The sequence below is a fragment of the Acipenser ruthenus genome, chromosome 6 (genome assembly GCF_902713425.1).
Source record: "Acipenser ruthenus chromosome 6, fAciRut3.2 maternal haplotype, whole genome shotgun sequence".
In the NCBI taxonomy this organism is placed as follows: Eukaryota; Metazoa; Chordata; class Actinopteri; order Acipenseriformes; family Acipenseridae; genus Acipenser; species Acipenser ruthenus.
The window spans coordinates 7,126,276-7,702,991 of NC_081194.1; the positions used below are offsets into that span (position 1 = coordinate 7,126,276).

The window sequence follows — 576,716 nt, forward strand, 5'->3', positions numbered from 1 at the left end:
GTATTTAGCTTATCACACGCACTTATGAATAACCTTCAGATTATTCGTAAAAGATAGTTTTTCAGTTTGGTTATGTTATTTGTTATTGTATTTGCCAAGATAAAGTGGTAAGTTTAGAACTGTTTAACAACGTGCCTATAATATGGTTCCATTGATGCCCATCGTGTGACATTTATAGCAACATGAAGTGCCAGTCATCTTATTTAAAACATGTTATTTTAGTGTACACAGTCACACCTGATGGGTGGTGAAGGGTTGACCAAGCTATAGAGACTGGCGCAACCAGCTGGGGATTGCCCCTTGTTAGGTGATTTGGGTAGCTCGGGGGCGATGGGCATTGGTTAAAAGCATGCTGCAAGTGGTACGATCATGATTCCTCTCTGGTGCTAATTCGTTAATATGGGAAACTTTAAAAAATCAGTGAACGAGACACTTTGTCAAAACGTTTGTCTTCTGAAGGTTTATTTTGTCTATTTATTCCAATTTCAAACATGAAGAGAGGCCTACACTCCAGTATGGCAGTGTAACAGGGTGAGGAGCCCTGTACAGTGTTTTGTTTATTTATTTTTAGAACGGGGTCTCCCCCTCCGCCCCTCCTGTGCAGTGTATTATTTTGTATTTGTTTTGTTTTATGATTTATGTATGTAGATGACGGCTAAACGCTGTGTTATTGTATTTATATGTGACGGCGTAGCCGAATGTTTTGTTTTATTTTGTGTTGTTTTAATAGCGTGGATGGGAAGCCCATCCACAGTAATTAAAAACCTTGTGCAGAAGGTGACCATCTCCCAAGTTAATTAATTGTTTAAATTGTTGCTAATCAGGAGATGGTCATCTGTATATAAGCCTGCAGTTCTCCCAGCTCGTGGTGGGTGTTCAGAGGAGGAACGAGAGCGAGCGGAGAGAAACAAAACAACTAAAATCTAGGAAGAGTGAAGGTGATTTGCCCAGCCTGACCTGGATTATTTATTATCTTTGTGTTCGTGATTGTTTTGTTTAAATGTTTATTTTGCTCTGTGAGCACTGTGTTTTGTGTTTGAACGTTGTATTTTATTTTTGTATTATTTAAATAAAACGGTGCAAGCGCCTTCGCACCGTAACTGCGGTACTACCTGGTGTCAGTGTTTTCGGTTCCTGCTTCTGGCTTGACGTCACTGCACAGCCACCCTGTCACAGGGAGGCATACTTTATGTCTGCTGAATGATCAGCAAAACCATTGCTGGTTTGGAGATTTGTTTCATCAAACACTCAACAAGTCATAAAAAAACACACACAAAACCCAGTAATAAAATGTATTTATATATTTATTTTTGAGAACTTTTTATGTTACATTTTACCACTAATTTTCTACCCAATTTGAAATGCTCAATTCGGAAGTTGCTTCACCTGAAAAAGTGACCTGCCCACCAATGTTGCCGCCGTCAAGCCAATTGCCTTTTTTCCTCCTCCCATCCTAAGACGGATGTTACTTGAACCTTGGAGGTGTGGCCCAGCCTGGGAAGTCTCCATCTGAACTCGCCGGTTGCTGAAGCATGATGAGACAAACTATCCCTGTTGATTCTGCCTTCTTAAACTATGGGAGTGCAACCATTAGATCCATGTCCTGTCTTGACAATCATGGGGTTTCCATGCAAGTGTAACTCGAGACATTTACACGAGAACAAATTCTTGTGTAAAATGCTTTTTTGGGTTTCCGTTCGCTTAGTTTATTTTACTCGAGTAAACCAGGCTTTTCACCTGACGTCATGCAGATGAATGGGAAAGGTGGGGGTTGATATGTAAATTAGCTATGCGTAAAGTACTCATGCTGTTTTTGAAGATTACTAGTGAAATTTTGTGAAAATGTGGTTTCCATGTGCAGAGAACTGGTACACGAGTGAATCTAAGCTACTGTAATAAAGCAAAATACCTTGTGCCTGTAATAATGTGTTTTACTGCTCTTGCCCAAATTGTTTTTCAAATGTCATTAGTGGGGTGTCATGTCGTTAGTAGTGAATACTGTTTCAACTAATTTATCTTACAACTCATAAATTAAAAATGAACTTGAGGTATAAAATGAAACTAAACAACAGGTATTGCAGATCACCATGGCTGAAAACTAAAATATAATATCATTTCCCTTTCATTCAGGCAATACAGCATATAGGGGATCAAGTGAAGCTGCGTATACTACCCTGGCTTAGAAACCCTACCCGTCCGGACGGCTGACAGCTGCTGAGGAACCATTCAACACCACGCTTGGGTAAATACGGGTAGTGGGCACTTGAAAGGGAGGTGGTGGATACTGATGAAATGGACTGAAGTGCAGCATTAGTTTGTTCCCAAAATTGCCACTGCCTGCTCTATCCTGCACAAACGCTTGTCAACAACAAAATGAGGTGGAATCAGTTGCTGCCAGTGAGACAGATGGGGAAGGTTACTAACCAGTGTTGCCAAGTCTCACGAGAAAAAAAAACGGCACTGCCTTTCAAAACAAGCCCAAAACAAGCGACCCCATGTTAGAGTAGGGGTGTTTATGCAAATGTAAACCCGCGACTCTCAAAAATCAAGCCCAACCCTGCTTATTATAAGCGGACTTGGCAATTGTGAAGGTTACCTCAGCCGCCAGTTTCAATTGGACAGCAGCGATCTGAAGAGGCTCTCTTTTCTTTTAAAATGTGTTGGATTTGCTGTTGTGTTGAATATTAATGATGCAAACAAATAAAACACAATCAGTACGTTCATTTGCAATTTTATTTGGTCAGTTCTGAGAGGGCATCAACAACTTGTTGGATGTAGTTGTGCTGTTTTGGGCGATCGAGCTGGCTCATGACATCCAGTTAACCAACTATATTTATTAACGTGGAGGGCAGACACGCGTTGTCTTTGGACTAGCTGGGATCAAAAAAAGGACTGGAATTAATTCAGTTAGACATTTAAGCAGCTCACTTGCTCTTCGTGTTTAACTTTAGAATAGTTTTTACATCAAGGGTATTCACAGACAGCTGCTTTAAAACTATAACAAGGGCATAACGCAGTTCATGGTAAGTGGTTTTATACAGAACTGTAAACCCACAAGAGATATACAACATTACAGTCCAGACACAACAAAAAACAACAATTAAAAAAAGCCGGCCTCATTATCATTAAGGTGAACTACACCACTCCTAACCATAAATTCGCCCATCAACCACTACTTTCTGCGACCTTGGAATCCACAGGAACAATTGACCTGCTCCCTTGCAGTATTTATAGTTAAGGATAAACACGCTCATTAACATTTACACGTGAAATGCGGGTTTCCATGCGAAACTGGGCGTGGATTTTCCCGTGTCGCATCACCATTCCACATGTAAATTGACCAGCATGGAAACCCTGTGAATGTCAGTTCATTATTATTTAACATTATCGGTAGGGGTCTACTTAAATCGCGGTAAATGTACCTATTTTTCACAGGTATGTTGCGGAATAAAATTAGGATTTCGCTGACATTTTGCGGACCTGTTTAAACATTAAATAAACCTAAGTAGACAGTATTTCAGAACACTATAAAGCCTAGAAATAGTGGTACTTGCTTCCTTACTAAAACAGAGTGCTGTCATTAGTTAAAGGCAAGCATGCAGCATCCCCCTGCAGTTGACTTGCCCATACATTGAGACTGCACGTTCTGCATCCGCTGAATTGGTTGGAAGTTAAGGCAAAGCTTTGCCTAGTTATACAGATGTGGAAATCGATTAGAAACAGCCCCAAAACTCAGTTACACAAGGGCATCTGGCATACTTTAATAAAGGCAATGTAAAGGCAGCACGTTCGTTGTCATATTATTTGTCCCATCCAATAATTTATTTTATTAGTACTGATTGAAAACAAAGAAAATGTGGCTGTTCGGGTCTAAAATTCCAACTGCGAAAAAGTAAGCAGCAGGTTGAAGCGAGGTGGCTGTTCTGGATCGTTTTAGTACTGATTTAACTTGCAGACAGGAATATTTTTTGTCTGGGCTGACTTTCCAGTTTGGTTTCTGAAAGCTGCTTATTTTACGTTCTGTTCAGCAGCCTCTCTAGTAGCCTTTTGTTTAATGTGTGATTCTGAAGCTAAATAGCGATTGATCATATTTTCTCCAAAGACACATTAAAATATTCAAAACAATGACCTCAGTCTGCATGTACAGTTTCTTTGGGAAATATCTTGAAACGATCATCAGCCAAAATATACTTTGCTTTTTTTGTCGTTCATTTCTACTATTCTGACTCCAATACTGAAAACTATATTTTAGCAACCTAAATCAAAACAATGCAGCACCAACTTTGTCCCACCCCCTACTCATTTAAACGAGGTTTCTTTTTTTCCTCTCCGTACTTGTTTGTATGCATTGGCCCCTAAGAGGTGAATTTCGCGGTGACCCCTCAATTTCACGATTTCCGCGAAATCTGCAAAATCGTGATTTAGATAGACCCCTAATTATCGGTAATGCATATTTCATTATTATTGACCATTATTGGTAATGCCCATGTCATTATTATTGAACATTATCTGTAATGCACATATCATTATTATTGAACATTATTGGTAATGCACATGTCATTATTATTATTGTTGTTATTCAAGAAAGTAAGGTGGTACGATCTTCAAACTTTCTAACTGAGGATTAAACAGAAAACACTTGGGGCAAAACCATTTTTGTCCAGAAGTGTAAGGCCATGATGTGTATCACAGGCAGGCACAGATAACTATGCCAACCTCAAATAATCAAAATTGACTTTACCCTGGATCAAAAATGGCTTCTGTCTGAGCATCAAAGTAATCCACTCTCCATGATTCTGCTGTGCAACACGTTTTAAAAAGATGTGCCACTTTTGTGATATGAAAATTGCCCCCATGTGTAACAAAGACTTAACCACTGTCGCCACCATCATATAAAAAAATATTCTCCAATCCCCTGCCAAGGGGTTGCAATACTAGTGAGTCTACATCAGATTCCTTTGGGCAATGCTTTTCAATTTGAAGAAGTATATGTAAGTACTCTCAACTTTTGAAGTTTTAAGCTTCTCTTGCAGAAACGTAGTAACACGTGTAGTAATGGCTTTCTCCATGGGGTATTAATTATGTTATTAATTATAAATTTTGCATTAAGTGTGCATGTGTGTGTCTTTTATCGTTAAGTTGTTTTTAATCATTATGTTTAAATTGTGTGTGAATGTATTGTTTATAGGCGTTTTAATGTGCTTACTAATTCAGTTGCTTTAATATGCTTTTATATTAAGTTTCTATACAGTATTGTCTAAGTTCTTTCATTTCCCATCGGCAAAACCAGCTACGTGCAGTTTTGCATAGCCTAACATGACTTAAAGTCACAGATGGGTGTCTGAGCTAAACGCCAAAAGGCAGGAGACTAGCAGAGATAATGTGAGATGGGGGAGGGGAACTAAAAGACAAAATGGACAAACCACGTCACATTACATGTGACTGACCCTGAGATGGGGGGAAGGTGCATTAAAAGACAAAATGGATGCGCCTTGCTCAGTGTAGCACATGGCGGACCATAAGGTCAGAGAGCACTGCCCCCTTTGCCACAGAGGAAGTATGTGGTAGGCTTGCTGTGTGTGATGAGAGAACGACTCGATCTCGATTATTGGACAGAAATCAGTCAGGTTGAAGGGGAGTCAACAATTGCTTACAAAGGTATAAACATCAAACATTGTAAAGTTTTGTTATTCTTTTTATCTATTTCGAATTGACTCCATGGATATCCGTGCTTTCTGATGCAAACATATCATGCACTGAGCTGTACTGAGGCCTTGTCCAAAGTCAGTTTGAAACTTGTGCTGATATGATTGTATTGGAGGTATACCTTTCTTGTATATAAAGTGTTTTTTAATCAAAGACCATTTGTCAGCTTAATTTTTTCATTACACATGTCATTAAAAGGATATTTTTAATGGAAATGTGCACAAAAAAACCCCACATACAGTAGGTTTGATTCTGGGGGATATACTGTATACTATAGGAACAATCTGTGTGTATTAGGGTTGCCACCTGGCCCCATAATCTCAGGAGAGTTTTTCAACTCACCTCTTTAAAACACACATTCATTGATTTTATTCAACATGTAAAGTGAGTGTAAATTGCGAGAGCTGTCCCTAAAGGAACTGAATTGTTTTACTTACTAATTACCAATAGCACACACCTGCCTGCAGGGGGGCGGGAATTACTTCCGGCGAGGATCGTTTCCATCAATCAGACCTATACAGCTTGCTGATTGGCTTTTTTTGTCTGATTGGGTGGGACTGTGTGAAGCAGGAAGACATATTAAATTAAACTTACCCATAAGGTTAAATGAAAAAGAGTTCGGGTGAGTGCAAAGTTCTCTGTAATAATGGAATTGCACTATTTTGAGAGATATTGGTTACCATTTAAAGGTGCAAGCAATTTGATTTTAATCCATGCTGTTACAATGCTCTCCAGATAGAATCGCCACCACAATCAAACAATTAAATACATTTATTGGAGCCACTCACACAATTCACATCCACTTGTTGATTAAAATCGATTCATTTGTGGCTTAAAGGTGATTTAAAAAAACCTGACCTGTCTTAAAGTGTCCTGTTATTATGGAGCCTGGTGGCGACCCTAGTGTGTATTAGCATGAGAGTACCAGTACAACTAATAATTGACTCATCCTTTTAAAGAATAAATAACTTAAATGATTTATATTTTTCTCAAAACTGCAGACTAGTAGCTGCTGTTGTGGTATAAAAAACACCAGGCAAAACTGCAAAGCTGTAAACTAGTGTCAGTAATAAACCCTTTTTTTCCTATTTCCAACAAAGCTTTTCATTATTTTATCCCAACAACAACCACTGGAAATTTTGATAAATATGTAACAACAGCTATGACTTGCAGCCATAGCTAGAGTTGGTCATTTTCTCAGGTAAGCAAGTTTCCAGTATATTGTCTTTGGTAAAGTTCAACAGGAATCAATGTAAAAGGCCTGGAATAGATCTTTCTCTAGGTCACCTTACATTGTTCTGATGATGGTACTGATCAATCTACATAAATGAACTGAGCCCTCTGCCTTTTGGAATTACAGATCAAGGACTTTCCTTGAAGTGACCTTATTGAATATTCTGTTCTTCATGATGTGAGCTATCAGCAATGCCCTTTCAGCTGAAAATACAGAAGCAGGCTGCCATCATCAATTTCGATATTCATAATGCTGACAGTGTCTGCATCACTCTCAAATGCATCACCAAAAACCTTTTGTACAGCGGTCAGCGGACCTGTCTTGCAATTGTAATCTACATTCTGACCTAAAGTATATAAATAACGGCGACTTAACTATGTGTGGTAAAAAAAAAAAGATTGTAACAACAGAGATATTATGAATGATGGTATCTAACCTTGTGTTGTTCTTCTATATAAATAGATTTCTATAAGTATTAACACCCTGGAGATTAAAATGTACATAATCATAGTGCTGTCTGATATGTTGCTAGTTCTTAAAATAACTTACTAAAGACACAGTTTTCAAAGGCAACTCAGATATTTACACCCATTATTTATTATTATTAATAGGTTTCTATATGACTTTGTGCTAACACTTTACATTAAGTGTCTCTAATTACTGTGTATGTGCATAGTAGTTACATAGTAAATACATGTGTGCTTACACATAATTACAATGTTATTATGCATAGTTACAATGTACTTAATGTGTTAAACGTTTTGCACGATGTATACAGTATGTAAGTACACAGTTGTATCAGAAAAGGGTTAGGGGTAGGGGTAGGGAGGTTAGGGTTAGCTTTAGAGTTAGGGATAGGGTTAGGGTTAGGGGTAGGGGTAGGGAGGTTAGGGTTTGGTTTAGAGTTAGGAATAGGGTTAGGGTTATATTGTGGAAAAAGATGTACACTTTAAGTACATTGATACTATGCATAATAATATTGCAACCATGTGTAAATACACATGAATTTACTAAGTAACTACTATGCAATTACACAGCAATTAGACACAATGTTGTGTTACCGACTTTGCATAAGATGTTGATGTTTTTTATTTATGTCTGGGGGACAGGACAACAGTTTCAACTTCTCATTACTTGAAGGCAGACTTCTATCCAGACTGCAATCAAAAAATCTAATCTTGAGCTTGTGTTGATGGTGCTTAACTCACACTTGTAATAACATGGGCAGCGTGCAGTATATACCGACTGTGCGTGTGTATTTGGGTGCTTATAAAGATAAGATCTCAACTCAGTGCTACTAGTTGTACGCAGTCAGGAAGGGATCATTCTTAGAATACTGATATCTGCAGTACATTTGTGTGTGTGATTATTTTTAGATCCCAAGAGTGAGGTTAGTTAATTAGTTACAGCTATATGTATATGTTTCATATATTTTCCAGTGATGTCAGCTCTCTTTACTGCAATGCTGGCTGGTAATGACTTGTCTTGTGTTCATGCTGTTCTGCTGGATCAGATAGTCCAAGATGACTGAATATATATCAAGCCACACTGCCAGATTACATACAGTAAGTTCAGTAGTTGATAGGCTTGGGGTTTTCCCATTCCCAGCATTACCACTTCTCATTAAGTTCTCCTTAAATTTGGAGTTTCAATTTTTAAAAGTTATTGGAGTCACTTCATACCAAAAGTCTAGTGGACCTTTTATAAATCAATATTTCCATCTTCACAGAACACCACATGGAAGATAATAATTACAAAAAAAGAATGTGTGTGCAAACTGCGGAATGGCTACAGCCCAGCTCAACACTTAATGGGAAGAAGACTTCGCACAACGTTACCAACTCTTCCTTCCTTTCTCAAGCCAGAGCTCCCAGATGAAGCTGCTGTTAAAAACAAACAAAGGGAGAAGAGGGCAGCTGAGAAGAAATGCTTCAACAGGCGTGAGACAGCGAATGAATCATAAGAACATAAGAACATAAGAAAGTTTACAAACGAGAGGAGGCCATTCAGCCCATCTTGCTCGTTTGGTTGTTAGTAGCTTATTGATCCCAGAATCTCATCAAGCAGCTTCTTGAAGGATCCCAGGGTGTCGGCTTCAACAACATTACTGGGGAGTCAACAATGCTGTATAACAGGAACAGTGTGCCACGGACTGGATGGTTTGGCAGTTCATTCCAGGGTCAGTTGGAAGTCGGCCATCCAGAAAGGGGGCGGTCACAATGCCAGAAGTCATTGCCTTAATGCGATGTGTCAGTCATGGATTGGAGGATACATGATTGTACTCACCACCGAAGGGGGTGTGACTGAGGGTATATCAGGGGATGTGGCAAAGCAATCTGTTCCTTTGTTATGGTTACGAAAGGACCAGTGAAGAAGTACAGTGTTATAAAGAAACCGTGAGTTTTTGTGTGTTGTTTTGTTTCTCTACAAAGATAGCCCACCCTTTGCTCTCAAGAAAAGGAGATGGGGTTTTAGGTTAAACACAGTGTTGTGTACCGGTATGTGTTGAAACGGATGTTTGTTAAGCAGAGGTCAAAGGTCTGGGGGGAGAGTGGTGAAGGGACCAGAGGGTGATCTGGTAGCAGGCTGAACTAGCCGCTGTAATAAAAGTAGTACGGTTTTATGAGGTGACTACATTGTTATTAAGGAGGTTGGGAAAGGTAGAGCTCTGGCCTCTGGAAGGGTGGTATTGCTGCAAAGGAGAAGGAATATGGTCTGTTATTGACTGCAGCTACTGTACAGACTCTATTTGGTGAAGGTTTATATTTAGGATATAGTTGTTGGGGGTTGTCTTCATTATTTCTCCCAAGCAAATACATTATTAATGTGCTCCATAAAGTACCAATATCTTTCATCCATAACAGAAACAAAAATAACAGTTGGATGGGAAGGTTAGTGGGTTTTCACAGTAACATTTATCCAGAGGAATTCTTCTGCAGCTGTTTTCACCTCTCTAAGCCCTGCGATTTCACAAAAAGTAGCAACTAAGGCTTTATTTATTACTGAAACATAAAACTTTCTTCCACTGTTTTTCACTGGCTTTTAAAATGTCTAATCTTAACCCTCCTCGGTGTAAATCCCACTAGAAGAAAGGGGATTATGTTGGCCCGTATTTAATGAGTTTTATGATTCCAATTGTTCATCGACAGACACATATATCCAGTTCTGTAATTCACAGTAAAGCTCTTCCTGACAATCTAGTATTACAACTGCAATGCCTAAAACTCAAAGGGAATATTTATAGGTCTGAAAGTTTAATAACAAAAAAAAGTCCTCAAAGTTTTGTAGATAGGGCCCAATATTTTACACTAAACAGCCTATACATTATTCTGTATGGTGGCACCTCCAAGCTTAAGGTCATGGAGCCAAAGTAATTTTACATTTCTCAGAATAGGTTCTATGAGCTTCTTTCCCAACATTAAGCCTAATGTCAAGAAATATGAATAACTCAGTAGGGCAACTTACGTAACAACAAATTCTGACCTTTATGCTTTACCTGAAGTACTTTTTGTGTGCAGCATTACAAAGACTACAACATGCCTGCTGTAGCCTTGTGTATTTTAGTGCTATATTAATAAACTTCTGATTAATGTACACAATTTCATTATTTTATAATGTTACCTGAACAGAACAAACAAGACTTATTTTCTATAATGCACTGAAGTTGAATGAAGTGCTATGGACTGGGAAAATGGGTGCAGTCTATAAAAAGGGTGGCGTCAACCAAGGTTTTAGCTGTTGTTGTTCAAGGCTGCCCGATGAATGAAATGATTTACCTACCAAGCCAGGTCTGTTTCAAGTACTTAAAGCATTTTGATGCACACACATTTTTACCACATTCTGTTTTTCTTGTTTTACATAATATATACCGTAGTAAGTGCAATCTTTGAGGCCTTGCTTGCAGACAACCATAAATCAAGTTTACATGAACAGTGATGTCTTCTGATTCCAGACTCAAGCTCGTGAATTCCTGTCCCTGGGCTAGGATGTGAGTTCCACGTGGATCTGAGATTATATGACTAAAATTTATCTAAGTTACTCTAGATGCAACTGCTCCTAACAATGATCTGGGGCTTCAAACCCCAGGCAATTGCACTTACAGAGGAATAAACAACTAGAATTGTACCACCCAGTCTGAAAAAAGTAATAATAATTATAAATGTCCAGCTGGCATTGGTGTTTGCTGAAAGATGGGTCTTTTTAATGAGATCACAAGTTCATTTTATGGAGTACAAGGTCAAAACTAAGTACATGAGCCTACATGTCCTCCATGCATGTAATGTGAGATCTGGACTAGAATAAATTGTGATAGAAAAACGAAAAACCTAGACTGACTAGATGGCTCATGGCCGGCCTTAGAGCAAGGCGGCTGCCTAGGGCCCCACACCTAAGTCACAAATCGTACGACGTCTTCAGAGTCGAAACAGTCTTGTGACTATTATGTTGGCCCCTCGCAAGTACGAGTCGGGCCATTGTAAAAGGAAAATAAAAAATATAAAGAAATTCAAGTCAAGCGGCAACAAGGAGCTCTGTGCCGTATCTAGACAAACCGCCAATTAAAAATCTGCTTCGAGAAGCAAATTAATCTGATTCAGACTCTTCACAATAATCATCTCTAAAATATTGATTTCTGCTTACCAATGCAACGTTACCACATTTGCACTTTATGACTGACAAAGTGGACGTATTTCCTCATTTGGATGTACTCGATCATAAGAAATTTTATTTAAAAAATGCAACATCTAAGGATTAGCTGTCAGATAGGCTAATCAATAGCCTGTCCCTCTTTACATTCCACCGAAGAAAACTAAGACACGGAGCAGGACAGTGCAGCATCGTCTTTTAAAGTTTTACTGGAGGCTTTTCTTAAAGTGTGTAGGCTACTATTAATCGATAATAAATTCGAGACTGTGTGTATTCAAGTAAGATGGACCACCACAACAATGGTCTGAATAGGTATCTGCGACAAATTACATTTTTGGACGTACACTCGTAAATGTAGCGTGGTATAAAATAAAGCTGCTTCTTGGCTAGAATATTCAGGAAAAAAGTTATGATGTTTTGTTGGGCATGTTGTTTCAGTGTAATTTGCATAGCAAAAATTAAAGAGCACTCAAAATGTGCTGAATGTGCAGTATCCAAATGTGAAATGTTACACATGGATTTGATAAGTAGATCGGTCAAATATAATTTTAGATTTATATAAAAAGGATAACGTTTGCAAACAGTTTTTATTTCACTTAAATGACAGCACACATTGCCTACTTTATTACTGAAGGTGAACAGTAGCCTACCGTTTTATTGATATATTGTGTGGGTTTTTTGGTGTTTTATTTTTTAATTGGGATTTTTTTTTTTGGGGGGGGGTGGGGGTCACCGCCTAGGGCCCCAGTCTACAGGCCCCTGCCTAGGTGCCCACGGACTAAGGCCAGCCCTGAGATGGCTACCTACAGTAGCTCTGCCATAGCTATATTACAATACAGTATACCGTATCGTATATTGTGGCCTACCAAAAATAAATAAATAAATAAATAACACTATGTAACACAATTTTTGTTCCTGGTAGTAAGTGTTATTTCCTAATTGCTTATGCCTCAAAAGTATAGAAAATGGCTATTATTCCCCACAAACTTTGCTTTTGTGACCAGGACAGTGATATTTTGAAATTTACCTATTTCCAATGAGAAAACGGGCGAATTTGTGTCTTTTCGTTCACATAAAGTCAGAAAAAAACAACATATGAATCCAAATTAACATGTATTTATACTAAAGTAATACAAAAATGACTACAAAAGATTTAGAAGTGAGTAGTTTTTCGAGATTTACGATTATACTGTAAATCACTTTCACGAATCAGCCCCCAAATGTAGTCTCCCATCATGTTCTCGTTATACTGTCCATGGTAGCGGCGTTCAAAGTCCAGTATATCCTGGTGGAAGCGCTCACCTTGCTCCTCCGAATACGCTCCCATGTTCTCCTTGAATTTATCAAGATGAGCATCAAGGATATGGACTTTGAGGGACATCCTACAGCCCATTGTGCCGTAGTTCTTCACCAGAGTCTCAACCAGCTCCACATAGTTTTCGGCCTTGTGATTGCCCAGGAAGCCCCGAACCACTGCGACAAAGCTGTTCCAAGCCGCTTTCTCCTTACTAGTGAGCTTCTTGGGGAATTCATTGCACTCCAGGATCTTCTTTATCTGTGGTCCGATGAAGACACCGGCTTTGACCTTTGCCTCAGACAGCTTAGGGAAGAAGTCTTGAAGGTACTTGAAGGCTGCCGACTCCTTATCTAGAGCTCTGACAAATTGTTTCATAAGGCCCAATTTGATGTGCAGTGGTGGCATCAGCACCTTCCGGGGGTCCACCAGTGGCTCCCACTTGACGTTGTTCCTCCCCACAGAGAACTCGGTCCGCTGTGGCCAGTCCCACCTGTGGTAGTGCGCCTTGGTGTCCCTGCTGTCCCAAAGGCAAAGATAGCAGGGAAACTTGGTAAAACCGCCTTGGAGACCCAACAGGAATGCCACCATTTTGAAGTCTCCTATGACCTTGATGCCATCTCAGAAAAATGCAGATATGTATCCACTTAGGCAGCTGGAACTAAACTGAACTGGTGGGCTTAAGGCCCCTGTATTTATACTACTATTCATATTACTGGAAAGTTCTAGAAAGTTCTAGAAGTTACTCCAAGTTTACTCAGCACTGAATCTATTTGGAATGTTCTGGAAAATAGGTAAATTTCAAAATATCAGTGTCCTGGTCACAAAAGCAAAGTTTGTGGGGAATAATAGCCATTTTCTATACTTTTGAGGTATAAGCAATTAGGAAATAACACTTACTACCCAGGAACCAAAAAAAAAAAATAATTGTTACACGGTGTAATGAAACCTGTCCTGGTTTGTGTCCCATTTAACCTCTCAAACTGCTTGTTTGTTAAATATTATTGTATTCCTGGATAAATTATACTCTGCAATGGTCATTACCAAGAATGGTAACTTATAACATTTAAAAACTTATAACAACTTATAACCATGCTTTTGGGGTTTATTAAAAATCAAATAGCCCATGCAGTCATTCTGCCCTCTGTAGTAAATGAAAAACATTTGGTGTACCACTGCACTGGTGGGATGTCTTTTATACTGTGAGGTCACAAAACCTACAACCCTACCCCACATTTCAATAACAACTTAAATTAATTGTTCTTGAATCATCCACCTCTCAGACATGCTCATGAATTATGCAATATAGGACACATTAGCATCTCTAATGGACAGTTTTATTGATATTGTGTTCATACTTAATTATACCATGGATTAATAGATGAGTCTATTGCAAATAAAGTGCAAATGACTAAGGGCAAAAAGCCTTTGACTCAGCAGAAATCCACTACACTATGTGAAGCGCTCTGTTTATATTGAGTTATTTTAAGGAAATCACAGAGTAACACCTTACAAGATTTCAGAAAGCAAACATGACAAAGCATATATGTAATTGGTATCTCATCTTGAATGTATGAATTTAGAAGAGTGATGCGGTTAAGTGAGACAGGTTTATTTGCCTATTCACATTACATAAATATGCACAGAGATTAGTGACTCAGACTTGCCTGATTACTTCACAAATTAAAGCAGTGCATTGTGGGTGGAAGAATTCTACGAGGACCATATCATCACTTAACTTGTCTTTTTGTACAGTTTGTCTGTTTTAAATGGAAATTCTGTGGTAAACGGTGAACATATTGCAACGTGAAAGGGAATGTCTTACCACCTAAATGAAAGTACAGCCGATACCTCAAGGAGAAAACCTAGCCTAATTAGAGTTTTCCTGACACAGCATTCACCCCTATCAGCTTTGTTTGCTCCGAGAGGTAAACTGCTGTGACAAAAATGTCCTTCCTTAGAAACAGCTGGTGTTCACAAAAATAAAACAAAATATTGTAGTGCCATGTGGGATGCTTTTTTACAATGTCAAAAATGTCTTTATGTATTGAAATGAATGTTTTGTACCTGAACAGTCACTATGTCACAATATTCTACAACAGCAATGTAATAATTATTGCAATTGACCAAGCATAAAGAACAATATGTTCAATTCTGAAAAGCTGCACAGATTTATGCAAACGTAAATAAAATCATCTTTCAGTATCAGTATTTATTTTAGAAGTGCAGCAGTTTAAAGCCAAGGCTGATGCTGAGATTTGGATTCGTGCTTTGACAGCTTATATTTTTTACTTGTGCAGCAGCTTTGCTTATGCACTTGTGAAGAAACCTGCTAAGGACAATATTTAGCTTTAGTTATTGGGAGTATCAGAGTCTGCATAATATGAAAGCATACAGTATATCTAGAGAGGCACTTATTCAATTGTGATGAAACTTGGTTAGGTCATGTATTAGAAGAGTATGATCTGTTCACCTCGCTGACACATTTGGACCGACCGTGTTAGTCTTTTCTTATAATTAAGTGCAGCATCAGTCTTAAGGTTTCTGTTTGAATCAGATATATGGCTCAGCATTGGCACTGGAATTCCATAGTCAGCTAAATCAGAAAGAGGCTGCTGATGGGGTTAGATTGGCTGTCCTTACTATAATTGGAACTGTTAAGTCATGGTATACTGACAAATTGTTTTGATGACGAATAGTGTACCTTGCCAAAAAAAAAAGAAGCAAATTTCTATGGAAATCACCCTGTTACTGTTACTCAACAGTATTTAAAATATATATATATATATATATATATATATATATATATATATATATATATATATATATATATATATATATATATATAATATATACACACATATATACAGTGCCTTGCAAAAGTATTCAGACCCCTGACCAATTCTCTCATATTACTGAATTACAAATGGTACATTGAAATTTCATTCTGTTTGATATTTTATTTTAAAACACTGAAACTCAAAATCAATTATTGTAAGGTGACATTGGTTTTATGTTGGGAAATATTTTTAAGAAAAATAAAAAACTGAAATATCTTGCTTGCATAAGTATTCAACCCCTGTGCTGTGGAAGCTCCCAGTTTACACCGATGAAAGAAATTGCCCTAACGAGGACACAATTACCTTACCATTGGCCTCCACCTGTGAACCATTAAAGTTGCTGCCATATTTTCTGGATAGAAACCCCACTGTTGAAGGATCATTGGTCAGGCTGTGAATCTGAAGGAATAAATGAAGACCAAAGAGCATTCTACAGAAGTTAGAGATAAAGTAATACAAATGCATAGGTTAGGGAAAGGGTACAAAATAATTTGGATATCCCAGTGAGCACAGTTGGATCAATAATCAGGAAGTGGAAGCTGCATCACACCACCCAGGCACTGCCAAGAAAAGGCCGTCCCTCAAAACTCAGCGCTCAAACAAGAAGGAGACTTGTGAGAGAAGCCACAGAGAGGCCAACAATCACTTTGAAGGAGCTACAGAGTTCAGTGGCTGGGAGTGGAGTAATGGTGCACCAGTCGACCATATCAAGAGCTCTGCATAACACTGGCCTGTATGGGAGGGTGGCAAGAAAAAGGACCATCTGAAAGCACGTCTGAAGTTTGCCAGAAAGCATGAGAGTGACCCAGCTGCGATGTGGGAAAAGGTTTTGTGGTCAGATGAGACCAAGATAGAGCTTTTTGGCCAAAACTCAAAGCGCTATGTGTTGCGCAAACCTAACACTGCCCATGCCTCAAGACACACCATCCCTACAGTGAAGTATGGTGGTGGCAGCATCATGCTGTGGGGATGCTTCTCATCAGCAGGGACTGGGCATCTTGTTACAATTGAAGGAAGAATGGGAAATACTGGGAGGAAATTCACCTTTCAGCAAGATAATGATCCCAAGCACAAGGCCAAAGCAACACTGGAGTGGCTCAAGAACAAAAAGGTGAATGTCCTGCAGTGGCCCAGTCAAAGTCCTGATCTCAATCCCATTGAGAATCTGTGGCACTATTTGAAAATTGCGGTCCACAAGCATTGTCCAACCAACCTGAACAACCTGGAGCAAATCTGCCAAGAAGAATGGGCCAAAATCACTCCGACACTGTGTGCAAAGCTGGTACATACTTACCCCAAAAGACTTACAGCTGTTATTGCAGCGAAAGGTGGCTCTACCAAATATTAATGTGTGGGGGTTGAATACTTATGCAAGCAAGATATTTCAGTTTTTTATTTTTCTTAAAAATATTTCCCAACATAAAACCAATGTCACCTTACAATAATTGATTTTGAGTTTCAGTGTTTTAAAATAAAATATCAAACAGAATGAAATTTCAATGTACCATTTGTAATTCAGTAATATGAGAGAATTGGTCAGGGGTCTGAATACTTTTGCAAGGCACTGTATATATATATATATTTATATATATATAAAATGTCATATTGCCATTATTCTAATAATGTGCTTTTATTATCCCCCCCCCCCCCAGAGCGAGGACATATGTTAGTCTATGTACATAACACTTAGTTTTGCATATATCAAAATGCCCAGCCTTCTTTAGCATGTTTTTGAGTTTATCATAATCTGGGGTATATGGAGGCATCAGATTAAAATTATTACAGTTAATGAAGGTCATGGTGATGTACTAGCAGCTCTAATTTTTTATTAATATCTCACATTTTTTAGGACTACACCACTGGCTCGAACATAAGCTGTCTGTTAGCATGAATGAAAAAAGCTGCATGTTATCAATGTTCTGAGAATGCTGAATTCTTTTGCCTGGATAGTAGCAAAATTAAATGTGTTCTTTTACTCTAGGTTGATTGAGACTGTTACATTTAAAAAACAAACTAAAATACAGTAGACAAAACTCAATTGCATTAAAAACCTACAGTACCTTCTTTAGCGAAAAGCATTTTAACAGTCTGTCAGTTTATTTTTCATTAGAATGTCAAAATATCTAGAAACAATAGTATATTACAACCTATTTTATCAGCCTGAAGGCGTTTTTCACTGATTCACTACATTTTCTCATTAACTTTTAGTTAGTCCTCAGCAGTAATAAAAAAAGGCATTTTTGGAACAAAACAATCCTCCCTGATTATGAAGGCAAGTATGAATTATTCTCCACTGTTAAACAAATATTCTGTCATAACCCAGATATTTATTTCATGTTTATACTGTACCATGTTACTGCATTTTTCAAATTGCTAAACCATGTACTGTTAACGCAGTCAGCCCTGATTTACCATAGCTATTGCCTGACCAGGCTTATTATATGGAACTCATACAAAATGGTCAATGTTAAGGTCATGGAGTTTCCTGTCTGTACATCATATCTAATCACTGTTATAATGTGTGATCATTAATAATGTTAGTCAACAATGATACTGTGGTATATGGACATGAGCATGATATATATATATATAGTAAAACTGATGTACAGTTCATTGGAAATGTGGATGTTTTATTGGCATGCTGTTGGTTGTCAATCAACAAACAGTTTTGTTCTTGGACTGTAGAATGCTAGGCCAATTGAATACATTTAGACCTACTAAAATATTCAAACATGTTTGTGATAAGCTACAACATTCAGTTAAACCATTTTAGTTTAGGTGCCATGGCTCTTCTTTATTCCTTGTTCAATCAGTAAAATACTTTTACGCTTAATTACTACTCTAAAAAGCGTTGAAACTATGAAACTATGCACCAGGGTATCTTTGCTGAGACTGCAACTGTTTCCAAACAATTGTATCCTAATTATGAGAGCCATAGCTGGAATACGATTTTGATATCAGCCGACAGCAATGGAGGACAGCATATTGTCACAAGCCGCATAGTATAAAATGACAGATGAAAGAAAGGAGGATTCTACAGCAGACTGCCGAGCATGGGGCCAAATATTCAATATTTATAATATGCTTGTTATTTTCAATTGACAGACTGCTATGACTTTACAGTCTTTTTATTGGCAATGAATGGGACCTATGATATTTGATTAACCTTTGCTTTTATCAGATTTAACTGACAATTTTAACATTTGTATATTTATATAAAATGGCACTGACCCATGCAAAAACCACACACTGGTTAGATCTCATGACTTCATTTCCATTTCTAAGCCATCGCATAGCCATTTTTAAAGGCAATAACACTTTCCAAGACATGCAAAAAACATGTGTAACATACACACACTGATATATTACATGTACAATTTGCACCCACCCTGTCGAGCATCACGTGGTATTTCATAGTTGCACTGTTGTGTGGGGTCCAGTATTAGAATGTGATCAATCAGCTGATCACTGATTAAATCTATGTTCAATGTTTATTTGGACATGTATGCCTACACTTCTGCATCCATAAATGGACATACATTTTCCCTCTCTTCCCAACTGGCCCTTTTCGCACATTTTTATTCTCTTACTTATTCTCTTTTGTCTTTTAGCCCATTTATTTTATAATGTTGAGTTGGCAGAAGCAAATACTCTTGACCTTAGTGTGAAACACTTCAACCTTCAAACCAAGCATTCTCCAAAAATGTTAATTGCTTTGTACTGAACTCAATCCAGTGCTGTGTTGAAGGGGAGCAGCACAAGAAAGTCAGATCTATACCCTGGAACTGCTAAAACAGTGAGCATCAGCATAGAAACTCCTTTAACTGGAAGATATTCCATTTTTTGTCAGTATCATCCTGTATTGGCCCAATGGGAAAGGGTCAGGGAAGGTTGTGCAAGTCCATAATTAATTAACAGAATCTTCATGTTTTTTGATAAAACTATTAGTCATGAATGTCAAACTGTATTTTTATAATCAAAATAGACTTTACTTTTAAAAACTCAAGAGTTTAAGATTTTAAAGGTTCCCTTTAGCCAGTATAAAGATTCAATTTGAATACCTCATTGAAATTAATTGTTTAGAATTTTTCTCTAGTGATGAGTAGAGTTTTATTAAACATAATATTTTTAATACAAAAAACAGTGTATGCTCAATTGTAGAACATTTCATTTTTATATCCACCTTTTAAAGACATTGTATTTTCACCATCAGTGAATTATCAAAAAGAGAAAAAAAAAATCCCAATAGACACGTGAATTGTCCCCTTCTTGTATCTTTGATGCAGCTGGTGTCTTTGTTGTTGAAGACATTTTGTAAAGAAATCATGCTAAAGTATGGCTCAGGCATACACAATAAGCTGTCTAGTATGCAAATGCTGCTGAGGAGTGTAGTTATGGATCTCATCTGCTTCAGTGCAGGCCAGAAAAGTGTCTATTCAAAATAATATGTAAGTGTTTATTACAAGCTTTTGAGAAGACACCATTGTCATATGAATGAATCATCAAACTGTCTCCCTGCTAGAGGAGAATATAGTTGGATTATACTTTTCAAAAAAGCATTTCAAGCATGCAGCTCCTACAGTAGGTTCCTGTTTCTTACAGCAAGAAGGTACCTCAAACTATCAACCTTGCCTTACTCTTAGGGTTACCATATGACTCTGTGTACAGTAGGACAGTTTGGAACAGTTCAGGTATTTCAACTCATACCCCAATGCATTCTGGTAAGCGTAGTCCTGCTGTTAAATGTACCTGAGACAGGTAAAATGCACCAGAATTCATTGGGGTGTGAGTTGAAAAGCCTGAACTGTCCCAAACTGTCCTAGTGTACATGGAGTCATATGGTAACCCTGCGTATTCTTATTTGACAATATTCATTCTTCAGTCACTTCGTCTTCAGAATTTTTTTTTTCACCCCTTACTGTAATAAAGCCTCAGATAAGGAATACACTGGTTGTTGGCTGGTAAACAGTGATTCAGTGTGCTTCTGCTTAATCTCATGATGCTCTTTGCTGCATCATTTGGATTAATCTCGCATGGTCCCCACGCTATAACACACTTGAGTGTCTTTAATCACTGTTGGATGTAAGAGATGATTTGACAACTGCATGTTTCTGACTGACAGGAATTTCTACATGGATTCCTGGTACAGGTGGGTTTTTATGCTAAACTCATGGCCTGTGGTAAAGTAGAATTTCAGAACTTCTTATCAGACTTACCAGCTGCATACAGTGAATAGTGAGGCACTGATAAAAACGTGGATAAACCCGTCTGTGACAAAACCATTACCTGTAGGTCAGGAATATTCCACTACATGCACTGATACAAAATATAATTATATATTGACTGTCCAAAAAAATATGAAATGGCCTTAAAAGCCTTCAATGCTTAGCTCCCATTGCATTTCAGTGGAAACAGGTTCATCCTGTAGGTTTCTTTGGTTTAGAAAGGGGTGTTAACTGTAGAAAATCTGTTCCTTAACACAATTTGTTGTACATTGCTTTAGACTCGATCCATCATGACCCATTTGTAACCAGTCAGTGTAGAACAGGGTGTTGTACGATACATGTTGTTAGCTGTTCCAAAAAAATCATCTTCAATCAACTGGAGCCAGAGTGTTTTGCTGTTGTGCTACTCGTTTGTGGAACTCTATTGCAGTTGACATTAGGCAGGTTGAAACATTGGATTCTTTTAATGTCTAAATTGAAAACATACTTGTTTTCATGTGCTTTTATATAATTGGTTGTAGCTGGAGTTTATTGTACATATGAGCTGTCTTGTTTTGTTTTAAACCACTTAAATGCATGCGTTGGCTCTGAAACTGCTGAAAATGCTGTTGAATAGGTCTAGATCAGGTTGTGCCCAGTCGATGATGTGGTTATCTGTTGCCAAAATAGCTGCTGCTTTAGCTGAAAATGATTTGTGATAATCAAAAAACATGGTCTCTCCATATCTGACAGATATCTCCACTATATATAATTCGTAAGAGTCCAGTTCTTGTCTGCGGTTTGGGTATACTGAACATAGCACATCTCTGTATATAGCGAAGGCAAGGACGAATTCCCCCAAAGTTAGATTTTTCAGTAATCTGGGGTCTCTGGATTTCAGCATGACTAATAAATCTCTGCAATCCACCATTCTATGGTCCAGACATTCAGATGTAGCCATCAATAGAGAAACTAGATTAACGTCCTTACCTTCAATTATGCTGCGCCGAATCTGTGGGGATATTGAAGGACGATGGGCAGTGGTTGTGGAGGTGGAACCATATGCTGTGGAGGAAAACACTGTAACTGCGGAACTTTGCTTCTCATGCTCAATGTTGGACACCCGTTTATCCAAGTTGCTGAGTTTGGTATTGACTGAAGATAAGGTATCCGCAAATGGTTGCCTGAATGCTTTTATTTCCTTAAAAATAAAAATGGGTTGAAGCTGTCGGAGAATGTTCCGATACAGACAAGAAGTGATCTTCAGAGACCTTCGAATCCAAGGAAGAGTTGTGCGGTAAGTACTCCATACTTAATTTGTTATTTTTTAATTCTTACACAGAAAGAAATTCCGGGGGGTCTTGCAATCCACTTAGGTTCACAACCAAACGAAAAAACACAAGACACTGCTTAGGGTGTGTCTAATGGTTTAAACAGGAAGTAGATTTGATTGATGATAGGAGATTAAAGGATAGGGAGGAGCCCAGCTCCCGCCCACCGAACCACACTTAATAGTGTAACTTAACATAATTTAACATTATGTAATCAAAGAAACAAAACAAATGATAACACAAAAGTCTACCGGAAGCCATAATAGTAGCACAGTATTTCATGTAAGATTTTGAAGGGTCACATTTTTCCATTTTTCCATTTTTTTTGTTAAGTATATGGAAAACTACAAAAGTGGTATGTAATTCAATACGTAACATTATTTAGCAAGTTTCATTCGACTTTACAAAGCAAAATTTATAAATTTTGTAGAGTGATGTAAAACTGTTGGCCATAGCAGTACATAAACTCTACCTGAAAACCTTAAAAATATGTATTAGTTGCTGACCAGTCATCAGAATACACAGTAAAGCCTGCAACGTAAACAAATCTGCATGATTTATCTTTTATTTTTTCATTTGCAAGTCAGATATTGAAAATAAAGAGGTAGCACTATGCTGTAGTCGTCATTTTTTTATAGCCCTGTGTTGTATTTTCTCCCAGGGTTTTACAAAAGAAATGACGTCTACTCATGAGTGAGACTGTGCATTGCCTAGAATCATAAACCTCTTTGTTTTTTATTTTTGTTTTTTTTATGAAGCTTGTTTGTTAGGCCGAGAAATGCACTAAACATTAGCAATAACACTTTGATACATGTTGAGGGATTTGGTCTCCACAGCAATTTTTACATCAGTATGCTGTTCTCGATTCTCTAAAATCAGTTCATTCATCAGTAGCCAGCATTGTTCAAGCTGAGAAACTAATTAATTCCATGCCCAGACAGTCCCCACCAGTGTTTCTGATCATTTCTGTTTTGTGATGTGTGGCTGGTAATAGGACAAGCATAGAAGCAAGATTAAAAAACAAGCGAACCCAAAAATCATGTTGATTAACAGCGCAGAAGGGCTTATAATTACGGCTGGTGTAGCTTAATTTTGGAAAAGTGCTTGCATCTAAGAATTAACATTGGCTGTATGTTTATTAATTGTCAGTAATCTATTTGTTTGGCATTTGTTGAAGTTCTATTTTCCCTTTCAATGCTTCAATAAATAATAATGTATTTTAAAACCATGCTAAACCACAGCTGTGCCAATACTGTTTACATTGCAGGCATGCTGAAATCCTTCGGAATGTTCAGCATTAAACGTAATAAAGAAGACTAGCAGATGTTTTGCCCATTAATGTTTAATATGTGTATGACATATCTGTTATTTCATTTAATTCCATGACGATGAACTCATGTATAAAAATGGTCATTATTATTCATTTTATTTCAACTATAAAACTACTCCTAACAAGCATAACACAATGTTTTACAACTGTTTTTTTTTTCATTCATCTCCAGTGAATGGCTGTGAATGAATGGATACTTGTCCACAGAATCAAAATAAGACTTTGTAATGACATTGGTTCAATGGGAACCATATGGAGATGTCCTTGATGGATAACTACTTTTTTGAGATGTTGTGTTATCTTGAGATCCTCCTTAGTAAGCCTACTCAATGAATGAGTTCCACCCGCCACTTGTGTCTTGAGGAATATGCTTCATCATTACCTCAACCCTAACACAAATTAGCACTTACTTTCCAATTACATACTTGCCATTGGATGAGCAAAATAGACAGCAAAGTAATTCCTCTTTCACTTCCAACTAAACAAGCTCTTTTCTGTCTTTATGTGTGACAGTGCAACACAATTAGGAAGTGGGCATGGTAGAGCTTGGAACTAAAGAAAAATCAGTATCACAAGATGAAAGGATTTCTTTAGAAAATACAGTAACATACAAATGCATTAGAACACCCCATTGCGTCTCTAGTTTGGATTTGTTGTGCATATGAAATCAAACCACTGTAGCTGATCTTGGGAAATTGTCAAAATAGGAAAATTAGTGATTCTCTTATTTAATTGATGACTTTAATAAGCCATACATGCAATTAATTTAAAATAGAAAAAGGAAAGGAACACATAGCCACAGATAGTAAAATGTAAGAGAATTTTTTGAAGTTGTTTAAGATGCCTAATTAAAGCATAAAGTGGTCTAACATTTTCACACGAGTGCCTATTGTTTCTATATCACTGATTGCTGACAGAAAATTGAAAAATGGAAAGGTTTTCATGTAAGTATATAAATAACAAATCATGACGTGTTCTAATATATTTGCACACTCTGTATCTTCTCATTTTTCATATTATAAATGTTATTAACATGCAACCGAACTGCAATAAACTGGTACTTGCAAATTCTTATATTTAATATTTTTATGCCACAGTTACCTTATGAGAAACTAAATCTAGATATATTTTGTGGATGGTTGAGCTCCTTTAACACTTAAGCCTGCCCCAAATTAACGCTATCATGTTTAACCTACTGTAAACTCAGAGAAACCTCTGAATCAGAAATATGTATGAACACAAGGTTTGGTTTAAAAACAACTGAAAAGCCACAGAACTGTTTCAGTTGCTCCTCTCAAAAGAATAATTTTATACCAGAGAGACAAACCATCCTTCCTCTCAATCTGCAAGGATAGTTATCAGCGCTGCGAATCGATTTTGTGTTATAGCTTCCCATTGATTTTAAGTAATTGTTTCCCAGGGGTGAAAGAAGATCCCATACTACACATTTATTTTGACAGCCTTATACGCCATACACTCAAGGTATATTAGGAGCTGACAATAGTATATATTTCTGAAACAAACCCATATTGAAAAGAAAATGTGCACTTATACATGGTTTTGTTCAAATATGTTGAAAGCGCAGGAATTTCTATTTAGAGCAACCAACGATTCCCGTAACACGCGGACAATTTGACCACATACTGTAATAGCGACACTTACCTGAAGAATGGCATCACAATCTGACCTCTTTATGAAGAACTGTTAGCCATGACTGAAAGCAATTTACATTATTTTTTTTCTTGCATTTTCTGTGAATTTAGAATATTTTTTTAGAGGATATTTTGATCAGGTGAAATTTCTCGGAGACAGTTTAATTATCATTCAAGCTTTAATCTGCCCAGTAAGAAAGGCCTGTTTTAGAGTTACCTGCTACGTCAGGCATTTCCATCAAAACTTGAATCATTAAGATTTCCTTTCCTGAGCAGACACTATCAAAGCGTTCCATCTCACAGGAGTCTAATGAGACTGACTGATATACTGGTAAGCAGTGGAACACCACAGCAATATTTTATAAAACACCACAGTCACTGTCCTACACATCAATGTTTCCTCGTTCTTCTTTCAATGTTGTACAATTTGGAATCTACAAAGTCAATGGTGTTTTTTCATGAATCCACAGTCTACATGTTTTCGGGAGGTGACTGATTCCAGTTGTATTGCATTGCACTGTACATGGAACATTTAGAAATTCCTCAGAGTGGGAGTAGCATTCAAATTCAAACCTTTAAGTTAACTTAGCAAAGATAAATGTGTGCTACAATTCCACACCCAGTACTTAAACTGGAGTCTACAGTACTTATCTAGACATGGCCAAGTGTTTTGCATCACCCTATAGAATTAACTAATTTTGCATCATGAAGTTGAAAGACAAAACCTGCTAAATAGGGCAGCAGTGTAGCGTAGTGGTTAGGGCTCTGGACTTTTCACCGGAGGGTCATGGGTTCAATCCCAGTTGGGGGACACTGCTGCTGTACCCTTGAGCAAGGTGTATGTAAAAATAAGGTGATATTTTGTAACAATTGTAAGTCGCCCTGGATAAGGGCGTCTGCTAAGAAATAAATAATGTTAGCATATTGAATTACATTTTTTAAATTACATATCAATCCTAAAATTCTAGTTGCGCACATTTTTTGGCCATAACTGTGCCCAACTTTAAACAGGATGTTTAATAAAGTCAATAAAAAATAATAATAGAACACCCTATATTTTAATGACAGGTGGTTTAATCATTTAGAACCATTTTTAATTGAAACACAAATAAAACTAAGTTATATATGTACACGTGAAGTAAAAACAGATACGGGATACCAACCAAACAACTTAGTTGTTAGCTTATGCTTGCGAGATAGTGTTCCATACTGGTTGTGAAATAAACACCACTCTTCAGTTTGGCTGCATTTCCAGACAGTTGGTGCTGTAAGCCCTCATTGTTCCCTTCGAGTGGTTCCATGGGGGCTCGTAGTGGCAAATGCCTCCTGTAACTTGGTATGTGTTATTACTGAGCTTTCCCCCACTGATTAGCATAGAGAATGTTCATTAAAAGGGCCCTGTTTTCCACTATGCTATAATGAAAATGAAAAAGTTTGCCTGGTGTTTTTTCTCAATGAAATTACAAAAAGGCAATTTTATAAATTATAGCTTGGGGCTGAAGTTTATATAGAGCAAAAATGTGTTTTCTTCTTTTTTGTGTTATTTCCACAAATATTTACAGAATTAAGTGAAAGTACACTGTTGGTGAATTGATCTGTGTAGCAGATGTGTTTGACAAAGTTTGATAAAGAAAGAACAAGTTTAAACAAGACTTTAAACACCATAAAAGATATACTGTGCTTCTTAGTTATTTATTGATAATAAAACCATTCTCAGATTTTAGTGAATTCAGTTAAGCCATGTTGATTTTGCATCGCTGGATTTCACTGTATATTCACCAGGCCCTCAATATCTCACATTATTTTATGTGTAAGACAGAAAGGCAATACGGGGGGAGTAGTATATAAACTGATCTGGCAAACGATGTCCACCTTTATTACAATTCTTACAAAACTAATTTAATCAAGATCAATCACCTGTTTTCTTTCATGGTGCCAGTAAAATGTTTTCTTTCCAATACATCCCTGACTCCTTATGACTAACATCTCAGAAGTACGCTAAAACCAATCTGAAATGCTACCTAATGTATCGAAAACAGAAACAAGGGGGTCTTGCTCTTATACACCATTTACTGTACCACTGGTAGTGGTATTCAATATGGTGCTGTAAAATGTAAAAATCGATACTTGAAATGTCAGTGTTTTGTTACATCTTCAAGATGAATGAATGTAAAAAATATTTTTTCATTTTGTCAACAGCAACAAACATAGTAAAGTTTTATTTTCTGGTAACACTTTACATTAGGTGTCTCAAATTACGGTGTATTTAAATAGCAGTTACTGAGTAAATACATGTGTACTTGCAGATAATTACAATGTTATTATGCACAGCTACAATGTACACAATTTTATCATAAAAGGGTTAGGGGGTTGAGTAGGGTTAGTTTTAGAGTTAGGGTTAGGGTTATATCATGCAAAAAAGATTTACACATACAGTACATTGTAACTATGCATAATAACATTGTAATTATGTGTAAGTACGCATGTATTTACTACATAACTACTTTGTAAAAACACAGTAATTAGCGACTTAATGTAAAGTGATACTTATTTTCTGTAACCTTTGTAACAAACTACAGTAAACTCTTGTTTGACACCAGTGCCTTTCTTCATGCTGGCAGGCTCCATGACTGCTGAAGCAGTGTGCCAATATACCTCAAATCAAGGACTCTTTATAATATAACAACATGCTGAGGATTTTCCACAGTACAAAAATGGTGTAATCGTTAGGGTTTAATTTCCAATATTGCTTTTTTGATTGTGTTACCCATCTTGTTCTGCAAAGATTGTACAGTGGTTTATTAGTATCAATCAACTTTCACTTGAATTCGTATTCTGCCAAAATAGTACTTGTTACGGTACTAACTGCACCAAATCACTTTTATTCCGAATGTTTTATTTGCAAAGATTGGCATTACAATTGGAAACAATTCAAAATGTAGTCTTCTACACATTGTTGTTTTAATGTCCGATGAAATCCCTGAATGGGTATTGCTTCAGCTTCAATCAAAATAACTACTATTTCACAGATGGCAGAAAATGAAGAGACTACAATCAGGTTTTATACCATAATGCATTCTTGGCTGATGACATTATTTAGGAATTTACAATAAAGCCCACAACACTTTGTTACTATAGAGATATCAATAATCTTAAACCTATAAAACATTTTGTGTGACATCGATCAACTTGCGTCTTTATTTTTTTCTTGTTTTTTCTTGTTAAACTTGCATAATAAACATGCAATGAAACATCTTTTTTAAAGATTTTTTTGTTTGACTCTTTTATACAAAGATCAACTCTGTTGCTGTATTGCGTAAGAGCATTACCAAAATAAGAAACCGCTAAAGAACTAGAAAGTGATGACTGAGCTTGATATGGATTGCTTACATTTGTCCTGAGACACAGACACGCACACACACTCAATCGCTCAGACACACACACTTGACAGCAGTTCAACAGAAGGTATACACTTCCAACAATGATTGGTTTTGTAACATAGTCATGCTCTCGACCCCTTTCACTTGCATAGCTCAACCCACGCTTAGTAAGGCACTATTTCCCCATCGCTGCCCTCTGTCTATTATCAGATCTCCTCTCTACACTACAAAATATACATTCCCATTCCTGATGAAGAAATACAGAGACTTAGGATGAGCAAGATAATTGCCTTTTTTTATACATGTGCTCTCAAAATCTCAAAATCAATGTGTGTTTTTTTTTTTCAAAGCAGATGTATAGATGAAGCATAAAGTCATCAAAACACAGCTCGTGTGCTCCAAAAGCACACAGTGTACGATATACAGGTATTAGATATATACAATGTCTGAAAAGCATTCCAAAGGAAGTTTTAAGGTGATGTTCCTTCTTTGTGTTGCTGTAAGAAAGAGTAAAAGTCTGTATTCAGTTTAGCTGGTCTTCATATTGTTTGCGAAAGCAGTCTCCAGCGGGAAAAAATTCCCAGCAGCGTTCCTGGTACATTTTCCAAACATATGATTCCTGTCAGGAAGAAAATAATGGTGAGCTTTAACCCCAAACAGCATTTGGCAGAAACAACCACCAATACATAAGCGAACGGGATAATACAAATAGTAAATATACAAATAATAAATATAACAAATCCATACATGTTAAACCTTTTTTACATTATACAGTAACATTCAAAAGTGTCATACAATGTGGTGATAATGAAATGAACATACCTGGCCTGTGTGCTCTGTTTCGTCTTTGTTAATGAGATACATCACGAAAAAACTACAGGTAAAAAAAAAATTAAAAAGTATTCAATATTACAGTACCATTATAACATGTCTTGTACTAAAGATGATAGCACAAATTTAAACTTGTCTTTGAAAAGGATTCTGCAACATCATAAAAGGTAATTACACTGTAAGGCTTAAATGTCACCTCACAGCTGTAACCCACATACCAGCCCAGGAGGACATAAGATCAATGTGCATCGTCTGTTCCCTCAGTCTAGCCAATTGTCTATTTTCACCCAGGTAACCTTAACTAACAGTGGACTGAGGACTGAGTTCAGCCTGATTGATCTCTGCCAGGTCTCTTCTAGTGCCTGACCAGTAGAGAACCCTGTGGCGCAGTGGGGTGAACCAACCCCAGTCTATTTCTTCCCCGCCCTAGCCCATTGAAGCCCAAAGACCAATGCAGTATTCCCTGTTGGCCTAGATATATCAACTCAGCACAACCAGTGAGCTCCCGATAGCATGACTCCCTCTGCACCCCACGTGGCAGTGCCTTTACAAGGTGAGCAACTGGGGATCTTAAAATAATAGTGTCTGTCGGTATATATGCTCAAACTCAGTGTTGCTCAATGCCTTGGAAACAACCCTTTTGTGACTAGCACAGTATTGCAATCTATGCTATAGTTGGTCTAGGCTGCATATTTGTCATGCACAACAGTCTAAACCGTAGAATAGCAACCTGCTACAAAACAACTTCTTAGAGATCTTTGGATTTTACATTTAAGTTAAAATATTATTATTATTATTATTATTATTATTATTATTATTATTATTATTATTATTATTTATTTATTTCTTAGCAGACGCCCTTATCCAGGGCGACTTACAGTGCAAGTAATAATACAATTAAGAGCAAGATAAATACAATGATGAATACAATGACTTTGGTCATACCATGACTTTGGTAAAAATATCCCTGCAGGTTTCTAGATCTTCCCTGCCATTACCATCTGTACACTGGTTTCCTAATCCATTCGTTAGTTATTTTACTGAACATTCATATTTTCTTGCTTGGAGGTCTACATCAATAGAAGGCATCTCAGGTTCTCCCCTGCCCCCTGACGTTATATAACTCAGTCTAAGCACACACAGTTCATTAGTCTTTCTGCTAACTTTCACTGGCAGTGCTAACTGGCTGCAAAATCTGAGTGACACCTAAGCACTTTCTTTACTTACAGATAGTTTGCCAAGTTGTGCTCCTGCAGTGTGTGAGTTTCAAAGCCATGGGGTACTGTGTCAAAGTAGTCATTGCCAATCCCACAGATGAAGCATTTGGTCTGCAAGAAAAAAAAAAGTTTCTAATACTATTAGCAATCTTTAACTAATGTAAAACATGTTTTAAAAAATACACTCGAATTTCACCATCTGGACATCTTTACAAGGTTGTTTTATTGAAAAAGTAAAATGATAATTAATTGAGAGCTAATGTTTTCTGTAGTTCTTTTACATAGACATTGATTTCCATCCACAAGTGCGTCGGTACTGCGAAGAACCATGACACATTTCTCTTTAGAACTTAAAAAACAAATACCCCAAATGGACACCAGTTTTTATGTATTCATTTCTTTTTTTGTAAACAGGTAAGTAGAATAGAAACCCAGGTCTACACTGAGATATAGGTCACAATTACATGCTCTCCAAGCATTTTACTATAGTCTGTAATTTCCTCTTATTTAAGATCTTGAACCAATTTAATGGCTCTTAAGTACTCCTAAGTGGTTCCCTACTAGTTTAATATCTTCATCACTTGTTTTTCTCATTTCAGTATGTGGGGGAGCAAATTATAGACCAGACTCACTAGAGTAAAAAGCTTTTGGAATCATCCTTTGCATGGCTGCAACAGTTCAGAAAAGTGAGAGTGCCCATAGTGTTCTTATGTATTAGAGGTACAGTCAGCAACAATAATCACTGCATTAGGAACACCATCATATACAAAAACAAGACATAATAAATGTGTACACAAAAGCCATGCAATACAGCAGAATAGATGCATGTGCATTTTATCATACACAGTAATATACTCTGTACATTGAGAAAATGTTATTATGAGAAAGTAAAAAGACATCCGCTCAAAACAAATACAAACTGAAGCGATTTACTCTAGATTAGCAATGTGTAATAAAAAACAAGTGCTACTGGTTAGCTGGCTCCAAATAGGGCACCGGGATGATTAATCAATCCGTGAATGTTTCACAAAATCAAAGCCATGGTGAACAAAAATCAGTTAAAAAATGTATTATTGCATCCAGTGCTCCAAATAGTGTGGTTCATTGAGTAATCTACTTTCCAATGTAGACACTATGTGAGTAACATGTTTATTTTGGGTGAGTAGAATGCAACATTACTGCTTGCAGTATATTCACAATTGACAATTGAGACGCAGGGAACCAACAAAGTACAAGAAGCTTGATAACATGCGAACCGTGCAGCAAAACTGCTAATGAATATTTATTATGCATTACATTTAAATATCATGCCTAATTCATATTTTTCCAATGCATAAAACACCCTTTAAAACAGCACTGGTTGCATCTCTATTTAGTTTGAAAAAAGCAGAACATTTTAGCATCTCAAGCAAAACAATGCTCGGTAATGCGAAACACCCAAGCTTCTTTCAGGAATGTATTCTTCGATGGGCTTTACTAATGTACAGATAATCTATATGGGGAATAATAACCTGCAATCAGCGAATGAGTTTTTAATGATGACTGGTATAACCAGTGATTGGCTGACGGATCAAAAGGAGATGCCTGTGAGTAGTACAGTAACAGAATGCTCAAATGCTTTACTCTTTGCAATGCCTTTTTTAAAGGAATACAAAATCCATGTTCATGAGAAGCAGAGAACTTGAGTGTTTAAGATATCTTGAGATTGGATATATAATTTAGTTATTGTAACAACTTATATGACTGAAATGATGACAACGTTTTGAAATGCTAAATGCAGTGCCAGGCGTCTGTTTTAAAATCAAAATACATGTTTGCTATAACCCATGCTTCTTTAAAAAACATAACATTTGAGACCTATGCTTTTTGTATGTATTTATGGATACAAATGTACAGCAAATACATAAAAAAAAGCATTCCACGGACATGCGTAAGAATATAATTATCACCTCCATATCTTCTTTGACTTGTTCCTGTTGGTCTCGTAATTCACCAAAGGCATCAATAATTAAACCTGGCAAGAATGAGATGTTGTTATCTTTCAGTCCAAAGCAAATGAACTATAAGAAAGCAGAATATATTCTACACTGTTTTAAAAAACAGACTAGAGGTCCACATAAAAAATACCAAAGAGGAGAAGAGAGGCCTAGGATGGAATAACAGGGGTCCTTCAGGCCCAGAATGATGTACACAGGGGACAGGGGGTGGGGGGTGATGGGCTTTGCAGTGAAGCTTGCATAGTGCCCCTGCATAATGTGCTGATCAGTAGCTAGTGTTCTTAGTTACTCACTTTTAAGTGCATCTTATTTGCATAAATATTGCACCTCTAGATTCATACTTGCTATGGTCATTGCTCTGGGTGTGTGGTATGCCAGCTATAACCACTGGGAAATAGCCCACATGATGACTGAAATACACTATTCTTACCTTGAATGATAGCTAGCAGAATGACAATTACAAAGAAGAAGAAGGTGATGTCAAAAATGATCCTATATATCTCATATTCGTCTCCTGCCGGGTCTTCGATCTCATCACCGATGCCTCCACCAGCACGGACGCCCACGTACATGTGAAACATGTAACACTGGAAACAAGAATATTGATGTTATTGAGACATTTGAGTTCTGGATCCACTCAAGCATTGCCGGATTGAGTTGAAGAGGTTGGTGAAAAGAACACAGCACCACCCTCAAGTAGTAGTTGACAAATTATATTCCACAGACTTTTGCAAGATACAGTGGCAAGCAACTAGAAATTCATCTGAGCAATGTGAAACGAACTGAAACTTCTGCAAGCTCAGCAAAGAGAGAGACACTAGTCCATTAGTAAAACATGATGGTGGGATACTGAAGCTTTAGCTAATATCATGTTCAGCCAGATTGTTTATCTGCAGTTCACACTGTGCAGTTACAATATGTAACATTAAAAGCAACGTGCTATTGGAAGATGAAACGGTGGTAGTTGTCAACACTTTATTGTAAGCTATTCTGGCAGTGCTCATAGACTTTATCTTCTCATAGTTTTCTAAGTCAGATGGTCTGGTACAAAAGTTCACAAATGAGGAGCATTAAGAATATTCATGGCAGAAAACAGAATCTGAAATCAACGTTGGGAAATAACAAGACGACCCAGAAAAGTGCACACAAGCAAAAGAATATCACCGTTTATACCACAAGCGTGGGTATATCTAGCTTGGGATACATTTTTGTTATTCCAATTCAGAGGGATAACATAATGGAATGACACAAGTGGGATAACATGCTTAGTGGGACTAGTTCTGAATTTCAGGACGTAGCTGCGCTCTGGTAGTTCAAACCTTAATGCCACCGATACGTGTTACATAACAGCATTAAAATGTCTGAAATAATTTCAAATTCCTATTGTTGTTTTGATTTGGCCCCCGATTTCCTTGTGAACGAGACTGACTTTTCCAAACAGCCTGTAGCCTCTTCATTAACACAGGTAATGATAGGAAACAACAGAGAGGCTGCAAATTGACAGCTCAAGCTTCTATATAAAAAGACAGTTGTAAAGAGGCCATAAAGTTAGAAATTAATCTGTTGAAAATGAAAGTAAAAATCTGCCAGGTAAAATAATCCCTGAAATTTAAAATAAAAAAATGTACTGCAGCGAATGAAAAATGTATACCACAAACAATTAATCAATATACTCTATTTATACTGATTTGCAACTGGATTCACGGCAAAAACGGTAATTAACTAGTATCTAAACACATTACTATTTGTGCTTGGAAAAATTCATAAGAACTACCCTAATAAAACATCCAATCTGTTTCATAGAAGGTCCAGCAGCAAAACTAATATTCTAGTCTACCACTGCTGGATAATTTGGATGTATGCTGACATGAAACGACTGGCTGAACACTGGCCTGTTTTTCAATACATGTGCATTCAATTTAACCACAGACATCAGCAATGTTTGCGTATTAGGATTCTGGAACACTCCACTGTAAGCTTGTGTAAAGGTGCAAACCCACTGACTGGGCTTGTATACAGTAATAGCATCCAGTATCAGACACAAGGATAAGAGAAACCAGTTTTCAAGGGACATCATGAATTCACAAGCAGCAATGACACAATACTGTATATAGACATGCTAAATGATTATGCACTGTATCATTTTTGGTAATACATTCAAAGTCTGGAACTGGATAAGAACTACTATCTAATTTTATGTGATGCCTTCACATATAAAACTTCAGTTCCGTGTCAATTGTTTAAGTCAGTTACAGTCAAGACACTGGTAAATGGAGATGGCATGAACTTGCATGGATGGCTTCAATTATCAGACATACAACAATGACCGATGTACAACAGACAGAATCCATGAGAAATCTGATCAAAATATTTCATAGTTATATCAAGTTTAACAGTATTTGTGGTTTTATTACATTATGTAATTTTATTGTTTAGCTCTACATACAATACAAAACTATTAGGTAGACAATCATGCTGTGGAGGAAAGGCTAATTAATGCAACACCATGGTTCTGAGCAGACAACTTGTCAGAACGGCCACAGGGCCAAACAGAAACACAACTTGTATTTATGTATTAAACTTCTCATCTTATTTATTATGCAGGAACATGTTTTAGTGCAAGAGGAGTTGTTAGCTGCTACCTGTTTATTTCAGAAGGTGTTTGCTTTGTCTTTGACAGACAATTGAGGAGTTTTTGTTTTCCAAATGCTTTGCCTATCACACAGTGGGTAAAGAAGGGTCACTCATCTATCCCTGCTGCACACATGCATTGCCATGACCTGCAGGCAACAGCTGAACTGAAGCAGCAGCGTCATCAGATCTGGATAGAAACGACTGACCTTTTCAAACCGTACATGGTCCTAATTGGAAAGCCGGCATTAAAATCTGATACAAGCTCACTGAGTCTGAATGGATTAAAAAGACTGCGAGTCCTTTCTGTCACTTATCGAGTTTTGATCCTACGAAGGCGTTACCGTTGAGGCACTCAGTGACGCTTGTTACAGGAGAACCTTTAACTGTGGATTATGTCACCATCTTTAATTAGGTGCAGTTAACTGACCAGTGTTTTTTAATCCTATTACGGTGCCTCCGTACTTGTTTTGAAACTTTTCTCAGGTGCCAGCTTGTCTGCCTTTGTTTAAACTGTATACAGAGTAATGCCATTATTATTTGTTTTTTCATTGTCACTTTACAGGCCTTGTACGTGCTGTCAATTACACTCGAGAAGCATTAGGCTTCAGATGAAATTGTGCAGATAATTTGGATCCCTTGAGAGAACACAGAAGCATTCTCTATTTATGTAGCTTTATGGATGGCTGCTAAGTCTAATTTAGTTTTGATTGATATTTTTAAAGTGCAACCCAATTTTACAGCATGTTTGGTTTTTTATAGAAATACATTTTCTTCACCACCTCCTATATACATTATTCCACAAGAGCACCTTTTATCCTTTAAATATGCCATTGTCTGGGAAAGTAAATTACAAGTACTTACGGTGAGCATATCGTCACATTTCATATCAGGGGTGTCTCCGACTTCACTCTTGTTGTAGAATTTGCGGAAGAAATTAAAGGCTACTACCGTGTACAAGTAGACAACGACAGCCAGCAACCCCACTGTTAACACCAGCTGGAAAACAAAGAAGAGATATGGATCCTATTGAAACAGCTACAGCCATACAGTACACAGCACGTACAATGGACACTGTGATAATGGAATAACAAATTCGTACTTCTTAGAACTAAGGTCTCTAAGTGAGTCTGTGCAAATTAATCTGATAATGATTCATGTCCAAACAGGAATTAAGAATGGAACATAGTTCATTTTTTATTCCAATATTCATGAGTTACACACATATTATTTAAACATTATCTTTATACAAAATAATGTAGCACTGGTTATTACAGAAGTAAAGGCAGAGCTCATCTACCCATCCCTCTAGTTAGCCACACCTTCATGGTCAGCAGGAGGACTCGGAGCGGGTCTCAAAGTGTCTCTCCTGTGCCTATATTGATATGCCGTCATGAACCTGTGCGCTATAAGCTTGGCGTGTTGCCAACTGGTTATTATTAACTTGCTAAACTGTAGACAACAGCAGTATTTCCACTAGTAAATGGGATGCATGTTGAGTTAAACTAAAATTTGGTTCCTTTCGTAAACCCCCTAATCTGCATTCTTAATATAGCTGTTTTGTTGCTACGCAGACAAAATCTATTTTACAACTTCTGTCTGGTAAATTCAGTTTCCATCAATACTATTAACCCATTCTTAATTCATCTCTATCTCTGCAAAGTGTTTTATGTTGCATTTCTCCTTAAGGGTTTTCTTAGGGTTTCCTTAATGGACGGGTGATTATACGGTGCCTGGTTTCGTTCTGTTTCAAATGAAATGTCTGTTAAAGCATACCTGTTTGCCGTTGTGTGTAACTGATGAGAGGATGGTCCGTAATGTTTTGAATCCCATGGCTATATCCAGTAAATGTGCAGCAAAGAAAAAGTTATTGTAGTGCCCAAGCACCGACATGGTCATATACCAGGCTAGGTACAGGAAAGACTACAAAAAAGAGACAAGATGTCATTAACATTGAAGTGGGTGGCCTACATTTATTCATTGCACAGGACAGCCACACAACTCAGCTGAGATTGTCCGGATAACACTACCTAGGGGTCACCAGGACCTGAATCAAGGGTCGGATTACCCACACAATTAGAACTGATTCCAAAGAATCTCGCCCCTGGTTCTGGTAAATCCAGTATGATAACGTGAAAACAAAAACTTTAATTTCCTGGTCATATTGTTATGACAAATTTACAACAAAGTCACATGGCACAAGCTTATCAAAAAAAAGAAGAAGGAGAAAGGATTCAGCCAAGTTGTATACTCCCAATATGATCTCTCTTGTTTTTATGTGATCCAGTTAGCAATAAAATATACTTGGTGCGGAAATGATTACTATTTGTTTCTGACCATCACTTTAGCAAGTCAAATACATCATTTAAAATGTACAGCATCTCAAGAGGGTTTGGTTGAATTCCACAGGGAAAACAGCTAAATAAAAAATTGGCTATATTATTTTATTGAATCTTCTTGTAAGACTAGTTAAAACATCTTAAAATACCTGTATAGATTATATTGTAGAAAAGCACCTTTATTTATTTAAGACATACACACATTGGTAGGGTTTATTTCATTTATAAGGTGGTCTTGCTGGATTATAGTTAAATATGTTTCAGTATTTATATTGTATTTTTAATTACTATTACTTCTTCGTGTATTTCTTTCTTTAACTAAATATAACACCTGAAGGCATTTCTAAACTTAAATGACGAAGCTGTCTACCAATGTCCCCTTAAATAACTTTTGCTACAACAATTGACCCCTCCTTTTGAACGCAGAGAAGACTGAAGCATATGAGTTACTTACGTTGTCTGTAAAAACTACTCCTAATTTCCACATTTGATATTTGACATCAATGGAATTCAGTCTAAAAGAAAACAAAAAAATACAGACACAGTCATTACCAAAGATGTAACGGGGTGCAAAGTGCAGGAAAACAGTGCTGTAGTATTAGAAATGCCTGCTCTTGGAGTTACTGCAAGATGTGTGGGCTCAGGCAGTGCTTCGGAACTCTTTGTACTTTCTTCAGCCGATAAACTACAAACACTGTTCTTCATGAGAGAGCGTTCTGCAGCATTAGCCTGGTATAAATACAAAGTGGGTTTCAATAGTGACCTTTGTGGGTATGCATCCCCAATTAGTTCTGTAACAAATCTGCTCTCCAATCAATCTTCACGCTAGCTTTAAACTTTCTTTTTCTCTCCTTTTGATTAGTTACTGTAAAAGATAGTGGTTCACATTTCAACTTGCTTTTTATATCAGAGATTTTTTTTTAATCAATTTTTTCATTAACCTTTAAGTTATACAATAAGTCACAAAGAAAATATGAAGTGCCTCTAATTACTGTCTATTTACAAAGTAGTTACTTAGTAAATACATGTGTACTTACACATAATGTTATTTTGCATAATGTTACAATGTACTTAATGTGCAAATATGTTTGCATGACACATGCAAATAGACAATTGTATCAGAAAAGGGTTAGAGTTATGGTTATGGTTATTCTATGCACAAAGACTTACACATTAAGTACATGGTAACTATGCATAATACCATTGTAATATAGTTACTAAGTAACTACTATGTAAATACACAGTGATTAGACACTTAATGTAAATTGTTGTATAAACTGGATTCTTTTTTTCAGATTTTTACTAGAGTTGCAAAGTTGTGGTATGACATTTAAAACCAAGAAGTTTTTTTTTTTAAATGACCTAGCACTATGGTGCTAGATTCTAGCACCAGGATACCTCATACAGCACCAGCAATCCCCTTAGCGATCCCCCCCCACACACACACTCATCCACACACACAGGGGAAGGTGCTTGAGTGTTGTGTGGGAAAGTGAAAGCAAACATGTTGCAGCAGACTTTTACGCAGTTATCAATTACATCTTTGTTCAGCAAATCAAAAAAGTATATAGACTTAACAGGAAACAATTCACTGTAAAATAATGTTTCATGTTCACAAGCCTCTTAATTTTACAGCGAAAGTTAAGATTAGCTAGTTTATAAACACATTTTGTTGATTAAAAAAAATACTCTTTGGTTAGATGCATATCAATCACAGATTTATGCTGGGGTACATTTTGATAAAAATATTTACTGTAACACGAAACACTAAAAACCCAGCTCTCTGGTGCTACACTTTCAAAACAGTTCAGCACCAATTTTCAAAATGATTTGCACCTCTGATTACCCTTGCTTAAAATTTATTTTTCATAATGAATTTCATTATTTTTTATTCCGGTTTCCAATTATGCAATATTTAACTTCTCAAGCAGCATAATTTCTAGGCTGTTTACCAAACACGTCAACGTTTGGCATGACTGCCCTCTTCTGGTAACAAAGTGAACAGCAACCAGCATCACCCTTTCATTACATAAACATTACTAGCAGTGTAAACATTCTAATACACACAGGGATTGCATGTATCGCACCGGGCAGTGAGGAAGGTTCAAAGGCAAGCTATGTGAAAGAGAGGTTTAGCATAATGACACACAACTGCATTAGCATTAGGAACCATCAACTTTCTGTCTGAACTAATTCCCAGGTGTAGTGTTGTGTGTAAAATGTACTGTGTGGGTGTGCATGTGTTTAGCAAAGAATAGTTAAAAGGAATGCAGACTCACACTGCTGACAGTGAACTGTCTTTCTTTGGCTTCTTTTTCTCTTGTGAATCACTGAAGTCAAGAGCAGCTTTGTCCATTCCCAGTAACTCACTGATCCTGTCTCGGCCATAAAACTCTCCATATTTATCCATGACCTACAGGGGATGAGAACAGAACAGACTGGATTACACTGAGCTGCGACAGGATGATTTCACATTGCAGGTACCCTTCATTTTCAAGTATTTTATTAAAAAAAAATGTAATCCATTTAACCTTGAAAACTAAAATGATATCTTTGAACACCACTATCTGTTGGAGTCATGATTCACCAGTTAAAGTAGCTAATCTGGGCTACAGCAGCATAATGGCCATCCACTATCACTGTGATTTCAGATGAAAGGGGTAATCTATCTATGTCACATTCGTTTTAGATAATGACGTATGTTATGCAAACATATAAAATAACTAAAAATGACAAGGAATAATTCCTTCCCTGGAGCACTTGATCGTTTTAAATGCTATCACGCAGATAAAAGAAGCTTCTTTGAAAAAAATAAATAAATAAATAAAAACCGTGTAAAAAGTGAACACGAAGTGTACTCCCTTACCTTTCGTTTTACAAATTTGTCCCAATAATTATTTGGAAAAGACCTGTAAAAAACAAAAACAAAAAATGTAAATGCCCACATTTAACTATCTATGGGAAAAACAACCATAATGGAATAACAAATTACAACATTTAACTGAAATACTCTCTCAGGAGTTATTCATTCAGTACTCACTTGTCAATAGATTTATTTCAATGTGTAATAAAATGCACGTACTGGGTATTAATTACAAGTCTGTCCCACTGCCCTTTGATGTCATCTTCTGATGGCTGCTCTGTGATGTAGAGTCCATCAAACTCCAGTTTCCGTGCCACCTCCTTCTCTCGTTTGAAAATAACCAGAGGAACCTGTTGTCACAAAAATGTGGTCCAGTACACAACTGAGAATAAGCTATTATCTTTCCATATTGGAAATAAATCAGCCGCTAATAACAAGTTTTAGTATAAAGTTTACAGAAAAAAAAAGACTTTACATTTCTGTTATAAATGTGATTTATATATATATATATATATTTATATATATATATATATATATATATATATATATATATATATATATATATATATATATATATATATATACACTGTATATATATGTTTGCTGTAATTATTATTGAGTTTCCATTTTCCTCAATCCCATTGCTTAATAGAGAATAGGACTATGCTTGCAGGACAACACTATAAAACTAGATACAACAGCCCTGTGTTAGCTTACTTTTAAACAATAATATCCTATTATGCAGAAAAAGGAGATGACTGTGTGTAGAATAGCGAGTATTCTCAGTGTGGGCTCCATGTAGCCACTGCTCTCCTCCAGCACAAAATGAACGGCGGCGAATTGTTGGGGCTCACTGTCCATGGCATTCCATCTTGGGATTCCTTTCTCAGTGGCTGTGTAAACAACCTCCTTCTCTTCAATAACTGCTGAGGAGGTGGACACCTGGAATACAGAGCCAAACTAATGAAATCAGCTTGCTTAGCAATTTAAATGTACTGTGCCAGAAGATAAAAGCCCACAACTATATTTTCAGTTTAAAACGATTTCATGTAAAACATGGTGTGAACAGGACAGAATGAATCTGAGCTGCAAATCTACCTCCCGACCTGGAAGGGTGCTAAGTAAGGTTGTTGGTACGCCTTCACAGGGATGGGCCGACTCGATGGTAGGACGGAACCGGAAGTCGGCCATCTTGGTGAAAGGGCATAGCTGTAAGGCTGCTAAACAACACTACTGTGAACAGCTGTGGTGTGCACAGCAATTGGATAAAGCGTGGTGCCGTTCTGATCACAATTTCACTTGTAGCACCTGCCTGTTCCTCAACACTTTAGATTAGTGTGTGTGTGTGTGTTGTAAATAGACCCTCTGTTTTGACTTCACATCATTCCTGCACCACTCACATCTTGACACATGGGCATCCTGATGCTGTATTTTTTAATGTTTGAAGTTCAGTAAATGACTCTACAAAATCCGTTTTTGTCTGTCTTTTGTCTCACCTTGTAGAAAAGGAGAATGAAGTTGATTGCAAAGGCAACAAACAGAGCCAGCATCCTCATGTTGTAGAAGTTGCGTGCAAAGTAATTCTGCAGAGAAAAGAAAATAAGTGTTACTTATGATGGGAAAGCCCCCAGTTGCATTGAAGAATGTACTGTATCATGAAGAGAAAGGATCCTCACAAGCAGCTTTCGTTGGTATGCTAGAATTTTTTTCCAAAATGCAGATTCTTGTATTTCTGACTCATCTGATTTCAGGGCATGGTGCTGTCTAATTTTCTGTTTGGGTTTCTCTTCCTTTGGCTTTTCCTGTTTCTCGCCATCTTCCCCTCTGAAACAGACACGTGCACACACAGACACACAGACACACATACACACACAGACACGTGCACACACACACACACACACACACACACAAACACACACACACACAGACACACACACACACACAGACACACACACACACACACCCATACACACACACACACATACACACAAACACACATACACACAGACACACACACACACACACACACCCATACACACACACACACACACACACACAACACAGACACACACACATACACCCATACACACACACACACCCATACACAGACACACACACACACACAGACACACACACACACAGACACACAAATTACAATAACATGAAAAGGAAAAAAGTCAAAGCTGGCAATATAATGTTTTTTTTTTTTTTTTAAATAATGGTATTTTTGTAGGAATATTTTTTCACTTATATTAATATAACAATATTAATATTATTATAATTACCCTAGGGAAGTGACATACATCATTTTGTCCCATTGTTATGTCCTATAGTGTATACCATGAGTGAATCAGTGTGTCATACTAGTAATGCATAATGAAATTAAGCATCTAGAACTCAACATACTCTGCCTTTTCTGGTTCTGACTTATTTTCTTCTTTTTCTTCTCTTTCTTCTTCTTTGACCCCCTCGCCCTAAAACAGTTTAAAAAGCACTAAAATGAAATCCTTCGAAGTGGCAACCAACCTCATAAATAATAATTTATATAAAATTATAAAAATGTGCAGTGTATAGATAATGTGTCTCTCTGCCAGTGGGGCTCCTTCTCCCATTTTTCAGTCTCTGTTGAGAGGCAATGGGCCAGGGAGGAAGCTATGCTCTTTGAGAATAATGTAAGGAGACTTTTGAGCAAAACAGAATTCTCACCATATGCATCAAATATATGGACAGACTTAAGGGTATACTGTAAATCCAGAAATATTTGTGGCCAGAATATTTGGTGAATCACACCCAGAAGACCAATTTCGCTCCGACCTGTTGCCCTGAAAGTTGTATACTGCTTCATAATACTGTATGTACAACATGAAGACCAGATGATGGTTAATATTACTGTATGTGCCTTCAAAAAATAAAAATAAATCAAATCAAACATTTTTAGTGCATTTATACAATGTATTTACACGTAGGCTAATGTAACACGATAGGTTATCACAGGTTTTGAAAGAAAGAAAAAGACACAAAACTGCATGCAAAATATAATTTACTGACAGGAAAATTAAAATGAAAATCAATCAACCAAAATCTAATGCAAGAACTACACAAACAACTTCAGAGACATTTAAAATGCTGTATGCAGTGTATAGGCTTACTAGTGCAATATTAACTCTAAAACAGAATTGAATGCAAATTCTGATATTATAGTAAATCAATAGAAATACTACTAGAAAGTATTTACCAAAGTTAAAACAGTTTTTTTTTTATAGCACCTTAAAACCAAACATTCTATTTTATAATTTAAAACAGAGAGGATCACAGAAAAGCTATGTGGAATGTCTTTAAAAAAAATAGCCACCCACACAGTTAGAACATAGATTTTACAGAATTATACTATACCAAAGCAAAACAAAAGCTTTTATTTATTATTTAGAAGATAGTCTAAATTGTACCAAATACAAAGCTTCTGTACTGTAAACCAATCTGAAAAAACAATTTCAAAGAGACCAGCCTGAAATGATCTTTTTTTCCTTGTTCGTGGAGAACAGACATAAGCCAGTTTGCATGCTTTGGCTTTATTTTCAGGTCCACATCAATATCGGGAATGTCAGCTACTTACGCCATCTAGTGGATGAACTTCATATGAGTCAACCATTGGAAGCACTTATAAGAACATAAGAACATAAGAAAGTTTACAAACGAGAGGAGGCCATTCAGCCCATCTTGCTCGTTTGGTTGTTAGTAGCTTATTGATCCCAGAATCTCATAAAGCAGCTTCTTGAAGGATCCCAGGGTGTCAGCTTCAACAACATTACTGGGGAGTTGGTTCCAGACCCACACAATTCTCTGTGTAAAAAAGTGCCTCCTATTTTCTGTTCTGAATGCCCCTTTATCTAATCTCCATTTGTGACCCCTGGTCCTTGTTTCTTTTTTCAGGTCAAAAAAGTCCCCTGGGTCGACATTGTCTATACCTTTTAGGATTTTGAATGTTTGAATCAGATCGCCGCGTAGTCTTCTTTGTTCAAGACTGAATAGATTCAATTCTTTTAGCCTGTCTGCATACGACATGCCTTTTAAACCCACCTAGCTCTTCTTAGCACTCTTTCTAGAGCAGCAATATCCTTTTTGTAACGAGGTGACCAGAACTGAACACAATATTCTAGGTGAGGTCTTATTAATGCATTGTAAAGTTTTAACATTACTTCCCTTGATTTAAATTCATCATTTCTCACAATATATCCGAGCATCCTGTTGGCCTTTATTATAGCTTCCCCACATTGTCTAGATGAAGACATTTCTGAGTCAACATAAACTCCTAGGTCTTTTTCATAGTTTCCTTCTTCAATTTCAGTATCTCCCATATGATATTTATGATGCACATTTTTATTGCCTGCATGCAATACTTTACACTTATATATTGGAAGCATTTACATATGCGCCAAAAATGTTTGCAATTTTTTTTTATATGCAAAAATCGCATAATAAAAGGCTCACAAATATTTCTGGATTTCCATATATATATACAAAAAATGCAAATAATTTATTTTTTATTTTCAATACATTACCTGGTGTCGTCTTCGTAGCACAGGTGAGGGTGGTGGAAGCGGAGGAGAGGGTGAGGTAATTAGCTCGCTCAGACTAGCATTTGGATTATGAGGCATAAGTTTATATTGTCCACCTTCACGCCTTAAATCTAACCCAAAAATGTCTGAAAGGAGATCACCATCATCAGAGGCAACTGCTAAGTCTGCTAGGTCTTCAGAAGGCATTGCCGTGTCAGGGTGCTTCTTCTCGATTTCCTCGCCCTCCCCACGGACCTCATCCTGGGTTGGATCAGGCATATTGGCTAAGAGGTCGGCCACTTTGATTTTTTTGGCTCCTTCCACCAGACTTCCTCCGAGAAAGGTGCTGTACATGATGCGAAAGAAACCCCTTGACACGCTGAATGTGAAATGGAAAAGTCCCACCAACATGCTCCAGTAGAATGAGATGAGGGTCATGATCATGTCTTTCACAGTCATCTTCTTCATTTTCTTCATCTGTTTTTTAAGGCTCTTCATGGAAAGCACCTTCATGAGCATCATCACGTTGTACCTCAGTGCAAAGAGAGCCGTGCGCATTGTGTTGATGGAGAAGAACCCCATTTCTGGATTTTCCTCTTCAGGCTTGTCCTTCTCATTCTCTTCCTTGTTGGCAGACCTCTCACCTGTTAGCTGAGCAGCTAGCTGCATTTCAAAGATGGTGTCCTCGCAAAAGTTTACAAAGAGCTCCATTTTTTCCTTCTCCCCTCCCTCATTCACCACATCAAAGATGAACTGCCGCTTGGACTCCTTCACCTGTGGCTTTTCCCACTGCGTCCGACTGGACTCACTGATTTCAAAGTAGACCCGCTCGATGCGTTTGGCACTGCCCATGATCTCAATACGACCAAGGTAAGGCTGGAAGTAATTAAGCACACTCTCAGCAAGTTCCAAAAAAGTCTGCAAACGGGTATCGTGAGGCATGTGCTCGGACAGATTGGTCAACAAGACAGCCACATTGAAGCCAATGTCTTTGGCTGGTTCGTGGAACCTTTCCACAAACTCCTCGTAGTCCAGCAGCTCGTTCTCATCTGTCTCCGCACAAGAGAGAAGGAATTCCGTTTCTGACTGGGTGTAGTGTTTGTGGCTTTCCATGGCCTTGTGAAAGTCCCGCTTTGAAATCAGGCCTTTAGCATCAGGGTCATACTCTTTAAATGTATCAGATGATGTCAAGTCTTTTAACTTGAGGAACATGTCAAAGAACTTCAGAATCATTTCCACATTGTTGGAGGACTCTACTAACATGTCAACCATCTGTTTGCCAATGGTTCCATTAACCACATTCCCTAAAAAAAAATAAGAACAAGTTGTGACTTTTTTAATGTTTTAATGTCGCACATATTGATGTTAACCCAGGCTTAATCACAGCTGCTTAAAACATTAATGATGCAATGATTTTGTATCATTAATTTCCAAAACAGAGAATTGTTAATAAAACCATGTTAGACCTTTTTACCAGGAGAAGTTGCAAGCGGTTTGCCTGACTTACTATGTTGTATTTTTAATGTTTTAATAATAAACAGCCTGACATGAATGCTGTTACAGCACCAATCTAACACTTGTGTTGCAACATACACTTTTATAACTGACTGGCATTTATTTAGAAAACTTGTAATTAGGTCTTGTTAGTTGTGAAACAGTGTTCTTTAATACATTCTTACCTTTCAATTAAATCATTGAAAATCAAAGCCAGACACGTTTTAATTTATTTAAACCCACACAGATTTTTCCTTCTGTACCAATTATAATCATACAACTGTCAGCTATTGGTATCTACCCACTATTTAGCATGAAAACATTACCAAGCATATGGACACAAGTCTACCCATGTATTATTCAGGAGAACTTATGGAGGAATTAATGAGAAATTCCATTTGAGTAATCAAATGAAAAACACCCCTTGAGGCGGTGTTCATCAATAATGAATCAATCTGCGATGATTGAGAATCAAGAGGATTTTAATTAAAAGAAAACACAAAATATAGAAGTCATTTCAGAAGTTTAAATGTTAAAACTTTTAACCAATAGTCCCAAGTTTGTGCAGTTGCTTGTGCAAAACGCAGAATGACAAATAGTGCTTAAAATACACTGCATGTAGCTAGTTATCTATGTTATGCTACAAGTCAAGAAGAAATTCAATAGTCCAGTCTCACCTTCTAACATTGACAACAACATAACTACCATGTCTTTTTGGAGGTCCATTAACTCTTTCAGTAACTCAATTTGACTGGAGTCCTGCAAAACAGAATACCATGTTTTACTTCTCGATCAGTAACACCTCACTGCCAAGCCATCAATGTTAATATTAAATGCATTTCAACATATGGTAAAAAAATCTATACGTTTCTTTCTGACCATGTCAAATTGCAGTGTTATATGTTATTAGTTTAAAGGATATAATATCCGACAAGTAACAGAGATGGGAACAGCTAACTTCTCTTCAGGTATTTGAATTGCTTACATTACACCAACCTGGGATAGCTTCATTTGCATGTGTGCAAACACGTGAAGAAACCCAACCACCGCATCCCACAGTCTGCTGTGTGCAAGACTCTGCTGGTTACCAGTACACGGGCCCTAGAGCACAACAGAAATAACATTGAAGTATTGAAAGGGTGAAATGTTTGATTCAGGTTTCTCCACCCTGAATATCTCACTAACTGTTTAATTCCTTACTATACTGCATTTGATTTGAGATCACAAACTTCTATAACATCTGTGGTATCTACACTCAAATCAAGACAAAATACATATTGTTCTGACTACAATAAGGCACAAACAAACAGTAAATATTGCTTTATTGATTGGGAACCAATAAGTTTATTTGAAAAATATATTGTTATTAAATTTGCAGTTTACCAATTTTTGATTACCATGAAACTGGCAATAACCATACACTAAGCCAAATCTTACCTGGATGTATTCTGTAAGTGTATTGAAAACCTGTTTGGCCACATTAATTGCCTTGGAGAAATTGCGCTGTCCTTGCTCATCAATCACATCTTTTCCAGAATAATACCAATAGAAGTCACTGATAGATTCCTATGGAGACACAAGTTCATAGAATAAATACTCACAAGAGTTACACAATTATTCAGTGCATGCTCATTCAAATGTATAGAAATGATAAAAAGTGATGCCAAATAAATACATAGACATATTTTAAACTACTAGGCCTGCAATGCTAACAATACAATTAACATTGTATATAAAGTTTGGCTTGAAACTGTACCTGAACTCGTAGTAGGTAATCAACTGTAGATATAATAATATTCACTGTGGTGTTGTTTCCAGTCTGAGTCCTTAGATAATTCTGAAAGTCTATGGCACAAAAAGGATGAAACATAAATTTGTAAAAGGTGTGTTATCATTTTAGTACATACCTGGAGAACAAGAATTCAATATGTTTCAAATATTTTGTGTTTGTAATTGTGTGTTGAACATTGCAGCAAAATTCTTGAAAATAAACAGCATTTGAGTCCTAATGTCTTCTTACTTTAACCCAACAGCATACTCTTTCAATATATTTGGTTGAACATCCCCAACACTCTATCTACATGTTTTAATGGCTATCCTTTTAATATATTTTTTAACTCATTTTAATTTGGTTTATTTCTGATGTCCTGCACTTTTAAACACAACGCTTTTGAGTATTGTTTCTTCCAAACTCACAGCTTATTTTATTTATTTTTCCCTACCCAATTTAAAATGCCCAATTCCAATGTTGCCTCACCCGATCCCACTTAATGATCAGGAGAATTAAAGATCAATGGGGGACTTCTGTACCTGCTGTCAAGCTAATTGCCACTTTTTACCCTCCGAACCTAAGCACAGAGGTCACCAAGCTACTGAACCCTGGAATTTAGGGCCATCATTGGGAAATCTCCTGGGCTTGTGGAGCCCCTAGGGTTGGCTGAAGTGCAATGAGATGAACTAAGCCCATTCGATTTTTCCTCAACTCGTGGGAGGCCAGTGAAGAACTCCCTGCGGGCCCCCAGTCAAGATTGGAAACTCTACCAGGTTCCAGCTCTACCAGGATCTGAACCAGCAATCTCCTGATCGTGACTTACTCTGCACTCACATAGTAGTGCTTAAACTGGATGAGCCACTGGGGACATTAAACCCATAACGTTTCAGAATACTTGTATCCTAGCCAAAAGTACTCATTGATGGGCGGTAATTTGTTTTACTATATCTGACCAGGAAGAGAACCTTTGAGATATTGGTTTATGATGTGGTTCTCATTCTCTTCTATTTGACATGATTTAAGTTAAAGAAATTTAAGTTTCTTATAATGTCTTTTATACTTGTAAAAACTAGGGGGTGGAGTTCCTCCACAGCCCATCACACCTTAGGAAGATATACAGTAATTATAATACAAAAAGCTGTTATCTACACACATCTACATCTGCACAGCACCCTAACTCACAAACCTGAGTTATGTCCTTCACAAAGCAGCTGAAGGAAGCGAAAGAGGTCACAGGTAAACTCATCATCCTGCATCACCTTTTCTCCTGCACAGTGTGGAAAAAGGAACAGAACCCATTAACAAACACACAGACATTCACACAACAGAATACAACAGCTGAGAACTGCCAAACCTGAGGCTGTCTTTATTATGCAAATCATAACTACTGCTCTAGCTGAAGTGTATGTTCAATACACTTCCCAATTTGACTAATGCTTCACAAGATGAAAAAGAGGAAGAAGAAGAAAAAAAAAATCATGAAAATATATGTGAGCGTACTGCAGCAGTGAGAATGGAGTGGGGCAGCATTTTATTCATATGCTTTAACAGATAGCAAGTTCACCACTTCTAAACATAGATCACTATAACGATGACTGTTAGGATGCTGGTTTGTAAACCCACACAAAAGGACACCACTTTCCAAGAACTGTACTGGGTCCTTCTTCTGATTGCTTTTCCCACCAACAAATACAGCTTTAGTAAAATGATTCCACCGTAAGCAACTCTTCTTTGTAAAGGCTATTCAGTCAAAATGTTACTTTTTCTTATTATTAGGCAGCATTAGGTCTTATTGTATTTAATGATTTAATGCTGACCAACCAGACACTAAATAACTATGCACCTGAACTGCCTGAGAACACACCAACAAAAAACTTTTGAATTATATTCTTTACAATGTATTTGTCTGCTTTAAGAAAACAAGCAGTATAATGCATTACAGAAAGCACTGTGAATTAATCAAGCCTTTATTCACTGTACATAACGACACATAATGCGGTGACCCGAAGGAGTACTGAAAACATTGAACGCATGTTCTCTAATGATTTAAACCCATTTAAAAGCAACAGCCCTGTAAAATTGCTGGCTTCCTTTTAGGACAGTGACATACATATGTTTCTGTATTAGCTATACACTCTGATAAAATGCTGCCTTCAACCATGTTTAATGGAAGTCATGGTTAATGGGAGAGACAATGGCTTTATGACCAGAGATGTACAGTATGATAGACAATGATTCTGTGATGTATAATGTTTTATTTATTTATTGTGAAATGGGTGCAGTTTTTTTTTTTTTTAAATCTGAAGTGGAATACAGAACACGTCTTCTGTTTTATACATAGATTTAAACAGGCTTGAAAGTGCTTGGAGTCGAGCTTTGAATGAGCTCTAGTGTTTACTGCCCACGTGTGGCAGTCAGTTAAATAAAATATTCGACACTGGTCAGATTAGAGAACTTCAAGGAGATGTAAAACTATTATGCACTGACAATCATACCTGCCCTAAAAAAAACTGCATTCTTCAATGCAAACTAGATAGCTGGGCTTTAATGGGTATGTTTTATTTCATTAAATCTACTTTAATTGCATTTTCGTCAGTCTAGGTTTCATCTGCATTTATTGTACTCGCTATGCACTTGCAATTAGGTAAAAATTTTTAGTAAATACATTGTAACTACATAGCTATATCTCCAATTCAATGTAATAAATATAAGACTTTACATTTCTCATTATTTGGCAGTAAAAGTAAAACACATAAAAAAGATATAACCGGAAATAACAGAATTAAAATGCACCCTTCAAGTGCCCCTTCAAGAGTGACACACACGCAAGATAGGTCATGTTACTTTCGTTTTAGATTAAAAACTACTTTTGTCTTTACAGTTTTGTATGTGTATATGCCTGTTTACACACTAGCTTCTTTTGAAATGTTTATTCTATTATAGTTTTTCATTTTTTGAAGTAGTGCTTTATATGTGGTAAGTTAGAAAATAAACCCTTTTGTGTTTAATTGTTCATTTAAATACGGCGTTTCGGCTGTGCAGATGTTTGATATGATGTGCTTGAATAAAACTTTTGAGTTGTATCTGATGGTGTTGAAGTAGTCCATTAATGTACAGTGTGTGTGTGTGTGTATGTTTTGTATGGCTGTTCTGCTGGAGGAATAAGCTGTGGACTCTTCTAACTGTAACAGCCCCTCATTAGAGGAATAAGCTGTGGACTCTTCTAACTGTAACAGCCCCTCATCAGAGGAATAAGTTGTGGACTCTTCTAACTGTAACAGCCCCTCATCAGAGGAATAAGCTGTGGACTCTTCTAACTGTAACAGCCCCTCAGAAACTTGAAACACATTTTTCTCAGTTTCAATCAACCGAAGATCTTGAACAGCAAAATAATAGAGGTATATGTTCTGCAATAGCTTTGTATGTTTTGTCTAAAATTAAACCTGTTTTTTTTCCTTATGTTTGTTTTAGCATTCCGCTAATGGTGCTCAGCCTTTTGTAACCAACTACACAAAATAAATACTTTGTTTGTTCTCATAGTGTAGGCTTTTCTGCCTTGGCCTGACTACTTCCTTAATTGTCTTGTGTAGTAATTATAATCCCTTGATTTTTAATACAAAAAAAAAACATATTCATCTGTTTAACAATAGATAATCTATGATTGCACTTTCAGGCTTATTTTTACATGTATGATAGACCAGTGCAGCAGGCTGCCAGTTGATTCAGGACTGGACTTTAGTGTCTATTCTTGTATATAGTTTTCTACACTTTACACTGCACTCTGTGCAGTGTTAAAATTAAATATTATTTGTTGAAACATCCAGCATAACACCTATTCTCCAGCAGGGCGTCTTTTCACAATTCGGCAAGCTATATTTACAAATTATTAACCAGTAATTATTTTGTTTTAAAACTGTGGTAATGTTTAAGATATCCAAATAGGCATCAGGTTTATAAAATAGGGCCGTGAACCCCATTTAGACAAGCTTTCTTGCACTGCTTTACCAAGGTACGTCAAGTCACATATAGTGAAGATGTTGATCCACATTGAGGGAATCAGTCTAATTCAAGCCCCTGTGTTCACTTAACACAGTGAGAATCACAAATTATGCCAAACATGGTTTTCATATGCTTAATGATAGAACAGTGCTGAAACACCAAATGTAAACCTGATTTTAGCTAAAGCCAATTAGAACTTTTTTTTTTTTGGAACAAAAAAGACAGGAATTTATCCTACTGAAAAATTCACTCCCTGCAAGAGATTTTGTTTTTAATTAAAATTAAACTCCTCCACACTGCGGTTCCAACACATGACCAGTGCTAAAACTCCCAGCTAAAACTACAGTATCTATATTTAATCACGCATTGCTTAGCAGTAGCCTTCCTTATGTGCTGTGTCTGGTCTTTCATTTTAGAAACTGCGGATTATAAACATGTTCTTTATTTTGTTTCTCAGAAACATGAAACTGGGGTAACAACTGAAATATGGATGGAAAATACAATATCAGTTTAACGCAACATCAATCATTTCGTCATTAAATAAATAATAACGATCAAGACACATATTAACGAACAAAAGGTACAACATTGAATACATCACAGAACACATAGTAAACAACTTTTGCTCAGAGACACAGGTGTCATAACCCTTCACTTGCACAGATCAGTGCAGCCATAAAGCCATATTGAATGCATGACAAATGCTACAAAAGGAGTACATCACATGTTCTTTCCACATCCAACCACTGCAAAACTGGGTCACTTTAAACAGCTCACTGCTCTTACATCTAGTGTGCCAGATACTGTGCAAATCCTGAGAGGGAGGCAAAACATAATAGTTGGCTACAGAATTACAGCCGTACTTTGTGCAAACAGAAACAAAAAAAGCAGTTTATATTCTGCTAAGGAAACAAAGGGTTGGGTTCAGGACCTGGACAGCGCTGACACAAAGCTAACAAAGGGAAATGGCAGATTTTATAATTACCACGCTCATGAGTGATGACTGAGGAAGGGAAGACAGTACAATTAAACCAAAGGAAAAAAAAGAAAAGAAAAAGTAAGAATTCAACAGATTACAAATAGGTTCAGTATTCAATATTTCAAAGAAACTAGTTGGGGGGCGCACAAGAGGAGAAAGTGCTAAGAATTAAAGAGCAAAGAACATAGAAAGGATTTTAAATCAATCAAGGTTTAAGGGTGTTATGGCAAAAAAGGTCAGGTAAACCCACCATATTGCATAGGGAAAAACTTTGACAGCAAAAAAAAGAAAAAATAACGTATGGCTGCATAATGCTGAGTAATGTCCTAAGGTTTTCTACTATCTCTGTATCAGTGTGTGACACAAGAGAAAAGTCAATAATGCCATGAAGGCTTAAGCTTGGTGATAATGCTGAGCTCCTAGTCAGAGCTTAACAGCAGGGAAATCAATCTCTCTCTCTCTCTCTCTCTCTCTCTCTCTCTCTCTCTCTCTCTCTCTCTCTCTCTCTCTCTCTCTCTCTCTCTCTCTCTCTCTCTCTCTCTCTCTCTCTCTCTCTCTCTCTCTCTCTCTCTCTCTCTCTCTCTCTCTCTCTCAACAATGCTGACATGCTGCTTGAGCATGGAGACTACACCGTTTTGAAGGCCTCCTGCGGTATCAGGAACCACAAATCTTCCCAAAGCCTTGTACTAAGTCATCACCAGTCAATCTTTCCCATAGGGCCTCAAGTAGGTTAAGGTCTGGCTATAGAAAAGACTACGCTTATGTGCGAGTTGCACCTCAATTTCATACATGGTAGATGTAGTTGGAATCCATCAATGCTGTTCATGATGAGGATAGGCACTACAGTTATAACAATGGGCAGTCAGGGACAGGTTCATGGAGCATGTCATGTCAGAGATGTACAGCTCCATTGGAACTCAATCCACTTGAGGCCTTACAGGATGTTCTTGATCAAAGCCTTCTGGCACAGCACCGTCGCTTAATTCTTGTACAGTACAGTGTATATATATATAAAAAAAAAAAAAAAACTGTGACATTGAGGAGATTCACGTTCTGGTACAATAGAATATGTAGTTATGTTTGATTATGTGTAGGTTTGCCCTTTTTTGACATAGCATCCTTAACTTCAGTATATACAGATTTGTTAGCATATTAGCTTTTGGATATATTAATATTAATATTTTGTTTTACTTTATGAAGGTCAGATTTTTGCTTTTATTTTCAGTTTATTTTTGCATCACAGTTTCCACAAATGTTTATAAATCCCTGTACTTTAGAAATTTCAGGAAGAATTTGTGAATATAAACCCATTAACATAGAACACAAAAACACCCATCACTTGTTTTACAATGCAACACAGTTTTCTTGACATTTATATACATACACAAGGAGTCAAAATATAAAATAAAATGACACAGACATCTTTGATATGTTTCATAGAAATAAAGAAAAAAGTGGACATGAATGTGGACAAAACAGACATTTTGTGGGGATAATTGTATTTTCACAGTAATGTTTGTTTTACATTAACTGAAGTACCACACCAATGTAATGACAAAACAGCATGACGACGAAATAATAAATACTGATGAATTGACATAGCAATTGCAATCTGAGTTTGAATACTTCTAAAAATAAAGAAATTGAAAAAGTAAACATAGCATTTCAGAATCCGAAAACCAGCAGTATGATTGGCATAACTTCATTCCCATGCTAAATCAAATGTAATACTTGTAAATAATAACATTTCATCTGCATTGTGATAATAAGATCAGTAAGATGCTGGGATTCTCAGCAACATCATGTAAAGATGATGATGAAATAAATATCTCCAGTGCAGCACAGTTCATATGTGCTGTGTCTTATAGTATTACTATTTACTAATATTAACATGTCTCTATCCTGATTTACGATGGTCTGCATTAATCACACTGGAACAACGTCAAATACTCATGTCATGTGTTAATGGACGAGGGAAAGTAAAAGAAAGCCTCTATTTTGTTTTCTAAAATACAATACTTTTCCTGTTTAGTGTTCTATTATTTTGTGATATGTATTATTATTATTATTATTATTATTATTATTATTATTATTATTATTATTATTGATGTTTCTATTTTAATCATTTTTTGCTATGTTTACACATATGAATATGACAGGATATTAAAAAGGTCAATTAAATTAAATAAATCTGGAAAATGTAGGCCATATAAAGTATTATTATTTAAAAATGTATATAATTAAACCCTTTTTCTAATTTAACTGTTAGGCTAGAATTATTATATGAATGCTTTTTAGATTTTAATAATTGTGTATACCTGATCCTTCCTCTGTAACCATCCCAAGACCTTCTGCCTTGTTCTGTCTTTCAAAAGCATTGAGATCAAGGACGCTGAAAAAAAAGGAACAGATGAAAAGGAGCTGTGATTCTGAGTCCCAGTTACTGCACACTAGGAAGAAATTATGAGAAAGATTTACAATCAATTACCTGCAAGACTGCATGAGACCAGCAAGGCTTTGAAAGAAGCCAACATCCTTTTTGTCCTTCAGATAATCAAGCATTTTCTACAGGAGATGCAACCAAGAATCACATTTAATATATAAACATAAACCTCTTATCTTTTCATACAGACATGAAGGTTTTAGTATTGTGACCCTGTATACTCTTGTGCCACAAGTTTCAACCACAGCCAGGACTTAAAGATGTGTTTGAAGCTCTATGTCGTGTCCGTAATTCATTCTCATTTTCTGTTGTGATGGGGTAGAAGCTGTTTTTGTGTTGTTTATGATATATTGTTTGTGTATCAGGAAGTTACTGAGAACAGTCTTTCTAACAGTCCAGAAGAATAACATTTTCACTGGGAGTACAGAAAAGAGAGAAACATAAGCGCTGAATACTATCTATTTACCTGCTGTACCGTAGAATTTCCACCATTTAATATGGCAATTCCAAGCTTCAAAGTAGATGCTACCATTGGACCCATTTCACCTTGTAAAAAAAAAACAACATCAATGAAAAAGGTCAACAATGATCCTCATAAAAGAATCAGACATGTGAGGAAGCTGTACTTTAACCATGCCTATAATATGCATTTGCTTTGTCTTTATTATATGTTTACTATACTTTACTATACGTTACTACCATAGTATACCATAGTATACTACTGGGAAAGTATTGCATAATTAATGTATATGTTTTTGAACTCTTTAAAAAGACAAGCAGTGTATTGTACGTCTTCCATTAAACGTGTAATATCATACCACAGTTTTCAATAAGGATTGCCTAACTTGCTAACTTGAGTACCTTTGCTGGCACTAATCATCTGCAGCACCATCTCTGCCGCCCCTCGGTCATGAAGCCTGACCTGCTGGTAGAGAAGCTTCTGCTTTTCCACTTCTTTTTCCTAAATGCAAAAATCCCAGTGTGAAGATCAGTGTGATCGAATTTTAACTTTGTAGTCCAAGACTGCTACTTGACTTTTTTTTGTCCCCCATAGGGCTCTACAGCAGATTTTGAATAATAAATATATAAGTGATGTGCATATATATATATATATATATATATATATATATATAAAAGCAAACTGCAATTTCATTTTAAAGGCAAATCAAAGTGAAGCCATCGATAGCTCACAAACTTCAGGTAATAGGCATTTCAGGTAGATTCAAAATGTGCTAAGAACCTGGGCATTTTCTGCCATTACCACCGTCAGTTCTGACGAGAGGGGCCCGGAGCTCAGGGTGGCCCCCAAAAATTACAATAAAAAATAAAAAATGGACATAATAATAATAATTGCAAGCTTTCTACAGTACCCGATTGACAGCAAATCTGCCAATCGGAACATCATTTACATTTTTGATGCGGTTTTTCAAAGCCGTAACCACCCATCAAATTGCTCAAAAAGCCAATGATTGGTTAGCACCATGTGTCAGGAAAACATACCTCTTTGAATTATTAACCTATCATGGGTGGCTTCAGAGATATACGGTTGGGAATAAGTGATGCGCATTCAAGTTTGACTGCCCTGTCTCGGCGCCGTGGACTTGCTAGTCGGGAGGGGGGATGTTGGCTTGGGTGGGATCCAAGCCAACAGGATGTACCGGGGCCCCAGATTTCTCTCAACGAGACTGCATGCTGTTAAATAACTGGCTATTAAACCAGCCGAATTGGAATTGGAGCACATTCCACTGTAAGGCAGAGCTGATCAGCTACAACTTCGGGGTGGATTCAATCTAAATATATAACAGTCATTTATGACCCCTGTTCTGTGACAATTTTCAATCAAACTGTAGGAGGAAACATAAAACACACCCCTGCAAAAGCATACAACTAAGCCTTTATTTGAAAACACTTACATAATATCTGATCGAATATCGCCATAGAACACGGTCATATAGCACCAAACATTTATAATTGAATCCGCCCCTTAGAGTTAGGCATCATGGAAAACTTGTTTGTACTTTTTAGTTGCTACAATTTTTTTTTTAAAAAGTACAACTATAAAAGCAGTAGCTCTAGGGTATTAAAATGTAAGCTTGCATAGAGTCCTATGATAACAGTAAGCCCTTTGAATGGCATGGCGGTTTTAAGCTCAGTTAAAGGGGACATGAATCTCTCAATTAGTATCATGTCCACAACACAACTGCTGAAACATGTATGGTTGCTTGGGTGCAGGAGCAGCAGCAGCGGCAGCAGCAGAGAGGAGCAACTTAGCACTAGCAGCAATAGCCTATTATATTGCCAGCTTTGCTGCCTTAAACTTTCCATCAAAACTAGGCAAAAGACACTCAAAGATGGAAGAGGTTTCAAAAAATGAAGGCTTGTTTAAAGAATAAAAAGTGGGGGGAAATGGGAAACCTTTAAAAAGAAAATAAAAAATGCGACCAACACAGATAGTGAGTGTTGTTACCAGAGAGTTTTCCACGTCGTTGGCAAATTTGTTGCTTAAATCTTTAATAATATTGTGCTGCGGAAACAAAATTTAATCATTTCATACTATAAATGTAAAGCTGCTAGTCTTTTACTTTTTGACCTAATGTTAATTGCTTTGTAAGTCGAAAGGGAAAAAAAAGCTTTTAAAAAAAAGCAGCCTTGCTTTAGTTAGCCATGCAAAAGTCTCAATGATCTGCCTTCCTGTTTCAACCTCTTCCTTACAGGGTAACTGCAACAGATTGTGATTTAGTAAACTTTTTAAAACAAAATTAAAGCTGCACTACATTTTTTAATGTTTTAAGGACTAAATCCATTTACTACATTAACCTACATACATTTAATATTATGTTTTCCTATTTACTTGTAATTTAAGTATAGATAAGCTGTTAATAAATATTATGAAGTGATATTACAGTCAAATAGTCTCAAACTTCAAAGAAGAAAAAAAGCAGAAATTCAAAGAAAAAAGGTTTTAGCCATATGCGGCAGGGTGTTTTATGTGGTGTGTTATTGTTGGTGTGTATGTATTGGGGCACGGCATATAATGTGGACTATGTAGCATGGGTGATTCAAAATGCATATTTGTATTTAGGCACGGGATTTTGCACAATCACTTCACGTGCAGATAAAATGTGTAGTAGCATGTGGGCACGGGGATAAGTCGCCTTGGATAAAGGTGTCTGCCAAATAAATAAATAATACAAAAATTATAATATATAATATTTGTATTTGTATTTCTGTTGACATAGCTATAACCATCATCTGTTTCATTATAATAGTGCAGCTTTAATTCTCCCGATACCAATGCAATAAAAGTACTAACAGCATGGCATTCAAATAGATTCAAATTATACCTTTTGCATTACACAGAAACATTTTTTTTTTTTTTATTAGGATTTTGGTCACAAAACAACGTAATCTGGTAATCCTTTTAGTAACAGCATGAAAGGTGCAATCTGATTACAGCAATGAAACAGAACAGTTCATACCTTTTGACACATAAAGCTTTTATCGTGTCATTTTGTAGACAAATCATTAAAATGAAGAGCATGTTCCATTACTGAATGGAACACAAGAATAGTAGGTGTTTATGGTACAGGATAATACCAGAGGGCAGCGGTTCTTGCCTGTACATAGGTGCTGTAAATGGGTATTGTAATGTGGATGTTTATGGATGAAATTATAAAAAATGTATACATGTATACGTTAAAACTGTTCTTATAATTACTTTACTTTGCATTACTGTGGCTTCACCAACCTGCATTAGGTAAGTACTTACCATATAGGTCTTGTTGAATAGTAGTATTGCAGTCTGTAATTTACTCCTATTTTGTGAACTTGAATATTTTTTGTAAAATTACAGGTTTGGTCCCAGCATTAATATGGATTTACATCCGGTTTAGATCGCTTGAATAGACCCAAAGTTATTTGTTTCTGATTTTCTAACATTAACATGAATTTATCCGCTTTCATAAAAACAAACAAATAAGAGCAGATTCCAGACTAAACGCATAGAAAATGAGCCTTTATATTAAGAAGTCGATCAGTGTAAAACACTCCAGAAATCTGGGACTAGGTTTTAGATTTTATTCCAGGCATGCTTAATATTGTATGTGGAGGGTGGGTCCTATATATCTGAAATGTATCAGTACAAAACACATTACATAATTCCAGCCAGCATTTTGGTTTCGAAATTACGAAAAACATCCACATTCAAATCAAAAAGCGATTTAAATTGTTGGAGATCAAATCATTTTTTGTATTTTTGTATTTTTATTATTTTTTTAAATACCGGAATATTTTACCATCCCGATACAGAAACTCTTCTAGTGTCTCTATCATGTTATGTCAGCATTGTGTTGGTAAATCATAGTTACACAAAAGGTAGATTATGAACATCACAGACATAAACAGTTTCATGATTGAAGTTCCCTCCCAGCATGCCACCTGCTTGCCGTGTTGAAGCTGCCATGTGCAAATAAAAAGGGAATGTCCGCAATTGGATATGAGCAATACTGAACAGGAGAATGAAATGTCTTACTTCAAAGCTTTTCACTTCTTCTCCATCCTCGTCTTCTTCATCATGACAGCTCTGAATTAAGATACATAAGGGTAAACGATCATCAAAAATGTTACTGATAAGTATCTATGGATCTCCTATCCCAATGCTCCCTTTACCACTCCTTATGCGCCACCATTCACAAATGCCAGGGATGGCCAAACATATCCCAAAGGGGCCTACTCTTGTGGAGTTTCAAACCTGATACGTTATAGTTTATATAACAGGAACATATAGAAACATTTTTTGTAAAACAGTACAGAATTGTCTCTGTATGATAAATCTGTGTCTAGGCAATCTCTGCCAACTGAAGTTTCCGACCCCAACCATCAGGACTCAACTGTTCTGGCCCTTAAGAGATGACTTGCATATATAATCTGACCAAAAAATGAATGTACAAAAAAACAGCCAGGTTAGCCTTAAAAAGGGGCCAAAGTAATACAAAACTGGGGTTAACTTCTCCTCCACCCCCAAACCTGCTTGGTTTGAGAGACTAATTTGTTATCTGTCAGTGACCATGGCGGTAATTACACATTCATTTAAAAAACGAGGGAAAGTGTTTAATATATATAATACTCTAAATGCTATAGAGTACACAATATATTCCTTAAATCATTTAAATCCCTACAAGTACACCCAGCAGTTTTCCTATAGTAGTTGCTTGGCCAGTGTAATTAAAGCAAGTTTCAATATTAATGGGTAAAAATGTTTTATAAAATCAGTAATTACAAATACATCTACCTTTGCCATGATGTCAGCATAGGCCATGTAAAGGAAGTCTTCCTCCAGCTTACTGTTTTTGGAAATAAAAAAATTGTCAAAGGAAATAAAAAGCATTAAGAAAGTAATACAGAAAAAATGGTCGATAACATTTCTTAGATGAGTATGTGTTTGCCATACAATTATTATATTTGGTTCAACTTCATTAGAAGAAATATGCACACAGCAGCATCTATGTGTGAATGTGTTACTGCATGGCAATTTTATACAGTACTATGCAGGTCTCAACTTTTAATCTATATTGTTTTGCATTTTCACAGCAATGGCATCTATTAATTAAAACAGATAACCCTGTGATAATGCTCACCACTTCTCAGTCAGTGCAGTCCTACTAAACAGTAAGATAAGCTGGTGTAGAGGGTCGATTGGTTTTGTTCCCTCGTCTTCTTCTGGGGGTTCTTCTCCTCCTGGTTTCTGAAATTTAAATACAATCAGACTGCACATGGAATAGTCAACAGCCTCTGTAGTTATGTAACATTTCTGGAGATGTAAGTATATATGTCGTTTTGTATGAATGAATGAATGAATGTATGTATTGTATACTATATAAAGTCATTTAGAATTTTAGAATGAGTCATTCCAAAATAAGGTAGACAGCCAGGACATAAACAGTCACTGCCCTGGCTTAAGTGTCACAATATTTTTAATTCTGACTGTGGGTTGATATATTTATTTAAAGTTTGTAAAGTTACTTCTGGCCATAAAATGATCACACTGCACTGAATGCATACAACTGGCAAAACTTACAGCTAAATCCTCAATTAGTTTGTCTTCAAAATAATGTTCCTCTGTTTCAATCCATGACTTCTCATAACCTTGTAGGAAGAGGTTCACAGCCCGATGCCTACAGAAACAAACAGCATGTGGGATATACTGCTGTGGACCGTTTCCATGTTCATAGACTGGACTTGGGGCGATGTTCTAATAGATATTACATATTGATCTCCAGTACTCGATTAATTATGCAGCAGCATATTAGCATGATTTGGGAGAGATGGCAGTGTGCCAACAATATGGTCATGCAATCCCTAAAAACACATTACAAGTTCGGAGTAGAATGAAAGAAACCCCAAAGCGATTTTACAACTGCTTCACTGAAGAATAGGGAGTTCTGGGTGAGCTGATTACATTTTTTTTTTTTATCCTGCTGTACAATAACCAAATACCTTGGCAAATTATACAAAGGTGCCATCCTGAAACAGGCCACCACTGCCCTTTTCCTCTGCTTGGACAACAGCTTGTGCCACACAGCCTTCTTGCTTCTCTGAGGATGTTCAACCTAAACAATACAGGAGCAGAAAAGGTCAGGCATGCCATGGCCAGGTGAAGCATTCCTGATTAGCTCAAAATTAAATTGATGGTAATATAAACGAAAAAAAAAAACATTAGACTATACATCTGATGAACATATACTAAGACTTAATATATGCCCTTAAAGAGTTTAAGTTCTCCAATTGTAGGAATTACATTTTATGGGGGAACCTGGTCATGGAAAATACATTTCATTGACAAGCGAATTGTGACTGTCAGCAACAAAAAATCTGCCATATGCAGTAAAATTACACACAGACCACCACATGCTGTACATAAGGAGTGTCCAATCCTAGTCCTGGAGGGCCGGTGTCCCTCCTGGTTTTTGTTCCAATTGTTCCTTAAATTACTTAATTAGTAATAATTTATAATAATTGGTCCAATTAAATAATTTAGGACAGTGTTGGAATAAAAACCAGGAGGGACACCAGCCCTCCAGGATAAGGATTGGACACCCCTGCTGAACATAGACTAACCTGCTCAAGATGAAACAACACATGTGCTATATCTAACACACGCTCTACTGTTTTCTCAGGGTCCGACGTGTCTTCTGTCCTGTTAGGCAAGTCTTTGTACAGAGCCATCTGCCACCTGATAGCAGGATCCTCCAGCTGTAGCACAGAAAGCAAGTCACTTTAAACAAGATATTTTGTGTAAGCCAGAGCAGGATGGAGAAGCCGTACTAGGCAATATGTGTAAAGCAGGGGACATGGCGATACCTTCTTTCCGAATGAAAAAAAAAAACTTCATAACATTACACCTGGTCATAATTAGATAGAAGGTTATATGGATTTCAAGTTGACATAATATTCCACTTTTAAAAATACAATTACCAAAGCAAAACGATTAGTTAAAAAGATTATAATTTCTATACTTATGTCTTACTATTAAGGCACTAGCTACATTAGACTTACATGCCTAGTGACTACCCACCACATCTGTGTTACACCCCAGTAAACTCTGCATTGCTACGTGCCCTTCCTTGTGCAGGTCTTTCCATATTTTAGAACCTGCCATGTCCATAGGCCTTAACTGGTCTTTACTGTGCCTCACCATGGACACATAATCAACAGAGTAGGGCTTTTTTATCACAGACAGGGGAATCTTATGAACCCTGAGTGTGGTGTCTATGGTGGCCGAGCGCTTTCGCCCAGGCTGTTTTTTGTGGACTGGGAGCTCAGGGCTTGCCAGCTTGTGAGGTTTGTTCTTCATCCATTTCAACACTATGATTAGCCTCTTCACCAGTTTCTTGAAATGAAACACTCGGTACTGAGACAGGCAGCATGCAGACATGCAGAGGGGAGAGAAAAAGACAAAGAGAAACATGACATGTGGAATGGACAGGCATGTGCGCTGACAAAAAAAAAAAAAAAGATGCTCTCGACAGGGGCATGCAAGACGGCATCCTTTCTTTTTGTACCCCAACATGCTTTGATTTTGGGTTAATTGTTTTTTATCTCCATATTAGTTCTGTTCAAGGATTACTGCGAATTCTGTTGTTCTGTGTGGTTTTGCTTACCACATATAAGAAACATCAAAATGCAAATGCATCACAATAATATAAGTAGTGTGGTCCTTAAATTTAATCTTGTACTCAGTAGCCATAGATACGAAGCTATGCTACATGTAATGAGTATGCAGATGCAAGTGATATGGCATTGTGAGGGAAAATGAGAGCCCCAGCCCCAGACATACTGTGTTAAAATTGGTTCCACACTATAAAAAGTGTCTTCATAATGACAGACTACTTCATTTTTCAAATGTTTAGTTCAATACTGATATTATTTGAAATGTGTTATAAAAATGAATTATCTAACGCTACTTATGTTGTGTGCTTTGAAGTAACATTTTCAGGAATTATGCGTCATTCTCTGCATTCATCTTTTCTGTTGCTACCTAGAGAAGATAAAAAATCATCTAAGAATGATTATTGTAATATTCGAAATATAACATCCTTGAACGCAGCACCCCCCTGTATAACAAGCAGCCTTAGGTTCCTTTCACTGTATAACGCACACCTCTGTATACTACCCTACAAACAAAAACACCATAGTATGGTATAGAATACTAAAACCTGAGTATACTGCTCGCCTCGTACTGTATATATAACACACATAAGATCTCCTAAAAAAATGTAACGAGTACATGATATAATCTAAAAAAAAAATAGTAAGCTACTGAAGTGAATGATCTTGAGCAGCAAAAAAAGAAAACATATTCACATTTTCACCCAGAATGAATGTGGAGCAGTATTGATTTTAAATTAATTGACGCCACATCAAACAAATATGGTATAATCCTCCCAAATGACAGCTAACACGTTTGGAATCAGACATCAAATTTGAGCTAAAGACTTATTTGTGTTAAAAATGTCCACAGCAGTGAAATATATTCTTTCTTACACATCTAATGTTGTACTATGCACTGAGTGTGTGGGTATGCAGGACAACCTAAACATAACACATTCTGGGTATTGTCAGTCATACCAAGACATTGATATGCATGAGGGTTAGTTCACAAACACAAGCCATATGCAGCTCAAGTCCAGAGTATAACATCCCCTGTTAAATGGTATTTTTGAACAGGAACAAAACGTGCATTAACTGCCCTCCATTAACTTACCTTTCCCTGAAGGTGAAGATTATTACGAATAATATCTCTTACTTCGTCCTCTGTGTCTTTCTGTTTGAAACAGCAAAATAAGAAAGTCCTGGGGGTCTGCTTTTTCAATGCATCTTGTGGCAAGTAACAAACCACTGTATTACTTCATAAGCAATCACATTTTCAATTGCACAGCTCTTTAGATCTATTGTTTTTAGATGGTACTTGTGCTATGTATGAAATATGACACAATGCACATTGCTTATACATCATAATCTTAAGATGAAATAAAAAAGAGTTTTCCTACCAAACTGAATCTGTTCTTTGCCAATGCAATAAGTTCTTGATCCCCGGGTGCACAAATATTTAACCCCACAGGAAGCAGTCTCTTTAGTGCAGCTACAATGAGCGAGGTCTGTAGAGAATAGCGGTCTCCCTTTCGTTTCAGCTTCTTTCTCTCCTGATCTGAAACTGCGCCCTGCATACCAACAGCAGAAATACATTTAGTGCAATACACATAAAGGAATTTACAACTAAAGTATCCACACAACAGTGTTACAAACAGTTAAATGTGTGTGTCTCCGTAGATTAGAGGGATCCTGTTTTGCAAGGTAGAATCAGATCAGTCACTGCACATGCTCCAGCCCTGACACACTCACACACAATCACTTGCCTTTGACATTTTCGACTTGGTGTCGGTGATCAAAAAAGACATATTGTTGATTTCATTTTGGACCACAAAGTTCTGCTCTTCCCTTTTGAAATTCTAAATAGGGAAAAGGAAAGAACTTAGTTGGCAATAAAACATTGTAATATACCCTTTAATGTGTCTGTGACATCAGAAAGCAATTAGTGGTAATGTTATTTCTTTGTTTCTATGTATTTTATGTATTAGACATTGGTGGAGAAGAAATAGAATATTAGTAGTCTCACTTGGGTATGATTGGCCTGTAGATGTATGCAGTATAATATCTATCAGTAACTAACAAGTAATATTTAAAAACATTAATACAATTCATATGAATGTGAAACACAAGCTAAGCACTGGTATTGTTTTGAAGACCCATATGTTAACAATATATAAATAAAGATTAGATCAAAATTAATAATAATAAAAACATAATTCTCAAAAGTTGTCTTACGTGTGATTTTGCCCAGAATATGAACACTTCAGCCACCATGCGAAATAATTCTTCTGCCTCTGGGTTGGGTTCTTTCAGCCACTTCGCTCTAAAACAGTTATAACAATATTAGTACTTTACCACCATTACTAGAAAATCATTAAATTATTAATGCACTTGTACATGTTAAACAAGGCTTTGCAAGGAAAACCTGGTTGTATTTGTGGTACAAATTAACACATCATATCCAAGCACCATAAAAACTCTGTGTGGCTTGCATTCCTGTTGCTTCTTTTTTGTCTGGCCTCTCAGTCACGCACGTCGAGGCCAGACAGGGAGACGGGCGGCTTTAATGCCTGGAGGAAGGGCTACCCTCAGCCATGGATTTCTTAAGGTTTCCTCCTTACTTGAGTGCCGAGCGGTTCATATTTAGTTCCTGCAGGATGCGTTGCAGGCAGGAGAGGCCAGGTTCTCCCTCAGTGCATTTCCTGCACGGGGGGTGGGCCTGTGTTTCAGCTGCTTACTTTTCATTCATCCTTTTCTATTTTTGGGGGTAGGTGGCATTGCGCCACTGCAGTTGTTGCATTAGCCATTCATCATTTTCTTTTTTCCAGTCATGGTTTGGTGGCTTTGTCTTTTGGGGGGAGGTGGCCCTACGAGCCACTTCCTAAACGCGGCACTAGACTACATGATGTCATTGTGTTTTCGCGAGTCGGACAACATTGCGGATAGCTGTCAGCACCCACGGACAAGGTCTCTGGCCAAATTCATTACCATCATTAATTCGTCTGTTCAATTGCAATTTAAATCATCCACATTGCGGATTCTCCATAATGAAATAACATTTTACTTTAAAAGTGTGACATTATTTGTCTGTTATAGATGCTATTCCAAACTTTAATTCAAACACACACATTGAAAAGTAAATCAAATAAATCTATACAACGATTTGGACAAATCGGGCAATTAACTTCTCTGTATGGTTTTTTCAGTGTTCAAGTATTTTAGATATCCTATCCTAATTTGTAATCCATTACAGGAAGCCTTCAGATTAAAATTATCTGCACCCAAACATCTTAAATGTTATTTACTTCCATTTAAATTTAACACAAAAAGGCCTGCACTTTGGCATTACAGTATTAGGGATGGAAATAATGCAGTGGCTACCTGTTGTAATCCACAAATCTGATGAGGAGCGGGTAGAAGGCGTAGAGATCCCGGGCGAGGACGGTGAACTCGTCGAGAATAAGCAGCTCAGCCTCAGACATGTCCCCTCGCCCCTCTGCCTTCATGTGCTCCTCATCCAGCAGCACTGTCGCAGCCTTCTTCTTCAGCTTCTCCATCAAGGGCAGGAAGTGGGTCTTCAAGAGCTGCGGCTTGGCTTTGCCAATGATTGGCTGGGAGAATACTGGAAACAGAGAGACAAAATGCAACTTCCTGTAAATATATATATATGGATTACTCCAGCTCAATGAAGGTTGTTCAACTTGCTAAGTCAATGACTACATTCAATATTTTTTTGGTTGTTGTTGTTGTTGTTGTTGTTGAAACAAGATTTAAAATGAACATTATTCGTCTAAGTCACCGCCCTCCACATGGAGAAAAAAATAAGTCAAAGGGTTACAAAAAAGAGATTTTTAACATCATGTTATTAATTTATTCACATTTATATAGCACCTTACGTCACATGGACCCCAAAATCAATCCATTGTAATAAAAGAGTTAAATGCAAAATTTGGTAACACAAAGAAAGCCAGTTCATATAAAAAGAATAAAAACAACATAGTAGGAACATTAATACAATTTGAAATTAGAAAGGAAAACAAAAAAGCAGTTATATTGCATAATAAAAAAAACTATGATAAGAAGGCTAGTTTGTAAAAATGCATTTTCAGTCTTGATTTAAAGGCTGTAAGAGTCAGAATAAGGCAGAGTGTTACATAGTGTTGGAGCCTTAGAAGTTAAAAGCAAAGTCTTAAAATGTATTCTAGACTGCATAGGGAGCCAGTGCAAAGAGGCCAAGACAGGGGTAATATGTTCACTTTTTCTGGTTTTAGTTAGTATTCTTGTGGCTGCATTTTGGACGAGCTGTAAGTGAGATACCAATAGTTTTGGAATCCCAGAAAAAAGTGCATTACAATAGTCAATTCTTGATGAAACACTCCCTCACCATGCAACCACCAGTGGAGGATACACCCGAGAATTAATATAATTTGAAAGGCTAGATTCTGTAAAAAGAAAAAAAATCTAAATTGCTGATATCTAACAACCGTTCCCACAAAACAGCAACATTCCCACTCATAAGTATTACCTGTTATTATTAATATGAAGTTGAAAGGTGGCTGTGGTAATACCTGCCACAGGTAAGTTTGTAATACAGACCCCACATTTCTCAGAGCTTGAGGTCTTTATCATCAGAAACAAACAAAACTCCCTCAGTCAATACCTGCCAGTCGCTTCATCCAGGCTCCCTCATCGATGCCTAGGTTGTTGTAGATGATCTTCAGAATGTTCCCCAGCAGTGTGTTCATGTGTTCTGACGTCAGTGCTGTGCAGCACATGTCCATTTTCTCTGGGTTGTTTTCAGGCCCGTGTTCCCACCAGTGAGACATGTAACTGCACAGCATGGGCAGCACCACCTCCATCACGTGGGGCATCTGGGTGTACCGAATCCCAGACTCAGCCAGCTCCATTATCTCCTCCAAGGATTTCTCCAGGGATGGGATGTTTGGACATACTTCCTCAACCCGGGCGGGCAAGTTCAAAGCTTAAAAACAAGCAAAACTTTAATTTAGGATCCCTGGAATGTATTCAGGGTCAACTGCTTGGAATTGCTAGTTTCCTCCGTTAGTTATCCCAGGAGAAAAGGGGCGGGACAGCCTGTAAGGTGAATGCACGGCTCACTGAACAGGAAGTATGGTTTCTCTATAAATACTGTATAAAACCTTTCCTTTCCATTTGACTCAAGATTGAATGAGTGCATGCTTTACAGTACCTGCTCTTTCTCTTGACCCTTTGGTGTTGTATATAGAATAGGTGTTATGCTTGTTCAAGTGAGGCTCCATAAACGAAACTGGGAAGGCAACAGCAAAGGCAGCAAGACATTCTCCAAGTGCTGGCCGCTGTCTGTAGAGAAAAGACTCATTATGCACAGTGTCACAAAGACGGCCGGAGTGGGTGGCGTCAGACCAGAAGCAGGCAATAAACAGACAGAGATTTGGGGTTTGGTGAAGCTGACCGAATGCTTTCGCTCAGCATTTAATAAACAGAACAGAAAATAAAAGGTTTTAAACACAAAAACAGGACACGGAACTTGGGGCCAAAATAAATAGACGAACAAAACGAACTAACACTTAACAAACGGTGCACGGAGACAAACAAACACGGTGAGAACAAACACTTTACGTTTACGTTTTTCTTTCTCCTTCTTTCTCTCTCCCGTTCTCCACTCTCGAACACCCAACCCCGACTGAGTGCTACGTATGTCTATATATACTGTTGTGCTGGGATTCAATTACTAATTAATTATTCACTTGAATCCCAGCACGTGAATTAATTCTGTGCAACCCCGTGCTCACATATTACATTTAACCAGCACGTGAAGTGATTTGTGCTCTCCTCGTGCCTAAATACAAATCTACACTTTTTAAATACACGTGAAACACAGACCCGTTTATATCCCGTGTATCAATGACTATACACCAACATTAACACACGCACGCACCATACAACACATAAGCACACAGGGGCGGGGCACATTGCCACAACAGTTATTCAAAATATGTCTTTGGAATATAGTTTAGGGGGGTAATTCACAAAACAAAATATTTTAGTAAGGACTGTGGCAGGGTGGCGGCCTGTCCCTGTAAATAATATGTTTTGCTTTAGGTTTCTAAATAAAATAGGGTTTTGGTTTAGTTTTGATTGTAACTAAAATGTATTAAACTTTTGTAAAAACAAAGTGTGTGCTGGATGGCAGGGCTGAGAGGTTAGACCTCCCTGATTGCCTAACTGAAACCCAATGTGCAGCAGGTGGCCAGGTGACTCTCGGCCCTCCTCCTGGATGCACTCACATCATCGCAAACTCAACTCTCCAAATCAAACCTCCTTTTCTTCCACCCCTCTTCCTGCCCTGCAGTGAGCTCTGTATCTCTATTCCTCTTGGATTCACCACACTCTCTCCATCCTCATCCACCAAGATCCTTGGTGTCACCCTCAACCCCTCCCTGTCCTACACTCAGCACATCTCTCCTCTGGCACGCTCCTGACATTTCTTCCTCAGCAACATACGCAGATTCGCCCCTTCCTTATCGACTACTCCACACAGCTCCTAGTTCAGGCCCTGGTACTGTCCCGCCTTGATTACTGCAATTCCCTCTTGGCCGGCCTCCCTGCCTCCGCTAACCGTCCACTCCAGCCCATCCAAAACTCTGCTGCTCGCCTTGTCTTTTCCCTTCCTCATTTCTCCCACACTACACTGCTGCTCCGCTCCCACCCTACACCCCCTCTCGCCCCCTCCTCTCCACCACCACCGGCAGATTAGCTGTCCCCCCCCTCTGCTCCCCCGCTTCCAGAGCCCGCTCCTTCTCCACCCTTGCCCCTCAATTAGAACAACCTACCCACGGATATCAGGACTGCTCAGTCCTTGACCACCTTCCGGCGCCTCATCAAGACACACCTGTGTAATTTATTTTTATATTATGTATACTCTTAATATGCTGTATGTATATATGGTTCTGTGTGTTTTTTGTGTTTGTACAGCGCTTTGAGATGCGTGTATTTAGGCGCTTAATGGACTTTACTCATATAAGCAAATACGTTTACCATAAGTTAACTGCTCTTAGTCGAATTTACTCTTAAATGTAATTATTTACTGTATTCTTTACTTTGCTCTTATTTGATTTTGATCTTATTGTCTACTGCTTTTACTGTACTTTATAACTGCTCTTATCTGTAATGTAATATTCTGTAAAGTGATATTTTATATGTGATATTTTGTAATGTGATACTTCATAATAATTGTAAGTCACCCTGGATAAGGGTGTTTGCTAGGAAATCAATCAATCAATCAATCAATCAATCAATCAATCAATAAATAAATAAATAAATAAATAAATAAATAATTGATAATCAATTAACCCTGGCCATCTGCCTTTAAAAAGAGGCTGAAAAGCCAGTTTATTTGTTCTGTGCTGTTTTGCCTGGAGGTGAAGGAGGAGAACCCTCATGATCACTTGCGTGTTAACTGGGAGTGTGGACTTTAGGATAGGGATTATTTTAGGGGATTTTGAATCCCACCCCAGTTTAATTTAGTTTGTGTAGGGAGAAGGTTCCTGAAGCGGGACCTCCCTTTCAGTGGGAGCAGCACTTGGCCCAAGCTTGGTCACCTTTTGTTTTATTAGCTGTTTTTCTCACTGTGTTTTGTTTTGCATTTTTGTATATATAGTCATGTACTGCATCGTCTATATCCTCCCGCACTAGGGCTACTATTGCTGGTACCCTAGTGGCTGCCACCAACAACTGCAACCCCTGTGTGTAATAAATAAAACCTGGACGCCTAAGCGCCGTTTCAACGTCAAACCCTCTGTGTATCTCTTGTTCTCTCCGCGGATACCCACAAAAATGTATACTCAGTTTCAAGTTCAAGTCAAACCAAGGACCTGCACACAAGGTTGCTCTACCTATCAAGAAATATTCCAGAACTTGTACAGCAGCTGCAAAAAAAAACGATGAGTCAAGGGGAGAAAAAGTTTGCTGAGCTAAGTGCAATGAATTTGAGGAAATCTGCTGAATAGGATGGAAAGATCCTGCAGCACTAGATAACAAAAAAAGATCTTACCTTTCTACATATATACTTTTGCAAGTGCCCAATGCATACAAGCTGCCAAGTATCCTGTAGCATGACACCTGAACATCATCTACTATAAAGAAAAAGAACGATACATTACATATTGCAAGAGGAACATTGTCTTAGCAAACAAAACAAGGTCAAACATAAATAAGTAAATAAATAATGCAAAACTCAAACTATGTAGCTAGACTGTTATATATTTCATGAACACTCAAACTTGATTAAGAGCAGCACTTTGAGCAGAGTGGATCCTGCATAATGGCAAAGAGACGCCCTGAGAAATACGTACATATGAGGTCTTCTCCAAACTGGTTCTGCCCAACATGCTCAAACAGCGAGGACAGGACAGGCAGGAGGGCCCCGGTAGTGTAGCTAATGATCTGGGTGACCCCTTTGGGCTGCATCCTGGTGTGGGTGAACTGGCCGAGCTTTAGATTCTCCATCGTCTGCTCCAGGTCCTCAGCTGAATTTTCAAAAAACGCCCGCAAAGCCGCCTTCACCGTCTCCAAGCCAGTCTTCATTACCGTCCTATGCATTGGTGAGACACTCCAACTGAACTCTTATTGCTGTATATTGTAACAACATTTTTTTCTAGTTACCTTCATCCAAATAAGTTTCAGTTTGATTTACATTATTTCATTATATTGTGATGAGTATATTTTGTTCTTAGACAACAATTCAGGATATTCAAATATTTCAAATATAATACCTTAAAACGCCACATCCTTGTATCTGTGCTATCTGCAGCTAGACCACTTGAATAAGTTTGAGTTACAGCACAGGAAGCGATTATGTGGATACTAGAAAACAGCAGATACTTTTCACCATGTGTTTGAAATACCTGCTGTATCCGTAACCTCAAGTAAAAGGATCAGGGCAGTGAATCGTGGTCGTGCTAATAATAAAATAGACTTAAAAACCCTATCTGGAACTCGTTTCAAATATTCATTTCATACCTGGCGTCCAGAGTTTGGCCCAAGATGTGAAGACAGTTCACTATAGATGCTGCATCATTTCCTAAAGGAAAAATGAAGAATAAAGCGTTATCGCTACAGCATTCCCAAAGCAAACTTCTCATTCCTCATACAGTAATCAGGCATGCTTAACAGCATGGTATATCTTGTTGGAAATTGACCCATATTAAGTACTTGCCTCATGCAGTGTCGGTAGCTTTTCACATTTCACACTCAACAAACACACAAGGACTTTAAATAATGACTTACCATTTAGCAAATCCTATTACACAGAATGTGTATTACATTTCTTTCCAAAATAACAGGGTTATTATGGTATCTTCAAGTCTAAGTTGACTTAAGCCATAAGTCAAAATGAGGTAGCCAGACTTTAACAATATATAGTAATGTTTTGCAAAGTTTTCTAAAACAACTGTCAGCACACTGTTAACTCCTGCCTTGTCATCTACTGTATCAGGCTGCTACTTAATGTCTGCATTGTAGTTTATATATACAATTCCAATGTAAATCTAGAACACAACAGTACATATACAGTTGTAGTCAAAAGTTTACATACCCCAATGGAAATTTATAATTTCTAGAAATTTCTCAAAAACAAAGAATTTTAGGAAAAATCTTTTGTAGCAAAAGTTCTGCTTTTGTAGATGAGGGGGAAAAATGTTACCAGAAATAGATGTCTACAATTATTTATTTCAGCAATTTTTTTGCAAAACTCCAAAAATGCTAATTCAAAAGTATTCATACCCTTTGATGATATGTTAGTATTGTCTACAAGGTGCTAGAAATTTCAATGTGATAATGCAGAACCTAATTCTAGAAAAGCCTAGAAAATGCTGGATTGTAGGTGAACATTCTTAGAGTGTATAAAAGGGTTAGGCATAGGATGATTGCTGTCATCACCAACAAGTCAATATGGGAAAAAGTAAAGAGCTATCTGAAGACCTTAGGCAGAAAATTATTTATTGTCATAAAGCAGGAGAAGGATACAAGAAGATTTCAAAGCATTTGAGTATCACAATTTCAACTATTGTTCCTATTATCAAGAAGTACAGGACTTATGGTACTGTCACAATGCTCCCTCGGTCTGGAAAAAAGAAGGTTCTTTCACCAAGAACAAGTAGAAGAATTGTGAGGATGGTTAATAACAATCCAAGATTGACTGCCAAAGATATTCAAAGTGAATTGGCTGCAAGTGGGACTGGGGTTTCCATTTCAGCCATAGGTCGAGTATTGCATGGTGAAGGTCTCAATGGTCACAGGCCAAGGAAAAAGCCACTCTTAGGAAAACGTCACAAGGACAATCGCTTAAAACAGCATTTGAATGACGGATATGAGTTCTGGTCAAAGGTTCTGTGGAGTGATGAAACAAAAAACAAGCTATTTTGTCACGCTGATAGTCGTTACATTTGGAGAAAGTCTGGTGAGGCGTACAAAGAAAAGAACACCATACCAACTGTCAAGCATGGTGGTAATATCCTTCAATGGGGCTGTTTTTCCTCTTATGGCACAGGAAATTTTGTTCCAATATGTGGTAAAATGGATTCCATAGCATCCATTGGCCAATCATCTGAAACCCTCCACTACAAAACGGTTTAAGGCGCAACTGGTCATTCCAACATGACAATGATCCAAAACACACATCAAAATCTACTTCAGAATGGTTAAGAAGAATGAAATCAAGGTCCTGGAATGGCCTAGTCAAAGTCCCGATCTAAATCCGATTGAGAATCTTCGGTATCAGTTGAAGAAGGCTGTGCACCAGACTAGTCCTCGGAATTTAAATGAACTGGAACAATTTTGCGTTGAAGAATGGTCAACAATCACAAAAGAATCATGCCAAAACCTCATTGGCAAATATCACAATCATTTAAAAGAGGTTATTATTGCTAAATGTGCCTCAACTAGCTATTAATTTAATTTTCCTTGTCAGGGTATGAATACTTTTGAATTAGCATTTTTGGAGTTTTGCAAAAAAAAAATGATGAAATAAATAATTGTAGACATCTATTTCTTGTAACTTTTTTTCCTCTTCCACAAAAATGTTTCCTAAGATTCTTTGTTTTCGAGACATTTCTAGAAATGATCAATTTCCATTGAGGTATGTACATTTTTTACTACAACTGTATGTATAATATGGTATGGGGAAGTATTCAGATTAATTACCAGGGGTCACAAATGGAGATCAGAACAGAAAATAGTAGGCACTTTTTTACACAGAGAATTGTGATGGTCTTGAACCAACTCCCTGGGATCCTTCAAGAAGCTGCTTGATGAGATTCTGGGATCAATAAGCTACTAACAACCAAATGAGCAAGATGGGCTGAATGGCCTCCTCTCATTTGTAAACTGTCTTATGTTCTTATGGTATACTCTGGTGCAATAACACTGTAGTGCACAGTTATATCCATTTTAGCTTAGAAAACTTTGCATGAAGAAATGCGTCATCAATCACTATTACCACAGCCATGGAACTCACATTTTCTAGCAATAGAAAAAGATTGAGGACCTGAATGTTGAGACAATAGGAGGGTCTGGCAGTAAGCTCATACATGGTACATGCTGACTGGCAATGCAATAAGGCAGCTTAAAGAAGTAATAACACAAAAAAGAAAAAAACAACAAGCCGCAGACAAAAATGGTTGAGAAACAAAGAGCTGCCATGCGTCATGTCAACACTATCCTTACCAAACAGTGATATCCTATGTCTGACAAGAACTCCAAGTTTGCAGAACAGGCTGAAAGGCGAGAGAGGAAAAAAGAAAGAAGAACAGAGAAAAGGAAAATAAAACATCCGAAATGTGAGCAAACTCAGTGATATGATGCCACATGGAGAGAAGTGTACAACATTATTAGAGCTGCACAACGCAAGAGCAAGACAGCTATACAAGGCTAGGGTTAGAAATCTAGAAGAACAATGCACTTCATGGTTAAAAGCTAACAGCGAAGCTGGGAAGCTAGTATGACCTCCCCCAACCGCAGCTCATGAAACATTAATGGAGATGAACACAAGTACTGTTGGGCCAAATTACTTCTGTGCATTTTTATGTAATCAGCCACCTTTGATCTTTATTATATAGGAGAGTGGAATTGCACTGACTTGTTCCCAAGCGGCTGATGCTGTCAGTGTAGTCTAACAAATAGGTAGTACTGCAGTTTTGTATATTGCCTATGTCAGATTATTGAAATATAGCAAGACAAAAAAAAAGGGTTTTCCAAATACTTGAAGAGCAGCTTCATATCAGGAGTAACCATTAATCTGTCTTCCTGCAACACTGTATAAAGATATATATAAGAAATACCACAAAAATGGGTTTATCTTACATCCACCGGAGACTATAAAGAAGACATGTTAATGGTTACATTGTGGTGAATCTGATGTACTGTATATTGAGGTCCCTTGCCAATGTATTCTGAGATTAAACAGGTTATCAGAATAGGATGACTGGAACAAAAAAATGATAAAGTGAATCTAAGAAACATGAAGAATACATTACAGTAGTTTTATACCTTTAACAAACTTCTACTTGTGCTCTCAGGTACACATGCTAAAGTATAAACAAGAAAGATTTCAGTATTGGGATCTGCCTAAAGAGTCTTTGTTTTATCAAGTCAATAGAGATAAGGGGGGGGGGGGGGGGTATGACAGTAACTTGAGATGCTGTTCAGCGGTTCCAAGAAGGTCTAGATTAACGTTTTTGATGGGGTTAAGTTAAAATGTTGGTTAGCATCAGCATGAGTAAACCACCTAACCATAATCTCAAGACATCATGACTGTGTTGATCCTTTACTCAAAAGAGTTATTCATATTCAATCATTTAGAAATGGGTTTATATGAGACCTCCAAGGCTGCGTGCTGTCTTTACCTCGTTACCATCTCCTTCTCCTTGTTTGAGGCGTGGCCTCCACTGCTAAGAGGTCGGCTCACAGTGGACAGAAAGTAGAGACGATGATTCTTGAAGTACTGATCTACTAATGGAAGAACAACCTGAAACAAATTTTAAATACAACATCAGTATGCTGAAAAGTACTATACACTATCTCCTGGTGGATCTAATGAGTGAAAACCAAATATACTTCCATGCTAGTAACAGTATTCTTGCTGTGCTGTAACAAGTCAATTAATTCTTCCTTTTTTTAAAACAGAGACAAACAGAGCTTAAACTTAGCCCGAAACGCGACTACAAAGTAGAACAAGTTAAAACCTCTAAAACACAATGGTTGTGTGATTATTATTCATGTCATGGAAAACAGACATTTGCAGGGATTGGAGAATAAAAGAGGATTCCCTGTTTCTCTATAAAGTAATACAAATCTATCAAAACAAAGCTCAAACTTAAATTCCAACCGCCTTGCAATTAGTTGGCCCCCCATATGATTGATATGCTTTGCAGCCAATCATCCTGATATGAAAGCTTCACATGCGTTAAGGATGAATTCATATGAAAAATTTTAAAATCTCAGAAATGAAAGAACAAAAAAAATCAGACCTTCCCAAAGAACTTGATTTCTTGCTCATGAGGAATCTTTCCCCCTTTACCTGGAATGCAAATATCTACAGGAAGAAAAAAAAAACGTTATGAAAGAATATTTAAAAAAACACATATAGTACAAAATGCAAGACAGTTCATAGACAGATGGCTTAAACAGAAATACTGGAACTAAATAAGAGTTCCATACCGAACTCCAGCATATGCTGATGTGCCTCGTCCACATATCTGATGAGCTGCTGGAGGAAGCTGTAGGCAAAGCGTTTCTCAATTGAAGGTGTGTCTAATTCAAGTTCCTTCAGACCCCTGACAAAGAAAATAAATTTGGGATGTGGGACTTCTTAGATAAATTATTGATTTACAGGCTATATAGTTCACATAGGACACACTGACTGTAACCTAAAGCCCAATTGTGATTTACGTTATACAGGCATAAATATAGTTATAAAATAGAAGAAAAAAAAATACGTGGCATTTCATTAGGCTTTACATTGCATTACAATGAAATGTGCATGTATAGTACTGGAAGTAATATTTCCTTTCCAAGTAATGAGTGAACATCATCAGTTCGTTGACGCATCAAATACATAAGCATACATAAGTACTCATAATTTAGCATGTTTAAAATGTTATATTTTGTCCGGCATAAAAAGATGGTTACGTTCATCTGGTTTATGTCTTATACCATCTATGGTGTTTGCATTACCTTGAAACACCGCATCCATTTATCTGAAAGAACTTGAGGATCTCTTGTGCTTTTTCTCTGTCTTTGAATTTTTCTTTGGCTGTTAATGTATCATAGGGCACCAGCAAAGGATGGCTTCCTCCTCCTAATAGTTGGTAAAAGTAGAGCAGGCGAACACAAACAGAAAAAATGACAAATGGGGAAATAGAGCAGAGGTTCATGAAATCATTAAGATTTCCCAGTCTCAATACAGCATTCCTTTTTATTCACACCGTCCCCTCCTGTTTCATATTGTACTTTTTACTATACTATATATACAACTTCTACTTAGTAAGATCTGGTGATAGTGGTGCAACAATTAATCGATGCTTAAATTTCCAGAGCTTCGATTACATAATAGTAAATCGATGCACCAAATTAGAACCTAGTTTGAAGTCTCCTGTTGCTAGTTTGCATTAAAGGTGCTTCTTTTAGTGCTATTACCATAGATAAACAACATCAGCGTGTTGCTAGGATACGCACTTTAGGTCTCTACCTTCGCCTTGCATATACCCTGTATACAATTAGTTGAGTTGCTTCACTGGTGAGTATGCATTTTTTTGCACTAAAAAGCAACAAGAACACAGCATATACCTTTTATGTTATGCATAATCATTTCAAAAGAATGCCAATATTAAATCTCCCGATGACCTTCTTTTGTTTCAAAGTATGTTGTGTTTGGATTATATGGCAATGGACATAAAATGTTAACAGTAATGAACACCCATAGTTCAGATAGAAATGATTTCTGTTAAAATATAGCATTTGTTACTATTATTACAATGTTAAAAGGTTAGGGTTAGGGTTAGGGTTTCCAGTTGTTAAAAACTCAAGTCCTTTGTATTTCTTTTTTAATAAGTGTTCTAATTTGAATGTAAGTGGTGCCTTTTTGTTTAAATTACAGTATCACTCAATCTTATTTTACATAAAACTGCGCCATGATTCTAAAGTTCTGCACTGTAAAGTTTGGATGTATTTGTTATGATACGCTATTCTATCAATAGACAGTTCTGAGTTGAATTAGGGTGAGTTATTTTGATAAATAAAAAATACTAGCCATTATTTAGTAGCCAAACTTCTATTTTTTTTGTTACAGTTTTTAAAATTATTATTATTATTATTACTATTTAGCTTTTCTAAAGCAGCAAAAAACTAAAATAAAAGTAAAAATTTAAAAAAAAAAACATTTGTTCAGAACCAGGCTAGCTTGCTAGTTTGTGTTTATAGAAAGCTACATTGCTAGCAATCAAATCCTACAATTCTAGAGCAGAATGCACAGACATTAACAGAGATGAGTTGCCTGAAATATTTGTGAAAGACAACACTACATGCTGGTGAGGTGAGTTGGTTATTACTGTGGACTACTATGGTTTTCTGGTTGATTACCCATTATATACAATAGTGTGCTTCCTGCCTTGGATAAATATTTCAATTTTTTATGCAGTAAAATTACTATTTTCACCTGATACTGAAAACACTACGGTACTGAATGCTGCGCCATTCATTGTTCAGCAGCATCATAAGTGAACATCATACAATAAAGACTGCCATTACTGCTTGTAAGTCCAGTTAGGAGGTCACATTCTGACCAACAAGGTTTTTATAAACACAAAGTGTTTCAATTTTGTTTTAATTTCCGCCTATCTACCTACCTACAGTACGTACCACACAACAAATACAAATTAAAGGAAAAGCAAGAGCTCGCTAGAAGCGTGACAGCAAACAAAAAAAAGAGTGAACAGCAAAAGGGGCTTTACCTTCATCAGTTAATAGCATATTGCTGCCTAAGAGACGTGCACATTGAATACAAAAGAAAGAAGATGCTGAAATAAATGACTGTTATTGTATTTAAATATCCCCCATACCATAAAACCCCCATTGATTTTTATAAGAAGAGATCTGGACTATGACCAGTGTTTGCAATGAGTTTGCTTTTTAGATACCCTTGGCTATGCCCTTGCACATTACCATGACATCTAGTCAAGACCAAGGTCAATATCTCTAGACTTCTGATGTCCTAGGTCAAATTACATCAGTTTTTCACTAGGAAATGGAGGTATCATACTCCAACAAACAAAAAGTCAACAAAAAGATGAATTGTCCAAATCATTTGTTTACTGAAACTAGACTGCACGGCAGTAAACTGTGGGATTCTGACTGCAGATTACTTTGAAGAGGCACTGGGTATTTTCGGAAGTTGCTCGAATTTTGAAAAATGCTTTATTTTCTATACCAGCAGTCTGTAACCTTCCTTCTTTAAGGGGGTCTGTCACATGAGTAACTAAATGTGAGGTTTTTCATGCCAGTCAAATCCACAGCAGGCTTTCCGTGGCTTTTTTTTGTCAACTGTGAATGGTTGTTCAAGCAACTGCTCACAAGATGCTATTCCTATATATTTGCAATTGTAAAAAGCGAAGGTCATTTAAAACTCCAAAATACCTTTGGCTTCCAGCTCTAGTTTTTTCTTTTTTGCCCAGATGTTGTGGTAGTTCTCAGCCAGGAGCTCTGCCATTGACTGATAAAACATGAATATAGTTATTAATTAAACTACAAATGTTTTCAAATACAATCCAACATCAGCAATACTAAAAATGTCAATAATAATCTGATAAAAATGCACTTAAGCAGTAATAACTAGGTGATTACCAATTGCTGTTCTTACTTGGTAACTATTGTGCAATTACATGGAAATGGTCCTGTGATTAACATTTTATAATTACAAGGAAATTACATGATAACAACTTGACACAGGTCATTCCCATGTAATTATACACTTATTCCACCAGTAGTTGCCATGTAATTGCCGACAGCATTGGTAATTACCCAGTTATTACCATGCTATTACATCCAACTGCTACCAGCAATGCTTACTGCTCAGCCTTTTCTAAAAATGAACAAATAATAATCCTACAGGAGTATGCGAATCAAACCACTCAGAAAATGACTTACATGCAGATCTCTGGACAGCGTCACATTGCTCATGTCTATTGGCCGTGGACTGTAACCATGTGCAGTGTCTATGGAAATCTGAAAAAAGTGAACATGTTTTTATCAACCATTGCAATTTATGTTAAACATGCTACTGTTTGCAAACAATTTTGCTTCATTATTTTACAAATAAAAGCAATTCAGGTACATACTAGCAACCAATAATACTGTGCATACTGCATGGTTTTGAAAACACGACCTTATTGGAAATTCACACCAAATAAATAACCTCAGGTTGCAAACCCATTTTTCAATCTTTCAATCTTTTTCTTTTTTACTATTAATTTTGAAATGCCCATAAGCATATTACCTCACTGCTGCAACCCCCTAACTGATCAGAAGGAATTCAGATTAACGGATGACCTCTGGTCCCTTTTTCAACCTGCCAAACAACAGATGTGTGGTCCAGTGGTTAAAGAAAAGGGCTTGTATCCAGGAGGTCCCCAGTTCAAATCCCGGCTCACTCACTGACTCACTGTGTGACCCCGAGCAAGTAATTTAACCTCCTTGTGCTCTGTCTTTCGGGTGAGAAGTTGTTGTAAGTGACTCTGCAGCTGATACATAGTTCACACACCCTAGTCTATGTAAGTCGACTTGGATAAAGGCGTCTGCTAAATAAACTAATAATAATAATAATACTAAAACTACTACTACTACTACTACTACTACTACTACTACTAATAATAATAATAATAATAATAATAATAATAATAATAATAATAATAATAATAATAATAATAATGTTACCAAGCTATTGAACCCTGGGTGCAAGGGCACGGCCTGGGAAGTCTTCGTCTACTCATTGTGTGCCTGACCAGTAGTGGCCGCTGGAACACGATGAGGTGAAATGTACCAAGCCAACACATAGGGTTATATGTACCAAGCCAACACATAGGGTTATATGTACCAAGCCAACACATAGGGTTATATGTACCAAGCCAACACATAGGGTTATATGTACCAAGCCAACACATAGGGTTATATGTACCAAGCCAACACATAGGGTTATATGTACCAAGCCAATTGTCCTGCCCATCCCTCAGGAGCCCAAAGGCCAATGCAGTAAACTCTGTGGGCCCTCAGCCAAAACAGCTACTCAGCCCAACCAGGATTCAAACTAACAAGATCCTGATCATATGACTCCCCCTGCACTGCTTGCAGAACTGCCTTTGAAATTCATGCAGAAAATGTGAAAACTAATATAAACAACAAATAGGGTAGAAAAAACACATAGGGTTATATGACTATTATGTAAAATAACTAAGAAAAGCAACTAATGTTCTACAGCTACATTAATGTTAATCTCACTTACCCATCTTTTAGGTTTTAACTAAAATATATCAGTTAGAAAAAAGAAAAGAAATATAAATCAATTCCATTTTTGTAAATTAAAGTGTATTTAAACCCTGCCAATAAATTAAAGTGTATTTAAACTGTATATTGTAGTTTGCTATATTAAACCAAATATAATGCTTTTTTCAAATATAAGATCAATTACGTCACTCCTCAAAAGGCTGGGGAGGTTTTTTACAGAACTGGCTATTAGTGTGACTGTGTGGTGTTAGAACACACATACGGCATACAGTAACATCAATTTGTTATTTATAAATCCTAGCAGAGCCATTAGCAGAGCACAGTATTGCAGTAGTCATGGTACAGCAACACAGTCACCATGGCACTGCAATGGAGTACCAGAGTGTATTTGTTTATACCATTACATTAAGAATGGTATGTGAAACCATGTTATCACTCCACCAACTGTCCTTCAGTTCAGAACAACAGAACCCTTCCATTACTTTTGTAGTGTGGCACTGCATTGTCACTGACGATCATTTGATGAGGTACGTACCTGACTGGACTGTGATATTCTACGTGCTCGGTTATGTAAGCCCAAAGCATCCCCTTCTCTTGTCCTCTCAATGCTCCACCCCCAGGCAAGCATTGTTTTTAAAGACTCCTTAATAGGCCATCGGTACACCTCCTTCTCCTGAAGAGGGGATTGGGTGTAGATGTACAAACTAGTGAGCTGACAGAAACTGCATGTGTGTACATCTTTCCTACACAGATACCACATAACGTACTAGATTGGATATGTGCATCAATATATAGAGTAAACACTTTTGGCACGGTGTACGCTTCGGATCATTGAGTATGATTGGTTATCCAATTATACTCAAATGGCAAATAAATAGGACAGAGGGGTAAATAAAATATGACTGTAGCTGACTTGTATCTAAAACATAAACGATAAGTTATGATTGCTTGTGGTATTATTTTAATTATTGGCCTAGGTCATGCATAAGTTAAAGTTTGTTTTGCTGTCTGACAAACACATAAACTACTGAAATGAGGAAATATGTGAAGGGGCCTCAAGCAGTAGAGTACATTACAATTTACTGGAACGTATATTTTCCTCACCGCTGCACTCAGAAAGCAGAAAGTATAACACTACAGCGGGTCATATTCAGTGTTTCATGGGATATCTATAGTTCCTCTTACCTTCTCCAAAAGCAGTTTGTATGGTTTCAGTAGAGGGTGGACCTTGGTAGCCTCACACAGGGGTTCTCCATAAACCCAACCATTCGCAAACTAAAAGATACGAGAAACAGAGTCTGTCATCAGTATTATGGAAACAATAACAGTTAGATATATATCATAGTGAATTGTACAACTAAAGAGCAGCTTCTGTATTCAGGGGAAAGCACACACTTTTTAATGCACCACTAACTATTGTAAGACAAATTGTAACATGCTGTTATTAGGCCCGACCTTACCTTGTCCATCGACCATTTCTCATGAGAATGTTCTGCATATTTGTTAATGAAGTAATCCAATTTTTCTGGAACATTTACGCTAAAAAAAAAACAACAACAAAAAAATAAAGACCTTGTTAATTATTTTAATTGCATTGTCGGATGTTGTATTAACCCTCTTGAAAGCCTTTATTGAAAACCAACACTAAGAAACAAAACTGCATCATTGTTGGGACGGTTAAAAAAAAAAAATCAATACCAGTATTTATTTATCTTGTAATACCTTTTTAATGCTTTTTTGAAAACATTCAGAGAATAGTTCAGTGAACAGCTGTAAGCTGATTCCATATTATACCAGCACAAAGTAAATCTTACTTTGAGGTATCAGCAGGTTGTGGGTTGAAGTTTCCCTCAGCGTCCATCGAGGACTGTTTCTCCATCATGGCCACGTAGTTGGATTCCATGTAATCTGGAGGCAGGGCCCCGGCCACAGCGCTCAGGCAGGGGAGAGCCAGCTTAAACAGCTCCTGCTCGTACCTCTGCAGAAGAGAGAGACAGTGGACTCCTGTGGAACTACGCAGACATGGTGGCACAGTCACACTCGCAGCCAGGTGTGGTTTTTGTACACAAAACACAGAAATAAAACAATGACTTCCAATGTTTTGAAAGCATTATTTTCACAATATATAATTTAGTGCGGTGACAACTGAAATGAATCCAGGCTCAATGTCACATGCAAAGGGGGGGGGGGGGGGGGGTTTAAAAAGAAAAAGTAAAAAATATGCAACTTTTCATATCATGCTGGCAGAGGTTTAATTGCTTTGTCTGTTAAATTTGCTAACTGAAATGAAGCATGAGTTAGGTTAGTAGTGTTCATTTTACAAGAATGTTAGTAACATACAGTACATATCCCCCGCATGTACAAATGTAAGTGTGACAAACATACATATGCCTCTGATATGTACTTGTAGCAAGGGATATGCATCCCACTGGGGGGATACAATAGACTTCAATGTACTGACATGGTTTCTTCATTAAAAGCTCTCCACACATTCAATAAATGGACAGTATTGTTTTTGGGAAGAATCTTGCTTATGTTGTATACATGGTAACTAGCCAAGTTGTAATAAATTCAATGGTGTGGACTTACTGCATGTAGATCAATGTCTAAGGATACGCTAAGTCTAATTGCAAGAGGGTCCTCAAGATAACAAGAATCACAAATCATAAATACTATTCTTCAAATTCTTCACAAATCCAATCCAAAGTGAGATGAGCCATGTTACTGCTATTTCACTTTTTTTTTTTGGTATTTTTTTTTTTTATTAAACAGTTATAAGGAAACATGGGAGGCTCACTAGAAACACAGTGGATTTTATTCAGTATGTCTGAATTATAGAGTAGAAGCTGTGTACAACAGTGTTTCTGTGCTGTGTGTGAATGTGTGTGTGTGCGCCTGTGTGCGTCTGTGTGCATCTGTGTATGTGCGTGTCTATGCATGTGTGTGTGTGTGTGTGTGTGTCTGTGATCAAGCGTATCTGTGTGTGTTTAAAATCTACAAAATGCATACTGTACTAAAAGGCATCCTTATATACTGTTTAGTAGAAAATGCTGTTTCCTACCATTGTTAAAAAAACACAGGACAATTGACAAAAAAAGGAAAAAAAACATCAAACCTTAAATACATATCTTACAGGCAGAGGACAACAGAACAAGAACATTAAAAATAGCATAACACTCCATCAACAACAGAGCAATAATTACAAACAATAGGTATAGATAGGAACAGTTAACACATTTCAAATGAGGACATTCTTGCCAAAAAATACCACCTTGTTAACAGGTTCACAAATAGCCTCTGAGACCAGTACAGCCAACATGTTACATCAGTAGCTCATTTAAAAGGGCCTGCTGTAGCACATCCCTTAAAGAGTAAGTAGCGGGGTTCCAAAAAATATAGCATTATACGTCCCCACGTGTTGCTGCAACTGTTTAAATAACATACCTGTAATTTTTCATTTCATTATTAACATCCTGACAACTTTTTACACAAAAACCTGAAAGTCTGTTTCAAAGTCTTTGGCCTCTCTAATGCACTGATGGTGTAAGGATTATTGCCCACATTGTCAAACAGGTAACACAGCAATAACAATCCATGATGTGGTACAGAACTGAAAAGCCAGAGCACTTGTTTGTTTTTGTTTTTTGTAATCGCTCTTCCTGCAGTGATTTAGAGGACAGATCTCAAACCCAAGTGCACTAGAGTGGCCATTTTGAAAAAAGCTTTGAAACAGACTGTAGCAGGGCGAGGTCTGTGCTGGCTATCTGATGCATGCTTGATCCTGCAGGGGGAGGTTGGGAACCCCGTAGGATCTGCCTGTCAATCATGGCAGTGACACGGAGAGGTTGGGTGAGGGTGTGTTGTCTCTCCCTCTCTCTTGAGTGGTCGGGAGGCAGGCCTTGGGGGGTAGTTCCACCTATAAAATGATGCTCTACTATTTACTCTGTCTTGCCCTTATAGATGAAACACGGTGACGCTGGGTTTAATAAGCTGGTGTAAAAACAAACCAAAGGAAAGAACACCAGTGTGGAGCCGGTGAGTGAAAAGGCAAGCACGGCTGAGGACGGAAATATATTTATTTTATAATTGTGCTACGTGTATTAGGTTAGCTGGGGAGAGCTTGGGCAACCCCGACAGTATACAGAGTGAGTATTAGAGCATAGGCTGAAGACACGACCCGTATGGTTAGCGGCGTGGGGGATGCTGCGGAACGCGGCACCTTTATTTTGTAGTTTTATTACAGTGTTTTATTTTCCCTTTTTTTCTTTGTGCATTCTGTTTTCATTATTTCAAGCACCTGTGAGTGCGCTGGAACTGTGTACTTAGAAGAGAAAAGAGAAGGAATGTTGTACCATTGCTGGTAGTGTTCCTAACCAGTGCCACAGTGCCATCTGGCAGAAATAAAATAAAACTGTGCACCTGAGTGGTGTGTCAAATAAAAACTTCTGACTCTTGTGTCCAGTGAATTTCCACACTCTCCCACACAGACTTTAAAGTTTTAGTGTAAAAAGTTGTCTGGATGTTAACAATGAAAAGAAAAATGACAGGTACATTATTTAAACAGCAGCAACACGTGGGAGCATATAACGTTATTTTTTGGAACCCTGCTACTTACTCTTTAAGCTGAGGGAACAAAAAACCTCTTTTGAAACCTGGTTCCAAGAGACCAGGATACCTAGTTTGAGGCAATTTGTTCTATCAATCTCCATGTCTCCCCTGGTGTGCCGTGCAGTGGCCTGAAACCTAGTCTCCTGAAACCAAGTTCCAGCTTTGTTTTCCTCAGCTTTACAACCTACATACAAATCATTCAGTTCCCTAAACTCAGCTATTATACAGTGCCTCGCATAAGTATTCACCCCCCTTGGACTTTTCCACATTTTGTAGTGTTACAACCTGGAATTAAAATTGATTTAATTGGGATTTTTTGTCACTGATCTACACAAAATAGTCCATAATGTCAAAGTGGGGAAAAAAATCTACATATTTTTCAAAATTATTTACAAATAAAAAACTGAAAAGTCTTGATTGCATAAGTATTCACCCCCTTTGCTGTGACACCCCTAAATAAGCTCTGGTGCAACCAATTGCCTTCAGAAGTCAGATAATTAGTTGAATGGAGTCCACCTGTGTGCAATTAAAGTGTCACATGATCTCAGATTAAATACACCTGTTTCTGGAAGGCCCCAGAGTTTGTTAGAGAGCATATCTAAACAAACAGCATCATGAAGACCAAGGAGCTATCAAAACAAGTCCGGGATAAAGTTCTGGAGAAGCACCAATCAGGGTTGGGTTATAAAAAAATATCCCAAACTTTGAACATCTCCCGGAGCACCGTTAAATCAATTATTAAAAAATGGAAAGAATATGGCACAACCGCGACTCTGCTTACAGAAGGCCGTCCACCAAAACTCAGTGACCAGGTAAGGAGGGCATTAGTCAGAGAAGCAACCAAGAGGCCAATGGTAACTCTGAAGGAGCTGGAGAGATCCACAGCTGAGATGGGAGAAACCGTCCATGGGACAACTATAACCCGCTTTATGGAAGAGTGGCGGGAAGAAAGCCATTGCTGAAAAAAACCCATATCAAATCCTGTTTGGATTTTGCCAAAAGGCATGTGGGAGACACAGCAAACATGTGGAAAAAGGTTCTCTGGTCTGATGAGACCAAAATTGAATTTTTTGGCCTTAGCGCAAAACGCTATGTGTGGCGCAAAGCCAACACTGCTCATCACCCTGAGAACACCATCCAGATTGAGAATCTGTGGCAAGACTTGAAAATTGCTGTTCACCAACAGTCCCCATCCAACTTGACAGAGCTTGAGCAATTTTGCCAAGAAGAATGGCCAAAAATTGCAGGATCCAGATGTGCAAAACTGGTAGAGACTTACCCAAAAAGACTCACAGCTGTAATTGCTGCCAAAGGTGCTTCTACCAAGTATTGACTCAGGGGGGTGAATACTTATGCAACCAACAAATGTCTTTTTTTTGTTTAATTAACTTTTGTGTCACAATAAAAAATATTTTGCACATTCAAAGTGTTAAGTATGTTGTGTAAATCAAATGGAAAAAATCCCAATTAAATCCATTTTAATTCCAGGTTGTAACACTACAAAATGTGGAAAAGTCCAAGGGGGGTGAATACTTATGCAAGGCACTGTATTTGTTTTTCTATTACTTAGTATTCAAAACAAGTTATGTTTTAGATACAAAATATTGGTTAAACTATCAGTAATAAAAAAACAGACATATGCACTATATTTGTTATGAACCACAACTATACATAAATATAAAAAAGGAACAATTATTCAAGCAAACACCTTTAGATTTGTTTACTGTATTCAAAAACGGAGGTCTGAATTAGGTAAGCATTACAGTAAGTGTTGGCAATTGTCATCCAGTTATTTCACATAACAATCACCTTCTGAGACAGGGCGTCAAATATTCCCCAGAACAACTTTCTGGACAGGTGAAGCTCTTCCTCGGAGGCCGCTCCAAAGTTACCCCATCCTCCAGGCAGGCAGTAGTATTTCCAACATCGCTCGTAATGGTTAGTCAGCAACTAGTACGGAGATGATATTTCAATGAATGTTTTAAATGGGAACCCGTGAAATAAATTACATCATTTCATTTTGTTTACCTCTGAATAATAGTTTTTATTTTATTTATTTACTCTGCTGCCAAAAGTACTTATATCTGCTACAAAATATGGTACAAAATGTGTACATTTTACATGGTGAAAGCCTTTAAGAAAAAGGCACAATTAGGCATTGCATAAATTAGATTGCACTTGCAAATCTAAGATACTAAGTAGTAAGAAATCTGCTATATTTTACTGTTAAAATATAATTATGTACGCTGAAGAAAAATGTATTGGTAGAAATAAAGCGAGAGAGCTTATAAGGAAAGGGGATAGTCTCTGGTACTGTACAATCGACACAACTCCAATTCCTATTAGAGTACTTCTTGGAGTCTAGCGTGCTGTAGATCTGCAAGGGGTGTGAAATATTTTGATAGTTTTATCAGTATACAAAAACTGTATACATACTTATCTGATGCTTACCTTAAGGGGCATTTTTGTGTGTTCATTCAAAAGAGGAACATCAAAAACCAACCTTCTGAGAAGATGTTGCATCATAGATGGTCTCAACTGGCTGTAAAAAATATACATATTCATATAGGTCTTCAATATTCTAAAAATAGGTGCAGCAAGCCTTGATCATGTGTTTACATTATCATGGATCTCTGTGTAATTTAGTCATTATAAAAAACATCTGCGACTCTAAACGTCACATAGAAGTTAAATACTGTAGACTTTTTTTATACATTTTTTCGACTTATAAAAAAAGAGAAGTGAACAATATTGTGACTGTTTGAATTATGGGTATGTTTCCCTTCACAGTCAGTATGGTAACATCCAAACACTTCTAAGAGTGTTGTATTATCAAACTGAGTCAAATCTCATACATTTGTTCTTGTCAATACAACTTTGTCGCCCAGTCTTACCCACAGGCAGCCAGCAGGCACTCTTCAATTGAGTCTCTCTGGGCTTTGGTGAGGCAGCAGCCCTTGGAGAGCCTGTACACAGTGTGCAGTAAGGAATCAATGAGGGATGCGAAGGGCTCAGTGCCGGCAAACAGGGGGGCACACTTAGTGAGCAAAGGCAATACCGCTGTGCACAGGTATCGGTTCAAAGCCAGCGCCATATCTGTAGCACTCAGAGCAGCCTGGATAAATTACACGCAACAAAAATGTTAAAATACATTTCACATTGGAGAAATTATTTTCAGACTAGCAAATGAGTAGATAAAAAGTTAAGATTAAAAAGAATGAAATGGGTACTTCAGATGAGCTGCACTTTCCTCATATTCATGCCTTACTTTTTTTTAGTATCCTATTATGTGCTCTCTGTATGATTCTCTATTATAGTTGCAGTGTAGATAGTTATTTGCCTATGCAAAGATTACTTCTGAAAAGACTAATCGAGGCTGATTATGTGGAAGTGAAATGGCAAAGTCTATTAGCATTGCACAGACACAATGCTTTAAATACGGACTTCAGTGCACAGTGCAGCACTAATATGCTTCTGCTGCCCCCCATAATCAGTCTTGTGGAGTCTTTTCAGAAGCATTTGCTTGAATAGTCAGCAATCAAAGCAGTAATCATATTGAACACACATAAGAGGATATTAAACAGGTAAGACATTTGGATATTAGGTAAGAAATTGGATATTTAGATGACAAAGTTTAAATATTTGCCCCCAGTATTGCTAACAGCATGAACTCAGTCTTACCGTATCTAAAGAGGCAGCTGCACGGAGGTCAGGGAGAAAGCCGACTTCCAAAAGATGAAGAAGGAAGTTCTGGTCTTCAATTCCGTACACTCGGTCCAGGAACAGAACCATGGCTGCCTTATGATCAGGGCAAAAGCCAGCTGACATGTCAGGCTCCACCACTGTACCGTCTAGAAAGGAAGACACAAAACTTGCTGTTTTGGGGAATACACCAACCTTCTATTTCTGTAAATGAATTAATTATAGGTCCTATATTTTTACCTAAACTAATATGTACCCCAGTGATATAAGCTAAAGGTATGGGACCACTGCAGCCCCACAATATAGTGCGGAACAGGGGTCTACATGAGGTCTGTTTCATACTATAGAAAAACTCTTTATTGAAACTTAAAAAAAAACCTTTACTGAATCATTGTTCATTATCACTAATTTTATACTCAAGAAAGGGTCCCTGTTTCTCTGAATATGACACAAAAGAGTAAAAAAAAAATAGTTTACGGGTTGGAGTCTGACTAATTATTTCAGCAGGCATACCTGCAGACTGTGCAGAACGCTGTTAAAGATATACTGTAGAAAAGACATGTCTTGCATCTGGAAGATCAAACCTTTAGCTAGTGTTGGCATTGGAAAAGGAATGCTGATGACTCCCTCAAGGTCTTCAATAGGAATCAGGGATCGGAGAATGGCTCGTATCCTTATGGCCTCACCTTTTCCAGCATGGATAAGCTAGACACACACATGCAAATTACAATGTATTCAATATTAAATGTTTGCTTTTAAGGAAACACTTCAATTAAAAAAAGCATGTTGTGAAGAAAACTGCTCGTTTTCTTTGTCTTAATATATCTGGATAATTTAAATAACTGAATTATTCTGGTGATGGCAAGCTTACAATAGCAAATGTTATTTACCTTTACCAAATTAGTACAGCAGTTAAGTGCAGTATAATGCAATATTTGGTTGACTGTACTACTGTAAGCATTCCCAGTATTTTAATTATTGGTTAGTCAACTCCTCATAACAAGCATGCTGAAATAACCCTAGATCTTTGACCCAACTTACATGCATTTCAGGAGCACAGCGGCCAAGCAGGTCAATAAGAGCAGCATAGAAGGTCATGATGGCATTCCCCGTATGTATAGTGTCATCTTCTTCATCCATTATGTCACTATTACCATTTAAATTGAAATGTTTAAGGCAAGTACAATCCCTGGTTTTCTAGATTTCAAGTACTGTACAAATAAATTAGTACTCTCATAATAAATCCCTTTGCTATTCAGTAGGTAACATTATATTGTACTATAACATGAACTGTGTCATACTACTATGGTATTTGGTCAAATTAATTAGTTCTATCAATGTTAAAAGACATTAAACTTTAAACAGTAACATTAGTTTCTATGTGATCCTCTGATAAAGCCTCTAGGGAAACCACACTTATTTTAACAAACATTGCACTACCAGGTACTACTGTGCGCTGTTGAGGCTCAGGTTTCACCTACAGGGTTCTGCTGGATCCAGAGGTTGGCGAGGGTCCGTCTCTGGCAGGATCTTCTGAGATCTTAATGGCTTCCTCCATGGCAGCCAGAAGACCATTCCCACCTTCTCCACGCAAAGCTGGGCCGAAACACTCCGGCCGACGGATCAACAGCCTCACAACTACGTTGGCATTCTCTTCAACACTCTCTCCTGAAAGAATCAAGATGGAAAGATTAACTCAGCAAAATATTCTTCACTTCCAGTCCTCAAGCTGGTAGTTTGATACGTTATTCAATCAAGGACATCATTAGAGAATGAAGTATATTCATCCAGGTATATATAGTAAAAGCTCTTTTTTAGAAATATTTGAGAACTTTTCTCAAAAATAATGACGGACTGAGTAAACAGAGTATACATATACAGATTTGCCAACAAAATTAATGCATTCATCTACTGTACACAAAACAATACAGTTAATTACCATTGCAGAACACAGCGAATCTGAGAAAATCTAAGTACCGCTCTCCCTCCACAGGATTCCAGCCAATATCTGGGTATCCTTTAGAAACCAGCATGGAGCAGCTTTGCAAACCGCATCCCGCCAAGTACTGCACAACCTACAAGAACATGAGGGAAAGTTACAACACAACTCAATATACAGTATGTTGTCCCATTGTCAAAAATGAAATGTATTGTCAACAATAGATTTAAAGAAAAAATAATAATTATACTCTATCTACTTCAAACATGAAGTGATTTTCTACTACATTTAACAAATACAATACTGTATACTGAAAGGAAAACACAAAGACACATTAATATTATTTATTTATTAGTAGATGCCCTTATACAGGGCGAACAAATGACTCACTTTCTCTAGGTCAGGCTCCCTTAAGGCTAAGGCAAGTTCATTATTATCCATCACAGAAGCCGCAGCAACATCCAGAGGAGTAGAGCCTCGCATTGAAGGAGATGCTTTAGAGAGCAGACAATAAAACAACAGAAACGAAGGACGTGAACCATCCATGATTGATAAAAAAAATGTAATTCTTCCCTACAAACACACTAATACTGTATAGTGATCGTCCCACTGCCCTCCAGTACTGTACTTCATGTCTAAAGTCTTACAGATTACTATTTATAAAATGAACGCATATTTTTAGTGTTACTTTTTTGTTTAAAAAAAAAATGATTCTGTTTTTATGCAGGCACGAGAAGCACCTACAGATACAAAAATAAAATAAAATAAAATAAAAAATCATTCAACTCACCTAGTCCTACACTGCTATTTTCCAACAAATAACTAAGGTGATCGAACATAGCTTTCTGGTTTTGCCTACTGATGCGGCAGAAATAGCACAGGAATCGGCAGCAATTGGCCACCATCTTAGGAAAAGTAATTTCCTATACAGCAGCAAACAAAAATACAAAAAAACACAATTAATTGCTTGTCGTCACACCACCACAAAAGCAGTAAAAAAACAATATGTTATCAACCAAATATTGTAAAAATAACAATACCACAACTCTGCTTCTGATTACTTACTTTTGATTCCCCTCCTCCAAGGACATTTACCATGACCTCCATCACTGTCTCGTGCATCCCCAAGGCTCTCATGAGGTTGGGGTGTTGGTAGAAGACTTTATTGTTCATAATATCTCTGTTGAAGAACATTTGCACAAGATTAAATATCACATATTGTATTTATGGTCACTTGCAGCCAGTACAAGTGAACGACAGACTACTGTGCTGTATAAAAAATATATAAAAACAGCATGGGTGCTAAATTACCTACTGTGCTAATTACTGAAATAGCAAAATCCATTTGGACACAATCTTTATGGTTTCATTAGGACAACAGGACCCCAGGGTAATGTTATCTTTATCCAAGATATGCATGTGGATTTGAGCATTAGCCGTAGTGAGAATAAATGCGGTTTATTTACCCAAGGCCACGGATCATAAGTTTCTCCTCCTCCTTGCCCATGCGTACGCTGAGCAGCGAGCGGATTTGTCCCAGGGAAGCCAGTAGGTTTATTGTGTCCTCCACAGAGACAGAGTTGATGGTGTATGTCTTGGGCAATGCCTGCACCTGTCCTCCTACACCATCGTATTGCCTGTGCAAGAGCACAAACATGGCTCTGACCAGCTCTGGGTCTTCTATCACTGACTCCTGGGCCCACCGCACCATGGTCTCCGATATTAACTGCTGCAAAGTACCTATTAAAATACAGCAAATAAACGATCTGTCATGTCCACAGTAAATAATAGTACCTTTTTTCTATTCATCAAAAATCAACTTACCATCTGCAACATATAGATAACTGAATAATACTTTTTTCTTTGTGTTATTTTTATCATTCTCATGCAATTTTGTGGCGATGGTTCTGAAAACTTCAATGCCGTTTCTTACCTCAAAAGTAGATATTTAAGCCACTCTACAATAAGATGTACTTACTTGGCTTCTTTGCTTTCTTTTTCTTTGGCAAGTCAGACATTTTGTTTTTCAGGTAGGCCACTTTCTCCACCAGGTATAGGAGGCGGCCTCTTATGGTGAAATCACAGTCCCCTTCATTAGCTTTATCATCATCGAGTTCGATACCTGAAAAAACAAACAATAATAAAGAAATATACTAGAAAACAAAGCATCCAAGGGGGCATACTGTAAGAGGAGCAGCTCGTTGGAATAGTCTGCAAACAATAAGTTAAATGGATGCGTGTGGTGTGTATCGTTGATATGGCCAAAGGTTAAAACAATGTGGAAGTGAAACGGATCATTTTTACAAATGTAAGAGAAGCTACTTACCACAGTGAGTCATTAGGTCTTCATGGAAGTCGAGTAGCAGTTCACGAATACCTTCAGGGCATGGGCAGTCTTGCTTTTCGTCTTTGAAATTCAGCAGCATGTTTATCTGGGTGAAAAAACAGCAATCAGCTGCATTTCTGTATTAGCAGTATGTTTGCCTAATACAGAATGTCACAGCAATGTGCATTCACAAATTATCTGTTTTCGCCAGTGGGTAATAAGCAGTTTTGATAGAATATACATATTTTCAAATTAATCCAAAAAGTCACATATAAATGATAATAGTCACTATAAAAAAAACAACCAAACATTTAAACATCTATACAAGAAATGATTTAAAAACAGTATGTGTGCTGCAAGCTTGTGCACATAATAACTGAGAACGTAACCAATGCTGACCTGTTCCTGAGGAGGAGAGCGGAATTCTTTTGTTTTTCTGGCGGTCAGCGCTGCAGACATGTTTAAAGCCTGCATCACTTCATTGTAGCGGAAACGCTGGTTATCCTGGAGGCTGGCTACAAAGTCATCTGAAAATGCCACAACAGCCTCAATGCGGTGGCGCACCTGGCAGTCACATAGATATTGTAGCAAATGGCACATCTGCAGGTTAGACAATGGTGAAATAACAGGTAAATAATGCCTCCTTTACAAATTAGCACTGTGTTATATATCTAGGATATGCCCACTACTCCTGTTCTACTATACATTTACAAAGAAAGATAATTATATATATTTTTTTAACTGACCAACAATATAAATCTGTGTGGTTTTTGCATTCATTATTTCAAACCCCTAGATCCTGGGTTCAAATACCGTGCCACCTATTGTAAAAACTGGCAGAACACAGACCTTTTGGAAAGTGCATCTTTGTTAGATTACTATGGGCGAATCATTTATATCAGTCAATCAATCAATCAGCATTTGAAGGGAAATTAACTAGTATGAGCTAGTTAGCGTAAGGCTTTTGCAAACCAATGACTGCAACTTAAAGGGTGGAAATACCAATAGACCTGCATCAGAGCCAAGTTGTATCCCAAATGCATTCACTAAATGAGGTACCTGGAGTTTTACTGGCTCCGGAAGCTTCATCTGCAGCAAACCTTTTTTGGGGACTTTCTCAGACCTGAGTTCCTCTTCTCCTCCCGGGCCTTCTATCCTCAGCGCTCCTTTGATCCCATCATACTCTGGATCCTCAGCCTCCTCCTGACTTGTCTCCTCAGAGAAGACGCTGGGCTCAATGAGCTGCAGGATGTTCTTCAGGTCCCCGTTGTGGAAGACACCCATTATGAGCAAAGTGTAAAACAGCTTAATGAGGGGCACAAAGAGAAACTCAGTGCTGCCCCCCACAGGGTCCCGCACGTGAAGGCTGCCTTCCTGTACAGCCTCTGTCAGCATTTCAATGGTTTTGGTCTTTAGGACCTCCAGGGGGAACTCAGGGCTGTACTGGAAGTATTCCCCACTAACTCTCACAAAACTGGGTGAGGAGAAGCGCATCCTGGGTCTGAGGGAGGTACTGAGGCCTATACCCGGGAGCCCATGTTTTTTTTTTTCATCCGGGAACAGGGTGATGCTTTTGGTTTCCTCCGTCATAGGGACGATGTATTCATTGTTCATCATGAGGCGGGCTGTGGCGTAAGTGCTGAGGTGGATGTCAATGAGCAGGTCATAGTAGCCTGTCCTGAGCAAGCCCGGCATGTACTTGTTTTCAATGGCATACAGGAGCTGAGCCTCGTCCAAGTGGCTGCACAGGGCATGGGCCACCCTGTTGTTTCCCAGTGCGCAGACGGCTGAGTGCAGGCGCAGTGCGTGGTAGTGGAATTTCAGCAGGTCCTCTTGTTCTGTGAGCTCCAAGATATCAATAGACCTGGAAATGTTAAAAAACAAAAAGCAAATAAAAAGTTGGCCCTCTGTAGCTGGTGTAATTGATATGTGGAAACGAGTTTGTTTTGTGTGCCTTTTGGAGTTGTTTTGTTTGATTAAATTATTGTTTACAGACGGACGCTCAAGTGAGACTTGCTGCCTGCAAGGTTTGGTTGAGAGGAAGGGCAGCAAGTGATTGGCTGTGCCGGTACTTGACCAGCAGGTGGGCGGGTCTCGACTGAGTGGCTGTCAGGATAAAAACTTCAGGTGGGGATCGTTCTGGGCGACTGCACCGCCATGCTACACAGGAGGGCGCATCCTCCCTGCAGGCGAACTACAACTACGCAACCCTTAAACAGCAGACGGTGCTCGTCAAGGCAGTGCCCAGCCGAGGCCGTATGAAGAAGCAGGAGTCGTCGTAAGAATACCGGCTCATATGTAGGTTAGTTTAGTGGATATTGATCACAAGTAATGCATAGCGACGGTTACGTAGTGTAACAGGTTCCTGGAGCGGGACGCCTCGTTAAGTAAGGCTAGCACTCGATCTGTGTGGCACCTTTTATTTGTAGTTTTTGTACTGTGTTTTATTTTGCCTTTTGTACAGTCTCCTGTATCTGTCCTCTGTGTGTTACCATCGCTGGTAGTGTCACATGACCCGTTTGTTTACTTTCTTTTGTGTTAATAAATCCTGCGCGCCTGAGTCTCTCTCTTTTTTATATCAGTGGCGACCCACGCACATGACAGGAGTACCTTGTCACAGCCTCGCACAGAAAAACAGGTCTTAACGGTTACCAACAAATATATACAGTATATATAAGGAAAAATGATAAGAAACAGTGTCGAGTCGGTTAGAGACTTCTTCAGTATACTTGACTTATTTCTTACAGTTTTACCATTCTGATTGAGCGTTTCGAAGTTATGAATAATGTTTACACTTAGGTTCTGATGTCCAGCGACAATTCCAATAGGGAATTTTCAATAGGGTTAACTACAATACTGTATATGTAAAATACTCACAAACCTTCAAACTGCACTCTCGCTAGGTTATTTGTAATGAAACAGTTATTTACATTTTAGAAAGGGGAGTGTGAAATTGGATGCCAGCTCCCCTCACGTACTCACCTGTTTTCCTCTGGAATGTGCAGACACATGAACTGCAGCGCCTCTGAGCACTGCACCTGCCAGCCATGCCGCTCGCTGACCCTGGAGGTCTCCACCTTGAGGAAGTGGTTGGGTACCCGACTCCAGAGAACTGGGGTCAGGAACTGCACATGCAACCGAGGCGGGCACTGCGGAGTGGGGTTTTTACGCTCACTTTTAAAAAGGCCTGCTGAGAGAGGCATTACATTCTGCGGGGGAAATAAAGAAAAGTTGAATGACTGGAAAGAGAGTTGTATGGTCAGTTGAATGCATTAAACCTCTAGCTGGTTAAACGAGGCAGAGACATAAAATTATTGTTGTGCAATATATTGTATACCTCCAGTGTATCTGATAAATTTCACATACAGCATTAACCTTTACCTATACTAGCCTATTACTATGACTACTTGAACACCTCCATGGCAAACAGGCCTTTGTTTCTAGCCAAGAAAGATTCATCTTTCGTCTGAAAAGCCAGTGAAAACAGGTTACTCATTTTATATCTTCATCAATGCAGAATCAAAAAGAATCCACAATCTCAGTACAGAAAAAAACAGCTGAAAGAAGGAAGGAAATTATTGTCTAACAGCGTGTGGAATCATTAAATCAAGTGGCTTTCAATCAGATAGCAACCGGTAACTGAGCAATCAGTTGCTCAATGCACCTTGCATTTCAAACTAAGTGGTATATCTTTGTCAACTTGAGACCATCACATAAGTGCAGCTATTGACTCAGTAAAATGAAACATTTCTGTAAGACTACCTTATTTTCATTAGAGAAAACAAAGACCTTCTCTAGCACATTACACTTACCTTAATCCTTCCAAGTTCAAATTGAAAAACATTGGGACTGGTTGCCTGAGCAAACACTGCAGGGAATAGCTTGGTGCTGGGTTCCACCTAAAAACAAACGGAAAGCACAACTTCTTAAATTACAATGTCCTTCAACTAGTATAGCAAACACACATGCTGTACTGTACAGTACTATACTGTTCCTGCTCTGGGGGGGGGGGGGGGGGTCACCTTCAAGACAGGTACACATGAAATGAAAAGGTGTCACTTCATTAACATTTTCAAGGGCTATAAAATAAAATCAATAAATCAGCGGGACATGAATTTAAAAGTTAATTGGCTGAAAGCATTCAGGCTTGTTGTAGTTTTTAAATAAATTGTTTGTAAAAAGGAATGAAAACAAAAATAGGAATACAACAGGTACACTAAATTTTGACGTGGGCCTAGTTTCTTCAGACAGAAGAATAACAACAGAGATTCCTAGTTACCTGATAGTAAGGACTCATCTCTTTGCCATTGGCAGTGAACGTCAGTAAGCCAGCAGAAGTGTCCACCAAGCAGCCTATTTCCAACCCGTTATTATTGCGGCCTTGTCCTGGACTTGTGCTCTCTCCTGCCCACACCATGTAGCAGTTGCTGCGCTTCATACTGCATTTAAGAAAGGGTGTAATAACCAGATCACAACTGCCAAATAGACAATCCATGAAACTATTTTATACACAGTGGCAAGTGTTAAGTGGAAATAACCCTTTCAACCCAGAATAAAGCACAGGGGGACTCCAATATCTGTGGATCAAAAGCCCGTAGAGTGGTGCAGCTATATACGTTGTTGGCTCCTAAGCTGGTTCTTTGTATATTAGGAATCCCAAGAGCCAGACTGCTACTCCACACACAGAAAAAAGGGGCAATATAAAATGTGTCAGTTTAGTTCAGCTGGTGCAACATGAACAAATGAAAACATATAAGGGTAGAATTGAAGTTTATTAATGACACGTAGCAACAATGCTTTTTAGAATGTAAATCGTTTACCAAAAGACTGAATTACTTTTACCATTGCCCGTTCATGTAAAAAAAAAAATCAACATTAATAGTTCCAAATGTAACTAACCTTTCGTGAACTTTCCCCTTTTCATCCCCCAGCGTGACAGTCACTGTCCGAATCTTCTCCAGCTCAAAGGCTTGGTCGTACTGGTGAAAATCAGAGGTAATCCAGCCAACCCAGACATTCGTAGGCTCCTGACCAGGAAAGATTCTCACAGAATAATAGTACTAAGAGAAAGAAACACAAAGAGGTCAAAAGGGACCAAATGAGATACTTTTGGGTTTATATAGATTATATTCTGTATGTTAACTAACTACTAGTATAAAATACAGTTTTAAATATTAAACAGAAAAAATGCTTATATATATTTTTAGCCAGGGACTGTGTGCTGTACATTATATAAATAATAACATGCACATACTTAACACACATAGATTTACACACAGTAAAGAGCACACTCATAAAACCAAGGGAAATTACACCATACTGTAAAATAAAAGCATATAACATGATTCAGAGTTTCTGGATTCATTCTAAATGGAAACATTTTCTTGAAATGACAGTAAATACTGCATCTTAAAACTGTTTTGCATGCAATATTATTTAAATCCCTCTGCCCCTTACCGTTGACGTCTGCATCAGGTATTCAAAGTCATCTCTGTCATCTGCCAGTACATCTTCAGAGAGACGTGCTGAGGAGTGATTTGTGCTGTAGTCTGGCTTTGTTCTTTTCAACAAGAACCTGGAATATGCAAACTCTGTTAACTGCACTATGTGTGGCACAGTATATTCGGTTGATATATGCTTCTTGGAAGAATTACTTGAAACTTTTATATTTTTTTATTAATATCGCAATTTGGAATCACATTGGCGAATTGCATTGTTCCCAATTAAGTCTGGAGCTTGATCACAGGAAAGTAATAATTCATATTCAGGTTTTTTTTAATTCAGTTTTTTCATACATGAAAGTTCATGTAGCAATCAACAAATTAGCAAGCAACAGTGCTGTAGTTATTTCACTCATGAGGGTGACCATAGACAGCCCCTCATCCTCTTTTGCTGAATTAGTACGGTACCCCATGAATGTTCATTAGTTTTCATAGCATTAGTTGCATATGTTTAACATCAGATGAACGTTGACAGTCGACATCTAAATACCAGCCCTGTATGGGTTAAATCATCCATGACTTTAAACGCTCAATCATACTGTAACATATACTGTAGTACGTTAGGTTATTATCATAACCCTGGTTCCCTGAAATAGAAATGTAACCATTACCGTATGGGTATTTACCTCCTAAAGACTTGAAACCTGAATAAGATATATCAAAGCTGCTCGACAAGCCTGTGACGCAGTCATGGCCCGCCCCCGAGGACATAAAAGCACTGTGGTCACAGCCCTCAACGTCATTTTTTCTTCAAGCCTGTGCAATCATGGACGCAGAGACCTTGAAGGTTAATGGTTACATTTCTATTTCAGGGAACCTGGGTTATAGTAATAGTACAAAATGTAACCATTAAAGTGTACAACATGTGTAAGTGTACAAAAGCCGTCACAAGGGCAAGATTGCAGAAGGACTGGAATGCTACTATTCTAAGCCGAGAGGTTGCCTTGTGTGTTACCATACGGAACCCCAGTAACAAGTAGTTAGGGCTAAAAATTGAGGAAGAAACTTAACTCTATGCCTGTCGACTGGGAAGCCACCTTTAACACTCTAGTTCCAAAACCAGGGTCTGAGGATCCACGACATTAAGTCTGTGGAACCTAGCAAAGGTATGGGGAGTAGCCCACACCGCTGCATTGCAAATGTCTTTGACACGGGCAACCTGGAACAAAGCCCACGAAGCTGCCATGCCCCTGGTGGAATGGGCAGTGAGCTTTTCTGGAGGGGGCAAGTTGGCTCGCTCATAGACAGTCCTGACTGTGTCTGCTATCCATTTGGACAGCCTCTGCTTAGACAGGGCTTGACCATGGCACTTAGTCCCATAGCAGACAAAAAATTGTTCAGACTGCTTCCAACTTTTCGTCCTGTCAAAACAGTATGCCAGGGCCCAAACTGGGAAGAGTGTATAGAGCTGTTGCACCCTTGTCAGACTGGAAAGTATTGGATGGAAAGCCTCCAATTCCATAGACTGGTTGACATGGAATGCCAAGATAGTCAATAACCTATGTCCTGGCCTATGTAAAAATTAAGCAGGATTTTGCAATGGAGAATGCCTGCATCTCACTCACCCACTTTGCTAGCAAGCAACAAAGCCACTTTCAGCTCAGCTGAATGCATGCGCTCAAATGGAGCTCCATGAGTGCATTAAGCACCACGTTTAACCTCCAGCAGGGAACAATGTCCTTCATAGGCAGCCGAACCCGCCAAGCCCCTTTTAAAAATTGCAGAGTCAATTTTGAGCCGGAATGGCTGCCAGTTAGGCCTTTAATGATAGATCTTATTCAGGTTTCAGGTGTTTAGGAGGTAAATACCCATACGGTAATGGTTACATTTCGTACTTGAAAGGGAAACTTAACAAAACATTTGTCTTTGTCAATGTGTTTTGTGTTATGATTCATTTTTAGCAGTACTGTGTGTAGGGTAGCCTTGTAGCCTTGTATCCTTGAATTATTATACAAACACAAACCACAAACTCACAAACCTCTGTTTCAGTCGAGATGGTTTCTCTTGTGTGTAATCTTTATGATTGTTGAACTCATCCTTCAAACTTTCCTTCTCTTTCTCTGGCCCGTTGGAGCCCAAGTGCCCGTGGGCAGTTTTCATGAGGACCTCAAAGTCAGAATCTGCATCAAAGTCCTCAAGGTCCTTCTTTGGTGAGAAAAAGCTGCTGCTGAGACTGCCCCCTGCTGTTCTAGCGAAGCTCTCTGCACACTCCACGGGCATGCTCAGGCGGAAGAAAAAAATTTCAGTGTGGCTGTTTTGAGATCCAAATGACCTCTGAGTGACCTTCAAACATGGTGAGCTGTCAATGGTCCCATCTATTCTTGTCACCTGATTAAAAAAAAACAAAAAACATTGTGGGCACTTGAAATTACACTGAACTTTGTTGGCACCAAAAACTGTTTACTGTAATGAATTACTGTATAAACCTCTGAGATCTCAGCCAGTCTGGTTCTGAGTAGACTGGTCATTAAATACATCCTCTAAAGCAATCAGGACTTTACAATCTTGAAACGTGTTTAAATGGTGACATGAACTTCAAGCAGCCAAAGCCCACCCAGTTTGAATACCTAAAACACATTTTAAAACCTCAATGCTTAACGCTGGAACTGTCCTCACCTCAATGTGCTCATGGTTCGAAGGGACCGGGATGAACTGAGGCAGCCTTTTGCTTAACCACATGGTAATGTCCCTATTCATGTTGACTGCAAAGGGTTCATAGCCTTCTTGTAATCCGCAGATTGTGAAGTACTTCAGGGTGCTGACATCCTTCCCAAAATTCATCCTGCCCACCTGACAAACTCCGAGACTGCATACCGGAATAAAACCTATAGAAGAAAAGCAATAGAACATTTGTATTATTAATAAGACCAGAGCAGTTATAATGGTAGTTAGTGTGTTTGCATACAGTATAAAAAGAGTTGTTTCTTGAATTATTATTATTTGTCATTATTATTATCTTCTTTTTACTAGTCTAATCATAGGTCCAGTCAATGCAGTATTTCACTATAAACAGTAGATGGCATCCATGTAAAAAATAAAATGAAAAAATAAGTACTTTTTTTTTTCTTTTTTAATACTGCAGAGAAAGTATGATGCAGTAGGCACATCTTTGAAAAACACAGCTCTTATACTGCTCAGTCTTACTATATTGACATCTACAAATAATAAATCCTAGTACCCAGCTATCCAGATAAGCTGTGTACCTGCATTTTTACACATTAAAAAACCTGAAACACGCACAACATTTTAATTAAATGCGTAAAAATACGCATAGCAATTTTGCTGCACAGCTTGTCTGCCTCCCCTCCTGCCTCCCCTAAAAACTTCCACTAACAACTACATCTCCCAGAATACAATGTTTTCACTTACTAGGACATTGTAAACCAACCCAACAAACATTATCCAATCTCTGGCTAGCCCTGTTGTATTTGCAGCCAGTCACAGTAATAAGAAGAAAAAATTGCCAGCAAGCTACACAGGTTGAAGCATAAACACCCCAGTCCAGCTACAATTGGAACCACTGTCAGAGGCAACTGCTAGAAAAAGTGCCTATCATATTAAACAAACTGTTTTATAACTTAATAATGTATTTATGTTATTTATCTGTATGGCTCTATATTGAGGTTTTAACATGAATTTAATGTTAAATATTTAAGTAACATAATTAATTTGCAGAGTCAGTGTGATACCTCAAAAAAAAAGTGCTGAACCGATAAAGAACCCTGTAGAACACACGTGTGGTTGTACAGTAGTTCAAAGTAACACTGCAGTAAAATGTAAGGCTCTTTTTAATTGCCTCCCCCATTACCATTAAAGATTGTACAGTATTTATCGAGATTACTCAGGACTTCATGGTAATGTTGCATTGTACCCCCTGAAAATTCATTTTAATCTCACAATGTTAAAATTAGAGGGTAAATTATTCTCTCAGACGCAAAGCCTTATCTGAAAGCTCTGCTAGTACCACTGTATGATTTGCATTTTTCTGCTGGTACCTGCTTTGAAAGAAGTCACATCTTCAATGGCTGAATCAGCACTGGTTATTGTACTAGAACTTTCTTTCTAAACCAGTTTTTGTTTTTTTTGTTTTTTTAATTTCTTCATTTTTAAGATTAATAAAATGTAACAATGTGCAGCATCCCTGAATTATTTATGATAATAAAACATAGCCTAGGGCTCCCGAGTGGAGTATCCAGTAAAGGCGCTCCATGTGGAGTGCAGGATGCGCCCTATAGTCTGGACGTCGCGAGTTCTAGTCCAGGCTATTCCTTTGCCGACCGAGGACGGGAGCTTCCAGGGGGCGGCACTCAATTGTCCGAGCCCCGCCTGGCTAGTTCGGCCTGGGTGTCCTCGGCTCACCGCGCACCAGTGACCCCTGTAGTCTGGCCGGGCGCCTGCGGGCTTGCCTGTAAGCTGCCTGAGAGCTGCGTTGTCCTCCGACGCTGTAGCTCTTGGGTGGCTGCATGGTGAGTCTGCAGTGTGAAAAAAAGCGGTTGGCTGACGGCACACGCTTCGGAGGACAGCGTGCGTTCGTCTTCGCCCTCCCGAGTCAGCGCAGGGGTGGTAGCGGTGAGCTGAGCCTAAAAATAATTGGCCATTCTAAATTGGGTAGAAAATAATAAAAAAATAATTGGCAACAACTAAATTATTAAAAAAAAAAAAAAGAAAAACATAGCCTAAAAATGTCCTTTTAAAAACTATGGCTGGATAAAGTAATAACCTTCAGAGTGACACTGTGACATGACTGAAAGAAGCAATAAGGAAATGTTTAGATAGGACTAGTATCAGCTACAGTATATTAAGGAAAATTAGGCAAACAAAAAAAAATAATGCGTATAAAAATACCTTCCACAACTTCAAAGTCCTTGAAAGCAAGTTCTGAACCTGAGTCATCAAGTAGGACTTCGCCGTTCAATGTAAACATCATGGTGTGTTCATTCAAGTCTACCATACAGCCGACAACATCTCCAGCCTGCCAGGAGCGACCAAAGTGCTCATTACCCTGGTTCCACCGCTGAGCCTGAAACAAAGGGACGGCTGCAAAGTAACTCCCCTCTCAAGTGACAGGCCTGATAATTCAACACCCGTAATTAACAGTGTTAGACTTAATTATTTATCTTCACAGTGTGTCATCCATGAACAATGTTTAGCAGCTATTTAGGTAACCTTTCTCTGCACCAGAGACTGATCTGCACTATAATTATTTGGTGACTGTCAAGTCATTTCTTTAGAGAATAGAATCACTGGTTTTCTTTTCTTAAAATATCTTCGAAAAGGTGTCCACACAACTCTTACAGACAGGTGCAAAATCCAGCAAGCAGATAACTAAATAGAGGGTCGCCCAGGGTAATTACCCTGAGTTTCAAGTGCTTTTTGCACATTTTGTCACAGCTTGCCGGCTGACAACCTACCTTTTTTCATATCCTGGTTCACAAATTTGTTTACTGACAACTTGTATTTGTTTTCTTTTTTGCCACAGTTAAAGAGAAAAACAAATACAGGGATTGTGCATAGAGTTTGGACATTACATAATCTGATGAAACAGATCTAAACAGACACTTTAAAAGAAGCATCCACAATTCTAGGTAATGTATTAATACACTTCCAGCCCTTTCCATTTACCTTGAAACCATCAAACACAAAGGCCTGGTCATCTGAGCCCAGCTCTCGATCTGGCAGGCATCCAGGTTTTGCCCATCCGACACGCATCTCCCCAGCAGTCACTGCTTCAAACTCAAAGTACCATTTGCCAGCGTTCACAGCATAGGTCTTCTCAGCACGAAAAATACGGAACCTCTCTGCTGAAATACCTCCGATGTCAGATCTTGCAGCTGAAAATTAAATCAAGGGTTAATCCTAAAACCACAGAAACAAAAAGTACAATTTTACATTATGACAGCCTAGTAACCACGAAATCCACATATTTCAAAACATTCAGATGGATTTGCTGCCATTATTTAAAAACATATGCAGTATTAAATGTGTATATGCTTCTATCAAATTTATTCTAACACACACTGGTCAAATTCATGTATATGCTGTGGGGAATTACATAAGAACATAATAAGAAAGTTTACAAACGAGAGGAGGCCATTCGGCCCATCTTGCTCGTTTGGTTGTTAGTAGCTTATTGATCCCAGAATCTCATCAAGCTGCTTCTTGAAGGATCCCAGGGTGTCAGCTTCAACAACATTCAACAAAAGTGCCTCCTATTTTCTGTTCTGAATGCCCCTTTATCTAATCTCCATTTGTGACCCCTGGTCCTTGTTTCTTTTTTCAGGTCGAAAAAGTCCCCTGGATCGACACTGTCAATGCCTTTTAGAATTTTGAATGCTTGAATCAGATCACCGCGTAATAGAATGCACAGCCTCAATGCAGGCTTAGCCATTGATCCCCTGTAATTCAAAAGTAAATGTTGCTGAGGCAGTAAATGCTCATTCTTTTCATTTTCATTTATAGTAGGAGGCTAGAAATCCCACGTAGAAGGCAGGGGGGTACGGGGATCTCCCCCAGTGCGGGTGCAAGTGGCAACACCCCCCACCGAAAACGAATTTCAGGGTTTTGCAGGGGTCTAAATCCTGCATATCCTGGGCCTAAATACGTTCCTTATTCGGGACCCACAATTCAAAATAAGTGTATAACTGTTCATTTTTTATGGTTTTAGGCATCGAGATTTAAAGAATGTGTCGCCACGAGAGGCACTGAGATCGATGAAATATGGCTGTGTTTTGGGAAAACATGGAAAGTGTGACATCAACAGTGGAGGAGGAAGGAGAGATTCGTACTGTATAGACGTTTGAACATACATTTCCATTTGACTTGGACTGCTTAAAAAGGGAATTTAGATAGTCTTCTAAAAATAATGAACTTATGTACCATGCCTATTTAAACATAGATAGATAATCACAGTATGTGCTTATGCGTATTTGTACGTGCGTGTTTGTGTGTGTGTGTGCACTTTTTATCTACATTTTGTCCCTAAACTGTCAATATTACTTGACCGCAGTTTTACAGCAACTGATTATGCAGAAAAAGATCTGACCGGTACATCTTGTAGCTCACATAGTGATATTTTTCGTTTAATAAAGACTGAATCAGCAAAACACAGCACATACAAATAAAATAGTCAGTCATATTCATTAATTGTGCAATGCGAATATCGTTTCCTGAATTAATTGTATATGCTAGGTTTCAGATTGATCTTCTAAGTCAATGCATAATACATTTTACAATGCTATAACATATACTCACTTTATTTTGTACACTTCGAGTAAAAAAGATGATCTTACATAGAAAATGTAGGTTGTGTTTTAAAAAAAAAAAAAAAAAAGTTATACAATTTCATAACTCTGCTTACAGTTACTGACTCAGGTATATGATTCAGTTTGGCCTTCATCACCAACATCGTTTGTAAGCTTGAAACTGATTGGTCCATTCACGGTGCCCGGAAACAAAATGACCTCAGAGGAGGAATGTTTTGCTCAACTTACATACGCAATGAATTGTGGAAATTGCCACTATTTTACTGAAACAAAATAAACATTTTGAATACTATTAACTGGAACATACGATCACTATACAAACTTTTTTTTTTCTTTTTTAAATAACTATTTAGGCGGCTCATCTGGCAAAGTAGATGGCAATTTAGCCGGCTGCCGGCAGGAAATGAGAAGGCTGAATGCTTTAGGCTAAAAATTTAACTAAGTCATATCTGCTTTCAGATTTGGCGGATTGATTAGACTGACTTTTCCGCTTTAATCTCTAAAACAGATAACTGTTTTAATAAGGCTCTGATTTGATTAAACTAACCCTGTTTTGAGTCTCAATGCCAAGAAGAAAAAGTGATGATTCATAGACGTGGGATTTTGTAGGCTGCAATTGTATGAGAGAAGCATATGGATTTGAAAACGTAATGACTTATTTTAAGAAACATTTACTTGGGTTCTGAAAACCATCTGATAATTTACTCTTTCTACAATGAGTTTCAAATACTGTACTGAAAAAGATCAACGTTCTTTCAGAAATTTCATCACATATCTTGTCAGTCTAAACCCAGTTCCATTGTTACAGAACCAAAATCAGTTACTAGGTTACAACTGTTCCATGTTACCATTACTGTTCCATCTCTGACAGCTTATGCTAGCTGGAATACCTCTTAAAGTACAACAATAACTCAAGTAATGGACACCACTGCACTAAAGCAGCAATAATGTGTAACACTGTACCATATGAGGCAGTAAACCAAGGTAGTACAGTACTAAAATTAGTAATAAATGTAATCTTTGTCAATGTATCTGTTATAGCACACGTTTGTCTTATTCTAGAACTTTCTTGTTTTAGTACCGCTGAATTTGTAGTAACACAATGCACTCATGCACTTAAGGAGGTTGTGTGGTCCAGTGGTTATAGAAAAGGGCTTGTAACCAGGAGGTCCCCGGTTCAAATCCCACCTCAGCCACTGACTCATTGTGTAACCCTGAGCAAGTCACTTAACCTCCTTGTAGTTGTAAGTGACTCTGCAGCTGATGCATAGTTCACACCCTAGTCTCTGTAAGTCACCTTGGATAAAGGCGTCTGCTAAATAAACAAATAATAATAACTAAGCACTGTCTTAGTTGGTATCTGTACTCCTACTTTGAAACCAAGCATGTGAGTAAGACAGATTTTCACATCAAGTTAGTTTTTTTTTTATCCCCTTTCAGGAAAGCAGCTGAGATCGTACCATGGTCTTGGTCCGGAGCCTCCAGATTGTAGCCGTACCCCAGGACAGTGCGCACCGCCTCTCTCAGACTGTCCTTGTTCGACTTCTTAGTCCGTTCATCCAGAAGAGTGTAGGGAACAAGACGGGGGTTTCTTCTGTTCTTCACATCCTACAGAAAGCAGAGTAGAGAAACCAAATGCAATTTCACCAACTGGATTACAAGACTGGCTATCCTGCATTTATCTGAGCATAAACCAAGACTGGCTATCCTGCATTTATCTGAGCATAAACCAAGACTGGCTATCCTGCATTTATCTGAGCATAAACCAAGACTGGCTATCCTGCATTTATCTGAGCATAAACCAAGACTGGCTATCCTGCATTTATCTGAGCATAAACCAAGACTGGCTATCCTGCATTTATCTGAGCATAAACCAAGACTGGCTATCCTGCATTTATCTGAGCATAAACCAAGACTGGCTATCCTGCATTTATCTGAGCATAAACCAAGACTGGCTATCCTGCATTTATCTGAGCATAAACCAAGACTGGCTATCCTGCATTTATCTGAGCATAAACCAAGACTGGCTATCCTGCATTTATCTGAGCATAAACCAAGACTGGCTATCCTGCATTTATCTGAGCATAAACCAAGACTGGCTATCCTGCATTTATCTGAGCATAAACCAAGACTGGCTATCCTGCATTTATCTGAGCATAAACCAAGACTGGCTATCCTGCATTTATCTGAGCATAAACCAAGACTGGCTATCCTGCATTTATCTGAGCATAAACCAAGACTGGCTATCCTGCATTTATCTGAGCATAAACCAAGACTGGCTATCCTGCATTTATCTGAGCATAAACCAAGACTGGCTATCCTGCATTTATCTGAGCATAAACCAAGACTGGCTATCCTGCATTTATCTGAGCATAAACCAAGGGGCCGGTACTGAAATATAGCTAATAAAAGTACTTTTACAATTGTAATGACAGAAAGAATTCTAGTGGAAACTTTGGCCAAGATTTTGACAGTTAAATTATCATCCTTTTATGTCAATGAAAACAACAGTTCTGTACACAAAGAATATCTTTGTGAAAGTATCCATCATTGTTATATCTGTATCAAGTCCAGTAAGTTACATTTCAAAATTGCTGTGCATGATGTAATTGACTCCAGTGCATACAGCCTTGAAAATGCATTTAACCATAAATGTCTTATACAGTTACGATTTAAAATCTAAAACTGAACAGGGTCTGTCCGGAACCCCCCCCTTCCACAGTCTCATGTAAGGTCTACCTGTCACATGGGATTTGCAGATGCCTAACATACAGTACAGGCTCGTTCAAATTACTAATAGTTTTTCAATTGTATATTCAGCTAGCCAGCAGACTGTAAACATACCATTGACATTAAAACCTCTTTCACAAGGAAGACTTGACACCAAAACAATCCTGTCTGTTTTCACAGATCCACTCATGCATACACTACTTATGCGATATTTACTTGTCTTAGCAGATAAATCAGTAATAATTGTCTTGCTATTCAACAGAAGGCAGTTAAGAAAAGTTCAAGACATGCTCAGATTTAATCCAGTCACTTCAACTGCAGCTGCTATTTACCCTGCAGTTAGCTCATTAAAATTGCAAAACCTAATAAAAAATGCATGGGTTTCATTTGGACAGATCAGCACTCCCCAAACCTACTCCCTCCCCCCTCCCCCCTCCCCCCTCCCTTCAGAGCCTGTCTATATCACATATAGTGCATCCTCATCCTGGAGGCCAGCACGCCTACCTGCTGGATCCCATAAGTCCAGCCTTGGCGAATGCGGTCCCGAGCCCAGACATTGTGGGCGTTCTCAGCCAGCTTATCCACCATGGCCTCCTGGGTTGAAGTCAGCTTCAGGTGGCCTAGATCCATGGGGGCTGGCTTGTACCCACTTGATAGCTCATAGCTGTGCAAAAAAAAAGGTAAGATCACATAGCTAATGTTCTCAAGACCATCAGTTTAAATTCCCTCTGCTCCATCTGAGTTGCTTGAGGGAGCACCTTCTTCTGTGCCTTGCCTCAACATCAGAAATTTCTGGATACACCCTGGAAAGGTAGTCACAGTGAAGACTTAAAGAAACTTTAAGGGAGACTATGCCAGCTAGGGCCTCCATTTTCAAACCGTAAAGTGTGATCCAAAACGGCGATGAACAAAAAAAAAAGTAGAATTTGAAGTTTCCTAACCTTTCATTTCCAAAAATCCTGCACTTAGCAAGAGACCGTCTGACTCGCTCGCTTTGTGCCAGTTTGTTGATGTGAACTGACAGATCCTTATCTAAAATGGTATTGCTCTCTGTTAATGCTTTTTCAAAAGAGATGTACCTGTGTTAGTCATGACTGGCACGTCCAAATCAGTAAATCAATAAAGTGAGTTTGTGTCCTTTGAAGTATCAAAATTAAAATTGTACAGATAGGGACAGACAAATGTATGTACTACTATTTCACCTCAAAAGTCCTAATTCAGAATTTAGGTCACGTCACAAATGTCTGTGGATAACCATTTGTAGTACAAAATCAACACAAAGTTTTCCCAGGATTCCTATAATAAACTGATTTGGCTACAAAGTGCAGGTCAGTATAGAGGTCCATTGAGAGGAATGTACAGTATGTGCAACATGGTAATGGGACCTATCTTGCTCTATGTAAGTTACGGTTCTATTTCCGTTTAAACTGTGGTTCTTCAATTCCAAGTGCAGTGATTTTTACTTCTGTAGACGAGTAATTAAAAAAATAAGATTATGCGAGTATAGTATATCAAATTCAAGACTGTGTCTGACACAGGATGAGTAAGTGAAGCGTAATACAATTCCATCACCTTTGCTGAAAGCTAAATGACTCCCAGGCATGGGAAATGTTCACAGTAGTTTTGCATTTTATTTTATAAATTATAACTCAAAATAATGATAAGTCTAAATTTCAGACATCCAACTGAAATAGTGAGACTCCACAGCTATTATTCTTTATGACATTTTTTGTTTCAACACGGAAATATATTGTATCTGATCCACATACAACAAAGAGCTTGATTCTTGATCCTCTAGACCAGTGGTGTGCAAAGTGTGGGACGCGGAGAGTCAGTAACGGGGGCGCGACAATGACTAAGGGGCAATTCCGATATAGATATATATATTTTTTAAAGGATTGAACAATTTAAATAAATACGTAACTGATAGCTAATTAGTCCAAGTTCTTACCTTTCAAATAAGCTTAAAAGTTTAGAAATTTGAACATTTGTTTTTTTTGGCATCGTATGCAGAGGGGGCAGGGATGTGAGGGGCTGGCTCTCGGAGTGTAAGAGCAGCTCTGCAGCATACAATGCCAAATCATACACTTCAATGGGCGGGGGCTCATTCGCATTTAGCTCATTTAGCTGGCAAAATAAAGATTTATTTTGTGAAAACCCAGATTTATTTGTTTATATTTAATTGTTGAATGATAATGTTTTTCAGATTTATCTATTAGCTAAATGTTGAATCGCTAAGTGTAAAAAAACATTTAAGTTACATTTTTTTCACAGATTTTTTTTGTTAGAAATTGTAGCTAAATGTTGTCTAGCCAACTGTATAAAAAATATTTAAATTCATGGATTTATTGGTTAGAAACCCAGATTTAATGTGTCATTTAAATGTTGACACGCCAAGTAAAAAAAAAAATTATAGACATTTTTTTCCAGATTTAATTGTCATATTGATTTTAATGCTGAATTTGTGATATGCGTTTCAACATTTATAAATTATATCTGAAAGTACAAATTTAAAAACTTTTAAGAATGTGTTTGTTTACATTTATGTGGCTAAATCTGGACTTTGTCACTTCAAGGTCAGAATAGCAATATTTTCCTACTGAGTGACAGAAATCATAGTCTTATTCATGACGTGGTTTCTACTCATTTCTAAAATGAGTTGAATCGCAGTCTTATTCATGACGTGGTTTCTACTCATTTCTAAAATGAGTTGAATCGCAGTCTTACTCATGACGTGGTTTCTACTCATTTCTAAAATGAGTTGAATCGCAGTCTTATTCATGACGTGGTTTCTACTAATTTCTAAAATGAGTTGAATCGCAGTCTTATTCAGACGTGGTTTCTACTAATTTCTAAAATGAGTTGAATCGCAGTCTTATTCATGACGTGGTTTCTACTCATTTCTAAAATGAGTTGAATCGCAGTCTTATTCATGACGTGGTTTCTACTCATTCCTAAAATGAGTTGAATCGCAGTCTTATTCATTACGTTATTTCTACTCATTTCTAAAATGAGTTGAATCGCAGTCTTATTCAGACGTGGTTTCTACTCATTTCTAAAATGAGTTGAATCGCAGTCTTATTCATGACGTGGTTTCTACTCATTTCTAAAATGAGTTGAATCACAGTCTTATTCATGACGTGGTTTCAACGGCACACGCTTCGGAGGACAGTGTGTGTTCGTCTTCGCCCCTCCCGAGTCAGCGCAGGGGTAGTAGCGGTGAGCTGAGCTAAACAAAATAATTGAACACTACTAAATTGGGGAGAAAACAACAAAAAACTAATTGGTGACTACTAAATTAAAAAAAAAATGCAATGACTCTTATTTCCATTGACTGGTGTGAGCATCTTTGTAATGGATGAGTGCTGATGAGAACTGTTCTCAGTTCACAACTGGTGAGGTGCATTTTATTTACAGAACATGTGCCATTCCAACAAAAGAGAACTCTGGTTTTAAAGTTATCCCAAAGCAGCAGCTAACAAGAAAATAAAGACTTTGACTTACTTAGATGGGAGCTTGAGGTTCTTCACTTTTTCCTCTGCATGCTCATCAGCAATTCCTACGTGGCAGCCTAAAGCAAGAAGTGTCCTTATAAAAAGAAGAAGGATTAAATTAATCCATAAATACATTAATCAATAAATAAATATGTCCGCTGAGGACAAGCAGATTTGACAATTTAATGCCCCTTTGTTGGTGAAATGATTAATTAAATAACCCTTTATTTTTTTACTTTGTTAATTTCTTACTCTTGCAAGTTGTAAAGCTCCAGTGTCCCATAATCAGGGCTTGCACTACAAAACAAGAACTTAGTGACTGCTTACTGTAGTCTTCCCCATTTAAGATCAACCTTGCTTACCAATTTGTTTACCTTCCAGGATGTCACAACTGGATTTTGTTTAGAATTTTACAGTAATAGGGAACCCTCCTGGATTGCATCAATCCCTAATCCTGGGAAAACCATGGATAGGTGGATGATGCAACCCCAGGGGATTCCTGAGTGCTGTAAAATGCTCTATGGGTATAGGTATAGGTTGATCAAATCAACCACTTGATCAAACAGGCAACTTCTTGAAATGGAGGTTATATATGATATCGTCACTCTCTGTTCTAGCTCCCGAAACTAGTTAAACTCTGGTGCTGCGTTGCCAATATGGGCGTTAATCTTCTTAAATATTGTATGTGAAACATATTTCTAAAAACATAAAGGGCACAACACCTTATAAGGTTTCACTCTCTGGTCATGATTGATTCTTTCAGCCAAAAACTTCTATATTAAAAAATAAATAAATACATAAAGTACTGTCGTTAATACTTTCATGCTGCAACCTATTACAAGCTTAATTAAAATGTTGCAGATTCAATTAAACAGATGACTTTGCCAGTATCTAATTCTGAAATTCAGGGCACGCTTCTCTTTCTTTTGCATTTAGATAGCACTTGGTCCTATCTGATCTGGGTGGCTGACACCAACAAGATTATCCTTGAAATGAAGGAATTAATTAAAACTGGTAAAGCTCTCCCTTAAGGTTTGAACAATCACATACATTTTGCACCCATGTTCTTGCAAAAGCAGCGAGGCTTTGGCAATTATTATTTAATACCAAAGTTTGCTAGCATGAAACCAGCTTTGCCCATCATAACATTTATAACACTATTGTGAGACAAATTAGCTGCATATAAGTTAGTCTAATAGGTAGCTGATATGTTGTAGGCATAAGAAGATCTGGGTTGTGATATTGCATTGAGAATCAGAACTTCCTTTGTTCACTGGAATTACTATTTAAATAGATCACCACATAATTGCATCAGACCTAAAGAATAAACTGATGCTATATGACTTTAGAAATAGAAGGTACGTTTTCAGCGGACAGTCTTAATAGAATTCCAGATCAAAAATCAATCGTCACATCTTCTATCAAAACTATAAACTTTTTAGTTTGAGCTTTTTATTGATAGAAAATCAATCCGCAATCACAGTATATAACTTTGGCATCTCTACACAGCAGGACACCAATATGGTTTCAGATAACTGTGCTGGACTCTCACATACAATCTTAGAGCCCAAATATACTGTTTTACTGAAGCATTATATCTGCAGGTTATAAACACGGGTGTGTGATTCCTATTGAGGAGAAATGTCTGCACAAATAAGCAACGTGTTTTGAAAACCAAGTGATACTTCCAAGTTTTAAACATCTAATGCATTTTCCATGCACTCAAGAGATCTGTGAGGCATCAAACATAAGCCTTCACAGAGTTCTGTAGATGGTGCTCTCCTTTGTATTTTTGGACTAGCCAAATGTCTTGTTATCTCAAAAAAAAAAAATAAGAAAGCATGTCATTTTCAAACCAGTAGGTCAGAAATTGCTATAATCACTAAGTAAAATTCTAATTATTTTTCAAAAACTATATAATTTAATAAACCTGAACCCACAGACTCATATCCCCTGAACTGTTCAGCCTGCAGTTTGTAGGATTCTAATGTTAGCAATAGTCTGGCCCCTTGTGAAGTACTCACAGATTAATTCTGCATCTGCTGCACAGTACTGCCAACAGTCTGCTAGACTGGCCGCAGATTAAAGCTTTTTAAAATGATGACAAATAGGCTCTTAGTGAATTTAGCATCTTACATAATCTTGTTTACATTGTGTCCGTAATGGCAGCAGTCATGCAGTCCATAGCATCAATGCATTTGGGCCAAAAGGGAAAATCATTTCATTGTATCAAACCGTTATTACCATTATGCTTTTTATTTTACAAACAATTTTGCCTGGAGATGTGGGTTTTTTTTAAGCGATGACTAATGTGTCAGAACTAAATGCCAATTTCTTGATTGACAGGACCAGAAGGAACAAAGCTTGCATTTTAAACAGGAAATGGTTGCTGTTTGAAGTCAGGTAAGTACCTGTATAAAACAAGATTTGCTCCAGACTGACTGATTTGTTTTCTCTAGTGCTAAGGCTACAGCAGAGAAGGGGGGGGGGCAGTTTTTGAGAAGTGTTTTTTTATTATTTTTTTTTTAGTATTGCTTATTATCGTTTTGCGAATCAAGAATCATTATTACTACGAACATAAAATGGTCTCAGTTGTCTGTTAGCACTGTTTTACAAACATAAATCTTGAACATGCTTTGGTTCTTCACATACATGTTTTTCATGTATAACCCTGAGGGAAAAAAGGGGGTCACATGACCTGGCTATTGGGCTACCACACAGGAAGTGATTTCATACCAGAAAGCAGCAGCGACTTTAACTTCTAGAATATCTGAAACTGAAATATGAAACACAGGCAAAGAACCAAAAGATCCAGAAGAAAAGGATGGGCCAGTAATAACATTGCTAGCACTGCCTAAGTCCCTCTACAGTACAAAAGAACTACCAATGTAAAAAATAAGCATTTACAAAGGAAGAATGAGATCTGGAAACTCACTTGAGCGTCTCGAGAGACATCTGTAAGTTGTAATTCCGCTCTTGCTCCGGCAGCTTGCAGAACTCTACCAGACACGGGTGCTGTCTTTTGTTGTCATCTCTGACCTACAGACAGAGACAGTGAGAATGAATTACAGGTTTAAATACTACGGTACATACATACTGTATCAGTCTGAGCCCATCTGTGCTTTAATCTCATTGATTGTATGTCGTTATGTTAATTAGCAGAAAGGCTGTGTAATATAGTTCCTAATGTCTATAATAGGCTTTTAGAAATTCTGTATTCCGGAAGTGCACGCGCAAATAGTGAATTGTTATTGAGCTGGCGTGTTTTCAAAAGTCTGTCCTTATCGAATTGTAGCTTCATCTGCTGACAGTGCTAATACAATGTTAGCACAATTAGATGTTTGATTTGCAAAGTCAAAGTACCAAAACAGTTATATTTTAAATATCTAAAAAGAGTCTTTTCTTACAATATCTAAGTACATATGCAACATTATTAACACATAATGGCAATTACTGGTAATTCTGTACAAAAACCCAATACCAAAAATATGCAAACCATAACATTTAGCCTGTATTTAGACACTATACTACCCTCTATATTATTATTATTATTATTTGTTTATTTAGCAGACGCCTTTATCCAAGGCGATTTACAGAGACTAGGGTGTGTGAACTATGCATCAGCTGCAGTCACTTACAACTACGTCTCAAGATGTTATGTGCAGCAGGGTCCTGTGAAACACATAAAAGTAATTGTACATCTAAAGCCACTTTTTTTCCACCCAGTATCCAAAAGCTGCTCAGCAAAAGTGATCTTCCTTCATCTTCCGTCCTGAGCGTTTAAGACTTAGAAGAGTGCATTAATTTGTAATGAGACTGCAGTAGCCACAGATCAGTTACCTCTCTTAGGAAGAAGTCTTCCTGAGGGATTGGCAGGCCAGTTCCGGCATGGGGGAGTAAAATCAGCACTTCATATGCTTAGTACCAATTAGTCTTGTAAAGTCTACAGGCACTGACAAGAGAGGACTGTGGGTGAATGCGATGGGCCCTATCATTGGGAGGTGGATAAAACAGGGAGATATATGCTGACATATCGTAATAATAATAATACTACTACTACGACTACTACTACTACTACTAATAATAATAATAATAATAATAATAATAATAATAATAATAAAATATCCTGATCAAAACAATGCCAGGAAGGGTTCTATTTTTCTATATATATCATTTATTGTATTTATATTTGTGAATTTTGGTAATTTTTTAGTAAATAAAATTAGGTTTTACTGGGAACTTTTATGGTAATTGTCTGAATAATTGTTGGTGCTAAAATAGTCTAAACAATCTCGGAGCTATGCAAAAGCTGTTTTCTGTTTTGACACAGATTTACTGCGCCGTGACAATGATACTAAATGGTGAAGTATTCACACAGACAACTCTTATTTTCCAAGCCTCATGAATCATAAAACACAAGACGATATATTATACAGTACTTGGTATAATGTTATATAAAGGTTCCAAGCGTCCACACACCACTGCTATAATAATGGAAACATTGAAACTTGCAATCTGAATTGTACACTGCAAAAGACAGTAACACTAATTAACCAGTTGTTTGTCTTACGATTCAATAACAGCAAAGGCACAAATATATGATCAGTCTGCTGCCTGCCATTAGAATTATGTTTTCACACCAATTGTATATAATGAAATGGCAATCATGACTATATGATCTACAGTATTTTGATCCCATCTCTTCTACTTACAGATCCATAGGTCCATCCAAGCTCAATCTTGTTCATAACCCAGAGTTCATGGATGTTCTCCGCCAGTTTTTCACGAATTCGCTCCAAGTGAGGTGGCAATATAATCTGCAGTCCGGGGGATTAAATAAATGAATAGGAGATAATGCACAATAATACAGTAGACTATATGCACATATACATGTAAAGTAGCAGGTTGTAGCCTAAAACTGCTACTGTTTGTGGAAACCCATCGAACAAAGGCTTTGATTTGGTTTGACATTGGTATGACAAATCACTCGATTTAATATCTGGCAAGTACACTACCATCCATGATGAACCTGTTCATCATAGACTGCTAACACTTAACTCTGTTGGGTAGACACAGCACTATTTTTCACACTGCATTAAAAGGCTGTATTTTATTTGAAAAGAGGCCACAATTATAAAAAGGTAAGCCAATTCATTAACAAAAGCATTTTAACAACTATTTTATTGTCCTTATATGTCTTTATTATGTCTGCTTTCATTATAAGTAGGTACAAGTGCCTTTTCTCATGTACAGTTTATATTTGATTGATATTTTCGTACAGCCTGAAAAATTGCCAGTTCCAACACAAGTTGCCTTCTTCCCTATTTCAGAAAGAGGCGTTTGAGACTAGCTGTATCACCCCGGGTTGATTTCAGTGCACACAAACTGGCACAGGTGCTTATTTTAGAGGGGTGAGCTTATCCACGAGACAAACGCAGGAAAAATAAATAAATAATACAGCTACAATAGAAGCACAGTACTCAGGATGTACAAAAACATCAACACAGCTCTTTATTGAGAAATGGAAGGCAGACACATTGCAAACATCACAAACATGTAAGAGGACAGTAAAAAAAAAAAAATGTACCATTTCATTTGAAGGTATTTGCTCTTAAATTGTTGCAAAGTGTGGCCACTACCCTAAATTGCTTGTATGTATTATGCAAATTGTGTTTCTGGCAAATATGAATGGATGCAAATTGTGTTATTAATAAAGTGAATGGATAGATTCAAAGCATATTCTATCTGGTTGTGCTACATTAGAACCAGTACTGCAAATGTTTTTTAAAATCAATAACCTTGAAATGTGTAGGTTACATAGTCTCTCTCTCTTTTAAACTAATATGCCCTTTGAGTATTGAAAGTATAGGATTATGAGGTATCTTCTTAAAGATGTATACTTTAGTCTGAAACACATGTTACACATATAATTAAATAAATAATAATAATATTAATGTATTCTAAAACAATATATTGAAATGCATTTTCTTTCCACATGGGTCAAGAAACTTCAAATTGATCAACTGAGCTGTTTTGTTGTAGTTTTGTGTTTTCTTTACTCGCATTATTTTCTTTTTCTGGATGGCCCTGGTGGAAAAAAAAATTCTGATGCTCATATGGTACTTATCGGTAAGGCTTTTACAAAACATAAGAACTGATAAGGGAAGCACTCTATCCACACTTAGACCGGCATGATTCATAACATAAATATGATCTTTGACTAGGTGTGCACGCTTCAGATTTGTTTTCTTCAACTACTTATTACTACTAACTGAAATAAATTCAGTGGCTGATCTCTCTCCGTTTAGGTAGTTTCATCATATTCTGCATTGCTTCTGAATAGGGGGCACTGTTTTAGAAATGTAGAACTGTAGAACTTAATGTTTTTGGATGGTCCCTGTATTGTGCTTCTTTGTGAAGTTGGCAAAGTCATGAAATGGTACAGTGTAGTTTACTGCCGCTGGGGTGCACATTTCCAGGGATTTGTACCTGACTTGTGTCCACGGGCGTGGGTGTGAAGGCAGCCAGTCTGAGGGTGACGGTCGGCCCCAGCAGGTCCCGGGTGCCGTTGTGGTCTTGTTTGTATACCCTGCTGGGTTCCAGTCTCATCTTCTCTCTGGGCAGCAGGGCTTCGAAGCAGGGAGCATAACCAGGAGGAGGAAGGAACTTAAATTCCCCGTGGCGACCTCCCAGCAGGAAGCGTACTCTGTGGGGAAAAGGCAGATATATAATGGAGCTGACACACAACAGCACAGAGCCTCAGAACAGATCACAGCATACAGCTCCCCTCTCACGGTTTCTTTCACACACCCTGTTGGTTTTTCTCCAGGACTATAAATAAATTCAATGACATAAGACAGGAATGCCATTTTCTAAACCAATTGTCTTCACAGGACATACAGCAAGTTGCTCCAAAAACCTTTTTTTTTTCCTTTCAGAATTACCAAGCAAAAGGCAAGCTGGTTGAGGTGGACTGAGGGATGAATTCCTGTCTTTCAGATGGATCTGCTGAACATGTGAAACAGATGAAAGTCTGTAGGAAACAAATGCTCTGAATGCTCTCTTTAGTTCATCATCAAGCCGGTCGAATGCAATGCACTTTTTCATAATGACAGCGTTTGGTATTCTAGACACCTGATGAATCTAGGGTAGATCTGTTTTCAATGCTGGGATTATTAATGGCCGACTGAAGCATGAAGCTCAGTAAAAGGGTTAGGCATGTTTTCTTAGTATTATTGTTTTGCTTTTAGCAAAAAATGATTTTGAGATCAGAAATACTTGTCGCATTCAAGACATGGAGCTCAGCTTTGCATTGCATAGAACATATTTTATAAAACCAATTTTCCCAACTGCTGCGTGTCAAAAATACAACATGAAAAATAAACCAGCACATTTGTATTGCTTATAGCAGCAGGAAATATTTTCTCCCCATCACACTTGCAAAGACTGTACAATTATAGTAATTACATTTACACTGGCAATCTGAACTATTTCAGAGCTTAATTATTAGCCTCAGCAAACACACTAACATGCTATACTGCAATGTGGTAACGAAAGAGAGGTTTTAAATACTATGCTAAGTGCTGAAACTGTGGGGTTTAATTACTGCTTTTGTAATCAACAGTGGCAGACCTTTTTTATTTACTTGGTACGTGGAAGAAGTATTGGGCAACTAGCAATTCATTTAGAACTATCTATCTATCTGTGCGTATGTGTGTATATACTGTGAAACATTTAGGAACAGATCTCCAGAACTATCTATCTATCTGTGCGTATGTGTGTATATACTGTAAAACATTTAGGAACAGATCTCCAGAACTATCTATCTATCTGTGCGTATGTGTGTATATACTGTAAAACATTTAGGAACAGATCTCCAGAACTATCTATCTATCTGTGCGTATGTGTGTATATACTGTAAAACATTTAGGAACAGATCTCCAGAACGTTCAATGTCTATACCACTAAACAAAATTGAGATATTGGTTTACATTGACCTAATACATCCTTTAGCTTTCCTTTAGAATTACAACTTGCATTCAATACTCCACATAGCTCACCAATTTCACAGGTGGTTCACCAAAAAAAGTACTTAAATCTGATTCTAGTCATAGTTCTATTCATAACAATGTAATTACATATGAACAAACACATGTTTTCCTACAAAATAATAAACATAAAACACAATGATACATTTAACACTTATTAGTGTGATTAATGAGTGTGATGAAGACAGGCTTCATTTTACGGTAAGTTATTCAGAATTATACAACAATGGAACACTGCCCCACTTATTTCTATAGAAATGTGGTTTATGTATCATAATGTATAATCTTGGGTTGAACTTCCAAAAAATAGGGCTCTTGAGCAGCTCATACTTCAATCCACCCACTCCCTAAATCTCTCACAACTGTAGACAACTATATATGTATCCTGTAGCTGACAGCATTTTGAAGGGTGTTCATGAAACTGACTTGTAATTGCAATTATAAACAGACAGATTGTTGTCAATGTTGTAAATTCAAGCACTCAATGTCTAATCTCAACATTAAAAAATACTGTTTTGCAAAGAATGCTTCTTTTTTTCTGTAGAAACTCTACAAAGTACTAATAAAATCACCTTTTCCATTCTGCTTTCTGTTTAGTGGGCACGTCCATGACAGCAACAGCACACCACAATTACGGATAAACAATTATCAGAGTGAAATGGATGGATTTCATGCTAATAATTGTCGTGTTACAGTGATTAGGAGTTGAATGATTAGACCAGAATGAATAAAGTTACTAACTTTACTCCAGCAGAGAAGCTGGCAACAGGGAAAAAGAGGCCGTCTGAGTTGAAATTCTCGAACATGCCTTGAACAGGCTGCCCGTTGATCCTGAATGAGATACTCGGGGCGCTCAGGTCCAGGCAGCAGCTGACCACATCATCGACTCTCAGAAGGTGCTGATTGGGTGAGTTTACTGTCCGGGCAATGCAGCCTGGAGAAAAATAAATACAATAAATAAATAAATTAGACATCATAACCAAAACACAGTTACAAGCCGTCTTTCTGAGGTGCAGACTTGGATGTCTCAGAATTATCTTAAAATGGAGGTTCTACTTTTTGTTCCAAGGCGTAACCTTCAAAACATCTCCGATTTGTCGGATACCCTGTAACTTTACTCTTCTTCATTTCTTTTGTGCCTGCAGTGGCAGAAGGAATGGTAACACCGTTTTATTCCTAGGGCTCCTTTCCATGAAGGCTGAAACGGGCTTTATGTTTCAAAACAACCCTGGAGGATGAAAGAGTCCCTCGTGTGTATCCTCTGTGTTTTTCCTCTGGCTGATGTGAGAGAGGGTAATGAACAGAATGAAGCTGCATTTAGCTGCTAAAGAAGCAGAACATGCAGCTGTTCAGTTGTGGAACAATGGCTTTGCAAGGCGTCCCAAAGGGCATTCTGCCTCAGATGAAAAGTACTAATAGTTCTCTCTTGTTTTTTCACACTTGTTGAAGATGAATGACAGTGGTGCTGGCTACACCCATGCCCTGTGGCTGTAGATGACCTGAGAGCTCCCCCTCACATTTCTACAAGTGTGGCTCAGTCCTGACGTGGATATCCCGGTCATTCAGTCCTGGACCTTCCTCAAGCAGAGACAAGCAATTGTGTGATGGTTTTGTGAGTCAGATTTATAACCTGTATTATAAAATAAAAAAGGCATCCGAGGCTAGTCTTTTAGCCTTCTGCAAAACCTAGTCAATGCATCTGTTAGTTTACAGTTCTACTAAGGATTTCAACATGAAAGCAGGTTTTACCAAGTCAGACGTTTTAGCTAGTGTTACTCAATGTGAAGTAAATTGTATGTGACTTAATACAAAAAAGGTGTAGCTGTGACCCTTATCTTTCTGGAATTCAAGCAGCACATGAACTGAATTAGAAAAAAAGCAGAAATATGTTGTCTTTAGAACTGTGAACACTGTGGGTTAACGGTGTATCCATTGCACTATTGTTACACTTTACCTGTAAAGGTAAGAGCTGTATGTGAGGGTTTCAGATCACTTTTCAAATGTTCAAAAAAACATCTAAGTAATAGGAAGTGACTTCTAAGTAATAGGAAGTTCTTGATTCTTGACTAATTAAGGCCTCCTGAGTGCCGTTCCCTTTTGCTTTGTTAGCGACTGTGAGAACACTGAGAGCTCATTATGCAGATTCAGCACATTGTAGGGTCTGTTGTTGTTTTACCTATGACTTTTACACTTGATTGCCTGCTAACAGAAACAAGCACAACAGACAAAAGCAGCAAAAGACAAAGGCAGCAACAGACAAAGGCAACCACAAACCATAGCACAATATTAAATGCTGAAAAGGAGTTACCACTTATCCTATTAGTACAAACACAACCTCATTAACTTTTAATGTCCTAGACAGTTTTCCTAGACGAGCAACTTCTTTAGTTTCCTGCTTAATCCCACATGCGTCTGGTTAATTCAAATCAGATAAAATGTAGCAAATTTACAATGAAGAGAAAGGCAGTCATTCTCTCACACCTACAGCAACAAGCAAACAAAACATAGTCTCCATTATCATTTCGATCCGTGTATATTTGATCTGTTTTTATAAAAAATGTATAAGCCTAAAACCACAATAATGTGTTGGCATACTTTAATTCTTAATGTCAGTGTTGAATGAAGAAATGGTCCCAGAGGACCACATCCATTGCAACTCTGAAAAGAGATAATCATGTTTTTAATATTAAGCTGTAAAAGAGAAAATTAGAAGTGAATTGATTTATACAGAGATTGGCAAACAGCTTCACATGTTTTTCAAATTGCAAAACAAGCAATTTAAATATATTATAACTGTACAGGCTAGTGACACTGAATACTACATGAACAATAGCTGTCATTTTTTAAAATAACATAAATGTGCATTATTACTCTGTAAGCACCCATTAATACACGCTTTATTACAGGGGTATTCCATGTAACTATATTTGTAAAGCATTTGCATGCTGATAAATTCACATGCACATAACTGCAATGCAAATACCAGCTACTCTCGGGTGGATAGTCTAAGCTTGGATAAAGCCCAAATACAAAAAATGCTTAAAGGAAAAGGAATTGTGTTCCAGACTGACAGCTATTGTATCAGAAATATTGGGAAAAAAGTCCTACCTGACCATAGGTGCAGGCCGTCAAAGCCATAGGAATAAAGATCGTCTCCAACGCCGTTGCCGCCCCAGCCTTCCCCGCCCCCTGGATACGGAGAATATCCATCTGTGGAGGCCCAGCCAACTCGCAGGTGAGTGGCCTCCGCGGTTACAAAAGTTTCCACGTGATCCACTATTAGTTCGTAGTACCACTTCCTGTACTGGGCAGAGCCTTCACTGATTCCCAGGAAGATATTTGGCCGCATGCTATAAAAATAAATAAATAAATAAAGAAGCCATAATTAATTAATTAATTAATTAATTAATTAATTAATTAATTAATTAATTAATTCATTCATTAATAGATAATAATAATAATAATAATAATAATAATAATAATAATAATAATAATAATAATAATTTTGGATCCAGAAAAAAATGATTAGTGTTAATTTGTTTTGTAAATGTGTCACAAACATTGAGTTCAAAATATGATACTGTTTATTTTAGTAACTGATTGACTAATTTATGCATGTAGAATGGAAGATAAAAGAAACAGCTGTTATTATCAGGGACATTTCATTTCTATGTGATCAAGCCAGCCTAAAAAATTATAAACAGCATCAAGCACTGGAACTCAATTGCTTGGATTACCTTAACAAACACGTCAAAAATCTCTTCACAAATATCAGTTCTTATTGTTTAATTGTTGGATTCAGCCCCAAAACTAATCATTGTTGGGAACTACATGATCATTTGAAAAAAAGCATTGTATAAAATGTGCTTTGCCAATGCAATCACCTCAAAACAGCTACTGTAGACACTGCTTTGCCAATGCAATCATCATGAATACCCTCTGTCCCCAGAACCGATATAAGCCCACCACATCAACAATAATGCATTGGTATTACCTTGTGTAGATTTCCCCTTGAATTTAAGATTCAGGAACAAGTAATAACAACCATGGAAAATGAGGTACAAAACTTTACAAAGGATAAATGTATGACGATTAAATTAACAAGTTACGCTACTTGTATGGCATTCCCTTATTAAAGTTTACCATCGTAAGTATGCTTTCACAATGCTTTATTATCCTTTGTTATGCTTCTACTATGGTTCACTTTTATAAGAGACAACACACTTAATTAAAAGCAAAAAGCTGAGTTGGCCTTATTCTATTATTTATAACTGGACAAACTTTCAACAAAAAAACTAAGTAAGCACATGAAGATGGGAACTGTTTTTTTTTCCCCCATTAACACATTTTAAATGTTATCAATCACAGAAATTTTAGATGAATTTATTACAGAAGATTTAGATGAATTTATTACAGCCTGAAATTAAACAGGTTTAGAGTAACATTAAACCTCATACTTTTATTAAGGGGTAGAATTAATGGATTGATTTTTTGCCCATGCTCTATGGCGCTCTCAATTAAACTTGCAGACACAGAAGGTCGTTTGCATCTGTAACCTAAACCCTAACCGTAAACACTAAGAACTTCATTGAATGTGACACAGAACAGGGAAGTAATACAGGTCAGATAGTGGTGCTGTATTTTTTTAATTGAATCCACCTGTTTACATTTCATGCAATACCAACCACAACTCATAGATGTATTCTTTTTTTTTTAAATGGGATGCTACAACCTGACACTATGTGATGGGTTTATTGTCCAAACCATAGTATTCCTTATAGAAGTTTACTATGCATTTAGAACAGTTTACCCTGCTGTGTTTTTAATATCTATGGTTTTAATAACAGCTATGGTTTTAATATGCTTTACCATACATCTGTAGGCTTGACGTGCTGATCTATGCTTACCTATGCTTTACCATGCTCTCACTATGCTTTATTACACTTTTATAAGAGATTCTCATGCTGTAAGAGATCAAGGGAATTGAATTACCTGCTGACATGGTTGACAAGACGTGTCTGCAACAACAGATCCCTTCCTGGCAGTAAGTTGTCACAGATGAGATGCTGGTTGGAACGCACAGCTACACCATGGCATACACACAGGGAACACAATACATCCAAAACCTAGGACAAACATCAAACAAGATATAGATTTCAGCACTAACTCGGTTATAAATAACTGCATTGATAACTTTGTAAGTATCAATACTGTTAATAAAGGTAATTAAAACTAAACAGTGTCCAAACAAAATAGCCCTGCTGGCAAACATCTTTGTTTCTGATAAACGTGCAAAAATAACAGGTGTTCTGCTAAATGCAAATGAGTTTGGATGTCAGTCAGTGGTTAACGTCACTAGTTCTACCCAGGAGGCTTGGGTAGAACCAGTGACCTTTACCACTGTGCAAAAGGACGCATGTTTTTGTCAAGCTCATGCCCCCACTACCTCAGCAGGGGTTAGCAGTATCCAAACCAGCAGAGGGTCACATAACGCTGACTGTTACTCTTGGTGTACCAGTCAATCCATGGAAATCATGCCGTAGCTCCAGTCAGAAAAACAAATTGCATACAAGATGTTTGATAACAAGTGTTACAGCACTTCTGTTGTCCACGATACTGCCCAATTCTCTATTCAAATTGTAAACTTTTAGTCCTCTGTCTTGCTCCCGGAAACACACAACAGCTAATCTTTGTCCTCCGTCTTGTAATATTACTGAGCGCTTCACTCCAACTTCAAGACGAGAAATGTATCTAAACACAGAAGTGAAATATGTTCTATTACTATTATCTCAATACTAATTTTCTCTTCAGATTTGAAGCCCATATTTTGGAGTACCAAGGACTTGCTCCTACTGTACATCAATTTCATTAAAGCTAGGTTTAGTCCTTTACTGGAGCATACTAGATGGGACTTTACACCCTGGTATACTGTACTTGCTGGTCACTTCAACCCAAATGTAGGCATATTCCATTGCCTATGGCAGCCCAGCAGAGCTCTACTGACCGGGATTTTTGGGAATGCTTTATAAGGGAAGCAGGCCGTCATCAGGTCTGGGTCACAATGACCAAAATCTTGGCAACTGACACCACATTAAACAGAAAACCCTTAATTCCTGCTCTTCTAGGGTGACAGCCAGCAGAGTCACAGAGATCTGCCTAGAGGTGGGTGACCTGTTACCTGCAATGTGTAGCTCCCTGTGCATTGATCAGTGGAAACAGGTGTGTCTGGTCCACTAGTGATGGATTCTGTGATTTGGGCCACTGTCCTAAAACACATCTTTCATGACCTGCAAACCTTGTCCTTCCAGCAAGACTCAGCAGACTGCCGTGATGGACGCATTTCTAAATGTAGCCAATGATTGAGGGATAGCTTGGACACCCACTATCATAGCCCCTTCTAAAGTCTTGGAAAACTTTCTGTTTTCTCATATTTGTAGTTGAATAGTTGAAAACTCTCACACAGCTTAAATAGGTCTAGTGGATCACATGACATGACATATATTTGAAGACAATGTAGACTAGAGTATTTTCTAATTTCACTTATAAATCATGCCATATCAGTAGCCAATGAGAGTGCTGTAATTTCTTCTCACAATGTAAAAAATCACCCAGGTAACAGCATTTACCAAAATGTATTGTAAACTTAAATACATATTCTAAAAAATGTTAAATTCTGTTATAATCTATAGAAACATATTTGTTTTTTCCAGTTCGCATAATTTATAATTTAGTCTACATTACAGCCCACTGTTGCATTTTGTATGTGATCATTGATGCCTACCTTATGATTTCTCCCATGTTTGTCAAGAAGAGAAATTATAGATTTTATATGGCCTTCTTTGATGATATTGAGAGCTTCAGGACTTTCCACAAGTACACAGTGTAAAACTTCCAGAATCCCTGAAAAATAAAAGAAAAACAGTTTAACAGCTACACACGCAACATATTATTTATTTATTTCTTAGCAGACGCCCTTATCCATGCATATGTTTCAATGCATGTGTGACTCTAAGACACAATGCACCCTATTCACAAAGCTTCAACTCATTTTTTTATTCAGTTTTTATTATTAAAAAAAAACTTCGGTCGGCCGAGGAGAATTGAAAACCATTCTCTGCTTATATCCAGGACATGTCGCTCCACACTAAAGGTATATAAATCAACCTGGCCCCATTTCAGCTGTGCCATGCCTGATCAGCCTATCAGATGCAGTGCAAAGCACAAGTGGCATTTCCATGTTCCATTTCCCTCTTTTTCTTTCATTAACTACTGTAACAGCTCCCATTGGAAAGCTGTATATGGTTTCAGAGTCACTTTAATATTTAATAAAGTAATCTGAGCCAAATGTGTCTGCATACACCTTACGGCTCCAGGAAAGAGTAGCCTGTTTCATATAGTATAGTATAGTATAGCTGTGTAGTATAGTTTACTGCACTGTAACTGTTTAATGAAATCTTAAAAAAAACTAAATTGAGGGGAAAATCTACCCCTGGATTGCTATTTGATTTGCTTATCACATGGTTAAGAAAGAACCCTTAGTTTGTGGGGAAACCTGCTTTATTTGTATTTATTTTTATTAGAAATTGATTATGGCTTGTATCTTTATGGTCTGCTTTTTATTTTCTGGTTGCTGGAATCATGAGAGAGTCGTGACATCATATGACAGTGATCGAAAGGGTATCCCAGCAGCCTTTGCAAGCGATAAGCAATCACTGTGTCTTATGAAAGGCACAAATAATAACCAAGAATTTTAGAAATTTCAAAGCAAGATTTATTCAATTGACCTGTATACAGTATGTTTGAGGTCTTTCAGATAATTGCAATTCTATTTTGGAACTGTTTTGGAACTAGACACAGGTTAGGTTATTAAAGTAGTAAGATATTATTATCATTATTTATTTTTTTTAGCAGATATATATTTTTTAAAAGATATATGTCATAGGAAATGCGGGAACAGATGCCTACTACTCTAAAGACTGTCACTCAAAGCAAGAAAAAAACAAGCAGCCACAATCCAGAAGCTGCAAGCTGTTGACTTCCTGAATGCATGCAGCGTTTCAAATAAATTGACAGCAGTAAAACAGAACTGATTTAGGTAAGATATCTTATCAAAACTAAATACACATATTTTATAAATTAGGCAAGGATTACTATTGTCACTTCCTGGGGATTAACATTCAAACAGTCAAAGTCGAAAGGAGTGGGAAAGCACACAGCAAAGCTGCCGAGTGTCATGTCATGTCCTGTCATGTCATTCTGTGGCATGTAACTATTGCACTCAATGACCTCCAAAAACAGCTTTGGATGTTTTACCCTCAGTCACATTATATTATGTAAAGCTTTTTAAACATTAAGAATACCACACATAATCATCAAAGCAGCCCAAGCGTAAATGATTTCAATTGACAGACAGACTTGCTCCTTACCCCTAGTTAAAGTGAAATAATGTGAATTGCAGTAAACAGTCTAATAATAATAATAATAATAATAATAATAATAATAATAATAATAATAATACCACATTTTTGCCCCATATTATAATCAATTGAAAGTGTGCAAATGTCAGACCGCTGTTAAAATTCAATTAAACATATAGGAACCTTGAATGTATTGATGGAGAGGGCATCAGCTTTTTTATTTTCAAATTGTTTTGTCACGATTTGAATCTAATGTGACAGCGCCTTCTGCCATCCAGTCCTGTATCTATAGCCGTCAGAAGCGCAGCACAAAAGCTGCATAGGCATTTTTCAGAGCTTCAGAGATAAGTGGATGCCTTCAAATACTGTTTTGTAGCGCTGACAGATGCTGGATCCATCTGTTCATGGTAACACCTTTAGAATTGATCTGCTACCTTATCTGGAACCTTCATCAAGTACACTTGAATGGGATGAAATTGAATGTGTTGAAGCAATTACAACAGTTAGTCACAGTATACAAGGAACGTACTGAATTACAATGTAAGCTTTATATATTAAATTAAATGAGTTCTGAATAAAGCCCTCCTCCCAAAGAAAATGATAGAATATATTGTTATTAATGAGGAGACTCACATCAGCTGTGCTGTGAAGAAAGCAACTTTGTTTATTTATTTTTTTTTCGCTTTGGAACTGACCAGTCAGGAGTGTGTGTCTTATGTGGAAACGGCAATGGACAGGGAGTAATCATTGTCACGTTTGAAACAACAGACACATTTGTCACTATTCCACAGTCTAAATGGCTGCCATCTTGCTTGCAGGACTGTGCTGTTTCGCCACAGTATAGTTCTTGAAAAAACGTGCAATATTTTCTATTCAGCAGAGCTGCACTGTGATCAAGATCGCAGACAGCTTAGACAGAGTAATACAGAACATCAATGGAAATATCAATATAAGAGCAACGTAACACACAAAGGATTGCAAACACTATCAGAAATCCTTCATTTAATACAGTTTCAACATGTTTATGACGTTGTCTAAATGAATACATACCAGAGGATGCTTCTAATCTCTCCAGCCGGCTGATTAACCAATCAAGAGAGCCCGAGAACTGGGCACAGTTTTTGCGATTTCCTCTAATCAGGGCAGCTATAAATTGAAAGAGACAACAAGCCTATTTGTATGGCACTATTTGTATTGTGTTGTGTTCCTTATTAATTAAGTCGTACCTGAACACATTTATGAAAGGGGATTAATTTTTTTCAGTTCAATATTCTGCACATAAAAATAAAAACATGTCTTTTCGGTCTCTAGAACCATTTTCTGTAACAGTAAAATACTGTTACATTTTCTGTAACAGTAAAATGCTCAGCAATACTATTCTTGCAAAACCAATTTTCCTTGATAGAAGTGTGGATAATTCATGATTTAGAAATAGTTAGAACCCAGATTTTGAATAAAAAGTCAAAATTCTTCCTTAGCAGACATAGCAGGCTGATTTGTAGCATAAGCCCATTGAAGATAATTAAGCCACTGTTATCACTCACAGGTAGCTAAACATAACATTACCCACAAGAGACTGATATGTGTTAAATCTGCAGCATCCTTAACAAAATCCAGTGTCATAGCTCTAGCCATACTTGTACAGATTTGTGTTATTACCAGTTTGTACAGAGAGGTTTCACCAGTCAGTGGTTTCTGTGGTGTTTACATCAGCCTGTTCTGTGGTTAAGAGACTGGAAACCTTATTTATAATATCTCAGTACCATGCATTGCCCCATGCACCATGTATTAAACTATCTAAACATGTCAAGTGTAATTTGCTCAAGCTACTTTATAAACACTTTGGGATATTCTTACCCAGTAACTCATATAATGAGTTTAGTATAGACTTCCAGGCCTCTCCTGCTTCTTTTCCAGCTACATCAGCAAAATGAGCAGCACTGCTGTACACATGTAGGCGGTCGATGCATTCTAGAACCAGGTTAATCATACCCTAGAAAGAACACACACAGGCTCTAGCTCAAAGACTATACCTACTGATATGCTTACTGATTTTAATTCTAGCGTTTCCCTAGTGCAATAGACTTACCATCCCCCCCCCCCCCCCCATTTGCTATAATTGTCCCCCGTTTGCTCTGTAAGTTTTCATAACTTATAACTTTAAAGTCTGTTGCAAAGCTCTTTTCAAAATGTCTGCTCTAGTGCACTGATGGTGTAAGGATTATTGCCCACATTGTCAAGCTAGTAACACAGCAATAATAATCCGTGATGTGGTACAGAATAGAAAAACCAGAGCACTTGTTATGTTTTTTTTTTTTTTTTTCGCAGTGCAGTGATTTAGAGGACAGATCCCCAGTGCACTAGAGTGGACATTTTGAAAAGAGCTTTAACACAGACTTCAAAGTTATAAGGGTAAAAAGTTGTCAGGATGTTAACAATTACAGGTACATTATTTAAACAGTTGTAGCAACACATGGGGACGTCTAACGATATATTTTTCGGAACCCTGCTACTTCTCCTTAATGCATTTACTGTTATAGCGCAGTATATTCTACAATAGGTCTATTTTGTAGGCCTCATACTTGTATTATAATTTAGAGAAAATCATTACACTATAGGCCTGATAATGAACAAAACTTTAATTCACTTTTTCAAAGAGGTTTGTAAGCATTCTATAAGGAGAGCACTCTCTTTGAAAAGGAGTGTTTTGAAAAAACTCAAAACCCAATTTAAAAAATAGAAGGGTTTCATGAATAACAACCATATATCATACAACAACCTGCTAGACTTTTAGAAACGTGTGATTTTTGTATGTGCTACAGTATCTTTAGAAGGAATGTGATTGCACTCAGTTAGCACCTCTTCCTGGAAGAGATTCTGTCGGTTCTTCAGCGTCCGTAGCCTGTTCTGTTTATCTTCATGTTCTAGATGCTCATCAGGTGGTTGGAAATAGCCAATCAAGTCCTGCAGACTCAGGCTGACTGATTCAATTGGCAAATCTATGCTGGATGATTTTCCTTTCTTGCTCAGGGCATCAAGACCCCTAAAATGACATAAAAAAACAAAATAAAAATAAATAACCTAGGATAAATAACTAGGATTGTTCGAACAGAACAGGCATTGACCCCCAGGTTCATTTAAACAGATCTGCCTTGTACTGTACCTGATGAATCTGTTGAAAAGGAAGACAGTGCTGCGAATGACCCGCGCTGTCCGGGACTCCTCATGCTGTGATCTGGACAGTGTTAACCCATCATCCATGTGACCTTCGTGGTGCATTATAGCCTGAAAGATAACATTCCGGAGACGGTTTGCAGTGCATACTACCACATCGTATCGAGGAAGTTACTCCAGAAGGCAATTTGCATCATTATTTTGTGACAGAAAAATAAAACTCATAGTGCCCCATTTTGAAGCTCATGCAATTTTCCAGTGAGAAATAACGGCTCAAAACTAGCGACAAACAGCTCAGAACAATTATTTCACTGCTCCATTGTGTGATATTGTTGTACGTCTCTCACAAAATCAAAATAGGGCCCATACAAAACAAGAATGTTAATTTAAGAATTTGAAACACGTGTCTACCTGCTATACAGTATTTTGTTTCGGGGTATTTCTCAGATGAGTACAGCAGCAGTGTCCCCCACCTGGGAATGAACCCACGACCCTCCTGTCAAGAGTCCAGAGCCCTAACCACTACTCCACACTGCTGCCCATTATGTAGTCATTATGTAGTCTAAGCATAACACTAAGACAGTACCTTGCGTTGCACAGCTCCCATCCGTACAGATTTAGCATCCACTGACTGGTAGGTGAGCCATAGGCAGGTGTCCACATGTTGGATGTAGCACACCGAATCTCCGTACTTTATCTCTGGTACTCCCATCCCATCCATTTCCTTCTTTATCCCCAAATCCAACTTTTCCTAAGGAAAGAAATTACAAGTCAATATGCTTTTTTTTTTATTTGCAAGAATTAGGTGCTGTAAGATACAAGCTGATTTTCACCCCCTTCTGTCCTCTCGTAGGGTGAGTGGATATCAGCTTGTGCCATACAGCTCCCAATACAATATTATATACACAGGTATAGATGTATGTTATTGTTTGTAGCCAGATCCCCTTCCACTAGAGTACTGAATGTGCTGCTTTGTATGCTGTCTTTATCATAGGCTTCTCCTACTCTAACAGTAACACTTGTACAACTCCAATGTACTTGTATCTCAGTGATAGGTGAATGTGAAGGTCTCTCAAGTGTATAAGTGGTCACTCACTGCTCATTACAGAGCTGTTCTAGAGATAGAGATGGCATGAGTTTTGACAGGCTTTTCTATACAACTCCCAACCTTGCTATTAGAATCTCTGGTGGTTCAGCCTTCATGTTAGCTTTCATACTGTGTTTGGGGTAATAGAGGAGAATAACAGGCCTTATTGTTTAAAAGAGGGTAAAAAAAGTTTGCTAATATTAAAGGGATTTTTTTTCAGTAAATGTTCAGCTGCGCAACCGAGTGCTAATCAAGGTACCTAGGTTAAAAATCAAATATGAAATACTAATTATTCATCATTAATTTGAAGCACGGAGTCCATGTCGTTTTTGTTACTTCCACCATAAAATGCCATTATCCAGACAAGAGTCACCATAATCAATTTTTATCAATGAACCCCACAGGGCTTGCATCGTTTATTGCTTTGTCACATTTTAAAAAGATGAAATTAACACAAATTATACTGACTCCTAAATTACTGGCACAAAAACCTGGACGAGAAAGGAACTGGCATTGTTGGGACGCATGTTATTAATCAGAAACGCTCCCCATAAAAGGTTGTAACTCTCTACAGTACCAACAAATATAACTAAAAATCGCCCAGCCAGCTCATAGAAACCTAGCTTATGAGATTCTCTCAAGTGTTGGCTCGGGGCCTGGTGTGTGTTACCTGAAGAGAAATAAACGCTTGGAAGAGGAGGGATGCTAAAGCTTTCAGAGTGACGTGATATAAACACTACTACTACATTTCACTGAAAGATTAGGAAAAAAAATCTGTAAACCTTGGAAGACCGATAGCAGAATGCTGTGGATTTCACTCCTGCTTTTTCTTTGTCCATGAGAAGTAGGCTTTTGTCATCCATGAGGCTCAGATATTTCCCCGTGGTGACGTGCCTCAGACGGAACGGCTGTCCCCATCTGATATGGCTTCCACTCCACCTGCGAACAGTACATAAATGCTGGTAGTTCCTGAAACATCCCGTACAGATAGATAAGCAAGTATAAGTACCTAATTGACTTCAGCAATGAAAAGAACAATGGGGTCTTTTTGAATTATCTACAGCGGCAGATCTAAATACCGCCTGCCTTCAGCTCTATACGGTATTAATTCTGCTGTTGTTTTCCACTGGGGTTCATTTGTTATTAGTTTTGGTTATTAACATCACTTAAAACAATATTAATGCAGTGAAAAGTGATTCAGTATTAAGTTCTTCTAAACAGGCCCCATGTTTCAAAGGATCCTCTAGATCAAAATGTGTTGCGTTTTAAATTGTGTTTTACATTCAAGCAACCGAGACAAAATTATTTTGTGAGTTGTTGTTTTTTCCCACCACAGTGGCAAGGGAAGACAGTGGCTTCTTATTGGAATGCAATATGCAGTTTCATATGCATTTGAATTATGTACAGAAATAAATGTGATATTCTGTACTGGTACTGTGTAATGTCCATCAGTAGCCCAATGAAATAGCAATTGATGTTAAATGGCAGTGAAAAGTCTATTCATCACCTTCACTTGTATTTATCACCAACAATCTCTGTAATAGAATAGGGGCTTGTGGCTCTGCATGCAGTGAGGGTGTCTTCATACCAAAACTAAATACAACTCAAATTAGACTGTCAATGCTCAGGGAGAAAATAAATGAGGCTAAGTGTTCTAGAATACAGAATGCACAGGGAGTAATATTGCTTTCATTTCTGTGAAGTTCATCAATACAAACATTATATTGCTATATTTATTAAAAATCTTTATAGTGAATAAAGCCAGAAAGGTCATGTTTATTCTAACTTTCCAAATTTGGCTGATTCGGATTATTGTACTTGCACGTTCTTCCTTTGGTTGCCCACCTTGACATAAAAAACATTGGTGTGATGATGCTGCAACACTGTTACAGATGCAGTCTGAAAATATATTACCCTACCTCAACACCTGACTGCATTATACATTCCTTCAGTCAATACGGTAACACAAACACATGACGGTGTATCGCATATAAGAAGGGGTAAGAGCTTTTCTACTCACGCAACTCGCAGAGTCTCCAACCTCCAGAGCGATCGAGCGTGAACAGACACAGCTCCGCCTTCGTAATGGACCGTCCTGGAGAGCAGAAAGCAGGCCCACTGTGAGAACTCAATGCGCCCAGGTTACCATGCATGAATCGGTGGTTACTCTTAGTTTGCTTTAAGGACACGGATTATAGCTTTTTAAAATGTCATTGTTGCAGTTAACCTTACCGTGACTCTCTTTCAAGGGACCATATTTAAAGCCTGCATTTGAGCTGCAAATCGCTTGCAACCTGTGTGGAGCCTGTACTTTTGAATAATCAATGTGTGCAGCCGCCACGCACAGCCATTGTCCTAAACATGATATGTTTAATAGTTTCATTGTTTGTCTGGAAAGCAGCTCTCAGTCCACCCTGCACTGCTGATGTTTGTCCTTCCTTTATCTTTCATACCTGTTTCTGTTGCAGATATTTTTAAAGAAGAAATAGGTTAATAATTATGTCTGCTCCATCATAAAAAAATAAAAAAGACTGCTGACAGCTCTTTCATAAAATACTCAGTCGAGCTCTTCCTTAATACTTCCTCAGTTGTGCTGCACGGAGACATTACTGCTGTACTTGACTTAAAAACATCAGCAATTTGCAATCTGGCCATTTCAAAGCAGAACAGGCTACATTTAAAAAAATCTCTGCATGTTGTTGACATTCATATGTAAATACTGTAAAGATATTGCAAAATGTGTTTCTAAATCACAGATCCTAAAGGGAGATGAAAGGAGATGATCATTTAAATGCATTTAATTAAGATGTGACAAATGGGAGGAGACAGAAAAAAGAATCTTTTTAAAGGAACTTTCCCAGCTATTTACAGCATGCAGCAGCAAGTTCACAGACTTAGCAAGAACGTAGGCTGGTCTAGCGGGACAGTCTGCTCAGCAGAACATTTTTAGATAAAGCCTGAATCTCTAATCAGACAACATTCTGCCTGAATTGTTAATGGAATCAGAATTACTCAGAGGTTACTTGTAATTTTTTTTATATATATATATATATATAATTAATATGCCTAACACAGTCTGGTTTGAAATAAAGAATTAAGTATGTTTAACCATTCAACTCTTGGGGTGCATTTGAAAAAAACGAAAACGAAACTGGTTGGGTCTGGTTGGTTAAGTGTTTAAGCATAGATTCTAATTTTAAAAAGAGGAGTTTAAAAGTGAAGCTGTCATTTAGTCAAGTCCAAGCTACAAGTTCAGGAGACACAATATATCTACAGAGATCTACAGCATGTAACCCCTTAACCTACTAAGCAGCATCTATACAGAACAGATATTCTTCACCGCTAACAACACTATGGTGCACCCATTCATTTTACCAGCTTAAAACATCACATGTACTGAACACATATTTCCGTACACTCAGCTAGCAGAGAGCAGCATGTTTTGTATTCCATATATGCTTGTGCAGTTGCACATTGATGAATACGGCTAATTTGCAACCAGTGACTCTGTAGAGCTGTAAGCAGGAATGATAGATGGCTCTGAGAAAGCTCTGATTAATCCATTACACTTTGCAGGGAATATGCAAAAACATCATTGCCTCTGTACCAATAGGTCCTTTACGAGTTGACAGGGTGTACTCAGCTCTATCAGTAGCAAAGTCAACAAAAAAGAGGGCACTCTGTAACTGGTAAGTTCACCCGCTACATAAAAACAACCATGGCTGATTGCATCGATATGCAAGCATTGCGATCCCTGACCTTGAGAAGAATAATTAATGCTTTGTACCAGGAAAGGAATGCACAAGTTATCTGAGGTCACCTTTCAGATAAATTGGTCAGTTTGCTCATTTTATACTGTACTATAAAAATTGTTTTACCTTTAAATCTGCTTGAAAATAGGTTCCTATGACTTCAAAAATGTTATTCTGATATTTCAGCAATGCAGAGGTGCAGGTTTTGAGTTGAAATTAAAAGAAGCTATTAAAGAAAGTGACTGTTATGAGGTGTAGTTTAACATGTATTCTTAGCCTGAAAGTCCATGTTAAAATATATCAACTATACATGATAAAAAAAAAGATCTCCGGGCTAACCAAACACATATAATACAATCCGTATTTCAATTATTATCTTATTTAATCAGCAGAGGGCACTAACTGGAGCCCTACCCTGAAATTTGGTGGGCACTAATCAGGTCAAACAGTGTTAAAACTTTCTAACTAAATCTATGAGCTTGGTTTTAAAGTTGTGCCACTGCACTGCAGGAATATGAAGTCCTGAAGGGAACAATTAACTTTACAGTGGCTGACCTTCGTTGTTCTTCCCCATGTTCTCCTGAAGGTACAGTCAGACACTCGTCCATGTGACCGTGCAGCAACCTCAGCACATCACCTCCAATGAGGTAACCTACACCCAATGAGAAAAGCAGTGGTTTAATTGCTGAGGTAAGAAAAAGAATGGTACCGAGTAGACCAATCAAATCGGCTTAAAAAAACTACAGGAGGAGCCTGGAAGACACCTGTACATTCTGCAAAATGAAAAATGCGCCAAACATGTCTAAACAGATATACAACAACAAACCTTTTAAGGTGGTTTGGGGGGAAATATTTTAGCGTCAGCATTCAAAAACAGACGTTAACGATAATAGAAATATTTTAAATGGTCTCTATAAATGGTGCTTCTGAGTCTATAACCGGTGATGGTTTTTATTGAGGGATCTGGGTATTTATGGGCAACACATAAATAGTTTATCCTTTATTAGCTAGAGGAAGGCCACATTAAATCCAACTGAAGACTCAATACTAGCTGGCGATAGACACCTACCTTGTGCGACTTCACTCCCAGAGCAAATTGGTGCCACGCTCCAGAGGGTTTGCTGGAAGGCAGCATCGACGTGGAGGCTGCCGTTCCCATATGATAAATGCTGTAAGAACAATGATGTCTTGTGGTAATAGTGAGAAATGATATCAAACACTTGCTGCGCTGCCAGTGATGAAGAGAGCACATTTAACAAATGAAGCTGCAATGAGGATGTGAAATTAAATCCCATCAGTCGGGCTTCCTGTTTAATGCGCTTCCCCCTTTTTTAATAATGACATTTCACAGGGGTCTGGCACAGCTGATAAAAATCTATCACAATACCACATGTTCCCTTAATTTAACAGATGACAGGTTGTATTGTATCATCATTCCGTAGCGACAGTGGGCTTTTACACTGTCATGCTTGATCTTCAGCACTGGATTCCCTCAGTCTCCCATACTTCAATCAGTAAAAGGGATACAAACCAGACCAGCTTTCTCAACCTGCCACTCAGTCCTTTACAAGCAGTTTATTCTATAATTGGCCTGTCAAGGAATGTTACTGTTGTGATGGTGGTTTCATAAGGTGCAGCCATCAAAAGGTAATGACTATATCATTAGATATACATATATAGTACAGACCCATGTATTATAAGTGATGTAAAATGCAAATAAAAGGCAGCACACATTGCAGTGACAAATGCATCAGCCATATTGATAGCATGCTGCCACAGAGCCTTTTTTACAAGCTGATTGATGTTCTGCTTTCATGTCAGTACAGCTGTTATCCCATTTTTTTAAACATGTGCAGGGCAGTTGCTACAAATTATTTTGCCACCTTTACACTGAAGTAGGAGCCAGGAGAGGCTAAACCCCAGTCAGGGTTAAGCGTAGCGGGCAGGCAATTAATAAGAGCTTCAGAAACTGAAGCGAAGTACTGCTACTGAACACTTAATGTAAGCTGTAACTACAGTTACCAAGGAATGACCAAAAGGCTCCTTAAACACAGTTAAATTCAGCAAAAAGACTTGGGTTATAAGGAAGTGGAGCTGGGGGGGGGTCTGGTCTCAGAGGAGAAAGCCCCAAAACTATGGGGGAGAGATCCATTAATAAACAAATGTGTGTCAATCAATTCCATGCTGTATAAAATGAGACATTTTACGCCAGACAAGCTGCCCATTGTAGATCTTTAATATTGATAGTTCTTAAATGAATAAAATTGTGAATCCCTTTGGGGCTGGATTGGCATCATTAGGTTATAAACTTTCACCCTCTGGTTCCTGGTCCAGCCTGGCTCCATAATTGTTGATATGTTGATGTGCTGGCCTCCATGGGGCCAGGGAGGTGGGAGGGGAGTGAAACATGAATAATACTTAACAAACACAATAAGGATAATGAGGATGCTTTATGAGAACTCCATGGTTACTTCAGGATAAGGATAGGTATCTATGAGGTATGTTTTAGGTCCATGGTTTACTTGAAAATGGACAGGCATAGGCTGTGAATTAGGAATGAATGATTATTCTCTGGCTATTAACTGACTTTTCAGTTGGCCACACAAACCACAGGCAATGAAGTATACCATACACTGCAGAATAGACAATTGCCCTCTGTATATATGAAAGTTGTTACTTACCAGATACCTTTCTGAAGAAACACTGACTAAGATTAGGTCATCTCCAGCTCGAACCTTTTCACCTTCGGACCTCTGTTTGGAGGCAGGGTGTATTGTCCACCAGCAGGGCTCTCCTATAAACAGTGGGAGGATACAGGGCGGTTCAATTCATCTTAATGTCTAAAATACTAATGCTGTTTAAATCATTAAAACAGGGTCCTGTCTAGCATTGTATATACTGGTAGCATTAAAGGCAAAAATACACTGTTAGAAACTGTTGGAGAGAAGTTGGTTTTAAAAAGTCTTGGTATATAATAATAGGCCTTACTTTATGTATCTTTCTAAGAGCTGTTGCATTTAGATACCACTGTTTATATACTTTTAATGGACTTCTTAGTAAAGAAATGGTATTTAGAGAGAAGAAAGCTTTTATACAAAAAAATGTATGCAGAAACCTAACCTATATAATACCACTGTGAAAAAAAAAAACCTCTTTGGAAAGGTAAAACAAAAATACTACCGCTATGATAGATTAGCACTGTTCTACTCATGACCATTGCTAATTTAATTAAACTGGTTCCTGGTATTGGTACTTCCATAGCTGGCAAGAATCAATTTCCATTTAGAAATGGTTGTGAACAGTACAGCCGAATCATGCCTTGAAAACATTTCTGTGACGCCACCCTTTGATATTTTGATTGATTCATTCTACAAATCTACTAACTAAAGTGGCTGAGTGGCTTTGAAGAGAAGGGGAGCACAGGGCAGGTATATTGCTGATTAACAAATCCACAGAAAAATGTGGCTTTGTTAACGAACCCTCATTGAGTCAGAAAAATTCAATAGAAAAGCAAATAGCATTTTATTACGCAACAATCATTTCAACAGTTAATTAGTATTACACATTTAAAACGTAACACTTAGAAAAGGGCTTGCGATTTCAATTTAGCATTTCATGTTGTTTGATAAAAGTAAGGTAATACAATTAAATTTTATATAATTGTGCGTGTGCGTGTGCGTGTGTGTATGTGTTGGAAAGGTAGCCAGACAAACAAGTAAATGTCTCGAGTTATAAAAAAAAGAAGCATGGAAACCCCATGAATGTCGCACAAAACTATTGGGACCAGTAAAAGAGCAAATTCAAAACTAAGGAAGTATATTGTACTTTGGGAATCCTAACTGAGGAGCATTCATTAACAGATGTTTAAATAGATACATTTAAAGAAAACTATATGATCATAATTTAGATCTTTTATTTAACATAATGTAATAAAAAGAAAAACTAAAAAAATTATATTGCAACAGTCTACCGGAAGCCATAATTATAGCACAATATTTCACGTTAGATTTTGAAATGTTACATTTTTCAATTTGTGTCAATTTTCCGTTAAGTATATGGAAAACCAGTCCAGTATGTAATTCATTATGTTAATGTCACCTTATTCAGTAGGTTACATTCGACTTCATGAAGCAAAATTAGTTAATTCTATATGGTGATGCAAACCATTTGGCCATATCTGTACTGTGACAGTTCATGGGTCTGCCAACAATTGGAGACTCAAAGCACATAGTAATGTGTACACCATTGTAGTTCTGGGGAGGATTTGCCAATCAAGACACATTTTATATATGTAAATTAGCTATCAAGGCATTGTGGAGTTAAATGCTAATTCTAGGGCCGAGGTGCGTAATAACTAGCTGTCACGATTGCTGGAAGGAGGTCTTGTGTTTCCAGTGTCATGCCATGCAGGGGCTGCTCCTATGACCCGAGGGCTCACTCATGGCAGACCTCAGTGGTGTTTAATATGGCGTACCTGTCGTATCTTCCTGCAAGCCCACGTCGAATGCCAGTTTGTCAGTTGAAGAGCTCGAAGTAGACAAACAACACAGATACTGAAAGCAAAGAAGTACAAAAATATATATACATTACAGTATAATTGTTTTTCAAACCATTAATCTTAAAATATTATTATTATTATTATTATTATTATTATTATTATTATTATTAGTATTATTATTATTATTATTATTATGAATTAGTCATTTAGCAGACGCTTTTATCCAAAGCAACTTACAGAGACTAGGGGGTTAACTATGTATCACAACTACTGCTGCAGAGTCTCTTACAATAGGACCGTCTCATCCAAAGGATTAAGGCATAATACACTGTGACAGGCTGGCTCGCAGTGGTGAGGTGTGGTGACGTCACAGACCAGGAAGTAACTGAGTCAAACAATGGATGGGCGGGTGAAGCTAAGTGCAACGGCACTCAGCTGGATTTATTAATAATTAAACAAAAGATTTAAACAAAGCAAAAAGGCACAAGGGCCAAACGAATAAACAGACAAACAAGTAAGTGACGTGCTGGCTAATCCAGCACGTTTTAGCAATTGTTATCGTCTGCTCGCTCTCTGCTCTCTCCGCTCTCCGTACTCTCCTCTGTACACACACCACCCTGCAGCACGGACAGCTGCAGTTTCTTATACTCTGGCCGAGGGGTTTAACTAGCTGTTAATTATCTTATTACCCCTCGGCCAGAGTCTGCACACGTTTGGTAAGGATGCATGACTGTCAGCTAGTTAAATAATCAGTAGCTGATCAGTCATGCATCCTCACAGGGTTTTTAAATATAAATAATAAAAGACGCGGCGCTTTTATCCGCGCCATAAACAAAAATACAAATAATAATAAATAGGCGCGGGACACTCCGCCACATACACACACACACACACACACACACACACACACGGACTGGAGAGGAAGGCCATAGTGGAAAATGATTGCCCTGAGGGAAGATTATTGTTACCGATAGGGGGCTATAATGCCCAAAGCCGCAGGAGGTAATAATAGTCTTCCCAAGGGGCATTTAATTTTCCACTATGAGCTGAGTCTGCAGTACATATTTAATATATGAATCATAAATAAGTGAGGCAAGTTTGGATAGTAAATACGACTATATATTATGTTTAAATATAGCTGATACTGATACAGCATAAGTAAGTAAATACATAAATAACATAAATACATAACAGAAAATGTTTTAGAAGTTCATACCGCATAGTTATCAAAGTCTTTTTGGCGTACAGCTTCTCCATCTGGCTTGCTGACGGTTGCATAATACAGTTTAGATCCCCGTCGTCATATTTGTTTACATCATCGAGATGAATTTGTTTGAATTTCAGAATGTTTTAATCACCATTTTAGTTTTTAGAGCATCTTTCTTTTGCAGTGTGTTTTGTAATTAATTTTCTGTTAAGTCACAGAATCGGTGTTCAGCAGTTTTTTCACATTCTGTTTCTGTTGTTGTGAGGAGTGGAGATGAAGTGCATTCTTTTGAAAAGAGCTGGGACTGACAGTGATGCGAAGATGAGACGGAAAAAACGCAACCCAGAAGACATCAAACATGCTATCAAACATATGAAGACAGGAAAGGCACCCAGAGAAGACGGCATAAAACACTGTGAAAGAAGGAGGTGACATCGTGAAAGAAGGAGGTGAAGAAATGACCAGAAACACTGTTGCGTATTTTTACAGATTGTATTAAGCAAAATAAAGTGCCAAACGACTGGAACAACGCATCGGTGATACTTTTACATAAGAAAGGAGATAAAGAAGACCTCAAGAACTACAAACCTATTAGCTTTAGTCTACAAAAAAAAATCCCAAGATACTCAGGAGTGGATTTAGCACAATAGATCCATCTTCGTACGGCAAGTGATTCAAACCAGCAACGAGTACAAACTACCACTTTGCTTGGGATTCATCAACTATGAAAAAGCCTTTGACACTATTTACACAAGATCTGTATTAAGCTCTCTGAAAAAACAAGGAATTGAGAAAACGTACAGAGACTTGATCAGCACCATATACAAGAATGCAACATCCACAGTAACACTCCATAAAAAGTGACAAAATGAAGATTAAAAAAGGAGTTCATCAAGGAGATACAATTTCCTCAAAGCTCTTCACAGCCACCCTAGAAGACATTTTCAAAACCCTGGATTGGGAAAAGAAGGGGCTGAAGATCAATGGAGCCTACCTGAATCACCTACGATTTGCTGACGACATCCTCATATTTACAACGTGCCAAGAAGAATTGCAAACAAGAATACAAGAACCACATGAGGCTAGCACCAAAGCGGGTTTGAAAATGAACCTGAAGAAGACTCAAGTCATGTTCAATAAATATACCACTCCACAGGCAATTTAAGTCAATGGGATCAAGCTTGAAGAAGTCAATTACTAAATGTGCGAAATCAACAGAAGAGCAAAAATGGGCTCGAGTGCCTTTGGAAGATTAAGTATGGTTCTGAAAGGGAAACTACCCTTATGCCTCAAGAAGAAAGTCTTCAACCAATGTGAAGGAATGGATAAGAGCGCAAACAAAAGTATGCAATGTTATTATAAGAGCGAAAAAACTGAAATGGCAGTGGGCCGGACATGTAGCAAGAAGAACAGACCATTGCTGGACCAAGGAGATACTAGACTGGATCCCAAGAGATATAAAGAAGATTATCTCCAGGAAGATGGCAAAATGAAATTAGGAAATACGCCGGAGCAATGTGGATGAGGGACGCAGCAGACAGGATTTTGTGGAAGAATCTTGGGGAGGCCTTCATCCAGCAGTGGATTGAAAAAGGCTGAAGATGATGACGATGTATATATGTTGTGTCACTATATTACCTACATGTAGACACTAATTATCTAATCTTAAGAAAACAATAAACTCGCAACTTGTGATGTAGTTTTAGGAGGAAAGGAAAGCAAGCAACCCCCCAAAATGGGCTTCACTGTTCAATGCCTACCTTTAAAAGGCTACACTAGAATATAATCCAATCAAAGCATTTATTGGATCCCCAATGATTTCAATTTACAGGCTTCACAGTCAATAAAGAAACAGTCAGTGGATAGCGGAGTAAGTTTACATGCAGGCAAAGGGACATGGAAATGAAGCAGTGGAACTGAAAACAAATATACAGCTAGTCAACAAGGTCATGGCACAAGGACCTATATAAGTATATAAATAAATATATAGCTGTTTCTTACTAGTTCTGTAACATACACCATCTATTTGTAGCACTGGAGTAAATATTGTGGTGAATATAGCCCGTGCAGTAGTTTCTAAAGGGAAGTTTGTCTCCACTGCTGAAAAAACGACAAAAAGTCAGAACCTAACAATATTATTCGTAAATTAATAATAAACAAGAATGGAATACAGCATTTATTTTCATGAGGACTGTAGCAATTTGTTTTCATGGCAATTATTACAAGTGAAAATATTTATGTACATTATATGGAGAGCAGCATAACAGGAGCGCCACTTCTGTATCTGTATGTGTATGTCTGTCCTTTCTTTCCCTGGTTGTTGCTAGTGCAACTGTAAATGAGTTAACTGCTGTTTAAACTTAACACAATGTATTTGCTTTGTTTCAGTGATTGAAATAAGTGACTACTATCGGCAGACCTGAAACAAGATATCGGTTTCGCTGCCTGATAATGTATGAGCTTAACTAGTTTGAAACATTATAACGAAAACGGGCTCCAGGAAATATTCCATGAGAATTAAAGCCCTGGTTATATTGTAGCTCTAGTACATTACAAGCTCAGAGGGAATGTGATGTGGCGCTTCATGTCCTGCTAGAAAATGAATCAGCTGCTGCTACTGATAGACAGGTCAGGGAGGGTAGTAAGCATTTTACACTTTACATGTAGTAATGTCAATGCCATGACATAATGTACCTTGTATAATTATTATAAATAATAAATTACTGCTCTACGTGCCTCTACCTATTCTATTAATATAGCAATCTCCTGTGTCGTGAAGCATGGTTTACATATTCTCTACTACTTGCTGTTCTGACTTGCGCTGTTTTTTCTTGCTCTGTGCTACTCCCACTCAACATGATCACCACTCTTACATTCATAATCGCAGCCTTGCGGTGACGCAAGCGGATTCTGTCTCTTAAAGGCATTTTTGTCTGGCCATGATTGGATAGCAGATTCCCCAACCTACTCAGCATTGATTGGCTGGGCGCTGTCACCGCGCCACTAAACGCGCCACGAGTTTTTATTTTGATCAGAATCACACTTTTGGAGAAGCCACGCCCTACGGGGCAAACGCATTTGACTTTAACCGCTGCGTCTGCAATTGCACTCGTTTCATCAGAATCGAGCCCAGTATCAGTGTTATACTAAACCAACCAGAGGATAACATTGTTTGACACCCAGCACCAGCACTCAAATAAAGTGATATTATATTGGCTAGTCAGGTGTGGGACAAATATAGTTTGTTTCTAACACTCATGAAGGTGTAAATGAATTATTTTGGGGCTTATTTTGTGTACCGCTATGAAATATATGCATATGTCTCAAATGAGAAAATGTGACATACAGAGAATCATAGAAGGGCTGCAGGGAATTACACAGAAATAATTCGATCAAGGGACATATATATCACTGTCACATGCATTTACCTACACACAGATTTAATAGAAATGTGCAGCCTTTTAACCTAAGCCCATTTTTAGTGTCTGTCCAGAAACCATGCAACAATAAAAATGTGATCGATCTGCAAGGCACCCTGCATCTTTGTACAGATTGTACAGATTGATGATGGTATGTATTAGGTAAGTGGTTTTAAAGGGGTGCCTAAGCAGAATTGCTAACAGACCCAACGAAGGTTTCAATCACAAGCATTTCTACATCTGCTCAGTCAAAGAGAAAAATCAGAAAAATGTATATTCTGCTCTGAAGTGTGGTATTTCAGCTACGAGACAGACACCATCACGTAAGGGCACAGTACATTGTGGTGGATGTCTTAATACAAAAGTCAGATTAAGAATAACAACATTTGTCTTATTTCTTTATTTTTAATAAATGACATTTTTGCACAAGGGGGGGAAATACAATATAAAAAAGGTTTAAAACATGCAACCATTGTCTTTAGGAAATGTAGCCATATCAGTTTTCCATTATGCAAAAATGATGTCTCAATCTACATGAGACCCATAATGAAAAATGCAAGGGAATATCTAGTTCCCTTATTTAAAGAACACCCCCTTTCATGCAAAAAAAGCTTTGATTTAATAGACATCCTCCCACACAAAGCTTTGCCTGCTACTCAGAATACTGCTGCAATTTGCTTTCTCATATTTCATATTTAAGCCATTTTCACTGAAGCACCACCACAATCCAAACATTCATCACAAGATAGCCTCTCACAAATGCACTTACAGTACTAACGGTGTCAGATTCTAATTTTGTCTTAGGTTATAAATTGGTTATTACAGAGTCCAGCTAGTTTGTCTAATACTGAACAACAGACCTAGAGAACATTAGGCCAATGGTCAAGTTGAAGGTTACTGACACATAGAGAAGAATTTCCGTAACACCTAAAATATGAAGTCTGTATCCTAAAAGGTTAACGAGAAAGCGGCAGCTACTTAGTAAATAGATTTTTAAAGATGAAACACATAGTCAAAAACAGGTCCAGAGTTAGCAGAACGTAGTAAGCATTTGTTATTAATATTCACACAATGTATACTCACCATTCCACTGTACGAGTGCCTGAGCAGGACAGCGTGCCCATAGAGAAGAGTCCGGTGACCTCCCCCATGTGCGGTCTGTATGGGTAAAACAGAAATGTGCTTCGATTGTAACCTGAGGTGTCACCATTTCTTTTCCTACCAAGCAGCAAATCCCCAACTCCATATAAATATATATTTTTTCCTTTAACACACAATAGGTTCACAAGAGATATACAGGTCTTGGCAGCAGGACTCTTTAGGCAGACACTGGCTACAAACAAAAAGTTATAAAAAAAACTGTTTGCTCTTTTGTAACCTTTTGCCAAAGCATCTGCATACTGTATGTGTCTCCAGTTGTCAGTGTAAAACCAGCAACAACAAGAAGCACCAAAACTATTCTTTTTTTTTAATTTGACAAGTTCGTAACATGGTTAAATAGTTGGAGCTTGGAGTCTGCTTCCAGAATGGATGTGAAATATCAGGAACGTGTCAGCCTTTTATATAGAAGCACCTAACATCTGAACACATATAGTCAGGTATATCACAAGTATGAAGTCAGATCTGCTGTCTTGACAATTGCTACTGACAGTGCCTTGCAACAGGTACCATAGCTGTGGCTTGGATGTATTACTAGGCTTGCCATTTTCTTACCACATTATTCAGCCATGCCTATAACACAAAAATGGATCAACAAATTTCAGATACCTTCTTAAACCCTGTACAGCCTATGTCCAATACATTTTCTTCATAAGTAAACAGACCAAGGAATACAATAAATTGATAACATATCTGAAATGCATGGCAGTTGAAGGGTTTATTCAAATATGAGTGCTCCCTGTATACAATATGCTCATACAGTAATTAACTCCAATGTAGCTAATCAGCTCAGTGGCAAACTGCAAGACTTAATTTGTTTAGCATTCATACCAATTATTATTATTTTTTTTTTTTTTTACAAAAAACACATTTTTATGCAGGTCTTGGGGATTACATAACTAATAGTAAATTTGTTTACAATCATTCTGAGTGGTCAAGTGTAATGTAGGTTGTGTTGGGTGGGGTGGAGTGTGCGGTTTACTGACGTAGTTACTTTCTTTTTTAAAGGGGGAACCACATTTATAGCCCTGTGCCATGTCCAATTAGAGTTAGCAGGTACCAGAGTCAGCCAGTGTTCAGATAGTGATGGAACCAGTTATTAGATGTGACTTCTATGTCTCAATTCCAACCACATTGGTTGAGCTGACAGTATATAAAACAGGATCAAAAGGTGATGTTTTGTTCTCTTTTTTAGTTTCAGGGTGGGGCACTGCTTTCAAAACTGCTTTACTGTGCTTTATTTTGTTATGTATACTTGTCTATGCAGTTTTCAATTAACCTCAAGCCTGCTGAGATTACTTCATCTGTTGTTTTCCAAAAGCTTGTTTCTGAGGTAGCAGAAAAGCTATTTGCTGCTTATAAATCCAGAGGAACACCTAACAGTCAATATTTTATCAGTGTGTCCTTTATATCAGTTAGTTATGTTACATGTCCTACATGCTAATTCAAACCTACTTTGGTTTACTAAAAGGTATAAACCCCTGCAAAACTTGTGAAAAAAGCACAAATGGTGTCAAAATGTAAGAGGTTTATAAACACAAAGTAAAATGAAAATTACATATATCTGTATCACTGATATGTCCAAATGTGGCAGTGAAACAGTTAATGTTTACTGTACACCAGTTGTAATGGAATAGAATCATAGAATACAGTTGTGTACTAATTGTAAAGAAACTACCTCAAAGTGTGTAGTCTATATTATTGATACGGCCACACCGGGGCTTAAAACAATGAGGCAGTGAAAGAGTTTTTTTTTTACTGGAAGCATCAGTAATGGAAGTGAAAAAAATCAGAATATGGCTCTATACCATCTGTTAAAACAATAACGCAAGGTGTACTATCACTAAAAAACCTCACAAGACCTCAATATGCCAACTATATTAGATCAGTGGTCAATATCAAGCTCACGAACACATTTAAATATTTATTAAATTACTGACACCAAAGGGTTAGCGTTCCTTTTAAGATACCCATGGTTGAACTTGACCAAGTATGACGTATGAACCAATTATGAAGCCAATATCTTAGTGTTAGATGTTTATCACTGTGCATCTTGTAATTTACCAAAACAATATAATATATCTTTTTTTTAATATATCGTTCTGTAATGTGGCCTTAGGATCATAACATGCAATATGACTACCATTATTGCTTTAGGAGGCGTCTCAACAGGGCTGTATGTAAAAGCATAGAAAGGAATTACTGTCAGAAATACAAGCCTCAGTCAAGACATCATCAGGCCAGGCATTTAACATGTGCTTTAATTATGAAGGAACAGGACTTCATATTACAATCAAGTCAACCAGCAAGGCTAGACTGCGTCCAGAGTCTCCAACCATGTATCGCACTACAGATCGTGATGGAGAATGGGCTGACAATTATGGAAAATCATGATTAGTTAAATATGAAGCAGACACTCAAAGTTGCAAGGGAATCAGCGTCATAAGGTGATAACAGCTGCAGAGTGCTTTTGGGAATGGGAAGGTGAAAAAGCAAGAGTCTGTGGACACAAAGCCAGGCAGTGAAGCAGTTTGGGTGTAATGTGTACATTCACAATGGGGAAATCGGGATGGTTTGTCTGCTTACCTTCATCATAAATTTCTGTAAAGGACATGGAAAACAGAAGAGAGAACAGTTTTAGAGCTCAGTCAGAAGAGACAGAAAATATTACATTGATTTTGTCCATGTCCTAAGACCTTACTATCAAAACGAGCTGAATGTAATTCTTAGTTCATACACTTGACAGAATACATAGCACGGTTTATAAAAAACATGACATTTAATGAGCAAAATCCAATAGGTCTAATTTGTCATTTGAAGTAGAACTAACTCTTTGATATCTCTGATTATGCTGTATGGAACTGAAATAAAACTCAGCCGTTACCATAACCTGTGAAGCTGCTATATACACTGCACTAGTGAACTCGGTATAATAGGGTTAAATCAGGGGAGAAAAGTGCTTTATGTATGAACTGTATGTTCAGCTGTACAAAGGTTATGTGCAGTTACTCTACGACAAGATTGTCTGTTGCGTAATTGCTGCATGTTTTTATTTAAGTGTATATTTTTTTTTCAACAACAGCAGCACAATGTGGCCTAGTGACTTTAGAATTACCCTGGACGGTTATTGCTTGAGGGCCCCTCTATTGCATTAGGCACTTTCTAGTCAAAAGGCTTTCAGCTTAATGCAAGTTCACATCATCACCATCAGTCTAAAACATTTCACAGTCAATATTACATTACTACGAAATCTGTCTTCTTTGGTATCGATACTCAATTTTTACTTAACCTTTGATACTAAAAAAATCTCTTGTATTTTAATTTTTTAACAGTCAGTCAGTTTATTTGACAACATTTGTGCAAGCGCAATACAGTTCACAAGTCTATGTCGCTGCCTAACCAAATTGCACCAACTGATACCGGAAATTGAGACAGAATTCGCAATGGTTTCATCTCAAATCCCACGCAAAAATGTGTACATGACAGTGGCTTACACTTTTCATGGATCCTACTGGTGAGTTGTATTGTATTAAAGCACAGGGGTGAAATCTGCAGTTTGTGCTTCAGTCAAACTATCTGTGTGTCTGTGCCACCAAGTGCAGTGAGGCTCAGCAATGCACCAGACTGGGTCTCTATGGGCATAAGCTGCTGGCTAGACCCATCTCCTGTGGGGGAAGAGAACTACTATACAGGACTTGGCAACAAGCTGGTCCTATGGCAATCTCATGCTCGCTCCAGACAGGTGGCCCATCTGAGACAGAAGCTATAAATAGACCTGTTATACATAACAAGTTAACATAAAGGGGGAAAAGAACCCCAGGACAATGGCGTCCACATTCATCAGCACTGGCATTTTGCTTATTTACATTTTACTTGCTTACTTTACAAAATTCTCCTTCTTTTGATAATTTAAACTGCACTGGTATTTTGAGCGACCATATCAATTGATCCATTTAGATCCATTGAATGGACTCCCATGTTGTGAGTTTTGTTTTCATTTTTAATAAAATTGTGTTTTTTTAAAGTCTCACATTTCATTTTATTAATTTATTTTTTTATTTTTTATATAATACCATATGGGAATATATCTTATAAAATTCACTGCAAACCACTAGTAATCACATATTAACTAACGTTATGTTAAATTCATATGAAGTAATCATTAATTTATATTGAACCCATATGCCAAACTTTAATTGATCATAAATGCAGTGTTTTTTTTTATGTGTGAAATGGTATGTGATTTTTATGTTCATTTTATTATAAAACGAATGATATGTATTTACACAGGATCTGGAACAAGAGATCTGGAACAAGTATGCATTCTACAAAGCATGCATCAATAGTTCATTGCAGTGCTTGCTTTTAAAATTTGTACAATAACAAGATGACCATATTTACCAAAGCATAATATGAACTCTGTATAGTACCATGTCGAAATGCAGAAATACATATGTGTCTGTTGGTTTGAACTTTCCTGGTCAAATATCTTTACCAATGGGTAGTTTTTAGCAATGTAAGCATAATTTAACTGAAAATGCAAAGAGAAATTCTGTGCCTGGGGCATTAGGGTGACAGTGTACTGTAGCTGTTTTTTTTTTCTTTTAGGGATGGGTGGGGGGGGGGGTGTCGTCTCAATAATCTTGTACAGCATTTATCTCATGACTGCTTAGCTAAAAGTCATTAAAATGTACAGCAAGCTGCAGGCATATTCCAATGCCAAATGATCATAATCTGATCCCTTCAAAGCCTGGTACATTCCAGGATACCACTTGTTCTTCTACATAATTTGAAACACAAACCACATGATATGCTTCATTCTGAAGAAGGCACACAGGGCCAGAGGCTTCTAGAGGTTTTTCAATTACTATATAGGAATATAAAAAAAAAGTCAAAGTGGCTCAACAGATTCTGCCTGTAATCACCGGGTTTGGATTCTTTTCAGCTTTGTTAGAAGTAATTAAAGATATTTCTGTGTTTTTTGAAGGGTAATTCGAAATTAGTCGTGTTAAACCATGTTCACGGAGAACATGCCAGGACTGAGAGTTGCCTCACAGTGGGCTCAGAATTTCTAATAAGATCTAATCTAATCCTTCTGTAGCTGCTCAGTACCGGCATGAACCTTTCACACAGTAAGAAGTAATGTAGACTCTCATTACTAGGAAGGTGGTGTATGTTGACAGTTTTCTTCCCCCTTACATTAAGCTCCTAATTAAAAATAAAATCCATGTATCAATCAATAGACCAAAATGTCAAACGGGTGATTAAAATATAATGCTCATAGGAAAGGTATCCCCTCCCCACCTCCACAAAAACACACACACACACAACCACACACACACACACACACAAACACCCCCACACACACCCCGACACACACACCCCCACACACACCCCCACACACACACACACACACAACCACACACACACAAACACCCACACACAAACACCCCCACACACACCCCGACACACACACCCCCACACACACCCCCACACACACACACACACACAACCACACACACACAAACACCCACACACACACACCCACACACACACCCCCACACACACACACACACACACACAAACACCCCCACACACCCACACACACACACACACAACCACACACACACACACACACAAACACCCCCACACACACCCCGACACACACACCCCCACACACACACCCACACACACACACCCACACACACACACACAACCACACACACACAAACACCCCCACACACACCCCGACACACACACCCACACACACACACACACACACAACCACACACACACACACACAAACACCCACACACACACACACACACACACACCCACACACACACACACACACAAACACCCCCACACACACCCCGACACACACACCCCCACACACACCCCCACACACACACACACACACAACCACACACACACAAACACCCACACACACACACCCACACACACACCCCCACACACACACACACACACACACAAACACCCCCACACACCCACACACACACACACACACAACCACACACACACACACACACAAACACCCCCACACACACCCCGACACACACACCCCCACACACACACCCACACACACACACCCACACACACACACACAACCACACACACACACACACCCACACACACACCCACACACACAAACACCCACACACACCCACACACACACACACACACACACACACACACAACCACACACACACACACACACAAACACACACACACACAGCCACACACACACCCACACACACCCACACACACACCCACACAACCACACACACACACACACACACACACACACACACACCCACACACACACAACCACACACACACACACACACACACACACAAACACCCCCACACACACACCCACACACACACACACACACCCACACACACACACACACACACACCCAGTGTCTGAATGTGTGCCTTCACTTAAGGTTCCACTTAGAGCTTGTGCATTTGTGCCTAATCATAACGTACAGAGACGCTGTCACACATCTCAGAATATTCATCCCCGATTACACGGCCATCAGATGGAAATTGATTCAGTCTATTTTAGTATTTATATATATATATATATATATATATATATATATATATATATATATATATATATATATATATATTAACATTCTTCCACAAATATTGTAGGCTCAGATCCTTTGTGACCAATAATTTACAGCCGCTACTTAAGTAATAACTCATTACAGTACATTAAAGCATGCAACAGCCATTATAAATTATGCACGGAATGGATGTACAGGAAAACAGTTATTGATTTATTTTTCTCTTGTGTGGCAGGGTGAAAGCCCTAAATATAAATTGTGTATGTGTGTGTTGGGAATATAAGGTTGGCAGGGAGGGGGTTAAAATCCTCCCTGCCATAATAAATGTGAGAATGTGGCTGGAGTCTTAATTGAATGATTAATGGTTAATTAGCCTCCAGCCACATGGTATTTAAGGAGGGGGAAATCGTTTGTTTAGGGGTTGGTGTGTATACTGTGTTTGTGAAGGTGAAGGTGAAGGTGAAGGTGAAGGTGAAGGTGAAGGTGAAGGTGAAGGTGAAGGTGAAGGTGAAGGTGAAGGTGAAGGTTGCTTGTTGTATTGTGTTTTTTTTTGTTTTTTTAAAAAAAACCTTTTATGTTGGCCCTTGTGTCTGTTTATTTGTTCTTGGTTTTGTCTATTAAAAATGTGCAACAGCACTTAAACTGCAGCTTCTTTTGTCTCTGTCTCATTCCTGACACTATCTTGCAACCCTTGTATTTTTCAGCTGCTTGTTGAAAGCCCAGGAATGTGCTTGGTTTACAAATGAAACTGTGGAGCGGCTTTGATTTCTGCTTGCACGCTCGCTCTCTCCCTCAAGCATGCTGCCTTACAATGGCTGTAAATTACTTATTGGGATGGAAGTGGTGTCCATGTGTATTAAACAGGTATAGAATGATCCTGTACACGCTCCACTCCAGGACTAACACTAGGAATATATTGTAATTGTTCTTTGTTTTTGTTACAACTGACTGTTTGAAATAATTTAATGTTAACATTGTAACAAAAAAAACATCATTTTTTTGTTATTGCCGGTGTTTTTGTTATTGAATACTTTAAGGATATTAGTGCCATAATTAAAAAGAGCACGAAAAATGAGCTTGATGCATGTTTACTAATTATAAGGCTGTTACTGAATGAAAAACAGCTTTTTTGTTCTTTAAAAAAAAAAAAAGAAAGAAATAGGAGTTAAACTGCGTGAACGCATTGAAAATCCTAGTTCTGGAAATTCTTACAAAATTGTTTGTTAATTATTAATCCAAGCCAAGGATATTCCCAAAATCAGAAAACAAGTCATGGAAAAAAGCATGATATGCAGGGTTCTGTTTGCTGCTGATACTGTTGTGCCCATAGCTTAATACTCTGACCATTAAAATTCAGACATCTGCTCCTCAACTCCTTCTTACATTACTGCCGCCAGCCAATTTAAACAAAATTGTGTAAGAGTGTGCATTTTTCTGTCCAACCGTTGACATCCTTTTTACTTTTAACATTTACTGTATTTATTTATTTATGTAGCCTGGGGCTTTAAAGGTCAATTGCAACAAACTGAAAGGAGCGTACTATCTGGGGATGATCCCGTGCTTAGTACGGAGGACGGTACTAAACAAGTATGCAAGTTAATACCAATTGCAACGAACTAAGCAGCTCCAGATAGTACCCAGCTGCGTATTAAAATGTGTCTCAATTGCAACAAACCCAAAATAACTGCTGCTGCCCTGTAGAGGGTACTAAACACAATACTAAGTTAGTCTAGCAATTTGTGTAGACTAAAGACTTGTGGTATCAAACTAACTGGAACAAATATGAAAAATCCCAAAATATATTAACAACTTTTATGAAACTGAACTATTCATAAATAAAAAAAATTATATAAGAAATCTGAATAAAAACAAGTGTCTAAACGTTTGCAACAAAACTAGTTTCATCCTCATTCAACTTATTCACCTTAACGTAGGCCTATTTTATATAAAAAAAAAATAATAATAATTCCAGTGCGACTTTCCAGTGTCTCTACTTTCAGCCTGTTCTACAGCGAAGGAAGCATTAAATCAGTGTATTCCATGCAGTTGCTTGCTTCAGAATTGCGTGGAACCCTTTAGGACATCCTCCACAGTTTCAATAAAATCTTTTATACAATCTGAAATCAAGTTTTCTATTGTATAATTTTGCACACGACTACTGGCCATGATTGCCTTCGTATGGATGTCATGAGAAATTAATCTTTTTATAGGCTATACCTGAAATATGTAATTAGCATTTCTGATTCGATTTATACCTTTTATAGTTTACAATACACTGTGGTCCTATAAACGAATACATTTGTTTTGTCTGTGAATTAAATAATGAGGACTAATACAAGTTTTTTTTATACTCTAACGCAGCGTCATTAATTTTGGTAGCGTTTTAGGAAAACTAGATTATACATGTGAATTTGGTTTAAGAAAATGGGATCGTTTTATGCAGTTCAGCCTCAGCATTTACTTTAATGCGTAAATACATTTCCGTACATCATGTTCTTAAGTTCAAAAAATGTAAATGAAAAAACAATAATTAAGATGTTGGGTTTCTTTGAAAAAAAAATAAAGAGCTTAATCCTGAGCTCTGTACTGATGCTGGGGATCAGCTAGTCCCCAACTTTGTTCCCCATCTTTTTTCGTTGCAATTGATACTAAGTTAGTATGCAGCTGAGGATGATCCCGAGATAGTACCGTATTAGATAGTCCGCAACTTAGTACGCAGCTCTGTACTAAATCTACAAGTGCGTTGCAATTGACCCAAAATGTGCAACACTGCTGTCAATCACAAGGACTACCATCATCTAACAGAATGAAATCCGATGCGCTGAGAAGATCTGGTGCATGATTTCAAATCTTACAGTATCAAGGGACCATCTTCAGATAGTTTGTTATTGCTGATCTAGGTTTTAGGTAGGTGGTAGAGCTCCTACATCCCAGTGGTGTTTAATGAACCTCTAGGGCACCAGTTTAATATACCCATATAGTACTGTATGTAACTGCAAGAGGGTTTCAGAATACAGTGGGAGTACTCGGCTATGTTGAACAGCTGTGCACTCCTTATTATTATTATTATTATTATTATTATTATTATTATTATGTATTTCTTAGCAGACACCCTTATATAATGAAAACATGCAAGGGTCGAGAAATTGACATTGTTTTTATTAAGAATGTGAGCAGCCTTTTAAAATGGTGATTACCAATGAGAAGGTTCGGTCAAACATTCTACTGAACAAATAGCTTTTTCGTGATAGATGTAGTTACATCTAAGGCATCTAAAACAGTTTCAACTCCCACTACCCTAGTAATGGTTGATTCATTCATTCATTCATTTACTGATTTACTGACTTTAAATTAAACTCATTTCCTGTGGGGGTATTGGGCTAAGAAGAAGAAATAACATTTAAATATCTAAATGAATTTGCATTTTTTTTCATAGGTAATTATAATTTACTTGCGATGACATGTAAAATTGCAGAAGAAAAAACTGCCGGATGTGTGTCTTAAAAACCTGTTTATACTGTATGTCATTGCTCTCTACTGACCTCATTCCAGGGCTTCATTAAAGACATTCTAAATGTACTACTGTGGCAGGGCAAAAGCCCTGCTTGTGTAAATAGTGTGTGTGGGAATGTAAGGTTGGCAGGGATGGGGTTAATTCTGCCAACAATTACAGGTGTGGCTAATTCCTCAATCGGGTAACTGAGTGCTAACTGGGGAGTGGTCACCTGCATAAAGGCAAGCAAAAGCCTTTGTTTGGAGAGGGAGTTTAGGTGAACTGATAACTGTTTACAGGCACTGATTGTATTGTGTACATATTTTATTTTGGCCATTGAACCCAATGTGTGTGCTCTTGTGTGTTTGTTTGTGAATTAAACGTGCACAACAGCGCTTTACTGCAGCTTCTGTCTCTGTGTCTCTAATCCCTGCCAGTACCATCTTGGGCCGTGACGCTACCCTGTCACAACTATGTTTTAATTTTTGTGCAGTACTAGCATATACCTTCCATGGGCTCTTCCTTATTAATTTGAAGATTATATTTTTTCCAGCAGTTGAATATGAAAAGGTAAATATGGTCATGGCCTTGAGTGTCTGTTCATGATGAATCAATGAAACTAAGTATCTCATGATTAAGTGTGGAATGTATAGTGGATTGAAGTTAACTTCATTAGGCCAGGGTTTCCCAATCCTGGTCCTGGGGACCCCCTGTGTCTGCTGGTTTTCAATCCAATTTAGCTCTCAATTACTTAACTAGACCCTTAATTTAACTATTCATTAGCTTAAATAGACCTTTTTAATTGTTTTCAGCTTTTAAAGAGTTGGAGATTTCAAGTTAACTATACAATTTTATAAGTAACTTGAGCTAGGAGCTGAGAACAATTAAAAATCTAATTAAGCACGTTATTATTTGATTAAGTAATTGAGAGCTCAGTTGGAATGAAAACCAGCAGACACAGGGGTTCCCCAGGACCAGGATTGAGAAACCCTGCATTAGGCTTTCAGTGTAAATGCCACGTACAGGTAATCAGTTGCATCCCAAGAGTCATAGATATAAACATGAATATTGCCATCAGACTCTGGGGGTGAAGTGTACTCGTTAATTCAATTACTTATTATAACATAATGAATGTAGTCCTCTAATTAACATTTTAATTACTCTGCTAAACATGTAAGAAACTAAGTCAGGTTGTCTGCTAGTGCCTTCATCATCTTTTTATCGTCTTGATGGAATGAGCTAACTTCCATAACTTCATTGAACGCACAAGCCAAAAGCACTGAACGCTTGTCTACTTGACAAAGGGATTGAATTGATTAACTCGTCTGGCCGGAATTAATGTGATATCTGTATAATGTGAAATAATGTATAATGTGATATCTTGTAACAATTGTAAGTCGCCCTGGATAAGGACGTCTGCTAAGAAATAAATAATAATAATAAAGAAACAGTAGCTGGATTTGTTTTAGTATTTTACAGCACTGGGGATCCACCTTGGGTTGGATAAATTAACCACTATACTGGGATTACCCCTAAAAATAAACAGTTGACAATTTCCAGGTGCTGCAAAAATGGGATATCAGACCACCCAACAACCTGCCAAATAAAACTTGTATGTAAGATTTGATTTAAGGTTAATTTTGACTGGTTTCAGGCCTCAGCACAAGACTAGAGTCCAAATAAGCATATGCATGTTGAAAGTGGATGATTGTATGTAATCTCCGTTCTTTGATTGGTTTTTTAACCAAGGTGCAAATTATATCATTTTAAATGAACCAATGTTGTTTTCTTTTTCTTGTATTGATTCGAAAAGCAATTAATAATTTTTGTCAGATTAATTATTGTCCAAAGTTTGAGAAAGGGAGCTAGTCTGGAGACAGATAAATCCATGTGTCTTGTTGATTAAGTGCTAGAATAGGTATTTGATTACTTGCCCCTTCTGCTTTCTCCTCGGTGTTGGCCAGCATCTCCTGAAGGGCCCGCACGGAGAGAGACTGCTCCAGCACAAAGGTGCAGATCGAGAGGTCTGGAGGGACATTCTGCAAAAAAAATTAAAAAAAACAGCACACCAGATAACTTTAATAACATGCTTTTGGTATGTGCTTCAGAGAGACAAGAAAGCAGCTAATAGTCACTGTGTAAGGTCCCTTTTAAATAAATCTCTGTCTGACTGTGACGCAATGTCAGAAATAGTGCAAATGAGCCCAGGGCTATTCAGCGGCTCATTTAAACCTGTCTTTCTCCAAGGTCCCATGTCTAATAGTGAAATGAGAAAAGAAAATTGTGTAAGCCTACAGGGGTTCCATGTTGTGTGTGTGCATACATACAGGGGTTGCATGTTGTGTGTGTGCATACAGGGGTTGCATGTTGTGTGTGTGCATACAGGGGTTGCATGTTGTGTGTGTGCGTACAGGGGTTGCATGCTGTGTGTGTGTGTGCGTGCAGTGGTTGCATGTTGTGTGTGCATGTGTGTGTAGGGGAATTGGAGTACAGGTTTGGCGTGAAGGACGTGGGGGCTGGGGTCTGAGTAAGGGGTGGAGGGGGTGTGTGAAAAAGACCGGGATGATCGGGGGAGACGAATGTGAGAGAAGGTTGTGTTTGGGGGAGACAGTGAGTGAAAGGGTAGAGTAAAGGAAAAACTAGTATAATCATTTGTTTTCATATTCGACTCCCAAGTTCCCTTCCCCTACTTTATGATTTTATTTTATTAATTAATAGCTGTACAACAATAAATGACTTGAGCTTTCATCTATTCACAGTTGTTGTCTAACTTCTGTCCCACAAGAACCAGAAAATGCTATATATACTGTGTGTATATATATATATATATATATATATATATATATATATATATATATATATATATATATATATATATATATATATATATATATATATATATGTTTGATATTGCAATTGTGTTATATTTTTCTGTGTTTTGGAAGACTTCGATATTATCGATATAAAATGTTCATATCTTTGCCCACCACTAGTACCTACCCTCCCTTAACCATGGACTAGTCAATTCCTAAAGACACACAAACACATTACAAGGCTCAAATGGCAGCTTGCACTGAATTTTAATTGACAAGGTGAACAGCAAATTGAAGAATCAAAGGCAAGGCCACTACATTGGCTGTTAATTACAGCAGGTTTTATTTGGTGCAGGTTTTCAAGGGAAATATCAGCTATCAAGTACATGTATTATTAAAACAGCAAATAGCAAGGTATTCTTGTATCACCAGAGAACAACCAAACCATCCAGTGTTAGTGAGGATGAATCTCTTTTTATTTAAGGTTTCTAAAGGGCGAGAGTTAATATTGTTCTGCAGCTCTCTTAGTTTTTTTTTTTTCTTCTCCACTGCTTCCTAGCGGAGATTACTGCACGTCACAATATTTAGAGTTTACTGCTCTATAGCAGAGCTGAGGAAGCTTTAAACACTCTTCCAATGCATATGGTATAGCCATATAAAGAAAAGGACATGCACACATGTTTTATTATTACAATAAGAGTACTCGTAGACAGAAAAAAATAGCTTGCTGGAACATTATCATTTAAAATTGTTAACAGGTAATGGTCCATCATGTTCTCATCTCATTCACATTGGTTTAAGGGTTATCAGGCTGTATTTGCTTTACAGACTGTTTTAGGGAATGTTTTGAATATTTTTTAAAGCTCATGCTAATTATTTAAGTCAAGGTGCACATTTCTATGCTCAAAACACAAATAATGCAGTTTCCATGATGACTAAGAAATGGCCTACGCAACCTAGACCACAGAGCAACAGAAGTCTAGTACAGTAGACTGCCAAGTTCAAGATGTCACTCCTACTTCTGCACGTTATCCAAGAGAGAACGTTAATTCTGCTTGACAGCTGAAATCCGCTAAAAAGCACAGCTTCCACGGGCCACTTAGTGCCAAGCAATAAAAAAAAACGCACATCTGAGCACAATCCCTCGGAAAGCCAATCTAGAAGTACCAGCACCACCTTTTCTATCACTGTCTAATTTCAAGCACTAGTAATTTTAAATAATGATTGGCAGAAGGAAGTGTAATGGGCCTTTACCTTTTGAAATGATCATATTTGCAGTCTTTCCCCAACAGTGTATGTACTTGCAGACAGTAAGCAATACTGTTTACCCTTTATAATATTTTCCAATATGAAATCCTGCATCACTTTATCTGCTGATATGCTTTGATACTATACTGCAGATAGTGTTTTAATCTGACCAAACGTACAAAGCATAATTGTACTAGTGGGCAAGGATTTAGTAGACAATACATAAAGGTGTGGTATCAAAAATGTATGCTTTTCATTTGTTGCAAGGGAGAAGTGATGTGAATAGATGGTACCACAAAACATATGGTTAGGATTGATGTCTGGCCAGTAGAGCCTCTGTAGCGCATTGAGATGATTCCATCACTGCTGATTTTGCCTCCCTTAACCTGCAGGAGAGCCAGAGCCAATGAACAGGAATCTGCACTCTCCCCTGACTGTATAACTCACCAGGTGAGCTGTCTGAGGACCCCAGGTCCTTGTTTTTTTTTCATTCTGTTTGTTGCCACTGTCACTGAGTATTGTTGCTCTTAGTATTCTGTGATGCACCATTCCCCCCCTGTTTATTTTCCACCCTGCTTAAAAAGTGCAGTTTTTTGGTGTTAAATTATTTACTTTTAAACATTATTTTAAGTCAGCTGAGCACTGCGTGTCATGTGGGAATTCATTGTTTCTGTCATTCACCAACAGCTTGTCAGGTGAACAGAATGTAGGAGGGCAATGACAGACTGATATTAGATGCCTATGAAATAATATTTTATTTTGTCATTTTTCTCCTATAACCCAAAGTGGGAAGGCTGTGTTCTCACGTCATTCATAAAATCATCGATACGTTTATTTTTAAATAGCAGATATTGTTAAATTCCAGCCAGGGCATTCTATTGTCTCAGATAAGTGCCACTACTGTTCAGGGTAAGTCACGTCACATTCAGGCCTTGCACGTGGTCTGTGATGTGGGCCAGGCCAAGCACACATAACTGGATTCATGAAGTGTACATTCTAAGGTTATCATTTTACTTTTAAAATTGGCAACAACTACAAAAAGACCACCGGTGCAATATTCTTTACACAAAGGGTTAAGTCACAGAAGTTGTACAGTATTACAGATCTTACCTTGGAATTTGAGGTGGACTCTAGAAAACAAAGTCTGTTGCCAAAGCCCTCTGCAGCCAGGCAGAGCTTCTGCTGTTCTTTGTGGACGGTCGCAGAACACTGCAGCACAACCTCGTCAGCCTGCAAGAGTATAAATTGAAGTACATGAAAAATTAACAACAAGCTAATTTCTTTACTTACATAAATAACAACAGGTAAAATGTGCTTCAGATAACAACTGGCCACCTGGGATGTTAAAGCACGGCTAGGCCAGCATGCAACTACCGCCAAAAATAAGGCATGAAACACTGATCCCCAAACATATGAAAACCTGAAGTATATATGGAAGCTATTGTTAATCAAGGTCAGTATATTAGGTGTATAAACAAAAATGCTATCCCTCTTTCTTATTATAAGATCCGGTACCTTTTTGTTTACAAATGAACCTCTGCTTGTAACTATCCCCCTGTCCATATGTAGGATTGTTAATTCTGGCCCTATAGCAAAGATTCAACGTTCTGTACAAACATTGGCAGTGAGGCAAGGATTAATGAATGCGTTTTTGTTCTAATTGCACAGCTATAAAATGATTTACTTCTCTCTCTCTCTCTCTCCTAATCTGGAGATGAACGAGCCCTGCTCATTCATGTAGGAAAAAGAAAAAAAAACACTGCTGGCTCAAGTAAAGACACTGACATAGTTTCTCAATGGACAAACATTATTCATGTGTGCCTGATCGGTATGATGGATCATTTCCGTGAGATGTGTAAGAAAAGAGAGCATTTCAGCTACATTGCACTCACCAGTCTCGTTCCCAGAAGCCAAACTGACTCTGGTGATTATATATCCTTTTGATCAACATCAATTCAGTTTAAAACCCCAATTCATCACAATATGTAGGCTAATCAAATTATGTTAAATCATTCTGTCTGTCTGTAATGATTGATTGATTGATGATTGACAATTTGCCAAAATGTTTGAAGGGGTCTTTACAATTGATCAACATCTTTTCCATCTGTGGACAGATTGCAGCCTAACTGGGAATACCTTCCTCATGAGGTCTTAACAGCAAACCTAATGGAAGCCACTAAACAGTGTCAAGTGGCATGTGTTAACTGCAGCTACTGTAACTGAACTATTTAATACTCACATTTGGCTTACTAGCCTGGGGTATAGAACTCTGTACAATGGCTTCATTGTTTTCGTATGTTCATACAGTATTGCAGTGTCTGCCTAACAAAAGCAGCGTATCAGGTTCAGTAGCCATGTGTTTTGTTTTTTGTTTTTGTTTGTTTGTTGCACATTTACTACAGTAAAGACCTGTCCCAAATGCAACCAATGTCTGGGTGTAACAAAGTAAACAAATCGTACAACATCAAAACCCAGCCCCAGCTCAACCATATAGCTAACAAGCATGTCAGTAACAAAATCCATCCCCAGCTCAACCACATAACTAACAAGTATGTCAGTAACAAAACCCAGCCCCAACTCAACCACATAACTAACAAGCATGTCAGTAACAAAACCCAGCCCCAACTCAACCACATAACTAACAAGCATGTCAGTAACAAAACCCAGCCCCAACTCAACCACATAACTAACAAGCATGTCAGTAACAAAACCCAGCCCCCAGCTCAACCACATAACTAACAAGCATGTCAGCAACAAAATCCATCCCCCAGCTCAACCGCATAACTAACAAGCATGTCAGTAACAAAATCCATCCCCCAGCTCAACCACATAACTAACAAGCATGTCAGCAACAAAATCCATCCCCCAGCTCAACCACATAACTAACAAGCATGTCAGCAACAAAATCCAGCCCCCAGCTCAACCACATAACTAACAAGCATGTCAGCAACAAAATCCATCCCCCAGCTCAACCACATAACTAACAAGCATGTCAGCAACAAAATCCATCCCCCAGCTCAACCACATAACTAACAAGCATGTCAGCAACAAAATCCATCCCCCAGCTCAACCGCATAACTAACAAGCATGTCAGTAACAAAATCCATCCCCCAGCTCAACCACATAACTAACAAGCATGTCAGTAACAAAATCCATCCCCCAGCTCAACCACATAACTAACAAGCATGTCAGCAACAAAACCCAGCCCCAGCTCAACCACATAACTAACAAGCATGTCAGCAACAAAACCCAGCCCCAGCTCAACCATATAACTAACAAGCATGTCAGCAACAAAACCCAGCCCCAGCTCAACCATATAACTAACAAGCATGTCAGTAACAAAACCCAGCCCCAGCTCAACCACATAACTAACAAGCATGTCAGCAACAAAACCCAGCCCCAGCTCAACCACATAACTAACAAGCATGTCAGCAACAAAACCCAGCCCCAGCTCAACCACATAACTAACAAGCATGTCAGTAACAAAACCCAGCCCCAGCTCAACCACATAACTAACAAGCATGTCAGTAACAAAATCCATCCCCCAGCTCAACCACATAACTAACAAGCATGTCAGTAACAAAACCCAGCCCCAGCTCAACCACATAACTAACAAGCATGTCAGTAACAAAATCCAGCCCCCAGCTCAACCACATAACTAACAAGCATGTCAGTAACAAAACCCAGCCCCAGCTCAACCACATAACTAACAAGCATGTCAGTAACAAAACCCAGCCCCAGCTCAACCACATAACTAACAAGCATGTCAGCAACAAAACCCAGCCCCAACTCAACCACATAACTAACATACATCTACCGCCACGGCTCTAAATTCCAAATCAGAGCTACAGTATCAGCAGAATTAAAAAGCTGGTGCCCATGACGTATAACAGTATGTACAGACTGGTATAGAATTCAAATAGCAATGAAATGTTTCATCACAATTTGAAAAGCGCTTCTCCAGTTAAATGCAAAAATGTAAGTGTGACATACAGATGAACAGATGTATGGACAGACAGATTCCCATATACCCCCAGAATCTGACATCCTAAATAACCTCTGCTAAATCATGTTAATTCCAAGGTTCATGACAACTGGATCAGCGGTCCCCCAGATATATGCAAAAATGTGTGGTGTGACATACATTCTAAAAGTCACTTTAACAATGAAGATTTAAAAACACTAAGGAAATGTATGGTAAAAGTTATGGAATACTGTATATGCTATGTATAGCAGAGTAATAATTTTCTAGTGAACATAAGCCCGTGAAATGGGCACGACAGGAGTATGGTTTAGTGACTAAAATTGGCCTTAAAATGGTAGTGTGCTGTAATCATTGGAAAATCGTTGGAAAACCTAAAACTGTCCAGCAAAATTACTATGGGGGGGAACATTTTTTATAAAGGATTTTGCAACACAATCTACACAAAGAAAAGTATTGTGCCGGTAAATTATGAATAATAAAAAAAGAATAATTTAGAATAAGGATTAAAAGCAATTACTGCAGCCGTCATACAAATAGTTTGATGAAATGTCTTAAAAATCCCATTACAGGCAATAATCCCTCAGACTGGCAGCATTCCCTAACAGCATGCTTAAACAAGCAGAACCTGGTGCTAACCGCTCTCGCGTCTTCCTGTATTTTAAAGGAAGCTTCACACTTTCCTGGGATTTTTGGATTCCTGGATTTTGGAACCACACCACACCCCACCCTATCCCTTTTTCCAGTCACCTGGATTTGTTATGTTTGTAATCTCAGACACTAGTCATTAATTTGCCAAGGTCAGATATGTATTGTCACTAGGAAATGGCGACTGGCATGTTGCAAAGAAAATAATGTAATAGTTATGTGGACATGCCTGTCAAGCAGTTGCATTATATTTAATATAAAGACTAAATAGACACATCTACTAATGTACTTAACATCGCTTTGAAATAGTGTTTACTTATTCATACAGCTGGATGGTGTCACTGCAGTGATTGGGCAATGCTAACAGGACACAGTTGCTTAGAATATGTAAAGTGTGTAATTATACTATTTTTCACTGTTTCCTAGATATATGCTCTTCACAGTGGCATATTTTGAATATTTCACATAAATAGTGTTTTATGTAGTATTTGCACGATAAAAACCAAAAACAAGCGTTAGGTATCTGGTACTGTATATTACTACTAGAACAGTACTACTATTACTACTATCTCCTCACCTCTCTGCTCTCTGGCTTCTTCTCAACACCTCTCTGCTCTCTCCCCTCTGCCTTCAAACAGGCCTGCATCGCCCCCATTTTAAAAAAGCCTTCCTTGATCCCTCATCACTCCAGAACTGCCATCCTGTCTCCCTTCTCCCATTCCTCTCTAAAACCCTTGAGCGAGGAGTACATCACCAGCTCTCTGCTTTTCTGTCAACTCGACCCCCTCCAATCTGGTTTTCGCTTGGCACACTCCACTAAAACTGCTCTTCTCTCTGTCACTAACTCTCTACTCTCTGCCCATGCCACCTCCTTCTCCTCTGTTCTAATTTTCCTCTACCTCTCTTGTAGCCTTTGATACGGTAGACCACTCTATTCTCCTGTCCTTCCTCGCTGACCTGGGATTCTCCGGTACTGCTGGTTTGCCTGGTTCTCCTCCTACCTCTCCGATCGCACGTACCAGGTGTCCTGGTGTGGCTCACCCTCTGCCTCTTGCTCTGTTTTGACAGGTGTCCCCCAAGGCGCAGTCCTGGGACCCCTCCTGTTTTCTCTCTACACCTGCTTTCTGGGTCCCCTCATCTCCTCCCATGGCTTCTCATATCACTTCTATGCTGATGATGCCATTTTTACCTGTCGTTAATTCAAAGCAAAATCCCCATCCCCATACCAAACATGAAACAGTAACACATTAATTGGTATTGCTTTATAACACTGCATAATTGAATGCCAGTAAATGCTTCACTCACACAACCCCTATAAGTCACAATCCTACTGAAAGATTCATAATATTTATATACAGTGGTACAAGTATAGCATATGTGTAGTAAAAGCATGTAAACTACTATGGTAAATACATAGCATAACCATGGGAAAATTACAAAACTACTGTGCAAATTCATCATATAGAAAATCTACCTTTGAACTTTATATATATGTATATTACCTTTCACTGCTATTTATCTAGCAGGTGATATTATAGAGGTTCCTGGTAGGCTTTGAATCGCTCACCATTTGACACACAATTTGGTTTGTAAGCTTCTGACCTATGAACACCAACCACTTTCAGGATACAAAGATGTCATATGAAATCAACATTAACTTCCTCAAAATACAAAGTAGACAAGTGCACCGTGCTATGAATTTTAGATATGTCAGGCACTGCAGCCAGTATGAAAGCACCAGGATTACTGTAAAGACTGCCTGTCAGCCTTTAGATTTATGGGTTTAAATGCAATAGTAAAAAGATCAGATGTATGACATCACAGAGCTTGATCAATGTGAAAAGAACATAACTTGATACTGACAAACGATGCTAACCATGTCTATCAATTCGAAGCACACACATTAAGACGACATTAGCTGACACATGCAGTTATACTTAATGCTAATAAATGCTGGGCCGTTCTCTGTGCCATTCTTCTCTCAAATGATTGGTTACTAAAGAACTTCGTGGCAAATGTGAGTAATTTATAAGAGCATTTGTTTCAGTAATTTATTTAATTTATTAACGTGAAATCATTTTTGTCACACTGAAATCATTTAATAAAATGTGTTGCTTGAATGCTTTTCCCCCATGTGTGGTATTGATCACAAATGTTTGTGTTTTTTCATTACATTGAGTTGAATCTGCTGATACAGGTCTGGACTGTAGGCTGTTATGATTTGACATGATTTTAAATGGCATTATGTCAAATGATATACTAATTTGATTCCTGATGAACATAAAAGACTCCTTTCCCACCTAACTTCATAACTTGGCGTCCCATTATAATTGTTAGCCAGTCTCTTTAAAAATAAAAAATAAAATTATAGCTAATTATATAACTCCAGAAATCTTACCTGTTGATTACTATGTACTGTAGGCCTATGTTGTGGTAATTTAAAAATAATAGTAATAATAGTGATAATGATGTCTAGTATCATACTGAAGAAAGCCATCAGTTTGGATGCTGTACTTTCAAGGTAATCTTTTATTAATTGAACTTCCTCGGTCATTTCACCTCAGCAATGTCATGGTTAGTTTATGACAGGTAAGGTTAAGTGGTTACAACTGTACCAGACTACTCTGTTAAAGTTACAGCTCTATAAATGATTTGTTTCTATTTCTAGTTCTATTCCACTTTGGAAAATAAAGGGATGCTGCCTTGTGTGTAATCTCCAGTAGATTACAAGTAAGCCCTTGGAAGGTCATTTGCTTTCTGGCGACACATTGACCCAATGCACCGTGATCAGTGACAGCAGGATCGGTGCACAGCAGGCAGGGAAGACTGGCATATCGAGGACAGACCTAATAAACTGTAAAAGTTCAGTTTCATTAGAATTCAAAAATGACATCCTCAAAAGGTCAACTACAGTTCAGACTGTGACCATGTAGGATCTCGCTTCAGAATTTCCCTGCTTGAAAAATAATTAGCATAAAAGACATCACAGTTATTCTATACACACCTATACAACAGGTCACTTTCCAAGCTTCGGCAAATATAACAGAAACAGAGCTGTCCCTTAAAAGTTATCAATTAATAAGGGTTCAAATTCTGGGGGGGTATGTTTTTTTTTATTATTTTATTTTACATTTTAAAAATACGGTTTTATTTAGAATTAGGTTTAATCTGAACTTCATTTGCATACATTAACATGGAGTGGGAGTCAGGTACCATTTGTATTATTAATAAATAAAACATCAGAAGCTGGCATACTTCCATTTAATACACTAATTAAATAGGAAACACCAGTATCTTTAAATCACTTTTATTTAAATTAACACTTGCTATTTTTGCATGTGGTTCTTCTATTCCTTGAAAATATTAACCATAAGCATGTGCAGTACTATACACAAACAAGCAGCAGCAGTGTACGTGAAAGGAAAATGCACCACTCTATGTACTGTGTAAATGAACAAATATTGGCTCAGAACTACCACACAGTCTTAATGAATAATGTCATTTTTGCCAGCTCCACTACAGCGATGTGTTCTAGAATGTACAGAGGCCTCTAAGTGTTCGCATTACCATAATAGTTTTGACTGAAGTGTTACTATCTTGGTAGGCTGAGATAATGTTTATTGGCTCTAGCTAACTTTTTAAAGTCCACAACAGAAAGAAGACGAATTATGTAGAAGAGGCGGTGGAAGTCATACAAACTAGTCCTGTATAATTGAAGAGACGTTCTTTCAATAAATGTACTCAGCTATTTAACCTTTAATTATGGGCTCTGACCCACCATGTTATTTTCTTTCTGTAACCTTATGTGCAGGCTATTTTTATTCATATTCCTGTAAACTGTGTCAACTTCTAATGAACACCATTCAAGCCAAGCTTGGGTTTCAGATTTAAAAGCAATCTTCAATATTAATTATGTTTTGTTAGATGCAGTGGTCTAAATTTACTATAATAGTCTAAGTAGAAACGTAACCTAGGCCTATGCAAAGGCTGTGTTATATTACATTAGTTCTCTATGTATGAAAATAAATCATTGTGAAACACACTTCTAGTATTTTTTATTATTATTTTGTAATACAACCTCAATGGAAAGTTAATGCACACCAAACATTGCAAACTTAAAATGCATTACTTTTTTTTTTTCTATCGCAATTTTTTTTTTTAAGATAGCAAAGTTATTGTGTTTAACCACTGAAGGGTGATTATTATGATATGGTTACCAATGGGCTTACTATACCACATATCAAGTGGATTAACAAAATAAACCTTGGCTACAATGTGCCATGGATTCATACCACCAAATAAACTTCAGTACCATGGACAGTTCTTTGCTTTTAAACACAGCAGCCACTGACGGACTCAACAATCTAAAATCTGATTACCTGGTTATCTATGTTATCAGGTTAAATAACAGGTCTAGCTATGCAATAAAAACATGTTAAATTCCACTTCATTTATCAAAAACTACTTATTCACTAAACAAAATGTGTGCCACTATTTTTTGTTTTCAATTAATCATTGCCTTCCAAATCTTCTTTACCAAACTATTTTAAGGTACAGGGAATAATTCATTAGGGTGGTTAGTTTCCACATGCTGAATAATAAACAGTTAAATAGTGATACTCGATTTAGAAGCAAAACTAACATATAAATTGTCCAGGACTAACAGGTTGACAGTTACAAATCGACAGATATCTTAACAGGGAAGTTCATCTCAAAGTGCAAACATTCATACAATAATGTGTGGAAAGGTGATGAGTATCATTTATAAGATTTTTTCAGTTTGGTCAAAAATGTATTTAGTTTTGTATCCAGGACAGTTCTGGTGTGCCTGCCGCTGTGTCCTACTGATTTCTAAATTTGTTATTATTGCAAAGATTTTCAAGAACAACATGTGGTATACATGTACATAAAATATTAATTTTATATGGACAATATGTATGTATGTATGTATGTCTATATGTTTGCAAGCATATATGTTTGCATCTTGAAATATGCAGACTAAAGTGATGGCATTGTCAGGTTTGTAGTTGGATCCATTCAAATAATGACAGATGTTAAACTTTGCACATGCAAATCAAATCTGGATGCAAATCAAATCTGGATTCAGGTATCGATACATGATTTATAGTTAAAATTCCTTTAATTATTGCAGAAAAGACACATAATTTGCTCACTTTTATTTTATTTACAACAGTCATGTCTCCAATATTGAATTGTTGATGTGCAGAAAGGTGGTGTGACGAACATCAAACTAATAAAGAAATCAGACAACCTTAAACAGTAGCACTGGTTAATCAAGTTCAACCATCTTCTGGTGTGCTTACTCCTAAAGGAGAAGCAACAGTGTCAAATTGGCTTGGCAAATACATGGCCTGGGAATAAGGGATTCTAGCTCCTGATTACTGCATATTCACTGCTTTTTTCGGCCAACAAAGCTAGATGTGTAATGGCGAAATGACGTTGGTTGTACAGATTCTACAGATCTGCATCCATACACACATTCTCCTCCAACATTGGGTTACCCTCAAAAAATATAACTTCTGTTGACAAACTGATTTTCTAATGAATATATCTTTAACCTGGAGCCCAAAGTTTGCTGAATCCTCCAGTTTGTTTCTAATTAAACCAGAACACATTCCCAAGCAATGTACAAAGTCGATATCTTAACAGTAGCAACTATGAGCAAAGAAAAGTGTTCACTGTATCTACCTGTGACGTAACACCAATTCCTTCATGCACTGCAGTGGCACCATGTTGTATCTCACAAAAGACAAATACTGCTGCAGGTGATAAACAAGCTGCAAGCGATTCAAGGGTGTCTATCTAGTGAGCTTGGCGTTCTCTCACGCACATACGCACACACGCACACGCACACACACTGTGCTATGTGTCATTTAATAAGCAGGCTGGTGTTTTACCTTCTGTTCCAATTTGTAATTTGCTGAATTATTAACACTCTAGAATTCCATATAGATTGCAGCAATTCCACTTAAATATTCACAAATTTAACCTAGGAGCTGAAATCCTGGAGGACAAAAAAAAAAATAATCTATTTTCAAACACTAAACCAGAGCTTTAAAACAGGCTACAGCCACAAATACAATAATTTGATGTTCTGAGTCATGAATCAAAATCTGGCACATTCAATACAAAACAGTCTCATAAAATCATGTCATTTACAATGAAGGTGACCACAGGATTGTTTTGTTCTGCCCTCCCACAGGGTGTGCTTAGTTTGAAACCACTGCCGTCATAATCTGTGTAGCTGGGGACACTGCAGAGAAAACTACATGAGGAAAATTCAAAGACTTTGTGCTAGCGCTCTCAGTGGTGCTGCAGCCTTTAACTGAGATGAATTAAAGGGACTGTCAATTACAAGCCAATTAATAGAACAAACAATGCAGACTGGAACCTAGTCAAGTCATGCAGCTGCAGCCAATGCTTTGTGGAACTGTGATGCTGTTGCTGCATGTAGAAAAGTGAACATATCTACAGTTAGAGTAATCTAGGCACAATGAAGCACTGCAGTGCTTGTTCACACACACACACAAAAGAAAGACCGCTTTGTTGAAAAGATCTACAACTATTGGCTGCATTGTGGGTGCAATCAACAGGATAAGCTGTTCTCCACACATGAAAAGACTGGTACAGATTTTTTTAATTCTGTAATTCCACAGATAATCATACAATACATGCCAATCTCTAGTGGCTAAACATATTGCGAATCCACTGATCTGACATAGCATCCTCACTGAGGGACAATTATTCAAAGTTGAAAAAAATTATTTGGTATTTCCTAAAACCTGCTATGAAGATAGCAGCATATACTTTAATTAATAGCACTTTTTGTATTTATATTTTTTTGTCCATGCAACTAATGACTTTGCTTCAATGTCGATTAGTCTGCTCTATAGAATACAACCGAACGTTTGCCACTATAGTTGTTTCATAGAATTAGACTGCACATTTATTTTTTAAACCTTTCTTTGGCCCACTGATACGGCTGTTTTCATGGCTATTACCGCCCAGCTAAACATCTGACGTCTCATAAAAATAATTTAATTGTAAACAGCCTTACTTTATGTATGTGTATCACCCTCCAGATCTCCCAGGGCGCTTTGCAAAGCTAAATCAAAAGCACATAGTTCCAGAGATTCATAACAAGCCACTGCCGCTGAAAGTCTTTAACCCAAATCAGACCAGGATCTGCTGATCACACAGAACAGCCAGGAACAGTAAAAGTCAATTACTGTAACATCAATTTATTTTTCGTTAGTAGCCTTTTATTACAGATGCAAAAAAACAAAACAATGATCTATCTGCATGTACTGTAAGTGCACCAAAAGGGTATTGTAAGATTTGATGGTTGCTTTTATTTAAAATGTTCCTTGTGCTTCTATAATTATGCAAGTGAGGCAATTTACTGCTAAATGTTACACAACCATTTAATCACATTATTACATTTGTGATGTTTCTTTAAGCAATAAAATGAGCTGTTCCAAAGGTGCAAGTGCAATTCATTCATATTCTATTAAAGCAACATTCAGAGGTATTCCTTTCTTGTTATCCTGTTGCAGGACTGTGAACAAGTTGATTTCTCCCCTCTACAAAGCAGAGAGTAACAATCAGAATAAGAAGAACTATAATCAGTGTTGCATGTATATTGAAGATAACGTCCGATCCTTACTTAGAAATACCCTGGGGCTTTCCTTTTTTGCACATACCCAGTGCTTACAGGTCAGAAGGCAAGCACACCTGCTAACAGCAATGCGGTAAAATAGAGGTACTGTAGGCACGGGTAGCAAAACTGTTGTGGAAAATACCTGCATATACGGGTACACAACATCTACTTTAAAACCTTTTTGCTGAATTGCAAAAGAGCATTATGAATGAACACGAGACAGGGTTAATAGCTTTGTATGGCAATGCAAATTCATGGATAAATACTTGTGCTTCCTTGTTCATCATGACAGGATATCTTCACTGACAATCAAGGCAGTAGTCGGTCAGAAGGGGTTACCTGACTGACTTTAATGAAATGTGTTCCATTGTTATGGTGCACAGAGCTATATGAGGGAAGCAGGTCTGCCGCAGCAACACTTTTGAGTTCAAAACTCCTGCCAGCAACCTAAGCATTCACCTGAGGCAAGGTACCCAATTTCTTATTCCCATACAGAATAAAAGAGTGCACTGTGCATCAGTCAAGAAAAGAGTATTTGGAATGGCAGAAGCTTGCAGCAGTAGACAGCAGAGTATACTTTTGTAATCACCCAATAAAAAAGTTTGTACACTGTAGAAGTGTCAAAGCAGACGTCCACGTTATACCTCAAGAATCGTCTGTTATTAATAAAAAACTAAAGAGGTTACAGGTGGTACAGAATCTAAATCACTCAGTAAGGAAAACGGTTCTCCAGCTTTGATTTAGTAAATACACAAAAAAAATCTCTTTCTGCTTTCTACTACAAAATCCTAATGGGTTCACCCCCTTCTTTTTTAACCAATCAGTACTCAAGCAAAAAAGAAACAAAATGAATCTCCAAGCTTGTCTTTTTTGTGCATAGGCTGACTGAGTACCTGAGAGATGGACTGGATGTTCACACACTTCAGGTCATATATCGTTTCTCGTTACCTAAAAAATGTATCCTGTTTAAAGAAAACTGAATCCGTCGTAAAGGCCTCGCTGGCAGTTTATTATTGCAAATGCCTCCAGGAATTCAACCCAAATGTGTAATCCCCTCAATCTCCATTCTCACTGTACAGCTATGGACAAAAGTTTTGCATCAATCTATAGAATTAACAAATATTGCTTCATAAAGCTGAATAATGTTACGTTAACATATTGAATTACATATCGCTTTGAAGTTTTCCATATACTTAACAAAAAACTGACAGAAATTGAAAAATATGACATTTTGAAATCTAACATGAAATACTGTACTACTATTATGGCTTCAAGTAGACTTTTGCGATATAATTTTTTGGTTTATTTGATTACTTGATGTTAAATAAAAAAAATCTTAATTATGTTCACGTGTTTTTTGGGTTTTTTTTTTAATGAAGTTTATAACTTCGGGGGGATGGACAAATCCTCATCTGCCATGTCATTCAATTATCCCCTATTCATTCCCTACTGATTAACCATCACTATTATAAATACCCTGTGTACTCATCCCACACTTTGCTTTTGTTTCGTTTTCACAAACCCACCTCCCGCCCGCTGTAACCCTCTTCCATTACCTTTATTCTCCAAGCTATGGGGGGTCTCCTGCCTCGTCCCATGGCCAGGCACGAGATTTTCAATCCAGATCGGTGAAATGCCAAATTCATTTTGTTTCATTCCTTGAATACTGCATCAATAAAATAATTTGTTTTTACCTAATCAATAGCGTTGTGGGGTTTGTCCTGAACAACTGAATTATTATTATATTGCAAAATGTTTGGCCATAGCTGTACAACAGAACTGGTGGTCTGGCAGACTCATACTGGGGTTAGGAAATGCCGAATTCCACTAACAAAAATAAAATCCATTTGATGTTTGCAGCATCTTGTAATCATTTCTGGATGTCTTTGTTTGGCTCAACAGTTAATAAACGAACCCCAATAAATGATTGAAGAATTAGCTGACCCACCATTTTCACACAAGGGAAGATTATGTCTTCAAAACACTTTCAAATGTGGTGTTTTTTTATGTTGTTTTACAATGAGTTTCACATCAGCCCCCATAACAACCAAGAAATACTGTATGTCCTTACCCCCAACATACAAATGCTATTATCCAACAGAAAGTTATATTCTTTGTACTTCCAAACAGTAACTTTAGTTTGTCTGCATCTGCTTGTGTCATACCTGCTCTAAAAATAACATTGGGCAGACACCTGATTCTATGACAAACCTAGGTGGGACAAAATGCAGTCTTAGTATTTGTTTTCACCACTCTACAGTTTTTAATAGGCAAATTAATTTAGTGGGTGCAAACAGCAGGACACACAAGAAAAAGTACTTTCTTCTCTTGATTTATCGCCCGCCACATCTATAAAAGCACAAACAAGGCACAAAAAATGCGTCACAACAAACCCCTTGCACCCCATCCATCTTCCGGCCCTGTAATGGGTTATGAAACCACGTTAGCACAAGGTCCTTCATGAAAGATGATTGAGTGCCCTCTGAACCCTTCATACAAGACAGATGCAACATACAGCAAGTCAGTTTTATTTGGCAGACACCTTTATGTTTTAATATGAATCTTTTAAGATTAAAATGTTGTTTTTTTTACAACATTTGATATAAATGTCATCCAGCAAAACCAGCCAGGTCGGAAAATGGTTACCACAGGTTACCAATGGTTAAGTACAGTACAATGTGACTTAAAGAACATACTGCTGAAGAAGCCACAACGCCTTGAGTTCTGTACCATTTGTTTTGGATGATTCCGCTCACTCGTAATGTTAGCCACAACACCTTGGTTTCTGTATATGTATGCATATATGTAAGTGATGTGTGATTGTTTGAGCATGTGTGTGTTTCTGTATATATATATATATATATATATATATATATATATATATATATATATATATATATTCAGTTCATATATATATACAAAATCTTTATTTTGTGTAGATTTCACCATCAAAATATGCACAGACCAAGTGAGTTTCATGAGGAATAAGACACAGCGGCACAAAGTCTAAAAATATTTATGTAAGATTCAAAGCAACAAGACAACGTATTAACTACATTGCAAATCAGATGTACTGTCCTTAGATGTCTTTTTAAAATAAATACAAATAAAATACATTCATCTTTGGCACTAAAATGCTTTCATTCTATTCGACACGTTTAATAGGTCTATTCTCACATTATATATTGTGCTGGTCTCTAACGCAACACAGATCAGACTTGAAAACATGTTACAGACACCCATGCTAAGTTCCGCCTTTTGTACATTTGTTGTGTAGATGCATTGGGAAACAAATTTACAATTTTAAAGTCAGTGCACTACTGCTTGGCATTTGGCAACTGTTACTTATTAAAATAGGGTTGCGGCCGCATCCCCAGCACCCCCATTTCCCAGGTCCCTGCATCGATCATCTCTATGGTACAGTTTAGCAGCACATCTACAGCACTTATCAAAGGGGTCATTTTAAATTAAAATCTAGAGAGTTATCTGACCAAGACAGTGCCATTTCCTTTTTATTCTTTAGGATGTGTCTTCATTTATGTATTTTTTTTAATTATTCTAATGGCTCACCTGTCTTACAGTATATAGGTTCAAGTACAGTTCATGCATTCTGCATGTCCATTGAAATAATTACATGTAAGTCTAACCTCTGGATTACTCTGTAAAAGCATTGACTTACACAAGCAATCCCACAATACTTAAGACACTGTGAATCCCTAATGCATTGTTTGTAATTTCATTTTAAACAAAACAGAGAACACCACAGTCAGCTAAATTACATAATTGTGTTGTGTATGAATGCAAAGGCTAAAATATTATGGCATGAATTAAAAAAAAAAACATATTAAAAGAATGGAATTCCTACTAACAATCTGATGATGGTTTTAAATCTGTTTAGTATGCTCAACAGCATTATATAACAGTGCCCAAAGATTTAACAGCAGTTATACCATTTTTTTTCTGGTGTTCCAAGATTCATAACATATTTACTGTAAAATCAGACACAGTTTTGATGTAAGGCTATAAAGTGCTTGAATTCATATGGAGGACAAAAGCGTTCAAACACAAACTCATAAAATCTGAGGTGAAAGTATAAGTAACTAACGGTTTGATGCAATGCCTCCATACCCTGCCGGGATAAGGCACAGCTGGATTTTATTGGAGTATGTAACAGCACAGGGCTGATTACATCTCAGGAAATATGGGGTTGATGAAATCCAATGGGGATTCCCCAATGCTGTATAACACAAATGCCTATCCATTAATATTAAGGGTGCATTAATTAATAAAAAAATAAAAACATTCTAACACTAACAACAAATCTCATTCAAAGCTTTATGGCTGCCACTGTAGATTTTCTTTTTTTCATTCCGATGTTTATGTAAGCAGTTTCTTATGTGCCCTGTAACTTGAAGCCAATATGAGACAAACCGAATGTGAATTATTTATAATGCAGAAAGAAAAGCACAGTTGACGAGCATTGCATTTCTTAGCATATGATTTGCCTAAAGGCACAAAGTAAAACAAGGGGAAGAAGTCCCTTTAGTTAGTATGTGTATTTACATACGTTCAAGAAAGAGTCATAAGAGATCAGAAATCAAAATACTTCAGCTTTTTACTTTAAACGCTGCGCCTGACATGCTTTTAAAATGTGAGCAGCTCATGTACAGAGCTCCACACAAGTGTATCATTTGTAACAGGAATATAATAAAGCAGGAGCTGTATCTGATCTGTCCAGGGGATGTTAAAATAGTACTGTCTGTTTGTTGTACTGTACAGTGTTTAGTAGGAATAAATGTCTCCGGATAGCAGCAATAAATCAATGTGCACTTAGATTAATAGACTGAGGGCCTGTGTAAAAAGCTGGTCATTTTAACTGTTTCTATTATTCTCATGTTATGGGTAGGAATTAACTAGTGCATCAAAGGATGACAACACTATAAGGCTGTGTGGTCCAGTGATTAAAGAAAAGGGCTTATAACCAGGAGGTCCCCGGTTCAAATCCCGGCTCACTTACTGTGTGACCCTGAGCAAGTCACTTAACCTCCTTGTGCTCTGTCTTTTAGGTGAGATGTTGTTGTAAGTGACTCTGCAGCTGATGCATAGTTCACACACCCTAATCTCTGTAAGTCGCCTTGGATAAATGTGTCTCCTAAATAAACAAATAATAATAAAGTGATAACACTGTAAGTACACTTTGATAATAATCATCAATAATATGTAAACTGATTCCAGAAAATTAATAATGCTCCACATTTAATTATACAGTAATTTCCAAAATGGAAACCAAACACCTTGTTTCTGATTTGTTTTCCAGAAAACAAAGCCATAGCGGACCATTATTTGTTATGGGCTGAAAACGACCGTCCCCGATTGCTGTTCAGACTGTGTCTTTCCTCAACTACCTGTGTGTTGCTGCAGTCACATTAAAAACAGAGGACAGGGCACTGTTTTCTACTTTTTGTTTTCCTATAATAAGAGCAAGGTTTAATCCTTATTTTCTTTTGTATCTGGATTTTCTTTTTTTTTTTTTGCTTTTTGCTTGAAAAATAATTCTAATAAAAAATCAACTGCTTGCAGCTTTGTTTTTTTGTTTTTCTGTGTGCATATCCCCACCCCAGACACAAACCCATTTCTACACAATGGAAGCTACTCAAAGTCTAACACAGACAGTACCAAACATCAGTGACCTTTGAGAGTGACAGAGTTATGGAGGGCGCTGGGCACAATGTACTGAAATTACAGCCTGCACCTCGAAATAAAAATATATGTTAGGCTAAAATATGAGACCTCACGAAACGCCTGACAAAGAGAAAGCAATGGTTTCAATATGTTTATATTTTGGTATGGAAAGAATACTGGTGTATGTGGCTGGGATTTCTACTCAGGTGTAAAATTTCTGCTGTGCCTGCACGCCTCCCCTGCAATTGCTGGTTGTGTGTGTCCATCTTTTCTTAGTATACTTTATATATAAATGGCATAAAATATATCCACCATAAACCATAATTCAATGATAAACTTAAACCAAGAAGAGAAACATTTCAGCTGATGCCTCATAAAATACAGCTGACACTGCTTTAGGTGAGAGCAGTCACTAATGCACAAAAAGAGCAAATCTTAGTGCTTAGCCCTGAAACTTAAGAGACCTTGAACGAACTGTCAGCACTAGCATGCCTAGTAAAGAAACAATTAATATGTCCCTGAATGCTCAGCAAGACACGTATTACTGCTCTGATGTCAGCTAATAAAATTTACAGCCTAATTATTACCACGCTGAAGTACACTGGCAGCTATTTTGTTTACTTGGTGGGGGGAGTGAATAATGAACAGCCTCATTAGAAACCTTTTCAATACCATTTCCCTCAGGCTCATGAAAAAGTTTCTCCTGGCACATGTTCTGTTAATACAGTACTTGATTTGACTCAAATTTGACTATTTGGTGTTAATCCTAGTATTAGCAAAATGCTTCAAGCTCACTTACTAATATACTGTACAGTACTGTCCACTTCTTCGTTGATAACACCCATCTGATACAATAAAAAATGAACAAACAATCAACATACTGTGACTTGAGTATTTTAGGTTTTTGGAAATGTCAAAAGATAAAAATTGAACTTTTTTTTTGTTCTTGTTCAAGAGATGTAAATCATGAAGACTAAGTTAAGAATTAGCAAAGTTATTTAACTTCTAAAAGTAGAAAACCTCTGAAAATGTCATTTGAAACTACAGTACTTACTATTTAACAAAATACATACATACATACATTGACAGAATCATTACATGATACACTGAAGTATAGTTGTGACTAAAATCATATCAAGAATTAAGTCAAACTGTTGTGTGGTATACATGTATCACATACTAACATATTCTAAAACATTACTGTTAGCTTTTACTTGCATGATTCATTACTATATAAACACATTTAAACTTGTTGTTTATGTGTGTGAGTGTGTGTGTGGGGGAGACAAGCATACAAAGTAAACAGGCTTGTATGTACATTGTAATGAGAACATGTCACTGTAACTGGCAGTTAGCCTGCCTTCAATAGTGAGTGCTGGTTTTAAACCGTGTAAGAGCTGTGACCAGGGCATGAATGACGTTTGGTTCTTGACACGAGACAATGGAAGCTAAACCTTGGTAATTAGATTTCACCTTGCCTGTTTATATCCTCTTAAATATCCTTTTTTTTAAATCTGCAAAATTAATTATCTAAAATGGGCACCTCCTAGGATAAGAATACTCTTAAGAATAAAAAAAAAACATAGCAAATAAACAAGTTCTCAATAAAGACAACTGTTAAAAAGTGTACATAAAGTATTCAGAAACCACTGAGTTGTATCCCTTTATTTAAATTCTCCCCACCGTGTCCTGGATTTAATGCTATGAACTAGAAAAATAAAATACGTTGCTCAAGCTATAAACCATTTCCCATGACAAAGCAAAAAGCTGTGGAGTAGGATGTTTTTTTTTTTAATTAGTATTATTTGGACAACAAACCAACTCTGTACTCTGTTGCAATAATACATTGCTTGGTACTTGGTAAATGCTAAAACCCTGACCTATATAACAATAGAAACCAACGTTAAGCTTGGAAGCTATCTGTTGCTTTCTATCTACAGTGCAGTGCATGGGGTGGAGTCAGAATATACAGGGAAATGCTGCTGTGGTATCATCGTGAACTCCTAGCCGTATTTGCACTAAGATTGTGTAACACTTGCGATACATGCACATGCTATTAATGGAAACTAGTCTAATCTACTGGAGGCTTGGATCCTATCCTCATTATGAACATGCAGTCAATGTAGCCTAGAGGTTAAAGCTTATGTTAGGAGGACAGAGAGCTACTGTAACACCTACTCCATGAACTTCAGCCAGTCACTGCCCAGCTTATATATATTGGGCACAGTGTATTCAGAATTGCCAACTGTATTATTATTTATTTCTTAGCAGATGCCCTTATCCAGGGTGATTTACAGTCGTAAACAAAAATACATTTCAAGAATCACAGTACAAGTAGTTGGTAGCATTCCAAAATGTTTAATTTCCTCCAACCTTTTATTAGATCCAATCCCCTTTTTACTGCCCCCTTACTGCTTTATAGATACATGGTTTCAGTTGCCTTAACTTCAGAACATCTATGGTTTACAGGGCAGCCCTCCCCTATATGTTGGTCCACAGCTGAACAAATCATTTCCTTCAAAGGACACATACTGTATAACATTGTGCAATTCACACCTATCCTACAGTTTAATTTCAGCAGGATGACTCACCATGTGTTATGGATCTCACTGGAGACTGAAATAAAGAATGGGTGGGCTCTAATATGGAGTAGTTAATAGACAGTTGTCCTATAGTGTTATGTCTTCAGAGACTGTTCAAACTGTACAATGCCAAAGGAAAGGCATGGAAAATGTTAGTGGAAATAATAAAGGTTATCAAAAAGGATTGACACCCAAACACCTTATTCTGTGCATGTAAGACAATTAAAGGAATGATAAATCAATTCCATATACTGATTAAAAAAACAGCTTACAAGAGAATGTCTTTATTCTTATTTTAAGCTGCTGGGTAAGCTACTGCTGCTACTGCTGCTTCTCTGACCAAATTAAGGCAGAGAGGTGGCCTCTATATGACATAGTCATCATCACAGCGATCCAGACACCAGCCCACAGATAAGATAAGAAATCGGTGCTTGCAACATTTTCACTGGTTTGGAATTTTTTTTTTTTTTTTTTTTTTAAATGGGACATACAACAATGCAACATTTATATGAAGCCCTGGTAATTTGGTATAATATACAATAAAGTATCAGTCATCCTCCTTACATAAGAAGATTCTTTACAGTACAGGCTTTTAACATTTTAGCTTATCGAATCCAGCATTGGCTGAGGCAATACAGCTTGCATCACCAGGAAGTACAGGTATATCAAAGAGTATGTCAAAAAAGAAGGGAGAAAATAACTATCTGTGTTCACCTGGGAGCTCCTTGCATTGTGATTGACTTGTACTCAATCAAAGGGCTGAATTTCAATGCACTGGGTGCCAGCAGAGGTTCATATTGAAACTCGGATCCTTAGAGTACATTAAACCTAGCGTATATTAAAAGCATACTTTCTTAGGAACTCTCATTTAGAGCAATGACTGTGTAGGAGAACGTCTTTTAAGAGCAGGGCGGCGTGTGTTACCATGTAAGATTGATTTACCTTTTTTCTCTTTCAGACACCCACACTACTGTGTGGTGAGATGAAAGGAATGAAAAGGGAAATGCAACTGATGGAAAATCCACCAGTGATTGCCCAGCGAGTGCAGTGTGCTCGCTAGCGCTGCTCCTCAGCGAATGCCGCAGTGGAATGAAGGCTGGCTTTTCAGACCGGGGCTCCCTAGAGAACTCTGTGATGCTTGCTGAATCATCCGCAGCCTATTATCACCAAGGCTGTTTGACACAACACACACTCAATGCTTCAGGCCTCTGCTACAACATCTGCAGACAAGTCTAGCGAGTGAATGGAGGGTCAGAGAGAGAAAGGGGAGGGGGCTCACAGGACAGTGAGACAACTTGTTTCACACATTAGATTTCATGTGGTGCAATTAAACAAATTTCTTTTACCGGTAATTATTCATCACTATGCTGCAGTACACAGTCCCAGGCAGTTTAAAGAATGGGCAAGGCATGCACTGCAGACTGTGATGTTTTCTTTAATTTGTAGATAGCGTGAGGCTACAACAATTTTTTTTTTTTTTTTTCTCCACAGTCAATTCTAACATATGTAATTATGATTCTGGAATCAGCCTTCAATCGATGCAAGTTGATTATCATGGCTTATCAAATCCATATTGTAGGTGGGCAAAAAAGTACAGAATTGTGGTAAACATCCCCTTTAAGGTGCTTTTGTTAGTTCTACTTCTGGTTTTACTCAGTGTTTGTTGCCGTTTGGTGGTCAAGTGTTATTATTATTATTCTTCCTCAGCTAAGAACCTTGGAGTCACCCTGAACCCCTGCCTCTCTTATTCCCAGCACATCTCCACTCTGGCACGCACTTGCTGATTCTTCCTGAGCAACATCCAAAGAATCCAACCCTTCCTCACCAACTATGCTACCCAGCTCCTGGTCCAGGCCCTGGTACTCTCCCGCCTAGACTACTGCAACTCCCTCCTGGCTGGCCTCCCTGCGTTCCGCCACCCGTCCGCTCCAGCTCATCCAGAACTCTGCTGCCCGCCAGGTGTTCTCTCTGCCTCGCTTCGCCCACGCTACTCCACTACTCCGCTCGCTCCACTGGCTCCCGATCACCGCTCGCATCCAGTTCAAGACTCTTGTACTAGCCTACAGATGCCTTGACCAGACTACACCCAGCTACCTCCAGACCCTCATCTCTCCCTACACCCCCACTCGACCTCTCCGCTCCGCCTGCACTAGAAGACTAGCTCTACCTCCGCTACGCTCCCCTGCCTCCAGAGCCCGCTCCTTCTCCACCCTTGCTCCGCAGTGGTGGAATGACCTTCCTACAGATGTCAGGACTGCCCAGTCCCTGACCACATTCCGGCGCCTCCTTAAGACTCACCTCTTCAAACAGCACCTGTAGAACTCCTCTGTTTGTATCCTGGGACACTATCACCCTTCATGTAAATGTGCTTTATTTCGCTCTTATCTGCCCCCTATTTTACTGCATTTAATCCTGTACTTCAGAATACTGTAATCTGCCAAGTGTTTAACCTGTAATACTTTGTATTTAATCACATCCTGATGTAACTATCACTATTTAATCATATCCTGATGTAACTATCACTATTATCTGCTGTATTATTGAATTGTGGTTTGTCACATTTGTACTTTGCTTGAACAAAAGTTATTGTATTTCTTGCTCTTATTGTATTACGTGTATTGTAACACTTGAAATGTATTTGCTTACGATTGTAAGTCGCCCTGGATAAGGGCGTCTGCTAAGAAATAAATAATAATAATAAAAGTGTTATAACTGTAAACACTGACCGGTGAGTGAGCATTTTAATTAGTCCATGAATTTCAAACTTCTGTTCATCAATGGCAATCTAAAATAACCCTTTGTTCCATGGCACATGCATGAGTATGATCTGTTTGTGTTTAACAACCAATATTCTGATTCTACATATTTTGTTACCACAATTCAGTCTTCATTTTAATGGTGTGCACTTAGGAAAGTGAATGCTTAGGAAAGGCAGAACTGCGACACTAATGCAGTTGGTTATCCAACAAATAGTGCATCTCAGAAGTAAATCTTGGCACAGCTGATGACTTACAGTATAATCCCTGCACTGTGCTATAGGTTCACATACCATAGGCACAAGGATACAGAGCACACCATGTGACAAACATTGTAATCCTCTGAAATACTGTAATCTTAATTGAATTAAACCAAGTTTACACCAGGGAACAGACGTAAACATACTTACTGAATGGATGAAAAAGCTGAGCAAAACCAAGCATGAGTGTGGATATATCTGATGCATCCTTTGTTACTCAAAAGCACCGGTACACTAACTAAAGTGTACAAGTATTCATTAAAATGTGCATTCAATCTACATGCAGTCAAACAGAAAATTTGAAGATGGAAAATGCTGGTTACAGCTTTATATTACGATGTACTTTCGAAACTCAGTCTGATTACTCAGGCATAGATTCAATCAAAAATGATAGTGCCTGCAATGGCCTATGGACACACTCAATTAAACTCACCAAATGCTGACTGTACAGTGGGCCATCTTCTCTAAACTATTTACTCCAGATATCCATGTGCAAGGGTTCCAGAAAGGAAAATCACAACCATGAGTTACCAAACCAAGTTACCAAACAACTCAGACATTTATTTAAGTGCTTGTATGTATTCTTACGTTGTTTCCTTTTCAGTGTAGAACTGTTATAGGTGCTTTCGCCTTTCAGGGGGGAAAAAAATAAAAACTGCAGGTCATTACACCCTGTGAAATACAGTAGGTTGTTATTTAAACAGTTTTCATTTTGGCTTGAGCGCTATGCTGCCATACAAGCTCACAAGAATACGAGCATGCAAAACAAAGCATGCTGGGAACCTGGGATGGCACATTTATTTCTCCATATTCTGCCTTCAGAAACACCTCTCTCACGTTTCAATACAGATGGCAGAAATGAAGGTACTAACATTAAATGAACATAGTCAATCAAGTACTTTCTTTCTTAAAGGCAATTCACTGGAATTTTCAAAAACATCCCCAGAAGCCAAGAATGCAGCCAGAGAACATGTCTCTCTGTTGTATCGCTGGGATAATGTTACAGTACATCAGTACATTCTGTGACTGGAATCCCTCCTCTCCCCTGCACAATCTCTCCTAGCGCTTTGGAGGACCTAATATCAGTGGCTCTGGTGTTTATCAATCCTGCATGCCACTGAGATTGCCCGTCTTGGCTGGCATTCTGCACAGACACTTCCACATTAAAATGCTCCAGATAACGCTACAAATCATCCACCAATCTGCATTCCCGGAGTGCCCTAGAATTAGGACAAAACAAGCTGAAAATAACCATCAGGTAATTATATCATGGGGGTTCTCCTACTCAAATACTGCATCTGTCCAGCCCTGCACTTTAACTGTTGAGCTATTCCAATGCTACCTCCAGTAATGCAGTCCACTGAGATAGTCACTACATGGTTACTAAGGGTGGCATCCCAGCCATGTACTGTAGAAAAAAATACTTCATTAGAAATTGGCAACCAAAATAAGTTCCTAAGCAAATGAGTTTATTTATAACCTCCCACTCCTGCAAACATTAAGAAAAGCATGTTCCTGGGCTATATCATAAGATGTTTTTTGTAAACAATTGGGATTGTCAACTGCTGCTTCGTGATAATATAGACAGAAGGAAGCTTGAAAAACAGCTTTAGCTAGTCTTCAAAAGAAGACCAAAGTCCAGTTTCAGAGCAATCCCAGTGCAAGTTAATTTCTTTGTTTCAGAAGATAAACGGCTGCAGACGAACTCTTGATAACAATTTTGCTGATTTATTTGCCTCTGTTTTTGTGCCAACTGTGATTAATTCATGCCTTCCTCCGGTTAAAATGGAGGCTAGGAAACTCCATTTCAAACAACAGCAGGGATAAACATATCACAGAATTATACAAGGAAGGCGCTACTCAACTGGGCAAGACTGTAAACCTTTATGACATCGCCATGCACAATAATCTGACGAAGACACTACAGTCTAATCTTATTCCCTTCACTGCATTCCACTGTGTTTTCTGCAAATGTGTTTTCAAAGCATGGAATATTTTAACAAATCTCATCCTTGCTAAATAATGTCTTTAGGAGGTTTACCACAATTTAGACAAATGGTCCTGTAGATGTATGTAAAAATGCGCATACTCCACTTTGATAAATGTTAAAAGTATTGATGCTTTTATAATAGGAATTAAATAACCCAAACACATATGGTCAGAAGATCTTGATTATATTTTCTTTATAACTGAGGTTCATACCCACCACAATCCATACCAGCTCCCAGCACACATCATCATTATTATTATTTGTTTATTTAGCAGCCGCCTTTATCCAAGGCAACTTACAGAGACTAGGGTGTGTGAACTGTGCATCAGCTGCAGAGTCACTTACAAATAAGTCTCACCCAAAAGACAGAGCACAAGGAGGTTAAGTGACTTGCTCAGGGTCACACAATGAGTCAGTGGCTGAGGTGGGATGTGAACCGGGGACCTCCTGGTTATAAGCCCTTTTCTTTAACCACTGGACCACACAGCCTCCCCATCATACTTCACACTCCTCATTTTGTTCATTGTGAGCATGCAAATATATATATTCCATAGGGTTGGATAAAAAACATGTGATATGTAGCACAAACTTTTGTGTACATGCCCCTCTCAGGGGCCAGACTGCACAAATTATCCAAATCTCTGGGGCTATCATGGAGAACAGACTCCACCCTCAGCTTCTCTGAATGAAAGTTAAGCAGTGAAGAATGGTCACACACAGTATCCCTAGAGAGATCTTTTAACATCTTTGGGACTTGTCAGCTCACCGCTGTCTTGGCTGACCTATGAGGTCCCACACCCTACCGACAGGTGTTACGACAGCTGTTTCAAAATCTGTATCTATCTTTCATCATTTAATCACAAATCTATAACAACACTTGAACATTATTACATTTACAAGCTCTGGTTGGAAACCCCACAGCGAACTGCCTATTAAAGTCTTAACTAACTTTGTGACAGCTGGGGGAAATAACTAGAATCCCATCATCTAAAGTATCTTCTGCTTTGTGTGCAATCAGTGAGGAATGCTCATGTTAGAGGAGGCTTTCAATTTGGTTGGGCTTACGATACAGTAATAGGTTAATTTGAAATTAACCTTATTCTTTCTCAGGGATTTCAATAAAACAAAATACCGTATACTTTGGATTAACACCGCAGCGTTTATATTAAATTGCTAAAGCCAGCTGCAGTGCTTATTCAAGGGCGGCGGCAATTAGAAGTATTATGGTTTTCGAAAGGCGTCATTTTTTATTGCGTTCTTTTACGGTATTTGAGGGAGGCGTATACTGAAGTTTATTTCTGCGGATACAACTTGATCAGGATGGTGAAGAAGTCCTACAGCTTTAAACTGAAAGCTGTTGAGCTCACAGATCAGATCAGTGTTTGACTAGGTGAGGACACATACCAGTGTAGCGTGGAGAGGGAAATAATAACAAGAGAGAAATTCAGTACCGAGGAGGTCGGTTTATTTACCCTTTCTTTTCTTACAGCAGTTTCAGAAGATCGCAAGGCTGAACTCTGCAATATACGGTGCGTTTCTTTCTCTTCAACCTGCAAGACAACTAAACACTCCCAGTCTCCTGGTCCAGGCAGGGCTTCGGTGAGGAAGATGAGTTAATCAAGTGGCTATCCCCTAAACAGCAACGCTACAGCAAGAGGTACAAGCTTCTGCTCCCCACTGACATTCCAAAACACCACACCTGCTGTACTGCAAACTGCGTTCAAAATACTTGATGAGGTAAAATGGAAATCATAAACAGTTAGACCTACTTAATAAAATAAATGTATATAAAATCTAGACATAAATATATATATATATATATATATTTTTCCTTCTGACAATTTTCTGTGTACAGCAAATAAAGTCCTGTCAGACCAAAATTGCTGTATACATTGTAGTATAAACTGATAATTATTCAATTTTAAAAAGTTATTTTCTAAATGAGCAATCTTTACTGCTATTTAGGTCATTGTTGTTGGCATACTTACTTAAATCGCCCCAGCTATATTTTCTGTCCCATTGTCTTTAATAAAAGATGCCCTCACTTCATTCTGTACAATACAGGAAAGATCAGATGAATAAAAGCAAACATTTGTCAGGATCTGAAAATTGCGAGTTGTCAGTGATGAATGACAGTGAGCATTTGCTGACTCTAAAAAACGTGAAGCTTTGTCTGCCGAGCTGGTCACTCTCCCCTTTATGTAAACAATGTAAAATGGTGGCCACAATGTGTGGTTCACCAACTAGTTTTATCAGCTAAGTGTGGCGAAACTGGTCAAAAGACAAGCTGCAAAGAAAGAAAACGCTCCAGGAGACACAGGTTTGCATACATTATGTCAACATGAGCTACAGCTATGGCCAAAAGTTTTGAATCACCTATAATTTTAGGATTGACACATAATAAACAAATTAAAAAAAAAAAAAAAACGTAATTTAGATATTTTATTTAACACCATGTAATCAAAAAAACTATATAATCATATTGTCAAAATCTCCCGGGAGCCATAATATCAGTACAGTATTTCATGTTAGACTTTTGGGCAGATTTGTACACATGGAGAAGAGCAGACCATTATATCTTGCATTCTTGTTAAAAGGGGGAACACAAACAACATAGTCTCTAAACTGCGCTCTTTACTACAACATTACTGATCTTGGAAAGTAACACAACAGTTTATCTATATTATTTATGGTAAGTTTGTCCTTTCTGAGTTTATACAGTATATTTTTCAATTGTTACTAACCAGTTTTTTTGGAAATCAGCTCAAATCAATCAAGTCAGAAACATTCAGCATCACTAATCCAATAGTCTTTGCACTGGCAGACCTGAGCTGAGATTTCTGACTGACCCTCACATTGCCTCACATAAGATTTCATTAGTTAACTTACATAATATATCCATTTATTAATTGTTAACAACTAGTTTAGTTACAAGTGAACAAATGTCGCTCAATTTGTGTTTACAGTTTATTTATATATAGTAACCCATTCATAAAGTAATAAAAAGGTATAATAATAATAATAATAATAATAATAATAATAATAATAATAATAATAATAATAATAATAATAATAATAAAACCTGGTCTCATTTGCCAAACATTGCAAGTGTCTTTAATCAAATTGAACCACATTTCAGTGATATGATTGACTTGCAGTTCATAATCCCAGTAACGGTCTTATGCTCACTGAATATTTTTAGCTGACCATTTTATTTGTTTATAAATAGGTTATTAAATATAAACAGACTATTAACACAAAATGAACAATATTTGCTAAAGTGTCAGTATTACAATTAAAGCTAAAAAAAAGTGTCTTCCATTTTGTTACTGGATTGTAATGCAAAATCCTCTTAAAAGGGTGGATGAGAGATGAATATAAAAAATTTAATTAGGAAGATACATACTGTAGCTTCTGGGCAACACATTTGTAGATGGCGATGTTATCCTGTCACAGATTTAATATTTTTTTTTATATGTTTCATTACTTTTTAAAATGCATACCACCAACTTCAAAGAAGACAACCCTACATGATCCAGAACCCTACTGTATGAAGTCATGCTGAGATTGCGTCCCTCAGCAGGACTAGTCTGCAGCACAATGCTTGACATGCTGTAGAAAGGCTCTTTTACACATCACAGTAAGCATGGCTGGACCAGATTTGTATTAAGGTACAAGGGACACATATGTTCAACAAATAAAAAGGATGATCATGTTCTTATTTTTGCAATGGGGTGCATGAAACAGGGTTTAAAAGTTGAATCTGGTCATCCAAATTTTCAGTTTCCTTCTGATACTCGAGTCCATCTCAAATGTATTTTAAGAAGAAACCATTTGAACAACTGCTCAATTCTTTGTGTACCTCAAGGAGGTTAAACTGAGCAAGGTTATCAGGTTATATCTGTATGTACAGCAGTTTAAATATAACACCCATGGGCTTTCTCAGACACATATTAAAGCAGTAAATCGTGGTCTCTCCCAGGCAGGAGATCTCGTGCAGTAAGGTAAGTGTGACTGGCAGAACCACATTTGACTTGGTCTATAGGCTCGGTAAGCAAGCAGACTAATTGCAAGCTGCTCCACCTCTGTCATCCTTCACCTTCATGAGAACTCTGATTAATATGCAAGTCAGCAGGCATAATGCAAGCAGGACAGGTCCCAGTCGAAAAAGTAACGACCCTCGACCCACACATACTGTATCTGATGCCATCAGATGATAACCTGACCAACAATCCCCCATTCCAATACAACGCTCCATCAGCAGCTGCATCTGTGTAAGTGTTACCTGTCTCTGTTTTAAATCTGTCCTCTCTGTGTTCTTGCATACTAATTAAAAAGGCTAAAACAATTCCAGAATTACATTATTTAAACATAGCTAATTTACAGCTTGGCCTTTTGTGCCAACAAATATCCCTACATTGAAAAGCATACCCCAAGCCATTGTAATTCAAGGTTTCAACAGTGGAAATGTTTTTTTAAAGGCAGGACTGTGCACATACACTCCTATCTGGTACAATACAACATGTATCTGTATGCACATGTACAGATTCACAATACAGGATCAAAAAAGCAATGCAGACCAACTGTAAGCCAATACATTGTAACCCAATAAATGGCCTGAGGGAGGGTAGATTTACTTGCACAACCTCTACGTTATAGCACACATTCCTTACAGCAAAGTTGATTTTGATACTCCACTACAAATGGGAGAGAGGTAATCATATATCCGGCGCTGTATACCTCAGAGCTTTCATACTCCATTGATCAAATGGTCAACTCCAGGTCCATTACTGGGTGATAATGGACCTGAAAATACATACAGTAGTAAAGTGAGTTGCCCCCTGTCAACTACATCATTTTATGTCCATTATCACAGACAGGCTCAATGCTCTGCACATGGTTCAGTTAGAATTACAGGACGCAGTATCTGCCACCTTACTCGGATAGAAGAGACTGAAAACTCACCTTAAAGTACAAGTACTTACTGTTTTATACATTGATATTTAATTGGAATAAAGCCCCCTGTCAGCTGATGTTTCAAGATATACTGTAAATTGCCTTTCCTGATGCTTGGTTCGTTATTCTGCCTTGATACCTCTTAAAAGTTTATCATAGTCAATACGCACTGTAATTTTGCTTTTTTCCCATGATTTTCCTATTGTTATACTATGGTTATACCATAGTTTACTATGGTTTGCCATGTTTTTTAATATATGCTATCATGCTTTTGCTATGCTTCATTACACTGCATTATTTACTATGGTTTACTATGACCAATGTACAGCACAGCATCACACATCAGTATTTATTCCTATATTCAATGAAAGCAGCAAACAACCTACTGACTAAATGACAATTTTTGAAGATTACCTTTTGAACATATGCAGCAGCTGACTCATTTATACAGATGGTTGGTGTGAAAAAAAGATGAAATCTCAGGTCATCATGTAACTTGGCCAAGAATATTAGGGACAGGAGACTAGGAACTCTATTTTGGGGACACTGTTTCAATCACAATGCATGAAAGAAAACAACAGAATAACTGGCAATACAAGAGTCTTTTGAGAGAGCTGAAGAGAACTCGGATTATATTGCTTAGTTGTTTGGTTCAAGTTTTGTAGAATTAACAGATGAGTTCACTATTTCAAAAAATACAGTAGGTGCCAATTAAAGACCTGAGTAAACGCTTTGAAAATATGGCCCTGGACGGCTTATTAAAACTGAGCTTGAAGCATCTTGCATGCAAGAAGACTTGAATTTCTAAATACGTGGACACTAAGAATTGCTGAAAAAAGACCATAAACATGGGTTAAAGGTGAAATATTATTTTTCCAATAGATTATTTATTTTCACTATAACCCATGCTTCATCAAAGCGAAATTCAGCCAAGCACAGAGCATCAGAGGTGCAGTGCAATGCATGTATTACGACATTTCAAACCCCATTGATTAATGTGTTTGCTGATACCTGTCTTCCACACTAAATAAAATGTAGGCAACCGGAGCAGGACTGAGACCTACAGAAACAGCTGCATAGGTGATGATCTGACATGTGCAAAGATAAACTGTTTAAAAACCTAGAATGAAAGATAAGACTCATCATACTTGACAATTGAAAATGCAATAAAAAACAAGAAAACCTGGCAGTCACAACAGTTTTTAAATGTCATTGGTTTCCACTTCACAGTGTTGTTAAGATGTTAATTAAAAAGGTACAAAGCTACACCCACACATAATATAAATACAAACACGTTAAACCTCTTGCAACATTGTAATTGTTTTTTAGAAATAGCTATTTGCTATTGAGTCAGCTGGGCTTTCAGCTAGTATTTGATGGCTGTATTGCAAATTAGCCACCGGTTAACCCCACAGAGTTTTTCTGTTCACCGTTTCAGTAAAGATGCATTTACAAAAATAAAATCAGTGCTGTTGGATTTTGTGATGTTATGGTTAAAAATGTATACTTGGATATTCATAAACCTGTTCTAGACTGTTGTTAAAGAAGCCAGCAACACTATAAAACATGATAACAAACTTTAATTGATAAAATAATAAGTAATAATAAGAAAGCTTTGTGGATAGGACCCAGTGTTTCAACACTCGTGCAGCTAGGGATTTTGTAATAGTTTATATATTACAATGAATTATTCTTTAAATGTTATTGTGTACAACAGACATATATGAGAATCTGAGTGGGATACTTTAGTTCAGAAATGCAAGAGTCTCTGTCTCTCATATAGATGCAGATAGCTGAAGGAAGTTTCTGGGTGAATGCACTGATAAGGGATTTTACAAGAATGTTCTTAAACACTGTTGCTGGGCAGAGAATATAGTGCCACGTCGACTGACTCTAGAGGAACGGGGTAATAAAAACTTACATTCCAAATACGTCACTACAAGGGTGTGTGCGCAGGCATTTATAAAAACTGCAAGGAGTGCTGTGCTGATTTCTCAGTTTGATCTCGCTGCAGCCCGCAGCCTATAACTCTGTCCATTTAAAGTTATTCCTTTCTGAGCTATACAAATAAACATATATTTGACCTGAATAATATTGTTTATCAGTTTTATTTTCCATACTCACCTTTGCTTCCATAAACTTCTGTTTGCCAAACAAACCTAGGCGTGTGCTGTATTTGGGTTGGATGAGTAATCCTGAAAACGTATTTCAAATCACTTATGAAGACTATCACAGCTATGCTAAGCCTTCCTGACGTTCTCAGAGAATAACTCTTAACCATTTCACCTGATGTCCGCTCTGGGGCTTTAGAATACAACCAGGCCCTACCCAGCACCCACACATCAAAGAACAAAACACATCACTCTCACTATCACTCCCTATAGTAGCAGCTGGTTGAGTGAAACATCAAGACGAATGTGACCTAAATGTCAAGGAAGGACATCGTTTCTTTGAGTTTCTAAAACCTGGATTAATCTGGCATGCTCTTCAATTATACATCGTATCCTGAGCTACACGGACAGGATCGTTTATATGTACTGTAGCATCAATAAGAGTACAATGGCTTAAGTGTGAGTCCTATCGTATGCTCTCAATGGAGCTTGCTTCACTTTAGGTAATTAAAGCCATTCTCTCCAGGCTCATGCAATTAAAAAGAGGCAAGTACAAAGGGGACCGTGTTCAATGACTCAACATGTCGTGCCAATGTATTAATTGTCATAGTTTATCTATCTAACTAGGAACATACTGTATATTATTTTAAATGAAATTACTTACAGAAACAAGGGTTGCTTGTCAATCAGCATTCTGAAATGTTGTGTCTTTATTAGGCAGTTGCATAAGCAGTTCAGGTGCATTACTGATTGGTTTGTGTTTCATTGACTTCTCTACCCATCAGATACCAAGATCATTTATACCCTTTATATACCTACCTGCATGAAAACCTCAGGATGTGAGAATTTCAATCTTCAGTCAGTAATCACTGATATAGAAACATTAGGCACTCGTGTGTGAAAATGTTAGACCACTTTGCGCTTTAATTAGGCATCTTAAAAAATGCATTACCCATTGCAATTGAAATTAGGAAACTAATATTTCTGATGTTATCAACAAGATGATTATAGGACCTATGTTTCTAAGGTACACAAAGCTTAATTAGTTATCATTCTGGCAATGCTTCTTGTCTTCTATGGGTCAAAGTTGTCCTGTCAGCATAGTTAAGTCTATGTTTCAAATGTTAACTACAATTTGAGAACACAATCTGAGGGCAGAACAGGTCTCTGTCAAAGATCCTCACGCTAAATCCAACTGAGGCAGAGGTGCACTCACACACACAGTGCCCACTGGCTGTATTCATTGCCAGTATCATCAAGAGCCTGAAAGCCAGACAGAGAGTATTAGAAAGATATCCATTAGCTGCAGCATGAATCTATTTTTTTTGTGAATTTGAACTTGGATCTGGGGCACTGGTAAGATAATAACTTAATCTATCCGCCAAGCAGCAGTGTGGGACTAGATTTAAGGTAGAATTGTGACCTTGGTAACACGCTAAAATAATGGCCACTTCATTTCAGAAGTTTCATAGGATTGCATGTGAGTAACACTTGCATAACAAATGTTATGTTGTTATTTTGTAATGAATTTTCTCATAAAATGCATGATTTCAAGTGGAACACATTGGGAATAGCAGCTATGAAATCCCTAGAAATTTACAGCCATTATTTTGAAAGTGTAACAAGACCTTTATAATGGCCGTCAAGGTTGCCATATTCCATGGTTTGATGGTACAGTTGCTAAAACAACTAGGGTGTAGTTGCAAATAAGCACACTGTGAATCCCAACCACAGGCTGAGCTGCAGTAGGGGAAGAAATCTATATAAAAAAAAAAAACTCACATTGAGGAAGATTGTATGGGATGTTTCGAAGTGAGATCAGACATAACCATGTCTGGCCTGACATGACTGTACTCACAAATTGTTTGTGTTTGGAATACCTACACAGAAGCAGCACCAATGTCTTCAGGATATTCACAGGGATGAAAATAAGACTCCCACTGCATGGCAGTTTGCTCCACTCTTGGTTTTACGATGAGTTTAATAAGACAGACCAGAGCTTATTACCTATACACTCTGGCTAATAAAGCTCATATTAAAAAATGGAATGGAACTGCTGTGCAATAAGTCCTGTCCCCTGTCGGTGAGATGAGATTAAAAGCTTTAAAACGAGGAATGCAGACAAGCTCTTCTGCATTGTGGTTTAGATGGTTGCTGGCGGTGTGCGGGGTCACTAGTTCATGCCCAGCCTCCGCCCTGTTACATAAGGCAAAGACACAACCGAAGCTGGCATGCAGAAAGTTATTCATTCAGGCAGGCGGAATCCCGATTGGCTGGCAGACTAGGAGTATTTCGATTCTGCTATTTTCACACAAGCTGGCCATCAGTTTTATGGAAAATGCAATTACTTCAGAACACCCACACGCGTAGGAAGTTCTTTAGTTCCTGTACCAGAAATGTCACTCTCTCTTACAAGTTTCTACTTCGGTATATTTTGTAAAGGCTTTTTATATACTTGTGATCAGTGAGGATGCAAAGGAATGCCACTTATGCTCATTAAGCATTTCATATATTTTCAGGATGCTTGAGGCAGATTTCAGCTTATATAAATCTGATGAGACTAAGCATAACATATCCTAATACAGTTTTTTGGGGTTTGTTTTAATAAAAGAAAATGGTATTCTTATGCAAAAAGATGGGAGTTTATCCCTGGAAATGTCAAATGCCTGGTTTGTTCCATTCGTACTGAAACATTATTAAGTCTTTTTAAGACAGCCAACTGGTTGCATTCAGTAAGAGGTCTGTCATGCAGTCAGTTGCGTTGAGCAGCCTTTATTGCATAAAAGCAAATTTGCAGAGGCATTACTGTGTCTACTATGTCTAAAAATCCAACAGCAATCTTATAGTATGTGTTATATGTGTGTAAATTAATACAACTAAATAAGAATTCAAGTAGCAACCAAAAGGTATCTTTCTGGTAAGAGGAAGCGACTGTCATCCCAGTGCCTTCCTTCAATGCTAATCAGTGTATACAGAAGAAAATAACTAAAACGAACTCCTAAAATTGGGTGCATGGTGTTAATTGCTCTGGACAGTAACCAGTCTGACATACGTGACACCCGCAGAGAGATAAGAAAACACTTCCTTTAATGGTGAAGCACTCAGAGAAAGACTTCCACTTATCAGTGCGTTCTGAAAGAGCAGGACTTCTTCATGGCAGCCTGTGACAAAATCCTGGAACCACCTTAAGGAAACCCGTCTCTCTGTTGCTTATAGTTTAACTGATCATGTCTTGTGGACTTGATAATTAATAAAAGTCCAGCAGTATCAATAACTGTGGCCATTTGTTTTTAAATCAGCTGCGGAGAGGATCTGTCTGTCAACAACACATAAAAAAAACTGTTTGTCTTTACTTGGCCTCTCTGTAGATTCATCCTATCCATCCCCACACATCTTGGTTGTTGTTGGGATTTGACAGTGTTTTAATAGCTGCCTTTGCATTTTGTACGTCTAAATAAAAATGTTGAGTGGGTTTTAATTCCTGTTCTAAAGATCGACCAAACCAAGGTCCTATGTGAATATCCACAAAATATTGAACAACAAAATATTTTTTAACTGTAAAAGAAAACCTACTCTTTAAGTTTACCAATATTGTAAGACAGCAGGGAGGGGGTTAAAGCCTCCCTGAAGAAAAAACATGTGCGGAATGCACATTTGTATAATTTAATTGTTTAATTGTTTTGCTTTATTGTTTTATTTGATTTGTTAATTGTTTTATTATTAATTATCCCCTGCACCTGGTAGCTATTGTTAAATTAAAACCAGGTGCAGGGTATTTAAGAGAGGCAGCTAGTCTGCTCAAGGCTGCTGAGGAGAAGGAGGCAGAAAGGTGGGCTCTGCTTCCTGGCAGTCATGAGTTAAAAAGTAAGTGTAGAAATCCTGTGTATTTTGTGTTGTGGGGAAACGGCTTAGCCGTCCCACTTTATAGTCAGGGTGTTCCTGAGTTTTAGTTAGCGCTCCGAAGGAGCTAGGTGTTGTTTTTGTGTTTTGTTTGTGCTTATTAAAAATAGCGCGTAACCGTGTGAAAATTCAATTCTGGTGTCCTGGGTCTGGTTTAAAGGGGCAACGAACCCGTGTGAGGTGCAATCGTATTACAATATAATATATATATGTGTGTGTGTATGTGTGTATATATATATATATATATATATATATATATATATATATATATATATATATATATATATATGTTTTTTGTGGATGTATACAAATGGTTTAAATGATTTAAAAAAGCATTTATTTCAGGACATTTCGGACATCCTGAAAAATTATTTTTTAATAATTTAAAAACCTTTTGTATACATCCAAAAAAATAACTTTTCTTAATTTTTGTACACTGCAGTTATACCTCCTTTCAAACCCATCTATAGTTTAGCCTTTAAAGATAATATTACACTTCGGTGATGGTTCTGGTTACGGCAACTGCAATGCGATTGGGTGGCTACACTGTGACCGACATCAAAATGGTCCAAAGATTTGCACCTTGGGTTGTGAATGTAGTCAGGGTCCACCCTAACTGGGGTCTCAGAGCATGACCTCACAAACTAAAGGGGTTTTCTGAGCAAACCACTAGCCGGTACTTGATCAACAGTCATAATTAATTTATGTATGGCCAAGACATAAAACACCACTATATTACACTAAGGTCGCTCTGGACATTTATGTAATGGGAAGATTTAATCTACCTACAGTATGCACAGTACTCAGCCAGGATAAACTATTTTAGCTTCTTGGTTGGTTGGATAACCACGAGCCTTTTGAAATAACAGCTGTAAAAACACTTAAAACTGGTAACTATTAGAATACCCATGTTACGTTATATTTAATATATAGTATTCCTTATCTTGCCACATTTCATAATCTATCCTGGCTGCTCTGCTCCACATATACTTATTCTTCGAATCCCTCGAGCTTGTATGATCAGCTTCAGTGATAGCGTACTTTCGCTTCTGGTCCCAGTCTTTGAAGGTGGAAGGAGACAACTCGCTTGCAATCTCAATTTCAATAATGTCTTGATAAATAATTCTCACTCAGAGACAACTGAATGCACATTAATGTAATTTGCATTTGACAAGTATCCCTACTGAAAATTCCAACAATTTCTGTAGAGCTAGTGGTTTAGCACAGCTTTACAGCCACTTGATCTATTTAAGAAACCAGTGTATAAGATACAGTATCTTAATGTATATGGACTTAAAATGTGCTATTTTAAAATGTTATAGTCAATCAATCAATCTTTATTGTATATAGCACCTTTCAAAGTGGACCACCATCACAAAGCTCCTGCAGTAACAGCAAGAAAATTCATAATACTTTAAATACAGAGAAATGCATAATACATGATATACAGTAAAACAAAACAAAACAAAAAAAAATGCATAATACATTAAATACAGTGGAAAGTGTATAATGCATGATATTAACATAATACATGAAATAGTAGCAGCAACACAGTAGCAGATATCAGACTTAAAGAGCAGGTAAAGCAAGAGAGAACAGATGGGTTTTGAGAGTTGATTTAAAGCGAGCGATGGGGGGAGCATCACGCACCAAAGCTGGGAGAGAGTTCCAAAGAGTCGGAGCCATGAAGCTAAACGAGCGTTCTCCAAGTGTGGTGCACTTTTGCTTGGGGATAACAAGCAGGCCAGAGTCGGAGGACCTCAGCTTGCGGGCAGGGACATAGCGGGTCAGCAGGTTGAAGAGGTACTCAGGACCTGTGTGATGAAGGGCATTGTAGGTGGGCAGGAGAGTTTTGAAAATAATCCTGAACTTTACAGGTAGCCAGTGCAGCTGGACAAGATGGGGGGTGTTGTGATCACGTTTTTTAGATCTGGTAAGGATCCTGGCAGCGGCATTCTGGACTAGCTGCAGTCGGTTTATGGAGCGTGCTGGGAGACCACCATATAGAGAGTCGAGTCGAGAGGAGACAAATGCATGACAAAGTATCTCCGCATCTGGGAGGGAAAGATAGGGACAAACTTTATAGATGTTTCAAAGATGGTAGAAGGAAGATTTGACCACAGAGGAGATGTGGGCATCAAAGGAGAGGTTGCTGTCAAGAAGTACACCAAGGCTTCGTACTGTGGGGGAAGGCAGCAGCAGTCAGTTTCCGAGGTTCAGGGCAGCTATATTTAGATTCTAAAGTTGAGTTTTAGATCCTACTAGAAGGAGTTCAGATTTGCTAGTGTTCAGCTGAAGAAAATTGGCAGACATCCAGGCCTCGATGTCTTGAATGCAAGCCGAGAGCCGGACCATGGCAGAGGGGCTACCAGGGTCGAGTTTTAAGTAGAGCTGGGTGTCGTCAGCATAGGAGTGAAACATGAGGCTGTGTTGGCAGATGAGGTGACCCAAGGGAAGCATGTAGATATTTAAGAGAAGGGGCCCAATAACAGATCCTTGTGGGACACCACAAGTGACCGGGTTTGCAACACCCCTGCGTCCAGCATAGAAAACAGACTGCATGCGTCCGGATAGGTAAGAGGACATCCAGGAGAGACAGGTTCCAGAGATCCCAGCATACTTCTGAAGGCAGTCTTTTATTTTATAGTTGTAAACGACAGTGTTGTTTAGATCTGCCACCATTTAGGTCAATTGTATAGACCCCAATGTGTTACAGCAATAAAAGTGACGTTGGCTATGCAACACATTCATTTATACAGGCAGACATTACTTTTCAGAGTGAAATAATTAAAATGAGATCCTCCCCTTGTCTGACAGGCAATGCAGAGGAGAAGTTCTGCTTGTCAGGCCATTTCCACAGGACCTGATATAGGCGAGGGCAATGGGAGGTGGGTTTTCAATTAAAAGTGGATTTGTTTCATTAAGTGCTTATACAGTCCAATGCATATCTTCAAGATCTTCCTGTCTATCCTGGGATTAGTACTGGCAAAACTCTAGATTGCACATGTCTTTGTTACCTCACAATGCTGTTAGTCTATTTGGTAGCATAGAGGCAAGTGCAGAGGAAGAGGGAGAGAATGTGCCTAAATGTTGCATACTGTTTGTACACAGTAATGAAGGAACTGAATCAGAAATGTTAAAGCCAAATTATTCAAAGCACAACTCATCAAAGCACAGACAAGCGCTTGTTTAAACGTAACACCTGCTTAATAAATAATCATGTTTCCTTAAAATACTGTAGCGACTGGAATCTGATTCACACATCAAGGGATGGCTGATAATTCTCAGACTGATCAATATCCAGCTCTGCTCGTCACTGCAGGATTCCTCCGTGATGAATGTCCCTCATCGTCCACATAAAACAGTCAGTCTGCACTTCATAGAGAAACAACGAACAAACAAATAGATATTCACACCGTGCTAAGATTTGTACATTTCTATAAATGTAAATTTTAGCCATGGCCCCCTCTGAGCTGATTACAGCAAAACATGTTAAAACGCTGAAGTCAGCAGCTGAATGATTATTGCTACAGCACAGGAATGGAATGCGGTAACTATCTTCTCCATTATCGCTGCCCTTCAGAGTGGCAAACTGCCTGTGTTATTGCAGCATATTTAGAGCCCTCAATCAGACCACCTGAACAGGGAGGAAAATTGCTCTCTGGTTAATGCTGAGTGTGAGTGTGTGGCAAAGCTCTACTGTAGCTGCCCTCGTCAGTTTATGATACGGAAAGTCGGCTTTTAGCTCCTTCTGATATATAGAAATGGCATACTTCATTTTTACATTTGTCTGAATCCATAGTTTGTCACTTCTCTCATATCTCCAGTTACTGCTGTGATCTTTTGGTATTTTTTAAATAAGCAAATGACTTACTCAATACACATCCACAAAACAATTTCCCATTAAACACCCACTTGCGTTTGCACTAGAGTGTGTGCATGGAAAAATGAGGAAATGGAGTAAAAGATAAAATGGTGTATTGTTTTGTTTTGTGAGTGTTTTGCTTCAAAATTGTCAAAAAATGTACTTAAATAAGAAATTAAACAGTATAACTAATCTTAATATGATATAATGTCCATCTGTTACAAAGTCTGATTCAAAGAAATGTCAGATGGCCGTATGTGGCAAAGTGCCCCCCCCTGTGTATGTTATGTTACGTGTTGTGTGTAAATGTTGGTGTATAGGCATTGGTACACGGGATATAAGCGGTCTGTGTTTCACGTGTGTGTAAATTGTATATTTGTATATGTGAGCACGGGGAATTGCACTTTAATTAATTCACGTGCAGTTGTACCGAGATTCCAATTGAATGATTGACTAGCAATCGAATCTCGGTACAACTGCATAAAAGCTGCATGTTTTCACTCACTGGGGGTTGGTGTTCGGTGAGTGGAGAACGGGAGAGAGAGGAGAAAAGAAAGCAAAGCAAAGCAAAGCAAAGCAAAGCAAAGCAAAGCAATTAGTGTTTTCACTCACCGTGTTTGTCCGTTTGTCTGTTCACTGTTTAGTCTGTTTTGTTTGTCTCTTTATTTTGGCATATAGTGCCGTGTCCCGTGTTTTTGTGTTTAAAACCTTTTATTTTCTGTTTATTAAATGCTGAGCGCAATCACGCGCTCGGCTTAACCAAACTCCACATCTCTGTCGTTTGTGTTCCTGTCTTCTGGTCTGACGTCACCCACTCAGCCATTCTTGTCACACGTGGTGTCAGAAGTGGGATAACAGCGCCTCCAGGGCTCAGGCCAGAGCGGGAACCGCAGTTTTTTTTGGGGGGAAAAAAAAAAAAAAAAAAAAACCAAAGGAGAAGAAATGGGGAGAAGAGGCTGGAGAAGAGCACAGGAGGGCAAAGGGAGAAAGGTGGAAGCAGGGCTGTGGTGTTTTGACTGTGGCCAAACTAGCCACACCACCATACCCTGCTCCGTCCACAGGACCCTACAGGCAATGGCCCAAAGACTGGGATGGGGGGAGTGGTGCCCTGGCTGTGGGGCATATGGGCACACGTTGGCCCTATGCCCCATGCAGGATGAAGAAGAGGAGCCCTTGCTGCCACGTCCACAGCCCGAGTGGGAGGAGCCCGAACGTCCACAGCCCGAGTGGGAGGAGCCCGAACGTCCACAGCCCGAGTGGGAGGAGCCCGAACGTCCACAGCCCGAGTGGGAGGAGCCCGAACGTCCACAGCCCGAGTGGGAGGAGCCCGAACGTCCACAGCCCGAGTGGGAGGAGCCCGAACGTCCACAGCCCGAGAGGGAGGAGTCGGTGCGTCCACGGCCCGAGAGGGAGGAGTCGGTGCGTCCACGGCCCGAGAGGGAGGAGTCGGTGCGTCCACGGCCCGAGAGGGAGGAGTCGGTGCGTCCACGGCCCGAGAGGGAGGAGTCGGTGCGCCCACGGCCCGGAGGGGAGGAGCCGGTGCGTCCTGTGTCCGGAGGGGAGGAGCTGAAGGCCCAAACCCCTATTTTTTTTTGGGAGGGACGAGGGCGTGAAGCTCGGGCTCCACAGCAGCCGCTGTTTTTGCTGCTGAAGGGAGCCCAGCGGAGACGCCCGCCACCAGCTCTACCCCCGCTGTCGGAGGAGCCGGCAGCGCCACCAGCCCTACCCCCGCTGTCGGAGGAGCCGGCAGCGCCATCACCACCACCCGAGGGAGAGGAGCAGGAGCTGCCTCTGCCTCCACCACCACCCGAGGGAGAGGAGCAGGAGCTGCCTCTGCCTCCACCACCACCCGAGGGAGAGGAGCAGGAGCTGCCTCTGCCTCCACCACCACCCGAGGGAGAGGAGCAGGAGCTGCCTCTGCCTCCACCACCACCCGAGGGAGAGGAGCAGGAGCTGCCTCTGCCTCCACCACCCGAGGGAGAGGAGCAGGAGCTGCCTCTGCCTCCACCACCCGAGGGAGAGGAGCAGGAGCTGCCTCTGCCTCCACCACCTGAGGGAGAGGAGCAGCAGCTGCCTCTGCCTCCACCACCACCACCCGAGGGAGAGGAGCGGGAGCTGCCTCTGCCTCCACCACCACCACCCGAGGGAGAGGAGCAGGAGCTGCCTCTGCCTCCACCACCACCACCCGAGGGAGAGGAGCAGGAGCTGCCTCTGCCTCCACCACCACCCGAGGGAGAGGAGCAGGAGCTGCCTCTGCCTCCACCACCACCACCCGAGGGAGAGGAGCAGGAGCTGCCTCTGCCTCCACCACCCGAGGGAGAGGAGCAGGAGCTGCCTCTGCCTCCACCACCACCACCACCCGAGGGAGAGGAGCAGGAGCTGCCTCTGCCTCCACCTCCCGAGGGTCCGCTGCTGCTGCCGTCGCCTGAGGTCATCGAGGGTCCTGCTTCGCCTGGGGTCGCCGGGGCCTCTGCTTTGCCTCGGGTCGCTACACTGTGGCCGGAGCTCCATGAAGGGGAGCTGCCGGCCATAAAGAAAGAGGGGGAGGTCAGGAGACCAGCTCCCCCAGCTGCACTTTCGCGGCAGCAGATAGTGTGGCTGAAGCCCCGGAAGAGGGAGCTGCCAGCCACGAACAATTGGGGGGTGCCAGACATTCCACCATGGCCACCCCCAGAAACAACTTGCTTCCCCCTCTTCCGGGACTTTGGGACTGAGGGGGGAGGTGGCCATTGAGGCCATGTGTGCGTTGCACAAGGGGGGGTATATGTGGCAAAGTGCCCCCCCCTGTGTATGTTATGTTACGTGTTGTGTGTAAATGTTGGTGTATAGGCATTGGTACACGGGATATAAGCGGTCTGTGTTTCACGTGTGTGTAAATTGTATATTTGTATATGTGAGCACGGGGAATTGCACTTTAATTAATTCACGTGCAGTTGTACCGAGATTCCAATTGAATGATTGACTAGCAATCGAATCTCGGTACAACTGCATAAAAGCTGCATGTTTTCACTCACTGGGGGTTGGTGTTCGGTGAGTGGAGAACGGGAGAGAGAGGAGAAAAGAAAGCAAAGCAAAGCAAAGCAAAGCAAAGCAAAGCAAAGCAATTAGTGTTTTCACTCACCGTGTTTGTCCGTTTGTCTGTTCACTGTTTAGTCTGTTTTGTTTGTCTCTTTATTTTGGCATATAGTGCCGTGTCCCGTGTTTTTGTGTTTAAAACCTTTTATTTTCTGTTTATTAAATGCTGAGCGCAATCACGCGCTCGGCTTAACCAAACTCCACATCTCTGTCGTTTGTGTTCCTGTCTTCTGGTCTGACGTCACCCACTCAGCCATTCTTGTCACACCGTATCACATAAATATCAAGGACTACCCTACTTTATATTATAGTACTGTATTATTGTATGTCTCCCAAGACTGGAGTGGCTGGCTAGAAGTCAGTGACATATGAAAGCTGCAGACGCTCTGTCTCTGAGCTAGGAGGCTGAGGTATTTCATACAGAACTAACACTTGGGTGAATATGGTGTGTAATCGTATTTGTAATTGAAATGCTGTAGGACTTTCTAACCTTTCAAGACTCTTTCAGTATTGTGTGCTTCTTACTGCTTGACCAACGGAAAAGTAAGTCTGATCTAGGACCATTACACCGGAACCTTTAAACGACTGGCACACATTCACCATTCAGTACTTTCAATGGAATCTAGCTCTCTAGCTCTGGCACCAAGCACTGGGGTCCTGGCACTATGCTGTGAGCTGCATTGCAGATGGTAAAGCCCTGCCCCTGTTGTACCTGGTGTGAACACACAAAAATGAACCACTCACAGCGTTTGTGAGATCAGTCGCTACCAGACACTGTTTTTTTTTTTTTTTTTTTTTTTTTTTTTTTTTTTTTTTTTTTTTTTAATTGAACCATCTAATTGTGTCTCAGTCTTTACATGTCATGTCGAAGGGGTGCTGCTGATGTGTTAACACCTTGCCTGGACTTCGCACAATAGCAAATTAAGAAGGAGGAAAAAAAGTGTGTTTTAGTTTGAACCAATACAGGAGATTTGGGGTATTACATTTTTTTTTTACAATGCTTACACTAGTCTGTAATGCATGTTCATTTTACTCTATTAAAAAACATAAACACTTTTAAAGATTGTTCTATTCTGTCTATTTTATATTCAACTCAGTACTTGCAGCTCTGCGGAGAAAATTGGATCTGGCAGATATTTATGTTTCTGTAGCACTAATCAGGGAAGATTGTGCACTTGCTGAGGATTTCTTCAGGATACAGGCTGCAAAACATTTTCATGTCGCTGACCTGTTCCAGTAGATCAGTTAAAAAAGTGCACATTGCAAAGGGTCCTCATAATCACATACCTGAAAGATTAAAAATATTTGTATAACATCCAGAGTTTATCGGATTATAGTCAAATGCAATACGAAATGTCTGTAGGAGATTAGGAGTATATGATAACTTTGATGGATATTGGTGCAAAATCAGGAAAGTTGTGTGACAGACATACAACAGCGCATATGGGTCCACACCTTTTTCCACGATATCTAAAAAAAGTAATGTCTACAGAACATACTCTGTATTTTGTACATGGTTATTATTACAAAAAAATAATACAATAACTATCCACCAGCATTGTTTATTTTAAAATGAAACCATGAAACAAACTGCACAACGATGCAATAGTAAATAATTACATTTTTTTTTCAAAGACAGAAGTAGCTGTATTGATTTTTCTCTGCCAGACCCCCCCAGTGACAATAACTTTAACATGCTATACACTGACCCATATTAATGACTTTTCAATAGGGCAGCATCTTATGGTGCCTTGCTGTGAACAGACTACATATTATAACATCTTGCTACTGCTGGATGATCTCAGACAGCAGCAGTTTCTAACTGGGAGCCTAAATACAGGGCTAAAATGCTTTCAAGATATAGAAGTTTACTTAAAACTGCAATAGCAACAGTGAAGAGAGACGAGGGTTCAAAGAGAATTCTGAAGACAATTAATCAGTGTGTAATCATCTCCCACTGGGTGTTTTTTGTTCCTAGCAGTGAGTTTGCCCTGTCTGCTGCCATTCATCCTCTGTGTTATCCCTGAAGGCACACACATGCATTGCCACTCTGACAACTTCAGTGCAGATATAGTGAAGGGCATCTAAAAGTAGGCTCTGTTGCCCTGAGTGTTCACTCACGTGGTTCTGAATATCAGGTCAAACTCATGCAGGAGAACAGAAGTGTTTTTCGATATTGCAAAGGATAAATAATTTACCACAAACAATTTCAGATAACCCTCTCCCACTCTTTATACAACAGCTCGCAATGACAACTGCTGACATCTCTATGCTGTTATGGTGCACCAGCTTAAACACATAGGCTGAGGGGGCTATTTTAATGTAACACTTTGTATAGGGAAGAAAAAATATATAGACAGAGACTTTTTCATTGTTAGTCACAAGGTCATATTAAAAATGGCAGAGAATGCACAGCACTTCAATTAGTGTTTCCAACAGCCCACGTTTTGCCTGTGAAGAAGCACAGAGTCGAATCTACAGTAGTAAGTGATTACATCCCAACAGAAAGGAATGTGACACAGACACCTCACATTTGTACACTAGGCATAAGTGGCTAAGGAGGTTGAAATGAAAGGCACAGCAACACAGGCTTGAGCTGACGCCTGAAGTACCGGAATTCCACAGCATGATATATATTAGAACAGACACCTCAATTTGAACAGTACGATCCTGTAATTTCCATACATGAGAGATGAGGTTAATCTCTATAACCATTACTGCAGACAAACCAGGTGTTTTTACAGAGTAGTTTAGACTTTGTGCCCCTTTGAAACCGGGTCTCATGGGGTCTCAGTTGCTGAAGCAAGGTTGGGCGTGGACAGGTAAGGTAAGTAGTTTACAGGTCTATTAAACTCTGGCTTGGCTGACTTTATAAAAGTTTACTGTGGTATACTTTACCATGGTACAAGCGCAGCAAAGGTAGGAAAGCATACTGAAATCATGGTAAAGTACAGACAACCATGGTACTGTACATTGTAGATAAGTAATGGTAAACCACAATAAAAAACTGTGGTTAACCACACAAAAGAAAATCGTGCCCCATTAACAGATCATATTAGCAGATTTGGCTTTAAATGTATTGCTTTATGTATTGATTTGTTGTTTAGAAACAAGGTATGTACAGTAGAAAACATTTTTGTTTTTTTTGTAAATAAGCTTTCCTTCTGCTTTACAGCCTCTTGAATGCAAACCCGTATCAGACACCTCTGCTGGTACCACAGGAACACCCCACAGTGTGGGAACTGCCTGCTTTGAAAACCAGACCCTTTTTTCAATCTTATTACCATTCAAATATAAACCAAACAGGTGTTCTCAAACAGCATTTTAGAAAAAAAAATCTTGCTTTGAGTTACAGTCGTGTGCCTTCATTCAGCTAAGTGTCTTTCAGCAAATCTGAGGGGGTTTATGAGCCTGTAAAGTGAGAGAAAAGCAGCCTCTGCAAAAAAAAAGAAAAAAAGAAAAAAAAAAAGAAAAGAAAAGGCAGCCTACACATTGCTGGTAGCAGGGAATCAGCACTCTCGGCTGCAGAGAACTGCAGTCTGTTTTATCAGAGTTTAAACAGCATCCTCCTTACAGCAGCCTTCGTACCTTTCAAACCCACAGTGTACAGGGATGGACAAAAGACTCTCAGCTTGAACCATTCCATTTCATTCCTGTCCACGTGTGTCAAGTTAAACTCAACAGAAAAGCTGAAATATGACTCAAACCGCTATTCAATCAGAGTCTTATTTCCATCCATGCACACCCAGGCTTCTAGAGTCAAAGCATGTGCAACTGATTGACAACATCATTTTACATTTGTTTCCTTCTCTGTTTAATAAAAGCCCAGCCATTGCATCTCTACTGCACAAATTTTAAGGCAAGCTACTGATAATGTTCTTTGATTGATCAAAAATGATGATTAATCATGCTCACTTGTAAATTGAATAATCTACTTTGGTCATTTTAAAGCCTAAAATCACTGGTTCCGTATCAAGATCCTGAGTGGTTCTTGCAGCACAATGCTTAACATAAAAAAAAAAAAAACATGTTCGCTTCAAGTTAGAGGAAATATTATTCAGGTGGCCAGAATTATTGTCTTTTGGGAGCAGCTATTGAATAACTGTCACTTCTTATCCCTACAGTAAGACATATACACACACAAGCCTGCTTTTTTACTGCTTCTGTGTTGCGTTTTTTGCATGTAGCTTTTACAATTTAACAGGCATAAATCAAATAACATGAACTGTCTGATTGTTACATTATTGGGAATTGTCTTAGCTGAACCCAACTGATGTACAGCTGTTGCTACTTACCGCAGGTGTTTCCAGTGTTTGGTCCCACTCATAACTGAAAAGCACAAATGACCAATTGTAACACTAGATCTGGAAACATTAATAGGGCATCACGTGATTAAATGGGAAATAGCCCCGACCAGTACCCCTTAAGAATCATGTGACATGTCTGAGGTGCTATGGGGGGAGGTGTTACTCTTTAAAAGGAAACATTTTGTTGGATGTTTACACAGAACATTTTATTATTATTATTATTATTATTATTATTATTATTATTATTATTATTATTATTATTATTATTATTTATTTCTTAGCAGACGGGCTTATCCAGGGTGTATAATTGTTACAAAACATCACAGTACAAAGTATCGCACTATAAAATATCACATTACAGAATATCATAATACAGGTAAGAGCAGTTCTGAAAGTACAATAAGATCAAATTTAAGTAAGAGCAAAATAAAGACTACAGTAAGGTATAAGTAAGAGCAAGTTTGACAAAGAGCAGTTGTAACTTATAGTAACTATTTGCTTATAAGAGTAAAGTCCAGTAAGAACATGTAGTAAGTATGATAAATGGATGAGAATGATTTCCCAATAAGAGCAAATACAAAACAAAAACACGAGTATGGTTACCTAAGAGTAAAATCAAATACAAGACAGTTATAGTTAGGAGCAGTAGTTGAATGCGGCAAGGTATGGAGCAGTTCAGTGCAGGTACAAGCTAATGCAAGAACTGGTACAATTGTGTGCCATATAGTCCAGTATAGATGAGTTGTGAGGTTTACAGATGCTGTCTGAACAGGTGTGTCTTGAGGAGGCGCCGGACGTTGGTCAGGGACTGAGCAGTCCTGATATCCGTGGGTAGGTTGTTCCACCACTGAGGGGCAAGGGTGGAGAAGGAGTGGGCTATGGAGGCAGGGGAGTGGAGGGGGGGTTAAGCTAGTCTGCCAGAGGTGGACGAGCAGAGGGGGTGAGAGAGGGTGATAGTCTGGAGATAGGAGGGAGCAGAAAGGTCAAGACAGCAATAGGCGAGAACAAGTGTTTTGAAATGGATGCGAGCAGCGATAGGGAGCCAGTGCAGAGAGCGGAGAAGCAGTGTAGTGTGGGAGAAACGAGGAAGGGAAAAGACAAGGTAAGCAACAGCGTTTTGGATGAGCTGGAGCATACGGGTAGCAGAGGCAGGGAAGCTGGCCAGGAGGGAGTTGCAGTAGCCGAGGAGGGACAGTACCAGGGCCTGAACTAAGAGCTGTGTGGAGTAAACGGTGAGGAAGCGGCAAATTCTGCATATGTTGCTGAGGAAAAAGCGACAGATTCTTGGTGGATGAGGAGGGAGGGTGGTGGATTCAAGCGCAACAGAGAGAGAGATCAGCAATGGGGGAGGACAAGGAGGGAAGAAAAGGAGGTCTGATTTGCAAGTGCATCCAAGAGGAGAGGGCTGAGGGACAGGTAGAGATACGGGAGGAGATGTCGGAGTCAGAGGTGGGAAAGGAGAGGAAGATCTGGGCATCATCAGCATAGAAGTGATACGAGAAGCAATGGGAGGAGACAAGGGGATCCAGGGAGCGGGTGTAGAGAGAAAACAGGAGGGGTCCCAGGACTGAGCCTTGGAGGACACCTGTCAAAAGAGAGCAAGAGGCGGAGGGTGAGCCACACCAGGACACCCAGTACGTGCGTTTGGAGAGGTAGGAGGAGAACCAGGCAAGACCAGTGCCAGAGAGTCCCAGGTCAGCAAGGGAGGACAAGAGAATAGTGTGGTCAACTGTGTCAAAGCCAGCAGAGAGGTCGAGGAGAATTAGGACAGAGGAGAGGGAGGCGGCACGAGCAGAGAGTAGAGAGGTTGTGATGGAGAGAAGAGCAGTTTCAGTGGAGTGTGCGGGGCAAAAGCCAGATTGGAGGGGGTCGAGCAGGGAATGTGTTGACAGGAAAGCAGAGAGCTGGCAATGTACCGCTCGCTCGAGGGTTTTAGAGAGGAACGGGAGGAGGGAGACAGGATGGTAGTTCTGGAAGGATGAGGGATCCAGGGAGGTTTTTTTAAGATGTGTGTGAGGCAGGCTTGTGGAAATAAAAGGGAGTAGAGCAGGGGCAGCAGGAGCACGGAGGAGAGCCAGGGCTGGGGCGGAGAGAGGCAGTCAGGTCGAGGGGTAAGAGGGCAAAGGGAGTCGAGACAGGAGGTGAAGGACGAGAAGAGGGTGGAGGTAGCCGAGTCTACAGAGAATTGGGAGAAGGAGTCAATAGTTGGGAGGTGCGAGAGAGCAGCAGAGGAGAAGACAGAGGTGGAGAAGGAACAGAGGTTTCGATGGAAGGGGGTGACAGATGGGGTCGGTGGAGCAAGAAGTAATGGGAGTGACAGAGAGAAGGAGATAAAGTAGTGATCAGAGATGTCGAGAGGAGAGACCGAGAGGGTAGGGGGCAAGCAGTCGCTGGTGAAGACGAGGTCCAGTTGACGCAGCTGAGTGAGTTGGGAGGTGGGGGATGAGGAGAGACAGAAGGCTAAGGAGTGAAAAAGGGGTAGAAATCCAGCAGAGTGGTTAGGCTTGGAGAGATGGATGTTGAAGTCACCTAGTAGGACAACAGGGGTGGAAGGAGAGGGAAGGGGAGTTGAGGAAGTCGAGCTTTTAGTTACTTCTTTAAGATGGAATGGTGGGTAGAATCTAATTCATTAGAATCTGTTATTCCAATGCAAATTTGAAAGTAGAGTAAATAAAGCATTTGTCATAATGACAACACATCAATTGTACTATTTTATTAGAAACACAAGGATTAATAACATACTTTCACAATTGACGTACAGGAGTTTAGCCTAATGCACCTGTGTCTATTTAATAAGGTGGATCTGCCAAGTTGTCAGCAAGATTTAAAAGCAAGATCCAGCTGCCATATAATTTTGTAACTAGGTTTGAATTCATGACTTCAGCGCTACATTAAAAAAGGCCTTCGGTTATGCAAAACCTGTCACAAGTCACAATTTTGCTTTCTATAAATTATATCACCTTTGTGCAATGCAAGAAAAATGCATTATAAGCACAATACCATTTTAAAGGCTCCCGTACTGATTAGTGCTGCAGACCCAAGTCTTCAGATGCACAATGCCGATGTCATTCCCACCTTGATGGTATAAGATTGTTGAATTAGACAGTCAGGCTTTTCAACCAATGCTGGCCTAGAAAGCCTAATAACTTCTTCTCAGGCTGGTGGAAATCTGCAGAAGGCAGGGCTCTGAAGCAACCAGCAGAGTTAAAGAGTAAGTAGTGGGGTTCAGAGAAATATAGTGTTAAGTGTCCCCATGTGTTGTTACAACTGTTTAAATAGTGTACCTGTAATTTCTTTTCATTGTTAACATCCTGACAACCTTTCACACTTATAACCTTAAAGTCTGTTTCAAAGCTCTTTTCAAAATGGCCGCTTTAGAGCATTGGGGTTTGAGATCTGTCCTCTAAATTACTGTAGGAAGAGTAAAAAAACAAACAAGTGCTCTGGCTTTTCTGTTCCGTACCACATCATATATCGTTATTGCTGTGTTACCTGTTTGAGAATGTGGGCAATAATCCTTACACTATCAGTGAACAAGAGCGGTCATTTTGAAAAGAGCTTTGAAACAGACTTTAAAGTTATAAGTGTACAAAGTTGTCAGGATGTTAACAATGAAAAGAAAAGACATGGTGACGTGTAATGCTATATATTTCGGAAACCCGTTATTTACTCTTTAACTGCCTGTCTGCTCGAGTCTCACAATAAAACCACAGAAGAACTTATCTGAAGCAGCAGAGAGGAGCAGCAACTGGCTGTGGTTGAGACAGAAAGATTCTGGCTGGGGATCTCAAGCACAATAGAAAGAAAGAAACGCTGATGTACAGGTAAGTAAGCTGGGCTGAGTTGAGTGGGGGACGGAGGGGAGTGATGCTGGGACGCCAGAATCACCGTCGAGCCCTCTTGAGGTGTCGTGGGCTAGTCGACGATACACTGAGGATGGAAGGTGCCCACTTGAAGACCCCAGAGATGTACCCTACTTAGCTCAATCCAGACGGTTGTCATGCTGATGCGCTGGGGTGACTGCACTGTGGTTGATCCCCGGAGCCAGCATCGCAGCCGTTGTGTGTGCTGATGCGCCAGGGAGGCAAAATAAGCTGATCCCTGGAGCCAGCATTACACTTCAGCCATTAACACCAGACAGAAGGATATCTACATCATCATATGGAAGGAAACGTAAATGGATGGAGACACATATGGATCACATTAGTTAACTGTAAAGCTATGTCTTAGTTGGTGCTTATCTTGGCGAGAGCCGAATTCAAATCAGCATGAAGTTTTAACATCTACTCTCGTGTAATGGAAATCACAGAGACCAGCAAGGGCTTCCCTTTGGGATTATTGCAAGGAGGTTTTGAAACTGGGTTTAGAGGGCCGGTCATTTGAACCCAGTCCCAGCAGTTAAGGGTTAAGTGGATATTGCGTAGAACTTGCTGTAAATGCACTCTGACAAATTAACTCATGCCCCCTGAATCTAACGTAAAGCAAATTGATTTCATCTGTGAACTTGTCTGAGCCATCAGTTTAAAATGAGTGATTCTTCTAGGCACTTTGTTCTAGGTTAATTCTGTTAACTAAAGGGTCTAGAGATATTCCTACAGTATGGAGAAGCACTTTGTTACTAACACAGCAATACAGTGACCTTTATTCCAGTATGCTGCTGTGCAATTATATCACAACATTTAATAAACATATAAATAAAAATACTGCAATTAAAGAGAGCACTACAAACCCAGGTAACGGATGCTCTGGGAAGAGCAATATTTATTTCTTAGCAGACGTATCATGCTCCTCTTTTAATTTGCTGCTCTCCAATTTGCTGGTCGCTGAAGCATGGCTGCTTCTGTATTGTGAAGAAGTGCTGATCAATATATAAGCCAGGGGACAACAGAAATGTAAAGCACAGCACATAGATGAAGTAACAAACTGGTCCCTATGGCAGGAAGACCGATTACATTAGTGGCTGTTCATAAAATGGCATCCAATAAATTAATGTTCACAAAAGTAAAATTAGTGTAATTAAAAAAACTATTTGATTTGGCTATTAAAAAAAGATATGATTTTCTACAGTGCTATACTCTGGTTTAAACATTTATCTTAGATCCCCAAGAAATAATTAATTTCTTCTGCAGGCGTATAGGGAATAAGTCTTTTAAAGGAAGTAATCCTCCTGACCGATTATAATCAAAGTAAGGACTCTACATTGTTATAATACGTAGCTTCCCTGCCCAATGCATGAATCTGGGCTTGAGAAAATGTTTCAGATATATTCCTATTATACCAAAGGGAATCGCCAGCACAAGCGTTATGATGAAAAACAAGACTCCAGAGCTGACAATTTAATACTGAACTGAAGCAGAAATCTTCACACCACTGCAACTGCTGAGCAGTGATAGCAATGGACTAACCAGGTAGCACCAAAAACAAAGCTCCTGACATCCAAAGGACTAGTAGAGGCTGCTGGGAGGGTTTATTCCATTACCACCTCCAACACAATAAACACTTGAATCAATACTTCAAGGTTCAATCTGGATAACCTGTACCGCTTGGTAATTAAAGCATGGCCGGTTGGGATGCTGTGAAGGGCCACTATAGAGTAGATGAATCATAAAACTGATGCTATCTATACCTGGAGGATGCTGGAGATCTTGTGCCATTTACAAGAAGGGATTAATCCTGGTAGTCTGATTCACTTATTCCTGCTAGCATGGGACTAGGGCTTCTTTAGAAAAGAGCTTTGCATAAATAACTTCAAATACATAAACGTTTACAGCATGCTCCATCATGGAATGACACAATCAGCTGACAAACAGTGTGAATAGAAGGTTTAAAAAGCCTGTCCTTCAATCCTTCTGATTTATTAATGGTGCCACTAAAATGTAGAAAAATCTAATAAATAACCTGGTTTAGCACTGGGGAGGCTGTCATCCCACAATTTTGATTTTTTGAGACAGAAATTGCCAGCAGAAAACTCACATCACAATGTGAATTTGAGAAGACTGATTTGCAGCCAACTTGGTCAACAACTGTAAGGGTTTCTACATCAGACAATAAATATACCTGTTACTGTAGAGTAGACGAGAGAATGGTTTTCAAAGAGCCAACCAGCACTGCATATGCTCTCCATATTTTATGCGCAAGCCTTTTGCAATAAATATTTTACAGTATATTCACACATGCATATCCAGGTATGTGTGGGTTTTTGTATGCACACAAGGATCACATACGCTTTGCAATCAATACCCAGAGGCTACGAACAACCCACACGCAGTTCTTCCCACACTGCGTACAGCAAGCTCTGAAAACTTAACCCATTAAAGGCATTGTCCATCAGGTTTTAAAATCCATTCCCCTGCCTCAGTACCTATATGAAGTGCATCAAGTCTGTGGTGCGTATGCATTGAAAGACAAGGGTGGAAAGTGGAAAGTGACAGTGAAGTTATTTACTGAATTCAAATTAATTCCCTTTGCTATGAATTATTATATGAATCAGCTGTTAAACATTTATAAATATTTGCTCCATTCTGAAATCCAAAATATGTTCCATTTTGACCACCTTGGAATCTACCATTCCTATGTTCTGGAAACTGTTTCACATTAATAGGAATTTGTAGAACAAACAGTAGAACTTTCCAATGGGTGTTAATAATATAGATGAGATCAGGATATGAGTAAGTGAGTTGGAAATAACCACTTTAACCACCAACAGGTATTAAAAAGTCAATAACCTCTGTGGCTATCAAGACAATAATCCTGGATGACCCCTTTTTATGTTGGTACACCCTTTTGAAGGTCCTCCAAGGGTTCAGCTGGTAGGGCTCTACCATCCCCCTCTCACAATAAAGCTAAGATAACTGCTGAGGGTGCCGGAAACACAAATGCCTTGTTTACCAACAAAATAGCTATCAAATCCAATTATCAGTTTCAGCTATACACTGCACTTTATTTTCTGGCTAATTCCACCTAATCAAGCTTCTAATTAAAAAATAGTTATATCAAGATACAATGTTATCAGCCTGGACTCAGACAAGGAGTGAGGCTAGTTAGTCTGTGACCTACAGGCTTATCTCTGCCTGTCAGAGGACACACCATCAGCAAAAAAATATAAATAAAAGAGCCTCTTTAATTAATAAGTCTGAGCATCACACAACACTGGCTAATAATACGTTTTCACCATTTGCATACTGAATTTTAAATCCCAAATTGTGAAATACAATATATTGCTGTGTTACTTTCAGTACATTAGAAATTCTTCAGTAGCACTTTACTGTAACAGTTTCATTAACCTAGAACATATCGTGGCTGTAATTAAATGACCTCAGGAAGTACAAGCATTGGTTCCCAGTAGAAAGTAACTGAGCGCTCTGAAACAGTCATGCACTAGTTGTTTCCATTATTATTTTAATGTCAACGATCCATGTTTGTCCTCATGTGGTTTTCTGTTGGGGAATGGCATGGTGCATGCAGGTAACATTTATGTAATCATTCGATTAACTCTGTGAACCTTAACGGTTTAGGATTCTCCAGAGCTTGCGTTCAAGTGCTTGTGATAGATACAGAGCAGATAAAACACTGGCAGCTATGGATACCGTACACATCCCACACCAAGACCAAACTTTGGAGCACCCACTTGGGAATTGAGAGGACAGCCTGGCCACCATCGCCTTGTCCAGGGATTGTGAATCTGACGTGACCAATCTGAAGCCCCCAAATTGTCAGGAAAACAAAAATTAACAAGCACATTCTAGAAAACTTGGTCTGGGTATTCTTGGCACACAGACAACCACAAAATGCAAAGCTTTTACATCTGTAAAAACTGTTTTACCTGTTTTTAAACCTGCATTTTAACCAGAAAGCACTATTTCTGATTTCTGATTTGTCTTAATGGACAAGTTTTTCAAGGAGATGTGCTGCATCTTCATAATCCGTTTGCTGCTACCCTCTCTACACCCCTGTTTGGGAACAACTGTTCCAGTCATTAACCAATCCTATCCCTGTGGAGCTGCTGACCGTGGGGATCATGTAACAAGTTATGGTGAACTTTCTGATGTTGGCTGATAACACCACAAGTTTCTTAACTAGGTTTCCAAAAAACAGTCATGCAGTACAGACTCATTTCCATTTCATTGAACACTTCATTTTCTTAAAAGATAGTTGTCATCCACTATATCCAGACTCGTGGGAATAGTACAGAAAGTGGCGTGGAAGCTAAAGATTTTAAGGTTAATTAAAAAAGGACACGGGAGAAGGGTAAGGTAAGGAATAATGTATTCACAAATAGTGTGCAGCGCAAAAAAAAACTACTTTGAATGGTCTGATTTCCTTCCACAGCCACTAAAAATAACTGTCCACATGTCAGTGAAGTATGAGACTAACCCAACGTCCCCATTACTCATTTTCCCTTTCACTTCTTGAATGTAGGTTGGGACTGTTGGGGGTTGTATGGAAACAAATGACTGAGATCTTGAGAAAAAAGTTTTGTTTGAATCCAGAAACTAGTTTAAGTTGTGTCAGTGATTTTTCCCCAGCACTTAACCACTGATGTCAGTAATGCTACCTAGGATCAGCGCATTCCATTCTGACTGGTTTTCAGTGATTAGAATGCATAGTATACTATTATATGAATATTTAATTAAACATTTAGCAATCTAAAACCACTTAGAATCACTATTTCCACGCTTCCTCGCATGCTGCAGGGACAGGGAAACAGAGAGCAAGGGAAAGACAGAGAGGTAGATGTTTCTGAAGCCTGTTATACTGGAATAGCTTTAGGAATTAACTAGGGGAGTAACAAACGTACAAAAGTAGTGATAAGATACACAATCCTATCACGATAAGCAGGTCTTGATACAATACATATCAAGATACATGAGATTGCTTTTGCAGAGTCATGGACCCTAATACAAAACCTATCTATCACTGTCATACGAGTCATTTAGGGTTACATCATAATCCACCAATACATTATTAATGGCTACATTCCTAAAGTTAGCAGTTCTCTACTGTAGGCATCATACATACTGTTTGGAGGTGTTGCTTGGCCACAAAAAAATAGGACTACTAATTAAGCCACTTACTGACAATTCAACTGAAGATAACATACGTGTACTGATGTTAAAATGTATATTAGGATGTGTGTTAACAGGTTCTTCAATAATATTGCATGTTAACGCATGCCAAATACATCATTAGGTTATTAAAACTATTGCTTAAACCTATAAATTTAGAATCACTGACTCTGTAAGATAACATGTCTAGCCTGTGTTTTGTAATGTCATTTCCAAAGGTGGTCCCTTAAGAAAAGATTACATAACATTTAGACCTGAATTCAGGGAGTACCAGAAGTTCTTTGTCATACTTACCGGTCTACAATACGGGACAATTTAAACACACAAAAACAATACATCTTTGTTAGATTACATTTCTGGCACTATTTTCACATTACCTTCAAAAACTTGATAGTAACTAAATGCAGTTGGCCATGAACAACATTAAAAAAGAACAACATTCTCCTGTTCAGTTTAGTTCTAATGGGGCTTGCTCATTAACTACAGTATGATGTGGGATGTACGATCACATACTCTTGTAAGGCTACACAGATTTTCCTTCTCGTAAGGACTTTCTGAAACTTTCTTTTCATTCTGAATCCAATTTTCCGAGCAATTAACTCCCCTAAGTGAAAGAGAAAGTCACTAACCCTAACCCTAACCCTAACCCTAACCCTAACCCTGAGTGCTTTCTCAAATAACTTTACTGTCACTCATTAATAATGACCTTGTCTGACTGTGAATTTGTTTTTTGTTGTTTTTTCCCTCTTCTTTACTACAGGGAATTCCAGTGTTGGTTTTTTAATGAGTATCATGGAGGTGCATTGCTGCATTGGAATGAACTGCTTCAAACCTGCAGTATGTGGCCTACTTTTACGCATGCACACAAGGGCTTTACCTATTAACTTAATCCTCCATCTGAATGACTGTGAAGTGCTGGAGAAACACTTTAACTAAGTTCACTTTAACTTTTTTTTTTTTTTTTTTTTTTTTTTACCTGGAATACAACAGCAGTTTCATTTGGTTTTATATCCAGCACACCATGTTACAACTCGATAACAACAATCCAAACCAGGGCCAGTTTAAAGGACGTGGGGACCCTACACAAACCCATATTTTGGGGGCCCTATGCACATTATGGCAAATGGTGTTATTGGCAAACTGGTTAATCCAGCCCCTCGTTGGGGACAGAGAGTGTGAGCGGAGCAGAGTGAGCCAGTTGTATATGGAGTGGGGGAGCGGAGCGGGGTAGTTGCTGGAGTGGAGCGCGGAGCAGACATTTCCGGCCTGCTCCTTCACAGCACCGAGAAGAACTGAGCATGCTTTTATTTTTCTTAAATACATGTTCGGCCATGGAGTTGGCACAACATTTAAAAAAAAAAAAGGTGGTGACAAATACAGATGCAGTCACTGTATTTTCCATCATGCCTGTGCATGGTAACCATTCATTTTCCAGTTCAAACCAAAATTAGGAACTTTTATGTTTTGCAGATTTGAGAATTGCATTTTTTTTTTTAAAACTTTTATAATCAATATGATTGGCGTTGCACTTTATAATAATAATAATATCTTTATTACTTTAGCACCTTTCACAGTGGACCACCGTCACTAAGAGCTTTACAGAGGTAGGCTGTGAACTGCACATTATATGTAGAGTCATTTACAATAGGACACTGATTTAACATCTCATCTGCAGGATGGAGCACAAGGAGGTTAAGTGACTTGCTCAGGGTCACACAGTGAGTCAGTGATAGATGTGGGATTTGAACCAGTGACCTTCTAGTTACAAGCCCTGGATTTTAACCACTGGACCACACTGCCTCCTATATAAGTCAGTCTGGAGGGAAAACATATATTTTCCCAATTGTGGAGCTGCATTTGTGCCATATATAAATGTGAGAAACGTCATCAGTGTGTCCACCTCTGTCAGCGGTTATTACATAACTTGTATTGTTCTTATACAGTTCTACGGTTATGCCCCAATACAGCGCTGTGAACACGGTTTATATTTTCTTAAGGGTAGTTCATACACTACAGGGTGGTCCGTCAGCCCGGTTAAGGCTCACTCAGTGTTCGTGGGTTACTTTGAGCTTCCTATGGAGATATTCGGATGCGATAACGCTAATTTGATACGAATCATATACAAAGTTTGAAATATGTGAGTGCACCGTACACGACATCGTAGGAACCTGGTAAAAATGTGTTAATTGCAAGATTATATTTCGTAACTTTTATTTTATTTTCAATTGACAAATTTTTGCAGTACCAATCAGTAATTAGTGAGCGTCTTCGAATTGAATTGGATAACATAAGCACTTTATGTCAGCTTTCACGGGTTCACGCACTGTGTTTTTTTTTTCTTCCTATTAACAGAAACTGTTTGACAATGTATGAATACTATAACTAACACATTCAATGTCACTCACATGCAAAATTAGATCTTTTTATTTGTATAATGTATATTACGTAAACAAATGTTGTTACTAATAAAATCCGCTACCAAATCGTTATACATTACGTACAACTGGAGCAGGGTAGTATCCAAAGCAGTGGGCTCATACCTCAAGTGGCTGTATTGCTTCAGTAAAATATGTACTTAATACTTAGTGTACAAGATGGTGTAAGAGAAGTGCTATGGTAATTCGTTTGAAACATACAAAATATACGCTAACACTAATTTTAATTTCGAAAACTGAGCACCGTCCGCCCCTCCCTGCTCCAGCTCGTGTTATGCAGAGGCAAACCTTTCATTTCTTCATTCGCCGTCTCGACAGCAAAGCGTTGTAGCATAAGCTGTAATGAAAGAAATTTTTCGAAAACCGTCTGCTGTTTGGGATTTTTTTGTTAAATGCCCAGACAACCAAAAAAAAAGTTGAATTCAAACTGTGCAAGCGACTCGTACCATGGAGGCATAACCAATCCCTGGGGTCACTTGACAAGTGTAAGTTCATATTACTATTAGTATTATTCATATTTTTTGTAGTAGTAAAACGTGACAGATAACCTGCTTGGAACGGTGACTGTTAAATAAAGCTTTGTCCGCTGCAGTTGGTGCTGCTGCAATGCAAGCTTACTTTACTGTATAGATCGCAAGCATTACGTGTAAATAAACAACGTGTATTTTATTTTTATTTAAATTATAAAAACATGATTCCTGTTCTATATAACGTATTTTTAAACTTCATGTGAATGTTTTACTCCATTTCTATGGATTACCTGTAAAATAATAGGATTTTCAAGTAGCTATGGTGACGTCATCAGTAAATAATGCAAATGAGTACCATCGAAGGTTCGAACCTTCCTTCGGTAATGTGTTACGAACCTTCGAAGGTCAAAATATACCCATCGTTGCAATCCTACATGCGAGTGATAATAATTAAATCCAACTGTTTTTAATGATCATTTTAATTAACATTCAAACATCCGTGGGAACATAGAACACAAAATTATGCAATATGGATCACAGACAAAAAAAGCTTCAGTCCCAGGCAGTAAAGTACAAAAGCAGCGAGTGCATAATAGAACATCCACTGAGGTTAATGGGTCAGTGGTTTTGTTAGTAAAGTCCAGCAGCTAAGATATACAACAGCACATTTGAGACAGGATAGGTTTTTAAATTGGCCCTAAAACTGAAATAAATGAAGACGTAAATTGAGCCTGATTCATACATTTTATCCTGCAGACTGATGCCTCTGACGTAGTAGGACTAGGGCCGGATCTCTCCCAGGAGGTAGAGGGCGTGGGGCATTTGGTATTGTACATTAGCAGGAAGCTGCTTGTGTGAGAGACAGAGCAGGTATGCTGTAATCGAAAAAAGAAATGCCTAGCCGTCATACAAGAACAGGATTTACCGAAAGCAAGCTTTGTGTGCCTCTCTTCCTGTGTGTGTACGCTATAGCATAATCTACGTATAGGTTAATCCAGCCCTGATCCAAACATTCAAAAATAAAACTGGTGCATAAGACCAAATTCGCAATTCACCCTTACAGCAGAACTACGGAAGGTATCACATAAACACAATTACGTCCTCCAACTAACAAACAGAAACAAAGACATCATGGATCTATATGCTAATGGTTAGAAAGGTTAAATGTACCTTGTAACACTGGGAATGAAGACCTCCATCAACACAGTGTACGTACAGCACAAATGAATGTACTCTTCCCCATGCCCCTCTACCAATGTGCCTCAACCACTCTCAAATTGGAAGTGTGTAATTCGCACACCCATGTCTAGTTTTTGGCCCCTGGCCGTAAATCAGTAAATCACTGGTCATTTTTCTCAAAAGGTCAGTAAACCATTTTCCTTTACTAACCTCTCTCAAAGAGCACAGCTGTTTCTGCATGGCATCAAAATAGCAAACCCGTCTTGACATTTCACGCATCCTCCAAAACGTGTGCCGTCAGCCGTCCACTTCTTTTCACTCTGCGGGCCCGCCATACCCGCAGGCGCCCGGCCAGTCTACAGGGGTCGCTGGTGCGCAGTGAGCCAAGGACACCCTGGCCGACCTTGACCCTCCCCACCAGGGCGGCGCACAATTGGCCAAACAGAGTCGGCAGTGGAATAGCCTGGACCCGAACCAGCAACCTCCAGGCTATAGGGCGCATCCTGCACTCCACGCGGAGTGCCTTTTACCGGATGAGCCAATTGAGAGCCCCCACCATTAGCACTTTTACATAACGCGGTGGAGAGAGCATTTTGGAGATCATTGATTCTTGAAAGAAACCATCCCTTGTAGCTTCAGATTTGAAAGCATTTATACGTTTGAAAAGTATCAATTGGCTGTCTGGAAACACTTGCAAAAATGACCACTTCAAAGCTATCACAAAGACTTTAACACACAGTCTTTTGAGAAACAAGCCCCAGTTCAAGTGATGCTGTTAATTTGTAGGAAACTGTTCTCTGCGAACAGGTTGTGACCCAAAGAACCCTTTTTAGGTAAATTCCAACACTAATGGACTGGAGCCAGAAATAAAGATCTTTTGAAATTATATAAATATCAGCAGTATTTAAATCCCAGAGTTACATCATTTCCCATCTTAATTCACAATCCACATGCCAGTCCAGATCCTCTAAGCATGGTTTTATTAACAAAGGTATGCTAAAGTAGCGGCCGCTATTAGTCTTGAGTATGGTCTTCCGTGGAGCCTGGCGTAGGGCTACATCTTGTTTTTTTCTGATTTCAGGTCATCAGCATCACTACATTTACAGTATTGCTGAAGCTTGTTTCAATACAAATGGTTGCTGTTTGTCAAAGGCCCATTTCTAACAATCGATTGATTTAATAGAATAATTGGGTTTTGTGCTTTTTTCTGATCAGGTAATCCTTGGATATCCACCACTAAATTGTATTTATTTATACATTTAAACTTTTTTTCTTTGTAAACAAAAAGGTGTGCATTGACTTTCACCTGAAGAAACGTTATTTCAGACACAAAACGTATTCAGTTTAATTCCCAGTTTTTTGTTTTGTTTTTTTATTAGGCCCTTAGTATTTCTGAAGATTTGTTTATGTAACCATCTATTTTACATCTGGCATTCGTTCAACCCAAATACACAAGTCAGCACAGGTCCCTAGAAAATAACTAAACAAAATAGCAGGTAAACAACAAATATTTCAAAGCTCATAATCCCTGTACCCTTGCTGAAATAGCTTCTTAGTCTGAAATTGTTCTGTAGATATATTACCAATACTGTAAATTATACATTCATTGAAAATACATTGGTTATAAAATATGAATTATTTAGATCTGTATTCAAAATTTAGAAACAATATAGATGGTCATTACAAACCAATGAGGGGCAAACCTAGCAAGAATGGACCTCAAAATCATATCAGATGTCGCTCTGCAAACCTGTATTATGAATTCAACTCACCTTGACACGGGCAGGCTTGTGGACACACTGCTCCCACCTGTCTGAGCAGGTGCCTCTATTAGCCAGGTGTGTTCACTAAATCCTACAAGAAGACCATCAATAAACGCTGTCAGAATGTTAGAAGCGCGCCTGTGTGAATGTAGGCCATCCCTTCAGCTATTCTGCTCTGTTCTAGTTGAATACACTAGGCCGTCCAGATACCCTTTAAACCCTTCATCTATTCATTTGCAAAGCCCCCTGCCTCTAAAGCAGCACAAGGTTTGGTTTTTTTTTTTTGGGGGGGGGGGGGGGGGATCAATGGCAGTGTTTTCATAGAGACCAGTGTGTTATATTGAAAACAACTATTTGTGATTCTGGGGTAAAAAATAAAAAAATATATTTAGAACAGACATTTCCTGTTGTAAAGGAATCGTCTGACAAACATTCCTTTAGAATTATTACAATACATTACACATGTCAGGGATATCTCCAATATTCTAGTAAGTCACGTGCGGCATAGTCCGTTTGCACAAGTGTGAAAGTGTGCAGAACAAGCTAGCAAGGTGAAAAACTGCCTCAAGCCTGACTCCAAGGGGTTTCTGAATCAGTTAGAAGTTTGAAAATGGTGCTGGTACTTTGAGGTTTGGGTTTGAACTGGTTTGCCCACCCAGCTTCTAAAGACAATGATTTATTAAACATAAACACCAACTGTGCCACCTCTCGACATTGATTTTCCTAAATAAAAGGTCACCCTTTTTTTTGTCTATTCTTTGAGTGACTGCCCCTCTTCAATCATTGATAAAGGTCATGTTCACAGAATGTTATACTTCAAAAGGCAGATGACCTCAGGTCATTCCAAAGATCTGATTGCACACCTAGTACACTGCTGCCCTTTGAGACCTGTTTCTTGTTTTAAACAAAAAATGTACATGCACATGGAATTGATTCATTTACATGCACATGGAATTGATTCAATTGGAAAGCTGGTTCAATAACTGTGCAGCAGGCTAAAAGGAAGTAATCCTGTTTGCATGGCTAAGGGCTGGGAATTGATTGCCTGTGTCTGATTAGGCATACTCTCAAGACAAGAAATATCTACCACCAATGTCTACCATCAGGATTTGCCCTGCATACATCTATAGTATGTTATCAGCAGCAAACAGGGAATCATAAACTAGGACATATATATTTATATAGGCAGATACCTATAAAATTATAATTTTCCCAGATATCCACTGGTTCGCCTAGCACCTTTATTGAAGTATTGACACAGAACAGATTTATTTAGCTGCAGCGTTGTGCTTCTCTACCCTACCACAATCAATTATATCTATTTTTGTCAATAAGACATTCACACTGAAGCTTGCAGCCTTGGGAATTAAACTATAAAACCTTAGACAGTGTTTACTCCAATGGCACTCTACCTGGCTATTTAGCCACTACAGTCTCACTTGTAACCTTCAAGATGGGGCACTGGCCCCATGAAATATTATTATTATTATTATTATTTATTACAAATTCTATCCTTTTATAGAAGATCCCTATATTACAATTATGATTTGGTGCCAAACAGAAAAATAAGCTGCTTGTACTTAAAGCGTTCATGGTTTGATTAGTAAGCAAGCAAGCAGAGCAAGCCCTGAACAGATTTGTTGGTTCAATGTAAGTGAATGTGAGAGACACCTTGAATAAGCCGTCACGAATGCTCACGTCTCTTACATGCACTAGATTGGTTTATTGCTGTTTGACTGTATGGGGAGTCTTCTTTCACCCTCAAAATGTCAATGCGCAATTCCAACACAGCCCATCGTGACTGGCCAAGAATGTTCTTGTCTTGTTTCCCTCCACCCCAATCAAGTGCATTCCAAACACCTTGCTTTGCTGCCTCATTCAGCTAGTAAATTTTAAGGTGGCACTGATCTGTTACGCCTTAAGGAAGCATATCCTAATTTAGTTTCATAGTGCAAACAATGCTATTGGCTACAGTAATAAATATGAGGTTTGTAAATACATATGGCAAAATGAACAACGGCAACAAAACATATTTTTTTAAATATTATTCTATAATAGGAAGTGGTGAGATGAATATTTATATTTTAATATCAAAATTCAATTATTTTCATGTTCTATCAGCTGTACAATATGGCACAGTCAAGGAATCAGAAACAGAGACAGACACACTCTTCATTCGTGTGATTGGTGTGATGTGTAATTTATTTCAGATGTCATTAACACAATGGTTTTCTTCACATGAATCAGTTCACTCATTTGTAAATTAATGCAACTGAAAGAATACTCTGAACCATGGTTAAAAAGACATACTGTATTATGTAGAAACCTATAAACTTAGGTAAGACTACCGGTTAGATGTGACTCCTGTAATAAATCTGTCTGCTCAGACTGCTGATCGTTTTTAACATTTTCCCCCACCCGTGAACAACCTTGAACAGCACCAGGTCCCACACTAAAAGTTGAACACATATTACAAATACAACAGTTATGAAGCATGTTTAAATACATCCCTTTGTCATTTTTCATGCAATAAAAAAAACGTATTTTGTCATGGATCCAAGTTTGTCAAAATGTAAAAACTTTAAAAGTTAAATAATATTTCCAGTATTTTTTTCAGACAGATCAAAGAAGAAATAGCAGGTGTACAGTATAGTCACTAAGCAACACAGTTAATCTGCAATCACAGCTATATTATTATACTCAACAAGAAACATTACACTAAAAGCTTTCATGTATACCGCACAGGAACTATGATGAAGAGGATAGCAAGCCATTCCAAGGACACCACGTAAATACTCTATTCACAAAGCCTAAATAATGAAAACACGATTGCCAAGTAAACAGCACAAGATATTGTGTGAAAAGAGTATTTTGTATAACACAGAAATTAACAGATGTGTAAATACAGTTAAAGCACAGCAATCTTACTCAATGCCACTACAGTAACTGACGTACAAAAACATCACTTTTCTGCACTTACTGAAAATAGGAATCAGACTCCATTACTATGTGCAGTAATACAGAAATAAAATATATATTTTTTACAAATATCCAGATGATATTACAACCAGATTACCATGCTCAACTGGGGGCTGTAGTGAGTTTTAATAGTGGTTTAGAATTAATTCTTAAGCTCTGATTAATTCTTAGGCTCTGATTTTTAGCAAAATACAGTAAATTAAAAAGAAAAAAAAACTTAGCTGCAGGCAGGAGACATATGATCGTTGTGAGTAGTATTTCTAGCTAGTTTTTATGGAGCAGGTTCTCAACACACACGGGTACCCTACAAGGAGGAAGGCTGCCAATCGATTCGGCTTGATCAGGAAACTCTATAAACTTCAGCCTCAGTAATTGAGTACAGAGACAGCAACGCCTGCTTCTGTCTCCAGAGGGTCCTGCACAGATTCTTCTCAAGTGAGAGAAGAGACAAGGAGAAATACTTGTTGCTTTATCTCATTTTATTACCACCGCTTGTTTTAATTCCTACTGTAGCTGCATCTTCACTACGTGGTGTGTATTCTCCATAGCTCAATAGAAATGCTGACATAAACCTTAATGTAAACTATGTCAAGTAGAGGTTTGAGCCAATTCCTTCACCTGTTTTAAACTTGCCTTAATTTAACCTGTGATGTTTATACACCTGAATCGTAAAGGGCTGCACTATACTTATACTGAGTATACCCTTATAGAACTGTACTGCAGTATACCATGTTTAAAGCATAGTAAAGTGTAGTAAAGCATACTAAAAGCACTGTATGCTGTTTATGTGTGAATTTCAGGTTCCAGATTGCAACACCAAACACTACCTAACATGTATTAATTAAATAAATAAACAAATAAATATTAGGGCTGCTACGATAAAAGCGAAAATCGAAATTTTTCAATTGTTGTGCACAATAATCACGTCACGGGGAGAGGAATGGAGCGAAAATGTATGTACAATCATCGATATTTATTCAAACGATTCGAGTTTGTGTGCCCAATTAATCGATTGCTATTTGGAGGCTTAACTGACAGCCCTAATATATATATATATATATATATATATATATATATATATATATATATATATATATATATATATATATATATATATATCCTTGCAGAGTATTTGAATGCAGGGACTGAGGAAGTTATTATTAAGATCTATTTCAGAACTGGTTGTATGAGTGGTTAGTAAATTGTGGGTAATTCTATTAGCTTTAGGCAAATTATTTTCTTTTTATGACCTGTCCCGTTGGTGAGATGAGATGTGGTTAAAAGCTCTAAAACCATGAATGCAGACCACGTGGTTAAGATGCTTGTTTGCGGTGCGCAGGGTTACCGGTTCGCGTCCAGCCTCCGTCTTGGTACACAAGCTCAAAGCCCAAAGCGGTCTGCCTTATAGCCCCAGTCTGTAGATAGAATTCTCAAATACTGAACATACACACTGCACAGCCTGGTTGTTAAAATCATATCTTCAGGAATATTCCGTCATAGTCCCCAGTGTACATCAGGTTAAGAGGCTTCTCCAATAAATATATTCACCCTTCGAGTCTAATCAAACAGAGCATTTAATTTGTTTAGAAGGGTAGACTGCAACCTGGCACTGTGGGAAATGTAATGTGTGCATATACGGCTGTCTCATTCACATATGCAACAGCTTACCATATATCTAGGTTATCAATAACTGACCCATCACTCCCTTTCCCCAATACCACCCAAGGGTTAAACATGATGAAAGGCATGTCCTGTAAAATATGAGATACAATCCCTGTTGGGTTATATGTTTACATGCTTAACTTCATTTAAAATACCGGCCAGTCATGCGTTTGGGAATAAAAAAGTAAATTAAGTTTCCCTTGCCATTGTGTGTATATAATGGTGATACATAAAAGTCACACTACACAAAACTTCTCAAGCTCTATTGCTCCAACAAAACTAGAAGTCCTAACCTTGCAAATCTGTCACTTTGGCAAGAAACCCACATCTTAAAAATCGATCTGTTTAAGGGCATAATTCCAGGTTAGCGTTGATGTGATTGTACACACACACACACACAGACAGACTTTAATGCTGAGCCAATACATTGTTCATTGTGAATTTGGTCTATCTGTGTTATATATATAGATGAAGTAAAACCATGTATTTTCTATTGCTGTTTGTTTACCAAAATGATGCATATGAATATATAAATGTTTGGCAGAAATCTACTATCAGTGAAGATGCGTTACAGGACACAATACAATTTTGTTCTTTATTTATACTTTTCGTGTGATATCCATTTGTAACAGTAGACTTTCGTGTTTTTCTGTCACAATCTGTATAGTAACTTGACAGTACTTGCACACTTCAATTGTAGCTTCTTTCCTTTGCTGTCTTCCTCAACAAATCATTATGGTCACGGGAATATTCTTCTGGGGTGTTTTTTTGTGTGTTTAGGCATTTGTTACATTTCGCCACAATTCGCAATTGTGTTTTAAATTCCACAAGCGTGTAAATACTACCTATAGAACTGTAATAAGCAAAAACATCTGTTTTAAATCTTGCAAGTGTGTTACAATCCTCCAATAGAAATGTAGGAATTTGCTGCCACTCAGTAGTTAGGGTGGGTTTAAAGTATTCAGAGCAAATCAATGCGAGATACAAGTCAGGAAGGAGGGACACTGCCCTCCAACTGCATTAGGAATTTTTTTTTTCCTTTCCCCACAGGGAAAGGGGTCGTCAGCGTGAATCAAGTAACCATTTCCAGTGTTTTTCCTGTTTATTGGATATACACCGATGTTATTTATTTATTTATTTATTTATTTATCAGGGGTATTTTAATGTTTTTTCTCGGTTAAAACCGGAAATCAGAAGCCCTAAATATAATAGGATGTGTGAAAGTAGCAAATGTACAATTCCAACCAACTGTGATGTCAGAAGACATTGACAAAGCAACCTTCAGACAGCATTTATGTAACAGGGAAAGCGCATATTAAACATTTATACGCTGAAGGGAGCATCCATCTGGTTTGAAAAGAAAATTGCTGTAATACAGTGCAGCGGAATCTGGAAGAGTGTGACTCACTGTTGGTGGAGTACAGAAGATGATACTGTTAAGCTTAAGTACAATTTGGGAAAATGTTGATGACACAATCACATTATTTGCAATTTCTGTCCCTATCAAAGCGCTGTAAATTGCAGTAGATGTTTGCCTTTTTGAACAAATTGCCTCCGTAAATCGCCTTCCTCGCATATTGCATTCAGTATACACAAAACAACTCCCATTCCCTTGTGTGCAGTATTCTGCTCTATCTCTCATTTAAATTGATCTCATGGATTATACTCCCCCAGTCAGAGCTGTGCAACACTAAGGTTAAGGGAAGATGTATTTATTATATTGTCAGTGAGCGAGTGCCATGCCACAGTACCCAAAGTAGAAATAAACCAGCAGTGATGTACTGCAACTGTATGCAACAGTTACTGTGTTTCCATTACTATGAATAGAAACAGAATCTTGAATTGCACTAGTTAGTTTTCAACTGTATCATCAGGGTTATTTGGAAACATATAGGCAAGATGAATATTTAATTTCCAAAATCTTGTAATCCTAATTCCACTACATACAGATGTCAGATATTTTTAGTTTGCAATATTCACCACCCATGTTGATCAGCATTATAAAAACTATGAGTTCAGCTGACCTTACCGTTTTAAGCAGTTTACTATTGAAGTATGATATTAAAACCTGTAAAATGATAGGCATTACAGCAACGTTTACTGTTATTTACAGTACTTCAAAGGTAAATCATTACAGAATAACTATAATAAACTGCTCTGTTTTAATACAATTTGGTATATTAATAACATGTTACAATGATACCACAAATAATAAGTAATTAACAAGTGTGTAATTCAATAAAAACAGCTTTGTAATTACTATTATACAGCGTTGCTAACGCTCTGATGATATTCCACAATATATAGTTTAGCACATGATTTAATTAATTATTTATTTATTTATTTATTTATTTTAGCATTTTTAAAGTAACACAAACCTATAATACGCTAATTTGGACAACATCCTCTCCTTGAAAGACGTTTTTTTTTTTTCAAGGTCGTCTCTAAATGTGCATCACTTCAAGGCAGTATTAAGAGGGTAGATAATCTTAGTCAGGAATTGCGAATTACATTGCCAACCAGATTCTCATTGCTAGTCGAAGGACTGCCCTCTGTCACGCACGCATTGCATTTAGGCCAATCAGGATACTGATTTGAAGTACTGTGCCGCACTACATAGCGTTCATTATCACATCTTTATCGTAAAGGTCTGTAGTCTATTTTACAAATCAACCCGAATAAAAGAAAAAAAAGGCATTGTTGTCATTCAGCATTTCAAAGATAATAATTGGAGAGCTGTTAATAATTGTTTCAAAATAAAATAAATTCTATAGATATTTGGAGAAGAGTGTTATAACCCCAAGTTCACTGACTTCTTAAAGTGTTCAATATAAGAATGTAAGCTGCTAAAAACTATATATATATATATATATATATATACACACACACACACACACACACACACACACACACACACACACACACACACACGTGAAAATAAAATCAGGAATCGATTGACAGTTCACACAATATAGGATGAAAGGCTGATAATTCAAATGAAATATATGCCATGTCTTATTTATTTATAGCACTTGCTTCTGCATTTGGAGTCGTGCTGCAATAAAGTGGGGGGAGGGCCAGGAATTTTTTTTTTCTTCTATTTTACCATGCTTTAAAATGGCTACTGCAGCTCAAACTACCATATGCATCACGTAAGAACACGTCTTAGCTATATATATATATATATATATATATATATATATATATATATATATATATATATATATATACAGTGTGCAGATTTGGTGTACTGCCTTCATTTTTGCTGCTAACAATTTGACAGTGACATCATGTAGAAAATAACTACAACCCCAAAACTGCTGCAACATTGTGTATTCATTATTTATTCAGATATTTATATATATATATATATATATATATATATATATATATATAAAGCTCTCGCACAATGCAATATAAAAGTGCATACAAAAAAGCACAACGTTATAAAAAAAGACAAACAATTTAAAACGCCATTTACAGGGAACTGTCATCCCACAGAAATTAACTGAGACAACTTTTTTTTTTTTTTTTTTTTTTAAAAAAGAGAAAGATATGAATATTGTTTGTTGTATTTTCATGGTTATGTTTGAATGGACAAAGTACTTTAAAATTGAAATGCAAGGAGGCAGACCATGTACTGTGCACACAGGATGGGGGTGGGGGAAGGGTAATAATGCGAAACAATACGAGATGCGTATCCCAATCAATACGTTCACAGAGATCTGTATTTAACAGTAAACATAAATAAATAAATGAAGAAATGCTACCAATTCATTCAGAGCGACAATGATATGCACATGGATATCATTATGACTAATCCAGATGAAATGATTAGGCACCAGATTTAAAAAAAAAAAAGAAAAATAACTATTTGGGTACCGTTTATAAGACAACAAAAAAAAACCCTCAACCCTCATGTAAACCTCAAATTTTCCTTTTCAATCATTTAATTTACAGTGTGTGTGTGTGTGTGTGTGTGTGTGTGTGTGTGTGTGTGTGTGTGTGTGTGTGTGTGTGTGTGTGTGTGTGTTTATACTAGCCCACCAGGATGAATGTCCTAGAATAAAAGTTTGTTATTTACAGATTAGTTGTGATTTGAATTGTCTAAATTCAATTGTATGGACAAGACTTGACCTCAAACTATGCTTTTAAACACTTGGGGAAATATTCGTTACTACCCTTGTGAACAACTGAGTCTTCCTATCCATAATGCATCAGCAGTTCTACACAGCCAGCTCATCAGGGGAGCACTTGGCATTGAAGGTATTTCAGTGTCACAATATCCATGCACTGTCTGTCAGGGATGCCAGAATGGGATGCTCTCTGCCCAGCTACTGCAGTCTTTTCCGACCGGAAATATTGGACCAGCAACGTGAAATTAACAACACACTTGGTGAATGCTTTGCATTGTTTCTGTGGTGAATATCACAATAATGATTCGATTTAGAGAGTACCGGTAAAGCAGTTACTTCTACCTCGAAAACTCAACGTTCTCCTGCGTGTAACAATCTCAACGCCTTTCAGTCGTCAGCAAGACTGTAACAATCCCCAATACAGCGACAACATAATTTCAAATGTAACACCACCCATATGCATTAATTCTGCCTATAGCATACATGCCAGTAGCACCCATGCAAATTACAGAAACTCCCTTTTCTGCAACAAAAGTCCGGGCAGGCACTGGTGTTAAAAAATGCGATGTCCGCAGATTTGCGGAATGTTCAAAGGAAAAGGTGGCAAAACGCTGGTACTTACAGTTCGTAAGAACTGGACTTCATCCTCGCCTTCTCCCCCTTCAGCCATGGTTGCCCGTGTTATAGACAGCTGGATGTAGAGTTGTGGCGGAGGCAGCAGGTTGAAAGCCAGAGCGGTGCACAGAATTCCTTGGGTTGGATGGTCATTGGCCAGTCGGGAATTCTAATGGGAGGAGCTGGGCAGGTATACAACTGTACCAACTGATATATTCATTGCTCCCCCTGCAGGCTGTCGCGCTGTCATTGTTCATTTTTGCGCAGAATGCTCCAGTGCTGCTATACACACTAGCCCACTACTATTTAAAATACTACGTAAGCACCATTAAAGGATGAATTCAAAGTAAATGTTTCATGCAAACTTAGGGTGCAGTAGCATGAAAAAGAGGACTTGCTGTGCAATGCTGTGCAGACTTGAGTTTCTGGTATTTACTATGAGTAAATCGTTTTAGTTCCATGTACTAATAAGAAACATATAAAAAAAGCCAAGATATCTGAGGAATATGTCGTTAACCCTTTCAGTCCTGAATTATTTTTGTGGAGCTGAAGAATGCAAAATTAAGTTATATAATTAAAAAAAGGAACTCCGTTATTGAATATACATGATAACATATATTTCTACATATATTTGGATAAATGGGACTGTAAGGTCCCGTCTGTACTTTAAGAACTGTAAACGGCACTAAGATTATAAGACAAGACCTTTGATGTCCAAATCAGGACTGAAAAGATTAATGATCCTAATTATCTTCTGAATTCTTCAAAGATGGGACTGCTATTTGTGATAGTGTGGTGTGTGGCAGCAAACTTTATTTTAGATTTTTTTTTTTTTTTAAATGTTAGAATAGGCTAATGCTGTATTGAGTTATGCAGTTATTTAACACATCATACATTTATATATCTCTATGTTTAAAGTCTCACGGTTATTCCTCTGAAAAGTTAGAAATGTTTTTGTGTGTTTGTTTTTTTCCGGATTGCATTAACGAAGATAACTACAGTTTCATTCGACGGTGTGCTTATCGCTGGAAACGGGAAAAGTATAGTTCTTGTGCTGCTCAACTGTGCATTGTGTTTTGTTAATGGAAAATATGCAGAAATAAATATATTGTTCGACTTTAATGATCATTTTCTTAATTGACAATTTATATGCAGGAATAAATACATTATTCGATGATATACCTGCATTTACCAATATGCTTCATTAAATCATAAGATTAAATGGTAAATGTCTGACATAACCAGACATACAATGTAGACATAACAAGCCATGTTAGTGGCCCCCACAAATTGAATGAGGGACAAATACAACACGATTGGACATTCACAAGCACACTGGGGTCACGACTCGATCACACTCCCCCCACCCCGTAAGTGTATTCACTCACATGCAGAGGCACTCAGGACACAGACAATACACGGAACAGCGACACAAAACCATGCAACACATAACACTTAGTACAGATCGCTACACAGCTCCCTCCTAAAGTTCTCTTCATCCCTGAAGAGACATTGCTACAGTTCCGAAGTGATCTGGTTTTTGCCACAAGGTTGGCCAAAAAAAGTGCACTCCTCCTGGGTCAGATGCTGGCAGCCTGTAGCTGGCCCCTGGAAGTTGTGTGTGCAGTCTGTTACTTCACGTGGGGCCTGGGTCCCATCCCCCCTGGCTGTGCTTTGTGTCCTCCGTGCTGCGACTCGTCTGTCAGGGTGAGAGGTGTAGTGCATCCCTTCCGTCTCCCGCTGGCTGGACGAATTCCATTCCTTTTCCAGCATCCACTCGAGCATTAATGGCATGCCAGCTCTAGTTAGGTCTCCCCCTGGCTTCCTCTCTTCATACTCAACACTTTTGTTCTATCCCACTACCAACACCAATGTGGTTAACCTCGGTTCCCACAAGCAGGGGCTTTGCGCAGGCGGAGGTGGGACGTGAACCTGGGACCTCTCGCTTTGAAGCAAAATCACCAATACCGCTGTACGAGAGCTAGGCTCCCTTGCAGGAGCAGATGTCTGGCTTAGGTCTTCATGTTTAGATTGCATCACGTACCAGTCCTGACTCCTACCCCCATGCACTCTACAATATTTTATAATGCATATATGTTCTTTTTTTTTTTTTTTTTTTTTTTTTAAGTTTTGGCAGGGCAATTTCTCAAACTCCATAGAGTTCAAACGGTTTATAAAATTTCTAAAAATTCAATTAAAAAATCGTGACTGATGGGGATACATTTAGAAAATGCTTTTGTCCATATAGGTGTATGCACTTATATTCTCGTAAATACAGAATAAGCATACTGTCACAGAGGTATGTAGTCTTCTGGAAGAGTAGATCTGTACCAGATGTAAAAGTAGCTTGAGGTGCTCAAAAACATCTCCAGGCTATCAGTCAACACACAGTTCATGTTACACTACCTACATTGTTAAATATAATTCAGGTACTTTAAGTACTAATGTGCGACCTGTGCCAAGGACTATTAAAATGGTAACATGCTTACTGCATTTAAATACATCTGTCAAAATGAAACCGACCAGATTCATTCTTAATGAACAAATGTCATTAACATTAAACATAAAACAAAGCTGGGTATCAAAACGACCGTTTTCTAATGCAGTAAAGTATATACTGTAATACACTATGAATGCATTATTGTTGGAGGTCTGTACCTGTATTAAAGTTTGGGATGTATTTATTATAACTTGGTCAGATATTACATACATTTACCACTCAACGCACATTCTTCACAATGAGAGTTTGTAGCACACGTTTCTTTATGTGCATCTGCATACATTGGATGACTTTATACAGGAGCTTTAGTTTTGTTTGACGACGTTCAGTTTTTCAATCACTGCCAAAAAGTTTACTACACTTAATGTCTATCAAATATAAAACATCAGATAAAACAACTCCAACTTTCTAATGTCTAAACCACTTTTTGATCCTATGCTGATGTACCGTTATATATAACAAAGGTCACTGGGGTTGACAAAGCTTATGATTTAACAGCAGGGTTGGACAAACTAAATAAATAAATAATTAAAAGACAAAAGTATAGCCCTAAATACTGCTGCGTAACATCATTCTGGAATTGTAATCTCCAAATTGTAGTATATTCCTTTGAATCTTCTGCAAGAGGTACAAGGAAATTACTGTTAAAACTGCCGATATATTCTAAAATTACTTTCCAGTAAGTATTTAAAATGACTGAGAAGAACAATGTTTTTTTTGTTTCTTTTTTAAATATGAATGCCTCCTCCCCGCTCCTTATCCCTGCTGTTAGTATGATCAAGCAGTGTGGATACTGAACCCAGCGGAGGCTGATAAACTCATCCCTGAGTTCAATATGTAGCATGACAAGTGTGAAAGTTAACACCAGCAGGTCCTGTTCTCATGTTGAATGCAGAACCTTTTCCCTTTTAAACAAAAATAACCCATGCAAAACATTCGACAACTCCTTTGGTCTACCTAGACCTTATTGTAAATTAATTTAGCAAAGCTCCCACAAGGATAAGTGTCTATAACATAGGGATTTTGCTGACCCGTGACTGTCAAAAATGAAATATGTGTTATCGATGTTGTTTAACCTTAGATGGTTGTATTTGCAGTCTACTGACACATTCTTTCCCATGTGTATCGAATCCTATGTAAGGCATTTTTCCACACTTCACCTCTATTGTTTAATGCCATCTTTAAAACTACATCAGAATGAAATATGTAGCCTGTGATTAATATAAAAAGATGACATTGTTTAAAGATGGTGCATACATTCAAATATAGATGCAAGTAGGAAAAAATGTCAATCAGGCCCGGTCTCATTGTTTCATGATTATGTAACGATAGAGCAATACATCAATGTTCAGCATAAGCTACTGTTCATTTTCAGAGCTCAATTCCCAGACTATTACATAACGAATGTCATATGGTACCGGTAGTTACATTGGGTTGACCAAGGTTTGTAACGGCAATGAACCATCAAATAAAAGATGCTCCTTTTATTGGTGATGCAGTTTCACCCTGGGTAGGACACACGTTTTGAAATAATGTTTTAAAACAGTATATGGGTCCTGTTTACAAAACTTTAAGGACTGTTTTTCGAAGTGTGTTTGTAAACATTCTCTTTGGTTTCAGTGGTCTGAAAATAGAGAACAAAATGAATAAATTCTCTGACAGGTGAATGGTTTCGTGAACTGCAAACGTGACTTAATTAATTAAACTCATTTTAAAACAAGGTTTTAAAGAAACAAAAAAAACCACCACATAACACAGCAAAGTTTTGCGAAGAGGGCACTATAACAAGTTAGCAAACAGAACAAGGTAACAGCTGATCAGCAGGATTTTCTGACTCCAGTAATCTGACTGTTAGGCACAAACCATTTATGTCTTTCCTGACAGAGCTCTACAGAAATAGTGTCACCTATGCCCAAGCAGCTGTGAATCAAGTCTTGCACTCTATATAAACCCTGGTCCTCAAGCTAAAAGCTAAAACAGTTTTGTAGCACGAGGAGCTTGCCACAAAGTCCATGAACAAGAGACTTCAAAACAAATAGAACTTTAACACACATAGATCTTCTCCATTTTGTACCATATACCAATGAAAATACTTTAAAAACAGCTTGACAGGGCTAACTTCTACCAGTGATAAAGTAATCTAAAAATGTAATGCTTCCCTTCTTCACAACATCCCTACATTTAGAAAACTTTAAAACTGTGTTCACATTTTACAAAAATCAATTTTAATAAATCAAGAAAAAATACAAACACATTTGCATATTTGTTTTTTTTAACCTCAAAATAGGCAGAAAAGTGTTTTAACATACACATCACAAGATGCAAGTGGAGAGGCAGTTTAATACATCATTAAAATAAAAACAAAGTTAATAAAACACTGCAAAATGAACAGGATGCTAAAAAAAAATGCAAAATAAATACATGCCATTAGATTTTGGGCTGCAGGTTATTACAGCAGTGAAAAAACAGGCACGTCCACTTTTGTGTAGTTCCGGAATCCACAGGACTAGAAAGCGAGCAGGTCAATCTCTGCTTGGTTTAAATGGTTTGCCATTCAAGTGCAGGAGCATGATTTACACGTTCTCTAAAGGGCCAGAAAGCTGTACATAGTCCATTCTAAATAAATGTCCCAAAAGGCAGTGTTATTCTTGCACCCCAAGAGAAGTAAATTCTATCATGCAATAATACAGGTAATGTGTGTGTGTCTTCAAAATGAAATTAGCTGAAATAAAATTAAATACTTTTTGGGCAGTGGTGACCTTATGTGTTTGCAGTACCCTTAGTCCAATTACAGACACTTGTTCCACACTTCAAATCATTACTTTTCCAGTTAAAAGAACATTTCAAATTGGCACTTAAACTAGTATTTAAAACTGTAAACTTAACATTTCAGTAGTTAAGACCCTCCCTAATTCTGTAGTGTTTTTGCCCAAAACAAAAAGTTAAAAATCAAGCTACTCTGTGTCGTCATATCCCAGAATAGGTCCCAGCCACTTCTCTATTTCAGCTGTAGATACCTGTTTTCTCAAAGCATAGTCTTGAACCTGCAAATAAGTGGGGAAATATATCAAGCTTAGCATTCATCTTCACAATTTAGTAACTACATTATAAAAACAACATTTTATACAGCATCTTTTACATTACAGTAACCCTTTGCGGTCCATTTATTCAGTGCCTGTCAGGTGCATCAGGTCTAATTTATTTTCACACAAGCTGTTTATTTTACACACACTGTTTAAAAGGCACTGCATATCAACAGGACACTCAGAACTACATCTCTAGCCCTGCCCCACTCCTCGTTCGCTGTATTTATCACATATCTCTTCATAGTAGTGCATACTGATAAATCATCTCCTGATCACTTGATTTATCACCAAACTCCTCAATACTGCTATCCAAGTCATTATTTTATTACTATAACAACTCAAAAAGCTTGGCAAATGTCTGTGATATTCTTTGAGCGCTGGATAAGGAAGCAGCTATCTTGTTTGTTTATGTCTGTGGTGAAGGGACTATGCGTATTGCTCAGATCTGCCTCCTTTTTTTTTTCCCCTCCCCCCCAGCTTCTCTTGGCTTCTATAGGCCATTGAAAGCTTTTCTCTGCTTTTTCCCCGGAGAAAAAAACAACTAGGGACGTGTGCTAGACGTCTTTTTGATGATGTCGGACCTGGTCTGACATAGGACCGCAAAGGGTTAAAATACAATTATGATGCACACGATACTGTTTTTGGTTCGTAATATATAAAATATAACCCATAACAAAACCTGCAACATTCATAAAAACGTTCAGGTTTAGCGAAAATGATTTAACATTATAAAATCATAAGTGGGAAACTTCTTCCATTTTCCCTTTTCAATTCATTTTAGATCTGCACCATTGGGATAACAACATGGTGACACACAGTGACATATATAAAAATGAGAGAGAGAGAGAGAGAGAGAGAGAGAGAGAGAGAGAGAGAGAGAGAGAGAGAGAGAGAGACACAGACAGAGAGAGAGAGAGAAAATGTACCTGTTCCTTTGTGATTTTACCAACTGCAAAATATGTGGATTTGGGGCTGGAGAAGTACAGTCCAGACACTGCAGCAGCTGGCGTCATAGCTAGGGATTCAGTAAGCTGGATTCCTGTATTCAAACAGAGACACATTAATTGCTATTTCACAGAAGGATCATCAACTGTGAACCTGGCAAAATATCAAGTTCAAAATCCCATGCGCTGTCCCTCCCTCGTCGTGCTGCAGTCAAGTTTGAGCACTCATTGTAAGCTATGATCATCACATGGCTGCTCCAACTAGCAAGCATGATACCATATGCCCCTGGGAGCAAGCAATCTGGGTCCACTGACACAAACCAGCTAGTCTTCTTTATACCCATCTCACAAAAGAATGTAGTCTTGCTGAAATCAGGTCAGGTACTAAGTGCTAAACATTTTCTGTCATTTCAATTTCTTTTCTCCTATAAAAACTAAAACTGGATTTAGTAGACTGCTATAGAAGTGCTCCATGAAAGGGTCCCCTGGGAAATTGTTTTCTTTGACTAAAATTATGTTGACAGAGCCAGATACCTGTTTTCTCCTCAATGCCAGCTAGGTTCCACATGCTCAGCTTCTCGGTGTGATCGGGCTGGCTCGGATAGCCGGGTGCCGGCCTTATACCCTCGTATCGGACTTTGTGCATGTCGGAGGCTTCAAGCTGCTCCCTGCAATCATAGCCCCAGAGCTCCCTGCGAACCCTGTGGTGAAGTTCCTCTGCAAACGCCTGGGAACACATAAGCGTATAGAGCAGGTCAACATAAATCACAGACCAAGGAAGATATAGCTAAATGCAACCCGAAACAATAGGAGGCTTGTAGTGTGTGACAAAAGTTTGGTAGAGATCAGTTGAAGGCAATTATTGATTGAGGACCCTAAAAACAATTTTAAAAAAAATTATCTGCACCTTATCAAACCGAGTCAAATCATTTGGTTTAATCTCAGATTTGAGAAGTGCTCCAAATCATCCAGTGTGAAATGCGCCCTATAGCCTGGACGTCGACGGTTTGAGTCCAGGCTATTCCACTGCCGACCGTGGCTGCATGGTGGGTCTGCAGTGTGTTAAAAAAAAAAAAAAAAAAAAAAAAAAAGCCGTCGGCTGACGCCACATGCTTCGGAGGACAGCGTGTGTTCGTCTTCGCCCTCCCGAGTCAGCGTGGGGGTGGTAGCGGTGAGCTGAGCCTAAATATAATTGGCTATTTTAAATTGGGGAGAAAATGATAAAAATGGGCATAGGTCCCTGATATATTAATCTTGGAAACAAAGTACAGATGAGAAAGAGTCAGTGACAGGGTGAATGAGCAATTACCCGGGCCAGACTGCCGACTCAGGGGCAGGTATTGACAGGCATGGTCTCAGTCAGAGAAACTGATTGCTGCTGGAACTGTTCCATATGACCAGTCAGTGTAAACAGTGCTACCAAAAGACCACGGGGGGGGAAGAATCCCAATCAAACAATAAAAATAAAATAAACAAAACATCCAGTAACTTGACATACCCAAAATATCATCATCATCAGAAAAATAACACATAGATTCACATATGGTGTCTTTACAACTTGTATATATATTTTAGGTTACTATTTCAATACAAAAATTAGAGCAAATCACTCTCATGTTTGTAAAGCTCTCAAGTGTGACGTCCATGCATGCATCACCAGCGGGGGATACTAAGATACACGCCATTCATGCATGTGGTTTAATGTCAGCCTTACCTCTGCCAATCTGTCGGCTAGTGCCTTGACCATGATGCTGTTGTAGTCATCGTAATGTTTCTCAAACTCTTTGCTCAGCTCTTCGGCTCCGAAACAAGCGACTGCAAAGAGGCCGATGTAATCCGGAACTCCACTCTGCAGGGGAGCCACGAAATCTGAGAGGCAGTAGTAAGGGTCTGTGCTGGAAGAGTCCTTTTCCACCTGCGGGAAAACAGGGCTCACATTTCTTTTTGTCAAAATATACAGTTAGGTCAGTTACATTCAAAACCTGAATTCTTGACAGAAATAAAATACCTCATTATTGGTGGTTGCTACCATGAGAGATTTTTCCATGGTTACATATCTACAGTATGTTGAATACATGTTTTTTTTTTTTTTTTTTTTTTTTTTTAACAAATACCCTTGTAACTAATATATAGCCTTCAACAGCTCAGGTCAAAATCAGGAGGTCAGTACTGTACTGGGAAAAGTGACCTACAAAATCACATACATAATCAACTTCTAGTAACAAATGTCCATGCAAAAGTCCATTAAATTTGGAACAGTAGTTTTCAAGGCAACTCAACCCTCAAGAGATTGGATGAGTGTTCTGAATTATGTTGCAACTAAAAATGAAAATGCATTGGAGATTGAGTTGGCAGATTCGGAGGTTGCCTCAACCAGTTCTGTAATGCATTAGTTTTTCCAACCTGTTGCCGCAAGCCATGGAATTTAGCCACTGGCTCTCCACTGCGAGGCATCACGTCTTCTGCGTAAACGTGAATGTCATCCCCAACACTCTGTGCTGGCCAGAACCCAACTAGTCCCTTAGCCTGGATCTTCTTGTTGTCAATCAGTGTGTTCAGCAGTTTCTGTGCATCTTTGAAGACATTCTTTGCTTCCTCACCTGAATTAAAAAAAAACAACCCATGAATAAAAAAAAAAAGTCAACTGATAAGGTCTACAGAAAAAAGGACTCCCATTTGCATCGCTCTGCATCAGTTTGACCCATTCTCATTTTAACAATGAACTACAGTTCAATCTACGTTTTACACTTTATAACAAATAGTCAATTTTTGGTCGCATTAAAGTATTTCATTCTAATTACTTTACATTTTCATCCCCATATTATTGTTCACCCACTATCCAAGATTCAAAGCAGTACTGGGTTTTCCAGAGCAACACATTTCCCCTAAATATGTTTGAATAGTGCAGACAGATGTATGTAACTTACCTACAGTTTTGTCCTTAAAGATCTTTGGATATCCTCTGTTTGGGTACTTGCCCCTCAGCTGCCACACATCAAAGAAAGGCTTCCAGTCTATGTAATCCACCAGCTTGTGCAGATCATAGTCGTCAAACACGCGGCTACCAACAAAAGTAGGCCGGACTGGGAACGAGCAAAGCAAAAATCTAACCTGTTTTAATGTTATACTTGACCAACGAAATGTGTATATTTTCATGGGAATGTACCAGTACTTCTCAGCTGTATTAATCTAAAGCTTCTTTTAAATTCTAGTAAAGCTATGTTATTTTCTTCTACAAGGACACATGCTACTAAAGAATTATCTTTAGTTACTTTAGATAAGTTATTGAGATAGTTGATAACTATAAGTATCTGGTTGGATAGTAATCTCGATTTGCAGGTCCATATTGATAATCTTGCAAAAAAACTGAAATTCATGACAGGCTTCTTTTATAGACTCCGATCTTGTTTTTCTGTAGTTACAAAAAAATGGCTAACTGCTTGTATATTCTTACCACAAATTGATTATGGGGACACAGTCTATAGGTTTGCATCGCCCTTAACATTAAGCAAACTGGATCCTGTATATCATGCAGCCTTGAGATATTACAAATTCAAGGTACAGTACTCATCATTGTGTGCTATACAGTTTGGTTGGCTGGACCTCCTTTGCTTTGCGAAGGTTGAAGCACTGGTATATTCAGTTATATAAGGCTATTCTTTATAAATTACCTCCACATATAAATGAATAGTTTATAGTCGCTTTTTATAACTACAGTATTAGATCGCATACATTTTTTTAATATTACGGTTCCTAAAGTGCGTACAGAGGCTGCTAAAAGATCATTTGCCTATTTTGCTCCTTGGTCTTGGAATGATTTACAATCTAAACTTAAGTTGCAGTCCTGAATAACTTCAGTACAATTTAAGGAGTAAGCTGCACGATTATCTACTTGAGAGTTGTGCTTGTTTTAAGTAGTTGAGTAGACGTGTTACTGTTTGTTACTATTTGATTGTTGACTGTTTCACTAATTGTTGTTATGATTTGTATTTTATTTTTGTATCTGTGTTTTTGTACCATGTTTTATTGTGTTGCTGCTGCCTTTCTTGGCTAGGTCACACTTGTAAAAGAGATTAATCTCAATGTGCTTACTTAATAAAATAAAGGTTTAAATAAAAAATAAATAAATGACTTCTGTTAATATAGTATTTTGTATTATTATTACAATGTTAATCTGATGCGGACGCACACGTATTCTTTTCAGTTGTTAAACGTAAGTCCTTTGTATTTCTTTTTTTATAATCGGAAGTGTTCTAATTTGAATGCAACTCATGCCTTTTTGTTTAACTATGCACAACAGTGTTAGTTATTAGATCTTCTGTTAAAAACATCAATGCATCGATTACCGTTGATAAATGTCTATATGACAATCGAATACGAAATTAGGGTGCCGATTGCACCTCTAATAGAAACCTTTTTGTTTTTTGCTCCCTTGTTCTACAATACCTGCCAGAATCAGGCGATGTCTCTTTTGTAAACCCCTTTATGTTGGAGGGTTAGTAACTGTGGGTGAGATGTTATTTCCACAGATTCTCTTGTATTACCAAAGAGACATTCCTTCCTCGAATGTGGACTCAGAGCCCCCCCACCTGCCTTTACCTCTCTCGTTCTATCCTCAGATATGTTGAGGGGCTGTACCTTAGGTAATGGCCTTCATTTATTCAAAAACTTGACATGAAATCGCCACTAACCTGGTTTGGGGTGTGAAAGCCAGTCTATATGTAATCCTTTTCCTCTGGCTTGTTCCAAAGACCAAAACCGTCTGTCCTGGAAAACAGAATACAACAGATGTTATGTGTTTTAGTACAAAAATCATACTGCGCATATTAAACCCCTTTACGGTTGGGCAGTCCACAGCCTAAAGCATTTTGAGTGCTAAACAACTGTTCTGATGACATCTTTATATAATTTGACAGTATATTTTGGATAACAGTTGTGACAACACATTACTATTTTCACTAGCATGGCATATGTCAGTAACTGCCTTTTTTTTTTTTTTTTTTTTTTTTTTTTGTTTTGTTTTGTTTAAACTCAATGCCCCCAACAAGACAGCAACTCACACTTTAGTCAATGCAAGGCACAACATGAAAGCTATTGACAACAGAATACCAAGATGGCGTATGCTAAGGGATCTGAGATGCAGTTGAGCAGCAAGCATTTTGAACACTGCATTTATCAAGAACAGTATGCAAATATACATGTTATCAATTCATGCTCACTTTAAGAGTGTCATAGTGGTCTTGTCTAATATCCTCATATTCCTCTGTTATTTCTTCAAAGTACTCGTCTTTGACATTTTCATCCAAAAGCTGCGAGCACTTGAAGACAAAAGAGGAGAAGGTTTACAGAACAGCATTAAAACAGGTTTAGTTTCATTCCACACTGAAACTCTAATGTAAAAAACGTATGTAGCAGACAATTGAGCTGTGCAGCCTTTTAACATAGACTTACGTGTTAGAATGCCCTATTCTTCTTAGAACGTGTTCTGTTTTGCAGTACCCAGTGTTTTTTTAACCTTTAGCATTACATGCCAGTAAATGCTAAGGACTGCAGTGCATTCACTGGCATTTTATTTTTCTGGGGGTAAATTATCTGTTTTATGCAATGCTCGCTGCTACATAATGGACCTTGCTAAAGTTTAGTTATGAAAAAAAATAACTTTTTACTAGAATTTAAAAAAAGGGTCCCATTGCTTTGATAATAATAAAAAATATATATATTTCAACTATTTCATCTGAAATTCGTCCTTTGTAAACCATTATATTGCAGGTATTTCACCGGGTTCTTCCAACTTATTACAGTGCGATCAAAAGTCCAAACAAGAACACATCGCTAACTCTGCAGACCTTTACCCTAGATCACAAAATCACCAGACCGTCAACTCACCACCACAACACTCCTGGATGCATCCAGCACGTGGACGACAGGACAGCTGTATCTTGGAGCAATTTTCACAGCAGTGTGGGTTCTACAAACAAACAAGAAAACAGCAATGTTTATTATAATTACTAATAAACCAAATCTAAAAATTCTAATATGGGTAAAACCCCTTTTTTGAGAGAATAATAGTTCATTTAATGCTCTGGAGAAGCCAAGGTCAACAAGAAGGCAGCTACATAAAAACATTGGCCAAGTCTTTTTTAAAGTTTCAGGATGAATTCGCCCTTTACCCTAGAACTCGTGAACATTTACTATAAGATGCAGAAAGTACATTCTAAAAGAGGTTAGTTTTGATCAATCACTCCACACAGTAGCCTTTTGTTCTAATGCTATATAGTTAAACCTCATACCTGGAGGTGGTTGCTCCTCCAATCAGCAAAGGTGTTTTCATTCCCAGTCTTTCCATTTCCTTAGCGACATGTATCATCTCATCTAAAGAGGGCGTGATCAGGCCAGACAGGCCAATGAAATCTGAAAAAAAGAGCACGGATATATTTAAAAAAGCTAGAGCAATCCGTATCATTACAAAAACAGATCATTGTGACCACATCCATTGTGACACATGGCACAGACAGGTTCCTCCAAACGTACACAGATTCTGTCAATAACTTGTGTTACATAAATATATATATATATCTCAATTGGATTAGCAGTTCTAGTTAGAATTGTGAATTATGTCCTGTGTAAATAAGAGCTGGAAAGCCATCTCCTTACATTCCTCAGTACCTAACAGCAAATAATGATCTACACAACTACCACCATTGTTGGATAAGGGTTTATATATGTACAGTATAAACTCTCAAGTGTGACACTCCTTGACACACAGCTGCCTCCAATATACCCCAGTTGTCAAAAATATGCATCCCCAAAATAATCACATTTGTTGCTTAACACTCTGGTTTATCCCTCAGCCCAGTCGAGGTGTAACAGACCCTCCTGCCGATTCCCATTAAATATATTTAGGTCTTGTCGTCATGTACAGTATGCATTTAAAAAAAGAACTAGAAGACCAACCTGCTTTGTTTTCCACTGCAGCCCTTAGTATCTTATCACAGGGTGTCATGACCCCTAAATCAATCACTCTGGAACAAGGAAAGAGAAAGATGGCAATGGAATATCACTGAACATCAAATGGCACAAGGCAGTTAAACTGTGGGTTTGAAACAGGGTGATTTAAAGTAAAAAAAAAAACATTTCACCGTTTAACACTATTTTGATAAGCGCCTTATAACATTAATTGCCTACTGCCAGGACATGCAAGGGGTTCATTTTGAACACAAACGTGTCTGGTTTTCATACAATATCGACTGTCTTTGCCCATCAAGTGTTGTGAATACTGCAGTCGAACAGGAAATGCAAGTGCAAGCAGTGTGAGTTCACCTGAAGTTGTTGCAGCCCATTACCACTGCTACAATGTTTTTCCCTATGTCATGTACATCTCCCTTTACAGTGGCCAGCACCACTGTACCTTGATAAGGATCCTAGAAAAAAAAAAGTTGTATTTCATTTCTCTTATGTTAGGAAGTAAAAGTACAGCTGTACAGTTGAGGGTGCAGAATAAAATGTATGGTGCACCGACATAGACAAGTCAAAAGTTCATGTACTTTGAAACAGAACACAGCGTTACGCGTTCATGTACTTTGGGACATAGCTAAACCACAAGCCTAAGAGGAAACATGTCAAGATAAGATAACAGGAATACAGGATAACAGTGATAGATTTAGAACAAGGATAGATTTAGAACAGGGACAGCATAGCAGCTGTATTAGATCTAATTATAAGAGACCATGGTTTGGGCTAGTATTACTAGTACTAGTCTGACTGATTTTTTGTATAAAGAAATATTTGCAATAACTACCTATTGTCTATAATCATGCAATGAGCGTTATTAAATAAACTGTGTGATTCGATTTACCTAAAGAAACTGTCATATATATATATATATATATATATATATATATATATATATATATATTATATATATATGCATGCATTTCATAATTCAGCTCACATCCTACAATATAAAAACCCTCATAACACCGACACACTAACAATACTTTAACAATAGCATTCAATGATTTTTATAACACCCACACTTAACATTTATTTTTAAATCAATGCCTTGAACAGCCACAGTAATTGAATATTGCACAACATTAAGCATCATATGCGATTTGAGCCATGACCCCTTAGCAGATAAACTACAATTTATTTAAAACCTAAATGAATACCTTACCCCTTTTACACAGATTTGAGAAACTAGCCATTTACGTTTTTTGTAGAAACAAAACAAAGCTCTGGGTGCACAATGTAAGGGAAATTGAATATCTACAAGGAACAGGTTGTAAACAAACTAAATGGAATTGTGAAACAGGTGGCCAGTGCTTTAAAAAAAAAAAAAAAAAAAAAATATGTGGCAGTGAAAGAGTGATTGGTCTAACAGTGTTTATATAACCCTATAGCAGTTTTGTAAAATTACTACAAACTGGTTCTTTTTATTTGTCCATTGCATTGTTTTAATGCACTTTTTGTTGTGAGGATTACATTATATTTAGACTACAAAAGTGTGCATCAAGTCTTACAGTTTCTTCAGTGGAGCCGGAAGCAGCCATCATCTCCTCCCTCTCCTTCTCCATGAACGGGATGAGGTACCCAACCGCTTTCTTCATGACACGAGCCGATTTTATCACCTGAACAGAACGACAGCTTTTAAATTATTATTATAATTATTATTTATTAGTGCAATTCAGCAACACAGAGAAATCCCCGCGAATCTACTTTATCACCTATCCTGCTTCCCCAGCCATTGTTTCATCACCACTATGCTAGGTAGCAAACAGATGTTGCAGATTTATTTAAATTAATGGGCAAACATTTTGTGAAAATAAAATGAAAAAAAAAAGTTATAAGATATGCCCTTTTTTTTTTTCGGCTTGTCTCGGCTCCTGTCGCTCCCACTCGGCCATTGAATGGTTTTCTCGACTTTTTCCTGGAGAAAAAAACGACTAGAAACCCGTTTTTTGGATGATGTCGGACAGGGTCCGACATTGGACCGGATAGGAATAATTGCAATGTTGGACTAGGTCCGACATAGGACCGCAAAGGGTTAAAATGTATTACTGAGAAAATGGGTCACTTAGATTCCTGCAATGGCTGAATAATTCCAGTATAGTTAAGAAAAATAAAAATCTAAAAATGTGCAATGTATGTGAAAGAAATTGCCATCTGCAGTGGAAATACGGACTGCATGGATTAAAATGTACAGAAAAAGTATTTTACCTGTGGCAGGAACATTTTCCCAGCACCAAACAAGTCCCCAACAACTTTCATGCCATTCATCAGGGGCCCTTCAATGACATGCAGCGGCCGGGTGTACTTCTCATGGTTAGACCTCGCCTCTTCAGTATCTTCAACCACATACTTTTCAATGCCCTAAGAAACAACCACCACATATTAACCGAAAGACAGGAATTCAGATTGCTACAGGAGGAAAAAATGACTTGTTTTCTCTTTTTAAATGAGAAAGAGTTACTAAATACAACCACCTTTAGCATGAATGGCAATAGAAAGCTGCCAGGGTCCAGTATGTCACTAGGCTGGTCTATTCTTCAGTGCACCTGTGTGACTTGAAAACTTGGTTCAGTATTCATCTCCATCTGGTAGTGATTTTTCTTGTTGCTCCAGCCTGACAGTAATGGAGTTTTTCTCCCACCATCCTTGCACATTGGGTGAGGTGCAACACTTTTTCCCCCCCAGAATACATATTATACACCAAATTGTTTTTCAGATTTTTTTGTTTACCTTAATCAGCGAGTATTCCAGTCTCTCTTCCACAGGAAGAAATCTCCACTCATCAGTTTGGACCACTTTCTTCCCTCCTTTGGTATGATTCTGCAAAAATTCAAGGTTTGTTAGAAAAGCCTCATACTCATGGTATTGTCACAACACTCCCTCGGTCTGGAAGAAAGAAGGTTCTTTCACCAAGAACAAGTATAAGTGGGACTGGGGTTTCCATTTAACCATAGCTCGAGTATTGCACGGTGAAGTTCTCAATGGTCGCAGGCCAAGGAAAAAATCACAAAGTTTGCAAAACGACATTTGAATGATGGATATGCGTTCTGGTCAAAGGTTCTGTGGAGTGATGAAACAAACAAAAAAAAAAGATTGAGCTATTTGGTCACATTGATAGCCATTACGTTTGGAGAATACCTACTGTCATGCATGGAGGTGGGAATATCCATCTATGGGGCTGTTCTTCCTCTAATGGCACAGGAAATTTAGTTCCAATACATGGTAAAATGGATTCCATTGCATACCAAAAGATATTGGCCAATCATCTGAAACCCTCCGCTACAAAACTTGGTTTAAAGCACAACTGGACGTTCCAACACAACAACGATCTAAAGCACACATCAAAATCTACTTCTGAACGGTTAAAGAAGAATAAAATCATGGTTCTGAAATGGCTTAGTCAAAGTCCCGATCTAAATCCGATTGAGAATCTTTGGTATGTGTTGAAGAAGGCTGAGCATAAGAGAAGGCCTCAGAATTTGAATGAACTGGAACAATTTTGCGTTGAAGAATGGTATTATATATTTAAAAAAAAAAAAAAAAAAAAAAACCACACAACACACTAAAGAATGCTGCCAAAAGCGCATTGACAAAATATCCTGATCGTTTAAAATATGTTTTTATTGCTAAAGGTGCCTCAACTAGCTATTCATTTCATTTTCCTTGTCAGGGTATGAATACTTCTGAATTAGCATTTTTTGAGTTTTGCAAAAAAATTGCTGAAATAAATAATTGTAGACATCTATTTCTTGTAACTTTTTTCTCCCTCATCCACAAAAGCAAAACTTTTGCGACAAAAGATTTTAACTAGAATTCTTTGTTTTCGAGAAATATGGAGAAATTATAAATTTCCATTGGGGTATGTAAACATTTGACTAACTGTAATATATACATATTTACTTTTGACCGGAAGCGTGTGTTAAGAAAAACATATTAAATATAGGTTTACTTTGCACAAACACTAAAATCACAGTATACAACATGAATAAAAATATTCAAGTTAAAATCTTTGTAGCCGTGACCATTCTGTGAAATAGTCTATTTTTAGCCATGACTGTGCTGTGATTTTTACCATGACAAAATCACATCCCTACTCATTACTGCCACTAAATAAACAGTACAATTCTACGAGCTTAAAATGTCGGTTTCATTTCAACCAAATCACGTTTATGTAGACAACATTTTTTAAACCAAAAGGTATGCCCTGTGCATAATGTGCTTGTGGCTGCAGGCGCCAATGTGGGTATGTGTCTGTATTTAATGTTCTGACGTATTTCTGCAGTGGGCATCTTGCGAGTTGGTGTGTTGCTACAAACAGAATTTTTGGCATGCCAACAATAAGAAAACAGTAATACAACGTGGTGAAAAAATATAATACAATATCTGCACACCCCGAGGTGTTGCTGTTAAACAGATACAAGTCTTCTTGTCTGTGTCACTGTAAAACACTCCACACTTCACAGAATTAACCAGATTACTGTTCACAGAAAGAAATCGCAGGAGGGAGATCCTGCATTACGCGTTATACTTATAGTTCTTCTTTTATGCTTCTGGACATGATCTACGCCTCCATACTGTCTACAAGTCTAAAGCCCTGTACACAATGCGATCAATATTTTACAGGATCAGCCGATCAATTTCAATCGGCTCGCAAAGTTTAAACCTGTTAAATATTTTGCGATGTGGCTCCCAAATAGGGTTACTTACATTCAATATATATTTTTTTTTTAAACAAAACCCAATCCAAACAGGGTCTGTCTTGCCTTCTAGTCCCCAAGTGTCTCCGTAACAGCACTCCTGCCAAAGCCCCAAGGGCAGCCAATCGCCATCATACCTGTGCATAAAGTAACAGTTTATCTGTTGCTTCTGGATCTCTGTTCCAGATCAGGTTCTCACACAGCTCTAAAAGCTCCTTGTCAATGTCGTCATAAACTGGCAGGTTGCCTGCGTTTACTATTCCCATGTCCATCCCATCCTAAACAAGGGTAGAGAAGTGTTGCGTGTGAATACAAATACAAATTAGTCACAGAGAAATTCAAGAGTTATTTGGACCAGATACACCTTTATAATAATTAAAAAACACACAATTCCTTGCAGAAGTACAGCAATATGGAGACATACAATTTAAAATTAATATTCAAATAATGTACTTTTCTTCAGGCCATTTCTGTTCGAATTATTAGTATTTTTTTAAAACTGGCTTAATTAAATAAAAGTCTCATTAAATGTTTCATTTCATTTTCTGGCAGCGTTAGATCTTGTATGGCTGATGTTCAGCATGAATTGATGAGATAAACGTGACAGTAATCAATTTCGGTGTAGACGAATGGAACAGTGCAGGCAGCTCCTCTGTGATGTTGCCTGCTGCTGAAACCCCTACCTTGATGGCGTGGTACAGGAACAGTGAAACCCCTACCTTGATGGCGTGGTACAGGAACAGTGAAACCCCTACCTTGATGGCGTGGTACAGGAACAGTGAAACCCCTACCTTGATGGCGTGGTACAGGAACAGTGAAACCCCTACCTTGATGGCGTGGTACAGGAACACTCCGTGCATTGCTTCACGGATAACTTCCATCCCCCGGAAGGAGAAAGACAGATTGGAAAGGCCTCCACTCACTCTGGCTCCCGGCAGAGTTTCCTGTGGTCAGGTAATGAAAATCCTTCACAGGCACTTACACTTTAACTTCTACACTTAACTTGAAGCTCAGGAAGGAGGTGACATAATAAGAGTACTTTTTTTTCTTGTTTGATTGATGCTTTGAGACCAGTAATTCCTGTGATACTACTGTGTCCATCCCTGCTGGATTTTTAAAAAGTATTTTCGACACTCTGTTGTAAGAGCTAGCTACGTTGTAATTTTAGGCCAGATTCATGATATCTGAGAGAATGTTGACCATCCAAGGTCGAAGATAAAGTGCAGAATTATTTAAATGTGGTGCTATTGCATGCACATCCAAATTGAATGTGCTGCGGTTAAACACTGTGAGGACGGTCAAAATGAACAAGATCTGAATTGATAGTACGAAATGAATGGACTACATCCAAAAATCAACAAATCATTTTGAGAAGATTATATATATATTTCTACATACCTTTATCAGTTTTGTAGCTTTCATAAAGTTGATGCCATACATATTGTGCTCCTCCATCCCTGTTCCAATTGTCAGGATGTTCGGGTCAAAGATGATATCCTGGGGGTTAAACCCTACTTTGCTAACCAGTAAATTGTAGGCCCTTGTGCACACCTGGATTTTGTGTTCAGTCTCAGTGGCCTGCAAAACACAACAGGCGAGAGTCACAAAGCTGTAACCTGCTTAGGTAACTTTTTTTTTTTTCTCCTGCTAGAGCAAAGATCATTTCCGTTTGAATTCAACCTCTGTCACAATGTAACATTGAGAATTATCACTTGCAGTGGTAAGTAAAACTTACCTATTTGAAATAAAACACAAAAATAACTAATTAAATAATGTTGATCTCCATCTTAGAAAAGTACTAGAACTATTATTAAAAAAATGTGTCATATTGGCATAAAGGGCGGCCTCAAAATTTACCTTCTGTGCAGGATGGTCAGATACGATGAGGTTAAAGCTCTAGACCACAAATGCAGACAAGCCTGGCTCTTTTGCATAGGGGTTAAAACACTTGCTTGCGGTGTGAAGTCATAGGTTCGCCCCCAGCCTCCGCCCTTTTACACAAGCAAACCACACACCGTCACCAACAGACCATAAACAAACAACCGACATTAGAAGAAAGCCAGAGCCACTGGGCTACTCGCCTGCCCCTCTTCGTCAAAAGCCATGATGACAACAGCTGCCCCGAAACGCCGGATGATCCTCCCCCTCTCCAGGAACTCCTCCTCCCCCTCCTTCAGGCTGATGCTGTTTACAATGCACTTCCCCTGGCAGCACTTCAGCCCCGCCTCGATCACAGCGAAGTTGGACGAGTCAATGCACAGAGGCACCTGTCCACACACAGAAAGAATGAGGAGAAGCAAAACTTACCACCAGGACACCCTCTAATGTGTATTACTTACATAATCATGCTACAGGTGCTTTCTCACCTCTTCAGAAAGCACCTGTAGAACTCCTCTGTTCTTCGTCTGGGACACTTATCACCCTTTCTTAAATGTGCTTTATTTGCTCTTATCTGCCCCCTATTTTACTGCATTTAATCCTGTACGTCAGAGTACTGTAATCTGCCAAGTGTTTAATCTGTAGTATTTTGTATTTAATCATATCCTGATGTAACTATCACTGACACTTATCTGCTGTATCACTGAATTGTATTTTGTCAACTTGTACTTGCTTGAACCAAAGTCATTGTATTTATCTTGCTCTTAATTGTATTATTACTTGTACTGTGATACTTGAAATGTATTTGCTTTCGATTGTAAGTCGCCCTGGATAAGGGCGTCTGCTAAGAAATAAATAATAATAATAATAATAATAATAATAATAATAACAGCACACACAACCCAGTAATTCACAAGTGGCAGATACTACAATGCAATGCCAAAATACTAGGTCAGGTACTGCGAAACATACAATGACATGTATTTTAGCAATTGGGGGAGGTTTATATTTTCATTTATGAAATAGAAATCACACAAACCCTGGCAATATCTGGCTCAGACGCAATAAGTTTGCAGAATCGAGCCATTGCGCTCTTTCCATCTAGCATGCCTTCATCCATGTTGATATCCAGAACTTGGGCACCCATCTCTACCTGAGCTTTAGCTATGCTGAGAGCTTCCTAGACCACAGAGGGGAAAAAAGAAGGTACAATTAAAGAGAAACAAATCACATTGAATGAAATCTGTATTGAACCTTTGAGGCATGCTTCCGAGACTTTAAAAGTACTTTCACTAGAGCAGGTTTGAAGAATGTCTATCTTTGCCATTCATTGATAGGTATACCCACTCATTGCCTAGTTTTAGACTCTGGTGGCTTTGTAACTGGTTCAGTTAAGCCATTCTGGACATGCTCTGCAGCTTGTCTTTGAATTCACATCTTTGTGGTGTTGGCTGTACAGGAAACATGAGCCTGCACGTTACTTTGACTATGACAAACCTGCATATATGTTGTAATGTGTAGTGTAAATCATGTCTATCCAGATGAGCCATTTGGACTTACCTCATAATTACCTGTCATAATCAGTTTAGCAAACTTTCTTGATCCTGCAACATTGCAGCGCTCTCCGATATTGACAAAGTTGGTGTACGGACCAATTCGGAAAGGTTCCAGTCCTTAATTTATAAATACATACATACATACATACACACACACACACAATGAAGACAAACATTAAATCAAAAATCAGAGGTTAGAAATTAGTCATTTTACCAAGAAAATAGTCTTCATGCGATACACAATGAGGAGGGGTAGGGTAAGAGAATATCTGTTTGCAGATTAAACTGATTTATAGAACCTGCAACACCCTGTTTATAACCTTGAGCTACATCTCTTGTGTACTACCAAAAAAAAATTGAATACTATTATCCAATTGCACTGCACATATAACACACACCAGGTTTGTATAAAGATGCAGGTTATATTCTGTAAACCCCTGCAGTACCTGACAGTAGCATGTAGTCTTGAAACACCGAAGACGGTGGAACTCTGGGTTTGCAGTGCTTGACCGCTTCCACAATTTCCCTTGAAGAGAAGTTACACTTTTAATAAGCAAAGCAAGGCAGTCCTGCAGTGGTCTTTTCACCATTTTCTGAATGTTACTGCACTGCTTGGCATGCAGCATTGCTTGACATAAATGCCTGTATATGTATGTTTTAAAACAGATACTCCTGTGTTTGAAAAGACAAACATTAACAACCAAAACTACCAAGAGCGATACACCAACTGGACGATGTTTAGTGGTTGTTTCTTTAAAGCATGAATAAGTATTTTATTTGATAACAAAGGCTAGATTATTCTGGATTTTGTAAGTACAAATTAAAAACAAAACTAAATAAGACTAGTGTAATTTTTGAGGCGGACAGCATTTAAGCGTTGCATATCAACAAGTTTTGACATCAAAGGTGAACTTTACGGAATCGGTACTTAAAGGGCAAATTTAAAAAAGAACCTACCGGATATGTGCTGGAGTAGTTCCACAGCAGCCACCAACAATGTTGACCAATCCATCCATTGCAAACTCCTACACACAAGAACATGAACAATATGTACACCATAGCACATCACTTCATTTGCTATGTTTGGCACAAGAACGGATTTTAAAAATGATTACTATAAGCTAAAAAGAATAAACACACACTGTATCTATCAATTGAAGAAATACAAAATGTTTTTTTTTCTGTATTTTTTTGTTTCTGAAACAAAACACTGTAAGCAAATTCATACTTAATGAACAGTAATGCTACCTTCAAATGCCTTGCAGTCAATTCAGGAGTTTCATCATAGCCCCCAAAAGTATTAGGAAGACCTATAGCAAAAAATACAATTTTAAAAAGTTTAATTATCACGCCATTTGTGTTAGAATGTACTTATTATAATGGAAGGAGTCTCATAATCACAGAAGTGTGCGGTTTGCAATGCTAAATGCATAAATAAATGGGGAGATTACCTGCATTAGGATAACATAAAATATAGGAGGTTGTGGATTTTCCAATTGCTTCAATGAATGGTCTCATTTCAGTCGCTCCGAGGGCACAGTTTAATCCAATACTGAAACAAAACATTAAGAACATTTACTTCTGTTTGGGAAAACAGATAAATACATAAATAAATGTCAGCTCCTTCCTTCATCTATTTATTGCAAAAATCGCAAAATAACATCTCTCTGTATCTGGGGGACTAAAAAACAGCATGAAAAAGCACCAAGACAAAAGCAACATCTTAGAGAGGAACAGAATATTTTTAAAAGGTATGAAACTAGAATAGTGATAATTTCACTTCTCAGCAAGACTGCATGCAGTACGTTGCCAGACTCCCTTACCAAAGAGGATTTGCGTTTGACACACTGATGACAAAGGCCTCTCCCGTCTGTCCGGAAAGGGTTCGTCCACTCTTATCCACGATTGTTCCCGAAATCTAGAGAGCGAGGAGATGTTTTAAAATCTGATCAACCAACATTAAACTAAACAGGATAAAATGTGAAAACTATTATACTTCACTTACAAATATGGGCCGTGTCTCATATTTTTCTTCAAAGAGCTTATCAATTGCAAAGAGAGCAGCCTGAAAGATAAAATAATAATAATAATAATAATAATAAAATGATCTGTTTAGAGGTTGAGGTCAGGTCCCTATTTACACATTTAGTCTGCAGTGTTTAACCTCGCAAATAAGTCACAACCTCAAATGGTTTCAGATATGAGATTTTTAAAGTTTTGTAAAACTACTCACATAAATAGGGTAATTATTAAAATGGACAATAACAGTGACCTACAGACTCTGCAACAAATGTAGAGTCAAAATCGCAAAGTGTTCGGAATCCGCCCTCTCGAGCCTGACAGCAGCCATAACAAATGAAGGATACGGTTTTGACTGATAAGCAGGAGGGCAGAATATTTACAAAGTGCGCTGTTAAGGAACTTGGAATGCTTTTTAAGTATTTCACTTTTTGGAAAATGACCTACCTTGGCATTGGCAGTATCGAAAATGGTTTCCACTAACAATACATCCACCCCGCCATCCAGGAGGCCTTTGGTCTGCTCTGTGTACGTTTCTACCAATTCCTCAAAAGCTGTTGAAAAGGAAATATATTAAGTTGTTGTCCTTGTTTATCTGGAATACCGGTGGCAAAAGCAGGATGGGTTTTATTCACCACAAGCATGGGGTCAGAAAGCATCAGCACTGAATTTTTTTTTTTTTTTTTTAAATTTGGTAAATCACCAATTATTTTATTACTTTCTCCCAATCTGGCATATCCAATTTTTTTTTTAGACTCAGCTCACCACTACCACCCCCACGCTGACTGGGGAGCGGCGAAGACGAACACACGCTGTCCTCCGAAGTGTGTGTCGTCAGCCAACCGCTTTTTTCCCACACTGCAGACTCACCGTGCAGCCACCTAGGAGCTACAGCGGAGGAGGACAACGCAGCTCTGGGCAGCTTACAGGCAAGCCCGCAGGCGCCCGGCCAGACTACAGGGGTCGCTGTTACATGGTGAGCAGAGGACACCCTGGCCACTGAGAGTTATTACTAACTATCAACAACACTGTTGCTAATAACTTAACCCCGAGTTACAAGTACAACAAGTGACATATATGAACATTAAAAGCCATGCCTTATTCTGTTAAAACGGGGGTAAGCACTGAACAATAGAGGAATGAGGCCTGTTGGAATTGCTTACTTATGTTTCTGTAGTCTGGTCTTTCCACAGAAGGCGATACGGACAAAGTCTTGTTTGTAGGCCCGACAGCTCCCGCAACGTATCTCTTGATACCTAAAAAAACAAAAATTGGTTGCGTTGCCTATAAAACTGATTCAATCAGTAGAGATTAGATATTACTTGCCCAATTCACAAGCATGTATGAATAAAATAAAGTTTGATATTCGGGAAACTGCTCTAGACAGTCTAGAACAGTTTCATGAATTATAAACTGCTTTTAATTCATTACATTCTTTAAAACTATATATATGTATATAATTATATAGGGAACAAAAGCCAAACCTGTTTTGGCAGTAACATTATCAGCTGCTTTCCGGGCTAGTTCTGCTGAAACCTTATTCAGACGATAGGCCTAGACAGTGAGAGAATCGGTATTATTTCATGCATCTTTTACAGACAGCCTCACACAGTTTTACCTTAGCTTTTGGGAATATAATTTTATAAAAATTAAAAACAAAACAACAACATGCGTTACACCAAGTGTTCAGCCTATATTAAAATGCAGGAGGGCAAGCTCCAAACTGGAACACACATAATGTGGAATGAGCCACACCACGAGCAGCCCTGAAATTAATCCTGTACGTTTCTTACCAAATGTTCCATCCCGTAGTCAGCCTGTGCAACACTTGTGCTACTGAAAGTATTTGTTTCAATGAAATCGGCTCCAGCAAACAAGTAGTCCTTCACAAAAAGAAAACAAAGTGACAATTACCGGACAGCACTGCTTTGTATTCAGTTTATTTATTTTTCAATGTATTTCTTTACTTTGCACCAGTCAAGGTGGGTACAGGTGAAGCAGTAAGCCAGGTACATACACAGTGAATTTTGTAGATAATGTCAGGCTGCGTTATGCTCAGGAGGTCGTTGTTCCCCTTTAGGCTTTTCATGTGGTTCTTGAATTCTTCTCCCCTGAAGTCATCTTCCTCCAACTTGTGCTGCTGGATCATTGTGCCCATGCCACCGTCCAGCACCATGATCCTCTGCTTCAGCAGCTCTGTAATCTCATCCTCTAGGCTCAGTTTAACGTCACCTGGGCGGAAAGACAGAATCATAGAACACAGGGATGCATGAAGGAGCTTTTCAAGGCTGCTGATCCAATGTATTGGAATCACCATTTTCAAAGTCAAATACAAAGTTGGCTCCAATTCATTTGATTTGCAGTGCAAAACGTTGTTGCATTGCATTCAGCGACTCAAAATTGCACAAGCTCTGTACAATTTTGAAAAGACTGCCCACTGAATTTCTTGCTAGGTCATTCTAGCTCAAGTGGACCACAGCAAGGAAGGGAGGGGGTGCCCGACCCCTACCTCAATGGCGTATGTCAGTTAATTATTTTTTGTTAGAAATCCACAGCAAACAAGCTATAAAATAATTATTTGTCTAGGTCATCCCCCACACAGAGGAAAGTTAGGTTAAAGGTCATCGAAATGGGCACTATCACCCTATACATTGTTGCCCAGTGTAGAATGATTTCCACAGTTCTCACCTCTCCAGAATGTGGAATACTTCAGTTATTATTATTATTATTATTATTATTATTATTATTATTATTATTATTATTATTATTATTTTCTAAGCATACATCCTTATCCAGCTGGGATGGGTCAGCTCGGTTTCAATGGTAGATGTAATAAAGGAGCTGCTGCAGCACATATTTTGGTTGGAGCCATTTGCCAATCTAAATATTGATTTTACTATTATTATTTTTATTTTGGATTGATTTTTTACAGTCTCAAAACAAATTGAACATTACTACCTCTTCTCTAAACTTTAGGCCAACACAATATAAATATATCTCTCTGAGCTTAGTCAGTGAAACCCTAGCCAAAGTGTCAAACAGCTTCCTGCTTTAGTAGAGAGGGGGGAAAAAAGTGTACAGTATTTCTACAAAATGCAAGATGAAGCACTAGCCCTAATCCACAAGACTGAGGTTGAAAAAAAGTAATCTATACTCTATTTAGGGTGACAGTATAGTAGTAGTATTTTCCTAGCCTGTAATTTTGCAATATAGCGTTGAAAAAGCTTTTATACAAAAATCTTAAACGGGTTGTACGGGTACTTTGCTGTAGTGACACATTTCTGCCACCATAACTACTTTGTATTTGCAGCATTTCTACTTTCAAGCGAAAGAGCCAATGGTCAGATTTAGTATTGCTTTATTTGCATTTACTTGTGACTAGTTTTATTTATTGTACTATTTTTTCAATCTGTATGCTTATCCCCTTATGCACTATTTATGGTTTTCAATAATTACAATGCAGTTTAATGTTGTATAGCTTGGTAACTGCACAAACTAGAGCAACATTTAAGCGATTGTATATTGTTTTACATCCACACTAAACTCCCTGCTTTACACTGCAGCCACAAAGAACAGGTATTTGTAAATCATTAATACGTAATCGGACCAGCAAAACATCTGACTAGTCCAGGTGTAAAGAAGTTAGGAAGATACGAACGAAGTAATAAAAACAGACTCAAATGAATTAGAATGTTCGTAAGTTCAATTTATTCATACGTTTATAAAATACAAAATAAATAAAAATAAAACTATTCCGCTCGAACTTAACAAGTGACACGTGTATGGTGTCAACTTGGTCGTAAGCCATTTGATTGACAAGTACAGTCCTCGCTGAGTCAAAACTTCCTTTCAAAACAATCAAGTATTGCACGCTGCTGGCATTACTACCTACAGTGCACAACTACAAGTGTTTCCTACCTGCAGCCTGTGAAGGTTCGTGTATTGTGGGAGCCATGGTTGGTGTTCTGAACCTCGGAGAAAACAGACTGGAGATGTTAAATAATCGCCTTATCGGCGTTTTATAACAGTACACTTTCAGGGTCTTATGTAGCCCTACCAGAAACAGTTTTGCACATGTCTGCCAGAAACTCAACCACACGCGGACCTATGGGAGAACTAGGCGCGGAATGCGCGTGCGTAAATTAAGTGAACTCATTCTCCTCAGATGTTGCGTCAAGTGTCCTGGTAAATGCGAAAAAAGGGTGTTTACTCGTTGCTGATCACCTCACCTGATGTTGGACATGCATGACATGGGGTTAGCAGCCAGCGTGCTATCTTTTTTGTTCTTTTTACCCTACTTATATATAAAAATATATATAAGTGTTGTACTTCAGAGTTGAACATTTGATCAGGTAGCGGGATACTGTGTATAGAGTGTCGATCTATTCTAGACGGTGGTACCAGTGTTCGGCACATACGAATGTCAGGAAATGGTAGTAATTTCCACCATTCCAAGTATTTCCAAACAGGCTTAGAAACAGTATACAGCTTCTTCCATTGGCCTCGCCCATGTGGCGATGTTGTAAAACAGCCACAGTAGATGAAGGCGTTTACATGGACAAGTCATGACCGTTTTCCTCACACTGTTTTTGCCGTACTTTTCAGGAAATGCGTTGCTATGCTGTTCTGATTTAGGAAAAAAATAAAATAAAATGTCGGCCTTACCAATGCAGATTATTTAATTCATAGTAATTTAGGGGAGGGGATATTTAAATGCACGTGTCTGCCTAGTAATTAGGAAAAGAACGGCTCTGAATATCGTGAGGAGAGATTCATGCGCTGACATGAAGATTTTAAAAAAATTCAAAAGAGAAAAGAATTAAGTTATTGTTGCACACATTCTGAATTATCATGCATTACTTGTTTGTGTCTTGTTAACTTTCCAACACATACACATCACACAAGTATATAAAATAAAACTTCTATTTAGTACACGTTTTACTACTTAAAAATAAATATGCGTAACATCTAAGTTTGATTTAATTAGAGTAGTTTATATATGTATGTGGGAACACGGGGGTTAACACTTCAACTGTAGTGATCTCAGTTAACGCAGGCAGGCGCATCACACAGGGCGAGGCAATCCACACACAAGTGGAGGGCGGGCGCGAATCCGGGACTTCTCGCACTAAAGAATAGCGCCGATACCATTGTACAACAGAGCCTTCTCCTTTGCAAGTAGCGTATATCGGGTTTATGTCACTGTGTGTGAATACGTCACCGACCAACCCTGCTGCTGCCTTCCCTCGTGCACGCTACCCTCTCCCCTGCCAGTCTCAAGTCCGCCCCGGACTTGCTCACCAGGCTACAGTCCGCCGGGGTACCTGCGTCCACTGCTGACACCAGTGGATTGCCTCGCCCTGTGTGATGCGCCTGCCTGCGTTAACCGAGATCCTTAGGCGTATATGAATATAATATTGACAACAGGGGGATATGTAAAAATACATACGAGGTTCCTGAGCAGCTTCATGCACAGGCAGTTATATAGGTGGAGTACCAGGCTGAGCATCCTAATGTTCCTGTACACATCTGCCAGTCCCTATACCCTGCCTCTGCTCCGAGAAGCCAGTGACTGATCTTAAAAGAATTATGAAAAGAAAATACTACTACTAATAATAATAATAATAATAATAATAATAATAATAACTAGAGTTGCCAGCATTTTTACGGCTTCCAGTACCAGTAACAGTACCAGCACCAAACACTTTAGCAAATAGTGCAGAATGCCAGTACCAGTACCAAACACTGTAGCATGTAGTGCAGAATAAATACATGGGTTACTATATGTGTTCCATGGTATCCGTGACCCTATCTGCACTCTCTCAGGAGTTATAAGCCAGTTTTACATTTGACCTTTAGGAGAGGTCAAAGGTCACGGGCAATGACATTTTTTGAGAGCGCATACGTGGGCTACTATATGTCATCCAACTTGGCTGTCATGTTTTTTATTGTAGCAACTTCCCTTGACCAACTCTTAAAGACAACCATACTAGGATCATGTGTGCCAACTTTTGGTTCAATTGGACTAGCGGTTTGGGAGATCTTTGTAGTTTGTGATTATGACGTCTGTACCGTGCGATTTTGATGTCATGCAGCATGGCCGCCATACAGTGTGGAGTAGTGGTTAGGGCTCTGGACTCTTGACCAGAGGGTTGTGGGTTCAATCCCCAGTGGGGGACACTGCTGTTGTACCCTTGAGCAAGGTACTTTACCTAGATTGCTCCAGTAAAAATCCAACTGTTTAAATGGATAATTGTATGTAAAAATAATGTGATATGTGAAATAATGTATAATGTGATATCTTGTAACAATTGTAAGTCGCCCTGGATAAGGTCGTCTGCTAAGAAATAAATAATAATAATAATAATAATAATACCACACAACCTATCAGCTTCTTGCAAACACCTGTTAATCTGGGACTATCCCTCAACTAGTATACCAACTTTTAGCACTCTGCAATAAGTGGTTTTGAAAGATGAAGTTTTACATTTCTTTCAATCCAATATGGCAGCCAAACCATGTGACCTACAACATATGTTCAATTAACATTTACCAGCTTCCCATAGCATCTGCCATCCTACTGAATTTCATCAGTTTTCGAGCAACTTTTGGTGGAAAGAAGAAGAAGAAGAAGAAGAAGAAGAAGGATCCCAGCAATAACAAAAGTTCGGTTAGTTCTTAACAACATGCATTTATACAAACATTAATAATAGGCTATATGAGAGGTTCATATTTGCAGCGACTTTTGCGTTCTTTCTTGTCTGTTTGTCTGTGTGTGTGTGTGATTTGGTACGGCTAGTTAAACTGGATCTTGACTGCTGAAATCTCGTGAGACACAAGTACGATTCCTGCCCAGGTTTAGGGAAGGGAAGTTGCTACAATAAAAAACATGGCGGCCACACTGGATGACATCATCAACATACAAAACTGGCTAATAACTCCTTATAGAGTGCAGAAGGGGCCATGGTTACTATGGAACACATATAGTAACCCATGTATGCTCTATCAAAAAAATGTCATTACCCATTACCTTTGACCTCTCCTAAAGGTAAAATGTAAAACTGGCTTATAACATAACAGAGTGCACATAGGATCATGGTTACTATGTAAAAATGCCATTCTGCACTATTTGCTAAAGTGTTTGGTACTGGTACTGCATTCTGCGCTATTTGCTAAAGTTTTTGGTACTGGTACTGGTACTGACATTCTACAGTATTTGCTGAAGTGTTTGGTACTGGTACTGGCATTCTGCACTATTTGCTGAAGTGTGTGGTGCTAGTACTGTTACTGGTACTGGAAGCCGTAAATTTGCTGGCAACGCTAGTTATTATTATTGTAATTATTATTATTGTTATTATTATTATTATTATTATTATTATTATTATTATTATTATTATTATTATTATTTGTGTTTCTTCATTAATTCTTCACTGTTTGTGGATAAGGTCACTGCATGACACTTCATGTTCAGATATTTTAGTGCTTTACCTACTACTATGAGGCTTGAGGAATAGCAATAAGAACTTCAAACTACCAAATTATCAGTAGGTTTTAAGAGTGAAAGACATCATAAACAAGCCTTAGGATTTAAATAGCTTAGAAATGAAGGCCTTGAACAGTCATGAATAAAAGGTTACTGTTCACTGCCAGAATCCCGCAGATAAGCTTTACTAGTGCATAGAAATATTTACTTATTTAGTTAAAGTTTACACAAGAGATTTACAGTTTACCTCCTAGATTATTTCCAAATAAGGTTAGCTGTCATATTTATCTAGCACTTTTAAAATAATTAAAAAAGAACCCTCATACGGGGCTCCCAAGTGGCATATCCGGTAAAGGCACTCCGCGTGGAGTGCAGGATGCACCCTATAGCCTGGATGTCGCCGGTTCGAGTGCAGGCTATTCCACTGCCGACCGTGGACAGGAGCTCCCAGGGTGTGGTGCTCAACTGGCCGAGAGCTGCCCGGGGTGGGGAGGGTTTAGGTCGGCCAGGGTGTCCTCGGCTCATCACGCACCAGCGACCCCTGAAGTCTGGCCGGGCGCCTGCGGGCTTGCCTGTAAGCTGCCCAGAGCTGCGTTGTCCTCTGACACTGTAGCTCTGAGGTGGCTGCATGGTGGGTCTACAGTGTGAAGAGAAGCGGTTGGCTGACGGCACACGCTTCGGAGAACAACGTGTGTTCGTCTTCGCCAATCACGAGTCAGCGCGGGGGTGGTAGCGGTGAGCTGAGCCTAAAAACAACTGGCCACTACTAAATTAAAAAAAATGAAATAAAAAGAACCCTCGTGTAACAGGCAGGTGCACAGAACAGTGATTACAGCTGGTAATAATGAAGTTGAACCAGCTACTTATCTAAACTTGCATGCAAGTACAGTAGTGTGCACATTTATTAGAACACCCCATTGCTTCTGTAGTTTTGATTTGGTATGCACATGAAATCAAACCACTGTAACTGAAAATTGTCAAAATATGCACATTAGTGATTGTCTAATTTAAATGATGACTTTAATAGGCCACATATGCAATTCATTTAAAATAGTAAGAGAAAAGAAGCACATAGCCACAAATGGTAAAATGCATGAGACTTTTTAGAAGTTCTTTAAGATGCCTAATTAAAGCACAAAGTGTTCTAACATTTTCACACACTAATGTTTCTGTACTACTGATTACTGACCGAAAATTGGAATTCTCACCCCCAGAGGTTTTCATGCAGGGAGGTATATAAAGGATATAAATGACAAATCCTGAGGTGTTCTAATACATTTGCAGATGACTGTATGAATTGCAATCTTGATTTAATGAATCAAAAATAGCCCTTAACAAAACATTCCTAAAACATTTCTTTCAGTTTTGTGAATAGTGCCTACAAGTACTCAGTAATATACACTTACATTTATGAACGCTTGACTGACAACAATAAAAAGGTGAAGTAAAACTGTACAATCAAGTCGAGAAGTCAAACGTTTTGGCAAATTACTTAATCTTCATCAAGAGACACACCATGTAAAAAAAAAATACTGAAAAAGAAAACCACAGGATTGAACAATATTTGGGTTTATTGAAAGTTCAAACGTCTGAAACCATCAAAATAGTGGCTTATACTGTCTTATACATTGTGCCTTATTGTTAGTTTCACAGAGTCTGGTTTTCGTTTTGTTTGTTTTTTTTAACTTGAGTCTTCACACTGGTCAATTTAGAGTTACACTTTCTTATTATAAAGTCTCAGAAACAAAGAGCCTAAGTTAACAAGCACTATTAATCTAGCACTCATGCCACTAAAATACATAATGTAGATATTCTGTAAAATCTTTCATAAGCCAGAATTAGTTGCCCAGTTTCCAACAGTAAAGACAGTGCCAAATAATGGCATACCTTTTTAAAATAATAAAGATCAGAGTAATTGAACAAATTCTGAGGTCCATATTAAATATTGATGGTTATAATAGGCACTGACAATTACTGTGAGAAAGTGAATAACACAAACCCCAAATCTGTGATGCAAATGCAGTAGTGCTTTAAAAAAAAACCAAAAAACCTTATGTATCAAGCTCACAAGAATACCAGGCACAGCTTCTGCATGTGTTCATACTTCAATATCTGGCTTATACTATGTGTCAGATTTAACAGTTTTTGTCATTCTTTTTTTATTATATGTTTATTTATGTATTCAATTCATTGCATAAATCTTGCTTTACATATTACTAGTGCATCACACGACGTAATGCACATATATATATATATATATATATATATATATATATATATATATATACACACACACACACAATTAAACTCCTTGTACTGCATATTATTAGATGTTTTCATATCTTAAACTCTGACAAAATATTTTATTTAAAAAGCAGACTTTGAACTTGTATTGCCTCTTTAGGGCAGCCCTACAGTAGGTGAGACATTCCAGTTAGAGATCGCTCTCCCCGTACAAGGCTGTTGAGAAGCAGGTGTAATCCAGGGCCCCTGGCTGCTGGCCTGGCCCGGTGTAGGCAGGCATTCTCATGATGCAGTATTCAGCCTGCTCTGGGGGCAGCTCTCTCCGCAGCTCATCCACAAGGATGTAAGGCTGTGGAAACAATGGGGCAGCAGTTCAGAAAACACCTCTCCGGTCCCATTTAATCACTGCTGGGGATAATTAGCACCCAAAACCTACCTAAAAACATCCATGACCCTGTAGCACGCGGAGGTAGCCCTGTAAACATCCTCCTTGCCCCTATACAAAGTGACATTTTGCCCCCCATCCACACCCCAAATACTTTTTTGCACATGGTTGCTTTCTATACAAAATTGTAAATGCGATAACCTTTCAAACTGCTGACAGGCTTTTGAATATTATGTAAAATGTTCAGACAAGTTTAGGGCTTTACTTGTTCCCTTCCAGGAAAATTCTTCAACTGGAATCCTCTCAGGCCGTGGAGCATTTGTTTCTTTTCAAAGTGTCTGATGTTCAAGGGCCCTTATCTACAGTGACTTGCACAGCATTTGTTTAGAGGGCACGCTGTGCTGGGCTGGCATCCAGAGGCCAAGAAAGTTCTTTCAGATATCTCTTTAGAAAATGGTTTATATGAGCCTGGATGCCTCAAGGATAGTGTTTACTCCTCCTTACTTCACCTACACAGTATCAATTGAGTGTCGAGGAGGAGAATAATAACCAGCCAGCAATGAATATATACTAGTATATACTAATTATTGATTAGCTCAAGGGCTAATATATAGTATATACTAATTATTGATTAGTTCAAGGGCTTTTAATTGTGCACAGTGTAAGTTACAGCATTTAAAGTCCTCTGTGCTAGTATATATTAGCTCAGGTAGTCCTGCACTTCCTAAGGCATTTCACATGATGAGGAAAGCTTTCCAAGCTAGCTGCTCCCCCTAATGCATGACATGCTGTGCAGCCCATGACATGACCATGTACAGACTGCTGATGTGAACAAATCTAGAAAGTGAATACTACCTGAAAGTAAGGCATGAAAACTGAGCGCTTTCTTTATTCCACTGCAGTACAGCGCTCTGACACGTGCTTCAATCAAAATGAGATCACAATGTACGGGCAGGTTAGATTTGAGGAACTATTTCAATAGCGACTGTATAACCCCTTTAAAAAGACAATGGAACTGAAGTAAATAATAAACTATTAGATGCCAATTAAATCAAAACATTAAACAAATGGTCAAGCACTGTATCTCTAGACACCCCATAAGGTAGGCCACCTACCTTATCTGCAGCAAGTATTCTAAAGGAAGCGACGACCTGGTCAGCCGTGTCTGTGTCTGCAGTCTCCCTGGTCATGAAGTCAATGAAGGACTGGAAGGATACCACACCTGTACCATTGGGATCCACCAGCGTCATGATTCGAGCAAACTCCACCTCACCCTACAAAATGAAGACACAAAGCAGTTCCTTAAAGTCACCCGGGTGACTATATGGATCTTTGATAAATGAACCCCAGGTTAATCACTTCCTGTTACAAGACTAAAACCAAACAATGATATTCAAGGTCTCCTAAGCACTTTCAAGGTGTTTGTTCATCTGTTCTGTTACATTGACATGGTATTTTCTCAGTTGAGAAAGTAGGAGTAAATGCTGTAAGCATCATCCTGTTCTTTCTTACATGTTATTTTTGCTGAGCTCATCACAAAAAGATTATAAAAAAGAGAGATACTACAAGTTGCACCATTACAATATTATTTCTCCTGGATAACTGTTTTTATTTCTTTGAACATAAATTTGAATCCATTAAGCATGCATTGTGTCCATACCAGGTCATAGCCCATGGAGATAAGGCACGCTCTAAAATCATCAGTCTCCATGCCCGATTTCTTCTTCTGCAGGGTTGTGGGGTGAGGGCGCAGGAGAGTTATTGGGACAGGTTTAGAAAGCAGATGGGGTGTTCCCAGGAGCGTACAGAGAATAAGAGAGACAAGATCGAGGAGGAACATGGGCATCCAGGGGAACGGTTCCCATCAAGGCAGGTAACGGAGAAGGTCCAGAGGAACATCAGTGATGGAGAGAAGGAAGAAGCAGCAGCTGACACACACAGACAAACCAGACAGGTGGATAAGAGAGAACACACACAGCCGGGTGGAAAGACAAAGGACAACAGCAACAGACAACAACAGAACAGGTACAACAAAAAACAAAGATAGCCATTTAGTGTCTCAAAAAAGTTAAAAGGCAGGCTGATAAAAATGCAGATGACACATGCAGTACTGTAAGAATCGTTCAACTCAACTGGAGGACCTCTAAGGGGATGAGAGGGCTGTTCATTTTCTTTCACTCATTTATTGCTTTGGTCCATCAGTCATGCACTGTGTAATGTGCAACAAGGTGAAAGTAAGACAGACAAATTTAGTTCTCATAATTCATAAATCAAATTTTATATCAGTGCTGTACAGTATACTGGTTTGTAGATATTTTAATGGAGCTAGACAGCACTTGGTTCACTACATATCTTTAAAGACATATTTGACTGATGATTTACTCTTGTTTTTTTTCGTTTCCGATAGATTTAAGTATGATGCATTTATTGCCCAACGTACTAATTATTTTCTTAAACCATCATGTATAATACTGTTTTGGTGATACTAGCATCATTGTATGCACTTTAGCTAGCACTCACAACCCAAAGCTTCCATTCTGCAAGGTATCTGGCATCAGCATTTTCAGTGAAGCAGGCTGCCTCTCACTTTAAACAAGTACCAGTGTTGTGACTACCTGCTGGTCATTTCCAACTTGCCCAAGGCTGATGAGGCAGGCCTTAAACTCTTCAGGTCGAAGTTTCCCAGAGTCATCCTTTTGTCAAACAACGGTCACACCGTGCCATGCAGCATGTGCAAAAAAATGTTTATAAATACACACACACACACACACACACACATCAACATCAACAAACAATTAGACCAAAAGAAAAGTTAATTCAGTGAATTCTGTAATCACTAGTGAAAATTGGTTATTTGTGGGTTAGCAGGGTGCTTATTTTTCTTTATTTACGTACTTAATGTATTCTCTTTAAATGTACTGCTCTTTCAATACTGCAGACTGGTATCCATGTTGGAAAAATAGCTCCAGTATAAATGGTGTACAATCAGAGGTTCAATCACAAAACACCGCCCAATAAACTTCCCTTTTTCAGTAGCATATAAGACACTGAAAAAATTGCATTTGTCTTTATCTTTCTGAGCTGTTACTCGGTGTTGAAATGCTTAATGATTGCCAATTTTATCAAATCTATTCAGAACTAACTATGGAAGACACATGACAATTAAAAGGAAAAAGTATTGTTCCCAGCAAATAGGTTTCATATGAGCTTCATTGTAATCCTTAAAAGCTGAAACAGCAGCTTCAGGGCCTTGACATGGCACACTGATAACGATAAAGAAAATGTCTAAAGCAAAGCTTCAGTGCAGGCCTAGTGTATTTAATCTAGGATTGTTACAAACTGTCTCAGATGTGCGCATAAATAACTTGTATTCGCTACAGACCCTGGCTGTTATCACATGTGTTTCAATGTGAAAAACAAAACATTTAACAAGAATGTGCTTCAGTTCAGAACAATACAACAGTTTCACACTAAATGGTAAACATGAACTTTAAACAGACATAGCTAATTTATTTTGTGAGATGTGGCCCAGAAACCCCTAATTTAGCAGAGGTACTGGTGCCTAGACATCAGTTTAGTGCAACTAGTTTATCTCTAGACATAAGCATATTAATAATACTAAAGAATGTAGTATTCTTTTCTTTTACTAATTTTACTGCTATGGAGTCTAATTTCCCCCTTCTTCCTTTCACGACTTCTAAAGTAATGAAAAGATAAACAGGTTTGTAAGAAAAATGAGTGCAGCTACTTTTTGTCACAGGTGTGTGCCATTAAAATGCAGAGGGATGACAAAAATGTTACAACTCAATCAATCATTTAGCTGTCTTTGCTCTAAATACTTACAGTAAACTGTAAATGACATGGCATTCAATGAAAATACGTTTTTGTTATTAATCCAAAATAAAAATGAAGATTGATATGTACATTTGTTCTTGATCATTAGTACCGACACCTGTTCATAACATTTTATACAACATCATTCCCTAGCTTGTTGCAGAAGTCTGCAGGATATCTTTGCCATATTTTATTACAGATCCACCAATGAGACATTGATTTCAGAACTGGAATCCACCCTAGTGTTGAAACATGTATAGCATATACTCAAGGGAATGATATTGAAATTAATAGAGGGTGGCAATACTTAGCAATATTGTAAGAGCCAGACATTCTGTGGTTTTTGTATCACTATTATTATTATTATTATTATTATTATTATTATTATTATTATTGCAATTAGAAGCATTGCTGTGGCGTACTGTACCCGGTCAAAGTGGTTGAAGGAGGATCTAAACTCATTCATCTGCTCCTGGCTGATACCCTTTGCATCTCTGGTCAGGATCTGGGTTTCAATCTCATTCATGGTCCGGGCAATGGTGGTTAGCAGGAGCTCCCATCCAACTCGAATGTGCTGCAGAAAAAAAAGGTGCAAATACAGCCATTAATTCTTTGGTAAATAAAACCTAGAGTATACTTCTCCTTTGCTTCTGGGTTTGTCCATTTCCAAAGCCTCTATTATTATTTTAGACCTTTAGATCCTTCCAGTGTGTCCCTGTTACGTTATCATCAGAAATCATCTGTTTTTAACGCAATATATTGTAACTAATGCAAGCTGGATTTATCTCTGCAAAATCAGAGCAGTGGATTTGATGTAGTTTTATGTCAGCTTTGTTCTGTTAAATCCAAGAAAAAAAAAACTAGGCTGTCAATATTTGTATGTCACCATCTAAACTTTTAATATTCTGCCTAATTCAATATTAGAGCATGGTTTAACAGCATTTTTGTCACCTAAGGCCTAAATTAACTAATTCTGCTCCTGCTCCATCACAGCAACTAGCTCTGGACTCCATTGTCATATTCTAAAACATGCATAAAGTCCTACCCTCTGTGCCTAATCAATTAGCTTTAGTCTACATATCCGCATGGGGATTGATGCCCTAATTCAAAGGTTGTACCTCCATGGTGTAGTTGGTGTGTTTGTTGTCGAAGATGAGAGACTCCTGGATCATCTGATGGTCTCCCTCCAGTTTGTCGATGTTGGGTTTGTAGGCGACGATGACGTGCTCGTACTGCTTCAGCTGGTTCATCTGGTCTTCCAAAGGCCCGCTCATTTCAACAGAGCTGTGGCCGATTTCCTGGAAGAGAGAAAAAAGAAACATTATATACTTGGAATATACAGTGGAATCCTTATTCTCGCCAACAGTTTTATTTGTATTGCAGGAAGAAACCATGTAGAAAGGATACACTGTGTTTTGGGTTCTTAATAATTAAATGGTTTTACTTGCTTTTGAAGGTAGAAACTACTTTTACTGGATTAATCAGAGACTGTTACAAACACAGGACATAAATACATATCTAAAATGAACCTGGTGTAACTAGAGTGAACCTGGGCACAGATCAATGAAGAATGAAACACCTATTATATTTTGCAATCACCACTTGAACATTGCCAAGGAATGAGAACAAAGACAAATCAGTGACTGGCGTGAATGCTCGTAGATGTAACCACTGAAAGGCATCTGTCTTGGTATGCCTCACCTGCATCTTGTTCTGTATCCATGGGCCTATGACATTGGCCTGGCTTGCAAACTGGCGTCGCAGGCGTTCATTAGAGTGCTGGCGTGCAATCTCCTCCTGCAAGGCCTGGTCCCTCTGGGGGACAAGTTGCTTCACCTGCTCGGGGCAAAGAGACCACATCAGGGAAAAAGTGTCTTCTGGAGTTATACCATTGAAAATACAGTGTTCCCTCATTTTTTTCATTACTTGTTAATTCACAAATTCTGTTAATTCACGGTTAGGCCATATTGACAGCAAATTGTCTCATAAATTGCTTTTTTTAAATATATAGATATATATAGCATGTCCCTCAAATGACAGCAGGTCTTTTTCAGAAAATTTTAACAACAGAAAGCCTGTTTTGTTTTAGTGCTTAATTAAAAAAATAAAATTGCTGGTGAGTCTGGAAGAAAAATGTAGTCAACCAGGAATTATAAAACTGAACATGGTTTTGTGCCACTATAGCTGCTCCTCGCCTTTAAAAAGATACCTTGTCCCATTTGGCACGAATTTCCTCAGCAGAAATGGTGCTGTAGGGGTTGATTATCGAGAGGCTGACACCGTAACTCTGGGCAATCTTCTGAACCTCGTTGTGGATTCCCAGAATGGCCTGTCTCTCGCTGTCAGCCTCAGGAAGAGTGGCTTTAAACTGTTCATGAGCTGAAATCAGGCTCTGCAAATTGGGGGACAAAAACTTATTGATACCATCAATTGTTTAGCAAGAATACCTGCTGCTTTAACAGTTTACAGCTTTTGCATCACCTTATAGAATGAACTAGTATCAAAGTCGAACAAAACCTGCTGAGTAATGTTACGTTTACATATTGAATTGCATACCGCTTTGTAATTTTCCATATACTTAACAAAAAACCTCAAAAATCAAAATCTAGTACTACTATTATATTTTTATATAGCGCCTTTCATAGTTGACCACCATCACAAAGTGCTTTACAGAGGAAGCCTGTGAACTGTGCATTATATGCAGAGTCACTTACAATAGGATGAGATGTTAAATATACCGGTATATATACAGTATACCAGTATATATACAGTATTATTTATTTATTTATTTATTTATTTATTTATTTATTTATTTATTTTTAATTATGTCTCCATCGTAAAATTCTAGGTGATGCAAAACTTTTGGCCAGAGCTCTACTTTTAATGGTTATTGAGAATGAAGCAGCTATCACAGCAGCTGAAGCGCACCTGAGTTTCCTCGACAGTGTGCACGATGAACATGTCCTGCAGGTCCTCCATGGCCCCCTCCATCCAGTTGTTGAAAGGTGCCGCCCTCTTGGCAAATTCCAGGTACAGCTGGTCAATGGTTTCCAGCAGCTTCTCTGTTCTCTGAAACCAGGAAAATTGAACGAATGGGACATATTTTTAACTCTTTAAGCAAGCACGCTTGTTGAGCAAAGGTCTCAAAAGTCCGATTTTTTGAAAGCCCATTTTGGTTTCGGGGAAGCGGAGGTATCAGTATAATGCCATTTTTTTTTTACTGGTATAACCAGACCTCTAGTCGTACCACAGCACAGCAATACCAACAACTGTATCCACTGGTAACAGTGGCAGCATGTCATTAATCTGAGTATTTCATTGCAACAAACAATAAATATTACATATGCCATGCCAGTGACTGCAGTTTAGTGCTATATAATGTGGAAGGCAGGCTTAAACGTATAATCTTCTTTATTTATTATTTATTTATTTATTTATACAGAAGATTTACCCATTGAGACCGAGGTGTCATTTACAAGGGGATCCTGTTAGACTATAAAACAAATACAAATACAAGCAACACAATAAATACATGTGTGGTTCAAACTTAGTCAGCAGCCTACAAAAAAGAACAGCATAACTAGGACACATCTATATGTTAATGTGGACTAAAGGAAAAACAATAGCAAGAGGCTCTAAGCATTTCCCAAATACGATCTTTATCGCCAGAACATGAGACATATATATATAACCTTATATCCATGCCATACAACTTACAGCCAGGTGAGGGAGTTGTTACCCATCATGGGAAGTGGATTTGTATTCAGTGTTTACATGTAGTGTATTACAGAATACATTTTTAGGAAAATTTGGAACAACAGGTCAGAGTCTACGTTGATCAGAACTATAATTGTAGGTCAAGTAATGGGGAATATTACAGTAGTCCCTAGTCGCTTCCAGGAAAACAATAGTTCATGTCATTCACCCAGTGAACTGACAGTAAGAGCTGTACATATGCAGATTCAGGGTCAGTTCAGGTGGGGTCAGGAAGGATCAGCAGTACTGGTTGCTTTGTGGTCGGCCAGACACAGAATGGTGTAACAATCCCTCGGAATCCCCATACCTCAAGTGCTTCCCTTCTTTTCTGAGTGAGCGTTCCAAGTTTGTCCCATTGGTCACACATCTTCTGGCATCTCTCGTTGACTTCGGCAGCGGCATGGTAGTTCAGCTCACTGTAAAATACAGGGCGAGCCATCCGGTCATTCAGCTATGTGAATGTCAACTCATAAAAAAGGGATTTACCATAACAGAAACAGATTTATGATTCAGGACTTCATCCTAACAAATATGTCCCATGTTGAAGGGATTGGTACAATAAACGCCAGTCTCCTTATAGCAAATCCTGAATACAACAGCACTAAAGGTCATCAACATTCTAGAGCTTAAAGGGACACTGCTTAGTTTTTTTTTTTTTTTTTTACCAGGATTACTAACTAATGAACATTTTCAAACAGTTTTGCCTCCTCTGCAACTGTGGAAACTGTGAGTTAGTAAATCGAAATCACGTGGGGCAAAAAGGATCGTTGCATACCCCTAAAACAATGTCACTTCAGAAAGTAAGCTCTTAAGAGTATTTTAACATGGAGTCAGTTAACATGTATAAGCCTATGTTGTCAATAAAAACTGATAAAGATCCAGTATTCATCAGTGTAGTGTTTCTCTTGAGTGTATGGGGTTATTACCTGCTGCTTATGCTGTGTCTAATGCAGATCAAAAGAATTAAGGTCCCTAATTTTATTGTCAAGCCCCCTAACATATAACGTAATGGGGCCCATGCAGGTATTTTCTATAGCTTCCTCCTTCATAACTATGACGTTTTAGACCTTTATGACAGCTGTCCTTGGCATTGGCTGTTCAGCATTGCATTGCAGGCAGGCTTCTCTACTTAATACAGATAATACAGGCCGCACTGAAAAACCCACGAAAAAAAACTGATACTGCCTGCCTGCGTACATCACCAGTCGCCAGCCTCCTATCAACTCTAACCTTTATGTGCTCAGTAGAATCAGCTGTTGCCGCCGAATACATCAAAGCTGCCAGTGATCTGAGAAAGACAGTTCAAGGGCACGCTGCTGATTGTTCTCCATTAAAATAGAAAGCCGTGCGGGAGGGGAGGCTGTAACCCAAGAGCCACTGCAGGACCAGACTGAATAATCCAAAAAAGACTGTGTGCTGGAGAGGATGAAGTCACTTCACAGAGTAAACCTGACCACTTGTTGTTATTCTTTTTTTTTTTCTCCATGACACTCAGCAGAACAGTGGCTCAACAACATTTCATGAGTGTTATCAAGTTTCATTTGCTAACATTACCTACCCTTTCTGCAGCCTGTGACTTAGTGTATAGCCCTTTCTCTTGGATAACTTGCGGTATCTCCCTTTTAGTTTTAATCTTAGATTATTGTACCAATACTCAATGGCAACACTACTTCTATTTCGCTTGTTCAGCTTTTAAAAATCCACTTGAGACACTGATTCAAATTTGACGGGGCATCTTTTCTTGAAGAAATTCAGTGCCATGTGGAAAAGGGACCTCTGCTTTGAACAGTTTGGCTAGATGGCTGTGTGGAGCTACTGCAAATGTCGCGTGAGAGTATAGGCTAGGCGATGACAAGCGACTGGATTGTCCAATGAGAGTCATCAGAGCCAGTAACCGATGACATGTGAAGCATGTAGCAGGCTATGCCATGCTGGCAGTGTGCAGAACAAACTCTTCCAGGATCAGCAAGATTAATGAGCAGATTAACAGTTACTGCGGAATTATAGGCAGCCATGATCGCCGCTATCCTCCCTTTGCAACCTGAAGCTGTTCTTTTGGAACATCACTATAATAGAGGCACAAGAATGAAAGTGGCAGGTGTCTGTGCTGGTATATTTAGACAGATGAGCATATGGGAGTTGAAAGATCATTTTCTTTCTTCCCTGAGAATTACAACACTAAGACTTGAAATAGGAAAAAATGTTCTGTATTTCATATATTTTACAGACCAGAATCTTTCAAACAGTGAAGCGGAGTTTCTCAGACTTGTGAAATGCAATGCCCTCATATAACATGTACTTTCCTGCTGGATACTCTACACATTACACCCACCTGCTAGTCAAAAAAGACATTGTCATTGCATTCTACATTAGTTCTAGCTACCACAGATATTGGTAATTCCAAGAAGCGGACAATAAAACACAATTGTGATAATAGAAATTCTTGTTTACTTGCTGGTTAGTATAAAGCTCACTGTTAGGACAATACATTAGGGCATATTTTCAATGTTTTTTAGTCCAGTCTTTAACTAACTCCTATTTTTTTGGATGGAGAAATGTAAAAAAAAAAAAAAAAAAACCCTGAGAAACAGGAGACCTTGCATTGTTTACAGTACTTGTTTGTTCTTGACTTCATTAAAAAAAAAATCCACAATAATAAGTGCCATCTGTCTGCTATTCACTTATAGTATATTGAGATTCCAAATCATGTTATCTTTTGATAACACAGTGGAGTTTTAAGAAACCACAGTAGAACAGGACAATCGAACAGGGAAATAAAGCAACAGCTATAACTAGAGGAGGCACAAGTGTCTGCTTTCCTTGCTGGTATAAAAACCTTGACTCCATATTGAATGGTAACCATTAGAGTACTGTTATCTATTTGAACATTCAATGCACCCCTTTAGCTATTGTTTCACTTTACACAATAAAAGCTTGGCAGAACACAGGGCTGTAACCATGCCATAGCTATCAGCTCGTAAATGCAGGCCACGGCAGATGTCAGTAAAGTTGGGCATTGTAGCCAAATTGAACCTGCCCTTCAAGTTGACAGGACTTAAACATGACTGATCTTGTTTCCTGGTATCAGCTAGATTTAAAGGCATGTGAATGAAAGCCACATCTAGGAGGTTTTAACCTCTCGGCAGGTCAACTGGAATACAATCTGATGGTCAGAAGACAACCATCACTACAGTTAGCCATAGCTACCTTAGTGGGGAAAAAAACTCACAGCTGCCATTGCCCAAAATGTAACCATTGTCAGCATGAAGCACAAACATAACACTACATTTCAATTACTGTACTGTGGTTTCCACTATGTTTCACTATGTTTAAACTCTATCGCTATCACATTTCCATTTCTGTAGTCCATTAACTTTAACTGGCAGTAAATATGTGATACAATGAATTTCAAGAATACAAGTTTACCACTCGACATAGCCTAAAAGGTCATTTATATGACTTGACTTCTAAACACATATACTGCAGCATAATAAAACATACCATCAGACTGACAAACGTAGATAAAAAAGGTATTTTAGGAACAAGCCTCACTAGAAAGCAGCAACCCCTCTGCCCTGGCTAAGATAATGCTCTTGTGAAACAATCTGAGGAATTCGTCCTCAGTGCTTTTTGACCAGTTTATCAGCTGAATGTCAGCAGCTGTGTGTCTGTAACAGGAACATACTTAAGCTCCTGGGCGATGGCTGCTATCTGCTCCATTCGGTCCTGGTGAGCGGCCAAGTCACTCTCGAAGGCCTCGTGCTTCCTCAGCATGGCACGCACCTCAGTCAGGGAGGCCGACTCATAGTCCTTCTGAGACAAAATCTGCTCCTTGTCTGGAAAAAAAACACCCCAGAACTTAAAAACAACAAACAAGCAAATCTTGGTGTACTAGCATAAGAGTGAGGGATTTAAATCTAGACGAGCAGACTGGTCTCCCCTCGTCATGGCATATACTGCGTGCTCAATGCACCTACCATATGCCCAGCTCTCGTGGGTATTGGCTTTCTGTCTGAACTTCTCTGCGAGGTGGTCTAAGCGCTCCAGTCTCCTGATCTCATTGAGAAGCCATTCCTCGTAACCCTTCTCCACCTGCTCCAGGCTCTGCCAGGCACTTGCGATATCCTAACGACCAATACACAACACCGCTGTTTAGAGATGCATAGTTGAACACATGGCCACCCATTTGATTTACAGGTTCAGGGTATTTTTTGTTTTACCATGTTTTCCCATGGTTATATACACTATGTATTTACCATAGTTAACCCAGGTTTGCAATGTTTATTAATATGCTTTACTATACCTCACCGTTCTTTACAATGCTTACCTATGCTTTACCATGCTTTATTACACTTTGCTATTCTTTTACTATGGTAAACGTTTAAAAGGGACCATCCCAACTATGGTTAGAAAGTATGCTCATTTTAAGGAAGGGTGGGAGTGGAATTCTTGGTCATTTACCCAGACAGCCTGTTAGTGATGACCCTGTTCTCCAGTAAACTTACAAACGTTGCACTTTTCAGTCAAACAAGGTTATAAAGGCACTGGTTAACTGATCCACTGTGCTTTTTCTCCAGTGCCACATTTGAACCATATCTTTCTGAATGGAAAAACAAAATAGGGAGTTTTAAAAATGTTAAATAAATAGTTAAATGTGTTGATTTAAGAGGTCTACTGTAGAATTGTTATTTCCTGCTTAATGTGTCACCAGTTTTTGTTTGCAAAACCTGCACTGGAGTGTATGCATGGTGGACCGGGTCCACTGTCTATTCCGGTCGTAATACAAGGTGATATGGCAGGCCACTAGCTTTGGACTTAGAAAAGCACAATGTCAGATACTGTCTTTCTGATGAGTGTGAATCCAAAGCACTTACTGAAACCATCTTGCCCTCAGACGGCATGAAGGCAGGTCTGCTGCTTATCCTCAGTTTGGTCTGCAAGGTGTTGAAGCTGATCTCCAGCTGACACTTCTCCTGCACCTTGGGGGGTTTGTGAATGCGCCGGTACCCGCGGAAATCCTCCAGCTTCTGCTGCATGGAAATCATGGTCTTCTCAGGGGTCCGGTTCTCCAGCCAGGGGATGGTGCGGTGAATCCATTCCAGCAGCTGATTACGCCGCAAACAAACACAAGGGGTTATTGTCACACACACACACACACACACACACACACACACACACACACACACACACACACCAGGTCCTCCGCAAAAACGACTGTTCTCCATCTTGTTAGTTTCTTGTTATGAAGTCTGAATGTCAAGTAAAGTCAATACACTGCATGTTTCACTTCGCTTTACCTCGCTGGCTAGCCTCTCATATTCTTCCATCAGCTTCTCATTCTCTTGATTCACTCCCAGGACTTTACAAATCCTGTTAGCTGCTGTCTCAGCCTGTTGAGCAAACAAGAGGGAACAATTTAACAAATCTCAGTTATTTTTTCTGTTTATCGTTACTACTGCTAACCCGAGTTATAATTCGGACCCAAATACACTTGTAATCTTTAGGAAAATATATATTCATGTATTCATTAAGAAAATGTGTTTCTATTTTTATTTTGATTCGATAAAGAAATCGTCACTCATAAACCAAAATAAAAATCTGTTTTGAACTTCCATAAAAACCTGCTAAAAGTTAATTAAATTGGACCTTTAGGAGATATCCTTTGGTACCCATAATTATTACAGTGAAAATAATTTCAATAGTATTTTACAGTATTATCCTGGTCTATGCCAATAAAGTTGTGACACACCAGCAAATGAGCAGTAAATGCCTTGTCCTGAATACTATGTATTTTCAATTCAGTTTTACGCACGTCAACAAGAACTGCATGTCTGTAAGCTGGACTACCAGACCCAATGTGCACTTTCAAATTGTAATGCCTAAAATATCATTAATTGAGGAAACTGTAAAACCGATACTATATCAGAAAGTATGTCTGATGACAAGCAACAGTGATTCTACAATGATGAGTTTGCATTCTCAATACAACTATTAAGTGAGACGAACAATATAACCTCATTAGGGTTCATGCCTTTATTATATGTTAGAACATTAACATTCAGGTACAAAAACGAAACAATATTTTAAGTATCCATGCCTCCACCCAGCATTGATTGCAGAGCTGTTGATAAGGAAGGAAGCTGAATGTGGTGCAAGGTGCTTGGGTGAAATGTGCTTCATTGACAGCCCAGAAGAATGACTTTCACTATCCATAGAGAAGGCATGGCATAGCCTGCTTAGCTTATCAGTCTATCCAGTCTGTCATCCAAGGTGCTAATTATGTTATTATTTCGTCACTAAGAACTGTACTAAGCCAAGCTCAAAAACCGTTAATACAATAAAATTAAAAAAAAAAAACAGATTGCAGTAACAAACCTCATGCACAATCCACACACGGTTCTGTATTTGTGAAAACGCCAATGTTCCGAAGGGTTAACAAAAGAACAAAAAAAAAAGGTATACCTGCTCTGCTCCAGCAAAAGCATGATAGAAGCAGGACACATAGGTCATTAGAGCTCTCTCGTCAGGTTTGGGGGTGTTCACAATGTCTAAAGTGGCAGAAAAATAAAATGGGACGAGCAGAAGAAAGAGGGTGAGCAATGGGACTATGAGGAAGAAGAAAACTAAGAAGGACTCCCAGGAGAGTTAGATTGATGCCAGCAGGAACGCTAAAGGAAATATAGAATGCATAAGCATAAAAACAAAAGAAAGAAACGGATTTGATTAGGAAATGAAGAAGTCTGGAATAAGAGGGAATCTGAAGCAGACAAACTGGCTGGGTCAGCCCTTGTCAGGATAAAGAAAAAGTTGAGTAACCCATTAAGTACAGTTAAAAGGCCCTATTCACAACACTTAAATGACTGTTTTTTTTTAAACAGTACTTTTAAAAAAAATGAGAATAAAGTAATAAACCCTCTCGAAAAGTCGAAAGGGTTTCAATTATTCGAAATGGAATAAAAAAAAAAATGTCCTTGACAAACTGTTATTTTAAAAAGTCCTTAAAGTTTTGTGAATGGGACACATGGGGACGCCAATGGAGTGAAGCTGCATTTCACCAGAAGGTGGCGCTTGTGCACCAATGGGCTATGAGAGTAGGAGCAAGACTTCAGACATGGAAGTATGAATGTTATGTGCAGGACAGTTACCCACATCATATCATACCCTCCATGTATGTTTGGGGAAGGTAGGTTGGAACCACAGGCTAAGAACCCCTCTCTATCCTTTCTAAGGCAATACCATGAAAAGCAGAACAGGAAAGAAAACAGCAAGGACTGCTGGGAGATCACTGGGAACAGGAGGTGAAAGATCAGAGGCTGCCCCTTTGTTACGTTCTCACCTTCTGAGCACCAGCAAAGGCATGGTAGTAACAGGACACATAGGTCATAACGGCCCTTTCGTCAGGTCTGGCTGTGTTTACTAAATCTGTGTGGAAAGAACAAGGTCACCCCTTCAGTTTTTTTCAAATTGCTTGGTTATAAAGCAAATGCTTACCCGCATCAGGGCTGTCCAGGCCACACATAATTATAAATGTTAGAACTTAAACTTGGCCATATGATGCATGTGTTTCAGTGAACATAACCAATGGAAAAGGTTGAATGTGTGACCCAACATACAGTAGCCCTTTAAATGAGATATTATTAAAGAATTTCACTTTCTTTCAGGTCACAGGAGACGAGGAAGGATCGTGACAAACTGTCAATATGTTCTATTTAAAAGTCAAACTCAACAGTACATTCAACACTAATTATACAGATTTTCCCATTTCAGTTGTTTTCCTGCTACACAGTTCCATTTAATTTAAAAATCTGAAGCACTGAAACGTTATTTGCTTAAAAGGTTTTTCATTGTACACTTGGGTTATTGACATAGTTAAGGAATTATCTAATTGAGATGCCACTTTGTAAACTCATCAGCCCCAAAGAGACAGCATTGTATCCAGACTTTAGTAGATAACATCTACTACAATAGCTTATGGGTCAGGCTGCTGTATTGTTGGGTGTTCCATTCTTTTGATAGCAGGGAATCATTTAGGACCACCCATTGCGTAGCACTTTGAGCCATCCCATGGCAACTGGGCAGGACAAACTAGCCTGCTCTCTGAGTATATTTCATTAGCTAGCAAACTAACTAAACTATATATATATAGGACCAAACTGTATATATAATTGTTTTTCACTGTCGTATAATTATATGACATTTACTTTTTCCCAATCATGATCCGCACAGTTTGGCATGCTAAAGGAATCAGAAGGGCTTCTTTAAATTACCTTCAGCATCCAACATTTTCGGGATGTCCAGGTGTTTCTCTGCAACTTCCAAGGCCAGGTTCAGGTTACCAACAGGATCATCCTACATGGAAAACAAGGTGGTGAATTTCCAGGCTTTGCTTTCACTTTACACAATGTACTATAATAAGGGATAGGGGATCTGTACACATCCAGGAAACAAATGGCTACATTCATGACTTTTTTCAACACAGCTTTTTTCTTTTTAGAATTCTCTTCCAGTATCCTTAACTTGAACATCTAATGTCAGGCTGTTGCTCTGACTGTAAAAAAGAAAACTGTATTTAATTTGGACTCAATGGGCCCTATTTAGCAACAAGTGGAATGGCAAAGACACATTTTCTGAAAGAAATAAGACCATTTCAATAAAATAAAACTAGAAAGGAACAACATAGTTTTGTCTCAGGGCTTATGGTTCTGCACAAATCCTTCAGCTAGCTTTATACTCAGTGTTAAAATTGTTCTATTCCTTTTAGAAAAAGTGCCTTGTTGTTAAATAGGGCCCATGATGTTGCTTGTGTTTGCATGGATGTCTAACTGGGCACAATCAACTGTTTTGTAGAATCACAGCAGCTGCAGATTATTCTAATACTGCCATAACCATTCACCTGCACCCAAACTCCAGCCAAGGGCAATCCCATTTTATTAGTTCAATTGAGTCATTTCAATCTACTACATTTCCGAGCTGACCCAAGTCTGCTTTACTGGAGCCAGATTGGACAGCTATGTGCAACAAACTGTGTGCTAGGGATCAGGGTGACATTTTTTTTTTTATCGTGCGCAAGGTCGTCTCCAAGAACTAACCCGAATCTCTCTGCCACCTTCCAGAGTAATCCTCTTTAGAAATCCAATATGATTAAAGAATGTATTTATTAGGAGGGGCAGGCTTTAGATTTAACATTACGCAATTAAACAATCACTCAAACTTGGTTTAATCCCAGATGCCTCCTTTGCTAAATCTCTGGTTTCAAAAACTATTCTTGTATTATCATGGCAGTTATTTTTAACATCTAAAAGAGCTCTAATTTGAATGTGTCAGAGATAATTAGAAAAACTAACAAACAAAAATATGAACTACTAATAGCTTTAAAATAACAGTATTATAACACTACAAATAAAACAGTTCTAGCGGATAGAAAGAAGACACCCACTGAAAAGCACTTTGCGACATTCCATGCTGTATTACACATTTAAAAGGATACTATGTGTTTCTAACATGTGCTTAATGTCATATTATGTGTGTTCAGTATGATTCTCTATTCCTGCAAAAATTGTTTCTGATTTGAGGAGAAGATCTATATCAGCAGCGCACTGAAGCATTGAGAATTGAAGCCTGTGCAACACTGATATGCTTCCCCATCTCACGTCAGTGAAAACAGCCTCAAGGAGTCTTTTCAGAAGCAATTTGTCACAAGTTTGTTCAGTGTTTAGGATATTAAACAAGGTAATAAATTAAATATTAGGTGAACGCGGAGTACAAAAAGTATCCCTTTAAATAGCCACACTCATGGTAGGGTCTTTTTCCATCCCTGGTTCTACAGTACAAAGCAGCCAAAGGCACTTACTGATGGTTGTGCGCTTCAACTACAAACTCAAATTTCTAAAGAAGAAATGTTTGTTTCTTGCAACAAGGGATTCCTATTACTACCAATGGTGTAAGCAACATGCATCTTTAATACCTCATCCAGAGCATCGAAGGCAAGCAGGTCAGGCCTGTGCCTGTGGATGAGGGCATTAAATGCCAGCCCATCCCTCCAGCTACATGCAAGTCCAACCAGTCGAGCAACGACAGTAAATGCAAGTGTGCATGCGGTGGAGAAAGAGAACACACAAAACAAAATGGGAAAGATATCATAGTTGGGGGAAATTAAATGGACTGTGCTCTATAACCCTGCTCTTCACAAGGGAACCCATGCCAGAAAACGAGGGGAAATTTGAATTTCTGAAATGGATCCAGTTCAATGCTGCTTGCTTTATATACAGATTAAGTCAACAATTCACTTTCTTAAGAACCGATTTCAGCACATGGGACTCCCAGCGCATAGGAGTCCCAGCACTGTAGCTTTTATTAGTAAATGCATCAGATCACACTGGAAAGGAAGCATGCAGTGAAGATAACACCACAATCCAGCATGCTGTGGAACCTGCTAAAGACCTTATTCAGCTTGGAGTAGTCAATGAGATCAGGTCGGTGCCTGTGAATCAGTGCACAGAATGCAAGGCCATCTTTCCAGCTTCACAATGGACAGAAGAAAAGGGAGTTACAATTAGATGGTTGCATGAAATAGTTAAATAGGTATATGACTATAAAAAAAAAGTATTCAAAGGATGATATCTGAAAATGCATAATCCCTTCAATAAACCTTAGACTATTAACAGTCTGTCACTAGGCCTGACCAGCTGCTGTGTATGTACAGTAACTCCACTATGAGTACTGTGGGATAAGTCAGTTGTGTCCCAACAGTGGAATCTAAAGTGCTGACCTATAATTAAAGTCCATTACCTTGCCTCTTATTAGTTTTATTATTAGTGTGCTCAGAATCTTTTGGTTCTTTCTTCTTGTTAATTCAGCGTATGCAAATATTGTAAATACAATGCAACAGATAAACATCCTGGTACCATGTGCTACACTGTAGCTCACATGATCTGACTGCAGCTACACTGTTGCAATGAGTTTGAACAACAGCCCATGAAGTGATTAGGCACCATGAAGTAGCAGCAGCTTTTTCAGATATTGAATTGGAATAGGACCTGGACTTGGAATACCAAGGCTGGCAACCCCATGCAGCTTATTCTAAAAATGTCGACTTTTCAAGAAAATTTGGGAAATCGGTAGCTTGATATAAAAACGGTAGCTGTAGTATTGTAGCTACAAAACCCCCACATCAGCCATCAGTGGTAGATTGTAGAGAATTTGCTACTCCAGAAGCAACAGGGATTTCATTGAAAAGGAAAAGCGAATCAAAAGGTAAGTAAAATGTAATGAGCGATACCTGCTGCAGCAGGTCTCACCTCACGTGGAAGTTCTGAACATTAACATTTTTGTATGGAGCCGTCTTCCTCTGGCACCACAGCAGCAGGCCTTCCTTAGCAGATGTTTCTGAAAAAAAAAACGTAATGTCAGTAATTGTTTTGTTAGATTGCTGAAAAGGGCAGAAAGGAGGACATCAGCAAGCAATACAAAATATATCATAGTGTTTAGTGGTATAAAAAACAAGCACAGAGACCAAACATCTTTGCCACAAGAAAAGGAGTATTTTTGCTGATGCTAACAGGAAGTTTTTTTTATATATTTTTGTATTTTTATTTATTAAAACATTCATTAATGCTCCTTTAAACGGAATGCCAACATGTCAATACTCCTCATATGTAAAGAGCGTTTCCTATTTTTACCTTCCACTGAAATATCCTGGATAGCAAAGCGAAGGATGATAGTCCAGATCATACCCAAGGTCATCTTCACATTCCCATCCACAATCTCTGCAGAAGACATCAGGAAACAGATCAGCTAAGTATTACTGCCTGATAAAATCCATGGTTACCTTCAGCCAAGTTAAGGTTTGTATCTAGCCCTACCTGTCCATGTTATATTAAAGTATAATTGAAAGCTTTCAGATTTTTTTTCTTACAAACCTATTCTATATGCTAATGTACAGATTTCTCTTTTGTATTTACATCTGTGTACCCTTTATAATACATGTCTATGGTACAGTTCCACAACAGTAGTACAATATAAAACAATAAAGCTATTCAGGCTGCAGATTTTTCATTTCAACATTTTTAAACATTACATATATTTTCAAACAGGATTTCTTTGTTTTAACCTAACCATTACTTTGACTTTAGGCTGGTCAACCTGGCTAAAAAAAAATGCTTTTGATGAGCAGAGCTGTAGTGCTTTCCTTGCGAAAGGCTTGCAGCACCTATGGCTTTTCTTCTGTAATATATTTATTTTTGCTGCAGATATTTGAGGCACAAATGACTTACCGTCATTGTTTTTCAGGGACATTTATAGGGGCTGCGAAACTAAAAACCTTTTTTTTAATGAAGTTAGCTAAGACAGCAGGAATTTGTGTAGGGTCAGAAGATGATCTGTGTTGGAATTTGGTGCAATTTCTGTGCTTTACAATAATCCCACGGTATCTTTAATGTCCACAAAGTATGCAGAACCTCATTTTAACATCTGCAAGTTCTACAATTTCACATGCAAACGATGTCGTCAGTGATACTAGATAAAACTACAGATACCTTCAGCGCCGATAGATACAAGTTTCACTCCTTTGCTTGCGACAAAGTCCAGGGCTTTGTTGACATTGGCAATTTTATGGAAGCGCATCTTTCCTCTGTCTGGCTTGGGTAGTCTTTCACCTATTGGTAAAATAAAAAATAAAATAAAAAACACAAAAAATAAAATACAAATGTGTCTGAAATCAATAGTGAATGTTGGGAATTATATTTAAAAGGATGTTTTAAGTTATACCGAGATGGTGGAAATAAAGGTTGTGCTATACAGTACCATGGCATAAGCATAGTATAGCACAGTAAAGCATAGTGAATTTATTATAAAGCACAGACAAGACATGTAGCATTATTAAAACAATGGTTACCTATGGTATAACAGCAGCATGGTGAAAACATACTAAACTTCAAAATTACTGTGCAAATTTCACATGGTAAAAAATTGCCCCATTTGCAGAAAAAAATATGTTGTTTTTTTTTTTTTTTTCCCCACATGTACAATATGAAAGTACCTGAAATTATTTCCAAAAGCAGCATAAGTTTAAGGCCATTCCGAAAGTCCTCTTCAATATTTTCAATCTGTGTTCCTGCTTTTCTCAAATGGGAGCTGCACCATGCTGTAAATGTCTAAAGAAAAGAAGATAAACCACATTTAAAACAGAAGAAGAATGTATACAAGATAGATACTGATGCTCTGCGACATTGAGAGTCATGGTAGTTATATAAGAACATAAGAAAGGATATAAACGAGAGGAGGTCATTCTGCCCATCTTGCTTGGTGGTTGTTAGTAGCTTATTGATCCCAGAATCGCATCAAGCAGCTTCTTGAAGGATCCCAGGGTGTCAGCTTCAACAACATTACTGGGGTGTTGGTTCCAGACTCCCACAATTCTCTGTGTAAAAAAGTGCCTCCTATTTTCTGTTCTGAATGCCCATTTATCTAATCTCCATTTGTGTCCCCTGGTCCTTGTTTCTTTTTTCAGGTCGAAAAAGTCCCCTGGGTCAATACCTTTTAGAATTTTGAATGCTTGAATCAGATCACCGCGTAGTCTTCTTTGTTCAAGACTGAATAGATTCAATTCGTTTAGCCTGTCTGCATATGACATGACTTTTAAACCAGGAATAATTCTGGTCACTCTTCTTTGTACTCTTTCTAGAGCAGCAATATTCTTTTTGTAGTGAGGTGACCAGAACTGAACACAATATTCTAGGTCTTACTAATGCATTGTAAAGTTTTAACATTACTTCCATTGATGTAAATTCAACATTTTTCACTATATATCCGAGCATTTTATTGGTCTTTTTTTATAGCTTCCCCACATTGCCTAGATGAAGACATTTCTGAGTCAACATAAACTCCTAGATCTTTTTCATAGATTCCTTCTTCAATTTCAGTATCTCCCATATGGTATTTATAATGGACATTTTTATTGCTTGCGTGCAGTACCTTACACTTCTATATTAAATGTAATTTGCCATGGGTCTGCCCAGTTCTGAATGCTGTCTAGATCATTTCGAATGACCTTTGCTGCTGCAACAGTGTTTGCCACTGCTGCTATTTTTGTGTTGTCTGCAAATTTAACAAGTTTGCTTACTATACCAGAATCTAAGTCATTAGTGTAGATTAGGAAGAGCAGAGGACCTAATACTGATCCCTGTAGTACTCCACTGGTTACCTCGTTCCATTTTGAGGTTTCTCATCTAATCATTACTTTCTGTTTTCTACATGTTAACCACTCCCTCCATGTGCATGCATTTCCTTGAATCCCTACTTCGTTCAGTTTGAGAATTAATCTTTTATGACAGACTTTACTCTTGCCAAGTTTGAACAATGGGCGGCGCAACAGCCATAACAGTATACAGTAAGACGGTCTGTTGAGGCAAGTTGATAAATCCAATGTGTTCGTACCGAATTTCAAGGGTACACTAAATGTCTGTCACCAATTAATATCAACACCTTTGTAAACTGCATGCTACTACTCCTCAGTAGGGTTTTCCAAGGTAAATATTTTAACAGTACATCCAGACAGCTAAACGAGCGATTAAATATCTAAAACAACATGGTGTCCATACTTCTAGACGCCACAGTCTGCAGAGAAAACAAAAGTGCTGCAGTTCTGTTCTCTCAAAAACAAGATTGGGCCTGAAGGGAAAGAGCACCACTCCTAAAGCAAGCCTTATTACTTCCGCAGTTCACCAGCTGTTTTTTCCATGGAATATTAAAAATTCATAAAGTTCCATCCCATAAAACATTCCATAGTAAACAATAGGAATATATATATATATATATATATATATATATATATATATATATATATATATATTTTTTTTTTTTTTTTTTTTTTTTTTTTTTTTTACGTATTTGCTTTCCACTCATAGCTTTGAATCTACCTGTACCCGTCTCTTGGGTGCTGAATCCCATGATACAGCTAACCCTTAACCCTTACTATGACTCTAGTGGGTTGTTTCTGTATTCCAGATGTGGAGCATGTATCTTTTCCTAGACTACTAACACTCACAGTGTCATGTTCAGAGGACATCTTTAGCCCTGTGCCCCACAGTTTCAGTACAGCAGGGCACAGCAGGTGGCGTTTTAACCAGACTCACTTAGTACAGCAAAGAAAGCATGGGGGACTTTTAAAGCTAAAGGCATTGTTGGCCTGGAAGAATTGGTACTGGACATTTGTTTTTTCATTGCTTTATATGGGGATAAATGGCATCCTCATATGTATTTGTGCCTTCCATATGTCCCCATATAAAGACTAGAAGTGAGCTTTTTTCTTTATATCTGTCTCCATATGTGGTTGCCCTGCATGAAAGTGTAAAAAAATATTAGGTCAGATTTATTTGTACATAAGATACCTCAGAAGTTTCAAGCTGCATTAATAATATATCCGAAATTATGGGAAAACGACATACTAACAGCGTTTTTTCAGGAACCATCCGACATTTTCTCAACGACCTGAAGTGATCCCTGGGTGACAAGTTGGGAACACTGGCATAGCAGTTTTACCCATTTGGAAACTGATATTTCCCCAGTCACATACATGCAGCCTACACAGTACACAGAATGCATTTATCTAAAGCACTGACACCACTGAAATAATCTATTCATCTATTATGACTTGGTCCATACCCCAAGCTGAAGTGGATGAAATGAAGACAGTCTTGTGAACCAGTTTGCTGCTTATCCAGTGTGACCAATGCATGCACATACAGAGGGTCCTCACAATTGTGTAATAATTTCATAGTACCTGAAGGGATGAAAATATTTGGTTAAAACCCCAAGTGCATCTTTAGGAGGCTGGGAGTGTATGATAAAGGTTTGGTGAAGCTTGACATAAAATCAGGGCAGGTATCATGTTCACCATGTACAGTGTGACAGACAGATAAATAGACTGGAACGGCTCAAACTGCAATGCAATGGGAGTCTCGTTACCCTTACTGCTTCCCTGCCAACAAGCAGAGAAACTGAAGTGGTTTCCTATTAAAAACCAATATATGTTGTTTTAGTAGTGCATGTTACCAGTCATGGGAAAATTAAAAGTTACTGTACCAAAGAACTATTGAAATGATACATCATTGGATTAATTAAATGCTGTGACAGTCTGCTTTATAAATACTGTACAACCTCTCTGGAAACTATCTAACAACTGTGTTTTTAATAAACTAGCGATGCCAGAGACAAACATTGCATGCTACACCATGTATCCTAACAGGAACAGCTGTGTGCGTCAAAAAACAATGCATCATGCTGTGAAAGAAAGAAATGACAAGGACCCTGTGCCTACCACCTGCTCAAATGTGATGCTTACAATGCCTTGCATATAAAACACTTTCAGCCACTGTAAAGCTTTGCTCATTACAAAGCAAGATTTAAAGATTAAAAACATTTATGAAAATGAATTTGTTTTTCAAATCAGTATATTCCTAAAATACTGTAAGTGGTCTTTAAAATGCCTTCAAGTCTTTCCACGGGTCAATCAGAGACCAATCAGAGCAAAAGGAAACCACCTAGAGTGAGACTAGGATTAGTATTTTTAAAATATAAATGTACTGTGCCCAATTATTTAACCCCTGATTTTCTCCCCAATTTGGAATGCCCAATTGTTTTTTCTCCTCACCGCAGCAATTCCCCACACAGCTTAGGAGATCCGAAGGTTCAGTGTGTGTCCTCTGATCCCAGCACCAAGCTGGCTTCCTCTTTAACACCCAGGTACCCGAGAGCCACTTTGTAAAAAGGTCCACTTTGTTCATCTTTCAATCCTTTGCATTACAGTTTGTTTGTTAAGTAATGTATGTGAACACTAACTAAATGATTACTTATGCTGTGCAAAGTGTCACATGGCTGCCACTTTCTGTTGATGGGAGCCATTTGTATTAAAATGTAAAGCTGGTGAAGGAAACTATCTGCACCTGATGATATCATCAGCATTCACACACATTTAATATGACAGAGGGTCATCACAATAGTTCTGTGGCTTCTACTGCTTGTGCTTTCATGTTTCCTCTGGCTCCCTTCTTTCAACTAAGCCATTCATGGGCTATAGTTTTCAAACTCAAGACTTAATTTTCGTATTACTGCAGCAATGTGGCTGGGCTGTCAGTCTTTCAATTGATCATGACTTACGTACTAGCACCTCTGGAAATGTGAGCCCTGATGTTTGACTTGCAATAGTATGCAAATCACTCACAAGAGACTTTAGGACGACGGTCCCTGAAAAATCCCAAATATGTATTCAGGTGCCGCACTACAAAAGCTATTCTGTAAAAGTGCAGCCAACCACATTTTGCATTTCATTATTTAACAAAAAGCTTTTCTCTGGTATTTAACACCCCCTCCTTTCTTCACTGTTGACCATAGTTTGGATTTGGGTACTTCTAGCAGACATCATGAAGATTACTGTGATCCTCATCAATTAAAAGATGGAGCCAAATATGGGAACACAAATTAAAATAATAAAACCAGCTTAGCATTCAACTTCATTTTATTTTAAAGTAACCTGAATTTCCTTAGTTAGCTCAAATATATTTTAAAATTATTGATTGTATTTCAGATAAAGTTCTTAAATAATATATAACAGTATATACTGGTTCCCCTCTCCCACATTACACACACACACATATTATGTGAGCAAACTGTGTTGCCCTGAATGCATCATTTATTAAACACAGTTTAAAAGACAACATCTGCTTCCTTTGTTGACAAACTTACTGTATATACTGATTACATAAAAAGTTGTGAGAATTTGCTTAAACTTATTTAGCCCAGTTTCTAAATAGATCATAGTATCTATCTCATTGGAACCAATGGATTATTCTTCCGTACCTATTGTTTCTAGTGGTTTGCATAGACAAGAACATTCCTGGCAGTAGAGCACTGAATTTGAGATTTACATTTAGCCTAAAGTTGCATGCACTTAGGTACCAATCTAGCGAGTGTTGTATTGGAACTGTAGAGACCATTGTTTGAAAAAGTTCTAAAAGGCTCCAACATGTCCATTGCCCAGACAATTATTGTTCCACCTTCAGAAAAATCGGTGCATATTTCTTAGTCTCATCTTAAAATGAAATTAGAAGACTATGTCATATGTAAGCTTCTAATAATAATACTTACAATTCAGGAAGATATTTAATGCAAGATACTCTGTCTCACGACTATAATAGATCACCCTCTAAGAGGTTCCGTTCTGATCTCTGATCAAAAAGCCTGTTAAGTGATTGAACTCTGAGGACTGTTTATGATTTTAAACAAATTAAGACACTGAAAAAGATTAGAGCAGGTCAGTCTAACAGAGGCACATGATTTTAATGGAATGAAGTCTGTTTAATGCCATGCAGTTAGGATTGTCCAGGAAAGGGCAGGCATTGAGAAAAATTATAATAATTCAAAATTGGAGCAACAGACCACTCACAACTAATCAGAATTATTGCAAACAAAAATATAGGGACAATTGTATGCATGCACTTGAAATCCAGCTGACTTGGTCCTGTCAGTAAAATGCTTTGGTCTATATTTATCATACTGTTGTGTGACACTTGGAAAGAACACGGCATTCCAATCTACAAAGCAACTGCATGTGACATTACAGTCTGGTGGACCTGCGGAAAATCAGGTTAGGTTCCTGGAACAGCCCCTGTGCTAAACATGTCTGAAATTCACTGAGCTTCAAGGATGCCTGTGAGCAGGGTTATGATCTAGAACCAGACAGCTCGAATATGCTGCAAGTACTGGGGGTGATTCCACAAGAGCATACCTCCAAGTTGTGACATGTATTGTTTCCAGATAGCTGACATCAAAGGATACCACTTTTTCAACACCCCCTCCCCCCCCTCCCCACCCCACCCCACCCCCCGCTACATTTCTACTGTTCAGATAGAGGTATTGACCACCATACTGTGTGGTGATGTTAATGTTCATTTAAAAGCTCAATAATTCAACAACTTCCACTTCCAGCTTACACTATCTGTATAACAGACCACTTGCTATTGTCAACATGTGCTCGACAACAGACTAATATACAATGACTAAAACTCAGTGGAAACCTGATGCGTCCTGTCTTTTGTTCTCTGAAGTTGCACAACTGTTTCTGTCATGCAGCCTTTCCAGCACTCTGACATACAGGCATGTGTTGTTCTCCTGTCAAAGCAACAAAAATTATATAGAAAATGGTCTGTGTTGGCTAGACGACAGACGCCAGGAAACTGAGCCTTTCCATACACTACCAGACCTTTTTTTTTTTTAGCAAAGCTAAGAAATGTGCATGTATCTAACCAGTATTTGCTTATCTTAAAAGGTTTAGGCACTAATATTACCAGGAGCCTAAATTCTGCCCCCAGAACAGTCACTAGCCATGCTTTGGTAGGAGTAACACTATAAGTGATGTTGGCAAATGGTTTGCCTGGTTTGCCCTTTCAGTTGTCTCGGTTTAGCACTACTAAAGAAAGAAAGTGTGATAACACGCAAGGTTTCAGCTACATAACGCTCCGCCCTTGTCCTTGTATCTAAACTGGTAGAAGGATTATCCTTCTTAAAGGTTAATAATGTAGGCTAATATCCTGGTACTGCTGTATCTATCTTCCCCAAGGTGTTATAAAGTGAAAATAATGCAACAACAGGCTGATAGATACACACCCCGGTACCAAGGGCAATATTCACAAAGAATTTACCCCAGTGGAAAAGTATAAACACACTGGTGGTGCTACAGCACCAGCAAAAACCAACTACAGTGCAGGTTAAATAGCTCTGGGATTTTTTTTTATTATTATTATTTTTTACTTTGAAGTTTTGTAACAACATCAATGTTGAAAAATGTATCACTCTGAAAAATATAAACTGTGACTGAGAATTCACTTTATTTTTCAAAGTAATGAGTTACAGTAATTGGTCAGAATTTTCTTCAAGTACCTTGTAACTGTAACAGATTTATTTTAAAAAGTAACTTCCCCAAAACTGAATATAAAAACAGAATAACTGAATGGACAGTAAAAATGTTGTTCTGTAGTCATTCAAATACTTAATACTGTGCTGGTCCGTTGGAGGCGACAATTCCCTATATTCTGTTATCACTGCAGCCAGTAACGTTATTCATATTCACTCCATGGTTTCGTGTCGTTTCTACAAACAAACAAAAAATTCCTCACCAAGGACAGAGGATTAGTAAACTATAATACCCACCGCGGCTGAGGTTAAAATTAGGCATCACATCCATTCTAATCCTAAGGACGTCATCATCGGTTACCAGCACCTGCTGACAGTTCTCATACCTCGCGTATCAATGGAATGGCAAGTCTGGAGAGTTTACTGTGGGAGCTATTGTTAGCTGGTACCCAATGCATCCTTTCATAGCACGGCAATGCCATTCCGTGCCAAGATTACACTGCGATAGTTTTAAAAGTGACTGCAGCTCGCTGTGCATGTGTCTGGACCGTAGGGAGGCTGTGCTTTAATTTAGACAAATACAGGTATCAAGTTTCCTTTGCATTGTTCTTTAAAAAGCCCTGTGCCTGTATGCAGTTCAGAAAGTTTCTTACCGCAATGACATTGCAAGAATTACAGTACAAATAAACAGGAATAGTAATTTATTATGTTTTTCTTTAAAATAAATAAATACTGTACAGTAAGTTTACAAACATATAAAAACATTCGTTCATTCTTTATGTGGACTACTAGAGAACGATTAGGCAAGACATAAGAACGTTGATTTTAGATGGCCCATGGAACCCATTTTAAAGCCTGGACAGTACCTGATATTTTGCTGCAGACTTGATGACACTGTACCTACTGTTGGCATGTTTCTCCATAGGCGCACATATGTTATGATATAACTTATGTATCATTCATAATGCTTCCACCAACCTTCCTTTGCTGTTTCTCCCAGGCTGGGTCCAACAGCAGGTCCCTGTCCCACTCATCCTCCGGTATCATGTACTCGTCTTCCTGCTGCTCGTATTCGTAGTTGTTGTATTGTACAGTTGTTTCTAATTGGGTCATCATGATGCTGCGGTTTGGTGCAGAATCTCAGGAGTATTAAAATGACTTAATGGTGCGATGTGACTTTTTTTCTGCTGTAAATGCTGCTGTCTTGTGTCGGTGCTGCAGAAGGTGCAGGATGACAAAATCAATGTGGATTTTACGAGCTGACCTATGTGCCTGTCCTCCCACTGTCTCTCTCCCCCGGCTGATGAACCAGAGTTGACTGGGCTTCACCAGGGCTGATATTCCAAGTACTACTCGAAGTCACGTGACGTCTACTCGCCGCCTCCGACCTGTGAATTTCCAGAAGAGGTGAAGACAGGTCTAGCATGCTGTGGTGAAGTTAATTCGAGTTTGCGCTTTTCTATAAAAGTATAGTCATTTTAATCAAGAAAAGGTGTATAAACCGGTCAATAAATAACAAAATTAGCAGAGTCAATATCTGCTGGAGTCAAAGGAAAATAAAGAAATATATTGTAATAGCCTAAGATATATTGAAAAAATATATATCATGTAGTATATTGGTCCACATACCAATATTTATGATAGAAATGTCAATATATTTCAAAACATATTGATAGTATACATTAACCATAAATAAATTGACTAAAAGAAAAAAATCTATTATTCTATCCTTTAAAGTCAAAATTGAAAACTTACTTTTTTTTAGGCTTTTAAACTGCGTTTCTCTTTAATCTCGATACAAATGTATTGTATTTAGATTTTCTTTTGTTTTTTATATTCGTTTTTTTAAACTGAATTCTAAACTGTGTTTTTCTTTCATTTCTATACACATGAATTATTTGGATTTTCTTCTGTTGTGACCCGTACAGCGCTTTGTTATACTTTTTTTGTATGAAAGGCACTATATAAATAACATATTGATTTGTATACTGATATATATATATATACTGATATATAATATGCTGCCCTATGCTGTATGTTTCACAGTAGTGTCTCATAAAAGCCTACTTGTCACTGATGCATCCAATATGACTGTTTCACTTACTGATAATAAATGTAAAATTGTTGGCAAGCACTGTTATACTGCAGCTCAAGCTAAACGGGAATGAAAATGTAACTGCCAGCATGTCAATACTCCAACCAATAGAGGGCGCTGTGGATATGGGTCTAAAGCTATTCTATTGCATTACAGGCGTGGTTTACCATTGATATCTCAATTTCCGGGTTAGAGGTCAAGCTGCACATGGTGTGTGGTGTTGCTGTAGTCTGAAGTGTGGTAAATTCATTTGTTTCATGTATTCATATAATAAAGTATAATTGCATGTATTTGTAGGAACATTTTATGTGATGAAATATCACCCGTAGCTCTTCTGTACAGGACAAATCAATATCCGATCAAAACTGTAAGATAGTTCTACACGTAAAAACGGTGATTGTTCAAACTGTATGTTGTAATATTGTATTAGTTAAAACGTATTATTCACTTAATACGTTTCTTTACAGCATAACAGGGTAATCTGTGTGCGATGTGTACTAGTTTAGTTTCAGTGTGTACAGGAATTCTGTGTTGAGCAAAATTTACAAACACGTGTGAATAAGCAGGGTGTCTTGACTTAATATCTTGTTGAACAGGCTTGGATAATATCAAAAACGAATTGAAATGTAACGTGACCTGTGTCTTTTTTTAACGGTTTTATGTTATTTATTTTTTTATTTTAAACATAATTAGGTTAGGTATAGTTTGAATTCACACTGCATATTTTAAATTAGGACTATTCCTACAGTTAGTGTACAGCATCATCGTGTGTTGTCAGCTTGTATTTAAGCAGGGCTAGTTGAAAATTGTGATTACTATTTTAAATCGTAAACGTGTAATTGCTATGCTGTTATGAATTTCCGTGACATTAGGGCAGCAGTGTGGAGTAGTGGTTAGGGCTCTGGACCGGAGGGTTGTGGGTTCAATCCCCAGTGGGGGACACTGCTGTTGTACCCTTGAGCAAGGTACTTTACCTAGATTGCTCCAGTAAAAACCCAACTGTATAAATGGGTAATTGTATGTAAAATAATGTGATATCTGTATAATGTGAAATAATGTATAATGTGATATCTTGTAACAATTGTAAGTCGCCCTGGATAAGGGCGTCTGCTAAGAAATAAATAATAATAATAATCATAATAATAATTAGGTCTGTGCTTTAGTTGATCACTTATCACCTACCAAAAAATAAATAATAAAATACATAACTGGATGGAAGAAAAAAATCCAGATCATAATATAAGGGTTGGTTTTTGTTAACTTTTCTATTGTTATGATTTTTTTTCTTCTTAAGAAGACAACCCAGCTTCCGAGATGACCTCTTTAGCTCTCCAGTTGAAACGGCTGGCACTCCCGCAGAATGATTCCAGTCTCCTTTCTCGCAAAGAAGTAGCCTCTCTCCTGTTTGACCCCAAAGAGGCTGCGGGCATAGACAAGGACACCTTTTTTGCAATAGGTAAGTAAGGCTTTTGTCAGGAGCGACATTAAAATGGCTGTATGTGATTTTTTATTTTGTCAACATAGAGGGTATGTGATGCTGAAAAAGGGATTGGTTTTGAATGATTCTTGATGGTAAATCACAAATATTAAGTGAGTGAGGCAAAGCCGTAGAAATTAAAATCAACAAACATTCAGCTTGTTCCTTCTATAACTGACAAAGTATTTGAAACTTTTAAAAACTGCACAGTCAGATTTACATTGACTGTAGTCAGACGACACTTCAAAATCATGCCAGATTCCCAAATAGTCATATTTTGGATTGTGAACTAGGTATAACGCCATTAATTTGGTCGGAACCCAAAAAGGATGCCGAAAGCCAGTACTGTATGAAGAGTGTATGGATTAGAAGGGCTGTGCTGTACTTAAACAAGCCTCTCACCTGGTTGTATTCTCAGGATGCACTGGTTTGGAGGAGCTCCTTGGTATTGAGTCTTCCTTTGAAGAGTTCCAGGCTACCCTGTTCAGCCAGGCATCCAAAGGCATAGAGCGCAGCGTGCAGAACAAAGAAGTGAACAAGCAGCTGGATGAGAGCCTCTCCCTCTTCCTGACCCGCCTGTCCCCCTACTTCATGCTGAAGCCAGCTCAGAAATGCCTGGAGTGGCTCATTCACAGGTAACGCTTCATTGGCTGAAAATCCCTGTTTTATAATACCTGAGGATAGTCACGGTTGTGACTGAAACGTCTGCCCTTATTTGCATTTCCACCTTGTCCTGAACATTCAATGTAAAAATAGCTTTTATAGTTTCGCATTAATGGCTTTCTGGAGTTTTTTTTTTCTCCAGCATTAGAGAGCGAGTCTATTTCTACCTGCTGCTTTCTGTTTATTGAGACTTACGCATATGTTTGTTGGATGTATGCAGTTACTTTTATAATTGCTCATTAAATGTTTTGGTGATTGTGAATTCGGTGTTCGTGTAAGATTGAGCACACCTCAATCAACCTGAACCCCCTTTGCTATTAAGCCTCTCTCCATCTGATGCCGCCAAATTCAGATTTTAGTTTTATTTTTTCTCCAAAGGTTTCATGTTCATCTTTATAACCAGGAAAGCTTGATTGCTTGTGCTTTGCCCTATCATGAGACTAAAGTGTTTGTGAGAGTAATCCAGCTTTTAAAGATCAGCGAACCAACACATAGATGGAATTGGCTGGAGCCGTTGCAGGTAAGAAACTTAAATTGTTTTTAGGTTGATCAAATTGGACAATGTGCTGTAAATTAATAAAATTGTATAAAAAGCCAAATGTACAGATGGTCATTCAATCAACAATCAAAATGTTGACTCTATCACCATGAAGGTTGGTGTTGCTGTAACGATCAAAGCATTGAAGTGAAAGGTGTGCTTTCCATTAAGTGTGTTAATTACTGTTCTGTTTCTGTGTTGTTCTAACAGAAGCATGGTGTCCACCTAGCCAGAGGAACTTTGATCACACACTGTTATAAAGACCTGAGCTTCATGGATTTCATCTGCAATCTCGTGACAAAGGCTGTCAAGGTATGCACCCCCCAACAGTTTTTATATAATTATAATTTTGTAACTGCTGAGAATGCAGAGATATATCACAGTGGATCATTGAGTATCCAAATGTGAGGATATATACAAGGTATATAAATGTAGTTCATGGTGATATACTTTTGCATACAGTATTACAGACTAATCACTCATTGTGTATTTATAGCTGGGGCAGGCGATGTTAGTAACATACTTGTTTGTCTTTCAAGCATGAAACTCTTACATATCAAGTCTGAATTTTATATTTTAGGGAAATGATAGTACAATATTTTTACACATTTTAAATTATACATCTATTTGGTCCTGACTGCCCAATGAGGGTGTTTTTAAAGGAAGAACAGGTTTAGTATCATTCTGTTTTTCTTTTTGTTCCTATTCAGTTGTTGTTTTTTGTTTTGTTTCAGGCTTATTCCAGTTGCTCTGGAAGCAGTGCTCAGCTCAGAGTCCATTTCTCTTTTTATGCATCAACGATTGTTCCTGCCTTGGATGCCTTAGAAAAGATAACCGATTCCGTGATAGCCAAGCTGCTCCCTTACATTCAGAAGGTACAGACTCCCACTAACCATGCTGTCTTCTACAATAGCTGTCACACCTAAAATCTAACATTTTACTGCCTTACTGTTTCAACCTTTTTATAGCCAAGAATAGGGCAAACAAAGAAAAGTGGAAAATCTGTGAAATAATCCACAGAGTGCTCTAAGTTACAAGAAACCTTATTTTAGCACTGATTCAACACGTTGAACATTTATAATCAAACTGAAAATAAATGTCTGTTAGTCCCTTTACTGAAAACTAAATCATGTATTACAGATCTACTTTCAATTAGTCGGGAAGAATTGGCTCATGTTCTTTATTTGACAAATCCAGTTTTTAAACGTCCTTGTGCTTTCTGTGTTTTAGGGTTTGAAGTCTTCGTTGGTAGACTATAAGGCTGCCACCTACATGATCATTTGCCAGCTGGCTGTTAAGGTGGTCATGGAAGCATCTTTAGTCAACACCCTGGCGCTGCAGATCAGCAAGTCACTTGCAAAGTCTCCATCGATACTGAAGGAAGGACTGGGCTGCTTGATTATTTTATTGCAAAACCAGAAGGGAGACAGCCTGGAAAAAAAGTAAGTCAGAAATAAACTAAACGTTTGCATAAATGTATTGCAAAGTGATCTCACAAAATCATCCTTTTATTTTTTTTTTTAAATGCACCCTTGCACTGTGTCTGTCTTTTGCACTCTATATGCTGAACACGATATCAGCCATGGATTTACACACATCAAACTTCATATCACAGACTCCTACAGGCTTTCAAATTGCATTCGGGTGTACTCCCGACATATCATGACAACTGAGCCAGTAATGTTTCTGTTACTTTTGTATTGATTAGTACAAACTAGATTAGAGCTTTCAGAATTGCTCTGAATTTTGCCCTTAACTATTCTGGGGCTGTATCTAATAACATAAACACATGCTACGTATGTAGTAAAAAGTCAGCAAAGATTAAAAATAGTAATGTTTGGATCAGTGGAGTGCTTGCTCATTTTATTTCCTATTTTGTTGCAGACCCTATACACACCTGAGTCCCATTCCTGGCCTCATCTCCACTCTTCAGGCTATTGCGGCAGCACATGACATCAGTCCTCTACTCCGCTACCTGCTCCCACACCTGATCCACTCTGTAATCACAGACAGTGGTAAGATTTCTGTAATTTACTTTTATTTTATACTCTACATAGGAGTAAAATACAGTGCTAATGCCTTCCTCAAACAGCATTTATATAAAACTGATGATACTAAATTTACGATTGACTTTAGTAACATATAGTATGAATGTTAGTAATGTTGTTCATGAAGGGTCATGTTGAGCTGAATAAGTGAAAACTGTTCTTGCATTGATACAGATCTGTTTTTTGGGAATTTTGCTTTAAAACAGGTTTTAGCTGGATGATTTAAGATTCTGTTCTTGTTTCTTCTCTACAGACGAATCCCAGACAGAGGAATCATCAGATAAAATGAACTTTTCAAGCCTCTTGGAATCTGCCCTTCAGAACATTTTATTGGAAAATGGCTTGGACCACATGGTAGCAAAGTAAGTTGCACTCCCACCCTTTCCAGTTGAATTGCGTTTTTTTTCAGTTTTTTAGTTGTGGCACAGTTCCTTGGTTGTTATTTTCCAGGTAACTGAAAAGCCTTAAAGACCTTGGAAAAACAGGTGCTGAGGCTGAGCATCACTTTTTAAATATCTTCAATAAAGCACAAACAAAACTTGATTTCATGTAACCTGGGTAAAGCACTGTGAACAATGAACACCGTCTTGCACTGTCTCTTTAGAGTGCTTCTCCAGGAATACATTTCCTATGGCGTGCTGAGTGACATGTCTCCAGACAGCTTGACAGGTCTCAACCAGCGACTCCTGCCCTTTGTACGGCTACTGGAAACAAAGTAAGGAGTTTACCTCTTACCTTGCCTGTCAAATGAAAAAGCCCTTCTGCTGAGATAATGCAACGTAGATCTGCTTGCCCCCTCTCATGCGAGCCCCTGTGTTGCAGGTATCCTAGTGCTTTGGACAGCGTTTTGGAAGGGCACTTGAAGAACATAACCGACCAGAAGGAGCAGGATCTCTTCCATCAGTTCATCTCCCTCTCCATGAGCAGTGGGAAATACAAGGTAAGAAAGCAGGCAAGAAAGGAAGACATCAGCTCATCAGATGCAACCTGCTTTTTCATGGTGTCTGATGCATTAGAAATTCAACGAGATGGGTAATTAGGTGTGTTTGATGTTGTTGCAGTTTAATATATGATATTAGTAATAATAAGAATGTAGGATGACCGCTTAAATGTGTTCCTGTGCAGGATCATTTTTATACTGCTCTTCCAATTGTATCATATTCTTGTTAATGAAACAGTAATTCAGGCTTGGGAACCGTTCACATGGAAATTTGTTACAATATATTTATTTTTAAATTTTACAAATCCTTCGTGGAGATATGTGTTCTTAAATTTTCTATAATTTTTAAAAAATGTTTTCACTTGGTGCTAGTGTAATCTGTTAAACAATAAACCCCTTGCTTTGTTCGTTTGCTTTTAGATTTTGACAGATTCTGACACATCACTGTTACTCAGTCTAAACCATCCGCTGTCTGCAGTAAGAAACCTGGCCGTTGAACATCTGAAGGAAATAATTAAGACAGCACAGGTAATTGAATTGACTAAAGACTGTCACCTACCCATTCCAGCTCTAAGGATCTGTACACACTAATGACTGATGATCTTGCCTTGCCTTTTACAGGAGGGGTTCGACGAGTCCTTCCTCAGAGAAGCTGTCTTGAGCCGGCTGAAAGATGACATCCCCGAAGTTGTTCTAGCAGCTCTGACAGCTCTGGAGGTTAGTCTTCAGTGGTCATCCCTGTATGACTGAAAAGGGGGTTCTGGTGGGTTAGGATTAAACCATTCTAGATTGCTCCTTGGGGGTGGTGGAAAAAGACAACAATTTTCTTGGTAATCAAAACCTGAATGCAAATGTTTTTTTCATGGAGTGCTGCTTTTTCTTTGTTAATCTACTTCATAAAAGAATTTTTTTTTCTGGTTTTGTCTGTTTTCTGGGGTTCACCGCTCGCAATACTGTATTTATTTGTTTATTTATTCTTAAAGGCTACTACTTAGATCTTTTTGGTAAGAAACTATATCTGCGCTATAACTGTAAAAAGCATTCCGTATTGGAAGACAAACTGTTATTATTATTAATGGATCACAGAGTTATCAGTGACATAAACCCAACAATGATGTTGTTTTCTTTCTGATTTAGTTCCTGAGAAGAATAGTCACCACAGTTATTATTATTGAGGTGTACTTGCCTCTGTGTTACTGATTTCTGTAAAACATTGATATCTTGTCAGTTAAGAAAAGGCTTAATGCGAAGCTTGTTTTAACGTTGTCTTTATTACTCTGACCAGAGACCCCCTCTTACAACTGCATTGTCATATTTTCAACCTTTTCTTTAAATTCTCAAATTAATAATCGATACCTGGGTAGTTTTCAGGTAGCCGTGCTGCCCTCTAATAGAGAGAGAGAGATTTTAAAGTCTGTTTTTAAGCTTCCTTATCATGGTTTCATCGCTTAACTTTGCCTTGACTCTAGTCATGGTTCTGAATAATGTTTCTGCAGGCATATGCTGACCACCTTGGCCCTGAAACCACAGTATCGTCTCTGCTCTCACTCTTCCAGCGAGTCGATTTGTCAAAAAATGGAAAATGGTGGGTGAAACTGTTTTGTTCAACCTCTTAAAAAAATTATTTTGCACTGTATTTCCATACACAGTGCGATGAATAGTGAAACAACAGTCTGGCTTTGGGTATGCATATCATTTGTCACGTAGTTAAGACGGAATGCCAACTTGTGCAATATGTTTTATTAAAGCATTCTAGAACATTTTTGCCAATACCAGTGATGAAAATAAAAAGCTTGCAGCAAAAATACACTGTAAAACTAACTTCCTCACATTCATAACAATTAAGTATCCAAACTGCAGCACTTGAGCTCCCTCTGGTGTCTGCAGACCTGCATATGTTCCCAATTTCTACTTAGAAAGAAAGAAACAAAGTTTCTGCCAGTTAAAGCTGAAGACGATTCGGTGTCTCAGTGTTGTTGTATTTTTGTTTCTGCAGGTTTCCGGTCCTCAAAGAAGCCATTGGGATTTTAGATGATGGCAGGTTACTAAAGGACAATGAAAACTTGGAAAGCCAAGTTGTGATGGAGCTGCTGTCCTTTCTGGTCATCACAACACCATATCCAGAATATGCTGAACATCAGTTCACTTTATTTATTACCAAGTCTAAGCTATACTCCAAACATCCATTGACAAAAGGCTGGTCAAAAGGTAATGTAATATCTGCACAGATTAATTATCCTATTGTTGGGGGAGACAGACATTTGCTTTGCACTCTTTACTATCTGTTTTTTTTTTTTTTTAAACAATTTAATTACATTTTTTCTCTCCAAAAACAGTTTAAATGTTAATATACCAAGTGGAAGTTTTTTGTTTTATTTTAATGTACACATTCAAAATGAGGAGCTTCTTAATTATACAAATTTTGCAATCTTACGCATTTATCAGCATAGATTGAACATTGTTCTTCTCTCCAGTGCTGGAGCGCGTTGTCACAAAGAGCCATCCTTCAGATGTGGTGGGAAAAGCCAACCAAGCACTCATTGCAACAATGACCAAAAATCTGTCTTTAATGGAGCCTTCTTTAAAACTTCACATTGTGAGTAGCTTGAAAATGACTCTCAAATTATACATTGTTTGTCTGCTTGGCTTCCTTTAGAAGCTTTACATTAGAAATTGCTTGTCTTAAACATTATAATTTGACGTTGTAAAGTTATGAGTGAATGTCAGGATATGCATTAAATATGTAATTAGGCAATATTTTACATACCGCGTTTACTCAAATTTAAGTCGCCCCTGAATTCAAGTCGCACACCCAAATACGCCAAAAAAGAGACCCTGAACGCAAGTCACATTTAACTGTTAATGAAAAAAACACCAAAATGAAATTACTTTTTAATTTCTAGGTGCCAGCAGGGAACACTGTATTACTGTACATTAAAGCATCAGAGTACGTCACCTACTATATTACAAATGCAACAACAGTGATTGCAGTTTGTTAGCTGGGAAAGGATAAATTACCTTGGACTTTATTTCAGTCTGCTTTATTGTTCTCGTTTGTTTAATTTGGCCAGCGTTCGCAAGCAAAATTAGTGCAAGGCAGAAATGTGTAGTTCATTTTAGGTTTGAGTTAGGACTTTGGAGTTTACACTAGTGGGGTTCCCGTAGTTAAACCAGGCACAGAACGTAATAACAGTGAGTAAGTTAGAGAATCAGAGAGCGATGGAGAATCCGCCATTAAGCAGTACATACCTTAGTGTTACTGTTTCTTGTGCTCCTCCAGATAGAGAAAGAAAGATGTATAAATAAATAAATTCTTTAACCACTGGACCGCACAGCCTCCTTATAGTAGTGGGCAGTACTGTGTACAGTTGGTCTTGTTCAAGCGCACCAGAATAATTGCCATGAGCAAATGTAAATACCCTAACTACAAATAACAGAATCCAAGTCGCTCCCCCCAAATTTAAACTTTTATTATGGTCACAAAAGTGCGACTTAAATTCGAGTAAATACAGTAATTTATGTAGGAGAACCCAATTATAGTCATATTTTTATATACTAATAGGACATTTTTATGTCATGTTGCATAACCTTTTCACCTAGAAAAATGAATGTGCCTTATTCTGAAACGTAATACATAAACAAATACATGGCATACAGAAATAGAACTCATTGTTGACCATATCTATGCAAGTAAAAACATGCTTTCATAGTTGCATCCCTGTGTTATTTTTATATTTTCTGCAAAATACATAAACTACAGGTGCAGCAGATATTAGTTCTTTCTTAGTAAAGTGGTTCTTCATTTTCTCAGAGATTCAGGCTACAGGTTAAATTACGTTTATTTTGTTGCGTTTCAGATTGAAGACCTTATCCAAGTAGCCGGGAAGCAACTGTCCAGTATTCGAGAGAAAATGGCCTTCCTTGTCATCCTCTACACGCTGGTCCAGAGCATTGAGCAGCTGTCTGAGCCACATCACTTGCAGACCGCCCTGAACGTGTACAGCCTGCTTGAAGCAAGGATCCGGAAACTCATCACCAAGGGCATCAGCATGGTAAGTGCCAGTAATAAAAAAAACAGTGATCGAGATGCATCCTGACCCTGTACGTGTTCTAAACTCAGAGAACGAAAAGAAACTGAGTGAAGTTAAGTTAATTTTGGTATACCTCGTATTTCTTTATAGTCTCCTTTTATATATCTTGAAAGTTAAAGTCCAAATGTTTTGTTAATTATTCTTGGTTTGAAACAAATGTACCGTGTTCACCGTATCTTGCAGGAGGTTTCCTTAAACGAGAACCCAAAGTCTCAGATTGACAACTTGTCTCTAGGAGATATTTTGAGTGATTATCTGGACAACCTTAGAATGGCAGAGAGCGGGGGAAACGAAAACTGGATCTTATTGACTTTGCTGCTTGAGTCCTTCATACCTGCCATCCAGAGTCCAGATACACCATTCAGAGGTAACTGATAACAGTATTTTGCCCAAAGCTATTTAAAATAGTCCTACATAATAATGGACGTCGTAGTTTATTCATTTGTATAGCAGTTATAGAGTCACCTGAACATATGTTTTTAAATAATGCACAGTTATTTTCTCCTGTATTCTGTTTGAGAATTGTCGTTTATAGATTTTAATAGATATTAACGATTTCAGGCTCTGAAGCAATACCTGACAATAGCACTGGTGTCTTCTCATAGTTTGCAATGTTAATATACAGTAATGGAAACAGAAGTCTACACCGTATGTCTTTTTATTTATTTTATTTTTACTGCAGCCTGTTCTGCACCATGTCTTCTATGATTGATTCATTTCATTTCCCTTCTGTTCTGTTCAGGTCAGACCTGGTGGAACCCAGAGCAGCTGGATGGCCAGGCATGCAGTTACCTGCGTCTGCTCATTAGCCTCTTTGATATTGTTATTGCTGGAGCGAGTCAAAGTCACATGGCCTTCAGATTTAAGGCACTCATGCAGCTTCTCTTTAAGGTACATCTGTGTGTTGCATTGGCAATATTTACTGTTGCACAAATCTTTTCTTATACAGGTGAATACAGAATATAGCTCTCTGTGTTTATTTTGGTTTTTTTAGGTTCACCTTAGTGATCCCTCAGACCTATTCAAGTTCTTGTCCTTGCTGTGGAGCTACAATTACAACCTTGCTGACCAGCTGAACTACACTCTGAAGGCACTGCTTCAGACCCAGGCCCTGTATGTGGGCTCCACTCTGGTTGGGGCACAGACTGTGAGCACAGTAAAACAGCTGGTGTCCTCATCCTCCCCAGGTAAGACACCAGTGTTGCATGACTACTGTGATCTCACAACGTTCCCGTAGAGGGAGGACCATAGGGACCCCTTTCCCAGCATAGACTGTATTGCTGTACATTTGCATATTATACTTGGCCTGGTTTAGCATTAAAATGACTATTGGGGATTTGGTGTGGAGCACTGTGCATTCACTCCATATAAACCTCTCTTGTATTTTTCCAGTTGTGCCGTCCCTGATTGTGAACCTGGGCAATCCAATCCGAGAAGTAAGGAGAGCTGCTATCGCATGCCTGCAAACCCTGGGTGGAGCAGAAGCCTCTCCATTTTTCCCCATTATTGAGAAGCTGCTTCAGTCCACAGAGGAGATCATTGCTGATCCTGCCCACGTGAGCCAGGTACAGTAAAAAGTTATGAGATATACAATACAAATTCATTTTGATATGGTGCCCTTCATGTCGTCGCATTCCAGAGCGCTCTACAAAGTTCTACAAAACAAGAGCGCTCATATGTACAACACACTCCATGCTACAACCAATTATATAAAAGCCCATAAAAAAAAGTATGTTTTCAATTTAGACTTGAAAGAGTCCAATGTTTCAATCTGCCGAATGTTAACTGGAGTTCCATAAACGAGGAGCACAACAGCGAAATGCTCTGGCTCTAGTTGATTTCAGACAATGCAGAACTTTTAGTTGTTCCAAAAAATGTTATCATCTCAAGGAACGAATAGGAATATACAGAGTTTGTAGTTCTTGGAGATAGGATGGCCCTTATTACTGGAGTAATATGTTGAGAAAGATGAGTGTGATAAACCAGTCTGGCAGCTTGGGACTACCCAGCCAAGATAATGTGGGGCAAGAGCATGTTGGTAACTAGACTTCTTGACCCTCCATCTTTTTGACTAACACGGTTCTTTTGACATTTGGTGTTCCCTGGTCACTTAATAGCGTGCTTGTGATTAGTTGTATAAAAACAATTTATCTGAGGTAATAACTTGTTTGAACCTCTGTGTTTTGTACAGGCCTTTTGCAGTTTGTTTGAGGAGTCCCCGATGTCGGATAAACCCAGATCCTATAGGCAGAAGCTTGCGACTGCCTTGAAGGAAGTATTGAGGTGTGGGTGCGATCCCAAGTGCCCGTCGTACATAGCAAGTGGACTGATGAGGGCCCTGCAAGAGGTGAACAGCGAGGTACTGTACACTCCATCAGTCTCTTTCTCTCTCTCTGTCTGAATGCTGTGTATGAATTGGTGTGTTTACATGAACATTAGAATGCCGATATTTTTCGGAATATGTAGTTTTCCGAAAAGTAATTCTGATATCAAAAGTCATGTAAACACAGCTTTTCAAAATTTTCCATTACGTTTTCGGAAAACATCTCCTATAATAGTGTTCCGAAAACTAACATAATTTGTCACGTAAACAGACTTTTCAGAAAACTTGTACTGCACATGTGCAAAAGAAAGCTGTGGCAGTTAACTTTGGAGGCAGTTTGCGGCCGTCTGCTGTCACACAGAGCATTACAGTTATGTGCTGCTTCTCATCTCCAGTGGTGATTTACTCACACCTGTTTGTGTACTCGGGTAGTCGCGTCTTTTATTGAGGATTTTTTAATACATGCATCGCTATACTTTACTCGCAGGCTATTTGCGAAGAATAAAATTGTTTAAAAACTGCGTCTTAAATTCGAAGGAATACAGTACCTGATAATTCATGCCTCAGACGTACTGCTGACTGAACCGAGCCCTGTCTCTTCCCATCCTAGTCACTACTGCATATGCGCAAATTCTCTAAGTGTTCTGGAAAATGTAATCCATGTACACAGCTGAATTAAATTGGATTATCTACGCTAAGTCATGTAAACAATGGAAAGTGTCTTTTTCTGATTCTGTTTTCTGAATTATTAGTTTTCTGAAAACTTGATCTCCATATAAACATACTGAATGATTAGCAGCTTTAATTCATTTTGAAAAGGTCATTTTTTGAATGGATAATTGGGCATTTATAACCTGTTCCTATTATATATATATATTTTTAATTATTTGAAGAAATATTTAGAATGTGAGATGCAGTTCTTACCCTTTATAACACTGTAGCCAGGGGCCATTGTTGCAAGACTGTGCTGTGTGTGCTGTAATAACACTTAATAACTGGTTTGAGGTATAAAGACGGAACTCTACTTCTTGTAGTGCACCAATATTTCTTTCAGCTAGTATTTTATTTGTTTCTGTTTCCCTGAAGCTGGTGCTGTCTACATTGCTGCCTGCTCTTGAGAGGTTACTGGCAAAGGCAAACCAAGAGCCTGTGGTACTTCTGAAAGATGAAGTCCTTCTGCTGCAGCTCATTGTGAGGAAATACAATGAGCACTCTGCCTCTCTCCTGGCTAAGAACCAGCAGAGTCTGGAGCTCTTCATCGCAGCGCTGAAAGCCACAAACGAAGTCTATCAGGGATTGCCCACCTTCCAGATCATTGCTCTCGAACAGGTATAAAAAAATTCTCAGCAGTATAAATCTAATGTTTAACCTTTTAGAAAAGTGCACCTTCTCTGGGCTGCAAGCCTTGAAAGCAAGAGTGCTAAACTCCAGCCCAGGTCTTGGAGTCGATTTGGAATAATCTAATCATTGGCCAACATGACTTCGTTTGTCATCTGCAATACAGCGTTTACCCCGGAATCCATATTTGCTGTCATGTTAATCCACATTATAAGTAGTGCCTGTATTGTAAAAATGTTGTCTGGTTCACAGATCACAAAGGGATTCTTTGCATCACTGTCTGATGAGAAGATACAGCAGAGGCTTCTGGGTGTAATCTTTGATTTGCTGGTGGAGTGCAAAAATCCAGTCTGCGCACAGACAATTAACAGTGTTTTCAAAGCAGTAAGTTATCTTGTAGTGTTACCTTCTCATATATTTAGCCATTACCACCATCTTTTTTTAATTTAATTTTTTTTTATTGTGAAAAAGCTGAATTTGAATAACCAGTACCGAAAGTAAATACCCCTTTTTCTGTTTGTCATTGAGTTATCCTACATTCACTTTGTTTCTGTTCATGCACTGATGCTGCTGTACTAGCTTTTTGGCCCTTGTCCTGATTCTAGTTGTTTGTTGCTGTTACAGATCGCAGTTGATGCTGAGCAGGTTGCTAAAGAACTGGCACCCTTGGAGAAGCCCAAAAACCCTGCAACTGTCCAGCAGGCAAGGAGACAGAAGATGCAGCTGCGGTAAGGAACTAGGTTTGCTGTATTTAACACTAGAACTGCCAGGTGGGTCATTTTGAGCCATACATTTTTAAACTGCTTCGTTATGAAAATGAAAGACATACTATTGGATGTACTCAAAAGTTTTATTCATGAACATCATATGTAACATTTGCATAGCAGAAACACCGTATTCAAATGGAAAATTAAACCTAAAAGGCTTTATTTTCAATATGAGCCCATATACAGTATGACTACAAACAGTGAAAAAATATAATAAAATGCATGTATTGTAATGCATGGGTCAGATTGACCCATGTGGCGGTTCTAGGTAGAACTGTATAACTTTATAATTTTTACGATTCTGGCTATCAAACGCTGTGATGATATTGAATTCATATATTTAGGAAAAGTCATTTTCAGACATAGATGTACGATTTACAACAGAAGAGTAATTAACATTTTAAATCCAAAATGGGCCAACTGACCTGCATGGCGGTTTAATTAGTGCTGGGGATGAACACAGGATTTTCATGTTCGGATATTCGTTCGTTTTCAAAAAGTAATAAAAAACATTATATTGTTCAGGGGCAGGGGGGCATGGCCTGTGTGTGTGTGCCTTTATTTTACAGCAGGACCTTACAATATGTAGCAGTTAAAATAGAAAAATATCCCCGGAGTAAAGAATAAGCTGTGTAGGCCTTACTTCACCCGAGTGAATACATGTCAAAAAATATTAGTTTGGTTATTTGTCCCAGTACTATATTTAATGATAGCCCTAGACATCAGGGATATCATTATTTTTAAACAAGTGTTTGGGTAACTAGCATTAATATGTTTTTTATATACCGAGTTTCATTTTTGAATCTATCTTGCATTCATTCAAATGCAATGACAGAATGACTGGATGAATCGCACTGTTAAGCCGCATTGCTAAGCAAATGCTGAGCTTGATCTAAGGAAAGTAATCTTCCGATATTGGCTGTTAAATAAATATGTTTAAACATACATTTTACTTGTTATATAAACAGTATAGTCCATGAACGTTCATAGCGTGCTGAGGGTATATATGGTATATCACTCATAATGGTAGCTATGGTAACCTTGATTGGCCACCAGTTTTTTTGTGTTTTTGTTTTTGGTTTTTTTTTTGGCTGTCCTCATTCGTGGAATAACTGTCATACTCAATGGATGCTTATGGAGTGTCCTTTATATATAATTCTGTCATCTGCTGATGAATAAACATGTTATAAAGGGAAAAACATAGCCTTCTAAGCAGAGTTCAGGATTTGTCTTTGTGCTGCTGGGGGAAAGTTTAATTTCTTGACCTTTGTAAAACTGAAACCTAGAAGGACTCGTGAGATGCATAATTTCAGCAGAACTCTCCCATGAATAAAGGTTTTACGCACTTCTGTTTTGCAGGAAGTCCCAGGCTGCTGAACCTACTGCAGAGGCTGGCTGTGTAAACTGGCAGCGTGTCGCCCTGATTCTGGAGTTACTGCAGCACAAGAAGAAACTCAAGAACCCTCAAGCGCTGGTTCCTTCACTCTTTAACCTGCTTAACAGGTATCGGGCATGTCAGGCTTTTTAATTAAATAAATATCTTTAGACAACCACAAATTCTCTGCCATAATTAAAATTGTTCATTTGTTTTGTTTATCAATTTTGTAATTAGTTTTAAAATCCTCACAATGTAGATGCCTGGAGCCTTTGAATCAGGAGCTGGTGAATTTCGAGTACACAAAGCAGCTAATCCTGAGCTGCTTACTCAACATCTGTCAGAAACTTTCCCCTGATGGTGGACGGATTAGCCCAGGTAAGCAAAGTTTATGTTTTCATTTAGCTATCGTGTGGTGAGGGAGGGGGAGAGGGATTTGAGTTTCATATAAATGACTGTGGCACAAATGCAGCTCACCAGGTTTAGTTCGGACCTGCCAAATAAGGAACACTGGATATAACATGTTCTTGGGGAGCTCAGAGATGAGCACTGGCTTGGGTTTAGCAAGACATGACTCTTACCATTATAAAGCTGCACAGCAATTAAAGAAACAACTGCTTGAGTTTACAGTATGCTCATTACTGCTGTCCACAGAGTCTTAGAGAAGCAGCACTCGTCACAGACTCAAGAAGCCGTTTCTTCAGTTGTTTCAACTTGAATGGTAAATTAGTCCAATCAGCGCCTATTTTTTTTTTTATTGGTTCCCAGACATTCTGGATGAAGAGAAGTTCAATGTGGAGCTGATTGTTCAGTGTGTCAGAGGGTCAGATATGCCGCAGACTCACCACCACGCGTTACTGCTGCTGGGGGCGGCAGCTGGAATGTTTCCTGTAAGTATAATAGCCCTTTCTCAGTGAGCATATTTTTTTCTTCAATACACCACTGTCAAAAATGTCCAAATGCAAGTTTCTAACAGTCCTCACCAAATGCAAGTTTCTAACAGTCCTACACATTGCTGTTGCTACAGCATTGCTATCCATACTTCTTTGACTGCAGGTCACCTTTGCCCTGACTCGGATTCCTTATCTTTTCCATGTTTTTTTTTTTTTTTTTTAATATTTCCCATTATTGGCGTATGTAAAACTGCATGCAATTTCCTATGCTTGAATATATATTGCAGACGGGACATATGTAAGCTTAAGGATGAAATGGGTTGACCACCAGGGGATAGTATCGAGTTACAGAAACTGAACTCCAGGATACACACCGGTACTGGGTGTTCGAATGATTGGTGTAATAATGTCTTGAATGGAGGGTAGTGGAAGGTGTACTACAGAAGTGCAGAGGAGTTTGAAAAGAGAAAAACTGTTTAGAAAACGAGTACCGTGTGGAAACTTGCAACTGTGTGCTGTAAGTACGATCTGCACATCTAGTGTCAATAAACTGAAATAGAAGACCGTCAAACAGCTTAGCTGTACTGTCTGGTAGCTAGGGAACAACTTCAAAATGTTTGTTAGAATCTTCGAAGGAAGATAGGATTTGGTTTTGTTGCTACTTTTGTTTTTGTGACAATAAAAAAAAAAAAAAACTTTGATTTATTGCAATTCAACGTCTCCAACCTTGTTTGTGTGTCTAGTATATTCCAAATCAAATTACTCAATTTGCTTGTTTTGTAGGATAAAGTTCTTCACAACATCATGCCTATATTTACCTTCATGGGGGCAAACATTATGAGGCTTGATGATACTTACAGCTTCCAGGTCATCAACAAGACGGTCCAAACAGTGATCCCAGCGCTCATACAGGTCAGTGCAATCGTAATGTGGTCAGCTTAGCAGCAGCTGCAGCATATAGCACTGAATACTGGAGTTGAATATATAATTAGAATCATATAAATAAAACATACAATTTAAATCGTGCTGAACTTACACCCCAGCTTGCACTACGGAGATGTCAGATTATTTTAATTTAGTTTTCAATTCAAACAATTAAAAAAAAAAAAAATGTAAATGTTTACTGCTCATCTGTCAGAAACCATTATTTTATGTAACCAGGATAAATGGAAAATCGGCCCCAACAACCATTGGCTTTTGTTACAGGCGGATGATGGCAAGTCTTCACAGACGGGAAACGTGGCGAACGTGGTCACGAAGATAATCAACGTGTTTGTGGACGCCCTGCCCCACGTCCCAGAGCACCGGCGCCTGCCCATCCTGGGACAGTTGGTTCGGACAGTGGGGCCGGAGCGATTCCTCTGGGTCCTGCTGCTGCTTCTCTTCAAGCAGCACGTCACCAAAACTGCATCCACCGCAACTAACGGAGACAAGGTAGGGTGGAATAAGGATCTCAGCCTCTCGGAGCTGAAGAGGGCTTTGCATAGTGGTCTCCTTCTGATCCATTTCCAGAAGCCAGGGAGAAAGTAAATTAAATGATGACAAACAGTCCTGACCACAACACACAGAATAGAGTAGAAATTGTCGTGACCATCTGAGACATCGGCTTCTGGAAAGGACTACTAGGGGTGTGCGACTGTAATGTTCCTTTACCTTCTGCAACTGTTAGAACATCACCTATACAAAATCACAGTTTCAGAGGGGACAAAAATCTTTCAAACCAGCTCACTTCAGAAGCTTGGTAAATAGTGATCTAAGCAGGAACATCTGTAGAATTGTCCAAAAACAAAAACACACACACACATAGTTGAAAAATTAAACTACATGCTGGTAACACAGTGAAAAGCCACTGAAAAATGTGTCTTGTCTTGTATTCCACCAGGAGGCTGTTTTGGAGAGGGATGCAGAGTTTTGGATTTCAGTGTGCTGCGAATTTGAGGTTGAGGAGCAGCTAGCCAGTCTAATTAACATCCTTCAGTACCTACCAACTCTACCAGAGGACAAGGAAGAAGGTAATGGGACTTTTCTGTATTGATCTGTCTACTAATACACTGATGCTAAAGAACCATTTTAGTGTCCCAAAGTAGGTAACCAACAGGTGGTTGAAATATATAAAATTAAAATCTGAGCAGGATACAAATTTCTGCAAGGCAACTAAGCAATTTATTATTGTATGTTCCATCACAAGGTCAAGGAAGAAACAAAACAACACGAAAGAAAACCAAACAGGAAGAGACTGCAGAGCTGCTCTTCAGTGTGGAGACACACACAGGAAAAGAGCTCCGGCATTTCAAATTCCTCTCCGTCTCCTTCATGGCACAGCTTTTGGCATCTAACAGCTTGATTGGAAAGGTACCGCGGTGTCTGTTTTTTAAAGAATGCATCAGTTGACTGTTATCGGCTTGGGGGGTTTTCCAGCATATTTTGTTATAAAAACACACCCTGGCACCACCAAATGATTTACAGCCAGTGTGATTGTTTTCCACCACATGCTTCCAATATACCTGCACTATCTTGCCACAAGTATCTCACTTGTCTGGTCATCATTTTATCTAAATAGGTTTTGACCCTGCTTAAATGTATCCCAGTTCAGGATATAGTCTGCTGAAGCAATAAACTTACTGGCAGCTATGGAATAAACACTCCCTACTCTGTTACGGGTATTGTACAAAGTTCAGCATCTAAGTAACTGTTTTTTTTATTTGTTTTATGACTGGCCTGTGTAAAATTTGAAATGCTGATTGTGTGGTCTTCTTTTGTTTGTGTAGGTTGCCGATTGTAATGAAGTGGCACAGAAGAGCCTGCAAAATTTCGAGCAAAGGTATGTGGGTAGACGTTGAGGAGATGTATCTATCTATTTATTTATGTATTTATTTATTTATTCATGTATTTGTTCATTCATTCATTTATTTATTTATTTATTTATTTAAAGCCTAGAGTTCGTCGATAGCAGCACATTCCACTGACACCAGCCCTTTCTCACATTTGATGACAAACTGTTGAGTTCATCTTGTATTGTTTTTGTTACAGTTTGGTTCATCTTGTATTGTTTCTGTTACAGTTTGGTTCATCTTGTATTGTTTTTGTTACAGTTTGCTTGAGGAGGTCCTTCGCTATATAAACACTGTCGCTCACAGTGTGGAGGAGAATGCTGATAAGCCCACAGCAAAGTTCTGGAGGGTTCTCCTCAACAAGTCCTATGATGTTCTAGATAAGGTATGTATCCCATTACTCATTATGTCAGCTTGTTTGCTGTGGCCTTGAGCTGAACCTCAACTCATTATTTTTATTTTTTTTCTGAATTTACAGGTGAATGCTCTGCTGCCTACAGAGACGTTTATCCCAGTGATCAGGGGCCTCATGAGTAACCCGCTTCCCTCAGTCAGACGCAAAGCCATGGATCTCCTCAATAACAAACTGCAGCAGCGACTACAGTGGCAGGAGGGGCAGGTAAAGAGCACAACCCGTTCATCTGCCTTTCAGAAGAGTTGTTCTGCATTATATGACGTGGAATCTCTCTGTTCTGTTTCAAAGCAACATTGTCATTTTTTTGTGTGTGTGTTTTTAAAATGTATGCTAGTGGCAAACTAGCAATGTCAATATTTTAATTGTATTCATCTGTTTTTAATTAACGGGGGAAAAAATGTGAAGTGTTCCGTTTCTGATGGATGTGCTGTTGTACTAGAAATCTATGAAATATGTGATTTAATAATGTGTGTGTGTGTGTGTGTGCCGAAGTCGACTACTGCTGTGTTTTTTTTCTGTGGAGTGCAGGTAGAGTTGCTGTTGGAGCTCATAGAGGAGCTGATGTCCATCGTCAAGCGCAAACGGAAGAAGGGGGAGGATGATGATGATGAGCAGGCCATTAACAGGCAGACCGCCCTGTACAGTCTCAAGCTGCTTTGCAGGTCCTTCGGTGCTGAACACCAGCAGTCGTTTGTGCCTGTGTTGAGTGCCGCAGTGGACCTGATCACAGATGAAGAGGAGGAGAGGAACGTTATGGGTAGTGCCCTGCTCTGTATTGCTGAAGTCACCAGTACTCTAAAAGCACTTGCTATACCCCAGCTTCCAAGGTAATACATGATCGAATTCACTGCATCCCATATATGTATATATGTACTGCATCAGCATACAATAGACCCAAGTTACTGATAAGGAGTGTACTAGCACAAATAAAAACATATCATGTACTGTACATTCACAAAAATGTCTCCTAATCATGTGCTTAACAAGTTAGACAGACTACATTCCCACCCCTTTTCCCCTCTCCAATTCCTTTAACAAAGACATCAATGACTAGCTTCAAGTTGATGTATATTCTGAACTGTGATAGGCTGATGCCCGCTGTGCTGAAGACCCTGAAGGACCGGAAGGAGCTTCTCTCTAATGAGATCTTCTTGCTGAGTGCAGTTACAGCACTCCAGAGGGTCTCTGAGACTCTACCACACTTCATTAGTCCCTACTTAATGGACATTTTACTGTTGGTAAGTCTAACTTGCTTATTTAAACAGACACGCTATGAAGTCACAAGCCAGAGTATTCAGTCTTTTTATTTATCTAATTTAGCAATGATTGGCAACAAACTAGACTGGTGATCCATGATTGGTTTTGATTCCACTAAAGTAACATGCAAAATGTTTCAAATGAAACGGTGTAGCCAACAGATAATCTACATTCTGTCTTCTTTCTAGGTTGCTCACATGGGAAGGATTACAGTGAGCGCGGGTCAGTCTCCTCAGCTGAGCGTTCGTCTGACTTCGCTCCAGACCACCCTGGCGACCAAGCTGGCTCCTCGCGTACTGCTTCCCACCGTCACCAAGTGCTACAGCAAACTGGTGGACACACACCAGGTAAGTGGCTTCAGCTGTAACAACTTCAATAAATTCTTAACCTTTAGACAGATAATGTTAAATATATATATATATATATATATATATATATATATATATATATATATATATATATATATATATATATATATATATATATATATATATATATCCATTGTGTGGTGTTGGCCAAATCCTTTAATCTATACAATATATTTAAACGTATAAATTATATACCTTTTATTCTTCACTGCTAACTGCATATTCATTGCTAACCGTCATCAAGTCTTTCATACAGTTTTTATTCCCCTGGAAGTGCCCTGGGCCTTGTGCGGTGAAGGGTGGGGAGTGACTGCGGGTGATCAAATGTTAGTATTTTTTAATGTTTTTGGTTTGTCTTTGGTACAGAGTCGTCTAGGGCCTCTAATGGACATATTGAAGGAACATATTGGTCACATGGAGAGTGAGCAGCTGAACTCCCATCAGTCTGAGCTCACAGCCTTCTTCCTCAAAGCCTTGGACTTCAGATCAGAGCACTCAGAGGTAAGTTTCCATCGAGTAACAGTGATGAGTCACGTTTTCCACTGGCATTAATAATATAAATTTATACCATAGAATAGCCTTAACGGCGGTTGTGAAAGGACATTGTGAAAGTGCAAACAGGTGCTGTTCCAGTGTTGAATATTTCTGTGATCTGGGACACTAGCACTGTTTTGCTTATCACAGTACGTTGCTGACGTCTGTGGTCTTGATCTGTTAGTGACACTAGTTGTGCTTTCTGGTAGTGGTTTTCTGCAAAAGTTGCCATTTCAAAAACACAGTGGAGGCTGTCTTGATAACATGCTAGCCATTGTGAAGTCTGGAATCCTGCTTTCCCAGTACTGTTGCTGATTGCTTGCACACCACTCTCACACAGGTGCTATTTCTTTTGCAGGATGACTTGGAGAAAACAAATGAAATTGAGGGCCATGTCATCAACTGCCTGCTTGTCATGGTCCTGAAACTTTCTGAAGTCACCTTTAGGCCGCTGTTCTTCAAGGTACAGTTAGGATGCATTCTATTATTGTTGTTGTTATTTGTTTATTTAGCAGACGGCGACTTACAGAGACTAGGGTGTGTGAACTGTGCATCAGCTTCAGTCACTTACAACGTCTCGCCCAGTGAGTGAGCCGGGATTTGAACCAGGGACCTTCTGGTTACAAGCCCTTTTCTTTAACCACTGGACCACACAGCCTCCATTGCATCCGCCTTTTGCATTTTAGTGTGTTGGTAATAACAAATTAGTTTTGCTTTTCGGTAGACTGATTTAAAAAAAAAAAAAAAAAAAAAAAAAAAAAAAGCTATTGTGCCTCCCACTTTAACCGTGGTTTGTTTTTACCTAGCTGTTTGACTGGTGCAAAACAGAGGATGCGTCTAAAGATCGATTGCTGACGTTCTACCGGTTGTCAGACTGTATTGCCGACAAGCTGAAAGGGCTATTTATACTTTTTGCTGGGCATCTTGTAAAACCCATTTCAGACCTGCTGAGCCAGACCAACCTAATAAAAACTGGTACGTGTTGCATCTCCTCTTTTTTTTTTTTTTTTTTATTAGGTGGAAACAGCTTGAACAGTTTGTTACTAAATGAGTAGTAGCTAAACATTCTGACAATAAACTATTTTGAGGATCTTGCATTGAATTAAGTTCTTTTAAATTGTTGAATTATTAGTTTTTTGGTTTTTTTTGCATTACAAACCACCGTAATTGAATACTGTATCTGAAAATCAATATAAAATTGGAGGAAAATATAAAGATAACTTTTAAATACTAAGTCTACACTTATTGAAAATATGTATAATAGTTTAAGTAGTAATAACAAAAAAAAAGCATTAACAGACTTCCATCTCTGCGTGCCGTGAAAAAAAGCCCATTGCTCTGTCTTAAAGGTAATTGAGTTGTCTCTGTTGCAGATGAGGCTTTATTTGACTCTGAGAATAACACTGAGAAGAGCTGCCTGCTGCTGCAGTACATCCTGGACTGTTTGCACAAGATCTTCCTGTATGACACCCAGCGCTTCGTTAGTAAGGAGAGAGCAGAAGCGTTGATGATGCCTCTAGTAGATCAGGTATGCTGCAAGGCACTTGCTATGACTATAAACAGTGATAAACACAGAAACAGTTTCTAAGGAAAAAACAATGTTTTTGTTTTTTCTTGTCTGCAGTTAGAGAACATGTTAGGAGGAGAAGAGAAGTTCCATACAAGAGTAACGGAACACCTGATCCCTAGTATAGCTCAGTTCTCTGTTGCCATTGGCGATGACTCTCAGTGGAAACCCCTGAACTACCAGATCCTGCTGAAGACAAGGCACAGCTCACCAGAGGTAAATACTGTAGCTGGAGGTCTGCTTGCTTTCTGTTTAAGGTGAAATAAAAAGACCACCCCACCTGCACTCCCTTTGTCAGCTGGGCATAACCAATACTAATCCTATACTATTGCAAACAAATGGGGAAAAAAGTTCTGCATTTAAAAATGACCATCTGCAATGATTAATTAAATAGAAACCCACAGTCAAAATTTGCCATGCAAATGAATTCAATGACATCTAAAGTTAACCAGACTGTTAATCTTTTGGATCCAGCCTTCTCAAAAAAGAAAATAATAATAATAATAATAATAAAAATAATAATAATAATAATAATAATCCTCAGCAGTAAGAATAAAACAAAATATATTTTTTTAAAGGTGCAAATGTTGTTTTCAACATTCTAAAACTCTGATATAAAAGTACCAGGTTTTGTGCTGTTCACACATTTTGACAGCTGAATTTAAAGCACAAAGAAATGACATCTATCGGTGCGTATCCCAATTCTAATCACTGTTTGGTTGACAGGTTCGATTCGCTGCTTTGGTCATGTTGCTGGAGCTGGCTGGGAAGCTGCGAGAGAACTACATGGTGCTGCTGCCAGAGACCATTCCCTTCCTGGCAGAGCTGATGGAGGGTAAGCTTGCAGTCTCCTCACAGAACAGTAGAATAGAATTGAGAAATATACGAGAGCACACGTTGCAGCAGTAAATTGCGTTTTTTTCTTGTTGTGTGCACTGTTTATTGTTATATAATATAACCAATTAAAAACACACCTGTCTAGAAATGATATCTACCTATGTATAGCTGTGGTCAAAGGTTTTGCATCACCCTCTATGTAGAATTAACTCATTTTGCTTTACACAGTTGAATTGCATATCGCTTTGTAGTTTTTCCATATACTTCCAAAACTGAAATGTGACATTTTGAAATCTAACATGAAATACTGTATTACTAATATGGCTATCGGTAGACTTTTGCGATATCACTTTGTAATTTCTTTGATTTACATGATGTCTAATAAAAGATCTCAGTTATGGTCATAGGTGTTTTTTTGGGGGTCTGTCTCAATTCTAGGTGATGCAAAACTTTTGGCCATAACTGTATGTGTATGTGCCTTTGTGTAATCCCAGACTTTTTTTTCATGCTTTTTTCAGTGCAATTTTTAATTATTTTATATGGAAATTGGATGCCCCCTGGCACCTTCAAGGGTTAATGCTTTACCTGTTTTCTGTTTTCAGATGAATGTGAGGAAGTGGAACACCAGTGCCAGAGGGTCACGCAGCAGCTGGAGGTCATTCTAGGAGAGCCACTTCAGAGCTACTTCTAACAATGCTTGAATGGACTGGAGCGCAGGATGAAGACATTGTTGCATACCCCTAATCCTGGGAAGATAATTGACCTGTACAAAAAGGAACAACCCATTCCTTGGGAGCTCTTTTTAGTACTGGTTCAGTTATAGCAGTACAGCCATACTGCTCGTGGATCTATATGCAAATAGTCATTTCAAAGAATGTATAGTAGATCATATACCAATAACATATTTACATGCAGTTCAAAAGTGTATTTATAGATTTCAAAAATCTATCGGAATTTAAGGTAAATTTGAACTGGTATTGTTCTTGTATACTCATTGCATCTTTTTAAAGGCTGTTCTAGAAAGAAGTGGCACTGTTTACATAATAAATACAGTGTGTACAATCCTAACCTCCTGTTTGATGAGCACTATTTTGAAAAATGAATTTGGAACTTTAGGACCAATTAATAAAAAACACGAATGTCAGTACATGAGGGTTGGTTCACTTTGACATGGGGGGGGGGCGGGGGGTTTATGTTGAATTGACATGAGGTTGCTGGTGATATTCAAGTATAGGCTAGTGTAAACTGGCCCTGACTGTAAGTTGGCCATTGTTAGCTTGTCTTCCTTTCCAACAGGTCACTGTTGTGACACGGGTGCTTTGTTCCTGCTCACAAGACTCTAAGGGTGCCACTGGTGCTACAGCTCATTAAATCTCAAACTTTCTGAGATGAAGTTTTCATTGAAGTTAAGAATAGCTTCTTATAACAAATGCCTGTGCGTTTATCATAAGATGTGTCATGTAATATTGTGGGATGTTAAATAAATTAGACAGAAAGTAGTGCCAAGAGCAACACAACTGTCGCACTCAAAAGTCACCTGGGAGTAGTATACAGTTGCTTGACATCACAAGGTCGTTCTTAATTAAGCAATAGAACCCGAAGGAAGAGGGCTTATCGTCTGTTAAGGCCGGCCTCGTGTCGTTTGCTAAATGTACTGCTAAAGCCTTCTTATGGGGGTTCTAGTGCTATTAGAAAATGCATACGTTAAAAATATATATATTTACAGTTTTTGTTTGTTTTTTCGAGATTTTATGCAGCACTAGGTTTTGTTGGTAGTGAATATAAACGTTTCCCTCATTATTCTATGACGAGGCAGTTTGGGTAGAGTGACTCCTACCTCTTGCTCCAGAACCAGTTACAAAACCGCAGGATCCATGGAGAACGCTGGGTGGCTGACATCAGCCGCTTGGCCAGGAGAGCGTACTGCAGTGACGGCAACAGCTTTTTCCACCACATCGCACTGGACGCGTTCTTGCGCAGTATAGAACCCCCAGAACTACACTACCAAGTCCACCCTGGATGAGGCAATAGATTGTGCTACACCATCAAAGCTGTGTTCCTGGACCAACCCGCAGCACACCATTCTTCCAGCCGTCCGATTTCCTGGACCCAATCGGATACGGACGGAGAGAGAGCACCTTACCCTGCAAAGGTCTGATCAGCAAGTTACGGGAAGAGACGTGATCCAGAAAGGACTTGGTGGTGGTGTGGGACCCCGGGGCACATCATGGCTGACTGCCTAGTGTTGGAGACCCAGACTTGAGATGCAACAGGCTCTGGGAAATAGGAACAGGTCCGCCTGAGGGGGCAGATACGGACCTTACACGCCGAGCCCCCAAACGCTATACCTGCCACTGTGGGACGCACGGGAGAAGGAGTCTTCCTATACACTCCAGTGATGGCGTGCTGTGTACGGCTCTCATTTCCGCGAACAGCTAAAAATAAAAATATATGATGATAGCAATAAAATTGTATTATACAAATAATAGAATGCAATGGAATTCTTTGTTGTCGATGTAATCACTAGACGATGAACAATCAACCAAAAAGAATGAATGGCACCGATGGACACCTTGAGCAAGTTTTGTTATTATAAAACATACAGTAAGATATTGTGAGTATTAGGGAATTGAAATCTTGTTACATCTTATTGTTTTTAACATGTAAATCACAACTGGGAGGGACTTATGATCAGTGTTGATAATCTAGAACAAGAACTTCACAATGTTAACAATGCACATAACAGCAACTTAAAACACCCTAGCCGAAAAGTGAACATTGTACTGTAAACAAGTCGAAAATCAGCATTTAGCTGGAACACAGAAAATAAGTGTGTTCAAAGCAAAGAATGGGTACAATAGCATTGCAAAGAAATTTGTTTTTATTTTAATATGAACATTGCAAATATCTGTCAAAGATTACAGCTGTAACAAAATACAATCATCACTAGACAAAATAAATGTCTACATAGTATTGCAATGATCTAGTGAAACTTGCCTATGGTATATACCAGACTGTATACACAGAAACACATAGGCACAGCACCATTTCATAGTCCATCTTGAGCACACCAGAGAAACTGCATGCTGATCTCTCTGATGTAAATGATTCGTGCTTTTTTCAGCGTTGCTTTAGCAATATCTACACGCTAACTGAGCTGAGAAACAATACACTGAACTTTTTTCCAAGAAGGTCGCCCTGGATAAGGGTGTCTGCTAAGAAATAAATAATAATAATAATAATAATAATAATAATAATAATAATAATAATGCAAGCATATACATTGAGCCATACAGAGACTTGTGTCAAAGTCGGTTGTAAACAATGTTTATATGATTATATTAATGGTATACCCTTTTCTTTATATAAAGTGTTTTTGCTCAACAACCGATTTGTCGGAGCTCCCGAGTGGCGCATCCAGTAAAGGCGCTCCTCACAGGATGTGCCCTATAGCCTGGAGATCGCAGGTTCGAATCCAGGCTATGTCACAGCTGACCGTGACCGAGAGTTCCTAGGGGGCGGCGCACAATTGGCTGAGCGCTGCCAGGGTAGGGAGGGCTTAGGTCGGCAGGGGAATCCACGGCTCACCGCGCATCAGCGACCCCTGTGGCCGATAGGGCGCCTGTGCCTCTGCAGCGGAGCCGCCGGATCTGTGTTGTCCTCCGGCACTATAGGTCTGGTGGCATTGCTGTGGATCTGCAGTGCGAAAAATGACGGCTTGGAAGGAGCACTTTTCGGAGGACGCGTGTTCCAGCCTCCGTTTCCTGAGTCGGCGGGGGGGTTGCGAGCGGTGAGCCGGGGATACAGATACTAATTGGGCATGCTAAACTGGGGTGAAAAACGGGGTAAAATAATTGGCGACGACTAAATTAAAAAAAAAAAAAAAAAAAAAAAAACGATTTGGCAGTCTGTTTTACGTACAAGCCCATTTAACAATATAAGTTTGATGGTCGTATTTGGTTTCCTCTCCCCACTCATTTGCTGTGATGCAGGTAATAAGACCCCACCAGACTTGTGATTGTGCAGCTTGGAACCCGATTGCTAGGCTCAGGAGGAGTCCTTTTGCTGCACCTGTTGCACAGGAAGTGAGCTATAAATGGCCAGATTTATGAAGGAAAAACTAATTTGTGTTGTACAACTAGTAACATACTAGTGCAAATTTGAGAAAAAGTAACCAATAATGAAAGCTTCATGTCTTTCAACCAGCTAATATTCTTATTACCCATTCTCTTCAAGGGGTATTTTGGGGTCCTTTCTAACCACCTACCCCTTTCTTTCACACCTGGGTACAGTATGTCAGTGTGTCTTTGATGACTGAATTATTATACTTTGAAATAACAATACAATGTTTCTCATTCCTTGTTGCTTACATACCAGATTCCAGTGGTGCCTGGCTTCTCCTGGTTAAAGCCCTGCATAACAGCGAAGGATATTGTTTACATTGGCCTACGGGATCTTGACCAGGAAGAGCAGTACATCTTTCCTTTAAAGATGATGATTGGACTGAGTACATCTTTCCTTTAAAGATGATGATTGGACTGAGTACATCTTTCCTTTAAAGATGATGATTGGACTGAGTTGTCCAGTTTGATTTATGATTTTAAAATATTTGCATTATTATTATTATTATTATTATTATTATTATTATTATTATTATTAAGTAACAATGTCTAATAGAAGTTATTTTTCAGCCACCTGATGTGTTATGTTTTTGCATTTAATATATAAGAACTGCATTTAACTTTTCAACGCTCACAATATATTAGACACTGCAACTATTAAATTAGTTATCTTTCTTTCTGTATACTTTGTGCTGAAAGAGGAATGACTGTTCATCATCCTAGTTGTAATATTCTTGCAACACTAACATGTTTTCAGTAGTAAAATGAAGGCATGCAACAGTCCACAAATTATTTCCAAGAACCTTTCCATGATTTATGTAGTTCCTTCTCTGTGTCGCTGAAACTAGTTACGTCGTAAAGAATTTGGGCATCAAATCTTTCTCAGTGACAGAGCTAGACCGATTTGGAATGGGTTGAGTGATAGAGGAGACTTGCGATCATCTTTTCTCCAAGTAGCTTTTAGTAGCACTTGTTTAGGGTTTCTCTTGTGATTGCAGTGCTGTTGACCATGCTTGTCTTGAGAGCTTGTTTATGAAAGAACCTCACTTGTCTGAAGTAGCATCTGCCTCTATCTCCTAGCAGCAACTGACTTTTTCCATTCCGTCCCTGAAGAGTCATTTGATTATGAGATTCTCTCATTTCTCCAGATGTCAGTAAATCATGCTGGAACATTTCTAATATATTAAAATATATTACGGTACAGTAAAAATGAAAGAAGACTCCTTATCTAATGTTTCACTTGTTTGTGAAGAATGCACCACTCTTAAAGAAACAGTAGACATGCTTAGGGCAGCTGTGACTTTTTATATTATATGTTCTGATGCCAAAAGTTTCTTCCCCTTAGGCTAATTAAAGTTGATTAAAACTGGTGTTTCATAAGAAACCTAACCTGTTTTTAAATTTGAAATACCTGGAGGGGTCAAATGTACCTACAGAAATGTGCACATTGGTAGCAGGAACATGAACTACATTTGACAAGTTAAGTACTGTAACACCTTCTCTGATCATCGTGTATAGTAAGTTGGCCACGGAGCCTACAAAGTGTTGGAAGGGCTCTTTATTTCCTAAAGATAAAACAACAAAAGCTCTGTTGCAATGCAATTTACCAAATCCAGATTATTATTTTGTAAATACTGTACATACAAACAGTAATGGTACTGAAGATTTAATACCAAACATGAGAACAATGACTTTAAGATAAGCAAAAACAGCAAAGGGTAAGTTGGCAACATATCCAGTTACTGAAGATGTTATACATGTGATAGACCATGTTATAATTGTCCTATCCTACTCATTACTCTATTAGAGTGAAGAGGCCAATTCATCTGAGTTATGACATCGACACTCTAGACCCTTTAGTGGCACCAGCGACAGGAACGCCTGTGATTGGAGGCTTGACCTACAGAGAAGGCATCGACGTGGCAGAAGAAATTTGCAAAACTGGTATGGAAAGAGGAACATTTGCACAACACAGGTTAAGCACATGGGGCTGGATTATTCTCAGCAGCAATATACACCACACAGTTTCACCATCTTCCTCTTTTTATAACATCATCTGAAACACAAATAACAACAGATTATTATAGTGACCCCCCAGCACGACCTTAAAAAACACCTCAATAAACATCAATCTTTCCTACTTTCACCTGAAGAAGAGACCTTTGAGGTCTTGAAAGCTTGTGATTAATTATTGTTTAGTTAGTCCTGTAAAAGGTATCACATCTCCTTCTCTTTGTCTATTGCTGATTTGATCATTTCTCATTGGTATACATTTTCAATTTGTTCACCTGTGATGCTTTTTTTCTCTTCATCTTCAGTATATTATTATATGAGTTGATAGTGATTTGTCACCTGGCATGTGTTTTTTTTTTTTTTGTACAATAATTTAAATACTGTACCTGCGTAAACAGTTATACAGTATAGTCCAGTTCCTAGTAGGCAGGTACACACAACTCAAATATGTGAAAAAAATGCATGAGGATATAGACCTTATTTTCTATTTGCAGGTTTGCTCTCTGCCGTTGACCTTATTGAAGTAAATCCCAGCAGAGGAGGAGGTCAGGTCCACAGTAAATGCTGCTGTTAGTGTGGTTTTAAGTTGCTTTGGACAAGCACGAGAGGGCTCGCACCCCATCAACTACCAGTTTCAAGAACCATGACCAGTTTCATTGTGTTGGACTTATCAGTAGAACTGCTGTTGAATATATTGTTAAGGTGTTGCAGAAAGAAGGCAAAAACCACTAGTTAATCTATTTTCAACAAACTGTATTAACGAAACACCTGGCGATTTTTAAACAAGTATTCTTGAAATTATGTTTTATGTGTAGTTAACAAGACTTTTGGCCTAGCTTTTGTTCCAGTGTAAAACTTGTGGCATAAAATGTTCATTCTAATATATTTTTTACATGGCTTAAGCTTGCTGAAGAATTATAATGACCTGGTATTCTATTCAAATCATGTGACAATGTAGCTTTTCAACTCTACATTGTCACATGCTTTATGTGGAATGAGAAAGTCTGGAGTTGAATTCCAGGTAAGCTCAAAGCAGGTTTAAAGTCCAGTAAAGGAATTTGAAGGTGCTTAATCTTTAATGTTATAAACCTACTATTAGTTTTTGGTGAGTGTATGGAGCCATGAATGCTACCAGTGACTTCAACAGTAACATAGTATTATACAACTTAGAACCTATGGACCAAATACAACTCAGCAAAGAAATGCAGGGGTAAATAATTGCCGAAGTAACATTACCTTACCTTACTTAGCCCTTAGTGGTTTCCCCTCTAATTGGAAGTATGAAATTAGAAATTGAGGTGTTATCTTCGATCAAGATCTTTCCTTTGAGGAACACATCAGGAATGTCATTAAGATATCCTTTTTTCATTTACAAAATATTGATAAACTTAGATGTATTTTCCCCCAGTCTGATGCGGGGAGAGACTAATGTATGCTTTTATAACATCAAGGATAGATGACTATAATGCACTGTTCTCTGGTATTTCTAGCCATGCTATTTCACAATTACAAATTGTTCAAAATGCTGCGGCCAGAGCTTTACCAAGAACCAAGATATATGAACATGTCACCCCTGTTTTGGCAGATTTGCACTGGCTTCCTGTTCGCTTCAGGATTGATTTTAAGATCCTGCTCCTGATATAAAGCTCTCCATATTCTCCTAGTCGGCCTCTTGATCACAGGGTGCAGCCTTGCTTAACATTCCAAGGATACAGGGAGGTGGCAGAGCATTCTCTACAGAGCCCCTAAACTGTGGAATGGCCTGACTGCCACCATTTATGAGGGAGGCTCCCTCTGTTGCTGTTTTTAAAGTAAGACTGAAAATGTACTTTTATAACAGAGCATTCACAGTCCTGTAAATTATGTTTTATATTTTGTATTACTTGTTTTTAATGCTTTTTAACTATTAATTAACTATTACTTATTTATACTAATGTGTTTATTACTTTTTATCATTGCTTAAATGATATAATAGTACGCACTGGGCTGAACACTGCCTGAACCTTATCTGAATGACTTTACTCATCCACACCTTAAGGGGGAGCTATTTATTATGAGTAATACTTTTAAGAAAAACGTCATAAGTATGGGACACTGAGAGGATGTACGCATGTCAAATACTGCTTGACCTACTTGGTTATATAGAACGCGTTTGATGTTAAAAACGTTTTGAGTTTGTAACCAGACATGTTTCGTATTTCTTTAACTCTTTGCTGCAGAGAGATTGGGAAGAGGGTAAGTAAGTAGCAAAGTATTATTACGGTAACGTGTATTTATTTAGTGTGTTTCTACCGATACATAGTTCATTTTCCTTCGTTTTAAAAAAAAAAATCAATAAATAAAAATTCCTTCCGAAATAGATGTTAAAAATTAGCTAATGCAGTATTGCTTTTTAATTGTATATAATACTCTGCGTTAAGAACCACGTTTTTCGAGCGGCAATATATCAGATTCAGTGAGTTAATGTCACCAGATGCCCTCGTCCGTGTACATTTTTGCCACAAACCACAACCACCAATTCGGTGTCATTAGACCGCCCCATCCCAACATAACATAACACCGAGTTACTGCATATAACGTTTTTTTTTTGTTTTTTTTTTCAGTTTTAAAGACGTGGTTTTAAAAACTATTGAGGATAATTTTCTGCCAGTTCTGCAAAGTTGTGTCCAAAATATGCAGTATTGCTGTTAATAACTGTTGTCCAAGTCATCGATTCTGCATAACTGGAGGCTTTGATAAGATCCTGTATTATCAAATACATCTAATTATAAATGGTGCTTGGATTATGTTTAATTTACTGTTTTGAAACTGTATGTTTTTAAGCATTGGATTGGGCCAGGCTTTCATTCCAGTTTTGTTTGCCGATTTAAAAAAAAAAAAAAAGCTCAAACGTGTTGAACCATTTTAAGCTGAGCTAGAGATCTCAAATAATTGTGCTGCTAGTGGAAAACTGAGACTCCTTGATGATGTAGGAGATAACAACAGTACAAATGTGATATTTTTCTTTTTAGTTTGCATCGACACTCTCTGGAGAAGGTGGGCTTCCCAGCAATCTCAGACTTGCTCCAAACCTTGTAGAATTTTCACGGACAGGTAGGTGTGGAAAATACAGATTAACCTATTGTGTGGATGCAGCAGTTGATTATTTGCAAGAATTTCGTAGTTTGTCCTAAGACGACATGTATATGATTTAAACATAAAAACTACAGGGCACATCTCGTGTACAATTGTATTCTGAGAGGATAGAAAGTCAGTTAAGGGTCATTAGTCATTCAACTGCGACACTTTATGTTTATCCAGAGTTATGTTACAGCTTGGATTTCGTTTTATAAAATCAGTAATAGTATAGTATACATCATGTTTTAACTACATACATATTTTTTTTTATTATTAAGTGATCCGTTTTTTAAAACCATTTTGACATACAGACCTTGCACAGAGAAATAATTGTTACCATAATTTCTCATTAGTGGCAGTAATGGTACCGTACAGTCTTTTTAATTAGCTGCCTAGTTACAGTAAATGCTGCCCATGCCCTGTCTTGTCTGTCTGTCTATACATACAGTGCCTTGCATAAGTATTCACCCCCCTTGGACTTTTCCACATTTTGTAGTGTTACAACCTGGAATTAAAATGGATTTAATTAGGATTTTTTGTCACTGATCTACACAAAATAGTCCGTAATGTCGAAGCGGGGGAAAAAAAATCTACATATTTTTCACAATTATTTATAAATAAAAAACTGAAAAGTCTTGATTGCATAAGTATTCACCCCCTTTGCTGTGACACCCCTAAATAAGCTCTGGTGCAATCAATTGCCTTCAGAAGTCACATAATTAGTTGAATGGAGTCCACCTGTGTGCAATTAAAGTGTCACATGATCTCAGATTAAATACACCTGTTTCTGGAAGGCCCCAGAGTTTGTTAGAGAGCATATCTAAACAAACAGCATCATGAAGACCAAGGAGCTATCAAAACAATTCCGGGATAAAGCTCTGGAGAAGCACCAATCGGTTGGGTTATAAAAAAATATCCCAAACTTTGAACATCCCCCGGAGCACCGTTAAATCCATTATTAAAAAATGGAAAGAATATGGCACAACCGCGACTCTGCCTAGAGAAGGCTGTCAACCAAAACTCAGTGACCAGGTAAGGAGGGCATTAGTCAGAGAAGCAACCAAGAGGCCAATGGTAACTCTGAAGGAGCTGGAGAGATCCACAGCCGAGATGGGAGAAACCGTCCATGGGACAACTATAGCCTGGACGCTCCACAAAGCTGGGCTTTATGGAAGAGTGGCGAGAAGAAAGCCATTGCTGAAAAAACCCCATATCAAATCCCGTTTGGATTTTGCCAAAAGGCATGTGGGAAACACAGCAAACATGTGGAAAAAGGTTCTCTGGTCTGATGAGACCAAAATTGAACTTTTTGGCCTTAGCGCAAAACACTATGTCTGGCGCAAACCCAACACAGTACGTCACCCAGGTAACACCATCCCTACTGTGAAGCATGGTGGTGGCAGCATCATGTTATGGGGATGCGTTTCATCGGCAGGGACTGGGAAACTGGTCAGGATTGAGGGCAAGATGGATGGAGCCAGGAAAACCTGTTTCAGTCTGCAAGAGACCTGGGACTGGGGCGTAGGTTAACCTTCCAGCAGGACAATGACCCTAGACACACAGCCAAAGCTACACTGGAGTGGTTTAAAAACAAGAACCTGAATGTCTTAGAATGGCCCAGTCAAAGCCCAGACCTCAATCCGATTGAGAATCTGTGGCAAGACTTGAAAATTGCTGTTCACCAACGGTCCCCATCCAACTTGACAGAGCTTGAGCAATTTTGCCAAGAAGAATGGCCAAAAATTGCAGGATCCAGATGTGCAAAGCTGGTAGAGACTTACCCAAAAAGACTCACAGCTGTAATTGCTGCCAAAGGTGCTTCTACCAAGTATTGACTCGGGGGTGCAACCAACACATGTCTTTTTTTTTTTTGTTTTGTTTAACTTTTGTGTCACAATAAAATATATTTTGCACCTTCAAAGTGTTAAGTATGTTGTGTAAATCAAATGGTCAAAATCCCAATTAAATCCATTTTAATTCCAGGTTGTAACACTACAAAAGGTGGAAAAGTCCAAGAGGGGTGAATACTTATGCAAGGCACTGTATATATATTATTTTATTATACACACTGCCCTACCGTTGTGGGGCTGTCATAATAAGTGCACATAGAGCAGCCTACCCATTTAAAAAAAAAATGATAGGATTTGTATTTCAATCCCATTGCACTGTATTTAAACACTACGCAAAGCAGATTAATTCATTTAAATCCATTAAAAACCAAAGCAGCATTTGCTCCAGTGCTAAGTGTTCACCACTTGAAATAAAACAAAGAATTGGCATACTAATACAAAATATAAGCAAACAAGCCATATGTTCCCCAAAAGGAATAAACAGCTAATGCTTAACAACGGTATCTTTCGACTCCCATTCCAGCCGACAGTTGCATATGTTAATTCCCAGACTCGCTCCAAATTATACATCTGCGCAAGTGCTAGTCAGAGCTTCCATTTCCCTTCAGACTATGTCTATGGTAACGGCTGAGCCATAACTAGGACTGCACGTATTTATTTAAAGTATTTTATGTATAAACCTCCCAATTTTAAAATGTCATTCTATGTTGGCTTTATAATGATTTTTCGTTTTATTTTGTTTTATATTTGCATTTAGTTTTATTTCGTGCTGTTCCGTATTTGCGGAAAACACAGGGCTCCAAGTATCAGTATTACTAACGGAGCCTCTTGCTTTCCAGAGAGGCCTCCTGCTGCTGGCTCAGGATTGCCAGTTCTCAGGCAGTGCGAGGTAGAGATCCCCTCCCACCTCACTGCCAGGCAGGCTTGGCTTGAGTCCCTGCGAGGTTATGAGGATGAGCAGCTGGGCTTGGTAGACCTGCATCCTGATGTCTTTGCTGTGCCTCCAAGGTAAAGGTTATCCAATGATGATATCCACCTGCACATCTTTTGAGTTTTCTTTAAAAGCACTACCCCATGTTCAGCCTCCCTGTATATCTTGCATGATAGGGGATCACTGTTGAACAATTATGTGTGCTCTTCTCTGTGCATGGTCTGCTTAAACTGCAAAGTTGCACTGTTGAGATTCTACATTTATCCAGTTAAGGGACCCAAGAATGCACTATGAAGTGGAAGGTTGCGAGCTTTCACCTTGCCACACAATTGCACATTTATTCAGTGAAAATCTAGCTTTCCCATCTAGCATTATGCATCCACACTTCCTTCCCTTGAGTACTGTAATGTGTGATGGAAACAGAGAAGACTGAAAATATAAAAGGACTAGAGAAGTAGGAGAATTGTGGAACCTATTCCTATCTTGTCTGTTTTATAATAATTTATTTTGTTCTTGGCAGGCTTGATATACTCCATGAGGTTGCAATCTGGCAGAAAAACTTTAAGAGAATTGTGAGTAAATAGCCTTGCATTTTTGTTCCGGGTTTCCCCTTGGCATATACAGTGCCTATAGTAAGTATTCACCCCCCTTAGACGTTTTCACAGTTTGCTGTGTTACAACCTGAAATCTTGATGCATTTAAATGGGATTTGTTTTCCTTTGATTTACACAACCTACTCAATACTTTGAAGAGGCAAGAGAATTTTTATTTTGAAACAACAGTTAATGAAAAATAAAAAAAAAACTGAAATGTCTTGGTTTAGATAAGCATTCACCCCCCCTGAGTCAATACTTGGTAGAACCACCTTTGGCAGCAATTACAACTGTGAGTCTTTTGGGGTAAGTCTCTACCAGGTTTGCACATCTGGAGCTTGCAATATTCGCCCATTCTTGGCAAAATTGTTCAAGCTCTGTCAAGTTGGATGGGGATCGTTGGTGGACAGCAATCTTCAAGTCTTGCCACAGATTCTCAATCGGATTCAAGTCCGGGCTTTGACTGGGCCACTCTAGGACATTCACTTTTCTTGTTTTTAAGCCACTCGTGTCGCTTTGGCTGTGTGCTTGGGGTCATTGTCCTGCTGAAAGGTGAATCTCCACCCCAGTCTTAGGTCTTTTGCAGACTGAAGCAAGTTTTCCTCAAGGATTTGCCTGTATTTAGCTCCATCCATTTTGCCCTCTACCCTGACAAGCTTCCCAGTCCCTGCCGATGAAAAGCATCCCCATAGCATGATGCTGCCACCACCATGCTTCACAGTAGGGATGGTGTTACCTGGGTGACGTACTGTGTTGGGTTTGCGCCAGACATAACGCTTTGCATTTAGGCCAAATAGTTCCATTTTTGTTTCATCAGACCACCAAATCTTTTGCCACATCTTTTCAGAGTCTCCCACATGCCTTTTTTCAATTCCAAGTGGGATTTTACATGGGCTTTTTTCAGAAATGACTTCCTTCTTGCCACTCTTCCATACAGGCCAGATTTGTGGAGTACCTGAGCTATTGTTGACACATGGACAGTGTGACAGTCTTTCAGAGTTGTTATTGGTCTCTTGCTGGCTTCTCTGACCAATGCCCTTCTTACCCGGCTGCTCAGTTTGGGAGGACGGCCTGCTCTAAGCAGATTCTGGGTGGTGCCGTATACCTTCCACTTCTTAATGATCGACTTGACTGTGCTCCAAGAGATATTCAATGCCTTTGAAATCTTTTTATACCCCTCCCGTGATCTTTGTCTTTCCACAACTTTATCCCAGAGTTGTTTTGAAAGCTCCTTGGTCTTCCTGGTAGTATCTTTGCTTTGAATGCACTACCCAACTGTGTGACCTTACTGGAAGTCATGTGAACCTCTTTTATTGCACACAGGTGGACTCCATTTACCTTAGTGTGAATTCTGAAGGCAATGGGTTACACCTGAACTTATTTAGGAGTGTCATAGCAAAGGGGGTGAATACTTATCTAATCAAGACTTTTCAGGTTTTATTTTTAATTGATTTGTTTTTTCACCCCCAATCCCCCATCCCATTTAACACATTGAAAATGTTGAGTAGGTTGTGAAAATCGAATGAAAAAAAATCCCATTTAAATGCATCAAGATTTCAGGTTGTAACACAACAGACTGTGAAAATGTCCAAGGGGGTTGAATACTATAGGCACTGTAGTACAGTAGTCTCCGGCTGAGAGAACACCCCTTGGGAAGCAAGCAAAGTGTTCTCTTAGCCGAAGTGTTCTTTGACAGAGTTCACCACAAAACGCAATAGGAATCCATAAAAAAAAAATTAAATATTTATTACTTTGCATGTGCATCAACATATGAAATGAACAGAATAAGTAAGTTTTATATGTTAATAAACTATAATAATAATAATAACGTAACAGACAAACTAATGTTAATAAACTGTCAAACTAAATTAACACAGCTCCCCTACACACGTTAAAAAATGCAGCAGCAGCTCTAGATTAATTATGAATACCTGTATAGGAGCAATATTCAAGACATCCACAAAATTATTTAACAGAATGGTGAAGCAACTCACCAGAACGGAAAATTGTTCGGCGACTTGTCTGATTCATTTTTTTTCAGGAGCTCAAACAATTCCCAACTTTTTGTAGCAAGAGAATCAGCGGCACCTTTTGCTGTTTGTTTACATGACATTTTGCAGCGATGAGGTGCAGTTGTGGAAATCAAGAAATAAATACAATATATTGGAACAGAAACTGTTGTCTGTATGTAAAGTACAGGGTGATTTAGAAAGTAAGTTTACCACATCAGCGCATGGTGCTTTCTAATCACCCTGTATATTCCTACCTAGAGTGTTTTGCCCCTGTAATAGTTGATCATATCTTTTGGTGGTTATTTTAGAGCCATGCTAAAGTGAAGACGCGGGCTGAGGTGAGAGGTGGAGGCAGAAAACCATGGCAACAGAAAGGAAGTGGCAGAGCACGTCATGGCAGCATTAGATCACCCTTGTGGAGAGGAGGTGGGTTATCATTGCACGCTTTTTACATTGATCCACTTGTAAATCCTGGTGTAAAGTAAAATGTGGTTATTGCTGAGGACTGAACCAAGAAAACTAGTAAAACATGGATTATCTCAATAAACAGAAAAACTATATAAAATGCATTTGGCATTGTATGTGTAAATAGTGTAAAAAGAATTGCCTTCCATGGGGTCGCCACTCTGGAATGAACTAGTAAATTATGCAAGACGAGCGCAGGGTAAGTCAAGCAAGCGTTGCTTCTATCCTGTTTGCACCAAGTGGACGTTTTAAATTGCCTATGTGCTCTTGTGAATTAGGGAGGAAAATTGATTCGGGTTAGTTTAGCAGTTGTTTAGGTTCAGCGGATGAAAGGAGGCGATTGACTTGACAGCTGGAAACCTGGTTGGCCATTGATCTTTGTCCCCTCAATTTGTAAGTGGGTTGCAGCAGTGAAGCAATATTCAAATTGGCCTCTTAAAATTGGGTAGAAAAAAGGTTAAAGCTGAACTTTCTTTGTTTCAGGTTTGTTATAGAACTTTGCATGCAGTACAACTGTTTTTCACAGGTAATTTAACATTTGTCTTCCCTTTCTAGGTGGTGTTGCACATGGCCCCAGAGGTCCAACTAGTTATTACTACATGCTCCCTATGAGAGTGCGTGTAATGGGATTGAAAGTTGCTCTTAGTGCTAAGCTGGCTCAGGTAGGCGATTTCCAAACACAGACCGCAACATTACAATTGATCCATATATAAACTGTCTTTCAGAAATTAAGTCCTATTTTTTGTATCAGGTTTGTTTTCTCAAATATCATGCATTTTACCATTCCACTTTACTGTCTACTATGTTATTTAGCAAAATAACATAGGAGACAGTACATTGGAATGGCAAAACAAATATTTCGCAAATGATAATCTTTGGGACTCCGGAGTTGATTATTGCTTTCTGTAATCTTTACATTACCCACGCAGAATGATGATGCTTTCAGTTTAACCACCCATTTGACAGCTTTTAAATCTTGTGCCATGTAGTATTATATTTTTTTTTTTTGAGGTATGAAATACAAATGAGATAATATTGTAGAAAAATTGAATGGTACAGTACAGTAGTCAGTACCACAACTGTAGGCTATGTACTTGAATGTAATTTAAATATATGGCCACATATTTTGCACATCATAAAGACAAAAAAAAAAAAAAAAACTTTCGGTATTTTATTTAACATCATGTAATTAAAGAAACTACAAAATCATATCACAAAAGTCTACTGGAAACTACAATAGAAGTACAGTATTTCATGTTAGATTTCGAAATGACACATTTCAGTTTTTAGAAAACTACAAATTGGTAAGTAATTCTGTATGTTAACGTAACATTAATTCTATAGGGTGTGATGTGAAATGTTTGGCCAGAGCTGTAATGCCCCCCCATATAATTTACGAAATAAAAACACTGGTTTGTTTATCAAAGTTGCTTTTCTGCCATGTATCTGCAGGTATATGAAATGAGCGATCAACTTAGCAAAGAAACATACAATATGCTGCTGACAGCAAGTAGCCTACTACTAAAATGTTAGAAAAGATATCCTTTTACAGACAGTTATTTTGTAAAAATAGTAGTGAACCAAAGAAATAATAAAAAAGGCAAAAAGTGAGAACAGTATCAAATTGGCTACAGGAAGGATGCTTATCAGGGGTGATGTATAAAATACTGACCTGCCTGTCCTTGTATGAAATATGGAAGGGATCAGACACTCCATAGACAACAGTTTTTCATTCAAGATTTTTCCTGCCAAGCACGTGTTGTCACCACTTGGCTGTGATTTGGTTAATCCACAGACTGTACCACGCTCTGGATTAGATTTGAGAGGGACTAGCGGTATCATCCCGCGCCGATCTGTCCAACACCATATAAAAGCAAAGCAATACAGGTGGCAAAATAGCTCACGTGCCGTGCCTGCCTGTCCCAGGATTTAGAATTACTGAATGCGGTACTGGAAGTTCCAGACCCATCCATTGTTTTGTCAGATTTGAATATCATTCTTCTAATGAATTCAAATGTTTGTGTCTGCAGGATTACCTTCATATCGTTGACTCCCTGGAGATGCCAACCCCAGACTCCCAGTACATTCTGGATCTGGCCAGACACAGGCACTGGGGAGATTCTGTTCTCATTGTAGACGTGTAAGTATTTAAATATGAAGTTTAAACAAACTGACTTACTAAAAAAAAAAAAAAAAAAGTATCAATACAGAAAAGCATGGCAGCCCAGGTATTTTTCCATGGGTGTTAGAGTAGAGTTGTTTGTACATAGGTTGTAAAACTACCAAAAGTTTCATGTGAATTGAAATATACATCAATCCCATTTGTTTGAAACTTTTACAAATATACAAGTAAACCTTATCTGAATTAACTCAAATGTTCCAAACATTTCTTGTTTTCATACAGGAAAGAAGACCTACCTGAAAATATATTAAAGGCAACAGAAGACTTGAAGACAATAAATGTAATGCCAGCCATTGGTGAGTTAGTCTCTCGATTTACATAAAGCTATCCAATAGCACATTGATGGAGTTCGGCAAAGCAGAATTACTGATATTGCAGAAGTACACACTAAAGTCCTCCAGTAGTTTAGTATTACAGTGGGGACCTATTTATTTCCCTTACAAATAAAACTTTTGCAAACAGTTTCTAAAATGGAAAGGTCAAATATGTATGTGCATTTAGTCCAAACAAATCTAAAAAATAAGTTAATAGCCTTACTGCTGCTGTTTTAGCACCTCTTGTTAAAGATATGACAAATGGCTATGTTTTGAAGTGAATACGTTTTCTGTTTTGGTACAGGTCTGAATGTTCACAGTATGCTGAAACATGAAACTCTGGTACTTACCCTGGATGCAGTGAGTTTTTTGGAAAAGAAGCTGCTTTGGCATGACTGCAGATACTCTCCTCTCTACCCATTCAAGCTACCCTACAGTGACTTACCCTAATCAATATTACATGTATTTATTCTACATCCCTGTAAAAAAAAAAAAAACAAAAAAAAACACAAGACAGCAATCTGGAGGAAAAAGGTATAACATTTTATTTTGTATGTACATTATTTCAATAAATACAATAACTCCCGTCTCCCACAAATGCTTTTGACAGATCCGATATGTATATTTTAAAAATATACATAATGCTAAGGCATAAAAAACAAAAGGTATTGAATAACAAACACCTCAAACTGTTTATAGCATTTAAGACATGGTCCCTTCTACTGCATTAGAAAGACAACTTGTGCTTACTGAGACACATCCATAAACTTATGACTGTCAGTGGTTACTTATTACTGTATAGCTGCAGCACAGTAGTACTTTTGCTAAAATGGATAAAAGATCTTCTGCGGCATTAATCCTTTTGCCAAGTCATGTCGTACTTCCCATCTCAGTGCTAATCTTTTCTTCTGAGTTGGCACTTCGTAAGTATTGGGAACATAAATGCGCTGGGGCTTCTGTTGATAAAAAATTAAATAAATTAGACCTAGGTCAGTAACACTAGTTGCAAAAAAGAACATTTAAAATATCTGATTACAACCCAAAGAATCTCCTAGATTGCATTAACCACCAATTTCTACGGTTGAGTGGTGCTGTAAAATGCTTCAATAAAACCCAGCAGTGGTTCATCCCAATAAGGTATAGGCTGGTCAAATCAACCTCTTTGTTTCTTAAAGAATTTTAAGTTATGTTGCAGTAGTTTACAGATCTCTTGTTGTGGGTGGCAGGTACAATTACACCTGAAGCAGAAGGGGTTTAACCCTTTGGTGGGTATGTTGGGATGTCAATAGGAATACCCTGGTACCGATTACCAAGAAAACAAATATATACTTACAGGTGGTAGTTGGCTCTTGTACAGCATTTGTTCCTACCAAAAATAAAATCACAGAAGAAAACTAATCAGCCTTAAATTCCCTCTACTTAAGTCATGTACACATCAAGTTTACAATACCATATTTACATGTAGAAATAACTAAAGAGCTATTTCTATCAGTTTTTCAGACAATCACAACGCTGTCAATTAGGGTATTCACTCCATTTGTTAAAGTAATGTCCAGGGGCAGGTTTTTCAAAATTTGTAATCTGGATAACACAGATGCGGACTTTGTAATCGGAAGTATAAAAAAAAAAAAAGTAATTATTTGTAATCTGGATAAATGTAATCCAGCAGTGACATTCTGAAAAAATGGATCAAAAACGATCCAGATAGAAGTAATATCGATCACAAAATATAGGATTACAAAATCCAGATCACGGTTATCCAGATTACGTTTTGAAAAACCAGCCCCTGGAGATATACGCTGTAGGAAAACAAATACACAAGGTAAAGTAAACTTTACTATACTAAAGTGTGTGTATATATAAAATTGCATACCCTTATTCCCCAGCGCAGCCCTTTGTGCTGTTTTTCTTCAGGAGGTTTGAAAGCTTCCCAGTCTTGTTTGTACTGAAAATACCTAAGTAGAAAGAAAATGTTACGTTACCCAGAATCCCAGTTAATACGTTTAGATAAAGCAATACTGGTAACATTGCTATGTAAACATGTCTGCTTACTTAGAAACAGGATCATTTTTCTTTAGGTTCCTTGTGTGAGGGTGATCCAGTTGTGGCCGGATAACTTGAATTCAAAAAATAAATAAATAAAAATAAATAATTTGTTTAAGTGCAGCTAAAATACAAGATAACACTGCAATTAAATTAAATAACTTACAAGACTTGGGTCGACTTGAACTATGTGAATCACGCTCAGTTTCTGCAGATCTCAACTGGGGGGGGGGGTGCAAGAGAAAGCTCATTAAAACTGCAACTTTTAAACATGGCATTGCACTAAATCTTAATACAAGTTGAAATGAAGCTGGAACTCACTTATATGCTTTGTTGTCACTACAATATTAAGATGGTCTATACTAAATAATGTGTTAGTGAAAATCACCACGTGTCTAATGTGATGTGAAGGCTCCAGTATTGACAACTTTTTTTGGTCAAATAACCCACCATTAAAAACAACTTCATTCACTTACAGCATCTCTGGTGTAGAGCTGAAAGGCAGAGTGAGGTCTTGCCTCATCTGAGCTGGACTGCTCACTCAGGCTCCCCATTTCATCAGTCTCCAGGTCAAAGTCTGACACTTCAGAACACATTTGTAGTCTGACGAGTCTTTCCTCCAGTTTACTGACGGCATCTATGAAACAACATACCTGTCTCATCAAAACATACTTTACTACCCGACACCTAGAATACAAATGCAATAACAATGCAGCAAAAATAAAGTGATTTATGTTAGTACTGTTCTAAGCACCTTTTTCAGAGGTGTCCCCAATATCCTCTTTCAACTGTCCCTGTGTTATCTTTCTTTTAGACATATCCATCCAGCATCCTCCTTCTCAGACCTATGCCTATGGTCCTCCATTATTATTATTTGTTTATTTAGCAGACACCTTTATCCAAGGCGACTTACAGAGACTAGGGTGTGTGAACTATGCATCAGCTGCAGAGTCACTTACAATTATGTCTCACCCGAAAGACGGAGCACAAGGAGGTTAAGTGACTTGCTCAGGGTCACACAATGAGTCAGTGGCTGAAGTAGGATTTGAACCGGGGACCTCCTGGTTATAAGCCCTTTTCTTTAACCACTGGACCACACAGCCTCGTGTTTTCATGAATGTCCTTCTCAGATATATCCCCATAGTCTCCCTTCTCAGAAGTGACCCCTACTTTTTGTTTCATATATTTCCCCAGTGTACTCATTCTCAGTTATCCTCAGATGTAGGCTCATTCCTTTCTCGTCCCAAAGTTAACCCACTCACAGGCGAGTCTGAACAGACAGTATCATTATCAGCATCTTTTATATCCCAGTCATTTGTTTTAAGGCCATCTCTGCCTTCCGATTTTGAATACTTGTTATTTTGAGACTCATCCTGCCTTGCTGCCGTAGCCCCTGGGATCCATATTGAGATCAGTGTCGACTTGGTAGCGCTCCGGTTCCCCTTCGCTTGGTTTGTCAGACCAAAAGGAGGAAGGGGTCGTCATCATCACTGCCCCTGTCCCACTGGTTTTCATACAGATTTCTATACATTCTGTGCCTGGCCTATTGATTTCACAACTCAATTTTGTACACTACAATAGGTAACTTACAAAACACAGCAGATGGCAAAGCAAGAAACATGTTAAGCTAAAAAGGTTAACAGGATTAAATCCATGTTTTCAAGACAGGAAATAACACTAGCTAATTACATGTATTATGTGTGCTTTCTTATACCTTTACACACAATTTTCTCTTTGTTTTTATATTTAAAGTGCAGTCCACGGGAGTAATTAATTTAATTAAAAACTATGTTCTCACCAACACATTCATGTTGAACCTCCTTGTAAAAGTTTTATATTAATACATAAACCAAAAAATATGGTGGCCATTGTCGGCCTTTTAACTGCTTTTGTTCAATTTCTATACTTTGAATAAAGTTTAAAAAAAAATTGGAGGAGAAAGAAATCATAATTCACTGCTAATTTGCTCTAGGGCAATGTACTTTATTGCCAGAATATGGATTTCAAGAGAGCAGTTGCAAACAGAGGTTTACATATATGGTTACCTGATTCTGCTTCGCTATGGATCGATTCATCACAGACATGAACCTGTCCATTCTGTTTCCTGTGTAAAAACCAAGCACAACATCATGGTCAAATTAAAAATGAACATCCAAAAGTCAAAAGAATACTTGTAAAACATGCAACAAGTGAAATACCTTAGGACTTTTCTTTTGATTGCAGGTTTCCCATAAGAACCCTGTGGCCTGTCTGGGTTTGTTGAACTACTTGTAGCAGACTCTAAAGTGCTGTTTATGCTTTCTGAGCTGTTCTCTACATCTAGCCTGCAGGGGGCAGAAGTGGGCCGTGGAAATGCTGGTGTCACAGAGTGCATGATGTAAGAATCGTACTGCTGGAACCTTGCAGAAGTGGTGCTGGGATACTCAGTTCCATATGTAGACAACGGCACCTAAAAAATTCAAATGTAAAAAAACATTTTTATATTAGCTTAAGTCTTTAAAATAATGTTTATACCTTGTATAGTTTCACCACATAAATAGAATCTGATTTCTGACACATACAGTTGTAAAGGAAATGTGTTTTTGAATATGTACATGGTTTTATAGTTGGATTGAATCAACTAAGAATTCTTTGTTCACCAGAACTGACAGCAACAAGACAATTGCTGTTTAAGGTTAGTGAATATGACAAGTGAAACAAATGTGGCTTGCTAAAAGGTAAGGATTTTTTTTAAATATTAATCTTTATGCTATGTGGAATGAAAGTGGTTTACAGAGGGAATGTCCAAGTAACCACGTCAAGGAAAGCCCAAGATAACTACAATACCACAAACGGTACCAGACTAACACTGGTGGATCCCCCATACACCTCTCCACCATGGCATATTACAAATGAAATCAAACAAAAATCCATAGCCATGTTTGTTTAGTAAAAATGTAAGTGTTCTGAAGTACATACAATAGTGAAAAAAAAAAAACATATTGCTTGACTGAATCCTTAGAGCACATTCAATATTGAACCAAAAATATATGCAAGTACCAGTTGGTAGGGCTCTTGAAAGAAAACTGCACATTTTCAAGCAACAGCACAACTGATTAAGGTACTTAATGGTTGTTAATTATTAAATAAAATTATTAATTCTTTCATTTATACAAAACCTTTATCATATGTTTAATGATAAAGAATGTCTATTCTTGAAACAAAGCCCATATCACAAGGATGATACTGAATAAATGAGGTGAGCCAAGCCAGTCTATTCCTCAGCAATGGGTAATAAAGTGAGCAAGCAGAAAATAATAATAATAATAATAATAATATCTATCTAGATCTGTATATCTCTATCCCTACTATTGAAACTATAATAGAAATATACAAAAACTTGCAGGACTGCTGCTCGGCCTACACAACAAACATTTTAAAAATCTAAGCACATGCTTGTCATTTCTCAAATGCCTAAACAGGCCTCAGCATTGGCATTTTAATGCTTCAGGATTGAAGTACTCATTGCAACCTCACAGAATACACCCAACAATGTTCAGACATGGGTCAATGGAGATAGACAGGCTGTTAGGTGAGACTGAAAAAAATTGCTTTCACCATTACTAGAGATAAAAGGTTAATTTAAAATCGGTTCAGGCACTTCGCCTGCTGAGCATACGGAAACAAACCCTCAAAGAAGGTGCAACAGTCTGGGTATTAAGGAAGTTGCAGTCATGGAAAGATAATATCAACATTAACAAAAAAAGAACATCCTCTCACAAATGGGCTTAAATGACATTGTCACAGTTATACATAACCCAACCTTCACAAATGAACCTGCTATGTTATAACATTTACAAAGATTAAAAAAAAAGTCCTCTACTGTTTTAATCTTACTTGTCTTTTTGGTTGTGGAAACCGCTCTCTAGAAGTAGCAAATGGTTTATGGGTGTAAGTGCCTTCATTCTGGGAAACTGAAAATATAAAAATGAAAAAGCTACTGTAGTTGAAACAGCATTAAATACATGTTACAAAGCCACAAGCAATGTGATACGTGCAATGTGATACAAGCACACCCTGGATGCATCTCAAAAAACGGTTTGAATAACCACCGTCCAACTGTTTTGAATTAATTAGGTAAAAGATATTTTCCACAAATTGCCTCAAAGTAAAGTAAATTTTATGGCAACGATAAACACTGTGTTGCTGTCACAGTACACTTTATTGAATCCTTTGTTGTATACACATTTCATTTTTGCACCTGCAAATAAAGCTGCACAATAAGATTACCATAAGCAGGTGAGTTCTTGCCGCCACTGCTGTAGGATTGAGGGGAGACCCTTTCGCTGGAAGTCTGACTTTTTGATCTTTCATGTCTGATCAGTTGCTCAAGATCTTGAAAAGAAAGAAATTTAAAACCTATAACAATTACATTTATCTTCTATGTATTTGTATTGCAGTTTGCAAAGAGCATAAAACAGATTTAGAGAGGAATGCAGAGGTGGGATTTCCATGAGATAAACGGAATGTGCCAGTAAATGGGTTTCTTCCTGTTCGGAGTGGACTCCACACAACATTGGAACCTTTCCGCTGTCCGGCTCTTCTCCCAGAAGGTGATTTTTTATATCTGTGCATCGTAACACCACACCTACCCGATAGTATAAAGGGAAATGATGCAGAAGGGTCAGATGTCCTGTATTTTTCCTTGTTTCGTAAAGCTAGGAAACCAAAAACCGTGGGGGAGGGTGGGTGGGAAGCCAGATGTGTTCGCTCTGAACTGGAAGAAACCCATTTACAGGTAAATTCTGTCTTACCAGTTCTTCGACTCCACACAACATTGGACCCCCCCCCCCGCCGTATTGAAGCCAGGCTGCAAGGACGTCGCTTGAGGAGGACAGGGAGGGGGCGGAGACGGTGTTGGGTCACTGTTTGCCTTGCATTTCCCCGATTGGCCAGTCTGTCTCGTAGGGGAATGTTTCACCCCTGACTTCGATCTTACTGAAGTTGCGGTGGAAGATGTCAACAAACATTTTGCGCATTTAGTGGAGGCTCCAGACAGAGATATAGGAGCTCCACATTTCCTACCAACCATTGTAGCACAGCCGCTACCACAGTAATTTATAATAAACTCCTTCCAGAGAAGGACACCGATTGCCCAGCGCTCGCTGTCCTGATTACACAGCCAGTCTCCACACCCGTCTCCGGTAACCCAGACCTCGGAACAGAGTCGGAACAGGCTCTCTCTGGGTAAATAATGTGGCGTGCAAAGCAGAAAGCCGCTGGCAAGAAAATTCTCCTCCAACAGATAATATGAGGGCTTGCTCGGCAAACAACTGCCCATTATCTCTTCTGCACCCCAAAAGGTTAGACGGACAAGCACAGAATGCAAGTGGGTATACTTTCAGCAGGAATTTCGATTTGGAAATCAAAGAAAATGAGTTAATAATAACAAACACAACTATTACTATGTCCACGCTTCCTAGCTTTACGAAACAAGGAAAAATACAGGACATCTGACCCTTCTGTGTCATTTCCCTTTATACTACTGGGTGGGAGTGGTGTTATGACTCAGATATAAAAGACCTTCTGGGAGAAGAGGGCGGTTTTTCCATGTTTTTACCTAGCCCGACAGCGGAAAGGTTCCAATGTTGTGTGGAGTCCACGAAGAGCTGGTAAGAAATAATATTACTGTGCATTGTGAAATTTGACATTAAACTATTTCTTTGGAGAATATTTGCTAAATAAAGTTGCTGTCTGGTATCATGACAAATATCAAGAGTGTAAAAAGGTCTACAGAAAGACAGTGTCATGTATTTTCTGTGACATTAAGAATCCAACCTTTTTTGAATTCATGGAGCCTGTGTCTTGGTATATTGTTGTAGCCCAGCAAAACCAATTGCTGCTGAATGTCGTCTTCTGTAAACGCAATGTCATCCATTTCCTAGGAGACAAAATACACTTCTGTAACAGTTATGTTTACCTGGTTATATTTTGTATTGTCCTTTACTCACAATTCAAATGTACATTATTATTATTATTTATTTCTTAGCAGACGCCCTTATCCAGGACGACTTACAATTGTTACAAGATATCACATTATTTTTACATACAATTACCCATTTATACAGTTGGGTTTTTACTGGAGCAATCTAGGTAAAGTACCTTGCTCAAGGGTAAAGTACCTTGCTCAAGGGTAAAGTACCTTGCTCAAGGGTAAAGCAGCATTGAACCCACGACCCTCCGGTCAAGAGTCCAGAGCCCTAACCACTACTCCACATTACATCTGGGCTGCAAAATATTCTATATATGGAAATTACTTGGCTCTTAAAACACAAACATATGTATACATGTTGGGATTGTAAGAATAAAACTAGCATGGTATTGTTTGTATTGGTATGCAAACCTTCCAATATAAAATACATTAGGTGAAGTTCCACTTTGTAATATATACCCAATAATGTAATAGTATAGGGTTGTTCAATCTCAAGTGAACCAACAGGGGTCATTCGAGCTAAATCAAACTGCTTGCATCGATTTTAATGCTATTGAATAAATACTGTTTTTAATCTAAAATCAGTATAGCCAACTTCACAATCTGCAAGTCTAGGCTTTTCCTTTGAATTCGTCAAAGACCAAGACTACCAAACACTGACTGCTTAGTCTGTTATATTAAGGTCAGTGAAAGGTTATGTTCTAGCTCGTTATATTTCCATCTTTAACAGTGCTTAAGTTCAACAGACGAGACATGAACAGGCCAGAACTGTTGTGGGTTTCAAAACTGTACAAACTGTTCAGACTATATTGCACAGGTAGATTCCCCAAAAATCAGTCAGCATTATGCATAGCTGAAGTGCAACAAACAAATGCATTTTGCTCGCTGAGTGACCTATCTGACTTGCACATAAAAAAAAAAAAAAACTTGAAATAGAGGGTAGTAAATAAGGGACCTTATATGGTAAAGTATAGTATATTACTATAACTTGATCGTTAACACAGCCTAACAGTGACTCAGTATATCGCGATATCGGAATCGCGATATACTGAGGGAACACTGTACAAGTAGAACACTATTTCATGTTTTTTTTGTTTTTGGGTTTTTTTTTTTTTTTTTTTTTTTTTTTTTTAAAGGTCACTATATCAATTGGAAACTCTCACGATAGATTGTTAATGTATGGAAGACGCAAACTATGTTATTCTGTTCTAATAGAAAGCAGTATAAAAATCCATCTTGGACTATTGTTACACTGAAAGATGAGATAATAAATAAAGTTCATTATTATAAATACTTAGGCATATAGATTGATGAGCATCTTACATTTAATCACCATATTGACAAACTGATTTCAAAGGGAAGACCTAAATTAGGCTTCATTTTTAGAACTAGGAAGATCTTTTCTCAGTGTAGCACATCAAAACTGATGACTACTACTATCCTTGATTATGGCGATTACTTTTATCAGTTTACTTCTACTCAGTCTTTACATAAACTATATGTAATTTACAGCTGCATATTTGTAAGAATGTCTACGCGTGCCTTTCGGCTTCTGCATATCATACGAAATTACAGTTTTTTGTTTTTTTTTTAGGTGTTTAGAGTTTCAAAGCCGTGTTTTTAAAAGGTAATGCTTGTTGGACTGCAGATTTTAATAAATAAGATTTCACGACATTGAAGAAAAGAATATATATACTGCCGTTCTGCTAGTGCTGGTGCTGCAGCATAGCTATTTAAAACAAATGTTCACTATAATCTGCTTACCTGGCTGTTCGTTTCTTTGGTGCAGCCTAAAATTAAATGTCTGTAGACAGAATGTGATCCTCGCAAACGTCTGTGATCATAACAATACAAATAACGTTTAAATCCGCGGTACTAGCAGCGCCAAACATTCAAGGATCTTTAAATTTTCCAAATAACAGCCGTTACCACGCAGACTGGCAACGACTCCAGAGCAAGAGCAGTGACACAAGTTTGAACAAGAATAAGCGCTAGTGATAGCGCCACCTGCAGGAAAGTACTGCTGAATAGAACCAGGAGGACTTTCTATTGTGTCATCAATCCTCTCAATAGAATAAAACATGAAAAGAAAAACTACAGTCGCTCTAAATAAATACAGAAACAATGTCTTCAGCACTTACACAAACAACAGTCTTATCCCTTAGAAAGTTTATCACAGTAAAAAGCACAGCAAAGTGTAAAGCACGGTACAGCAAAATTAGGCATTGTAATGACCAGTGAGGTATGATAAAGCATATTAATAAACATGTCAAACTAGAGTAAACTATGGTAAATGCAGAGTATAACCATGGGAAAAGCATGGGAAAACTGCATAAATACTGTGTTAAATTTTATACACGGGAGACTCTGTGATATACATTGAAGACACTGAGAAAGACTTATGTCATGGTCATTTAATTTTACAAGTTTCTTTCATTATTACTGGCGGAAAAATTCATGTAATTCATGACTTTTGCTGAAGCAAAAAATATAGTAAATGAGGATGGTTTTCATGAAATTTGGCCTACTTGTAAAAAAAACTGCTTAGCCCTAAAAATGCCTTTATTTATTTATTTATTTGGCAGACTCCTTTATCCAAGGCGCCTTACAGGTGTTACAGGGCAGTACAGGGTTACAAAGCAAGATTAATATTTAAATACAGTATAATTTACAGTAAATGCAATAATACTACTAGAATACAATATGAGCTAGGATGCAACAAGTCAGGATTACAACAAGTTATATCTACAATGACATAGTAGTGCAATAGTGCAAGGATAGTGCATTAGCCGAGGATCCAGTAATGTGGTGCTGAGATCAGGCAAATCCAGTGCATAGTAGGAGGGGTAAAGCAAGAGATCTACAATGCAGTCTAAACAAGGGGGTCTTGAGGAGGCGGTGGAAGGCAGTGAGGGACGGAGCAGTCCTGAAGTTCTCTGGTAACTGGTTCCACCACAGAGGTGTTAGGGAAGAGAAGGAGCAGCACGGGAGGATGGAGAGTGAAGGGAAGGCATGACCAGTCAGCCAGTAGAGGAGGAGCGGAGAGGGCGAGAAGGGGTGTAGGGAGACACGAGGCATTGGAGGTAGGATGGAGCAGTGTGGTCAAGGCAGCGGTAGGCAAGAAGGGTCTTTAATTGAATGCGAGCAGAGATAGGTAGCCAGTGGAAGGTGCGAAGCAGAGGGATAGCATTAGAGTAGCAAGGTTAGGACAATACAAGACGAGCAACATCATTTTTAATACTGAAGGGGGCGGATAGCTGAAGCAGGGAGACCAGAAAGGAGAAAGTTGGGTGGAATAAGTAGTAAGAAAAGGACAGATTCTGAAGACATTGCTAAGAAAGAAGCGGCAAGTGCGTGTCAGGGAAGAGGTGTGTTGAGAGAACTAGAGGGAGGGGTCAAGAATAACACCTAGTTTTTAGCAGAAAGAGATGTGGAGAGAGTGACAGTCAAGGGAAACTGAGATGGAGAAGTCAGAGGAGAGAGGAAGCAGATGGACAGATTTAGAGAGATTGGGTTAAGCAAGGTTGCAATGGTTGCATTATGCAAGGCATGCCTGTCATTTTGTCCCATCTTCCATGTAGCCCCCTTCGGGATGGCTCCGGCTGTGAAAGGTGCTACATAAGTACATGATTGTTGTTTTTCTATTATGCATATGCATTAGAAAAAACATAAACAGTGTCCCCAGTGGATCACTCAGCAAAAGCACGGCCATTTGGAGTGCAGGGTGAGACATGTAGAAAAAAGTGGGTAACATTGATTTTTTTTTTAAAGAAGTATAAACCAGAAACAACCCCTTGACATTATTATTTAGATTGTTCTATTCAGTGTTATTTATCAGGTTTTAAAGATTATAACCAAAAAGCAATAACTAAAACCCTTGATATGATCAATATAAAAGAAAAACAAGGGTGTAATATAAAATCCTTCAGTTTCAGATACAACGGCGTGTTCTATGTGGGTGTGTGTTCTGTTAACTCTGTGGTTTAGCCTAAAGATAAAATAGACTTCATTACATTTAACTGTTTCGGTTACGTGATGTCATGAAAAGCACAACACCAATCTCGTGACTCAGAATCAAGGTTTTCCTGTTTCATGCAATGGTGAAGATGTCTACTGTGCAATTCAACGATTACTGAAGATATCTGGATTGTGTTAGAAAGCAGTGCTCTCTACCATAATCCATCACACACATTCAGTACTTTTTATTGCATGCATTTATTTCTGTATTTAGAAATATTAAAAGTTAAATTCAATGACAAACATCTTGACTAAAAGTCTTTTTCCAATGTCTTCACTGTAGTGAAGATGAGTCATATTTTCAACGCAGTCTTTAATTAACTTCTATTTTATTTATTTTTTTAAAGGAGAAAAGTCCATGTAAATGATATAAAACTGAGAGGCAGACAGCTTTAATATATATATATATATATATATATATATATATATATATATATATAAAAGGCCATGAATTGTAGTATTTAAGTTGTTTGGTTGTAGTTTTGTAAAACCTGCAGCTTTTTTCCCTAAAAAAAAATAGGAGTTAAATAACAACTGGAGTAAACGCTTTGGAAATATAACCCAAAAACTAAATGCAAAACATTTGCATTGTAAAGAATTACGAGGTATGGTAAATGACAATCCGGGGTAAACTATGGTAAATGCATAGTATAACCATAGGAAAAGCATGGCAAAACTGCAAAAATACCGTGGCAAACTTTTATAAGGGTGAGTCTTTAAGGGATTTGTTTCTTGAAACATTACCCTGCAGCTGAAACATGAACGTCCAAAACGGGAAAACGCCAACAGAAGAAATCTCAGAAATGACCCAGTGCTGCTGACCAGGAGAAAAAAAAGGCCAAAGCAGATTTTCAGAGTGCTTTAGCAGGTGTAGTCAACATTGCTATGCCCAGTAACCACATACTAATGCATCCTGAGTCATTGCCACTCTTTATCCATGCATGTCCTCATAAAAGCACAACTGAATTAAAAGCAATATTGGTTTAAGTAAATATACACTGGGCAAGCAAAGTAGACAATGCGGCCTTATACTTAACAACCTACTTCTCTGTTTTTTTTCAACACATTTCTACAGAGTTTCTATGAAGAACAATATTTTCAAATCCTTCTTATGGACACTGAACTTTGTTAAGGCTTTAGAAAGTGTGTTATGTGTATTTTAGGCTTGTTAAAGTTGTCAGATATACTTTTTAACTCATGCTAGAAATTCACATGTTGTTATTCACACCTGTGCCCTGGCAGTGCCTGGGGGGAAGAGGGTGTCGTGCAAATAAGATATGCTTTAATGCCAATCAAAATGATTACTTCAGATCAGGAAAGGCGTGGCATCTGTGCCACCAGCTATTTTAATGGAAGGGTTTTCCCCACTTTGTCCCTTCTCGGATGTCCTTGTTCTGCGGCAGGCATAATTGGGTCTTGCATTCCACTGCCAAATGCAAAATAAGTAGGACACCATTCTTGAAAGAATACAGTTGTAATGTATAGTGGTCCTATCACATTCACCACAAAAATAGAAAAACCATAGTAACACCTTTTGAATAACACATACATTTCTTACTGTGGTTTACCATAGTATAACCATAGCAAAATCAGTGATAACACCATGTAACAAATTTTTTTTTTTTTGGTTCCTGGGTAGTAAGTGTTATTTCCTAATTGCTTATGCCTCAAAAGTATAGAAAATGGCTATTATTACCCACAAACTTTGCTTTTGTGACCATGACAGTGGTATTTTGAAATTTACCTATTTTCCAGAACATTCCAGATAGATTCAGTGCTGAGTAAACTTGGAGTAACTTCTAGAACTTTCTAGAACTTTCCAGTAATATAAATAGTAGTATAAATACAGGGGCCTTAAGCCCACCAGTTCAGTTTAGTTCCAGCTGCCTAAGTGGATACATATCTGCATTTTTCTGAGATGGCATCAAGAGGCTGCAAGCATCCGGCAGACGCATTTTGCTATGTCTGCGGCCAATTTATCAAGACAAGAGCGAAAAAGTACTCCGTGGAAGCATCTGCTAAGATGTGTGAGGCCTACAAGGCATATTTCGGCATGCCTGTCGGGGATCAAGACAAACCCTGGGCACCTCATTTCACCTGCGAGCACTGCAAAAAAACTCTGGAAGGTAAGATGGACAATTGTTGCTCGGAATTTTATGTTATAAAATTTGTTAACATTTTTAAAATCGTAAAAGTTTTTAATTTTAAAATGTTTTACAATTTTCAATGTTATTGAAAAAATATATCATATATGAAAAATGTTGCGAGAATCTCTTACACATTAGTCATGGGTGAAATAAATGTATTTTTGTAGGATGGTACAGAGGGGAAAAGAGAGCCATGAAGTTCGCTATCCCAAGAATTTGGCGGGAACCCACTGACCACTCAAGCAACTGCTACTTCTACATGGTGGACCGTTCCAAACATCGGACTGGCAAGAATGCACCTGCTATCACGTATCCGGACCTTCCTTCATCCATCGCCCCGGTGCCACACTGCCATGAGCTCCCCGTACCCACTCCTCCGGAGAGAGAGCAGCTGTCTTTAGAAGAGAGCAGCAAGTCAGAGAGCGAGGAAGACGTTGTAGATCCAGATGACAATTTCAGAGGTGGAGCTGAGGAGAGAAACCCATACTACCCCAACCAAAAAGACCTCAACGACTTGATTAGAGATCTTGGTCTCACCAAGTCCAATGCCGAGCTTTTGACGTCTAGGCTCAAGCAGTGGAACTTGTTGGATGAAAGTGTGCAAGTTGCAGATCAGAGGAAGCGTCACCAACCTTTTTCCAGCTTCTTCACCCGTCAAGATGGGCTCTGCTTCTGCCACAATGTGACCAGTCTGTTCGAGGCAATCGGAATCGCCTGTAACCAGAATGAGTGGCGTCTCTTCATTGACAGCTCATCCAGGAGCCTCAAAGCCGTGCTGCTCCATAATGGTAACAAGTACCCGTCTCTTCCCCTGGCTCACTCGGTGCACCTCAAAGAGGATTACAGCAGCATCAAGACCTTGCTGGACGCCTTGAAGTATGATGAGTACGGCTGGGAGGTCATAGGAGACTTCAAAATGGTGGCATTCCTGATGGGTCTCCAAGGTGGTTTTACCAAGTTTCCCTGCTATCTTTGCCTTTGGGACAGCAGGGACACCAAGGCGCACTACCACAGGCGGGACCCCCGGAAGGTGCTGATGCCACCACTGCACATCAAATTGGGCCTTATGAAACAATTTGTCAGAGCTCTAGATAAGGAGTCGGCAGCCTTCAAGTACCTTCAAGACTTCTTCCCTAAGCTGTCTGAGGCAAAGGTCAAAGCCGGTGTCTTCGTCGGACCACAGATAAAGAAGATCCTGGAGTGCAATGAATTCCCCAAGAAGCTCACTAGTAAGGAGAAAGCGGCTTGGAACAGCTTTGTCGCAGTGGTTCGGGGCTTCCTGGGCAATCACAAGGCCGAAAACTATGTGGAGCTGGTTGAGACTCTGGTGAAGAACTACGGCACAATGGGCTGTAGGATGTCCCTCAAAGTCCATATCCTTGATGCTCATCTTGATAAATTCAAGGAGAACATGGGAGCGTACTCGGAGGAGCAAGGCGAGCGCTTCCACCAGGATATACTGGACTTTGAACGCCGCTACCAAGGACAGTATAACGAGAACATGATGGGAGACTACATTTGGGGGCTGATTCGTGAAAGTGATTTACAGTATAATCGTAAAGCTCGAAAAACTACTCACTTCTAAATCTTTTTTAGTCATTTTTGTATTACTTTAGTATAAATACATGTTAATTTGGATTCATATGTTGTTTTTTTCTGACATTATGTGAACGAAGAGACACAAATTCGCCCGTTTTCTCATTGGAAATAGGTAAATTTCAAAATATCACTGTCCTGGTCACAAAAGCAAAGTTTGTGGGGAATAATAGCCATTTTCTATACTTTTGAGGCATAAGCAATTAGGAAATAACATGGTCCATTATGATAAATATAGTAAAGCATTGTAAAAATGGGGTTCATGCATGGTATAGGGGCTCGAGCAAATAAACCAGCAATTTAAGCCATGAAAAAGTGAATATTGCTTTGGGATACTGCCAGCACCATCAGGTGAACACCACAATATTTAAGAGTAAATTACTGTTAAATGTATTTTTAAAACATTTTCCTGCATTTTATGATATTTGCAATGATTCTGTGAACACTACACTACTCTTTGTCCCAATACTGCCCTCGTGCTGGCTGGATGACAATGTACCTGTATCCAATAGAGCTGGTGGGGACAAGAAACAAATGAATGGACACAGTCAAATGAATGGACACAGAGACAAATGAATGGACAAGAGACAAAATAATGGACACAGAGTCAAATGAATGGACACAGAGACAAATGAATGGACAAGAGACAAAAGAATGGACACAGAGTCAAATGAATGGACACAGAAACAAATGAATGGACAAGAGACAAATGAATGGACACAGTCAAATGGCATTCTGGAATGAGGGAATCAAAGACTGGTATGGTAGTCCTCCTGGAGCTTATATAAACAACAGTTCTTGATAGCAAGACAAGCCTTATTTTACAAACAAAAAAAACAACTATGCAATACAAGGAAGTAACCGTTTTGCTAAAAGCATTGAAAACCAACCCCTTGATACTGTTCCAAGTCAAACATTTGTTTTGATCTGACCAATGCTTCTTCAATCAGGAACTATACAACCTTTTGGATTTCACAATCATTAACCCTTTCCAAATAGTATTCTTATTGGCATCGCAGTGGCACTGTTGGCAATGTAATGTTTCAAGAGACATTGGTAGAAAAAAGGCAGTTGCAATGGTATTCATATTTTACCATACACATGCATTATGGTATGAACCAATATCAACCGGTAATTGATTGCAGTACCATTATAAAGGTTAAATGCAGCATACCATAGTACAATAAAATATACTAACGTGTAGGTGAGTCATACTGAGTTTATATAATTGCAATCTTAAACACCATTCTTACCACTGCAATTTTAGCTGTATTTTCTTACAAATTCTTGGAATAATTTTGAAAACTTTGCAAATATTTGGCCAGAACAATAAAACGTAGCTTTTGACATGCTGTTGTACGTTGTTCAGTAGGCCTGTTCGTTATTTCACGTTCTCAAAATGAAAGTTATGTTCAAGAAACCTTAGTAATTTTATTTAAAAAAAAAAAAAAAAAAAAAAAAAAAAGTTTTACATGAAATGGAACAATATCAATAATAAGCCACCCTATACCTATTCGCTTATTTCAAGAAAAAAAAGTTGTAAAAGTTGTATTTAAATTTATTTAATCATTAAAAACATTTAAAAAATAAAAATTGGGTAACAGCCACACTACTGCCACTGTTTATTCACTTTCCTAATATGATATGAAAACCCTAATGGGATTAATGTTCTGATTCAAGTTCATTGGAAAAGCGGGGGTTGCGTTTCCACGAAAATATACCGAGAACACTGTGTCCAATTCAGACGTGAGCTAAACAGTTCTCAAAGTAGACATCGACTGCCTTTATGAACAGCTTCCTTTTTCGTTAGAAGCAGCAATCCCTCACCATCCACCCACCCACCCAAAAAAAAAAAATGTCCGTAAACCCACGCAGATGGAATTCATTGTGATTTCAGTAGTGGCACCACCTGACCAAATCAAATGCATCTGGCATGCAATGGAAAACTATTACAGAGTAGAAGACACTTCAGACGCATAGTGAATTGAAAGAACGAATATATGTCTGTTAATAAATAAATAAACAAATACATGTGTTTACTGCAAATCTGGTTCTTACTGTTGAGACCTCACATCTAAAGTACCTGGAACTTCCGCTTCATTAGACAGCAGTTCTTCTCCTACGGTAAGACCGTCAGTCGTCTCTCCAGGAAATACAAAGTTTCAAACTGCAGACTTGTATTGCTCTTTATATAAAAAAGACGTGGAAGTCGGCATACTTAACTCCATGGCGAGTTTAAAACACTTTGAGGAACGTGGTTCTTTTGGTAAGTGTTTGCTTGAGTACTATATACTTTTTTTTTTTAATAACATTACACTGACTTGTTTGGTACAGGGAATCCGATTCCCTCACTGTTCTGTTTCTATAGCAGCTAGTTATCATTCTATAATCTACATTATTTTTTTCTTAATAATGTGGTTGTTGGTGTAAGAAAAGACTATCGTGTTTTTTTTTTTTTTTTTTTTTTTTTTAATGCATAATGATTTGCTAACGAGAACCCTTAACAAGTATTAATGTAAACTCGATGTTGTAAAGAAACTGCATAGAGCCACATTTCGATACACAATCTGTCACATATCAGGTCGTCTGTGTGTAAGGAAATATGCTTCCACTTAAGGTAATATGTTTAGTTAGTTGTAGTGCTTTTTGTTTAAAGTTATCGGATGTGTAGCTTTTTTTTTTCAATGAAGCATGCAACAACACAAAACCGGGTTGTATCTTTGGAGATGCCCTTACTGTTTTTAAAATAATAATTTATAATCTTCTCAGAGAATATAGGGGAGAGTGAGATTGGGAACACTCCAACCGACTAGAATGCATTTTCATGTCCTTTCTTTTAGGAGTGAGAAAAAGATATGACTGAGCCTCACTCCAAATAAAAAAGACTTGATATTTCTGTATATTTATTTACAGCAGCCCATATCCTTCTGGTGAAGGTTCACACATAGGCGTAATTTACATGGGGGACACGGGGGGCATGTCCCCCTCATTTTTTCATTATTTCAGATAAAATAATCTCTATGCATCAGATACAGAAACTGTCCCACCCACTTTTGAAACCAAAGTTACGCCACAATGTATTATCATTGGGAAGCAGAAGCAATTGCTTGAAGTGTTTTTAAAATGTTTATGTTAAAATGAATAACATTGGATTTTTTTTTAAACATGGTTATTGGTTTAAATCAGGAATTCTCAACTGGGGGTCCCCGGCTCCCAAGGGGGCCTTGAGGAGGTTTCAAGGAGTCCTCCAAAAATCAACCAGAGAATGTGTTATTTTTCCGGCATGCTTATGACACGCTGAAACCTATTAGCTTCAGCATGTCATAAGCATGTGCAGAAATTAACGCATTCTCAGGTTACGTAACACGTTCTCGGGTTACATATGGTGTAACAGAGCTATTTCAGCGGGAGCACGACAGATGCAAAGCAGAGGAAAAATCGTTGGAAACACACATACTATAAATACCAGATATGGATACATTTTTTATTCGACCGTCAGCATCAAAACAACAAAACCCACAGAATGATGATACAGAACTTCCTTCAAGTTCAACCGTAAGGGCTGAAGAACAGCGAGTTGGTGTACGGTGTTCATTTTAGGACATCCTCAGACATCACCCTTACTGGAGTCAAGTATCAGGCATCCCCTGTCTCACGCATCAATAACTTCCTCTATCACCCCTCCTTGAGTCAATCGTCAGGCATCAGACCTCACCCCTCCTCGAGTCAGCCGTCAGGCATCAGACCTCACCCCTCCTCGAGTCAGCCGTCAGGCATCAGACCTCCCCTCCTCGAGTCAGCCGTCAGGCATCAGATCTCACTCCTCCTTGTGTCAGTCGTCAGACATCAGACCTCACCCCTCCTCGAGTCAATCGTCAGGCATAAGATCTCACTCCTCCTCAAGTCAATCATCAGGCATCAGATCTCACTCCTCCTCGAGTCAGCCGTCAGGCATCAGACCTCACTCCTCCTCGAGTCAATCGTCAGACATCAGACCTCACCCCCCTGGAGTCAGTCGTCACCCCTCCTCGAGTCAGCCATCAGGCATCAGATCTCACCCCTCCTCGAGTCAATCGTCAGTACATCGAAATGTCTGATGCCGTATGCTGAGAAGACTTGCTTTACAATTTAAATCCAAACAAATTCAAATAATGAAATTGCTTATCGTAACTTTTAAAGTATTTTTAAAACACTTCAAATATACATATTAAATGCAAAAGAAAGGTACAAACGCCTGCACCAATCAGCAGCTACACTGACATCTGTGTCATCCAATGGCAGCACCGAAAGTTTTTTTCTCTTGTTTCATTGGGTGATTCAGACGACACCGTCCAACCCCTCTCTCCCCGAAAAAAAAACAAAACAAAACAAAAAAAACTCGAGGACTGATACCTGTTGCCTGACGGCTGACTCGAGGAGGGGTGACGATTGACTTGAGGAGGGGTGAGGTCTGATGTCTGACGTTTGACACGAGGAGGGGTGAGAGAGGAAGTTATTGATGCTTGAGACTTGAGTGGGGGATGCCTGATACCTGACTCCAGTAAGTGTGATGTCTGAGGATGTCCTAAAATGGACACTGTAGTGGTGTTGTGAGTAAAAAACATAAAGCCGTTATTAACCCTGCAAAATTAAGGAAATATGAAGACAGCTACTTGAATTTGGTTTTATTTGTACTGGAAGTGGAGATATACCTCAACTGCAGTTTGTAATTTGTGCACAGGTACTGTCAAATGAATGTTTGAAACCCTCCAAATTACAGAGACATTTAATTACCAAGCATGCAATATGTAAAAACAAGCAGCATTCATTTTTTTGAGCGAAAATCTAAGGAACTGCTTGGTACTAAAGCCATAATGAAATCCACAACTACCGCGGATAAAAAAACTTGTAGTGTCATCTACGTAGTGGCACAGAAAATTACTAAAGCAAAAAAGTCACATACGATTGCTGAGGAGTTGATAATGCCGTATGCCATTGAAATTGTAAAGGAATTTTTTAGAAGGCCAAGGAATTGGCAAAAATACCAATGTCAAATGACACTGTCAAAAAACGGATCACTTATGTCAGAAGGCATAGTTTTGTAGTGCATTGATTGGCTGTGTGACAATGATTTAGCTGTACAACGCGATGAATCCAGACATTTCTAAAATGTCCCATTTACTTGCCTATGTTCGGTATGTGTGGAATAAAGGAAGACTTTTTGTTTTGCAAGGAGCTCAAGACAACAACAAAGTCAGACAATATTTTCAAACTATGAGATGATTTTATGACTTCAGCAGAAAGCAGCTGGACTAATTGCATTGGGGTCTGTACTGATGGAGCCGCAGCAATGACCGGAAAGCATTCTGGCGTTGTGCAAAAAAATAAAAGCCATTGCACCTCACGCTATTTAGACACATTGCTTTTTACACCGAGATCAACAAACTCCAGGTGTTTTGCTGTACTTTGTGAGGAAGTGGGCGCAGAGCACCATTCCTTGCTCATGCATACAGAGGTGAGATTGCTATCTGGAGGCAGAATAAATATACGGATAAGCAATCTGAAGAGTTTTCTTAGCTGATAAGAAACATAACTTGCCGAAGTGCTGCAAGATGACGTGTGGCTGGCAAAACTGGGTTACCTTTCAGACATATTCAGTGAAATGAATAAGCTGAATAAAACTATGAAATGTGGGAGCACTAATTTCATTGCCCAGCGTGAAAGAATTGACGCATTCAAAAGGAAACTACAGCTCTGGAAAGTTTGTGTCTGTGGGGGAACTACTGATATGTTTGAGCTCTTATATTCTTTCATTCAGGAACAAAACATTGACTTTGATGTGATCAGACTGCAGCTGGCAGCGGGTCTGTCTGGTCTTCTCAAAAAATGTAATACTTACTTTCCTGAACTCACGACGGAACAAGCCGCTACACACCTGTGAGCTACAAACTCCATTAGTGAGAATATTGAAGCTAAACTGCCACCCTCTGTCGCATCAAAGCTGTTAGAAGAGCGCATTGACATTTCATCAGACAGCTCCCTCAGAACCAAGTTCAGTGAAATGCCGCTGGAGACATTTTGATGTGAGTACTTCGATGAATACAGCACTGCTGCTTCTGCAGCACTGGAAGTGTTGGTCCCATTCAAGCTTGTTGTAAAACCTGGAATGGGTGAAAAAGCTATGCAATAGTAATAGAGGTCTTATTTCCATAGGAGTCTTATTTCCATTCCGTGTGTGTGTGTGTGTGTGTGTGTGTGTGTGTGTGTGTATACACATTATAATAGAGAATTAACCTATAGGAGAACAGTTTCAATGCACGTAGGTTTGTCAATAGCATTTTTTTATAGTTTTATTGATCTGGCAGTTTTCGAATCTGTTGCATCGCCGCGCCTCTGTGTCGCCTCTGGTATATATGGTCATGTCGCTGCGAAAGTATCGTGTCGCTTAATGAAAAATCACATTGCATCTGTGGTGTGTGGTGGCCCAGTTACAGAGGAAAAATATAACACCTGAAGTGGCCAACATTGTGCTACTGGCTGTATGTCAATGCACTTTTGCGCACTGAACTATTTAAAATGTTCAGCTTTGCCCAGACAGTGCAGTATATTTTGAGTTTGTTCATTCTGCCTTGTTGATTACAGTGAACCAAAAGTACTTATCATATGAGGGACAGGCTGGGGCTGCATATGACAGATGTTTCTGTTTTGTTGTCTTTGTCACACAACACCCCAAGTCACAGTTAGCTGTCAGCTAAGATATTTAGGTGCTGAAAGTGTTAATCATTTTGTCTACCTCCCCAAGGTAATTTTAAATGGCAGGCACATTTTTTTCCTGAAATATAAAAATTCCCACTTCAAAGAGCCATTGCATGTGAGAACGTGCAGAGAGCTATCTCAGCAGTAGCTTATTAATCCAGCGTTCAGTCACACACATAATGATATAGTATCTTTTTTGTTTCAGCTTCATTAAAAATTTCTAGCAATGTGCATATTGTGCTGAGCTGTCCCCTCTTGAAAATTGTGTTGTGTAATTTGGCTTTGGAGAAAGACTATTAAGAGGAGTATAGTTTTCTTACTTTCTATTTGTTAAATCTTACACCTCCCATAAAGACCCATAAACTTGAAGAAAATAGCCTCTTTAAAACATGTGCCAGTTACAGCAGAGACAATGAGCTGCTTCAGGACTCAAAAAAATTATAATATAAAAAATGTTGTTACATAGTGAAACAATAAGCTTTCAAAGTGATATGGTTTTATGTTGTAATTTCACGTGTTTGTAAATAGACTACATTGTAAAAACACAACGATGTGTGTAATTACAGTGTAGCTACAGTTTGCTATGAAGGTGGTATCCAGATATTTTTGTGATTACAGCAAACCGTAACCAGCAGGGAAATAAAAACAAATATAAAAAGAGGATAAACAAAAGGGAAAAGATCAAATGACGTAGTGTCAGAGTGGGTCATAATATCATTCTGTGTATGAAATTAACAGAATTGAAATCTACAAAGGGGAGTCTTAAGCCATTCTCTGTGACTACTTGGTTTCTGTTCACAAACTCCCCCACCGACAAAGAATGCTCTTAGAAAGAATCATAAACTAACTGCTGGGCAAGTGTTATCTTTCACTCTCATTGAATTAATCATTTAGGTGCCAGCAGTATCTTGCAGAAGGCACGCCAGACATTTTTGAGTATGCTTTGACACCTCGGACAAAAAGCAGTACCCTTCATAATTCCAGCCAACAGGGATCGAAGCCATGGACCAATTGAGAACAATGGGTTGTCTCTGAATGAGAACAACCAATGAGAAATACCCCACGTGGACTCGGGCACAGCCCAAAAATAACCAAACTAACCAATCACAGGGTGGAAGTCAGGACAACAAAACCAGCCGCGTGACTTTCAGTAAAGGAGTTTGCCCTTTGAGAGTGTTGGAGTTTGGAGGAACGAAATGGAAGCTAAACTGCTCTGAAGTTTCTGAAGTCATGGGTGTATAAAGTTCTCGAATTCACGGAAGGCAAGGAAGAACCAATGTTCTAAAGAGTGGCTAAAATCAGCTTTGAAGAGAGCTGTAGCTCTTTGCCCTACGAGAGACTGTGGCAAAGTGGTGAGTGATTACAAGTGTGTGCAGTGCAGAGTGGATACAGAAACAGACATACATTTACCAAGGAACAGATTACTTTGCTACGCCCCTATTTTATACCCTCCCTCATGACCCCTTGGTTAACAAGCGCATCCGCTTCTCCAATCCACGGATGCCACGCCAATTCCTGTCTGGGTCATTGAGTTCGGGTACCGTAGCTCCATCCCTTTTTTAGTCGTCCGACTTCCACCTACCCATGGGAATAAATTGTCATGCCTTTTAGTCCAGGGTACTCTTTTCCCTTTACACAGAGCCCTCACAGGTCGGGAGGGAGATCTAACACCAAGCGTCATTTCATCTCTGTCACAGAGACTGAAACAGTAAACGGAAGCATAGCCAGCAGCTGGACCTAAGGTCATGTACTAGCCGTACAGAAGAATTGCAACGAGAACACTTCTACGAACTACATAACTCTTCAATTGCAACGCATTACCTGAACTGAGTTACGTCGGATCAACGGAACTATTTCCATTTGGAAAACTGCCAACAACAACAATAATGCTGCAGGACTTGGAGATCAAAAAGCTGATCTCCATTTGAAAATAACAATTTGTTTATTGCAAGCCTACGCAACAATCCGTACTTCAAGCAAAGTACCATCTTCTTTCATTGGGACTTCAGATCCAAAGAGCTGCAGTGTTCATCAACACAGATTGACTTCTTTACATGGAAATCGATAAGTATTCAACATATATTAAATACTTTATGACTCAAGAAAGTAACTGAAGCAAATGCTATCAAGTGGATAAACTGTTCTAGGAATAGAATATAACTTCCTGTTTTAGAGTGTGTAAGAAATGTATTGTGTTTGTTGAAATGTGCAACTCAAAGGAGTTGCCTCGTAAATGCAGAGAATTTGATCATTGCCCCATTTCTGAGTTAATTTGAATATATTATCAATTGAGTTTGGTACATCATTAAATTAATTTGGTACATCACTAAATTAACACGGTAAAACTAATTTGATAAATTAGATACTGGAATGTTGGATTCCGTTCTGAATGGGAAGTTGAATTAATTCTCGTGCATATTGATATGATCGATTAAAACGAGAAACGGGTATTGGTATTGGAAATACTAATGCAAAGTAGACACTTTGTGTGATAAGCCATATTTAATATTAGTATGTTAACCATGTATGCTAATGATGTTATGGTCGTTGTAATCATTTGACTATGAGATCAATGAACTGTATGCTATTCATGCATATCTCTAACCAATCGCCTTTCCTTTCTGTAATATTAGATTAGTTGTGCACCCCTTTTTATTCTTAAATAAACTATTGTTTTATATTTCTGAGACATTGTGTGAATGTCGGTTACTGTCTAAGGTAATCCAAGTTCTGCATGATCCCACAGAACTATTATGGTATGCCTAACATTTGGATGTTCTTAAACAGGGCGCCTAGAGACTAATTTATATTTAAATAAATTGTATACCTAATTCACTACAATGAGAACGCTCTGTATGGTTGATGTGGACTTGTATGTTCTCTTACCCTGTCAACAGTCAGTTTTGTTTTTTGTCAGCCTTTGACTTCTTTTTGCAACACACTTTAAAGAGAAAAGTGATTTCTTGTGAACAAATCTGCGGGTGTAAAACAATACAGTTACCATAACAAATTGTTTACGTATTGGTATTGTTGTTTAGATTCACTTTGTATCATTTCAGTTATTGCCTCCTGGCAAGTTTATAACCACCTCTGTGGCCTCTATATAACTTGCAAACATGTCTACTTTCCAAGTACAGCTGATACACCAGAGTGCAACCACTAACCTGTCCTCCTGCAACACTGCCCCCCGTGGATGCAAGAAATACCATATTGGATCTATGTGGGTTTTCTTGCTGATTTTTATGCGTTACATTCACTAGACAGTGTTTTGCATAGGGAACAGGTTAATGGTTACACTCTGCTATACCAGCTGTACTTAGAGAAGATATGTTTGACAGCGCTGTTCAGCCCACATGGATGCTTTTAACACTAGAAGGACCGGAGATATACTCATACCTAGAAGCCCCACAGCAGTCTTTCTGACGGCTGTATTCAAAACACTGTAAATAGTATAACGAAAGGAGAAAAAGTCGGATGTAATTCGTTTTTTTTTTTTTTATTGAGTACGCCACAAACAAATAAACTTAATTTTTTTTTACAGAAACGTACAGCACAAGAAGTCATAAAACAAGTCCAATTTCTTTTCCTTGATCGACAAAAGTGTATTCCTTTACCTTGAGTCTAAGGCTGTTCACAATCAACACAGATAATGCTCTTCTCCATGCCGCCTTTCTGCACAGGCTGTCCGAAGTTTTATTTTTATTGCACTTGCCAACCTGGCATTGGCGTCTCTTGCGGCTTTCGGCGGGGTTGCCAGCTTCAGCTGTGGGTACACGCTTGGCAGTCTCCCTCTATTCCAAATGCTTCTTGCGAAGTTCCTGTGCTAACTGTAAAATATATTCTACTTGGTAAATTCTTCTCCATGTATTCTTTGTAAAGTACCCAGGAGTTGATGGCTGCTAGGTCCAATACATTGTAAAACCCCTGAACAGACCACCGTCGGGAGCCAACTTTCACGGAATACTTCCATGCCATCTGATCCAAAACATCAACTCCATATTTTGTTGCATTGTAAAACTCCACGGCCTCTAGTATTTATTTTCACAAGTCCCGATGCTAACAGACTGACCAAAGCAGTGCAGCTGGCAAGCAGACACCAGCCTTCAAAAGGCTGATTGAAAACAATAGAGTGTAAGTCATTTACTTAGGCAGAGAGACTAATCTGATTACAGCTAAACACATTGCGGACTGGTAAATAACAATAATAAAGTAAAATTGTTTTCTGTGTGGCCGTCAATGTGACTGCTCCCGGGGCTTTTAGGTATAATGTAATATATCTCCTTTATTTCTGCACTCCCGCGTTTCATGCTTTGTGAGAATATTTAATACATACAGACAGAAAGGTACACGAACGCACAGCCCTACATGTGTTACACGACTGGTGAAAATTACATTTTAAAACCAAAAACCACCAAAAGGACTGCCGCAGGGGTTCTAGTGTTAATGTATATACAAAGTACGTCTAAACAAAAAATAATAATTGAGTTGACTGATAATAGATGATATCATCAGTGTAAAAGCTAGTCCAGCATCATACACATCCACAACACATTATTGATAAAGAGCTTCACAGTAAATATCAGTCATTAGGAGGCACTGTAATGTTGTAGCCTAGCAGGTCTGTTTTGTTTGCTGAAACTGTGGGATATCAGCGTTTCACACAAAACAGGAAGGTCAATAGTCAACATTGTTTTTGTTCACAAAACAAGTTTCCTAGTTTTTATGCCAAGTAAAAGTATATTAAACAGGAAATACAGAGTGGTTTGGCTAGGGTCCCACCATGTCCCTCATAACCATAGGTGATGCGTTATCTCGTGTCCTATTTCTGAAATGATGGGGGAAAAAATCATTCAAGTTACGACTGCCATTACCAGTAGCTGCAATACAAGTGTAACCTTTGTCAATGTTACCATATGTTATTTTTGCAGGATAACTGGACTGGATCTTAGGTATTCTCTTCATAGCTTTAATCAGTGAAGCAAGGGTTACCTGGAACCTTCCAAGTTGGTGTTGAGTTCCGTAGTACTGGTGGTGTCAGTGTCATTGATATCATGATATTCTACCCAAAGTGGCTCTGGATAACTGAATACAAGTCCACCAATCCATTGAACCCATGACTTATAAATCTTATTGTGGAAATGTAAGTTTAATCTCGACTGGAGGACACACATTACAGTACCTGTCTGACAGTGGTGGTGTGGCACTTTTTTTTTTTTTACAAATCGCAATAAAAACATTGTGAAACTTTTTAATAGTGTAGGTTAACAGATTAACTTTTTTAATCTGAGCCTCCATTCAATTTATCATGCTGCCATCAGCTGTGGTCAAGAACCAACGTCATCAACCAAAACCCACGTGGAAAGGTTCTCGGTCTCCCGGTAACATGGACTCGCATGCTTATCTTGACTAATGTATTCTTCTTGCATTTGTATCATTTTCTGTTAAAACTCAGTTTAAAAGCCCCCCTGTGGTCTCAGTAATATAGCTGGCACACCACCACTGCGTCTGTGCAACCGTTTTCTAATTTAAATGATGTCTATTCAGGGATACTCTGATGTTTGGGAAGCGTAGGGCCTGAGTGGAATAAAACAAACAATTCCCACAGCCAGCTATTTATAAATCTGTAATAGTAATTGTGGGAGGGCCATGTATGTGTGGCTGGTTTGCTGATTCCGTCTACATCAAATCCCTGGTTCTGTTGTAAGTGACCGGTGTGAAAGGAGTCTATGCAGCAAACAGACATACACCTTTGTGAAGGCTAGGCACGAACCGGGGACCCCACGCACCGCAAGCGAGGGTCTAAACCATGATGCAAAAGAGCCGGGCTCATTTGGATCTGTGGTTTTAGAGCTTTTAACCTCCTCTCATCTGACCGACGGGACTGGACAGTGTCTGGAACGGCAGTGTATCACACAACACTGCCCGTTACGTTCAGAAAGATTCAAAGTTGCTTTAAAGTGACAATACTTGGGTAAATGTGTGAACTTTGTGAGTGTTTGTTTTTACTCAGACCACATATATATAATATACTAGCTGAAGTACCCCGCGTTGCCCGGGGAAATTCAGTATTTCATGCATGACAATTGATCTTGGGTGTCACACAATGAGTTCGAACCCCTTTCCCTTTTTTTTGGGGGGGGGGGAGGTTGCTATTTTAAAATTTTTATTTTTATTTTTGATCCAAACAAAGCCCTTGACCTTCCCCTGGATGAAAGAAGAGGCGATGCAAAGTTTGGTTACACTGGCTCCTGCGGGTTCCGAATCCATAAAGGAACAGACAGACAGACAAACGTTCTTCTTTTTTTATATATATATATATATAAATACAATTTTCACATTTAACCTTGTACGTCAGCTTATGATAGCCAGTTCACAACAACCCCTACCCTAGGCTAGGCAGCCCACTCTAGGTCTGAAATGTCATGCAATAAAAAAAGATAGAGGAAAATATTACTAAGACCTACGTCTGCCGCAGTTTCTATTCCACACTTGCCTATGAGGAACTTGTTTTCATAGAATTGTACATTTTTGTGTTTCATTTGAATTTTTCCAAGCCTGACAGAGGTGAACTCTGTTAGGGGAATTTATAGTGCAGGTTGTTGCTTTTAAGATACCATAAAGAAGGATCATAAATATGCTTCAAAGAGCAACTTGATCTGGCTGTGAAATATCATCTTTACTGATGTGATGTATTCTTCACTACTTAGATTCCCTTTGTATATCGTTTCTGTCATCACATGCTGGGGACGTTTTTTAAAACTCAGACATTTAAAGCCCCCTTTTGCTTTAGTGTAGCCCTTAAACATGGCCTCTGTCCAAGTGCAAGTGATTCACCAGAGTGTAAGCCCCCCTTGCAACACTCTCCCCTCAGTGGATATAATTATACTGACCTTGTCAATGATGAAGGTTGATGAAGAGATTATTGTTAAGTGTCTTAGAGATGTATCCTATTCTGACATCACCATTTTCAATTAACTTTGCAGTTTGAAGTGAATTCCAGGGTGCCTCAGGTATGATTTTTGTTTAAACCAGGTGTTGTCAGCCGTACCAACAATACTCCAAGTGCGTTCTCAACTTTTTTTTAACTCTTATTTTAAGTTGTTAGTATATTTTTAGAAAATGTGCACCACCATACTTTGATAAGAGTTGCCTAAGGGACATCGACTTACAGTTTGTAATTCATGAAACACCTCTCTTCTGTCGTCATAGCATGTAATTGCTAAGCACAATGTGGAGTGCAGTTGAGGATATCTAGGCATATTGTTATTCAGGATTATGTATCTTCCCACCAAATTGTTCGTCACGCAGACACGATTTGGTGACTCTTCAACCCACGTCAGAAGTCATAGATTCTCTTCTGTGTTGCCTGAGCCAAACCAACTTGAGTTCTGATAATTTCATATCTCTGTAGCTAAGAAGAGAGACAGATCAGGTCAGTATAGGCAGACAGAGAACATTAGCTGCAGGAATATATTGTAGACAGCAGGGGGTATATTCAGTTGATCTACAGCTGTGGCCAAAAGTTTTGTATCCCCCTGTTGAATTAACACATTTTGCTTCATAAAGTCGAATGAAACCTACTGAATAATGTTACGCTAATATACTGAATTACATACCGCTTTGTAGTTTTCCATATACTTAATGAAAAACTGACCATAATTGAAATATTTGACATTTCAAAATCTAACGTAAATTACTGTACTAATATTATGGTAGACTTTTACAATATAATTTTGTAGTTTCTTTGATTACATGATGTTAAATATAATATCTAAATTATGTTCATATAGTTCTTTTTTTAATTGTCTCAATCCTAAAATTCTAGGTGAAGCACAACTTTTGTCCATAGCTGTAAACTACTGTTTAATAATTATTTAAGGGCCCGTGGTTATGAAAATCAAACACCTAACAGTACATGTTGTTCGGGTCAAATCACAATACTGGTGTCTGGTTAAATTCCATCTGCCTGAACGAATGTGTAACAAGGTATTACAATTCAGTGAATACGTTCTGTATAAATATATTCAATTAAAACATTCTACTACTTTCCTTGTAGATACTTTAGTATACCCTATATATTTCAAAACAGGAACTACAAACCACAACTTCCTTTCGTCCGGTCCATTTATAAGAAATACTCCGTTTTCCTGCTGTGTAATTAAACCAGATCTGTCTGTTTTTCTGTTTGTTCATTTCCCAAGGTGCCAAGTTAGGTAGTGAGAAATGTTATATTATTGTTACCAAACTTTCTTTTAAAGGGTATCAGAAAATTAACCGCTATATCGTACTTTTTCTTCAGCTAACTAAAATAAAATAGCACTTAATAAATTACATTTCTCTTCAGCTAACCTAACTAATCACTCATTAAGGTACCTTTGTTAATCTGAAACGTGAAAGCTTACAGTATACCAAAAACAGCAATTCAAAACTAAGTTAATATTTTAAATTACATGTAAGTGAATATATGTATGTTAAACATTAGCTGGCATTATGAAACCTTTGTAGTAAATAGCATTTTGTTAATACTTTGTATTACTTGGAATTTCATATCACTAGCAAACAGGTGTGATTAATTGATCAATAGAAAATGTCAAGATTAAAACCCTTAGGGGTAGATTTATTAGGATGGGCAAACCATACCGCACTTTGCATTTTCGTTGCGACACTTAGCAAAGTAAACATTTTGTCGAATGTACTAAGAGAAAATATGTTAATGAAGACAGCCGCAATATACTGATTTAAATATTTGTTGAGTCTTCTTAGTGAGATCTCAAGCATTATATATGGCGAGAGTCGTGTAACATTGTTCAAATAAGTAGAAGGAGTTGAGTTGTGGTTCGCTGCAGCAGTGTTCCCGAAGGACAATGTTTATACATGCAAGGGTGCAAGAATCAATATAACATTGTTTTTGTTAAATGTAAACGTCATCTGTACAACGCATTCTGTTTCGTCTTCATTTGACCTATTTTAATACTGTTGTATACATAAAAAATGAAAGGCAGTTTAATCCCATCAGATTCTATAGTGGGGGCCTCCACCTTCACCCTCAAAAAGCTTTTCATAATCATACAGTAGCCCCTCGCTAAACCGGACATGTTTGTCCGACATAAGGAGGTGTCGGGTTTAAAAACAATACAAATACAAATTCACAGACACATACATTTGCAGTGCACAATGCATTTTTGTAAGTCATTGTGCTGAAATAACACTAATGTGTTTTGGGTAGGCTACACATTGCATTATGTAATAATATAAATCTGTACAGTAGGCATAGTAAAATGAACTTAATACCTAGCACACTTTTTTCTTTAGCCTACCGGTAACAAAAAATAAATCATGCTGCTGCATTGTACCCACTGGTGTACAATGCGAATGGAACATTATTTTAAATTGAAACTAAATGATTGTGTGATTGTTATAGTGTTGGCGTATATTTTATGTTTCTTATTCTACCGTAACACTTCTCTTGCAATGTCTTGTACACTAGGTATTGAATACATGTTTTATTGAAGCACTACAACCACTATAGGTACACCCCACAGTGCTTTGGCATAATACCCTGCTGCAATGCACGGCAGCGCCATAAGGAGGTGCTACTTATCACAATTTGGTAGTGGATTTTAATACAACAACTTTTGTTTAGGTAATAGCCATTATACAAATCAAACGGTCGAATTTTGCATGTGAGTGACGCTCAATGTGTGATTGAAAGTATTCGCACATTGTCAAACGGTTTCTGTTAACGGAGGGGAAAAAAAAAAGAAAAAACAGTGCGTGAATGCTGCCTGGCAAGCCTTCGACGGTTTAGAGCTACCTTCGAATTCCTGGCTAGTGAATGAACCTTCGAACCTTTGAACGCAGGCCTAGTCGGATCATGCTATAAAGGGTTAATCTTCCGAAACAACAGAAATTAAACGGATTTGAATGAACAAATACAATTCAAGAAGATGAAATGTGTAATAAGCAAATCAAAATTGGTATTGGGTACATGTGACAAGACTTGCTTTTCATTTACTCAAAAAACAAAACCAGCGGACTGTTCCCAAAATGCTGTTGAAGATGTCTGTGAACTGTTGTGTGATCTATAATTTACTGCAGATCCCACTAAGCATTATACCATCATCTCTTGTTTCCCACATTTAATGTCACATAGCTGCAGTAGCTCCCTTACAAACTTTTCAAAATCAGACCTGTTGCATCAAGAATAATAAATAAGAATCATAATCAGGAGTTTCTAACTCATTTCTCATTTGTAAAAGTCATATCCACTGACGAAACGCTGTCAGTTGCGATCTTTTGCAAATGAGCAGTTCACTAAAGTTGCGTGTTGCAGTGGGCCTGGATTGCAGTGTGGGGTACATGTATGGCATGGTTGTATTTTTTTTTAAAGATTTATTTATAGTGTCAATACGTTTCAATAAGATATACTGATCTTTGCACTGTTCCCCTGGAAATCTTGCTTTTCTCAAAGTCTTTCTTGTATTGGTTGTTGCTTTCCTTTTTTGCATCTGCTTCTGTGCAGCTGAGTACCCGTTTAGCAACTTCTGGTAGCAACTTATGGAAACTGCTGCTAGTGGGTTCGTAATTTTGTACCCCACTGTATATATAAAATGTGCAACATGAGTGCATTTTTTTTTTGTTATTGTAATTTTTGTACAGCGCTGTCTCCTGTATTATCTACGAAGTCTATTTAAAACACTGATTAATTATCCAACCAATTTTACTTTTAAACTATTAATTCCAAAACATGGGTGGTCAAAAAGAAAGAAACCCCTCAAACTGTGGGTTCATTTTAGTTAACATATCCCCTAAAGGAAGATAACATGCAGCGGTTTATATTACATCTCTTGAGCTTCATCCAGTACAAGTATGTACATGAAAAACAAACTGGAGACAATGTTTTACTGATTCTATTATGCTTATTTTCATGAAATGGCAGACGGGGTCTATAAAAACTTAATTGGCTCTTGTGAATCCCAATGTGGCTCTCCATTATTATCTTAGCCATTGTAACTGCAGTCAAGCACGCATATAACGTTTACATGTGGGCATGGATTGTGGATTGTGTCATGCAAATAAATGCATGCTCTGTTAATGCTGCTGATTAATTACTACGTTTCATATACTTATGCATCTCTGTAAATGTTTTTGTAATCCTTTGCCTCTTCTTTTAAAAGCTGATATCTCTTAAACTGTTTGACTTCATAACCCCTTATGGAGGATAGTTAAAGGTATGCCCATTGAACCAGCTTTATGGAGAAGCTTGGCAGGGGTATATGAAATATGTGAGTTATCTTAACTAATGTATTCTTGTTTTAGATTCACTTTATATATTTTTCTTTTCAATTATCACAGAAAATTATGCCATAGGTGTAATTATCTTATATACCTGCAGAATAATTTAAATGACCACACTGGATATAAAAACACCAAAAGGGTGACAGGCATTACAAACTGAAGGTACTGTTGTTGAATAGTAATAATGCACTTCTGCATGCACTCCTGGTGAATTGAGGATAGTTATTGTGGATTGAAGAGCTCAGACCTGAGTCATGTTCCACAATCCTCCAGCCTTTTCTCAATTCACCAGTAAAGTACATGCGCATGAATATTATTACTTAATTAGCTTTTGTTATGCCACGCGGTCGTCTTGTACTTGGTTCACCCTCCCTGGTTCCACACATGGTCGTCTTGTACTTGGTTCACTCTCCGGTTAGTCACAGCCGTTCCATAGTTTTTTTTTTTTATTTTTTCGGCTTGCTGAGAACCAGGAACTGGCTTTGCAGCCCCTGTTTTAAAGCTGGTGGCCTGGGTTAACTGATAATCAATACATCAATTAAAACCTGGCTATCTTCCACACCTGTCTTATCAGGGAGGGGATTCTAACCCCAGCCCTGCCGTATTTACCACAAACTTACATTTCAACAAACTTGATTTATAAAATTAAAATGAAATAAAAATACTCTGCCCTGCCACAGTACCACTTGGGCACCGTTATGGTAATTGATATGAAACTTCCTTATCTTTCATGACACGGGAGGTTTCGGGACAACCTTGTCAGTGTGGTTTGGGTTGGCCAGTGTGTACACAGTCATCCTGCTTCACTTTCAAGCTTTTAGCAGAGAGGTTGTGACGCATTTGGAATTGTGTAGGTGCAGTACTTAGTTGCACTCCTTGTAAAATTGCAGATAAAAACAAAATAATCTGGAAGCCACCAAAAACAAATATTTTGAAAAAAGGAGAAAAGTTCACTTTCAAGTGTGTTGATTTTGAAGATCTAAGCAGTGGAGGATGTAAATATGATTGACCTTTAATTGCCATTTCCAACCAAGGGGTGGCTTCTTTATTCACGCATTACCATTACTGCACTCAGTAAAAATACTGTGAAATGAGGTTCATTTAAAATGTAGGTTTTGAATTATGGTGGCAGTAATAAGGTCCGCCACTGTTTGTTGTATTCAGTGATGTTGTACTGATCTGCATGGATACAGTAATACTAAACAATTATGTCACTGTGTCAAGGCAGATTAAGTTAGCTAGGGAGCTCCACAGGAGTTCTATCAGGTATATAAACAAAACAAGAAGGTGAGCCTATGAAAAAAAATCCACTAGGCACAGCAGGTCATTGTTTCTGAACATCACAGCTATTCACGCACAGTACATTGGTATACTGGTTCTCAATACCTAAAGGCTTATCGATTTTTACAAATGTACCTTCAGCGCAATTTAAAAAGGAAACCAAGTATATGATTGCTAGAATACAGATTTCAACTGCAGCTGTATGTTGTGCAGAAAAACGTCATCCCCCTGCAGCAGATGATCAGCCTGAACACAGGGCATGCCAAGCAGGCTTGTTTAGGGATGAAAGATGATTAAGACCACAGTTACTGTTCTTTCAGTCCTCAACTCTCCCTGTATAATTTGAACAGTATTTTTCTTTTGGCAGCATAGTTTATCCAGGTTTTTAAAGAATGAGTTGAATAGGAGGGTGTGTGCTATGAATAATGCCATTGTTTTTTGTTTATTAACTGCATGTTGTCACTTAATGGTTATACAGTACCTTCATTGTAAGGATACAGAGAATATGTAAAACTGGAATACCTTGTTTCAGGGTGGTCGTAATTGCTAGAAACCTTCATCCGTAAGTTCAAAACATTATGAAAGTCATTCAGAAAATCACCTTTCAGTCTAAACTGAAACTAAAATGTGCTCCTGCAAAAAATGTTTTCTGTGTAAAAGTAATACTAAACCTGATTTTGTTGCAATTGACAGATTCAAATCAATCATGTCATTCCTGAAAGAACACACTGCTTTCTATTCAAATTAGCAGGTGGCCGACTGTGTTGCACAACTTTTAAACTTTGACCATCTTCTCATTCACGCTCTTGATCCTGTAGTTTTGGTGGAGGAGGTGTTACTAGCTGCCTCATCGAGTAGGTAGGCATAGCCCTGTACAGTGCTATTAGCATTTCTGGAAACTTAAAAGGAAGGAAGTGCCCTGCGGACAGGCAGCAGCAGCAACAAGAAGTGGAAAACACTCAAGAGATAAAGAGATTAGCCTGAAGTCAAAGAAAATGATGCACAACAAACAGAACAGCCAATGTAAAGGACAGACTGACAGAAACAGGGAAATAACAGTTTGTGGCTACAGTTTTAAAGTAGGTGAGAAAATACAGCAGGCCATGAAAAGCTATGAAGGGAACTTAGAAAGCAAAGGAGAAATGAACCAACGTGAAGGTGAGCGAATGATGGGTTAATGTATAGTGTCTGTAAATTCTCTGGTACAGACTGAAGATGACCGTTTTTTTTATTTTTATATATATATACACACATATGCGCCCTGCGGGCAGGCAGCAGCAACGAGTGGAATACACTTGAGATTAATGTTGGGAGGCATGCTAATGGAGATTAAGTGCAAAATAAGTAGGTTGTGCTGAAAGTGAAATTTGGATATCTTCTGCATCTTTAATGCTTCATGATGTTCAATGATTATAATAGACAGTTTGAAGTTATTGTTTTCATGCTGTTTAACTTAAACAAATCCATTCAGCAATCATTTCTTCAAGAAAAAGTTATACAGATTCCTGTTAATGTAGGGTTATTTATTTCTTTATTTTAAGGAAAACCCGCTTCATTTACTAAACGTTTGCTCCAGTGCACAGTTCAGGGCCCTTATATTAAAACCTATCTGAAGTAGCTTTTCATCAGAGGGATGTGTGTGCTCATTTACTCCATGAGAACATCAATGGTTGCAGATCAAAATGTCAAAATCAGACCTCGAGGTATGTAACTCAAGAAAGGTCAGGTAGCATACCTCTAAAAAGAGCAGATATTTGCACAATGGGTTGACAGATAGCCTGGCAGAAAATAAAAAAAAGCACTGTACTTTGTTAAAAGGTCTGGAAGGAAACCCAGTGACATTAAATGCCAACGTGAGTGATGTTTTTAGGGGCCGTCCAAAATTATCAGCATTTTTTGAAAGCGTACAAAGCGTGTGCTGGTAGGTGGGGCAGTGTACGCTTTTCATGATATTTTACTTTTGGTTGAGAAAAAGGATCCTCTATGTTACACTTCCTTTCTAGCGCACGAGAGAGTATTGAAGGCAATGGAGCTTCAGCAAGCTCCAGTTATTTTTGTGTTTGTGTACAATATAGGCTACAGTAAACCAGTCAATGTGCTTATTTTAACTTTCACTATGGTGAGTAATTACATTTTGAAAACAGATGTCAGCATTTTAAGAATGCTTTTGTTATTATTATTATTATTATTATTATTATTATTATTATTATTATTATTATTTTATATACAGTACCAATATATATTTAAGGAGTTTTCTGATTTATGGAACATGCTGTACAGCAGTAAAATATGCATTAGCCTTTTTAAAAATGTAGGATTCTCCTTGTTTCTACTGTTTATATTTTCTTAATGTCTCAAAGAACCAACCTGGCTATTTTTATAAACTGATTTTATTGTTTTTGGGTTGTTTTTTATTCCCAGGCCACATCATCAGAGGCCCTGTGGAAGATACAGATCCTAGCAGTATTTCCTCAGAAATGGTATGCCAGCCCGTTTTTTTACTATTTTGGTGTTTTAGGGTTTAATTTACAGAATACCTGTCCGAGTACCAGTCATTAGCTATCTATAGTAATGAGCTTGCAGTTTTGTGGAAATAAATAGTAGATACAAAGCGACTTAAAGAAAATTAAACACAATATAACATTATATAAATTACAAGCAATAAAAATGCAAAACAAACACATATATAAAACATAAGCATAAATAAAGGAAAATACAAAAATATATATATAAATATAAATTTACAAATAAAGATTGAATAAGTGAACAGTCCTGAGGATAACCGGTAGCTGGTTCCACCACAGGGGGATGAGAGAAGAGAAGGAGAGAGCACAGGAGGAAGGAGAGGGAAGAGAAGGAGAGAGCACGGGAGGAAGGAGAGGGAAGAGAAGGAGAGAGCACGGGAGGAAGGAGAGGGAAGAGAAGGAGAGAGCATGGGAGGAAGGAGAGTGAAGAGGAGAGAGCACGGGAGGAAGGAGAGGGAAGAGAAGGAGAGAGCACAGGAGGAAGGAGAGGGAAGAGAAGGAGAGAGCACAGGAGGAAGGAGAGGGAAGAGAAGGAGAGAGCACGGGAGGAAGGAGAGGGAAGAGAAGGAGAGAGCATGGGACGAAGGAGAGTGAAGAGAAGGAGAGAGCACGGGAGGAAGGAGAGGGAAGAGAAGGAGAGCACAGGAGGAAGGAGAGGGAAGAGAAGGAGAGAGCACGGGAGGAAGGAGAGGGAAGAGAAGGAGAGAGCACGGGAGGAAGGAGAGGGAAGAGAAGGAGAGAGCACGGGAGGAAGGAGAGGGAAGAGAAGGAGAGAGCACGGGAGGAAGGAGAGGGAAGAGAAGGAGAGAGCACGGGAGGAAGGAGGGTGAAGAGAGGGAGAGAGCACGGGAGGAAGGAGAGGGAAGAGAAGGAGAGAGCACGGGAGGAAGGAGAGGGAAGAGAAGGAGAGAGCACGGGAGGAAGGAGAGTGAAGAGAAGGAGCGAGCACGGGAGGAAGGAGAGGGAAGAGAAGGAGAGAGCATGGGAGGAAGGAGAGGGAAGAGAAGGAGAGAGCACGGGAGGAAGGAGAGGGAAGAGAAGGAGAGAGCACGAGGGGAAGGAGAGGGAAGAGAAGGAGAGAGCACGGGAGGAAGGAGAGGGAAGAGAAGGAGAGAGCACGGGAGGAAGGAGAGTGAAGAGAAGGAGAGAGCATGGGAGGAAGGAGAGTGAAGAGAAGGAGCAAGCACGGGAGGAAGGAGAGGGAAGAGAAGGAGAGCACGGGAGGAAGGAGAGGGAAGAGAAGGAGAGAGCATGGGAGGAAGGAGAGGGAAGAGAAGGAGAGAGCATGGGAGGAAGGAGAGGGAAGAGAAGGAGTAACAAGTCAACCAGTAGAGGATGAGTGGAGAGGGCGAGAGGGAATATAAGGAGTCGAGGGATTGGAGATAGGAAGGGGCAGTATGATGAATAGTGATAGGCAAGAGCAATTAATATTAATGAATAGATAAAATAATAAATCAATAATAATTCTAAATAAACAACATTAAAGATATAATAAGTGACTAGCTCTTATTTTTGTTGCAGTCAAAATATCCAGTTCAAGACACAGGCACACCAAAAGGTAAGGACGGTTTTATAATATTCTCTGCAATATTCTTAGTTATTCTTGTTCTTCCTAAACCATCAAGTGTCTAATTCTGCAACTGTCTCTTGCTTCCTTTGTGTGTCCTGCTTTGTTGTCAGGAGATACTATGATATAGGTGTGAAACTAAAGTCCTTATACTGCATGTGAATTAGTGATCAATCCTAGCAATTCATTCATTTCATGACCAGCATTAATTTCGGATTAAAGGGTATTGGTTGTATTTAAAGCATTTGGATACAGATCAACTGGTATTTATTTTCATTTAGGGCTGTAGGAAATTTAAACTTACATCCCTGTGAAAATGGATTGTCTTTAATCATTATTCATGTAATAATGATTAATGTAATCAGAATAAAACTTGAAGTAATGTACCTAAGTATCTTTATATAGGTTTAAATTATATTTGTAAGAATATTTTAGTAATGCTTCCATTATGAAGGTTATCCTATCTAGGCTATACCATAGGGTCTTAAAATGTTGTTCAGTCTAGGAGAAATTATCTTGAGGAACATCGCAAGTTTCTGTTTTACGAAACTCTAATAATGTGGCTATGGATTGTAATATAAAAAGATCATGTTTAAATTCTTCCATTGTTTTAACTGGTATGGTAAATTAGCCAGCCTGTCTGGTATCTGGTTGAACCTCTGTCACTGTCCTTTACTATCTCAGCAGACCGTGCTTAAGCATTGGATGCAATGAGGATCACAGCTCCTGTTTTCTCTGATATCTAAGAAAATATATTTAAATTCCTTAGCGTGTTCTAAAAGGTTCAATTCTCTTACATTCTGGCCAGGGAAGTTGGAAGTTGATATCATTTCTAATTATTCCACTGTCGGTGTCACACTGGTATGATTGCTGTGTTCCAAGATATCCTCCAGACCTACGCATCATCTTGGGTTTCCCCGACACCTCTGTAACCATGCTGGGAAAACCCCTCAGGGTCGTCATTTCATTATTTACCTAATTTCTGAATATTGCTTGTTTCACAGATGCCTTAGATGAAGTTACACTGCAATTAGCTTCGGTTAACCTAATATCTCAGCCGGGCAGAATAAGACAGGTAAGGAATAGCCACTGTAGGTTGTTTGGGGGGGGGGGGGGGGGGGTAGGGTTAGGTTGTTGTTGGGTTAGGGTTAAGGTTAGGTTGTTGGGGGGGGGGGGGGGGGTTAGGGTTAGGTTGTTGGGGGGGGGGGGGGGGGGGTGTAGGGTTAGGTTGTTGTTGGGTTAGGGTTAAGGTTAGGTTGTTGGGGGGGGGGGGTTAGGGTTAGGTTGTTGGGGGGGTTAGGGTTAGGTTGTTGGGGGGGGGGGGGGTTTAGGGTTAGGTTGTACGTTACATTTACTCATGTGGTGTTGTGCCTTTGTAAATTTGGGTTCTGTCATTTTGTTATACATTTTTTTTAATGTGGGGTTTACTTACTGATAACATTTTACAATTTTTTATGTTAGCCGCACATAGGTCACTTTGAATCTTGAATTGAAATGTATACAGTTTTCTATTGTTCTTTTTTATGTTTTTTTGTAAATACAGAATTTTATAATGGTTTAGAATGCACATTTTATTATGTTGCTTGCATAAAAGTTTGTAGAACTTGGCACTACCTCGCACTATGAAATTACCAAGACAAAGATATCTTTCAAAGATCTGTGATAAAGTGCGGCTGAAAAGTTGTCAGAATGTAAACAATGAAACAAAAAATGACTAACACATCCTAAAGAGCCGGAACAACACAAGTAAATATTAAACTGCATTTAAGCACCCGTATCAACTTGCTCTCTAAAGGGGAAATAACCAAGGCTTTAAAAACTCTCATTAGCATAACGACATTCTAACAAGCCACTCATTGTTCAGCTGTTGACCCATTGAGTTTGCCATATCTATGGCTCGGGTGCAGTCAATTTGTCCTGCCTCAGTGCTATAAATTTGATAGATACAGTTGTTTTTCTTTCTCCGTTCACTTCCTGTGTTACAAGTGTCTAGCTCAGGTGGGATCCAATTGCCTGTTACACAGGAAGAGAACTTAGTAGTGTAACCCTGAAAACTAAAAGATGTACAGTGCTGTTGAATGATGTTAAGGCTTCATATTCTCCTGATCTATATTAGGGTCTATGTAACATGTGGTGGGTTCCTCCCAACAGCTTGTTACTTGTTCCTTTTCAAAGCTTTATTGAGCACGGTTTTCTTCACACAGAGTCCACAGCTCTGTCAGCTCTTCAGGTTACACGTACCGAATACAGGAACCATGGCACCAGAACACAACAACAACAAATAATGGCGGCGCAGTGCCGCCTTATAACTCTAGCTCCACCCCTTTATTCTAATAGGGTACCGGAGCTTACATCTCCCATTGGTCCTCGGCTGCACATCTCGGGCCAATGGGAACACAGGGAACATGTGCACACACAGTGACTCACAAACAGGACCAATCACAGGGGAGACACAGAACATGCACTATGAGACTGATACAGAGGGACAGGGCCAATCACAAGGAAGACACAGAACACGTTTACGCGCAGGCCACGATTACACAGACACAGACAAGAGGTAAACAAAACAAATGGTGGGAAATACAGAGCGGGGAGGGAACACAATTACAATGGGAATGGCAGTACAACGGCAATTACAGTACAACACAAATGCACAGATTGCTACTTTCATACAGTAAAATAGTGTTACAATATAGTCTTGTATAATATAATGTAATGAACAGATATATTTTTAATACTATAAATCAGTGCATAATAAATCACATGATCAAAGGAGTCACATGACGGCATGGTTGGCTGATGCTTACATCAGTACAATGCTGTCATGGGGCCAAAAGGAGAAAAGGACGGTTGTAAAATCCTTGTGACTCACTCACTTACTCTGAACTGTTGCATCACAATGCCAGTTTTTGGAAATTAACTTCCATTATGACTTCACTCTTAGAATTGTGCTGTAGGTGAAGCAGCCTGTGAATTGACCATGTATGCAGTTTTATTTTAATTAAAACTGGCTTGCATTAAAGTCAATAGTGACTCTGCACATGAGGATGGCATACGCACAAAGTTTAGTAGTAATATTTTTAGTTTTGGATCATCCACTGATTTATATTTATGGCAAAAGTATTTTATCTTTCAGCCTGAAGACAATAAGAGCCAGTACATTTACACAGGACAGATGTCAACAGAAGGTAAGTACAGTATTTCTTGTACATTACTGTCCCAACCTGCAATGATGCTGTCTAACTGGATTCTACTCCAAATCTGTCACATTTCTATTTAAAACAGTAAAAGTATATTTTAATTGCAATGACTGAAGCCAAACACAATCAAATACGCAAATAACCGAGAAGGCCACTGGGTGACCCTGGAAGTAGTTCAATACCTGGTTAAATGTGTCATTCTTTTTTGCTACCCTTCCTTAGCTTCATGGTCTTCAGTGCTTCCCTTGCATGTTCCTATTAGAGCGCTTCATGTTTTTTGTTCTGTACAGAGAAACTCCTCTCCAGTTACTGTGTAACTACCATGCTGTGCTATCTTGCTTTACTGGAGTGACACACAAACGTGAATACACAGCATTGATTACTTGAGGCTTTCTGAACACCACCTAGAACATTTGCGGGAATCTGGTACTGTAACTGCAGAGCAACATGAAGAAAAGGGTTGCTTCAGAGTTAGGGAAACGGACCTCTTAGCAGGGATGAGGGCTCTTAAGCTTACAGTGATAGGATCATGGATTTGAAATACCTTTTTTAAAACCTATTTTATATATATATACAGTACTGTGCAAAAGTTTTAGGCAGGTGTGAAAAAATGCTGTAAAGTAAGAATGCTTTCAAAAATAGACATGTTAATAGTTTATAGTTATCAATTAACAAAATGCAAAGTGAGTGAACAGAAGAAAAATCTACATCAAATCAATATTTGGTGTGACCACCCTTTGCCTTCAAAACAGCATCAATTCTTCTAGGTACACTTGCACACAGTTTTTGAAGGAACTCGGCAGGTAGGTTGGCCCAAACATCTTGGAGAACTAACCACAGTTCTTCTGTGGATTTAGGCAGCCTCAGTTGCTTCTCTCTCTTCATGTAATCCCAGACAGACTCGATGATGTTGAGATCAGGGCTCTGTGGGGGCCATACCATCACTTCCAGGACCCCTTGTTCTTCTTTACGCTGAAGATAGTTCTTAATGACTTTCGCTGTATGTTTGGGGTCGTTGTCATGCTGCAGAATAAATTTGGGGCCAATCAGATGCCTCCCTGATGGTATTGCATGATGGATAAGTATCTGCCGGTACTTCTCAGCATTGAGGAGACCATTAATTCTGACCAAATCTCCAACTCCATTTGCAGAAATGCAGCCCCAAACTTGCAAGGAACCTCCACCATGCTTCACTGTTGCCTGCAGACACTCATTCATGTACCGCTCTCCAGCCCTTCGGCGAACAAACTGCCTTCTGCTACAGCCAAATATTTCAAATTTTGACTCATCAGTCCAGAGCACCTGCTGCCATTTTTCTGCACTCCAGTTCCTGTGTTTTCGTGCATAGTTGAGTCGCTTGGCCTTGTTTCCACGTCGGAGGTATGGCTTTTTGGCCTTAAGTCTTCCATGAAGGCCACTTCTGACCAGACTTCTCCGGACAGTAGATGGGTGTACCAGGGTCCCACTGTTTTCTGCCAGTTCTGAGCTGATGGCACTGCTGGACATCTTCCGATTGCGAAGAGAAGTAAGCATGATGTGTCTTTCATCTGCTGCAGTAAGTTTCCTTGGCCGACCACTGCGTCTACGGTCCTCAACGTTGCCCGTTTCTTTTGCTTCTTCAAAAGAGCTTGGACAGTACATCTGGAAACCCCTGTCTGCCTTGAAATTTCTGCCTGGGAGAGACCTTGCTGATGCAGTATAACTACTTTGTGTCTTGTTGCTGTGCTCAGTCTTGCCATGCTGTATGACTTTTGACAGTAAACTGTCTTCAGCAACCTCACCTTGTTAGCTGAGTTTGGCTGTTCCTCATCCAGTTTTATTCCTCCTACACAGCTGTTTCTGTTTCAGTTAATGATTGTGTTTCAACCTACATATAGAATTGATAATCATTAGCACCTGTTTGTTATAATTATTTAATCATACACCTGACTATATGCCTACAAAATCCCTGACTTTGTGCAAGTGTACCTAGAAGAATTGATGCTGTTTTGAAGGCAAAGGGTGGTCACACCAAATATGGATTTGATGTAGATTTTTCTTCTGTTCACTCACTTTGCATTTAGTTAATTGATAAATATAATCTATTAACATGTCTATTTTTTAAAGCATTCTTACTGTACAGCATTTTTTCACACCTGCCTAAAACTTTTGCACAGTGCTGTGTGTGTATATATAAATTGTTTTTTATTTGTTTTCCCTGCGCAGATAGCCCATGCGAGAAGTGCTCCTGCTCGTCTCTGCCCTCCACCTCTCCTCCTCTGATCAGCGACTTAATGAACGATGAAGACTTGCTGTACAAGCTGCAGCTAAAGCTGGACACCCACCACCCCACTGTCAAAAACTGGAGGAACTTTGCCAGCAAGTGGGGCATGAGCTATGACGAGCTGTGCTTCCTTGAACACCGGCCGCAGCAGAGCCCCACCCTGGAGTTCTTGTTACGGAACAGCGAGAAAACGGTGGAGCAGCTGATAGACCTCTGCAAGCTCTACAAGAGGATCGACGTCCTGAAGATGCTGCAGCTTTGGGTGGAAAACGACTGGCCAAAGAGATGGCACTAAACCCAGTAGCTAGCTAGGAACTAATCTGTTTAACCTTGTTTGGGATCTATAGAGTGCTCCTGTTCAATTGCTTGTTTTATTTTTCTTGTTTCTTGTTTGTTTAGTCCCAACCTTTTAAAAAGAATTTCCACTTTTTAATATGGGGGGGGGGGGGTTGGGTTCTGAACAGATATTTCCAATCCGCACATATTAGTGTATGCAACCATTGAAAACCTTTATCTGATTAAGGTTACTATTGGTCTTGCTATTCAATACCTATACTCAATTTTACAGGATATAAGTTATTTATTTTCTGCAAAGTAAGGTCCATTGAATAAAACAGTACTGTTATTAAGCTCAGCTCCTTATGGGGGGAAAAAAACAAGCCAAGGATTGAGGGCACTCTGAATCTGGTTGTTTGTATGATACGGGAATGCAGGCTGGCGTGCTACGGTAGTAGTTGAACTTGCTAGTATTTTAACAACCCCTTCAGTACTTTAATAATACCTTTGCTGATTTGGACCAAGCACACGTCTTTTCTGCTGTAAGACACAGTGAGGAGCTCTTAAATCTGAAAGCAGTACCGGAGACTGTTATTGAATTGCCTTTCTACATATACCCTAGTGTATGGTATGTGATTTCACAAGCTTGAGAAGACAGGAAGTCAGTGACCAGACTACACTGCGTCTTGTCTTTTTTATAGCGATGTGGATGACATTGTGAACTTCAATGTAAGGGGTGCACAGGATCGATAGCTGCTCTTGTCCTTTCTCTGCCTGCAGCTGTAAATACTAGGCATTGAAGTTTGAAGCAAGCTACAGTGGGATAAAGGAGGGGGGGGGGGGAATATTATGAAAAGGAATGTAGAGTAATGCAAAAATATAAATATACAGTAAGTAGGAGATTTTAGCATTACTTTTGTTAATTGTAAACTTTTCCTGTTTTTGCTAGCTTTGCGATTTCTGTTGTCCGCAGTTAAATTTCGCATTTACCACTAAATCCTGCTTCCTTGAAATGCAGCCCTCTGCTCATTCAGTACATGCAGGTTCACAGCTCAACCTTTCTGATTGCAATGAAGTGTTCTCTCACAATCACATGGCACAGTGGGTATCGTACCTATACACACAACTTGGTGTTCCTGTATGATTCTTACACCCACTCATGCCTAAGCTGGTCTTATTCCTGGCTGACCATCTTGAAAAATCCTGTAATGTTCAGTAAGAACATGGATGGAAAAAATTGACAAAAAAATTATGACTCTGTCATGAACTGTCAGTAGATGTGCCTTAACTGCATAAGCTTGTGGTGACTGCTGTATAAAGAATAATAAATGTTTCTATATGGTGCAAGAATCGCACCATGTGTTGGACTTAATTGCACAGCATTTAAACCTGGCCAGGTATCTGGTTTATGTTTTGTTTTTCTTACGTAGTAAATTCTTCTATTAATGGTGCATTGTTAGAATATCCCTTTAAAGCCACCTATCGTTTTTCCTATAAATAATGCAGTTCCGTATCGGCTCGGGAGGGGGTGTTCTTACATTTTTTTCTCAATGGAGTTATGTATGCTCAAGGTGTGTGTCCACATTTTTGGGCAATCAGGGTTTCTATGAGCAATTACTATGCTGGGGAACGTAGCAATGAGGGAAACTGTTAAAAAGTAGTGAATATGTTTGTTTGTTTCACTACTCAGAAGTTCATCGCCATTCTCCAGTTAGCTCTGTGTTTAGTAGTATTTGTATCACTATTGCTTGAAAGCTAAGTATTTACAGTATTCGGCAAACTTTTAATCTGACGAATACTTACATTGCATGGACTGGAGTCTCCAGATTCTTGAGGTGCAACGATCTATAAGCAAGAGGGTACCCGGGAGTGGTGAGATCAAACCTGGGTTTTATTTATTATTTGATTTTTGTTTATTTGATACTTTGTTTGGAAGTGGAGTATTTTATTTCTCTCTTTGGATCGATTGTCCTTAATAGGGTTGGAGGCCTATTGGATATACCCAAAGTACTAAAACATGAATGGTTCAAGACTGTGCTTTGTTTACCATGCTTATATGAGCGGACTGGGTTTTATAACTATTAAACTAACCGTGACCGGGATTGAGTCGCTAACACTGTGTTTGTTATCTGTGTTTGCTCTTTAAACGTGTTAACCGTGTTTATTGGTTTGTTTGATAATAGAAATTCAGTGCTAACTTTGGCTTTGAACAATAACCTGTAAGATTGAATGTGGTTTGTTTGGAGTGATTAACAGATTTTGGATTGAGTGAAGTCCTTGTTGTGCAATATTACTGATCAGTGCCTGATATTGTTACAAATACATTTCTCTTTGAATGTTAATTTTTTTCTCTCTTTCGTTCCAAGCTCAGTTTAAATCTAGTTGGAGGAATAAAAAAAAACAGGATTGAAATAACCTTATATTTGTGGTTTGGTTTAAATGATTGATATTTTCCTTTTTCTTTGGGAAGTGGAACATAAAGAATTATGCGTCCTTTTCGCTGTATTTCACCTTTCCGTCTTTATTAATATTTATATATAGTTAGTTTAGGGAGGTAACTTTTCTTTATTTAGTTGGCTTTTGTTAAAGGTGAGTTTGTTACAAACTTCAGATGTTTCGACTTACAGTACACAGATTGACACCTGCATCAAACTGCCTGACACGCACGCACTTGCACACACGCACGCACACACACACACACACACACACACACACACGTACGTGCCACGTCTTCCAAGTAAACAGCATCAACATCTGAAGAATGCATTAGTGGAAACCGTAGTCAATTTTATTTAGTTTTAAGTTTTACATCCATAACAACATGGTACTGGGGCCAGCCTGATCTTGTGTGATGGGTTGACAAGGACATATTTCTACTAATGCCTTCATCCATGTACAATATATACCTCATTTTATATTCCGTAAATAAGATGCAAAATCACTTTATGCTGTGTATAATTCTTGTGATGGCTTCAGACCACCTCTGTTTAGTGAATTTCCTTAAACATAAGGCGAACAAGAGAAGACTTGTCTTAAGACTGGTGCTTTAGGGTTAAGACAGAGGTAAGGAGACCCTTCTTGCACAGAGTGGTGAGGGCGAGTGGTGGAATGGGCTACCTAGTCATGTTGTTGAGGCAGAATCACTTGGATCCTTTAAGACCCAACTTGACAAATCAGCTACTAGGAACCAGACGAGCTTAGATGGGTCAAGATGGATCAAGTTCTTTATTGAGCGCCCCCCACCACCCACCCACCCCCCCAATCCACAGACCCTTGCTTACATTTCACAACAAAAGGTGCTTATTTAAATTGGAGATGCATATGTGATGCTTTAGAAGAAACTGCAGATAACTTTAACAGCACTACCTTTTTATTTTTCCAAGACATGACTCCATTAAGAGTCTCCGGGGTTTCAAGACCAGGCAGAGGATCATTTGTTTTGTGCAGCCGTGCTACAGAGCTGGCAGAACATCACTTAAGGGTTATCCACACGTGCTGTGGCTTGTCAAGATGAAGTAGAATGCTGGGTTTTCTGCTGGCACAGAACAAGCCATGGGGAACACAAATGAGTGTGTCACCTAGTGATCTGTGTGAGTAAGCTGAGGCCTCAAACACACATCTTTTATAACAGCCCTTAGTCAATTAATCATGTGACATTCACATACAGGCATCAACAGCACCCCCAGTGGCAACTGTATTCTTTGGTTCGTTTCTGTGACTGCACCAACAAGTAGAGTTCTACGTCTTCCAGATATGCCACAGCATGTGTGGATATACGCAATATACCCAAGCGACTTTATGCCACTGCCAACAATGTAGTTAACCCTAGTGTCTAGGCTTGACCAATGTAAGTAAAAATAAATATAGGCCTGGCAAATCCTCTTCCCCCAACCCCCATAAATAAGAGAAGGATATTATTGTGCCAGAGATGAAAATGTTTAGTGTTTTTAAAATGGCATAATCTTTAATATTTTCACTCTGCTGTCAATGTCAGACAGATGGAAAACAAATCAGGAAAGGATTTTGACCAAATGATTTCTGTCATTTTTGGTGTTTTTTTGTGGTTATGGACCTATATTTCTTCTAATTCCTGTGTGTTTATTGATAGTATACAAAAAAGGATCTGTTATAAAACCCTTTTTACAATGCCACATACTCTAATGAACCCATTGTAATCTGTTTTGTGCCTGCATATATTTTAAATTACCCTACTCTGTAAATGTTTACTGAGTGCAGATAATTTCCCGACTGGCCTGTGTCGGGGGGTTAAAAAAAAAAAAAAAAAAAATATATATATATATATATATATATATATATTATTTAAACTGCCCTTACACTGACTCCTGTAACTACAGGTCTTGTATAATCACGTTTTTGATGATTATTGATTACCATGCCTGAAATGTGTAAATACTTTGGTAATAGACGATCATTTGTAAGATATGCATTTTACTGAATAAACTCAAACCTCCTCTGCATGTTATGCTTGCTCACTTGTTTTTGAAAATATGTATCCTCATGAAAATAGAAGTCCAGGTTTTTACACAACTAAGCAGTTTTGAAAAATGGGAGTGTATATTTAGTGGTCGGTCAGAAAAAACAGAAAAAAAGTCTTCAAAATCTTATTTTGTGTGTCCAAATACTGATTTAATCAGAAAACATACACAAGAGAAACTATGTTGAGGGGAAAAAACACTTTTATTGAATACCGTTGTTAAAGACATGAGTGTTACACATAAGACATGAAGAACCCAGCAAAAACATTTCCCTTCATTTTAAATATATTATGCTACTATGGGGCACAATTATTTACTTTCAAATTTTATTCTCCATGAAACTTATCGATTGGTGTTTTAAAAAAAAAAAAAGTTCTCAACCATCAAGAATAGTTTATTAAATAGCAAACATATTCATTAATCATTACAGTGGCTTTTCAGATGTCCCAATATTTTGATATACCTTATTAATCCTTCATTAGAATAGTGTGAGATTTTACATACAGAAGAATATTACTTATTTATAGTACTGGTACATATTAGAAAAAAAAATAAAAATAATAATTTATACATAATTATTTATTTATATATCTATCTATCACAGTCTGACTTTTACAATAGTGTCAGAATGTTAGGCAAGATGGACAAAAACATGCATTACTAAATACACTGAAAGAGAAACATACACGATGATAAACTAAATCAAGTATATATTACAAAAACTTAAATATATACTGCAAAAAGATATCTGAATCCCCAAAATAAATGGCCAGAATACTGGAGGAACAGCAAGATTGGTTTCATTAGATTTAATACTGTCTACCCTTTTTATGTAGGTAAACAAGCTGGCAAAGTAATGGCGCTGTGATGAAATAATTGGCATGCATGTTTTCTCTACTTGGATCATAATAGTTAAAAACACTAACATTTACTAAAACTGTTCATCGGAAAAGTATATGTGTGTGTGTGTCTATATATATATATATATATATATATATATATATATATATCTATATATATATATAATTTCTGTTGTCAACAATTTCTGATTAAAATGATTTCACCTTAACAAAAAATAAATAGTACATACTGTAATAGCAGCTTAAAGTACTGGTAATTATATTTACAAAAAAAAAGAAAAAGAAAAATGTTATTAAAAACAGTAACATCTTTTCAAAGTTAGGTTTAGGGTTCTGGTACATGATGCATTTATGATTTGACCGTCATAAACCATTTGCAAATGTACAGATGACCAGTCACTAGGCAAATGACAAGTCAAGTCCTGGCAAACATAATTTGGAGGGTATAGATGGAGACCTTGGTGAAACACTGCCTTATGTGGTTATATCTACAGAGCCTTTCTTACGGCCGAAATTTAAAAAGTCAGAAAAGCTAAAAGAATTTGATGTGTAATCTTCAATATCAATACTGCTACTAAACCTTGGGAGTGAGTTCTTGTCAATGGCCTGACTGTCAATTTCAACTTTAGGTACAGCCTTGTTTACTTTAAATGTACCCCTTGTAATTTGACCATCTGCAGTAGCATTTACTTTTGGACCACTGATATCCACCTCTAAATCTGGGACCTGGCCTTTAATACTTGGTCCAGATATTCCTGCATCACTTTTCATTTTTGGTGACTGAAGACTGAGGTCTGCTTTAGGAGCTGAGACTGTAGGCCCTGAATAATTGAGTGAAGGTGTTTTAATATTTGGTCCTGTGATGCTTGCTTCAGGAATATTGAAATCTACATCACCTACTGTGTCTGTGGCTATTCTAGACAATGAGTGTTCTTTAAGTTTCTGGAGCTTTGCGTTAATATCAGTGTTCGGGGCTGATACATCAGGTTTTATATTAGGTCCTACAAATTCTGGCGTGTAACCATCAAAGGAAGGTGCATTTATCTTGGGAAAACTAACTTGCCCATGTGGAGCTCCATAGCTAACATCTGGATCATTCATACCAAAGCTGGGAGACTTTACATTGATGTTTGGACCTTGAAGGTTGCCCTTCATTGTTGGTGTAGATACATTTATGTCCCCTTTCAGTTTTGGTGTGTCTAGATCCACCTGTGGTCCAGAGAATCTGGGCTTAGATGCATCTAAACTTGGACCTTTGACATCAAAGCCAGGAGTTTGTATCTCCCCCTTTAAAGGTGGCATTGAAACATCTGGTGCTGTAAGATTACTATCTAGGTTAATTTCAGGTGTTTTCACTTTGGGTCCATCTAATTCAGGCAGTTTCCATTTTCCTCTATATCTGTCAATGCCAATATTGGGAGCTTTTACATCGACTCTTGGAGCATTTACATCAAAACTGGCACCTTTCAGGTCAACATTTGGATCATTAATGTGCCCTTTCATTGTGGGTGTTTTCAGGTTAAGGTCTACATCTGGAGAATCAAGTGATGACATATTGAGCTTTGGCCCTTTAATATCTGCATCAGGTAAATTGACATTTACATGTGGTGCTTTTAGATCACCTACTTGTGGTGTTTTAAGATTCACATCTGGTGACTTGAGCTTTGCATCCATATCAAGCTCTTTATTTCTTCCAAAGGTTGGAAATTTTATTTTTGGAAATTTGAATTTTCCCTCTGGACTTTCAACACCAAAATCTGGGCCTTTCATGTCAATGTTTGGTCCTTTCAGATCACCTTGTAATTTTGGAGCAGATAGATCTCCTTTGAGGTTGGGTGTATTAAGATCAGGTCCAGATAAAGACAATTCTGGCGTGTTCAACTTCTTACCTTTCATATCAGCTTTTGGTAAGTCAACATCTACTTTTGGACCCTTAATGTCACCTATGTTAGGGACATTAACATCAACATTTGGGCCTTTGATGGCCGCTTTAAGGGTAGGTGCATCAATATCCCCCTTTACATTGAGGTCAGCATCCCCGGTATGCACTTTAGGAAAACTAAATGTTGGTAACTTATACTTTGAACCCTTCAGTTTTGGGTTAGGAACATCAAGGTCAGCATCAGGAATGTTTAACCCAGCTTTTGCCGTTGGTGATTTCAGATCCAGTTCAGGGGTGCTTATACCGCCCTTAACTTTTGGAACTGAAACATCTATATTTGGAGTTTCGACATTAGCAGCCACACTCACATCAGGTGATTTTACTTTAGATCCTGAAAATCCAAAGGATGGGAATTTGAATTTGGGGGATTTCATTTTTCCTCCTGGGGTTCCAATTTTTACATCTGGTTTATTGATATCAACATTCAGACCTTTTACATCAACACTAGGTCCCTTTACATCACTTTGTAGTTTTGGGCCAGAAAGATTTATGTCCCCTTTGAGTTTTGGTGTTTCCAAATTTAAATTGGCATCTGGAGAAGATAGTTGAGGACCAGAAAGGTTCAGGGATGGCATATTAATCTTCGGACCTTTCAAACTTCCTTCAGGCAAATCTACCTTGAGGGCCTTCAGGTCACCTGCTACCTTTGGTGCTGACATATTGACATCCGGCATATTCACATTTGCATCTAAATCCAAATCAGGTCCTTTCACTTTGGGTCCTGATAGTCCAAAGTCAGGCATCTTCAAGGTCGGCATTTTGAATTGTCCTCCTGGTCCATCAACATCAACATCTGGGGCTTTTATATCCAGCTTTGGACCCTTGAATTCAGCCTTTGGCATATTCACATTAACATCAGGAGCACTGAGTCCTCCTTCAATCTGTGGAGCTGAGATGTTTAATTTGGGTGTCTTTATGTTTGCATCCAAATCAGGTCCCTTTACTTTTGGTCCTGATAGTCCAAAGTCAGGCATCTCCAAGGTCGGCATTTTGAATTTTCCTCCTGGTCCATCAACATCAACATCTGGGGCTTTTATATCCAGCTTTGGACCCTTGAGTTCAGCTTTTGGCATATTTACATCAATATCAGGAGTACTGATTCCTCCCTTCAGCTTTGGAGCTGAGATGTTTAAATCAGGAGTCTTCATGTTTGCATCCAGGTCCAAATCAGGTCCCTTTATTTTTGGTCCGGAGCGTCCAAATTCAGGCATCGTAATGGTTGGCATTTTGAATTTTCCTCCTGGTCCATTAACATCAAGATCAGGCGCTTCTAGATCAAGCTTTGGTCCTTTCAGATCTACATTAGGGCCTTTGAGGTCTCCCTCAATTTTTGGAGCTGACAAATCCAAACCACCTTTGGCTTTTGGTGTTTTAAGTTTTAAGTTAGGACTATTTGATTTCATTTTAGGTAAGGTAAAAGTAGGTTTTTTGAATTTGGGAGCCTTCAATTTCCCATCTGGAACTTTAAGGTCTACCTCAGGAGTTTTGATGTTAACATTTGGATCATCGATGTTTCCTCTTGGAAATTTGCTGTCTATGTCTATTTCAGGTCCATGTAGCTTTGGTCCTGAAATATCAAAATCTGGAGCATTTAAATCAATGTTGGGTCCTTTGAGATCGCCTTTGACTTTTGTCCCTTTCATGTTGAGGCCAATGTCTGGTGAATTATACTTCGATTTTGATACATTTAACGATGGCATTTTGACATTTGGACCATTGATATTTACATCAGGCAAATCTATATCCAAATTAGGACCTGACAGATCTGGTCCTTTCACTTTAGGACCTGATTTACCCCATGTTGACATTGTAAACTTTGAACCTTTCACTTCAGCCTTAGGTAAGTTTACATCTAGATCAGGAGCTGTGATTCCTCCTTTGACTTTTGGAGTGGTGACATTCACATCTGGTGTCTTTATGTTTGCATCTACGTCTAATACTGGTCCTTTCAACTTTGACCCTCCCCAAGATGGCAACTTAAACATTGGTCGTTTGACGCGAGCATTGGGTGTATTCACATCTACATCAGGAACTTCTATCTTTCCTTTCATCTTTGGAGTGGATACATTCACATCTGGTGTCTTCATATTTGCACTGGACCAATCACCATCAAAGTTAGGATGCTCCAGTTTTGTACCTTTGAGGCTTACATCTGGAGAAGACACACTGGGTCCTGAAATATTTATTGTGTTGTACTTAGCATGCATGCCTTCATTCAAACGGTCCACTTGCATTCCTGGTGCTTTCACGTCTGCATTCGAAGCAGAAAAAATGTCATCACAGGAGATTGCTGTCTTCAGGTGTCGCTTGATCTTATTGTTGAATAATTTGTTGTAGTCTGAATTCATAAGCATCTGCAAAAAACACAGAATGATGGTAAGTTTAACAAATAAAATAGAAATGTGTCATCAAATATTTAATTTACTGAACCTCCTGAAAGTTAAATTGCACTTACTGCTTCTGGAGTTCTGATGCTAAAATCAGGTGTTGCCCAGGCCCCAGATGGAGATTTCAGCTCATTTTTGGTATGAACCTTCATCTCTGCGTTGTAAGGCTCTGTGAGTTTCATTATCTTCAACACGTCCTCTTTCTTGAGATTGTCAAAGTAGATGGTTGCACCAACTATCTCATCCCCTACAATAAAACAAGGCTTGTTAGAATCAAAAATATTATGAATGATTGCTGAATAGTAGTGCATTCAATATTTGAGACAGTGGTATCTCTACATAATAACATAATAAACTAGTCATTTTCAAGCATGCAATCAGCAACCAGGAGTAGCCACAACAGGGGCGCCATATTTACATGCATGAACTTATCGTTTTCCAAAACGTAAACTGAATGTGGCCTGCTGCGGTCATAATAATACATATAGCTCCCTCTATAAGGCAGAAGAGGTTAGAAGGGGATATGGTCAGGGCTTACACTTGCCCCATAATGCCATTAAACAAGCACTTGTATTCTTGTTATAAGGTGGAAAACAAAGCATGGTCTCTTACCTATTGCTTTGACTACAGTGTTATAAAGGGGTGCACTCTATTAATAAACCTATATGTAAATACTGTTTAATATTTCCTTGACTTTACCTGTCTTCAAACCAGAAGCATCAGCAACAGAAGCATCACTGATGTTCTGTACAACGATTCCCCCTTCCTGATTTTCTTCAAGAATCAGGTGGTCTGAGAGGCTCTGTGACCTCTTTTTTTCGATCTGAACACTCTAAAAAAAATTAATAAAAAAAAAATGTATACATTGTTAAGGATTGTTTGTACAACCCATTTCAATTAATTAAATCAATCTGAAGTTCATGTAAACCTTTTTCAGTTGTTTTTACTTAATTTGTTTTTGCTTATAGACTATATAAAATGGTCTTTAAAGGCTTAAAAAAACATTCCTTCAAACAGTCCTTAAAGTTTTGTGAATTTGTTTTTTATTTTACTTATCAAGATATTATTGATTTGTTGAATAATATTGTTTGGGTTGGACAACCACTAAATGCCTGTAGAGAATGTATGGCAGCTCTAGTCAGCTCTGACCAGGTTAAAAGCTATGGTAGCATGCCACAGATGTCCACTGGAATAGGGAAATGATCTCGGAACCTACCATTGTATCTGTCTTTAATTACAGAGCCAGGTCCCAAAGAAAACCTCTGGAAGAGCCCTGTAAAGAAGTAAATATAGTTTTAATGAATGCATTATAAGAACATAAGAAAGTTTACAAATGAGAGAAGGCAATGACATAGCCTGGATTCAAACCTGCAATCTCCAGGCTATAGCGTGCATCCTGCACTCCACGCAGAGCGCCTTTACTGGATGCGTCACTCAGGAGCCCCACTTTATAGAATTTTGAATACTTGAATCAGATCGCCACATAGTCTTATTTATTCAAGACAATAGATTCAATTATTTTAGCCTGTCTGCATATGACTTTTAAACCAGGAATAAATTCTGGTCGCTCTTCTTTGCACTCTTTCTAGAGCTGCAATATCCTTTTTGTAGCGAGGTGACTAGAAGTGAACACAGTATTTTAGATTAGGTCTTACTAACGCATTGTAAAGTTTTAACATTATTTCCCTTGATTTAAATTCAACACTTTTCACATTATCTGCTACAGTATAATACAAAATGTTTTCAACCTAGCAAGAAGAAGCAAGTCTAGAATTTTAATTGGTGTTTTTTACTTTCAGAAATCATATCCCGATAATAACGACTTGGCGTAATGCTCTTTGAGATTCTGTGTCTTTGTGGATGAGCCATTAACAGGTTTCATTCTTTTGAATGAATGTGTGGCACACCCCAAAGTTGCTGCAGCGAAACCATTGTTAGCTGGTGTAAACACACCATTCTCAATGCACTGTATACAGTTTCATGTGGTTTTCTCAGTATTAATTTGAAATTATATCCCTAACCCTACCTGAATTTAGTTTCAGTTCTATATCAGTGCTTCATATCATTCCAATTCTAAGCTGATTTGTCAATGACAAGAAAAAAATACGGAGAAGAGTCGAAGACATTGCTGAGGTGAAAGACCTAGGAAGTATAACCAGGTACAACAGACTACCTGAAAGTAAGATATGCAAAGTGAGAGCTTTCTATACAGAATATCATGAAAATACAATACAGAATTGCTATAACATGTGCTTCTCACATGCTAGGAATCAAACAACAGGAAAAATGTGTTTAATTAACAAGCAAAACTGTTGGTGTCTCTAATTAGTGTGTGCTTACGCATAATTTCAATGCTATTATGCATAGTTACAATGTACTTGTGTACATCTTTATTAGTAATTAGAGACACTTAATGTTACCATTCTTTTAATAATCTATACCCCCTTCAAATCAAAAGGCAGTAAATGTAAATACATTTTCCCTTTACTTGTTGTCATTTGAACACATTGGAGCTGTGAAGAGAATACAAAACACAGCCCACCATTATGTCATTCTGCCAAAAGCAGTTCTATTGTATCTGTCTTCCCTGAGCTAAAACGCTTACCTGTCCCTCTAAAGGACATCTCCTCTTTCTCGAACACTACATTTTTTAATTCAGGTCGATATAATTTGTTTCCTGACTAAAACCAATCTTACATTCGGCATTCATACCCCCCTACTGCTGCAGGTAGAATAGCAGTGGTGTGGTGGTTCAGTTCACATAGGGACACAGTGGCCAGAAGCCTTCAATGGGGGAGCAGGCTTGTGTGCTTGCTGCTACAGTTGCCAGTCTATATGCTTTCTGAAAGAATATAATAACCTGTAACTCAGCATTCTGAATTTTTTTAATGGTTGCGAGTCTTTAGTCAGTGTCATAAATACAAACAAGATACCACAGTCAAACAACATCAGTCAGCTGTCAGATGATATCAACTGACTGAGAAAAGTGTCCCAAAATGCAAGGTGTGAAGCTACAGATATCAAAATATCCACCTTTGTAAAACATTTCTCCTCCCATTCCATTTTTCTTGTCACATTTGTTAGAAATTTCCAGGTACATCACAAATTTGTCGATTTGACTAAAACAAAAATAAAGGCTCTTTCACTGTGTGGTTATGAATATCTTTTTCATAAACAAATGTAACCTGTGTTCATTTGTGTTCCTCCAAAATGTGGCGCTGCAAGATTCTTTCACCCGAGGCCACCTGACATACCAGGCCCTGTTCATTGTGAAGAACATCACTCCTGTACAAAAGCAATGAAAGAAAGCCTTGTGCGACTGCCCTGTAAACCTGCTGAGGAATGCAGCTCTTGCTTAATTATAAGAGTCCACTAAAGTAAGGCTCTTCTCAGTGTGTCACCCTAGCACTCTCATTTCGGTAATCTGTAGTAATTTGAGATGTGTTTTTAAAAATATAGGAAGCGTTCTTTATGATGAGGAGTCATGCTGTGGTTTAATGTTCAAGACTGAACAACCTGATCATTAGCATAACACAGGTGTCATTGCCATTGGGAGGATTCCAGGGCTTTGAAATTGTATGCATACCTATATGCATATAATGTCATTGCAAAACATGTAGGACTCAAATGAATGTTACTTGAGCTCCCAATGTGGGATATAGGAACTGGGATTGAGAAAAGCATCACCAATTTGAACTTTGATTCTATGAACTCTGAATGTGTACCTTAAGACACTCCACCCATGTCAAGGGAGCAGAGTGCTCCACTTGCTGTGTTTAAAACCATACACCAGATGGAACTAATAAGCTTATTCCTTTCACTATAGTATGAATAACAATACACATTATATTAAACACATTCATATGGGGATTTCGGTATGACAGCAAGAGTGCACCCAAAAATAATGCATACCTGCCTTTTCTTGTTCTCAGTTATCAGATTACTAAACAATGAAGATTAACATGTTTTGTCCACCTGCATCCCCAAGGCAAGTTGGGAGCTAACGCTGCTGTATCCAGGTGTGCATATCTTTCTACCACACCCACTGATTGCTATTATTACTCCTGTGTTCAAGTCCTTCATTGCAGCTTAAAATGTTACTAAACCACAGACTACAATAGGATAGTCACATGTGAGTAATACAAGGTAAAACTCTATATAATTACAGCCCATAGTGTAAACTGAAATAAAAAGACATGTATTACATAACCTTTTTTATCAATGTCTTATCAGAGGAATCGGGATACTCTTCAGCTAAACTTTTGTTACACTATTTGATACATTTAATAACAACCAAATTAAATTATCAGGAAAATAACTCTCATGTTAAGTAATCAGATTTGTGCTAACTGTGAACCAGCAACCCTGCACACAAGCCAGCGCCTTAACCAAATTCAGTTGATCACACAACACTGGCCCAGTGATAATTATTATTAAATGGTAACAATGGTAATGTTGTTTTCAGTTGAATGAATGACAGAAGCACCTTGAATATGCAGATACCTGTTGCAACTATCCATTTGGTGACCCTATAGATTTCACTATATTTATATCAAAAAAGAAATCAATTAATATCTCACATTCCCTATCCCATGTACTATCCCAGTTAATGTAATACAATTTACAAAATAGATTTATCAGAATAAATATCCATTTGTCTGGTGTTAAAGAAAGCTGTTCAGCGAAAAAAAAACTTTTTCCAGGTGAATGACGAGAGAGAAAGACTGTCCTTGATTAAAATAATCCTTTTCATTAGCACTGCTGAAGAAGTTCACATTGTAATTGCATTTATAAAATGGCTTGGATAAATTAAGTGCTGTGATTGGCTGAACAAGATCACATGACCGTGCGGTAATAATTGTCTTACCGCACAGCTATGACATCATAGACCAACTTACTTACCTGATCTATTAATATTACTACGCATAAATAGTAACAATTATCTAAAGAGTGTTTCTGTAGGTAAAAATGTCAACATACAACTCAAACAGCATTTAAATCACTAAACAATCTTTTATTTTTTCATCGCTGTCACTAAGAATTACAGAAAAATTGGCAAATATACTGTAGTAGTTATTTAGTCAGAGAACAGAACAAAGAAAACTCTGAGGCAAGCAGTAGCAGTAACACTATTAAAAAGCCTAGAGTAGGACCATTTCCAACAAAAAAAACAATCGGAAGCCACTCCCTCGAGTGCCAGTGTAGTGCAGTGCAGTGTTTGGCTGTTGCATGAATCCTTCCTCAGATGTGGAAAATCAGTCTGCTTTCAATTCACAAATGTCATTTCACCTTGAAATTTTTATTATAAATGGCAATATTCAATGTAATGTTTATGGCAAATAAAAAAAGTGCAAAATATATATTACAATCAAACAGTCTTCAAGGACGATTTTTTTCTCAGTGGAAGGATACATAATATATTTCTTATTTTTTTCCTTAAAAAGGCTACTTTGTGTAATTATTTTCAAAAAGAAATGTAGCCATTTTATAAGCAAAATAACCCGATCCAGGGTGTGCGGCAAGACAATTCTTCCCTCACACACTGTCGTGGGTTATTTCTTACGTAATGTACAGCCATGGAATGCGCATTACTCTGAAGATAACCAACATTTTCACGTTACTATTCAAAGCAAACATGCCCCCATGTATTTGCTGAGTTTGCTTTAACTATTACAAGAAATGGGTAAAAACAAAAACTAGGAGCACAGGCTGCCATTTGTAGCACATGCTTCTTTGTACATTTTATGCCAATAGCATAATTTGACATGCATTCTGCAATATATGAAAAATGAACCTCTCTTTTCAAAGACAGTCACAGCCACAGTAGGCAAGGCAGACTGACAGACTTTGATAAAGGGCAGATAATAGGCGCTCAGTTAGAAGGTGCTTCCGAATCAGGAGATTACTGCGCAATCGCCCAACAAGACAGGAATGTAAAGCAATAGCCTGGTGAGTGAGAAGAGGCAGGTGGTAATGTACTCACTGTTTCTAGCATCTAAACCCTCTACTCCAAGGCACCTGCTGTGTTCATTATGTTGTAGGTCTGCCTGCTACATCAGCATCTACGTGTATCACCCCTGGGAAGCAACTGCTGCAGTCATTACAGTGCTCACCTTCTCTGTGGAATGCTCATATTCCTGATATAAGCTATTCTCAGACTTTTTCTAATGAACTTATCATAGTAAATTGTTGGTTTTCACACAATGTACCAACAAAAGTTCATTAGACTAAATTGCATAAAATAGAAAAGAACGATATACTGCTTGGTAGTGTATGTTTTCCAATGGGAAATTACCTAATTAGGTACAATATGCATGTCGGATTCTAAAACCTACGTTGGCTGTAACTGCTACAATTGAGGTCAATCAGTTGTGGATCTGAAGAACTGCATTTTAAATTCTGGGAAGAATGATATCATTTTACTTAGGTATATATGTTTGTAAATTTGTGAATCGTTTTACATAAAAATATATATATATATATATATATATATATATATATATATATATATATATATATATATATAAATATTAAATTAAATAAGTTTACATTTATGTTTACTACTTTTCAGGTGCAGGGTACTGAATGGAGCCGTAAATACCAAAACACAAGGTGAAGACCTCCTTAGCTGTAAATACATAACTCTTTGAAATACATGAACTACATTTCAGCTTTCCAGGCATTGTGTTTTAAATACCAAAATAATCATTTTGAGTTTTTGTGAGCTTTTTGATTCAGATTTCTTCCATTACAAACTAAGTTCCCAGCTATCAATATAATCTGTTATTAAAGGAACTACAGCCAAATTCGACATCACATAGCCAGCACAGAGGCAGAATTCCCTGAGAGACAGCCCAGAACATGCCTTCTAAAACAAATTCACTTCGATACACTGCACTGCATCAGGTAAAAGCACCTTTAATTTACTGTGTCAATGTGTTGACCATTAGACCGCATTGTCAAGGTCAGAACATCTGATCAAATAGGTGTTAATGTCTGGTGGGCTTTTCTTAAGGACTAACTGTGAGGTTTCATTTATTTTTTTTTTATTTTTTATTTTTTTACATTATTTACATTACTAGTGCTCTGTTCAATACCAACACACTGCACAAATAGCAAGATTTGTGTAGTAAAAATGATAAGGACTTATGAAACAAAAGTTTCTGAAAATCTTTTTTCCTGCCATTATTTATTTATTTTTTTTACCAGATGCAAATGAAAAGTTTTTTTGTTTATTAATCAAGCATGTTTCCTGTTTAAAACACAAATGTGTGTTCCAGTACCCAGCTACTCCTGTTTTAATGTTAAACATGTAAACAAGCTCTGGTGAAGCTTGCCAGTGTTAATGCTGAGAAAGACGCACCCCTTTGCTGTGCAGTACACAACTACAGAATACAATAAGCAATGTAAAATCACAAGAACCTCTAAACTTCATAAACACTGTAAATCACTTGCTACATTATATTATGAACAAAACCTGTGGCATACTGCAGAATTCATTTGTGTGACCATGGCTGAGCCAACAGCTATAGCCTGAGAAGTAGTAGTTTGTCTTACCTGCTGTAGGTTTGAAACGGTCTTGATGAGGTGCAGAGATGTTGCCTGTGGAGTTTACGTGCTGTTCTGTCAAATGAAGCCTCTGTCACCTAAATGACATTCCCTGGGAGCTAACTAACTGGTTCTGCTGCCATGAAGATGGGTGTGATGCATGATACTCGTGTGTAAGGGGGAGGCAGTCAGGTCTATTCAACCAAAACCTGAAGAATTGTGAAGAATTGAAGAATACTCCCAAGTGACCGCCCAAGTGACCGAGCAAGTGAACCAGTTCTCAACTAACACCCATACCTACAGGTATCTCAGCCTCGCGGCAGTCTCTGATTCAACAGGAATTAATCTAGAAGCATTCATCAGTATGCTGACTGACCAGTTTGGTCCTCACATTTTTTTGGAATAGTTAATCAGTTAATATAATCCCCTTGTGAAATTTAAAAAAAATGAATAGGATACCAGGGCACAGGCATCATTTTATTTTTCTGCTTAACAGTGTTACAACTTGGGGAAGGCATGAGCACCAATTATTTTAGCTGGGGAATCAGCAATCCTCCGGGAAGCACTGTAATGGATTGGCTTGGACAGATTAACACCTTCACACTTTGCATGTGTTACAGGTAATATGCACCCATCTGAGATTCAGAAATACCAAATATAGGCCAATCTCCTGTTTCCCTTTCTCATACTGGAAGTAGAAATGATGCTTTAATTTTGGGTATAATTTTGTATAAAGTTAGATATGAACTTGGTTCCCATTACTTTTCAAGGAAACCTTTCAACAGAAGTAGGTTGTGTCTGGCATCATTTCTATGGTTTTATGATCATGTTGTCTGTGCATGTAATGACTGAAGATACCAGAATACATGATGCTGAGTTTCAATGAATAGAAACAGTAAAGCCATTTCCTGGGTCATATTAAAATGAGTTTCGTCAATAACAAAAAAAATCCTAAAAATGAAATGTGTGACTGTCCTGGTATTTACTGTTGATGTTTTTATTACCAGATACATATTTCAGTTTATATTGTTGGGAAAGGGGCCAATAGCTCTTATTCAAATAAATGAAAATGTAATGCTGCCAAAAGCTAAATACATCAGTGTGTTTGTGCACATCTACAGTGAGAAGTGCCTGTCTGATGCGCATTCAATGCACAAGGAGTTTAATTCACAAGCATTCCTTGCAACAGTTTACCACAATATTTGTGAACAGTATTTTTGCAGTTTTACCATGTTTCCCATGTCATAGTTTACCCTGGTTTGCCATGTTTATGAATATGCTTTACCATACCTTGCTATTCTTTACAATGTTTACCGTGCTTTCACTATGCTTTATTACACTTTGCTATGCTTTTACTATGGGAAACTTTTATAAGGGACCTGAAAAGGTCTGAAAAGGTAAAAACAAGTAAAAGGTCTAATTAAGCAAATTATCAGTTCAATTAAGGGTCTAGTTAAGTAATTGAGAGCTTGGTTGGAAAAAAACCCAACAGACACAGGGGGGTCCCAGGACCGAGTTTGAGAAGACCTGCATTAGGGGAAACTTAATATTTGTTAATGAGAGGAAAAAATACTTGGGGACAGAAAGAGTACCACTGACCTAGAAAGCACAAGCATAACAGAATACCTGGAAGCAAGGACTGCAAGCCGAAAGTTACAATATTTTCTGTAACAAATTGAACATGTGAAATCCTTACAGAGCACAACAGGTTTGGTTAAGTATTTAATTTGTGATAACCTCTTACAGGAGGCAGTGCAGTGGAGTAAATGTGTGGCTGTGGCTGAAGAAAAGCTGTCTTCAGTTGTGGATGGACAGTGCATCGCAGTACAGATGTGTGCATGAAAACAATGGCAGCAAGCAGGGGAGGAGAGGGAGGGGGTCGGATTGCTGTGGAGTCTTTAAGAACCATGGCAGGCATACAAGTAAATGAAATACAGTGTATTGTAGACCTCCAAGAGAAACATTACATTACTGTAGCAGGTGACAATGACATAGGGACTGTTGGAATCCAAACAGTTTCAGTACTGTACCCTGCATTTTCACGAAGACACCAAAGGCAAACATTCCTTCAGTGGTCTTGTTTCCTTTTAGTACAGATAACACAAGTATTCAGGTTATTTGAAACTCTTCATGAAAAATGACTGGAATGCATTGCAATCAGACCCACAGTGCTGTCGCCATGTAGTGAACGAGATATGTGGAGGAACCACAATTCAGTGCATTGCTGATTTGAGCACAGATACTGTGAAGGAGATTGATGGATTCTGCATTTCCTGTCATGGAATTCTAATAAGATGTGGAACAAGTAGAATTGAACAAAGCACAGATGGGTATTGGTGAATTATGTCATATTTTATCTGTAGGTGGTCCCCAAATCTGTTATTTCTTTCGGGAGCAATTTATTAGGAACTAAAGAGCACACAAAGAGACAATGTCATGAAAAGGAGCTGAACCATGTGTCATTTAACAAACAGTGCAGTGTATAAGGACAAGAGCTGCTTACTTATTACATTGCAGATTAGCAGTAATGGAGTTTTAAAAGGGCTTCAGTGGGTGCCCAACTAGTTAGTCTCTGTATCTCATGACCACTATGTTAATAAAGAATGATAACTGTTCCAGAATACTAATCAGTGTAGGTGTTATTGAAAGTGACTTGTGACTGATAAAGCAAGACCTTGGCCTCAGTCCATACAGAAAATAACCCAAACACTGAATACTGGTAGATCTGTATCAACCAGGACAGTGAACATTTGAGTTCTGCAGGTTGGATTTTATGAGGCCATTGTTTAGGAAAGCACTTTTACTCATAAAGCTATGGAGTGTCTGGCAATGAGGTTCTGAAAAACTGTGCTTCAGAATCTACCCCGACTCCATATTCAACTCCATATTAGTTGTGACTTACACAAGGTCCAGGGGTCCACAGAAATGACAGGACGGCTTAAAGAGAAACTTACAGAACTGAAACATCACAGCTAGCTTGACTAATGTAGTTACCGTGACTCACAGTAAGTTATTTGTAATCAGATTACTTTTTTGAGTACCTTATTACAGTATGGCATTGGTATTGTTTACTGGATAAATCCCTATCCACCTGCAATACTCTACCTCCCATTTGTTCTTACAGATGTATTTCTTCCAGGTCCCCCTCCCCCTCCCTGTACCAGCAGCTGCATATTCTTCTCCTCCAACATCACAATAATATACATATATAAAAATAATTTGATTGATTGATTGATAAAACATTTTAATAATTAGTACAATTTGTCAATTTAATATTTTGTATCTCTGTAACCGACCTGGCTCCACCTCGAGCTGTGACATCAGTTTACACAACAAAGAATATTATTTTGAAACTTGTCTTGGAAAATATTCTGGTTTCTATAGAGGACCATACCAACAACCAGAGTCAAACAGAGCCAAACAACAGACACGCCCTGGTGCACTTGCTGGAGGGAGCTGGAAGAGGCCCAACCGAAAAGCTCACTCCCCTGAGATTCCCTCTACCTCCACCTCCAGCACAAACAGTGCACTATTCAGGCCAGCTCTGGGTCTTTTCCCCACGGACCATACTGGCTATAAACAAAACCATTTCATAAAAATGAAACTGTTCAGTTATATGAAAGATTTAATGCAATGGTTTTTACATAACCGTATACTGTATGGAATTTTGTAGTATGTTATAGTAAAACTATTCTAGTATCACAAAAAGAAAAAAAAAAAAATGTAAAGCCTGAGCAGTATTATAGAACAACTCGCTTTTTGGGGAAAATAGAGAATGTTTTCAAAACAATGGTCAAGTTACTCTTGTATCTATCACATTAACATTCTGAATGATTCCCCTGATTCACTGTAGTAATTTGTTGGAAAATGTGTTAAATTATTGCACACTGAAATATAGTGAAGCAATTTGCTGTACTGCAAGATGGTTATTGTATTCAACAGCATTTGCTACGGTCACTATAGCTACTGCAGTATTTGTAAGGTAAATATGTTACATTAAAATACAGTGACCATTTTAAATACTTGAGAATAGTAAAGCCACCACCTTGAAGTACGTCATAGTAATGCTACAGTTACAGTATTCTGCATACAATGGGGTATTTTTGTGAGGGATATACTATATGTATATACAGTATTAAATTGTCCTCCATAATACATACAGTACAATGAAGTGTCCATTATACTAGATACATACAATGCTTCACCTACTGTATGGTTTTTAGCGCACAGTGCAACACTATCTCTCTTCAGAAAATTAGCCTTGAGCTGTCTTTTTAGAGGCATTTGTTCCTGGAATAGTTAGTATTCCAAATCTGGACCATTTGAAAAAAGTAAAGTGAATAAAACATAGTAAACCGCCCACAGGAGATTTTATAACAATTCGTTCCACCTGTTTTATTCCTAAATATCTGTCTTCTTTGTAAAAATACGTAACTCATTCAAGAATGTTCTCAATGAATCATACATCCAAAGAGTTACCAAATAAACATTGTTTTAGAGTGCGCCTAACTTGATTCTTATTAAACAGGTTCAACCTCCATTGTTTGGCGTCAGAGGGGAGGAGATGATTAAGGACCCTAGAACAGGAAATGTTTTTGTGTTTAGCCATGCAGTTGGTTGCCTTAGAAACTAGTCTGGATGTCTGCCATAGCCAGGAGTTTCTGTGCAAGTTCAAGATTCTTGATTACTGCATATGGGAAGTGCATTGATAATATTTCGATTTTAGACAGGGTATAAGAAAAATAGTTTAATAACTTTTTATCTGCTGTGCAGTTTAGGGTTTCAGCAAGTGCACCATCAAATCCCAGCCACTTCATTAAAAATACAGTTTTTACACGCAAAAATTCCAACCTTACCATACAAGTGCGACTACCAACCACAATTTTTATTTAATACTGCCTTTATTTAACTTTAATTTCCACGATAACATTAGAACACCTCAATAAGATCAGTTTCCCCAGCTTTATTATTATTTGTTTATTTAGCAGACGCCTTTATCCAAGGCGACCTACAGAAACTAGGGTGTATGAACTATGCATCAGCTGCACAGTCACTTACAATTACGTCTCACCCGAAAGACAGAGCACAAGGAGGTTAAGTGACTTGCTCAGGGTCACTCAATGAGTCAGTGGCTGAGGTGGGATTTGAACCAGGGACCTCCTGGTTACAAGCCCTTTTCTTTAACCACTGGACCACACAGCCTCTATATAGCTTTAAATGTAGTCTTGTTACCTTATCCACTGAAGCCACCAAAGCTGCAGTCTATTAAAAAGGTGGTGCCATGTGAAACTCACACACCTAATAATACTGATTGATTCTCCTTGTCTGGAATGCAGTCATTGTTGTTTCTCTACACAAAGGATATTCAATATCAATTATACCCTTTCATTCCTTCTCACTATAAAATACGATTACACGTGGCATTACTGCCGGTAAATGCATTGGTGAGAATATGGGATTGAATCAGCCAACCTATCAGTGGCCATCTCCTTAAAGTGTTAGCCTAGTAGGAATGCTGATTGCAAAGGCTTGGTGTCTCTAGCTTCCCTTCAGATCCAGTGCTACCATTGGCCCTTAGTGTATACCTATTGCATTACCATGTTGTGCCAATACTTTTCTATTCATGCTTTTCAAGGCTGTTTCAGGTATATGGTGACAGTTTCCTTGTATAAGCACTGTAAGTTTACCTGATTTCACTGGTGCCTGCCATCAATTTAGCAATACTTCCCTTTCCCTTTGGCTTCTCTCTTGTATAGATTTCAGTCTGAAGACATCCAACAAGACTGAACTTCAGAAAAGCAGCACAGTGACCTGTGTTACAAACAGGGGCTTCCATTAAGACCCATAATGAAATGGACATAATTCCATTTTTAATAGGTTTCTACATGTGTTTTGGGGGTGACTACTTATAATACATTGTAAAATAAGTTATACATGTTCAACATAATGTGTCTGCACTTACAAGATTATACAATTCTTAAAGAATTGTACTGCAAATGGCAGATTAACACTTAAATAACTGCACTGTGTATAGGTAACAACAAGGCAAGTGTTGGCTGGGCTATATACAGGCATGCACCAGGGCTGCTGAGGGAACAAACTAAAAGTAATAACAAGCACATACTCTGCTCTCATTCTTGCCTGCAGTATGGGTGGGTTGGATTGGCTTCTTCTGTTGATACTCAAAGTACTGGGCGGCAATTAATTGTTTACTATTAATACCTTCAGTTGACATGAGGGATTAACCAAATGAAGGCAAAGAAACTTTTTCAGTGACTATGCTGACCTCATCTTTTAGTATTATTGAGGTTTGAATGTGAGATGTATACATGTATGAAGATGACACTAAGTATTGTGCTATTGAGACACTAGAGTGTAGGTGGGTTCAACATAGCTGAAAGGTTGCAAACTCACATGATGCAGAAGATAGTTTCACTCCATCGACCTCTGGTTTATGGACTTGGCATGCTTCCGCTCCACCACTCTGCTACAGCTGGTTCACAAATGAATTACCTATGAGAACCAGGGGGACCTTTTAAAGTTATCATTTTGACCAGCCACACGGCAGTGGTCGAGCCAAGAATAAGAGAGACTTTATTAAGCCTTTATACACAATGAGAAGTATGCAAACAAAATGCTCAATAAACGAAAGAACAAGAAGCATTTGCACAACTTGTAACTGATCGCTCATTTGGAATTAATAAAATAACACCACTGTACCAGAACATATTTTCCCACTTAAGACCTCACAAAATCTCCTCTCCTACCCTCTTATCTTTTCACTTTTATTTTATTCCCCTCTTCTACCAAACTTTTTATTTCCCACATAAGTGGAATAACAAAAATGTATCCAAAGCTAGATGTACCCATGCTTGTGGTATAAATGTGTATATTGTACTGTATATATATTTTTTATAATATTTATATAATATTCAAGATCAGTAGTTTCATAACCGCATTGTAATTGTATTTACCCACAACACCTGCTGTCTGTTGACAAGCACCATTCCTACAGGACAGAGATTAACATTACCAAAACACTGAGTAGCTTAATGCTGGCATTTATACCAAGAGGCTGACTCATCACATTTCTGACACATGAAATATATCACTTTGCATGCCAAAGAAGACTCGTTCACAAGAATTCTGATGGCACTCAGATCAACGAAACTACGATTATGCAAGAATATGAAACCCAAACTAGAAGAAACCTTACTTCATAAACACGAGCAGCAATGTACGACAAACTCCAGTGCCAAAAACATTCCTCCTGTGCTCTTAAGATCCCACATAGCCAGGTTCTAATTACATCTGTTAAACGAGGGGTCTCGTCACAAGCAGACCAACTTTACTTAGTGACTACAGAGCAATGCAGCAGGTATTATATATAAAGTAGGCATTGCATTTAAACACCATCAGATAAAGAATACTACAGCTATGGCCTAGAATTTTAGGACTGAGACATAATCTGAAAAAACAAACACAGCAATACTGGGTTTCAGTCCTGAAACAATAATAAACAACAGCAATGTCCAGGCACAGCTCCGAGTACTTTTGTGGGGCTCCCGTGCTGGTGGCGAATACAGTTATAGTTATTTGGGACTAGTGCAGTGTTCGTGATCTGGGTTGGATGCTGGCTTGACAGCCACGGCTCCCGGTTCTTAGCATTCTGATAATTACAAAAACAACAGTGATTAACAAACAAATACAAACACTCAGTTTTACTCTCACTGGTCCGTTCTTTACAGGTCTTTTGCAACCATAACAAAGGAACAGATTGCTACGTCACATCCCCCGAAATACCCTTAGTAACGCCCCCTCCGATAGCTAGTTCAATCACGTCTCCTCCAATCCATGACTTACACATCGCTTACCGTACTAGGGCGATGACTTCTGGTATTGTGACTCTGCCCCCTTCCTGGATGGCCGGCTTCCGACTGACCCGGGAATTAACTGCCGAACCATCCAGTCCGGGGCACTCTGTTCCTGTTATACCGCGTTCTCACAGGTCGGGAGGGAGATTGTTGACTACGATTCATTCGCTCTCTGTCACACAGGTATTGACTTTATTTCTACATTTCACCCAAGAGTGTTGGGAACTACAAATTAAAAGTGAAATGGTGCTTTTGGCTGACTTTACTTTTGCTGCGCCAATACCCTGAAAGCATGTAAACTATCCTTGCTGTATAGACAGTCTCTGGCAGTTCTCCCTCTTCGCTGATAACTTGGCACAAGGAACTACAGTTCCTCTCAATAAGATAACTTGAGTGAATTCCTTCTGTGTTTCACTTGCTGGAATCTGTTGTTGCTTTTACTAATGTAGGTTTCGACCAAGCTACACCCAATGCCCCTCCTGTTGCTGACTGTGATGAGGCGTTGTCTTGGAGATGGAGGCAAGGTGTTGTTTTGGATACCACTAGAAGATACAGCAGACAGAATGAGGAGACACCTGCAGCAAGCTTAGTATCATAGAAACAAGTATACAAGCTTGAGGAAAGGTATAAATCATGGGGAAATATTGACAAGTCCAGAAATAGAAAGGAATACCCATTCAATAAAATAATAACCTGACAGAATAATAGAGAAACTCTGAAATATTTATTCAGTAACAAAATACATTGACTATTTATCATCAGTAAATATATACAAATATAATATTTACTTTGACAGATCCCCTCCCCAAGAACCCTGTAAAAAAAGTCAAACATTAAAAAAAAACATGTATAATCTAAACCATTGCATTTAATAAGGAATGCTGGAAGACTGTCAGCATAAAATGGCTCTCTGAACATGCGAACACTCTGGGTTGTTGAAGATGTCCTTGTCAGTGTCTGGAGTGAGAGCTTGAATATTGTCCTTAACCGGGGACAAGGGTTCAGCTTTCTTGTCAGGACTAACCTTCTCTTTTCCTCTGGAAAAACATTAAAAAGAAAAAATATATATATATGTTGATAAGAAATATTTAAAAAATAAAACAAAAATAAATGTACACAAAAAGTTTAAATGATTAAAAAATCATTTCAGGACGTTTCAGGCAAAAGCCCTTCTTCAGCTGTGTAGAAAGAAAAGTAACACAGTGCAGTAAACTTTCTACAAATTCTGAGGATGACGTTAAGATGATATCACAATAGAATGTTCATTCCAAGAGGCTCCAAAGTTCCAAGTTTGAAGATAAGCTCATGTTCAGAAAATTGTGCAAAGAAATTTTACAATTCTACAGTAAGACCCATCTACAGCACCTATTTTTAAAAAATCCTCCACTAATGTCCTATAGAAGAGACAAGAATCTCAAAGAATACGTGGTCCACAGTGAAATTCGCTCTTCTGCAGAACCTTTAAAAAGGCACAGTCCCATGCAACAGACCACGATGTACGACATGCAACTATATTAACTCCCAAACTGAGATCAGAGGCCCTAAATCATCACTCCACATCCACCAGCCCTTTACATGTACTTCTGAAAGAGTAGTGTACTGCATCATTAGCACAAAATGCAACCAATTATACATCGGGGAAACTAGAAGACGTTTAGCAGATCGTTTTGTGGAACATTTACGAAGCATTCGAATCACATGTTCATTTTACTTCATTAAAATTAGTCTCCAGAATACTGCATTATTCAGCAATTTGCTACAGTAACACTGGAGTATAATTTTGAAAGGGTTACATGTAGGGGTTAATTTATAAACCAATGGTACCTTGATGTTATGAGGAAGAGGGGTAGCATTTTTGTTTGTGCTTGTGGATTTTGTGCCTTATTGTTGGTGTCGGTAGCTGTATGCTGACCTTAGTCTAGTTATGTTTTAACATAACCTTCAGGTTTGAACATTACCAGACTGATCTGTTAAGAACAATTTTTTTTTGGCGGTTGTAATAAAAATAGTAAATGTTCTTACTCATAGATGTTGCATCCTTGTTACAGTACACTTTTGTCATTCAATTTATGGAACCATGTTAGGTATATACAGTTTGTTTTTTTGCAACAATAAAAATGTATATATATATTTTTCCATACGGTTTATTATTTGCAAACTGTGTAATTCTCACCTTTCAGACAAAGAGTTACCGGATCTGGTGTAAACCGGCACAAATTAACACCTGGTTATGGGTCCCTGCAATCTCTTACAACACAGTAACAGTTATTTTGTTTTTTTGCAGAGAAGTGTTACATAAGCTGGGGAATGCAGCAAAACACATTCCATACATATTTGCAGGTTCTTGGGTCCCTGTACAACCAATGCTACAATTAGTCCTACATAAATGATATTGCATTTCTATTAATGCCATACCTACATGATGAAGTAATACAATGAAGCACAATAAAAGATACTGTTTTGATGGTGGCATTTGTAATTTATGGCTAATTGCATTTAAGCAATACTCAAAATAAGTAACAGTCCAAATACTGAAATGCTGTTTTTACTCTTGTTTAAGAAGAATGCAGAATAGCTGCTCTGTTTAAAATGTCCGATTATTGTTGGTATTCATTTAACTAACCAGATTTTCTATGAAAAGTACATGTTTAGTTGACTTGTTACATTGCCCCACCTATTGGGTAATGTAGGAAGTGCGCAGACAAGTTTCTTCACTTGTTTGTAAAGCTCTAGAGACAAGCACAATCTCGTAAAAATATGTTTGCCTTATTTCTATTTTACAGGACTTTATATATATATATATATATATATATATATATATATATATAAATAAACAGGATACATCATAAATAACAATACATAATAAATCTCAGTAATAAAATACTGTACTTGTCTAGATTTTTTATAAGATAAATACGTGGTATACAGTCAGCACTCGGATATCCATTACCCAGATATATGTCAGTCACGTTTTACCGCCCTTGTATTAAGAATAAAATCAATACCCATTATATATATATATGTAACAAATGAATGCACTTACCAGTCATGCGCGATTTCCGACTCATCACCGGTTTTCTGATACAAAGCTCAAATTTCTTCAATGTTACAATGTACTTCTTTATTGGTCACAACATGTGTTTATTTTTATTTTATTTTTTATCGCATGCCAAATCAGTCTGTCTTTAATGTGCAGTTACACAGCGCTTCCTCTAATTTCACATGATGAAAATGCAGCAAAAACAAAGCGAATGGGACAAGTCACAATAATGTAAAAGTTAATCATTAAACAGTTTTAGATATCATGATGTATTTTTTTTTAAATCTGTGATCTTTAGTTGCTTTTGTGTATTTTCATTTGCAAGTGAACTGTGACATCAGGGCCTTATCGAGCACTATATTCTGCAATTCTGAATACTGACTTTGGATACTGTTTTAATTCTGGAAACTGGTGTTTTTTTAATCTCTTGCTAAATTGCATTCCCTTTTACGCAGTTCTGTGCAAGGGTAACATTTTTATTTCATTTTGCTGTTGGGTCGTTAATGGGGAATTTTACATACTGCTACAATACGTACTGGATTTAAAAGTATGTACTGTACTCAGTCTACGTGTCCACAGTCGTCTCTTTTGAGAAGTGATTTTCAGAATCATAATGTTCTCAATTAAAATACTACTTCTGTTGAAAATATAGTACTGTACCAACAAAACCAACCACAGTACATCTAAATGGAAGCCTACTTATTTTAAAACAGTCCTTTCATCTATGTACTTTTGACATTGTTTCCTGAAAAAAGGTTGGAACGGGCCAAAATGAAATTATCATATATGCGTTACACTCTTTTAACCGTCACTGAAGTCAAAATTTTATAGGGTCGGATATGCGAGTGCTGACTGTAGGATGTTGCCAGTGCCGCGAGGCCCTGCTACACTCACGTATAGCGATTCAATACTCACTTTTTAAATCCAAAATTCTTCCACAAGTCACTGATTGTGACCTGCAAGCCCGGTTTGTTCTCATCATTGACCCCGACCTTCTTCTGAGAGGACCTCTTACTGAGCCCGCTCGCTTTGGCTGGTCCGGAGAGCTTGATTTTACTGGTCTTTTCTGAACCAGCAGGACTGTCTCTGAGCAACTCCGACACCTGAAAGAGTGCAAGAAGATACGTCAGGCGATTCCTCCAACTGGTTCCTTTGTCCGACGTTTTTTTAATACAATTCTTAATCCAATACAAAAAGAAGATCCAATAAATCTACATCAACAAGACACTTTCTGAAGATGCACACGTAGGCTTTACCGGTAAACATTTGGGCAATGTGTGTTCCCCATGGCTTTTTCCGAGCCAGTAACAGAATTCAGCACTCTAGATAAGCCACAGCATGTGTGGTATACCTCAAGCCATGCAACTTCATGACAGCCAAGTACTACAACATACAGTATTCTACATTTACTTTCTTTCAAAAACATTGTATTTCTGGTCAAGTGGCAAGAATGAATTCTCGCCACAACTTCAGATGTAGCCCTGAATAATCCAGAGGTACATACCCTAGTCCTGGTACCAGTAGACTTCTTTTCATTCAGTTCAGGGGAGCAATTGGCACGTTCACTAGCATTCAATTCTTGACTACTCTTGATTTCCTAAAAAAACATGAGAGGTTAGATTTACCTCCTATTGCATCAAAAAACAGCTTATTTTAGAATCCTGCAGAAAACCCTTTTGTGTGAATAGTCTGTCTATGTTTATTTGTTATGCAAATTCCTTCTTTGTCATGTGTTCTGGTCAATGTAAAAGCTTTGTAGTAGATTCTTGGTTGCCAGGTACACAGTAAGGTATCTGCACGGTGCAAATGTGCAACATAAATCAATACAATCCAATTATGTTAAAAAAACAACAAATATGCTTACAATAAAATCTGTGTTCCTTTGGGATATCTGGGAAAATGGAGGTTCCCCACTGGAGGTCAGGCTGCCCTGAGATAGGCAGACTGTACCCTGAGATTGAGGGGCGCTTCCTCCTTCACTCCTGGGATGGTCTTCATTGTCTGATTCTTCTGCTTCCTGGCAAGGGCGATCCTCTTCACTCAGTTTATTTAATAATGCAGAGGGTTCTGGGTGCGGTTTGCCCCAGTAGGGGCTGCTGTCCGTCTTCCTATGGAACTGCTGCAGTGAAGAGAGCCCACAAGAGGAGCGAGCTTCTGCTTTCTCAGCTAGTCTTCCTGACCAGCCAAAGATCCCCGTACCTCTCCCTGAGGGAGAAGGAGATGGAGAGCTTTGGGGACTGGGGCTAGTGAGTCCAAGTTTCCTGGATTCTGCCTCTTTATTGTCAGTGTCTATCAATGTCAGCAAGTCAGGTGTCTCAGACTGACTGAAATCCCCCTTCTTAGATTTTACTGCACTTCCTTGTTTGACTGCAGAATCTCCGCTGGAACTGGAGTTACTGAAGAACCTGATAACGACAGAGGACAGAAAAACAATCAATAAAAATGTGTTACCAACATCTGGCACCAATGGGACATTTAAGCCTAGGGTTTTGTACCATGATCTTCCAGTCTTTAAATTTCAATCTGCATGACCTGTTTGCACCTATAGTCATTTTACTTAATATCATGTTTTTCATTGCTGTATTTTCTGCAGGAAGTACTATTGAATTATTGTAATTCAAACTCCATGGAATTTATCAGCAGTGACGTCACAATGCCATAGAGAGGGTTACTAACAGAACAGACACCAGTCTGTCATATAGAAAGGCTGTACTGTACCTGCTACGTGTCACTGGCACTTCAGTGTCCTCTTCTTCCTGGTTCCTCCTTTGCAGCAGCGTGGCAAACCTGTTTCGCACCCTGGGCTGCGAGCCGGGCTTCTCAGATGAAGGAGAGGCGTTCTCTACCCGATGGCTCTTTCCTGTGCCTTGTCCAGGGGACTCACTGCTTTGTGGAACTTCAGTCTCTTCTTTCTTAAACCTTTTGGTGCCCGAGAATGAATACTGACTGAGCAGGTCTGTCTCAGAGATACCATTTTCTGTAGGAAATAATAAAGTAAACAACTTTAAATAAACAGAGTTCTTTACGCTGGTATTCAGATATCTGCAGTTATAAATGCATATGCATAGACAAGCTGGCGTGCAGGAGCCTATAGATACAAAGTCTCAAACTTACCCTCCCTTGCCCTCTTGGTCAGCTTCTCCCTGCGTGGCAGCTTTATTCCCTTGGTACTGATCACCTTCGCTAGTCCTTTGGTAGAGGGTTTCTCTGGAGATGCCTCAGTCTTTGACTGAGATTGGAAGCTCTTTAGTAGGCTGCCAGCAGGTGTATATCCCCGACTCCATATACTGAGCTCACATGGAGCACTCCGGTCATTCCAGCCACGGCTCTTTGGTTTCACAGGCTGAAAATAAAGAATTAACAGCACTTAAAAAAACACAAGAGAGTATTTTGATTTCTTTTCATGACCTACATCCCCACAAATACAAAATGTAGCCATTGGAATCAATATAACTCCATGAATTACACCTACCCAATACACATGTAAAAAGGCAAGTATGACATGCAGACAGATGTTTTAATAGCCCACTTGATTCTGATCTCAAAATATGTTGCCAATGAATGTCCTAACCCTAACAACTGAATATACACTTAAGTGCGTCATATATATATGGACGGACGGACAGACACACAGGCAGGACACCTCCATATACTATCCAATCCTGATACTATCAATAACCAAAAAACTCTCTTAACAAGTTTCATACAAGCGTGAGGTACAGGCAGGCAGCCAGCCACCCTACCTTCGCAGTATCTGGGTTGTAATCATCAATCCTTTCCATGCTGTTGATATCCACATTCCCAAGAGCAATTTGAAAAGCATCTTTATCCCCAATGTGGCTAAGAAGAGTGAATTAAGGAAAACATACAAACCAAAACATGAATACATCAGTCAAAACAGGTATTGCATCAATGTAATTCAACTTGGCTTATGTATAAAAAACCACACATAGCTGTCAAATTGTGCAGTACACCAGATCCAATATTGGCAAAGCACTGATCACTTTTGAAGCGAGTGCCAAAATTCCAAAACACTTTCTATTTCTAAAATACTGCATATCAGCAATACAAAAATAGAAACATGAATTGCGTTTCAAAGGATACTGCCCGGCGTAGCTTAGTGATTTAGGGTCAATATCATCTGGGTATGGGTTCAAAGGAACAAGTTGTCTGCCGATTGGGTCAAAGACCAGCTGGTAAAGGAAGGTGTTATTCGCCCTGGTGAACCCTTCAATGTACTCGTTTGGCACAGTCACACTCATCTTGAGGTATTGACCAATTTTCTTAATCACCTGAGCGAAGAAAAATAAGAACAATTTTACAACTTTAACATAACTGCAAAAAATGCCTGCATTAACAAATGAAACTTGGAGATCATTGTTCCTAATTCCTAGCTTAATACGAGATAGGAACCCATGCCAGAAAGATAGCTACCATGTGGCTAGATATTATTAGATCAAGGAGGCAGTGTACCTTATAATACAAGTTACCTTTATTATGTCAGGGTTGTTGGCCATCTTCAATAGCTTGCAGGCTTTGGCCAAACCGATACCAGGGATAGATGCCAGGTAGTCACAGCCCGAGAGGATGCACATGTATCTGAACTTTTCCTCAGTAAACACGTCTCCCAACTGTTTACACTTCCCAAGACAGGCCTGATCAATTTCCAGTCCGTTTCCAAATTTGTCCATTTTCAAGAGCACCTAAAAACAACAATTCGAGATCCTGTTAACTTACAATTAGTCAGGAAGATATTGATTATGTCCTGAATGATTTTATTAAATCAGTTCAGTGATCTAGACCAGGGGGTCCCAGTCGTGGTCCTGTGGAACCTCTGTTACTGCTGGTTTTCATTCCAACTGACTTCTCGTCGCCAATTTTTTATTTTTTTTTTTACCCCGGTTTTTTCCCCAATTTAGTATGCCCAATTATTATCTGTATCCTCGGCTCACCGCTCGCAACCCCCCCGCCGACTCGGGAAACGGCGGCTGGAACACGCGTCCTCCGAAACGTGCTCCTGCCATGCCGTCATTTTTCGCACTGCAGATCCACAGTGATGCCACCAGACCTACAGTGCCGGAGGACAACACAGATCTGGCGGCTCCACTGCAGAACCACAGGCGCCCTATCGGCCACAGGGGTCGCTGATGCGCGGTGAGCCGTGGATTCCCCTGTCGACCTAAGCCCTCCCTACCCGAGCAGCGCTCAGCCAATTGTGCGCCGCCCTCTAGGAACTCCCAGTCACGGTCGGCTGTGACATAGCCTAGATTCAAACTTGCGATCTCCAGGAGCGCCTTTACTGGATGCGCCACTCGGGAGCACCCCCAACTGACTTCTCAGTCACTTAATTGAACACTTAATTTAACTATTAGCTTAAATTAGACCTTTTTAATTGTTTTCAGTTTTTAAACAGTTGGAGATTTCAAGTTAACGATACAATTTTATAAAGTAACTTGAAATCGGCAACATTTAATAAGGTCTAATTAAGTACATTATTAGTTCAAGTAAGGGTTTGATTAAGTAATTGAGAACTCGGTTGGAATGAAAACCAGCAGACACAGGGATCCCCCAGGACCAGGCTTGGGAATCCCTGACCAAGAAAGCAGTTAAGACAATGTCTCAAACCCATCATAATTCTATGATGGAAATTAAATCTAGCACATATATGCAAAAGTAAATGAAGAAAGCAGTGTCTCTTCCAAGACCTTTAAAAAAAAAAACAAGTGCGCAGTTTCAGTACCTTCTTGCAGCCGAAAGCCAGTAGATCCGAGTCTTCCGTAATCACTACCTGTGCTATCCCGCTCTTGTTTAGGAAGGCCAGCTGAGCGTCTGCTTCATAGGGAGCGACAATGCAGTCCACACCACGAGCTCTGGCAGCCTGACCGAGGAGAAAACATGAATCCCTTTCTAGTCTACTGTCATACCACACTGTAAAAGCAAACAATGTTTGCTGCAAATATACAGAACAATCTTGATACCCAACATCCATAGAGGATTGGTGAATGCGTAGAACAAAAATTAAGCCATTATTGTGCTGGGAATTTCGATGCCCAGTGTGTAGCACAGTAATTTCTTGTTTTACAGAACCTTAAAAGGTGAATACAATCTCTATGGAAAACATCTGAAAGTGAGGGAGAGGCTGGTCCACAAAGGAACAATCTTAGGAAGTCCTGAATAATTGTACCTGCAAGACAGTGGTCCAGGATTAAAGTCTGCATTAGCAAAAGCAAAGGGCCACATGAATGTGCATGAATTGTTTTTTGTTTTGTGTGTACATCAATTACAAAATAGCATCAGAACAACATGTTCTTGAAGAAATCATCCCATTATCCGAATATAGTGTAATGTAACTTTAATAAAACTATGTAGTTCAGAGATTAACATTCAACAGGTTGGTAACAGGAAGCAGTAAAGGTTGACATGAATAAAAAGGCACTTGCTTTGATAACGTCATGGGCCATGGCTGGTGTGACATTGATGCAGCGTGTGAAGCACTCGCGGGCCTCAGACAGCCTTCCCTCTCGAAGCAGCTGTTTCCCCTTCTGCAAGTTCACCTGCCGACGCCTACAACAAAGCAGGTACACATCTGGCATTTCACAGGGCAGTGAACAGAAAGCAGGCACAAGTCTGCAAACCCTTTCCCTACTTTGCATACTGTTCTGTTTTATTGATATCTAAACATACCATGATTTGGGGGTTTAAATAGATTTAAATTATTTTGCAGCATGGATACTGTTTTTATACTTCTTGTTGTATGGATGGATATTTGTTTCTACAGGGAAAGAAATAAGACTCCTATTGCATAGCAGTTTCACCCAATCCAGGTGATTAGCCACAGTGTGTAGGCATCAAGCTCAAGTGTGTCTTATTAAATACCCAGTACAACCAAGAATGGATCAAAATGCAATGCCGTTTGTTAGAATGCTTGCAACTCTTACAACTTCTGATAGACTTGTTGGAATGACTTGAAAATGTGTACAATAGCCGTGGTGGTGCCGAACCAAACACCAAACACCCACACAGCTGTGATTTGCTTGTAATTACCAAAAAAACAATGGCAATAACAGCAACTGAATAAACGTCCTTTCTATTGTACAGGAATTAACCAAGCCTCCATCGACTGGTTTCAAAAGTCACACAAAACTGAACTCTGTTTCAGCACTTACTCTCTGCGTGACTTCTCCACTTCTTTTTTCGAAGGCAAATTGCATCCATCGAAAATCAAGATGGGTTTCACACCAGAAGTGAGGAGCATATCCACAAATTTCATGCAATAAGATACATACCTGAAACAAGAGAAAATGCCGTTAAATCTTTCAAGACAAAGTATTGGATTTTTGTTTTTCTGATGCAATTTAAAGCAACGTAAGGAATTACAGTTAATACATTCTAAAATGTATTACCGGTTTTTACATTTTTAAAGGTGCAGTCTCACTGTAATGTTAAATTTAACAGTAAAAAAATATTATTTGAATTTCTGTATACTATATTAATCCAAACTGTAGCCTTCTGTGAAATCAACTATGATAGCCCAGTTCCCTTCCCTCCCCAACACCTGTACACACAAAATATTCTCACACACAGACAAGACAACCTATTAATTCTTATCATTAAGACCTAGGGATTTTTGGTTTTAAAACTGTGAAAATTTGGTGAAAATTACAAAAATAATGTTACTGTTGCATGTGTGCTCGACTTAGATAAATTGGAAAAATAGCATAACTTACTGATGTGTGGGCTCTCCTTTAGCTAACTTCTCTGCACAAGAAAAGGCTCCCTTGTGCAGCCAGCAGTAAGTATCCACAGCGACAGTCTGACCTTTATACTTCTTCACATTGACCGACTCTGAGGCTTCATTGATAAACTGCAGCAGACCTGAAATACCCATTCTCAATCTCCAAGCCCTGTAAATAATCAAAGATCACTAAAAACTAAAACCGTGTATTTTTTTCGTGTATGCAATATATTCATTTGCTTTGCAGGCCTCCCAATATTTTTTGAAAAAAAAAAAAAAAAAAAAAAAATTATATATATATATATATATATATATATATATATATATATATATATATATATATATATATATATATATATATATATATACACAGTACTTTTTAACATTAGACAGTCAATTTATATATGATTTTACATATTTAACAGGGCCAGCAGGAGATATGACATAACAATTGAATTGGTTGTCTGTTGAAGGATTTAATAAAGCATGGCCTTCTACCACACGTGGTACATTCATTTAGTCCCACGTAAAGAATGAAATCAAAAGATAGTGAGCAATGGTGTGGTAGGCTTTGAATACTTTTGACATGTATGGTTAACTGGTTTTTGTACCTGTTAATAACCTGTTACTTTATTATTATTATTTTGCATTAATAAAAATACAAGAATGGCAAACAAATTATTAAAAAAATTAATTCAGGTATTTTAATTTCATCGCAATCTATAAAGAAACAAAATGCTTAAATATGGATTAACCTCCTGAGAGCAATATTTGTTTTGCAAGTATAGGACAGACAGAAACTACGTTGAACAATGAGACTAGTGTACCACCACGACCATATAATACATCTGTGGTGAGCTTTTTAAACTTTGCAAATTAATAATTAATTGTAAACGCGCTATAGATAACGTAATCGTAATATCGAGTAACTTCGGAATTCCGATGTTCTGACCAAGGTTTAGATTTGAATGCACCCCCCGGTTGTTTAAATGAATATGATTGACTTTACCTTTTACAAATAATTAGCCTGCAAAGTTGAAGACATGCATTATTCAACGGGAGCTGCACTATATTTCGTTTACATATTGCTGTATATACGAAACAATACTCAAATTGTTGACTATTATCACAAAGGCGAGTCGTAGTAGCCCTGTCATCTTCCAGAACCCGCCGATTACTGCATCTTTTCGCTCTCCAAATATAAACTTTTGCTAGTTTTGTTTCTTCAAAACTAACTGATGGTTAACTGTTTATCTCCAGATGCAACGAATCAATTAATGATAGATTTAACGGGATACCTAATAAAATGCAGTAACAAATAAATATTTTGATAGAGCAGAGAGACGTCTACATTGGCCACGTTCCCCTTCACCACAAAAAAGCGCTGATGTGCATTACAAGATCACTGTGATGTGATGTTTTTTAAAGCAGTTCAAATTCTTAGCGCATTCCATCTGAAATGTGTATTACATTTAAATTCATGCTATGCCGCACATGTTTCCACGTTTTAAAAACCATATAGTACACTACATGTTGTCTAGTGTAAATGGCAGCGTCTACGTTAAATAATGATGTAATTTTAAGTATCTTACCGCTCCTTTTCCTATCCTTTACTGCTGTTGCTGTGGGCTAAGTTTGTCCTTCGCGGCAAATTTTCAGCGACACAGCAAAGAACGGGTTTGATTGGCTGAGTCGCTTCTTTCATCACAGCCAACCACAGTCCTGTAGTGTAGAGGGAAGTAACGGAAGAATTGTTTGAATGTGCTTCCGTTTCACAGCAGAAGAGCTGTATTTAAAACAAACAGCGGTTTTAATTTAAATCAGATCGAGTTTTTTTTTTTTTTTTTTTTTTTTTTTTTGTAAATACTAAATAAACACGCGCTCATTTTTACTTGGTGTTATTTTTTCCTTTGGACTTCTAATAATTCATATAATTATTAAAACTACTGCTGCCCCCTTGTTCGTGGAGGGGAACGACATGTTATCTTTATACAAAGAAAGGTGAACAGCCTTGTCAACGCTATATTAATATTGCAACACTTTAAAATAAGTGTCTGTTCATATGTAATTCATGATGACTTGCACACACGGAATTAAATTATTAGAATTAAAAGTGCATTCATCATGAATCCCGATATCATCATGCTGATAAATTAGTTCATACGTAATTCATCATGAATTACAGACACATTTTAAAGTGTTACTCACATAAAAAAATTAATTAATCAATATAAAATAGTAATAATAGTAAATTAAACATAATGTACTAATCCATGATAAGTAATGTATGCTGTTACAATAAAGTTAATGTTCAACAATTGCATCAAACTGACACTGTATATATAGTCTGATAATCCAGAAAGTAACTATAGGACGTTTAATTTTTTTTATTAAGATATAATGGACTGCAAATGAATGGCAGCAGTGTGGAGTAGTGGTTAGGGCTCTGGACTCTTGACCAGAGGGTCGTGGGTTTAATCCCAGGTGGGGGACACTGCTACTGTACCCTTGAGCAAGGTACTTTACCTAGATTGCTCCAGTAAAAACCCAACTGTATAAATGGGTAATTGTATGTAAAAAAAATAATGTGATATCTGTATAATGTAATATCTTGTAACAATTGTAAGTTGCCCTGGATAAGGGCGTCTGCTAAGAAATAAATAATAATAATCCCCATGTGTGATACATTGTGATACATTAAATAATTAAATGTAATTACGTTTCATTATATACATCAAAAAATATAATAAGTCATTAATTATGCACGTAGAGTATAAAGAGGTGATGTTGCTGGTAAGTTTCCCAAAAGGTTTGGAGAAGGTGTTACTAGTAGCAACGTGACGTCAAACGGACAGCACCCACGCGCACGCGAACGCTCCCTTTCTCTCATGCTCTGTGAACGCAGTAGCTGCAGGCTACAGGCGGAAGTGGACCATAAACCCAGCCCCAGTACTCCGGCTGGACGCGCTGTTACAATAGCATCTCCTTCTTACAGTATGTGAGGAGAGATGGGATCTGTCTTGAGAGAGAGAGAGTCCAAACAAAGATAATGACAAGCTGCCCACCAATAAGTAAATTAAGTTTTATTCTGTAAATAAAAAAAAAACATGAAAAAATGAAAAGCACTTTAGGCTCTCTCTCCTTTAGTGCTTGTTTCCCTTCCCAGCTGCACCGATAGGTCTTCTGTACAAGGATGTTGCAACACAGTATAGCAATTTGTCTATTCTGTCCATAACCTTTCCACCCTCTCTTTACACGACCGACTTCCCCTTCCCTCTTTCCTTTTCTCCGAGCTTTTCTCTTTCTCTCTCCATATTCTAAGAATAGAAAAAAATGCCTTTCTCGAATGAAGTGACATCATTGGTTGGTGACAAATGATAATTTTTAATGGCACTGGCATCTCAAATTATGTATATTTTAAACTGTAGGGACAACATAAATATTAAAGACCTTCAAACTGTGCAGTCATGTGTTATTCACTGTATTATAACACAGGGTGGCAAGCCCTACATTATATGACAATTGCATTACTGCATAACCCATTTAAAACCAAATTTTGGGGGGAAACAAAAGCAACATTAAGATTTGTGGCGCATTGCTAACTATGCGCTAAAAATGTATATGTTATAAAACTTGTAAGGAATTCCTTTTGTGGTGTTTGTATACCTTAAATAAACAGAAACTTGTTTTTGTATTCCACTCAAATATAGTTCTGTAGCTCAACAACGCTGCTAAGGACAAAACTCAGCTAGAAATACCTGTTTGGTGCCTCCTTGCATTGCAGTAGTACATTCCACTGTACAGTATATCATGAGTTACAAAACACGCACAGGCAGGCTGAGTTTCAAAGCTTTATTAAAAACGTTAATGCTAGAGTGGCAGCAGTGTGGAGTAGTGGTTAGGGCTCTGGACTTCTGACCGGAGGGTCGTGGGTTCAATCCCTTGTGGGGGACACTGCTGCTGTACCCTTGAGCAAGGTACTTTACCTAGATTGCTCCAGTAAAAACCCAACTGTATAAATGGGTAATTGTATGTAAAAATAATGTGATATCTTGTAACAATTGTAAGTCGCCCTGGATAAGGGCGTCTGCTAAAAAATAAATAATAATCTTTTAAGTCTGAGAATACTGTACTATGGCAGGCTCTTCTTAACATAATCCTGCATTTTCTGATATCAGCAATTTTATTACTGATATCAGTAATGTTTTGTTTATAATAGTACATTTTATATCAAATATAACTGCTGATTTAAAAAATTGCTGATTAGATGTTAAACCAGCGTTCCATGCTGTAAGTTGTTGCTTAAAAGGTTCTTTCCGGTAGGAGGAACTTCCTTGCTGCTGCTGTGTTGGTCTTGACGTGTCGCCTTTCCCAGCTGCCCTAGCACTTCCTGCTTTCGATCCACGATCTGTTTACAGTTTCGTTTACACTGGGATACATAGTATGGAGTAGACTGTTTGAACAGTACAGGGAAAATCTGGTACCGGAGTTTATTACCTGTCTGGTGTAAATGTCAGTCGTCCTGCAGTAAAGACGGATATCTGCTAATCATCGACAATGCAGCAGCAGGCGCAGCATTTCTCCCCTACCAACGGAGATTTTACGTTCGTGTCCTCCACTGACGCTGAAGGTACAGTAGGCCCTGCCTTGGAAAACGTCACCTGTGTTTATGTATTGTAAATGTTATTTGTGAAATGACAGGTTGTCGCAAGTATTTTCGCGACACAGAGTTGTTCAGCTTAATTGTCTTAATAATATTACGATGAAACAACAAAGAGCAGTACGTACAGTATTTCATACCCTCCAACATTTGAGAGATAAAAATATGTACACTTGTGTGGCATAGAGCAAGCGGCTCATCGTGTGCTAGTGAGCGACACGCCCCTCTCAGAGAATGTTTGAAATGTTAACTTTAAAATATGCAACTTCCTGCAACCTACAATGCAGAAAATAGGAGGCACTATTTTTTTCATAGAGAATTGTGGGAGTCTGGAACCAACTCCCCAGTAATGTTGTTGAAGCTGACACCCTGGGATCCGTCAAGAAGCTGCTTGATGAGATTCTGGGATCAATAAGCTACTAACAACCAAACGAGCAAGATGGGCCGAATGGCATCCTCTCGTTTGTAATGTTCTTATTTAGATACAACAAAAATCTGTATGTTTCATTATGTCTCACAAAATCTCAGGAACAAATTGCAACGTGCGGAAGAGCCTGCCCTGTCTTCTTAACCCTGTGCACAGTTGCCCTGCCCTGGCCCATACTTGATTTGTTTTTAAAGCAGGCAGTATAAACTTTATTTTGAATGGAGGGAAGAAATTACAGATACCATTAGAATTTTTTTTTGGGGGGGATACATAGTATGAAAAGTGAATTGTGGTAGGACTACAGCAGTGCTGAACATTGGTAGCCTACTGAGTAGGTTACCAGTTTGTACTATAGCTCCATCTGTAGATACTTAAAATAACAACTTTCTTTTAGTATGTAAATGTATGTATTGGTATACAGACTTTTTTTTTTTTATCAGTTCTATGGTGTATAATGCATCAAAGAAAAGCCTAAAACAACTTTTGAAACGTATTCTAAATCATTAAGCATGCCATGAATGAAAACCTGTGGGCTTAAAATATGAATGAATGGTTATTTTACCTGGCTGTCCAGTCATAGGGTTCAGGAATTAAATGTCATTACTTTAAAACTAAATAACTCAGTGATAATTAGGGATCTAAATGAGTGAGGAAGACAATGACTGGCTAAACTGCCTTAAAATAAATAAATTTAATTTAAATTAGTATTATTACAAGCATGTGTTCCCTTAGGGATAAGGGATACATGAGATGGGTTAAGATTATGAAACCTAGAAGTTTCAGCCTCACAAAAACACCCTCAAAATATTTCTTAAAATCTCTTCAGTTTTTAATCTCCAGCACCCAACCCTGTGTGTAATAATGTTATGAATTCTTATCCTACATATTCTTCTGAGCAGTAATGGAACAAGCCATGAACATGGTTCTGAGTGCGACTGCTCCTGCTTGGAAATTAAGCAAGTAAAAAAAAAAAAAAAAAAGGGCTTCAGCTGAAGCTCAAAATTCAGCACACACGATCAATTTGTGGGGATTCGGTACCAGAGTTAGAAATTAGGTATTCTACTGGCTAAATCGGTACATTGGAAGGGTATGGTATTTTTGTTCTATTCATAACCATAAATTCTACTAATTAACATTACATACCGTAGAAAAGGCACTTCACATGGAGTGCATGCATTAATTCGTGTCTACACTGATAATTAGAGACTAGTGTTTATTAGAATGCACTTTAGCAGCCTCAACAAGCGAGCACTGTGTGTTAGTGTTTATAATCTCATCAGGACGACGGTGAAATTCGACTGCTCCGGCCAGTTTAAAATCCCCAGGATTTTTGTGAACCAGAACATGTAGATAGATCACTTAGTGTTCCTCAAGAAAAAACTCAAAATTAATATATATATATATATATATATATATATATATATATATATATATAGATAGATAGATAGATAGATAGATAGATGTTTAAAAGAAGCTGCATTTCCAAATGGTTGCAAATGTGGAAAAAAAAATTGGGACCTCAGAAAAAAAATTGGGACCTCCTGGTTATAAGCCCTGTTCTTTAACCACTGGACCACACAGCCTCCTTTATTTATATTACCCACACACACCTGTGCACCGGCAGGGCTTTCACCCTGCCACAAGAAACAAACAGGAAAGAATGTTGCCTTACCACTGCAACCCACTTACTGATCAGGACTGAAGCTGTCAAAGCTAAGAAACTTACTGAACCCAGCAGACAAGGGCTCAGTCTGGGAAGTCTCTGCCTGGACTGTATACACACCAGACCTCAGTAGGGGACGATGGAGCTTGTCAACTTTCCCCATATCAGTTTCCGTCTTTACTTGTGCTCAGAGACCAATGCAGTGATCCCTGTGGGCCACCAGCCAAGATCAGCAAACTTGAAATCACGTTAGTGTCACTCGATCCGCATGCCAAGCGGTCGTGCGTTTACTATATGAGGCACAGGGGACCACGCAAGTCAGATTTCTAATGGAGTAAATTAATTTCCTAAAAGGGACAATTATAATGAAATGTGCTTTACAGTTGTCCATGAATCATAAACATGAATGTGGAACATTAAAATAAAAAGAGAATAAATAATATGCCTATTCTGCAAGTATTTTGTTGTTTTCATTCTTAAGTTAGGGTAATGAAGAGTAGCTGGGAAACACGTAAACCTCAAGGCTCTGGCTTTTTCAAAATCTACAATGTCTGGGCTGTGCAAAGAGGCCGAACTTTGCTGGGGACTCCGAAGGGGTGGTGGGTGAGAAACCGGCAGGGACTCCTTCTCCTCATCTCGACAGCGAACCCCACTGGCCCGACACCGAGCACATTCAGAGTGGATAAAAAGCAGGGCTGATCTCTGTTCTCCGGGATCGGTAGCCCGTCCACCTCTACTCTGCATAAAAGCGATTCTGGCTTTAGGCTTGTGAGATCAGAGGACGCTCACGTCCTCAGAACGTCTGTGCTATGTGGGGACCCGCTGCGGTGAGGAGAAAAAACATAAATAAAAATAATAATTGTTACTCTTAAAAAAAAACAAACAACAAAAAAACAAAACAAAAAAAACAACAAAAAAAACCCCAGAACGTTCTTGTTTTCGTCAGGTGCACCTAATTGGTTACTGAGCCGTGTAGACAGTTTTTAATAATTTCAAAAAGGGATAAGATAGGTCATTGTGACATAATAAATAAAACACAGCCCCAGCCTCTTGGTAAATTAAGGAATAAAAAACCCAATCACTTAATAAAAGCAAAGATGATTAACATGGCTAGTCTGTTTCTGTGCAGTACTGTTCCAGTGAAATCTGTTTGTTATATAAACGGAGGAGGATAATAGATGTTTAGGTCACATGTGTGATGCATCTCTCTTTTTGTGTGGTTTCCAGAGCTCAGCGGTTCAATCGAATCTCCAGATGTTAAAGTGAACGTGGGCGGTGACTCTAAGGATGCTTCTGCAACTAAATTCCTGAGACAGAGAGGGTACGGCTGGCTGCTGGAGGTGGAGGAAGATGACCCTGAGGACACCAAGCCTCTCCTGTGCGTAATCTCAGCTCAAAACATGTATACTCAAAATTACATATTGTAAATGGAATAGTTCAAATGTTCAATAGAGGTGGGGTGATCAGATCAAACTACTTAGAAAAAATAAACGGAAACAAGTAACACTATTATCTAAATTATACCTTTAAAACTAAGAGAAACTGATATATTTCAAAAAGTGGTAAATGAGCTCTATAAAGCAAAGTGGGCTGAGCTTGATGGATTGAAATGCTTGACGTTCCAAATTCTGAGCGATTGTAATAATGCAACACAGACTCTGACAGGATAAGGCTTACAAATGTCAAAGGCAAAAGTTATTGTTTTTTTTAGTGCTTGAGCAGACGCCTAACCGCACCAAACAGATGGAAACCATAACAAACAAACAATGGCATTCCCTCATAGACTTGCAGCAAGAATGGCAGACCAGACAACCAGTCTCGCCTGTAATTACTGCTGCAATGAGACCTCACCAGGGAAAATAAATCAAAAGATTTTCTAGACATAAAAAGCACAATGTGTGTGCTGTTCAGAAAATTGGGATATCTGAACATATGCCTTGATTTTTGCTATGCAAAAATACCATGGTAAAGTACTTAAGTATTATTTACAATAATAACCTGTTAACTATGCAGTATCCCTAGCAACAGTGTGCAATGTTTCTCAATTTAATTATAAACATTACTGTGTATGTGTGTGTTTTGATTTTGATTTTTGATTTTTTTTGTTAAATCGCAGGGAGGAACTCGACATAGACCTGAAAGACATTTACTACAAAATCCGCTGTGTGCTGATGCCAATGCCATCTCTGGGGTTCAACCGGCAGGTGGTGAGGGATAACCCTGACTTCTGGGGCCCGCTGGCTGTGGTTCTCTTCTTCTCTATGATCTCGCTGTATGGACAGTTCAGGGTAAGTGGGCAAGGAACTGGAAAGAAACACAAATAGGGGTCATTTCAATTGATCTAGATCAGTGGTTTTCAAGCCCACTGCTCGGGACCCCATGGGGGGGGGAGATTTTCAAACATCAGCGTTATTGTATCAAACTCGTGGTATAGTAACGACAGCTTTAGCAGCAAGTGATTTTCAGACGGAATTTGTTAATAAAATAAATCCGATTAATGCTTTGAAATTGAGTTGATGAGGTCGTTAATTAACTAATTTCTCGTTAAAAAGCTTAATTGTCGCAGGTCACATACATCACTTCCTGTCTCAACGACTAGATAAGGGGAGCTTGTTAATCAAAATGCATGCTAATGAGATCAAGAGAAACAAATGAAAGCATAATTCGCTGTTATGGAAGCTACTGGTGTACAAGGAGACGACTGGCTCACCAGCAAGCAGCAGCCAATGTAATTTGTAAACTTCATTTAAAATTGTGCATTTTGTCAACCAGAATGTAGTTTTATGAGAACACCGCATATAAAATGCTGATTTACGATTATCTGGCGTGACGGCACGGATAAAAAAAAACTAAAACTAAAAAAAAAACCTTAACCCTTTGCGGTCCTATGTTGGACCAGGTCCGACATTAAAATTTTTCCTTTCTGGTCCGAAGTCGGACCCTGTCCGACATCATCAAAAAGGCGTCAGTCACAGGTCCCTAGTCGTTTTTTTTTCCAGAAAAAGCAGAGAAAAGCTTTCAATGGCTGAGAGAGACCAAGAGAAGCCAGAAAAAAGGAGGCGGATCTGAGCAATACGCATTGTCCCTTCACCACAGACATAAACAAACAAGACTGCTGCTTCCGCATCCAGCGCTCAAAGAAAATCGCGGACATTTACCAAGCTTTCTGAGTTATAGTAATAAAATAATGACTTGGATAGCATTATTGAGGAGTTTGGTGATAAATCAAGTGATCAGAGATGATTTATCAGTATGCATGACTATGAAGAGATATGTGATAAATACAGCGAACAAGGGGTGGGGTGGGGCGGGGCTAGAGATGCAGTGTCCTGTTGATATGCAGTGCCCTTTAAACCTGTTTTACTGTGAATAAAATTACTTTTAAACAGCGCGTGTAAAATAAGTAGTGTGAAAATAAATTAGACCTGATGCGCCTGACAGGCGCTGAATAAATGGACTGTAAAGAATTAAACCCCATTAGTCGTTTACCCTCATTCGGGTGGATATTTTGCCATGGCTTATGATATACAACTCTTATAATGTGCATTTTGCAATGAAAAAATGCAATGGAAAAAAAATAAAATAATAATAATAATATCCGATCAAGACAGGGGCCCCTGCCAGATGAAGAAATACTGAAGCAGACATCAGAGACGTTTTGTTTCAGTTGCTAAATGCACAGAGGGATTTAAATAGTGGGCAAGGTTACATCATCAAGATATTGGATGCCATGAAGGACCAACAAGGGCATCAGTAGGTAGGTGTGCAAAACCTATCCGACCACCAGAGTTGTATTGTTGAAAATCACCAGGCTCTGGTGCAGCAGGTGTCAGAAATAGGCACTTGTTTTAGGGAGTTTATAGCTAGCTTGGTTCCTATTCTGCAGATGCTTAGTTCTCAGCTGCAATCACATGCTGGAAGTGTACAGGGACAACAGACATATCCCATTCCCAGGCTTGGGGGGGAGGTGCGGGGTGCGGTAAGCCATCTATGTAGGCTCAGTTGGAATTTATTTTCTTATGTTGACTACTTTTTGAATGTATTTTAGTATGTATGATTATAGGCTACAAATAAATATATTTCAAGTGCCATTTGTGTTTTATAGTAGTTAATTATTATACATGTATACCATGTATGTAACACTTCATTATATATTGTGTGTTACGGTTTTCATTCCAACTGAGCTCTTGCATCTGTCACCCAGGTCAACCCTGCTTTATCAAAAGCAGTGTGAAATCCCGTAGCTGATCTGCATGATACCGGGTCCTGACCCGGGTAGAGCATGCCAGTGTGACAGGGGTTTAGGATGTAGTGTACTCTACACTGCTTGCAACTGGGTGTTGTACTTTGGTTAGTATCTGGTTTTCTAATCTGAGTCTCACTGATTTTGTTCTGTTTTTTAAAGGTAGTGTCCTGGATAATAACTATTTGGATATTTGGATCCTTGACAATTTTCCTGCTGGCTAGAGTCTTAGGTGGTGAAGTAAGTATTGATTATTAATAAACATGTGAAGTAATGTATGATACTTACAAAGAGAAAACGCATAGGAAATGACATATGGGCTCCATAAACCAAGATATCAAAATATGTGGACATATGGAGGAACCTTTTCTTCACTCAGTCCATTCATCCTTGCGTATGTCACACTTATATTTTTATATGGTAATGGAGATATACTTTTTAATGATACTGATAACTGTAATGTGCATATCATTTACATTTAATTACAGGTGTGGCAGGGGAATACTTATTTAAAATCAGTAAGGAATTTTCTCAACTGCCCCGAAAAAAAGAAACTGTATCTAACTCTATTAAGTGATGTTCTTATTTTTAATGATGATCATACACATGATAATCTTTAATCTCTTAATATTATCTAGGTTTCGTATGGTCAGGTTCTTGGAGTCATTGGATATTCCTTGCTTCCATTAATAGTAATAGCTCCGTTGCTTTTGGTAATTGGGGGATTTGAAGTGGTAGCTACGCTGATAAAGGTAAGTTTTTTTTATCGGTAAAATAACTTTACAGTCCCTTGCTTTCTTGTTTTCTTTTATTTAACATGTTTAAACTGGGCAGTTCTGTGAAGTGACAGCATGTAAAAAGTAAAACATGATTTTTTTTTTTTTTAAATTTATCTGCAACTGAATCCATTCTGTCCTGTTAAGAGCTGAATGTAGTGTTTTAAACCCTTAATAAAATGTGCATTGATCAGTTTCCATCAGTACAGTTCATTTGGTAGCAGCATGTGTCACATGCCAGCGGTCCATCAGTTATAGAGTGTATCGTATCTTACTGGTTCTACTGCATTAGTAAATTATGTGAAGTCCTGTGCCTCAGATACCACATGTGCTACAAATATGGCTCAGTGTGTCAAGTCCTTATTTTTATTTTTTCTGGAGTAAATCTGAAACAAAGAAATATTCAATTAAATGTGGGCCTATAATTTTCTGCTTGTAATATGTTTACATAGGAATATTAAATACAGGAACCTCAGAGCTCATGTTACAGGTCTTAAGCTGTTCTAGTTTGCATTATCCTTCCAACATTGAGCAGAGACATTGGCCACTACTCATCAAAGCTTTTTACTCATTTTTTTGGAAAAGGATATTAAAACTGTCAATGTAACACACTATGCAAAACCCTTGATTTATGGGATTTCAGCAGCAAAGCACGGCTACTTTTTCTGCATAGAATTAGTTTCTAAGTTAATCCATTGTGTGGGGGGTTTCTCTTACTGTGTCATCTCATGCCATTTGGGTGGGAGGACTGTGAAGGAAATCTGAGCAGTACTGGCTGCTCACACTGTGTTGTATGTATGTAATGACATCTGTACACGATAAGATGCACTGGAATTCTGGTGAATACTTCATTGTGGTTGTTCGATTTCTGATATGCTAATTTAGTGCATTAATTGGAGTGTTGTTTGCTCTTAACGTTTTGTTCCTGCTGCATCGTTTGTTGTTTTTCAGCTGTTCGGTGTGTTTTGGGCTGCGTACAGTGCTGCTTCCTTGCTAGTTGGGGACGAATTCAAGACCAAGAAGCCACTTCTGATATACCCCATTTTTCTGCTGTACATCTACTTCCTGTCTCTATACACTGGGGTTTGAAACAGGAGAGACCTGGTCTGGAACTGCGTAATAAACTACCATCAAATCGGAAAGTGTTAAATGCAACAGAAATTTGCTTTACGCCTGCGAGGGTGACCTTGTACAAGAAACAGATTTGTTTGTTTTTCCTTTTGGTTAACAAATCATGGTCAATATTGGGTCATAAAGCAAACGTGTACAGTGTATGTAATTATTAAATGTAGCCATGATCTTTGTACTAAAATAAAAGTTCTAGGATTTGTTTAAAATCTCTTTCAACTCTGATGAACGAGTGTGTTTGAGACAGAATTTCAATTGTCTTTGCAAGGTGCCAGTTATAAAGTCATTGGTTAGATGCAACCAAAACTTTGAAAGCATCTGTACCCATTATGTTTAATAGGTGAGTTTTTTGATAACCCTGGTTTATGTTAGAAATGCCATCCATACGATTGCTGGGTGGAATAATCCCTTTATAAAACACCTGTGCCAAAAAGCAACAGCTTGGCCGGTGGCAAAAGGTGTGCAGTCTGCTGCACCACATTCTAATTGGGAGCAAATAATAGTACAGGTTCAAAACCGCTAGACTTTTTGGCATTTTTAACTTCAAAGTCTATGCTGCAGTTTTTATTTTGAGTGTCAATGGTATTTCTCTTTTTCATGTCTCTTATTACTGCATTTAATCTTTTTATTTATAAATGTTGGCCCAGCTAGTTAACGGGATTTCGATGAGTTTATGTAAAGAGGATAATGATTCATTCTTTTAAATTGGGTGCCTTTTATATATATTTATGTTAGGTGGCTGTTATAAGAAGAATATTTTATAGATGTAAATTTGTAAAAAAAAAAAAAAAAAAAAGATAAATTTATAAAATGCACAAACTGACGTGCTCCATTGTTTTACAATACTGCAAATATAGCTATTGTATATTCTTCAGATGCATAAAATAAATCAAATAGGGAATCAATCAGCCATAATTTGTTGTATTTATTAACTTCAAATGAAACTGGAAAACCTTTCAGGAAAGAATTGATAGAGAACCCTAAGCACCACTAAGTTAATGTTTATTTTCTTCAGTTATATGAAAATGCAGAACTACTGTTCTACATCTTAGGACCAGAATGCACTATTTCAAATCAGAAAATAAAACTTTTTTTATTTACTCGTATGAATTTCTACGTGTCTCCAATGTTCAGCATACACCCATTTGTAACATGTATTGTTTCCAATGTTCTTGTATATTAAAGAAAACCGTTATATGCATGTATCTGCCCCTGAGTTTATCATCCTACATTTATTTCCCCTAAATGATGTATGATCAGACTCATGCATAACAGATATATACTTTCAAATGACATGCTTTTTAAATCTGTGTATTACAGTCCATGTCCCATGCAGTTTGAAGAATAATGTCTGCATACTTAAGAATGATTTTGTTTTATAAGCCCAGGTCAATTGCAACAAACTTGCAGAGTTAGTCTGGACCTGCGTACCAGCTAGTACGGTAATATCTCGGGATCATCCCCAGCTGCGTACCAACTTAATACCAAGTGCAACGAAAAAAGAAGCGGAAGAAAGTAGAGGACTAGCTGATCCCCAGCTTTAGTACGGAGCTCAGGATTATGGTTTGTTTTGGTGTGCTTCCAAACAGGGACTGAAGAGGACCGGAGCTCAAAATCTGAGCGATTGGTACAAAATTATATTTTAGAAGTGTGGTTTTTCGTAAAGGTGTTTTTTTTTTTTTTTTTTTTTTTTTTTAACAAAACCTAAACATCTTAATTATTTTATTTATTTTTGTTATTTTTATTCATGCTTAAGTTTTAAACTTGAAAGGGTATATTTGCACAACAAATACAGTGCTGAGAAAGTTTGTGAACCCCAATGATAATTATGGAAATTCCATAGTTTTACCATGATAGCCTTCTTGAATGAAAACCTTTTCTTAAATATCCAGTAGGGCTTATATTAACCAATTCCATGTCTTTTGGAACAACATGATGTATGAATTAGACAAACAATGAGTAATTAAGATTCAGGGTATGTGAAAAACTAAGTGAACCCCTCAATTGAGGGGATGATTAGAATCAGGTGTTAAAATAATTCGGTAGATCTGCAGGGATGAGTTTGGGAGGCCCCACCGTATATAAAGATCAGAAACTTTGAGTTTGGTCTTCACTATCCAGGTGTGTGGAAACACGTCATGCCACGAACAAAAGAAATCTCTCAGTACCTCAGAAAAACAGTTATTGATGCTCATCAGTCTAGAAAGGGTTACAAAACCATTTCTAAGGATTTGGGGCTCCACCAACCACTGTCAGACAGATAGTCTACAAATGGAGAAAGTTCAAGACCACAGTCACTCTACCCAGGAGTGGTCGTCCTACCAAAATCTCTCCAAGAACAAACCGGAAAATCACAAAGAAGCCCAGAGTAACATCCAAGGATCTGCAGGACACTCTCGCCTTGGCTAATGTGAGTGTTCATGACTCAATATAAGAAAAAGAATGGTGTTCATGGAAGGATAGCCAGGAGGAAACCACTGCTCTCTAAAAAGAACATTGCTGCCTGTCTGAAGTCCGCCAAAGAGCACATAGATGATCCACAAGACTTCTGGAACAATGTTCTCTGGACAGATGAGTCAAAGGTAGAACTTTTTGGCCTCAATGAGAAATGTTATGTTTGGCGAAAACCAAACACTGCGTTCGAACAGAAGAACCTCATCCCAACCGTCAAGCATGGTGGTGGGAGTGTGATGGTTTGGGGCTGCTTTGCTGCCTCAGGACCTGGATGGCTTGCCATCATTGACACAACCATGAATTTTGCATTGTATCAGAAGATTCTAGAGGAGAATGTCAGGCCATCCGTCCATGAGCTGAAGCTGAACTGAAAGTGGGTCATGCAGCAAGACAATGATCCTAAACATACAAGCAGATCTACAAAAGAATGGCTGCAGAAGAAGAAATTCCGCATTTTAGAATGGCCTAGTCAAAGTCCAGACCTAAACCCCATTGAAAAGTTGTGGCAGGACCTGAAGCGAGCTGTCCATGCAAGGAAGCCCTCAAATGTCACAGAGTTGGGCCAAAATTCCTCAAAACCGATGTGAGAGACTGACCAACAGTTACAGGAAACGCTTCGTTGAAGTCATTGCTGCTCAAGGGGGTGCCACCAGTTACTGAATCTAAAGGTTCACATACTTTTTCACACATGGATATTGAATGTTGAATCATTTGTGGATAAATAAATGTTAAAAAAATATCATGTTTTTGTGTCATTTGTTTAATCTATTATTAGGACTTAGATTAAGATCAATAACATTTTATGTTTGAAATAAGTGAAATATGTGAAAATCCTAAGGGGTTCACAAACTTTTTCTCGGCACCTCCCCCCGCAAGCACGAACAAACTTGTTTGTTGTTGTATGTAGTCTAAACATTGAATGTAATATTTATATATAATAATAAAAAAAAGATTAAATGTATTGCAGAGGCAGATTGAACCCGGCACCTTCAGCACAGCGGCTACAGCACCCATCCGCTGTACAAGAGAGCCGCGACTCCTTAGTTATGAGCGTATCAATATTCTTGTGTTGCGTTACCTGTCAGTCCTGACCCCTACCCCATGCATGCTACAGCCTACTAATATGTAGCATTGGCTACTATTTGACACAAGTATACATATAGCCTGTTATATATAACTTAAAAATATATTACTCATATATTAAATATTGCAATTCTGTTCGCTGTGGGGAATAAATAATTACTGTACGGCTTTAAATATATTCTCAATTATTTCACGATATTTGTAATAAATCCTTTCAACCGTAATTGTAATATTTTGCCACTGGATCATTTTTTCGCTGTGGAAGCGATTTGATCAATGTAGGAGTATCGTTTTCCGTATGGTTATAATGTCACGAAACTCATTCCAACGCTGCACCAATATAATTTCAATGCCAGCAATGACATCGCTTATATAAAAAATAATAATATGCAAGTAAATATGTCTTTTATATGTAAAATATAGGTACACGGTATGGATGTGTGATTATGAATTGTTCATTTACAAAAGTTGTCAATACATTTTGGGATTTTTCACATTTGTTCCACTTAGTACGGTACTATAAATCGTTAATCTATAGCCTAACTTAGTCTCGTATTTAGTATCCTCTAGAGGGCAGCAGCAGTTATTTTGGGTTCGTTGCAATTGAGACACATTTTAATACACAGCTGGGGCTGCCAAGTTCGTTGCAATTGGTATTAACTTGCGTACTAGTTTAGCATGTAGCTAAACCACAGGATTAGTACGGGATTAGTACGATGCTTTCAGTTCGTTGCAATTGACCCTATGTGTTTACTGTAAAATTATAGCGGCAAAATAAAAACACCATTTGGTGGAGGGGAACAAGGACACACCCCACCCCCCTTTTTTTTTTTTTATTAATTCTTGTTTAACTTTCCACAGCTACAGTGTGAATTTCAGATAACCTCCTGATGCTGCAGATAAAAGCAGCATCTGTTAAATTCACAGGGTGTTAAGATGGTTGCATGGAAGAAGGAGTCTGGTGTTCCTGCAAATGCCTTTAAGGAATGCACACAAACTGAACTCTGGTTTCTGCTTAAGTAAAATGCACCGAAGACTAAACTAAAGAAGATTGTAGTAAATAGCTGATCAAATAATATTTTATTGTAAACCTCCCTGATCATCTCAGTAAATCAGGTTCAGATTAGAGTGTTCATTATCCCACACACAGAAGCCAGCGAACAGGACTTGAAACATGCTTTAAACAGCAACATACATTTCAAGAAGCTAAATATAATCTTTAAAGCTAATTGGGAATTAATGCTATAACTAAAAATGATTGTGGCACATAGCAAGTTTGTATAACTTGTCCCTTCTGGTAAATTCACTTTCAAACACCTTTGAAGCTTGTCTGCTTTATAGTTTCCAGATACGCTCTGTGCTGGAATCAGAAGGTACAATTAACACCTGCAATTCACCTGCTCCATTGTTTCAGTAAAGCACACTGGCACAGTAGAGTTGTAACAGGGTAGAGAAGGAGGTCATAGGGTTGTTCCTCTACAAACTTTACAAAGGGAAGAAAATATAATGGACATTCAAATTAAGCTAAAAATTAAAATGATAGGGTAGGGAAGTCTACAAGGGACTTTACCATACACAGTTCAGTATTTGTTTATCCACTTTTGTCTAAAAAAAGAATGGCCTCTTGCTATAATGCTGATTTGAAAGATGAACTAATGTGTGAGTCCGTCTTGTTCTTGTTCATAATCAAAACAAAAAAACAATTCTTGCATAACTACCCATTCACATAGTTTTTCATCCTGCCTTCCAGGTGTTTCTTTAAAGCCCCCACTGTCCAATAAGGTTTAATAGATTGTAAAATAATTCCTCGTCATAAACACACCAGCTATCTGATTCAGTTAATTCCTCTTAAAAACAGGTTGGTCAAAATAATGTTGATTTAACTAATATGTGAATATGTTTACTGGGTTTCAGAATAACTATTTTTTAACATGTTTCTTGGATACTACAAAAAAAGCAAAAACATACATATATAAAGTCTTAGACATTTTGCACATTTTTTTTTTGGGGGGGGGGATTATACTACCAAGGAATCAACCTGCTTTAATACTACTATAGAATCAACCCACGTCAACCCATCTAAAGAACCTCATGTCACATATACATTTTATGTATTAGTAATAGTCAAAGTTGATATAATAGTGGAAAACACTAGTGGAGGCTTTGAGTAAATTGTTGATGCTCATAACATCGATATATTTTCATGGGACGCATATGAGGGCTGAGTGTTAGAATACAGACAGGTCAGACATAACTCTCACTACTTGAAGGACCTAGAGGAGCTTCCTCGCTCGGTCTGGGAAACAGATACCCATGAGAGCGAAGAGGTTCCATGTGGTTGCAACCGAAAACATATAGGATGGGAAGAGCCCCTACTGCTCGGAGGACCACGTTCTAGTGGCCTGGGTAGACTCGGCTTCCCAAGGGGCGGAAGGTCTCGGACCTGGAAACAGAAAGAATTAGACAGGGCCGGCACCATGCGGCGTCCTCGAGGCTGAGGTCGTGCGAGGCGTCTGGTGCTGGGTCTTGAGCCCTGAAGGGACGTGAGAATAAGAAGACAGAGGCCGGAGCGCGAGAGTTGAGCTTGGCTAGTAGAGACAGGATTAGGATAACACCTATGTTGAGGCAGAGTGCATGAGCTGCGAAAGTACAGGTGTGGCCGGAGGTCCCCTCTGGCTTCCCGTGAGAGCCTCTGCTGTATTGGCATTTGGGCGGCATGGCCAGAACCCGAGGCAGAGGGACTGAGCTTCACTGCCCCCCCAAAGATAAGACCCATGGCTTCCGCAAACCTCACCGTGAAGAAAAGACTGCTTGCTGCACACACAGAATAAAAGTTAGAAAGGACAACATAATAGGTTAGTAAAACGACTATGGATTGGAGGCTGTCTGCACTTTTAAAATGGGGGAAAACCTCTGGTGGACCTGGCAGAGAGGGCACCCCCATTCCGGGCATGCTAACAATTAATTGCTGGGCTACTGCAATGTCTGAGGTAGATGTTCTGATCTAAGTCTCTACAGCTGCTAAAGACCAGCACCCCATATTCTTGATAAGGTGCTGGTTTACTCCTGCGCTTGCTGCTGAGGTAGCTGCTCCTATCTGGAAGGAGTGTGTTATATAGAATTGAGAGGGCAAGCCTGCCCTTGAGGTGAGTACAGATAGATGAGAGGAAAACCAGTGTCTTGTGATAATTGTCCTGGAAACATCCGTGAACAGCGGGACTGATGGGCGAGCATAGTTCCTTGTGGCTAGATATTTAGATAGGGATGAAAACGGGCATAATGGTGTGTCAATTTCTGAATAGTTGCATAAGCTGCCCTTGCCGGAGTTGATCAGTCTTAGATATTCTGAGATATAGAAGGAAGTGGCTGCCAGGGACCAGTGACAAGTCAGAGTGACGAATTCCTAAAGATGGAAAAGTGTTCACTGATGGAACTGTGAACTTGGTGCATCGCATTAAGCCACAAAATGCTTTTAAGCATAGTGTTTCCAACGTGAGGTCGTCAGCTGGGTTGAAGCTACCGCTTCACAATGTATTGATCAGTTTGGAGAGAATGTCCAACGTTATCGGCTGTCTACTTGGAGAGGATGCAGGCAGGCTCTTTTCCATCCCTCTGAGTGTTAGGCGTACTGCTGGAATAGAAAGCAAGGGAGGAGATGAAATGGACTTGAGGCGTTAAAACAGGTTGACCTGTTAAAGTTGTTACAAATCTGTCTCCAGCAAACTTAAAAGGTTGCCTGTATTTGTCCCTGTTATATGAGGCGGTGGGGGGTGCAGCTGCGTGGATCGGATTTGCGGCTGACAGTCTGTTATTGAAGTGAGGGGGGTACTAGGAAGTTGGGTAGTGCTGGTGTCGGTTACAATGGCTGTTTTTGGGCAGAGGTTAGTAGAGTGTGCTGTAGACGCGCAGACCCCGCATGAGTGAGCCTGCAAGCCGCCAAAGATCCGGTTGTCGTGTAAGTCATGTTCGCACCCCAGTTGATTATGTTGTTGTCCGATGCAAGGAAGGCTGCTGCCTTGGCTGACAAAATTTTATGATACTCGTAAAACGCTGTCCCTCCGTATCTCACTGATAGCTTTATTACGTATGTCAAATATGAATCCAGCTCCTCGTGGCAATGTGGAAAATATTAAAACAAATTCACCCAAAGTGACATCTTTTAGCAGGTGGGTGTCACTGGATTTTAAGGTGACAGATACGTCTCTGCAGTTTACTTCCCGGTGGTCAACGAATTCAGATGTTGCAATGAGAACTGATACAAGATTAACCTCTTTACTCTCGATGATTTGACGATGAAGTGGAGCAGATATGGTGTGGTGCCTGGTAGCAGAGCTTCGCTGAAACCCTGCAGCAGAAGCAGATGACAAGCTGAACACTGGTGTAATTTCTGGTACGTTGGTAGATGAGGAAGGAGTGGTGCTTGAGGGTAGGAGGGAGCTGAACCGGGCATCCATGGCATCAAGATGAGTATTTATGGTTGAGATGTTATCTGCAAAACGTTGCATAAATGCTTTAATGTCCTTGAATATTTGCTGATGAGATATGTTGAGTTCTGCTGCGCTGGCTGGAGGTGGAATCTGTGTCCGGAGGTTTGAATCTGAGTCGGACAGGTTGATTTGTAATTGAGTTGATGCTGTATTAGCTTCCATAGCTGGCCTGCTGACCTCTTGGAGCTGCACGGCGGTGCTTGGATGGAGAGGGGTAGATGGGCTCTGCCTAAATGCTTTTACAGAGCATCAGGAATAGAGCCTCGCATCCTGAGTTTGGGGGGATTTGGATCCCGGAGTCAAAGAGGGCTTTCAAGATCCTGGCGACTGGACAGTCTTTATACATGAGTTGTTTTGGCACTGGAGCCGGTCTTTTCCTGGAGCCCTGTTGTTTCAGATGGGACAGCGCCAGATTGGGGCTTGGTATTGCAGGTGAAAGATTGTATTGGACCAGCCGCGGTGTTAAGTTGCCTGTTGGAGATGGCTGCTTGGGCTGGATGTCCTCAGACTCCGCCGAGGATAGATCAAACAGGTTGTCCATATCAATGATTGGATATTCGAGACGTTATTCGATAGGAGATGTTGTTTCCGCTTATTTTTCAATAGCTCAGCCAGTCAAGGCGAATTGAATTGCTGAATGCTAAATGACAAACGCAAGACGAAACCTGGTAGTTGTGATCAAGCTTTTATAGGAGAGTATACAGTATATATATAAGTTATGGACAAATTCTTGTCAAATTAAAAAAGGCCTTTATTGAGTTCATTATTACTCCAGAGAGCATTCCATAGATTAACGTATTGTCTTCTGCTTGTCCATTCTATTGCTACAGTGACAGGAAACCTAAACAAACCTATTTGTCTGGTTTCACAGACCCTGATTATCAATAATCTTGGACTACCTAATGTTACCTTAAGTATGATTATTGCTAATCGAAGTCTGAAACAAGGCACTTGATAAATAAAACAGAATTGTTATCCCCTTCCCATTCCACTAATGATCTGAAGATTAAGGACTTAAGAACCCGGTCAGAAGGTTAATTGGTTCAACTGATTAAATACAGACATGGCTGAAACAAAGATCTGGACTGGGCAGTCCAATATTTCCTACCTTGACTTGGCATACATCAGCGGTCTCTAACCCTGGTCCTAGAGAGCCACAGGGTCTTCTGGTTTTCATTCCAACCAATTTCTCAATTACTTAAATGAACCAGTTATTGGTAGGGGCGGGAGGCAGTGTCTAACCTACTAGGTTATTATTCTTAGAAAACTTTTTTAAAAAAAGTAATCCAGTACCACATTTTATTAAGTATATTAGAGAAGAAAAAGATATCAAACTTCAAACAAAACAGCAAGAAAACATAAACCTTGCACTGAGACATGCTCAGACAGGTCAGGAATCTTTCAAAGATATTCACAGAGGAGCTAATGGTGACGTCTCCTCGTTGTGCTTCCTGGACATGCAAGCAATTGCAGTTGCAGCTCTTGTGTTTTTCTATCCAAGGCTGGATTCCACTGCTCCAGAGGTGGCCCATTGTTGGACCCTGCCAGACCCACCCTCATTTTACCCCCGCTTGTACCTTTGTATATACAGTGGTGAATCCTAATGGTAATGAAACAAATGTTGTGTTTGAAAGCATAAAATAGAAGCACAGAAGTAAAACAAAACATATATTTTCTTTGATACACACACTTTGCTAATGCTGAATTTGTGGTTGGTCTTCTCAGAAAATATAAACTCACCAATATGTTGAAAGGACTTTACCAAATATCCCAAATAGTGTTAGAGGTCACAGGTTCAGTAGGTTACCTTAATAGCCTATGCTGTGTATTTCCAGTTCTCAGTGGTTGAATTATGCGAGGAGAATAGATCGTAGTAGTTTGAAAACTGCATGTCAAATTGCCCTCAATGGACAAGACTATATTTCAGTCAACTGTGGAAAACTTGACAATTTGGGGCATGACTTCTGTCTCCCAACAGAGGTCACTGGAGAGCAAAACAGTGAAATCCTAACGTTTTCTAAGGAATTACAAAATAAACTAAATATATAATACATAAATAAAAGCCTTTGGTGGCAGAAATTGCATAACGGTGGGCAATACAATTGATTCATTGTTTTTGTGTACTGTACCTTTAAGAGTATTAAAACTAAAAGCCTGGTGATTGGTTTTAGCCCAGAATGCACTGTCACCGTAGCGTCTTTCCCCGGCCGAAGTTATACATGTCCTTGACCCGCCCATTTAGTTAGGCTGAGTGAATGCCGGGAGAGTCAGTTGTTCTTTTGTTGTTTTTTTTTTTAATTTTCTGTTTTTGGTGTGCGTCTTGAGTTAAATCACACTAGTGCAATAGTATCCTTAATGTCACTTTAAAATCATGTGGTGACATACCTACAGTTTCATACCACCACTCTTCCGAACGGTGTTATGTTCTGACGTTATTATAATGGATTCAATGATGGGAACAACATTATTGTGTAATTCTGCATGATTAGGGGTTTATTTTTTTATTTCACTTGAAGAGCAATGAAATTTACGAGGTACGTTTATTTTTTATTTATTTTTTAATATACACCCTCGGAGTTGTCGACTCCTTAGCAAAAACTCATTTTTTCGATAGTGATCAAATTACTAAAACGTGACGTCTATAAGTTCAAGATAAAGGAAATTATTAGAGTATATTTTTTAAACAAAAAAAAAAAAAGATAAAATGTGAAATTACGTTGTGTAAAATTACTGGTATAGTTATTTTGTGAAAGTCTTTTTTGCCTAGGAAGAACCTTTGTCTTAAGATAAGTCATGTCAATAAGCAACTGTCCTGCGTTTTACGTTTTATTTTGCTGTCTGCTGCGCTTGTTTCAGTTTCAGCTTGTGACAGTGAATGATTCCTAGCATAGCTATTTCAAAAACGGGTTTTGTTCCTCCTAGGCTGCATCGCCTCTAGTGGTGTGGAGTGCGCAGGGTCTGTGCTACGCTAGTTCCGCTTGCCTGACATCTCCCTGCCGGAGAACGGAGCCCAAAGCTACCCGAATACGGATGGTGAATAGCTGCTGCGGTATCGGGAGGAGGGGCAACAGCTGTGGTAGTACAGCGGTAGTTTGGGTTCTGTTTCCTCTTTTTACACACACTCTGGACATCGGATTTCCCAGAGACTGAGAGAGGGGAAGGGAAAAAATAAAGAAAGATGGCGGCCGCGGCCTTGCCGGGGTCCTGTACCTCCACCTCCTCCGACTGGATTGTACTGAGAGACGGCTGCCTGCGCTGCGACGAGGATGGCCTGCATAGCCTTTCATACCACCCGGCCCTCAACGCCATCCTGGCCGTTACCAGCCGGGGCAGCATTAAAGTGATCGACGGCACTTCGGGGGCCATCCTCCAGTCCTCGGCATTGCACGGTAAGTTTCCGCCCGGAGACGGGTGACACAACAAGAAAGGGAGGTGGGGGAGAGAAACAAGGGGATGTACTTTATTTTCGTTTTAAGTCTAGTAATTTAATGCTGGGCCATAACGAGAGGAGTTTTTAGGTAACCTCTCAGGGAATGTCAATTTCCCCAATATTCAGCTAAACTAAACAATAATATTACTATGCAGAAGCTGATTGTCTGTGTTGTCGTCGTCAAAGGGGTTTGTTACTTCTTAACCATTTGTGACAGGTTACCTCGGCAGACCTGAATTAACGGTATTCATTAATGGCTGCTTAAAGTTCACAGATTGCGAATACAAACAAAGTATATGCAAAAACGAGATACATACTAATGACAGTGTTTCTATATACTATGATATGCTTTAAAATGTTTGAGCGGCCAGGACCGGGAAGTTTATAATGACAGTAGTGTTCCTACCATCGCGGTTTCATATCTGTCAGTTCCTCGGTACCAGTAGAAGGGTGTGCTATGAAGAGCTACAGTTAGTGCACTGTAACAATACAGTGTTTACATATACGATGGCTGTAATTTCATATTTTATATCTGTTCACTTGTAGTCCATATATTGTAAACACACTGTAGTCATGTGCTGTGTTTGGGGTTTGCTTTATCTTTACCAGGGGTATGCAATTTTTAAAAAACACTTCTTGTCAAGGGACAAAATGCTAGAAAAATATACTTGCCCCCTCCCTGTGGCACAAAACACACACACAAAAGGTAGAATTAACTTGTAGGATTTTGGTTTTCTTTAACAGTGAACACAACCAATCAATTAGTGATTAACACTCAGGGGCGGATCTAGCCTTATAGCTTGATTCACTAAATTCTTCAAGATACACAAAAGGTTCCCTGTGACCCGACCTCACCTCAACAATTTAACATACATTACATTGAGTGCATTTTTGAACACATTTGCTAGGAAACATACTAAGAGTACAACTATAATAAACAATATTTGTATTTATTCAAATGTAAAAATAGCTTCTGCCCATTTTTTTCCCCACTCTTTCTCTATAATCTGAATTCAACTCCTGGTGTACAGGTGTTTTAGTTAGTTGCATCCCAGATGTGAAATCATTGCCAACTATTACTGCTGGTTTGTGGAATTCTGATTTTTCTTGACGCTCTTTGTTTTGTAACTGCTGAACCCCAGATTTATAAAGGACTTGTGTACAACCTGTCAAGTTTTCCTGCATATTTTACCGTTTTTCTACCAAAAGGCACGTAATATTTACAGTAGGCTCCATCAAAATCTGAAGACAAAATGTTTTTTCTTTTGTTTATTTCTATTATATACTTTATTTTTTTTTAAAACCGTGTAACATTTTACAGCTGTTTTCCCTCGTCTAACCTCTTGTCACATGATGGTTAACTGGAACACTGCTGCAGCAGGGTGATCCAGGTTTCATACCCTGATGATTTTAATTTTTTTTTTTGAGTGGGCAACATTCTTTCCCTGCACTACTCTCACTGAAAAAAATAAATACATAAATGAATTAATACATAAACACACTGCCATGAGATTTACAGTCTGTTTTATTTTTTAGAATAATAAAATATTGCACAGATAACCTCATATACAGTAAAGCCATACATATTTGCAATCCTTTTATTATGTGGTTTTGGCATATGAAAAAAAAATGCTACCATTTTTGGAGCTAATATCAAATTCCACTGACAGTACATACTTCGTGTATTGCAAAAGGTCACCTACATAGCAAAATAGGTTTTATGGGTGTGATTCGCTAAATATTTTGGTGGCAAATATTTATGGCATTATAGTATAAGCATTTCATTTCTGTCTTTATAAATGTGTTTGTCAATCTTCATGTTTTAGTAGTTTTACAAAGTCGATGGATTGTGCATGTCTAATAACTAATATTGATTATGTTTAAATCTAGTAAAACAAAGTTTTTATTTTTTTTAAATATAGCGTTAAATTGTAAATATGGTAAATGGCAGACTAGGTTAGCAGGGAAAGTTTCTAAACAGTAAACTTTTTTTTTTAAAACATCCCAACAAGTACATGCTTGACCACAAAGTAGACTGAGAAAAAACTTAATAACTTAATAATCACTTATTTGCTTATTTACAAAAAAACTTAAATAATACCGTAAGCTTAAAAGTTTAGTTTGTGCCTTACCAGAGGCTCTATTGGCAGTCATTTCCAGGTTTCTTTGTAACCAATAGAAGATCAGCTTTCTCCACAGCTAGCCATTCAGAAGTGATAGGGGTGAGATGTAAACACTTTTTAAAATGTTTTTGTGTAGGTACTAGCCTTCCGCAATTCAGTTTTGAGAAACTTGCTTGGCTCTTTTCTAGCAACAGAACGAACATAGGAAAAATAAATAAATAAAAATGATTTGTCCAACGGGCAAAGTATAACGACAAAACCTGGCCCTCACGCAGATCACGTTGTCCCGGGCGTCGGGCGATACGAATTGCACACCCTTGTTTGCACTTTGGTATACTTCAGATTTCAAGATAGATTCCATTATTTTGGGGATGTATAAGGATGCACAAATAACTGCACCATTACACCACACACAATTTATTAAAATTCTTCAAAAAAATAATGTAATTGCCCTATTGAGTAACTGTCTGAGTAGGATTGTATCAGTTGCCTTGCTTAGTGTGAAAAAAAAACAATTGCAAGACTTATAATGAAAATATACGATTGTACTTTGGACTAAAATATGAGGTCGTTGTTTGTTCATTAATCAATTTAGCATTCAGCATTGTGAAATAGTTATTTACATTTTCAGATTAATGTTTTTATTTGTTTGCACTTCAGATTTTGATATGTCACTATTTAAATATTATTTTTAGCCCAACAGTTATAAGTGTATCTTAATTAGTAAACTTACCATGTAGCCCTTCTCGTCAGCATAATAGCAGAAATGATAGTTTGATCTAGTCCAGGTTTTACAACACGCTTAATTCAATATAGTGTTCAGCCAAACAAGCTCACGTATGTCTGAGATAACAATTTTATCTGGAAGGGCTCTAGCTGCTATGCAACAATAGTCTTATTTCCATACCAGTGTTGCTGAAGCATGTAAAACGGTTGAGTAGTTAACAATGAAGTAGTTAACTGCTTTTGAACCTGGATGGAAGCATAATTGGAGCTCCATTTGAATAATCACTTTGTTCAGATAAGAACATAAGAAAGTTTACAAGAGGAGGCAAATCGGCCCATCTTGCTCTTTTGGTTGTTAGTAGCTTATAGATCCCAGAACCTCATCAAGCAGCTTCTTGAAGGATCCCAGGGTGTCAGCTTCAACAACATTACTGGGGAGTTGGTTCCAGACCCTCACAATTCTGTGTCAGGGGATGTGACTATGATCCTTGTAATGTACCCTTCTTAGCTACAGTAGGCATAATATTAAAAAAAATATTGTAAAAACAGAAAAAACAAACCAGGAGGGTAAATTACATCAATATATGCTTGCAAAGGATTATTATTGTAGGTGGGTTTTTTGTTTCTCCACTATTATGAAGATGTGCAGATTTTCAGATACAAGGTGTCCATAAATTATAAGCCTCACAAGCTTTCATAGAAACTAACATCCAAACACGTATTAATATGTGCATGCTTGTGAAATAATTAGAAAAAAAGAAAACAGTGACTGCACTACAGTGTTAAAAATGATTACAAGAATGTCATATTGATGTAAAGACTATGAAATGCGTGGTGTCCCGTATGTTAAGTATTTTACGGCATTTTAACCATAGCAATTAATGTAGCACCTCAGAAATTGTGGTCATCTGAGTGTAGTGTTTAGTAGTCATTTAGAAACCCAATATAGTTACTCATACCTGTTTGAAGTAGGGAGGGGTAAAAGGCTCAGATTATAATCTTTCCTTTAGGGTGCAGTTTAATTCTTTTTAGCCAAGTTATCATCACATGATATATTGATTTGTTAAGATGGCACCAAGTTTTTAAAACTTTTTTTAAATAACAGGTTTCAGTATCCTACAAATATCGGATCGGATTGTCATTTAAAAATGCATTACAATTACAATTTTGTTGCACTGTAAACAAAGATGCTTTAGGAGGTACTGTAGTTTAAAATCGCTTCATTTATTTGCAAGTCAATTGCAGTAATACCTACGGACCTATGTTGCACCCAACTGTTGGAGAACTTTAACATTCCAGGTTTTGTTTTGAACTGGGGCTTGCTAATTTATATACATGTATTTAGTTTACATGGTTTCCCAGCTTGCATTAAAAAGGTAGTATCAGTTTTCAAATATTCTGTTGTATATGTGTTCAGTATTCAAGCTCGGAACCACTTGGGGAAATTACTTACATAGACATTCCAGCAGAAATACAATGGACACTGCTGAAAGCGGTTAGTGCACCTAAAAAAAAAAATCTATAAAATGTTATCCCAATGGTGATCGAAGAGGAGATTAAAAGAATTAAAGCAGTTTGGATGGCTTTTAAAGGCACCTTTTGAATCGACTAAACAAATTCATATCTGTTTTACAACCTTAATGCAACTTAAATCAATCCGAAATGCAATCATGCAAGTGTAAGTTGCTTCTGTTTGTGACAACAATTTCCAAATGTGACTGTAAAATCAAAGGCAAGTGGATCCAGTGTACAGAATACTGTGTGGTTTTTACTGTAACTTATTTCTTAAGGTAAAATGGTATGACAACGATAAACACTTTTTTTCCCATTATGATGCTGAATTATTTAAGTCTTGCACATTGAAGTGTAAAAGGTATGCTTTTTCAGAACTAGATGTGAGTCTTATCTGCTTTGGAAGAATTGTGTTTTGACTGTACTGACTGTAAGACCAAACTGTATTGTCACTTGAGTCTCCACATGTGCAAGGCATTTTAGGATTGAAATCCTTTACATCCTATTGACTACTGTAGAATGAAAGCTCTTGTAATTGAGGCTGTATTATGACCAAGCTGTCTGATGCACAACACCATATATGTGCTTACAGGTAACAGTACAGAGCATTGTGTTCCTGTCTCTATTGCCCTCTGCAGTGCAGTACTGGATCTGTATACCAAACTACAGTAGTGCATGGACCAAAAAGAGAAGCAAAAGCTTTTTCTTTCATTTGGCTTCCCTCTGATTAACACTCTGCCTTGTAAGAGTTTCAGTTTAGAAACTGAAGAATCACTGTGCTATCTTTTACGAAGGTACAGTAGTACTGTAAATATGCACTTTAATAAGAATTATAAAGCTTCAAATATCAACAAGAGAAAGGGGGCGGGGAGTCTTTTACAAAAATCCCTAATATACTGTATCCTGGACCATTTAAAGGCTGTATGTATTTTATCAGCCAAGAGGATAGTCTCTCTTTTTTGCTACTTGTCAGCAGAAACTGACGTACTTTTAGTGCATTAGGGTTGATGTTCTCATACAAGGAATGTGCAAGTAAATTACTGCTGGAGCAGTAAGACCTTGACCTAAAATTATATTTTTATCATACAATCAAATTGTACTAAGTTGGTAGGAATTTTCATTTTTGTTCTTTTTGTACTTGGGCATCTGTAAAACTTAAATTACACTCTGGGAAATACTTTTCACCTTGGAACTTGCAGACATAATTTCAATTCATAATTTTCCTAGAAAAACAGAAGTGGTAGTGGGCTTGTTTTGCCTGCATCATCAGAGTTTATTTCACATTCATTTTGCTTTATTAATGCATTGAAGCCTTTTGTTTGGGACTGTTTTTGAAATAATCTTTGCTAATTGCTCCCAAGACATCTTGGGGCCTTGTACTGTATACTGCAGTCACATGAGTCTAATGGTTCAGTTGCATAACATTGGCTCATGTCAGTACTACTATGAAATATCCTTTTTACTGTATGTAGCAACAGTGACAGGCTCTTTTTGTACAATATAATAGAAGCAGCACTATGATATGAAGAATGGGGAAAGCAGAGTATGGTTCATAGGGTGTAACCAATGTTCTTTTTTCATCAGCGTTTCCAAAGACACAGGAGTAAAACCATATCCTGAGCCTTCCTATGTGATGCTCATCTGGCCCTTACAGTACCATGGCAACAGCCAAAGGTGCATTCTATATTGATTATGGGACTGGCCGGTTATTCCTGAGAGAGGAGGACAGTCTTCTGTAAAACTCATAGATAGGACACCACAAAACCATAGCATATTTTCTTTTTAACTTACAGTAGCTTTGTGACACAAAGTCCTGGTTGACCCTTGTTTCTTATGTAGTAGTGTCATGAAGTTGTCTTTAGCATCTGTTTTCCACTGTTATGCCATGCTGCTGAGGAGCTGATGTTTTGGTGATTTAGCATTATTTTTCCAGCCATTATTTTTTAAAATATGCCACTGTATCTGATTCTATATCCATTAAACCACCTGGTTCTCCAGGAAGCTCCCAGATTTTTTTTTTTTTATCTTGATGTGCTGCTACAACATGTTTTTAGAGATTCCACAGTATTTACTTTTCTGCAATAGACCTGTCTGACAAGACTCTTCAATTATTAATACAGTATGTTTAATGAGCAAGCTAAGCAATATTCGATTGGTAGAGGGATAAACACAGAGTGTTGATTTTTGAGTTTGATAATTCCTCCTTGAGGATACAGAAAGAGTGACACAGTAAATAAGCACCTTTCCTCTTAACCAAATTGTCAGTAGGGTGGTGATTCTGGATATTCACAAAGTTTACACGGGGCTTCAGTACCATGGAGAGCGTCCAGTGCTGAACAGGTATGTTCATGGCTGACAGGGGCTGCCTTGTTGATAAATACCACCACCATTGAACATTGATACATAATGGAACAGGTTGTGTGCTTATTACGAGTAGTGGTGCAATAATTAATCAATGCATTGAATATTGATCATCTCTCCTTAAATTTCCTGAACTTCGATTACATATTTGTGAATCGATGCATCAAATTAGATCCCAGTTTGAAGTCTTCTGTTCCTGGTTAGCATTAAAACCTTGAGTGTGTGAGAGTGTGTTTCTTTTAGTGCTAGTTTGTTTAATTTGTTCATTTAAATACAGTGTTTCGGCTGTGCAGATGTTTGATATGATGTGCTTGAATAAAACTTTTCAGTTGTATCCGATAGTTTGTCTTTCATGTTAATATTGATGTTGTTTCAAATGTAACCTTCATAATTACTGCCTGCGGCGGTTTTAGGTATGAGTATAACCACGGCGGTTAAAGGCACATCTGATTCTTTACAGTTGTTAAAAACTCAAGTCCTTTGTATTTCTTTTTTTAATAAGTGTTCCAATTTGAATGCAAATTGTGCCTTTTTGTTTAACTGTTATGCACAACAGTGTTTTTAGTTATTGGATCTTCTGTTTAAAAACTAATGTTTGTTCTTTATTTTGAAAAATAAAACGTTAATGCATCGATTATCGTTGATAAATGCCTGTACGAGAATCGAATACGAAATTAGGGTGCCGATTTGTATCGCTAGTTAAGAGTCTGTCAACAATTACTCCATTCAGCCATTCCAGGTTTTATTAGGAGTTTGGTACAGTAAAGAACTAATCATGGTCATCTTTGTTTATTTCTCTTTCAGCTAAACCAGGTGGACGGGTGAAATGTCAGTACATCCCTGCAGTGGATAAAGTTGTCTTTGTGGATGATTATGTGGTGGGATGCAGAAAGGATCTCAATGGCATTCTGCTGTTGGATACAGCTCTCCAAGCACCCGTCACAAAGCAGGAAGATGTGGTTCAGCTAGAGTTACCAGTTACAGAGGTGTGCTTCCCTATTTATTATATTCTGTATGTCAAAAATGATGTAAACTTTTTTTTTGTTATATGATCAGTTCACCATTTTGGAACATGGTATAATTATGAATTTGTAGGTTGCCCATAGTATGGCTGATAGCATTTGTTGTTACATGATAGAAATTAACTTCAAAATGTCTTTGAAGCTGTGATCTCTTTTGTCGTGTTGCAATTTTTTTCTGGGAGATGTAGAATATTTCCTCACTCCATACAGATATAATGCTATGGGCAAAAGTAAAATCCACACACTTGTAGATTTGCATTGATGAAATTATTTATAATTTATACATGGTCTACTAGGAATGATCATTACAGGTCCTCTACAGAATTTTAGAACAGACATGAATAGGTATGCATAATAACTGCTGACAAATTAAATGTTCTTATGTTCATCAGAAGAATTACCTAGAGTTATTTTTCATTTTAGCTAGTGACTGACATTTTTATAGATGATAATTATACTGTTAGTGTACTCTCCTCATAATAATAATTTTGTTATTGCAATGTTTTGTCCAGTTTTCAGTTGGCTTTTGAACTTTTATTTTGCTGTTTATTAGTGGTGGTGTATTTTATCATTCACAAAAAATGTGATATACTTGCATATATATTTCTTTAATACTGTCAAAAGTATAGCTATTTAATGTGCATTTATATAGCTGAATGGCTTTCATTTCACTGTGCAATTGCAGTAGTACCTATATGTGTATTGGGCTCACACTTGGTATTAAAGAACAACAACTATTCATTTGGAAACTACAAATCCTACAAATTATCTACATGATTCAATTAGTATTGTGGTCATTAGAAATTGAGTTTACTATAGTAATATTAGGGTAATATCCTATTTACTGTGTGTGTTCCATTGCTGTTTTAAATGTCATGTTTTTAATTGTTTGGTCTTTCCAGGCCCAGCAAATGCTATCAGCTTGTCTGGAAAAGGTGGATGCATCAAGTGCAGACGGTTACGACCAGTTCATCACACAGCTTAAAGATGGGTTGAAAAATACCTCGCATGAGACGGCAGCAAATCACAGAGTTGCAAAGGCAAGTTTAAAAAAAAAAAAAAAAAAGGTTGCAAGTAGTAATCTGTGTTTACACTATATTGCAGACACTGATAGAAGTGTAGTACAGCGGCCTGGATATGCAGACAAACAGTATAGTTAGTGTTCCGCGTTTTCAGTTTTTATCTTTTAAAAAAAATTTCAGAGTTTATTTTACATACATTAAAATAGGGATAAAATCGTTAAAAAAATAGTTTTTAATTGAAAGGTAAAAATCTGTGGGGGGAGGCAGGGAAATCTCAGTATACACACTTTACATGTGGATAATGATGTGTAGCAGCTCTGGTTTCTGATTTAGATGTAATGTCCTTGGCATGTCTGATAAAGCACAATCTGTGCAAGTCGAAGCCACATTTTCCCAACTTAACTGGTAATTTGCGAACGTTTGGGCATTTGCTGTGCTGACGGAAACAGTATCTACAGAAGGTATGAACATGACATCAGTACAAAACAAGCCAGGTATATTCGCTTTGAAATCATAAAAATAAAATTGACAGAACTGGACCAAGCCATCGGGAGATGTGTCAAAAATCACACTGGACATTTCCATCAATGCGTTCCATATAAGTTTAACAACTAAAGCATCACCATTTTCTATAAAATATTTACGATTTAAGATTGTTGGTGTTAGGCAGTGTTTTAGCTGATGGACAGACAGTACTGTCACACGAAGTCACCGATACATACCTCTGCAATAAACAGTGGCTGTCCAGCAAAGCACAGCTCTCTGACAAACTCATTAACACAGTCATTCTGTGCTTTCTTTTTATTAAAGCGTGTGCAAAAGCAGCATACATGGATTGCTTGTCTCTCTGTTCACTATTGTTTTAGTTTTAATGTGTGCTTATTTTTCAGTATGTTATTTTATTGTCAGCGTGAACATGTACCTCAGTTCACCAGTATTTGCAGTGCTATGCATCCTCTGCCTCATCTGACCCACTTCAGCTATTTTTGCTTTTTGTATACTTCAAAACATTCATTTTCTTTTAAATATTCATAGTGATTTACGTTTTCTCCCCATTCCTCACCCACTAAAAATATTATATTTTTGTATTTCAGTTTAGTTTTTGATCAAGCTAGTAGTTACTACGCCCAGCAATTGCCACAATAATCAGACTTTGATTGGCCAACATAATCAGATAGTGTCTTTGTGAAGTAACAGAGAACCACAGTTGAACTTTATTTGATCCTCTGACATCTAAACATCTGCTTTACCCTAGGATACAGTGTAGGGCTGCTTATTACAATGAGTCCAAATAAAACAGCATTTTAATCAAATTATTGTGTATTTCCTAGAAAATAGTACCTGGATACTATTGAATAATAGACAAAAATCGGGTATAAATCAGTAAAAACAAAAGTCCAGTTAAAAAAAAAAAAAAAAATCCTGTAATTTTTCGGTAAAATTCAGAATAAACCGGAAATGCAGAACACTAAGTATAGTATATACATCCTTTGACCTCGTGGTTAATCTCCTTTCCAATAGGTAATAGCTCAAGGTTGATGTGAGGTTATTCATAGGTTCTTCTTAAGTAACACCAGTGGAAATAGTAACACACTTAGGATTGAAAGAGCATGTTGACTGAACCACAGTGACAAACTACAAATAAGAAGCATGGGGCTGAACTTGTCCTGTGTCTTGCTACTCCCTGCAGCTGTAACTTAAAAGGCTTCACAAACCCTAGTACCTGCTATGGTAAGGGTCAATAAATCAGCAAAATGACTACATATATACAGGGTTCGACATTAACCACGGCCTGGCGGCCCGGGGCCAGTAGAGATTGTAGTTTGGCCTGTAGTTATGAAGCACCACAGGCCCAGTTACATTTTTTAACTGTATAATATATATGTCTAGTGCACTTCTATTTCATTAACCCAGGAAAATGGGCCAGTGTGCCAGAAAGCTAAAAAAAAAAAGAATTTACAACCAATTTTCTAAAACATAATTATGTCCCTCCCCCCCCTCTGATAACGGAGTAATTAAACTAATCTGAACTTTACCGCTGTACGTCATATTTGTTGTACAGTCAGAATCTCAGACTAAGTACTGAAGTGCTGTAAGACTCATTCTGTTGAAATGGCAAATTTTTACAATTCAGGTTTTCTACAACTAAGCAACCAACTGCACCAATAAGCCAAAAGGAAAGCGCTGAAATCAATAATGAAGATGAAAATTGAGTGGCGTGGAAGAAAGACTTAATCTGGCTTTATTAGGTCATGTTCTGCTTTGTTTGTTTGTCGTCAGTTTCCCAGACTTGCAGCTTTTTTTATGTTGGGAATTCAACATTTCGTTTACATCATATCCAGTCTCACAGTAATAGTTTGTAAGATAGCAGGTATTTGTCTGCTGTGACTGCAGTGGAAAAAAAAAAAAAAAGTACTGATGGATACCCAGATACGCCGCATGGAAGCTGGACAACGGGATTGATTTGGGATACTATGTATTCAGGTCAGAAAAGCCATTCACAATCTTTCCAGCACTCGTTGGTATTGGCAGTAAAATTGGTGCTGACTTGAGAGAAGGCTACACAAGCAACAATGCTCGGAGAAGGATTGTTATTATTTTTATTATGATTATTGTTTTAATAGTGTTTATTATTGGAATTAGTCTAAATAAGTTAACTTCTTAGCGTTGCTCCCGACCATATGGTTTTGCTTATGAAAAAATGCGTATCAGTTACAGTACACGTTAGAAACATACGGAAATTAAAAGCCATCATGAAAAAAAAATAGTAGCCACATGATTTTCAGTGATTTGTTTAAAGCAGAGCAATAAAGTCGGAAATGTCTTGATTACTGTTAAGCTGCGCTGGGAAGGGATCCACTTGTCTTCAACCCAGTCCTGGTTACTAGAACTACATTCTTGATAAGTGTAATTAAAATGACCAGGTGCTGGTAATTTGATTGCAATTTTCAGATTGGTAAGCGTGCAGGTTAAGTCTGTTTTGATATCTTTTTAATGTTAACCTTTTCCTTTTGTCTTTCCAGTGGGCAACAGTTACGTTCCATCTCCCACACCACGTGCTAAAATCCGTTGCTAGTGCCATTGTGAATGAATTGAAGAAGATCAATCAGAATGTTGCTGCCTTGCCTGTAGCCTCATCAATAATGGACAGGTTATCCTACCTCTTGCCAAGTGCACGGCCTGAGCTAGGGGTGGGCCCAGGGCGCTCTGTAGATAGGTAAGAAGTAGAAGACATTCTATTATTTTGGTGTAGGTTAAGCCAGGGGTTACCAAACATTCTTAACTGACTTTTGTCTACTTAGTTTGAAGTAAAGCTGTCTATACTGCCTGCTTCTTAAGTATTCATTTTATTTTCCTCTAGGTCACTTATGTACAGTGAGGCAAACAGGAGGGAAACGTTTTCATCATGGCCTCACGTAGGTTACAGGTGGGCACAGCCTGATCCCATGGCTCAAGCGGGATTTTACCACCAGGTAGGCAGTGTAAGGACCCCCGATTTTTACTGCTATTTTAATTTACTAATTTATTTTTATGTTGTTTGAAGCAGGGTAGCCCATCTGAGACACCCTAATTGTGGTGTCCTGATTTCAACCAGTCTTTCAGCAGTGGCAGTGAGGCACAGAGAGATGGAGAAGGTCACGCAGGACACAAGTCAGCTGGGAGCCTGGGAGACTCTTTAAAACCGAGTCCTCTTACTACTAGAACACAATGTTTCATTGGACTAGTTGTAGTCATGCTGGGTAAAACAAAATGTACACATACATAATTAGTAAGAATTATATTTTGATAGGGGGCAGATAGTTTAAATTAGTAAATCAAGGGAAGGATGGTTTGTTTTGTGACCAATTATAAATGCTTTTTTTTTTTTTTTTTTTTTTGGAATACCGCCATTTACTATTTACAAATAAGTCTCCCTTGTCTGTTTCTGGGCTTGCTATCTTTGCAATTGTATTGTAACAGCTTTTCTCTCTCCATTTTAGCCTGCTTCCACTGGTGATGACAGGGCGATGTGTTTTACGTGTAGTGTGTGCCTGGTGTGCTGGGAGCCTACGGATGAACCTTGGTATGGGAAAACACAAAATATACTTAAGATTTTCTGCTGCCTATATTGCTTTTTTTATAACGCAACTTGTTTTTACATATTTGTTTTATTTTTAGGTCGGAGCATGAGAGACATTCCCCAAACTGCCCCTTTGTGAAGGGTGAACACACCCAGAACGTACCGCTTTCACTGACCCTGGCAACCAGTCCGGCCCAGTTTCCAAGCAGCGATGGGTCAGATAAGATCGCCTGCTTCGGGTTTGGGAGCTGTCCTCACTTTCTAGCTGCTGCAACAAAACGAGGGAAGATTTGTATATGGGATGTATCAAAGCTGATGAAGGTAGGATTGTTAAACATTTGCTGGTAAAATTTAAGAAATGCTGGGCAGCAGTGGTTTTATGCATTGACCTTGTTCCCATTAAAAGCGGCTGCATTTGCATAGAGGATGAATGATATTTACAATGGTTTTGTATATGCCATATGTGTGATGGTGCTGCTGCAATTACAAGATCCCCCTTTGGAGAACAAATTGTTGAAGTGGATATATATATATATATATATATATATATATATATATATATATATATATATATATATATATATATATATATATATGATGCTGATACTGGAATCCACATTTTAATAAGATGGTCATTAGCTTTTGGAGGTTGCTTGTATGTTGATTTCTGTATTCCTAGGTTCACTTGAAGTTTGAGATCAACCCTTATGATCCAGCAATTGTACGGCAGCTTATTTTGTCGGGAGGCGAGCAAGGTTCGGGGACGGAATCCAGACCTACTTTAGCCTGGTTAGAAGATTCTTCCAGCTGCTCAGATATACCAAAACTAGAAGGAGACAGGTATATTACTGTAGTTTTATATTTCCATGCACGCATACCCCATTTGTTTCATATGGCATAGAGAACTGAAAAGTCTTTAAAGATGTTATCAGCATGTGTCAAAACCTACAAGTGTAATAACTCTGAAGATATGTGACATACAAAATGGTTGTCAATGTGTTTTTTTTTTATATATTAAAAAAATAATGTAACAAAGATCAGGGAGCCGAGTTTCTATAACCCTTAGAAGTTGCTGTTGTAGGAGTATTGCAGCTTGTCTGTGTTCTCATGCCTTGTCAGACAAGCCCATGATCCTAGTAAAGGAGCTCTACAGTTGTTTAATGTAACCCATGGCATTTTCTAAACCCATCCCAAGTGAAGTATGGCATTTCCAGAAGCATTGTCTTTGTTGGAGGGAGGGAGGGAGAGAGAGAGAGAGAGAGGGAGGGAGAGGGAGGGAGAGAGAGAGAGAGAGAGGGAGAGAGAGGGAGGGAGGGAGAGAGAGAGAACCGTTGGTACAATAGTGACATACACAACAGATAATCTGACATTGTTTTTTGTAAGGTAAACTGCAAAATGATTAACTACATTTTATTGTACTGAATAGTTCCCAATCATCAGCTGTTTTAAAACTGATTCATTTTAGTACAACCAGTATCACAAATTGATCATTTATGCTTTCAGATATAAATATAGTACTAAAATATATACCTGTTCTTTGGTTGTTAGATGCTTTTGCTAGTTGATTTTCTTCATTAGTAAAAAAATGTTTCTCCAAAAAAAAAAGCGTTTTCCTTGAAGGGAAAGTATGGCTTACTATGACGTCATCATTCAAATGATCTGGAAATTTCAGGTTTATCTTACAAATGGCCAGTGTTGTTTAATTGTATAGATTTAATTCATATTTTTTTCATACAAATAATAACCTATAGCATACTTAATGGACTCCCTAAAGACTAAAGAAAATGCATCCAGAAACATGAATGTGCTATGTGGAGATATTTATATGTGGTGTGGCTGCTTGTTTGTTTATTTATTTATTTATTTATTTATTTATTTAAAAAAATTGTTCTTACAGTGATGATCAGCTGGAAGACTCTGACAGCGAAGAGCATTCCAGATCAGAATCTGTGACAGGTGAAGCCTAATACACTTCTATACTGGACTGCAGTCAGATTTAAGAGTATTGATTTGCATTAGTACCTGTGCTGACCCTGCGGGCACAAAGTGAATAAAGTAAATTAGTTCCACTGCATTAGGTGTGCCTGACCCCACTGTTCGTGGTAAGACACAACTAATGCAGCCTTGTTCAATGAATGAGATGCCTCTTTGTCAATGCATTTTGTTGTACATAGGTTTACAAGTAAAAAAGGAAAAGTTCCCAGTTCCGTCTCACGTTTTAAAATTGTATATTAAAAGATGTAAAATTGAGCCAAGTGTATTATATGCCATTGTACTTCAGAGTTCTGGTTTAAATGTTTTCCCATTGCCTGCCTTCAATTTCATTTATGTCTACTAGGGCATACGTCTCAGAAAGAGAGCATGGAGATGAACCTTGGCATCACAGCGTTAAGTATCCTCCAGCAACCTGAGAAGCTGCAGTGGGAGGTTGTAGCAAACGTCTTGGAGGACACAGTTAAGGATCTAGAGGAGTTGGGAGCAAATCCTTCACTGGCTAATGCCAAGAGGGAGAAAGTGAAGGAGAAGCACATGGAGCACCACAACATTCCCTTCCCTTGCCTGCTAGCCGGAGGCCTGCTAAGCTACAGGTCAGCCGCGGCCTCTCCCCTTAGCAGCAACTCCCGGCGCTCGCTTGATGGTTTGTTGAGGACTCCGGGCGAGAGCGCATTGGAACAGGGCTTGATGGACATTGAGTCCTGCAGTAACTCGGAGCTGAGCTCCCCCCTGGTCAGGAGGACTATGCCGGTACTGTTGCTTTACAGCATCAAGGAGTCTGATGAGAAAACGGACAAGGTTTTTGCACAAATGAACAACCTAATGAGCAAGAGCTTGCACGACGAGGGCTTCACGGTGCCCCAGATCATTGAGATGGAATTTGATACCCACGAGCAGCTGCTGCTCCAGGACCCCCCTGTCACTTACATCCAGCAGTTTGCAGACACAGCAGCGAACCTAGTCTCCATGGACTCCGACAAGTGGAGCTCTATGGTACCAAAGCCGGGGACATTGGTTCAGTGCCTGCGGCTGCCCAAGTTTGCAGAGGAGGAGAACTTGTACGTTGACTCCATCACTCCCTGCGCTGACGGGGTCCACCTGCTGGTAGGCCTGCAGTCCTGTTCTGTGGAGTCCCTCAGTGCAATAAATCAAGTGGAGGCCTTGAATAACTTAAACAAACTGAACTCCGCCCTTTGCAGTAGACGGAAAGGTGACTTTGAGCCCATCCCGACCATCGCTAATGGTACAGGTGTTAATGTCATGAAACAACAGTCCCCAACGGGCACTCAGACTCCTCTTATTATCCCTCCAGAGCAGAGGACTGTGAGTGGAGGCTATCTAGTACTGTATAAAATGAACTACTCCACCCGGATAGTGACTTTGGAGGAGGAGCCGGTGAAGATCCAGCATATCAGAGACCCCCAGGATGCCATTACCTCACTCATATTGCTTCCGCCTGATATTTTGGATAACAGGGAGGACGATTGTGAGGAGGCCTTGGAGGAAGCTCCTCCTGCCTTCAAAAATGGGAACACAAAGGAAAAGAAAGTTGATGTGTCTGTACTTGGGCACCTAGTGGTTACAACTCAGGGAGGATTCATCATGATTTTAGATTTATCCAGCCTGGAGGTTTTGGCCAAATTGGAGCCACCTAAGAAGGAGGGCACTGAGGAGCCGGATCCTTTTGTCTCTGTGACGTACTGCTCTGGGACGGACAGACTTTGTGCTTGCACTAAAGGTAAAAGCATTTGATGTTCAATTGCTGTTTTAGTTTAACATATTTAAATCCATATCAACAGAAGTTACTATCACTTTAAACTGTTCAAGAACCAGTGACTGAGCTAATGCAGTGGTTAAATTGTGAAACTTATTTTAAAGGGTACCTGTAGTGGTAGTGACTATAGAATCATTTCAATAGAAAGCATGTGGCTGAAAACTTGACACAATTTAAAGCCCCTGCTCGGCCAATTTACGATATAAAAGCATTAAAACAACGTTAAGCTTCTATGCGTTGGTGCTCTCACATGATGCACAGGATATGACGTTGGATCGTTGATTTCCGCATTTTCAAAAACTGGTAGTCTATAGCTGCAGCTAACAAAATAATATGCAACGGCATTTAGCCGATTTTATTATGGATGAAAAAAGTCAAATAGAAGGGTACTTGTATGAACCGTTGAGGTCGGACTGCCCCAGTTTAACTTTGTCAGGCAGCTATAGTGAATGTCGTTGCCTGAAAGGCTCCAATATGTCTGCTCCCTCAAGTGTTACTTGAGTCAGAAAGTTGACAAATAAATTGTAAACATCGCTAAACGCGTGACTTGTTGACCAAATTGGTGCAGCAAGAAGCATTTATTGGATATGCGGAGCACTTGGAGAGCTTTGTTGTTTTTGGGTACAGGTACCCATTAAATCTGGGGTAATTCAATGTACTATGCCTTAAGTATACATCGGTGCATTTGATGAAGTAATGTATAAAGTCTGTAAGAGTACAATATCCTAGTGTTTTGTCGTTAATAAATATTTGGTTTTTGAAATGTGCTTCTTTAGCATAATTATTAACCCATGTGCGAGTCCACTTTGTAAACAGTTTCACATTTTATTACACCTGACTATCTGTCTGATCATCCGTAAGTGCCATGATTTGTTCTAGTTGTGGGGGAATTCCATTTGGAAGACTACAATTTGGAGCTGGCTGCAAATACCAGATTACATGATTCTATTTTTTGTATATTCTGATAAAAACATTCAGTATAGAGGAAGTTATATTCTGCCTATGGTAATAATTTGAAGTTTGCTTTTAAAAGCATGCTGGTGGTTTTAATATAAATGCTTTATGCGGTAACTGGCACAGACCTATATTATTTTAGTAGTTGAATGTTCAGTCAGTATTCATGGTAACCTTCTTTTGGGCTATTAAATTAAACTTTTATGACATACTATGGCAAAGTGGTTACCAGTGTGCAGCGGTGATCAATAAACAGACAGACAATGATAATCCAGGTGCAATAGTGTTTTATTTTAAATCCAAGTGTCTGATGACACAAAACACACAGTAAATAATAACAATGATAAGCAATACAGTGGCGTGTACTGCTTTACTGTAATCCGCGGGTTGGTCCCGAAATAATAATAATCCCGATCTTTTACAGCCACACGTAACACAAACACAAGTCCACAGTGCGTGCTCTAGTGCTCGTAGTGCAAATACAGTTTATTGTGCAAACAAGGTGAAGTGTTGTCTGGGTTTAGTGCTGGCCTTTGGTGACAGCTCTAGATCGTATTTCAGCTGTCTTAATAATAACAAACAGTATTTTCAGACAGGACAAAAAACAAACAAAACACTCACGATAACAACACAGGTTTCTCCTTCCGATTCACGTTTAATCATTACAAAGGAACAGATCAGCGTTTCCCTTCCCGGTTGATGATTTAGTCTACCGGAGCTCTGCCCCCTTTCTGGATGACCAACTTCCGCCTAACCCTGGGAATGAATTGTCTGGCCATCCAATCCAGGGCACTCTGTTCCCTTTAAACAGCACCCTCACAGGTCAGGAGGGAGATGAAACACCAAGAATCATTTTGTCTCTGTCACACAAACTTACTACAATAATTTACCTTGTGTGAAGGCGCCAAGTGAAATAACACAACATATGATATATAGGGGAGTTATAAATTAAATTGACTAAAAATAGAGTTTCAGGATAGTGTCTCTTTGTTGCTGAGTCCTGAAATTGAAAGTCTCTCAATCAATAACACCTACAGATGAGCAGGCATTTAATGTCCTGGGGAAGTTACTATGTGACTGTGGCCAATACAGCCCTTATTTGGCAGAATCTAATGAGAATTTATACTGCACTCCCACAGCCCCCCCCAAAAAAAACCTATGTAGCCTACAGTGTGTGTTATTTCCCTACTGTAGCCCCTCCTGTAGTTAATATCCTGTTGGATTACTATACTGTAGTGTTTTTCTTGATGTTTGTCAAATGTAGTTCATTCGCACCCATGTGATATTTCTATTCTCTTCATTCTGCCGGTGACTGTGTAAATGCTATTGTGACAGGAACCTTGTGTTTTGCAGTAATTTAAGGGATTTTAGAGGGAGGATTGGAGACTTATGTCATCACCAAGGAATACATTATAAAGACCATACCATTTTATAAAATGCTTTCCCTACTGAAATATGCTACACTTACATTTTAGCCAATTGCGAATAAAATGTATTTCATACATTGTTTTACCATAGTTTATTGTGTATCGTAATCTGTATGTTTGTATGTCAAATTTATATGAATCCCTTGCTCAGAAAATATTGAGGAGACGTTTTTACAATATTGTGAGAACAGCTTATTCAAAAGTGTTCACTTTAGGACATTCTTTTGCACAATAATGAGAGAACCTCAATCTGGAACAGTTGTAGATGTAAACCGTTACATTTCCTTATGCAAAGAACTGTTCTAACAATGGCTTTTTTATTTTATATTGAAGGTGGAGAACTTCATTTCCTTCAGATTGGAGGAGCCTGTGATGATATTGATGAAGCTGATATCTTCATTGACGGCCCCCTTTCTAAAGGGGCGGAACAGCTGTGGGAAGGGACAAAGCTGCCCTCAAACCCTTCTAGTCCTGGAATTACAGGTGAGAGATCTGCAAAACATGTGTTAACACTTGAAAAGTGAAACTAGACACCATTGAAATAAGAATAAGAAGTTACAAACAGTATTCCCAAAATTTAGTCATCCCTTATTTTGTATTGTTCCCATGATGAACAATGCAACTCTAAGTGGAGAAGTCTGTTTTGACTCCAGCCAGGTATGTTGTGGGTAGTAGTCTTGTTTTCTACAGAGAATCAAAATAATGCAAAAAGCTATGCTATGTACTTAGTAACTTTTGATTTTAGGTTGGTTTATTTTATTAATGTCCTTCCCACAGAGCATACTTTACATTCTGCTAAAAAAACATTTCGATCAATTGCCAAGTACATTTTGCATAATATTAGCATTTAATTATTTTTTTAACTACATTTGAAACCCTATATGCTTGTGTAAGTTGTAGGAGTTGATCTTCTGGTGGACCAAATGTTCTGTGCAGAGAGCCTGACGTCGCTAGTGGAGCTGACGCGCTTCGAGACACTGACCCCCCGCTTCTCCGCCACCGTCCCTCCCTGCTGGGTGGAGGTGCAGCAGGAGCAGCAGCAGAGGAGGCACCCCCAGCACCTTCACCAGCAGCACCACGGGGACGCAGCCCAGCACACACGCACATGGAAACTGCAGACTGACGGGTACATTACTTGAGCACGAGGCTCTCCGTGTTGAACCACTCTAAGGCCGATCTGAGGGTTAGTCTGAACAGGCAGATCGGTCTGGTCTCAGAAGTCTCGGAAGGTTTTAAGTAAACTCATTTTAATGCATGGACAACTGGGTGTTTTGTGGCTACCTGAAATGTTATTGCCCATGATCGCAGTTGAAAAACACTTTCTCAAAAGGACAACATACAGAACCTTTTATATATATATATATATATATATATATATATATATATATATATATATATATATATATATATACACACACACACACACACACTGTATGTGTATATAGACAGGCGATCCTCGACGCATCAGCACTTGCAACTCTTTTGCATTATTACCCTGCTTCGACTTGACGATATCGATACGGCATTTACGACACGGCGAGGCACGAGCCATGTGTCATGTGCGCATGCTCGGTGTCCGATCCGCAGTACCTGTCGTGGGCGCCCTGACTCAGTCACTTAGAGTTTTATGCATGTAAAAAAATTTTTGTTTGTTTGTGTCTCTTTTAATTTATTTGTCCTTAACAATGTCTGATAAGAGCAATGGACTCAAAACGAAACCTAAGCTGTGAACTCTGTCACATGATGAGGGGCTTAACTTCAGGCGATCGTAGTTCCGGCTAGGAGTACCGCATACACACACTAAGTACGTCTTTGGAAAGCCCTAGCCTGTACTTTTAAACAAGCCAAGTAGGTGCCTGGGTAATATGCGGTAACCACTGGCCCTGAAATCAACGGGCTGAGGGTAAAGAGTTAAATAAATATTTCCATGAGTACAATATAATGGGTAATTTTTGTAAAAATATATTATCTGGCCAAAGAGTCGGGAACGTAACCCCAATTTATAACATTGTTCCTATGGGAAAATGTGCTTCGATTTATGACTCTTCGACTTACAACATGACTTTAAGGAACCAATTTTGGCGTAAGTGTGAGGACGGCCTGTATATATATATATATATATATATATATATATATATATATATATATATATATATATATATATAGATAGATATATATATAGATAGATATAGATATAGATATAGATATAATGTCCTGGGGAAGTTACTGTGTGACTGTGGCCAATACAGCCCTTATTTGGCAGAGACCATACCATTTTATAAAATGCTTTCCCTACTGAAATATGCTACACTTACATTTTAGCCAATTGCGAATAAAATGTATTTCATACATTGTTTTACCAAAGTTTATTGTGTATCGTAATCTGTATGTTTGTATGTCAAATTTATATGAATCCCTTGCTCAGAAAATATTGAGGAGACGTTTTTACAATATATATAGATATATATAGATATATATATATATATATATATATATATATATAGATATATATAATCTATATATATATATATATATATATATATAATATTATAATATAATTTTAATTTCAGTAGACAGTAGTTTGATCAAATGCATCTTTTAAAAAATATATTTAATTGATACAATGCATTCTTTACACCTGTTCTTCTTAACCACAATGGGTGTTTCTCCCATCAATAGCTCCAGCTGGGATGAACATGTCTTTGAACTGGTCCTACCCAAGTCATGCATGGTCGGACATGTGGACTTCAAATTTGTCATGAACTCAAACATCACAAACATTCCACAGATTCAAGTCACACTACTAAAAAATAAGGCTCCAGGACTTGGGAAGGTGAATGGTAAGTAAACACAGCCCTGCATGTTTTTGTTCTTTTAATCTGGTAGCAGTGCAGAGTAACAACTTTTCACAGTCCACAAATCTGCAGCCTCTTGAAGCAGGCTGCAATGAAGGGATCTAGTGGCTGTTTTCAGTTTATGCTGCAGTAGTTATTGACAAGCAGTATCTAGGGGGAAAGTTGATTCCATATAAAGTATTTGTTCAATTTCATGGGGTTTCTGTCAGTGTGCCATAATTCACAGTGACCCCTGTCTTACTGGAATAGCTGCATTTTCCTTATCGGTTGCATCTGAATTGAATCTCGCTGCATGGTTTTGAAGTGACTGGGGACTGAACTCAGAATGCAGAGAATATGCAGGCTGTAATTACACACGAGTGTTAATATTGAATCAGCATTTTCAAAAATGAACTGCTTAAGCAAACCTGGAAGAGATGACATTGCTCTACCTTGACGATAAAGGTCAACAATCGTTTATATGACAGATTACTTGGAGAGGAAAAAAGACCATGAATTTATAAACCTCTTTGATAAGATACCCTCCTATTCTAGAAATGGACTAAAATATAATGATATTTAAATACATAGTGAATATTGGAAATATTTGCTCTGACAAAGATTATACTCTGTCCTGTTGAGTAAATGCTTTTAAAGATCCCTAGCTTTTGTTGTCTTGTGAAGACATTTACTGAGAGTATGGATAATGTTTTGCAGAGTCAGCAGTAGACAGGCAGATCTGCTTCCCTTTATCGCAAGCCCTGCATGCTAATGGAGAGAGGAATGGGCCATCGCTGCTTGCAGATTTCGGTGATGACATGCAGTTTATGGAAATGGAAGAGTCACAAGGTTACATTCTAACTGTTCCCTCATTACAAAAAAAAGTTTTAAATGTGTTTTAAAGCCAATGATAGTAAAACAAATTTAAACAACTGTAATAGTAATTGAATGCAATAAACCTTTTTCAATAAAAATGTATTAACTGTCTACAGTAATAATTCGGATTAATTTCTGTATATATAAAGTATATCCGTTATATATCCTAGTATTTTGTTTTTAGCAGATCTGAAATCTCTGATTTTCACATTAGCATGCAAAGAATCCAGTCTGCAGCAACTACTACTACCCACAATGCTATCTATTTTTAGTATCATGAAATTTTTTTAGAATTGCTGTGGATGAGAAAACCCTGGAAATTTGTAGAAATAATACTGAAATATACATAAAGCTGTTTAAGGAAATTTCTTTAGAAATTCTCGTCCAATTAAAATAACGTGCACTAGTTACAGTAGGTAGCATCTGTAAATAGCAAAACTGTTAGCGTAGCGGCACCAACCGATTGCACAGCATGCATGTGCTGACAACTAGGTGAGGGTCAGTGGTGTTCACCAGCTAATGTACTATTCTAATTGAAGACACATTGGCTTGAATTTGTGCCGATTGTTGCACTATACAGAATAATCTGTTTGTGCAGCTGTACTAAATATGTACCTAAATTGATTCTGTTTGCTTTACAGGTTCAAGATTATGTTGGTTTTTAGAAGATCACAAGGAGGATATTTTATGTGGTCCGGTGTGGCTAGCTAGTGGTCTGGATCTCTCTGGGCATGCTGGGATGTTGACCCTAACAAGCCCAAAACTTGTTAAGGGTAAGGGGCTGTAATAATACCTTCAACGTTGGTGCAACAAGACAATATTTTTAATTTCTGTACAAAACAGGCAGTGGTACTATGGTGGTAAAATGTCAGTTTACACACAGGAAATAGTTCAACTTTTATTATTTAAAAAAAAAGTTTCTAGCAGTAATTAATTTGCTGTATGCTGTGACTAATATATAACTATAAAACACTAGCAATACTAAAATATTTTATATTGACAAACATTTAGAGTAGAAGTGTTAATGTATTCACTGTATTCTGTGACTGATTTGATGCGTTCTGCAGGAATGGCGGGTGGGAAGTATCGTTCTTTCTTGGTCCACATTAAAGCAGTGAGTGATAAAGTGGCAGAGGAGAACTACAGACCAGTTGTGAGGATGCCAGCAGCTAAACCACAGAGCAGCAAAGGACACTCTCTTTCATCACTGCTGCAAAGAGCCCAAGCAAGCAAGGTATCTCAACATAACTTTAATTTCTCATTCACTAATGTATCAGTTCTAGGTTGACAGACTGAGTGTCCAGCTCTCCCAACCACCCCCCCACACACATATATACAAATACACATCCTATGATATATAAAGTGCCAGACTGATTTGATATGAAACAGTGAAAAACTAGATATACTCCCTGCTGTCACTTATTGTAGTTTTTTTCTTAGATAGTAAACAAGCCTGACTATCATGCAGGAAAAGCTTCTCATTGGTAACTACTGATTTATTGTATAATCATATATTGATAGACCTAAATAATACTACTGTGCGTAATACAAAAGAAAATCTTGTAATGCCCCTGACCATAAAGTGATAATACTATTGTTCATACCTAATAATACTATCGTTGGGTTTATCATTTAAACACATCAGAATGTGTGGCTTCTACAGAGTGTAACCGGCTTTCAGTCTAACCTGAAAGCCGACTCCCCACTCGGCTTAAAACCAACAATGTGAAGTAATGGCTCTCTCAAAGGAAAATAGTACTACCGAAGAAAGACTGGAGTTTGTCCAAAACCAAGAGGAATCTGAACATGATAATGAAAACAGTCTTCGACGTTTGTCTACTGCAGTCCTACCTGTCAAAAATTGGTGGGTCACGGGCAATAGAAACCATACCCACCACACAGCTCGACAGTATTATAGCAGACTTTATCTTTCAATTAAAACAACTCCTCTGAATCAGAGCCCAGCACCATTAGAGGAGTCCTGTGCAGCATAGATAGGCACTTAATAAAAAAACATCTTTGGTTCCCATTGCACCTTCTTTGGAGACGTTTAAATTTACATAAGGCAGTCATGTTTCACAGCATTTCTCAATTTGCCATACTCCTTGGACAATGTTATGATTATTGCCACAATCTGGTGTACTCCGCCCCCCCTCCCCCATCAAGTACTTCCTGCTCCCAGAGCTGCATCCTGTTGTCTGCATCTCCCTGCTCCGAACGATGTAAATGTAACTCTCCCACGAATCATAAGGTGTATTTTTCAGACTCGGATCCATATATTACAAAAAAAAAATACTAGCTGCTTCAATGTGTATAACCAGGGGTAATGCCATCTCTAGGTTCTGGGGACAGTACCTCTCAATGGTATTACTCCCTGGTAATACACACTGAATCAGCCATTGTTCTATTTATATTACATGGTCATCAGCAGTCCTGCAGGTGGTTTTGGTTGTGCTCTTTATGTAACCCTAGTCTCTAAGTCGCCTTGGATAAAGGCGTCTGCTAAATAAACAAATAATAAAAAAAATAGTAATCTGGGATATGCTTTTGTTGGCCGATTTTTAGGAGAAACCATCCACATCCAAAGAGCCTGGCATTTCCTCTAAAAAAACGGACAACCTTCGAGGATGTGATTTGCTGCAGGAGGTCTCTGTCACCATAAGGAGATTCAAGAAAACTTCAATACCCAAAGAGCGGTAGGTATACTGGATATTCCTTAAAAATGTGCATTAAGTATTGTACACGTGCGTAGATAGATTATGTAGCAAGTAAAGATGTACATAGCTTTAAGTGGGTGCTAATCTTTAAAATTAATTTTGTTCTACTAAGATACAGCATGTATCTTGGTTAAACAAGACCACCTAAAAGATGAACCAGTACACATGTTTCTTTTAGAGTTCAAAGGTGCGCCATGTTGCAGTTCCCAGAGTTCCATGAGAAGCTCCTGAACAATCTTTGCAAGAAGATGGATGAGGACACTGTGTCGGAGCATTCTCAGAGTCTAGTGTTAGACGTCCTCTGCTGGTTAGCTGGAGTTTATTCAAATGGGCCATGCAGGTAAGATCTCTCTTTCTATCGGCACAACCACGAGTCAAATTTGCATAACAATGGGTCAGTGTCCTTTATTTTCATATAGTAGAGGCATACTTCATATCTTTATATTTAGTACAGATCATCCAAAAGGGTATGAATATTTATATGTTGAACTACATTATCTAGCTTTAAATACCCAGTCAGGGATGCAGACCATGCACTTTCGATTGAAGGTCCTCTGTAGAATACTGTATTTACAAGCTAGCACCAAACGCCAACATTTGCATATGTGATACATTACAGTACAACGTCGCATATCTGACCACCTGTGGACTGAGTTATAGGCGGATATGTGAAAAAGTCGGATTTGCGAACATCTATAGAAAAAGCATTTACACATCCATAAATAGGTTAGTGAACAAAAACAACACACAAACTGCTTTAAACATGGGGAAATGTTTTGCTTTAAAAGTAAGCAAACGTAAATGAGATTAATTACACATTGCTATGCGGTTTGCTATAAGCCATCTCCACGCAAAGCTTTTTAAAAAAAAAAAAAAAAAAAAAAAAAAAATACAAAACAAACAGTAAATGTACAGTAACCTGGAACTGATGGCTTCTTTCTTAACTCAAGAAGTCCCTGCCTCCCTGGTTCTCCTTTCTTAATATCTGTGTCACTGTACTTTGCACTCTTTGTTGATATTGCCAACAGCCCATAAGCAGCTCGGTTTGAATATTGCTTCGGCTATTTTAAACAAACAGTCGGTAAGCATTGCGTTTATGAAGCTTGCTTTGTTTAATTAAAATGCATTAAAGCTACAACAACACACTGCCAATATCTGCAAGCGTGCGCTGCATCATATAAACACATTGCACAAAAAAAACTTTTCTCAACTGGTGTATTGAAACATCACTGCTACACGCAACTGGCTGACACACGCACACACCCCACCTCTCTTAAAGGAAAACGCATCAAAAGGGTGATTAACGCTTTCTTTCTGTTTCCATTGCCAATGCCATTACTTTTAATATTTATGTATTTATTTAGCAAGGTGGTTAATTGATCAGGGCGGTTATGTGACAGTCGGATATGCCATGTTCCACTGCATGTGTTGCCGACCAGATCTATTTTTTGTTTGGTAGTAGGAATGATGTCTGGTTGCATAAAACAGTCATTTTTCTTAATATAAAGGTAATTGGGAGTTTTGTATGCTGTAGGTCTGTAGTTATTTAGAAATGTTGGTAGCCTTGTATAGAAAGAAAAGGCAACAATTCTAATGTCACATGTCAAATTTTGTTGTGTTGCTTTTTTCAGTTTGCAAGAAGGAAAGGAAGGCTTGCTAACAAAAACCAGAAAACGTCTCACTGCCATTATACGGGTTTGCTTCTTTGAAGCTGGTCGAAGTATAGCTCACAAATGTGCCCGGTTTCTGGCACTTTGTATAAGGTAAGCATTTAGTGCTGTGTTTCTGTCACATGTACTTAATATTTATGAATGTTACATTTATGAAAGTGCTGTTGGAACTTCATGTAGCAAGGGGTTGATGTGATCAACTAGTATCCTGTCAGGATAAGCCACAGCACTTTACAGCACCAGGGAATCTCCCTGATTTGAATGTCTGGATAACTACTGACATGTGAGGTAAAACTTGATCAAATAAACACCTAATGAAGTTTTTAAACTTTTTTTTTCTTATACTGGTGTTTTGACTACACCTTTTATAACAGAAAAGCTTTTTCTCTAACTTGCTTTAAGTTTGTTTTAATATATTTTTTGATTTTATATTTAGACTTTGACATATTTTTTTAAAAAGGTATGCACGTGATCAGTTTAGATTTAGTTTGCTTCTTTTTTCTTTAAATAGCAATGGAAAGGGTGACCCAAGTCAGCAGGCATTTGGAGCAGCTCTGCTGAAGGCTTTGCTGGACAATATGCCTTACTTGCCTGCAGCTGCGACTGGTGGTATGTGACTGATTTGTATTATATTGAAGCACATTAACCTGGGTAACAAGCTAGGCAATAAGCTGAATGTGTTTGCTCAAACTAGATATTATTCAGATAAATCCTAGAACACATTTACGTAATCTGTGGTTGTAATGTGTAAAGCAGTTGCTTAAGCCGGGGGAAAGTTTGCACGCTTAATAAGAATTAAATAGTGTAACTTCTACTGGCGTTCCTGTTGTAAACAGTGTATTACTTGTGATATAAACCTATTGAAATATGCTGATGCGTAAATAACTTCTATAATTTTGTGAATCTACAGTCATTGCTATTCACTGTCCATAAAGGCAATAGTTATGGGAAACATTTTTATATAATAAAATAAATTTAAAAAGGCAGCCAATGGTATTATGTGCTTGTTTTGGAAACAGTAAAAGGTTCACAGCATAAATGTCTTTATTGGATTGGTGGAGTGGCTAATGAGTGCAGTTTGCTCTTGTGTCTAGAACAATTTCTATATTTTTTTGTCCTCTTTTTCACGTGTGTTGCAGGGTCTGTATTTTGGTATTTTGTGTTACTAAACTATGTGAAGGATGAAGATCTGGCTGGATGCAGCACAGCCTGTGCCTCTCTTCTCACGGCTGTGTCGAGACAGTTACAGGACAGACTAACTCCCCTAGAAGCTTTACTACAAACCAGGTGAGTAGGACTTTACCCCTGTGGAAGCCAGTCGGGCAGTATCACTGCAAAGACATTACAAGCATTAAGCATCACTGTGCTTGCATGAATTTGCAAATCTGTCACTTCTTCATCAGCTGCTAATTACTGTAAAAAACCTTTTGTAGTCTATTTTCTAGGTATTTTTAGGGGGTCCTAAAAAGGGGGGGAGCGACTTATACACCAGTTTTTACGGTACTTCTAAGTCATTTAAGCTAGAAACTTCAAGGAAACTGAAAATCTAATGGCACCCTAAGATGGGTGCCATATTGGGGCCACGTTACTTTTTGCTTTCCGGATGATAAAGACCCAACACTTCTAGATATAGCTGTACACACATGTATTCTGTGATGCTTTCGATCAGGTTCGACTGAAGTAAGAGTTTTTGATCTGTAACAAGTACATTAAAATGCTGTACATACTTGGTTTAAGGCAATCAATAGTTTAACTGTTATCTGCACAGTCAAGAGAATACCACCACACACATTTTACTTTATTGTTATTGTTCCAACAGCTGCCTGTTATAGCTAAGCTTCTTTTTTATTTATTTTTTTACCCCCCACCGTCAGATATGGCTTGTACAGCTCCCCTTTTGATCCAGTTCTGTTTGATTTGGAAGTTAGCGGCTCCACCTGCAAAAATGCCTTTAACAGCAGTATTGGTGTGCAGTCAGATGAGATTGACCTGTCAGATGTACTCTCAGGTAAGAAATAAGAACAAAAAAAAGTTATGAAGTAGTTATATTTTGCTTCCGGTTAAACTTGCATCACCAGTTTATTTGTAGATCACATAGTAGTCTGTGTACCAGCATATGTTGATTTTGCACTGCATGCCCATAAACTTGTCATACAAAATGTAGTGGTCTTGGATATACTCTGTACCTTCATAGCAATCCACTAGGTTAAGTTTATCCACCACATGTTTGTCCTTTTGACCAGAGTGCCGTAAAGCTTGTTGAGCAAGTTTCCATTCATATTAACTCAAATATATAAAAAAAAATGCTTGACTTTGTGGATTCTTAATTATTAATGTGTTTTTTTAGTGTACTGATTCTGTATGTGCAGCTCAGTGCTGCAGTAAAATGTCAGTATTAACTCTGGTTTGTGTGTTCCAGGGAATGGTAAGGTAAGCAGCTGTGCAGCAGCAGAGGGGAGCTTCACAGCCCTAACAGGACTTCTTGAAGTCGAGCCTCTACACTTTACTTGCGTTTCCACTAGTGACGGTACTAGGGTGGAAAGGGATGATGCAAGTATGTTTACCGGTATATAACATTTTATTTAATTATTTTATTATTTTTTTGTATTGCCAGTAGGGCTCCTAGAGAAATAATTCAGGTTATTTGTCTATCACAAAAAAGGAACGTGAAATTATTAAACACATAGCACACATTAAAATTCCTGCCATCAAAATATTTTTATTGTACAATATATGGTCTTATTAGTAGAGCACCTTCTCCGTAGTATATTATCTATAAATGCTCAAACTGCAGTGCATCATTGCTGAGATACCATTATCCGACATTGGAAGGTCAGGCTCCAATGTCTAATGATAGCGTGGTGGCTTACCTGGTGTATCTCCTGGACCTGTGTTTTAATTAAAGTCACAATTCTCTTCTGATGTCTAAGCCATGCTGTTTCTTATTTGGTGCAGTGAGTACATTTGGAGTGACGCCGGCGGTGGGCGGCCTGTCCGCCGGGGCGGTGGGTGAGGCCTCAACAGCACTGAGCTCTGCTGCTCAGGTGGCCCTGCAGTCTCTCTCTCACGCCATGGTCTCCGCAGAGCAGCAGCTCCAGGTCCTTCAAGAGAAGCAGCAGCAGCTCCTCAAGCTACAGCAGCAGGTCAGACCACACTCGGGAGGCTACATCTCACTTTTACTTGATTTAAACATATAGCTATGGTCAAATGTTGTGCATCACCTAGAATTTTTAGGATTGAGACATTTAATTCAAAAATAAAAACTATATGAACATCATTTTAGATATTTTATTTAACATCATGTAATCAAAGAAACTACAAAATGATATCGCAAGTCTACCAGAAGCCATAATAGTAGTACTTTATTTCATGTTAGATTTCGAAAGTTAACATTTTTCAATTTGCCTGTTTTTCATTAAGTATATGGAAAACTACAAAGTGCTATGCAGGTTTTTATTTGACTTTATGAAGCAAAATTTATTAATTTTATATAGGGTGATGCAAAACTTCTGGCCATAAAACTTCACACCCCCTTGAATATTTCGAGGCTTATTGTTAGATTGCAGCTTGCAGCTTGCAGCTTGCAGCTTGAAGCTGGAATACAAAACAAAAATGATAAACCTAAATTCTCTGCCAATTCGGTTCCAAGTAGAGCAGTTATTATCCCACAGGTAGGTTCCCTCCTAAAGATAACAGGACTAGTCTTTAAACGGTATACATTTTGAGTAGCCTAAGTGATCCTATCCGAAATATAAATGGAACACATTTAAAAAAAAAAAAAGTTTGTTGGTTTAGTACTGAATTAATATCATCCGGGCTGCTAGATAAGAATCCATTAAAAAAAAAATCAATTATAGATAGATGGTGGTTCATTTCTAGTCTTAAGTACATTTAAGCTTATGTTTTTGTTTGGAACAGAAGGCCAAGCTGGAAGCAAAATTACATCAGACTACATCAGCAGCGGCTGCAGCAGCATCAGCAGTAGGACCCATTCACAACTCGGTGCCTTCCAATCCCTCTACTGCACCTGGATTCTTCATTCACCCCTCTGATGTTATTCCGCCCACTCCCAAAACCACCCCTCTGTTTATGACGCCCCCTTTGACTCCTCCCAATGAGTCTGTTTCCGCTGCAATCAGTGTGGAGCTGGCCCAACTCTTCCCCGGGTCTATGATAGACCCCCCTCCAGTCAACCTAGCTGCTCATAACAAAAATGCGCACAAAGCCAAAATGGTAAGATGGGAGCAGCAGGATGATGATTTTATATTATTGTTACCAGAGTAGTTTAGCTTAACATTATAGTAAATGTAAATTTCAGTTCTTTACTGGGTTTAAGAATTACCATAAATTAAGAATATAATTAATTAATTTAATCAGGAGTTTCAACTGTCAAGCCCCTGTTTTTTAATTTTTTTTTTTTCCTCCTGTAAAACTTCAATAACTGAGTCTTGCCCATACTGTGATAAGAGCTATCAGTTCAGAATGTAGAACAGGCTCCTGCACCTTGTCCTTTCACTGATAAACAACGGAAGTCTTGAAACCTGGGACTGGACACATGACATAACTGTGCACCTGACTTCTTTTCATTTGATAGATGTATTTTTTTCAAATTAACACAGTATTTAAACACAATGTTGTATATTTAAGATATATTATCACAACATGTGAAAATAATGAGATTTATAATATATTTTTCAGTTTACTTTTCAACATTTAAACTTTTACATCTTACTGTGTTTCTCTTAATGTCAACAGAGTACAGACTTCAGTTATCCCACATCGTAACGCATTGAGTTATTGTAAACAATTTTTTTTTTCTACTTGCTAATTTTTATAGAATCCAATTGGAAGTGGTTTGGCACTTGCAATCTCGCATGCCTCTCACTTTCTACAACCTCCACCTCACCAGTCTATCATCATAGAGAGAATGCACTCTGGTAAGAAACAAGGCTCTTGGCTCTCTTCAGATCACTGTTTGTTGGTTCTGAAATGTGGTTGTCTGTTCATAGTCTTTTGCAAGAAAAATAATTAGGAGTTCTTCTACTTTTTTATAAAATAAAATACATATTTCCTATAACCTATAGCGCTATATCTATGCAGCTGTCCTGAAATTCACAATCCTGATTTTTGGTGGTTAAAGAAAACCATAAAAAAACATTTTCAGTGCAAAAGGCTTATGATTTAGTTCTTACATTTTTTTATTATTTATAGGAGCCCGGCGGTTTGTGACTTTAGATTTTGGCAGGCCTGTCCTCCTCACAGACGTATTGATCCCAACATGTGGGGACCTGGCTTCTCTGTCGATTGACATCTGGACTCTTGGCGAAGAGGTTGATGGAAGACGTCTGGTGGTGGCCACGGATATTAGCACACATTCCCTCATTTTGCACGACTTGTTGCCGCCTCCGGTCTGCAGATTTATGAAGGTATGAATGTGTGCCATGTTATGATTCCATCTCTGCTTTTACTTTTGTTGACCTGCTCTACTTATGTATACTTTTTATTGTAAAGCGTCACCGTAATCCTACTTCTGTGAGTAATTGTACTCACTTTTACTGGCTTTAAGTCTTTGAAGATAAACTGCACATTCGCTGTTTGCCTCGATCAAATATCTTCATAGATGTATTTGTAGGACAGAAAATCTTGCACTTAAATCTTCTATATTGTACCCAATATTTAATTAATTATACATTTGTAGCTCTAAACTGTTCTTTTGAAAGTGGGTTTATTTGTTTCTTTCAGATCACTGTTATTGGCCGATATGGTAGTACTAATGCACGAGCCAAGATCCCCTTGGGATTTTACTATGGGCACACATACATCTTGCCGTGGGAGAGTGAACTAAAATTAATGCATGACCCATTAAGAGGAGAAAGCGACTCAGCTAATCAACCAGAGGTAGAACAACATCTAGCGATGATGGTGGCGCTGCAGGAAGATATACAGTGCAGGTCAGTCACTAAAAAGGATGATGATGATAATACTGTATCTCAACAATGCATCTGTTTCTCCTTTGAAGCAAGTGTGTCTCAGATTTGGAACTGGCTAACGGCTCATAAGCTTCCTAAAGCTAAATTCTGAAGCTTTAATGAAAATGTTATAAAACTGTGTTCAATAAGCTCAAAAACAGAATTGGCCCAGCCCCCCAGCAATTGTGTATCGTCAATCCAGGCACTGTGAGCGGGCAGCCTTTCCAGATATCTCGAAGGTAATAAGATAAGGATAGTCATCTATTTTAATTTAGCTGAATTCGCTCTTCTTTTTATTTGTATTCTTTTTTTAGATATAATCTAGCATGCCACAGGCTGGAGACCTTGTTGCAGAATATTGATCTCCCCCCACTGAACAGTGCCAACAACGCCCAGTACTTTCTGCGAAAGCCTGACAAAGCAGTGGAGGAGGACACCAGGGTCTTTTCAGCCTATCAAGACTGCATTCAGCTGCAGCTCCAACTGAACCTGGCCCACCATGCTGTGCAGAGGCTGCGGGTCTCCTTGGGATCCAGCAGGAAGGTGCTTCCCGAGGCGTTTGACCCCAAGGAGCTGATCCAGAACTCCTCCACTGAACAGCTGCGCACCACCATCCGCTACCTGCTGGACACGCTGCTCAGTCTACTGCATTCATCCAATGGTAAGTGTGTCTTAGATACATTCGTACTGCATGTCTTCACGTACAGATGTCCTTAATCGCATACTGTATTGTTAATTAGATCCTCAGGGCCACTATCCTTCACTGTATACATACAGTCCTCGCATATAACTACTTCCTATACCAAAATGTGAATTTAATAGTCAGCGGGGAGAAGTAGTGCAAGGTTCTAAACTCACATTGCTGGTTGTATATATTGTGAGAAATCAGCATTGGTTGACATATCTTTTGCATTAAGTTATGCCTTCATGTGCTGTAAATGCATTGTGACTTTTTGATTCACATGGTTTATCACCATTGCTTTTCAGGTCATTCTGTTCCATCTGTTCTTCAAAGCACATTTCATGCTCAGGCCTGCGAGGAACTGTTCAAGCACTTGTGCATCAGTGGGACCCCCAAGATCCGGTTGCACGCTGGCCTCCTGCTGGTCCAGTTGTGTGGGGGAGAGAGATGGTGGGGTCAGTTCCTCTCTAATGTCTTACAGGAACTGTACAATTCAGAACAACTCCTCATCTTCCCTCAGGACAGGTTTGTCATTAAGATCATATCTACAGTACTGCTGTATCAAGAGCATGAATAAAGAAATTACTTATTTGTGTTCTGTCTTACAGTGAGAATGCTAGTGAAATGTGAGCCATAGCTTATAACAGTTTCTGCCGTATACAGGGTTGCCTTCTAATGCAGTAATAGCTTGATGTAAGTAAAGCTGCATGCCTAAGCTTTGACAGATGTAATGCAATGCCCTCGACAAATGCAATGCCCTCGTTTCTTATTGGAACAGGGACCTTGAGAACAAGGCAGACATGCACTGATGAAATGAGTTTGTTATATGATCTATTGCAGTTTGGAGTCAAAGTATTGTAATCATGGAGCAGATAAGATGTTATGATAGAGGTGAAAGTACTGCAAAAAAAAGTTGTTGTCTTTGCATGCTGCTTTGAAGAGCTGTCTGTTTAGAATTTGTATTATAAAAATTAAAAAAAAAAAAAACTGCACTTGTCTGTTACAGCCTGGATATTAAATAGAATTGATGGCAGGTAGTAATTAAAATAATATGAATGAAGAAAGGTAAACAGAGTTAAAGTGTGGAAGATTTAAGCCAACATTGGAATTGGGGCTTACTTATGTTTTTATATTTCAGGGTTTTCATGCTTTTGTCCTGCATTGGCCAAAGATCTCTCGGCAACAGCGGAGTGTTGGAAGGTTTGCTCAACCTTTTGGATAACTTGCTGTCTCCCCTTCAACAAGCAGCCGCAGTACAGAGGCGGAGAGAAGGTAGGTCTTTAGGATGTTGAGAATATAAACCTATAAACCAACAAAGCATTTTAATATTGGTATAGCTTTTTGGAACCTTATTAAAATATATTTCCCATACCAAAAGAAAATGGAATGGGCAAAATAAGTTACATTTTTAAAAAGACATTTTTTATTAATGGACCGATCTTGTACAACATGATCAGCTGTGGCTGGCCTATTTTATTGACTAATCTAGCTCATAAAATAAAGGTAAATAAAGGTGAAACATTAAGAATTTCTCAATATTTGTGACATGTCAACTGCCATGTGTTCATCCTATAACTTTAAAGACTCAGTCATATATGTGTGTATTTAAAGAAAGTGATGTTCACTGTTTCCGACTTGGTATTAGGTGTGTTGGACATTCCCATGATCAGCTGGGTAGTGATGCTGGTGTCTCGGCTGCTGGACTATGTGGCGAATGTAGAGGATGAGGCAGCCGCTGCCAAGAAGCATCTGAATGGGAAGGACCGGGACAGGATACTGTCAGGTATTCATCTTCCTTAGAACAACTGTGCATTGTGTCTTGAGGAAAATAAATTATACATACATATGTTGCTCCTACATATTTATATGGATGTAGGTCTACTTTAGTACTAATTTTGTTTGCATCTGTTGTTGAGGTTTGTATGGTACTTAAATACTTGTTTTATGCTCACGATTTCAGTCCTTATCACCCCGAAATGTTTCTGTGGGCTACTGTGTTAATGTATTTATTAATTGTTAATATGTGTTTGATACTTCATATGTGGTGGGGGCAGGGGAAGGGCGGAAGGATATATGTATACTGACAATTTTTCTTCTTCTTTTGTTCCAAAAGGAAACCAATGGAGCTTTATTAATAACAGTTTACAGTCCCACAGCCAGAGTAGATCAACAAAAGGCAACAGTAGCTTAGATCGGTTATATTCAAGGAAAATCAGAAAACAGCTTGTTCATCATAAACAGGTAATGTGTGGGATTGAAATCAGGGCTGTACAGTAGATCTGTTGTGTGAGAACTTTCATATGGCAATAAGCTGTCTATATTGTAGCATTTTCCATGATGTTTTTAAATGAAAAAATATGAAAATACAGGGATATACTACAATACCATTAAATCATTACACAAATATTTTGTTCTGTATTGGTGTTTTGTAAAAAGAGAAGTGTTAATTGGGATGCTGACAGCAATCAAAATGCTTATGGTATATAGTGTACTAGACCAGTGGTTCTCAAACTGGGGGCGTAGACTTTTATCCTGGGAGAGCATTAGAAGGTTCAGGATTTTTTTATTTTGAATTGCAGCACACATCTTAACCTATACCGTGTAACTGGCGGATAATTTATTTTGGCTTTATTGGCAGTTTTGATTGGATCGCCAATTATACTTCCACCAATCAGAGGGTTGCATACAGAGGTAGTAGCGATCCCGCCCTCTGACAGGCTGGTATACAGAACAGGTTAAAGAAGCGCTGGACAAGGGAAATAATGTGTCGGATGTCTAAGTGGATATGAGAATGGTAGTGATTTAAGCCAATTTGCTTGAAAACATTAAAAGGTGACTGGACAGTTCCATCAATGGATTTAAAAAATCTGTCTTTGATGATGCGATCAGAAACCCAGAGGCAGTGTAAACTGTGCCTGCTACTGTAGTAGAACTGTTGTTCTTTTTTATGTTAAGCATTTTTGTGTTATTTGTTTTACAAGGGTTTAATTCAGTAACAGCCAACAGCACCGTATAAAACTGAGCTGATTTTGCCAGTGCTAGTCTCTTAACCAGTTTGAAATTATTTCAAAACAAACTAAAGCATTTTCAGTTTTATTGTTAAAGATTTCACATGGGGCAGTACTGCCATACAATTACTGCGTGATACTGTGATCATTCCACTGTGTTGTTGTGAACCACAGCTAAGTTTTAAAACCTGAGAAATATCAAATGCTTATCATAAGTTTACCGGTACCTTAAAATTAAGGGCCATATTAGTGCAATAAATACTGTAACTGATTTTTAGAAGGCCTTATTTGTTGTTCTCCAAGTTGCTGTAGTGATGTTTTGGGTGTTAACGAGTTACTGTAAATGATACTGTTTTTACAGACATATTTAATTAAGTAATCATTTATTTGAATGCTTTTAGAATTAAAAGTATAAATGCAAAACTGTGTGGCCTTTTTTTTTGTGACCGTGCGAAGTGAAAAATGACAATTCAAAAACCGTCAAAATCCCCCAAGGTAGCAAATCCGCCGGATTTAATACCAGCTAATACCGACTCTGTGCATCTGACTGGTGTGTTTTAAGTTTGCATATTTTTTGGATGAAGTCCGCTGCCATCTGGTAATGTATGCTATTTATTGGCTTACTACGTGTTGTGCACGTTGGGAAACGTTGGTTAAGTTTGCTCTTATTTCGGTGGCAGATTCGTGCAAAAGAAAAAAATACACAACAGCAGTGACACAGAGAAGCCAGAGGCATGTTGGATTTTTTTATTTATTTATTTATTTATTTATTTATTTATTTTTTAATCAGTATATGTACATGTGTGGCGCGGAGGGGGGCATCAAGTACCACAGACAAGAGGAAGGTCCAAAAAGTTTGAGAACCACTGCACTAGTCTATCGGCAGATCCATAACAATGTTGTGTGTTTGTAGAGTTCTCAGAACTTTTATACTCTCCTTTTTATTACAGCAGTTAAATTTGCTGAAAGCAAAGCAAAAAGCACTAGTGGAGCAAATTGAGAAGGAGAAAATCCAGAGCAACAAAGGCTCATCATACAAACTGTTGGTGGAGCAGGCGAAGCTGAAGCAAGCCACATCAAAGGTAAAAATATTAAAATACACCATCTGTTTTAGTCCTCGTGTAATTTACTAACCTGCAGTGCCAATGTTCACACACACACAATTTGGTATCGCTGTGTGCTGACAGCCGTCTAAACGTACGTATTTAAGTTTGGCTATTTTATTTCTTTCTTCCCGATTTCATTATTTCTATTGAACTATGCAAAGCATTGTGATATTTTTATTCATTACTTCAGTACCTTTTTTGAAGTATTCTGTTACTGTAAAATTAATGTTTAATTAATTTAACTGTAAAATAGCTGCAGTTTTACATTCCTTTTAACCCTTTGCGGTCCTATGTCGGACCAGGTCCGACATCACAATTTTCCCTTTCCGGTCCGATGCTGGACCCTGTCCGACATCATCAAAAAGATGTAAAGCACAAGTCTCTAGTCGTTTTTTCTCCGGAAAAAGCAGAGAAAACCATTCAATGGCTAAGTGAGACCGAGAGAAGCTGAAAAAAAAAGGGGGGGAGGGGGCGGATCTGAGCAATACACATAGCCCCGGCACCACAGAGATAACACGACCATATCCAAACAAGATAGCTGCTTCTGCATCCAGCGCTCAAAGAATATCACAGACATTTGCAGAGCTTTTTGAGATGTTCTAGTAATAAAATAATGACTTGGATCACATTATTGAGGGGTTTGGTGATAAAACAAGTCATCAGGTGATGATTTATCAGTATGCACGACTATGAAGAGGTATGTGAAAAATACAGCGAACAAGGGGTGGGGTGGGGCTGAAGATGCAGTACTGAGTGTCCTGTTGTTATGCAGTGCCTTTTAAACCTGTTTTACTGTGAAAAAAAAAATACTTTTAAACAGCACGTGTAAAATAAACAGCGCACGTGAAAATAAATTGGACCTGACGCGCTGAATAAATGGACCGCTAAGATTTAATTTTGTAAACATACTTGTGCTTTATATGGGTGCTGGTATAATAGTGATGCTAATTTAGAATATTCTGTGCAGCACTTCAAAGACCTGATCCGGCTGCGTCGCACTGCTGAATGGCCCCGCTCCACGCTGGACACAGAGGCCTCAGCAGCCAAGGAGACCCCAGAAGTGGAGCCTCTGCCATTCACCCTGGCACATGAGCGCTGCATCTCTGTAGTGCAGAAACTGGCCCTCTTCCTCCTCTCTATGGATTTCACCTGCCATGCAGACCTCTTGCTGTTTGTGTGCAAGGTAAGAATGTGTTTACACAGTATATTGTAGTGCAGTCCAGTAGAAATGGTAAAATTGAGTGCACTTTGCTTCGTAACTGGATATTTGATCAGAAATCTGCAAGTGATTTTTGTTGTATCTTAATTGATGCTTACTGCTTACTAGTAGATACTGTGCTTTAATATCTTAAATATGTGTTAAATAAAATAGGAATTAAACTGTACTTGACATTTTCTTTTGCAGGTTCTTGCAAGAATTGCAAATGCTACAAGGCCCACCATACATTTGTGTGAAGTTGTGAATGAGCTGCAGCTGGAGAGACTGCTCCTCCTGCTGGTGGGAACAGACTTCAACCGGGGAGACATCTCCTGGGGAGGGGCCTGGGCTCAGTACTCTCTGACTTGCATGGTTCAGGATATCCTGGCAGGTAATGGAAACAGCTTATTTAAATAAAGCATGCGTTTCCTTTTGTGACTGACCGTTCCAAAATAAATAATTAAAAAGGAAAAAATCAGCAACTTTGCTTAAAGCTGTCATGTACCGGCCACTATTTACTGGGCAAATTTGTTTCCTGAAATGCATTGATATTTAGTGGACAACTTTTTCAAATTGGTTATGAATTTTCTCACCACACTCTGTACATGCCCCAACTGTTACACCTTCTCATTCCTTAGTTTGAATATTGTGGATTTTTCATAACTTAATACAGAAATATGTTCAAGATTGTTAGCTAAGAAACTGTCACACATGGAAAGACGTGAGAAGGAAAGATGTTCCTTGCTACACAACTAAAGTGATTATTGCAGAAGTTTAAGTAGTCAGATTATAAATTGTGACCTTGTATAAACTGTCGATTTTATGTTGTATTTGCTTGCAGTTTGTAGAAGTTCATCTATAAACCTCATTATTTAGAATCCTGTGATGACATTCACTTTTTTTAGGAACTGATTTGATTCCTTTTCAGGTAACATCTAACTGGCTTGTTCACATTTCTGCCTTTTTTTCTGCTGTTTTTTTAGTTGCATATTTGAGTTTTCCCATAATAATATCATAATTGTTCCTTTGTAATTTGAATTATCCACAGGGGAGTTGCTGTCACCAGTGGCATCGGAGGCTATGGAGGAAGGGGCGGTGGGAGAGGAGGCTGGGGCCTCAGCAGGAGACTCTGACGATTCCCTTCAGCAGCCAGCTTCCATTCCACTAGTGGAGACCATAGATGAGGCTCTGACTCCAGACGTCGCAGGTATACCAGGGTTTACTTTGCACTTACAACAGTGTGTCACGTAATGCTGTTCTAGTGGAGAAGAGAAACGGAGAACCGTTCTTAATAGCTGTGTCAAAGGGTCTGTTACATGTTTTGAAACTCACATTCCTTAAGATGAATTGTTTTTTTTTTATATGTTTCAAAAAGGTTATCAGAAATATCCCACAAAATTATTTATTTCCTTGTTGTTTGTACCTGTATACCCCCGGCATACACAATATTTTATTTTTTGCATAAATGTCTTGTTGATAAAGCAACTGCTAATAAGCTATTTCTGCTAAGGATTGTTGGGATTGGCTTTTTTCAGAACATCTCTGACATATACTGTGTTAGTAAACTGTAAAGGGCCTTAGACATCAGAATACTTTTGCAGACGAAAATATGTTAATACTGCTTTTTTAGGTGATATACAGTGGTTGTGAAACGAAATATCTGCTGACTTGTCATAAGTAAATAGACATCCCTTCTTGTTTACTGCACAAGTTTGTATAGATTTAAAATGTGAATTAATTTAAGTATTGGCTAAAACACACAATGTGCAATGAATGGCTTGTCTCTTGCTTTTCCGTGTATTAATTTATTACTACTAATATTAGTAAGAATGCATTTTAGGTTTTTATGGTAACATGCTTTAAGCGCTTAGATATTATATGCCACATTCAGAACAGCTAGCTGAGTATGTATGTGTGTGTGTGTGTGGGGGGGTGGGGGTCTAAGTGGTAAAATAATACCCGTTCACCTGGAAAAGCCATTTTTCATTAGTTTTTTTGGTAATTTCACGGGTTACAGAAAAACGAACTACGTGCTTGAAATCTCTGGTTATTCACCTCTCAACCTCCAAACATGTTTGATATAAAATATCAGTAGCTGTGAAAATATAATGAATCTGAAAAACCTGCTGCATCTACTGTACTGTGTCAAGTTTTAAACAGATTTAGATAACAGTTTGTGTTATCGGAAACACAGTTCCTGATACTGGAGAGTGGAATTCAACAATTCCACAGGTTAAAGGGTTCAGTATTAATATTAATAATTGTGGTCACCCAAAACAGATATGTGGTGACAGTGGTGAACTGGCTATTGTTGGACACCCATCGCTGCTAAAAATAATGCACAGCCTTAAAATTGCCCAGTACACATTATTTGGCTTTTTTGTTTGCTGCACTAGTTTGCTTGCTTGGCAATATTAAAGCTGTTTTCATTATCCAAAGGTGCTCCACCTCTATCATCTTTGGAAAAAGATAAAGACATAGACTTTGACTTGCTACAAGACCTCATGGATGTTGATATTGATCCTTTAGATATTGATTTGGAAAAAGATCCCCTTGCAGCCAAAGTGTTTAAGGTATAGTATGCATGACTTTTACAATCCTATTTATATATTTTTTATTATGTATTAATTTTAGTGTATGTTATTATTATTATTTTTGCATGAAACACATGTTCTCTCCCTAACCATTAATGTTAGATGAACTAATGTTAAATTGTTTGTATTTTATGTTAGGCGTTATTATATGCACTGACAATTTTGTTTTCTAAGTTTATACTTGTGTAGCTATCTAATATCTTTATCTGGACAATACTGTTTCAGTTTATTGCCTTGAAGACATTTATACAGAGCAAAGATGTTAAATTGTTTATTTATTTTTTTAAGACTTGACAAGGGTTGAAGCCCTGTTTATTCAGAAATGTGATTCACAGCTGCTGCTTGTTGAGACCTGCCTCAAGGAATGAGAGTGTTCACAATTGTTTTCTCCAGCACTGAATATAGAAAAAAAATGTGTGTCTAAGGATCTGCAGTAGAAAACAAATTAATTAAAAACGTAATGATAACTTTGTATACTTTACTTGGAAAAGCCCATAAGCAGTACCTGGTATGATTACTGGGGTGCTGACTATGGCACTTACAGTTACAACCCTTACATTGGTGGTGTCGGAATCCCTGTGTCAAAACCACCAGCTGCCACTGAGAAGCCTGGATCCCAAAGCGTATCTGTCTCTGTGTCTCAAGGTATCAGCATCCTTATTATTTTAAAGATTTGTCAGATATTTACACATTTTAAAAGACAATACAGAGCTAACTTGCTTTTGCTGTAGCACTGGATGCCCGTCTGGAGGTTGGACTGGAGCAACAGGCTGAGCTGATGTTGAAAATGATGGCCACGTTGGAGGCAGACTCTATCTTCCAGGCTCTGACCACAACATCCCCGACAGGTATGCAAGGAGATACACAAGCAAATATCTTGATGATGAAAAGTTTATATCAACCTAGTACAATGTTAAGATTCAGGGTAACAAAATACACCTTAAGCAAACTTTTGATTCCTTTTAAACTTCAGTGTTTAAAACAAAAACGCTCTTTATATGTAGCAAGGACAGAGGTAGCTTGCAGTGTCCTGTTTTGGCAGCTATACTGTCCTTGAAAGAAATCATTCTGGCTCTGCATCTGAATTATTTATACAAATACATGTAATCTTTTTCCAGTATCTCCGGCTTCCAATGGAACAGACGATTCCTTACTTCGAGGGCTCCATGCCTGTAATCAGGGCACCCAGCTCATTGTGCAGTCCTCTTCCATCCCCATGCTGAGTGCCTGCTTCAATAAGCTCTTCTCCATGCTGCAGGTCCATCATGTCCAGGTAGGAAATGGTTACTGTCAATTTAGTACTGTACATGCTTACTGTTTATGATCAGGCTTTCTATATAACACCATTGACTTGTTGTCCATGTCAAATTCTTTAGGAGTTTTATTCGATCTGGCAATTGAAGTAAAAGTCTTGTAGTAGAGTCTTGTTCATTCATCCACCAGCTTTAGACTTGAAATACAAAATGGTCTATTTGTTTTTTTAAATTCAACCGAATGTGATTTTTCACCCTTTTCAATATATTTAAGAGCATTATTGGTTAATTTCAAAACTGTATTGAATAAATAACTTAATGAGTTATTTTCCTTTTTTTTTTTTTTTTTTTTTTTTTTTAGCTTGAATCTCTTCTCCAGTTGTGGCTCACTTTGAGCTTTAATTCTAGCTCTACAGGAAACGAAGAGAGTGGATCTGATGTCTTCTTATTTAATGCAAGCAGAATCCCCACCATTCCGCTCAATCAAGGTCAGAAATCTCTGGTTTAAAGGCCAGTTGCTATTGCGCATTTTAAATAAAATAAATGTGTGAAAACTATTACTCTGCCAAACAACGTATGTCAGTTATTAACGGAGTTGGGCACATTACTGAAAAAATAACTTGTTACTCGCTACTCGTTTCTTCAAGAAAAATATATAATGTCCTTATTACTTAATAAAGTAGCGTGTTATATTATTTGTTACATTACTATATTTCTTTCTCTTGTCTTGTCCTGCGAAGCAGTTGTTGTGACTATTGTTTACTTTTTAACTACTGTAACTATAGTGTGATCTGTTGTGTTTTTTAATTTCAATCCACAGCTTCTATAACTAGCTTTTTGACAGTCTTGGCCTGGTACCCAAACACCTCACTGCGGACATGGTGCCTTGTGCTTCATAGCCTGACTCTCATGACCAACATGCAGCTTAATTGTGAGTTATTTGAAGCAAATGTATCTCTCAAACTCCCCCCCCAAAAATCTCTAAGAAAATGTCACCAGCCAAAGAGGTTTTTTTGTCCTTCTACATTGAAATAGAGATGAACAATGATCATATGTGCTTTATTCCAGCTGCAACAAGCAATGCCATGGGGGGTCATGAGAGCACAGCCCAGTTGATTGTGTCGGATCCCAATTTAATTCACGTTCTTGTGAGATTCCTTTCAGGAACAAATCCACATGGAACAAGTCAGCACAGCCCGCAGGTTAGAGAACTTTTAGTCCATCGTTCTTCTTTTGAACCGCTGAGCGCTCCCTTGCTATTTTATAACCATACTGGGTGTTGCTGATGAGATTGATGGTGTTCTCTTTACTGTAGGGAGTACAGTTATCAGAACAAGTGTGAACCATTGCATAGTATATAGTGGCATCACCTGAGCCTTATTAGACAGTGTGTGTATGTGTCTTCAGCAGAAGCTTGGATGATAAAAGGGCTATCCAGTGATTTAAATTGTAGTTTGTGAACTTCAAACTATGCGTTTTAAGTATGCAAACTTCTAATGTCTACAGATTTCCTTTAAATGAAGTGTGTGTTGTGTACATTCTAAGATATTCTGCTGTAAAAATAATTGTAAGTATGTATTTGTAATTGTGTGTGGGTTTTATTATTATTTTTTTTTTAGGTTGGGCCAACAGCCACACAAGCTATGCAAGAATTTCTCACCAGATTGCAAGTGCACCTTTCTTCAACTTGTCCTCAGATGTTCAGTGAATTCTTACTGAAGCTTATGCACATACTGTCAACAGAGAGGTATGCTGTATAATATTATAGATATTAAAATGTTCATTGAAAGCAGTTTGGCTTCTCAGCATTATAGTTCTACAAATTTGCAGCAAAAGGGGGCAGCATTTTCTGTACTATCACAAAACAGAGTAGAGGTTACTGTGATCTAGTGATGAAGATGCATAAGATGCAGTTTTGCTTCAATATGTAGCATAAATAAACCTAAGCAGTAATGTGTTTTTCAGTTGTTTTGTTAAGCTGGGGCATTATGGATATGTTACTGATGGCTTTTATATAAAAATAAATAAAAATATGTATGGCTATTATATTCAAAGAATTATGTAAACCAAAAAATATGTCTAATAAAGAAGACATCATTGAATGGTGAATATCATTTACTAAGTTCGGTGGTATAGAACGTAGGGACTTTCAGTAGTTTTCCAGTTATTTATTTGATCTCCTCATGTCTTTTTCTTCTAGGGGGCCTTTCCAGTCTGGGCAGGGCCCTCTGGACGCCCAGGTCAAGCTGCTGGAGTTCACACTGGAGCAGAACTTCGAAGTGGTGTCGGTCGGCACGATCTCCGCTGTTGTAGAATCCATCACCTTCCTGGTGCACCACTATATCACCTGCTCCGACAAGGTGGTGTCACGCAACGGGTCCGACAGCACTGTGGGGGCGCGCGCCTGTTTCGGGGGCCTCTTTGCCAACATCATCCGCCCAGGCGATGCCAAGGCCGTGTGCGGGGAGGTGACCCGCGACCAGCTCATGTTTGACCTGCTCAAGCTGGTCAATATCCTGGTGCAGCTTCCACTGTCCAGCGACCGTGAGTTCAGTGCCAGGATGCCAGCTGTGGGCAGCAGTGCCTCCGATGAGGAGAAGGTCTGTGGGAGCAAGGAGAGCAACGGGGGCACTTCGGCCAACCAGGGCCCTGCCGCGGGGGTGGCAGACTTGGTACTGGCCAACCAGCAGATCATGAGTCAGATCCTGTCTGCACTAGGACAGTGCAACAGCAGTGCAATGGCCATGATAATAGGTGAGTTTTTTATTGATTGTATTGTATTTATTTATTTTTTTTATTTATTTCAGAAAACAAACCAAGCTCTTCCAAAGGTTATGTTCTGATGTAATCAAACATAACGGAGTATTTCTGCAAATAAGAACGTTCAACTTTTTCACTTGCTTTTGATCTACTTGCCCTGCTTTTGATCTACTTAACATTTTAACTGCCTGTTACATGAAAGGATTAAAATGCATTCTTTGAGATTTAAACTATATGAATCCAGATCAAGTGAGCAACTGTTTCAGTGTTTTAATGAAATGTTCATCGGATAAGTTTTAACTTGCTGTATAACGGACAAATCGGTGTCATGTGAGAGGCGTTATTTAAGCTCTCTTATGCATCTTACACTGTAGTTATAATAGCAATTCCAATATTGCCACCATAAAATGGTCTTATGTGCACATATTTTAAGGAGCTAGTGGACTGCATCTAACCAAACATGAAAACTTTCACGGTGGATTAGATGCAATCTCAGTTGGGGATGGACTGTTCACTATCCTGACAACGCTGAGTAAGAAAGCCACCTCGGTTCAAGTGATGCTGCAACCCATTCTCACGTATATGGCATGTGGCTACATGGGCAGACAGGTAAGGATGTTTCCCAGTTTCTTTTTTTATTCTACAAAAGTAAATAAAATGTTAATTTCTAGTTTATTAAAAGTACAGATCCTGTGAAATAACTAGTTATTTATAAGATGCCTGCAGATTTATATGTTCTCTTTTGATTTGGTTGTGTTAAAAAAAAAAAAAAAAATAATTCAATAGCAAACATCTTCACTGCAGGAGAATTACTCCATTATTTTTGGTTTTAAATGGGCACATGCATGTTACTTCAATTGCAAACAATTATAATCTTTAGTCTGTAAACTTGTGTGTTTTTCATATAATCCTTATATGCATTTCTGTATTCAGGGGTCATTGTCAACATGCCAGTTGTCTGAACCCCTCTTATGGTTTATCCTGAGAGTCCTGGACACAAGCGAGGCACTGAAAGCATTCCATGACATGGGTATGTAATAATTTAATAAATGAACACTTTTTTTTTTTCTCTATTTTATATTCTCGTTAAATGCTCAGCTGTTAATTTTTTAAAATTTATTTTTTAAATTTTATTTGCTCTGTCATATTTGTAACCAATTGGTGTGGATTTCTGTGTTCAAGGAGGAGTTCAACTCATCTGTAATAACATGGTGACCAGCACCAGAGCAATTGTGAACACCGCTCGGAGTATGGTGTCTACCATCATGAAATTCCTGGACTCCGGACCAGGCAAGTCTGCTGACGGCAGTCTAAAGTCAAGAGTGTTGACTTCAGAACCAGACAATGCAGAAGGACTTCACAACTTTGCACCATTAGGTATGTGTAATCTAGGGGATTTTGGATTCTGGTGGCTTCAACTTTGAATATAAATATTACATTACAAAAATCATTGTAGGAATAGCACATGCATTCCTGGAGGGATCACCCTATTGGGGGAAAGATGTCATGCTCAGCTGATTCGATCCAACCCTTAGCCTGTTTAAATGCCCAGTGACACATCTACCAAATTCTGTGTTGGTTTAGTTACGGTGACTCGCCCTAACTTCTTGTTCACAATGCTTGAAGTCTTCTGTTCTGCTCTGGCAGGTACCATCACCTCTAGCAGTCCCACAGCCCAGCCGGCAGAGGTGCTGTTACAGGCCACTCCACCCCATCGCAGGGCGCGCTCGGCAGCCTGGTCCTACATCTTCCTGCCTGAAGAGGCTTGGTGCGACCTTACCATCCACCTCCCTGCAGCCGTGCTGCTTAAGGAGATACACATCCAGCCTCATCTTGCGTCTCTGGCTAGTAAGTGCTGCTGTAGTCTGCCACACTTCTAATAATGCAAATTTCTTTGTTTCATTCCACCAATGTACTTTATACTTGGGGCTTCTGTTTTTATTAATTTTATTTTTAGCTATTTTCCAGTTTTATGTAAATCTTTTTTTTTCAGGGCTTTCGCTTTTTATATACTATATGAAATTATTGTTTTCAGTTACTTTCCAAAATGTTTGGGCTTTTTGTTTCAAAATATGTATAGTAGTAACTCAACAGTACTTGCCCACTTATTCTCCATATCTTAACTGTAATACAGCTTTAAATCCTGCGAAGAAGCCTCCATTCCTAGTTGTAATATTGTTTTAAATCTCGCAAGCAGTCTCCAGTAGAAATGTAGGAATGTGCTGCCACTCGGTAGTTGGGGTGGGTTTAAAGTATTTGGAACGAATCAATGATAGATACAAGTCAGAAAGGAGGGACATTGCCCAGCTGCACTGGGAAAGGTAGTTCTATTTATTTAATAAAACTTTTTTTTTTTTTTTTAATGGGAAAGGGGTGGTCAATGTGAATGTAACCCTTTCCAGTGTTTTTCCGGTGTTTATTTGCTATACACCGATTTTATTATTATTTTTTAAATGGGAGGTGGGGGGGCGGGGGGGTTATCGGTTAATATCGGTTAAAAAAGAAAATTAGAAGCCCTATTTATACTGAATGACTTCAAGTTTGGAATCAATGATTCAAACAAAGAGGTTTAAGTAGACCTTAAGTTATTATTTTAACCTGTATGAACGCTTCCATAGCAGTGATAACAGTTTTTAAACCTGTGAACTGTTTATTTCTGGATAAATGTGGCATCCCTTTTGGACTGAACCTTTTTTATGATGGTGTGGAATATTTAGGCAGGTGTAGCTGAGAGGTTGGTAAAGGTCACTTTGAGAGAGAAAAAAAAAAAAAAGTACAGTCAGTGCTGCAAAATATTGTAAGCGTAGGATCCAATATGTGTGATTGTGCAGGGTTTCATTCTAACTACTTTCCTATTGCAGCCTGTCCCTCGTCTGTGTCAGTGGAAATCAGTGCAGATGGAGTGAACATGCTGCCCCTGTCGACGCCGGTGATTACCAGTGGACTCACCTATATCAAGATCCAGCTGGTGAAGGCAGAGGTGGCGTCAGCGGTGTGCCTGCGCCTGCACCGGCCGCGGGATGCCAGCACCCTGGGGCTGTCCCAGATCAAACTGCTGGGCCTCACTGCCTTCGGTAACACCTCGTCCACCACCGTCAACAACCCCTTCCTGCCCTCCGAGGATCAGGTCTCCAAAACAAGGTACCCGGTTCAATTTGCTTCATGTTCAGCCAAACGCTGTCAATTGCTAACGTAAACGTAACAGTCATTTATAGTAATGGTGATTTATCTGATTTAAAATGTAACCTACTTGTAAAAGCAGTAAACATACAATTTACAGAAGAAGTTGTATGGGAACAGACTGGATCTTAGTTCAATTTAGAGCAGCACAAAGATACATCAACTTTCCTCTGTGGTCTCCTTCATCTTGTTACCTTGTATTTCAGTATTGGCTGGCTGAGGCTTCTCCACCACTGCCTGACTCACGTTGGTGACCTGGAGTCTATAATGGCCAGTGCAGCAGCCCCCACTGCCAATCTGCTGCAGACATGCGCAGCCCTGCTCATGTCACCATACTGCGGGATGCACTCACCCAACATTGAGGCTGTGCTGGTGAAGATCGGGCTCCAGTCCACACGCATAGGGCTCAAACTGATTGACATTCTTCTGAGGAACTGTGCGGCATCTGTCACAGACCCTGCAGGTACCATTGTGCATTATCGACTCTGAACAAGAGCATTTTAAAAAACCTTTTGTTTATTCATGTATAATGTAGTTGTCTGCAGAGGTGTACTATTTGTTTCTTGATTCTCTAAAACCAACTTTAAAGATGTTTCTCTTTGTTATATGTCTTAAGGTTACTGGTAGTTTTTATAATAATGCTCTTAAACCATCTATCTGTTGTATATTTGTAATGTCAATATCTGTTTAATAACATTCTGTTGTTTACCACCGATGTGAAGTATCATGCTAACCACTTTTATATACATTCATTCTCAACTAAATAGAATCTCAATTACAAAAAGAGAAGTGTTTTGGACATTATCACTTTATTAATTCACACCCCTCCCCTTTTTTTCCCTAGACTTAAACAGTCCCTTGCTCTTTGGAAGACTAAATGGCCTTTCCTCTGACTCTACAATTGATATCCTCTACCAGCTTGGAACAACTCAGGATCCTGGTACCAAGGACAGGTATAGTCTTGTCTCCTTGAAATCAAGCACTATAGAGCTTATGTTTTTAAGGATCTTGCTGTTTGCAAATAGTGTTTTTGTTTGTAATGTAAACACCTTATTACTTTTCCCCACTGAAAACATCATCATTTTCTATATTTAAGTAAGGTGTATAGGCCATTCTCACAATATGCATTTTATTGATCTCATTAAGACAGGGCAGGTGATTGTGATAGTTGATAATTAAACAATTAAAGTTTGATCAATACATTATGTGCAAAGATGCGGTTGGTTATAAGCTATAATCTTGTTATATTGGCATGTCATTTATTTGACTAATTTCATCTACATCTATGTCTCCCATAGAATTCAGGCTTTGCTTCAGTGGGTGCATGATTCATCAAGAGTAGCTGCTCTGAAAAGAGGTGGCCACATTAGTTACATCAATCCCAACAACTCGCCCAGGGAATATGGACTTCTCATGCCTTCACCTTCCCATTTGCACTGTGTAGCTGCAATCCTGTGGCACAGCTATGAGCTGCCTGTGGATTATGACCTTCCGGTTCTACTCAACAGGGAGCTATTTGAGTAAGTGTTTCAGTGTTGCTTTCAACCTAGTTTTTTTTTTTCATTATTATTATTTATGATGGTTATAGTGGATCTCTGCTGAAGTTCCTCATCCCTGTCCTAGAACAATAGAGAACAGCTCATCTCAGTTCTTGACCTCATGAAAGCACGAGTTGCAATAGTGGTTTGCAAATACTTCACTATGAGGTGACACTTCTGAAAATCCCTTCTCTCTTGCAGGTTGTTATACAACTGGTCCATGTCCCTCCCATGCAACATGGTGCTGAAGAAAGCTGTGGACAGTTTGCTGTGCTCCATGTGCCACATCCATCCCAACTACTTCTGCTTATTAATGGCGTGGATGGGCATCACACCCCTGCCTGTGCAGAGCCAGCACCGCCTCTCCATGACTGATGACAGTAAGAAGCAGGATCTCAGTGCTGGCCTGACAGATGACTCCAAGAATGCACAGGCCCCCATCACACTCACCGAATCCCACTTGGCCACCCTAGCAGCTGCCTGTCAGTCCCCGGAAGCTATAAAGCAATTGTTAGACTCTGGCCTTCCCTCTTTGCTTGTGAAAAGCTTGGCCAGCTTCTGTTTCGGCCTCCTTTCCAATTCTGATTTCTCAGTGCCTTTTATGGAGGTTCCTGCAGATAGAAACAGGAGGCAGCACCCGGCTAACAAAGTGCCCCTGACAGCAGACTTGGTGGCTCCAGTGCTCCGGTTCCTGACTGATGTTGGGAACAGCCACGCAATGAAAGACTGGTTAGGCGGGCCGGAGGTAAACCCCCTGTGGACAGCACTCCTGTTCCTGCTCTGCCACTCCAGTGCCAGCGCAGGAGGCCATCAGGCCAGCGCAGGAGGCCATCAGGCCAGCGCCCAACCCTCAGGCTCCAGATACTCTCTGGCATCTTTGACAAGTGGGAACGGTCTGACCACCCAGCAAAGAACAGCTACTGAAAACGCAACAGTGGCATTCTTCTTACAGTGCATCTCCTGCCATCCTTGTAATCAAAGGTTGATGGCTCAGGTTAGTAGAGTTAAATTTTTCTCCCAGGAGGAATAGTTAAACTTTTGAAAATAAACTATTGTTAAGTAAGGTAGACTAACCAAGATGCTGATATCTCGTTTCCAGTGGGGCCCTGCTTGTACCCAGTTTTACAGCTAGAAGGTACTGAGGCATTGAGAACCTTTCCCCCCAGGGCCACACAATAAATGTGAAATTAAACCAGGTTTAGAAAATGTGGATCTTCTCCTTCCTAGTCCTCGGGTGCACTGGGCTGTACTGCCAACTATGTCGTAGTGTTGTCATGCATGCATGCATACAGTATGTCTTGGAGAACCATTTCTTATAGGATGACTTACAGTATATCATTTCTAAAAACTTGTAAGTAGCTGCTGATGGCAATGGACTGACATCTTAAACATAGCCTTTGATTGATGTGCGGTTTTTAGGTTTTCATAGGGTTAATTTGTGCTTATTAGCAAAAAATATTTATGGAGATAGGCAGGCTGAAATAAAATATGTTTAACCTGGCCCCCAATGGACATAAGTCCACAGGGATGGAAATAAGACTCCTTGCATAGCAGTTTCACCTATTCCAGGTTTTGCTATGAGCTTGATTAGCCACAGTGTATAGCTAACACACTGAGGTGTCTCTTCTTATACTCATTGTGTAACCAGGAATGGATCAGACTGCTGTGCAGTGGGAGTCTCATTCGCATCTCTGAATCCAAATCATAAAACAGGGCTTGAATTTCATTTTTGTGTGCTGGGGGGGAATCCCCCCCATGCTGCTGCCAATGGGGGGGTTCCAAAATTTTAGGGGGGAATGGCAATAAAAAAGGCACTCTTGCATATAAAAAACTGTATATATTTGACTGCATCATCATTCACACTGGTGTTGCTTTAAAATAAGCTGCTTTCAGGAGACCTAACAGCTGTTCATCACTGAGACAGAGCACTCTCCATTGCTTTTGCCATTGCCTGACATTTTTGCATGCAGCAGAAGACAAAGGAGCTTTTCTTTTTAAACCAGTGATCCATTTCTTTCTTTTTTTTTTTTTTTAAACTCTGCCCTCTTTCCATCTGTTTTTCACTGTTTTCGTTTATGTATGTTTACTGGATAGTTTGTACTGCATGCAACATATCAAATGAAAGGCCACAAAATAAGTTGCAACAGGATCAGGCATACTATATGTGGTAGAGATGAATATATGTGAAAAAAAAAAAAAAAAAAAACACTTTTCCAAAAAAAAAGTTTGGTCACGGCTATATATATTGTAATCATAGGTGGCTAAAAAGAAAAAAAAAACACTGAACCATTGATCCATTGAACCTCAATATGAAATGAACATGGTGGGGGGGCGGGGCGGGCTTCTAAGCTTTCCAACGATACCGCCCCTTTCACATGATGAGAGGCTTTACTTCAGGCATTCGTAGTTCTGGCTAGGAGTACCGCATACACCCACTGAATACATCTTTGGAAAGCCCTGAGTCTGTACTTTTAAACAAGCCATGTAGGTGGCTTTTACGATGTCCGAGTAATATGTGCGTAACCTTCGGTGCGCTGGCACCCCAAAATGAATGGGGCTGAGTTTTAAGAGTTAAAGTGAAAACAACACATAGATAGACTTAATATCATTTTTTTTTTTTTTTTCAAAACTGTTTACTTAGTGCAGTGTACTGATTTTCTGTAATGCTTAAAGATAGCGGCTGAGAATCACATACGAGAGAATAAACTCTTGCGGCACTTAAAATATCCAGCACTACTTTTATTTATTTTTTAACCAGAACTACTCAGAATGCAGCTCATAGTGCTTTCGTCACTGACAACCACTTCCTAAGAGATTGTTGTAGAATTTCAGATGTTCTAAATTGGGTGAAAAATACAGTAGTTTGGTGTCTTCAAATATCTCTGCAGGATTTTCCTGCACTGAAAGTTGCAGATATGCGGGAGCAACTTGGAAATGCGTGATTCCCGCAATCCTGCGGTGAAATTCAAGCCCTGTAAAACCACCACAAAATACTACACTATTTGCTCTTGATTGAATGGCAGTACTCACAGAAATACAAGGGGAAGCCTATTGTACCAAAAAAGGTCAAAGGTACATTCCTAGTTAATTTATATTAAGTTTAGAAGTAGTGTGTTTTTTTTTGTTTTGTTTTTTCGTACAAATTAGAGTAGCCAGGTTGTAATCCTTCTGTTTTCTCACAGGTGCTTTGTGAGCTGTTCCAGTCTGCACCCCAGCGAGGAAACATGCCAATGTCTGGTAATATATCTGGGTTTATCCGAAGGCTCTTCTTGCAATTAATGCTGGAGGATGAGAAGGTCACTGTCTTCTTGCAGTCTCCCTGTCCGGTGAGTAGTACATACTGTATCTCAGTAACTGACTACTTAGTGGAATTACAGGTTAATCCCAGCAAGTATCCTTGAACTACAAGTCTCACATTTACTGCATCACTATTGGCTGGTTCCACAGACCCTAATTTAGCACTAATGTAACATTAGGTTGTATGGGTTTTATTGGGCAGGATGGGAAGTGGCATTTTAAATGGTATTTAGTTTGTAGAAGTCACTTTAATCTTAGTTTTATTAGGTTTTTTGTACATTACTCTAATTTACCACTGAAATATGTCTTCCTGGTTATGTAAAATTGTGCCCACTAGGTGGCGTCATGCTCCTAATATATCTGATAGTTTTAATATCAAGATAAATTTTTCTTTCTTATTTCAACACATGCATGGGCATTTCCACTGCAAATAAAACAATATGTATTTAAGATCCAGCTGACAGGAATTTTTTCTCCATGTGTTGCGGTGGAAATGAAAAGGCAAAGCAACCCATCAAATTGACATAGATAGTAATTCTTTGCATTGTTATTTTTAGTTTTATATTTTAGGTTATATACAGTACACCCTCGCTATAATGCCCTTCATTATTACGAACCTGGCCCCTGGACCTGAAATAAAAAGAATATTTATATATATAAAATAAACACACACTGAGGGGGTGAATTTCAAATCCTCCGCCACTACATTTACAACGGATATCTATTTCATATTTTCATGACAGTTATTTTAAAAAGCTGCTGCCGCTACAGTGTTAAAGCCTTGTATCTCAGATGTCTTGAAAGGCAGCGACTCTACAATGTATTTGTAATGTTTGGTACACAGCTGTATTGCTGTATTTATCATCTCAAATTGTTTTTTTTCTAAGAATTTTTTATTTATTTTTTCAGTTATACAAAGGAAGGATTAATGCCACCAGCCATGTGATTCAACATCCAATGTATGGAGCTGGGCATAAATTCCGCACTCTTCACCTCCCTATCTCTACTACCTTAGCTGAGGTTCTTGACAGAGTGTCCGGTAAGTGAATGCCACGAACAACATGTCAACTGAACTGTAATACACCAGTGCAGTAATTCCATCTCTCTCTCTCTCTCTCTCTCTCTCTCTCTCTCTCTCTCTCTCTCTCTCTCTCTCTCTCTCTCTCTCTCTCTCTCTCTCTCTCTCTCTCTCTCTCTCTCTCCATTTATTCATTCATTCATATATATAATATATATATGTGTGTGTCATATATATATATACACACACACACACAGTGTCAGGTAAATGAATGCCACGTACAATATATGTGTGTGTGTGTGTGTGTGTGTGTATATATATATATATATATGTGTGTATGTGGATAGCCCAGACCATATTCTGTTGTCTGTTCATAAAGTGTTGCTGTCTCACAGACTGGATGCTCTGTTTAATTCAGGTTAACTGAAAAACCTTGACTCTACGGTCACCAGAAACCGGAGCTGCATCCTATATCTGTGTCCTGTATTAATATTAACAACAACTAAGTTCCTTAGCCAGCTTAGAACATTGGCCTTGTTGTCCTTGAATGACTTCAGTGGTTGCAATTACCTGATTTAATATTTTTAAGCGCAGAGAGTGGGCTTCACATTTGCAATTACATGCTTATTGCTATTGCGCATGACTGATTTTACAAAATTTCATTTAAATACCATTTCTCAGTAAAGGAAGTCTCTCTGACCCTTTTGAATTATAAAGAATATAGATCCCCAATCTCTTGCCTTGTAAAAGCACTGCTGAGTTGCTAATCTTGGTTGTGGGCACTTGCTCTCCAGAGGGATTTGGAAGGAAAATAGGACAAGCCTACAGTAGTTTGACTTGCAGCATTTCAACAACCCACAACTGGTCAGGCGCCACATGAGTCCAGGTACAGACTTCCCAGCAGCAATTCTATTTGTAATCATTCAGAAGACTAGGGGGGCATGTATTTATGTGTTCAGCAGTGACAGAAACTACATTTAATGATGCACTAAAATGCTGCAAAATGTGCAACAACTCCATTAACAATTTATATATATATGTGTGTGTGTGTGTGTGTGTGTGTGTGTGTGTGTGTGTGTGTGTATCTATCTATATATCTATATATACACACACCAAACCCTTTTATGTTTTAGGAGTGTAATAACATAGGTTCACATTGGAATAGCGATTGTTATTCAAGTAATCCCCCAATTTTTTTGTGTGTAATTATAGTATTATACAGTTTTGTGTGGAGTGCAATTAAGTTACAAGTCAGGTACTTTTTGTTCTGAAAGTTTAAGTAAAGATTACAGTAGATGGGTCAAACGGTTCAATTACAATGCAATTTGCCACCTGAGATGAGTGTTTACTGGAAAATAATGCTATCTTGGTCCTTTTGATAAATACACCCTGTGGCAATAGAGAGAAAACCCATTTGTGCTGTAAGAAGCACCACTTGTTATCTGCATTCTGACACTGTTGATCTAAACGCATTTGTCTGTTGCCAGTTAGAGAGTTGCTGATGACAAGATTAAATGAGGCAAGATCATTTCTTCAGGGTCATAAGATCTTGTGGTCCTATTTATTTATAAAATACTCATTGCTTTAAGATTTGTTATACATTTAAATCATTTGTTATATAGGGTAAGGGAAGCATATCAATCTGTATAAACTGAAATGGCGCATAATATAATGAGGCGATCGTACAAGTAGCAGAGTGATGACAACTCAGTGTAAAAAAATATATTTGAGACGTTCTCCAAAAGTCAAGGTCAATCCGTTTTTAAAGGAAATGGTTTGTACTGCAAGTGCATGGAAGTGATGGATTTAGCAGCTAGTGTGTACAGTGATATCGCTAAGAAGTCTGTTTTGTTGATGAATGGCTCTCTGTGCAGGACCTTAGAAAACATGGTGAGGTGTTTAACCCTTCCCTCCTGAAACTGAAAGATCAAAACAGCACCCTAAGTGACCAGACAGAGAATGGGGTTTAATCATTTTATCTTAAGTGTTGTATCTTAATACCACCACTGTTACAAATGAGTACTACCCAAAGCTTGTTGCTGAAAGAAATATGCTGTAAGAAACTAACATGTACTGTAAGAATTGTTAGTTGTCATTGAATAGTCCTTTTTGAATGATATCCGTGATGACAGCGTTTTGTTCTGACAGTGTTTAGAACAGCTGAATACACCCCTGTTCCCATGATTGTTAATCATTCATGTGTAGTTTCTTTCTAACATGCACTCCTAACTTTTAGATACGCCAAGTATAACAGCAAAGCTGATCAGTGAACAAAAGGAAGACAAGGAGAAGAAGAATCATGAGGAGAAAGAGAAGATGAAAGCAGACAATGGATTTCAGGACAATTACAGTGTTGTTGTTGCTTCAGGTAGGATGGTGTTACTAGGAAAAATAATCAATGTTGAAGGATGAAATAATCAAAGACCAGATTGCTTTCAGCTGCTGTTCTGTGCAGCCTGATTTTAAAAATGTTTATCCTTGAAACACAAACTCAAAAATAAATGGAACGCTTATTTAAATGCATATTTCAAGTAGAAGGAAGTAAAAGCCAAAAGTGACAATCAAGTTTTCAACTATTCCTTTTTTCCATTTGGTTGTATGCAGCCACATAAAGCAAGGTATGCTAAAAGAAATGTACAATTATACAGTTAGGTAATATAGCGATCCATACACATTGTCGCAGTATTTGCACTTTGCCTTAAAGAGTAAATAGTGGGTTCCGAAAAATAGTGTTGCACGTCCCTAAAATTGTTTAAATAGAGTACCTGTAATTTTTCTTTTCATTGTTAGCATCCTGACAACTTTTTATACTTCTAACTTTAAAGTCCATTTCAAAGCTCTTTTCAAAATGTCCACTCTACTGCAGTGATAGTGTAAGAATTATTAACCACATTCTCAAACAGGTAACACAGCAAAAACAATCCATGATGTGGTACAGAACAGAAAACTTAGAGCCCTTGTTATATTTTTTGCTCTTCCTGCAGTCATTTAGAGGACAGATCTCAAACCCAACTGCACTAGAGCGGCCATTTTGAAAAGAGCTTTGAAACAGACTTTAAAGTTATAAGTGTAAAACGTTGTCAGGATGCTAACAATGAAAATAAACATTAGATACAGTATTTTTTTAGCAACATATGGGAACGTATAGGGCTATTTGTTTCAGAACCCCGCTACTTGCTCTTTTAAGAAAGATAAGAATTATTTGTTGGAACCCTATTCATAACTGTTATCTTGTGGTATTATTTTATCAAATGACTTAAAATTACTTACTCGGTTGTCTTTCTAAAAAGAGAAGCAAGTCTGCACCTAAAGTATTAAGATGCTTTTGTGGTTGTTTTTTACAGGTCTGAAGTCTCAGTCAAAGAGAGCAGTATCCACTCCCCCCCGTCCCCCCTCCAGAAGAGGAAGGGTCATGACTGACACACTGACTACCTCTTCTGCTGGGGCGGAGTCGTCTGGTAAAACAATCAGTGTTCCAGTCTTTCATCTATATCATAACCTGCTACCAGGTAAGCCTCCAAGTGTGATTGCAGGGAAAAGCAGACCAGTCCATGCTTTAACCTGAAATCCAAAGTAATATAAAGCAGATTATAGGTTTACAAAGTGCAAGGTGCATCTATTTTCAAAGATTCTTGAGCTTGGTAAGAAAACAAATCTGGACCTTGCAAACATCTTGTATTATCTGGGGAATATTCTCTATCCTCTCCTCTAATTGCTAGCACAGGCCAGATTGTTTGTTTTGTGTTGCCTGAAGCATTGGCAGTTGCTTCAGATTTGAGAGGGCAGGTTTTCTTTTGTTTAGCACTAAAGCACAAGGTGTGACTATTTATTTTTATTATACGTTCTGGTCTGCAGGAGTTACAGATTCAAATAGCCAACCACGCACAAGCTTAATGTCATTCTAGCAACAAAAGGAGTAATTTTATTTACAGCAGCAGATGGCTGGCTGACATTAACTGATTCTACAGCCTGTTTTTTACTTCATGCTGCCAAAATTGTTTATGAATTACACATCACTCCTGCATAAATAGCTAATATCACATCTTTATTGTTTTTTTTCATTCAACTGTACTGTGTACACTGAAAAGCAGGTAATCAAGATTCTAAAAAAAAAAAAAAAGATGTTTGCATCCTCACTGTCAACCTGAACATCTTGATTGGAAATAAGTGCTGTTTGAGTAATTTCTTTTCATTGATTTTGCTGTCTGAAAGTGACCTGATGATGATGATGATGATGATGATGATGTTGTTCCTCAGGCCAGCCTTTGCCAGTGGAGATGACACTTGCCCAGCTGCTAACTTTGCTGTACGACCGCAAGCTCCCTCAGGGTTACCGATCAATAGACTTGACTGTAAAGCTTGGTTCCAAGGTGATCTCTGACCCAAGTCTGTCAAAAACTGACTCGTTCAAGCGTCTACGAACTGAAAAAGGTAACAATTAATTTATTTAGACTGCTTTATTTTAATTTAATGGCTTAAGTCACTTTTGTCTTCTTCCATGTATCTAATCTCCGACAGCCTATCGGGTCAAAAGGGGAGGACAGCACTCTATAGCCTTGTCTAAACATGTGTTGCACTGTCTGACAGTAATAGCTTCATTCTGCAAAGATGTTTAAATACCACTTAAATCAAGCACCTAGGGGAATGTGTTCCCAGGCCTGACTTGGTCAGTATCCAGTAATTTTTATAGAAAAGACAAATAAACATTTTGATTTGAATGGTTTTTTTTAGGAATAGAACTTAAACTACAGCTAACATTAAGCTGTGGGAATGCAGAATAGCTAAATAGCCACTCCAAGTCCTTTCTGTGTGTGTATTTGTTTAAATATTAAAAAATGGGAGGGGTATTGGCTTTTTTGCCTTGTAGCAGGTGGACATCAAGGATTACAAATAAGTGAATCGATTAAAGAATCTGAACGTTAAAATATTTGCCAGACCGTTCGCCAGGTAGCAAACCTTCTCCTGCTGACACTTGTATTGATGGTGTCAGCCCGTTGGAGCATGCCTGTTCTTGAATGTGCGTACTTTGCTGATTCTGGCTCAGCAGAAAATACCTATAAATCCCTTAAAGCTTTAGGTATTAAAGTCAGCTAATAACATATTCCTGCACTCTGCAGAAGTCATCTTATTTTAGTGCTGGGACTATCTTGGGATTTTCATGTTCAGATATTCGTTCGTTTTTCAAAAAGTAAAAAGCCATTATATTGCTCTGAGCGCTGACAGAGGCAGCATAGCAGCAGGGGGCGTGGCCTTGGCCCCTGTGTGTGTGCCTTTATTTTACAGAAAGACCTTACAATATGTAACATGTTAAAGTAGAAAAATATCACAGGAGTAAAGAATAAGTTGTGTAGGACTTACTTTACCCTAGTGAATTAACTACAAAACAAAGGATGCCAAATAACAGTTGAAGTTAAACGTTGTTTTGTTTATTCCTGAAATAAATAGTATGTAAAGTTGACACCACATTTTATTTTCTTATTTCTTTTTTCATTCCTTGCCATTGCTGTTTCTTCACAGTAAACAGTGGCCATAGACACATTTTCATAAAGTAATAACACAATATTTACTTGTGCCTTTTGTAGCTCAACAAGCAAACAAACTGAAATTTAAACTTTAAACACTTCAAATAAAAGAAACGTGGAAATGGCGTTGTAAAATGAAGGTTGGAAAAAACTCACAGTTTTGCTTCTCTTATTACATTCCACATAACAGAAAGTCACAACAAAAAATATATAATATCGGGGCTAGAAGTTAACTTTTTAACACTAGCACCGACATAGCCGCTTTTTGAACGGCTTTTGCAATTCAAAAGGTGGTTTCACACAGAGGAGTTACGACAGTCCAGAACTGCCACTGAAGCGGCTTATAGGTCTGTGTGAATTGCCTATACCGCCACAGAACCGTCATATTTTATGCCGTCTCTGAACCACCTAGCGAGGCGGTTCAGAGACAGCACTGAACTGTGTGAAAGGCTGTACTTCCACTGAAGCGCTATAGTGGGTGTGGTTTCAAAGTCAACATGCCACGTCACCAATAGCTTAGGTAGGTAAGGGGTGTGCATACAGTGCTTAATTTGTGTCTCAGGTCTTGCCGGGTCACTGACCCAGAACCCCTGGGCGTGCAGTCATATCGCTGGTCCCTCTAGTTAAAAAATCTCATAAAATGCTTTCTTTTTAAAATCTAAAAATTAAGTCTGCAAGTTCTTGCTTGCTTGCTTGCTTGCTTGCTTGCTTGCTAAAGAGAGACAGTCTGCTGCCACGTTTGTAGCCAGCCTACTTTTAAATTACTTTATGATTTCAGCCTGAGTGCCTTTAAGTAAGATGACACTGGCTGCAACTCTCTCAGCCTGAGTGCCTTTAAGTAAGATGACACTGGCTGCAACTCTGTTGTCGTTTTTTATACACAAATAAGCTTACTTGATTTGAAAAAACGTCATGAACGATACAAGCAACTTCTTACACTGCTTGGGTTTGATTAAATGAGTAGTACACAACAAAATATGAACAACAAAGAACAACGGCAACTTTAAAACCAAAACAATAACATTAATAATGATCCAGTTCTCTTGCCTTTTCAGTGAATCTAATTTAATTAATAGAGAATAAAAACATACTAAGATAACAACTACCTAGTCTAAGTTTAATTAATCGTTTTTGTAATCTACCAGCGGCTTCTGTTATTATTATTATTATTATTTATTTCTTAGCAGACGCCCTTACCTAGGGAGACTTACAGTCGTAAACAAAAAATTCATTGCAAGACACATCGCTGATAATAGTGCAGACCGTGGGTCAAACCAATGTTCATGTTGGGGTGCGTTTTTTCATCAATGTCGTCCTTCTGGAGTGCCTCTGAATGCCTTTTAATTTGTTTGTTTTTTAAACCATTTAAATTCAAAACCATAACAAAACATGTATACAGACTTTTTTAAATGTATTTATTATTTTTCTTGTGGTTGCCTTTAATTAATTTCTCTGCATGCACTACTGCTTTTGTATATGATGTAGAATACGTGAATGCAAACATCTAACACAAGTACGTACAATACTCTTTCAAATAAACATGTTATGATTTTGAATATGCATTTCTTGGGGTCGGTATTATTGTCATTGCTCGCACCCCGGCACCTTTTTCTTTACAAATTAAGCACTGTGTGCATGTGTTAGGTCTTGTTAGTGTTTCAGATTGAACGAGAAAAGTCTGTTGTTGCCATGAGAACAGTCTGTTGATTGACAGGTTTGAAAGTTGTACTCGCGCAATCTCTTTGGCTGTGTGAAAGGGTTATGACGGTATTACACCGGCAAAGATTGCGCAGTTGCATGCTGTGTGAAAGGGTATTTTACACACTCGTTAAAACGTTTTAGATGGCACAGTAGCTGCATTTCTGTGTGAAAATTGTCATATTTAAATATCTCTGCGTATGTGAATATCTTGTGCATGTCCATTCTTAAGTGTTACTAAATATTTGAATTAAATACCCATACGGTGTTTCAGTTGCAGAATCATAAAAATAAACAAGTTATAAGCACTTGCTTCTTCAACCGCCAGACCAGCAGTTTATGCGGCATATTGAAATCAATACAATGTAGCCGACACTTTAGTCTGGACTTTGTAATGAAATCGGTCATTGTGAAAGAATGTATTGTATACTCCTGTCGAGTGCTGAAACGCTAATGAAAGTCATTCTACACATCTATTTATTATTATTATTATTATTATTATTATTATTATTTTTTTTTTTTTTTCATTAGCAGTTGTCACAAAATATACACATTGAATCACAATACAGTGTGATATAGCTACGCTACTTTTTTCTCGTCTGCCTGTCCTCTGAATCAGCTCAGCTAGTTAATAACTGTTCTTTGTAATTCTATCTTGAGACCGTTGCAAACCCAGGTGTTGTGATCAATACCTTGATCAGTCACCTCTTGATCATGTATGCTAATACTTTTGTATTAGGTGTAGGACTGGCGACAGGCTGGCTGGTGTTAGTGTTTATTAGACTCTGCTGTGGGCATTCCAATTCATTATCATCTGTATACTGACTGAGAAGATGGCTCAAAGACAAGTGCTCGATACGGAAGAAGTGCTTGAACTGTTACAAGATTTGATTTGAAGGAGATTCTGATGGTGGGGTGAGTGATAACGACAGCGACACATCCTGGGCTGTCGAGACCAGCAGTTCCGACCAGTGAAAGTGAGGACACCGAGCTGGATTTACCTGCAAGTCAGAGTGCCGACCAGGGGGAGAGGTCGTGGCCGTGGCAGATCCAGATCCAGTCCTGGAGAAACAGCTGCTGTCCCGGCTCCTCCTGCATCTGCTGCTTCAGCACGAAGGACAACTACACCTGCTGCATCAGCTTCTCCAAGCGTAATTCTGGAGACAAGAGACAAAAAATTAGAAATCCCGGTGATAAGGCTTTGAGAAATCAGAAAATGTTTTGTCTGAAGCTTCAGGCCCAACGCCGCACACAAAACGAAACATAGATACCCCACTCAGTGCATTTCTATTGTTGATCTCTATGCAACTGCTGCTTCACATTCAGCGCTGTACCGTGGCAGAGGCCAGCAGGTACTGAATGTTGACCCCTGGGAACTGTCTTTTGGAGGAATTACAAGCTTTCATTGCAATCCTGTATGTGTGTGGCGCGTAAGCGGAAACGCTTTCGGGAAATCCTGAGATTCATACGTTTTGATTTGAGAACAAGAGCAGCCCGACTTATTACAAACAAATTTGCCATGGTATCAGAGGTTTGGGACAGCTTCATCACAAATAGCATTGCCTGTTATAAGCCTGGACCTAACATCACAGTGGATGAGCAGCTGTTTCCCCACAAAGGCATGCTGTTGCTGGACACAGTACATGGCCAACAAACCAGACAAGTTTGGCATCAAATTCTGGCTTGAGGGAGTTTAAGAAAAAAACCCATCTTGGTAGGGACTGTGAACAAGGCAAGACGAGAGTTACCACCACCAGCTCAAACTGTACAGAAAAACTGTATATCCGTGTGTGTGTGTGTGTGTGTGTGTGTGTATATATATATATATATATATATATATATATATATATAATTTTTTTTTTATTTATTTATTTTTGCCCAGCAGCTCTTTCATAAACAGTACATCTGCAAAATTATAAGAACACATTTTTCGTTTGCGTTTTTGTGCATTACTACTGCTTGCAACTGCTTCGGTCACTGTAGTACTTGTAGTCAGAAGTAGAAGGCTGAGATGCAGATGAGCAATCTTCTTCATGAGAATCCCCTGAAGATGCTGATTGCTTAGCAAAAAAACTTCCGATTGATAACTGACTTGCTGTCAGTGTACACTCTGCTCTAGGTATTCATCTTTATGCTTAAAAAATCTGTAAGGGCATCCCTGTTAAACTAGTGCGGAAAATAACAAAAGCACATTAAATTAGGCGACTCTATTAATGAAATGCAAGTTAAAAGTAGGACAATTCCTGTCATTTGTCAGCTCTTTTTTAAATAAAATTAAAGGGTCCAGAATTAGGCTCAGGCAAGATATGTAGGTAAAGATTGTTTTGCAATTAACAGCTTTTTCTGAGTTTAATTATGAAACAGAATTAGCTAAATTTGTCACCTAATTAAAAATAAAACCCGAAAACTTGAAGCCCTACTTGTGTGTGTGTGTGTGTGTGTGTGTGTGTTCACATTTACTTTTTCTAAAATAGTTGTTTTATTTCTTAGCAATATGGACCTCTGTTAATATGGGGCATAACACATTATTTTAAAATAAAATACCGTGCATGGTGGGATACTATCGTATTAATTTCCAATGTTCATTGCTGTAATCAAACTATTCCAATAGCATTAGTGTGTGGACGCATTACGTGCGACTAAACATGAAACGGTACTTTAGTGTGGACGCTAAAGTTTGAGCTGGATTAATCAAAATGTTTTTGAGTACGGTTCTCGAGAGAGGTTATTTAGAGGCGACATGCATGTCTGCGTCCCTTTCCATTCTGTGCGTCCAGTGAACGCAAGACAAAATATTTTTCCATCTAATGGATTTATTTTGCGTCTAGGACGCAAATTTTTGCTTTAACAAATATAGTATGTGTTTTAAGAGGGGGTGTAACAATACGCTCCAGTAGTATGGGAAAGTAACCATTTCTGTTTATTTTTCATTGTAAAAATAAATAGTTATTGACATTTGCAAGAAATCCTGTTTTTAATTAGTGGTGCTGTTTCCTCAATATGTTGAATGATTTAGTTCAATTTAAGAAATAGATCTCCAAGGAGGACACTCACATTGGTATCTATGCTATATATATATATATATATATATATATATATATATATATATATATATATATATATATATATATATATATTATATAAAAAGGAATATGCTGGTACCATGCTGTAAAATAAAAAATAAAAGATTGCAATTTGGATAACAAGTTTTCTCATGTGTATTTGAAGTAAAACAATAAAAAGTGGCCTTTTGGAAGATTAAGAAGAAAGACTGATAATCTTCAATTTTGTCTAACCTTTTATTTTTGTCAACCTTGTGTTCTATTGCATTGTTTTTGTTGTGTTGGTGCACAATCTAATATTGAGTGTGTGTGAACTAAAAAGGTTTCTAGCATGAGAGAATAATGGATATTCATTTAGAGTACAGTATATATCAAACAATGTGTTCTTTCTAATGTCTGATTTGTCAGCGTATCTGTAATTTCCCTACTGATTTAGCCGTAATATCTGAAGGTCTTGTTCCAGGCTTGATAAACAAGATTTTATGAGAATTGTGGAGCGTTACACCAAGGTTAAAAATAACTTTAATGGCTTAAGTAATGCCTCAGAATGATGACTTCTGTCAGTGGAATATAAAGTAAATCAGACGGGAGAAGGCAGTGAGGAATGTGATATGAAAAAACAACCCTCCTGAGCTACCTCCCTGATTCCACACTAGTACAAGCAGTACAGTTGGCATTGGTCACCCATTTGATTGCGGACTGTTTTACTTTATTGATTTGGGGCTGATCCACATGATTTTATCTGACATGCTGAACTGAGAAACTTACCAGCTGTAATTTACTGGTTTATCACTATGTGCATATGGTGTAAAAATGATTAAGCTACTTGGTGTGACTGTTGAAAAATGCAATCAGCACTCTGTTTTTGTTTTTTTGTTTTTTTTTACTCCCAAGTGACAAGTTAAATTGTATTTCCCTATTGTCACTGTAACACAGCAGCAATAATGATTGGTTTTACTAGAGACATAAGCAATGGAGCATACCAGTAATGCCATATCTGGAAAAAGGATACGTCTGCATGAAGTGATTGGAATTCTGAGGGAAGATCACCCTACAGAAACATACCTGACACGTTGCTTCTTATGGTTATATTTTCAACTGCAGATTGCATTTGAATTTTCTGACAATAACTGCAAATAGTTGCAACTAAATATAAGACCACTGCTGAACTGGTTTTATGGGAAGTAATTATAGATAGAGGGTGTGCATGTTTATGCCAATTTCCTTACAGTTTGCAGGGTTTTAATGTCAATCTAATAATGGGATAAGAAAGGATAAGGCATTTTCTTTACTGACTTAGAATTCAGATGAGCAAGGAGAGGTTTTATCCTTGGCCGTCTTTTTTAAAGATAGGTGGGAGGTTATATAAATTGCTTTGGATTAATAAGATGAATTTCAGCAGAAACAATAGGTCGTTTTTAAATATAGCTTTTGTTTATCTAGATTGGAACCCAATTGTTGCCAGCATTGCATCACACCTAATGCATAAAGTCTTTTTGAGTGACATATGATACGTTTGTAATAGTTTAGCAGAACAAGACTAAGAAGGCTCTCTGTCTATCATAATGCCATGCAGTCCAATTTGGCAGTCTGGACAACATGGATTGTTGGATCCTTTATTACAGTAGACGGAGAGAGACAATATTCCAATACAAACTAATTCATAATTCTTTATACAGTGACAGAGCAGACCCGTACGTACATATTTCACACTTTATAGTTAAACTTTTATCTAGAGAACTGATTATCCAGTTGTGATAAAACTTGCTAATGATGTTCTTTAGCACAAGCTATTGATAATATCAGAATCTGGGCGGATATGTAGGCGATCTGTCAAACTTACATTTTTACAAGTGCATACTGTTGATGTAGGGCATGATGATTTACTTTTTCATTATACTGATGGCTCTAATTTTTGTATACCGTGGCTTTTGTATTTGGACACATTTGTTAAGTAGGTCAAATCCTTTTTATAGAAATATTTATGAAAATGTTATTTTTATATATAACATGTTGCAGTGTTTCTTTTCACCTAGGAATAAACCAGATTACTAAAAAATAGCATTCTTTCTTTATAGAACATGGTGAGATGTTAAACAGCTGTCCTGAAGATGAGCCTATGGCACAAGGAGATGAATGCATTGATGCCGCCATCGATGAGTCCCTCCTGGAAACCAACCCAATTCAGTCTCCCCTTCAAGTATTTGCTGGAATGGGCGGCCTGGCTCTCATAGCCGAGAGATTGCCAATGTTGTACCCTGATGTCATCCAACAGGTGAGTCACTTTGCTTGACTTCCAGGCATTTTCATAATGCTAAAAGCTCTTTATTTTATAAAGCCAGATTACATCGCCTTTTTATGTATGTTTCTGCTCATTTCATGAGTCTCTGTTAAAGAAGGAAATCCAGTCAGGTTTTGCTGTAGCAAATTAATAATGGCTTTGGAGGGTTAGTGCGCAACACTTGGCAGTAGGAACAGTTTTTTTCCGTTTTGTTCAAAGACTTGAAGGGCAAACGTGCTGTTCTGGAGTTGTTATGGGAATACTGTTATAGACCAATGTCTTGAGCCAAAGACGGCCGTAAAAGTACATATAGAGTGCCTCTGCTGAAATGCACGTGACAAAATCTGCAATGAAATGAAGTTGTGTTTCATCTTGACATTCTAATAAAATATGAAAATATTACTATTTGTCAGCAGATCATATATTTCCTGAACAAATTAAATGATTTCATGCCAGTCATGTATTATAGGGGTCAACTTTTAGGCTGAGAACATTTTCAAGATAAATCTGAAATGAAATAGCATCCATTTCCCTGTAAGCAATTACATTTTTACCGTATGCACATTTTACCCAGCTTTACATGCAGCTTTAAATGCATGTGTTCATTTGTAAATTTATAGGTGAGTGCTCCAGTGGTAGGCTCCACGACCCAAGAGAAGCCAAAGGACAGTGACCAGTTTGAGTGGGTCACCATTGAGCAGTCAGGAGAGCTGGTCTATGAGGCCCCAGAAACGATAGCTGCTGAACCCCCGCCCATCAAGTCTTCTGTGCAGACCATGTCTCCCATTCCCGCCCACTCGCTCGCGGCCTTCGGGCTCTTCCTTCGCCTGCCCGGCTACGCAGAAGTGCTGCTCAAAGAGAGAAAACACGCTCAGTGTCTCCTGCGCTTGGTGCTGGGAGTGACTGACGATGGAGAAGGCAGTAAGTGATTTTGAAGAAATTCTGCTTTAAAACTTTCACACATGTCTTGCATGCAAAAACAGCTGACAAAATTAAAACTACAATAATTTCTCTCTATGTGAATGAAGTATTCCAGTTATTGTGAAGTAGGAAATGTTTGTAAAGGGTTATAATGTGAATCATGTAATGTGGTAATTTTTACAACTATGCCTAGCTTTTTTATACTTGTTTTACGTAGTGACATTTTACGAACCTACTGAAAGTAAATTGATAATGAATTGAAAACCATCAACCCAGCAGCAGCTCATTCTGAGAATTGCCTCATTAGGATAGGGATGCAGCATGCTAGCTTGTACTTGATTTGTTTTCTGTCATGTTCCTTTAAAAACCAGGTCACATTCTGCAGTCCCCATCGGCAAACGTTCTCCCCACTCTCCCATTTCACGTCCTGCGTACTTTATTCAGCACCACACCATTGACTACAGATGATGGATTGCTCCTGAGGCGCATGGCTTTGGAGATCGGTGCAATCCATCTTATACTGGCCTGTCTGTCTGCACTAAGCCACCATGCCCCCAGAGTACCTAATGCGAGTCCCAACCAGACAGAGGTGAGTTCAGCCTGAGGTTAACAATCTACTCTGATTATCATAGAACTGTAATTGCTGCAGGTCTTGGGCCATCTTGACCATGCACATTACTCAAATCCACTGTCACAATTCAAGCAAACTTTTGGGAAATGATTTCTAATGCAATATATAAATGAATTCTCTCTCTTGTACAGTCATCTAGTTTCCATTTCTTTCTTTTTCATCAGTGCTTTTGCTTGTAGACGAGTATAATACATTTTGCTTGTAAAGACAACACTGCTGATGAATGCAGCATAAAATGCAGTTTTGTCTTGCATCTGGTTGGGATCTTAAACGAATGTAGAGATTTAGATTCGGAGCATGCAAATCAATTGATGCTTGCCTCTATATCTATGTGACTGCTTTAGTTTTCTACCTTCTTTCCAAAGTATATTTGCTGTTTGGAGAGAAGATAGCCGGATGTTAAGTTTGGATCCCGGGGTTAACTGAACCAGATGCAATTGTTTTTGTTTTAAAGAATTTTTTTCTGTGTTTCATCTTCATGCCTCAGACATGACTGGCTTATAGTAACACAAAAGCCAGTTCATGTAAATGTAAACTCATCATGAGCGTTAAATGGTGTGTTGAGCTATCACAAGATGCCCAGAATCAGCTCTGCAAAATTCAGATTACAGCGTCGAGAAAAGGGTCCAGCTGTGGCAGAGAGATCAATAAGTATACGTACCCAGCCAGCACAAAAAAACTGAACATTGAAAATATGCAGTGGCATTATTCCCTAAAAAAAAAGCTATAAGAAATGTTTGGTTTTGTTCTTGTTCTATGCATACATATTTAAGAGGCCGAGAGGCAACCTGAGATGCCAATTGAATGTGTAAGTAGAGTCTCTGATTTCAAGTGCCTGATACAATGGCTTGTAAACAAGAGACTTATTCAGCCAGGAGCGGGGAGTCATTACTTTCCCGCTGTATCTAGAGCACACAGTAGATGGATCTAACTAGTCATGAGCAGGAGAGAAGACTTATCTGTGAAGGTGACCTATATCTTGCACCTGATTTATACCCCTCTCAGGTTATTAAGCGTTAGGACTATATGACTAGTGGAATATCTCATTTACATAAGAAGCAGAAAGGTTCAGATGTGTTTCCAAGGTATTAAGGGTCTTAAAATTGAGACGGACTCAATTGAAAAAAAAAATGTCCGCCCCACTTTATCAGGGAAAATTTCAGTGCTTTTTAAGAAGGTCTTGTGTTTATTCTTGGCTCACTGACAGAGTTCTCTTTTTCAGATATACAACAAGCATGAACATCTGTATTCAAAGTCTGAATTTTCAACTTGCATAACCACATATAAGGACTATTTAAGTTATATAAGGTTTATATGAGTACATTATTGTATACATTGTAAAAAGACAGTTCAGTACATTGTATTACAGAATAATTTTCTATATATAAACATGTTTGTGCAATCAACAAAAAGTAAAAATTTGCAGATTTCACGTGTTGCTCTTGCAGCGTAGGGTGGCAGAGAATTTTTTCAGAGATCAGATCTCCCATCAGTCCTTTTTGGCCTTGTGTAAATAAGCTGTGTCAGAAATGTTATGTATACAAAATAAACATATCACCCTGAATTTTGAGGTTGCTTTGCTTTTACACTAATGTAAAACTGTATCTTGTTTATACTGATACAGTATTTTACAGACTACCTGCTTAATTCTAGATCATTTAAATTCCTCTTGATTGGGAATAAAAATTGTCTATAATGTCCACAAAAAATGTCAAACAATATTTGACGTGGAAAGTGTGCAAGTCTTTCTAGATTTTACTTCGTGTCTGCTTTGCCTTGACTTTACTAGAAAAGATTGCTTCCCTTGTAGTTTAAACCGCTTAACCTTGACAAATATGGTTTTAGTGTAGCGTTATCTCAACAAGCTCTTCTGCATGAACTTCTATAGCTTTACTTGCTGTCAGTGTAACTTGCTGATCACCAGAAAACTTCCTGAATCGTTTACAAGCGTCTGTCTGTGTTTTAGACTCAGGTGTCAAGTGGACACGCAAGTGCTTCCAGTGAAGAGCAGCAGCTGTATTGGGCCAAGGGGACAGGCTTCGGGACTGGCTCCACAGCGTCTGGGTGGGACGTGGAACAGGCCTTCACCAAACAGAGGCTGGAGGAAGAGCATGTCACCTGCCTGCTGCAGGTAAGCACTGGGGATTGTGCCAACAAGGCTGAACAAATGTGAAAAGAAAAACAACCTAGTATGCTTTCCAAGGATGAACAGTTTTTACTGTTTTTTCTCAGGTCCTTGCCAGTTACATCAACCCGGCAGGTAGCGCAGCATTGGGAGAGGCCCAAAGTGGAGAGGGAAGAGGACAGAATAGCAACACGCTCCCGTTTGTGCTTCAGGAGCTGCTCAGCCAGTCCTGCCTTATCCCTGCAATGTCATCCTACCTACGCAATGACTCAGGTACTGCACTTATTATTATTATTAATATTATTAATATTATTATTATTATTACCATCCTCTTGCAGCTAAAAGGGTCTGCTTCTTCTAAGCAACATCTTTGCATAAGAAACAGCCAATACGTATCAGAAGCCGTCAGGGTGCTGTGCTTTTTTGTTTTTTTAGTGAAGTTCTTTTACTGTAATTAGTCGTACCAAATTACGTTAATGGCCAAAAAGTTAAAATTTAAAGCTGAGGGAAACTTCTCTTCGGAAGAATACTGATACTGGATCTTTGTTTTGGGTATTCTGTTTTAGCTGAGTTCTCTTTTGATTTATTACTGTGTGGATTGGCTCATCTTCACATTTTTGAAGTGTGTTTTGTTTGTCATAGGTGATTGGCACTAGAGTGTCTGCTTGGATGCAAACATTTTAAACAAAGAACAATTTGTTACGGCATCATCACAGTAAACATTTTATAATTGCAGTACCATTTTAAGCAAACATTATCTGGAGGAGTTATTTGTATGGGTGTTTTTTTTTTCACTCAAATGCAACACTGTGTAAAAGAGCAAATAGTTTTACAAATTTAAAATGCCTTTCTCTTTCTCTATATTGTAATGCATAGACCTGTTAATTTTAATGGAAATGGAACGAAAAATAACGTGTGTGTCTATACACACACACACACACACACACACACAGAGCTATGGCCAAAAGTTCAAGCATCAAGAATTTTAGGATTGAGACAATTTTTTTTTTTTTTAAACATAGTTTAGATATTTTTATTCGACATGTAATCAAAGACACTACAAAGTGATATCGCAGACGTCTACCAGAAGCCATAATAGTAGTACGGTATTTTATGGCTGTAGCTGTTGACCTGTTAATTTGAATGAAAATGGAACGGAAAGTAACTTTATTTATATAAATATAGTCCTGTTGCCTCACACAGAAACTTTGTGATCTACGGAGTCCGCAGACTGAGATTTCCAAGAGTGTATTTTTGTCATCCTGTTTTTGTAGCACATATACATTCTGCTGTACCGAAGAGTGAAATGATCTAGACAGCATTCAGAATTGGGCAGACACATGGCAAATGAAATTTAATAGAGAAAAGTGTAAAGTATTGCATGCAGGCAATAAAAATGTGCATTATAAATATCATATGGGAGATACTGAAATTTTATTTTGATTCAGAAATGTCTTCATCTAGACAATGTGGGGAAGCTATAAAAAAAGGCCAACAAGATGCTCGGATATATTGTGAGAAGTGTTGAATTTAAATCAAGGGAAGTAATGTTAAAACTTTACAATGCATTAGTAAGACCTCACCTAGAATATTGTGTTCAGTTCTGGTCACCTCGTTACAAAAAGGATATTGCTGCTCTAGAAAGAGTGCAAAGAAGAGCAACCAGAATTATCCCGGGTTTAAAAGGCAGGTCGTATGCAGACAGGCTAAAATAATTGAATCTGTTCTGTCTTGAACAAAGAAGACTACGCTGTGATCTGAATCAAACATTCAAAATCCTAAAAGGTATAGACAATGTCGACCCAGGGGACTTTTTTGACCTGAAAAAAGAAACAAGGACCAGGGGTCACAAATGGAGATTAGATGAAGGGGCATTCAGAACAGAAAATAGGAGGTACTTTTTTACACAGAGAATTGTGAGGGTCTGGAACCAACTCCCCAGTAATGTTGTTGAAGCTGACACCCTGGGATCCTTCAAGAAGCTGCTTGATGAGATTCTGGGATCAATAAGCTACTAACAACCAAACGAGCAAGATGGGCTGAATGGCCTCCTCTCGTTTGTAAACTTTCTTATGTTCTTATGAGTGATTGTAGCACAAGATGTTATCAATAGTACGCTTTAGAAAACTTTGACTAAAGTAGCTGAACAAAAAATAAATTCTTAAATATTGAAATTAAGTTGGAACATCACAGCATACACTACATATTCTGACTCTTTTCCACAAGATCCTACAGTAATTTAAGTATCCCCCTGTAGCCTGTAGTGTTTTTCTAGAAGGTTTAATATATACATTTATCATCCCAGCATGTTTATTTCAGGAATGTAATTTTGTTTTTAAGGTCATGATGGTAAGAAGAGTTATGCATGTTGCTGTATAAATGCACCTTTTTCATTTAAATTCCATTTACTGTGTATTGGTTTGCTAAAGACTGCCTTGAGTAGGTAGGCTGAGACCTTCACAAACCCAGTAAGGTCATTCCCTAATGATAAGACACACATATATCAATTTTATTGCAATGTTAAAGCCTGGGAACTGTTATACACTGTTTCTGCCGTTTTGAATGAGATGTCTGGCTTGGCAAATGTTTGGGTAAGAGGCTGATTTAAGTTAATTATTATTAAATGAAAAGGTTAATACACACATTAGACTTTTTTTTTTTTAAATACATTTTTTGTCTCCCCTATATTTGAAACTTAGGTTATAACACAAACATCCTGTACATCGCATTAATTATGGTCACATGGTTGCTGTTTTGATCTGGTTGTTATTATTATTTGGAGAAGAATCTCTTTTCCAGTTTCATAAAATGGCAAATGAAATACACAGTAATATTAAGGTGAACCTTCGATGGACAAGAAAAGAAATATAATTTTTAGATACCATAGTAAAACTTGAAGGTTCAATTGAGACGGACCTCTTCTGTAAACCTACTGACATGCACCAGTATTTCCACATGTCCTCTGCACATCCGATACACACTAAAAGGGCAATCCCAAAGGGTCTAGGAATAAGAATACGAAGAATATGCTCTAAAGAAAGTGACTATGTAAAACAAAGAAATGTATTAAAAACAAATCTTAAAAAAAGGATAAGAAAGAATTAGACAGAGTTGAGAAAAGTGGATAAACTAAAGAGATGATCTACTAGATTATAAAAATAGAGATAAAAAGGTCAAGAGAGTCCCATTAGTAATGACTTACTCTAAACTTGTGCCTAATATTTCTAAGATAGTTTGGAAACACTTGCGGATTGAAAAAAAGTTTTTCTTAAGGCTCTAGTTGTAGCATTCAAAAGAGTACCTAATTTAGGTGATATTTTAGTTCACAGTAAACAAAAGAATAATTGACAGAAAAGGTTCTACAAATACTTGCACTAGTACATGTAAAGTGTGTAAATAAAAGTAAAAATATAATTAAACATAAGAACAACACATATCAACTAAAAACTAATACCTACTGTAAAAATAAAAATGTTTATGGAATAGCCTGCGGAAAATGTGATGAAATAAAATATGTTGGAGAGACTGGAACAACTTTATATAAAATAATTCAGAACCACCTTTCATTAATTAGGAATAAAAAAATGAATGAACCAATAGTACAGCACTTCACCAGTCAAGGACATGACATAAATGATGTAAAGTTTGTAGTATTAGAACAGCTAAAATTAGACAATGCGACATATAGAAGAATACAATGAATTAAATGGATAAACTGACTGAACACGATTATGCCAGCGGGACTCAACAGAAAACAATGAACAAATTAACTCAAATAAATATGTAACATTTAAATAAATAAACAAAATTCATTCAAAAGTTGTGCATGCTGATCCACAGAGCCAGCATTGCATGATAATATAAATATAAGTTTAGATACAATAATGTTAATTCAATTTAATACAGATTAAAAGATAGAAGTAAAATGATGTCCCAATATATAGAACACCATTACATCATGTAAGAATAAATCATGGATTTCAATATAAACAATAACAAGTAGATGTCATGCCGTGAAAAACCTATAAATACCTCCAATGTTTTGATTCAAACACATGCTCCCTCGAGAAATATGTGTAACATATCGAAATGTTGGGCAGCTGGCTCTTTGAGCAATATATTTATTGTGTGTGTGTGATTTATATTCATTTATATATATATATATATAGAGAGAGAGAGAGAGATGACTATTACATTTTACATACATATACATACACACTGTACATAAGGAGATTAGATTTACATTTGAATTGCAGTTTGTAGGTGCTTGACACATTAAATTGCTGTTTGGTATCACCAGATAGCAAAATCATGTTGATTTTAAATGTGCCTGTCTGTTTTTCATGTTTTGCAGTGCTGTATTTAAAATTGTCTTGAATACACTAGTATCTGACTGGGACGAGGAACAGACTCTGTGATCAAGTGTACAAACTGTAGTCTGTTTTGAGAGAGCTAGAAACAGTGTCTCCTGAAACCATAAGCACAAATTGGTTGTAATGGAAAGTGTGAAGTGATCTAAGAAGGAGCAGATGTGCAGCATTTTTAATAACAGGCTAGAGATGGCTGTGTAGGATATTGCGCCTAAAACCCATTAGAATGGGAGTGGGACACACAATGGAGAAAACAGCTAGATAAGGGATCTGTGGTATAGCTTGCAGGGTGACTGACAGGGCTCATATTCAGTCAGTGTGCTTTCTTAACACAGGGATAAAAATGGCATTGTTACAAAGTCGACTGACTGCCGGATTTGACTTGAAGGGAATATATAAAATAAGTCAATTATATTCCCATCTTTTATTTATTTATGTTTAAAAATAATTAGAGATAGCAGCTATGGCAGCTTAGATATTCATTCAAATGTAAATGATGCAGTGACAGGAAAAACGATTATGAAAACTGCTAAAGCTTTCCTACACTCTAAAGGGGTGCAGTTATGGTCAAGAACCCCATTGCTATTCAACCATATTCAATCTCAAAAATTAAATGTAAAAGAAAAAAAAATTGCAGTACCAAAACTAGTTTTAATTGTTTGGCAAACAGGTATCCTGAAACTTTTTCTAAGAGTTTTCAATCAGGCGTTTGTGATCTAAAGTATTCCTGATGCAGAGCACGGAATGAATTGTTTACATAATGGAAGCGGTCCTTTTCTTCCCAGCAAGTGATTCTCATCACCGTGAAAATTTAGATTCCAGCAATGTGCATGAAAGGCAATTTATGTCTCTTGTATGAAGGAATGTGATCCCCTTTTTAAGTGATTTCTCTTTTGGTGAATTACAAGCCTTTTTGAGAGAGATTTTCTCTGCTTCAAGAACGCAGTGTCCTTTTTCTCACCAGAGTAATTGTTTAAAGTGGTATTGTCATCATTATTAGTCAGTGTTATTTGCAAATACAAAGGTAACAGGTCAAGCCCCTTTGAATGACTGGCAAGCTCCTTCACACAATAGGTACATTAGGTGAAAAGTCTTTGTGGCTCATGGATGAGAAATCCATATACTTCTGTGAAAGAGGCTGTCGGTGATCTTTTAAAAACACTACAGTTAAGGGGACCACAAATTTTAAGTGAACATAAATATTTTGATATATTGTCTTTGAGTTGGGGCAGGAGCGCTCTTGGAATAACCATAGGTAGGTTAATGACCTCTGTGTGTGCATGATGAAATAAATACAATATATGATTTACAGTCCTTAAAATAATACGCTGGTCTCCTTTCTTAATCACTGCAAAATTCAATCTGCGTAGAAGGCAGATTCCGAAAGTATCAATGTCACTATTTAGCATACTTACCGTAACACTTAAATGGTAACGTATTCAGTAAATGTTTTCTAGTAGACATTGAAAGATGTCTGTGTTGCAGATGCTGGTAATTAATACTGTATATGCTGGTTAAAAAAAAAAAATCAAAATGTCCTTTTTTGTTAACAAAATAACAAACTGTGTGTGTATCCAAGATAAAAGGGTTACCTAATACCTAATGATAAACTTGAAGCATATAAAATACACATTTTTGTGTTTTTGATGTTTTTATTATGTTGACAGAATGTTCATTAGTATCACACTCATACTTGGCAGGTCTAGCCAACCCCAGGGATAAGCGTCTGTCTGGGTACAGTACATGTGGATATTCACAAACTGTGAATTCAGTGCTTCTACTTGTGTCTCTCTTACTGCTGGCTGCTGGCTGGGTCTTCTGTTTTTGTCCCATTAGTTCCACAATTGAGAAGCATATTTAATTTTATAGTTCATGTGTTATATTTGTTTTAGTTTTTTTTTCTCAAGGCTGTATCAATTTCTGCATTAATCTTGAAAATATGAAATGGAACATGGAGTAGTCCTCATTAGTCACTGCTGTCTTTGCGATCCTTTTGGGATGCATTACAACACTGTTACATGTTCAATCATTCCTATAGTTAAGCCATTAGACAGTAATGCTTTTGAAAGGCAATTCTTTTTAATGTCACTCTGAAGCGCATTTATTTTAATTGAAATCTTCATTTAGATGTAAAAACCGAAGCTGAACAGCCTTTAAGAAAAAACCTTATGAGGCAACAGTAAAAACAGAAATTAGTCATAGTGCTGTGTACAGAAACTATCACTGTAGAACCATTAATCAAATATTTCTGAATGGCACCTAATCCTACACAGCTGTGGATTTAATTTACTGTGTTTTTACATCAAATCCTTTTAAAATCATTCCTTTGTCTTCTACCATTGTGCAAACATGCAGGATGCTGGTAACACCCAGGTTTCCACTGTCTTTATTTTCTGTACAATCTGCTTGCAGATCAGGATAGTTCTTTTTAAATGGCCCAATAACAGAGCTTTGAAACCTTTCATCATCCGTTAATTCTGTAAGCGTGTCTATATAGCCAAACCCAATTAACAGTTTTATTAGGCTTTTACAATAGGATTTCATAGGTGATGAATACATTTTACAGCCCGTTTGACTTTAAGCAGGTGGCTATGCTACAGATTAGATGACAATATGTCCACTGTAATGTCAGTTGGATGTTTGTTTCCCATTGCACAGTATATTTAGTCTAAATTTAACATAGTTTTGATTTTAGGCTGGGTCTTCAACATTCATCCTACTGTATCATGGGCTGTTTGTCTCAAGAACATTCTTATATGCACAACTGGGTTTGAACAAAATATTGTAGTTCTTGTATTAAATTATGCTTTATGGTTAAGCTATAACATATCTTAATACCTTATTAAATAATTTGCATCATGATTGACATTCATTGTATTATGCAAACAATTAGATTAAGAGTAATGAAGATTAGAATCCACAAGATATTTGAACTACATTTTGTTGGAACCACCGTTTTGGGATGCCTCTGAATTACCTACTAGTCGTCTGTCTTGGTGGAATGCCCCCATTAACCCTTTGCAGAGTGTTATTGAATTTTCACACCAGTCATCTGTGAGGATTTCTACAGGTCCTGCCTTTCTCTGTTTTTTAAAGGGTTTTTACATGTTTTATTATGAAAATAAACAAACCTACTCCAACTGGTCATTGTACAAAGTTTTTGGCTTACCAGGCTCTCTACATTTGTACAAATTGTATACAAACACAAGGTTATCCTTGACGTAGGCTAAATAGCCATGCTGAATCAATGGCTATTTGATTACAGATTTAAATGTAAATGGCATAAGGAGTTGCAGAGCAGTCAGCAGCAGTGGTTGCACATGTTAATACAGTCCTGGAGAACCACATTGGCACACCTTTAAATATGCATATTTCTCTCATTCAGGGTTTGATATAAAAAATATACACGCAGGCTTTTTATTTATTAAAAAAAAAAAGAGGTTTATATTGATCGAAAATAGGCAACTCTGTTTTTGTAGTTTTCACATCTTTTTGACTTTCTCTACTCTCCAAACATTTTAAATGAAATAATTGCATTTATTTATTCATTTTTTGTAAATTTTTTCATAGGTGATTCTAATGCGGAAAATGCAAACTCTGCAGCTGGCCCTACCCCAGAAAGCTTACCATAAAATGTAAGGCTTTAGTTTCTCGTTCTGACTTAACCTGTGCTTAAGACAGGAAAGTCGTACTTGCCAAAAGCCATCTTGTAGTTTACATAATCGACCAGCAGCATGTCAAAAGTATGGTATTCATGGAAATACTATATATATCTAGATATTTAAATACAAGTCCTCATTCTGACTTGTAATTGGACAGAACATTTCACACTCAATTCAAATCATGTTGTTTTTCATTGTTTTCCCTGCGGTCTCATATAGTTTGCATGTCCATGTGTATCCACATTGATAACCCCCCAAAAAAACTTTCTGCCCCAAGATCTTTACTTACTAGCATTTACAAAAGTCTCATCCCCTTAAAGGGTGGCATCTTGGTGTATACAGATACCTTCAGTTTTCAGCTGATCCCTTAGCAGTCATTTGAACATCGTATTTCTGCAGCTTATAGCCTGGTCCCAAGCAGTGGCAAGTAGAATATTTCCTCAGAGTTTGAATAGCAGAAAGCAATGTAATTGTCTAATCTGGTCCTTTTGTTCGTATTCCCATGGTACTTACAGCAGCTTCCCTGTCGAGCCAGTGAATGGTCTGGATAACAAGTAGACACTCCCTTTTGTTGAGAAGCTGTTTGTTCTGGTGAAGGCAACACTGCTAACCCCTTTGTGCCTGGGCTGGCTGGTCGCCTTGGCAGCTCTTCATAGAGTGGTGTAGATATACACAAACACAATTACAAAGAGGTTCAGAATTGTCCCAGCAATCCCCAGCATAGCCAGTATTGATTCCTCTTTTTCTTCTTTCTCCTCGAGTTGTTTTACATCTTCTATGGTTATGATAGTAGTGCCCATTTTGTTGCAAATAACCAGGTAGTTATCTATCAAGTAAAAAAAAAAAAAAAAAAAAAGCATGTTGCTTTTTAAAACAATATTGCTTTAATTGCAGGTAAATATTGAAGCAAGTGAATGGAAGTCTGTATATACACAATCATTTGCCCACATCCAGCAAATAAGACCGCTTTGTAGAGTACTGCATTAGTCCATCTTTATTAGCTAGATCAGCTGAATATGAACAATAAGGTTTTCATTTTCAACTCAAGGTGCTTGGTTGTTCTATTTCCTCTGGAAAGAAGCTTGCTCTCTGTGTGTTACACAATTAAGTGGTTTGCAATTTCAGTAAATGAAATATATCAACAGATTTGTGAAAAGTCAATTTTATTTAATTATTTTGAGCTCACGTATTTTTTTGGTGGGGGGGCATATTTTGTAAATTTCTATGCTATAAATGTTTTGCGCATGCAGCATATTTAAATGCACAAAAGACTTTAACTTGACCATGTTTAAATTATAAATGTGATCGAATAAATTTGCTTCAGCTTGAGATTTCTGTCCACTTAATAGCTACGTGACTATAAACAGTACATGTATTGTTCTAGACATCAAGCTAAAAACAGGTTTTATTTTATTGTATTCCTTTTTTAAACAATTAGGCAGAAACACAAAACATGCGTCTTAAATAAACTATTGAAATGTTGTGCTATATTGAAAAAGGGAAAGAGGTGCTTACCCTACATCGCATCAGGAATAAAATGACATCAAGCATGCTTCTGAGTCCCCGAATAAGGATGTGTAGCAGCTTTGAATCTTCATGGAGAGAGCTGCCGTTCCATAATGGGGAGGGAGGTAAAAACACAATAGCTCAGCCGTCCCAGAGAAAAGAAAAATGGTTTATGAAGGTTCAAAACACAAGTCTAGACATCAATAATCCTTTGAGGCTAAACGATGTGAAAAAGATGACCTCTTCCAATATTGATTCTTTAGTACAATTCTTCTCCCTCTTTAAGCGTGAGCTTTTTCACCTTCAATAGATATCTGTTTCCATTCACTGCTGGTAGAAAGCATCACCCCCTTGTCTTCTCTTCGGCCATCTGAGCAGCTTCGAGAAAGCAGCTGTCTCCGGACCCAGCCCCTCTCCGAGGTGTACAATTAGCAGCCTTTTGAAGAGTTAGCTTTCAGTTGAACCCTGTGACCAACATGCATCTTTGCAGCACTCAGCAGCTTGTTCCGGGTTGCGTGCTGTGCCTCCGAGCAGAGTATATTGGGGCGGGGGAGAAAGTAATTTATTTACACAGCGTAACAAGTTTTATTAGCCAGAGAGTGCTACCCAGTGTGCTGCACCTGCATGTAATAATTCTGTAGCATAACTTAGCAGTTAGTTCCATCTGTGCGGCGGAATGACAGTGGCTTTACTGGCGTTGCTGTAGCTAGCTGTGGCATTGATTAACTATGCTTTTGGCACTGACTGAATAAGAAATCTGCCACAAGCTTCTCCTTTGCAGACACTGGGAGTGGCATAAGAATGCACATAGCTTTCTGGATTCGCTGTCAGGTTAGGTGTATTTTCAACCTGTGGGGAGAAGGCGGCCGGGAGGCGGTTTACCATTGAGAGAAGGCAAGAGTGAGAGAGCTGAACTTCGGGGTTCTTCCCTGTGTGGATCCTGTCTGAAGTGACGTTAAAGCATTCAGGCTGAAGAAGCAATTCTGCCTTTTGTTGTTCTTTGCATTGCCTGGCAAACTAATCTTTTTTGAAGGCTTTCTAGATTAATACACTGTACTTGTTATCCACAGCAAGCTAAATAATGAAACCGAAGTGACATTTCTACCAGGAGTAGATGTTTCGTCTATAGTACTGTACCTTTTTTTTATTTAAAATGGTGTGCCCTTGGCTGTTTATTTTCTTTCTCTCTCTGTGTCTGATACTAAAACTCACAAAGACAACCTTAAATACTTGCAGGGGGATGTTAAACAGTGTTTTATTTTAATGCCCAGTGGAGTGTGACTGCTCATTAGCAAGTTAGTATATTTAAATGGTATTCGGTGTCTGTGTATAGTGGTCTAATCCCATTACTTTTCATTGCCCTGAGCCATGCTCAATCTCTGAATTCTGTTTTTTTGTTTACATTTTTTCACTTAGTCAGATTACTTTCTTTTTCCATCTGTTTTGACAAACTGGAATCATGCCAAAATACAACCTGCGTTTACATAAAAAAAATAATAATATTAAACAGCAGTTTAAGAAACCAAGTGGTACTGTAGCATTTATGATGGGATACACATAACTACAAGTGTTACATTTTTAACTAAAAAATAAGAATACACATATAGAATAAAGGATTAAAAAAATCTGATATGGTATTACTGAAGACAGTTAAGACAGATGGTTAATGCATTTGATATCCTGAGGGAATAGGAAACAAGAAGCTGACACTGTATGTATGAGCCAGTGTTGCATTTTATTACTAGTACCCGATTCCAGATACTACATGAAAACGTTCATAGTAATGCGAAGATAGTCCAGTACTTGGGGAAATCGAGGTTGTGTTGGGTTTCAGACAGCTATAGGATCTGGCATTTTGAATGTGATGATTAATTTAGTCAAAGAAAATTATAGGCTCACAACAATTATTTTAATAATAATTGTCAGCAGTAAGAAACCAGGCAATTTTACAGACAGTGTTCCGTGTGTTAAAAGAATTACTGGTGAAATACAGGTACAGTACCATTTCTATATTTTCTATGCTGGGATTCTTGCCTGCCCTTCAAAAGCAGGCAAACCACAGCGGAGTCTTTTTACCTCCCCCCAAATACTAATACTTTGCTTTCTTTGACATAGTCTACAACATTGAAGTAAGGCATTGTACGTCCTTGTCCTCCAATAACATAAATACAATAAAAAAATAAAATAAAACCTAGGGTGTGTATATATATATATATATATATATATATATATATATATATATATATATATATATATAGGTTATTGTAAAAAATAGTCAATTTTCAGTTTATCAGTTACTTTTCTTATGATTTGAGTGTCCTGTTGGATCCTGATTCTCCTTGGATATAGAGTTGTTTTTTTTAAATTTTCTGTTCTTTCTCTCTCTCTCTCATTATTTTGGGGTTAAGGGTATGAAGCTACAGTGCTGGTATTCTGAAAGGATTTAAAAAAAAAAAAAAAAAAAAAAAAAAACCCCTACAAAATGCAGACATCCAGCACAGTTATTTTTAGTTTACTCCAGTTTTACTGAAGTGCAACGTATTGAGCCTTTTTAGTACAGGGAACAATCTCTGCACACCAATAAAAGTTTTTGCAGGCTTGTGTGAAAGGGATTTATTACACTATGTAACACAATTTTTGTTCCTGGGTAGTAAGTGTTATTTCCTAATTGCTTATGCCTCAAAAGTATAGAAAATGGCTATTATTCCCCACAAACTTTGCTTTTGTGACCAGGACAGTGATATTTTGAAATTTACCTATTTCCAATGAGAAAACGGGCGAATTTGTGTCTCTTCGTTCACAAAGTCAGAAAAAAACAACATATGAATCCAAATTAACATGTATTTATACTAAAGTAATACAAAAATGACTACAAAAGATTTAGAAGTGAGTAGTTTTTCGAGATTTACGATTATACTGTAAATCACTTTCACGAATCAGCCCCCAAATGTAGTCTCCCATCATGTTCTCGTTATACTGTCCATGGTAGCGGCGTTCAAAGTCCAGTATATCCTGGTGGAAGCGCTCGCCTTGCTCCTCCGAATACGCTCCCATGTTCTCCTTGAATTTATCAAGATGAGCATCAAGGATATGGACTTTGAGGGACATCCTACAGCCCATTGTGTCGTAGTTCTTCACCAGAGTCTCAACCAGCTCCACATAGTTTTCGGCCTTGTGATTGCCCAGGAAGCCCCGAACCACTGCGACAAAGCTGTTCCAAGCCGCTTTCTCCTTACTAGTGAGCTTCTTGGGGAATTCATTGCACTCCCGGATCTTCTTTATCTGTGGTCCGATGAAGACACCGGCTTTGACCTTTGCCTCAGACAGCTTAGGGAAGAAGTCTTGAAGGTACTTGAAGGCTGCCGACTCCTTATCTAGAGCTCTGACAAATTGTTTCATAAGGCCCAATTTGATGTGCAGTGGTGGCATCAGCACCTTCCGGGGGTCCACCAGTGGCTCCCACTTGACGTTGTTCCTCCCCACAGAGAACTCGGTCCGCTGTGGCCAGTCCCGCCTGTGGTAGTGCGCCTTAGTGTCCCTGCTGTCCCAAAGGCAAAGATAGCAGGGAAACTTGGTAAAACCGCCTTGGAGACCCAACAGGAATGCCACCATTTTGAAGTCTCCTATGACCTTGATGCCATCTCAGAAAAATGCAGATATGTATCCACTTAGGCAGCTGGAACTAAACTGAACTGGTGGGCTTAAGGCCCCTGTATTTATACTACTATTTATATTACTGGAAAGTTCTAGAAGTTACTCCAAGTTTACTCAGCACTGAATCTATCTGGAATGTTCTGGAAAATAGGTAAATTTCAAAATATCACTGTCCTGGTCACAAAAGCAAAGTTTGTGGGGAATAATAGCCATTTTCTATACTTATGAGGCATAAGCAATTAGGAAATAACACTTACTACCCAGGAACCAAAAAAAAATAAAATAATTGTTACACAGTGTTATTATTATTATTATTATTATTATTATTATTATTATTATTATTATTATTACAGACTCCTTTGAAATGATACAGCTTATACAAATAATTTAATACCTTTTGAGATACATTGTATGTACAAAGGGAAGACTTCATAATTGGATGCAAAAAAGAAAAAAACCCACAGCAAGTCCTTGGTGCAGCAAGCTACTGTATGAGCATGTCATCAGCTAATTAAAATGAATCAAGTACAGGAACTTGCAGAATGGCTGATTAGAATTCCTGATGTTTTGTTGCTCCCTCTGAGCACTTTTAGGATTTATTTAGTAGTCTCGATAGATCAGAGAGCCTTTATTTTAATATTATTCACAGCATGAATTAAAATATCATTGCACCATAAAAATGTAATGGCATGATATTGGCATTTTGGAAATGGCCTGTGGAAAATAGGGTAAGGGTAATTAAGATTACTTTTTTACGTGTGTGTTCTCTGTAAATGGCCCTTCACAAATTGTTCAGAATTGGGATTTCATCATTAAAAGGTGGCAAAGTTCATTACTACTTCTTCAATTCAGTGTTCGAAAATGATATTGCCCGACAAGGCAACCGCAGGACAAATAATAAATACATTTAACCACTTCAACTCCAGGTGTAAAAATGAAACCCCTTCCCAGGTACCAGATTTTGAAAATAATAATATTTTCAAACCTGTAATTGCTATGATAAATAAAACACAAATAAATGACTTAAACTGTGTTTTTCATTAACCCTTTATGCTGCTGTGTACTACATACCCATATTCAATATAGAGAGAAAAACTTTTTTTTTTTTACCAATGAAAACAAAAACGCTGCTAATAATAATCAAGAAACAGTAATTATCAAATAAAAATCAAATAATTTCAAAACGTATGCCAGTACACAGCTACTTTGCACAGGTATTGTGATGGATCTGCCTGCTGCATTGCCTGTACCCAGCGCTGTGTTTTGATAGTATTTCGTCACAGCACTGCAATTTCAAACCAAACAGCTTCCTGTTTGCAGCTGGCTTACCTGTAAAGTAGCTGCATGCTCTTCTGTTTGTACAGTTTGTATTGTTCTTGGCTCCACATCCTCTTCATCATAATCGCTGAGTGATAAGTTAGCATCACTGTCGCTGGTATCTTAAATCGTCCGAACCAACTTCACTCCCATTCTCATTATAGAAAGACCACGTACGTTGCCATGTTTAGCGTTCGCTAAAAACTATATAAACTATAACTAAACAAGTAAAAATAATAAATAAAAAAATAATAATTTAAAACACTATATATATATATATATATATATATATATATATATATATATATACACACAGACGTGCTCAAATTTGTTGGTACCCTTACAGCTCACTGAAATAATGCTTCATTCCTCCTGAAAAGTGATGAAATTAAAAGCTATTTTATCATGTATACTTGCATGCCTTTGGTATATCATAGAATAAAGCAAAGAAGCTGTGAAAAGCGATGAATTATTGCTTATTCTACAGAGATATTCTAAAATGGCCTGGACACATTTGTTGGTACCCCTTAGAAAAGATAATAAATAATTGGATTATAGTGATATTTCAAACTAATTAGTTTCTTTAATTAGTATCACACATGTCTCCAATCTTGTAATCAGTCATTCAGCCTATTTAAATGGAGAAAAGTAGTCACTGTGCTGTTTGGTATCAATGTGTGCACCACACTGAACATGGACCAGAGAAAGCAAAGGAGAGAGTTGTCTGGGGAGATCAGAAAGAAAATAATAGTCAAGCATGGTAAAGGTAAAGGCTACAAGACCATCTCCAAGCAGCTTGATGTTCCTGTGACAACAGTTGCAAATATTATTAAGAAGTTTAAGGTCCATGGAACTGTAGCCAACGTCCCTGGGTGCGGCCGCAAGAGGAAAATCGACCCCAGATTGAACAGAAGGATAGTGCGAATGGTAGAAAAAGAACCAAGGATAACTGCCAAAGAGATACACGCTGAACTCCAAGGTGAAGGTACGTCAGTTTCTGATCGCACCATCCGTCGCTTTTTGAGCGAAAGTGGGCTCCATGGAAGAAGACCCAGGAGGACTCCGCTTTTGACAGAAAAACATAAAAAAGCCAGACAATATGCTAAAATGCATATTGACAAGCCACAATCCTTCTGGGAGAATGTTCTTTGGACAGATGAGTCAAAACTGGAGTTTTTTGGCAAGTCACATCAGCTCTATGTTCACAGACGAAAAAATTAAGCTTTCAAAGAAAAGAACACCATACCTACAGTGAAACATGGAGGAGGCTCGGTTATGTTTTGGGGCTGCTTTGCTGCGCCTGGCACAGGGTGCCTTGAATCTGTGCAGGGCACAATGAAATCTCAAGACTATCAAGGCATTCTGGAGCGAAACGTACTGCCCAGTGTCAGAAAGCTCTGTCTCAGTTGCAGGTCATGGGTCCTCCAACAGGATAATGACCCAAAACACACAGCTAAAAGCACCCAAGAATGGATAAGAACAAAACATTGGACTATTCTGAAGTGGCCTTCTATGAGTCCTGATCTGAATCCTATCGAACATCTATGGAAAGAGCTGAAACTTGCAGTCTGGAGAAGGCACCCATCAAACCTGAGACAGCTGGAGCAGTTTGCTCAGGAAGAGTGGGACAAACTACCTGTTAACAGGTGCAGAAGTCTCATTGAGAGCTACAGAAAACGTTTGATTGCAGTGATTGCCTCTAAAGGTTGTGCAACAAAATATTAGGTTAGTGGTCCAATCATTTTTGTCCATGCCATTTTCATTTGTTTTCTTATTTACAATATTATGTTGAATAAAAAATCAAAAGCAAAGTCTGATTTCTATTAAATATGGAATAAACAATGGTGGATGCCAATTACTTTTGTCAGTTTTTCAAGTTATTTCAGAGAAAATTGTGCATTCTTCGTTTTTTGTGGAGGGGTACCAACAAATTTGAGCATGTCTGTATATACACATACATACATACATACATACATACATACATACATACACACACGTAAAAGCTGAATGGCTTCCTGCAATATATCTCAGCCTTCTAAATGCCCACAGCTACAGACTGGAACTGCTACATGACACGCAATTGGATAAAAATGTCACCTGACCCTCTCCCAACTTTCATTGCACATTCCACAGTACTAGCACTGCTTTAGAGAAGAAACCTGAAACGCTAGACTGAGAAACCGATCATAGAATAGAATGGGAAACTTGACGTACGCAGGTACGGCATGGTACTGTAAGTGGGTTTTCATTTGACGTGCGTGCATACGTCATGGTGTTGAAGTGGTTAAAAAGAAAACATTTTATTAGATTTTTAACTAGAGGTACCGTGAATATGACTCTGCATGCCCAGGGCTTCTGGGGCTGCGCTCCAGCAAGCCCTGGCACAAATTAAGCACTGGATGTATGCTTATTTGAGACTAGACACACTTGACAATACAGCAGGACATGCAGTCCAGAAGTCCTCTATCGGTGTGGAATCACCAGCAGCAGAAAGTGTTTTTGTGTTGGGCATGTAAAATTTAGAGCTACATGCCCAACCGTGCATGTTAATATTTGGGGAATTTTCTGCCCCTGCAATTATAATACATGCTTCTCCTCTGGCTAGGTTTTGAGAAAGTATCACGCTTCTAATTTGAGTGTTTCAGCTCCCCGGCTGTGATGCTTGAAGGTTTGCCAATGCATCATTAAGACATTTTTAATAAATCAAAATGAAATTGCGTAATCAAGCAATTATGGATGCTGTACATTTGTTGGCATCTTTGATAATTTGAGCTTATCTAAATATATAAACTGAAAAATGGCCCAGTGTGAGCTATGGGGTTTATCTCAGAAGTGATAACTCATTAATGGCAAACCTGTCAATCATCTGAGCTTATCAGACTTGCGATGTCTGGTACTATAAATTATGCCTGATATTGTTGTGACTGATATATTCATTGCAGTTAGCTTTTGTATTGCCCTTAAAAAACAAGAGCAAAGCACTTGTAATATAATAGTTATATCTAGAGGACACTAGTGGGTAGAATCAGAGACAGGGTAGAGAATGTATAGTAGGGAGACTGACTCCTTGTACACTTGATTTTAATATGCAAGTATAGCCTACGCCTTTTATAGAAGCATACACCTAGCTAGAAATGTGGCAGAAAAGTTATGAATATATGTTACGGTAGAATAAATAAAAATGGCCTAAAGGACATAAAATACCTGGTTCAAAATTTGGATTTATCATTTAGACAAAGATTCAGACAACGAGACAGTCACTGTCTGCTGGCCCTTGGGAATTCCTTTTTCTCTGTTTTGGCTTTTTATTAGCTGAATGACAGCGCTTCCTTTTCGGAGTCTAGTGTCGATTACATTGGGGATTGATTTTTGCTGCGTCCCCAGAGTCCAGCAAATCCAGCTGATTAGAGGTCGTTCCCTTCATTATGGCTGACATTTGAGCATTTGTATTTTGTACTTCAGTGCAATGGAAAGCATATTTAAGAGCAAGAATAATTCAAGAGTAGGATGTGCAGATGTTGTGACAAGACTTCTTGCTGTAATATGATATTTTTTTTTTTTTTTTTTTTATTATTTGAGTGATGAAAATAAAGCATAGTCCACCAATCCTAGATTTGCATGTATATTACAGACCATCCTACTTTAACAAGCATTGCAAAAGTGGAACTTTTTCCACCCGGATTAGATCTGCTGCTCTGCAGTTATATGATCATAAAACTTGCTGTGGTTTCCCGGCCCTAAAGCGCTCTGATTTTAGATTAACCACCCATTCATTTTAGGGCACTTTCTGACAAAAATGTAGCAATCTGGGGGAAAGAAAAAGTTTGTGAAATATGTATAGGGTTGATTTGTTCAGATGTGTCAGGAATAGGTCTCCAGTGGTTCACTCAGCAAAAAGCACTGCCAGTTGAAGTACAGGGTGAGTCATGGGAGTTTAATGCAAGTTTGACTTTACGTAGACATTCTCATTTATTGTTGTTCCTGAATAAAACTGGCTTGTTTGTGCATTTACATGCATTTCTGTTTTGAAAACTGCCATTAGATCATTAATTAGTCTGTCTCTTAAACACACACACACACACACTAAAATAACATGACACCATCACAATTGGGTAAGCGGTTCATAGATGTATGTAATCATGTAAATGTGAGGGATGGACAGGCACAGACAGGTCACCTCCATCTGCCCCCACCAGACCCCCCTATATCCACAGCAGGGGATTGTTAGCAAATGACAAACTGCACAACTATTGACAAGAATCATGGCAAATTTAAATAAAGTGGAATGTATGTGGCATACACAATCCAGCCCTGATCAAATGGCAGAAATTATTCTTTAAGGCCATCGGCGAAGGTCACTTGGGGAGGGTAAAGGTTTCCTGTGCCTAAGAGTGCAGCACACACCTAACATAAATTGTCTCATAAGTTGGCCCAGACCTACCCGTCTTCACTCGATTTTGAGTTTTTTGATTTTTATTTATTTATTTATTTATTTATTTATTTATTTAAAAATGTAATAATCGCTAATTATTGTATTTTCTCCCAATTTGGCATATCCAATTATTTTTAGGCTCAGCTCACCGCTACCACCCCCGTGCTTACTCGGGAGTGGTGAAGATGAACACACGCTGTCCTCCGAAGTGTGTGCCGTCAGCCGACCGCTTTTTTTTTTCACACTGCAGACTCACCGTGCAGCCACCTCAGAGCTGCAGCGTCGGAGGACAGCGCAGCTCTGGGCAGGCAAGCCCACAGACTACAGGGGTCGGTGGTGCACGGTGAGCCGAGGACATCCTGGTCAACCTAAGCCCACCTGAACTACTTTATGAAACTAACTGGTTTTGTGTTTTTTTTTGTAAAACCTTTTCAGCACATCCTTTTAGCGTGAAGAATAAAAAAAATCTGCTTAAGGTTTTAGTGCTTATGTGCATATCAAGTTCACTTTTTAAATTAATCTCCCACATATGCATTACAAAATTAGGCTAAAATGCTTTTTCAAATGACTTTGTGGTGTTTGATTGCTGTCCTGGAACAGAGAATGTAGAAGTGACCTTTATTTCACTGTAGGTTGTTTGAGATTATAGAGCTGGAGTTGTTTACTGCTGTTGACAAATCGGACTACAGAGCTGTGATCACACCCCCTTCAGCCAGGCTTGCAATCTCTACAGCACTGTATTGCTATTGCCAATCCAACATAAATAGCATCCTGTCCATAAAATCCTGATAATGTTTTAATTTAGTAGGGAAAATTACTGTAAATTGTTAGGGCTTTACATAATTCAATTTATGAGGATAACAATAAAACCTTTTAGGAAATGGATGAAATATCTGCAGTTTCAGTTTAAAAATGTATTTCCCTGAATTTGTGACATTGTGGGAAAGGGCTGTTGGAATGAACTATATCAGATTACGTTACACAAGTCGAATGTTTAAAAATAAAATAAACAATTCTGCCAGAATTCTTATCCTTAGCGCCTTATTAGGTTGATTTTAAAGCAATAATTTATGGATTATAAAGAAATGTATAAAATATAGGAACATTGTATCTGAGTCGGCTCTGTAGTACCCAGTACGCTTGTGCCTGGTGTTTGCATGGAAAGGTTAGGGTTAGGGTTAGGGTGTTCTTTCAACAGGTTTTGTTTTAGGGATTTGTGAAGTCAGTTGGCACAAGTGTGATTTAAACATGTTGCTGTATCTTGTAGATTTCAGATTATATTTTGTAAATGTTTTTAAATTTCTTTATAATCATCGCATTTTATTAATTGTCGACATTATAAATAGGGCTTCTGTTTTTTCAGGTTTTATTAATTGTATTTTTCTGTGCTTATTTTTATTAGCTATTTTCGAGTTTCATGTAAATTGTTTTTCGGGGCTTTCGTTTTCGGTTACTTTTCAAAATGCTTGAGCATTTTTTTTTTTTGGTCAAAATATGTATAGTAGTAACTCGACAGTACTTTCTTTTCTTTGCTGTCATCCACAACGAAATCCCTACGGTCACGGGCACATTCTTCTGGGGTTTTTGTCTGTTTTAAATCCTCCGTATCTTAACTGTAATACAGCTTGAAATCCTGCTACCAAGCCTCCATCCTGATTTGTAATCTTGCGTTAAATCTCGCAAGCGGAGTCTCCAATAGAAATGTAGGAATGTGCTTTCCTTCAGTAGTTGGGGCGGGTTTAAAGAACGGAGAACGAATCAATGATAGATGCAAGTCAGTCAAAATCAGAAGCCCTAATTATAAAGCTTAAGGATGACATTAAACATTTCTCAGTAGGATGCACCCCCAGGACCAGGTGTTTTTTGCCTACAAAAATTCACTAAAAATCTATTTTTTACAGTAGCATCTTCGAAATGGTGTCCTTTTTTCAGAACACTGGGGAACATTATAAAGTACTTCAGAAACCATACAAACTTCACTTTCTTTTCCCAACTATATATATATATATATATATATATATATTATTAACATTTTTTGTTAAGTATTTATTATTTATGTATTCTTCTTAGAGATACATGTATAAAAACACTTTATTCTATGACCCGAGGGACAATGCTTCCTGAAAGTTTTGTTGAAAAATATTGATGTTTGGGCAAATTGAGACATTGTTTCACCTTTTGTCTATGTCGGGCTGCTGTAAACTGTCTCCGCCCTTTAGACACTAAATGCCCCTCTCGGTGACGTTCACATCCTGAGAGTTTTTGTATTTTTTTCTGTGTGATGTCACTCCCTCCCCTATCCACTGAAGTCTGTACTGCACAGTATGGGGTTTTTATTGTGTTTACATGATCACGGTCCTAGAAGCCCACTTCAGTATGATCGTGTAACAGAAGTCTATCAATTCTCTCTCTCTCTCTCTCTCTCTCTCTCTCTCTCTCTCTCTCTCTCTCCCTCCCTCCTCTCTCTCCCCTTCCCCCCCTCTCTCCCTCCCTCCCTCCCTCCCCTAAGATGTTTCACGTCTCACAAAGCAGCCGAGCATGCTGTGCCTCAAGCACCTGCAACAAGCTTCTGTTTCTTTTTTTTTTTCTGCTCTGGTTTTTATTGCCTTGGGAAACGGGGAACAAGATTGGATAGCAAAGGAACGCTGTCCAGCTGCTGAATTGATGGCTCATTTGTTGTCGCAGCCAACAGATTGATTCTCTTTTGAGCTGCACAGTACCTCCACTAGTCATTTCCCAACATCTGAGAGAAATGCAGTAGTTTCAGCAGTATAAAAATAGCAAACATTTAGTCTATTTCAAGCCGTAGAATAGTCAAAGCAAAGATTTTTGATTTTAAACAAACATAATCCAGTAAATCCATAAAATACAGCAAGCAGCATTGGTTTGTATAACCACTGTACTGAAGCAAATGGTTAAGGGGTTAATTGTCGTTGCCTTTTTCCAAGCTGTGTTAATTCTCGTACTATATTGCAGTCATGTACTCCTCAGTCTGTTTTGTAATAGGCTGATGTAACTATTCCTTACCATTCTCCCATAGTTTATAGCCTTGTTTGCTCTAGCCTGGTGCATGGCCTGAATGTATATTGGGAGGTTTTTGTCACCAGAAAATACTTTTTTCTCTGTGTAGTAAATCATGGGTAATTAAATAAATGCTAAATGGCCAGAGTGACCATGAAATTTGACATTGAGAGTGTCCGGCGCATCTCCTCCTTGCAAGCGATCTCCAAGACCTGCCTACATCAATCCAGATGCAACTCACATTGTGACATTAAAAGATCCAGCCGTCAGGGCCGGTACTAGATAGATTAGGAGCAGATGCGGGTAGAAATGGTGCAGCATCAATCATAAATGTTACTGTCATTTAGCAGTAATTGCTGAAATTTATTCTGCACTTTAGGAGTGGAAGGGCTGTCGTGGTTTCTTAAGGAGGGGCTTCCAGTGATTGGAATACAGATTACAGTGGGATGTCACTGTTGTACAGAGTTTCCCTGAATTCCAGTTTAAATGTAAAGCAGGGAAATTAAGCCATGGATCCACATTACTAGTAAAGCTGGATAATAAGCATTTCAAGCATATACAAACTAACTGTTCAATGGCTTCTTAAGTGGGAGGTGACAGTGGTCGAGTGAAGTATGGATTAGTTTGTTGGATTCAGCAGGGTGGATTCAACGCTAGTGCATGTAGGCTTATGTATATGGGTCCCCTTTCATCCATTGTGATCCCATAACATGCCACCAGAAATAAGCCTTTCTAGATACACTACAGGATTGGCAGCAACGTCTATAAATGTAAACAGCGTTTTATTTGCGTGCCACCAATGTCGGTGGGCAACTTCACAGATCTATGCTTCTGAATAAAGAAAATGTTGTTGCACATTAGCGACTGTCTTGCGTCAAGCAATGTAGCTCTTGTGAACCAGTTCAAATTAACCTGCTGAACTACTTAACTTCTCACCAGGATCATGGCTATTTTGCTTAAACTGCATACAGTAGCCATACAAAAATAAGGTCTGCAGTATAGCCGCATAGATATTTTAAATCCTTTGCCAGTGACCACTGCTGCATATTAATTTACCCAAGAATGGTTTTAAATGGAAGATAGTGAGGAAAGATCCTTATCTTTTTTTATTCATAGTTTTAACTGGTCAAAATGGGATAAACTGTTCGCCAGTTGAGATGTTTCCAAAGTGTACTGTGTTGTGTAAAGTGCAGATTGTGTAGTACCCTGAACTTTACAAAAGGAGGCTGTGTGGTCCCACTTCAGCCACTGACTTGTGTGACCCTGAGCAAGTCACTTAACCTCCTTGTGCTCCGTCTTTTGGGTGAGATGTAATTGTAAGTGACTCTGCAGCTGATGCATAGTTCACACACCCTAGTCTCTGTAAGTCGCCTTGGATAAAGGAGTCTGCTAAATAAACAAATAATAATAATAATAATAATAATAATAATAAGAGAAGGGGATTCTTCAGTTTGTCTTTAGTGTGCGTTACACAGCAGGCATCTGCAGCAAAGCATACTGTGAGAATTGCACGGCTTGCAAATGCGAGAAGGGTCAGTGTAAAGGTTGTCTGTGCACACCCCACAGGGACACTGAACCTGCTATCGGATTGCCTTTGTGGTGTGGGAGATTTTAACGAGGAAAAATCAAGTAAAGCAGAATGCAAGCTACATAATTATGGCAATATATTCAGCAAGGAGCCCTCTCCAGGGTATTTAAAACGTCATAGGATGGGACGGTTGGTTTTCAGTCATCAAAGCAAAAGCAGCTGATGTTGACTTCAATCAGGCATAAGCATTCATATATTTTTTGTTGTTCATTCTGATATACACAGTATGAATATGCTGTAATTGCAGTAATTCGATATACAAGGTGAGAAGCAATGTGTACGGAAGTATTCACAAGAATAAAAACTCTATATGCAAAGATGTTTTTCCAGCCTTGTTCACGGTTTTTGCAGTTGTCGAACCAGGGCCCCCCCAAGCTGTAAACTTGTCTTTCAAAGCTGCCAGCTGCTTCCAAATGTGTCGCAATGTGTATAATATGCAAATAGGGGCATAGGAAATCGCAAATTAAAATGTCGTTCAAGGCCAGTAATCCTATTTCCATGTTCCAATTAATTTGCTTTCGAGTTCCCACATGGAAGAGATTTGAGAGAGAACAAAGGTGTCCCCTTTATTTTTTAAAATATGGAATATATATATATATATATATATATATATATATATATATATATATACAGTGCCTTGCAAAAGTATTCAGACCCCTGACCAATTCTCTCATATTACTGAATTACAAATGGTACATTGAAATTTCATTCTGTTTGATATTTTATTTTAAAACACTGAAACTCAAAATCAATTATTGTAAGGTGACATTGGTTTTATGTTGGGAAATATTTTTAAGAAAAATAAAAAACTGAAATTTCTTCGATCAGCAATACATTTTCCTCTCTCTGATTGATCTGTCCAAATCATTGCTGACATTGACGAAGGGAGACGAATTGTCATTGTTTAGAGCTGTCGCATGTCCCAGAGCTGTGAGTTTGTGTGTGGAGGAGTCTGGGAATGCAGGGATTTACTACTACTGTAGTCTGTATGGGTGTGCACAGTACCGGGTCGGATGTGCCAGTGGAGAACCACCTGTACCGTACCGAGCCCTCACGGGTCGGATGTGCCAGTGGAGAATCACCCGTACAGTACCGAGCCCTCACGGGTCGGATGTGCCAGTGAAGGGGTATTGGAGAGTGACCATTAAGAGAGCATATAAAAAATAAAATAAAGTTGGTGCAATTGAAGATATATTAATTTAAGTGGTTCTTAACCTAGTGTGGAGATTGTAACTAAGCGTTTTTATTGGCCCGGGCAGTGCTGGACATGGCGAGGCATGTTCCCCTGTACAGAGCCCTCCTGGAGCTGCTGCGTGCGATCTCGTCCTGCACCTCACTGGTCCCGCTCCTGCTGCCGCTGTCTGGAGACGATGAAGAGGAGGAGGAGGAGGAGCGCTTGGAGTGCCAGACCTCTGTGGGCACTCTGCTTGCAAAGATGAAGATCTGCGTCGACACCTACACCAACAGACTGAGGTATGTACTCTACTTTACCTATAGAGCCCAGAGGATTGAAGCTTGACAGCCTATTTAGGAACTTTGATTCTGTCCTCTGTAATTACAGTAGATTCCTTTAAGTTAGCTTTAATGGGCTTCATAGCCTCTTCTCGTTTCTAAAGTTTCATTACTCAGATTATCACTTGCAGCCTTTATTCTGTCGTAAACCATGATACATTTTAGTGGTATTTTTCACAGACACTGTATACAAATCAAGTGATATGAAGGCTTTTCCTGAACAAAGGTTACCAAGGATGATGATGATTATTATTATTATTATTATTATTATTATTATTATTATTATTATTTAGCAGACACCCTTATTCAGGGCGACTTACAATTGTTACAAGATATCACATTACTTTTATATCCAATTACATTATTTTTATACACATTATTTTTACATACAATTACCCATTTATACAGTTGGGTTTTTACTGGAGCAATCTAGTTAAAGTACCTTGCTCAAGGGTACAGCAGCAGTGTCCCCCCACCTGGGATTGAACCCACGACCCTCCGGTCAAGAGTCCAGAACCCTAACCACTACTCCACACTGCTGTTTACATATTTAGACCTCTGTGCTCCTTGGTTTATATGGAGTTGTAAATGGGGAGCATAAATGAAAAAAAATACAGCTAATGCGTTTGTCAGTTAGGATTAGCCAGCTTTACATCTTTTTGTGTACAATTAAAAATTTGTTGATACAACATGGTCTTAGGTTGATTGCTGTAAGGACTTGCATAGCTTGTACAGAGGGCCACAAAACCTCCTGTCAGCATTTTCTTCACCAGCATTTAAAATTAGTTTAGTCAGACACTTTGAAGTAAATTCTTCATTATGAAAATGTATTTATAAACTCTTTAAGCTGCTTAGTTCCCTATGGTCAACTGGAATGCAGTCAAGTCTCTTTGAAAATGGATCGTATGGATGGAAGTATAGCAGTTTGATCCATTCTTGGTTTTACTGTGTTTTTTTTAATGAGACACATCTGAGCTTGTTACCTACACACTGGGTCTAATCAGGCTCATTTTAAAACCTTGAATGAGGGAAACTGCTATGCAATAGGAGTCTTACACAGTGCCTGATTCAACATATTTTAAAGTGGCTATGAATGGCAGGAAGGGAATTCCCCACCATTTATTACTGTTTAAAATGGTCTGCCTGTCATGAGCTGTCAAAGGGCTTCAAGTGTATAAAATGCCACTGAAATGTTTGACCTTGTATTTATAATGCTTCAAATAAGCCTCCTGATAGAAAAAAATAAATATAATTCCCTGGGGTAGAGTTTGCATTTGGCCGTATTCACGGCCTTTGTGGGCCTTGAGGTGTCGAGGCTCTCATATGGTACAGGTAGTTTTCTTTGGGATAGCATCCAGCAGTGTAGTGTGTGGTAATATATTTAAGAATGTGTTTTGTAAAACCTTGCTAGAAGCTTAAAGCAGCAGCTAAACATTTCAGATTACTCAGTTTTGTCAACACTGACAGATTCATCCAGAATGAGTGTGTCTGTCTGTGCTGGCTTCAAATATTTTAAGCCTTAGGTGTGTATCGTTATTTATTATAATGTTGTACTTTTTGGGGGGGGGGGGGGGGGTGATATTGAGAGTGCCCTTTTTTTTTTTTTTTTAGAACTGACCCGGTCCCTTTTCCCCCTGTGATTTTTAGCCATTGCTGTCTTTTTTGACAGCGTTTTATAGGCTGACATCTCCTTGTTTCCTAAAAAGGAACACATTAGGAATCTGCTTGGTAAGCTTGGTGTGTCATGCCCCTGTGCATATGACAGGAACATCTTTTTAGAAGCTTGACTTCATAAGAGCTGGTACTTATCCACTGGGATTCAGGCTTGCTGCTTTGAAAGTGTGTCACTGTTAACTTACTGCACTCAAGCACTGCTTCAACCCCCACTGGCAGAACTTGATGCAAGTCTTGCTTGTAGCTTAGATGGGGTAAACTCAAGCCTTCTGTCTGTAAAACAAGATATTTACCTGGAGTGCTTTTGCTTTTTTTGGGCGCCATTGTGACAAACCATACCTAAATGCCCCTGGCTTGCAAGATTAAGAGAAATTGAGAATGAGAGCTCCTTCTAAAATGTAGCTCAGTTCTAGACAACCATTCAGTAAAATGAATGATTAAACCTTGTGATTAATGTTCGTTTGTATGTCCTCCTAAAGGATTTAAGTGCCTGTATTCCCACCCCCAAGCAGATTTCAAAATGTTCAGGTTTGAACAGCATTGTTCTTGTAGATGATACCATTTACATATGTGAACTGGAGGAGTTCCCCTCAAAGTAATATTACGTCAAAGATTTCCCTTGACTCCACAACCTTAAAACAGTATGTCAAACTATGTTTACAACCATTTGTTCATCTTCACAGTTTAATTGCTCGTTTGTGAATTATACTGTTTACACTCTTATTTTGCATGTGATTCTACTGTTGAGTCTGAGTAGCTGTAAGCACTGTAGTTTTTGATTCACAGTTGTTTTGATTCACAGTTGTTTTGATTCAAGTGTCACCAGACTGGTAAAAGAAAAATAGCCAACAAACATGCAAAAATGACCACTGAATACTTAATCTTTCCAGTACTAATTTAGCAGTCTGCAGTACTGAAATGCAAGTCCAGTCCAGTTTTAGGAGTGCAAAACAAATCTACCCATTTGTTCTCTGTGATACAGTTAGAACATTTGATTTAGTTTGGTAACTAAATTATACACTTATGAGTTATCTATTCTACCAACTACGCTTTTCAGGTTGTGTGTGTGTGTGTGTGTGTGTCTTTTTAATGATTCTCTGACCGATTTGTAACAGGTCCAAGAAAGATAAAAGCAAAGGAGTTAAGGCAGATACATCAGACCCAGAACCAGAAGGCCTTACTCTGCTGGTCCCAGACATCCAGAAGACTGCAGAGATTGTTTATGCCGCCACTACAAGCCTGCGGCAGGCGAATCAAGGTACAGAACATTGTACTTCCTTTGCCATTTTGTGGTCAACAGTGTCATCCAAGATTGTATGTATATTTATATATATTTTTATATACATTTATATATTAGGGCTGTCACTCGATAAAAAATGGATCGGTTGTAATATTAAAAAAATAATATAAAAAAGCCTAATGGGAATTTTTATTATTATTTTTCTTTTAGTAAATGTAACAAATGTTACCTTTCTGTCCTATTACCCAAATAAAACAGATTTAGGGACCTGATAACTCAGTCACACAAGCCCCAAGGGCCAGAGCAGCACATTTATATGCGTACTGTTAAACCACTCTGGGGTAACCCCTAAACAGCAAAATTAATAGCAATGCACAAACACAGAAACAAAAAACACTCAGGTTTATAACTAAATCAACAGTTTATTATGTTGATCAGGATAAAATGTGCACATTTGGCATCATTTAAATCAGCGTAGATAAACATTCTAGTTCCAAATAGATATATGCATCCGTAGCACACTATCAGCAATACTTATACAAAACAGTACAACAATTATGATTTTTACACAACTTTAACTCCTTTTTATACAAGCTTAAAACCAATGTCCTACCTCTTCTGGGGAGAGAGAGAGAACGCTTCAAATCAGCACTTCCCTAAATAGCAGCATGCATTTCTCTCTCTACCTAAAATGCACTTTTAATACGCGATTTAAATTGTAAAAAAAAATGAATCTGCAATCAACGCTTTAGTTGGTTAATCGGTTATGTGGAAGAAAAGACAATCCTGTGTCATTTCAGTAGGCAATACAGAGCTGTACACCATATAGAAGGTCTACAAACAGTTGAACATGATGGAATATTGTTTTCTGAAATTCGGTAGCTACAACACAGCCCTGTCTAAAATGTTGGTTCTTGTTACTCTATTAGCATAAAAAATGTATAAATTCCTGTGCTTTTGTTTTCTTGACTGGAATCAAGTAAAACCCTTTATTTTAGAAGTTGCCTTAATCCTTTTGTGCATTGATTTTTAGTTGTGCCACCCTGCAGTCTGCGATAAGAGTTGGCTAATATCAGTGAAGCTCTTGTGGCTCAATCTAAAACCATTGTCATTTAGCCTAGGATTCTTTAGGTTTAAATCATATTGTTAGTCATTTTAACTTCCACTTTTCATTTGATGACCGTAGAAGCTAATAGGGGCATTAATCATAAGTCATCAACTGCCTGGAAAATGAGTTACAGATCCAAGCCAATTCATTGAGGACTGGCCAAAAAGCTATCAAACATTTTATTTTTTGTTTTCAAAGAATACAAGTAACAGTGTGTTCCTGCAACATACCCATTGATCCTTAGAACGACAATTATGGAATTGAATGCAAAATAACATTTCCTACATTTTTTATGCACCTGATAGAACTAGGAACCTGAAATAAACGCATTTTAAATGATCCATCGATGTAATGCATTACAGACATTATTAATTAGCCCCTCTACATCGTAGCTGATCATGACACACAAGACCATCAGGAGTAAAAAGTCAAGTAAGTAAATGTCGAGGACTGCCTCGACATAAAGCCTCAAATCAATATTAAATCAGGAAATCAATGCGATTAGGTTAGGTACATTCTTTCGGACTTTTCCCGATATCCCACATAGAGTAAGTGCAGAATGGGCTTGATTAAATCCTTTAATTACTACTGCATCCTTTATGTACAAGACAGGCTGAATAATATCATATTGACATTTAGGATACATATTAAATAGATAAAATATGTAAAAAATTAAAGATTCCATGCATGACATGTGGTACATGCTATATGTATGTCGATTATGTGTCATTTATAGACCCACACAGTGCAGTTAAGTGCACCGATATTATAATTCTAATGGTGAGAGAATTCACTTTTAGAAAAATTTGATTAAGAATGTGTTGTGATTTCAGGCCAGTCTACTTTTTAATAAACATTTTTTTCCTTCCCCAAAACACCTGTGTTGTGTTTAACCTTGATAGAAGACATCATTAAAGCTATGTATATAAATCAAGGAATAGGCTTATTAACTAGTCATAACTGATTAGTTTAGTGTCCCTATAAAAATATATTTTAAATACAGTTTTCCTTTTAGTTTATTATACTGAGATCCCATGTTCTTGAGGAACACTGGTAGATATGCTTATGTACAAAGCATTGACCCCCTGCCCTACATTACACCATTTATTTACAGCGGGACCCTTAACACAAGGAATGTCCAAGGGAGAAGTGGGCTGTGTCTTTCTCTGTGTGCAGGGCATTGACTTTTTAATGTTCCTATATTTAACCCTGGTGCAGTATTAGCAGACTCCTGGCATTCAATATAAACTGTTGTGAGTCTGTCAAATATAAAGCAACCTGCATTGATAGACTATATTATAATTGGACTTGTGGGCAGTGGTCACAACTCCAGGTTTAAATCAGTGTTTTCTGTGATTTTAAGCTTTCGAGAAAAAATATTCATTGGTTATGAGACATCTGATACTGTAGCATCATACAAACCATTACCTCTAGGTGATTTAATGGTGCTGATCTTGTTTTGTACAGAAAAGAAGCTGACAGAGTCTTCTAAGAGAGTTGCTGCAAGACCTAAGCCGTTGTCTGTGTTGAGATCTCTGGAGGAAAAATACGTTGCTGCCATGAGAAAACTGCAGTTTGGTGAGTGGAAGCATTTCTCGCACTGTTGCGATCAGGATAATACCGACTTACCAAGAAACAGTGTAACTGAAGTTTGGAGGCTTGGATGCTTGGTGGTCCAGTGGTTAGAAAAAGGGGCTTGTTACCAGGAGCTTCCCAGATCAATCCCAGCTCTGCCACTGACTCACTGTGTTTGACCCTGAGCAAGTCGCTTAACCCTTTGCGGTCCATTTATTAATCGCGCGTCAGGCACGCCAGGAATAATTAATTTTCACACGCGCAGTTAATTTTATACGCGCTGTTTAAAAGTATTTTTTTTCACAGTCAAACGGGTTTAAATGGCCCTGCATATCAACAAAGCACACACTAGGCATCTCCAGCCCCTCCCCAGCCTTTTGTTTGCTATAGCGTTCAGCTGTGTAAGAAATAAATAATAATAATAATAATAGTCGTACATACCGATCGATCATCTCCAGATCACTCGTTTTATCACCAAACTCCTCAATAATGCGATCAAAGTCATTATTTTATTACTATAACATCTGAAAAAAGCTCTGCAAATGTCCATGATAGTCTCAGTGCGCTGACGCACTTAGCCAGCTTGTTTATTATGGACGCCCATTATCTGATACCTGATACCATGTATGACTATTCATGAAATACGCCTTTTTTTTTTTTTTTTTTTTTTTTTCCGACTTGTCTCGGCTCCTGTCGCTACCACTCGGCAATTGAATGGTTTTCTCGGCTTTTTCCGGAGAAAAAACGACTAAACACCCGTTTATTGCGTTGCTATAATGATGTCGGACCCAGTCCGACAAAGGACCTGTGAGGAATAATTGCAATGTCGGACCCAGTCCGACAATGGACCGCAAAGGGTTAACCTCCTTGTGTTCTGTCATTCGGGTGAGACATTAAACCGAGGTCCTATTGTAAGTGACTCTGCAACAGGAGTTGTGATGCATAGTTCACCCCTAGTCGCTTTGGGTAAAAACGTCTGCTAAATGACCAATTAATAATAAAGTGACTTCCCTTACAAATAAGACAGAAGCACCCTTTGTAATACAGCTGTCAAAGTCCTGATTGCTTTTAACTAGTGTCAATGTGGGCAACACCAACAAAATAAAATCTTTGTCGGTGAGCTATAAAAATAGTCCACCTAATTAGCTTAGACAGATAAAACCGCAGTGTGAGGAACAGTTAGTGATTATGAATTTAAAATTATGAAAACCAACTGAAAACTTCAACATTACCCATATGTTGTACAGCTCCATGATGCTTAGTGCAGCCGTTGATTATTTTGTTGACTTAGGTGACAGCCGTTCAAACGCCTGCACAGACAGACAATAATTTAAAAAAATCTAAATGTTAGGTATTTTGGTTGAGAAACTCCACAATTATGCAGCAGATAATCCATGCTACCATTTAGAAGGGGAAGTTAGAACTGTGCCTTGGTTTGTTAGTAGTTTTGGAACTTTTGACAGTTAAATCATGGTTTCATAGATCCTGATTAGCACTAAGCCTTGACCTACTTAATGTTACCTTATTTAAGGGAGCCCACAATTAATGCTTCTCTGTATCTGTGAAACCAGCTGTTAATGAATGACCAGGTAAGTCTGAACCTTTGACTTTGCCTTAATAGTTATAGTAAGAGTTTTCCTGCCCTGCAAGTGACTGTTTCTTACTCTTCTGTTGCAGACACGTTTGAAATGGTTTCTGAAGACGACGATGGCAAGCTGGTATTCAAAGTGAATTACCATTACATGTCTCAGGTGAAGAATGCCAGCGATGCCAACAGTGCAGCCCGAGCCCGCCGGCTCGCCCAGGAAGCTGTGACACTGTCCACCTCTCTGCCGCTCTCCTCTTCCTCCAGCGTCTTTGTGCGATGTGATGAGGAGCGGCTGGATATCATGAAGGTAATTGGGTATCCTCCGTTTCCTGTACTGCTTGGCTAGCTCGCATGTCAGTGCGTTGTCAAAAATACCAAAATACATCTCTGACCTTTTTGAGGAAACTATTAATGAATAGTGTGGTTTTAGTGTTGGGTGTAGATAAAGTTGAATTAGTTTGAATTAAAGTTTGACAGGGATGTTGTTAATTCCATCCCTGCAAAATCCATGTGGGGAATGTGGATGGGTCGTGTTGAATAATTGATCATCAATCAAGTCCCCGCCACATCGTATAAAGCCTTTGCTTGTTGGAGGAGTTTGGGAGAACTGTTTAGTGAATCCCAGCCGGATCAGTGGTGTTTTGTGTCTGGATTTGTTTTTGTTTAAACTCTTAATTTGGTCCTGGTGCCCTGTTTGTTCTTGATTTACTTGTGTCAGTGCTAAAACTGCAGCTTTCTGCCTCTGAGTCTCCAGAGGGCGCTATCCCACACTGACACCACATGTGACAGGATTGCATCACTGCCAAGGCTGTTTACCAGCAGGAAGGAGACCCAGAGGCAGCAACCTGCAGTTTTAGCGTTGTTCCGTCCTGCCACATAGTGCAAGAAGTTTTATATACGCTTTTCCACTCAATGTGATAACTTCAGTGTAGTGCAGAGAACTGCCAAAGAGTTAAAGATCGAAATTACATTTAGTTATTTTATACAAGATACCACAAATGCATTGCAAATGATATTGTCAGAAATTATTCAAATGTTCTGTAGTCCTGCTGGGCCTGTGCATCTTGATGTCTCTTTTAATTAAAGTTAAATAATTGGCCGTAAATCATTATCACACTCATACTTTTTGTATTCATGGCCATCATGTTCCTGGTTTGTCTGTTCTTCCATCACAAAACTCTTCAGGCACCACTGTGCTAAAGGTGCACTTTTGTTAGATAAGGGAGTAATTCAACTAAGAACTACTGTCTCTTTCTGCTTTAGTGAAATGCGTTGCTTCTTGGGTCACATGACTACACCTCATAGTGACTCTGTTCCATCCAGTTCTTCAGTTCCGTACCCACAACACCTCATTGTAAATCTTAGCTGCTGTAGCAAGGCTGTTTCATTTCAATTACAATTAGTGTAAGAGTATTTTTAGTGAGGTAATGAATATTTTTTCATAGCAATTAGAAAGCCCATTCTCTTATAAACAGTAGTTTTGTATGCGCTCCCGAGTGGGGCATCCGATAAAGGCACTCCGCCCGGAGTGCAGGATACGCCCTATAGCTTGGAGATCATCGGTTCGAATCCAAGCTATGCCACTGCCGACCATGGATGGGAGTTTCCAGGGGACAGCACACAATTAGCCAAGCGCTGCCGGGCGGAGTAGGGATTAGGTTGGCTGGGGAGTCCTTGGCTCGCCGCACACCAGCGACCCCTGTGGCTGGCCAGGCGCCAGCCCTTGCAGGGCTTGCAAAGCGAAAAAAAGCAGACGGCTGACGGCACTCGTCTTCGTCTCTCCCGAGTTACTTCAGCGGTTGCAGCTGTGAGCCAGGTTGAATAATAGATGGACATTCCAAAATTGGGAGAAAAATTGGAAAACTAATAAAAATAATTGTTTTAAAAAAAAAAAAGTTTAATTTTATAATTTTAAAGTGTGGCAATTAAAAACATTGATGATTAATGACTTTGTTTTGTATTGTATTAGGTTCTTATCACTGGTCCTGCAGATACCCCTTATGCAAATGGCTGCTTTGAATTTGACGTGTATTTCCCACAAGATTATCCTAATTCACCTCCCCTCGTCAACCTGGAGACAACAGGAGGACACAGCGTGCGATTTAACCCAAATCTTTATAATGACGGCAAAGTAAGTGGGATTTTCATTGTGTTTTTGAACATTATCAGTGTTCAAATATTTGTTTGCCTTTATATGTGCACACTGACTCTGCCCAATCAGGGGCTATTCACTGTAAAAGTGAAAATATGATCTGAGTGCATTATGTAACACCTGCTACCCGGTTACTGATGCAAATGCTTTACTTATTTGTGGCACTTTTCCTGTCTGAGTCCAAGGTGCTCGCATGATCTTTAAATCATCTGTGCCATTTGTTTCAAAATGTACATAACCCAACCCAATTAACAGACCGCGTAGTCTTTTGTATATACAGTAAAAGTGAGTGTCAGTAAGCTCCTAGTTCTCCAAGATCTCCAAATAGCCTGTTCATAATTTGTCAAAAACCAGTGAAGAGGATGTATGGAGTAATTACTATTAAGAGGGCTATAGATAATAAGATACAGAATGCTAATTTGGATGGAAACTTCTCCAATATCTATAATTAACAGTAGGGTGAAGTGTCTCAGTAGGCAGTGTGGTCCAGTGGTTAAAGTCCAGGACTTGTAACCAGAAGGTCACCAGTTCAAATCCCACCTCTGCCACTGACTCAGTGTGACCCTGAGCAAGTCACTTAACCTCCTTGTGCTCCATCCTGCAGATGAGGTGTTAAATCAATGTCCTATTGTAAGTGACCCTGCATATAATGCACAGTTCACAGCCTACCTCTGTAATGCGCTTTGTGATGGTGGTCCACTAAGAAAGTTGCTATGTAAAAATAAGATGATTCAATTGTGTGTTTTTGTTTTTCACACTGTTCCCTTTTGATGTATTCATTTCTTAAACTCCTCTCTTTGTTAAAATTTCCACCTGTGTTTTTAGGTGTGTTTAAGTATACTTAACACTTGGCATGGAAGACCAGAGGAAAAGTGGAACCCTCATACCTCAAGCTTTTTACAAGTAAGTTAGTTGTTAACTAGGTGTTTCCTGTATATTTCAGTAGGTTATCTGTGTTGTTTTACAATGTAATTGGAGTTTAAGATTGTGTTGCTTGAGTGGTGTTTTTGTATTTTAAAGCTGTCAGAAGTTTTAGTGAAATAATTTTAAGAGCCCCGAAAACAAGCCTGGTTGGTACAGGCAGACAGACACCATAAAATCACTGGAAACCTTTGCAACTATAGCAACCCTGGTGGTTAGCTAAGACAAATATTGGCTAGTGATTCCTTTTATACTGCAAGTTGATGTGCTTCTCGGTGCACATACAGCACCAAATAGTGCATTTGCTATAAATGCGAGCCGCGATTTTAAAGTTGACAGTGGGAGTATTGCTTGTACAGTTTATTGGTTGTAATGTTTCCACCATCCAGACTAAACATTTTCAGGCTGATTTCCTGAAACCATGTTTTGTACGGTAAGTCTAAAAGCTGCAAAATCTATTCAAGTTTGGAATAAAACAATAGGAACGCTGTATAGAAAAGTTGTTTTGTTCTAGTGAAGTGTGATGTTCTGTGACACCGGATGGCTCAATTAATCCTTTAATGCTTTTCAAATGCAATGTGTGCTAATTCACAGCACAGTCAATTAGCCCACACTGACCTGATTGATCTTTTAATTATACTGATATCACAGAATGCTGCACAGTTTTATTTTCTCTGTTTTCCACACTTTAACCCTTAGCGGTCCATTTATTCAGTGCGTCTCAGGCGCGTCAGGTCCAATTTATTTTCACACACGCAGTTTATTTTAGACGCGTTGTTAAAAAGTATTTTTTTCACAGTAAAACATGTTTAAAAGGCACTGCATATCAACAATACACTCAGTACTGCATCTCCAGCCCCGCCCCACCCCTTGTTCTCTGTATTTTTCACATATCTCTTCATAGTCATGCATACTGATAAATCATCTGATCACTCGTTTTATCACCAAATTCCTCAATAATGCGATCCAAGTCATTATTTTATTAATATAACATCTGAAAAAAAAGCTCTGCAAATGTCTGATATTCTTTGAGCGCTGGATGCAGAAGCAGCTATCTTGTTTGTTTATGTCCATGTTATCTATGTGGTGTCGGGGGCTATCTGTATTCATGAGATACGCCCTTTTTTTTTTTTTTTTTTTTCCCGGCTTCTCTCGGCTCCTATCGGTCTCACTCGGCCATTGAATGGTTTTCTCGGCTTTTTCCGGAGAAAAAACGACTAGAGACCTGTGTTTTACATCTTTTTGATGATGTCGGACAGGGTCCGACATTGGACCGGAAAGGGAAAATTGTAATGTCGGACTTCGTCCGACATAGGACCGCAAAGGGTTAAGGGTATTTTGCTATACAAAAACCGGAGCTAAAGGAAATGCCTTTTGTTTATTAATTGATTTTAAAATATGTATCTAGTCATGGCCCATGACAGCCTAATTGGGACTGGTATGCCAGATATGATATGCACCATGTCCTGATGGGCACTTTGTGTGCTGAGTAATGAGATTAAATGATCATTAATGATATGGACTGTTTTTGTTTTAAAGCAAAATCACTTATTGTGACAATCATTTGTACCAGCTATAAATCCTTAATATTCAGCCATTTGGTGCTGCTTGTGTTCCTGTGTCACGATGCACAATTATTACTACATCAGTCAGAAGTAGTTATTGGGTTTCTACAAAAAGCTGCAATTTTTTGGATTTTTTATTTTTTTTATATATGTAAATTGAAGAACTACAGGACATTGGATCAGCACTGTTGTGCACACAGAATACAACGACTGCTGTCTTGTTCTCTTGAATCGATTTGCATAATAAAAATAAAAGCAATCTTTCTACTTGGGGCAGGATGTTAATTGAAAACACGGTGTGTGCATTCTTCCATGTTTCCCCTGCCTGGTGCGTATAGTAAAGGAATCATTATTAAGAATTCATCCCAAAAACAATGGTTTCATATATCAGGCAACATCAGAACCTTGTAATAAATTCTTCGTGTAAAAACATATTTCCTTGAACATAAAATATATATATATATATATATATATATATATATATATATATATATATATATATATATATATATATATATATATATATATATATATATATATATAAATAAAAAATCACACACACACACACACACACACACACACACAGAGTGGTTTGCAGAAGTATTCACCCCCCTGCATAGTTTTCACATTTTGTTGGCACCTGAGCGTACGCCACAACACTTTCAAATTAGACTTTACATGTAGAATCTACACAAACTATTCCACATTGATAAAGTTAAAACATGCATCTAGAATATAAATAAATAAGATTTACAGAGAAAAACAGATTAATCTCAGTTGCAGAAGTATTCAACCCCTTTGCTACTGCAGCTCTAAATCAGCTCAGGTGCAAGTGATTTGTTTGAAAGGTCACAAAATTAGTGAAATGGTTTCAGCCTGTGTGTACTCAAATTAGTTTAACTTGTAGATAATTTCCCTCAGGTATATAAAGACTTTCATGCTGCAACTCACATAGTGATCCAACAAAGCAACCATGAAAACCAAGGAGCCTTCAAAACAAATCAGGGATAAAGTGGTAGAGAGGCACAGAGCAGGAGAAGGGTACAAGAAAATTTCAAAGGTGCTGATTATCCCTCTCAGCACAGTGAAGTCCATCATTAAGAAGTGGAAGATGCATCATACCACCCAGACACTACCCAGATCAGGTTGCCCTTCCAAACTGAGCAGCCGGGCAAGCAGGAAACTGGTTCGGGATGTAACTCTGAAGCCAACAATGACCTTGATCTGTGTCTGAGATGGGAGTCAGTGTTCACACATCAACAATAAGCCGGTCCTTACACAAAGCTGGCCTGTATAGACGGGTGGCAAGAAAGAAGCCATTACTCAAAAAGCCTCATCTTAAAGCACGTATAGAGTTTGCGAAAAAGCATGTAGATGATACTGCAGACATGTGGAAAAAGGTTTTGTGGTCAGGCGAGACAAAAATTGAACTTTTCGGTCTAAATTCCAAGCATTACGTCTGGCGCAAGCCCAACACTGCACATCACCCAGTCAACACCATCCCAACTGTTAAGCATGGTGGTGGCAGCATCATGTTATGGGGATCCTTCTCTTCAGCTGGGACTGGGAAGCCTGTCAAGATAGAGGGGAGAATGGATGGTGCAAAGTACAGGCGAATCCTTGAGGAAAACCTGTTTGAGTCAGCCAAGACTCTGAAACTGGGGAGGAAATTCACATTTCAGCAGGACAATGACCCAAAGCACAAAGCCAAAGCCACACTGGAGTGATTGAACAAGAAGAGAATTAATGTTTTTGAGTGGCCCAGTCAAAGTCCTGACTTGAATCCAATCGAAAATTTATGGAGAGACTTCAATCCATCGATTCACCATCCTACTGTGCAAAGCTAGTGGAGACCTATCCAAAAAGACTCATAGCGTTAACTCAGACAGGGGTGAAATTACAGGCATGGTTGCAGAGGGAGTATTTTTAGCATTTGGTAGGTAGATTACGTTTACAATTAGGCATACTTAAAGATAGAGCACAGCACACAGTCACGATAAAGAATCAAGAAGTGCAGTTAACATATTTATTTACTCATGAAATACAATTCAAAGTTGCTGCTGTATGTCCACTGTTTTGTCATTTCAAATATTTTCACAAAACAAACATTACACTTTAAAGCTACAGTGTGCAGTGCAAAAGCACATCATGAAAACATGTAGGTCAAAAACGCTAGAATGAAGGTTGCTACATTTAAAAAAATATATAAACACGTTCAATTTTAGGTCCGCTAAAATATGCATTGTAACCAATCAGACGCAGAGTTGGTATCATCTCATCCGAGCTGAACCGAAGATAACCCGAACCCTGAATCATTCAATGCACAGAGCAACTACTTTAGGTTTTTTTTTTTCTATTCACATGAGCTGCGATACTTCCACTCAGGCCTTATTTGCGCATGGTTATTAAAAACCGGAAATCCATGGTGAAAAGAATTATCGGTAATTGGGACATGCAAATTTCAGCATTACAAGAACAGATCAAATTGCGTGGAAGTTGCCAAAAGGCTTCTACATTCACAGCGTTGTGTACAGCAACTGCATATATATATATATATATATATATATATATATATATATATATATATATATATAGTTTGAGAAAGGAAAACTGCTGTGTACCAAAATGATCAATAAGAAAAAAAGAAAAGGATATTTCAGGTACTTAAAAAGATAGAATAATTGATTACAAATCAATTATCAGAACGTTTCGGACTACGTCCTTCATCGGCTGAATACAAAAAAAACAGTGCTTTGAGAAGTTGATAAAAAAAACAAACAAGTAGTCTTTTAAACAAAATTCCAGAATGTTGATGATGATGATGACCTGAGAATAGAATGTTTATTCCAAATGACTCCAAAGTGCCTAGTTTGAAAATAAGTTCACATTTGATGTTTCCTGACAGCATTAGTTCCATAGCATTGAACCATCCCACAAATTGTGATGTCTTCTATAGTGTGGTCATTTCTGTTAAAATGTCTGGCGACAGGAAAGGTAGAGGTGTTAATTCGTATACTTCTCAGATGTTCCACGAAGCGATCAGCCAAACGTCGTTTTGTTTCACCAATATATAGCTTGTTACATTTGATGCAGCCAATGCAATATACTATTCCTTTACTAATGCAAGTAAAAGTATCGTGGATAGTAAATGAGGATTTTGCTCCCTTAACTACTGTGTTGCTGTGAATGTATTTACAAGTTGCACAACGTGACCTATTGCATGGAAACGTACCCTTAAGACTGTCCTGATTGGGTCGAATGTTACTGTGGACCAGATATCCTCTTAGATTTTTGTCTCTTCTGTATGACATTAGAGGAGGGTTATTGAAAATAGGAGCTGTAGAAGGATCATCTTGAAGAATGCTAAAATTTCTTTGTATGATGTGTTGTACTTTTTTGGTCATAGGATGATATGTAAGAACACGGGGAATACGATTGTTGTTATCCTGTGTTTGTGTGTGTGTGTGTGTGTATGTATATATATATATATATATATATATATATATATATATATATATATATATATATATATATATATATATATATATATAAAATCTCAGAAAAATATGTAATGCAAGTTTTAAAATGCTTGATTAGCGCTCGATTTATAATCGGACGTTAAGGTTGTAACTGTGAAGTCAAGGATTAAGTATAACTCTTCCCCCCCCCCACCCCCCCCCACCCCCACCCCCTTTCCTCAGGTCTTGGTGTCAGTGCAGTCTCTCATTCTGGTAGCAGAGCCCTACTTTAATGAGCCGGGATATGAGAGATCAAGAGGCACACCCAGCGGAACGCAGAGCTCCAGAGAGTACGATGGAAATATCCGGCAAGCCACAGTGAAGTGGGCCATGCTGGAGCAAATCCGCAATCCTTCTCCCTGCTTCAAAGAGGTACCAGCTGCTTGTTGGAAGTGTTGCATTTTGCCAAATTCATTTGCCAAACAGATGAAGAATGTTGCTGTTTTAAAGAGTAACGCAGATGTCTTATTTTGAGACGTTACGCAGTTTTGTGATTTGTATACCTTTGCAATCGTAATGATGTTAGCTGGTTCTCTGGTGTGTTATAATGGAAGGGACAGTAGTTTAGATGAAGTACTACAATTCCAGGATTCTGTTGAAACAGCTAGAATGTTGACAGCAAATACGAATTTGCAAGTGAGGGATGCATTATTATCCCCCACTGGGGAAATAGCAGAGGCTCGTGTGACAATTTTATCTCCAAGAACTGCTTATCCAATTGTGATACATCTCGATTAGGACATAGATAATTTTTTGAGAGTATCAGAATCTCAGGATGTATTTTATCAGTTTTCATGATTCTGATGGTTCTTATCTTGTATTTATTAGGGATATATAACTTAACATATTGTTGAAAATATATCAGCAGGACTGCGTTAAAGCAAAGAAACCATAATATCCAACCATTTGTGCTGCCACTCATAATTATAAACCCTGATCATTTCTAGGTGGACCGTATCCTTTACATCTAGGTTTGTTTTTTTTACCTCCGTAGGGTCTCCTCTTGTCCTTGACGCTGGGTAATATAGACAGATTGTGATCAGTTAGTTTCCCAGCCTCTACAACTATGATGCTTCTAATGGCTTTTACAAGGAAGGCTGCACCCTATGCTCATGGGGAACATGCGAGAACCAGATAAATCCTAGTGTAGTTAGTCTCCTGAGAGGTATAATCACTCAAAGGAGAACAGATAACAAGTTCCAGCCTCTACAGTCTCCATTGCACGCTTTTATTGGAAACGTGATTGAAAAATGCAATTGAATGTCTAAAAACCGGAGTTATAATTCAGTTGCATTGTCTAAAGTAGTTGTTATAATCTTACAAATGTTTAATTCCCAGCACCCTGGCCTAAGTGATACTCTGGACATTGCTTCTAGTTTTAGACCTGTTTCTACCCAGTTAGAGCTGGGTGGGACTGAGACACAAGAAAGGCAGGTAGGCTTGCTCAAGGTCACACAGTACACCAGTGGAATTGAAATCTAGGATCTCCTGACTCCTTGCTCAAACCATTAGACCTTGGGGAAATGAGAGTAATACAACTGCCACTAAAGAAAGAAATGAAAGAGCTCAGTATGTAGGTTAGTTGATTAAAAAAGCCAAAACACCCACAGTATTCTTCTTAGTATTTTTTGGTATTATTTTATCTGTTTGTTTACTTCTGCTATTTGCACAACACCTTTTGGGATTTACATAACCCAAGGACACTCGTGCTTACAACCTGGTTTATATTCTTACTGCAGCTTTTCAAATTCTCAAAGAGATTTTCTATTTTATCTCTCACATTAGAAGTAGACTAGAAGGAGGGGGTGCCCGAGTGGCACAGCCGCGTGGTGTGCAGGGCAAGTCATACAGTCGGGACTGCAGGTTCGCTTCCTGATTGTGCGACGTCGTCGGTCTTCGTTGGGGATTCAGGGAGGGAGCATCTCATTGACAGGCACTCACGCGGGTTAGGGAGGCCAAACTGTCAGGCACCATTTCTCCTCATACTACAGAGGACCCTACCGGCCAGGTGCCTAGTAAGCATTGTAGGACACCTGCAGGGCTGACATCCACTCTTGAGTTCCTGGGTGTAAAAGCAGAAACTGGCTTAGTTGTGGGATAGGAGGAAACCCATTGAACCTTCAGCTCTCCTGAGCTGTGTGGGTAATTGCTGTGGTGAGGGAAAAAAATAACAGGAAATTTAAATTGAGGAGAAAATCAGGGTAAAAAAAATTGGTGCCAGTTTTTTCTCTGTGAGAAAACTGAGATGCTGACTGATACCCAAGTTTATTTCTTTGCAGAATTTTATTTCATCTACTTGCAGCCGGAAGCAAAGAGCAATACAATTCAGGAAATGTACTTAGGCAATTTTTTTTTTTTTTAAGGAAATTAATCTAGTAATAGTGGGCAATGCAATTCAGTCTACTGTACACACAATCTTAATAAAAGAGATATCCAATATTTCAGAAAAAATGCAACAATGTCAGTCCTTGAGCCTGTCCTGATTTTTAAATTAATTCAGTCATGTAGTAATTAGTGATTTAATGCATGAATCCAAAGGAGACTTCTTGGTATTGGGGAAAATGCTTCAGGATGATAAAAGGCTTTCTGCATGCTAGACATTTGCTTTTGCCAAAGATGTATTTTCCAGCTCTGCTTGAAATTCATCTTTTACAATTTTTTTTATACATTTAAACCACAGGTTTCAAAAATTCATTTTATTACTTTCTTCTATTTTGATATTTATTTATTTATTTATTTATATGTACAGTGTGTATGTATAAGGGCTGCTACGATTAAATCAAATCGATTTTTAAATCGATTCCATTCCTCATTATATACATCGATATAAATACTGGATAATCGATTCAATAATTACATTTTTGTAACACGCATAGTTAATAATATTATTTAAGTTTACGCACTGAAAGAACTGCCTTGCTATTTACAGTGTTTCTGCCAGACAAGCAGTGGGCATACTCTTCTTTTCCTGCTCGTGTTAATTAGCATCTGACTTACTGGTCCCACCCTACCAGCAAATCAGTTTTGAAAATGCTTTCTAAGTACGCTCCTCTGTGTATTTGATTTCAACAAAAAGCGCACCGCCTTGGATCCAAAGCAGGACGACAGGCTTGTATTCCTGGCAAACAACATCCAAATCAATTGTGCACATTGAAGAAAACTGACTGGAAATAATACTGTTTTTTAATGGTTTTTACAATGTATTTTTCAAACTGGGCTGTGTACTCTGTCTGCGTTTCCTGATTTGAAGACCACATCTAGTCAATGTAAGTACAAATTAGTGCCGCCTACAGCTGATCAAATGAATGATGTGCATTTGAGGAGATTTTTGGAATCGGGTCCGAACCGGGTACAATCATCGATTATTTATTCGAACGGTTCGATTTTGTGTGCCCAATTAATCGATTGCTATTTGGAAGTTTAACTGACAGCCCTAATATATATACATATATATTGGAAATTCTGACCTGTGATTTGGTTACAACCTCATCATAGGAGGAAAAATAGATTGAACTATTGCCCTAACATCCTTACACCACCTGTGGCTTCGGGCATTATAGCCCCTCCCCTCGGGTCAATAATTATCTACTATAGCCCTCCTCCCCAGTCCGTATTTACTATATATACAGTACTGTGCAAAAGTTTTAGGCAGGTGTGAAAAAATGCTGTAAAGTAAGAATGCTTTCAAAAATAGACATGTTAATAGTTTATATTTATCAATTAACAAAATGCAAAGTGAGTGAACAGAAGAAAAATCTACATCAAATCAATATTTGGTGTGACCACCCTTTGCCTTCAAAACAGCATCAATTCTTCTAGGTACACTTGCACACAGTATTTTAAAGGAACTCGGCAGGTAGGTTGGCCCAAACATTCTTCTGTGGATTTAGGCAGCCTCAGTTGCTTCTCTCTCTTCATGTAATCCCAGACAGACTCGATGATGTTGAGACCAGGGCTCTGTGGGGGCCATACCATCACTTCCAGGACTCCTTGTTCTTCTTTACGCTGAAGATAGTTCTTAATGACTTTCGCTGTATGTTTGGGGTCGTTGTCATGCTGCAGAATAAATTTGGGGCCAATCAGATGCCTCCCTGATGGTATTGCATGATGGATAAGTATCTGCCGGTACTTCTCAGCATTGAGGAGACCATTAATTCTGACCAAATCCCCAACTCCATTTGCAGAAATGCAGCCCCAAACTTGCAAGGAACCTCCACCATGCTTCACTGTTGCCTGCAGACACTCATTCTTGTACCGCTCTCCAGCCCTTCGATGAACAAACTGCCTTCTGCTACAGCCAAATATTTCAAATTTTGACTCATCAGTCCAGAGCACCTGCTGCCATTTTTTCTGCACTCCAGTTCCTGTGTTTTCGTGCATAGTTGAGTCGCTTGGCCTTGTTTCCACGTCGGAGGTATGGCTTTTTGGCCGCAAGTCTTCCATGAAGGCCACTTCTGACCAGACTTCTCCGGACAGTAGATGGGTGTACCAGGGTCCCACTGTTTTCTGCCAGTTCTGAGCTGATGGCACTGCTGGACATCTTCCGATTGCGAAGGGAAGTAAACATGATGTGTCTTTCATCTGCTGTAGTAAGTTTCCTTGGCCGACCACTGCGTCTACGGTCCACAACGTTGCCCGTTTCTTTGTGCTTCTGCAAAAGAACTTGGACAGCACATCTGGAAACCCCTGTCTGCCTTGAAATTTCTGCCTGGGAGAGACCTTGCTGATGCAGTATAACTACCTTGTGTCTTGTTGCTGTGCTCAGTCTTGCCATGGTGTATGACTTTTGACAGTAAACTGTCTTCAGCAACCTCACCTTGTTAGCTGAGTTTGGCTGTTCCTCATCCAGTTTTATTCCTCCTACATAGCTGTTTCTGTTTCAGTTAATGATTGTGTTTCAACCTACATATTGAATTGATGATCATTAGCACCTGTTTGGTATAATTGTTTAATCATACACCTGACTATATGCCTACAAAATCCCTGACTTTGTGCAAGTGTACCTAGAAGAATTGATGCTGTTTTGAAGGCAAAGGGTGGTCACACAAAAATATGGATTTGATTTAGATTTTTCTTCTGTTCACTCACTTTGCATTTAGTTAATTGATAAATATAATCTATTAACATGTCTATTTTTGAAAGCATTCTTACTTTACAGCATGTTTTCACACCTGCCTAAAACTTTTGCACAGTACTGTGTGTATATATATATATATATATATATATATATATATATATATATATATATATATATATATATATATATATATATATATATATAATTTTATATACACACGGTGCTCATCCGTTAGAACGTGCCCCGTTGTAGTGCGGAATCGGTTATAACACGGTAGGGTCGTGGCTCCCATTTGCTTCATAATGCCATTACAGTAGCCCTTTTGTATGCATTATAAGGCAGAACACAAATAGCACAGTCTTGTAACTGTGGCTCCCCACTATAGCGTTATAAAGGGTGAGCACTGTATATAATTAGGGCTGTCACTCGATTTACAATTTTTGATCGGTTAATCTACGGGCAGTAGTTGATTAATCGGTAGATTAATCAGTGCACATTTTAATAAAGGTAACCATCTTATAGCAGCTGTCCTGCATAGTAATACTAATAAATCAATATAATCTAAAAAACAAAATAAGCCCAATGGGGAATTTAGTCTTTTTTTAAAAGCTTTTTTATTATAATATTTTTTAGTAAATGTAACATTTTCACAGTTCATTTGGGCCACTGTCAGTCACATACCAGAAAACACAAGACAGCTGAGCTGCATTTCCCATTACAGCTACGTACTTGGCTTCCTGTACTCCTTTTTATTGCATCTAACAAAACCTGAGGCACCAAAGACATTAAGCTGTTCGGAATCTTGTTAGAGGTACCCGAGAATACTGTAGCTATTGACAAGTGATTGCTTAACATGCTGTCATAGAAAGTATCAGAGAAAGTAATTCCACATAATTACCTCCATTTGAGGAATTGGTACTTTCATCGTGCCTCTGAAAGCCAGTTCATGCTTGCTCATTGTGATGTATTGTATCCATACGCTTCTGCTTATCCATTTGAACATAAATCCGGGGTTATTCAAAAGTTTTTGAGTGTAACAGTGGCTCGCAAGTGACTTTGGGAACGCTCATGTTTTTGTGCTGACTTCGATAGACATCCTGGATTGCTGTAGCCAGTGCTGTTCCATATTGCATTTTCTATACTGAACAAAAGACAGTTCCAGCAGTATTATTTTTTTAATTGACTGTTACCGGTAAGCCACGGATACCTTTCATAATTAAAATTAATAATCTCGGTCAGGTATTTTGGTATATACCTCTTTTTTTTTTTTTTTAACAATCTCCATTTTTTTGTGTGAAGTTCTTCTTGAAAATTGATTCGTAACCAAATCGACGACGCTGCCTTTGTTATCTGATGACTTTTTTTTTTTGTATTTGTAAGAAGTAAATCGAAATGTTACTTCGATGTATATAATGTCTTATATTTTTTTCAATGCTACATCAATTTAGCAAAGTTAACAGTTTCCATGCCTCTGCGTAGCATAGGATACTTGGAAGTTTGTGCTGATACTGTGTTAAAGTAAATCCAAACTAAGTGGGTTAAAAATCCAGGTTTTAATAAGAGTTGAATTTGGCTGGTATGTCAATGCCTACAGCTAGCAGTAGGGAATCCTAGAGAGGGTCACTATCTATTGACACTGCTATCAATTGAAAAAATTAACAATTATGGAAGACCTTGCATTTTTCAGATCCATCTCTGACTTTGTTTCAAGATAGCACCAAAAATTATATTTGCCAACCTACTTCTCAACCATTCATTATTATAACTCCTACAACTAATTGAACATCATGTACTGGCATTACCCCCTGGTAGGTTCCACTAGAAGAGATTTCATTCTCTAGATAATGGTGTACTGCTGCATACTAATTCTATGTTTGTCTAATGCCTGGAAGGGTATGATTTGCTGTGATTTCATTTGAAAACAGTGTTTAGTGACTCTATTTTTTATTTATAGGTGTGTATGTATATGTGTGTGTGTGTGTCTATATATACAGTCTAACTTCACTATAACGAACCCTTCTTATAACGAACCTAGTTTTTTAATGATCCAAGCAGCACAAAACATTTTTTCAATGGAAATTAGCCCAATTAGAACGATGACTTTTACAAAATCTACCTGGATAAAACGATCTCGGTAGTGACTGACACTGAACTTTCTCCAGTGTGATTGTGTTATTCTCTCACTGAAAACAAAGACCTTGGTAGGCTAATTCGAAGATAAGACTGATTCATAGATAACCTATTGTAGTGCGAATCATGTGTGACGTCTGTAACCGTTGCCAAGATTGAAACAACGTGCATTGAGAAAAGCACGAAAAATATGAAGCAATCTACGCTGGATATGTTTTTCAAGAGAAAGGGCACGTACTTACTGTATTCAGTATGTGAGTGTACTTTTTTCCATTTCTTTACTGTTTTCTTTTAAATATACCGTTTAAATGTTGATCAATGTGAAGCTGTCTTGAAAGAACTACTGTATACTGTATAAAGATGTCCAATCAATTTGGGCGTTTCTTCTGATACATCAAATTGCCAAACCCTGTTATAGTGAACAATCTGATAAAACAAACATTTCTCCAGGTCCTAGGGGGGTTCGTTATAATGAAGTTACATATATATACACACACACAGTAGGTATAACCAATATATTTATACATAAATACATTTAGAAGTAGAAAAAAGGCATGCTGTAAGGTTTGGATAGATGGATATCAGTCTTTTTAACATCTAATTTATTCTAGCTAGAGATGAATTGATAAATAACTGTTTTAACCTGTTTTATGTACATTTTCTATTTCTAGTTGTAGTTTTTCATAAAATTGATTACTTATGCTGGTGGAGAAGGACTGTAAATATCCTTGTTTGTGCTCTGATTTAAATATAAGGCAAGCAAAAAAAGGTCTAGTCTAGTTCAGTACAAGTCTGCGTCAAAAATTAGTCCCATACGGCAGAGCTCCTCCTGTAAACATATTGGATGTTAACAGAATGGAGCTGGTACTCCAAGGACCTCGGAGCAATATTACTTGGTTGCCTCCTGAAATTTAATTAGTCTGCTGTGTCATTCCCATATGATTAGAGGCTGACGTCAAACAGATCCCAATATTAGAAGTGTGTAACTGTGGCTGAATAACTAAGTTATTTCCAGTTGTTTTGTGGAAGAGATTTTTACTAGTACTGCTTTCTAGTGTACATAAAGTGTTGCTGCTGCTTGTTAAATATCTTAGAGTACCTTACCACCTTTCGTCAAAATATCAGTAGTCTCAGGATCAATGTTAATCAGAGTAATTTGGAGAACTCTGAACACCACTGGGTTAAAGTAGATCTGCGTCATATACAAAAATAAATCAAAGCATCCTTTTAATTTGTCAAGTGAAAGTGGACTGTGGTAGCCATAGCAGCTGATAAGTTCACTTCAGTAGAGCAGTGAGGACTACATTAAATGTGCTGAACTGGGAACTTTTTCCTCGTCACGAATCCCTGGAAATTAATTTTCATTACATAATCTCTTGTGGTGTTGCACTAAAGTTAAATATGTTAATTCAAGTATTCCATGTGGCATTAGACTAAAACATTCCTGTTCCTTGGGGTTTTGGGGAGGGTTTGTTCACTGCCCAGAGAAAACTGTTATAACAATAGGTAGCTTCCCACAAATTGTCCGTATACTCCCTTGAGCTCCAGATTGATCAGCTTTTAGGATTACTTTTTATCTAACAGCACTTGAAAAGCTGGATGCAGGCACAGTCGAAGCTGTTTCTTTTTTTATGTTTCGTTCTTTGCGTTTTTAAATTTTCCATTTCGCAATTTGAGCAAAATAATTTGCTCAAACACCAAAATAACCTTTTAATTTTGTTTTGATAATTTGTCAATGTTCAAATCACGAAGTGGTTATTTTTGTCATTGACCGAATCCTGACTGGTGAATGTAACATATATATTATAAAATCATAAGTAAGTGCTACGCATTTATTTAAAATAAAAAAAAAATACTGGTAAGTAATGTTATAAACTATTTATGTATCTGCTGTTGTTTTTTCTCACAACTTACAGTACCAGAACTGCTTTTTTTATTTTTATCTGAGATCAAATGTGGTAGGTGCAGGGAAAAAGATATTCAGAATAGTGTAAAATGACATTGTCCAGAAATGTGTACTTGAAAGGGAACGGTAGGTTATTATCATAACTCTGGTTCCCTGAAATAGAAACCATTCAACATTGCTGCGTCCATGATTGCAGCAGGCTTGAAGGAAAAATGACGCTGAGATCTGTGCGCGCAGTCCTTTATATTTTCAGGGGTGGGCAGGACTGCGTCACAGGCTCGGCTCGGCGGCTTGGTATAAAATATGGTATAAAACACCCATGCGGTAATGGTTACATTTCTATTTCAGGGAACCAGGGTTATGATAATAACACAATGTTCTTTATCTAAAAAACACTCTGCTACTGTTTGGTCATCTGCTGAAATGGAGATAGCAAAATACACTTAGGGCTACCCTAGTAAATTCTATTACAAGTCATGTCCCCATTGGAACCCATTAGCAGCAACTATCTTATAATGTTGCTGAGTGTAGATCTCGCACTCAAAATGTGAATGACATAGAATTCTAAATGTTTAACAAAATGTTCTATATAAATAGATTAAGTGTGTTAATATTAGGGTTTTCTCTTTGTTTTTTTTATTTAGATTTGGTGGCTACTATATATACTGCTCTACTATTGTGTGGCTGTCAAGATGAAATAAAAAATATATATATGTATGTATGTATGCATGCATGCATGCATTCATGCATGCATGTATGTTTGTATATGCTGGTCTACTATTGTGGGGCTGTCCATAATAATTGCACATAGAGCAATCTACCCATTAAAAAAACTATAGAAATTGTATTTCAATCCCATTGGCTCCAATATACAAGCTTGGGTTTTCTCAGCATTTAAACACTAAGCAAAGCAGATTCATTTATTGAAATTCATTCAAAACCAAAACAGCATTTGCTCCAGTGCAAAGTGTTCACCACTTGAAATAAAAAAAAATAATGAGCATACTAATACAAAATATAAGCAAACAAGCCATATTTTTCCCAAAAGGAATAAACAGCTAATGCTTAACGACGGTGTCTTTCGACTTTCGACAGTTGCAAAATCTGCACATCATTATTTTGTCACCGTCAGCTGCATACACCCCCTCATGCTCAAATTCTTTGCAGCGTTGTTTAATTGTTATGCGCGGTTTAGGCATTTTAGAAACAAACCTCTCTTCTCTTCCATCACAATTTGAATTCCCAAACGACTCACTCCAAATTATACATCTGCGCAAGAACTAGTCAGAGCTTCCGTTTCCCATCAGACCGTGTCTATGGTAACGGCTGAGCCTTGACAACTGCGATTGCAAGTATTTATATAAAGTGTTTTTTTGTATAAACCTCTCAATTAATAAAAAGTTGTATGTTTGCTTTATAATTCTTAAAAAAAAAAAAAAAGTTTTATATGTGCATTTCTTTTTATTTCTTTATATGATGCGTTTCGTTTTATTTAGTGCTATTTCGTATTTGCGAGAAACACAGGGATCTAATTAGAAGGCAGCCACCAAACACTACAGTAAATTAATGTCAAGGAATACTTCCAGGCTGCAAACAGCAAACAGTATGATAAAGGTATGCATTTGTTTTCAAACTGTTTGTATTCCATTAAAAAAAAGAAAACATCCAAGTAAAGAAACTTAATCATACTATTTTATTTTGTCTCACGTTATTGTGGGGTTCTCAAAGTCATAAATCATGGCTACTTTTATTGAAAGCTCAATGTAAGCGTACCTACCCAAGTGTGGCCTCATAAGAAACAGAGGGTGGCCTAGCCGTTTTACATTTAAATACACAACCTGAATGTTTTGTGCAGCTGTTTCTGTTTGTTGAACAGAAAACAATAAAATACTATCATTTAGTTTTACAGGAATCATATTTCCATTGCAGCCACTTGGGAAATACAAATTAATTATAAAATGTCTGGTCCTGTTAGGTTAGCCTAGATAAAATCTCTGCTCGCATTAAGTAATGTATGCTGTACGAAGGAGGACTGTTCATTCCCTAAAGCATTTAATTCTGACCACCTCTTTTTATATAGCTCTGTATTGTCTATATAAGAAGATTAGTTATAAAAGAGGCGCTCTGTTATAAACTAGGACAGACAGGTTATACACCCATGCTGCTTTACTTACTAGGGTTTGTGATGTGTTCCCAAATTAATACTTAGGAAACCGTAAAGTGATGCTACCAGGCTGATTTTTATGAAGCTGTCAGAATTAATAATTTATGGGTTGATTTAATTTGTTGTGGGTGAAGGGGCTAAATGAGTAACTTTCTAATTAAATGAATATATTTAGAGAGAGGGATTCTGGAGTCTGCATCAGGCCCTTGTTGACATTGGTAACTTGGAGAACCATCTCCTGGGAAGGTAGAGGATCATCAGCGGTCATTTTTTAAGGGGATGGGGGGGGGGGGGGGCTCAAATTATGAAACTGTCCTTGGTGTTCTTCCCCATACAGTAGAACGTTTAGAAACGTGTTTATAAGGGATTAGCAATTTTATTAAGATATTGAATGAGAAAATAATCCCTTGTGCACTACAATGCTGGTTACTCTATATAGTTAGTACAGTCTGCGCCTCTATCGGGACGCCACGGGAGAAGTAAAATATATCCTGAATAAGCAGCTGTCCCAATTAAACGAAATGCATTTGAGACAACTTTAGTTACACTTTTTTGTTTCTAAATGAAAAGAAAATAATTCAATCACATCACATTGTGATTTAAATGTTAAATACGAGTCAATTGTGTTTTTTTTTATTTATTTTTTATTCCTAAACAAAATGAATCACTGTTTTTATATCTACATGAAATGAAAAATAATGAAATCACATCTTATCACAAGGTGAAGCACCTGCAATGTTGACACACCAACTTTATTTGCAACAGCAGCTTGAGAAACCACAGGAGACTCCTGGGTTATGCAATTTACGCAAGTCACTGTGTAATCACGCACTCACTGCACTGTGCTAAGCTACCTGTCTTGCTCTGAGAAGCGATCTCCGTTCATCAGTTGAAAATACTGTATCCCAATTAAATGAAGTGACATCGCAATTAAACTACATAAATAGCATTGGGAAGAATCGTCTCCCAGAGTTGTATCCCATTTAAGCAGAAGTCCCAATTATCAGTATCCCGATTAGGCGGTGCCGACTGTATAACCACATGAGATGAATCATTTCCAGAAGAATACACACGGATATAAATCGTGTGTTCCGGGAGCTGGAAGAACAGGTAAAGCATGAAGTAAATTATGTTTGCAAATTGGTGAGCTCATACAAAAATATAATTTTACTTGTAATAGTTTATAATGAAGTAGTTATTACACCCCACATTAGCTGCTTGGCGATGGTTGCTAGGGAACACCAACCTGTACATCATCAGAGAGCAGCGAGGTTGACACAGAGCTACGAAGTTCCAGTGGGATTGATGCATGGCAGTGGCTGTTTTAACTTCAGTCCTTTGTCACATAAGCAATCTTCCTGCTATCTTGATAGGCAAGGCCCTGTGTGAGGTTAGGAGACTAATCTTGGGTTTGAAAGATACAAATCAAGTGTCTGCTTGGTGGGGAGGGCATCAATTCATAAGAGACCTGCAGCGTTTCCCATTATATTTTCTGAAGAAATAGAAAAAAATCTCTTTGAATACCAGTATAATTGCTAAATAACAATCCTCAGAAGAGCCTTTCGATCAAAATGAAGCTACAGTGTACCCCAAAGTTTACATAACTTAACTGTACGTATTAAACGCAAAAGACATGCCTATGGAACAGGAAAACTGTATGTATTAAACAGTATATATGGTATAAACTAGTCAGTTTTAACCAGAGTAATTCCCCATTGAAACCCATGTTTGGCAGGGACATGCCTCCTCAATACGTTGTAAATGGAACTCCATTCTAACAGGATCAGTTATAAGTGGAGTGCACCTGTATATATACAGTGCTGTGAAAAAGTATTTGCCCTGTCTGATTTTCTGCATTTTTGCATATTTTTGACACTGAATGTTATCAGATCTTCAACCAAACCCTAATATTAGATAAAAGGGACCCTGAGTGAACAAATAACACAAAAATGTGATACATATTTCATTTATTTATTAAAGAAAGTTATGCAACACCCAATGCCCCCATGTCAAAAAGTATTCTCCCCCTTAGACTCAGTAACTGGCTACGCCACCTTTAGCAGCAATAACTGCAACCAAACACTTCCTGTAGTTATTGATTAGTCGCTTACAGCGCCGTGGAGGAATTTTGGCCCACTCCTCCATGCAGAACTGCTTCAACTCTGTGACATTTGTGGGTTTTCGAGCATGAACTGCTCGTTTCAGGTCCTGCCACAACATCTCAATGGGGTTTAGGTCTGAACTTTGACTAGGCCATTCCAAAACTTTAAATTTCTTATTCAACCATTCTGATGTAGACTTGCTTGTGTGTTTCGGATCATTGTCTGTCTTGCTGCATGACCCAGCTGCGCTTCAGCTTCAGCTCACGGACGGATGGCCTGACATTCTCCTGTAGAATTCTCTGATACAGAGCATAATTCATGGTTCCTTCAATGATGGCAAGATGTCCAGGTCCTGATGCAGCAAAGCATCCCCAAACCATGACACTACCACCACCATGCTTGACCGTTAGTATGAGGTTTTACTGTGGAATGCAGTGTTTGGTTTTCGCCAGACATAACGGGGCCCATGTCAGCCAAAAAGTTCCACTTTTGACACTTGTCCATAGAACATTGTTCCAGAACTCTTGAGGATCATCCAGGTGCTTTTTGGCAAACTTAAGATGAGCATTCGTGTTCTTCTTAGTGAGCAATGGTTTCCGCCTTGCTACTCCGCCATGAATCCCATTTTTGCCCAGTGTATTTCTGATGGTGGAGTCATGAACACTGACCTTAGCCGAGGCGAGAGAGGCCTGCAGATCCCTGGGTGTTGTTCTAGGGTTCTTTCTTGACTTCCTGGACGATTTTATGCCTTGCTCTTGGAGAGATTTTGGCAGGACGGCCACTCCTGGGAAGATTCACTACTGTCCCAAACTTTCTCCATTTGGACAATATGGCTCTGACTGTGGTTCGGTGGAGCCCCAGAGCCTTAGAAATGGCTTTGTAACCCTTTCCAGACTGATGGTCATCAAAACCTTTTTCCGGAGGTTTTCAGGAATTTCTTTTGTTCGTGGCATGATGTGCCTCTAGAACCTCTGTGCTGACAACTTCACTCTGATGGTAAGGGCCAAAGTTAGTCAGATTTATATTGGGCAGGGCTGGCCCAAATCAGGCCTGGTTGTTAACCAAAGTACTCAAACAGCTGACCCTAATTATCCCTTTAATTGGGTTGAGTTAACTAGGGGGGGGCAATAACTTTTTCACACCTGAAGATTGCATGTTTGATTACTTTGCACACTAAACAAATGAAAGAAGCACCAAACTTTGGTGTCATTTTTTCTCTCAGACTATATATAATGTGTGTGTATGTATCAATCTTGGATCTCAATCGAAACAATGCCAACAAACCATATTATCTCTAATTCACCACAGGAGCTGCATTGGAGGAAACAAGTCCATTCTGCTGTTTTTCGACTGAATTGGACTATTTGCTTGAAGTGTGATGATGAACTCCAAAGTTATAAAGTTTGGAATAAGTCATTGGGGAAAAAAAAAAAAAAATGATGGCTGGCCTATTCAGTAGATTTTGCAGCTATGGTACTCCTTAGCTGGCTTGCATATACCATATACTGCAGAGGTTACACCATTGCAGTGGAGGACATGGGTTGAGCACTTTTTTACTATTGTTTCCTTGCAAAAGTTGCAGAAGCAGTTTCATTAATGTGTGCTTCTGTTTGTGATAACATGTGGTTATTGTACAGCCATTAAAACTTAAGTGGGTTTGGTTTATACACACATTTGAGGCACCAGACCTATTTTGTAGTTTGACAGACCGATGCTTGACTTTTTGATTGATGGCGGATTTATCCCTTTTGTTATTTTCCCCCAGGTGATACAAAAACACTTCTACTTGAAGAGAGCTGAAATAATGGTCCAATGCGAGGAATGGATTTCCGATATTCAGCAGTACAGCAGTGATAAGCGGGTCGGCCGGACTATGTCTCATCACGCAGCTGCTCTGAAGGTAACAAAAACAAAACACAAATTAAACACAGTAAAGTTTATCCCAAGACAGCTCTTGGATGCATTGCCTTCTTGCCAGTCCTACCCAGATAGATCCCAACATCCTGCATGAGAGGAATACAAAAATACAGAAACAAGCTAATGACTTTTCAGATGCATTCTGCTGTGCAATGGAATGGGGAAAAAATATATAAAAATAAAAAAAAGTTAAATAAAATCCTATTATACTTGAGTTGTTTTAGGTTTGGTTAACACTAATTACTGTTGAAAACTGAAGGATGTCAAGGAACTGTTGATAACTGCATGAAAAACAAATAAGATCCAGAATAAAACCTGTTCACGTTTTCATGACTTACCAAGTCTTTTAAGGTTAAATTGACAACTTGGGACGCATTACAAACTGTCATCTATATCTTCTATAACCTGTCCAGATTGATTCATGCTTGTGTTACAATGGTGACAGTCTCATAAGTACATTCTCTACAGAGTGAGCTGTGCAGGGAGCTGATTTAAGTCATTTAATTTAGTTTGAAAGTCTATGAAAGAACACTTACTGAATTTTTAAAATGCAATTGCATTAAATATTGAGTTTGCTCTGTTCCTAAAATCCAATATCCTAACAGAAAAAATCTTCTTATTAATAACATGGCTGAAAGTGAAGTTTAATTCCAATTTTTTTATGATTGTCTTCCAGCGTCACACGGCCCAGCTACGTGAGGAACTGTTAAGGCTGCCCTGCCCTGAAGGGTTGGAACCAGATGGTGATGAATTCTCTGAGAAGAGCACCACACTACTGAGTTCAGCAAAGGAACCTCCCTCCCACGAGCAGGACAAACCAAGCAGCAGCAAGGACTCCCACTCCAGCGACGTCCAACTTTGAGCTGCGCTGACGTGAAATTATTATTATTATTATTATTATTATTATTATTATTATTATTATTAAATAGACTTGATGGCTTTGAAGCACAAGCCACATTTTGTCAATATTTGTATGTAAGACGCTAATTATGTAATAGGTGAAAAAGAAACAAACAAACCCTGAAACTATGCTATGCCCTTAAGGAAATGCAGTTTAATTCAAAATTATCTTTTATTTACCTGTAAAAGAGTGTAAACTTTTTTGTGCTTTTATTTTTCAATTGTGAAATAACCACTGATTGGTATGTTATTAAAACTTGTTTATGTATACATAAGGACAGAAAAGAAATCACTGATTTATATAAGGGAACTGCCTTTAGAAAAGAATGTTTACTGAATGTTCATTTTCATTTTTGACTGTTAGAGCAAGGGCAGTTGTAACCAAGAATATATCGGTCATTCTTTAAGGAAACTATTTAAAAATTACACTTCAATTTGAGACATCTTTGGCCATTTACATTGCTCATATTTGATTTCTACAGACTCCTGTAAACTTCAATAAAAGCTAAATGGACATTCTATGATTGATTTACTTGTTACCTTTTTACTGGCTGGAATACATGTTTATTGAATACATTCACTTGTAATTATTGAGTTTGATTTCATTTTATGCTTATACTAATTTTAAAATGCAAGTTTAATAAATGCAACTTGTTTTACTGTATGCAGATGTATGAATCTCAGGATGCTTGAGTTGTTGGAAACTATATGATGAAACATTTGAGTGGTGTGATTATTCTTGCAGTGTCTATTTGTCGGTTTCTTTCTAAATGAGTTGGATGAGGCCTTATTGAGACACCATCGGAAGGTCATAAATATATATATATTTTTATCCTTTGTTTGTTTTAAATCATTCATTAAAACTGAATTGCTACTGATATGCTCTTGTAAATTGTAAAGGTATGTGCATAGTAACACAGGGTAAATACACAGTATATAGAGATCACATTCAGAAATGTAACAGGTCCGAATCAGTGTTTGGCTTACAGCTTTGAACATTCTTCTCTGCCATCAATAAAGCATGTTAAGAAGTGGTCTACTTTTGCAGAATATAAAAAGTCACAGTAGTCTGCTTTATTGTTTTGTGCTGAAAATGTTAAGATCCCTACACACAGGTTACAGCTATAAAGCTTCAACACGTTTGCTGGAAATGTGTTGATTAAAAATTGCTTTTAAGTATAGATTAAGAATCCCTTCTGGCAGGGGATTACATGTGTTTTCATTTCACCAGAATCAATCTCTCCAAGAATTTAATTAAAAAAAAAACTTTCGTGGTAGATTTATATTTCACAGCAGGACCAACATTTATTTGTAATAAATTGCAGATTGTCAGTGTTCTGCACTTTGTGCAGTTAATTTACTGTATAACATTAGGGCTTCATGTGGGATATTGTTTTGGAATTAAATAACCGTGAATGTCACACACACAAAAACAATAAAAAAATCTTTGGTGTCTCACCCAGTAATTCTGCATGGGTAATGAATAGATAATGATTGGGGACAGAATGATAATTCTAAGTATATTTAGAGGTAAAATGGTAAGTAGAGTCGATGTTGTGGTAATCCTCTAATTATACTACCCATTGTTTTGGAGAACTTTCCATTGCTTGTAGAGATAGATTAAAGTACAAAGTAGTCATCTGACTTCATAATCGCTCATTTTGAAATGACCAAGGCCCTTCTGGTCCCTTGAGATGCAGCCTTTACAGAAGTTGCACTCTGAGCTGAAGAGCTATTAAGAGAGAAGCTGCCTTCCAAGTCAACTCACTGTGGAGTTAAACCATTATTACTATCGGAAATGTAATACATTACATTTGTGCTGTATTTCATATTTCTTTTTCATCATGTGTTTTTGCAATACAACAAAACCTGGTGGAGATTTTATTGCGTTATTTTCTTTTCACATAAGATGTATGTGTTATTACAAACAGACATAATTATTGCTGGTTTTAAAATGCAGATCTGTTTAGTACAGTGTACCATTCTGTATAGCCTGAACTGCTGGTAGCTACAGTAAATCTAGAATTATAAGTGTGCTCTGCAGAGTTTGAGTCTTTACTTGGTTGTCCGGAAGTTCAGCTCTGAAAATACCACAAAGTTCTTATTTTGGCGGTGTGTTTTAATAGGAGGAAGTGTGGTCTGGTGGTTAAAGTCCAAAGCTTGTAACCAGAAGGTCACTGGTTCAAATCCCACCTCTGCTACTGACTCACCGTGTGACCTTGAGCAAGTCACTTAGCCTCCTGCTTCATCCTGTGGATGATATGTTAAATCAATGTTCTATTGTAGTTGACTGCATATAATGCACAGTTCACAGCCTGCCTCCGTAAAGCGCTTTGTGAAGGTGGTCCACTATGAAAGGTGCTATATATAAAAAAAAGAAAAATTTTAAAAAAATTTAAGATAAATATATAAATAAATTACACTGGCTTTAGGAAGACAACGCTTCATTTTCAGGTGAAGTAGAAACTCAAGGTAAAAAAGTTCCTATTACAGGTCAGTTCAGCCCCAGAAAAATATAAATAAGTAGACCGTTTTATCTTAAAAATAGACTTTACAGTTTCATCTATATCTTACTGTAAAGTGTAAGAATTTTAACATTACAGGGTTTTTCATAAGAATCAATCAATTTCAATAAATTTTTCTTTTATTGAAATAAAAATCCAAAGGAACCACCATGCTGCAATGATGGAGGAGCTCCAGGTTCCCAAAGAATAGGAGAATTATGTGCTAGGAAAGCAGGGAGACCCTAAGATACGATATGATCACCAACATAGGTCCGATGCATTTCAAAGCCATTATATCCAAAATACTGAGGATTAAAAAATAATAATAATCAAGATGATCCATTGGGACTGCAAGACCAAAGTCTTGAAACAACATTAAAACAAAAACAAACAAAAAAACAGCTTTTTTAAAAGGATACAGTACTTTGGCAAATGAAAAACGCATTGCAAGTACAAAGGCATGTTCTCATCCCACTTAAGAGCTTTGATTGTGAGAGCCAAGCATTGCTGTTCCGCAGGGGGGAGGTGAGTTTAATAGCCTGTACAGTTGTTGGAATCCATTAACAATACACTTCCAAAACAAGGGAACGTTTGGACAGCAGCGCAAGGAACGATGAATGTTTACACCTCGTTTACACAAAAGCACTCGATTTATTTTCTTGAGGATTTATTACACAATTAAATTGACAGGAGCATTACAGGAATATTGTTTACATTCTTAATAGTAATGCCAAACAAAGGACTTGTATCCAGTGAATAATGTTTCCCTGTCAAGTACAAAATGTAACCATTACCTCATGGGTATTTATACTTTTAATAGCGCCTAACCTGAACAGATATATCAAAGCTGCACGTAGTGCTTGTGACGTAGTCATACCCGCCCCCAAGGGCATAAACAACCACTGACACAAGTATCGTCATCATTTTTCCTTTCACCGCTTGAGAGATCTACGAACAGATAAGTGTTTTCAACTTATTGAGATTGTTTTTCATGTGTTTTAGACAATTTACTTCACATATTGTGCACTCAGCCGTGGGTTTTTCATCTAGTCCCTCAGTGGCCTTGTGCCCCGCCCGAAGCAGGCAGCTCCACTGCCCCTTCCCTGGGATCGAACACCTTAAGTCGGCTACTGGTGCTCTCTCTTAAGTTGCTAGCTTCGGTTGAAGCGTAAAATAAAAAAAAAAAGTTTTTTGTTATAAAAAAATATATTAAAATAATGGTAATTGTTTGGTTAATGTATTGTGTGAAAAAAAAAAAGTTTTCTCTGTTGTATTTTCTGTTT

At 38.3% G+C, this 576,716-nt stretch overlaps 11 protein-coding genes and 1 pseudogene across 31 annotated transcripts; 6 read left to right on the forward strand and 6 right to left on the reverse strand.

The window, feature by feature from the left end:
• Positions 1-28,110: 28,110 nt before the first annotated feature.
• LOC117411543 (ryanodine receptor 2) lies at positions 28,111-235,136 on the reverse strand. Its single transcript, XM_059024865.1, has 104 exons — positions 235,017-235,136; positions 164,021-164,140; positions 160,784-160,888; positions 148,683-148,757; positions 142,950-143,028; positions 141,157-141,269; positions 139,545-139,644; positions 139,031-139,127; positions 136,744-136,818; positions 135,506-135,662; positions 134,223-134,387; positions 133,626-133,747; positions 133,322-133,505; positions 132,320-132,455; positions 131,513-131,608; positions 128,827-128,945; positions 127,038-127,171; positions 125,154-125,395; positions 122,787-122,979; positions 120,487-120,703; positions 118,710-118,814; positions 116,933-117,036; positions 114,008-114,091; positions 111,008-111,167; positions 109,234-109,381; positions 106,134-106,342; positions 105,357-105,531; positions 103,128-103,336; positions 102,490-102,839; positions 100,468-100,585; positions 99,910-100,070; positions 99,290-99,449; positions 98,823-98,909; positions 97,993-98,219; positions 96,070-96,874; positions 95,410-95,610; positions 95,011-95,116; positions 94,663-94,806; positions 94,151-94,424; positions 93,750-93,864; positions 93,475-93,607; positions 93,075-93,178; positions 92,685-92,820; positions 92,227-92,413; positions 91,787-91,892; positions 91,330-91,450; positions 90,725-90,894; positions 89,938-90,158; positions 89,495-89,585; positions 88,853-88,993; positions 84,250-84,413; positions 83,896-83,974; positions 83,621-83,710; positions 82,971-83,108; positions 81,083-81,160; positions 80,573-80,648; positions 78,116-78,239; positions 77,600-77,715; positions 77,410-77,474; positions 76,786-76,907; positions 75,608-75,657; positions 72,905-72,965; positions 72,238-72,476; positions 71,937-72,018; positions 69,093-69,223; positions 68,544-68,864; positions 67,265-67,505; positions 66,119-66,206; positions 65,650-65,742; positions 65,284-65,454; positions 64,998-65,057; positions 63,309-63,644; positions 62,852-62,986; positions 62,231-62,343; positions 61,812-61,908; positions 61,372-61,478; positions 61,026-61,077; positions 60,267-60,317; positions 56,597-56,696; positions 56,202-56,281; positions 55,781-55,857; positions 55,611-55,684; positions 53,299-53,316; positions 49,501-49,581; positions 48,300-48,388; positions 47,981-48,109; positions 47,540-47,644; positions 47,221-47,302; positions 45,053-46,353; positions 42,900-42,967; positions 42,170-42,317; positions 41,990-42,076; positions 41,211-41,435; positions 40,713-40,843; positions 40,497-40,539; positions 39,910-40,043; positions 38,085-38,145; positions 37,068-37,214; positions 36,156-36,290; positions 33,091-33,247; positions 32,613-32,677; positions 30,674-30,774; positions 29,438-29,489; positions 28,111-29,234 (listed from the first exon to the last, which is right to left on the reverse strand). The coding sequence occupies exons 1-104, from the start codon at positions 235,062-235,064 to the stop codon at positions 29,139-29,141; spliced, it is 15,195 nt and encodes a 5,064-aa protein (XP_058880848.1). The 5' UTR covers positions 235,065-235,136; the 3' UTR covers positions 28,111-29,138.
• Positions 235,137-239,711: 4,575 nt separating this feature from the next.
• Positions 239,712-262,832, reverse strand: mtr (5-methyltetrahydrofolate-homocysteine methyltransferase). Of its 2 annotated transcripts, XM_034019018.3 has the most exons (33): positions 262,619-262,832; positions 260,718-260,932; positions 260,494-260,583; positions 260,185-260,254; positions 259,864-259,956; positions 259,148-259,254; positions 258,687-258,746; positions 258,505-258,599; positions 258,133-258,233; positions 257,930-257,991; positions 257,639-257,706; positions 257,128-257,207; positions 256,686-256,798; positions 256,165-256,305; positions 255,329-255,514; positions 254,646-254,825; positions 254,075-254,191; positions 253,385-253,525; positions 251,281-251,370; positions 250,759-250,911; positions 250,062-250,169; positions 248,860-248,960; positions 248,494-248,561; positions 247,830-247,950; positions 247,426-247,507; positions 246,759-246,857; positions 246,231-246,306; positions 244,467-244,622; positions 243,943-244,139; positions 243,254-243,454; positions 242,074-242,266; positions 241,522-241,634; positions 239,712-240,553 (listed from the first exon to the last, which is right to left on the reverse strand). In XM_034019018.3, exons 1-33 carry the CDS (start codon positions 262,653-262,655, stop codon positions 240,464-240,466), a joined length of 3,804 nt encoding a protein of 1,267 aa, XP_033874909.2. In that variant the 5' UTR covers positions 262,656-262,832; the 3' UTR covers positions 239,712-240,463. The 2 variants fall into 2 exon arrangements, with proteins under 2 accessions (XP_033874909.2, XP_058880849.1); XM_059024866.1 differs by lacking the exons at positions 257,128-257,207; positions 257,639-257,706; positions 257,930-257,991; ... (7 more) ...; positions 260,718-260,932; positions 262,619-262,832 and having other exon boundaries at positions 256,697-256,796.
• A 4,904-nt stretch (positions 262,833-267,736) lies between these two features.
• On the reverse strand, positions 267,737-297,633 carry LOC117411413 (alpha-actinin-2). 9 transcript variants are annotated; one of them, XM_059024873.1, is made up of 22 exons: positions 297,286-297,632; positions 289,439-289,553; positions 288,936-289,055; positions 288,081-288,167; positions 287,700-287,787; positions 286,843-286,921; positions 284,670-284,751; positions 283,739-283,824; positions 281,700-281,792; positions 281,277-281,507; positions 280,380-280,527; positions 280,088-280,238; positions 276,710-276,818; positions 275,575-275,715; positions 274,856-275,038; positions 274,348-274,482; positions 273,765-273,944; positions 273,074-273,220; positions 271,428-271,505; positions 270,473-270,538; positions 269,928-270,086; positions 267,737-268,776 (listed from the first exon to the last, which is right to left on the reverse strand). In XM_059024873.1, exons 1-22 carry the CDS (start codon positions 297,421-297,423, stop codon positions 268,618-268,620), a joined length of 2,775 nt encoding a protein of 924 aa, XP_058880856.1. In that variant the 5' UTR covers positions 297,424-297,632; the 3' UTR covers positions 267,737-268,617. The 9 variants fall into 9 exon arrangements, 8 of the variants coding, with proteins under 8 accessions (XP_058880856.1, XP_058880852.1, XP_058880853.1 ...); XM_059024869.1 differs by lacking the exons at positions 270,473-270,538; positions 283,739-283,824; positions 286,843-286,921 and adding exons at positions 282,865-282,950; positions 286,367-286,445; XM_059024870.1 differs by lacking the exons at positions 270,473-270,538; positions 286,843-286,921 and adding an exon at positions 286,367-286,445.
• Positions 297,634-298,577: 944 nt separating this feature from the next.
• heatr1 (HEAT repeat containing 1) lies at positions 298,578-323,811 on the forward strand. 2 transcript variants are annotated; one of them, XM_034019273.3, is made up of 45 exons: positions 298,578-298,642; positions 299,697-299,858; positions 300,298-300,514; positions 300,921-301,062; positions 301,291-301,392; positions 301,815-301,955; positions 302,311-302,522; positions 302,965-303,095; positions 303,382-303,490; positions 303,733-303,843; positions 303,951-304,068; positions 304,489-304,596; positions 304,690-304,785; positions 305,565-305,653; positions 306,065-306,276; positions 306,543-306,664; positions 307,926-308,120; positions 308,343-308,526; positions 308,902-309,050; positions 309,154-309,346; positions 309,552-309,724; positions 310,351-310,518; positions 311,569-311,811; positions 312,073-312,204; positions 312,445-312,548; positions 313,947-314,090; positions 314,222-314,340; positions 314,731-314,852; positions 315,639-315,767; positions 316,062-316,289; positions 316,738-316,867; positions 317,044-317,207; positions 317,624-317,676; positions 317,948-318,071; positions 318,165-318,305; positions 318,630-318,928; positions 319,189-319,339; positions 319,547-319,705; positions 320,093-320,227; positions 320,619-320,723; positions 321,067-321,235; positions 321,634-321,788; positions 321,885-322,043; positions 322,554-322,662; positions 323,267-323,811. In XM_034019273.3, exons 2-45 carry the CDS (start codon positions 299,717-299,719, stop codon positions 323,353-323,355), a joined length of 6,477 nt encoding a protein of 2,158 aa, XP_033875164.3. In that variant the 5' UTR covers positions 298,578-298,642; positions 299,697-299,716; the 3' UTR covers positions 323,356-323,811. The 2 variants fall into 2 exon arrangements, with proteins under 2 accessions (XP_033875164.3, XP_058880857.1); XM_059024874.1 differs by lacking the exon at positions 298,578-298,642 and adding an exon at positions 298,683-298,795.
• A 3,206-nt stretch (positions 323,812-327,017) lies between these two features.
• Positions 327,018-329,445, forward strand: LOC117411278 (arginase-1-like; annotated as a pseudogene).
• A 1,428-nt stretch (positions 329,446-330,873) lies between these two features.
• On the forward strand, positions 330,874-340,774 carry mrpl4 (mitochondrial ribosomal protein L4). The gene is made up of 9 exons (XM_034017163.3): positions 330,874-331,033; positions 331,810-331,891; positions 334,605-334,773; positions 335,217-335,268; positions 337,610-337,727; positions 338,322-338,428; positions 339,797-339,906; positions 340,171-340,244; positions 340,567-340,774. The coding sequence occupies exons 1-9, from the start codon at positions 330,986-330,988 to the stop codon at positions 340,710-340,712; spliced, it is 906 nt and encodes a 301-aa protein (XP_033873054.2). The 5' UTR covers positions 330,874-330,985; the 3' UTR covers positions 340,713-340,774.
• Positions 340,775-340,784: 10 nt separating this feature from the next.
• Positions 340,785-350,240, reverse strand: LOC117410541 (centriolar and ciliogenesis-associated protein HYSL1-like). The gene is made up of 12 exons (XM_034017162.3): positions 350,041-350,240; positions 348,123-348,225; positions 346,575-346,679; positions 346,182-346,258; positions 344,504-344,754; positions 344,351-344,409; positions 342,782-342,942; positions 342,472-342,526; positions 342,315-342,378; positions 342,136-342,217; positions 341,596-341,628; positions 340,785-341,218 (listed from the first exon to the last, which is right to left on the reverse strand). Exons 2-12 carry the CDS (start codon positions 348,220-348,222, stop codon positions 341,087-341,089), a joined length of 1,119 nt encoding a protein of 372 aa, XP_033873053.3. The 5' UTR covers positions 348,223-348,225; positions 350,041-350,240; the 3' UTR covers positions 340,785-341,086.
• A 7,592-nt stretch (positions 350,241-357,832) lies between these two features.
• LOC117411591 (ectodysplasin-A receptor-associated adapter protein-like) lies at positions 357,833-385,353 on the forward strand. 2 transcript variants are annotated; one of them, XM_059024876.1, is made up of 6 exons: positions 357,833-358,302; positions 377,772-377,830; positions 379,397-379,433; positions 380,447-380,517; positions 382,564-382,630; positions 384,848-385,353. In XM_059024876.1, the coding sequence occupies exons 1-6, from the start codon at positions 358,263-358,265 to the stop codon at positions 385,198-385,200; spliced, it is 627 nt and encodes a 208-aa protein (XP_058880859.1). In that variant the 5' UTR covers positions 357,833-358,262; the 3' UTR covers positions 385,201-385,353. The 2 variants fall into 2 exon arrangements, with proteins under 2 accessions (XP_058880859.1, XP_058880858.1); XM_059024875.1 differs by lacking the exon at positions 357,833-358,302 and adding an exon at positions 376,302-376,508 and having other exon boundaries at positions 382,579-382,630.
• A 4,507-nt stretch (positions 385,354-389,860) lies between these two features.
• LOC117410841 (neuroblast differentiation-associated protein AHNAK-like) lies at positions 389,861-402,637 on the reverse strand. Its single transcript, XM_034017727.3, has 5 exons — positions 402,424-402,637; positions 396,083-396,139; positions 395,566-395,698; positions 394,935-395,113; positions 389,861-394,833 (listed from the first exon to the last, which is right to left on the reverse strand). Exons 2-5 carry the CDS (start codon positions 396,083-396,085, stop codon positions 391,012-391,014), a joined length of 4,137 nt encoding a protein of 1,378 aa, XP_033873618.3. The 5' UTR covers positions 396,086-396,139; positions 402,424-402,637; the 3' UTR covers positions 389,861-391,011.
• An 8,353-nt stretch (positions 402,638-410,990) lies between these two features.
• On the reverse strand, positions 410,991-422,824 carry LOC117411526 (exonuclease 1-like). Its single transcript, XM_034019154.3, has 14 exons — positions 422,656-422,824; positions 421,056-421,232; positions 420,495-420,614; positions 419,769-419,892; positions 419,069-419,206; positions 417,819-418,031; positions 417,433-417,620; positions 417,072-417,168; positions 416,443-416,671; positions 416,047-416,305; positions 415,193-415,733; positions 414,833-414,925; positions 414,244-414,431; positions 410,991-411,325 (listed from the first exon to the last, which is right to left on the reverse strand). Exons 2-14 carry the CDS (start codon positions 421,214-421,216, stop codon positions 411,181-411,183), a joined length of 2,496 nt encoding a protein of 831 aa, XP_033875045.3. The 5' UTR covers positions 421,217-421,232; positions 422,656-422,824; the 3' UTR covers positions 410,991-411,180.
• A 2,563-nt stretch (positions 422,825-425,387) lies between these two features.
• Positions 425,388-435,161, forward strand: LOC117410519 (protein YIPF4-like). Its single transcript, XM_034017125.3, has 6 exons — positions 425,388-425,693; positions 429,041-429,191; positions 429,930-430,101; positions 432,219-432,296; positions 432,695-432,808; positions 433,784-435,161. Exons 1-6 carry the CDS (start codon positions 425,621-425,623, stop codon positions 433,919-433,921), a joined length of 726 nt encoding a protein of 241 aa, XP_033873016.1. The 5' UTR covers positions 425,388-425,620; the 3' UTR covers positions 433,922-435,161.
• A 9,026-nt stretch (positions 435,162-444,187) lies between these two features.
• LOC117411422 (baculoviral IAP repeat-containing protein 6-like) lies at positions 444,188-573,593 on the forward strand. 10 transcript variants are annotated; one of them, XM_059024884.1, is made up of 75 exons: positions 444,188-444,518; positions 444,907-445,373; positions 452,941-453,122; positions 454,061-454,198; positions 457,204-457,397; positions 457,542-457,662; positions 458,161-458,243; positions 458,339-458,561; positions 458,920-459,080; positions 460,138-460,196; positions 460,579-461,973; positions 464,724-464,873; positions 465,285-465,516; positions 467,070-467,230; positions 467,942-468,073; positions 468,742-468,873; positions 469,168-469,334; positions 470,666-470,796; positions 470,996-471,157; positions 472,449-472,580; positions 472,999-473,096; positions 473,627-473,774; positions 474,362-474,495; positions 474,907-475,053; positions 475,443-475,630; positions 476,406-476,720; positions 477,325-477,424; positions 477,699-477,913; positions 478,230-478,438; positions 478,771-479,117; positions 479,444-479,663; positions 480,277-480,410; positions 480,784-480,921; positions 481,252-481,379; positions 483,097-483,228; positions 484,220-484,435; positions 484,658-484,841; positions 485,499-485,657; positions 486,890-487,023; positions 487,536-487,689; positions 487,776-487,892; positions 488,163-488,317; positions 488,659-488,785; positions 489,118-489,228; positions 489,366-489,499; positions 489,917-490,044; positions 490,498-491,051; positions 491,542-491,666; positions 491,991-492,087; positions 492,240-492,434; positions 492,705-492,905; positions 493,919-494,198; positions 494,444-494,700; positions 495,082-495,190; positions 495,536-495,757; positions 495,977-496,769; positions 498,958-499,101; positions 499,982-500,111; positions 502,327-502,458; positions 503,435-503,599; positions 504,348-504,521; positions 512,451-512,647; positions 513,274-513,574; positions 513,946-514,163; positions 516,172-516,336; positions 516,438-516,603; positions 541,140-541,353; positions 544,182-544,324; positions 546,882-546,992; positions 548,667-548,884; positions 550,547-550,708; positions 551,555-551,632; positions 556,917-557,105; positions 571,878-572,012; positions 572,706-573,593. In XM_059024884.1, exons 2-75 carry the CDS (start codon positions 445,163-445,165, stop codon positions 572,889-572,891), a joined length of 14,499 nt encoding a protein of 4,832 aa, XP_058880867.1. In that variant the 5' UTR covers positions 444,188-444,518; positions 444,907-445,162; the 3' UTR covers positions 572,892-573,593. The 10 variants fall into 10 exon arrangements, with proteins under 10 accessions (XP_058880867.1, XP_058880862.1, XP_058880865.1 ...); XM_059024879.1 differs by having other exon boundaries at positions 476,409-476,720; positions 491,491-491,666; XM_059024882.1 differs by having other exon boundaries at positions 474,907-475,041; positions 491,491-491,666.
• Positions 573,594-576,716: the final 3,123 nt, after the last annotated feature.

What these genes read in the sequence shown, in the direction of transcription:
- LOC117411591 (XM_059024875.1), top strand. Translation starts at nt 376,346, where the DNA reads ATGATGCACAACAAACAGAACAGCCAATGTAAAGGACAGACTGACAGA. An exon ending in AGACACAGGCACACCAAAAG is followed by an intron (nt 379,434 to 380,446) that starts GTAAGGACGGTT and finishes CTTGTTTCACAG; the next exon opens with ATGCCTTAGATGAAGTTACA. An exon ending in AGGACAGATGTCAACAGAAG is followed by an intron (nt 382,631 to 384,847) that starts GTAAGTACAGTA and finishes TTCCCTGCGCAG; the next exon opens with ATAGCCCATGCGAGAAGTGC.
- LOC117410519 (XM_034017125.3), top strand. Translation starts at nt 425,621, where the DNA reads ATGCAGCAGCAGGCGCAGCATTTCTCCCCTACCAACGGAGATTTTACG. An exon ending in CGCTGTATGGACAGTTCAGG is followed by an intron (nt 430,102 to 432,218) that starts GTAAGTGGGCAA and finishes TGTTTTTTAAAG; the next exon opens with GTAGTGTCCTGGATAATAAC. An exon ending in CTAGAGTCTTAGGTGGTGAA is followed by an intron (nt 432,297 to 432,694) that starts GTAAGTATTGAT and finishes AATATTATCTAG; the next exon opens with GTTTCGTATGGTCAGGTTCT.
- heatr1 (XM_034019273.3), top strand. Translation starts at nt 299,717, where the DNA reads ATGACCTCTTTAGCTCTCCAGTTGAAACGGCTGGCACTCCCGCAGAAT. An exon ending in GGAGACAGCCTGGAAAAAAA is followed by an intron (nt 302,523 to 302,964) that starts GTAAGTCAGAAA and finishes ATTTTGTTGCAG; the next exon opens with ACCCTATACACACCTGAGTC. An exon ending in CGGCAGCTGGAATGTTTCCT is followed by an intron (nt 314,853 to 315,638) that starts GTAAGTATAATA and finishes CTTGTTTTGTAG; the next exon opens with GATAAAGTTCTTCACAACAT.
- LOC117411526 (XM_034019154.3), bottom strand. Translation starts at nt 421,216, where the DNA reads ATGGGTATTTCAGGTCTGCTGCAGTTTATCAATGAAGCCTCAGAGTCG. An exon ending in GTGCCAGTGACACGTAGCAG is followed by an intron (nt 415,734 to 416,046) that starts GTACAGTACAGC and finishes TGTCGTTATCAG; the next exon opens with GTTCTTCAGTAACTCCAGTT. An exon ending in CTACTGGTACCAGGACTAGG is followed by an intron (nt 414,432 to 414,832) that starts GTATGTACCTCT and finishes GCACTCTTTCAG; the next exon opens with GTGTCGGAGTTGCTCAGAGA.
- LOC117410841 (XM_034017727.3), bottom strand. An exon ending in TGCTTCTGGTTTGAAGACAG is followed by an intron (nt 395,114 to 395,565) that starts GTAAAGTCAAGG and finishes GTTTTATTGTAG; the next exon opens with GGGATGAGATAGTTGGTGCA. An exon ending in GCATCAGAACTCCAGAAGCA is followed by an intron (nt 394,834 to 394,934) that starts GTAAGTGCAATT and finishes TGTTTTTTGCAG; the next exon opens with ATGCTTATGAATTCAGACTA.
- LOC117410541 (XM_034017162.3), bottom strand. Translation starts at nt 348,222, where the DNA reads ATGGATGACATTGCGTTTACAGAAGACGACATTCAGCAGCAATTGGTT. An exon ending in GCTCCATGAATTCAAAAAAG is followed by an intron (nt 346,680 to 348,122) that starts GTTGGATTCTTA and finishes TTTCTTTTCAAG; the next exon opens with ATCTTGAGCAACTGATCAGA. An exon ending in AAAAATGATCCTGTTTCTAA is followed by an intron (nt 342,218 to 342,314) that starts GTAAGCAGACAT and finishes CTTTCTACTTAG; the next exon opens with GTATTTTCAGTACAAACAAG.
- LOC117411543 (XM_059024865.1), bottom strand. Translation starts at nt 235,064, where the DNA reads ATGGCTGAAGGGGGAGAAGGCGAGGATGAAGTCCAGTTCTTACGAACT. An exon ending in TTGTGAAGGACATAACTCAG is followed by an intron (nt 48,389 to 49,500) that starts GTTTGTGAGTTA and finishes TTTGTGCCATAG; the next exon opens with ACTTTCAGAATTATCTAAGG. An exon ending in ACAAATTTGTAAAACGAAAG is followed by an intron (nt 40,044 to 40,496) that starts GTAAGGGAGTAC and finishes CATCCCCTGTAG; the next exon opens with GTCATGGATAAATATGGAGA.
- LOC117411422 (XM_059024877.1), top strand. Translation starts at nt 445,163, where the DNA reads ATGGCGGCCGCGGCCTTGCCGGGGTCCTGTACCTCCACCTCCTCCGAC. An exon ending in CAGGAAGATATACAGTGCAG is followed by an intron (nt 478,439 to 478,770) that starts GTCAGTCACTAA and finishes TTCTTTTTTTAG; the next exon opens with ATATAATCTAGCATGCCACA. An exon ending in ATCTGTCACAGACCCTGCAG is followed by an intron (nt 494,701 to 495,081) that starts GTACCATTGTGC and finishes TTTTTTCCCTAG; the next exon opens with ACTTAAACAGTCCCTTGCTC.
- LOC117411413 (XM_059024873.1), bottom strand. Translation starts at nt 297,423, where the DNA reads ATGATGACCCAATTAGAAACAACTGTACAATACAACAACTACGAATAC. An exon ending in TGTATCTATCGGCGCTGAAG is followed by an intron (nt 288,168 to 288,935) that starts GTATCTGTAGTT and finishes TGTCTTCTGCAG; the next exon opens with AGATTGTGGATGGGAATGTG. An exon ending in CCACGAGAGCTGGGCATATG is followed by an intron (nt 280,239 to 280,379) that starts GTAGGTGCATTG and finishes TTTTTTTTCCAG; the next exon opens with ACAAGGAGCAGATTTTGTCT.
- mrpl4 (XM_034017163.3), top strand. Translation starts at nt 330,986, where the DNA reads ATGTTTCGTATTTCTTTAACTCTTTGCTGCAGAGAGATTGGGAAGAGG. An exon ending in AGAAAAACTTTAAGAGAATT is followed by an intron (nt 335,269 to 337,609) that starts GTGAGTAAATAG and finishes TGGTTATTTTAG; the next exon opens with AGCCATGCTAAAGTGAAGAC. An exon ending in TCTGTTCTCATTGTAGACGT is followed by an intron (nt 339,907 to 340,170) that starts GTAAGTATTTAA and finishes GTTTTCATACAG; the next exon opens with GAAAGAAGACCTACCTGAAA.
- mtr (XM_034019018.3), bottom strand. Translation starts at nt 262,655, where the DNA reads ATGGCTCCCACAATACACGAACCTTCACAGGCTGCAG. An exon ending in CGAACCTTCACAGGCTGCAG is followed by an intron (nt 260,933 to 262,618) that starts GTAGGAAACACT and finishes CTTTCCGCCCAG; the next exon opens with GTGACGTTAAACTGAGCCTA. An exon ending in AAGCTACAAAACTGATAAAG is followed by an intron (nt 254,192 to 254,645) that starts GTATGTAGAAAT and finishes ACCTGACCACAG; the next exon opens with GAAACTCTGCCGGGAGCCAG.